This window comes from Anthonomus grandis, chromosome 1 (assembly GCF_022605725.1).
Source record: "Anthonomus grandis grandis chromosome 1, icAntGran1.3, whole genome shotgun sequence".
Lineage (NCBI taxonomy): Eukaryota > Metazoa > Arthropoda > Insecta > Coleoptera > Curculionidae > Anthonomus > Anthonomus grandis.
Window position 1 is genome coordinate 57,446,470 of NC_065546.1, and position 483,731 is coordinate 57,930,200.

General features: G+C 32.1%; 10 protein-coding genes, 4 long non-coding RNA genes and 1 pseudogene across 19 annotated transcripts; 4 read left to right on the forward strand and 11 right to left on the reverse strand.

The window, feature by feature from the left end:
• Positions 1-9,132: 9,132 nt before the first annotated feature.
• On the reverse strand, positions 9,133-18,506 carry LOC126739333 (uncharacterized). The gene is made up of 2 exons (XM_050444977.1): positions 17,997-18,506; positions 9,133-16,527 (listed from the first exon to the last, which is right to left on the reverse strand). Exon 2 carries the CDS (start codon positions 11,930-11,932, stop codon positions 10,907-10,909), a length of 1,026 nt encoding a protein of 341 aa, XP_050300934.1. The 5' UTR covers positions 11,933-16,527; positions 17,997-18,506; the 3' UTR covers positions 9,133-10,906.
• A 1,383-nt stretch (positions 18,507-19,889) lies between these two features.
• Positions 19,890-151,761, reverse strand: LOC126738994 (potassium voltage-gated channel protein Shaw-like). The gene is made up of 10 exons (XM_050444520.1): positions 151,367-151,761; positions 86,247-86,325; positions 66,108-66,324; positions 64,906-65,023; positions 64,658-64,852; positions 56,138-56,361; positions 40,113-40,381; positions 39,797-40,053; positions 30,371-30,587; positions 19,890-20,688 (listed from the first exon to the last, which is right to left on the reverse strand). Exons 3-10 carry the CDS (start codon positions 66,320-66,322, stop codon positions 20,507-20,509), a joined length of 1,677 nt encoding a protein of 558 aa, XP_050300477.1. The 5' UTR covers positions 66,323-66,324; positions 86,247-86,325; positions 151,367-151,761; the 3' UTR covers positions 19,890-20,506.
• A 14,162-nt stretch (positions 151,762-165,923) lies between these two features.
• On the reverse strand, positions 165,924-272,826 carry LOC126734466 (potassium voltage-gated channel protein Shaw-like). Of its 2 annotated transcripts, none has more exons than XM_050438123.1 (13): positions 272,622-272,826; positions 216,163-216,393; positions 203,684-203,816; positions 192,838-193,017; positions 179,129-179,320; positions 168,263-168,426; positions 168,079-168,211; positions 167,812-168,021; positions 167,601-167,754; positions 167,030-167,128; positions 166,853-166,966; positions 166,484-166,720; positions 165,924-166,207 (listed from the first exon to the last, which is right to left on the reverse strand). In XM_050438123.1, exons 2-13 carry the CDS (start codon positions 216,354-216,356, stop codon positions 165,981-165,983), a joined length of 2,037 nt encoding a protein of 678 aa, XP_050294080.1. In that variant the 5' UTR covers positions 216,357-216,393; positions 272,622-272,826; the 3' UTR covers positions 165,924-165,980. The 2 variants fall into 2 exon arrangements, with proteins under 2 accessions (XP_050294080.1, XP_050294071.1); XM_050438114.1 differs by having other exon boundaries at positions 192,808-193,017.
• Positions 249,362-250,409, forward strand: LOC126734478 (uncharacterized). The gene is made up of 2 exons (XR_007660068.1): positions 249,362-249,496; positions 250,092-250,409. It is a non-coding gene; the product is annotated as an uncharacterized LOC126734478 (long non-coding RNA).
• A 12,762-nt stretch (positions 272,827-285,588) lies between the features above and the next one.
• On the reverse strand, positions 285,589-301,172 carry LOC126741203 (cytochrome P450 315a1, mitochondrial). 3 transcript variants are annotated; one of them, XR_007662141.1, is made up of 9 exons: positions 300,899-301,105; positions 293,201-293,319; positions 292,837-293,016; positions 292,533-292,746; positions 291,101-291,316; positions 290,617-290,893; positions 290,275-290,558; positions 289,949-290,217; positions 285,589-285,754 (listed from the first exon to the last, which is right to left on the reverse strand). XR_007662141.1 is itself a non-coding variant. In XM_050447572.1 (8 exons), the coding sequence occupies exons 2-8, from the start codon at positions 293,310-293,312 to the stop codon at positions 290,043-290,045; spliced, it is 1,458 nt and encodes a 485-aa protein (XP_050303529.1). In that variant the 5' UTR covers positions 293,313-293,319; positions 301,154-301,172; the 3' UTR covers positions 289,875-290,042. The 3 variants fall into 3 exon arrangements, 2 of the variants coding, with proteins under 2 accessions (XP_050303529.1, XP_050303517.1); XM_050447572.1 differs by lacking the exons at positions 285,589-285,754; positions 300,899-301,105 and adding an exon at positions 301,154-301,172 and having other exon boundaries at positions 289,875-290,217; XM_050447560.1 differs by lacking the exon at positions 285,589-285,754 and having other exon boundaries at positions 289,875-290,217.
• Positions 301,173-319,268: 18,096 nt separating this feature from the next.
• Positions 319,269-320,461, reverse strand: LOC126738772 (beta-1,3-glucan-binding protein-like). Its single transcript, XM_050444210.1, has one exon. It carries the CDS (start codon positions 320,437-320,439, stop codon positions 319,309-319,311), a length of 1,131 nt encoding a protein of 376 aa, XP_050300167.1. The 5' UTR covers positions 320,440-320,461; the 3' UTR covers positions 319,269-319,308.
• A 5,681-nt stretch (positions 320,462-326,142) lies between these two features.
• Positions 326,143-356,087, reverse strand: LOC126743307 (monocarboxylate transporter 12-like). The gene is made up of 5 exons (XM_050450341.1): positions 355,692-356,087; positions 346,039-347,624; positions 337,773-338,118; positions 337,431-337,713; positions 326,143-337,370 (listed from the first exon to the last, which is right to left on the reverse strand). The coding sequence occupies exons 2-5, from the start codon at positions 347,448-347,450 to the stop codon at positions 337,150-337,152; spliced, it is 2,262 nt and encodes a 753-aa protein (XP_050306298.1). The 5' UTR covers positions 347,451-347,624; positions 355,692-356,087; the 3' UTR covers positions 326,143-337,149.
• Positions 356,088-364,700: 8,613 nt separating this feature from the next.
• Positions 364,701-366,068, reverse strand: LOC126743335 (chromatin accessibility complex 16kD protein). The gene is made up of 2 exons (XM_050450373.1): positions 365,603-366,068; positions 364,701-365,270 (listed from the first exon to the last, which is right to left on the reverse strand). The coding sequence occupies exon 2, from the start codon at positions 365,244-365,246 to the stop codon at positions 364,812-364,814; it is 435 nt and encodes a 144-aa protein (XP_050306330.1). The 5' UTR covers positions 365,247-365,270; positions 365,603-366,068; the 3' UTR covers positions 364,701-364,811.
• An 8,023-nt stretch (positions 366,069-374,091) lies between these two features.
• Positions 374,092-389,655, forward strand: LOC126743316 (glutaminyl-peptide cyclotransferase-like). Of its 3 annotated transcripts, none has more exons than XM_050450350.1 (6): positions 374,092-374,405; positions 374,457-374,787; positions 381,562-381,889; positions 381,945-382,081; positions 382,137-382,276; positions 389,519-389,655. In XM_050450350.1, the coding sequence occupies exons 1-6, from the start codon at positions 374,325-374,327 to the stop codon at positions 389,585-389,587; spliced, it is 1,086 nt and encodes a 361-aa protein (XP_050306307.1). In that variant the 5' UTR covers positions 374,092-374,324; the 3' UTR covers positions 389,588-389,655. The 3 variants fall into 3 exon arrangements, with proteins under 3 accessions (XP_050306307.1, XP_050306322.1, XP_050306313.1); XM_050450365.1 differs by lacking the exon at positions 389,519-389,655 and adding an exon at positions 389,250-389,483 and having other exon boundaries at positions 374,093-374,405; XM_050450356.1 differs by lacking the exon at positions 389,519-389,655 and adding an exon at positions 389,280-389,483 and having other exon boundaries at positions 374,093-374,405.
• On the reverse strand, positions 375,626-378,551 carry LOC126743341 (uncharacterized). The gene is made up of 2 exons (XR_007662838.1): positions 378,120-378,551; positions 375,626-378,056 (listed from the first exon to the last, which is right to left on the reverse strand). It is a non-coding gene; the product is annotated as an uncharacterized LOC126743341 (long non-coding RNA).
• LOC126736916 (uncharacterized) lies at positions 389,616-416,682 on the forward strand. Its single transcript, XM_050441586.1, has 10 exons — positions 389,616-389,758; positions 389,823-390,027; positions 390,087-390,211; positions 390,795-391,102; positions 398,187-398,361; positions 410,656-410,874; positions 410,954-411,158; positions 411,214-411,338; positions 415,822-416,132; positions 416,189-416,682. Exons 1-10 carry the CDS (start codon positions 389,617-389,619, stop codon positions 416,369-416,371), a joined length of 1,998 nt encoding a protein of 665 aa, XP_050297543.1. The 5' UTR covers position 389,616; the 3' UTR covers positions 416,372-416,682.
• LOC126743347 (uncharacterized) lies at positions 399,576-402,045 on the reverse strand. The gene is made up of 2 exons (XR_007662839.1): positions 401,601-402,045; positions 399,576-400,406 (listed from the first exon to the last, which is right to left on the reverse strand). It is a non-coding gene; the product is annotated as an uncharacterized LOC126743347 (long non-coding RNA).
• A 1,506-nt stretch (positions 416,683-418,188) lies between the features above and the next one.
• On the forward strand, positions 418,189-459,508 carry LOC126736990 (chymotrypsin-like elastase family member 1). Its single transcript, XM_050441685.1, has 7 exons — positions 418,189-418,423; positions 440,891-440,986; positions 455,541-455,710; positions 458,459-458,613; positions 458,676-458,762; positions 458,814-458,950; positions 459,236-459,508. Exons 2-7 carry the CDS (start codon positions 440,900-440,902, stop codon positions 459,407-459,409), a joined length of 810 nt encoding a protein of 269 aa, XP_050297642.1. The 5' UTR covers positions 418,189-418,423; positions 440,891-440,899; the 3' UTR covers positions 459,410-459,508.
• A 3,424-nt stretch (positions 459,509-462,932) lies between these two features.
• On the reverse strand, positions 462,933-464,376 carry LOC126739591 (uncharacterized). The gene is made up of 3 exons (XR_007661664.1): positions 464,241-464,376; positions 463,677-464,180; positions 462,933-463,296 (listed from the first exon to the last, which is right to left on the reverse strand). It is a non-coding gene; the product is annotated as an uncharacterized LOC126739591 (long non-coding RNA).
• Positions 464,377-471,798: 7,422 nt separating this feature from the next.
• Positions 471,799-473,257, reverse strand: LOC126737065 (uncharacterized; annotated as a pseudogene).
• Between the last annotated feature and the right edge of the window lie 10,474 nt (positions 473,258-483,731).

Consider the following 483,731-nt stretch of genomic DNA (forward strand, 5'->3'; position numbering starts at 1 on the left):
ACATTTTTTCAACATACAGGGGGATTCAGTCTTCTTTTGTCAGCAATCTGCGAAGCGACGAGATATCTTGTAACTAAAGTTACATTTTTAGACTCACTGTTTAATTTAGAAAAAACAGTTGCTTTTTGGCACCGTTTTTGAAATATTTTAGTTTAAAAGTTTGAAAACAATCTAAAAAGCTGCACCGAAAAAAACGAACGGGCTTGGAATGCTCCAAATATATTTATAGTTGCTATATTAAACAATTTTAGAAATATACGAGGGTGGTCCCAGAAGTACCTGGCCTGATCTAGTGATGTCGGTGGTAGTTTGAAAAATATCAGTGTATTATAAAGTATACAATCTATAAAGCATATGTTTCAAGTTTGAAGACGCCACGTTGTTTATTATTTGTTTGGCAGCCATCAATAGTGAACGTTTTCAGTAAATTTGTGAAAATGGAGAAAATTGGTCATCGTTATGTGATACAATACTTTTATTTGAAAAGCCTCAGCCCAACTAATATAAAAGCTGAACTGGATTCTACACTGGGTGAGTCTGCTTCTTCGTTAACAACAGTAAAATATTGGGTAGCAGAGTTTAAACGAGGCCGTACGAGCTGCCAAGACGAGCATCGCAGTGGTCGACCAAATGAGCTGACGACTCCAGAAATTTTAAAGAAAATTCACGAAGCCAGTACTGGATGATTGCCGACTGAAAGTGCGCATAGTATGCATTTCAAAACGTGCGGTACATCGCATATTTACTAAAAATTTTGACATGAGAAAGCTGTGTGCAAGATGGGTGCCGCGTTTACTCACACTCGAGCAAAAACAGTGTCGTGAAGATGCTTCAATTGAGTGGTTAGCGAGATTTAATAGCAACAAAGCAGTATTTTTGAGTCGTTTCATAACCATAGATAAAACATGGGTCCATCACTTCACACCTGAGGCAAAAGAACAATCAAAACAATGGACTCAAAAGGGAGAACCGGCTCCAAAGAAGGCGAAAACCGTTTTATCTGCAGGCAAGGTCATGGCGTCGGTTTTTTTGGATGCGCGAGGGATAATTTTCATTAACTATTTTGAAAAAGGTAAAACTATCAACGGCGAGTATTATGCGAACTTATTGCAACGTTTGAGCGAAGAAATTAAGCAAAAACGACCGCATTTGGTTAAGAAGAAAGTGTTGTTTCATCAAGAAAATGCACCAGCTCACAAATCCGTTATTGCAATGGCCAAAATTAACGAAATAAAGTTTGAATTGCTACCTCATGCACCCTAATCGCCAGATTTAGGCCCCTCAGATTATTTTTTTGTTTCCAAACTTAAAAAACTGGCTCAGTGGTCAAAGATCTTCCAACGATGAAGAAGTGATGCCTGCAGTTAATGGCTATTTCAAGGCTTAAGACAGTTCTTATTATAAAAAGGGTATCGAACTTATAAAACATCGCTGGGAAAAGTGTATAGAGCTGAAAGGAGATTATGTTGAAAAATAAATACATTTTTTTTCAAAATTTTCGTGTACTTCTTGGACCACCCTCGTAATACATTCTCGGATCCGATTTATATATCAATGTATCCCGAGGTATACTTACACAATTAACAAATTGTACCAAAAAAATTATATTTATACCTTTAACATTTAAATGTACATACAAATTGTGTAAACCTTATAGTAGTAGTTCATGAGTTTGTTTTTATATTTATTTAATAGTACATTTTTTGATAGCATACGTAATATAGAGAAAAAATTAAAAACTCCTCAGTACTTAGCAGGTCATCTAGCTATAAGGTCTGATGATGCTTTATTAAAGTCGAAATTATACCCATTTGTAGTTACGTCATCTAGGTGAGAAAAACGTATGGCGTAGATATTTTTGCCAATCAATATTAGGTTAGAAATTTTACCATTGCCTTCAGAAATTAATAGTCTGCTATGTATTTTTATACGTTCAGAAATTAAGAAATGATTTATTTTAGCAGCATATTATTATATTTTTATATTCGTGTATATACTTTCATTCCCAAAAAATTTTAAAAAATCTTGTAGTATTTATTGTATTATTAACAAACTTAACAATTAACAAATATTATAATTAATCATAAATAATGGGACATAAACAACAAGTCCGAAACGGAATTGCACTTCAAATTGAGAATGTGATACAGCGAGCCGTAGATGCAACAAAATTGAGCACAACAACGATCGCAAATATAAAGAAGAATGGGATAAAATCAGATCAGGATTATACTGCTCATATGTTTTCCAAGCAAAAGACCGCAAAAACCAAATCTACAACATAGTTGAAAAGTAGAATTCGGTACGAGCAGTAGACGTAACAAAACTGAGCTTATAAAAATTGTGAATAATGGTATAAAATGATTTTAACTCACTGGGAAAAATTTAAATACTGACAATTTAATTTACTTGTTCATGAAAAAAAATGCTGCTTGAAGGAATGTGTTAACACATTAAAATGAAAATACCATTCCAAAAAATAAAACATACAAACTCAAAAAACACACGCCATATTGCATTACCAAGTTAATGAAATTGCAACGATATGATTGAATTTGAAACGACGATCATAAAATAAAATTTGCTAGAACAAAAAAAGCTTAATCAATCTCGTCAGTATTGTCAGAGTCAGAACTGATATCAGAGATATTGTCTTCGCCATCGTCGTCTTCGTCAGTCGTAATTACAAGTGGCAGAATGTCATAGGCATCACACACTTGTATTGCCTCCCAAGCCTTTTCAATTACCTTTTCTGTATGAAAAACATATTTTTGCCAATGATCTATAGAAATTTCGTTTATTACCCTTTCCCATGTAGTCAGAACTTCTGAAGGTGACCCCTTAAAATTGGAAATATATTGATCATAATTATTTTCGTTTACATTCCGACCATATCATTTCATTTGTATTAAACTGGCAATTATATGGTGGCAGTCGCCAAATGTTGTGTCCTAAAGGTATATTAATCAAGAAAGTAGTTTTTTTTTACTAGGGCAGTTTCTGCGTGCAATACTCCATATTTTATCGTTCATGGCTTTTTCTGGAAAGCCAATATTCTATTTCTTTAACCATTCGGTCAGTCTCTGCTTTGTCCAAGATTTTATCGGGATTTCTTCTAATAAACCAGAATGGTAACTTGCATTGTCCATGATTATAAATGACTTTGGGGGAAGATTTGGAACCAGCTGAGTTTTAAACCAGTTTTTAAACAAGTTTTTCCTGTTCATATTGTCATGATAATCCCCCGTCTTTAATCCACTTTTGAATATTAAATTTGCACCCTTGATGAAGCCATCTTTGGTTCCGACGTGGACCACGATATAACGATGACCTTAACAATAAAAGATAATTTAATTCTCTTCTTTTAGAAATCATTCTTCCAGAACATAAATTTAATATAATTAATTAAGTAATGTTCCATGAACATACGATTAGTGTATGGAGTTAAATTCCCTCATATGGTCTTAGAGAGAAATTATATGAAATTATGAAACAAATGAAATTATGAAGTTAGAGGGCCCTTACAAGGGCAATAGTTTTTATTCAAAAAAAAAAAATTTAAAAAGATAACCAGATAATTTTTACCTTCACTGTTTTTCCTTGAATCCGTGTGCTTGGTGTCATCTTGCCAGCTACTACGAAATGATCCCTTGCTAAAAAATCCAGGTCTCGCCAATGAAAACTGGAGTAAAACCTTCCGGACCTACATTTCTATTTTTGATATACTCCCTTAAAAAAATTTTTTATGAACAATATTTGGCAAGTCCATCAAATATTTTCTGATATTTGATTTTTTCCACTTGAAGCCTATACTATTGATCCATCGTCTTAAGGAGTCAATGGAAAACTCAAAATATTCAATTTCTTCCCTGAACTTTTCTCTTATTGTTGCCAATATTACATATTCTTTTCTGCCGTACATAGAATAAATTGTGTCCCGAATTCTATGTTTCAAATATGTTGTAATTTTGGTTTTTGCTGTCTTTTGCTTGGGGCTGCATAATCCTGATCTGATTTTATCCCATTCTTCTTTATATTTGCGATCGTTGTTGTGCTCAATTTTGTTGCATCTGCGGCTCGCTGTATCACATTCTCAATTTGAAGTGCAATTCCGTTTCGGACTTGTTCCTTTTCCAGTTGAAAAAAAGCCAATATATTTAAAATCATCAGCTATCTTTTTTTAGGCATTATCTACTACTTTTCGAAATAACTTTCAAGAACAAGTTGACAAACCAATATTTTTGATTAACAGTGACGGATATTTCACATAACCTAGTATATAAAAGATGAATAATCATCAGACACCAATTTTTTTCAAAAGTTTGTTGTCGCCGCTGTTTGGAATATGATAAACAAAGATAAACAAAAATGACGTTGTAGTATAACAAACCCAGGTTCGTCCATAAAGAATGGATGAGATAAGTTTTTTTTTAATAAACAAGAAAAAAATCGAACGAACAAAAATAAATAAATAAATAAGAAACCAATACCCTCCCTACGTTGTGTTTTGTAACAGAATCACTCTCTCTTTTACTTATCTCGGATGCGCTTGACAAGACAAAATTAGGAAAATTTTAATTATTAGGATGGTATTAAAGAAAATGCAGTCTTCATAATACACCTACTTAGTTTATTTACGTAAAAAAAATAATGCCGTACTCAGCCTGGAATTCACGAGGGGAAAGAGCACGGCAGAGAAACCCTCGATCTCAATTCCCTAAAAATCGAATCATGCTGAGTAATAAGTTCTTCCTTCGGTTACAACAAAAAAAATAAAGATAATTTATTTACTGTTCCTTTCTAATTCCTCATACATACTATCCATTTAAAAACTGAAGAGAGTTGGGTTAGTTATCCAGCCATCACTAGGGTACTGGTAAGGTACTGAGGTCCCATACGGGAGGCTACCCAGCTATGAGTTGAATAGTTGAGTCAATATTCTAGGTATTATCACAGATAAACGGACAAATTCGCGAAACATATTTATTTATCTGTGGTATGATTTACGTCTGAATATTCACCCAGTCAGGGTCGAAATGTTAGTTAGATTCAACAAGGCTCTAGCGTACTTTTGAAACACACAAATAATTAAAAGAAAAAAAAAACTAATTTCGAAAATATACCTAAAATTCAGTAAATAAATTATCTCAGACGATCACTTTAAATATTAATTTTCTCTTCAGCATGAAACAATTTTAGATAAATACATGCATAAGTTATTTCCTCCTATTCACGCAAAATATTAAATTTATAAACATTAATAAAAATATATTTACACATTGCCAATAAAAAAACAAACTAATAAGTTTTAAATTTACTAACCTGTAGAAAATCTTCAGAAAACCACTTCAACACAAATTAAATACGATTCAATAAATTTTTTTAAAGTAGTACCTTCGATGGCTGGGTTTTACTTTCTGCCGTTCCCTTGTCCTAGTAGGAGGTCATATTGAACATAATTTATAATAATTGTAATTAATCTTTAAAATTTAAAATTAGTGTAACGATGTACATTTATATGCAAAAATACGTAAGTACCTACCTAGTATGTAATATAATTTTGCTGCTTTTTTTAGCGGTTTAGGTGAATAATTGTGTTAGTTAATTTTTCAAGTATGTAATAATAATACGATAATAGTAAAGATAATAATTCTAATTCTTCAATAATTTTTTCTAAGCAATCTTGATCAAAACTTAAAGAATACCCTTTTTACGCAGAGTATATTATAGAAAAGTTAAAATATGTCAAGAAGTACTTGGTTTAGCTATAGGACATATTAAATAAAAAATAAAGGTATTTGAGGGAAAAACTTAATTAGATAAAAATATACAGGGTGTTCCATTTGAAAAATTTGAGATATTGCGTATTTAATTTCAGCAAGTTTGAAAGTTCTTTAAAAACACCCTGTATTAAAAAATGACAAATTATCATAGTTAGCCTAGAGGAGGCATCCTAAACTTACTGTGCTATAAGTTTCATAGGAGCAAAATAAATTTTAAGTTAATTATGATTTTTTAAACGAACCCTCTAAAAGGCAAAAAATAACATAAAAAAATTAATTACGTTGCAACGCCGCACGGAAATTTTAATTATACCAAAGTAAAGTACTCTTTTTGCCTCACATTTTAGTACCAGAATATACAGGGCGTACTATTTAAAAAAAAATCATATCTTATAGTAACTTTTTTGTGACACACCCAGTATACATTTTTAGTTCGTAGGTTTTTGTCAACGCTACAACTTTGCTGTAGAACTTTTTGCTCTACCTCGTATAGTTAAGGCGCTATCTTAGCCGTACACCTTGTTGGTACACCCTGTATAATCTTTGATAGTAAGGCATCAGATGCTAAATATGGCAACGTTTGAGAGACCCACCGTTGCTGAGTTGCACTTAGATCAGTTAATGCCGATATTTTCAGAAACAGAATAATTTCTTTAAAACTCTTTTGAAGATATACAGGGTGATTCATTAATATTGCACGAAAATTAAATGCCGGTTTTTTTAGGTTAAATTATGACGAAAAGTTCCTATAAACATATGTCCGAAAGTGCTTCGTTTCCGAGATACAGGGTGTTCAAATTTTCTTAAAAAATCGATTTTTTATTAATATCTAAGAAATGCCTTTGCTGTTTGCAATGTCATTCACACCATTTCTGGATATCTTAATGATGTATCTTTTTGACATATGACAGTTGATTTGTTATTCCAGGGACGTGCCCACGGGGTAAGCGGGTTAGGTTTTTTGTACAAAAAATAGCACCTAGTAGATTTTTTGAACCTCCTGTACATTTTTTGGATGACGCAACTAAAGATGGAATTGTTTCAACTCTTGGGTGTTTTTCGTATCTCCCTCCGTTTTCGATAAAAAAATTAGTTTAATGCAAACGTTTGAAAAAACTTGAATAAACATAATAAAATGCCTACTTATCGATTTACAGGGTGAAGAATAGTAAATACGGTAATTTGGAATTTTGACATGACATTAACTGTACTACCTGTTGAAAAATAGTTTTAATTAAACTTAGGTACATTAATTAAATTCTTAGAATAAACATTATTAAATTGATGAAGGTAATGAAAAGCTATGGACTAAGAAACGTACGCTATAAGAGTTGTTCAAAATGAGTTCCTCCAACTGCAATGCATGCGTCTGTCCTGCGACGCATTGACTGGCGAACACGTTCAAAGATCCCTGGCGTGTTTCGAATAATATCGCAATTTGCAATAATACGATTTCTTAATTCTTCAACATTTTCGATGGGGGTGGTATAAACTAATTGCTTGAGGTGGCCCCAGAGAAAAAAGTCTATTGGATTTAGATCGGGAGATCGCGCAGGCCAGGGTTGTATACCTCCACGACCTATCCAACGATTGGGATATACTCTATCTAAATACTGTCGAGCAATTAAGCTGAAATGCGCCGGAGCGCCATCATGCATGAAAAACATTTGGTACCTTAAGTCAAGCGGGACGTTTTCTAATAGTGTTGGCAACTCCTCTTGAAGAAAACGCCGATACACTTCTCCACTTAACCTTTGTTGCAAAAAGAAAGGACCAATTAAGTGGTCTTCAATGATTCCAACCCAAACATTCAGTGAAAATTGGTGTTGATGGCGACTTTCACTTATTCCATGTGGATTTTCATCTGCCCAAATGTGATTATTATGGAAATTCATTATCGAATTCCTGGAGAAATTAGCTTCGTCCGTGAAAAGTATTTTTGATAAAAAAGGAGGATTTTCTACAATGTTTTGTTGTAACCATCGACAGAAAGCCACTCTATGAGGATAGTCGTCTGGCAAAAGTGCTTGTACCCGCTGGATGTGATACGGGTACAAAAGCTGATTTTTCAGTATTCTAAACACTGTTGGCTGACTAATGTTTAAAGTGGCAGCAATCTGTCTTGTACTCGTTGAAGGATTATCCTCGATTTCGTGGAGCACTGCTTCTTCAGCTTCTGCGGTTGCAACTGTGCGGGGTCGTCCATTGTCGACTGTAAGTTTTTTAAAACTTCCACTTTCTCTGACACGTTGATGGAGGCGAGTAAACATTTGACTATGAGGAAGTACTCGGTTAGGGTATTTGTCCGCGTAAATACGCCTCGCTGCTTGTGAATTACCATTAGCAAGACCATACACAAAGTGCATATCGCACAATGAGGAAGTTGTCTACTTGACAGGAAAAAAACAACACCTTATCACTGAGCCACACCTAGTTATGTTAAATGAACTGGTATTTTATTTATTGCATTTTCAAAGCAACGAAAAGAATGCGACAAAAACTAAAACGATAATAGTATTTACTAAATTTTGTTTAATACGTATTTACAATTTCAACATTCCGCAGTATTTTTTAGATCAGCAGTTGTTAATGCTGTACTTGATATTCGACACTATTAATAGGTAAGTATTACATTTTAGGAAGAAAATTATTTCTTTGCTTTCGCGTGATTTAAAAGCATTTACTTGTATTTTTACAGAGGGATGCAAAAAAGCAATTCTTAATTTTTTTATCGAAAACGGAGGGAGATACGAAAAACACCCAAGAGTTGAAACAATTCCATCTTTAGTTGCGTCATCCAAAAAATGTACAGGAGGTTCAAAAAATCTACTAGGTGCTATTTTTTGTACAAAAAACCTAACCCGCTTACCCCGTGGGCACGTCCCTGGAATAACAAATCAACTGTCATATGTCAAAAAGATACATCATTAAGATATCCAGAAATGGTGTGAATGACATTGCAAACAGCAAAGGCATTTCTTAGATATTAATAAAAAATCGATTTTTTAAGAAAATTTGAACACTTTGTATCTCGGAAACGAAGCACTTTCGGACATATGTTTATAGGAACTTTTCGTCATAATTTAACCCAAAAAAACCGACATTTCATTTTCGTGCAATATTAATGAATCACCCTGTATACAATGTGACATTATTAGGGACGTTCTCAGAATATGGAAGCAGTAAAACTAGTAATTACTGAAAATCATTTTATTCAACAAAACTAATAATTTCGTACACCTGTACATAAAAAAAAAATGGAACAATTATAATTATTATTTAGTGCAACGATTAGTCATATAAGGGTTTCATAAAACATTCTTGGAAGGTTCTATAAGGGACCCTTATAAACAAATTAAATTTTATGTACATTTTTCAATAATAACTAAATAATTACACTATTATGGTGTTGCAATACAGTAGAGTTTTAAAAGGCGTTTGTAGAGTCTATAAGAGCCAAAAAATCATTCAATAAATTTACAAATTTATTTACTATTAGAATAGAATAAGTTGATAATATGAGAATAAGATTCGTGGTTTGGAAGCAACTATAGCACAAGCGTGACAATAGAAAAAAAAAACATTTTACCTTCCCTTTGTGCTTTTTAATAGTAGGTAAAAAGATCAAATTTGCCCTAATCTAACGCTTACATTAAAAAAGTTGAAAATGGGTGAATTTAAAAGTTTATACAATTATAAATATCACATACATTTTATGTAATGGTAAAAATTACATAATATACCGTTTTTTGGTCCAACACACACAGTTTATTGTTAACGTTAGACGTTTTTTAAAATATAGCTACGCATATACAGGGCAGTCCGCAGTCAAAAAAATCGTTATTTTAGGATTCTACGTCAATTTCTAATTTTGATAAGACATAGGATATACATATATTATTACATATTTCGATTCTACGTAGAATTTCAAGAAGATTGAGGGGTCACATTTCATCACTTTGGACATACATATGATCAACTGTTGATTTTCTCCAAAACTATTACTCCAATCTATATCGTCGGCTGAATGCAAAAACTAGGCAACTATTTTTTGATAGTTTCGAGAAAATGGGCAAAACATTATAAGCGATATAATTAGAACTGCTCTGCAGTAAATGTATTTAATAAAATAGCTTAATTTTTTTGTAAGTTCTTTATTATGATGAAAACATTACATTTAGTACAAAATTAAATATATATATATATGTATTATGCAAGGAAAAATAAATATATTTAAAAATAAAACTAAAGATATCTACTTTTTGCACTATTTTTTTTTCCCTCTTTGTTTGTACCTGTACGTGAAAGAGAGGCACAATACATAATTAAAATAACGTAAATTAAAAGTTTTATCCTTTTATGGTTGCTTAAAGTAAACAAAATTGCTGTGATTAATCATCTTCTTCTTGTTCCCTCCTACCGTGGGGTAAGTTATGGTAAAAATCAAAATAATCACGACTTAATGCTGGTGGGTTTGTAAAAAACAATGACATTAGGTCATTATATTTTTGCTCAGTTATGGGATGGCCCTGTGGATAACAAGGTAGAATATTGATTGACTGCCTACGTAAAGTTTTTTTTTTACAATCCACCTGTCTAAAGTTAGCTTCACCAAAAGACTCTTTGCACTCATATTGGTAAGCATTTTCCTTTCTAAAGCGAAACCAGTAGAGCTTTTGAAATGAAACAGGCTCATTATTAATATCTGTTTTTCTCATGGTCAACTGGCTATTGGCAAATGCCTTCCAATCAAAAAAAGCATTGCCCTGAATGTCATGAATTGCATAGGGCTGATCTCCCCTTTTCCTTGCACTTCTGGCAATAGTCTTCCAATCGCCTGGCCACAGTGCTTTACCAACCCTTTTAAATTCAGTGCCTATAGCGGAGGGCATTGAGTCCATTACGCTGTGACCAGGTGTCAAAAATTTTAGATGGATCGTTTTTAAATTGCCTATTACTTGTACTGCATATATGCACATTGCAACAACGTACTTGTTAAGGTTTTGTCCACCACATCTATCACTAAAACACCTTATTTCTTCTACAGAATTTGGCAGGGATTTAAAATATCTAAATAAAAGACTCGCTATTTCACAACTACCTCTACCTCCTTGGCCCTCGTGTCACATAAAACAGTCTCCTTTTCTGTTACCAACGTTATAAATTGTAAAGTTATAAGTGGCTATCGACGTTTGTAAAATAAGGCATTGTTCGTGGGTCACTAGGACTAAGTAAAACTTGTTGCAACTGACAATTTGATCATTGGTAACGGCAATTTCTTTGTCCGTACGTTTTTGCTCTCTGGCGGATTCTTTTAATTGTTGATGTACTTTAAAATCATTTGCCTCCTCGTCAGTTATATTTTCTTTATTAATAAAAGCCACACAGATTCGACACTGGTCTTTTCTTGGCCGATGAAATCCTAAATTATAGTTATCCTTAAAAATATTTCGATAGGTCGATAACTTTGCTTCTGGCCTTCCATTTTCTCGACACCACTGGACATACATCCTATACATTGTAGGCAAATTTAAAAAAGAATCCAAATATTTTCGTTCAATATCAGCTCTGCAATAATGAGAGGGACATGGAACACATGGAAAACTTTCTATGTGTGACTTTATGTCTTGAACTAAAGTAGGATTCAAGGTTTTACCCTTTCCCTTTCCTCGGCCATCAGAAGCTGAAATATTTTCGTTGGATCGCTTTGCCATAGCAATGTCAACAACGCCTTTTTTTATACCTAAAGTACTCAGAAACATGGGCTTGCATACTTTTCTTCTTTTTCCATCAACGGGAAGAAAATAGCTGATTGAATACTTCCTTTTAGATTCGTGCTGAGTTGTTCTAATTTTTTTCTCGGTTTTTTCCGAATTAGAGAGAATAAGATCTCGTTGGCGCGAGTAGTTGCCCAGCCCATAGTATGCGTTAAAGATTTGAAGCCGTTGAGCCTCAGGGACATCAAAACATTTGAGCCGACAATATTTTTTGCAGGGACCACCCACTTTAGCAGCAGGTTTTAAAACGCCTTTAACTGATTCATATTTTTTTCCCTCATCTCTGTTTTTTTTCCTAATATTTCTTTTCCACAATTCTGGCCTTTTTCTTTTCCTCCGAGGTTTACTAGTTACTTTTGGATGTTCCTCCATTCCAATTAAATTATTTTCACTAATACCTTCTCCTTCATTAGATGCTGTATCTTCCTCCGAAACTAAAGAACTGGTGCTAGGAAGATATTCAGAATTATCTGGGGAAAAATCGCTAAAGCTTTTATCTTTTTTCTTTTCATAATCAGAGTTCCCTGCTAACGTGCAGTTATTTAAAACACATAATTTTTAATAGTGCATGATAGTTGCTATTACTAGTATAATATTATACCCAATGGCTTCTCCTTAACGGTTTCTTCATTCACATTACCATGATTTAATTTAAGCTGGTCTACATTAAACGTTTCTTCAGTTATCTCATGATCCGATCCGTGCATGGAATTATTGACCTCATCTAAAGAAAATTCAGTAGGGCTGTTAACGCAATTAATTTCGCCAAAATCTTGCAGATATTGTTCATCTTGATTGGCTATAAAATCTACAATAAAAAAAATTAGAATACTAACACTAGAAAAAATTTGCATCTACCTAATAATATAACTTCCTCAGCAGATGCTTGTACTAATGAATCATGACGCGGGCCAGCTATTAATGTATCTTTGATTTGACACTCGTCTCCATTTGAAGAAAGTCTATTTAGTAGGTTGCCTTCAGTACCAAAATTAATTCAAATTCAAATTCAAATTTGTTTATTTTGCCAAAAGTAAAAAATACATGTATTAAATCAATAAATAAATTAGTATTAAAATCCAAGTTTTCTTTAGATTCACATTGGTTTCCGATAGTCGTTAAAGATCGGTTCATCGAATCTAGAATTTAAAATACTTGCATATTAAATCGGTACTTATTTTTTCATTAATTTAATAAAAAAAGCATGAGGCCTTACCATTTATTTAGTTATGTGCAATATCTTTACTTACCTTACGCATCATGTTACGCATTCATTCTTAAAATGTAAATTGCAAATTTTAATCATATAAGTACTAATTTCAGTCACTTAAAAAAAATTAAAGCAATTAAGAGTTTTTTAAATAATAAAATTTCACAAATTTTTCCTCCATAAGGTGGCTTTCACATTAAGGCACACCAATAAGCAATTGGAAAATGTCAATAGGCAATACGCAATATTATTTAAGTTCCCTGTCACATTAAAACAATAACAGTATTGCCAGAATTCTCTGAACATTATATCATTCGACGACTCCAAAGACACAAGAATTTTCACTATTTCTATCAAAAATTTTATAAAAACCTGGAACGGTGCAAATATTGTACGCCTTTTTAATAAAATAAATAAATAAAATAAAACAAAATAAGTACTATCAGTATCAGTACTAACAGTCTAATGCGCAAACTTCTCACAGCACTATTTGCAAAACCCCAATATTTAACGCTTTTCACGGTGCATGTATCGCTATAGCAATAATATCGCTGCAACAAGCAATATTTTTGGTTCAACCCAAGTTTAATGTAAAATTGCGTGTTGCCTATTGCCAGATTGCATATAGCTGGTTGCCTTAGCGTGAAAGCCGACTAAATCCCCAAAAATAACACACAAGCAAACTATGTAAAAACCGTTGAGAAGAAAACATAATTCTAACCTAACTTATTTTTAAATACAAGTTTTAGAGTTGGGAAATGGGGAAATATAAATCGCCTATATAACATTTAATTACCTTCATCTTTCAAGCATATTAAAACATAGATAACCCAATAAACACGAAATTTTGAGTTACCTAGTTTTTGCATTCAGCCGACGATATCATGTCACCCATCAAAATTGTTAATTTTTATTTCAAAATAAAAAATGCACAAACCGAAACTATGGATTTTTGGTACATCTTTCAAAGAAGTAAGAAAATTTGCTAAAACATCATTGTTTCATATAAGACATCGTATATATTATTATATATTTGGATTCTACAACATCCAAGTAGTTTGATGGGTCACTTGCCATATTTTGGTACAATATTTTGGAAACTTAACTGATTTTCAACCGTGTGATCCATCAAAATTATTGGAATGTTATGTAGAATTGAAAAATTTCTAAGGCGGACCACCGTGTATAATTATCCAGGTATTGTATACCTTTCTCTATAAACCTTTCCAGTAAATAACACATGTTACCAAACTATAACACACTATGACGAGTTTTGGTCTTGTTTTTTTTCTTTTAAAATATATAAATAGATATTTTTGTTTCTTATAAGTTGATATGCATTATTTACGGAAATTCCTTCTTTCCAATGATTTTGTCCTCATTTAATATAATATATTTATTGCAATAAAAAACTATATAAAATTAACGTATAGTAACAATTATTAGACTAGAAACTAGTGAGCAAATCTTACAATAAACTAATTTATTATTATTTTTTTTTACAGGAAAAAACTATATATGCATTTTACATTTGTAAAGGTATATTTATATAAAGGTGTTTATATACAAATTAGTAAAATTCCGAGCGAATTTGAATAATAATTATTTCGAAAGCAACATCGCATTATGACAGGCTTAAATGTAAGTATATGTTAACTCGTACGCCACTGTCTACTTCGGACACGCCCACCAAATTATTACGACTACCCTTTGGACCAATTAGAGTCAAAGGGAGATGGGAACACTATAGAGGTGCTAACAACTCAAGAAAAATATATTTTTTTTAATCCTAGTAACTACCGCACTGTTGACTTTATCTCCGCCCATCTCTTTTAATATGACATGCTATGGTACAATCAGAATCAAGGGCAGGCGGAGCCTTCATAGGCGTGCCAAAAAAACGTAAACAAAATATAAAATAAATAAATTTGGTTTTGCTTTTTGAATACTTACATGAAAAAAAAAAAAAATTTATTTTTAGTCTCTTATAAGAATTGATACGCCACTGTTCATACTGTACCCGGCCATCTCTCTTATTATTATATTTTTGGGTCCAACCAGATCCAAGGAAAGGTGGTGTCACCATAGACGTGCCAAAAATTCAAGGTAATGACTTTTTTAAATCCAACTATTTGGAGCTTTATCACATTTTTCAGTGCATAAACAAAATCTAATATGAAAAAATTTAAATGCTTCCTGAACATTATAATAAAAAAAACATTTATTTCTAATTCTTTACTTAAACTGATACGCTACTGGTCATACTGCACCCGTCTACCTCTCCTATTATAACGGTTTTTAGTCCAATCAGAGGCGAGAAGAGGCAGGGCCACCATAGGCGTACCAAAAATTTAAGGAAATTAATTTTGTCAATAGATTTTTTTGAACTTTTTTACATTTTTCAGTACATGAACAAATTATAAAATAAATAAATGTGGCTTTGCTCTCTGCTGCCCTTATTTTTAAGAATATTTTGATAAATAATTGGAAATGGATTAAAAGGGTTTATGTCCAAGAAAGTGTGTTCTTTTTTCAATAATTCCATACCAAAACGATTTTTGTACCTCAGAAACTCTCTGAGTTAGAGGCAATTTTGTCCGTCAGGGTCCAAGAGCTGTCAATTTTGAGTTTTTTGAACTCATATGGCAACATCAAGATTTTTATGCATCAGTGGACATTTTTGGGTATAACTTCGGAACCGCTGAGAATATTTTCATAATTTTATCACAGTAATTTAATGCAGACTCTGAAGATGGATTTGAGAGTAAAAACGTCCTCCCAGACTAAAAATTGCGACAGTTAGAACACTTTTGAAAACCGATATTGCAACATTCGAATTTTTATGCATCATTGGACATTTTTGAGTCTAACTTTGGAGCCGCTGAGAATATTTTTTACAGTAATAAACTGCTGTTCCTGAGGATGGATTTGAGTTGAATATTTACATTAAAAAAATATATATGTTTCTAATTCCTTACTAAAGTTGATACGCCACTGCTTATACTGCACCCGCCTACCTCTCCTATTAAAACGGTTTTTAGTCCAATCAGAGCCGAAAAGAGGCAGGGCCACCATAGGCGTGCCAAAAATTTAAGGAAATTACTTTTGTCAATCGATTTTTTTGAAGTTTTTTACATTTTTCAGTACATGAACAAAATATAACATAAATAAAATTGGCTTTGCTCTCTGTTACCATTATTTTTGAGAATATTTTGAGAAATAAGTGGAAATGGATTAAAAGGGTTTATGTCCAAAAAAGTATGTTCTTTTTCCAATAATTCCATACCAAAACTATCTATCTATACTCAAAACTCTCTAAGTTAGAGGCTATTTTATCCGTCAAGGTCCAAGAGCTGTCAATTTTGAGTTTTTTGAACTCATATTGCAACATCGAGATTTTTATGCATCAGTGGACATTTTTGGGTATAACTTCGGAACCGCTAAGAATATTTTTATAATTTTTTCACAGTAGTTTAATGCAGACCCTGAGGATGGATTTGAGGGTAAAAACGTCCTCCCAGGCTAAAAATTTCGAAAATTATGACACTTTTAAAAACTGATATTGCAGCATCAGAGTTTTTATGCATCATTGGACATTTTTGAGTTTAACTTTGGAGCCGCTGAGAATATTTTTCACAGTAATAAAATGCTGTTCCTGAGGATGGATATGAGTTGAATATTTACATTAAAAAATATATATATGTTTCTAAATCCTTACTAAAGTTGGTACGCCACTGCTTATACTGCACCCGCCCACCTCTCCTATTACAATAGTTTCTAGTCCAATCAAAGCCGAAAAGAGGCAAGGCCACCATAGGCGTGCCAAAAATTTAAGAAAATTACTTTTGTCAATCGATTTTTTTGAAGTTTTTTACATTTTTCAGTACATGAACAAAATATAACATAAATAAAGTTGGCTTTGCTCTCTGTTACCACTATTTTTGAGAATATTTTGAGAAATAACTGGAAATGGACTGCAAGGGTTTATGTCCAAGAAAGTGTGTTCTTTTTCCAATAATTCCATACCAAAACAGTTTTTGTACCTCAAAAACTCTCTGAGTTAGAGGCAATTTTGTCCGTGAAGTTCCAAGAGCTGTCAATTTTGAGTTTTTTGAACTCATATTGCAACATCGAGATTTTTATGCATCAGTGGACATTTTTGGGTATAACTTCGGAACCGCTGAGAATATTTTCATAATTTTTTCACAGTAATTTAATGCAGACTCTGAAGATGGATTTGAGAGTAAAAACGTCCTCCCAGACTAAAAATTGCGACAGTTAGAACACTTTTGAAAACCGATATTGCAACATTAGAATTTTTATGCATCATTGGACATTTTTGAGTCTAACTTTGAGCCGCTGAAAATATTTTTTACAGTAATAAAATGCTGTTCCTAAGGATAAATTTCAGTTGAATATTTACTTAAAAAAATATATGTTTCTAATTCCTTACTAAAGTTGGTACGCTACTGCTTATACTGCATCCGCCCATCTCTTCTATTATAACGGTTTTTAGTCCAATCAGAACCGAGAAGAGGCAGGGCCACCATAGGCGTGCCAAAAATTTAAGGAAATTACTTTTGTCAATCGATTTTTTTGAAGTTTTTTACATTTTTCAGTACATGAACAAAATATAACATAAATAAATTTGGCTTTGCTCTCTGTTACCACTATTTTTGAGAATATTTTGAGAAATAACTGGAAATGGATTAAAAGAGTTTATGTCTAAGAAAGTGTGTTCTTTTTCCAATAAATTCGTACCAAAACGGTTTTTGTACCTCAGAAACTCTCTGAGTTAGAGGCAATTTTGTCCTTCAAAGTCCTAGAGTTGTCAATTTTGAGTTTATTGAACTCATATTGCAACATCAAGGTTTTTATGCATCAGTAGACATTTTTAGGTATAACTTCTGAACCGCTGAAAATATTTTCATAATTTTTTCACAGTAACTTAATGCAGACTCTGATGATGGATTTGAGGGTAAAAACGTCTTCCTAGGCTAAAAATTGCAAAAGTAAGAACACTTTTGAAAACTGATATTGCAACATCAGAATTTTTATGCATCATTTGAGTCTAGAACCGCTGAGAATATTTTCATAATTTTTTTACAGTAATAAAATGCTGTTCCTGAGGATGGATTTGAGTTGAATATTTACATTAAAAAAATATATATGTTTCTAATTCCTTACTAAAGTTGATACGCCACTGCTTATACTGCACCCGCCCACCTCTCCTATTATAACGGTTTTTAGTCCAATCAGAGCCGAGAAGAGGCAGGGCCACCATAGGCGTGCCAAAAATTTAAGGAAATTACTTTAGTCAATCGATTTTTTTGAAGTTTTTTACATTTTTCAGTACATTAACAAATTATAAATTAAATAAATTTGGCTTTGCTCTCTGCTACCATTATTTTTGAGAAATAAATGGGTTAAAAGAGTTTATGTCCAAGAAAGTGTGTTTTTTTTCCAATAATTGCATACCAAAACGGTTTTTGTACCTCAGAAACTCTCTGAGTTAGAGGCAATTTTGTCCGTGAAGGTCCAAGAGCTGTCAATTTTGAGTTTTTTGAACTCATATTGCAACATCGAGATTTTTATGCATCAGTGGACATTTTTGGGTATAACTTCGGAACCGCTAAGAATATTTTTATAATTTTTTCACAGTAGTTTAATGCAGACCCTGAGGATGGATTTGAGGGTAAAAACGTCCTCCCAGGCTAAAAATTTCGAAAATTATGACACTTTTGAAAACTGATATTGCAGCATCAGAGTTTTTATGCATCATTGGACATTTTTGAGTTTAACTTTGGAGCCGCTGAGAATATTTTTCACAGTAATAAAATGGTGTTCCTGAGGATGGATATGAGTTGAATATTTACATAAAAAAATATATATATGTTTCTAAATCCTTACTAAAGTTGGTACGCCACTGCTTATACTGCACCCGCCCACCTCTCCTATTATAACGGTTTTTAGTCCAATTAGAGCCGAGAAGAGGCAAGACCACCATAGGCGTGTCAAAAACTACTTTTGTCAAATTTTTTGAAGTTTTTTACATTTTTCAGTACACGGACAAATTATAAAATAAATAAATTTGGTTTTGCTTTTTGAGTACTAACATAAAAAAAAACAATTATTTCTACTTTCTTATGAAAACTAATACGCCACTGTTCATAGTGTACCCGTCCATCTCTCTTATTATTAAATTTTTTGGTCCAGTCAGATCCAAGGAAAGGTGGTGTCACCATAGACGTGCCAAAAATTCAAGATAATGACTTTTTTCAATTCAATTATTTGGAGATTCATCACATTTTTCAGTGCATAAACAAAATCTAATATGAATAAATTTAATTGGTTTCTGAACATTTATGATAAAAAAAAAATTATTTCAAGTTCTTTACTTAAATTGATACGCCACTGGTCATACTGCACCCGCCCACCTCTCCTATTATAACGGTTTTTAGTCCAATTAGAACCGAAAAGAGGCAGGGTCACCATAGGCGTGCCAAAAATTTAAGAAAATTACTTTTGCCAATCGATTTTTTTAAAGTTTTTTGCATTTTTCAGTACATGAACAAATTATAAAATAAATAAATTTGGCTTTGCTCTCTACTGCCATTATTTTTAAGAATATGTTAAAAAATAAATTGGAACTGGATTAAAAGGGTTTATGCTCATCAAAGTGTGTTCTTTTTCCAATAATTCCATACCAAAACGGTTTTTGTACCTCAAAAACTCTCTGAGTTAGAGGCCATTTTGTCCGTCAAGGTCCAAGAGCTGGTAATTTTGAGTTTTTTGAACTCATATTGCAATATCAAGATATTTATGCATCAGTGGACATTTTTGGGTATAACTTCGGAACCGCTGTGAATATTTTCATAATTCTTTCACAGTAATTTAATGCGGACTCTGAGGATGGATTTGAGAGTAAAAACGTCCTCACAGGCTAAAAATGTCAAAAGCTATGACACTTTTAAAAATCGATATTGCAATATCAGGATTTTTATGCATCATTGGACATTTTTGAGTCCAGAACCGCTGAGAATATTTTCATAATTTTTTTACATTAATAAAATGCTCTTCCTGAGGATGGATTTAAGTTGAATATTCACTTAAAAAAAATATATATATTTCTAATTCCTTACTAAAGTTGGTACGCTACTGCTTATATTGTACCCGCCCATTTTTCATATTATAACGTTTTGTGGTCCAATTAGATCCAAAGGAAAGTGTGCCTAATTACGGAAAGCCTATCAGCAACAAGTTACAAACCGTTCCTTAGTGATCCATAAAAAACCCCAATTTTTAAACATATTGATATGGTCTCATTGAAGCAATACATTATTATACGTGAGATCTTAAAAAGACCTTCTGTATATATTGTTTAAATATTTATTTTATGGCGATATACTCTTTGATCAATATACTTTATTGCTAACTTTTTCATATTTATTTATTACTCTTATTTTAATATTGTTTATAATACTTGTTTCGTTTGTTTAGCTCAGATTTAAGGTAGCGCCATCTATAACACACTTCTGAACTAAAAAAAAGAAAAGTCAGTAGACTCAGGAATTTGCTGAGAAGTCGCAAGATGGCGCTAGCTTCAAGTAATTTTTATATAGGGTGTGCAAACCACTGTCAGCAGTACTTGCACATAAATTTCCAATATATTATAAGTTTTTTCCTGAAAATTTTGCTACATATACAGGATGCGTCAAGTAACTGCACTTTTTTTCTTAAGATTTGACTACAGCGGTGTTGCACTGGTTGGAATCCGGTGAGAAGGTGACTTTAGTGTCTTGTGGGGTCGCAGTGTTGCCTTTGTTGGAGTCACACTGGGGTCTCGCCATTAAAAACGCTGGATTTGATTCGAGACCAACGCCGTTTGGATTGAGGGACGCCGTTACCCCGATCAGTCCTAAAACAGATAAAAATTGTTTTGGTATTTATTTTATGGGTACGGACCATGCGCTCTAAAATGCTTTGGAAACTGGTTAAATGTACTACAGGTTTACTAAGAAATTGATTTGTAGGGTTGTTTCGGGTGGAAGGGAGACATGCTGTAAATAACTTAGAAATGCTTTTTGTGGATACTCGATATATCTTTTAAAATCAACGTATTCCACCAATCAGAGCATATACGTGTACAAATATTGTAAATTAAAATCTCTTAAGGCTCTCGAGTTATAAAGCGTTCCGTGAATTTTCATGAATCGCCCTATACTCCATCCATAACCCTTTAAGCAGCACAACACGAAAGTCATCATCGTTAGTTCAACCCTCTGCGCATGAAATGGGCCGACTTCACCCCCCGATTTGTTATTGTTGTTGACAAATTTTAACGATTTTTTGTATGAAAATGATTGATGGTTTATTGCGGCATTGGGGCTCGATTGCCTTTTGTTCATTCGATTTAGAAATGATTGACGTTATAATGGCTGTATTTTACTCGTTATGCAGTCAACATTTCTCTTGTTTATATTATTTAAAGTCTGCATTAATGAAATTGTCATTTTTTTGTTTCACTTGTACTGGAAATGCAATTTATTGATATATTTTGTTTGTCATGCTCACCCTACACATTCTCCGAAAGTTTTTAGAGTTTATTAGGACTCTAAAATGATTCAGAAACTTTTTAAGATACCATGATAATTGTCCTGGGAGTCAGGCTTTTTTGGCCATGACTATTGACTAATGTCCACCCTACCCAGAATAGCCGTGGAATATGACATCTATATTACATTTCTCAACGTCATGGAAGTTAGCAACAGAATCAGAAACGAAAAATCAAATTTTTACAGTCGACCAGATAATTTCTGCACGCAATATACAGGGTTTCCATCTATAACCTGATACATTTAAACTGCTTATAAGTCTAGAATGGAAAATGACAACAATGTGCGGTTTCCACAAAACTTCATCAATATTCAGTTTTTTTTTACAGTGTTGCCAAATTTCAAAATTTACCTGAAATAGGAGAAAAAAAATTGATGATTTTCAAAGGCCGATTTCTCAAAAATCTTAAATGTAACACCCTGTACTCTTTAATTTCACATAAAAGCCTGTTAAATCCCCTATCCGAAATTGTCTTAAATTCATTATTTTTTTTACAGAGCCAATTTTAGTAAATGACATCTTTTTGAAAATTTTCCTACAATAAATACCTATTAAATAACATTCTCGGTATCAAGTGACAACAATAACAATTGTAGCTTGTCAAGGAGGCTGTGAGTTTCACAATTTTCTTGTGAGCTTCAACTACTCTCAAATCTTTTTGACGTCATTCGTTGGGCAGTCCCAATAATTTGATTTCTATATGATTGTATTTTTGCATTTTTTAAAGATTTTGAAAGGTATATGTTTACCACCCGGGAAAAGGCACGTTGCGTGTTATTATTTAGTGAATGCAAATCAGTTACGCAGACGAGAAGAAGATTTAGGCTGATTTTTGAAAGGGCTCTACCTTCACGCAATTCTATATTTTATTTCTTTCACATCTGGATCCTCTCGTTGTATTGGCTGCCTTTTGGCTGACTTCCACTTGTAATAGGCATAAGCGGAAGCTATTAGTGTGACAATTGTCAATATAGATATTACCGTGCTATTGGTCGTCATATGGTGGTGGATCTGCCTCCATTTAGTTCCTCGTAACCTATTTCTATTTCTTCATTCATGAGGTCGCTTATAGAGTCAGATGGGTAGAGCATTGGTTCAGTCTCAATATTCTTGATTTGCCCTGTTGTATTCAATGTTGCATTGAATACAACAGGGAAACTACCTAGAAACTAAACACTCTAACATAGAACATCCCATTATTGGTGCCCCATACGTTCAAAAAGCATTAAATATCTATAAAAATCAAATTATATTTAGATACTCCAATAATAACAAAATTAAAGTTCAAAAAGAATTTATTTTTGACAAACAAAGAACGATTATATTTTTGAAAAATGATCCATCTGAAAAAGATCTCTGTGACATTATTAAAGAACATTTTATACCCAAAACTACATACTGCCTACATTTCATAAATAAATCTCTTGAACCACTTATAATCAGAGTTTTTCAAAAATACTTTAAAAATAATTCGTTTAACCTTTACATATCCAATACCCTACTAGAAGACATAACAGACGTAGAAGACCAACAATTAAAGATTAAATATTATCACGAGACCAAAACTTCCCACCGAGGTATTCAAGAAAATATTATATCACTTAAGAAACACTTCTACTGGCCAAATTTAGAAAATGACGTCAAAATGTATGTTAACCTCTGCGAAATTTGCCAAAAAACTAAATACGAAAGACATCCTAACAAAATCGTTTTTAAACCCACCCCTATTGGTCACGAACCTTTCGATCACATCTATATAGATATCTATAAAACACATAATACGTCCTTTCTAACCGTAATTGACAGCTTTTCTAAACTAGGACAAGCATACCCTCTTTTAACACCCACAGGAATCGAAGTAGCTAACAAACTTATTACCTATTTTAATCATTATGGCCTTCCCCGAAAAATTACTACAGATAATGACACATCCTTTAAAAACGAAATAATTCAAAACCTCTGTTCTTTACATAAAATTGAAATTCATTATTGTACCCCTTACAACCCCAACTCAAATAGTCCAATTGAACGTCTTCACTCCACTTTAAATGAAATTATTCTTACCCTTAAGCACCAAAAGCCAAAAGAAAATATAATAATTCTAATGAATTATGCCATTCTTTCCTATAATAACTCTACACACAGTGCATCCCAATATACCCCTTTTCAAATTGTCAGAGGCAAATTAGACTATAAAAACCCTCTAGAGCTCTCAAACGAACAAAATCTTTCCCAATACATGCCAGAGCATGCAGAGAATATTAAAATAATTTATCATGAACTTTATGAAAAATTAACAGACCAACGACAATCTTCTTTAGATAAAGTAAATAAAGACCGAAATGTAGTAGACATCGACCCTAACAAACCACTTTTTGCGAAAACGTTTCCACAGAAATCAAAAGTTAAGGAATCAGATAAATATAAAAAAATAACCAAACCTGTTACACAAAAAACTAACGCCATAACCACCCAAAATAGACGAATACATAAAAACTTATTAAAACCACAACGTAACCTTGTTTCAGATGAGACAAATCATCCCATTCCTGCTCCTCCTACCCATAGCTACGAACTTAGAAGTAAAAAGAATTAGAAATCGCATATTACCAATGGCCATAGGAAAAACCTATATATCAGCTACGAAATATACATCCACCTTTCACATAAACCTCACAGAAATCGAAATTCCCCTATCTAACATAAAAAACATACTAACTCAGGCAAACAAAGCTGTTTTTAGTACAAATCAAAAGGAAAGCTTCTCAATTCTTACATCCTATAAATTTAATCAAACCTATGAATATTTTCAGACAATTTTAAGAAATACCAAGATTTTTCACAAACCTAATCGATCAAAAAGAGGATTACTTAACGTAGTAGGTAACGCTGAAAAATGGCTCTTCGGTACCCTTGACTCAGACGATGAAACCCGCTATAATAACTATTTCGATATGCTAACAAAAAATCAAGAAATTCTAAATAACAACTTTAATGAAGAACAATCAATTCTATCCTCTATCACACAAGAATTTACTAAAAATTTAGAAAAAATAAATAGCAATCAAGCAATTATATTGGAAAAACTAAATTTACTTGAGAAAAATCAGTTAGATTTATCTAATGCCCTATATATGTCTTTAATATTAGACAATATAATGTTGCAATTAAACACTTTAAATTCCGTAATAAATAACATCGAAAACGCAATCTCATTCGCTCATGTAAATAAAATGCACAACTCTATACTCAATCCTAACCAACTTTTAAATTTAATAGAAAATATAAAAACAATATATGGTCCAAACCGAATACCTGAATTTAAAGAATTAGTAAACTTTTATAACTATTTATCTGTTCAAGTAATTATCAAAAATAGCTCAATTTTATTTTCAATACACACCCCAATTGTCTTTCCCAACCACTATATACTTTACAAACTCTACCCAATACCCATTGGAAACAAAACCATTCTCCCTTCCAATCCTTATATCCTACTCACAAACGATAACTACTGAACCACAGAAGAAGAATGCCCGCAGCTAGAAGACGTTTTCATCTGCAAGCAAACCACCCTCTCAAAAGACGAATAGTGCCTCTTCCAACTGCTAACAACGTCAACCAATATATGCCCGTTAACCAATGTTAATTACCAAAAAAGTACCATTCAACGCCTAAATGGTAACGAAATTTTGGTCATTCCTGTGCAGATGACAATCGCCCGAGACAAATGTCAACAAGGACTCTACAAGATCTCTGAACCAAGTATTGTTACCCTATCTATGTGCCCCGTTGAGATAGATAACAAAACATACGAAGGCGAAAGAAAAACGGAACTCCAATATGTGTTAGAATTGCCAAAGTTTTCGTATGTCCAAAGCAGCAACAACAATTCCAAATTAACCCTCGAGGAAATAAACTTGGATGAACTGAAGACAGCGCAGAAAATATTGTCGACAATCCAGTTACACCCTCTAGAGGCGCCCGAAAATTCCACGTACCCGTGGATCGCTCCAATCTCATCCATTGCCGCCCTCATATGCGAAATCCTGCTGTATATTGGATGGAAGAAATGGAAAAAGCCTGTTTCATCTCATAGAAGCCACCACTACGAGAACGACCCCTTCGACGGCACTTCACAAGAGAGTCGAAAAAACGAGCAGCCATTGCAGCTCTTATTTTCCGAACTTAAGGAGGGAGGAGTTATGTGATGCAACCAGGCCAAGAACCTCAGTTGACCCCATACATAATTATTATTATTACAAATATTCCTGAATCAACAAAATAAGCATTTTAATATTATTAGGCTTCATAAAAATTGCATTATATAAAATCACTTATCTATTAATTTTCGACGAATAAAGTTGTAGTTAATTGATGGTCAAATTTGTGTAGAATTTATTTTGAATTAAATTTATTCCTTTTTTAAAAAGTAGATGTTCAATAATAATTCCATCACTCGCGTTTCGTGACAATTCATTCAGTTTTAATTGTTTAGTCAGTTTTTACCTTGGAAACAATTAATCGACAGTCAAGGCGAGTTAGGTTAGTGTTTTTGACAAAAACTTTGATTGTTGTTTACAAAACCTATTTGAAGAATCTTCTGCCAATTTAACCATAGACCAGTGTAGTAAATTGCGACGTCTTTTTGAAGAAAATCAAGATGTGTTTTCCTTGCACGATAATATTACATTTTGCAGTGTTTTTATTGAAAATAATTAATGACACATCTTCCCCTGTCTCCCTTAAAGAAAGACTAATTTTTCGGGACACTGTTCATGGTTTAAATATAAGGTTTTCTAAAAGAATTACGGTTCCACTTCGTCATAGTGCCATGTTTCAGAGGTCATATTCTTATAATGCAGCAAATATTTTTAATAAAGTACCAACTAACCTAATTAATTTATCAATTCAATCTTTTAAAATAAAATTCAAGGAACATCTATTTAATTTGCAAACCAATGGAGATTTTTTTTAGTGGCTTTTGTTATTTGTGCAATTTTTCTGGCAAATTTAATGTTTGTTATGCAAGTTTCTTCTAGTTTCTTCTAATTGTAATATTTAATTAATAATTTATTGTAATTTACTAATTAATTTGCCTAAAATAATTTTTTTTTAACTACCTAATTTATTTACTGATGGTAAAGTATAGCTTCTGGTTCAGTAGAGTAGCTCTTTAAAGCTAGACTGCGCCAGTGGTAGTATGCTACTTTTTTTTTAATAATGTTTTTTTTTTCAGCTTTTTAATAATGTTTTTTTTTTCTCAGCTATGTTTATGTAATTTTAAAAATAAAAGGCATATTTATTTATTTATTTTATTTATTTATAATGACTTGGAAAGAACTGATTTGGTGCAGCATCGAATTAATACTGGAGACAATGCTCCGATTAAACAAGCACCTCGAAGAATTCCGATAGCTAAACAAGGAGAAGTTTCCTCAATGCTTCAAGAAATGAGGACACAAGGAGTGATAGAACCTTCTCAGAGTCCTTGGACATCTCCAGTTGTGCTAGTGAAGAAAAAGGATAGATCCACTAGATTTTGTGTAGACTATCGGCGACTGAATGACATTACCAAGAAAGACAGTTATCCCCTACTATCTACTACCTAATGTTATGGTGTACAGATAAAAAATATGTCAGGCCTATTATTCCGGCAAGTATGTCACGTAATCGATTTCAGTTGCTTACAATATTTATTCGATTTGACGACTATTCTACTAGACCTCAGCGTAAGATAAACGATAAATTGGCGCCAATTAGAGAAGTTTTTGATTTGTTTGTTCAGAATTGTATAATGGCCTATTCATTTGGGTCACATGTTACTATAGATGAACAACTTGCTTCCTTCAGAGGGAGATGTCCTTTTCGAGTTTACATGAAAAGTAAGCCCGATAAATATGGCCTTAAAATGTGGGCAATGGCGGATAGTAAAAATTCGTACAGTGCAAATTTACAGATTTATCTTGGTAAAATAAATAACAAACCAGAAAAAAATCAGGGTGAGAGAGTGGTTCTGGATCTTGTTGAACCCCTTGGCACTGGATATGGAGTAACCACTGATAATTTTTTTACAAGTCTACCACTGGCAGATAAGCTTGCTGAAAAAAAACTTACCCTGTGTGGAACCCTCATACAAAATAAGTCATTCATTCCAAACGAGTTGCAACCCAAATTATTTAGGTCTGAATTTTCTAGTATGTTTACATTCACAAAAGAACATACTATTGTATCTTATACACCTAGCAAAGGCAAAGCAGTTATTTTATTGTCTACGGAACATCATGATGATACTGTTGCAGATGAAAAATATAAGAACAAACCTCATATTATACTTCATTATAATAATACAAATGGTATTTTTTGCTTCAGATAGGAGAATCTTTGGTAAAAGAATATATTGTACGAAGATATAATAACTCAGGACGCTTGAGCAAGACGCTAAGGCAGTGTATGCGCGATGTTGTTCCAGACTTGGCGTCTCCTCCAGTTGAAAAACCAAAATGAAAGACTTAAAAGTGGACTTTGTTATCTCTGTGATCGAAATAGAGATCGCAAATCTAGACAACTTTGCAAGGAGTGTCAAAATTTCGTATGCGCGGAACGCCATGCAAAAGAAGTGAAGTGCAAAGAAAATTAACTATTTTTTTTTATAATTTGATTAGTTACAAGTTTATTTTATATATTTGGATAATTAAAAACATGTCAATGTATCGGTAGTATCATTTTCATGATGGGGTACAAATGTACCCCACTTGGGACTTTACGTAACTTTTCTAACGTGGGAAGACGAAGGTTAAGCGATGTTTGTTTAGTTTTTAAAAACAATTCAAGGAGCTATAATTGTTTAGGCTTCTGATAAATGGAATTTTTGTCGCTCTATAAAGTACATTAGTAGGGTATTTGGAGTCTTTTTTTAACCTTTTGACATATTTTAAAGATCAAAAGAGTATTATTGTAAGAGTGTTCCCATATTATGATCCAATATCGTAACACAAATTCCACTAAGTATGAGTACCAAGAAATAGTCCATCTTTCTCCAAGAGGCTTACATTAAATAGCAATGAAAACATACTGCAGTCACAGGTCTCAAATTTATTAAAAAAAAGTCAGAGGATTACATCTGTTTCGCCCATTCTAGGTATCATCAGATCCACTTGTGTATTCACTAATAAAAGAGAACAAAAAAGAAGCAGAGAACAACACTACGTAATATAAATCTTGATACTCATTTGTTTGTTTATATAATTTTAATATGTAGTTAATAGTATCCGTCCAATTTTCTCAATTTAAAATTAATTTCTACCCTTCATTTGAATCATGTAGTGTTGTTCTCTGCTTCTTTTTTGTTCTTTTTTATTAATGAATACACAAGTGGATCTGATGATGACTAGTATGGGCGAAACACGTGTAATCCTCTGACTTTAATTTAACAAATTTGAGACCTGTGACTTGAAGTTTGTTTTTATTGCTATTTAAGCATGAGTAGACTATTAATAGTAATTTTTTATTTAATATATTCCTCAGTTTTTGGAATCTTATTAGCGGTTTCTGTAATGTGTTCGGTCCATCTTAAACATTGATCCAATATTAAACCTAAATAATTGAATAAACTGACCTGTTGAATATGTAAGGAACATTGGCAATTTGGACGTACGTCTTCACATTTTATATCATGCATTTAAATTAGGTTTTCTGATGGTTGATCAGCCCAAGTCAATGATAAAGTTATAAATTTAGTTTTATCAATATTAGGGCTTAATAAATTTTCGTTTTCTGCTTCACTATATACGTTTACCTAATTGTCTGTCGAAAATATAATTGCCGTATCGTCCGCGTAGGATATAACTCTTCCATTTATTGCCAATGTTGTTACCTGTCTCTACAGTTTAACTGTAATTAATTATATTGCTTAAAACCATTTTCTGAATTCTGTTATTTAGGTAGAATTTAAATAGTTTTAAAGCTACTCCTCTTATGTCTATTTTGTGGGACAATTTTATGAAAAACTGTATCAAACGCATTAGCTAAATCCATAAATATACAAATACATCTTGTTTTGGTCCATTGAGTTTAAAATTGTACTTATTAATTAATTCAAACGTAGCATTTACATATAAAGAATATTGTTAGACTCGAGAAAAGACAGACATTTTATCTTTAATGAAGATTCAAATATTTCCAAAATAACTACACGGATTTTATTAAAACAAACTCTGGAACGTTAGGCCGACATTCCTTTACAAATTCCAATGAGACATTGATTAATAAAATGTTCATTTTTCCACCCTGCTGTCGACAGCGATCAATTTTAAATATCCGATTAAATTTTATGCAATATTGCCACACGCTACCCCGGGCTAATTAATTTATTCATCAATTTATATTAACATTAAATCCATGCATAAAATAATGATTTAATTAATAATAATAATAGGTAAAACCACCCTTAGAAAATGAAAAAACCATGCACGGACTACACTACCAAAAAACACCCAAACAAATTAAATCTTTTAATACCCCTCGTATTATTCAACTGCGTTGCTCATCTGGGGGTTCGACGGGGTGCCGTTTGAACGTAAATTCGACGAACGCCTGCGCTGTTCCTCTGTAATTTTTTTTGAAAGATAAAACATCCATAATTAGTCAAAATTTTTGTATGACAGATAGGTGCTATAATTTGTAGCCACGAGGGGTGTTCCACAGAAACTAAAAATGCTGCACAACTTATAATTAAAGTTATTGCTTGAAGCTCATAACACTACTACTTGGATTTTAATGAAACGGATGGGAAAACTATAATAAAATATACCTCTACAAACTTTTTTAAAAATTATCGTTAAAAGTGAATCCGTATGCCACAAATTATCGCTACCCATCTAACAAACCCTTTAACTTAGTGATAACACAGTCTAACCTTGAAATCTATATACTTTGGTAATATCTCTTTAGTACAATAATTACTTAATAAATAAAAGTCTTACCCATTTTCGGTACAGGTGCCCCCAAAAGACTGTCCCTGCTAGGATGGTTCGATTTGACGGCGTTAACCCTACGGTTTTGTGCCGCAGTCTGCCCTTGGGGGTTGTTGCACATCGGAGGTGGAGGTCCCCCCGGTCCCGCTGGTCCTGGAATTCTCGGCCCCCTGGTAGGTTCTACTGGTAAAACTCTTCGGCGTTTCTTCGGTAGCTTTGCTCGGGCCTGAAAAATCGAAAATTTTTTTTTCGGTCGTCATTCCATAAAAGGATAATTGATATTTGATAAAGTATAGTTTTTATTAACTTGGATCTCAGTAATATTTTGATGGGAAAATTCTTAGTAATCACTAATGCACTGGGATATTGCTGATGAAGTTATTGAATTGCAAAACTACAATCTTGTTAAGAGCGAAGCTCTTATATGTGCTCGTGAAGAATTGACAGATTTTAGGACTCGCGTCACATAAACGTTAATAACTTTGCCTCTATGGCGAATTTTTTTTTCTGGTTTTCACCGTTTTGTGTGGGAAGGTTAAGGCTACGTGATAATGTAAATTTTTTTGGCCACGCGGGCGTGGCAAAAAACCGCTTTTTTCGCGAAAACAGTCGGTGCAGCAACTTGTGGAAAACTGACTGAGCCGAATTTTCTGAAACTCATTGACGTCAAAGGCCTTTATGCAAAGCAACTCCCGAAGGGCGCTTTTTAAGATAAACCCTTTAGAAGTCGGATTTTTTTGTGAATGAATTGTGAACTTTTTGCGCGGTACCTCGCAGACTTAAACGGTTGTGGGGCCTATAAGGTAATGTTTCCGACAATGCGAACAAAACAGCCCTTTTCTACGTAAATGTAGCTATCTTTTTTATTAAAACTATTTTTTTACAAAAAAAACTCCTTCCGAGATAAACGAGCTCAAACTTAAAATTTTTTAAAAATTTTTTCTTACATGCTTCTTATGGGACCTGATCTTTCTCTTTAGATTGTGACACTCGTATGGATCGTGGAAAAATTTGTCATAAAGCTTTTTTACTAGTTTTTGAACGGTCTTTAATCAGAAAAAAGAAAGAAATTTTAAATTCGGAGCATATTTTGAAAAATGGTCATTTTGACCTCGTATTTTGTTCGAAAATCGAAAATTGCAAAGAAATAGGGTTTCTGTTCATTTTAGAGTAAAATTGGTAATAGCCTTTTTTAAGGTACTCTGAAGTAGTGTAGGATAGAAAAGTAAAAAATTGATATTTTTCCATAGGGCTCTTGATAAGTCGATATTTATGTTTTACAGTTTTTTTCAAGTTTCTCCGATTCTATAATAGCTAGAACCGATTTATTTTGATATGCGGATACCTCGTAAAATTCTTGAGAACTTTTATTTGAAACAAAAAGTTGTCAGAGTTCAATTGACTGAGCCGAATTTTATGAAACTCATTGACATTAAAGACCTCCACGGAAACCTGCTCCCAAAGGGCGCTTTTTAAGATAAACCCTTTAGAAGTCGGATTTTTCTGTGAATGAAATTTGAACTTTTTGCGCGGTACCTCGCGGACTTAAACGGTTGTGGGGTCTAAACGGTAACGTTCCCGATAATGCGAATAAAACAGCCCTTTTCTACGTAAATGTAGCTTTCTTTTTTATTAAAACTATTTTTTTCCAAAAGAAACTCCTTCCGAGATAAACGAGCTCAAACTTAAATTTTTTTTTTTCGAAGAAAAAAAAAGTGAATTTTTTGAGAAATAAATTTTTTTCTACTTCTAAAAAATTTTTTAATTTTCTTTGTTAACACCTTTTGAAAGCTTAATCCTTTAGAATTAAATAGAGGTATTATTCATGACGCTATGTATTATACAGGGTGAGCTGTTTTAACAAATATAAACCCCTTTTTGAGCCTTTTTTTGACCGCTTTTTTCTACTTTTCTTAATAACTCTTTATTGGCAGCATCTAGAAATTTCAAACTTTCAGCATTTTAAGAACTTTTTAAATCCTATTTTTCGACATATTCTACAACTTTCTACGTAGAGCAGTTTTTGCTCTACACCTTTTTTTAACTTTGACGCTTTATACCGGCATACCTATGATACCTACGACAACCATTTTTTTTCTGAAATCACCGGACACTATGTGGCTATAATCCACTGAAACCCGTTTTTCTTTAAATGTTTTCGTTTTTCCGCAACGCGCTGTTATTTAAAAGAAGCCCCCCAAAAAAAAGCCGTTCCAATCAACCAGTCATACCCTGGAGACACAGGGAGCCAGCTCATGGTACAATAAAGTTGGCGGTCCAGCACCCAATGTAAAAGCATTAGGACGACGTCACTATCGAGTCGCACATGGCCAGATGACGTAATCGCGGGGTTTTCGGTATCGCGGCGGCAAATTCGGCCCATTTGCGTTACGAGTTAGAGTAGGAAAAGCGGTTTTAGAGAAGGATGGAGGATGTCTGGCAACAAACGCGTCGTGTTCGTCTCGTGACGTCATGAGTTATTTTATTAATGATTTATTAATATTATAGGGGACAATTTTAAACGGTTTTTTGATAAATTACTAGGATAAATAAAATGAATATAAATATTAATAAATATATATTTAAAATATACAGAGAGTATTGATATTACGGAACATTTATGAGGATAATAATAGTATAGAAATAGAATTATACGGAGGGTTTTAAGGTTGAGGGCATAAATAAGAAAAATATTATTTATAAATATAGTAATCGTATTATACAGGGTGTTTTAAGGTTTAAGGACATTTACAAGAGAGATAATATTTATAATAATAGTAATAGCAGCATAAAGGTCAGGTCAAAGTATAAATAGCTGGAAAAAAAATAGCTGTAATAATATTTTAATTTAGTTAGGGTTCTTTTAGCAGGGGTTGCTAAATTGGTAATAAATTTATATTAATAGTTTACCAATTTAGGAAAAAAAGACATTGATGCGGAATCAAAAAAAGGTGTTTTTTTTTGTATTTTATATTACTAATATCACGGCTTTTATAGCTTCTATTCAGTAAATTGATAAATTCTTTTATTTGTTTTTTCCTTTAATTATTTTTTATTCGTATTATAATTGCCTTTGAAAATAAAAATACAAAAAAAAACAGGAAACAAACCCCCTTTTCCTATCCTAATACATTGCTTCTTATAAAACCTAATCTTTCTCTTTATATTATGGCACTCGTATAAATCGTGGAAAATTTTGTCATTAAGCTTTTTTACTATTTTTGAATAGTTTTTATTCAAAAAAAAGAAATTTTGAATTCGGAGCATATTTTGAAAAAATGGTAATTTTGACCCCGGATTTTGTTCAAAAATCGAAAAATGCAAAGAAATAGATTTTCCGTTCATTTTAGAGTCAAATTGGTAATAACCTTTTTTAAAGGTATTCTGAAGCAGTACAGGATTGAAAAATAAAAAATTGAAATTTTTTCATAGGGCTCTTGATAATTCGATATTTATGTTTAAAAGTTTTTTCCAATTTTCTCCGATTCTATAATAGCTAGAACCGATTCGTTTTGATAGGCGAATACCTCTTAATATACCGAAGAACTTTTATTTAATAGAAAAAGTTGTCAGAGTTATAGTTTATTTATAAAAAAATAAAAACCATTTTTTTGAAATTTTTCGTGGGTTTTTTCTTCTTTCGATTTTTCGACTTTCGACCAAAACAAAAATTTTTTTATTGAGTTTTTTTACTGGAAATTGTTAGTTTAGGGCTTACTTTAAAATTTACCAATAATCATTTTAGGAAAAAAAAATTGTACGGTGGAAAAAAACCAGTTTTCTTTTGTTTATCCCTCATTTTTACTAATATCTCGGCTTCTATAGCTTCGATTCAATTCGTCGATGGTTTCTTTTATTTCTTATTCTCCTCCTGTGAATTCTTTTTATATCTTATTACTATTGGCTAAAAATAAATTTGAAAAATAAAAAAAATTGACATAAAAACCCGGTTGTCTTATCCCAATACCCTAATAAATGGGATACTCTATTTTCCTTTTCGAAATACTAAAAAAAAAAAAAGTTGGGTAGAGCATCATGCCGAGGCTAAGGTTTGAACTCAGAGCAGACCAAGTTGTTAGACAGGACCGTATGGGGAGATGTTGCGCTTTACCTAAAGTCGAATATTCATTTTCTTGTTCTTTCAAGGGGAAGAAATGATTTTTGAAGAACCTATTTGGGTTCAACTTTAAAGTGGGTAGAAGAAGGATTTTAATAGGTAAATTTATATCGACCTCCTAAAATGGACTTAAACTTATTTAACTCTAACCTTGAAGACGTTATGACTAATTATTTCTCTATATACATATAACTTAATTTTATTAAAAGGCGATTTTTTAGATTTTAATGATATGAAAATGCTTTTGTGCGAGATTACTGAGATGTATGGTCTTTAAGAAATATTATCTGATCCCACGAGAGTATTAAATACAACCATGTCCTTAATTGATTTAATCTTTTTTAACAATGAATTAATAGATGATAGTGGAATACAGTGGAGATATAAATATATCGCATCATATGTTAGTTTATTTCTCTTTTAGGTTGGAGGCGTCCAAGCCAATTTAATGTAATTTCGCTTACAGAAATTTAAATAACATCGACAATAATCGATTTCATATCGATATGATGTCTATTCTTTGGCATTTAATGTATAATATGAAATATGTGCAAGGTGGATTTTTTGGTTCAATCTCTATTTCAGGTTATGAATTGCACGCACCTTTGAGGACCGTAACTGGTAAAAATAAATCTGATAGTCCTTGGATTGCTCCCAACATTAGATTTGTGCAGAGGCTTCGTAACAGGGCTTTAAATAAATTTAGAAACTCGAAAGAACAAGATGACTGGGATAGTTATAAGTAATACCGCAATCTTACTACTAGTGCAGAAAAAAAGCCTATTTGATTTACAGATTTGAGAACTGTGCAGGGTGTCCCAAATTCGTGGGTGACCATTGGGATCTCGGAAACTGTAAGAGTTACGGGGTCGGTTAAATGGAGGCAAAGTTGCGGAATTTGGAAACGATAAAAAAATTTCAAAATTCCGGATGCTTTCGAAGTAATCCGAAAAAAATCGAAAATTGTCAAAATCGTTTTTACCTTCTGCCGACTTTATTTATAGAGATATCGAAAAATTAAAAAGAGTTCTTCATTGCCATATTTCATGACCTACAACATGACGAAAAAAAAAATTAATCCGACGTTTGGTTTCTGGGGTAGTTAATGCTAAGCAATGTATTAATGAAGATTTAAATATGTCATATCTGGAGGCGCAAAAGCTGCTCTTAAAAATTAACCCTACTGAATCAATTGCCATTCTTTTCTGTAGTGATAATCACCGAACATATATGGGTCATTTTCAATGTTAATGAATGGAGTGTATTTGATTATAAAAAAAAAAAAATTAATACATGGCAAAACCAAAAGACTTACCTCGATAAGCGTCGGTTTTCACTTTATAGGTTTTGGCCGGCCATTGTTAGTACGAGCGTATAAAATTAGTACCGTTCGCGGTGCTAGCACTATTGCAAGAGAGCTCGCTTTTTGCTGCGAGTTCATACATCCGCATATACGCGGAAACTGCGCGTGTCCATGGAACTGCCATTTTGCACGCGCCAATTTTAAATTTAATTTAGTATTATGCAAGCTGTGTTTATCATTTTTAAGAAAGCTGCAAACCCATTAAAAAATAACCCAAGAATATTCCCAGTATAATTCTTAGTCTAGCGTTAATATTCTTAGTCCCAAACATTCAATAACCTTTAATATTTGGGAAACTTGATTACCACAAACGTATTTTATATCCGATAAACAGTTTTTTTGTCTTAATTAAAGTGGGATCTGTTCCATTAAAGCCAAAAGAAAAAAGTAGTTAGACTCACCAATTACTATTTTTTTTTTTTTAATAATGAAGGGTCAAAAAAACATTTCCGTCACTCATAACTACTTATTGCCTTTTTTAATGTTTTAGCTTACTATTCACAGTTGCAATATCATCTTTTTCAATAAATCCAAATATTTTTTATATTTTAAAAGTCTGATTTTATCAAAAACTCGTAGATAATTAAGAAATATTAAACGTGAATATTTTTAATCTACGACTATTTCTTGTAACCGCGATTTGTTAACATTTCCGTCACAACTTTTTTCTTAACGTTTGCCGGTAGGTGGCGAGGTGAGTGGTTGTCCACGTTTTATTTAGTTCCATGCTGTCGACACGAGTTGAATACAGAGTGTTTTTCTTGTGAAAATTAGTTATTTTCGTCAAAGAACCGGTAAGTTTTTAATGCGTATTTCTTCTCTTAACATTTCTGTCCCATGGGTCTGTATTGATACGGTAAAAATTAAAAACAAATTCAATATTCTCCAAAATTAGTTAAGATGTTTGCTTTCCGTATTTCTAACCTCACTTTACCTTGTTGTTAATACAGAGCCGTAATAAGCCCACTTTAACCAAAAAAACATTTTCGTCACGTAACATTTCTGTCACACCGCCAGAAATCTAGAATGTGACGGAAATGTTATTAATGTGACTGAAATGTTTATTTTTCATAATTTTTATTAAATTTAAGGTATCATGATTTTTGAATCTAAAAATTTAATTTGATTTAAGAAATAATTTAGTGAACTACCTTTGATTATATAAACGCCTTTTAGGAAGATTGTTTCTTACAAATAAAATTGTTATCTTGGATAATATGATAGGATTATACGACCTAGTTTTATTTTCTTTTTTATTGTTTTCAGTACTTAATATGGATCGTTCTCCAATCGATGACAAAAGGGATGCGAACAACGTTACAGTGATTGTTAACATAAATGAATCCCCAAATAAAAAGCATTCAGAACCTCCAAATAAAAAATCTCCAAAGACCTTGTTAAAAGAGAAACTTAAAGTTATGAAGGAGAACGCCTTAGAACGCCGAGCAAAAGAAAAAGCCGAAGAAAAAATCAAAAAAAGCTAACCAAATTAAAAACCATAAAAACTAAACCTCTTAAAACTATACCAAAAGTTGTACATACGGATTTGTTGCCTTTAACATCTAAGTGCAATTTAGATGGAAGTGAAAGTAAAGGAAGTAAAAAGAAATAGAAAAGCAAAATCAGCAGCGAAGAAGTCAAGTTCCGCAGAGATTGAAAGAAAACGTATGTTGGCCAAAGAGAGAAAAAGAAAACAAAGGGCAAGAATTAGAGAAAATGCTGCAGAATATGAAGAAATGAAGAGAAAAGATCATATATCTTGGAAAATTTAAATTGCGTTTAAACAATAATACTATATCGTGTAAAACAACTGCCAAAAATTTAGGGCTTATTATCAATAATAAACTAAGATTTAAAGAACATGTCACTTTTAAGTTAAGAAATGGATATTCTGCTCTGAAGTCTATATTTTCTCTCAGGCACTCTTTAAGCCCTAAAATTAAAAAAACTGCTATGATATTCATTGGTTTTATCACCATTAATATTTTTTGACTTCATCTATGACCCCTGTCTTGATTATATTGATGGGGCCAGAATTCAGAAGCTTCACAACTATACCACATATCTCATAAGTTAACTAAAGCAATTTTTTTTAATAAAATTCCTTAATTTAAAACATATTTATATTTATTTAAAAAAGTCAAAATTCGTACGGATATGCATAATCTTAACATTAGACGGAAGAATCTTCTAACTATTCCGTCGCACAATAAAAAATTATTTAAGAGGTCTTTTTCATATTTAATTGCTCATTATAAAAATAAATTTAAGATTAGCCAGTCTGCTTTCTCCGCACTAACTTTTAAGCTTAGAATGAAGCGTCACTTTCTAATCTAAGTCAAATACAGCTTTGATGTCGGATTCTTATGCTTTTTTTTGTTTGCTTGTTGAATGATCTTCAGCACCAACCTGAATGAATCATTTGAGTTATTTTACAGGGTAGTTTTAAGTGTCGGAGAGATCCTTTCTCTATCTTTCTGGTATTAATGTTTTGGTCCTTTGCTTCAAGCTTCTTTACCACTTAATGTTGATTATGTTATATAATTTGTTATTAAGTATATATAATCTGCAGTATTTACTAGGCAATACCTAGGCTTCAACAGAATTCAGGCACTATTTTTATTAAATGGTCCTGCAAGTCTGATTAATGGCCTGTTAGTTACCATATAATTAATTAGTTATAGCACTTATGTATAACTAGCTGAATGCCCGCGGCGTTGCTCGCGTGAAAATAAAAGAAAAGTCGAAGAAGGCCTCCAATAATAGTAAATGCAACCCACAATACACAAAAATAAAATCCGAAGCCACGCCTCATTGATAGTACATGCAACCCACAATTGCCACGCCGTTTTTCTTGAGGTCAAGGGGCGCGATTAATATAATATAATTATTATAAAACCAAGACACAAATAATCTTAAAAAATGATTCGTTAGATGTAGAGCGAGCGGTAAGACTGAGTCGAGTCACCTCTCGGGTATCAGTCTCGCATGGACCCGCCTTGTTGTTATTATAAATAATACAGAGGCACTTTTTCAATCGTATTTATTAATCAGTTTTATGCCGCTATGCGATATTTATCATATCGCTAACACCCCTTATCGGTGGAATTTCAAAAAGTTCGTTCGTATCCGGGGCCTACATTATAAAAAAACATTGTTGCAGTTGATTTTTTTTTCTTAAGTTGATGCCTGCGACTCGTTGGTGCGGGCAGTCTCCGTTCAAACTCCGAATCCACGCCCCCTTAGTTCTCGAGGTCACGGGTAACAATTTTCCCATTTTTTACCCCTTATCGGTGGAATTTCGAAAAATCCGTTTTTATCCGGTGCATAGATTATAAAAGGAACCCGTTGGCAAAATTTCACGTTTCTAGCTATTGTAGTTTGGGCTCTGCGATGATGAGTCAGTCAGTCAGGACAAACTCTTTTATATATATGGATTTAAAAAAACCTTTTGAATATTAGAAAGTGGTTATGTACCTTTCACATCCATTTCAGTCATCACTACGGAAAAAGCTCAATATCTCTCTAACTACACCTCAGATCAATTTATACTCTAGATTAGTATTTTTAGAGAACATTGAACATTACATGAAAATACTCCCAGTGGTTTTTTGGATTTTGAAGTGAGTGCTCACCTAAAAGTTCGAGCAAGGTCTCTCTCTGCGATTACAATTTGTTTTCCCCTTGACAAAATCTTTGACAAAACACCGAGTGTAAAGCAACAGGAAAATAAAATATTCTAGTTAGATGTCAAAGGACTCGAGGGGACCGCATTTTCCCACTTTTTTTATGCAAATTAGCCGACGGGAGATAAAATGCGAACAAGACGGCTCTTTATTCAATTTTTTCCCCGATAAAACCCTTAATAAACCCTTTACAATCTAGGGAAAAATATCAGCACTTAAAACCCGTCCTTTATTAATCAAGAGCATTAAAAAGGTTCTCGCTTACTTACCTGTGTGTGACTATAATACATTGCGAAATTTGATACAATTACTGGCACGGGTAAAGCTATCGTCAGTACACCCGCCAAGGCACAAAGAGCACCCACGAACATCCCTATGTAGGTTTTAGGTACCATATCTCCATACCCCACGGTGGTCATGGTCACTAGAGCCCACCATAAGCCTAACGGGATACTCTTGAAGTCGTTGTCTGGATTAGTCTGGATCCGCTCGGCGTAGTAAACCAAACTGGCGAAGATTACGATCCCTAAAACCGGTAAAATAGGGAATAAATTTAATAATTTCCATAGTTTTCATGTGACTTACCGAGCACCAGGAAGAATACCAGCAGGGTCAACTCCTTAGCGGACGCCCGAAAGGTCTGTATTAAGATTTTCAATCCAGACGAGTGTCTGGTCAACTTGAAAAGTCTCATTATCCTGATTATGGAAAAGAACTCCATGATGTCGGCGTTTTCTAGATGGGAGGCGAACCTCCTTAGTAACAAATCGATGTAGAAACTCGCTGTCGCTATGTAGTCGATTATGTTCACCGAGGAACGGACAAAATCGCATTTGTTTGGACTGGCGATAAATCTGGAAAATTTACATTCGCAGGTGAAAATGAAAATGAGAATGAGAATGAGAATGAGAATGAGAATGAGAATGAGAATGAGAATGAGAATGAGAATGAAGACGAAGACAAAGGATTTAAGGTTTGATGATGACCAATTAAGGATAAAACAGGTCACGTTAATAGAATAAAAACATATTTAATTTAAATAAACCTTGTAGGTTGATCTGATCTTTAAGGTGACTACTGATTTAAAAGTTTAGAATCTCAGTTACTAATTGAGATATTCTTTCAATTCTCGAAGCACAATATTTGAAAGTATATTCTCTATAAATGTTGTTTGAGGTTTAAATCCATAGACATGACAGTTTTAGAAAAATCGGCTATTTTAGGTGACCAAAGTCACTATCTATATAGGTAAAAATTCTGAAATCTCAATAACTAATGGAATGGAATAGGATATTTCCTAAAAATTTAATTTTAAGGTTTTTGGTAGGGATGACCAAGAAGAATGTTGGACCTTAAAGGTGAGCATTCAATTCAAAGTAAAAAATCCGGAAATTTAATATAAATACTTGTGTAGAATAAAAAGTATGATCTTCAAAATGATATTTTAACAATATTGTTTTGAAGTTTAAATAAATATTTTGTAAAACATCGAGGGTTTTTGGTAGTGATTATCAAGAAGGATGTTCGATCTTAAAGGTAAGCATTCAATTGAAAGTAAACAATCTGGAATTCTAATAGAAATATTGGCATGAAATAGACCGTATAATCTTAAAAAGAATATTTCTAAAAATACTGTTTTAACCCCTTACTACATGAATTTTGTGCCTTTTATAAAAAAAAAATCTACTAGTACAAACTTGACCTCAAGATTATGTTAAAAATATTAGAAAAAAACTCCTTCTTCGATAGTTTTTTCTATTTCTTCTTGTTTTTTTTTGTAGTTCATATATGGCACATTATGAATTAAAACAACATTTAAAAACTGTAAAAAATACCTTTATTAATTTATAATAAAACTTATTCAGTGTGAAACTTGTAAAAACAGTTCCTATCTTTGTTTAAACAGTAGAAAAAATTACATTTCTTGCATTTTATGTAGCTTTTTTCGCCACAGGGATATTTGCATCTTTGCTTCTCATTACATTATAATAGAAGATGATTATATCTATCTGTTCTAATATCTTGCATTGGAAAATCGGTTGCTGGACCCCTTTTTTTCTTGTTTTGCGAATTTTCTACAGCTCCACTTGGAATTGTGCCACTGCTTTCTAGTAAAACCAGCTTTATTAACTTTGCACAAACACTCTGCTACTGCCATTTTGAAATCTGCCAGTCTAATCTAAATTATGCTCATTGCCATTTCTTCTCCAAAGAATCCATGTATTGACAGTCATTAGATCAATAATATGAAAGAATATACGCATGTACCATTTCTTGGATCTGAGTTTGATCCTATAGTATCGTAGCATCGAATCCAGGAGGTCGACACCTCCCATATGTAGATCGTTACAGCTCTTAAACATGGAACCATTATATTATGTGTCTTATCTTTTTTTTTTGGGAAAATCGTTTCACCTCAACTGTTGGCATACTTTCAGCATATGTTGATAAAAGGTTGACTAATTTGCTGTCATACCATGCCACAACAGATATTTTGGTACCATCAATTGTGACAACTTTCTCTACCATAACTCCTTGGCCGTTTTTTTTTAGTTCAGACTTTATTGGCATATAACTGTAAGGCACTTTATTAATTATTCTAACTGTTTCTAGTACGATAAATTTGAAATAGAACGCTATAATTAAACCAATTATTGAAAAATATCTTATGATTTATATGTCTGGGTACTGTTTGTGTTAGCCGCAGAACCACGTTTGAACTCCCAGTAAAAATTTCATAATCGTAGGAAAATTCGCTGACTCCACTAAGAACCAACGCCTTATAACCCCATTTGTGGGGTTTTTGCGGATTATATCGTTTTATGGACTATAACTAAAAACTCCTCTTTTGAAACTTTGAGTAGCTGCTCTCGTAGTTTACTTAGAAGCCGTCGGGTTTTGAAAAGTTTATCATGACCGGCAGCAATAGCATCGTTATTGTTCGCGAAATGTAAAAAACGTATAATTTCCTCCCATCTGTTACACGACATAACATCTGATATCAATTGGTGCCTCAGACTGGAGTTCCAATAACTTCTAGCGTTTGGAAAGTGCACTATTGACATATAAATACAGGTTTCTATGAACCTTTCTAGCTCATTTTCAGTAAGATCTAAAGATTTTTGAGGTCTTAATATAGTTTGATTAACATATATCATTGATAAAAAAAATTTGAAAAATACGTAAGGGTAATCTGCTTGTTGCAATTCAGGTGGCAGGTTAGTAGAACCGAGAAATTTTATACCAAATAACCTCGTTTCCGATTTGGATGATTTTTACCTCTATTCTTTATAAGACTACGCCGTAATTCGTTCAAGGAAATATCATCTTCGCTGTCTAAATCGGGGTTTCTGGGACAATCATTTTTGATTCATTATTTTCTATTGTATCGTCTTCAGTTTGTCTCTGGGGCGTATATAATAGGAGAAATATTATCATCTGATAGTCCTTCGCCTTCACTACGATCAGGTATATCCATAACCACAAGTTTTTTTTTTTTAATATTAGAAAAAATAAAATAATACCTAGTCCAGAAAGTATGTAGTGCCATATATGTCCTTGACAGTTTTGCACAAAACTGCATATTGTGGCACAAACAATTTTTTATTAAAAAAATACCAAAATATAAGGAAATACTTGAAAATACTCCCAGGATCACTTTCTTGAAGGCCTCACTTTTATATGGATATTTTTTTTGAATGAAACTATTCAATAGAAACTCCGATGATTGAAGATTAAATTTCACTATTCTTAGAAGCACCTGGCAATACAACGGTCATTAATTTGCAAAATTTTATAAAACTTCAACGTGCTGCATTGAGATGGCGTCACATGACCAACATATCATGCTTTGGATTGAGAATTGGTTTATAAGGGTGAGGCTTAGGAACCATGCCATATGAAGACCACAGGGAAAAAACGTGCAAAGTCACTATTAATTGAATTTGAGAAAATAAAATTTTAAATTTGAAAACGCTATAAATTTTTTAATAATTTTTTTAAAATTTTGATTTTGGAAACAATTATTATACCGTATACTAGCTTTTTAAATTATGTAATGAAATTAAAAAATATCAATTAGTTTTTTAAATTTTATTACAAAACCAACCAAAGTACAAAAAAAACAGGAAAAAAACGTGCAAAGTCACTTTGTTTTAAATGTTACCGTATTTACTATATTGGTGTTTAGCACTTATTTTTTGTTGTTTTAACGGGCTTTTCTCTTCTGTTTATTTTAGGGATTTTCTTTGCGGGTAGTACAGGAAGATTGTCGTAAAAGGAAAACGTGCTCTCGTCACAAAATTTTTTTAGTTGCTGTAGATCTTTGAATTTTTCTCTTGCCTCGTATGAGTTTGGAAACTGGTTTAGTTACGATGGAAGTAGTCCAAGATCCATTATAGGTTTCACGATGAAGAATCATTCTTGGATGATTCACAGTGACTTCCAACTCTCTTATTGGTCGACTCAAAAACGGACACTTCTTTACATACAAAGGAGACAAAAATGCACTCCAGTCTCTTATAAGGCTGTCGTTAACTTCTTCTATTTTATAAGGTGTTGGTTTAACTCTAGCTTTCTTGAAAACCCGAACCCAGTCTGAAGGTAGTTCGGTATTGGATTTGCAGTTAATTATACCCATATTTTTGTCACACTCCATAAATGAGTGGCCCCTAATCGGAAATACAACTTTGATAGTTTGAAACCTCTTTTTTTGGTGGACCAGGTAGTGCAAATAGCGAAACACTGTAAAGTTCTTATTTTGTCCTCCACAAGAGTCGCAAAAAATTATTAAAAACTTTACGCTACTAGGAAGATGATGAATAACATAATCTTCTAAAAAAGAACATACCTCATTAGAACCCTTCTTAGCTACTTCTTCTGAATAGGTATAAAATACTGAATCAGCATCCGAAAGTCTATGGATGTTAAAAGAATAAAAAGATAATTGACGCTTATAATAGACGTCATTAGTCGTTATGTTCGGGACTGGTAAGTTTTTTTGATAGTCCATGGCCACCGCTTCTATCTCTATTGATTTCCTACTTTGAAGTCGAGCTTGTCTCTTCCTAGCATAAAAGGCTTCTGTTTTTTTCTTATGAAGTTCTTTCTCTAATGTAAGCTTTCTTATTTTGCGATTTAGGAACTCTTTTATTTCCAAAGTGATGTTTTGGGTAAGCCTTAAATTTAACGACTTTAATCTAGCATTGAATTCATCGCACTTGGAACAGGTGTCAGAGCGGGGATATCCAAAACTGATATTAAAATCAGTCGAAAAAATAGTTCTGTAAGTTTCGTAAGACACAGATTTATCTGGATGTTTTAATTTATACATTGAGTGCATTTTGCGAATGTTCAAATCTTCAGGTAAGTAAATTTTCTTTGACCTTTTATTGCTATAATGACTAGACCTACCCTTAAACGAACGAATATGAGAAATAACACAGTTTTTTATATCTTCTTTAATTGCACGATGTTTATAGGATTGTTTCCCCCTGTTGTCCTTAGGAGCAACTCCTTTGACTAGAAGTGAAGTGTGAATAGTCTGAACTCTTCTTCGTGTAATTCCATGAAGTGAACAAAATGCTTTAAGGCATACTGGAATGTCGACTGTTCCTTCATTACGTAGCACTCTTACCTTATAAAAGTAACTAGCCTGCCGGAAGTGACTTTCTTCTTCTGGGCGACGATTTCTTCGTTGGAAAACAGGACTTAGAAGAATAAGGCCACACAGATAGGCACTTTGTTCGTCCCAAGAACCTAACTCATTAAAATGTTTAATAATTTTAGCCCGTTCATTAGGTAAAACTTTTTCAAAGCACTGAAATCGCTTACAATGACAGTCTGGCCCTACTTCATGACTCTGTAAGCGTATTTTTTTTGAAACATCAGACATACGACCAGTTATTTTACGTTTTTTAGATAGTCCACATATTTTTTTATCTAATTCGTCACCACTAGTGTCACTCGCCATGTTCACTCAGTTAAAATAATCGGCAGACTGACCTACGAGCTTAAAAAAACAATATAATTTTCTCAACCCAACACGTTTTTTCCTGACTTAACACGTTTTTATCTAGTATCGCGATGACATTGCACGTTCTTTCCCTGCATTGTTATTTAAAGACTGCAAATATCCAGTGACACAGTACGTTTCTTGCCGGTATTAATTGCTTATATGAAAATATTCTTTGAAAGGAAACACATAAACGTATTATCTTAATTTTTATAAAATACTGACTTTGCACGTTTTTTCCCTGTACTCTTCATATGTGACCCACTATGCGGTAAGGGGTTAAGATCTATATTGATCGACTTTGCGAAATATCGAGCATTTTTAATAGTGATGATCAAGAAGAATTGGAAACGGTATTTTGTGGGTGTATTGGTCGATTATTAAAATAAAAAATTACTTGTTTCTTGCCATAGCTCCCTTTTGTCAAATAAAAAAACATTTATAACAAGGACAAAAACGTAGATGACATTAAAAGGCGGTTACGTAGAGGAACAATTAAAAACTGATAAAATACAGGGTGCGGCAAAATGATCTCCCACATTTTGATTTTTAATAAAAACACCAATGTAAATGCTACTTATATTTTATTTTTATTAACTAAAAATATATGTTATGCCATTTTGTTTTTATTAAGTTTTGAAAATTACAGAGTCCAAGTGGCGACCATTTCTTTCGACACACATTCGAAGCTAATTTCTGAAAGTTTCCATTACTCGAGCAGTAATTTGAGGCGATATTCCTGTAATTTCTTGGCGTATTGCTGCTTTCAATTCGTCAATGGTTCGGGGATGACGTTGAAAAACCTTCTCTTTCAGGTAGCCCCAAAGGAAAAAGTCGCATGGGGCAAGATCGAGTGAACGCGCAGGCCACCCAACGTCTCCACGTAACGAGATTACGCGTCCTAGAAACATTTCCCTTAACAGGTCCATTGTCCTTCTTGCCGTATGAGCTGTAGCACCATCCTGTTGAAACCACACATCCGGATGTTCAAGTTCCCTAAGTTTTGGTTCCAAAAAATTACGTAGCATGTCGACATATCGATCAGCAGTTGAGGTAACCGTTAGCCCTCCTTCTTCAAAAAAATAGGAACGCCAAACACCAAAAGAACCAACAGCACACCAAACGGTAACACGTTGGCTGTGAAGTGGAGCTGCCGCAGATTTTCTGGTGCCCAGTAGCGAAAATGCTGCTTGTTCACACAGCCAGACAAATGGAAATGAGTCTCGTCACTCGTTATTAAAAGCGCATTTTGTGGCACGTTTTGAAGAATATCATTGGAACATTCTCGGCGATTTTCCCAGTCCCGTTCGCTAAGTTCTTGCACGATCATCATTTTGTATGGGTGGAACTTCAAATCGGTGTGCAAAATTCTTCTCACAAAACGATCTGATAAACGCAAAGCAGAGGCATATTTAACAGCTGAACGTCTAGGAGATCGTTCAACTGCTTCTCCTATAGCTGCAATGTTTTCAGGTGTCCGAACACTTCTGGGTCTACCAGTTGATTTTCTTTTTAAGGCTGAACCTGTAGCTCTAAAATTTGAAACCTACAACAGTATTGTTTTGCCATCTGGAACTGGATCATGTCTACGAAGCGCGAAGTTAGTACGAAAATTTCTTTGTCAGTAACGTAACTCAATAACGTCTTTGTGTAACGAATCACAGATTGGCAACAGAAATGGCAAGGCGCGCGCAGCCAACCGACTACGCTAAGCTGGCTCCCTCTTTAGTGATTCGGGCTCAGTGGCGGCGCAAAATGTTGGAGATCATTTTACCGGACCCTGTATAATAAAATATATAAAATGGAAACAAACCGGTAGTTGGAGAAGTGAACCCTAGTAGTGAACTTCTTCTTCAATCTTCTTCTACGTTTTTGTCCCTGTTATATGTGTTTCTTTAATTTGACGAAGGAGAACTACGACTTCGAGTCCTGAAGATAAATTAAATGCAATTCGAAACATTGGCGAGAAATAAATAGTTTTTTGTAAAGAATTGACCAATACATCCACAAAATACCATTTCCAATACAAAATTTCTAGTCACAAATCCACAAGAATATCAAGAAGAATATTTGACCTTGAAGGTGAGGACTCACTTTAAAGTGAAATTTCTTAAAAACTAATAAGAATATTCTCATGAAATAAAAAAAACATAATGTTTGGAAAGATATCAAAAGTAACTGATTTACATTAAAAACCATATTAGTAATATACGTTGGGGAAAACAGCCACTTTGGGTAGCTGTAACCGAAAACAATCTGTGACCATAGTAGTGACCACTCACTCAAAATGAAAAATCTGAAAATCTGCTTCATCTGCTCAATCGTGCTTTTTTTAGTGCAGTGAAAACTCATGTTTGATCTTCAATGTGACTCACTTAAAAGTCCCAAATCTCATTAACCAGTAGAACTATTATTATGAAATAAATAGCATTGTTTTTAGCAAAATACTTTGTACAAATAGTGTTTATAATAAGCTCAGTGAAGAATTCTGGGGATATCGAACTTCTTAGGTAAGTATGACCAAAAATAGTGTTTGATATTCCATTTTTGAATTTGAAATTTAAAAAAGAAATAGCGGAGATATTTTTATGAAAAAAGCATATTATGTAAAGGGACATTTTATTAATACAATCTAAATTTTAAACTATTATCGCAAAAATCTGTGAAGAAATCAACCAGTTTAGTTAGGGGTAAAACTGAGAACAATATTTCATCTCATCTTTAAGGTGACCTTTCACTTATAAGTCCAAATTATCAATAACTAATTGAGTTAATTTTATGAAACAAAAGAATAACAGTCAATAAATTAGAATCAAAGGATTACACGTGTTTCGCCTATAGTAGCCATCATCAGATCCACTTGTGTGTTCACTAATAATAACCTTGAAACAATATTTTTAGAAATATTCTTTTTAAGATTATGTTACTTATCTCATACCAATATTCCTATTAGATTTCTAGATTTTTTACTTTGAATTGAATGCTTACCTTTAAGATCGAACATCTTTCTTGATAATCACTATCAAAGAACCTTGATATTTCGCAAACTATACAACTAATACTAATTAATCATCAATAGAAACAAAACTGTCCATCTTTTCTTAAAGAAACCGGCTTACATTTCATAGTAATGAAATGAACTGTAAGTCACATGTCTCTCAAATTTATTTATTAAATTAAAGTAAAAAAATTACACGTATTACGCCCATTCATTTGTGTATTCACTAATAAAAACGCTTTTTTTTCTTTTTATTAGTGAATGCACAAGTGGATTCGATAATGTCTAGTATGGGCGAAACACGTGTAATTCTTTGACCTAAATTTAATAAATTTGAGACCTGTTCTGTGACTTAGAGTTTATTTCATTACAATTTAAATCAAAGGAATATTCTCAATAATTCATTTAAAAATTTCAAACCAGGCCATAAAAAATATCAGAAATTTTTAGAATTTTTGTATGCTAACCTAATTTAAAATCCAATATCTCTAGAATTAATGGAACTATTGACACGAAACGAAAAGCGTTTGGCTCCGATCCTTTACAAACGCCATTAAAGTTCAACTAATTCGAACCAACAATACCGACCTTTTTACCCAACCGATAGTTCTTACCCAATTTACTTTATTCCAAGAGACTTTTTACTCGCTCTAAGGGCCGAAACATCTCTATCCCACCTAACTGGCTGTCAAGAGAAATAACTCTACCATTAAACCAGGAGAGTCAGGCAAAAACTTTTCCCTTCCCGATCGTTCAACATCTTGCAGGGACAAAGAAACCGTATTTTATCAAGAAAGTTTTCGTACGTATAGCAAGAGAAACTTGTCCAGAACAATCGCACCAGTTTTTTAAGTCGGTGAAACTTTCCGGATTATGGAACGACGACCTGAATCTTGACGACGTGATGATTATTAAAGTTTGTGAAAAATTCTTGTACTCTACAGGGTGAATTTATTTAATATCTAGTCTAGTGGGGTAATATTGTTGATTGAATATTTGAGAAGATGCGCAACTAAAGTCTGTATATTTCAAATATATAGAAATATAATGTTATAGAAATAAATACTGAATTCAATTTAAATCCATTAATACAAGCTATTTTGTTTAAATTCTTCTTTTACATATTTTAACCGTTATAGAGCAGTGCTGCTTGTTTCATTAATTAAAAAAAGGAGTTTCGAAAATCGTAATATTATCAATGTTTTAGGTAGCTTATTTCTGATCTAATTTAACTTAAAAAAATATAGGTTTACATAAGCAAATTTGAAACTATTTAATTGGGTTGTAAATCAATACCTCAGAGGTAGTTTTATACCGAATTTATTTATCATGAATTTGATATGTGATTTTTGAAAAATTTGATCTTAATTATTTTAGTCAAACTGAAGTATTTAACAATAATTGGAAAAAATAATATTCACTGCATTTACAGATTTATCTAGATCCTTAATACAGTTTTTGCTTTACTTGAATATTTGACAAACTCCTTTCTTGTGAGTATTTAACTAGGAAGCTTACTCAAGATCCCCTAGAGAATGTATTTTCTGTAAAGCTGTAAACTAGATCAGTAAACTGATAGTTAAACTAGTGAAGTTTTAGTTTCAGATATTAAAGAAATTAAACGAAATTCCCTCTACAAGTAATATAAAAAGTTCCACTTATTTTGTTCTAAAAATTTGGAATAATTCAACTAAAACCGTAAGTTTAAAAACCTGTTCTAATATAATATTTCTGGATATTTCGCAACAATCTTACTAGAGAATCTTACTAAAGTGTGAAAACAATTGTGAATATTTTTTAAAAAAGGATAAATCAGAAGTAAGCGATAAGAAAGAAGTATTTCAAATTAATAAAAATTACCGAATCAAATAAGGTATTTTCTCTAATAAGGCCATCAGACCGTTTTTTAAATTTATGTCAATGAAAGAATAGCGTTTAATGAACTTTATGATACTCTAAAAATATAATAAATTTATAATAACTGTTATAAAAAAATTGTTTCTCAATTTCTATGAAAACCACTTTCTGTTTTTGTTTTTTCCACTTCATTTAAAAAATCTAGCACTATAATAAGATGTATTGACGAAACCCCTCAATTTGTGTAAATAATTTTAATACCTTTTGTAATTTAACAATTTGAATCTATATCTTATAAGTTTCCTTGGTTCTTTTAGTTTCGTTAATTTAGTGGAGAATGATCGAAGTATTTTTAGTCACCCCTTGTCAATTTATTAATTTCATGATCTTGAAGTAATAATAATTCAGGATTCACCAATAATATTACGGTTCAGCTAAACTTGCCTTAGTCCCGAAATTCGTTAACAATACAGGGTCTCAAAAAATTTTCGAAACATAAGTAAGGAGTAATTAACTATTTTATGCTGAATTGCTCTAGTGATTCAGGTTGTATTTTAAAAACCTTAAGTGACCCCACAAAAAGAAATCAAAAAGTGGTAGGTCCGGAAATCAAGGTGGCCATTCAATAGGATCTCTTCTTCCAATCAATGGGTTAGGATAATAATAATTCCAACCCTTGCTCAACTACATAATGAGAAAGTCCTCCATCCTGTTGAAATCCGATAGGCTTCTGTAGCATTTCAGCATATATGAAAATATAAATATTATAAAAATAATTCCTAATTATTATATAGGATTTATAATAATTATAAATCCTATATTTCCTAAACATAAATTTCCTGATATAAATATTGGGCCGATAGCACCATCTCCCAATATACCAGCCCTAATTTATTAATTTTCTGAGTGTACTGGGTATGCCCTTCTAATAAACATGAGGATTCTTGTCAGAAACGACAATTGTGCCTGATAAAAATAAATGCCCATTTAAATAAAAGTTACACTAATGACAGAAGCAAATATTTTTAACTAGTCTGGGTTCCGTCATAATTATTATTTCACAAAAGTGGATTTTTCTGTCCGGATTGTCATTACCAATTTCTTGTAGTATTTTCAGTTTATAGGGATAAAAAGTGAAAAATAAAATATATTCGTAATTTATTAACACCTATATATAAAATAATTAGGCAAGTAGAACATTTTTTTCTGATAGCGCCTTGATCCAAATTAAGTACTTCCTATAATATTTACTTGAATACACATTGATCTAATTATTATTTTTTATTTAACAAACAATGTTATGCTCTAAATCTACTCGGACGAAGTATTTTTAACGTGCCTGTAAGTTGCGCTAGACCTAGGAGTAAATGTCACCCAAGAAATTTTAAGCATCACTGTATTAATAAAATAGATTTTTATGTATCAGTTTTATTAGCACAGTATAGTCCTATCTAAAGTTTCATTCTAGTAAAATAGACTAATAGAATCTTTAGCATACAGTTTCAATCTGTGCCTATCTAATATAGTATTCAGACATATTATGTCAAATTATATTTGTAATTATGCCTAATTATTATTGTTACTTTTTTATTTACTTACAATATAATTTTTATGTAATCATAAAATTGTGCAATCTTTAAATAAAAAACTGCCTGAAAATTTTTAAAAATACCGGTGAAAAAAATATCAACTAGTCTAAATCTAATCTTAAAATCGCAGTATATCTAAATCAAAATGGCAGCTATGGGTAACCTAAATAATAACAAATCATACACATATACTTCAAATAAAATATATTTATCCCTTACGCTCCAGCATGTCACAATTGTGTGAGTCTTATTAACATGGGATATAAACATCAAAATAATATTTTAACTGTACAAAACGATACGACACGATTGTGCAAGACACCTCTTTATGCTTTTAACGCACGGGCTGGATTTAGTAGCCATTTTGACTCCGGCAGAGGAGCATGAATTACCGTTTTTTTTTGTTTTTTCGAATTCTTGTGACTTGTGATGGCGAATAACGGTAAGTTTTAACTAAAATTAATTAAAACCGTGTTTTTAATGTCAAATTATTTAAGTAATGCATTGTCTTCCCTAATAAGCTCAAAAATATTTCAAAATATTTTGCGGCCATTTTTAGAAGTGCGTACTATGTCGCTATATTACAATTGTAACGGGTGGGAGCCAACCCATACAAAAAAAATTCGGTACCGTTTTTTAATAGTTATGTTTTTTCTAGGATCCAAGAGATTATTGAACTTGGAGAGGCTCGCAGCCAATCCAGATGACGTGTATGAACTCTTTGATGACCTTGAGTCCGATTTCGAAGTGGAAAGCGATAATGATGATGAATTTTTTGCTCCACCCGAACGCGTTTTATCGGAAGATGAAGAGTCCGAAAGCAGCAGCGACTAGACCTAGTACCAGCCAAAAAAAGTTTTTTGCTCCAACATGGGTAAAGCAGCCATTTGAAGGCAAAGAAGTTCCAACTATGTTTGATAACCATGAACCTGAGCCAGTTTTGAGTCCATGGGGTTATTTCAGTAGATATTTCAATGATGAGTTTTTTTGAAATGGGGGCAGCGTTAACTTCTCAGTATTACTTGCAACAACATGGTAGGGAAATCACTCCAAAATTGACTGATAAAGAAATTAGGCAATTTTTTGGTATGCATGCAATTATGGGATGTGTTAAATTTCTTAGAATCCGCACCTTTACTGGAGTATCAAATATCGATTACCTCTCATAGCTAATGTTATGGCGCGTGACAGGTTTTATAAACTTCGAACGAATTTTCACGTAGTCGATAATCTATCAGTATCGGATGATATCAAAAAGAAGAATCATCTCTGGAAAGTTCAACCAATGATAGACCGAGTTCGACAAAGATGTCTTGAAATTCACAGGCCAGAGAATGGTTGTTTTTCAATTGATGAGCAAATGATACCCTTTTTAGGACGATGTCCTATACGTCAATTTGTCAAAAATAAACCAAGGCCGGTTGAACTTAAGAATTTTGCCATTACAACGTCTTGTGGTACAATATTGGAGTTCGAAATATACCAGGGTTCCTTGACGCCATTGCCAGATAAACAACTTGGTTTAGGGCCATCAGTTATTCTTCGTTTAATACAAACCTTGCCACCTGGAAGCTTTTTTTTTTTTGACCGATATTTTTTCACAATACCATTATTTGAAAAATTAAAAGAATTAAAAATGGAAGGAACGGGAACCATAATGACAAACAGAGTAAAAGGATGTGTATTTCAAAAAGAGGCGACGCAGAAGTGCACGTAAAAAATGATACGAAAGTATGTTTGACAAAATGGAAAGATAACAAATCACTCGTCATGGCATCTACGGCTTTTGGAATAGAACCAGTAAAAACTGTTCAGAGATCGGATAAAAAGACAGAAAAACATATAGAAGTATCCTGTCCAAATTTAGTTAATAATGAAAAGATGGGCGGAGTTGATATTTGTGATCAAATAACTGAGGCTTATCGAACATACTTTAAAACCTGAAAATGGACATTTATAACCATTCTACACTTATTTGACATAGCTATTGTGAATAGCTGGATGGAATATCGAAATGACTGTAAAAAAAATGGATATAGCTCAAAGCAAATCTTGGATTTTTTGCAGTTTCGACTAGCATTAGGAAAATGTATGGTTTGTAGAACAAAAAAAAGAAATCTAAACTATGAACACGCTCAAACGGATGAAAATGAAGGACCTTCTGCCAAGAAGGTAAGATATAGACCTCTACCTTGTGAAGATAAAAGATTCGATGGGTTTGATCATTGGCCAGTACATGAGGATCAAAAAAATCCCAACACTTATCGCCTGGAATCCTGTCAAAGTAGATCAAGAATCAAATGTATTAAGTGTAATGTTTATTTATGTTTACAAAAAATACAAAACATTTCATGTTAAGTAGTGTATTTTCGTAGAAATAAACATTTTCAATATATTTTTCGTTTTTTTTATATTTGTGCCGGTATCATTTTGACTCCTATCCAACACAATCGTGAGAGTCTCTAAAGTCTTATCAAATGTGATTTTTTTTTCTGAAAAAAATTAGGATCTTTCTCATAATAAGCATTGGCGTAAAGTTTTGTCTCAGAATTCTAAAAAAAGTAGACTCGGGAGCGTAAGGGTTATTTGAAGAGCTTCAAGATAATGTATTATTTAACCTGTATCTTTCTAATTAAGATTTTAGGGTCCGTCCAAAGGAAGTACGCTGTATAAACTTTTCATTATAATGGCGACCTTGTTTTTTGCAATGTGAAATAGGCCTTTTAATTACTTTTTTAACAGTGTATTTCCAAGACGTAATTTTGGTAAGAGCTCCGTGAGCGAAAGAAATATAGGGAAATAATTTTATAACGGTGATCCAAAATACCTCATTGACAAGGTTTATTAAAAGGGCTATTTAAAACTGCAAATGGCCAATATAGTGCCGACAAGTAAAAACAAAGTTGATTGAATTTAACGGAATCATCGTACAAAGAAGAAAAAGTAGTCATATTAATATATTCATTTAATAAATAATTTTATTCTATATGTTTAAATAACGCCAGATAAAATTTAAATCGATTTTGCCAAATTTCAGTTTTTTTTCCGAAATGTAGGGAGCATTTGGAATTTAAAATATTTTATTATAAGAAGAAAATATATTGCGCAACTTTCCTTCAATTATACCTCGTATCTTCTACTGGGTCTAATATCCCCATACTGCTCATCCTTATTTTGAACATCCCGAACAACAATTTTTTTTTTTTTTACTAACTTTTTCTAGTTTTAAGTGTAGTTGTAATAATCAGTAATTAAGAATTTGTCTGTATCGCAACTTAAAATGTGGCCTAACTTCTATATTTTATCGAGTAGTACCCTCACTCAAAAGCTCTTTAACTTTTTTGTTTTTAATTTCAGTTAAAATGTTTATCTTAAATAATTTTCATATCTATCATATCATTTTCAATCTATAGCTATAAAAATCTATAAGGTACAATTTTTCATCCAAAAAAATTGTACTTTATAGATCTCACTACGCTTCACAGTTTTTCAGATATTGAATCACATGCCAATTTGGTTTACTTTTTACAAAAAATTGTTGATATGTTATTGTAAAAGTCTTATGAATTATTTCATTTTTTTTTTATATTTCCTTGAAATCTACTTACAGCTTAAAATTAGTCCCACATAGTTTTTGTATATTAGTTTTTAGTAAATTAAGGCTTTTTATTTAAAACCTTGACCCTCTTGAACACAGAATGGAGAAAACGTCATGTTTGCTGTTGGAATTATAACTTGTATTAAACTCTTTTGGTAATTTTGTAAAAAGTAATTTTTCATATATTTTTTGTCTCAAAAACACATTCTGCATGGTAAGTAATTAATTATTTGTTTATAAAATTTTACTTGTAATAAATTTTAACATGCCTCCACCCTTAAGTACCTCATTCATGACTAGACCACCTAAATAACACTATACTATTGTATTCTATGTTAAAGAAAAAATTAATAAAAGTATAGTTTGTCTTAAAAAAAAATAACCAATACGGCCACGTAATCGGAGATTTTAGTGTCTTTAAAGAATCATTTCTGGATAACGAAATTCCTCGGCAATCGATAGTCAACCAGGTACATTTTAAAATGCAGGATCGCGCATCTTCCCGAATATTCAATCAACGGTAATATTATGAAATGTATGAAGTACGGTACTTACCTAATAAGGATTTCAATGGTAAACCAGGCATTGCAAATGCACTCGATATAGAAAAAAGCGACGTGAGCATCGGTGTCGGATTTATCCAGAACGTAATCGCTCGTGTTCGTCGCCGTCCTCACTAAAACCCTACTGATAACAGGCACTTTCATATCTGGATGGGTTTTCAAACAAAACGATAAAATGGACACGCAAATAAAAAAGACCGAGAGGACGCCTATCACCTGAAATTAAATTTCAAAAAATTAAATACGAAAAATAATTTGTTTTATGATAAATTTACAAGTTTGAGGGTAAAATGATTTTAGTTAAAGTTGTTTGTGCTATTAACTCTTAGCAGCTCCTAATTTAGTTAGTAAAAAAATACCTAGTGGAGCCAAAATATTTTTTTTATAAATTTTTATATTATTTGGGAAATTGTAGTATTTTTATATATTAGTAATAATAAAAAAATGAAAATCTGCCAATCAGTTTTTGGTTAAATTTAAATAATTCGGTGGATCATATTGTGGATCATCGCAACACAAAATAAAAAAAAACTAAAAGTAAGATAACAAATTTATTTAAAAACTTATACAAACTTGGTACTAAAAATTACGTGACATGATATTTTTGGAAACACTCTTTACGTTTTCACAAGCACAAAGGGACTTTACATATGGAACATACCCAATCCGTCCTTACTGGGTTAGCCTTAGTGCTACAAAAGGCGCATCTTCTTCTGGTACTCCTTGTAGGTTGATGAGCAGATGACTGCTGTCTTATCTCTAAGGGTACATAACGATTGTATTTTTTTATTTCACATCTGATGATGCAACCAAATTTCTCTTTCGATTTACAAGCGTTTCTGAGATTAAACCGTTTATGATACTTCGTCTAAAATCTTTAGCAGACATTTTTGGTAACTTCAATCAATTTATAAATAACATTGGAATTTACAATTAATGCATCTAATAAGTAAAAAAATATTCGATGCCACCACTTTTTACTGTGACGGTCAATCTTGTAGTTAGAAAGTCTTTGGTCAAATATGTCAACTCTATTAATTTATTTTTATTTTATATAGTATGGGCGTTAATGGAAAATAATATTAGAAACACATTTATGCTTCCAAGGATACATAAAGTCTATAAAAGCAATTGATTTTGATACAAATTTATCAATTAGTAATTGGCCCCGATATAATTGTTGGCCATTTGAACTTTACAGTTTAATATTAGATTTAAAATTAACTCCGCAAGCAGTTTCTATGTAATACTAGAAGATCGAAGAAATAAATTCAACCCTTTAAAAAAGTTTAACCTAAAAAATTTAATAAATTTTGGGTGCCCAACTGCTGAATTCATAAAAATGTGCATCTTTAATAATCGGCCTGGGAATAGGTTCATAATTAAGTATGAGTATCAAAAACTATTGTACAGGGTCTTTTCCCATATATTGACCTCCCCCCTACAGGGGTAATGCGAAAAGTTAAAAAAAAAATTTAATACACAATTTTTGGGGTTTTTCTTTAAATTTTTGAATCCGATGTCAAAATGTTTTTTTTCGTTTAAAAACGTAAAATTTTGACAGATGATCAGTTTTTTCTTATGGAACACCCTGTATATGACTTCATAGTTAAAAAGAGCCGAATTTTCTGATTTCAAATATATAAAGTTTAACTATGTTTTATTAAACCGTTTCGGAAATATCGGGCTCCAAACTTTAAAAAAATAATATATTGAAGATCTTGGTAGGCGCTGCGCTGCATTGTTATTGTTTGACATTTATGAAAAAACAAATCATTCAGATGACATTGTCATTTCTTGTTTGTTGATCCATAAATGTTAAAAATGCCGTACAGTGATGAAGAAAAATGTGATATCGTTTGTATATTTTATAAAAATAATAATAACGCAAATGCCGCCAGAGAGGAATATTGTCGAACCTTTCCTTTACGTGCCATTCCGGCAAAAAATACGTTTAAAAATATAGGAAATTTTGTACAGAATAGTAGTGTTGATTCAAATTTTCAGGTATCAGATCATTTTGTCGCTTTATGTAAAGTACGTCTTATGATTTTCAAACCTCCACCCTTCCTATTAACTTACAGGGATTTTAAACATTTTATACATGATAAATTCTCGATTAGATGACATATTTTATATGGAAGATATTAATGCTAAAGTTGATAGGTTTAATGATTGTATACTTAATCTTTTTAATATACATGCGCCATTTAAAACGGCCAGAATTACTAAAGGAAGGAGTCCTTGGATCACAGATAAAATCAAACATCTTATTTATCTTAGAGATAGGGCCTTGTCCAAGTACAAAAGACAAAAAACTGAATTAAATTGGGAACACTATCGCCAACTTCGGAACCAAGCGACAGCGGCTGTTGAAATAGAGAAGAAGTGCTATCTCAATAACACCTTACAAAAGGGTGACTCCAAGAATAACTGGAAGGTAATACGTCAGCTGAACATACATTGCAAGCCTCAAAACACCATTCCTGACCACTTGGGTGACCCTGAAATCATAAATACCTTTTTTATAAATGCTGCATCTTCCAACGCGCCTAATCCAAAAACATTGTCTTATTATCTACTAAATGTTAAGGAAGGGGTAGGAAACTTCGAGTTTCAGCTAGCAACGCTTGAAGAAGTTAAATCTACTTTATTCTCAATGAAATCTGAGGCCATTGGGACAGATGACATAGGCTTGTCGATGCTGCTCCACTGCTGTCCATATATTCTTCCATTTCTAGTGCATCTTGTTGATTGTTGTATTGAATCTTCAACTTTTCCCGATTCTTGGAAGTCCTCATACCTTATCCCTATTCCAAAAGTCCCTTCTCCAACTGAATTATCCGACCTTAAGCCTATTAGCATTCTCCCTGTCATCTCAAAAGTTTTAGAGAGGGTACTGGAAAGCCAAATTAGAACATACGTAAACAGATTTGATATCTTGCCGGTTATTCAGTCCGGGTTTCGAAAAGACTTCAGCTGCTCTACTGCTCTTCTAAAAGTAACTGACGATATTATATAGTCAGCTGATTGTAATGAATTAACAATCTTGACTCTATTTGATTACTCCAAGGCCTTTGATAAGTTAAATCACCTACTATTACTGGCTATACTGAAATTCTTAGGTTTTGGGGAGAGTGCTCGCTCTCTAGTTCGGCAATATTTGACCGGTCGAACTCAGATAGTGAAGCTCAATGGGAAGCAATCCTCGGCTATGGATCTCTCTTGCGGAGTACCACAAGGGTCTATTCTTGGTCCTCTATTCTTTACCCTGTTAAGTTTAAAATAAGAGTCAAGAGAGAATTAAAGTAAGAGTCTCAAATATTCAAAAGTCCATCTATATGCCGACGATACACAGGTTTACTTCTCTTTTCCTCCTAACAAAATCTTAGAAGCTAATGATAAGGTATCTTACGACCTTAACATGCTGGCAAAGGCATCGGAAAATCATTGTTTGAGTTTAAACCCAAGTAAATGGAAGGTTCTTCTTTTTTGGTAGGTTGCATTCCAGAAACACATATGAGAAATTTGTTCAGATTAAATTGAATGGTCAACTAATGAATTGTAGTAATGTGGCTAGGAATCTTGGAGTTTTATTAGATGTTAAGTTGAGGTTCACTGAGCACATTGATCAATGTATTAAAAAAGCTTTTATTAACCTTAAGCTACCTAAGGAACTAAAAAAAGTGTTATGTGACAGTCTTGTATTGTCCCATTTCATTTACTGTGATGTTTTGTATGGCCCCTGCCTTTTGATAAGTGATATAAAAAGAATACAGTACATTCAAAATTGTTGTGTAAGGCTAATTAATGGAATGAGAAAATTTGATAGAGGTGTGAGTAGTGAGTTACGCTTGATGAGATGGCTAAATATTAGTGAAAGGAGGTTACTACATAGTCTTGTTCTCTTTAATAAAATTGTCTTTAAAAAATGTCCTAATTACCTTTATCAGAAAATTAAGTTTAGATATGACGCTCATGTTTTGAACTTAAGGAATAAGCATTTTATTACACCTCCTCTTCATAAAACTGTTTTATTTGAGAGGAGCTTTAGTTACTGTATTCATCTGCAATATAATAAGATTCCTCCTGAGTTAAAATATATTTCACCTTCTATATTTAGACGAAAGATAAGCGGTTATGTTACTGATCTTTGTTAGCCTAGAGTGTTGTTAAATATCTATTCTTGAACTTATTGTAAATTTCATAAGTCTGTGTGGTTATCAAACGAATGTTAATCGGTTGTGCATATAGGCAGTTAGAACTTAATATTTTGTAACTATGCAATTATTTAAGATACATTTTGAAATTACATTACTATTACATACATTATTATTATTATTATTATTATTATTATTATTATTATTATTATTATTATTATTATTATTATTATTATTATTATTATTATTATTATTATTATTATTATTATTATTATTATTATTATTATTATTATTATTATTATTATTATTATTATTATTATTATTATTATAGAGAATTTTGCATAAGGAAAACTACGAAGAAAACGTCGTACACTTATTGTCGATCCAGAAGAAGAATTACATATTTTGCTATATTTCGAAGGTAGGTAAGTTTTTACTAATTTTTGAATACATTTAGATCTACGCTATCATGTTCGGGCCTTTGTCTCCCTCAAATTGCCCATCAAAAATGTTGAATTTCTTTTTAGAACACCCAAATCATTCCATAGAAGATGCGAGAATTTACTTTGATCGATCGGCCAAAAAAATTTATTCAACTTTAAAAAAGTATAAATATTTTGCTTATCAAATATTACCTGTTCAAACTTTAAGTGTAGAGCAAAGAAATAAACCGGTGTCAAGAGATGCTAGTACTAAAAGAAGAAAATAATAACTTTTTTAAAAAAATGTTGTGGACCGACGAGTGCACCTTTACAACCGCGGGCATTTACAATCGAAAAAATGTTCGCTTTTGGTCAAGAACAAACCCCCGAATAACAAGGGAAATTAAGTTTCAAGGGCGGCAATCTCTACATGTATGGTGTGGAATTTTAAATGACCAGGTCATAGGACCAGGCCATTTTTTATAACGGCAACTTGACGGGAGAGAGATACCTAGAGCAAAGTTTACTGAACAAAATACTTAAAATATTTTATTCAGTAAACTTTGCCTAGAGATGCTTACTTATCAAATTGAAGCTAAACTTGAAGATCTATCCATAAGGCAATACGAGCAAATAGTTTGGCATCAAGAGGTTTGTTCTCACAGCAGTAAGAAACAAGTTTTCGACAAATACACATGCGCAATAGAGTAAAATGCGTTCGCACAGGAACTTCTGATCGGTTTCAAATCAAAAGTTTGATGTTCTTACACAATTTTCTGATCGTCATCTGATAGTCAGACTTTTTTCGGATTTTTTTCAAGCAAAGTGTCAGAGCATTTGTGTAGCCAATCAACGCCGATCTTCGAAATATGAACATAACCTCTAAATCTCACTTTTGAAGGAAGGGTATCTTTTTATAGATTATAAACTCATAAAGAAAAAGTTGTTAAAAAAACTTTTAATGTGTATAAATAATATTTAATTGTCCACGGAATCACGTCCATGGCCAACTTGTCCACGGACGTGAGTCCATGGCCAACGGACTCACGGCCGTGGACAAGTTCGTGATACAATCATGAAATCATCAATCAATTCATGATACACGGACGTGATGAAAAATTACCTTTTGGCGGTTTAAAATTATAGATTTTTAGGTTAGGTTACAAAACTTCTGTGCAACAATGTTTATTTGTGTTTTTCTTTATGATAATACGTATTTAACATTAATAAGATTATTATCCTTACTTGTTTGGCTGCTCACAGATGTAATCGCAGTGCTTGAAACAACAGGTATCACTAAAAAATGCACTAAATTTGCATAAAACGGTTTCACTTGCGACATCAACAAAACACTGAGGGCAAAGAAGTATAAAATTACTAGAGAGTCAACTAGGAGGCATACTTTTAAAAACATATCGCACGCAGATATTTTGACTTTGTCCACGGACGTGACGATTATTTGGCGACAGCAATGAAAAATAGTAATACTCTTAACAGTTAAAACTAAATCTTTTTGAGTATACTTATACTTATTTTTAACCCAAACGTGGTTTTGAAAATGTACAAAAATTAAGTACATTTTTTGTTGACACATGAAACAAAAATAAGTTTGTTGGTGACAGTCCACGGACGTGACATATCACGTTCTGTGGTTACAAAAAATAAGGAAATATATATATTTTTTATTTTAATTTTGTTTTATAATTCTTTTTATTATAAAGTAATATAAATATTTATTAGTTAAAAAGAAGAAAATTTCTTTTGTGTAAAGAATTTTTCTAAGGTTACGGCAGTAATTTCCGGCAGTTTTAGGAGAATGACCCTTAAATAGAAAATAAAAAGTATTCTATTTTTGTTAAACTACTAAGAGGAAAGTTATTAGCCATAAACCAAAAGAGTAAAAAAATTTTAGAAATTTTTAAATCAGCCATTTATACAAATTAAGAAGCAGCTGTAGTATAATTTTTTTTTTTAAATGAATAAAAATTAAGTTATAAGCATTTTTTGATCAAAAATAAATGGAAATTCTACAAACCTTTAACAGTTGTTCGAACAATTATTTTTTGACTTTGTATGAAACATAAAACAGCAATAGAGAAACTCAAATAACAAAAACTTTCTATCTCTAATTAAACTTTAACCCAATGTGAAGAAACCAAAAAAATCTCTCCAATTTGAGTAAATTTTAAATAAAAAATAATAAAATTTTCTTAAAATACACGATAAATTAATAAAACCTTTTTTTAGTAAATGAATTATTATTCTTGTCAGTTCAGTTACTTAAACTCCCCTGAACATTCCATTAAAGCAAATCGAGTTTTTGTCCGTAAAAAAAAACAGTAAAAATGGTCCAGAGTCCTTATTCAATTTACTACCCTCAAATTAAATTAGGATAAGAAATTTCTCTTAACCTTCGTGTATTTTATCTTCACTGAGAATTTAATTTTTAACGTTTTCATTATATTTATGTCCAAATAATAAAAGTTATTCTTGGAAAATATATTTTTTATAGAGTGGGAGAAATTAGGTAAAAAAGGGTTTTTTCTCAAGTTGTATGGGAATAATAAACTGTTTTATTCTTGTAGAGGGAATTCCTTTTAAATATTGAATCTAAAGCAGATTTTACAGTTTTTTTTCTCAAAATGAACAAGAACGAAGTTGTTGGCCTTTTGTTTTTTGTTTTTGGGCCAAAAGTGAATAAATTTTATAAAAAGTATTCAGGAAGGAAAGCTATACAGGGTCCTGCAACAGTGCGTCGGTCTTCCATATAGCCTACAAAAATTAGGTTAAAAATTTCTAACCTCTTAAAAAAATGTTGGGACCTGATAGCGTATATCTGGAAAATATTTTGAAGTATACAGGGTGCTTCAAAAAAGTAGGGCGATATAAGCAGCATTTTTTTTAATGGAATGCCATTCTTTTTATTTTATTTTTAAGACCGCCTTAGGCTACCTAGTATACGCGCTAAATCTGGCTGCTTTGTCATGCAAGAAAAAAAAAAAAAAAAAAAAAAAAAAAAAAAAAGAAAAAGAAAACTGTGCATTTCCAGATCCATGTTTGTAAAAAATTTTTCTCATATTTTTTTACGAGGAATCACCCATTGAAATATCTCCGTTTATTTTTCGAACACCCTGTATATATGTATGTATAAGCTGTATATATTTATGTATGTATACAGTGAGAATGCGCAAGGAACAAATTCACTTTAAATTTAGGCGACCCAAAATAAGCTTCGACTATCAACTTAATATATTTAAATACAAACACCAATTTTTTTTTTTATTTTTTAATACCGTATAAAATTTTAAGTATATTTTAAGTATACCATGTCCTATATCGAATCTTAATATTTATTAGGAAAATTGCAATAAAATTTTTTTATAAATAACCATGAATTATTGGAAGAGATTATAAAAAAAAACAAAAAACGATTAATTTCCTGATAGTAACCAAGTCGATATTCAAATTCTTGTAATACTTATTTTATATCTGCTACTTATTGTTTGAGGCTAGATTTGTTGTATTTCGGCTCTAATTCTATTTTTTAATTCTTCTAATTTTTCTGGTTTATTAAAATAAATTTTAGATGTTAAATAACCCCATAGATAAAATTCTAATGGGGTTAAATCTGGCGACCTTGCTGGCCATTCTATAAAACTAACAAACTACAATTTATTTATTTATTTATAATATACATTCAAGATTTCTATTGGTACAGTTTAATTCTGCCCAGAAATGAATAAGAAAGATCCACTAAAATCATTTAGGATTTGTTCGTGGAAGTTCTAAAGATATTTATTACAAGCATAATACATCATATATTTTTACTAAATTAACAATAACACAAATATAAACAAGAACTTAATTAATTTACTCTATCCAACATTTAAAAAGTATAATTAAACAAACAAACATAGAAAAATTACTTACTTTCGCTGTCGTCGACGAATACGGCTCGTCAAACAACGACCATAGTTTCGGTTTCGTCAGTTGCCACCACGACAGGGTCCCTTTAAAATAATCGTCCTCAAACCCGAATTTCCTAGCTATTTCCTCGTCACTCGGCTTTTCAGTATCTAAATCTAACCTATCTAACACCGCTAAGGTTTCTTGGGTATCCCTGTGCTAAAAAACCAAAGAAAAAATTACCTAAAAAAATTAATTTAAAACAAACGTACTTGAGTGTAAGTCATCCAACAGCAGGGCTCCACTTGGTTGGCATCTAGACCCCAAAATTCCAATTCTTCTTCGAATAATGGCCCGCACACGTCCGAGGGATAGTGCAGCTTACCTGTCCTGAAACAAGTAAATTTTTGTCATGTTTTTATTGTTTTCTGAGGTTGCTAAGTTGATACTCGAAACGTTTGAATTTTATTTATTTATTTGCGGATTTAGCCATTTGTAGTGTTTCAATCATGTTTACAATAAAATACAATATCTAAAACAAATCTTTACTCCATTTAATTAAAGTTAAACAAAGGCAGATATAAAAACACACTAAACGATAAAAATATTCAGACTTTTACATATGACATTTTTTTTATTAGCTTTACAGATAATTATTCAAAGCTAATACATATAAAAAAAGTGAAGATTTTTGGTATACGAGTTTTCCATTCGTATGAATTAAATTCAACATTGCTCCTTTTAACAAATTAATGAAACTGAATTAGTTTGTAAAACAATGTAGCATCCTCCTGACAGTTAATGTTGAAACATTAAATACGTTTTGCAAATGTTGGAAATTATAAGTTGGACTTATTAGGGTAAATATTTAAAAAATTGCGCTTACATCTGGTCCAGTCTGTATATATGACAAACATAGTGAGGGCTGCAGATTGATAAACAATAATCAAGTAATGGTCTAACTAAAGTACAGTATAGTAATAGCAGAATTAAGTGAGCATCTTGATATTATACTTTATGAACATACTCAGTGCTCTGAAACTAATAATTGTGTCAATGTGATTGGAAAATGATAGTGTAGGCTCTAGGGTTGCTCTCAGATCCCATGCTAATGAAACCTGAGACAGAAATGAAGCTTGTATTTTATTTTTTAGTAATCCATATTTAGGAAAATTTTGCATTATTTATATCCATAGCATTCGTCTCACACTACTGATCTAGTATTTTCAGGTCTAAATGACATTTGATAATAATAATCTACGATAGAATTTTTAGGTCATCAGCGAACAGAATTTAAAGAACTGAAAACAACTGAAAGCACCTCAGAGAAGTTTTGATATTTGTCGATCGGTATTATAACTTTTATTAATTAATAATTAATAACTTTTACTAATAATTTTTTCACGAATTTTAAATGTAAAAACTATGTAACATATACAAGCAAAATGTATCTAATAATATATTTTTTTCTTACCTATAATAGTTTAAAACCTGCGCAAATACGCCTGGATGCCTATCGAAGAAATACTCGTTGAGTACAGGGTCGTAATTGGCCAAGGCTTCGGTAAGACGGGAAAGTCGGGTGGCGGGAATTTTCTTTAGGGTCGCCTTGTACGTCTCGTGCCGAATTCCTCCGACATTCAGCACCACCCTGTTTTCTGCGTCCATGTTGATTATTGTGTTATTCATTTCTAAAAAAAAAGTACTTTTCAATAATGATTTCACAAAAACCGAATGTTAACGATTTATTGCCTCTATCAACGCCACCGATCCTTGCAGCAAAGCATTTTCTCATGCTTTTTACTTCAATAATCTAAAGCAATTTAATTACGTTTTTAATACTCGTGGTAAAATTCTGGATCCATTTCTGCCTAAAGATAGCCATCACATGTCTTTGGAAATAAATGTTAATTTAATATAGGAGGAAAACATTGCTAGTAATTCATATACAAAGTTAAACTTTAATAATGTCAACGACACTATCAATCAAATAATTCAATATCAACTGCTTGGAATTAGCAAAATATTTCTATCATTTCTAGGCAGTTGATACAGGACCGTTCCAAGTTCAAGATGGCCTAAAAGACATCGATATTTAAAAAGAAAGACTTTATCAACTGCCTGAAATTAGTCAAATATTTCCATCACTTCCAGATAGTTGAGTCAGAAACCTTCCAAATCCAGAAAGGTTTGCAAGACATTGACATTAAAGAAGAATGACTCTATCAACTGCCTGGAATTAGTCAAATATTTCCATCACTTCCAGATAGTTGAGTCAGGAACCTTCCAAATCCAGAAAGGTTTGCAAGACATTGACATTAAAGAAGAATGACTCTATCAACTGCCTGGAATTAGTCAAATATTTCCATCACTTCCAGATAGTTGAGTCAGGAACCTTCCAAATCCAGAAAGGTTTGCAAGACATTGACATTAAAGAAGAATGACTCTATCAACTGCCTGGAATTAGTCAAATATTTCTATCATTTCTAGGTAGTTGATACAGGACCGTTCCAAGTTCAAGATGGCCTAAAAGACATCGATATTTAAAAAGAATGACTCTATCAACTGCCTGGAATTAGTCAAATATTTCCATCACTTCCAGATAGTTGAGTCAGGAACCTTCCAAATCCAGAAAGGTTTGCAAGACATTGACATTAAAGAAGAATGACTCTATCAACTGCCTGGAATTAGTCAAATATTTCTATCATTTCTAGGTAGTTGATACAGGACCGTTCCAAGTTCAAGATGGCCTAAAAGACATCGATATTTAAAAAGAATGACTCTATCAACTGCCTGGAATTAGTCAAATATTTCCATCACTTCCAGATAGTTGAGTCAGGAACCTTCCAAATCCAGAAAGGTTTGCAAGACATTGACATTAAAGAAGAATGACTCTATCAACTGCCTGGAATTAGTCAAATATTTCTATCATTTCTAGGTAGTTGATACAGGACCGTTCCAAGTTCAAGATGGCCTAAAAGACATCGATATTTAAAAAGAATGACTCTATCAACTGCCTGGAATTAGTCAAATATTTCTATCATTTCTAGGTAGTTGATACAGGACCGTTCCAAGTTCAAGATGGCCTAAAAGACATCGATATTTAAAAAGAATGACTCTATCAACTGCCTGGAATTAGTCAAATATTTCCATCACTTCCAGATAGTTGAGTCAGGAACCTTCCAAATCCAGAAAGGTTTGCAAGACATTGACATTAAAGAAGAATGACTCTATCAACTGCCTGGAATTAGCGAAATATTTCTATCATTTCTAGGTAGTTAATACAGGACCGTTCCAAGTTCAAGATGGCCTAAAAGACATCGATATTTAAAAAGAAAGACTTTGTCAACTGCCTGGAATTAGTCAAATATTTCCATCACTTCCAGATAGTTGAGTCAGGAACCTTCCAAATCCAGAAAGGTTTGCAAGACATTGACATTAAAGAAGAATGACTCTATCAACTGCCTGGAATTAGTCAAATATTTCTATCATTTCTAGGTAGTTGATACAGGACGGTTCCAAGTTCAAGATGGCCTAAAAGACATCGATGTTTAAGAAGAAAGACTTTATCAACTGCCTGAAATTATTCAAATATTTCCATCACTTCCAGGCAGATGATACAAGAACGTTCCAAGTTCAAGAAGGCCTACAAGACATCGATATTTAAGAAGAAAGACTTTATCAACTGCCTGGAATTAGTCAAATATTTCCATCACTACCAGGCAGATGATACAGGAACGTTCCAAGTTCAAGAAGGCCTACAAGACATCGATATTTAAGAAGAAAGACTTTATCAACTGCCTGGAATTAGTCAAATATTTCCATCACTTCCAGGCAGATGATACAGGAACGTTCCAAGTTTAAGAAGGCCTACAAGACATCGATATTTAAAAAGAAAGACGTTATCAACTGCCTGGAATTAGCCAAATATTTCCATCACTTCCAGGCAGATGATACAGGACCGTTCCAAGTTCAAGATGGCCTAAAAGACATCGATATTTAAGAAGAAAGACTTTATCAACTGCCTGGAATTAGTCAAATATTTCCATCACTTCCAGATAGTTGAGTCAGGAACCTTCCAAATCCAGAAAGGTTTGCAAGACATTGACATTAAAGAAGAATGACTCTATCAACTGCCTGGAATTAGCGAAATATTCCTATCATTTCTAGGTAGTTGATACAGGACCGTTCCAAGTTCAAGATGGCCTAAAAGACATCGCTATTTAAAAAGAAAGACTTTATCAACTGCCTGGAATTAGTCAAATATTTCCATCACTTCCAGGCAGATAATACAGGAACGTTCCAAGTTCAAGAAGGCCTACAAGATATCGATATTTAAAAAGAAAGACTTTATCAACTGCCTGGAATTAGTCAAATATTTCCATCACTTCCAGATAGTTAAGTCAGGAACCTTCTAAATCCAGAAAGGTTTGCAAGACATTGACATTAAAGAAGAATGACTCTATCAACTGCCTGGAATTAGTCAAATATATCCATCACTTCCGGGCAGATAATACAGGAACGTTCCGAGTTTAAGAAGGCCTAGAAGACATCGATATTTAAGAAGATAGACTTTATGAACTGGCTGGAATTAGTCAAATATTTCCATCACTTCCAGATAGTTGAAACAGGAACGTTCCAAGTTCAAGAAGGCCAATCAACTCTTCGTAACTTCAGGAGTACCGCAAGGTTCTCATTTGGAACCGATTTTGTTCTCAAATTTTTTAAACGACATTGGTCAATGTTTCTCTATCTGTAAATACCTTGCATATGCAGATAACCTAAACATCTTTACAACAATTAAGAAGATATTAGATTTTCGTGCTCTGCAATCTGTTCTTGCAAATTTTGAAAAGTATTATAGCTTAAATAAATTATTTATTAATCCAAAACAATGTCATTCTCTACTTTTTAGCAGAAAACCATCTCAGGCATAAATGTGATGTCTATCTCGGGGGCACTATCTTGAAGTATGTAGAGTTTTTTAAGGATTTAGGTGTGACGTTAGATTCCAGACTGCTCTTCGACGTTCATATAGAAAACATTATTGAGAAAGCTCTAAAATATCTGGAGTTACAAAGGGTTTTGGTAATGAAACATCATTATTATTATTATATAATGTACTCGTTAAACTCGTAGCCTAGAATCCGATGTATCACGAATATATTGACCAGATTGAAAGGGTACAACGCAAGTTTGTAAATATAGTTAATTTCCGCTTTAATAGACAAAGAAATTTTTTACTTACTATGATAACTTAAAGTTTAATGGTATGAAGCCCTTAAAGTCATAGAAATAATTTTAATTTAATTTTGATTTATAAAATTATTAATAATTTAATAGGCTGCCCTTTCTGTCTGAAAAATATACATATCAACGTTAATCCCTGTATTTTGCGTAATAGATCGACTTTTAGCATCTCAAGATATTCTTCAAATTATTTGCTTAAGTCTCCATTGTTCAGATGCGCCCGTAGTTTTAATAATTTTTAAGAAACTAATTTGAATAATAATGTATTTTTCTTTAGTATGGCTTCATTTAAGCGATACTTAAGAAATTCTATCTAATTTCGCAAGGAACGATAAATATTGTCCTATTTTTCCTATTGTCATTATTCATTTGTATATATGCTTCTTTATTGTTTATAAGAGATACTATTAAATAAGTTAGTTAGGTTTATATTACTTGGTATTTTTGTTGAGTTTGGTGAAATACGCTTACTTCTATTTAAATTCATAAGATATTTTGTGCTTTCCTATTATTAAATTGCTTAGTTTATCTGTAGGAAAGCCTTATACTTGAATAAATAAATACATGTTGTTTTAAACAGAATAAGTGCTACCTAATTTACCTCTTAAGCTATTTCTTGACCTCTAACCTTCCCATATTATACCCTCATTAAACTTGTCCAGTATGGTTTGCTAAATACAGCAGTCTAAAGAGCCGACAAGGAAGATTATTAATGCCTTTAGAACCGATATCCGGTAGCTAAATTTATCAAGATACACCCGTCATCAATTTATATCTGAACTGTCAATAACGAGATGTGGGCGAACGTTTCTCTTCCGATTTATATTTTCTTAGTTTGCGCTCGTCACAAGGCGTAAGATTTATTTCGGATGACAGGAGCGAAAGCCACGAGGGTTTTATGTGAGGAGTAGAACGATAGAATAGGTAAAATATTTAAATGGGGCGGATATTTGCATAACCCGAGGCGGCACGATAGCCATTTTGTGTTTGTTCAGTTCGTTGTTTTGTTTAAGTAAGGGTTTTTTTTTTAGAATTCTTCCAGGCACTTCTAAACATCGCGGAAGGTGAATGAATTTAAGTGCTATTTTTTCTAGATGGTCAATCAGAAAACCAACATTGATGACTCCTGGACGAATCTAGAAAATATTTTTTTACTTCTTGGAGAAATTAAATCATTTTATATTTTGTCCAAGAAAGTCTTTAAAAAAACAAATCCTAATGAAGAAAGAAACGTACATTACACCCAATAAAGTTATACTGGCTTATGGAAACCACGAAGGTGTTTAAGCATGGGCTGGATGGACATAATCGAAAGAGTCGATCCCAGACAGCACACATCCTCCAATGTATTTCCAGTATTCGTCCTAATTAAATCGAAATATCTATGGATTAATAATGGATATCCTATAAATAAATAATATTCAATAGATTTTAAAATAATGGAATTTCATTGACCTTCCAAAAGATGTTTTGGAAAATATAATTTGCTTAGTAGTGTCCAATAGATTTTATTAAGAAGGCTTTTAAATGTCAATACCAGGGATAATAACTGAGCGATATTATAATCGATACGGGTATTAAGGAAATGCTACAAGATTATTTTATGACTTTTTTATGCCCGATATGAGAGAATTATATGGTAAAAAGTTAAATAATGTTCTTAGTAGCTTTGACATTTTATGAACAGCTAACCAATTTAATTGGACAAAATGCACATGTCTCTTTACATTAACTTTAAATTAGAAATTAATGTCACTAAACTAACATTTTAATCAAATTCAAAAAAAAAATCAAAATTTATTTATTTATAATATACATTCAAGTCTTCTATTGCTACAGTTTAACTCTACATAGAAATAAGACTCGTGGAAGTTCTAAAGATATTTATTTCGAGCATAATGCATCATATATTTTTGCTAAATTAAAAATAACACAAATATAAACAAGAACTTAATTAATTTACTCTATCCAACAAAGAGTTTTTCTTTAATATTCCTTTAGAGCTTTAACAAAACACTATCATTAAACTTCTTAATTGATATAATAGTAAGAAGTCCGGTTATTTAATGAAAGTATCCATTTTCTTACCTTTTCTTTAAAAGTTTTTATGTAAAGTGTATTTCTAATTTCGATTGGAATAAAACGATAAATGTAAGTCCCTAAAAATTCACTTGATCTTTGTCTAATTTTGTTTATTACTTTAGCAGTTTTTGTTATTTTATCCTGTTTGTGTCTTATGTTATGGCCGTGCGCGATGTTTTCTATTTCATTCCTTTTTTCGTGCTGCATTGTAAATAGTTTAAAACAAAATATTTGGTGAATATCTAATCAATTATTTTCTTTATATAATAAATAATCAGGATAAGTGTTTCTTTTGTTAAACAATATTTTAAAGTACAACTTTTACATCACTTCCAATCTCCTCGTATAGGCACCTCCCCAACTTAGAATTCCGTATTAAATATGAGAATATACCAAAGAATAATAGATTAGTCTATATGGAGGTACTATAATAATGTCTACAATCACCGATTTTTCACCGGTGACTAAGTTTGATAACTTATTATCTGAAAAAGTTTTTGAATTTTCCATCGTCCACCATAAGTTATATGACCTCTATATTGTTTGTGTTTATAAAACACCTGACGCTGATGTACAGACTTTCTCTCTAAAACTTCTAAGCTTGCTAGAATCCATGCCTCTAAAAAGTAAATTAGTTTTGTGTGGCGACCTTAATATTGACTACTCCTGTGTGTATGTGTTGCTCAAGAATCTCTTCAACCAGAATAATTAAAAATAGTTCCAGCACCATTGATTATATCGTGTCATCTTTTACTCTCAACTTCGTTGATTGTACTGTTTTCAATTCAGGTTTTTCTGACCATGAAGCTGTTTTGGCCAGATTTACTATTGACACTTTAGTTTCGTAAATTACGCTGTATTTTTGGTAAAAAATTTTTCAAGTTTAAGAATCTATGCCAAACAGCTGACTGGGGTCTTATCCCTGATGATATCGATGGTGAGTTTTCTAGATTTGTAAAGACCTTGTCAAGTATTGCGAATAAGTCCTTTCCTTATAGACCCATCAAAATTAAGCATCATAAGCCCTGATCCACTAAAGGCTTACGTGTGTCTGCAAGGAACATGCGCTCTTTATCATACCTAAAAAAATTTTCGGACAGCATATTTTTTCATAATTATGTAAGGCTATACAGGAAATTATATCGAAAAGCAATAAAAGCTTTTTATAATAACAGGCTGGCTAATTCTGGTAACGTTATTAAAGAAACATGGTCTATTGTTAACGAATTAAGAAATAAGCCTTCTTCAACTAGCAATATCCCCTTTTCACCTGAGAATCTCAACGATTACTTTGTAAACGTGCCTAAAAACCTAATGACTACTATAACACCTTCTCATGATTCACTTTTATATCTCTCTAATGAAAACTTACACAGTTTCTTTTTTAACCCTGTACATGAATAAATGAAATAAGAAACAAATTATCATCTGGTACAAATAGTCTTACTCTAAAAATGTTCTCAAATCTGCCTGATAACACCTTAAAACCATTTGAGAAACCTAATTAACAAATCATTTCAAAATGGGGTCTTTCCTAACTGCCTTAAAACTGCAATAATATTTATTCCCTTGCATAAAGGTGGAGATAAAGAGCTAGCTTCAAATTATCGTCCAATCGCTCTCCTTCCAACATTATCGAAGATCATAGAAAGATTGGTTAAAAAAAGGCTATTATCATTCCTGTTTAAATATAAAATACTAACTCCCCATCAATTTGGCTTCTTGAGTAATAAATGCATTAATGATGCTATGTTCTCCCTTTTTAACAGTGTTTACTCCAGTATAAACAATCATCATTCAACAGCAACTATTTTCTGTGACTTCTCCAAGGCTTTTGATTATGTAAACCATACTATCTTGATCAACAAATTACAGCACTATGGGTTCAGAGGAACGCCTCTCGAATGGTTTAAGTCCTATCTTAGCTACAGAAGTCAGCTTGTAATGGTTGATATGACCATGTCTTTTAGCAGACCAATAGAATGTGGGGTACCTCAAGGTTCAGTTCTGGGCCCAATTCTGTTTCTGCTGTTTATTAATGATATGGCCCATTTTAACGTGAGTGGCAAAATCTGTCTCTTTGCCGATGATACTAGCTTTACATGGAACAATCCGGATGTTGCGGCACTTCATGCAACTATTGCTAAAGACCTTATCAACATTAAATCGTGGTGCGATTCGAATGTTCTCTGCTTAAACATCTCAAAAACTAAAGTCTTATCTTATAAAGGTACTATCCAACCCTTTGTACTTAGCAACACCAGCTTGAACGTTGTTGAATCTGTGAAATTTTTGAGACTTATTGTTTACAGCTCTTTGAAGTGGGAATTACATATTGATGTTTTATCTAAAAAATTAAGTTCAGCTTGTTTTGCCATAAGATCAGTTTCCAGGGAATTATTATTTTTAATTTTTTTTTTTATTTCATTAATAATTAATTTAATAATATTTTTGCACATTATTACGTATTTTAATAAAAAACACCTTTAATCTAGTAATGTAATATTTTTTATTAAACTGATAATGATAAGCTGACAATGATGAAAACAGTAAAATACAAACAATTTATTTTTTTTGATTTGTTGGATCCCAAACAACGATTGTTCTTTACGCATACACTCAATGAATGTGGTTCTGCAATACATGATTTTTTGCTATTTAAAGAGGGTGTTCCTACGAGTTTTCTTTTACCAGAGATTTGGGATTTTCGTCTAGCAACGGCAGTTGGCTGAACACTAATTTTTACTCCTTTTCTTGAAATTTTAGGATTAACAGCTTTGCCTGATTGGATTTTAAGTGCTCCCTTGTATTTGTAAGCAGTGTGGAGACCTGACAATAAGGATGGTACAGAAGTAGCATATTTCTTGAAATTATTCAAATGCCGATTGACAGCTGGTAGGAATTGTTCTGGATCATTTTCAATGTGCTTTAAAATTGTATTACTATATGCTAACCATGCTGTTCGTGTTGCTTCAATTTCCGATCCCAAGCTTTCTACCGTGTTAAATTCTTCCGGTACATTTGGTTCTGTGTTTGGTTCTGTGATAGAAAGATCCACTTCATTAGGACTTATTAGATTTCATGTATGACAGGTGTCTAAAGTTTTATGTGATTGTAATGGATAAAATAATGTCTTCTTCGGTTCTTTGCCGGAAGCAATTTGATAAAACAATATTTTATTTTCGTCTGTCAAAGTATTAATTACTTTCAAAATGCCAAATTTTAAAATGACTGCAGCTTGGCGTTTGCAGTGTTTTCCATTATATCCAACTGGACAACTGCACATATATGTTATCATATCTACCTGATAAGTAATATTAGGGTCACTAAAACTTAGAACTTCATATTGAAATAGAAACGTAAGTAATTTTTTTTTTTTTTTTTTTTTTTAATTTAGTTTCCCACTGGTGACATTTTAAATTTTTACTTTTTTATTTTTTAAGCATACATTTTTATCTATGGTGGGAATTGTTAACTTAACCTAGCTTTTCTTTTGTTGTTAGTTGTAATGTGATCTGTGTAGGTCTAGATAATGAGTTTTATAAGCGTTCTTTTAGAAAAATATCTTAATATATTTTTTAGGCCTGATGATGCTCCGACAGGAGCGAAACACGTGTAGCTTTTAAGCTTTTTTAAGAAATTATATAGATTGGATGAGACCGTGACTTTGTGTCCTTACCTTTGTTTTTGTTCATATTGAAAGTATTTTATATTCATATTTTCAGCCAATTCTTTTGGTAAATATCTTAGTTTAACTGCTTTACGCTCACGGTTTAAGACAATATCAAGAATCCTTTGTTGATAATATCTTTCAAATCCAGTACATATAAAATCAGTTAATTGAGTAAGATTAAAGGCTTTTGTGCGTTCTAAAGGTATATCTTTGAGTAATCGGAACATTACTTCTGCATAATTATTTGTGCTTGAGCCGCGTAAAACCAAATTACGCCTGTAAAACGAACACCAAGTCACAATTCGTAAATACATATTTTCCACATTATTTAAGAAAGTTGGAATGTTGACATCCTTGGCACTAATCCAATAAAACGATTGTTTAATTAGTTTTGAATTGAAACTAATACTTTTCTGTTACATCTGTAGTAAATTTGTAGGCATCGATATCCATTTCAGCCAAAAATAACAAAAAAAATTTCTGCACAGGTGTCTTTCGCTAGTCTAAATTTATTTTATATTTAGTCCAGACTGTTACATTAATCGCAAAAATGCGATTAATGTAACAGTCTGGATATCCATTATCCAAGTCCTATCATACACGTTACATATAAAACAACGTTCGGCTGCGTTCGGCTCGGCGAAGTGGATATCTTGACTGTTAGATCTGAATATGCGTCCTGCACACTATCGGGTAGCCGTTAGAGAATTTCTGGACAATACTTTTCCCAAATCCGTGGATCGGAAGAGCAGGTCCCATCGCATGGCCTCGTATTTTTACGTATGGGGACACGCGAAAGAACTCGTGTACGAGGTGGAAATTGACAATCTAGACCACTTAATTCAAAGAATCAATGCCGCTTTTCTAACCGTCAGAGAAGAGATGCGACTTCGCCTTACGATAGTAGAAATGCGACGGCGATGTAGGGCATGTATAAGAGCCAGGGGAGCGCAGTTTCAACAAAATTTCTAATTTTGAAATAAATACATAAAATTTTAAAAATATTTTTTTTTTACTTTATTTTCCTTTAAAGTCATGAATTGTGGCAAGTTAGTCGGCTTTGTGTTACACATCGTATATCATTGAAAAGAGTATTAATTGGAGATGTTTTTAAAACTACCTGAACATCTCGATAGATTTTAGTTTTTTTTTGCGTCAAGTTAAAGTTATCTTTAATAACTTTTTTTGCTACTTGTATCAACTTTTTGAGCTCAAAACGAATTATTTCGGTATTATTTGTACTTAATATTGATTTTTTTAGATTCAGGATACATTACAGACTAAATACAAATGTAAAAAAAAACGTGAAAAATATGCTGAAAAAATTTAAAGATGTCAAAAGGCATATTTTTTTGAAAATCCTGAAAATAACATAAAACAAATGATATAAAAAAACCCGAGACTTTTAGAACACAAGTTTATTAAGAAAATATCTTCTATCTGAGCCTATCAATATGCCCACCAAATTTGGCTAACCCTTCGCCAAACACCCTGTATATTATAAAAAGGAATTTATTTATATTGGATGGAAACTGAAGCTTTCTTTATATTCCTAAATCTTTATTCAGTATAATACACTTTCTTTATAATGTTCTTAAATTAATGTATAAGAAGATATAATAAAGAAAAGTACCTACAGTATGCTCCATATTTATGAAAAAAAAATGTAATAAAACTTACAATATAAAGAATATACAATAGAAATGTAATTGTAAAAAAATCACAAAACTTCCCGGATTGTTGGACAAATCCAGAAAATATTTCTTACTTCTCTTTCATCCTAAATAATTAAGGAAGTAAATAAAATAAGAAATAAACTTTATGAGTCCTGGACAAATCCAGTATGTAATTCAAATTTTTTGTGCTAAAAATTTAGAAAAGAGTTTTTTAACTGCCTGGAAAATTTTAATTATGAAATATTTTTTCCAGACAAAATAATAAAATATTAATATTAAGAATTAATTTAAACAAACGTGCATCTTACCCAATTAAATTATGCATGACAATGTTTAAATTGCACTTAAACAAACTGACTTATGGGAATTATTTATTAAAAGAAAATCTAAGACAAATTATGTACGTTCATTAGAAATGTTTTTATGATATATTTATTTTCAATCTTAACTCATTTAAAGGAATATGTGCATCATTTCCAATTAAATTATGCATAAGACCAATCAAATTACATGAAATTTGAAATTTATTAAGAACATTACATAACTTTTTAACATATAATTTTCCCTGATAAGCATAAAAAAGTCATAAAATAATATAGTAGCATTTCCTTAATATCCGTATCGATTATTATATCGCTCAGTTATTACCCCGGCCATAGAGGGTTAAAAGGCTTTTATTGTTAAGGGTCTGTTGTTTTAAGGGTGTACTTTTATTTAATTGTTGCCCCCTTGACAAAGATCCCTTAATTGTTATTTGTATAATTCAATCAGATCGAACAGTAAATTTTAAAATCTAGGTTAAAATTACGATAATTACCCTCCTCGATACAACGGCGGACTGAAAAAAGGGTGTATAATCCCGCCACAACTCACCTCTTGAACATGCGAACGAGCCATTACCATAAAACAATAGGGCGGTCAGCGAAAGATTAACTTTTATTACTTGAAAATCGGATGTCCGAATAAGAAATCAACAATTTTATAAAGTACAAATTTGGCATGTAAATTTTTTTAGAGCAAAAGAGCATTTTACATGCTAAAGTGGTTTGTTTATTGTTGCATTAAGTTATACACGTGCCATGTTCAGGGAAAACTTTGAATATGTAACGAAATGTGTTATTTATATTGTGAGGAATAACAGAGATTATTTATATTTAAATTAGGGACTGCTTTAGTACTGAGGAAGCTGCTAAGTTTTTTTTTGTTTTTAAATTGGCTGATCATTTCGTAACCCCGCATTGAGGTTAAATGGGACTCTACCCGTTTTACGCCGAAAACGCATGTTAAACTACTCAGTGGTTACTTGGGACAGCAGAAGTATGAACATAATAGACCAGCACACATCTTGTGTTGATTGTTTTTTGCTTATATAATTATTTAGAGGAAAGGAAACCTTGAGTTGATACGAATTTGATAAATTTATTTATTGATTTATTACAAAAATGCATATTTAGGCACTTGTATAAAAAATAATGGTAGGTACTTGTAACATAGCTCTACGATTTGTATCGTAATTAGCAAAATGGAACTAAAAAATCAAATTCAAAATCACAGCCTTTCGATTTGTATCGCAAGGAACAATAGAAACTAAAAAAATGTTCTCTAAACACAAAAAAAACTTTCAGTAAACCGAGAAAAATGGATCCTTATTTGAGTTCTCCTTATTGTAACCAATCTGTATTTTCTAATTCATTAAATGTATGGCGGCCTCTAGTAATGCTCACTCACGTTCGTTGCTTTGAGCAATCTCACAATTTTATCGTCTGGGACATCAAACTCATCGGCTTAATGTGGGAACACAAAATGTTTGTTATTTTTTGAAGATTTTCTCATAAAACTGCAAAAATATGATTTATGTCCGTCTTTAGTGTGGATTGATTTGACAAGTCCAATATAATATTTGCCGAGTTTCTTTTTTGTTGAAGCTGAAAAGGTAAATTTGACAATAACAAAATCGTTGATTGAAATCCCTACCTTTCTAATTTCCTTATCAATGATTTGTTGTTGTCCATATTGTTGGTTATTATTTCTTTCCTGGTCAATCTTATCTCGTAGTTCAACTAATGTCATGTTTTCCTCTATATCTTCTTCTTCTTCTCCTTAGTCATATCTTCATTTCTGAAGAGTTGTGACGTCATGTCTATGAACACTGATGAGTCGATTGTCTCCACTGTTGTCGATCTTCTACTACTCTTATATTTGTCAGGGTAAGCCTTGCGGCTTACCCTGTAATTTCTTTAATTTGGTCTATCCACCGTGATGGGGATCTTCCTCTTGATCTTTTATCTTCTACTTTGCCCTGCACGATAAGTTTTTCTAGATTGTCTTGGTCTCTCCTGGTGATGTGTCCGAAGTAACCCAGAATGCGGCATCGGCAGCTGGAGGACAATCGATCGGTGATTCTTAATTCGTTTAATATCGACACATTGGTCCGGTGTGCAGTCCAGGGTATGCGAAGCATCCTCCGCCAGCACCACATTTCAAAAGCATCTATTCGGTGCCTGTTGCTCGACTTTATTGTCCAGGATTCGGAACCATACGAAAATATCGAAAACACTAGGGTATTTACTAGGGCTCTTTTCGTGTTTCTGGTTATGGATCTGTCTTTCCATATCTTGGATAAGTTTGACATTGCTGTCCTCGCTAATGCTATCCGCCTTCTAATTTCTGTTTCACACCCTCCCTTGCTGTTTATTAGGGACCCTAAGTAAATGAATTCATCTACTACTTCAATTCTATTTTGCAGATTTCTTAACTGTATGGTGTTACTCCCATCAATGACCATTAACTTGGTCTTGTCTAGATTTATTTCGAGGCCTAGAGCTCGGCTTTTATTAGCGACCTGATCATTTGAGATTACATATCTTTCTACCATTGATTGACACACCTCCTTCAAAATTTTCCAGGGCTCGTCTCATTATGAATTCACTGTAGGCATTCAAGAGTCTCGGTGATAGGATACATCCTTGACGGACGCCTCTATGTACTTTGAAAATGTTTGATGTTTTATTGTCGAGACTAACTATGGCATTGTTATTTTCATATAAGTTGGTTATTAGAAATATGAAATGCGGAGGGACTCCCATTTTTTTCAATACATTCCAGAGATTACTCCATCGAACACAGTCGAAAGCCTTTTTGTAATCTATAAAGCACAAGAGCATGGGGGTATTGAACTCCCGAGCTTTCTCGATTAATTGGCGGATGTTGAATATTTGGTCCCTAGTCCCTCTTCTTTTAACGAAGCCTGCTTGTTCTGAAGGGATTTGACTCTCTTAGTAGTTTTGCAATCGTCTATCTATTATTTTAAGCAGGATTTTGCTGGCATGTGTGATTAGAGATATCGTTCGATAATTTTCGCATTTTTTTGTGGATCCCTTTTTGTGAATAGGCATAAATGCAGACGTTGTCCAGTCTTTAGGCCATTGACCACTTTGCCAGATCTTATTACATATATCATGTAGGATTTTGGTTCCCGGGTCTCCTAGTACTTTTATGAGCTGAGCACGAACTCCGTCTGTTCCTGGGGATTTATTTAGTTTTAGGTTTTTTTGTAGCTTCTTTAATTTCAGACATAAGAATATTGGGCTCCATTTTAAATTGTGTGTTTTCTTTCTGTTGTTCGATCGCTGTTTTGGTTTCTTCGGTGTATAATTCCTCACAATATTGTCTCCATCGTTCGATGACTTTTTCATCTTCCCATACTATCTTTCTGTCCTTGTCTTCAATTGTGAAAGTCTTTGGTTTGAATTTGCGTGTTACTTTTTGATACAAGTCTCTGGTGTCATGGGTGAGTTGATGTTCCTCTATATCCCTGCATATTTTTTAATGTAGTTGTTTTTATCCTGTCTGCATTGTCTCTGTATTTTTTTATTTAACCTCGTTGTACAACTCGCAGTCTTCTCTCGTTAGGGTGCCCTTCCTTTTCATTTCTTTTCGTTTGTTAATTGTTTCTATGGTTGCTTGTGTGATCCAGGGTTTGTTTGGCCGATTTATGGAGTTATGTGTTAGTTGAAGGTGATCTGCTGTCGTCTTAATAACATTACTCAATGCTTCCCATTCTTAGTCTGGGTCTTGTTTATTCATTATGTCATGTTTTTCGGCCTCCAATTTGTTTTGTATTTCTTCTTGAAATTGCCGTTTGGCTGTTTCCGTCATGTTGATCCTGTTGCGTTGGGGGTAGATTGTTTTTAGACGGAGCCTGAACTTTATTAGTAATAAATTATGATCTGAACCACAGACAGCTCCAGGGTAAGTCTTGCAGTTAACGACCGAGGATTTTCAGCGAGATCTGACCATAATGTAGTCAATTTGTTTTCTGTATCTATCTCCTCGTGATGTCCATGTGTATAGGCGTCTTTTATTATGTGCAAATAATGTGTTTGTGATAGTGAGATTTTGTTCTTGGCAGAATTGAAGCATTCGTTCACCTCGTTCGTTTCTTGTCCCTAAACCGAACGAACCAATTTTTCCTTTGAGTTGTTCATCTATATCTTTTGTTTTGCCAATTTTAGCATTCATGTCTCCAGTAACAACGAGAATCTCATTTTTAGGAAGTTCATTTAAGGTAGCATTCAGCTGCTCATAAAACGCCTCAATAGCTTCGTCCGAGGATTCACTAGTTGGGGCATAGGCTTGTATGACGTTGACGTTGAAAGGTTGCGATTTGATCTTTATTGTTATGATACGATCGTTAACAGTATTGTATCCTAAGACAGCTTTGGCGGTTGATCTGGGCAGTAAGAAAGCAACTCCATTGAGGCTTTCTGTATCATTTCCTGAAAAGTATACTGTGTTTCCTGAGTCTGTGGTGTAATGCCCGGATCCTTTCCAGTGTGTTTCCGACATGCCTAGCAGATCTATTTTGTTTGCGCGGGCTTCTTTTTCGATGATGTACAGTTTTCTTGCGTGGAGAAGCCCTTGGATGTAGCGGGTATTAATTCCTTCTCGTATGACGTTGTCCAAGACCGCTCCCCCCGGAGATCCGAATGGGAAGCTATTTAAACCTCCGGAAATTTTCGTATTGAACATAGTCATGATGTTCTCTTGGGAAAAATAATGAAGGTGGTTTCCCCTTGCTTTCCTTCATGGTTGGGATAGGAAAGGATATGTGGTGTAGGTAAGGATTATGGGTAGGACGTGATGCCTCCAAGTCGGAAGGTGGAGAACATCAGGTACTTCGCGTGGGCAGGTATGCCAAACCCTGAAGTAGATCTATTCTTCCTTGGGAACGAGAGAGAAGTATCTACCCGCTACCGCCAGTGTATATCACTTTGGTCAAAATATTCTCGGTTTTCGTTTTTATCCACATTGTCAAAATCTTCCCAATTTTCCTCCATATCCACATCGTCAAAGTCTCTCTGGCCAAGTAAGGATTCGGAATTGTGCAATGAAAACTGTTCGTCGTTCCCACTGCTCTCATCTCCGCTAGAACTGCTATTGCTAGAGCAAGCTACACTTAGTCCTGGTTAAACTTTTAATTTATTTTTCCGTTTCTTTTCTGGGTTATCCTTCTTTGCGATAGCATATCAGCAAAAGTTTCTGACTACAAAATGCTTGTACTACCACCAGCATTTGGTTTTTTTCGAGGGATACGTTTCAATACCTGCTCCTCATCAAGAGGGAAAATGCCCTAAATCCAGTTATTAAATTTTCCTCGATAGTTATATTAAGCTTCTCTAGTGTCTCTGCTAATAGACTGGGAAACGGTTCAAATTTTTAAATGCAAGCACACTGTCAAATAAAAGCTTATAAAAAAATTACAGTGGATTAAACAATGCGTTTTTTTATTTGTTTTTACCTAGAAGTGATGTACCTTTCTAATAAAAATATTTTTTTAAATATTACTTTTCGAAAGAGCTAAAAAAAATTTCTTTTTGGACTTTTTACAACTTTAAAAATAAGTACCCTTAATTTTGATGTCATTTTTTTCTCGAAAATTTAAGACATAAGAGTGACCCTGTAGGTTAAAAACTTCTACTTTTTATACCGATTTTAGCAAGGCATTACTTAAATACATTATTTCTTATTGGCTAATTAAATTTCGAGTTTTTCAAAAAAGAGGCAAAAAAGAATTTTATGGCTAAATCAATATTTACCAATTTTTTAAAATAAATAATTGTATTTTGTTGGGTTGGTGGATTGCAATAAGTTACAAAAAACATTAGAAAATGGTTTATTGTTTTACATGATAGTTTTGCTATCAGTTTCCAATAAGTGTTCAAAATGTCTGCCGCGAAATCTAATGCATAACCTACATCGGCGTTTAAAATTTCTCTTAATCATTCTGAATGAACGTTCATTTTGGGTAATTAATCTAGTTGCTGTAATTATTTGGTGGCGTAGCTCTTCCTCATTACGATTTTCCCTGGCGTAAACTCCTTAAAGTACCCCCATAGAAAAAAATCAATTGGATTGAGGTCGGGGGAGCGCGGTGGCCAACGAATTGTACCTCCCCGTCCAATCCAATGACCAAGGTAGGCCTCATTTAAAAACTGTCTCACCTGAAAGCTGTAATGGGCGGGCGCTCCATCGTGCTGCAGCCACATTGATTGACGAATTTTTAATGGAATATCCTGAAGTAAAACAGGTTAGTTTTCTTCCAAAAATCTCCTATAGATTTCACCATTTAATCTGGCTGGTAGTTTAAACGGCCCAATTAATGAACCGTTAAGAATGCCACTCCACATGTTCACACTAAATTGATGTTGAAAGCGGTCATTTCTAACAATTCTGGGGTTAAAATATGCCCAGTGGTGTAAATTGTGAATATTAAATATTCCCGCCCTCTGAAAACTAGATTCGTCTGACCATAAAATTTTGTTCAAAAATTGTGGACCCTGCCTATTGCGATGAAGCATTTCTCTATAAAATTCCACCCTCTTGTCATAATTACCCGGTAATAGATCTTGAACCCGTTGTACATGATAGGGATGCAACTGGTTTCTTCGTAGAATGCGGTGTACTGTTGTTCTCGGAATACCAAACCGTCTTGATATGCGGCGAACACTAGTTGAAGGTTCCTCTAATGTCATCTTCTGCCTCAGCATTTTCATCAGGTCTTCCTATTCTTCGAGGATTTTCAGGAATCTGCCCCTCCACGTATGCGTTATGCACTCGTTGAAACACCCTGTAGTCAGGATATCGTTCACGATATTCCCTTTTAGCCGCTCGAGCGTTTCCATTACAAAATCCATAAACATAATGCATTTCTGCATACTCACGGACGGTATAAGGCATTATGTGTTCAGAGAAAAAAAAATTAAAACTCCAAGTCTCTAAAACTCAATTCAACAAAAAATATAAAAAATATAATTTTGTGCCGTGTTATTGTTTTTTATTATAAAATATTCTCATATTTAAATTATATTTGTCAGTACTTAGCAGGTCATCTAGCTATAAGGTAATTTTATCTAATTTTAATATTTGATTTTGTTTTAGTGTGAGGTTTTATTGTAGTTACGTGTGTTTTTCTGTTTATTGTAGGTCTGATGATGCTTTATTAGTGAAACATGTCACCACCTGATTAATTAAAAAGACATTTTGAGACTGAGACTTGGAGTTTTTATTTTTTTTTCTCTAGTTACGTAGGTCTCTTTGAGATAATGGACGAGTTCTTTCAATTATGTGTTCAGTTGTATAAATAATACAAAATTGTATGTACTTAGCCAGTACCTGGACAACACAACACTACCTATTTTAAATTATTTTTAAATTTTGTTTACGACAAAAAACACGACAAATCAACATTGTTCAAAATAACCGCAGATAAATTGGTCGGTATTAGAAGTCGACAAACTTATGTATTTTTAAACATTTTTGAGACACTTTACTATCTTAATTTTATTATTTTTTCGTAAAATAATAAAGCAAAATGTTGATTTAGCCATGGAATATTTTTTTTGCTTATTTCTTAAAAAAATAAAAATTTAATTAGACAATAAGAAATTATTAATATATTTAATAATCTATTCAAGTACTTTGCTGGAATTAATATGATTTAAAGAAGTTTTTAAGGTTCAGGGTCACTCGCATGTCTTATATTTTCTTCGCAAAAAAATGGCATCAAAGTTAAGTACTTATTTTTAAAATTGTAAAAAGTCCAAAAAAACTGTTTTTCTAGTGCTCTTAAAAAGTAATGTTTAAGAGACATATCATTTCTAGGTACAATAAAAAAAAACAGATTGTTTAATCAGCTGTATAATTTTTTTAAAAGCTTTTATTTGACAAAGGTGCTGGCATTAAAAAAATACACATATATGGCTATAGCTTTTAACCTATTCACAATTGCATAACAACATAGGGGATGATTTTGATTGTAAATGACTCCCTCTATCTCCTGTTTGAGTTTGATCCATCACTTTTGGGAGTATATATATAAAAAAATCATTAATTTACTAATTTATAACAGCTACAAATATTTCTTTATTGAGCGTCTTTTATATTCATATGGCATTTCTTTTTCCATCTAAAATATAAATGCCTAACAAAACAAATATCTATATTAGCAATTATTATATAGGTAAGAGATGCCAAATCTTGCTGTTCAACTATATGCATTGAAAAATTCGTATTTTGAATTTTGGCGGTACGCAAGCCACACCTCCGTGGTGCCGGAATGCTCTCATTGGCTGGGCATATTTGTCTTTTAACGTATGCTGTTTCTGACCACCACTTATGTTTTTTTATACTTCTGAAATATCATCAATTTAGAAAGAATTAATGTAATTAATTCATTAACCTGTTGCTCTTCAACTACCGAAAACATTAAATTGAGGTTATGTTTATATTTGCGTTGTTGCCACTAGCAAAATCAGATGTTGCGTCCCAAATAACCCCAATTTACGGTACAAATTTCTACATCAAAATTATATCTAAAGCCAAATAACTAAAGCACATAAGTAAGAAAACATGACATCTCTCTTCAACTTACTGAATATGAATCACATCCGTCTCCGTTCATAGATATAGCGTGGTCATTTTTAATTTTTCTCCGGGCCTCCTGCCATCACCTGAAAACCACAAAAAATTAATTCGTACATTATTGGTGCTAAAACCACCTGGAAAACTTTCAAAAATGTTGTTGTCGGGAAAGGAAAATCGGTTGCATGTTCACTATAGGGCGGTTTCGATGTTAAATAGCGTTCGCGAACTTAGTTTTTCCGGCTTTCGCTGGAAAATCCATTAAGTTGGAAAACTCTAGGTGGGCCAGATTAGAAAACTTTTCCCGTATAAAATGTTTTTTTTTCATGTTTTCTTTTTTTTTTTTTTTTTTGTTGCTTATTCGCGCTTTATGCTAATGTTCTTAGGGGGCCTAAAGTGGTTTTATATGGGGTTTTAGGTATATGAGTGTAATTAGTGTTTTACTTTTAGTAAAGTAGTGAAAAACATGAATAAATTAGATCAAAATTCTGAAGTAATTATGGGCAACAAATTTGATTCGGTGGTGTCAAATGCCTATGTAGAAATTGTAAAAAAAAAGAAAATTTATATTTAGAGAATTTTTTTAATTAAATATGATAGGATACAATATAAAGAAATAAATATTCAAAGACATTTGAATATAAATAAGATCTAAAATAACGTCATAAAAAACAATTTTATAGATTTTTTTCCTTAGAATGCAGTGGCGTAGATTATTTTTTTTTTTTTAATTTACTGTTTTTGAGCTATAAGCCAAATATATGTTTTTTTTAATGGAACACCCTGTATATATATATGCACTAATAAATTTGTCTTCTTCTTATTTTTTCAAAAATATATAATGGTATGCACTTTTCCTTAAGAAACACAAAAATAAATGACAATTTTCTAAAATTAAGGACATAACTTACAATTTAAAAAAAATCAGCATTAAGGAAAAGTTCCTGATGATGGTTAATAATGCGCTGAAACGTTAGAAAACGTATGAATGAGATAATGTAAAACAATATTTATTAATAATGTTTCTATGTGTAATAATTTTAAATTTTAATTAGATAGGTGCTATATTCTAGCCAAATGATGATGAATTCTATACATTATAAAGGATTAAGCGTATTTAATAAATTACCAAATAATATTGAGGAATGTGATAATATGAGAGACTTTAAAAAATAAAAACCCTAAAAAAAAACAAACACGTCCAACGCATTAAAAAATAAATTTCGTTTAAGAAAAGTTAAAACTAACACAACTAAGCGTCTACCTAATTGCTCCTCTTTTCAACTATATCCTTTTCGTTTCCACTCCCAAGGCCCTATTGTCTTAACCCTTCAAATAAACAATCCATTTAGGAAGCTAATAAGGCTCCTATGAAACACAAACTAAACAAAATCTACATTTAAACCGTAGTAACCCCCGACTGTTTTCGACTTAATTAATTAGTTTTATTAATTAACCGGTCCCGGGGGCCGAGTTGAGTGTTTGCTCCGGTACGATGTTTTTTTCACCCTCTCTCACTCCGCCACGGGTTTACCCTTTTATGCCGCCGATTTCCGTAAAATGGCAACACAAGAGAAAACTCGAATTCCCACTAGGCTTAGTTAAGTGGACGTCAGTCACAATTTCTGTGTTTAAAGGTATGAAAGGCAAGGTTTTTGGCCCATATACTGTCGTCCTCTTCAATAGGAATGGATTTGTTCGGAAACAACATATATAAGTACGGGCGTGGTTTGCTTAAGCGTTCTTTGGTTACAACGCTTTTTTATACTTATTTTTTGTATTTCTTTCTTTTCCACTCCATTAGCGGCCAAGCAATTCAAACCCTTCTCACGATTTCCCTTATATTTACCCCAAACCGTTCACTATATAACCGGTGAGAAAAAAACAAAAACTTCAAACATTCACCCCTAGCACTTTAGAAAATAGAAATGTTCGACCTTTTTAGATAATATCGCCTTTCCACCCCCTTTTCCCTCAAAAAAAGAGACCGAGCATTAAATTAAAAAACTTTTACATCATCTCAGTACATTTGCAAATAATGGCATCGCGGGGTTTTTTTATGTTCACGTGTCCACTTAAAACCAGAAACCGTGAGCAAACGTTGAAGAAAATAGGAGAGAAGCTTTTAACACAAGTACGTTTTTTTATATATAAAACGTAATAAAGTTACACCGGATCAGGTGTTTTGGCACGCAAAACGTCCCCTTACTTCCTGCTTTATTTATAAGGAAAATTACGAATTTTACTGCCCAATTCGTGTAGAGAAAATGAAATTTTCCGAGCCGCAATAAAGAACCTGTTTATATCCATCTGTGGAAGTGCAATGAGAATATGTTTTGCTAGCATTTTCATTTTAGTCAGACTAGGGATTAGTGTGTTGTTTTAGATTCTTGTAGTGATAGGTCAAGAAGGCTTAAATTAAAAATTTACACACAAAATTTAATTTGTATACTTTCTTAAACGCGATTAATGTAATTAAATTTCAATGAAAAAGCGAGATTATAATGTATTGAAGAACTATTCAGGTCGCCTTTATACCTCAGAAACAGAATCAGTACAAAAAGCCCTTTTTGGCCCTAAAATAAATTCCCATTCATTCGTGCCCGCCCTAAAATAAGAAAAAACAGTCTGGTTTTGCCATTTCGCCTTAAAGATTTTTACATTTTCGCAGTCTGTACGCATAGAAATTTTTTAAAAAATTTATACAGGGTGCGTCAAAAATAACTTACGGAAAAATATGTATTTTTTTTCCAATAGAACTCCCTGTATTTAATGGCGTTATACTTTTCAGGACAACAAGATCATTACACTGATACCTTACTTTTTAAATTTCATTACGGCGTTGCCACGTAATTCGTATTTTTGGGATATTTTTAGTGTTTTAAGGGGTTTATTAAAATTCCTATAGCAACCGCTGTGTTCAATCTAGATAGCCGAAATTTTTATTGTAGTTAGTTTACGATATCAGATTTATCTTTCAGTAAAAGTCTAAAGTTTTTTTCATACAGAGCGTCTAATATAAATTTACCCATTTACTCAAATAAAACATGCAAAAACTCGATTTTTTAAAACTAGATTAAATAAATTATTGTTTATTAAAATTCAATTATTGTTCAAAACTTTATACGGATTTAAAAAAAAGAAGGATAGTAACGTTCATAAATTATAAAATTTAAATTTATTAATATAGAAGTTTCAAATTTTTTTTTCCTTCATTTCTATTTTTTGTGTTCTGAAACCGGATGCCATTTTTGATATTTTAAAAAAAATTTTTTTTAGTAACAAAATGTTAAGATTTGTCCTTTTAATATTATTTTAAAGAGATTTTGACGATATACATATTTAATATTGACATTTTAATACCGTAAAATTAAATGTAAAAAATATACTGGTTGGACACTTGTATTCTGGGACTTGGGAAATACATGCAAATATTTTAAATTTATTAATAAATCAGTCTAAGCACAGTTTTAACTAGCTAAGTTAGATTTTACTTAGCTAGTTAAATCTGTGGTCTAAGGAATGCAGGTAAATAAGTCGGGAATTAAATAAAACAATTTTTGTTAATTACGGTCCTCATTATCAACAAAGTGTGTAATATGAAACAAAAAACTGTACAAAAATTAATTTTTTTAATTTTAATTTCGCAAATGCTAAACAAAATTTTTTTTATATTTAAGGAAATGCTAAATTGGCTGGTATTGGCGATGAAACCTTACATGCTAAATATTTATGTCAAAACCACTTTAAAAGCGAGGACTTTCGGACAGCTAAACAATTTTACCTGAAGAAAGACGCTGTTCCGAAAAACTATGCAGCCTACACCAGCAGTCCGTTTACCAGCGACTGCGCAGAAGATCTGCAGGTATCATTTCCAAAGAAAACGTATGCAGAAATAAAACGGTTTATTGCTTGACCTTAGCTCGGAGGCTCGCTCGGAGGCTTCTTCCAGGAAAAAAGTAAAATATGATAACGAATTGGGAAATAAGTTTGTCAGTGAAATAACTTCATTACCAGATCATGTTGAGACTCCAACAAAATTAAAATTAAGAAAAAGAATTAGATTTATTACAAAAAAGAATAAAAATTATAAGAAAACTATTTTCAGATTACAAAATAAAATAGAAAAATCCAAATTAATGTATTCATCACCGCTACCGCTGTTAACTTTTTTATCACCAGTAGCAAAAACTTTTGTAGGAATGCAGTTAAGAGGTAAAAAACGTGTGATTTGGAATCAAATAGAGAAAGAATTTTGTTTATCATTTTACTATAAATCTCCATCGGCTTACCTTTTCTTGAGGAAAAGAGGCATCGTATTACCCGCTCTGTCAACCATTCAAAAACTGGATTTCACAAAATGATTTTAAAACGGGCATTGACAAAGATATTCAAGTTTTTTTAAAACATAAAGCTATGGTAATGCAAAAAAATGTCTCATAGCTTTTGATGAAATAAGCATCAAGGAAAATTTAGAATTTAATAAAAAGTTAGATCTAATAGAGGGATTTGAAGACCTAGGACCTTTAGGTAGGACTCAGAAAAAAGCTAATCACGCTCTTGTTTTTTCTATGAGGGGAATATATTTCAATTGGAAATTTCCATTAGCTTACTTTTTTTCCCAGAATTCAGTTCGTAAAGAAAACTTACAAAAAATAATTGTATATGTTCTTAGTGTTCTAGACACAATTGGATTTTTACCCGTTGCTGTAGTTTGTGACCAAGGGACGAATAATTTGGGCGCAATTGTTAGGTGTCAATACAGACTAGGTAGGTAACCATACTTTTATGTAAACCTTTTATGTAACTGTTAGGTAACCATACTTTTATGTAAACGGCAAAAAGATAATTGCATTGTATGATGTTCCTCATCTTTTCAAAAGCATCAGGAATAATTAGCAATCAGGAATAAGATTTGAATTATTTAATAAAAATATTTGTTTTGATATAATAGCAAAAATCTATGAAATTGACAAGGCATCTCAATCGGCCAGAATTCTTCCAAAAATAACTGATAAGCATATTAATCCTGATGCGTTTAAAAAGATGTTTTGTAAATTGGCACTACAACTTTTTTCTAATACAATGGCTGCAGCCGTTAAGACGTCTGTCACAAAAGGCTTTATTGATAGGGAAACGGGCACTAATACCGCAGAATTCTTAGAAATTATAAATAATTTATTCGACGCCGTTAATAGCAAAAGATTATTTTCAAAAAATCCTTATAACTGTGGAAAGTTCTCAAAACACACGGGTTATGGATATTTTGCAAAAAGGAAGACGTGTTTTCGAGTCTCTAATAAAAGTGAGTGAAACTTTAAATAAAAAAAGAAATAAAGAAAATTTCAAAAAGTAGACCGCCATGTTTTAAAGGTCTGGTTCAGTCCATAACTGCCATTCAAATTTTGTATGAAGACCAAAAAAAAGAAAATAATCATTTTTTGCTAACTAACAGATTAAATCAGGATTTTTTGGAAAATTTCTTTTTAATTGCTCGGCAACGTGGTGGCTGGAATCTTAATCCTACGGCTAGATCTTTCCGATTATTTTTCAGAATTAAAAGCGTAACGGATTTATTGACCCCTTCAAAAATTTCCAATTGTAAAATTGATTCTGACAAACAATTAATTTTAATTGATTCTTCTAAAAAAAAAGCAAACCCATCAACGAGTTTGGGAACAAATGAAACCCCTGAAATTGAAAATATTGTTGATATACCAAAAAATCAAGTCAAAATGTCCCTTAAGACGAAAACTTCTTTAAAAGAATGTGGCAATTCATATTACGCCGGGTATCTAGTAAAGAAAGTGCTGGAAAATTTAATTGTGAAGATTGTGCCCATTCTTTAAAATCAGCTACCTACCTAACCGATCCTTCACAAATATTTCTTTTAAATAAAAATTACGGTGGGCACGAAAACGCCTATGTATAGTCAGTCCTTCTACAGCAGTTACCGCGATTGTGGAAAAATCGATGCACTTTTTTTCAAATGAGTTTAAAAAAAATAAACATCAAGAATTTGTGGGGACCAAAATAAAAAACAAAGTTTTATCAAAAAATATGAAGTGGTCAGGACTAGCTGATCAAAGTTGCTATAAACATAAAGTTTTTTTTTTAACAAAGCTTGTTTATACTAATCTTTATAAATTTTGTAAATGGACCCGAAAAACTTTGCACAATAAAAAACAAAAAATTAAAAACTTAAAACACGAATAAACTAAAAAGTTTTAAAAAAAATCTTAAATTATAAAATATTATTTTTTTCTATATAAAAGCAAAATTGTAACTTTTAAAACGATTTTCCGAGTCTATACAGGGTGTCTCATAATCAACATCACAGGCTATAACTCTTATTTTTGAAGATAAAATTTAAAAAAAATTTTTATTAAATGTATGGATACTACCCAAAATTATTTAAAAAACTACCCCCTGACAAAATCATCCCCTAAAAACCACCCCCAACTTTGTTTTGTTCAATGGTACCCCCACTATTTTTTTATATTTTTAGAATTTTTGTAAAATAACTAATTCAATCGTATAATAAGGAATTTTTAAGTTTTAAAAATTAAAGGTTTTTGTGGCAAAAATAGGAACACAAATATTTTTAGTGCTTTTATTAAATAAATCAATAAAAACACTTTTGTTTTATTTAATAGAATACCAAGTTAATGTAATATGTCGACTAATAAATGAAAATTGAAATTAAAACAAACTTGGTATTCTTGTTTTTGCCACAAAAACCTTTAATTTTTAAAATTTAATAATTCTTTACATTGATGTTAACACATAATAATTTTTCTTATGCAATGAAATTAGTTATTTTACAAACATTCTAAAAATTAAAAAAAAAATAATGGGAGTGCCATTAAACAAAACAAAGTTGGAAGTGGTTTCTGGGGGATGATGAAGGTAGTTTTCCCTACAACTAAGTATTGAAAATAATTTTTGTATAAATGTTTATCTTTAAAATATTATAGCCTCTGACAATGATTGTGGGACACCCTGTATACATATTTCTTGCCATTTTTTGTTTTATTTAAAAACTTGAATACTTATACTTTATATTTTTTTTAATCCACATTAAAGAATTTTACTAAAGTTTCGACCCCTTTGCCGTTATACATTTTATATTTGTTTAATTGAAAACATTTTTTTAAAGTCGATATAATTCTTTTTTCTCATACATGATACTAATTTTCTTATTTACATTTTTATACTTTTATATAAAAAAATATAAATCATAGAGACTATACCAATAATAATAAATTTTTAACATCACTATTTTATATACGACATAATATTACTTTTTAAATTTCTAATACTAAATTTGTATATTTTTGAGTAAAATTGTTTTTTTTTGCTTATCAATTAGCTTAGAATACTTTATAATAACCACGTTTTGAATGAGTGACTAAGTAAATATGTATTTATTTTTATTTTATTAATTATTATTTTGTAATATAAATATTATGCATACTGTAAGTACATACTATGTCATATTATAATTAACTGTAAATATTGTACATTGTACATACTATACAAATTAATATACATACATATTTTCATAATTTAAAAGACGAAGTTTTTTTATTTTAGTTACGATTCTAGTTTTACATATTGGCAACAGGGCGCCGCATTTATATTACAGCTTTGGTATCACTGCTGCTGCGGCGGCCGATTTTTATGAGGTCCAAACTTCGCTATTCAAATGGGTATCTGTTGCGTTAGCTAGTTAAATCTGTGCTTTTATTAACAGAAAATAAAATTCTTCACAAAAAATAAGCTTTATGTATGGGGAAGACCACCCGGGAAGACGAAGGTTAAGCAGTTACAGCAGCATTAACCAATTTTTGTGCATAACTTTAATGAACATGAGGCACATGTTTTCATTACAATTTACTTATTGCTTCCAATATTTACACTGGCACTCTACGAATGCAAATTTCGACTTCTTCGTTACTTCTAGTTGAAGATTTCGTGTGCTCGGGTCTTAAAGTGATCTAAGCTTAACATAAACAAACAATATTAAAATTTTATTCCTGTGACAAACTCGACTTATTTTATTATTAAATAAAATTAAGGCTTTATTACCTCATTAGGGTAACGGTGATGATGCTCCAAACGCGGTGTACAAGCTCGCTAAAAAGAGTTTCGAGGAAACTCGTTGAAACTTAATTACTTAATTGGAAAAGGAGTTTCTTTATTATAAGCGCTCTATAGTTTTAATTATTATTTACCGAAATAAGACGGAGGAGTAATCACTTGACTGCTTTATCCAGATCGATTTATAACCCTCGTTCTCAGGGACATTTATCTTGTATTTACCAGTTTTTTTTTTTATTAAATCTTTTATATAACGAACTTGCGAGGATGCGCCTCAGCGATCTCGAAACGTCTAAATTAATATTAATCATGTCGCTCTAATAAAGCGCCCAAAGATAAATTAAGGATTATTTGAATAATGGCATTTTTTTGTTGTTGCAAGCAGCACTGCTACTATTAATTACGTTTTATAAAGACGTTTTCTAAGTTAATTAATTACTCTTGGACATTTTAAATTCCTTGAGTTGTAATGCAATTTTGAGGTAAGTTAACGCTTTAGGGTCATTATGGCTTATATAATAATATTAATAATAATAATAATAATAATAATAAAGGCCTTTATATTAAGCTCGGCCAAGGGCAGCATAACTGCTTACTTAACCGAGCGTTCCACATACATTATATACAATTTTGTAACAATAAATACAAGTATGAACATCTTAATTTTCAGACATTAAAGAAACAAATTTATGTATGAAAGGTAAATACAAAAAAAGTTGCCTTTTACAATTATATAAACATGTAAAGTTTGTACCTATATAAAAAAAAATGACATGGAGAAATAAGGCTATTTTTAGTTAAGTATGTTACAATTTGGATATAGAGAATCTTTTGAAATATTTTAGAAAGCACTGATAAATGGCTTATAGGTCTATAATCTGATAAACTAGTAGGGCTGCTTAAATAATAAGTAAATGTTTATAATAAAAATTAAGTATATTAGCTAATACTTGTTTTTAAATATATAATAATTTTAAAAAATCTATACACATCATGATTGATTTGATTGAAAAAGATTCAATTTTTAATTACTCCGGACTGTTGATCACTTCATTGTTAAACAATTTAGTGCATGCAATAAAATATTTAATAAATTTCTGTATTTCACGCAATGAAAATGCGAATCTTCTATTCAAGAGTTCCTAATTTTCTATTGAAAATTAAACGATCCATAAATATTTGTTTATTCCAAGCAATTCATGATGTTTCTCCTGAGATTATAATATGAATGTTTTCATAGGGCATAAAGCCTTTTTTCCCTTAAGTTGAAATTTAAAAAAACCACTATATAAACTTCGATAGCGACCTCAAAGACATAAAAAGGGCATTAAAATAACATAAAATGTTCAAAAAAAGGTCCTTATGGTTTTATTAATCTTGCCAGCAGCTGTACCCATCGATTACCCTGAAAATTGATTTAGACAGTTCGCTGCTTACATTAATTCTCGAATTAATTAATACGCATATGTTACCATGAAAATGAGACCTTTATGACTGACTGATAATTCTAAGATTAATGCGATCCCCATGGAGAATTACGTGCTATGCATGTGCATATGTCTATTGCTCTGTATATGGCGTAATGGAAGCGTGTGTATAATAAGTTTTATGGAAATTTCACCGCGTATACTAACCACATGTTTCTTAACTATAAGGACAAAACTTTCTTGTATTAAAGCCAAAATATACTATACTAAGTCAATTTTTTACGTAATTTTAACTGAGCTAAAATATACAAGGAATTAAAATGGACTTTAATAGTCTAGAAATTTAAAAATTAGGTGCTTTTAGGTTAAGGAATGGCACAACAAGTAATAAAGGATATTTAACTGCCCGAAAAAAAAATGTTTTTTATTTATAGCCACTTGAAACTAAACTTACTTCTTTAAAATTTTTCAAAATGACCTAAAAACAATAAGTTTTTCAATTAAATAATATCTAAAAAATAAGACAAGTTAAGGCATTTGAAGTCCAGGAACTTTATGAAGGATATTCCAGGCACTTGAATTTATTCTTTAACCCTTATAAGATTGACTTAAGAATAAAGTTACTTTCTCAAGTCAACTTTTTTTCAGGCACTTAAAAACGGTATTTAAGACTTATCTGACTGACTTAAGTGATGGGTTCCAAGTTAAAAAATAAATAAAAATTTTACTTTAAGAGTGAATGTATTTAAAGTTAACTAACTGCTTAAAAAACAATTAAAAATTTTTTTTGACTATCTAGAAGAGAACTAATTTAACTCTTACTTTTTAACTTTTTCAGACTTATTGAAAAATAGTTAAAAAGGACCTTGTCTAAGAATATGATTAATACTGTAGAAGCCCAAAAGCTGCCTGAAAAGCATGGACCGTTTGAATGGAAAAAAATTCAGGCACTTAAATTTGCCCTTTAAGCCTTATATCAGACTGACTTAGAAAATAATTTTTCAGTAAAAAAAGTGTCTGGAAATTAGAAAAAGGAAGTCTAGAAATCACTTTAAAAAAAGTCATCTACGTCTTTTGAGTGCCTGGAAGAAACTTTTTCTTAAGCACTTGAAATCATTACTTAAGACTTTTCAGCCTGATTTGACAAATGAGTATTAAGTTAAAAAATAAATAAAAAGTCACTTTAACAGTCTAAATTAGAAAATGGAAGGTATTTCTAGTATACGAACTGTCTAAAAAGCAATTAATTACTTTTGACTGCCTGAAAGAAAAAAACATTTTTTTATAGACACTTGAAACTGTTATTTAAACTTTTCAGACTCATTAAAAATTAAAAAGGAACTTGAAGAGTCTGAAAATAAAAAGGGCATTTGAAGTCTAAAGGCTGCCTGAAAAGCATTAAAATACATTTTGACTGCCTGAAAGAAAAAAAACTTCCAGGCACTTCAATTAATTTTTTAGACTGGTTTCAGAAATTATATTTTCAGTTGAAAAAAGTGAGAAATTAGAAAACTACAGGTATCTAAAGGCTAGAAACTACCTTAAATAAATAATAAAATGTTTTTTTTTAATTGGCTAGAATTATTTTTTCAAGCACTTAAAACTGATGAAAAAAATAAGATTTTCAATTAAAAAGTCACTTCAACAGTCTAGAAATTAGTTGAAAAAAAAATTAAAAGGAATTTTACAGTCTGAAATTTAAAGACTAAAGTCGTTTTAAGTCTGGGAGCTGCCCAAAAAGTATTAAGGGACATTTGACTACCGTGAAGAAAAAAATATTCTTTTATAAATACTTGAAGTGTTCGTTCACTTTTTCAGCATTATTAAAAATTAAAGCAGATCTTTAACAGTCTATAAATATGGAATTTAAAGGCGTTTAAAATCTAGAAACTACTTGAAAAGTATTTAAAGATTTTTGACTGCCTGAGAGAAAAAAAAATGCAGGCACTTGAATTTGTTCTTTAAGCCTTATATCAGACTGACATATTTTTTTTTTTTAAGGAAAGGCATTTAAAGTCTAATAATTATCTAGAATAAACAATCTACATCTTTTGACTACTTGGAGAAAAAATTTCAGGCACTTAAATTTATTTTTAACTTATGCCTTATCAGACAGACTTAAAAAATTCATTTTTTTATTTAAAAAAAAATGCGGAGTCTAAAAGTTGAAAAACCAGTCATTTGACGTCTAAAAATTAACGTATTTTGAGTGCTTATAAAATGTTTTTTTCCAAGCACTTGAATCCATTTAGACTTATCAGACTGACTTAAAAAATGGGGTTTAAATTAAAAAACAATTTAAAAGTCACTGTAGTAGTTTAGAAGCAAAATCAAATTTAGGATATTTGAAGCCTACCAACTATCTCAAAAATAGTAAATTGATTAAATTTGACTGCCTGGAAGAAATAAATAATTTTTTAAAGGCATCTGGAATAGGTTCTTATGGAATTTCAAATTGGCTAAAATTTGGGATATTTGTTAAAAAAAACTCCTAAAAGAGACTAACAGTTTGAAAATGAAAGTTTGCAAAAAGTAACAAAGAATATTTGACTGCCTTGAAGAAAAGCATTTTTTTTACGGTTTTTTTTATACTTAAAAGGAACTTTAGCAGTTTTTATTTAAAGGCATTTGAAGCTTATGTGTTATCTAAAATAAGCATTCAACGTCCTTTGAGTGCCTGGAAGTTATTTTTTTTCAGACACTTAAACCATAACTTTGTGTTGTTGATATCATTACTTAAAAATTATCACACTGACTTAACAAGTCTCTTCAACAGCCTAAAAATGTAAGAATTTAAGATATTTAAAGTTTATCAACTGTTTAAAAAGCAATAGATTACCTTTGACTGCCTGAAAACTGGAACAATTTCTTATGTAATTTTAAATTAGATATGGTTTGGATGACAGGTCTTAATACCGCATGAGTTTTATTAACCAAGTTAGTATGTAATGCGGTTTTAATATGTCAACATTGTATATGATAATTATTTGAAAGGCTGGAATTTGGAACCATGAATTGTCGATCATTTTGAAATAATTCGTGCCGATTACAAATTGATCAATTCTTGACCAAAAATAGTTGTATTTTGCTTAAAATTAAACTTTATTGCATGAACTAATAAAACTACATAAGTATTCAGTTACAATATTTAAAAAAATGCATGCATAAATGCTTAAAATAAGAAAATAAAATTGTAACTCAACTGTCTAGAATATTAAAATTAAAATTTTTCAAAATGACCTGAAATGATGAATTACCGATACAACCGTTCAAAATGGAGCACGAGCAGGCCGTTACGTTACGCCTGAAACTTTATACCAGGAATACTTGTCAACGTTACGTGATGACAAGTACGTTGAGATACAGCCACCGAAAAGAATGTTAGGCTATCATAGTGCCAATAAAACGGATTACCGACATCGCGACCGCAAGTTACGAAAGGAAGAAGAATAAAAGAAACCTCCAAGTAGTGTACAGTGCTTCAATTGCAAGGGTATGGGGCATTATCAATCAAATTGCCCTAATAAAAGGATGGTTTGTAAGAAATGCAATTTATTGGGTCACGAAGCCAATACCTGCTGAGTCCAGGTAGCAAAACTAAAGAATCGTCCAGACCAACAACCAGCTTGGTTACGTGGTTTTGGTGGTGGTACCATTTATGTTAACAGTAAAACTACAGCCGATTTAACAGTGAACCTAGCTTCTGTTATGGTGGTTCCTGATCATGTTCAAAATGTAGTTATTATTGTAGGGCCACCATTTATAAATAACGAAAACGTTACGGTAGTTATTCGTAATAATCAGGTTAGGTTATTCAATAACAATAATATAGACATAATGTTGAATTTTAATATTTTGTCACTACAAAGAGTGCCTCTACCGTCTCATCATATAGGTCATATATAAGTAATTAACGATAAAAGTCAAGGCGGCATTTTTATTGATATGCAATATCGAAATATTCCCCATCAACAACATATTATTCTAAGTTGTGATACGTATTTGGATGAATATTGTTACGTTCCTATATTAAACTCATCGGATCAAGATATTTGTTACGAAAAGGGCAAAGTAGTAGTTAGGGGTTACACTTGTTACGAAGAAGCAAATACTTTTGTCCCTATTTTAAATAATAAAGTTACGAAATTCAGCAAATTTTCTGTACAAGACATTAAAAATCAAAGAAATTCTAATCTTTCTTAAGATGATTTTAATATTTTATTAGACCTTCTTACTGAATATCGCGATTGTTTTGCTACAAACATTAATAAGTTAGGAAAAACAAATTCAGCAAAAATGACAATATTTTTAACGGATAACGTTCCTATAACCTATCGACCCTATCGTATGGCTTGTACTGAAAGAGAAATTGTTAGAGGTGTAGTTGCAGATCTTATGGAAAATGACATAATTCGAGACTCGTCCTCACCTTATGCAAGCCCTGTGTTGTTAGTTAAAAAGAAAAATGGTGAGCCACGAATGTGTATTGACTATAGGGCTTTAAACCGTAAAACTGTTAAGGATAAATATCCATTTCCCAGGATAGATCACCTTTTAGACTCACTTAAAGGGAGTTTTTATTTTACGACTCTGGATCTGGCCTCTGGATATCATCAGATTCCTATAGATAAAGAGTCAGTTCCAAAGACCGCTTTCATAACACCAGATGGTCATTATGAGTTTTTACGAATGCCATTCGGACTGGTAAATGCATCTGCCGTTTTTCAAAGGGCTATAAATCAAGTTTTAGGATCTTAGTTGACATCAACGGATCTATGCGTATGAGTTATGATTAACGATTCTCAAGTAGAGATCAACGGATCTTTCTAGATCAACGGATCTATATTTACGAATTAAGGTCAAAGCATCTTAATTAAGATCAAAGGATCTCCATAGATCAATGGATCTATGTACACAAATTAAGGTCAAAGGATCTTAGTTGAGATTAACGGATCTCCATAGATCAACGGATCTATGTGTGTAAGTAAGAATATTGTGTCTTAATTGAAGTCAACGGATTTCCATAGATCAAAGTGTTTAAAATCGATTTAAATAGAAAGAAATATCCCGTTCACGGGCTTTACACAATTTTCATTGTTAGCGCAGTTGTAATTATTACCCTAATTTAGTGTCTTTACGCTTCATTTCTCAACTAATGTGACAACGCAGCATACTGCGTTTGGGTTTAAAAATAGATTCCGCCCTGTTTTTTCTTCTCGGCCACCGATTGTGGTCTTATGTTTTTTAGGTTTAATTGTCACCGTAGTCGTAATAGTAGTTTTTTAAGAAGAAGTAGTATAAGTTTTGCTCTCCTTATACGCACACGTCACGTTGTTGACAATTAGACAGTTAGTAGCTCGCAGTGTTTGTTACCCCATAATTTAGTAATTATGTTTCTCACGTATTAATGATGCAAAGTTGTTTAGTTTATAGTTTTACACAGTAAAAATTTCTCTCGCCATAAAATAAATTTCGCAGCTATATGCTTTTGTGTTAGATATAGTTGTTATCTTAGTGGACAGTGTTTTTTGACGTCATTTACATTCCCAGTGGTTCTTTTTCTCTCACTCTGACTCTTGAAAACTTAGATTGGTTAGCATGTACTGATTGGGATAACCTATCTAATCTACAGTGAAATACAGTGTTGAATTGGGGTCAATAAAGTTATTGATCCATTGTAAGTGCATGCAGAATTTTAAAAGGGTTCTAACGACGGTTAAATTTTAAATAAATTGTTTTGTTCTAAATCATTTTGTTTTATTAATTAGCAAAGGCTAATTACAAATGAGCAAGGTTGAGCTAAGACCCAAACCACGCCACAAAGGATCTATGTGTATGAGTTAAGATCACAAATTTATATCTGAAATCGACGACGATCTATTTGTATTTGATCGACGGATCAAAGAAATAATACTTGAGGTCAAAGGACCTCGGCAATTACTTATAACGCTAAGGCGGTTGTTTTTTTGCAGGTCACTTTGCAGTGGATAAAACTTTAGGAGCCATAAGTACACGGATGTTTGTATAATAAAATGCCATCTGGGAAACGTCCTGGAAGACTTAACCCAATAGAAAAACTGACTATACCAATGGACACAATACACATTGATCATCTTGGACCGTTTGTTACGAGTAAAATAAAAAAAATGCCTATTTGATAGTCGTCGTCGACGCATTTACGAGGCCTTTGCACAGAAAAAGCAAATTGCAAAGAAAACTTTGCCAGTGTTACGTTTTCTGGAAAACATAATTGAAATGTTTGGTGTTCCAAGAAGAATAATTTGTGACCGAGGAACAGCGTTTACGAACAAAAGTTTTCCGGACTTTTGTATTTCGTTAGGTATTAAGCGCGTTCTATGTGCCACAGCTACACCTAGAGCTAATGGGCAAGTGGAGAGAATGAATCGCTCAATCCTCTCGGTTCTGACAGCTTCTATTGAGGATGAATCCCGTTGGGATGAGGTTATAAATAAAGGTAAGTGGAGAATTAATAGGAAAATCGCCTTACGAGGTTTTCTTTGGTTATCGACCACGTGGTGTAAATGACTTTTATCTGTCGTTAGAGGTCGCATGCGAAGACAAACGGCAAGACCTAGAGTTAATGCGAAATGAGGTTGTTGAGGTAACTTGAAAACGGCAACAAATGCAAAAAGAGTATTACGATAAGCGGCATGCCCCTGTTAGGAAATACGTTGTTGGCCAACACGTGTTAGTTCAAGCAAGTAAGGTCTCCAATGACGGGAAAAGTCGAAAGCTTGAACCGAAGTTCAAAGGTCCTTTTGCGGTATCAAAAGTCCTTGATAACGATCGCTATGTAGTAAACGAATTACAAGGATCAAAACGTTGTAGGACTGCTTATACGGGCATATGTCCTTCATATAGAATGAAACCTTTTGTTACAACAGTTACTGATGATGATCAGTAGACGAAAAATGTGTTTCGTCTTCTGAATTTGTTTATAATATAGATAACTAATTAAGTTTTTTTTTATTTTTTTTTTTAGTGAATCTAGCTTCAGGAGGTCGTGAAGTGTAGTAAGGAAGGCCGACTGTAACCTACACAGATGGTGCCAGTCTGTTTTTAATCCTACCTAATGGCCATCCTGGGCCCTGGGAAAAGCAAACAAGCCCAAACTGATTACAAGGGGGTCTTCAGAGAACCGAAAAGATAACGAAGCACCCTATCATAAAACCACCCAGAAAAAGAAAGTGGCATCACGTCTTCTTGGCCGGGTCTTCTTTAATCTTTTTTTAATCTTTATTTATTAAAATAATATTTTGTTCTCGAAACTTTATTTGTTTTATTCACATCAATTGCATCTGGCAACTCATGACATGTTAATTCTTTTTTTTTTCTTAATTTTTTCTGATTTCATTAAGAAGGTTAACCAAATTGATAAAAGTACTAAAGTTCTTTCTAAAAAAACCGCATGTAATTAGATATTGCATTTTTAACTTGTTGCAACCTTTTTTTAAGATATTTTATAAAACATTTTAAAACTTCACCAGAAATTCCATTTTTAATATTAAAAAAGTCTTAAGAGCTCTACCAAAATAAAGAAAAACAACTCCACCATTCACTTATAGTGGACTGACTGTTTCCTTATTATGGTATAAAGACTATATTACTTTTAATATTAAACAAATATATTTATATTGCCTAAAATAAATAGACATTTTTGACTCAAATTTATTTTTAAATAAAACCAAATTTCAGATCTGTTATCGCCTAATATCAGAACCGTACAGTGTCATCTATAAATATCGACTTAAATAAGCATAAATCAGGCCCCAAACATTTTTAGGCATATTTGGGTCATGTTTATCAGAAAATCAATGCTGAGGAGGTTTTTGGCGAAAGTTAGATCGCTTGGTTAACCCTCAACGGGAATCAATAATTAATATGTATTGTCCCTTGTCGTATGTGTGGTCATTAAACAAGCATTATTGGATCATGCTAATAGTTTGCCGATATGTGTTTGTATGTATACATTTACATAGGGCTTAATATACCATCGGTCAAGTGCTTTTGATTGGCATGTAATTGGGTTTCCTTTGAGGATATTTCATACTTATATATTTATTGGGAATTGAGAAAAATCGTGCTTGTTTTCTGAACAACCGTCTGGTGTTAAACTTTTCTCCCCTGTCATATTAAATGCTAAAATGTTCAATAGTCTGGCTCACATCATCTATATTTAAATCCCAGGGCCTGTCTATGGAAATTCGGTCTTTTGTAGCGTCTAAATGAGAGTCCGCCCTTAAGTTTAATTCGGACGAATCTAAATGTTAAATTATTTGAAAATATTTGTGTGTTAATTGCTTTAGTGAAAATTGATTTTGGGGAAGGGGGGTCATTTAAGAAAAACGTATTGGTCAAGGAAAATGATTTGTGGTATTTTTTTTTGAACATTGCTTATTATTAGATTGGTCTTAATCTATTTGTGTTTATTTAAACCAACAGCCAGTTTTTTAATTTTCAAATAAAATTATCATTATTAAAGAACCATAAAACTTACCCTCCTGAAAAAATCATTAAATAAATTTATTGAATACCAATTGTAACATTTTTTTTAAACAACGTTATTGTTTTAGATTTTTCTTTGTAAAAAATCCTAAAAGTAACAGTAATTCAAAGATCAAAAAAACGTACATTTTAAGTCAAATTCTTCTTTTAAATTTATTGAATACATTTTTTTTGCGTTTTTCAAATAAATTAAAGATTTTTCAGAAAACCGACATTTTTTAATTTAAATTCTCTTATTAAATTCGTTAGACACATATTTCTGCGTTTTTAAAAAAAAAATTAAGGTAGTAGGTATTTTTTTTGGAAAATATTTAAAAAAATTAAATTTTTTAAGTTTAAATTCAAATTCTTCTACTAAATTAGTTATGGTTCAACTTTTTAGGTATAGTTAATAAACTGATATATTTTGGAAAAAAAATCCACCAGAACTAAAAAATCAAGAAACTTATAATTTTGAAAATTTTAAATAAAATTCTATTAAATTTGTCGATCATATACCGTAAAACGGGGTTACTTCGACAGCGGGGGTATCTTCGACACGTAGGTACCTATAATATAATAATTTTTTTTTCAGGTTTCTTGGTGTTTCTCAGGTTATCCAATGTTCTGCTATAGTTTTTGTCCTATTTAATATATTTTTTTATTATATTTGCTTTTTTGTTTTATTTGTGTATTTTTTTTTTTTTTATGTTTTAGTTTTTTTCTTTGTTTCAGATACGGTAAGTTTTATTAAAGATAGCCGCGCACTTACGTCAAAAAGGTGAGAGGTAGACCTTACCTCAACTACAGAAAGGAGAACATGGATAAGGCTATTGATGCTGTGAAAAAGGGCATGTCCAAACTACAAGCTAGCCAGAAGTTCAAGGTGCCGAGAACAACGTCGTCCATGCGTGTTGACTCGCGAAGAAGAACAGCTGTTGGCAAAAACTCTTGGTGTCGTAAACGACTGGGGCTTTCCCATGACTCACGAGGACATTCGTCAAGTTGTGACAAAATTTGTGACGAAGCAAGGTAAGAATGTTCCGGAATGGAAGAACAACAAGCCAGGTCTGGATTTTATAAAAAAATTCGCTCAGCACGTCACCGAGCTGCCGTAGGTAAGGAGTAACTTCAAAAATTTTTTGAGAATACAAGAGACATTTTAGAATATGCGTCACCAAAAAATGTTTACAATTTAGCCAAGATAGTTGAACGGCTCGTTAAGGTGAGGATGGTTTCATTTTTAAATAGGTTTGGCCTATTGAGTCTTCAGCAGTTTGGCTTTCGTGAGTCTGTGAGCACAAATGATGCTATCTTTAGCTTTCTAGAGCATCTGTACAACCGACTGAATGTTGGTGAAGTTGCAGCAGCGGTATTCTGTGACTTGTCCAAGGCATTTGACTGCGTGAGTCACAGAGTGCTGCTGATGAAACTGGAGCTCTATGGTTTCAGAGGAACTGCCCTTGAGTGGTTTCGTTCCTACTTATCAAATCGTATCCAGGCTGTCAAAGTTAATGGTGGTATCTCTAAGGAACTTAATATAAATGTGGGTGTTCCGCAAGGATCAGTACTTGGTCCTTTACTTTTTCTCATTTATGTGAACGATCTGCCACAACTGCAGGTAACTAGCAAATTTACATTGTTTGCCGATGATACCACCATCCTCTGGCACGACTCTGATGTTTCTCAAATGGAGGCCAATATACGTGCAGATTTGTTAAAAATAAAAGACTGGTGTGATGTAAATTTTTTGACATTTAATGTTTCCAAAACAAATATCCTTAATTTTAAATGTAATACGAATGATATATGTTTGAATAATGAAGCCATCACCATGCCACCGTTCAGTAAGTTTTTGGGTCTTTCCATAGACAAGTTTCTTAAATTTGAAGACCATATTGTGAATGTATGTAGAAAAGTCTCATCAGGCTGCTACGCCCTAAGGGTTGTTGCCACCAGTCTTAATTTCTCCATCGCCAGATCTGCATACTTCGCGATTATCGAGTCGCACCTTCGATATGGAATTTGCTTTTGGGGTTCATGTTCAAATTCACTTTTTAGTTCAGTGTTTGTACTCCAGAAGAGGGCCATTAGATATCTATGTGGGGCCAAGCCTCGTGACTAATGTCGCCCGCTTTTTGTAAGTCATAATATTTTAACCCTGTGTTGTATCTTTATTTTGGAAACAGTTTGCTTTTACAGTTTTTAGAAAATATAAACAGGAACTCCACTTAGGAAGCCGCTATAATACGCGACAAAATTATTTGTTGAGGCTACCCATTCCTCATTTTCAACTTGTCCGTAGCTCTATCATATATGGAGGTAGAAAGCTGTTTAATAAACTTCCACTAGAAATAAGACAACTTAAGACTGAAAAAAGCCTACGTACAAGGACGAAAATATTTCTTGCTAGTAAAGCGTACTATAGTTTAAGTGAATGTTTTAATGATTAGCATTTAAGTATTTTTCAAAGTTTTATATAATTTTATTTTATTTTAAATTAGTTTCTCGTTTTTATTCATTTAATGTACAGTCTATTGGCTTTGTCTACAACTTCTATGTTTATATTGACAATAAAGCATTTTTGAGTTTGAGTTTGAGTTTGAATTATGATGAGACGAATATCACTGATGACCGTTCAAGAGCACTCGAGAACATCGATCAGCATCATGGTTTGCGGATCAGCCAATAGGGACTTGCTTCCTCCCATGGTCGTGTATAAGGCACAACACCTGTACGAAAATTAGAGTATATAAGGGAGGTCCTGTAGGCACAATTTATCAGGTGACGCCAAGTGGATGGTTCGATATGAATACATTCAAACAATGGTTTTTTGATTGGAGATAATCTTGCGTCACACTTTTCCCCTCGCGTTGTCAAGGCAGCTGAAGAAAATAATATTTATATGACGCCCCTACCAGCAAATTCAACGCATTTGATGCAACCTTTGGATGTCAGTTTTTTTGCTCCCATGAAGCGAAAATGGCGCAAAATTCTGGATTCATGGAGAAAGGAATGTCGTCGAAAAGGAAGCATCCCGAAAGAACATTTCCCAAGGTTGCTAAATCAATTGTGGTCCCATATTGAAAACACTTCTGCCACAAATCTTCAATCTGGCTTTAGAGCAACAGGGCTGAGCCCCTTTAATCCAGAAAGAGTTTTAGCAAAAATTCCTGGCGAAAAGCTAGATTTCGAGAGAGTGCTAGATTCCAGTTTGTTAGAATTTCTACAGGAGGCTAGAGGATAGTCCAAGGAACCGACAAATTCTCTCAAAAGGGGAAAAAAAATGTCCGCAAGACCAGGCCAGCAGATGCAAAAACCAGTTGAAACAAACACTCCAACCCGTTCAGACTCACCAATGGATTTACCAGAAATTTTTGTTGATGCAACTCCAACTACGAAGGAACCAAAGACAAGACTCCCTATCAAACCAAAAAAATCAAAGACCGTTGATCCTGATAAACCTGGACCGTCCAGAGCTCGCCGAAACAAGACAAACATTGTCGACACTGACTCCGATTCTTCCTGCTCTATATGCAACCTACACTGACAGCAATGAGTGGATTTGTTGCGTTTCTTGTTTAAAGTGGGTGTGCGGTATTTGCAATGATGGCTCCTAGGACCCGCAATATGAATGTCCTTCATGCAATTGTTGTTGCATTTGTTTGGTTCCATACTCCGAGTACACAAATAAAAAGTCTTGGATCAAGTGTGTGAACTGTGGAAAGTGGGTTTGTGGACACTGCAACAAGGGATCCAAACAAGCGAGATACGAGTGTCCCATTTGTTTCGACGAAGTCTAAATCCGTTGTTTTCATGTTCTATATATTTTTATATATTGCTGTTGTTACTTTATTTAAGGAGTTTTCATTTAGTTTGGAGAATTTTATTTTAGTTTTTCATTTTTATATCCAACAGCTTCATACCGAATTTTTTAAGAAGAATAAACTGTATTTTATTTGCCTAATTGTAGCTCTTTAAACCATTTTCCAATGCTTCTAATTAATGATGGTTTACTATTTTAGTGTCGAAGTTGCCCTCAAAAAACACATCTTCGACATTCTGTAAAATTAAGTTACCCCGTGTAGCGACACTTAAAAAACACACAAAAAAAGTAGATGGGGGTAATGGGGGAAAAAATTTTTTGGCTCTAAAGGTTCAATTGTTACGATAGCACATAGGCCAAGTTTTTAAGATGAATGATTTTTTTCACACACCACGAATTATAGCTAAAACCTGTCGAAGTAACTCCGTTTTACGGTACTTTAGCGTTTTTTAAAAAGCAAAGTACCCTTTTACATAAATATTATTTCCGAAAAGTAAAATTTTTTCTGAAAAAAATCCAATGCCAAGGAATTTATAATTGATTTGAATTTGATTGATTTTTTTTTTTTTATCTAAACAAATATAATGACCATTCTATTATATCAATTTCTATAGATCAATCGAAGGAACAGCCAATGGATATAGTAAGTTATACTTGGTCTTTTAAAGCCTACAAAAACCTTCAGGAAGAACTGCTTACATGCAATTGGAATAGAAATAGTTCAGATGTTGAAACTAGCTAATACTTTTGTCACAGATATTAGAACAATTTTATTCTTGACAGTATGTGCCCAAGGATTAAAATTATGCAAAAACAGAAATTTGCTGATAAAAAATGGATAACTCAAGATATAAGCCCAATAAACATTTGCCGCAACTTATAGTAACATACAAGATATATAAGGGTTGTATAAAGGTAACAAGGATATTTAAAAGCAAGTTTTGGGGTTTTATAAAATTACTCTAGTAATATTTTATGTTTATAATGTTACTGTAACCTACAGATATATAATGGGGTGATATAGCGTTTTCCATCACTAATTTATAAAACTTTTAGTAACCGTTACTTATGGTAATTTTAAAGAGTTTATATAAGGTTTGCCGTAACCCTATTTATATAACTCGGTTACCTTAGTTATATAGGAGTGTTCTTGTTTACTCTTATAAAAGTTAGTGTTTTTCAAATTAAATTATATTACTCTTAGTGATGGTTGTCCCCTTTATAAAACTTAATAAGCTTTGGTAACACATTTTACTTTTACATACCCTTAATGACATAACCTTACAAAAATCAAATAACCAATTTATTTTTTTACTTTAATATGATGTAAATAATAATAAGGTAACTAGGCACCTACTTAACAAGCAAAAATTATTATAATTAGAAAAAAATTGAGTTTAGAACTTCTTTTCGTCGCAAAGTTGCAAAAAATTTTAGCAAAATTCTGACTAGTGATGAAAAAAAGTTTTTATCCGAGAAAAAATATGTAAACCCTATCAGTTTAGCGAAGCATCCACAAGGGCCTACAATAGAAGTTCCAAAATCTCCAACAGTACCTTATGATGAATCTCTGGAAGATTAAGCACGATTTAAGCACGATCTTCAAAAATAGTTAAAAGAGCGTTAAAAAAAGTAATGAGAATTATTAACAAACATTTACCAAATATATTACCAACAGATCCAAGAACATTGTTAGAAACTACTACAATAATTTCAATTCAACAAATGGGAGAAATTGGCATCAAGGCCTTGGATTTTGTTTAAATCAATGTCAAGAGAGCCTTCAGAATATATCAAACATTTCTTTGAATATTAACATAGACGGGTTGCCAATATATAAAAGCTTTAAGGACAAATTCGGGCCAATACTGTTTAATATTTTTGAAGTACCTCAATTAAAGCCAATGGCAATTGGTATTTATAGTGGAAAAAGCAAACCACCCGATGTTGAAAGGGTTTTGATGCCTTTTGTTGAGGAAATAAATCATATTTTGGAAGAGAACATATTTGAGAAGAGAAAATATACTTAATTATGTAAAACATTACTTTAGTTAGCTGAGCTCGTATTTATTAGGAAAAAATCAAATTTGGTCAAAACTTAATTATTTGAAGTAAAGTGAGTGTCTTTAATTTTTCTATTCGCGGCACGTAAATAAATAATAATAAATAAAAAGGCCTGTATTTTATACTCGGCGAAGGGCAGCATGCTGTTAACTTAACCGAGTACACATAAATATTACAATAATATTATTACTATCACAAAAACACATAATTATTAAGTAGTTAATAATAGAAAATGTTAGAATATACAGAAGACAAAAAAAAAAATTAACTATAACTTACAAAGAAAAATACAAATTTTACAGCTTAACGACTACTTGACATCATAATACTATATATATGCATGACCGATTTAACAATACAAATACTTATTAAAAAAAAATTAAATAGAACAATAGAAATAAAATTTAAAAAAAAAAAAAAAACAATCCCAAAAAAAGTTGAAATAAAATCATCCAGTTGACTGTTTAATTCTAAGTTATTACTTTATATTATTGCTATTTTTCTCGATATTTATTGTTGGCTTTCAATCAATATCTTTTTTAGGTTGTTTTTAAAGGATTGGAAAGACTTATCAGTACAGTGATTAATAATATATTTATTTATTAGCTTTGAAGCACAGAAAGAAAATGATCTTTGAAAAATCGCAGTGCTATGTCGGGGGATATCAAATTTTAAAACCGTGCGTGTTGTTCGATTATGTCTGGTAGTTCCTGTTTTAAGTTTATTTCGTAAGTAGGAGGGACTATTGTTTTTTAAAAGTTTGAATAGGAAACTGCAGTAATGAAGTTTTTCTCTATTTTGCACATTAAGCCACTTCAATTCTTTTAGCTTGCAAGTTACATGATCCCTTCCTCTCAACCCATAAACAAAGCGAATGCATGAGTTCTGTATTTTTTGCAGTTTGTACCTACTAGAAGCATCAAGACATGGTCCATAAACAAAATTAGAGTAATTACAATGTGATAAAATTAGAGCTTCACAAAGCTGCCTTTTTAGTGTAATACTTAATAGATCCTTACTTTTATACAAATTTCTCAGGGACATATATGCTCTTTGAACTACTTTAGATACTTGTGTTTTAAACCTCAAATTTGTATCAAAAGTTACACCCAAGTTTTTGTGTTCTTTTAAATTCAGAATTTTTTCACTATCTATCACAAGATCACAGTTCATACGAGACCATGATGCCAAAGGGCCAATGTATATTACAGCCGATTTTTTTGGGTTTAATTTTAATCCATTTTTTTTTGAATAATGGTGAATTGTATCTAAGCACTGACCCAATGATTGCATAGATTCATCAACGTTATTCTTAGTAAACTCTTTATAAATTTGTGTATCATCACAGTATTGAGCCATACGACAGTCGCGAATTTTATTTTTAGGTCATTTATATAAAGTATAAACAGCAAAGGGCCCAGAATGGATCCCTGGGGAACACCTCTTTTTAAAACGGCTGGCTCAGAGAACGAGTCTTCCACTCTTGTTATCTGGGATCTATTTGTAAGATAATTACTGCAAAAACGCACAGCTTTCGGTAAGAATCCGTAATAGGAGAGCTTCGCTAAAAGTAAGTTATGATGTAGAGTATCGAATGCCTTGCTGAAATCTAACAGAACCAAAGCTGTCGTCTCACCCTTATCCCAAGCATCAATAATATCATCCAAGACTCCAAGAAGGGCTGAAGCAGTATTAAAGCCACGTCTTGCGTGCCTGTAGTCATAGGGTTATATAAAGGTGTCTTATAGGTCGTTAAGTTATATACCATCACTAATAGTTATTTAACAGCTCTTTGAGTGACATAATGCTTTCGAAATGGTATATAACGTTACTTAGACTTCTGCCATGATTGTTTTGAAAAATAAACATAAACATAAAAAAAGAAGTACCAAAAAATCAATATATTTCACTTATTTTGTAGAAATTCATCACGATTTTACTATTTATGGTTCAACTATTTAATGAAACAAAGGCACCCGACAATAAATTGTGTAAGATTAAAAAAATTAAAGGTTATGATTTCATTAATATCTAAATGCAATATAAAATATACTAGGTATTTTGATGGCCCCTATATTTTTTCGAAGTGAATTAGTTACATTTACAGTAAATTACTCTTAATTCCATTATCTCAAGGTAATAAATTATTTTCTGTCTCCTCCATTTTTAATTTGTTATACCTAGTATCTCATGATTCTCATGTCACCAAAGTGACAAGTCATTGTATTATTGTTTTTGAGAGGCAGAAAAGAACCACAACGGTATGCCAATGTGTATAACAGAGAAAAAAACATATTTATATTTAGAAACATATGACAAGACGTGAAAAGTGACATATGACAGAAAATAGTGATAGAACTATTTTGAACACTCTTATAGGCAAAGTATATAAGAGTAACCACAAAATTTTCAACACTAGCTTATATCGCTTAAGTTTTTTAAAGGTTCTTCTGGTAAGTTTTATAACGGTTACGGAAATAGTTTGGTTACTGTTGACTCACAACTTAAACGTTTATAACGTTACCAAGTATGGGTTGCCGATAACCTTATAAACTCCCCATTTAAGCTCTTTAACAGGTTTATAGAAGTAACGGAAATATTTCGGTTATTATTTATATAGCTGTAGGGTATATAAGGAAGGTGATATAACAGTTGCGACAAATATTATAAAACCAAAAATGTTTATTGAAAGGGAGCAAATGCAGAAAAGGGATCGATTATATAAAAGGGATTACATAAAAAATAACGACAACATTTGGAATGAATATAAGGCTATAAGAAATACCATAGTAAGCAAGATAAGAGTAGAAAAGGACAGATTTTTTGCGAATACCATAGATCTAAATAAAAATAATCAAACAGAACTCTGGAAAAATCTGAAGACGCTTTTGCCAGGAAAAAACCAAAACGTGCCTAATGAAATAAAGTTTGAAAATGAAATCATTGCACAGGAGGATGATATTGCACATAGATTTAATTATTATTTCGTGAATAGTATTGATCTTATTCTTGCAGATATTCCACCAGCAGCAAATGGTCAAACATATTTCACTGAACCACCGTCAGTCCAGAATACCTTGACACAATAAACAACAAATTGAAGGAAATACTTAAAAATCTAAAAAACGTTGGTGGTGGAGAGAGTGACATCCCTAAGCAGGTTCTTTGCGATGTTGCTTATGTTGTGGGTGATCGTCTTTTGGATATTATCAATACATTCCTAAGTACTGGAGTTTTTCCGCTAGCCTGGAAACTTTCTACTGTTGTTCCTATTCCAAAAGTGCAAAACTCTAAATTGTGTAATGAATTTTGGCCAATTAATACCGTACCTATTTATGAAAAGCTCCTTGATATGTGTTAAGGAACAGGTACTCGAACATTGTAATATAAATAAAATACCTAACAAATCGGGGTTCCGTGAGAATCATTCATGTGAGTCTGTCATTATTAATACAGTTGATAATTTTCTCAGGATCTTTGACTCTGAAAATCTAGTACTTGCTGTGTTTTTGGATTTTAAGAGAGCGTTTGAAACCGTGAGTAGAGAAATGTTAATTAGGAAATTAGAACGGTTAGGCCTTAAACATAATGTATTAAAGTGGTTTCAATCTTGTCTAATTGGTAGAGTTGAGCGAGTCATGTACAAATATAGTTCATCTAAAAGTGTTAATGTAAAGCGTGGGATGCCGCAGGGAACGGTCTTGGGCCCCTTGCTGTTTTTATTGTATGTCAACGATATGGTGGAGGTAGTGTGGGGGGTAATGTGGTGTTGTTTGCGGACGATACAATGTTGTATGTGGTGGGTAAAGACATTCATCAACTGCAACAGGTCATGAACGTTGATCTCAATAACTTGTTCATCTGGCTTTGTAGAAATAAACTAAGTTTAAATGCAAGTAAATTTAAGATTTGCATATTTGGCAAGAGATCTAGATTAAGTTCTATAGACATGGGCAATATACAGATTTCTGTGAAGTACTTAAGAAGTAAAAAACAGCTATATTTCTTTTGGCATTTTAGATGTGAAAAACATCACTATCACAATAAAACAGCTATTCTGGTTTGTAAGGAGTAAATATACGTCAAAAGCCTGCAACATCAAGACGTTCTAAAATGAAATAGAGACGTGACATGCGGTAGAAACCAAAAAAATAGAAAAAAGTCCATATTCATTAGACTATTAGGATCGTAATAAAATGACAATTTTCATATCCCCAAACAAATAAAGATTATTCAATTTATTAGGCTTAAAAATTCACATATTTATCGACACAATTTCCAGAGTGCCAAGATAAAAATCCCCACAAAAAAAAACCTGGAATAGGCAAAACAAGAGCGACATCTTCTTTCACGCCATACCCAGAGCGTATTAAGCTGCGAAAAGAATCTTTTGAAATGTAAGAACCATTGTCTCCGCGGCTACGATGATAACAAGCCTTAAGCATATAGTGCACGGGTAAATGATATTTTCTAAAGCCTTTTGTTGTCCGCATAATTATTTTCTTTAGTTTCTATTTTCAAAAATACTAGGATAAACTTCAAAAACGGGTTGTTCGTGATAATTATTAATATCGCTACTTCTGCACCCATAACTAACACGAATAAACGAACGGTCCAGTAGACTCTTAGAGCAAGGTTTCCTTGTAAAAAAACTAATTATTTAAGCATCCGTTCTATTTAATATCCATTATCTTAGGAAATTGTCTGAAGTTTTACAGCTTTATGAAGTATATGGAAATTTTCCCTGTAACTATGAGGAAAATTTAAATTCACTAAATCTGTGCCCTCAAAAGTTTTGCAATTTTGTATATATATACATAATAAGGGGAGTTCGAGCCCAAGCAGTTACGGTCTGTCGCTATTTGGTCAAGTCCCTTAATTATCAGGGCCAATTTATGCGGTTACTAATGGGCCATTTACACCTCTTGATTGCCTCAATATGGCTCAAGTGGTTGTTCGAGAATATTAAAGTGGGAGAGACGTTAGCTTAAGTATGTTACAAGAGGTAAAAGATTTTTTCATATATTGATTTTGGGAGTGAGAATGTGGTAGAGCAAAATAAATGTCTATATAAATATAGTGAAATATTATGAATTTTTATAATAAAATGACGGTTTTTAGGAAGTTTATTAGAAAAATAAGATGATGAAGAATGTCATTGAGATGTTGAAGTAAAAAAAGTGGTCCATTTTTGGCACTATATACAAAGTGGCTTGCTTGAAATGTCATTAATTTTAATACGTAATAGAAAATAGACTTTTATAAGAAAATGTTGCTCAAAAATGTTTTATAGCAAATCTACAGGTTGTCAAAGTTGGAAAAAAAATTGTGTGTTTTCTTAATCACTTTTAAACCAATTAATCAATTTTTTTCAAAATTTTGCTTTCAGGTTAACCGATTTTCCTTTAAATAAAGATGAAACCAATTCAGATAAAAATCAATCCACATCTGTAAAATAGATAATTTTACAACAGTATAATAGTAAGGAGGAAGGCAGCATTTTGGAGCTAATTATGCTAGTAAAGGAGCTAAGATTGGATTTCTCAGAAATGAAGGAGTCATTAAACTTTTTGAATTCTCTCTTGGAAACTGAGAAAATCAAAACCCAAGTTCTTTCAGAATTGGTTGATAATCTCAGGGCAGAGTTTTGTTTCAGGTTTTGTGTACTATTACAGGAAAATTTATCATTCACAATTAAATAGTTATTCACGGTTGCACGAAATCGAACAACATCAGAAAAGTATAATTCTAAGATAATTAAAACCATCATGAAGATGCCTGAAAATTAAAAAAAGGGGCAACCTCGGTTTGCGTCAGAATAATTTTCCGAAACTACGTTTCGACCTCTAAGAATTGATTTTTCGATTCTCCAACATTCAAAACTCCCTTTTTTAGGGTCCCACTTTCTACCCCGCTAACCTCGCACCCCATTTTCGCTTGAAATTAAAATGGACGACCCCCATAAAACTTACTAATATTAATATTCCACCCTCATAAGTCGGCAAGTCGGGCAAAATGAAAATTTAAATAATTCCAAGACAGAGATGTTGTTAAATCGTTAATCTTGACTAATTTGGGGTTTTGGATAACCTTCATTTAACCGGATTAGGGAGGGTTGTGATTCGCCTTGATTGTCTTGCCTTTAATTAACGACCCCGTCTAAAATATAATATCACTTTTATAGTCTCGACCGTTCTCGTGAATATGTTTTAATATTCACTGTTTTGGTACATGATTATAGGAATGTTTCACGCGATATTTAAATATAATACAATTACTTTCATAACTAATTAATATTCAATATGCAAAAATACTTATAGAGCGGATTATTTAAATAATACATGCATGACGGTAATTATAATTATATAATCCATTTTAAATTAATCCGACCGTATAACCCCACTAAGGTCCTTATTATCCCATTTGTGAAACATGTAAGGAATTTATGTGGATTTAATATATATTTAATCCATTTGGCCCTAAATAATAATCTGGAGCTAAATTCATTTTAATTTTAAGAGAGTTATTATTAGTTCAAATTGTCATCCTATCCGTTAATATTGTTTAGGAATTCCTTTGCTACATTCGTTTAAATAATAATTAAGGGTGGTCGACGAGTTGGAGAATGTTTGTGAGCTATTTAACGGTATAAACAAATCAAATCTTATTCATTTAAATGTTAGAAGTTTAAAAAAAAACTTTGATGAACTATTTATTCATTTAAATAGGATTGAATTGAAAAAATGCATAATTTGATTTTATCTGAAACCCAGGTTTGATTTATTCTGTAACGAATCAAAATTTAACAAAAACGATGGGGTTTAGTACAGAAACTAATATAATTAGATGTACTATTAGAATAGGCAATACTAATTTTGGTATAACAGGTATATATACACATCATCTGCAACAAACTTATTGCAGGAGATATGAACATAGACATTTTAGATGAAAATAATTGAAATGTTATACTATACTTAAATAATATAGCACAGAGAGGTTTTTTTCAGTGTATTTGGATCAGAATTTTTAAAGTGCTATGTTATGTTCACATAGCTTTTTTAAACAAGAAAATAATAAATATATTCTATAAATTTTACTAATTATAAGATATCCTAAATAAAAAAATGCTTCATAATTTTTATAGTTCATTGGTAGAATCGAATTTAGGATACTGTATGGCGCATACAATAGTCATCTACTAGATCTTGGAAGTATGATGCCACACAAGATTTGTTTTTAAACGTATCTTAGGTCTATCATGCTCTTAGGAAATTATAGAATAACTTTTATACTTTTGCTATAAGAGCGTAGCTCTTATAGAGGGGCTGTCCCGCAGTGGAGTTTTCGCACAAAATTCGGACCCGTCGGACAAAAGTGCTTATAACTTTGGTTGTATTTGGGGTAGAGAAATGATGTTTACCTTTTTATAATCTGAAAATATAAGGATTTCATTTCATTATTTACAAATTTTTATTTGTTTTTTTACTTAGGACTGAGATGCCTTCAAAGTCAAAAAAAAATTTTTCATCGATTTTGGTCAATGGAATTCGCTACAGGTCGCAATGGTTTCTTGAATATTATGAAATTTAACAGATCGATTAGAGTTAATGAGGACCTTATCTATATAGTTTTTGGTTATTCTTAGCACACGGAAAGAGTTTTTTTAACGCTCAAAGTTTCAGACATGTGTGATATTCCAGCCCCTCTGACGGTTGAACGATGTTTTTCCCGAAATAATGACTTACAGAAGATAGGTGCGCCTCATCAAAACCTATAATTTTTAATAAGGACTTTTTAAAAAAAAATGTTTTTTTTTTTGGGAGAAAAATCAAAAAAACTTAAAAAAATTGATTTTTAAAAATTTTTTCTGTGTAAATTTTTTATGGTGCAAAATTTTAAGAAATTTCATTTGGATTAATTAAACCTGCATCCTTTCCGAATAAAACGGTGTATTAAGTTTAACGCTATCATTTATACAGGGTGAGCAGTGTTCATTTGAAAATACCCTTTTTTACGCTTTTTTTCTTCAAATATTAATAACTTTTTAGTGGGAGCACTTAGAGATTTCATTCAATTGAAGCATTTAAAGAATTTTTTAAAACCAATTTTTTGACACACTCTACAGTAATCTACGTAAAGCAGTTTTTGCTCTACATTATTTTTTGACTTTGAGGCCTAATACCGCAATGGCTATGCCACATACGAAGACCATTTTTGCCCTTAAACACGCGGAATTTATCTGGCTAAATCTGGCACTAGATACCGTTTTGTTTCAAATATCACCATTTTCCAAGAAAACCCAATTTTTCATAAAAAGTATCAAAAAATCGGTCAGCTTAATATTGGTACCCCTACGGGCCCGACGATCAGGGTATAATACGTAATGTGGTCTAGCACCCAACAAATGCGCGTCTCCATGGCAACGAAAACGGCGATTTTCGCCGATAACAGACCCTTTTTATAATCGAAATTTAACTACTAAAACCGATTGAAATCGGTCCAGTATAGATGTTAAACTGTTCCTAAAGCTTAATACTATTTTTCCATGTAAAAATCATAAGGTAAAAACCTTTTTTTATACCCGAAATAATCGTCTGAAAATGGTCGATTTTGACGTCTACGCGCGATTTTAATGCCGACTTTCACCGTGGTTTTGACAACATGGCGTCAACGTGGATGAATCGGCTCGGACTTGCTTCCTAATTTCATTGATAAAATGCTTAAAATAGCTCAGAACTTCCTGAAATTGGTATAGAATGATTCAAGAGACTCTGGAGAATCCGAAAATGTGCATATCTTTTACCAAATCGGGCTCTTTCAGCCGTGATAATTCGGCAACGTTTTGACGTTTTAGCATTTTCCGTATATTATTATAATATTCATGCGACACAGTGGTCTATACAAGGAATTTTGCTATACAAAAATTGCACAGTGGGTCCTAATGCCAAAAAAAAAATCTAATCGGGATTTAATGGTTATGATTATTTTATGTGGTAATTTTTTTTTTGAAACTTTTTTGGTATTTGCCTGATTTGAATGAAATTTGGTATTTGGGTTTCGTTTAGGGTATAATTATTAATTTTTTTAAAATTTTTGAAATATTGAGTTTAAGGATCACGTGACTACCAAAACTTTTTTTTCCAAGGGTCCGATTTGATTGATATTTGGTATCTGGGGTTGATTTAGGAAATAATTATTGATTTTTAACAAAGTTTAAAAATATTGAGTTTCATAGTCATGTGACAATCAAAATTTTTTTCCTATGGGTCGGATTTTATTCAAATTTGATATTTGGAGTTTATTTAGGAAATAGGTATTGGCTTTTAACAAACTTTTAAAATATTAAATTTTAGAGTTACATGACTTTCAAAACTTTTTTTCTATGGGTCCGATTTGATTGAAGTTTGGTAGTCGGGGTTCATTTAGGAAATAATTATTGATTATCAAAAAAATTTTGAAATATTGAGTTTTAGGGTCACGTGACTATTAAAACTTTATTCCTATAGTTTCGATTTTAGTAAAACTTGGTATCTGAGGCTTATTTAGGATAAGATTTTTCAATGTTTGCAAAGTGTTGAAATATTGTGCAAATGTGTTTTTACTTTAAGTGCTGCAGTCATATTAAATATTAAAGCTTACTTAAATTCGAGCGGAGCTTTTATCACATCATGGTTTTGTGAAGCATGATACCCCAAAAACCGTAGACTCAAAGCTTGTAAGACATATAACGCGATGAGTAGCGTTGTCGGAGCAACTGCTTAACAATCTATAATGGCTATTTCGACTTGAATTGTATTTAAAAAACTTTCTACTGATCAAAATTAAGAAAAATTTCTACTTACTCCTTGGGACCATTTGTTAATTATGTACATATACATTTAGAATAAATTCCTTAGTTTAGGCTATTTAAATTCAAATTATTTCTGTATATAACATTTAAAATAAATTTATATTTATGTTTCTCCGGGATTAAACAAAATATAGGAACAAATGAAGGTTTACTTAAATATAGTGAAAATAAATCTTTTAATTTTACATTATATTTAAATCAAACTTGATCATTATATAAGTTTGTTCGTCTATAGCAATGTGTAATCGTTTTTGGCTTTTATCAAAAATAAATATTCTCTTTCAACAGCATAAGCAACTAGAAACAATTAAAAATAAATAAATGGAACAAGTGATATATGATAAAAATCGTTAAAAAACAGAACAGCTTTAAATCAGTTACAAAATACTTGCCTAACTTAAATACGTATGTGATTTATTTTTTATTTCCGGTAAACAATATGTGGTAAAAATAAAAAAATAAAACAGACAAGAACCAAGCGGTTAAACAAACTATGTATATGAGAACGCCGGCCCTATTTAAAATACGGTTAAAAATGAACGATTTCCTATTTGTTTTATTCCCGCTATGTTTTTACAGACCGTTTACTGATATTTGGTTTATTTGGAAAAAAAAAGAAATAATTGATAATACGTTCTATTCGAAAATAACTAAAAATAGTTAGTTTTTGGGGAAGTAATTATAAAGGTCAGCATAATTTGGAATTAATTAAGCGGTATTGGGACAGGTATGAACACTTTCAGGTTTCTATCCCATTATCCATTCACTACATCCTCGGTCAATTTGAAATTATATTCTTCCAAAATTTTTTGACCTCCTGCAAATTGGTATCATAAATTTTAAACGATCATCAATAATTTCTGGCACCATTAGCTGAAAAATGAGATAGCGAATACACTAACCTAAAAAGCAAATTTCTAACCAAAAAAATATGCCATTTAACCCGGAAAATTAAATGAAAAATTAATTCTCAAACAAATGTTAACTAGCGAGGAGAGAGTGAATAGACACTTAATAAATACATTAAGGATTCACTTACTGGACGTTTCCATTAGGGAAAACTACTTTCAATTTCCCAAAAAAGGTCTTAAATGTCTGCTCCTACAAAATCCAATTTTCCACACTATTTTTACCGAATGGAATTGCGATGATATAAGAGCGTGTTTGCCGAAAGCATATTTTTATTCAAATTGATGCAACTGTTTTCAATATGAAAGTGCCGCATAAAGAAGACGTCTTTATATGTATTGAAATAGAAAAAGAAATAAAGTAAAAGGTGAATAAGAAAAAAAAAGAATATAAATATTTTATCTTACTGTTACGAGCCGAATGAATAATTTACGCGAGAAGCTTATCCTGCGGCTTTTTTGCTTTTTAAAATTCAACGAGGACCTTTTTGAATATTCATCATGTTTATTCAAGTTTTTTTAAATATTAAAGAAATTTTTCCAATTTCCAAAATATAATTTTCTTATCATATACAACCTACGTTGCACCTAGGGTGAATTTAATTCTATAGTATACAGGGTGTTTTTTATATATTGCGACAAAGTTCAGGAACGTGTTCTTTGGACAAAAATTCGCAAAAAAGTTCCTATAAACATGGGTCCTAAACCTTTTAGATTTTGAGCTACAGGGTGGTAAAGTTTTACCAAAAAAATGATTTTTTTTTCGACAACTTAGAGTAAAAACACACGAGGCGACTGGCAAGCAACACATCGTATATAATTATCGTTAAATATATATTTATTTGAGGATTTTTTAGTAAATTTTTGGTTTTGGTATATGATCATATTATTTAATAAAATCGCCACGGGATTTACATATCTAGTTTTTAAACTCGATTACTGCACCCCAAATATTTGATGAAATTCTTCTGAAAAATCACTGTTTTTCGTCCATATTGTCCAATCTAATTGTGCTGTTTTTATACTAAATAAAATAAGAGTAGGGTTAATAAAAAACGTATTTTTTGCAGGAAAATTTTATTTAGGAAAATTATAGATACAATCTCTTATAGTCATACGAAGTCAATTGGTCCATTTAATAAATTACGATTGGTTAAATATGCAAAAAGCCAGGACTTAAAAAGTATTTTAATAAATTCACATGAAATAATTTACCGGATTATGTTTAAAAAAAAAGGACGCGTTCCCATGATTCGTAAAAAAATCACCGATTTAACAGAATTTAGTTTTTATACTGGTCCAACTGAGTTCACATAAACTATACTTTAAAGTCCTTTTTGTTCAAATAATTAATTAATTAATAAAAAAGTAGTAAAAAGTATTGCAAAAAAATGGGAAAATTTCACCTAATCGTCTTTGAGAGCCTTTAAAAAAATTTCCAATTAAAGTATAGACTTGATATATTTTTTTTAAGATGAAATAAAGTTCTTTTAACCGTTTAGTGAAATTTTGAACAAATTTGGATTATTTTTAACAAAGTTATGAATTTTTTTGTACTGAGATTTCAAAGAAATGGACGAATTTTCTCTATTCATCTTTGACAGTCTATAAAAAATTTTCCAATTAACGTATCAACTTGAAATATTTTTTTAAGCATAAAATGAAGTTCTCTTAAAGGTTTAGTGTAACTTTAAGCAAATTTGGAAACATTTCAAGGGAGTTATAGAATTTTTTTGTATTAAGGGTCTAAAAAAATAGAAAATTTCTACTTTCAAATTTGACAGCCTATAAAAAATTTTGTAATTAACATGTCGACTTGAATTATTTTTTTAAATATATAGGGACGTTCTCTTAACCGTTTAGTGAAACTTTGAACAAATTTAAATAATTTTTAAGAGAGTTATGTACATTTTTATACTGAGGGTTCAAGAAAATGGATTAATTTCTCCTAATCATCTTTGACGGCCTGTAAAAAAATTTCCAATTAACGTTTCAACTTGAAATATTTTTCTAGACATAGAATGAAGTTCTCTTAATAGTCTAGTGGAACTTTGAGCAAATTTGGACAAATTTCCAGGAAACTATAGAATTTTTTTGTTATGAGGGTCAAAAAAAATTGTAAAATTTCTACCACCAACTTTGACAGCGTGTAAAAAAATGTTTTAATTAACATATCAACTTGAAATGTTTTTCTAGACACAGAACAAAGTTCTCTTAATAGTCTAGTGGAACTTTGAGCAAATTTGGACAAATTTCCAGGAAGCTATAGAATTTTTTTATACTAAGGATCCAAAAAAATTGGAAAATTTTTACATCAACTTTGACGGCCTGTAAAATATGTTTTTAAATAAAGTATCGACTTAAAATATTATTTTTGGATTTAAAATGAAATTCTCTTAACGGCCTAGTGGAACTTTGAGCAAATTTGGATACATTTCGAGGGAGTTATAGAATTTTTTGTATTGAGGGTCCAAAAAAAATTGAAAAATTTCTATCATCAACTTTGACAGCCTGTAAAAAATGTTTTAATTTTAGTATTTACTTCTAATATTTTTACAGATTTTAAATTGAAATTCTCTTAACAATTTAGTGGAACTTTGGGTAAATTTGAATTATTTTTAAGGAAATTACGGACTTTTTTGTACTGAGGGTCCAAAGAAATTAACAAATTTCCTCTATTCATCTTTGACATTCTATAAAAATTTTCCAATTAACTTATTGACTTGAAATATTTTTTTTGAACATAAAGTGAAGTTCTTTTATTGGTTTAGTGGAACTTTGAGCAAATTTGGACACATTTCCAGGAAGGTATAGAATTTTTTTGTATTGAGGGTCAAAAAAAATGGTAAAATTTCTACCACCAATTTTGACAGCCTGTAAGAAAATGTTTTAATTAACGTATCAACTTGAAATATTTTTTTAGACATAGAATGAAGTTCTCTTAAAGATTTAGTGGAACTTTGGGTAACTTTGAATTATTTTTAAGGGAATTATGGACTTTTTTGTACTGAGGGTCCAAAGAAATTAACAGATTTCCTCTATTCATGTTTGACAGTCTATAAAAATTTTCCAAATAACTTATTGACTTGAAATATTTTTTTAAACATAAAGTGAAGTTCTTTTAATGGTTTAGTAAAACTTCGATTACATTTGGATAAATTTCCAGGAAACTACAGAATTTTTTTGTATTGAGGGTCAAGAAAAAATGGTAAAATTTCTACCACCAACTTTGAGAGCGTGTAAAAAAATGTTCTAATTAACGTATCAACTTAAAATATTTTTTTTGGACATAGAACGAAGTTCTCTTAATAGTCTAGTGGAACTTTGAGCAAATTTGGACTAATTTCCAGGAAGCTATAGAATTTTTTTATACTAAGGATCCAAAAAAATTGGAAAATTTTTACATCAACTTTGACGGCCTGTAAAATATTTTTTAAATAAAGTATCGACTTGAATTTTTTTTAAGATGAAATGAAGTTCTCTTAACCGTTTAGTGAAATTTTGAACAAATTTGGATTATTTTTAACAAAGTTATGAATTTTTTTGTACTGAGATTTCAAAGAAATGGACGAATTTTCTCTATTCATCTTTGACAGTCTATAAAAAATTTTCCAATAAACGTATCAACTTGAAATATATTTTTAAGCATAAAATGAAGTTGTCTTAAAGGTTTAGTGTAATTTTAAGTAAATTTGGATACATTTCAAGGGAGTTATAGAATTTTTTTTATTAAGGGTCTAAAAAAATAAAAAATTTCTACTTTCAAATTTGACAGCCTATAAAAAATTTTGTAATTAACATGTCGACTTTAATTATTTTTTTAAATATAAAGAGACGTTCTTTTAACCGTTTAGTGAAACTTTGAACAAATTTAAATAATTTTTAAGAGAGTTATGGACATTTTTATACTGAGGGTTCAAGAAAATGGATTAATTTCTCCTAATCATCTTTGACGGCCTGTAAAAAAATTTCCAATTAACGTATTAACTTGAAATATTCTTCTAGACATAGAACGAAGTTCTCTTAATAGTTTAGTGGAACTTTGAGAAAATTTGGACAAATTTCCAGGAAGTTATAGAATTTTTTTGTATTGAGGGTCAAAAAAAATTGTAAAATTTCTACCACCAACTTTGACAGCGTGTAAAAAAATGTTTTAATTAACGTATCAACTTGAAATGTTTTTCTAGACACAGAACGAAGTTCTCCTAATAGTCTAGTGGAACTTTGAGCAAATTTGGACAAATTTCCAGGAAGCTATAAAATTTTTTATACTGAAGGTCCAAAAAAATTGGAAAATTTTTACATCAATTTTGACGGCCTGTAAAAAATGTTTTAATTTTAGTATTTACTTCTAATATTTTTATAGATTTTAAATTGAAATTCTCTTAACGATTTAGTGGAACTTTGGGTAAATTTGAATTATTTTTAAGGGAATTATGGACTTTTTTGTACTGAGGGTCCAAAGAAATTAACAAATTTCCTCTATTCATCTTTGACATTTTATAAAAATTTTCCAATTAACTTATTGACTTGAAATATTTTTTTAAGCATAAAGTGAAGTTCTTTTAATGGTTTAGTGGAACTTCGATTACATTTGGATAAACTTCCAGGAAGCTACAGAATTTTTTTGTATTGAGGGTCAAGAAAAAATGGTAAAATTTTTACCACCAACTTTGACAGCCTGTAAAAAAATGTTCTAATTAACGTATCAACTTGAAATATTTTTTTTGGACATAGAATGAAGTTCTCTTAATGGTTTAGTGGAACCTTGAGCAAATTTGGACAAATTTCCAGGAACCTATAGAATTTTTTTATACTAAGGATCCAAAAAAATTGGAAAATTTTTACATCAATTTTGACGGCCTGTAAAATATTTTTTAAATAAAGTATCGACTTGAAATATTTTTTTTGGATTTAAAATGAAGTTCTCTTAACGGCCTAGTGGAACTTTGAGCAAATTTAGATATATTTCGAGGGAGTTATAGAATTTTTTGTATTGAGGGTCCAAAAAAATTGAAAAATTTCTACCATCAACTTTGACAGCCTGTAAAAAATGTTTTAATGTTAGTATTTACTTGGAATATTTTTACAAATTTTAAATTGAAATTCTCTTAACGATTTAGTGGAACTTTGGGTAAATTTGAAATATTTTTAAGAGAGTTATGGACTTTTTTATACTGAGGGTCCAAAGAAATTAACAAATTTCCTCTATTCATCTTTGACATTCTATAAAAATTTTCCAATTAACTTATTGACTTGAAATATTTTTTTTGAACATAAAGTGAAGTTCGGTTAATGGTTTAGTGGAACTTTAAGCAAATTTGGACAAATTTCCAGGAAGCTATAGAATTTTTTTATACTGGGGGTCCAAAAAAATTGGAAAATTTTTACATCAACTTTGACGGCCTGTAAATTATTTTCTAATTAAACTATCGACTTAAAATATTTTTTTAGATTTAAAACGAAGTTTTTTTAACGGCTTAGTGGAACTTTGAGCAAATTTGGATACATTTCGAGGGAGTTATAGAATTTTTTGTATTGAGGGTCCAAAAAAAATTGACAAATATCTATCATCAACTTTAACAGCCTGTAAAAAATGTTTTAATTTTAGTATTTACTTCTAATATTTTTACAGATTTTAAATTGAAATTCTCTTAATGATTTAGTGGAACTTTGGGTAAATTTGAATTATTTTTAAGGGAATTATGGACTTTTTTGTACTGAGGGTCCAAAGAAATTAACAAATTTCCTCTATTCATATTTGACATCCTATAAAAATTTGCCAATTAACTTATTGACTTGAAATATTTTTTTTGAACATAAAGTGAAGTTCGTTTAATGGTTTAGTGGAACTTTGAGCAGATTTAGATACATTTCCAGGAAGCTATAGAATTTTTTTGAGGGTCAAAAAAAATGGTAAAATTTCTACCACCAACTTTGACAGCGTGTAAAAAAATGTTTTAATTAACGTATCAACTTGAAATGTTTTTTTAGACATAGAATGAAGTTCTCTTAATAGTCTAGTGGAACTTTGAGCAAATTTGGACTCTTACAAAATTATGAAGAACACAACAGGCTTTAATTATGTCTTCAGCTAGATCGATCTGTACATTAATGGGTCTATGAAAAATGCGCCATTTATCAGCCAATATACCAAAAGCACATTCAATGTACTGTCGAGCTCTGGATAATCTATAATTAAAAATTTTTTTGTTGTAAGATAAGTTTGATCCACCATAAGGCCTCAGCAAATTTTCTAATAGAGGAAATGATTTATCACCTACTATAACAAAAGGATAATCTGTAGTAGCATCTCCTTCGATCGGTGCCGCTGCAGGAATATGTAGTGTTCCGTTAACCATTTTTTCAAAAAGTGTAGAATTTTTAAAAATTCCAGAGTCACTAAATTTTTCGTACGAGCCCACATCAATGTACGTAAATAAATAATTACTATCACACATTGCAAATAGTACCATCGAAAAATAATTTTTATAATTATAAAACATAGAACCACTATTAGATGGCCGTATAAGTCTAATGTGTTTGCCATTAATCGCACCTAAGCAGTTCGGAAAATTGGAATGTTTCTTGAATCCCTCAGCGATATCCATCCACTTTTCGGCATTTAAAACTGGAAAAGCCATTTGCCTAACATGCGCCCATAGTGTTTTACAAACTTCTTGAACAATGAAACTTGCTGTAGATTTTCCAATTCTAAATGCATAGTGCAAATCCACAAATGAACAACCAGTTGCTAGGTACCTGAAAAAATATAAAATTTCGTTAATTTTTTAGGTCCTATGCTACAAAAAAAAAATGGAAAAATGTCAGGGACAGATATTCCAAACACCTTTCCGAAAGTAAAGGCAAATCTGGGCAAGGCCGGAAATGAAAAACCCCATATATGTTTGCCCAACAGCTCTCATTTTTGTCGGATGTGGTCCAAAGAAGGGCAACAGAGAGTTCGCTCGATGTAACACATGAATTGGCAGCCACAAACGATGAGACTGCAGCCACGCCTCAGGAAGCTACAGGTGGAGATGCATCGATAGAGTCACCAGATCAACCAAATACAACCAGGCGGGAATCCCGAAAAAGGCAGCAGCAACAGCATCATGGTGAAGGGCGCATTCAGAAGAAAAAAAATGATTCAGTAGAAACAGTTTAAAAACAGTAGAAACATTATTAGTTCAGTAGAAACATTCCTTATCTTGGACACTCTGTATTTTCCAAAAATTTTTTTTATCCGTTTATCATGTTCAAGAAATTAGTTTTTATTTGGATATTTTTTAAAGAACTTCAAACTGAAGAAATATGTCGAATTTATTTTTGGCTTTATAAAGTTTCGAAAAAGGCATAATTTTTATTATTCCGACTAATTTTTGTGTGTGATTTTATAATTTTCTGTCTCGTTTTCATGATCACTTTCCAATATACTAGTAGTAAATTTAAAATTCTTTACTACATTTCGAATTCCAAGTCCTACCCGTCCATTGGCATGCTTTTCCCGTGCGACTGAAACTCGAGGAAACAAACCATCACATAGAAAAAAAAACGAGAAAATTCCCAGGGAAAAACTGTTTAAAATCGCAATAAAAACTTCATTAAAATTCAGCGTGCCGGTGAAAGGCTTTCTTTTCAGCAAGTCTTCGGGCTTTTTTGTCTCAACGTAGAAGTACACTTGGGGCAAAGGGACGGGGAGGGTGATGAGAAGCGAAAAAGAAGCCGTTAAGAGGATTTTCAAGGGGTTAGAGAAGGTCCAGTGTATAGCGATAAAAATGACGAAAAACCCCAACGTACGTTTTTACTTATTAACAAGTAGGTTTTCAGCAGTTTTTGCTTATTGGCAAGCTTTATTAACCTTTCAAAATGACCCTTTTTTTCCAATTTTTCAATTTTCTTTTGCTAATTCGTCCTAATCCGCTTAAGCTCCGAGCAAATAAAGAGTTTCCATTGTAATCAATGGAAACTATTTCTGCGATATAAAAGCGTGATCGATACGGGCCGGGATCACGTAATAATCAAAAGCATGTTGCGCGAGGTTAGCGACTCTTTGGGTATTAAATTTCAAGATGGAATATCACAATGAGGGTGAAGATAAAAGAGGCAAAAGTCAAGATTTAGTTGAATGAGAGGATTCGATTGATTTATCGAGATTAAATAATCAATTTTTGCTGCAGGAATTGATTGGATCAATTATTTAAAATAATCAAGGATGTATATTCTTAAAAATATTTATATATTCATACATTTGTATTTACTGAGAGAAAAAGGTACAAAATTTAGCGAGATCATAATACTATTGACAATTGACCAATATACCCACAAAATACCATTTCCAACTCTTTTACTAATTGCAAATTAATTAAAATAGTAAAAATAGAATTAACACGTGAGAATATAATTTCTAGATTAAAATCCTTTATAAATTTTGATACATATTTTAGAGCTTTAGAAAGTCATGTCTCTGGTAATCATATGTGAAATATAGAAATATCGACAACATTTTTTCTCTCATTATTATTATTTTAAAAAATGCAATTTTTCAGGGGATCGACAATTGCTAGGATAAAATGGGTTTTTTGTTAAAGCCTGTGATACGTTGTTAGAAAATGAAGAGAAGGTACTTACTTGCTTCTTAATTGCAATCAAAAAGTTTTGGCAGAATAATTTTTGTAACAAATAAGATCGACCTCTAAAGCACCAAAAACCGTTTGGTGCTAAAAGACTTGTTTGACAATTCGATTACACGCAATCATCAGATGGCAGCACGTTTTCCTTCCAAAACAAGAAGGATCCGATAATAGAATATTAATTGACATTAAAGAAAAATAGTTGATTTTGTGTGTTATTATAACAGCGTAGCTCTTATAGAGGACCGCTTCTTTTTGGGAGTTTTCGCACGAGCTCGGGTTTCGTCGGATAAAAGTGCCTATAACTTTTTTTCTAATTAGGGTAGAGAAATCATTTTTACCTTTTTATAATCTAGAAATATGAGACAACAACTTGATTGTTTACAGATTTTCATTTGTTTTTTTTTGTCAAGGACTAGAACGCCTTCAAAGTTAAATTTTTTTTTTATCCAATTTTTTCAATGGGAATTCGGTACAGGTCGCAACGTTTCTTTGAATGTTATGAAACTTCACGGATCGATTAGAGTTTACGTGAGACAGTGCGGTATAGTTTTCGGTTATTCTCAGCATACGCGATGTATTTTTTTTTAATGTCCAAAGTTTCAGACATGAGTGAAATTCTAGTCCCTCTGACGGTTTAACAGTTGTTTTCCGGAAATAATGACTCACAGAAGATACGTTTGCCTTATCGAGAACTACAGCTTTTATTAAGGATTTTTTTTGAAACAATGTTTTTTTTTCGAAAAAAATTTAAGAAAAATGATTTTTTTTTGTTTTTTCTGTGTAAAATTTGTATGGTGCAAAATTTGAAAAAAATTCATTGGGATTAATTAAACCTACACTCTTTCCGAATAAAATAAAGTATTAAGTTTAATGTTATCATTTATACAGGGTGAACAGTGCTTAGTTGAAAATACCCTTTTTCACACTTTTTTTTTCCAGCCTTAATAACTTCTTAGTGGCGCCTCGTAGAGCCAAATGGCTTATAGGCGGTTTGTAGCGTGTGATAAGCAAAATGTTTTGCAATTTCAACCGTACTTCTAAGTAAAACCGTTTTTGAGTTATGAATTTTTTAACATTTTTTGACTTTGGAAATTAATTGTGCGCACCCGGTATCTGATAGAAAAACCAAAAACAATCGAGCAGATGCGCCATTCATTTTACTATAACATACTAAAAATTAAGTTTTTTGCTATTTTTACAAGATAAAGTAATTTTTTTTCAAAAAAGTCTTAAGTACGAAAAATCGCTAAAAATTTACCCACACAAGAGCTACTATCGAAGCCACGCCCATGGTCGGCGTCTCCATGGCAACAAAAACGCCGAAAAAAGACCCTTTTTATAATCGAAATTTAACTACTAAAACCGATTGGAATCGGTCCAGAATTGATGTTAAACTGTTCCTAAGGCTTTATACTATTTTTCCATGTACAAGTCATAAGGTAAAAACCTTTTTTTATACCCTAAAACATGGTCTGAAAATGGTCGATTTTGACGTCTACGCGCGATTTTAATTTCAACTTTTACGGCAGTTTTGACAACATGGCTTCAACGTGGATGAATCGGCTCGGACTTGCTTCTTAATTTCATTGATAAAATGCTTAAAATATCTCAAAACTTTCAGGAATTGGTATGTAATTATTCAAAAGACTCTGTAGAATCCGAATATATGCATATCTTTTACCAAATCGGGTTCTTTTAGCCGTGATAATTTGGCAACGTTTTGACGTTTTAGCATTTTCCGTGTATTATTATAAAATTCACGCGACACAGTGGTCGATACAAGGCACTTTGCTAGACAAAAATACAACACAGTGGGTCCTAATGATAAAAAAAAATCTAATCGAGATTTAATGAGTATTATTATTTAATGTGGTAATTTTTTATTTGTAACTTCTTAGGTATTTGCCCGATTTGAATGAAATTTGGTATTTGGGTTTCGTTTAGGGTAGATTTGTTAATTTTTTGAAAATTTTTGAAATATTGAGTTTTAAGGTCAGGTGACTATTAAAACTTTTTTCCTATGGGTCCGATTTTATTCAAATTTGGTATTTGGAGTTTATTTAGGAAATAATTATTGATTTAAAGTAAATTTTTTGAATTATTGGCTTTTAAAATCACATGACAACTAAAACTTTATTCCTATGGGTCTGATTTCAATAAAGCTTGGTATTTGAGGTTTATTTATTTATTTTAATTTTTGCAGAGTTTTGAAATATTTAAAACATATGTGCTTTCACGTCAAGTGCTGCAGTCATATTAAATATTAAAGCATATTTAAATTCGAGCGGAGCTCTTATCACATCATGGTTCTGTGAAGCATGATACCCCAAAAACCGTAGACTCAAAGCGTTGATTGAATAATAGTATCAATCAATCAAGCTCAAAGCTTGTAAGAAATATAACGCGGTGAGTAGCGTTGTCGAAGCAACTGCACAACAATCTTCAATGGATATTTCGAGTTGAATTGTATTTAAAAAACTTTATTTGGTATTTGGAATTTATTTAGGATGCAAATAATAAATTTTGACAGATATTTGACATTTCAGGTATAGGTCACGTGACACCGGAACTCTTTTGCCATTGATTCGATTGGGTTGAAATTGGGTATATGGGGTTTATTTAGGACACAAATAATAAATTTTGAGAGATATTTGACATTTCAGGTCCAGGTCACGTGACACCGTAACTCTTTTGCTATTGATCCGATTGGGTTGAAATTTGGTATTTAGAATTTATTTAGGATGCAATAATAAACATTGACAGATATTTGAATATAACGCGTTATATTGATATACAACGCGACTAAATAACACATTATGGTTCTTTAAAGCATGATACCCCAACAACTGTTCCTCTCTTTCTTTGGCATATAAAAGTTGGCCCCTCGGCTGACCAGACTTAAGTACACCTAATAATTTTTGTTTTTTTTTTAAGAATTCCTTTATGGCTCTTTACAGACAAGACCTAAAGGTTCCAAACTGATCCCCACGGACCAAAAGTAATTAATAACGTAGTAATACTTGTTTTAGTAACCCAGTTTAATTCTTAAGATTATGGGACTATTGTTCATTTATGCAGTCACTTTGTTGTCACAACTTTAAAGTTGGATACGGGGTCAATTGAAATCCAAACTCTCCAAAACCGTTTTTCCTTTAATACCAACGTTTCAGCTTATATTAGACCTTTTTCAGAGCAAACAGAAAAATCAAAGTTAAAAGCTGACATAAAATGAACAGTTTTCAAGACGGTCATATGCAGTGAAGTTATGCCTGCCAATTAAATGCCTTACTAGGTCACTATAGATGATTACAAATTCTTTTTGGGTGGTGCCTAGTCTATTTTTTTTAGCCACTCAAGAAAGTTCATTTTTCTCAAATTTCCTATTTAACCTAAAAGGAAATTGCAGCAAAGTCGAACAGAAAAAAAAAGTCATAAGGGCCATTTTATTTGGCTCCTCGCTTTATCGATTTCGCTACGCTGTACATTTTTGATGCACGAGAAGACCGATTGAAGTCGGGTTTTAATTTGAAACCATTCATCAAACTCGGGAATGCTCTCTGCATCCCGTTTAATATTAAATTCACTTTTGGTGCCAAACGTTCAATCACCCGAATGATTTCCTTTTTGGGTAAAAATCTCTTGAACTTAATCCTATAGTAGCATAAAATTTATTTTTATTTTATGTCATATTCGGCCATCTAAAGTAATTTAAAGAAACGTTTATCATGTGCAATTAAGTTGTGCCTTATAATAACCAGAATCCTTATAAGCTTGGATAAGGGAAAACTTACATAAAAGAGTCAAAATAAGGGATTTTAGTAATATAAGAGAGCGTAAATTATTAAAAGTTCAACGTACAGTAAATCTGGTTTATGTGCGGAATATGGGGGATAAATAACAACCTAATTGCTCTCGCAGAGAAAAATAACTTTCAGAAAGACGGCGTCCCCAACCTAATTAAGTTTAGTCTCAGAAGAAGAAGACATTGGCTTTGGCGGTTCTGTAGATTATTGTTGTTCTTTTGTTCGCGTTTTTCTAATGAAATAATAAAGATGTCTTAAGCAATTGAACGTCGTCGTTTGAAGATTTTTCAATTAATTTAAAAAACTTTTAGGTAAATTAATTAAAGTTCAAATATTGTGCATTAAAAAAAAACAGATTGCAGTTAATATTTTAAGTAAAGCGACATTTTAATTTGACAAAAAGGATTATCTCTAAATGGTGCAACCACCAACGAAAATGCGCACCAAATGGATAGCCTCTACAAAAAAGATCCTATTTAATACCATCTGTATAAAACTAATAAGTAATACAATCCCTGCACTACAAAAGTGACTGTAAATTCACCAATATCAGAAAAATAGAAAGAACACTTCGATGGTTCAGAAGTGAAACCCCGTATCTACAATTTTCTAAGAATTGTAAGACCACGTATTTACTGCCGAAATATAGTTACGAAACTAAAAGTTTTTGTGACAACACGCATGTACATCGGTACAAATCAGCTGGTGACACCTCGTATCTTACTTAGTTTTGCGTGGTTTGTAATGGCCGCTAGAACGGTTTTGGTGGCTGTGTGAATTTTAAGGTAAGTTTAGTGGTTTTTATTGTTGAAATTATATAAAATTTTATGCTACTTACTTTATTATGCATAACTAAATCAAAATGTTATTTTAAAATATCGATTTTATCGTTTTTTATGCTAGTTTCTTGGCATTTTTGGAGACACGTTGATACGAGAAATCACATTTACCAATCTTATAAAATGATCGTACATACGTGTTGTCACAAAACAGAATTAAATTGTTAAGGCTGAGTTATAGTGCAAAAAATAATTATTTTGACAGATTATAATATTATACAAATTATCCCTAATTATCCTATTTGGTTCTGCCGTTGGAAAAAAATTAATAAATTACATTAAAAAATAACCTCAATTAAGGATTACAGCTTCCTCAAGGTTCGACTATAAATACGGGAAATAATAAGCATAAAATATATGAATACCATTTTATGTATTCATATTCCTGTAATGTGTACCTATTCCAGTAATGCGAAGGGTGCGATTTTTATACATTATTTTCTAGGGCTTTCGTGCGAATGTGTTACCGATTCCTTTTATGAAAACTACGCCAAACAAAAAAAAAATTGACAACACAAAATTTTTTTTACGTCTAGAGTAATTTTGCGTTAAATAATCGTATTTAACGTAATTTAAATGACTTCTAATAGCGAAAATTAAATACTTGCTCCCCTACAGATAGTCCTAGATAAATTATAGTATAATATTTGACTCGCGTATAATGTCCTATTATTAAACTCGCCTTCGGTCGTGGAATATAGCCTACATTATACGATCGTTAATTAATAATAATATACTATTTCTTACAGATCAAGAAAATGGAATACAAAAAATATTCATCTCGTATTGAGAAAATATTTGCCAACTTTCCAAAAACTCTTATACCAAAAGACAATACAGCACAAGATAGTTCTGACAATTACCCCAATGAACCAGTGAGAAGTCTAGATTCACCTATTGATTTGGAAAATTGTATATTTTACGATGAATTAGGAAACGAAGAAAATAAGAAAGAAAATCATGTCGCCATCATTGAAGATGTTTCGCTTGGAAACATTTCTTTAGGCCTTTTGCAAGATTCTTGTCTCTTGCATAATTCTTTTTTGGATAAACATCTAGGAAATGAGTGTGATGACCTCAGTAGTTGTTTATTAAACCTTGGAGAAGAATCGCATAGGGAACCTGATTCACAAAACCAGAATGTGGAAGTTGATAAAACGAATGAGTACGAAAAAATAACGACCTTCTCCCAACCGACGACGATATGGCCTCCAAGGACGAAAGTGAGTCATCCGATTCCGAAGAAAAAGGAACAAAAAGACCTATAGAAGATCTTGAAACTGACACCGAGGACTCTGAAGATGCCAAGAGCTAAAAGATAAAAAGATGTAAAAAAATGGACAGATTTTAAAAATAAGAAGTTAAGGGAGCAAGGAAAAGCTTATAAAGGTTGGAGCAGACCTAAAGGGGCACCTGCCAAAAGGGGTACTGCAAGAGATGAAAGAAAAATGGGTCCTCCATGTATTTCACATGTATGTTTAAAATCCAAATTAAGCAACTGTCAGAAAATTTCTGAAGAAGACCGAAAACAGTTGTTTATCAAATTTTGATCCCAAATGAGTTGGGATCAAAGAAAAATCTATGTCTGTTCACTTGTTACGAAATCTGAGACTGCGCGGTTAACAAAGGGTCAGGGTGATGTTTCAAGAAGAAGCTCAACATTAAAATACATCCTTAATATTAACGGTAGAGAATTGAAAGTATGTAAGAAATTTTTTCTTTCGACATTAGGGGTTCGAGAATGGAGTGTTTTAACGTGGATCCAAACGTGTGAGTCTGGTATTCATCCTTTAAAAGAGGCAGCAAACTCCACTGGGTGGAAAAGTAAGGGACCTAGAAGTGACAATTCCATTGCAAAAGAAATTCTTGTAGAGTTTCTGGATTCTTTAGCAAAGCTCCCATAGCATTATTGCAGAAAATCTACCAATAAATTATATTTGGAGCCAATATATGGACATTCCATGTCTGCTTGTAATGTCGGGATCAATTATAACACATGAGAGCCCTTTTTGAATATCTTTATTCAAAAGACTACTTAAGACTGTCTACCAACTTTTCATCATTTACACTTATTGTTTTATATAATTGCTTACCTACTTACTAACTAGGTTACCTTGCTTAATCAGGTTAGTATACCAATTCGTACAAGGATAAGTTATGATATTTTAATTGTTATGAAATGAACTTATAAATTTCTTCTACACCTCCCTTTCGCAGAAAAATGGCCTTCACTATGGCCACTTGTGAAGGCCAACCGGTCCTATTGAGAAACCGGTTGCGAGTTTCCCGACTCGTATTCCGCGTCATATTGTCTTACTGCGCGATAATCACTAGAGTAGTGACCTCGTTGGGATCCCCTGTAATTGCTACGCCCATAATATTGACCTCGGTATCCGGAACCGCGCGCATTGTTATAATAATTGCTAATAATGTTAATATTATTATTGTTTGGATGTTGATTACCGCTGTTTCTATTAAAATTGTTAGGTCTACCCCGATTATTGGGTCTACTAATATGTCTGTTCAAATTGTTGTTGTTGCCCCTGTAAGTACCTCTAAAATGAAAAATATTTATATTTACAGAATTACTAGGGTTTATATTGACAAATTTGTTTACAGCTTCCTGCACAGTACCAAATGACCCGGCCTCCATGACTATACGAGCCCTCTCAGTGTTGGCATTTTGACTCAATGATTTTACTACCATCTCGGTCGTGTAGAGATTGAAATGTCTGTTGGTACTCCTTCGTCAATATAAGCCCTTTTTAGCTTCTCTGCTAAATTTGTAATTTCTGACGAGTATGTAATCGAGTCTTTATTGTTTTGCTTAAGATTTTGAAGTTTAGTAGTTAAAACCCTAGAATTATCTCCTTTCATACCATTTTTTAAACAAGTAATTATATCGTCAATCGTATTTTCATTTGTAACTAAATCCCTAGCTTTACCTGATAAACGAGTTTTAATGAATGATATTGCATTATTTACATGACCTTCTGAATTATTTTTTAGTATTTCGAGAGCATCTATAAAAGATCGTAATTTTTCTGGGGAACCGTCAAAGTCTTAAGGCACAATTTTACTAGCAAAATTAAAGAATTCTACCGCTGTCGGTGGCATTTTGTCTGATTGTGTGTTTGCTGTATTATCTAACTTAAATTCGATTGTATCTTCGATTTTGGTAATTGGGTCAACGTCTTCGTCTAATACTAATGGGTCAATTTGTTCCGTACATGATGTAGGAACCTTAAAATTAACATCGATTATGAGAAATGCTCTGACAACTTTATCCCTAATATGCAAAAAAATTTGACGACTTATAGTTTTTTGCGTCTCGTCGAGACTATTCCAGTATTTTTTTTGTATAGTTGTAAATTCATTAAAAAGTTGAACTAAATTATCATTTTCGAATTTCATTTTGCACATCTTCGCTCTTGGGTACTTGGTCTTTAATTACACTACACACAATTTATATGAATTTGACTCCAAGAGGTTGGCATTAAAACTGTTCAAGGAAAATATATATATATATATATATATATACAGTGCTTTTCTTTGAAGTCCCCCCCCCATTTATTTTTTGAACGGGTCAAAAAAAATTTTTGAAACTTGGCATAAGTAAATTGGTCTATAGATACTATTTTTCACTGTGAACTAGGTAGTGATAAATTCCAAGATGGCGGCTGGGCGACATCTTGAGAAAAAAATTTAAATAGAAAGGGGGGTCGTGTGGTACCTCATTTTAAAGGTCTCAATGAGTACTTTATAACCCTGAAATATTAGACCCATATCTTAACCCGTTTCAAAATGGCGGCCTAATAAAAAAGTATTTTTTTTTATTTTAACGTTTTACTTTTTTATGATTTTTGAATAGGTAAAAATCAGTGTACGAAAATAAATGCGTCACTATTTTATTTTGACATAAAAACGACAGTTCTAGATGTCAAAATAACACATAAGCGCCATCTTGAATAAATGCATTAAATAGAAATCTTGTGTTACCTCATTTAAAAGGTTTTATTGAGAACTTTTAATATTTATTACATGGACTCGGTGGACTCCATTTTGACCTGTCTAAAAGTAACAGCCAAAAAAATACACTGTTGCGATTTTATCATTTCACTATATCGAATCACTAACATTTGTCAAAATATTGAGGCAGATGTATTTGAAAATGTTCGACGTGAATTTTCAGATAGGTTATTTATGTGTCAAGAGGTACAAGGAAATCATTTCCAGCATCTTCTAAATTAAATATTGTTTTTCTTTTGATAAATTGTTTATTTGCTAATTGTAAATTAGTATTTCATTGTATTCTATTAAAAACGTTAATAAAATCGCAACAGTGTATTTTTTTGGCTGTTACTTTTAGACAGGTCAAAATGGAGTCCACCGAGTCCATGTAATAAATATTAAGAGTACTCAATAAAACCTTTTAAATGAGGTAACACAAGATTTCTATTTAATGAATTTATTCAAGATGGCGCTTATGTGTTATTTTGACATTTAGAACTGTCGTTTTTATGTCAAAATAAAATAGTGACGCATTTATTTTCGTACACTGATTTTTACCTATTCAAAAATCATAAAAATGTAAAACGTAAAAATAAAAAAAAATACTTTTTTATTAGGCCGCCATTTTGAAACGGGTTAAGATATGGGTCTAATATTTCAGGGTTATAAAGTACTCATTGAGACCTTTAAAATGAGGTACCACACGACCCCCCTTTCTATTTAAATTTTTTTCTCAAGATGTCGCCCAGCCGCCATCTTGGAATTTATAACTACCTAGTTTACAGTGAAAAATAATATCTATAGACCAATTTACTTATGCCAAGTTTCAAAAATTTTTTTTGACCCGTTCAAAAAATAAATGGGGGGGGGGACTTCAAAGAAAAGCACTGTATAACTAATATTCCTAAAGTACCCAACATTTATAATGCATTTTACATAATGCCACTAAATCCTAAACTTACCCTACCTATATTTTGCAGTACCGATTAAAATTCATATTAATTTTATTTAATGTACCGTCAGGCTAGATACATATTAAGTTTATTACATATGCAAAAAACAAAAAAAAACCTAATGCAACACAGTTAACGAGTTTTATTTACCTTGATTTCTGTCTTAGAACTTGCCAGTGACACTTGAACTTTTACAGTAATTAACAGGAACACTTAGCACATAAACACTCTGACACTAAACAGCTCCAATATTGCTGACAGAAACAGCATGATTTCTTTGCCACTTCTTTTTTAGGTCTTTCTTATGTAACTGGAAACCTTTAAGCAGGAACAACAGTAGCAAAACTACCACTATAATGTACAACAACACCTTTACGTCTTTGGAGACATGGACTACTTCTTGTTGTACTATTAAGTTGGAGTTGACAACTCCGTTTTTAGCTAACTCTTGGTGACTTGACTTTGAATTTTGAGTTCCCATTTTGAGTTCTACTTCACTTTTTTTTTTACTAACTTAGCACACCACTAGCACACTTTAGCACTCTGCTAACAATATACACATATATGAATGTGCTACCAGTGGCAGGGTCGCCATGTAATGTCGGGATCAATTATAACAGATGAGAGCCCTTTTTAAATATCTTTATTCAAAAGACTACTTATGACCGACTACCAACTTTTCATCTCTTACACTTATTGTTTTATATAATTGCTTACGTTTCTAAACGATATATTGAAATTCGGGTATCAAAATAATAAAACCTACTTACTAACTAGGTTACCTTGCTTAAACAATTCGTACAAGGATAAGTTATGATATTTTAATTGTTATGCAATGAACTTATAAACTTACTTCTTAATGCTGTTTGTCGAGAGTACCAGAACTATAGCCTGAAAAAAAATCCCAATGCAAAGCCCTTATGTAGACATACTTTTGACTGCATTGTAAAATAAAAAAATATTGTTTTTCAACCTCCCAAAAAAGATAAATGCGATACTTGCTGTTCCTATGAAGCCAAAAACTTAGATGATCAAACCTACCAAGAATATGTTGAAAGGAAAATATTAGCAAGGGAAGAAAAACAAAAAGACAAGCTTTTAGGAGCAGAAGGTAAAGCTATTATTTTAGCCCAGGATGTGCAGGCTGTAAAAGTGTGCCATTAATTCAATGCATCGACTTTATATTACAAAACAAAATTACTTTGTCATAACTTTACAATATTTAATATTAATAGCCACCATTGTATTTGCTATTGGTTTATTGAAACCGAAGCCGACCTTACGGCTAGTACTTTTGCTACTTGCATTGTTGATAAAAATTTTCAAATTAAAGACTTAAATAAACCCGTTATAATATGGAGTGACGGGTGCACTTATCAAAACCGAAATTCTGTATTGTCAAATGCGATGTTAAGCTTAAGCGTGCATAAGAACATTACCATTTACCAAAAATACCTTGAACGTGGACATACACAAATGGAAGTGGACTCGGTCCACGCTACTATCGAGAGAAATTTTAAGAATAAGTCGATATACTTACCTAGTGATTATTTAAAAATTACAACGGATGCAAGAAAAAAGAACCCTTATTTAGTTAAAAATATTAGTTTCGACTTTATAAAAGACTACTCTGTGTCACCTAAATACGACTCTATAAGACCAGGTCGGAGGGTAAATGACCCTACGGTTAATGATATTAAAGTTATCAGATATACTCCCGATGGCATTATTCAAATTAAGTTAGGTTTTAAAGAAGAATTTCAAAATCTTCCAGAACGACGAGTAGAAAACACTGTACCTAATTTATTATTATTTGTGCAATTGCGAAAAGCACTTATAAAAATAAAAAACAAAAATGGGAACATTTGCAACAGTTAAAATCTGTTATTCCAAAGATTATCATCTATTCTATGATCACTTACCAAAGTCAGAATAAAAGTGTATCACACATATTCAGTTCCCATTTTTGATTTTTCATTAAAGAACAATTTAGTTCAAAAAAATCCCTAGGCGTAAGTATTTTTTAAAGCAAAGTTTATATTTGTTAATATCCAATGTTAAAGAGTTTTTATTTTAATGTTATTTTAAGAGTTTCGTTACCAAAATACTTACCAAAATACTATAAAAAAACCTTGGTTTTGTTAAAAAAAAAAGCAGAAGAGTCAATTTAATTAAAATTTTAAGTTTAATAAAGTTTTTTTGCTCTCCTGTAAAATGTAGTTTTTGAAGATACGTGGTTTCACGAATTTCAGAAAACGGTAGATACATGGTTTCACTTCTCAATCGTCGACTTGTAATAAAATAAAAAAATAAAAATAGAGAAAAGTGCAAAGAGAGAAAGAGTTAGGATATATTTGTCAATGAATTAAACTTTGCTTTTTCCAAAACTTCCTCAGCTTTGTCTATTGCAGTGCCTTTCTTCTAAGCTTGATTAGATAGAGTATTTCATCCTGAATAAGTATAAATGTTTAATTCAGCTACTTCCATTCTTGCGATATTTTTATTAATTTCTCATATATTATTAGATTGAGATTGACTTATATTGAAATTGAGGCTATTGCAAGAAGATTAAAAAAAAATTGAATTTTTCTCATTGTCTCGGAACGTTTGATGGAAAACATGTGAAAATTATATCACCTCCGCATAGTGGCTCTTACTATTTTACATAGTTGTTTGTTATTAGTCAATGCAAGTATTGATTATGAGTTTATTTTACATTATTTTTAGCACCAATGGAAGAGTCTCGTATGGTGGCGTAACAGATAACACCTTGTTTTTTGAGAAATTAAAAAGTCATTTTCTACTTATACGAGAAGCATGTACATACTAGTATGCAAAATGGTAATAAACAATTTCCATATGTGTTGATAGGGGACGAAGGATTTAGTCAAAATCATCTTTTTTAATTAATAAATTTTTAATTTCTGAAATCAAAATCTTTTAAAATCGTTTTAGAAAACCCAAAACACAGAATGCGTTTTTAATTCTGAAATCTTTGAATAAGCCATAGAGTTCCTTTTCTAGGCGCTCACTCATAAATTTATAAAGAATCGTGTTATTGTTTAACTAACCCACAACTAATTCATCAATGCACCGCAATAAATTCCTGTTTGTCCGCCATTATCCAGTTATTCGCTACAGTTTTATACGCTATTGAATTTAGCGATTCCATAGAGCAGTCGGATTTTATTGAGGGCCCAGCATAAATATTGCCCGATTTATTTGCGACGTTAATTATCCGCATTTTAACCCTAAAAATTTTAAAACACATTATTTTTCCATTTTATAGTCAGTTTAACTGAAAAGATAAATTTTAAAGCCAAAGTAAACTTTCCTGACCGCTCGTCTCAGGTTTGTTTTAAACTAGTTACGCTGTGGAATTTCCGCTTGGATATTCTTGCTTGTTAGAACAGGATGAGCATTAATTTTGTTAGCGATTTACTTTACGTGATCGTTATTTTTTTTTTAAATTAAAGTATCTAACAAGGGATTTAGGGAGGGTGGGGAGGAAAGGAGGGTCAAAAAATACCTAAAAGACACAAAATCAAAGAGATTACCAAAAATGCCATAAAAAAACACAGCAAATATTGATTTGACCTTTCAACATATAACGTTACTTATTTGTAACGCCAGAAAATGACTATAAAAAGTGGCAACTCCGCACCGTTGTGATTGCGAATAACATGCGCGTTAATTAGTTTGTTATTTAAAGCCTACAAAAGACTACGGTGACGCCAATTTACCGGCAAGTGCAGCCATTTTACAGAAATAAGATGTAAAATTAAGAAGGGTGAAAAGTTGAATTTTCGACTACAGTAAGTTAGTTTTATCTTTTGTTTTTGAGTTATATTTAAAGATTCATCAAGACAAGTAGCTTGAATTTTTTCTTAAAGACTTACTAAAGGTAATGATATTACACTAGTAATATCATCAGCCTTTTATGTTTTTATTATGTTTCTCTTTTAATTATGTTTCTCGTATGCGCTTACATACTTTAGTTCAGAGAAAATTAAGCCTAAAAATACCAAAATTCCCAATTTTTCATTTAATAAGCTGTAATAACCACAAACGATGATTTCCATAGTCTAAGAGAGTAAGGATGTAAGATCCCCGAATCCGAATTAAAATTAACAAGGCGCAAATTCCCGGTTTCCAACGCCATTATTACCCTTCATCTGAAGGGGAACAAAGGTCGCGAAAAGGGTCATTTTAATAATACACCACCCGACGTCGGAAGGCCCGAAAATCAATTTTTTTTTTGTATGTTAATTACGTCCTGGTAGGTAGATTGGAAAACAATTACCTTAATAATTTATTTAATTTGTAGTATAACCATTAAAGTCAGCGCGGCAAGGAGAAATTCGGTGTTAAGTCGAGTACACACTTGAGAGCACATGGTTTGAGTACACACGCATATGCAAGTGTAGACGGTCCATTCATCGAGCGCACATGGGTTAAGCCAAATCCTGTCGGTCGTCTGTTTCGCCTATTTTCATTTTGACTATTTCTCTAGTTGTCTTCTATTTCCCAATCAAGCCAACTATTTGCATGAAAATGGAATGGAGTTAACTGACATGTACGAGCAGTACCCGGTACTATAATTGTGTTATACACCATCGCCTTTTTTGCCTTTTCGGCTTCACTTTTTGTAGTAATTAATGAGACATTATTAGAAATACAGCACAATTTTGCATTCTTACAAACATTCTTACGGATGTCACAGATTTGAAATCCGTAAGAATGTTTATAGCAGAAGCATTTCTTAATTATTTGCAATTCTTTTATGAATGCATAATGTAGAAAATCGAGATCCAGAGATCGATATTTTACAAAGTTTTATTTTATTCACTTAAAGTCCTTAAGAAAGTTTGTAGGGAAAATATTTCCACATGCACAAAATCAATTTAAAGACTTTGGATTTAAATTTTCACAGTTTTTACTCCCTTGAAACCCAGAAATTTTTGGTTTAAATTTTCATATTATTAATTGGAAGTTTCTTGGTTTTTGTGGATCACGAATCTGTCTAACAACTTTTTTAAAATTCGAATTTCTACATTTCTTGCTGTTTAGTTATAATCTTTTCCTAGATATTAGGTTCAAAAAATCTAATTTTCATTTGACTTATCCAAAAAACGAATCTTTTCCCCTGAACAACCCACAAGTCTACTGACAAACCCAAAAATAACACCGATCATTCAAATAAATTCAAAGGACGTTAAACCGCAATCCGATTACTTCGAAAACCGGCCTTAAAAGAACCATTGGGCCGTTAAATGAACTTTCACAGCACGTTATTTTCAACTAAAAGTACATTAAATTAGAATAAAACTTTTTAATACTCCAGTCTGGAGTAAGCTCAGTAAGTTACATATAAAAAGAATATATAATGGTTAGATGCGTTTCCTTTCACGCAGATCAGAAGCCCTATAATAAAACTTTAGTATGTTGTTTAAAGAGTTATGGCCTCATAAAAACTCTGGATGCGATAGCGAGAGAAAGCTAGATTGTTCCCATCCCGAAGGCTCTTGTATAAAATTTTTACTTCGGTTTATAAAACGCGATTTCAAATTTTATAGGCGACACAACGTTCTCTGTTATTAATAATATTTCTAAGGCATATCAATTTTCAAAGAGTGTATTGCTGTGAAAATTTTCAATCATTTATTTATGAGTAAAAAAACTGGAAACTTCCCGAGAGTCTACAATTTATGGCTCAAGTGCGTAAAAAATGGATTAAAAGGGAATTTACTGGAGCCTGGGACACTTTAACCGGAGCTAAGGCTCAACCCCGTCACGGAATATCCCGTACGCCTTAAGTTTTCCAGTCGAGGAAAAGAGATTAGTCTGCTAAACGAGTTCTTAGGCGTCTACTTATTTACTGAGTATCCTGTTATCGTTTAGGATAACTTATTTTATTATATAAACACGTTAAAGTCTTCTTGGTTAATGAAGCATATAGTAGAAAACGACCTTTATAGCCTTTTAAATGGCTATTTATTCTTAGTCTTGTTACTATAAAAAACAATCCTGTGTTTAGTTTTTCCGGATTCGATCTTTGTTTGCAGATCGTTCGGGTGGAATAACGGGCAAACACGGAGCAGATGTTTAATCTGGATCTAGGGAAAAAAACGTTTTATAGAATTAATAATCCGGGCTAACCAACCGTGTAAACATGTAATAAATTTATTGATTATAATATTTGATTAATTATTATATGTGGTTTTATCGAGAATCAGGAGAGTTTTTTCTTTCAATATAAACAAAATTAGTATTTGAACTAAAAGGCTATTAACAGGCTGAAAATATCAAAGCACCGGGTCACAATATTAGCAGAGTGTTTTAAGGAGGAGAAGCTTTTCCTAAACAGTTCGACACCCTTATATTATAATCTAGATTTATTATATACTCGAGAAGTATATAATATAATCTTTGGAAGGAAGAGAGAAAACAAAAAAAAAGTGTCTTCGTGCTCCTACAAAAAAAGGGCAAATTCTAATTATCTAACTGTCAAGGAATATCACTAACAAATACTGGATATAAGGTTTAATCCCTAGTATTATTCGAAAGACTAACTTCCTACATAGAGCATCGGCTAGGTAATTAACCAATGTGGGTTTATCAAATAGCGCTCAATCTTAGATAAGATCTTCACAATCATTTCTTTCAAACATTTTTTAAATAGGAGGAAACTGGCCCTGAAGATATCATGGCAAAGGTGAACCAAAAGATCCAATCACCTCTTCCTCTTCAATTTGTGACTTCAGTTTAATGCATCTAGGAATAAAATGAGAATTAAATTCATTTGAATTATGCATTTAAAAGAATAAATAATTCATCCCGTTTATCATTATTTTAAAGTATACGTTAATTTAAAATAAGAATATTCTGCTTTTAAATTATGCATAAAATATAAATATTTTAAGAATACTCAGAATAAAATTTAAAGAATACTAAAATAGAAACTCATATCCATTACAGTTAAAAACAAAAATGTTTTTGAATTTTGCTCACTTAAAATTTTTTTATGGCGAAATGGGAATAATGTCGATTTAAATTAAGCCAATAAAGTCGAAAAATGTCTTTTACGTAAAATTTAAAGTGTACGTAAACTGTATATTTTATGAATTTTATGTATTCTATAGTGAAATGATACATCAATATAATATAAGTTATTTTTGCATATGAAATAAATCTAGTATAACTGGAAATTTAATTTTCGTTAGTCTAGATAATTTGCATAAAAGTAGATATATAAAATATTATATTGTAACTAAAGTTTTTTTTGATCGATGATTAATTTTCGTTTTGCTTTTTTTCAATTATTCTTTTAATAAAGATCTTTGTATTTACGATAATTTTCTACTGTATTTTCTCAACATTAGTAGATTTAAAAATTTTACCACTACCCTACTTTTTTATTTTTGGGTGTCTTAAAGTCGGTTTTATCATTATTTTGTATAATATAGTCAGACACGAACAAAAAATATATTCACGAAAAAGTGATATCTTAGAAGAATACTCTAGGCTATTTTTGCATTTATTTTATTTTTTTTTCTTTTATCCTATCTACTCTTCTTCTATGATCTCTTTGGCACCTATTGGTTTAACTCTTTTTAGGATCATCTTTCTAACTTTGATTACAGTATAATTGGTGTCTCTAAAATTTAGTTCAATAAATAAAGGATGTTTTTTTTTAGAGGCGGAGAACTTTCATTTGGCAACACTGTTTTTTATGACAGTCGACCTGACAGTTCTGGGTTATTTTTAGATTAGTTTGGTTTGGCAATTCATCATGAACAGACTCACGCCGGAGCAACGTTCCCAAATTGTTTAAATTTATTTTGAAAGACATGGTTCTATTCGAGAAACACATCGGGCATTACGTAAGTGTTATGGTGCTCATATTCGTCCTTCAGAGAGATTAATTCGAGAAACTGTTGATCGTTTTCGCAATACTTTTACTCTAGTCGACAATACGCATCCCGTAAGACGTTGTACAGTGCGCACGCAACAAGCGATAGCTGCTGTGCAGCATGGTGTTGATAATGATCCAAATGTGTCAATTCGTCGTCGTTCTCAACAAGTGAACTTAAGTCCATCCACTTTATGGAAAATTTTGCGCAAAGATCTTGGATTGCGAGCATATAAAATTCAACTTGTCCAGGAATTGAAACCCCAGGATCATCTTTTGCGCCGTACATTAGCTGAATGGGCGGAAGGAAAGATTGCTGTTGATTCACGATTTCATATGAAAATTTTGTTCAGTGATGAAGCACACTTTTGGTTAAATGGCTATGTAAACAAGCAGAATTGCCGAATTTGGGGGGATGAGAATCCACGAGCTATCGGCGAAAAACCGTTACATCCAGAAAAACTAACCGTTTGGTGCGCTTTATGGGCCGGTGGAATCATTGGTCCTTATGTCTTTAGAAATGCTGATGGTCAGAACGTTACAGTAAACGCTGAGCGATACAGAAACATGATAACCAACTTTTTTTTGCCTCAATTGGAAGCCGTTGCAGAAATGTGGTTTCAGCAGGACGGTGCCACGTGCCATACAACGCGCCAAACAATTAATTTACTGCAAGAGACATTCGAGCAACGAATAATTTCGAGGAATGGACCTGTAAACTGGCCAGCTCGTTCGTACAACTTGACGCCGTTAGATTATTTTCTTTGGGGCTATGTTAAGTCGCATGTCTACGCTGATAAACCCGAAACACTTGAGCACTTGGAAGCCAACATACGACGCGTGATTGCCGAAATACAGCCTGCAGTACTGGAAAGAGTATGTGAAAATTCGACCACATCTAGATTACGCCACGTATCAATTTCGTTCATATCAATAAAATATTTTGTGTTTAATTTCAATTTAAAGTTCTTCGCCTCTAAAAAAAACACCCTCTATATAAGTAATCACAAATTTAGACTGCCGGGCTTTATTTTTAAATATGAATAAGAGAAGTCGGAGATTTGGCTTATTTGTTAGAACCTATATTAAATACTCTATAATTTAAAAAGAGAGTTCCCATTTTTTAAGAATATTTATGGATTAAATAATTTTTTGGTACCTCTACTTTGGTTTTAAAAAATTTATATAAACCATCCTCAACTATCATCATTTATTTTTTTGAGTTATTTTTTTTAATAACAATGAAATATGAATAGAATTGATCTACAGAATTCTTAAGGAGTATATAATAATTAATTCAAAATTTCCAAATTATCAGTTGAGCTTGATGTTTTTAGGGAAAGAAAATAAAAAATCAAAATCTCCACTATTTGGTAAAAACTTCAATTTTCTATGTAAAATTTAAAATATACATAACTCATCCATCTATCTTAAGAGTTTATTTAATTTCTTAATAAAATGGCGACCATATTTACTAAAGTTATGCATGAAAAAAGCATTTTTTCAAATTTCACTTATTTAAAATTTATGTTTTTTATGACGAAATAAGAATAATTAATAATCTCCTTGTAAATTGTTCACTAAAAATTCCAAAAATTCCTGTATTCATCATTATTTTAAATAAGATTTTAAATTTACCTTAAACATAGTGTTTTTTTTTTAATTTCAATTAAAAATATTGAAAACTAAGGTAATGCAATTGATGAATGAATACTATGTTTTAAAACAAAGCTGACAGATGAAAATTTCAAGATGGTTGGTCTTGTGGCACATCATTTCAAAGATTCCGAGGATTACTTTATAACCCTAGAATATAAATTCAATATCTTTATCTACTACAAAAAGGTGGTACATTTAATAATTACCTGAATACAATAACATTTAAGTTGATATATCGAGTAAATACATTCAGTTCAATTGAGAAGATGCTGAAAAGGGTTGCATTGAACTTCTTGACACAAGAACAGTCGATCTGAAATTTCACAGCGAACATTTAGCACTACCCTACATCGAAAGACACTAACATCGATATTTCTACAAATATTCGTTATTGTATATCATAATTCCAAGACTGAAGCAGGTTCAGATTTGTACACCTTTTGTTTCAAATAGCCTTATGAAAAAAAAGTCTAGAGCTATCAAATCCGGCGAGCGAGCTGGCCATGCTACAGGTCCTTAGTTTAAACTGATAAGTTGACGGTATTTGGCTGCTTCAGATGCCTTGCGGTAAACATTTATCTGTCGATATTAAAAATAGAATTGTTGATTTATACAAAAGTGGTCAATAGCAGATTGCTATTGCACAGACATTTAGGTTAGATAGATCTATCGTGTCTCGTATAATTAGGCAGTTTCATATAAATAGTGATTTATCCGTTAAGAAAAAATCAGGGAGACGTAGAAAAACCACTCCATATACCGATAAACAAATTATCAAAATTGCTAAACATGAGCCTTTTCTGGGATCCAATAAGATAAAGCATCGCATATCCGAAGAGCTTGCAGTAAACGTGACTTCGAGGACGGTGAGAAATAGACTATTAGAGGCCAAGTTGTTTGCCAGATGACCTGCCAAAAAACCGCTGCTGTAAAAAAAAAGTAGACGTTCCCGTTTAAGTTTTGCCAAAACGCATCTACATCATACAGAGCATGATTGGAAAAAGGTAATCTGGAGCGAATGAAATGAATCCAAGTTTTGTTTGTTCAGAAGTGATGGAATTGTGTATGTTAGACGCCCTGTCAATGAAAGACTCAACCCCAAGTATACCTGTGCAACAGTGAAACATGGTGGTGGAGCAGTAATGGTTTGGGGATGCTTTTCGGGCTATAGTATGGGCCCCCTGTATAAAATAGAAGGTATAATGGACCGGTTTTAATATAAGGACATATTAGAGAGTCAAATGATTTCATATGCTGATGATACTATGCCTTTAAGACATTTATTTCAATAGGGTAACGATCCCAAGCATTCTTCTCGGTTCGTAAAAGCTTGGTTCAGAAAGGAAAACATTAATGTAATGGAATGGCCTTCACAATCCCCTAATCTCAATCCAATTGAGAATCTGACATTTTAGATTCTAAAATCAGAGGAAAATCTTATAAAAATCAGCAAGAATTGTTTGAAGCATTGAATATGGATACAGGGATTATTTCTAAGCTAATAAGATCTATGCCAAAACGTTGTGAAGATGTAATTAAGAATAACGGGTACTTTACAAAATATTAACTTATGTTTTTTTTTATTTATTAGAAATGAAATAAAAACGAATATTAAAAAATGTTTTTAAAAATTATTAAAAATTATTTTTTAATACAAAAATATTAACGACAAGGAAACAGGTTTTTTTTCCTAATAATAAATTGCTTGTGTAATAATCAATTACTGGAATTAATTTTACTTCTGGTTTACATTCACTGCTTGAAAAAATAAAGTATTTTCAAATGTTCCTCTACTTTTTTCCACTACTGTATGTCCCTTTAAGTTATGCATTTAAAATTAGTTTTTTTGAAAAATATTTCAAACAATGCTTCTAATGACAAATTGAAAATCATTAATTAAATTCTGAAATTTCCTAAAAAATATATTTAAAATATTTATTTAATTTATGGAATTATTTGTCCAAAAATATATAATAATATAAGTTTTCTGTCTTTGGAATTAACGAGTGTCTAAGGAATTTTTTTGAATTTTTTTTTCAAAAAAATATTTTAGTTTTCGAAAAACTTTATAAGAGATATTTAATAAATTTATTTAAAACATTTTAACTAAAATTTAAAAAAAAAGTTTTTTTGATTAAAATTTCAACTTTTTCCAACATTTCAAAATTATTATTTTAAATTGATCATTTTATTTAAAAAACTAAAATCATATTTTATTTAATAATAAATTTATTTTTGTAATTGTAACATTATTTTGATGTTATCAGTAAAAAAGCGGGCATCATACTCAATAAAGTTATGCCTTTAAAATGCCCTCTTTTACCCTAATACATACTGCTCTTCACATATTGTTTAATTTTTTTGTATATTGTACAAAATTCACTTAATATTTTTTGTAGTTCTTTAGATTTAATAAGTACTTTCTTGGTGCATATACCTGCCTAAAAAAGAATAATTTTAATACATATTCTAAGCTTACTTTTGGTTTATTGTGTTATATTTTTAGCAATATATTACACTATTATAGAATAAATAATGTAATAAATGACCCTTTTTAGCATTTTATCATTCATCATATCAATACAATAAATCTTTTTTATATTTTAAATTATCAAATCAAAAAAGCTTCACCTTGAAAATTTCCCAACATCATGATTAATAATAACCCAAGTTCACTTGACCCGATTTTCCAGTATTAAACCATATATAAGGCGAAATATCGATTATTTCTCGCTCTCCTCCCCCCCGGTACAGAAAAAAATATGCACAAATCAGTTCCTAACCATAACTTTTCCCGATTTATCCTTTTATATTTTAACCCGCGACACTTTTAATTTTCCGTACCATCCTTCCGAAAACAAGAAAACCTTCTCTAATATACTAGCCGTATATCCGGGAAACAGGTTGTCGCGTACACGTCTAATAAAAATCATAAAATCGACCGAAAAAAATAATAATGTTTTTTCTCGTTAGGGAGAGGGGAGAAAAGGCGTCGAGACGCGCGACGTCGTCGCTCTCCGACACTAGACTGGATCGGACTGAAAAGGTCTGGAAAGTTGACGCAGAGGCAAAGGAGATCCGGAGAAACACCCTTTTCGGGCTTTGCGTGTAGCGTAGAACACAAAAGTATATATGGTACAGGTAACCCCCTTTCGTATATCCATATCGCATTTGAATGGAAACGTATTGTAACGTTTATTGTATGCGGGTGAGGAGGTAAGCCCTTTCAACTCGTCAGGATTCGGTTAATGTTCGGTAAAATTGGATCGAGTTTTTTTGCATATTTTCTAAAAAAGAAGTGCACAAACCCCTAGTTATTATGTACCAATTTGTTATTATAGTTTATATTTCGTTTAATAGAATAATAATTGTATTAACAAAAGTTATGTATTTTAATCAATTTTCAAAGAAAAGTCCGAAAGAAGTACAGAAATTCCTAGTTATTTTCTACGGTTTGCGTAATAAAGTGCCAATCCTATCTATTTGAATTATGGATTTGGATAAAATTTCATTTACTTATGATAATTCATAATTCAGATTAATATAGTTTACCTTACGGGAAATATTTCATAATTATTTGCCCATGTTTCTCATTGTGATTCAGTGCAAACTAATTGAAAATACCTAAAAAATAACAGGAATTAATGTCTGGCAAAGTTTTCAAGAAAAACTACTAGAAACGCCTAGATATTTTATTCAGCTTAATTCAACTAAGCCACAAATTGACCTGGAAGCCTGAATATATGTGTCACCATATTTTTTTTAAGATCTATGAATTTTTTTTATTTGTTATCAATATCTTATTTTAGATTTTTTTGTAGAATAGGGTAATTTCAATCAATATATATATAAAATAAACATGAAAGACATAGAAATTTGCGATTGTGATAATCAGTCAATTGATGATCTGATTCATAGACTTTTTGCTTATAAAAACAGTTCTCAAGCCATTCAATTTTTAAACATGGAACTTGGAAAACTATTCTTATTTCCAATGTGCCACGCAACCCTTATGGTAGAAGTTATCACAAATAATAAACTAGAAACAATTTTTGTTAAATTTTTAAAGTCTTACATTAAAACAATGCCTTGCTTAGACTCCAAGGCGAGAAGCGAGTGACCCTGTCTAAAATTTTCAAAAGTCAATGTCCTATTCTTTCCTATTAGGTAGTAGAAATATAAAAATAAATAAATTAAATGAGCATTCCAAGCCCAGATATTAAAATAATTGATGTAAGCAGACAAAGACATAGGTGTATAGGTGGCTGTGAGATAAGAGCCATCATATACAACATGAATACCATTGTTCCACTTGGAACTTGTGGCTAAATGTGCTCGACACAAGGCTATAAAAAAAAAGAAAAAAAGATTGTTTACCATACAACACCCTGTTGCCAAATTCTTTGCCATACCATCAACATGTGAATACCATGTTAAATTATTATCTATAACTAAGCCTACAAAATTTGTGTCACATTCAATATTTATTGTTTTATGGTATGTTCTAATAAGGGCGCTTTGTGGAGACAAATCATTTTGACTGTTTATTTTAAATTGCAGTGCAATGGACTTTTTAACAATAGACCATTGATTCTGCAGCACAATTAGAAATTATTCGAATTACTATCTTCACTTTATTTCAGAGCCTCTGAATATTGTTTGTTTTTTATATTAACTAAAATATTATATATTTGCTATTTTAATAGAGTAAAATTTAGACTAAATGGGAATCATACCCATTTAAATTATGCGTTTACAATCATAACATTTATAACAATTACCTTAGAATACACAATCAATTTTGCTCCTCTGTTACCCACATTAATATCAGTGACAATCGCTCTGTTGGTCCGCCTATATAAACCGAAAGTTTAACCCGAAATTCGCAGAACTAACTTAACTTTGTTGTCATGGAATGTAATTTTGTTAATGTCCCTAATTTAAATCCATGACGTTGCGGGAAAATTTCCCAAAAACAATTCTAGACTTTACTTCGATATTTTACCTCGTTCCCAAACATAAATTTCACCAAAGCAAACCAAACAAAAATGAACGTCTCCCAGATTCTTGTGGTAATATTTCATCCGTATAAAAATCGAGTCCGGCGTGTTTAAAAATATCAGGTCACAAACTTGTTTGCTTGGAAAACCCTCGTGGCAAAAGCCTTAAGAGGCAACCATAATTCACTTTTTCGAATCCTTTGATTATTTAAATCCTTGTCTTAGAAATGAGACAAGAAAAAATTGATTTAAAGAGAGGGAAAAACTGCTCTCATAATGTTTATCCGCTAGACTTAATTTAAAATAAATTGGGATAATTTTTAAACTGCTTTTTAAGGCGACATCATCCGTCCCGGATACGCCGGGGACATTTTTAATTTCCCGGATATTCCTTGGAGTTTAACAAAAAAAAAATTATGTTTTATCTTTAATAGTTTTGGCCGTTCTCTCTGGCTCTCTGGTTTCTCAGCAATATTATGAGAAAAAAACATACATAAATTTATTAATATAAGTTTATTAGGGTAAAGTGATATTAATTTAATCAGAGAATTTTGGTAAAAAATCTTGATAATTAAGAGCGAGTTTTGGGTAAAATGCATAACTTAAGTGGGTATGATTAACACTTTTTTATCGACTAATTCAAATGGAAGTACATGGGATGACACACATTTTAAAATTTAATTAAATTTTATTTATTTTTTAGTTTGGTAATTAAAAGGTTGGTATATATTTCAGAAAAGTTTTGATTAGGCTGACGACCATTAATTTCAAATTATTAAAATTGCATGGAGTTTCTGTTATATTTGTTTGGTCTGAAAATATATTAGGGTGAAGTGGGGTAAATGTAATCATGGGGCAAATGTAATCAAGCCCTATGATTTTTTTTATAACGTTTTGGAACATATTTTCTTCGAAATTCGAAAATATGACCTTTTTTATATCTATATTACTTTTTATTAACCTCTTAGTTCCAGTTTCAAAGATTTCGCTTTTTTTTTGTAGTTTGACATTTATAATAATTTTGTGAGTGCCTTTTATTATACTTGCTAATATTAGTATTTAGTTGTAATATTTTGCTCCCTTATGTAATTTTCGACAAGGATGTTGATTCTTCTATCAGATTTGATTTTCGATACTTAACAAAAAATGTATGCCAGCGATTACATTTATTTTATTTTTTATTTTTTTTTTATTTAAATTTCAGACATTTTTACTAATAGTAAAAATGTTTTTAAACTATTTTCACATTGTTTACACTTTGTTTTTTGAACTTTATATTCTTATCCAATTGACTGGCAACCTGCTTAAGTTTATTAAAGTTCATTTATACCCCAGATAAGGTTTAAGTAAATAGGTTCTAATTTAATTTTTTTGTTAATTTGGCTCTAATTTTTGCCTGGAATACCTGCTACAAATGTTTAATCTTAAAATATATTAAACCAGTTTACTTGTAGCCTTATTTGTTTTATTTAAAAGAGATTAGTTTATAACCGATCTTAGATTTTATGTTTTAAATTTCAGACATTTTCACTAATATTTATCAATGTTTGTCGAAAAATTAAAATGTTGATAATTAAAATGAATATTGGAGAAAATGCATAATTTAAATGGACATGGTTGACACGTTGGTTTTTGTGCTTTATATTCTTATCCAATTGTGCCAGTCAACCTGCTTAAGTTTATTAAGGTTCACTTATACCTCAAACAAGGTCTAAGTAAATTGGTTCTAATTTTTGCTTGGAATCTCTGCTACAAATGTTTAATTTTAAAATATATTAAATCAATTTACTTGTAGCCTTATTTGTTTTATTTAGAAGGAATTAGTTTATAACCGATTAGATTTGATTGGATTTAATGAATTTTTGAAATTAAGAATTTTATTAAAAAAAAAAGTATTTGGTGTATGTCGAAAAATTAAAACTTTAATAATTAAAATGAATTTTAGAAAAATGGAAAATTTAAAGGAATATGATTGGCATTTTGGTATCAGTAGTTCAAATAGAATGAAGGTATACACTGAAGCTTAAAATTCTTGTCCAATTGACTTGCAACCTGTTTGAATTTATTAACGCAACGTTCGTTTATATCTTAGATAAATTTTAAGTAAATTGGACAAATTTATACATTTGGTCAAATTTTTGCCCCTTGGAATCTTTGCTATAAGTTATTTCATCATAAAAAATTTAAATTAATTTATTTATAGCTTCTTTTCTATTTAGGAGATCAGTTTATAACTCACTTAAGTTTGACTTTACTTAAATTCCCTTTCTTCAAATTTCTAAAGGTAATCTGTCGAAAAGTTTAAGTAGTAATTATTAAGATAATTTTTTAAAAAATGCATAATTTAAATGGACATGATAAATACTTTATTATTGACTAATTCCATTAATATAAATGAAGGTATAGTAGAATTTTAAATTCTTGTCCATTTGACTAGGGACTTCTTTGATTTTATTATTAGAGGTTTATTTATATTTCAGAAAAGTTGTATGTAAATTGGTTTTGATTTAATTTCTTATGAATTTTTTAAGTCAGGTTTAATTTTTACCTAGAATATCTCTTATAAATTGTAAATAACCTAATTTACATGCAACCTTTTTTTAATTTAATTATTAAAAAATAGTTAATAACCCACTTGAATTTAATGTAAATTAGATTAATGTCGGTGTTTGTTAAATAGTTAAAATTGTGAAAATTGAGATTAATTTTGGAAAAAAAGCATAACTTAAGTGGACATGGTTATACTTGTTTGTTGACTAATCCAATTGTAAAAATCAAGTAATAGTTGAAAATCTTTGATTTAATGAACAACATATTCGTTTATATCCCTGACAAGTTTTATGAAATTGGCATTGATTTATTTTTTTAAGATAACTCTATATTTTGGTCTGGATTCTCGGCTATAAATAATAATAAATAAAAATCTTTTTTCTGAAACACGTTAAACAATTTTTCTTGCAGCTTCTTTTGTTTCATTTATAAAAGACCAGTTTGTAACCACTTAAATTTTTTGTAAATTCAGTTAGATTTAAATTTGCTTATTTGCCAAAAAAGTCCACCCTTCTCAACTCGTACACTCACAAATTACCCTCATTTATATTAAGGGAGACACCTCAAAGGCCACAATAGGCCTATGTGTAGACAAATCCGCGTAAGAAAATTAACAATCTTGCTTTTCACCATATTCAACATAAGAACAATGGGGCGGCAACTAAAAATGAGCCCTTTGAAAATTAAACAAAAGGGCCAAAGGAATGGCAATTTTAGGGAAACACACATTTTATTAATGACCGGAATTTGGATTAAAAAAAAAAGTATAAAATTGTAGGTCAGTTCTCTGGGGAAATTTACACGTTCTGATGTTTCACCCTAATTATATGTTCCACCCTTATTACATCCTGAAATTATCGTTTTATAGACTGCTGATTTGTATGATTTAAATTAGGGTAGGATAAGCATGTTTTTCATGCCGCACCCTAATTAGCTTAATTTAATCTTAACAAGAGCGTTTTCACCCCTTTTGGCCACAAAAAAATCACAACCAACTGACTAATCGATCACTACTTAGCCCTCAATTCACCTAAAAAGTAATACAGGCCGAAAAAATTGCTGGGGTGGCACCCTTATTTCGCCGAAGCCATTTTCCCGAGGCTGCTATGAGAAAGGGTTAAAATTTCAGCTTTTAATATTTGAGAATTTATTTATTTTATAAAGTGGTTTAGGGTCGAGATGTATACATACCCGTGTTATGAATATCGATCCTATATGGCTGCGATAATATGCTTAGGATGTAAATTGACGCTGTAGGGTTATAATGGAACAGTAAAAAAATTTCGTATTTAGAGTTAAAAAAGCGAAAATTACTGGAAATTTTAAATATGTTAGATGTACATTTTGAGTATCGTCAAATAGGGAAAAATTAACCCTTTGCGGACAACTTTGTCCTGAACAAGGAAAAAAGATTAATTTCAAAATAGCATCAATAAAATAAACAACAAAAATATAAATGTTGTTGTTGCTTAATATAAATATAAATATTTTGAAATATTTAAATTCAATTTTAATTATAAAAAATCAAAAGAAAAGCAAACAAAAAAAAATTTTAACAGGGATAAAAGTTCAATTCCTTATAGTCAATTATATAGTTAAGCTAGTATTTAAGATTTGTTTGGCTATTGCTTCATTATTTTTTTCCGCTTCATTACTTTTTTCCTTCTATTAGTTACATCATTATTACATAAGGAGAATTGTAAGTAGTTTTAGTTTAGTTTTAATTTGCTTCCAAAGGTGCTATTCCAACCATAAGACTAATAGAGCATTAATTAGCATTGCATTTTTGAATCAAAAAAACGCATATTTTTCCGAAAGTACCTTTTTTCTCAATAGATTCTTGGAATATTTTGTATTATTAGGAGAACAACGTGTCCTACTTCAAACTTACTATCTGTATACGAAAAAAAAAACAAATATTTCACGAAAACCTAATTTTGTTAAGAGATTCTTGGAAATTCTTGGTCATCGAAAGGAATTAGATAAGTACACGATAATTTAAAATTTAATCCAATTTAATATTGGAAATTTTAAAATTTTCACCGTGAAAAAAAAACCATTATTCCTTAAAATTTTCACCTTTTTTTAAGCAGATTTTTTGGAAATTTGAAGTTAAAATCAGTTTAAAAAATTGATTTTTAAGATGGTGCTTTATAAGTATTTGTTAATGCATCATTAATTTCAAATTTTACTCTATTTGGCGCGGAATATGTACCACATTTTTCTTCTATTATCTGGGCACGATGTGCAAGGTCGAAGTACTTGTACGAGAGTAACGACGGTGAAAACAAGTAAGATTTTTGGTGTCGGTACTAAGTCAATCATTAAAACAATTTAATTAATTGTCGGTTTAAAAACCATTGTGGTGAGCCTGGACTGCAGCTAAGAGGATTCCCGTTAAGAAAACCACAACTATCTTATTCGGTAAGTGCCTATTTGAGTAGTGTTTTTTTTTTGCTTACATGGCCCTTTTGACGTAAACAACAGTTTAATGTCGCTCCGTAAATTTATCCAAAAAAAGTAGTAAAAGTGGAGAATTAGTTACTATTTGGTGTGTGAAGGTAATCCTTGAAGGATTGTGTAGATATATTGTGAGAGTTTGTTTTTGCATAAACATGGGCTTGGCAAGTGCGGATGTTCGTGAGATTAAGACCATTATAACTGCTATGTTTAACGAGAAATTTCTAGAGGAAGTAGCGGAAAAGATGGTAAAAATTATTGAAAAAAAAACTCGAACGTCGGCAACGAGAACAAGAGGCCAGGATTTCATCATTGGAAGAAAAATTAAATAAGGTTATGGAGGTCAATAAGCGTCTTTGAAGCATCATTGGATGCCCAGGAGCAGCAGTATCGCAATAAAAATCTGCGCATATTTGGACTTCAACCAGCCGAAGGTGAAAACCCAACAGCGTTGAAAGATGTCGTATTGAATCTATTTAACACCGAGCTGAAAACAAAAATACCAAGTAATTCTATAAAAAAATGTTTTCGTGTCACATCTAAACAACATACCGGTAAACCAAAAGCAGTGATAGTTTGGTTTTCTTGCAGCGAAGCTAGGGTATCGGTGCTTAAGTCGCGTGCATTACTTAAAAATAAACAAATACAAATCAAGGAAGATTTGACCAAATCGCGACTTAATTTGTTTCAGGCGGCTGTGAAAAAACATACCTATAAAAGTGCGTGGGTTCATAACGGCAATGTGTATATCAAGAAGAACAATCAAGTGTTGAGGATCCTGGATATCAGTGATTTATGAAGTAATTAATCGGCGAGTTATTTCAAATTTCTATGACTTGAAACTGTAAATTAAACATTGTGTTCAGTTTTTAGAATGTTGAAAGTCTATTACCTATAAAAATTCTTATATGCTAAGCTTAATGTAAGATCGAGCTATTTTTAATTAATTAATTTCTATGAATGATCTTAAAGATTAAAAGAGGTTTGGCAGGGCAAATCTTGGGATATACACCTTAATGCCATTTTCTTTTGGCAGGCCTTTTGGATATTGGGTCAATTTGTAGATTTTGGATGAGAATTTTTGCTGGTCTGTATGGGATTGTAGTTGTTTTATTTAGTATGCGACTATATGTATTCATAATCGAGTATATATCGTAATATATATTCGATATATAAGCTGGTGTTGTATAATTCTTCATTTGTTTGATAAAAACGATGTGCGATTTTAAACATAGTTATAATAAGTTCGAATTGAGTAAGTGTTTAATAGCATTGACTTTTTTGTTTTTTTTTTGAAAGCATACTTTTGGTACTGATTAATTTCCTTTTTTCTGTTCCTTTTTCCCTTTCCAAGCTATCCCTCTAAACTTTATATTGTTAATTTTTTTTTTGTTATGTTTTTTTGTGCGCATATCAATGCAAGATCTCTGCCAAATAATTTTCCTATTTTTCAAAATCATATAAATAATTTACATTATGATGTGATTGGTGTTTCGGAGACATGGTTACATACCGATATTAACGACGAAGTTGTACATATACCTAACTATAGTATTGTCAGACAGGATCTATTGGGCAGAGGTGGTGGCGTCGCAGTGTTTATTAAAAATATTTTTGAATTTCGCATAATAATTAGTGAGTCGAATATGTATTTAGAACAAATTTGGATTGAAGTAAAGCTAAAGAATAAAAAGATTCTTATTGGTAATATATATCGCCCTCCTAAAGGTGACCTTAATTTGTTTTACTCAAATTTAGATAATATTTTAGAGAACTTTTATGCTGTTTATGATTGCATATTTTTGCTGGGAGATTTTAACATTAATGTTTTGGGTCTGAATTCGAACTTACCTTTGCTTGAAATAACTGAGGTTTATGGTTTGAAGCAATTGATCATTGATCCTACAAGAGTGTCAGATATAACGGTGTCTCTAATAGACCTAATTTTCTCTAATCATGAGTCTATCCAAGATAGCGGCGTTAGGGATGTCGGTGTGTCTTATCACATGCTTGTTTATTGTACTGCCAATTTGGAGGTTCCAAAACCGCAGACTTTTAATTTTGTATATAGAAATTTAAATGATATAAATTACGAGCAATTGCAGGCCGATTTAGTCGAATTGATTCCTTGGCATACTATGTATGATATGAGAGAGATAGACTCCAAAGTTGACTGTTTCACGGAGTCATTACACAATATTATGGATATGCATGCTCCCTTAATTAAAGCTAAAAATAAAAATAGACCTTACAGTCCATGGATTACGGCTAATATTAGATTAATGCAAAGACTTCGCAATAGGGCATTAAATAAATTTAGAATCACTAAAGAGCGAGAGGACTGGAACATCTATAAGCAGTATAGAAATATAACAACAAGCGCAATAAGAGCAGAGAAAAAAGCTTACCTTGAATATAAGTTTAGTACTTGTAAAAATAAAGAAGTTTGGCAAGAATTGAAAAAAATTGGTGTTTCACAGAAAAATAAAAAACAACTTCCAATTTTTCTACAGAATGTTGAAGAACTTAATACTTTTTTTACGAATGGCAATAATAATAACAATATTGTTGATGCTAATTATGTTAAATATTTTAAAGAACATAGAGTTGTCGCAAATGAATTTAAGTTTAACCTAATAACTCAAGACTTAATCGTTAACATTTTAAAAACTATAAAAAGCAAAGCATTTGGGGTCGATAACTTAGACATAACTCTTATCTTACTTTGTTGCCCTGCTATTATTAATCCATTATGTCATTTAATAAATATTTGTTTAGAGGAAAACTACTTTCCAAAAAAATGGAAGCAAGCCAATATTATTCCTATACCAAAAATAAAAAATCCAACTGAATTTGGCAATCTTCGATCAGTCTCCGTTCTTTCTGTTTTTTCTAAAGTAATTGAGAAAATTATGGAGCAACAGATATTGGACTATTTAAAGAATAATAATTTGATTCCTGAATATCAATCTGGCTTCCGTAAAGGGTATAGCTGTGCCACCGCGTTGGCTCAAGTGTCTGATGATATATTTAGAGCCCTTGATAATAGTCAAGCAACCGTATTAATTTTACTAGATTTTACTAAAGCTTTCGATATGGTTAATCATCAGATACTTTTATCAATTTTGCATTATGTGGGATTTTGTGAGTCGGCTGTAACTTTAATATCTTCTTTTTTGTCAGATCGTAAACAGCGGGTGAATTTGAATGATATAGAATCGGGGTTTCTAGACGTAGTCAGCGGTGTTCCGCAGGGGAGCATTTTGGGCCCATTACTATACACACTTTACACATCTCAGATAACATATTGTAAACATCATAACTACGCGGACGACACCCAGATCTATTTCTCTTTTAAAGATACTGATGTTTGGCAGGCTAATATAAAAATCAATGAAGACCTTAACAATTTATTTATAGAAACGCAAAAGTTACTTTTAAAAGTTAATCCCACTAAGTCCACAGCCATTCTTTTTTGTAGTGTTAATAAACGAACAAATATTTTAAATAACTTGCAACTTTACATTAATAATGACAACATAACTTTTAAAAATTCTGCTAAGAATCTTGGACTTTTAATGGATTACAAACTAAGATTTAAGGATCATGTTACTCTTAAAATGAAAAGTGGGTACTCCGCACTAAAAATGATTTTTTCGCGAAGGGATTACCTAAATTTGCCTATAAGAAAAATGCTTTGTGAAACATTGGTACTATCCCAATTAAATTTTTCTGACACCATCTATGGCCCTTGCCTTGATTCTTCTGACTCATATAGAATACAAAAACTTCAAAATTCCTGTCTTAGGTTTGTATATGGCATAAGAAGGAGAGAACATATTTCACATAAGCTAAAGGTTGCGGGGTGGTTAAATATGTACAATCGTAGAGTGTTGCATCTTATTTGCTTCTTTTTCAAAATTCTTAAGTCAAGGATTCCTTCATATTTACATCGAAAAGTTAGATATCGGACTGACGTGCACAACTTGAATATTAGAAGAAAACAATTATTAACTATTCCTTCACACAGTAAAGAATTTTTTAAGAGATCGTTTTCTTACTTAATAGCACACTATACTAATAAATATTGTATAAATGATTTTACCATGTCAGAAAAAACTTTTAAAATGAAAACTAAACTAATTCTAATAAATCAATAACAAATTACTCACTTAAGTATTTATAATAAAAAATTGTTTTTTATTTTTATTTTTAAATTATAAAATGGAATTATTTATATGTGCCAACCTTTTCCTTGTCCAATTCCAGTTCCTTTTCCTATTCTCTCCTTATCCCATCAGTATGCTTTTTATTCGTGTTGTATTAACTTTCTACTTTTTTTCTTTAACTGGGAAAATGCTTTTGTTTATTATTTTTAAGTGTCATTTATAATTTATAATTATTAAATATATATAAGGCTTCAACAGAATTCAGGGAATCTCACAGGGGTTGTTCCCTAGAAGTCTGAAAACATGGCCTATTAGTCACCTTCTGGAATTTTATTTGTATTTGTATAAAATTTAAATTCTATAGATATTTTTTAATTGTTTCAATACACATTAAATGTGCTCTTTGTAAAGAACGAACTATTCAATATGTGATATGCATTTGGTTTATAACAGAATTGTATTTTTTTATTTTTCTGGTGATTAATAAAAGTCTTATTAAATTAATATTAAAACTATTATTATTATTATTATAGTGTGGTACATTCGTTTTTTTTTATAATTTTCTTATTTGCGTTAGCAATTACTTACAATTTTCAAATACAGTCCACAATCTTCTTCAATTTTCTATTTATCCGTTGACAGTCCTTTATAAGGGAAAATTATACTAAAAAAAGTAGCACTTTTGGGGTAAACTTCTTACAAAAATTTTCTTTTTTTTTAAATAAAATTTGGAAATGAATCTAGTGCAAAATGTTGGAAAAACTACCATAACAAGTCTCAAAAATGAAACATTTTTCAGGAAAAAACTTTTAATAATAATAATGTATTAATTTAGTTTGAGCTACAAAAGTTAATTCATAATATTATAAAAGGTAATACACAAAAAGTCTCACATACAGAAAATTTATAAATAAAATTTAAGCTTAAAATAAAATAGCAAAAATAAAACAAAATGCGAGTTAAAATTGAAAAATAAAATAAATACACATACAAACTACAACTACATAAACAAAGGTTAAACGAATGATAAAACAAAGTATGTACAAATAAAACTTACAAAAAAAGTATAAATAAAACACGAGTCTAAAACAAATTTTACAAGACATTCACACACTGATAAATTTTCTCAATAGCCTCCTAAACTGGTTTAAATTATCACAGATTTTAATTTCAGTTGGCCACTTATTAAACTCAATAAGTCCCTTGCTGAGTACAGAATTTAACATCTGACTAGTATTGCATTTATCAAGGACAAAGTCTGTATTATTTCTTGTGTAGTAATTTTGAACGTCTCCGAACACTCTTATTTTATCACAGATATATGTGGGTAGTAGACGTTGTTTTAATTTAAAAATAAATGCATACACACTGAATATCATCCTTTATAGGAGTAACAGGAGTGTATCGATTGCATTTTAGGATTAATCTCATTTCTCTATTTTGAATTACTTCAAACTGTTTCACCTTGAATGGGAAACAGCAACGGCATTATATAGCAGAGGCTTTATTTGCGTTGATAAGTTTTTTCCAATTCTATTTATAAACCCAACTTTCTTGGAAAATTTTCTCATGGCGTAATCTGCATGTGCAATAAAATTCAAATTTGCATCCAAAATTGTACCCAAATCGTTAATTTCTTTTTCATAAAAAATACTCGCCCCACCTACACTGATGTTCATATTGGCAATATTTATTTCATTATTTTTCGATTTTTTTGTAAAAAGGCAAAATTTAGATTTACTTGTATTTAAACATAATTTGTTGATACCAAGCCAGCTGGAAATTTTGGTTAAGTCACTATTTATATCAGTTACTATCTGTTCAATATGGTTTCCTATTATATAAATCATTGTGTCATCTACAAATAACACAGTTTTACATTTTTATATAACTTTTACCATATCATTTATATATAATAAGAACAATAATGGACGCAAAACTGTTCCCTGGGGAACTCCAAATACAATATTAAGAACCTGAGAGAGACTAGTCCTATACTTCACACGTTGGACTCTATTACGTAAATAAAATTTAAACCAGTTCAAGACATCACCTCTAATTCCCAATTGGTTTAATTTATATAGCAGAATTTCTCTGTCTATCATTTCAAATGCTCGTTTAAAATCTAAGAATAGCGCTAAAACATGTTTATTATTATCAATGATTCTGAGAAAATTATCACATACAAGGTGTTCATTTGAAAATTTCCCACCACGGATTTATCGAAAACCACTGTTCAAAAAAAAAAAATACGCCGAAATACGTTAAAAGGTTTGTCAAGGGGGACAACTTTCTAACCTAAAATTACTTCACCCCCTTTCACCCATTGCCCCCCAGGGTCATCCCCTTAAAAATTTTAAATGACAAGAGTAATAGTTTGTTTAAAAGGTCTTTCGAAGTCTTTTATTTTGACGTTCGATTTTTTTAAATCGGTCGATTCGATTTCGAGAAAATTGGAAAAATCTTTGTTTATCTTAATTTGTTCAGATAGAAAAGAAAAACATGAAAATATCAGTTTTTATTTCAATAAATGTTCAAAATGTTGCCCGTTTTTGGCCAAACAATGATATAGGCGATGTTCAAATTCCTGACGGACATTTTCAAAAACATGTTGTGGGATATCATGGCAGCTGACGATGATGCGTTGACGAAGTTCATCCAAACTTTCAAGTTGGGGAGTAAACACAATAAATTCAAATGACCCCATAGAAAAAAGTCTAACGGCGTTACATCAGGAGATCTAGCAGGCCATTCTATAGGCCTCCTTCGCCCTATCCATTTATCTGGAAACTTGTTGTCTAGCCATTGCCGAACGGGAAGAACATAGTGAGGAGGAGCGCCGTCTTGCTGGAAATATATTTCAGCCTCATCAAGTATAGGCTTTCCATCATCATCGATTTGGTTTTCAATGGATTCAGTGATAAGCGGATTGATGGTATTTTCCAACATATCCAAATAAATGTTTCCATTTATTTGGATATGTTGGTTAAGGGAAAAAATTTAAAAAAATTACTTTATTAAGATAATTTAATTACAAAAAAATTGAAATAGATAAAATACAATAATCTATACGATAATACTGTTCTGACTTAGGGTCCTACATTTGGTCAATCGACATGCCGAGTTGTTGTTATCCTCGTCGAGCGTATCGTCTCTTACGAGTTCATCTTCCTCTTTTTCTTGGGGAGTTAATTGGCTTGAGGGAGTTACTTCTATACATGGCGATTTCAGGGTTTTATCTTCACCTTTTGGGGATCTTAAGGGGGATTGAGCGTCACTACTCACCGAGGTGGCTGCAATAAAAACTATATTAGAAAACCGTTGTTAGCTATAAAAGAAAACTGTTTTAGGTTCCTATAACTATATATAGTTCTAATGGCTCAATTCGCTTAATTTTTACTTAAATTATTCTTAACTTGCATATAAATTCCCATATTAAGAATTCCACTCGTATTCCGAAGAGCGTCGCTATTCCCCAATTTTCCCCCTTTTAAATTCAAACTTATGCGCATTTCCATTTTAAAATGGAGGGTCATTAACTTGAAAATATGAACGTTTTGGGTGTGTACCTGATAGAAATGAGTTTTTCCTAAGACCCGTTTGATTTTCGATTATGCTAACGAGCACTTCTGCGGAACTTCCGATCGCCAATGCGGACACGCTGGATAGATTTATTTCATTTTCCCGTATTCCAGAGTCGGCCACCGGATAAATTCTACTGGAAAATGAGAGTTTTCTTGCCGATGGGCTCGGGCCTAAGGAGGAAACTACGTCTCTTGGTTCTGAAGAAGTTTCACGATAGAAACCTGTAAAAAAAAGGCAGTTTCAAAGTACTCTAGAACTAGGGTTTCCTTATAAAAAATAACTAGAGGTAAGTTCATTAATTATTAGTAGGTTCTAAGGCTCTACTTTGGCCTATACTAAACCTCAAAGTGTACCTGGAAGAAACTTGGGTTGTAAAGTAAGCGTTTCGGCACTTCCCAATCCTGAATTTCTGGATGGTGAGCCAGAAGGAAATCCAAAACTGGGCGAAGGTCCTGCTTGCAAAATGGCTAAGAAAAACATTTTTTTTTTTAATTAAATTTTTCTTTGAGAAATTCATCTCTGGAACTTACCCTGGGGGTTTTGTAAGCTAAAGGGACCATTATGAGATAGAACTGCTATACTGGGAGTGTCTGTTCCTAAGTGAACCACAGGAATCCCATTGGCGTTACCTGGATTAGGAAAATCAATAGTTTTAGGAGCCACCTGTACGCAACAGTTTTAATGAGGTAGTATAGAATCGAATTGAGGAAGTATAGAATTCGTAATTTGGCTAGAATAGCACCTATCTAATTAAAATTTAAAATTATTATACATAGAACCTATAACGCATTAATAAACATCATCAGGAATTTTTCCTTAATACAGTTATTAATACAGTTTAAAAAGTTTATCATTTTAATTGTTATTTAAAAATATGTATAAACGCTAAAATAATATAAAAGTAGCAATTTTAATAATAATTCCATTTCAGACACAAAATGACTTGGTTTTTTAAAGACTGTACAATTATTATTGATTAAAAAATCAATCATTTCAGGCGTCACCTGTACGCAAAACCCTGAACTATACACCAAGAAAATAGAGATTGCTTGCTGAATAAAACGCAAAGTTTAGATTGAGACAGCCAGATGGCACTTTTACCTATCTTCCCGTTACCAAAGGCGTCCTTAATAATAGCAGGATGATGATGCTTTATAGCATTAACCCTCCTATTACCAGCACTTTCAATCTTTTTCCTTCGGGGCTGTTCTACTGGCAAAACTCTTCTTCTTCTCTTAGGCAGCTTTGCTCTGGCCTAAAACATTAATCATACAACTATTAAAAAATAATAAATACGCCTTGAAACCGTTACCTGGGTGTGAGAATAAAACATAGAAAAATTGGAAACGATCACTGGCACCGGCAAAGCTATAGTTAGTACCCCAGCTAAAGCGCAGAGGGCGCCCACGAACATTCCAGCATAAGTTTTTGGGGCCATATCGCCATAACCCACTGTGGTCATTGTTACTATGGCCCACCATAGGCCTTCTGGGATACTTTTGAAGCTGTTATCTACGTTGTCCTGAAAAATAATTTTATTACCCAGATGGAATAAATATAAGGAGAGGTACCTACTTACCTCTAGTTTTTCTGCATAATAAACCAAACTGGCAAACACCACGATGCCCAAAACGAGAAAAAACACCAACAGAGCCAACTCTTTTGCCGAAGCTTTAAACGTGTGGATGAGGATTTTTAATCCTGGAGAGTGCCTGGAAAACCCTTTTAAATGATGCTTTTTGGTTTAAAAAAATTATGCTTACCTGGTGAGCTTAAATAGTCTAAATATCCTAATGATGCTAAAAAAGTCCAATATTTGGGATTTCTTCTCGAAAATCAAGATCATATCGATGTAAAAGCTTAAGGTTGCGGCGAAATCTATTATATTTACGGGCGATTTGATGAATTCGATTACGTTGGGGGAGACCTGCAAAAAAAGAGACCCTCGTTGGTTGACAAATTTTCGGTTATTTCGTTATGTTTTCCCTCTATATTCGGTAAGTGAGTGATTTATTCGGAATAAAATACATTTCAGGGGAAAACCTTTTATAAAAAAGAGACTGTGGCAGGTTAACGAACGCCTTAGAGACAAGGTTAAAAATCACTTGATGGGTAAAAATAGGGAATATTTGAAAGAATATTCGAAAGGATAAAAGCAATTTGGAGTTCACCTACTTTAAAATTATTAGTCTTATTGGACATCAAACAACATTCATAGACTATTGCCTAAAAACGAAATTATTCCTAAGGCAGTGGTCTGCGAATATTATTTGATGACCAATTAGACTAATAATTTTAAATAACTATTTAAAATGTGCAAGAAAAGATCTTTTTTTCCAATAATTCTAACAATGATTTTTGTACAAATAGAAAACTTAAATTTTATTTTCCGGGATTTCTGTAATTACATTTCCACGCCCTTTCAATCGAATTTATTCGAGTACAAAAGTACAGAAGCCTCCGGTAAGAGATTGTTGTGGCTGTACGTTCTTTTGTTTTCCAAAAGAAAATTTTCTTTTATGAAAGTTTTAATTTGAGCTTTTTCTTTTACTTTGGATATAATTAGGTCCGTGTGCCCTTTTATCAATTATCTCGCGTTGCATATCAAATTTATGGCATTTTAGTTAAATTAAGCTTATAAATTAGCCAGAGAAAACCACGTTACAAAACAGGGGTAAATTTATTACATTAAGGTAATGAGATGGAAACCATAGAGTAAATATGATAGTATAGTAACTATTAAACTTTAATAAAATATGATTTTCTTAAATAATTTATAAAAGTTTTACTTTAAAGCAAAATTTAATTAAAGGATTGAGTTGAAGTTAATTAAACATTTTAATAATCAGAAGACAAATGAGTTCCTCAAACATTACGAAATAATTAATTTTTCGAACGAATTAATTTAAGTGTAAGGTCAAGTGGTGTAAAAATGAAACATTTTATAAAACTTTTAATTTTTAAACCATTTCCTTTTTAAAATAAATGTTCAAAAAATGATCATACTATGTAGATGTCGATGCTGAATAACATAGAAATGACAAATTCAAGGAAATTGTTATGGGTGTTAAGAAAAAAAAATAAAACTCCTGTCTCATATTTACCTGCCATTTTGGGCAAAAATGAGACAGGGGGTGGGTAAAATGATACATGGCAATTTCAGGCATTTATGATGTTGTCCGTGGTATGGGGCAATTATGAGATACCGTGGTTGAAAAATGAAACAACATTTTGTACGATTTTTCTCAGATTTATTTAAAAACTGCAATAAAAACTGGAAAATAATTTTTTCGAAAAAAAAAATATTTTTTTTGGGTCATTTTTACCCCATACTAAAATCCTTTAATAAGAAATACGTAAATATGTAAAAACAGTCCAGTCAGCATTATTGCATTATTACGCCTGACCTACATTTATTACTAAAACCAAGTCACCCATTGTAAATTAAAAGTGATGAATCGACTATTGTATTTACTATAAATACGCTAGGTGAAATTAATAAAATTAGCATTAACGATCACGTAGTGTTGTATTAAATTATGATTTAAGTAATTATGATTTAAGACATAGGGTTAAAATGAAACAACCTTCTTAGGGTTAAGTAGGATCTATAATCGAATATCAAAAAGCTACATCCAAGGATCGTTGAACTTCCCGTTGACCTGGTTTATGATAATGCTTACTAGACATTATAATGTTTTGCTATATAGAATTAATTAATGTATTATTACAATATAGTAGATTCCTATTTACACAATATTTGTTATACTGGGTGATACTTCCATACTACAGTGTCTCATTTAACATCCTGCAAAACCATGCCATCAACAATAAGACAACCCGCAGTACTCGTCACCATGCTGCCAGTGACGTACTAGCAACAAAACAATCAAGGTGCAAGACACCAGTATTACCATTGGTCCTTCGAGCAAAAAATCCAGCCAACCAGGGTGTATTGTTTGCCTGAACTGAGTAGGGTAACATCAAGAAATACATTTGAGAAGATAACAGTGGATAACAGGAATCTATGGCCAGGAGAAAACTGAACAAGAATCAAAGACAGAAGAAGCGTGAGGAAAAGCGGAAGCAATTGATTTGAATCTGTTCAGACTCCATAAACGTCCAACTACACAAATCCGGTCTACCAGTGACATCGACAATTGAACAATCATTTGAATTCACGAAGACCAATTTCGACGGGAAAGTGCCGCCGTGGCAGATAGTCCACGTACGGCGAACTCGCAGTTAGTGGCACCGAAAACAAAACGGGAGTTCACAAAAACTGAAGAATCAGCAGCATTCATAAGAAGACTAGAGGTACAAAGAATTATTTGGCGAAGATTAGGGTACTGATATCGAGCGTGAGAAAATTGTATGATCATTAGTTAACTGAGGATTACATATCTTTCTAGTTGTCCAGTTAACGCTGGCGAGAAAGATTAATACAATTTCTATGGTTATTTCTATGCCCGTTAACGCTGGCGGAAGTAAACATCGAGTTGGTCCTATAAAACCATACACCACTAAGCACAGTATCTTTTCAGCCTAGTTAATGCTGGCGAAAAAATATTGTATCGGAATCAAGTGAACATATTCAAGCCAGTTAACGCTAGCGAGTATAGTCACTGATTTCTGCTTAAATTGAACGCATTACAACTAGTGGCAAGCAATAAAGGCTCTCATCAAAACGATAACAGCCCAAATTTCGGTGGTATTAAGTACTGGAAATCGGCTGCAATATGACGACAGCGATTGAGGAGATGCTTGAACAAACTTGCCCTTGCTCAAGAAGAATTAGGAAAAAGCATTGTTCAAGCAGCATCAAACTTCAAAAAAGTCGACTCCAGCAACGGTACAAATGGGCTTCACCACAGGTCAACCTTAAACCAGGCACCTTAGTGTTAATAAAGTTTAAATCGCATCAGTGAGGTTCATCCAGGAAAAGATGGCGCGGTACGAGTAGTATCAATTCGCAAAGCCGACATGTCTACAACAAAGCGTCCGATTCATGGATTGAGTCCTCTACCTCTGAAAGGTGATTCACCACAGCACGAAACATTGAAAAGGAAACCGGCTAGATGTCAAGGATTGTCATTGACATCGCTTCTCCTAATTACGATGCTATGTTTATGTTCGACAATCATACCATGTCAAGCAAACTACACTATCCACAAACCAAAGGAAGGGATTTATGTAGAACACCTCGGATCAGTCCAAATTGACAGAGGTCGATTAAGAGTCGAATCTTGGTACAGCAAAGAAATAATACCTCGTGATATGAATAAATCTAATGAAGTACTTGATGATTTTGAGAGGCTGTGCAACGAAACTAGAAAATTGACGGAAGACACCCATTGTGAAATTTTTGGTCATCACTTAGCAGAACAGCAAAATCACCTAAATTGGATAATTAACACGCTTCAAGATACTGTTACCAGGGCAAAGCGAGGACTGTTGGGCAATTTCTTAACATCAGTGTTTAAGGTAAACGATGAAGTCTATCATGACATTGAGTCTCTAAATAAAAATCAAGAAATGATTATGAAGGCCACAAAGTATCAAACAAAATTTATGGTCAACGCATTATCTACATTTAACGCTACAGAGGAACGTATGGCAAACTAGTTACAGCGATTTCAGACTAGACTTTCTAAAGGACTGCAAGCCATCGAATCGATGAACGGATGGGTTGCAAAAACCAACATGAACTCCCTAAGCATATACATCCTCAGTACTTATATCAAATAGCCACAAACTACCTTACAGAAATTAATGACCATTATACAAAGATGTTGGATATTCAGTTTAACAAAGGCACATTATTTCACATACTGTCTTCAACATATATAAAGAAGATAATAACAGAGACCAACAATAAGTTACCAAACAACTTGGAAACATCCTTGTCGCCACTACTGCAGACCACTATGACACAAAACGTTACTCATATTTGCATTGCTGGGTATTTTTTAATAAACGATGTCTCTAACTTCCAACTTATACACTCAACAGCCATACCCTTAGTAGTAGGAAATGGTACATACTGGAGCATCGACACGACCGACGCAGACATAGCTGTTGATTATAATACGCAGGAGTTCTTCTATATTACAAGAGAAGAGCTGGAAAGATGCATTAGGTCACATCGACACCATTTTATCTATTCCCCAACTGCAGTTCGGAATCTTGAAACAAACCCCAACTGTGTTATAGATGAGATATTTCAACGACCACAGGGGATACAGTGCAAATCCATAAAGCATGACGTGAAAACCACTATATGGGAGCAGTTGAACAATCCAAATACTTGGTTGTTCATAACAAACAACTCCACAAATGTGCAATTATCTGTGATGGCATGCGTGAAGACATCGTGATCCAGTCAGCAGGCATCATTAAATTATCAGACGACTGCATGATTAAAACAAAGCAGGTCACTTTAACTCAAACAAGACGATCTAGCATCTCGGTGCTAGCCAGCTACTCCAAGGCAGTATCAATACCCATTAACCACACTATTGGTAGCGATAATGGCGTTCCTGACCTATCCACCCGGACTAGAAAAGCTGGCGACAGATGAGTCTGACATTCCACGGGAACTACAAGAGACAACATGGCAAACTATCAGGCAGCATTCTGGAACCATCAGCGCTGCTACCACTATCTTCATAATCGGACTAGCAATCAGTGGCTGGTGCCTATTTAAATGTATAAGGCCACATGGTCGAGCTTACATGTCCAAGAAACGACCACAGAATAAAACCCGCGAGGAACAATCTGAGGACGTAGACAAAGCAGTGGAACTGAGCTCTCTAAGATCTACCATTGAGAGAGGGCAGAATGTCTAACCGCCATTAGTTTTAATTTTATTAAAATCTTATATTAAACATATTGTTTCGCCTAGTACATAAAATACCTAAATTAATATCAATGAACCTTCCAGTCAGCATTATTGCATTATTACGCCTGACCTACATTTATTACTAAAACCAAGTCACCCACCACTATATTTACGTCACGCCAATATTTATGTCACTATTTGTATTAAATATTTCGGCTGCTTAGTTTTTTCTTCCTCTTCTATGAGTTCGTCAAATGTCATATTTTCAATGTCGCTTTCTTCTTGGTAAGTTACACTTTCATCATCTGAAGACGACTCGGCCACTTTTGTCACTTTTTTCTTCTTTTGTGACACTTCTTTTTCCCTAATACTGTCTAAATATTCGGCGCTAGTTAAAACAGCATAACTGGAAATTGGAATTAACTTTTCTCCTTCGCTTTATTTCAGGATTTGTTTTGTTTATCTTATTTAGCAAAATATTTTCGAATGTAGTGGACGAAGACGGTTGTGGCTCAACATTATTATCTTGAAATGTTTTAGTGTCATTAGTCTCGTTTGTTGTTTCTTTTTCAATTATTTTCTGTTCGCTATTGTTTAAATTGTTTGCTACAACCTCATCATCTTCCTTTGCTTGGTTTAATTCAAACACATCTAATGGATTGGGGTTTTGAACACTTTCATTGTATTTTTGCAAGTTAATGTTATTAACACGGTCAACTGGATATTTTCCCTAGAGCAAGGATATATGCCATTCGATTCAAACGACTTTTTCATTATAGCTTCTGTAATACCTTCATTCCATAACTCGCAGATCAAATCAGCAAATTCGCTTTTGGTGAGACGTCTCTGATTTAATCTCTGCCACTCTGTAAGCTTTTGGTTCCATTTTAGCTTCAGAGGTCCAAAGCAACACTCATCCAACGGTTGCAAAATAGCATGAGGTGGTAATTTAAACAATGTGATATTATTTTGTATGGCAAGTTCAATGGTTCCTCTATCCAGATGTGAGACGTAACTATCTATTATAAGTAACAGCGGCCTTTCGGAAACCATTGAACAAAATTTGGAAAACCAACTATTAAAGACCGCAGTTGTCATCCAGCCTTTATCAGAGACAGCATAGCAGGTTCCTTCCAAATCGTTTGATCCCTTCTATGTGCTCCACCGGTTTTGTCCTTGATATATAATTAATGGCGGTAATAATACGCCGCTAGCAGAAATGCACGACATGGTTGTAATATTTTCTTTACCAGATCCTTCTATGCTTCTATGAACTTTTTGGCCCAATGCTGCAACTCCTTTTATTCTACCTGGATCCATATTAAACCCTGTTTCATCCAAGTTAAATATGTGTGCAGGCTTGTCTTGCAAACCAAGTTGTTGGATTGTTTCACCCAGGCGATCATAGAAGGAATATATTATAAAAGGGTCGCTGGTAGCTGTTCTCCTACACTTTTCTAGTTGTTCCATTTTCTTCTGGCTCAGTCGATTTTTTCTTAAAGAACGAACGAAACCAATCGTCACCAGGTTTGCCTTCCTTAAATGTGGTTTTTATAGCATTTTCATTAACATATGTTTGCACAACTAACTAAATTTCTTGTTTGGATAAGGCGAATCCCCATTTAGCCATTCCTGTCAAATCTCTTTCTTGTTCATCGGATAGCGCTTGTTTTCGGCCACGTTTTGAAACATTTTTTTCGTGAATAGCCCGAAATAATTTTGATTAATTTTTTTGCTGCCGTTTGAATAGACAACTTACCTTCCTTTACTAAGGTAAGCGCCTGTTTCAGATCGTCGTCTGTATAGGGTTTTGCCTTTGGAACGTAATTCTTAGGCATTCTGGCTTGCTCTTTATGTAGGTATACCTAAAATTGTTATACAGATTAACGTCTTATTTTTACCCCATGACTTGTCTCCTATTTACCCAAACAGTCGTCTCAAAATTACCCCAGCAAAAAACACGTACACCCTCAATTATTTATAATTATAATCATATTAACCAAAACAAAACCGCAACAAAAGTTTGCGCGCCGATTTTAAAAGTTTTTGTCATGAAAATTGCATTATATTACGGTAGATTAAATAATTCATGTGTAAATTAATATTATCGTTTGAATGAATGTGTCTTTAGGTTTTATAATATTTAGATTTTATTACGTCCTTTTTTCGTCTCATCGTCTTATTTTTACCCAAAATCTTCGGTGTCTCATTTTTACACCACTTGACCCTACAAAAAACTACGAGCAATAACAATGAATAAAAAATTTAAAATTAATTTAAAAAATGAATGCAAATAAATTTAAGAAAAAAATAATTAACTAACCAAATTAATGATTTCATGTACTAGAAAAAATATACCACTGCAAATCAATTAGTAGGCCTACAAATATAAGAATTAAATAATTAATTAGTTCTAGGATTTCGTTGAAACTATTTAATTAAGATTATTTTAAACGCAACTCTTTGAATTATTAATAAATAATACTTTGCTTCTTGCATTATTTAAAATAATGTAATTTGTTTAAACAAAATCACTTAATTCTTTAAATGTTATATTAATAAAAAGTGTAAAAAAAATTAAAAGTACATATTATTTAATTAATTAAATTAAAATTAATTAAAAATTTGAAAAAGCCAAAAAACCATTAGATCACTGAGAAATTTAATATATTAAAATATGAGTTTCTTGTGAGTGTATTAATTGAAAGAGTGGAAAGAATAACATTCAAAAGATAAATTACCGTAATTATAGTTATGCAATTAAATTTTAGATAGCTGATAGCATTTTTTATAAGAGAATTTAAGATATGAAAATAAATAATTAAAAAATTCAATGAAAAAAAAATTATCTTACTTAATTAATAAAATAAAATTAAATGGTTAAATAATTAATTAATTCAAGGAATTTAATTAATAGAACTAATGATATGAACAACTTGAAAAATTAATTATTTCATAAATTATCATAATTAATTAATTATTTAAATACGGTATTAGAAAAAGCGTCAAAATTTGAATAAACCAAAAAAAATTATCAAATTAGTGACTAACTTAAAAATTAATAACGCGAACATTACCAAATAATTAATGTTTCAAACGAATTAATTTAAATGTACAAAAAAATATGAGTAATAATAATATATAAAAAATTTATTCATTTAAAAAATCAATGCAAATAAATTAAAAAAAAAATTGTCAACTAACCAAATCAATGATTTTATGTACTAGTAAAAATATATTTCATTTAATTAATAATACAATTAATTTAAAGAACCACTGTAAATCAATTAGTAGGCTTATAAATATAAGAATTAAATAATTAATTAAGTCTACGATTTAAGAAAAAAATTAAATATTAAATAATTCAAGAAAGTTTAAGATATAAAACCAAATAATTAAAAAATTCAATGAAAAAAAAATTATCTTAGTCAATTAGCAAAATCAAAAACATAACAGTTAAATGATGAATTAGTTCAAATTGATTAAATAGGACGTAATGCTTCTTGGTAATGCCATTCAGTCGCCGATAGTCTACACGAAATCTAGTGGATCCATCCTTTTTCTTCACTAGCATAACTGGAGATGTCCAAGGACTCTGAGAAGGTTCTATCACTCCTTGTGTCCTCTAGAAACTTGAAATCTAGAAACTCCTTGTTTAGCTATCGGCATTCTTCGAGGTGCTTGTTTAATCGGAGCATTGTCTCCAGTGTTAATTCGATGCTGCACCAAATCAGTTCTTCCCAGGTCATTATCGTGCAAAGAAAACACATCTTGATTTTCTTCAAGAAAACATCGCAATTTACTACACTGGTCCGTGGTTAAATTGGCAGAAGATTTTTTGAATAGGTTTTGTAAACATACAGGTCTGTTTGAATAACAGACCTCTATCAGCATTTTTCATGACTGCCACTACTTCAGAGCAAACGCCAATGTTCTCTCCTTGTTTCAGATGTTGATCATATCCTTTTAAATTTACCATTCGAACGAAAACAGTAGATTTCTTCTGATGACGTCTTAGCTGGAAAAATTCCTTGACCATATAGTTTGCAGTTTTCCATGGGCTCAATCAAAACAGTTTCTCCCTCTTTTCCTCCAGTTGTAGCATTAACCACCACCTCTGAATTCGCTGGTATGATAATATCCTTGACTAACTTAACGACTTTGCTATTTACTTTATCTTTATATAGATGGTGCATAAAAATCTCTTCATTTCTCGTCATTGATATCCGGTTATATACATCCATTTTAAACTGCTGAGGATTCATAACATCTAATCCTAATATGACATCATCCATGATTTCTGCCACTAGTACTGGCTATTGGAATGTTGTTAAGCCAATGGTGACTGTAGCTTCATGCAATCCAAGAATCGGGATCCTTTTTCCATTTGCAGACTCCAGAGTTAAATTGGGTGGTGCTGAAAGCCTACAGTGTACTACGATGTTCGGCTTCACGCTTAGTAGGACTTGATCCTGTATCCACTACCATCTCACATTCACGGCCGCATATTTTTTCCCGGTACTACCAGGCTCTCTCCAGGATGTGGCAGCTGGTTTAGTCTTATACGTGAGGCTTGGTAGCACCCAGCCAGCTTGAAGTTGAAGTTTTCCTGGTTCCTTGGATCTCTTAAAGGCTTGGGGCATTGACGTTTAAGGTGCCCATTCCAGCATTGCAATGGTCTTTTAGGTTTCCTCGCTAATAATGATTCAATCTTCTTTAGGCGGTCTTCGAGATCACTTTCTGAACTTCTGATTTGTCTTATTCGTGTCTGCCTTCTAGTTGCTTGAAAATCTGCCTCATACTCTAGTCCATGGGCCAAAGCTTCTGAAATACTTTTATGATGAGCCATCCTTAGAGCGTGGTTAGTATCCGGATCTCGAACTCCGTAAATAAAACAATTTATAGAACTGTGTTCTCGGAACTCTGTTGGGGCTGAAGGGTAAGCCAGATTTACTAATCGAGCAACATCGGCCTCAAACTATTGGAGTCCTTCCTCGGGTTGTTGTCTTCTAGATTTCAATTGAGCCTGGCTATTTACATTTTCATAATAATACTTTAAGGAAATTGAGTCAGTTAATTGTGAGTATTTAAAGAGATAATGCACTGAATTATTGAAATAATTTGAATAAAACCCTCGAATTAATTAAGTAGTTAAATGTCAACTAAAAGTGTCAAAAATTGAAAAGTAAAGAATTCAGTAATTTAGTTCATATTAACTTAAAAATTCACGTGAAAAATCAACAAAATCATCCAATCAGTAAGCACTTGAGATATTAAGAAGCAACCACCCAGTAAACCGATAATACTCGTTATTACTTAAAGAATCAGCAATATAGAACCTAATTAAATAATTCAATAAGTCAACACAAATGCCTTAAAAATTTACCTAATTAATAATTCAAAATTCACTGTATTAGACATAAGAAATGATTTTTTCGTAATTAGTGATTTTAAGAATTTAATTAATTTTTTTTTAAATTAAAAAATTCCTTTTTTTTTAAATTCATTTTGTCTCAATCACTAACAGGAAGTTATTTCCTTATATTCAGGCTCTTTAAAAGGGCCATTCTAATAAGGAAGTTTATAGGAATAATGAACGTTAGTCTAGTCGAGTTTTTCGTAACTGTTGCTGACAAGTAAGTAATTGCTTTTTATAGAACTTCTGCATTAGAAGGGGTCAATGAAATGGCAAACAATTCTTGTATAAAATAAACTATAGAACTTTACATATGTACCTTATGTATTCTTCTACTATTTAGTTTTAATTAATAAAAAACGAAGTACTTACAATTAAACGTACAGAGAGCTCAAAAGTGAACCAGGCATTGCAAAAATGTTCGACGGTAAGAAAATAGGGATGAGGCTCGGTGCAGTTCGTTTCTCTATTGTTTTCGCACTTCACCCGCATTCCGGGATGCGTTTTCAGGCAGAATGAGAAAACGGAGACGCAGATAAAAAACACCGAAGCCCCGGCGACTACCTGCAAATGAAAATGTTTTGTCTTTTAATAAATGTGAGCCGGGAAGCAAGAATTCAAGGGAAAAAAACAAAATTGGTATTTGAAAAGAACGTTTGTGGCGTAATTGCTTTTATTAGATTATACTTTTAGAGTTTTTTTTTAAGAAATCATGAAAATGTTGCGAAAATACATCCCTAAGGGGGTCTTGTAAATGTTACTAAAAGCTTTCCAAAAAAAGTCTCAAGTTTTCAGGCATGCCAAAGCCAACTTTAGTGCCCATTAAAATGTTTAGTTATTTTAAAGATAAACTTGAAAATTCCAAAGATATTTTATATGTTTATTTCAGACATATTCCCCACTTTTTCAAAGTTCTCAGTTTTTCTTTTAATAATTCGTTCAATTTTTGAAATTTATGCACAAAATTGCAAATTTTTTATAGTGTCAATGATCTGTAAAGGATGCGACATTCCCTCTAAGCTAAGCAAAACATTCTATACAGGCAAAAAATATGTGTGATCAAGGTTAAGACAAACACTTGCTTAAAAATTGAAAATAATAAAAAGTACTGGGAATATTCTTATTAAATAAAAAACGTAAAACTATAGTTTATGCGTATAAAAAAAACGTATAAACATGATACTCCTTGGAACATACACTATAAATGTTGATTTAAGTTTAAACCAACTCAAGCAAAATTGGTAACCAATAGAAAGTAGGAGTTCGGAAGATTCCTATTAAATGAAAAGCATTATATTTCTATTTATAGTAAATATTCCTTGATTTATGTAAAAATGTTAAAAGTATTAGTATTTTTATGTAGTACTATCCAAGATCAATATTTAATCTTTATGGTGCTCGCTCAAATCAAATGTCTATTTCTTAAAAACTATAGGAGTATTCTTATTAAATAGAGAAACGTAATGTTCTTAGGAATATCTTCTACAGCCGAAAATTTTGAATGTAATTACGTTTTTCATATAGTTCAATCAATCGATCAATAGTTTATTCACGTCAGTTACATAAAATATGTTTACATATGTCAAATAATATGGACAACTAAGTCCCAAGAGTAAACTATAATAAAGATTACAATTTAAAATATAAAATACATACGAACTTCTACATATCAAAATTGACTAAAAACAAATAAAAACACAAAGTCACGGTCTCACAACATGTAATTTAACGGGCTACACGTGTTTCGCTCTAGACTTTGTGTTTTTATTTGTTTTTCATCAATTTTGTATGTTGATCTCTTAGAGAAGAATGGATGAGATTTTTGGATTCTACATATCAAGACTAAAGGTCCGTTCAGAGTGGAAGCGTCGAGCGTCGCGTCGGATCGTTGCCCAGCGTTGTGCCGCGTTTTGCGTCGCGCAGCGTTTCCTTGCGTCAGTACATTCATAGTACCGTCAGCGAAAGTATCAGAACAAGCGGTTTAAAATTTGGAATTCAGTCTACAAAATGGCTCCAAAAAAGACAGTTCGTTTATGTGCGTTAATGTTCTTGTTAGAGACACCATTATATAGATATATATAAGAGAAAAAAAGTTGGAATTCACCCCATAAACAGGAGAAGACATGTATTTGGTGAATTTCACCATTTGTATAGTGAGCTAGGATTGTATCCTGATCGATTTTTTTAATTACCTAAGAATGTCCGTCAAAACTTTTGACTATTTGTTGGAAAAGGTTAGCCATCGTCTGGAAAAAAACTGTAACCAATTTTGTAAAAAGGAGATTTATGTCACCTGTTGAACGAGTTGTTATCACAATAAGGTAAGAAAAGATATTGATTTTTTTTTTTGCAAGAAACAAAACTAAATGATACATAAATACATATTATAAAAAATACATAGGTATAATATGGTTGTTTCCGCGAATATAATATTATGAGTACAACTTTAGTACTGGAAAGTTTGTTGTCCTAGAAAGGCTGCTGAACTCTGTTGGGTATTGGACTCGGAAAATGGCGTAGTCAATATAGCAGAATTCGAGGACATAGTAGGATGAAGAGGGATAGGGTTTTGTGATGACGAACCAAAGTAAGATGAAGCAAGATGGCTGGGATTTTCAGGAGGTAGCAAGTTATGAAGGGTAGAGTTTTGTGTTGTTAACAAGTGATGATTACTAGGACTTTGCGGAGGTAACATTTGAACCGTTATTGCTTGAGATATCTTTGATTTCTTTCTTTCTGCTGATTCCATTTCATCCAAGATAACGTTTTGGATTTTATTTTTAATTTTTAATTTTTGAATTGAATTAAATGTTATCATATACGGTATTAGGCTTTTAAAAAATAATAACTCTTCACTGTCTGATGCCTCTTCTGCATCATTTTTTAGATGTTGAGATAATAGGTTCAATTTTTTATTTTCAATTTTTATAAATTTCTCGTCTCTAACGTCACTTATCCTTTTTCTACTTTTTCCTCTTCCGTGTTGCACCATTGACGATGAAGTAGATGCAGATGATAGTCGTTCGTCATCTGATGCTGACACAGATGTCTGACGGGTTAGAAATATCGTGTCCATGTCTAATTGTACATCCGTTTCGTCATCCTTTTCAGCTTCTAGATCATATGTACTACTGTCATCGTCTTGAGAATCATTCAACCTTGGCAGATTTCCAGACTTAGCAGGTATTAACAAATGTTTTGTAAAACCCATTATATCAAAATGTGGCCAAATAGATTTGTAATTGTCAGCAGGAGCTCCCGAGCGCAAAACTGGAACCTTTTTGAGTTCTCGCCGATATTTGTCCTTTTTGTTTTTCCACTGAGTTGCAACTCCTTCCTCTAAAAAAGAAATGCTTTTTAAAAGACTGTAAACGAATCTTTTTTTATTTTATATAAATCGGTTCTAAGTAACGAATATCTTTTCTTTTTTCAGGTTTCTTGCAACTGGAACTACTTATAAACATTTGGCACATGAATTTAGGATTGGATATTCAACAGTCTCGATAATAAGATAAGAAACATGTTCAATTATTTGAGAAGAACTTGTAGAAACTCACATGCCAATTTGCACTCAACAGCAATTGGAGAAAATCATTGTAGTATTAGATATCCACCTAATAGCGGCACAACCTATTTTAACTATTTAAAATACTATTCAATCGGATTGCAAGGGGTTGCAGATGCCAACAAAAAATTTATTACTATTGAAGTGGGTTCACGTGGATCAGAAGATGATGGGGGAGTATTTCAATCCTCGGCACTTTACAGTTTGTTGGACACCAATCGATTCAATGTACCTCCAGATCAAGCTCTGCCGAATTCCAATAGTGTGCTACCAAATGTTCTGATAGGGGATAAGGCATATCTTTTAAAGAAATATTTGATGAGGAGGACTTATCCGCGCCCAAGAAATGCAGTGTTAGAAAATGATAAGCAAGTCTTTAACGATCGCTTATCACGAGCTCGAAAATGCATTGAAAATGCATTAGGAATCTTATATCAGAAGTTTCGCATTTTTGATAAAAACATTTTACTAAAACGAGAAACCGCTATAATTGTAATCAAATGCGCGTGCATATTACACAACTTAGTTCTTTGATGGGAATTCTGACTTGGATTATGCTTATGTCGTAGAAAATGCTGCTAATGCAAGGCAAGGCAATGTAAATAATTTAAATGTAAGAAACAACAGAGCCTCTAAACTTGCTACAGGAATTCGAGATTCATTTAAGGATTATTTTAGTAACAACCCTCTTTAGATAAGTAAAAAATTATTTGAATTTTTTTTTTATTATAAAAACTAACACAACTAGCGCCATCTATCAAAAATACCAAAACTTTATGCATAATTTTATTTTTCTTTTTAAAAAAATTGTATGTTCTAAATTTCATGTAAATATGTCATTTGGCTCCGGACCTATGAGAAAAAAGCAATAAATTGAATAATACTTTGACACCCTGTATTTCAGTTACTATTAAAGTTAGGATAAGGCAAGCTGACTTAAATCACATTATTTTGACGTAAGGAATCTACTGTTGTTCTATGTCCCATTACTTTCGGGACACCCTGTATAGCTTAAATACACTCTCTTCGAGAAATTTGGCTGCGTAGATTAAAATGAAACCGTCGTGTAAAATAATAACGTTTATAAGATAATTAGCTATAAGATAATTTAATTAACAACATACTTACTTGAAATACCCAAAATTTCAGCCACTTCAGTATACAGACGATCCCTTAAATTTTTGTCCTTATACGATCCCAATTTCGGTTATTAGCACCTCGTTCATGTCACTCCCTGAAGTCATCTTGACCAACTAACACACCACAAAACGCGAAAAAAAAACAATCCCGATTGAATCGGACGCTGACGCTCGACAAACGCTCTTTACGACGCTAAACGCGCCTCGCCGCAAACGCTCCTACTCTGAACGTGTATATGCAAATACATTGGATTGTTTTTTAACAGACGCGACGCGACGCTCGACACTTCCACTTTGAACGGACCTTAATACAAGAATTCCCATCTTGCTGAAGCATGCTTCTACAAATGAAGCATTAGCCATACAAATATTTACGAAAGCATTCCATAGCTTTTTCTGCTGAAACAGCTTTTGCCTAGTAACAATAGTTTCTTTTAGCTTTGATAGCGTTTTAAAGTCCTGTTTTAGTCAAGAATGTAGTCTTTTCCTAGATGTATTTTTATCTATGTACTATTACTGTTTAGATCTAGCTTTAAAAATCATAGTGGCTACTATATACTATATAATAACTGGAAATAGATGTGATGGTACTTTCACTTTTTTATTTTTTTAGTTATTTAATATGAAGGGTTAGGGAAAAAAGCAGGTAAGTCAATTTTTTTGATATATTGAGATATTGGGAGCATTCAGTTCAGAATTAGCGTAATTATCTTTAGAAACACTTACACTGGATAAAAAGCAGGCTAGTCAGCCGATATACGGCTTCAAAGTTTTACTATAAGGGAAAAAAAGCAAGTAAGTCAAGCGAAAAGAGGAAAAAACCAGGCAAACTGGCACGGTTCCTGCTACCGCATTATTAGTGTGTCAACAGCGTTTAAAGCCGTTAGATTGTTTTTCGTTTACTATTGTTTCGTATCATCTGTTTAGCTTTGTGTTTGTGACCATACCATAATGTCAAGCTCGGACGAAAGTGATCAACTTCATAGTGAGCCAAAAAAAAGGAAGAAAACTGGTCGGATGTAAATAAAAAATTAAGACTTGCGACACATGAAGCTGGTCCCCCTTGCCATTGCAAACGATTTAACTGTTATGATTCAATCTCTGAACATAACAGAAAAGAGATATTACGCTACTTTAACCAGTTACAATCCCACGATGAACAAAATATGTACCTGGGTGGGCTAGTTACTGTATTACACGTGGCACAGAGACGATCTCGAAAGGAAGAAGAGGAGGCGAAGTTGCGTGATGCTAGTTTTTCGTATAGAGTTCGAGTCACCGACGAGGCGGGAAATAAGGTTGATATTACTGTATGTGCAAAGGCATTTTGCTCATTACATGGCATTAGCAAAAATAAGATTAACTATGTGCAGAAAAGTTTAAAATCAATGGGTTGTGCACCTGAAGATAAAAGGGGTAAGCATTCTAAGGAACACAGACAGCTAAATACGGTCACTGCAGCTCTGGTTGAGAACCATATAACCATAAAAGTGTTAAAAGTCGCCAGAGTCATTATAGCCTTAAAGATTCAGGTAAAACTTATTTGCCAGAAAGTCTAAACATAAAGAAAATGTATAAACTATTCAAAGAATTACATCCTGCAGCAATGGTATTTTACGATAGTTACCGGATGATTTTCAACACGAAATTTAATATTTCTTTTGGGTATCCCCGCACGGACACTTGTGCAACTTGTGATGATTATACAGCAAAAGTTAAAGCCTTATCTGCGGAAACTGATAAACAACAAATTCAGCAGCTAACAACAAACAATATTCTGCATAAGAAGAGGGCGGAATGTTTTTTACAACCATAAGAAGAAAGCCAAAATCCAGGCAAGAATAAATAAAAAGAAAGAAGCTATTTGCATAAATTTCGCTAAAAATGTCTCTCTGCCGCAGATAGCTACCAACGATGTATATTATAAACGTCAACTTTTTATGTACTCCTTCAATGTCCACGTTCTAGCAACTGGTGAGTCCATTTTTTACGTGTACGATGATAGTGTTGCCAAAACAGGACCGAACGAAGTGGCCTCATTCCTTTTTAATTTTATAATGAACTGTTTGGATGACGAAGTTCAGAAATTGGAAATTTTCTGTGATTCAGCAGGAAAGCAAAACAAAAACTACACGATATTTAGATTCATTCATTATTTAACGAACAATCGCATTTATGGCCTCACAGACATTAAAATTACATTTTCTATACGTGGACGCTCATACTTTGAGTGCGATAAAAATGTTCATCTATGGAACATAAAAGCACCAATGGAAATACCAAAAGAGTTCGAAGAAATGGTGAAATTATCACGATCGAAACCATCCCCTTTTACTGTGGTTAGTGTTACTAAAAGAATTGTATTGGATTGGAAGACAACGTTGCTATCAAAGTATGCCGCTAAATGCCCTTTTTAAACGCAGCCTATCAAAGTCATACAAGCTTCTTCTAGTCATAGCCGTTTGTTACAATATCGCACGACGTACTTTGGAGAAATGCTGACAGGCATTATTAGAGCACCGCGGCATAGTCAATCGTTGCCAAAGGGGTTGTTTGAGCTTCCCTCTCCAGCTTACAATGGTATGTTCTATTAAATATTATATTTTTTTACAAGCATCGCGTGGAGAAATATTACTTTCCAAACTAGCTAGATAAATAAATATTACTTAGTTTTAACAAAATCTTATTTTTTTAGGTCTCCTGCCAATTTCCAGAGCCAAATTCAACGATTTGCAAAGTTTAATCAAGTTTTGTAGCCCCTCTGCTGTCAAATTCTTTCTCAATCTACCCCATGACTAATTTAATGCAAGTTAAAATATAATTTATTACAATCACCTTACATTGATATGGTTTTTTTTCAGGTCTCGATCAATCTGGATACAACCGACATCATGGAAACTCGCTTTTTACTTTCTTAGAACATAATACTGTAGTTATTTTTATAAACAGTCTTTTTATAAGCTGTCATACTGATTTTGTACCGTTCTTAACATTAAATTGTGTTTTTCTCAGTTTCGTGAACAATTGACTTACCTGCTTTTTTCCTCTGACCTTCATATGTTATTTTAAATCTCAAAAATATTTTAACGTTTAAAGTTAGACTTTAGTAATTTAGGTAATTTGATTTTGCCTCCTGACTATTCTAATATAAAGTTGTTATTGTCACACTGGAAAATGAATAAATAAATTAAATTAAGTTTTACATTCCAGTAGAGATGGTGGCGGTCATGTTAACAAATACCCTAAAAACGATAGGTGAACTTTGTAGACAATATAACTTAAAACTTAACGCGTCTAAATCCTCGTTGCTATTGTTTGGACCAAAAATCAGGACTAGACTAATTAGGGAACAACTATATTGTTGTACAAACATATAGTTGGACTCTGATTTAAGATTTATTTAATAATGAACTTTCTGTTCAGAGGATTCCAAGGATTAAAAAGAACGTAAATATAGAGAAAAATCTCGACTATTTTGATGACTTATAATACCTTTTTGCTTTTAAATTATTAGAAAAATCCCCAAAAAATCACTCTTAATATAAGACATAAAACTCCCTAAAGGACCCTTTATCATACTCCCCTAGACAATCCATTTTGATCCGACCGTTGCGGATATTCCTACGTTTCCTTTCAAAATTTAATTTTTGAGCACCAAAAAAGAGAAATATTAAAAAAAAAAAACAAAAAAAAAATTCACCCTCGAAGTATCAAAATTATGGATTTAATCATGCGAAAACGTGCATATAAAGTTCGCGCTATTTGCCTTTTTCACCATCAAGCCCCGCTTGGAACAGACTGAGAATTTAATATTGTATCGCTGCTATTTACACGAAAAATGTGAGGGAAAGTATTGGGGAAAATGTGAATCAGTCTGCATCTCAAAAATGTGTTTTAAAAGTGTCTCTATTATAGCTTAAGATAAAACGTTTAAAGGGATTTTTCACATCTCTACCCTATTTTTCTCAAATTTTTTTTCCAGAAATATTTTTTGTAATGCTACTGGTCTGTAAAGGATTAGGCTGGTTATGATCCCTGGTAACTTTGAAGGTTTAGAGATCCATACCGTACTGAATTACGACCATTCTCTATAGACTAGTGGCACTTATAAGAAGAATATTACAATATACAGGTTGGCGAATAGAACACTACACATGAGCATTATAAATAGCAATACCGCTTCTCGCTTAATTTCTGGTTGATAACCGTTTGATTTACTATTTTTGACACGGCACATCAGCAGACCTCATTTTGCTGTGTGATTGCATACTGCACTGTTGAGCCCTAAAACGCTATTTTAATTTTTTTAAATATTGATCATTATGGCTGCTTCTACCCCTTCTGAAAAAGTTCAATTGATTTATGGACGCAATTCGGCAGCACAATGTAGAGATGTGTTCTCAGTAAATTTTAATAATAGACAGATTCCTTGTGCTAAAACTATTTTAAATGTCGTGTTAAATTTTGAGACATCTTTTTGCCTCCAAAAGTGTGAAATTATCATATCAAAGCTCAAGAACCACCTATGAAAAAGGTCCAAGAGATAGAACGGCGGAAAGAAATGGTTTTTTGTCCTTGAGTTCGAGAGGAACTGGGTGAAAAAGTCAAAAAAAAAGAACATTTCTTAAAAAATATTTTAATTTCAAATGGGTTATTTTTTCCATTATATGATTAACGCAATCCGTCCATTGTTCTGGCCTCAGGAAAACGAGTATGGAAGTTTTCAGTTCCGTACTCAGTTTGGGCTGGTATTTTGGGCAACCATATTATTAGACAATGTATGGTACTTTGAATCTTGAGTTGCTAGAAAACCAAGTTCTTCCTGCTGTTGAATTCCTACCTGATATAGAACTGGGATCAGTCTATTTTCAACAAGATGGCTGTCCTGCTTATATTGCGTTTAGAGTAAAAGAATTTTTAACAAATACTTGCCGCCTTATTAGTGGGACTGGCAATATTAAATGGCCTCCAAGATTTCCCGATTTGTCACGAAATAACTGTTAAATTTTGTAGGTTTATCTTAAGGAGATTATTCATAAACAGCATAATAGTATGCCAACGAATTTAAAGGAGTCGAAAAACAAAATTGTTTAATCTGCTAATTTCATTTTAGCTCAAACTCTTTTGGAACTATGAACCAGCTTTTACGATAGGCTTACCTTTTTATTAGCTAAAGAAGGTGTTTTTGAGCCTTTTACTTAAAGAATTATATATTAATAGAGGTATATGCAATGCAATTCACAACATAAAAAAATTACAATTACGAATCTATGCAGGTTTTACGCATGTAGTTCCTGCATTACAAAAATATACCGTATTATTTTTTTAATGCAAGGGATAAAATTAAAAATATTCAAGCCTTTCAAACCTCTAACACCAGCGTACTGTCCAGGTGCCAGCGTTGCAACATCTCGCCTATTATACTACGAGACGGAAATATTTGTCAGTGACATCACAAACGACCAACAAGCAACACAACTAGAGTGGCTAAAAATAATGTTTAATTCCCACTATATAAAATCTATTGATAGATTGCAAAATGTCACTCACTCTAATGGTGGGACCTCGCTGATCTGGTCGAACGTTGTACTAAAGCTCGATCCACACGAGCGATTTTCATGTGATGTGAAGTTTTCTCGCGCGCATGTAGCAGACCAAAGGATCAAATGGTGCGATTCACACGTAGACGAAATCGCAGCGAATACGCCGAGTAGACTGCTACTTCGCGACGATTTCGCGGTCAAAATTCCTCGCTGAGCCTCGCTCTGCGGGTAAGCAGTACTTGTTGGTCGTTTGCGCTCGCGTCATTATCAGTGGTGTGTATATAATTTTTCTCCGGTAGTATTGGTAGGTAGGTTGGATATTAAAAATAATGGTACGATAAGTAGGCCATTGCAACACATCTTGAACCATCTATGCTAAAGTCGTAAAAGTAATGAAAGTCCGTTGAACGCGATTTCTCTTAAATAAACTTGCTCGTGTGCACTGTAGAACGGCGTTCTCGCGGCCATAGTAAAACTTTAGGCGAGGCGCCGATGCCAACTTTAAAACTTGTCTTTTTCTCTCGCGGTAAATCGCGGTAAATGGAGCAGCAATCCGACCAGCCTTTAATTTTAGCAGAATGGCAACGCCTAGCCAACATACCTGCATTTGTTGCTCTTTCATTCCATAGACGTGTTTGGGGGTTTATTCTAATAAATAGTTTGAGTAATTTGTAATAAATAGGTATTTTAAGTAAAATAATTTTTTTATAAAATGGAAGACGAAGCTTCGGCAAGTTCTGGTCCGCCTGCTAAAAAAGCAAAAAGGAAATATTTGACTTCTGGCGAACATCAGTTAGTGAAAACTGTATATGAAAGTGTTCGTGCTAGAAATCCAGATTTGTCTGTTGAGGACGCGGCAGAATTATGCGGGAATTTAACAAAATTAAGTTCCAGGACAGTTTTTAGATGTCTTAAAGCTAAACAAGAAAAGCAAGTGGAGACAAGAGGCGGAAAAAAAGATTGTGCTAGATGATTACGTAAAATATGCCATTCGCCGGAAAGTGCACAGTTTTTTCTTTAGGAACGAGATACCAACAATAAAGAAAATTAAGACAGAACTTACTGCTGATAATTCTTTACCCAAAATATCTTTTGGTGTTTTAAAACGAACATTGCATAAGTTGAATTTTCGATATTTAAAAAGGAACCGCAAAAGTTTTTTAATAGAAAAAAATGAAATCGTATTGTTGCGAAGGAAATATTTAAAAGAAATTCGTGAACATCGGCGCCAAGGAAGAAAAATTTATTACACCGATGAAACATGGCTGAATGAAGGACACACCCGTGCAAAAGTATGGCAGGACTTAAATGTCACAAATTCGCGGCAAGCCTTTTTGAATGGGCTGTCCACGGGTTTGAAAGCTCTTTCTGGCAACGGCCGTCGCCTAATTATTACACATATAGGTAGTGATTCTCGATTCTGGAAGGTAGTCTGAACGTTCTTAAATCGAAGAAAACGGGTGACTACCACGAAGATATGAACGCAGAGGTTTTTAAAAAGTGGTTTTCATTGGTATTGGTGCGAGTAGACCCCGGTTCAATTATCGTCATAGATAATGCGCCTTATCATAGTTGGCGAGTGGAAAAAATACCAACGACTGCTTGGCGAAAAGGAGACATAAAAGACTGGTTAAAATCAAAAGGGGATATACGATTCGACGAAGATATGCTCAAGGTACAATTGCTCGATATTGTTCGTATCCACAAAAACCAGTACATTAAATATGTTGTTGATGAAATGCCGTACCATTGTGAACTAAACCCTATAGAACTTATATGGGCACAAATAAAAGTGAAGTTGCTAGTAAAAATAAAACGTTTAAATTGAAAGACCTAAAAGTTTTATTAAACGAAGCTATTAGTGGCGTAACAGCAACTAACTGGCAAAAGTGCATTGGACATGTGATCAAGGAAGAACAAAAAATGTGGGATTTGGATATTCAAGTTGAAGTTGTAGTTGAACCATTTATTATAACTCCTGGTTCCGCAAACAGTGATAGTGATACTGACAATTCATCTTTAAATTCTTATAAAACCTCATATAGCAAATGACAAATTTCAAAAATAATAGGTTGTGTCCAGTCAATAATAAATCAACTTGTCATATCTTGTTTAGTCAATTTTAAAACATCCTGTAGACTTAATTTATTTTTAAAAGTGCCTCTTGTCTTCCCCATTCACATTAGTTATTATAGACTAATAAACCTTAGAAACTATACCTCTTATGTTGTCTTTTTTCTATTAGTATTTTTTACAATAGAAAAAGCCGCCATGTATATGTTCCAATTTTTGGCCGATAATTTATAAGAACCCAAGTGCTAAATTGAGCAAAATATCAGGGATATTTTATGCAAAATTACTTATACTAGAGACAAAATTTTTAATTTTTAAAAAAAGTTCTATTAATTACCTAAACTCGACCTAAATAGTAGGTATATTCATTTTTAAAAAATGCATACGCCAACGCTGGATTTCACTCCTCTCGCCCCCAAAATGTCTTGGCGGCCCTAATGCTAACAATGAGTCACTGACAATTATTTCTATCTCGAAGTATATATAGGAACTTTATATGTATAGTGATTCATTCGCCAATCTGTATACTACAAACGGATCTGAGAAGAGCTGCTCGCTTTAAGTTTGGTATCTAAAGAACTTAAGGGAAGATTCTTCATTATATAAAAAGTGGTATATTCTCTATAAATTTTGTTAGAGGAGTAAATTGATCTAAGTAAAAAAATTTGAACATATAAATATAAACATAAAAATAAATACTTGCCCTCAAGGTGCCTTAAAGCTCAAAATCTAAAAAAATCAACTAAAATAATTTCAATAAATAAAGAACATTATATTCTTGATAATATTCTTTACAAGTCTTATTAAGAGTTTAAAATTATATATGTAAAAATTTTGGAAATATAGGCCGTTTTATGCAGTTATGTTCAATAATGAAGACTTGCCTTTAAAATGATTTTAGCCACAGCTTAAAATGTAAAAAACCAATAGAAATATTCTTGTTAAATAAAATATTCCTTTTAAAGGTTTACAATAATCCTACTAATTTTTTTGTTTATATTTGTCTTCTTAATAATGCCTTAGTCATCTGGATTACAAAAATCCCAGACTGGAAAAGTTCTAATGGTAATTTGAAGATAAGAAGGAAACTTTTCGTAGAAGAACTAGGTAACATGCTGACCCATGATAATATTGTTTGGCGAGCAGAAAAATTTATGAGGATGGTAGAGGGTTTTCCGCAGCTACATGTCAAAACTTCTATTGAAACTACGGGAGTTCCAGGAAAAAAGAAGCAGAGATGTTTTCAGTGCCGGGGAAATGATAATAAATATTCCACAAAATGTGACAAGTGTCAAAAATTTGTTTGTCCCACACACCCAGAAATTAAAATTTCTAAAACAGTAGTATGCTCCTATTGTTCATAAGACGAGGGTGAAGAATAAGGACTAATGTGATTTTTTAGATAAATAAAAGTAAATATTTAGTTTGTTATTCTTTTTCGTTATATGCATTTAGAATAAAAAGTTTTAGTTGTTTATTTTTGTAATAAACGTAAAGCAAAATATAGAAACGTCTTTTATTATGATTCCCATATTTTTTCAAATAGGAATTTTCCAAAAAAAAAATTCAAATCAAGTTTGACCCGGTTCTGGGATCCAAAAAAATATTATTATTTTGGGACGGCTAGAGTTAAGCGCCATACAACATGCAGCAAGCAACAAAAATTAGTACCAATCTACAAAGAGCAAGAAAGAGAAAAAAGAGAAAATATTAGTAAAAACCAATATTCACATTTCGATGTTGCACATTGAGCGGCGGTACCTTGGCGGAGGACGAGGAGTACGGTTCGTCAAAGAGGGCCCAGATCTTCGGTTTGATCCTTTGCCATCGCGTGAGGGTTCCGGCATGGTACGCCTCTTCGTACCCGAACATCCTGGCCACCTCCTCATCGCTCGGACGTTCTGCGTCTATGTCGAGCTTGTCTAGGATGGCCAAAGTTGCCTGAAAAAACATTCACTGGTCAAAAGTATTCAAAGGAAAATTGTAACAGAGAGAAACAACGAGACGCGCAACTAGGCCCAAATATCCCTGTATCTTTTTTTTTTCAAATCAATTTTCATTCAACTTTAAATATTCATACAATACATGTGAGTTCTATAGACGCATTGTTTTTTTTATCAAAAATTTTGTTTAATTGGCACCTAGAGGTTAATACCTAGAGTTGTATGTGCACTGAAATATTACTTATATAATATTTCCTAAAAATGTAAATGCATGACCGCCTAAAGTTCCGCATAAATTGAAAAAAAATTAGAGACATGATTTTTTGAAAAAACGTAATAATAAAACTAAATTTTAGCACATTCAGCAGGTCTATACAGTTAAAGCGTAACTCTATATGGATTGTCGGCTGTTGCTTAGCTTAAACGAGATTTAACTCGGCAAGGGGTGAAGGTGCGATAAGGGGTTGAATTCACCCAAATTATAAGATAACCTCCATAATACTTTAATGGAATATGATTGACGGAAAAGGTATTGTCTAAAGATTATGTTATAATTAGAGTTGAGTGTGTAGTATTATTTTCAATGTTATCCATTGATATAAGAGCAGTTATGTAATGTGATTTAATACGGAAGATTTTAAGAAATAGTGTTTTGTATTAATGAATTTATTGATAGTACATAAAAATATAGGATTGTTGAATTAATTAATATTCAACTTAAATTTAATAAACAGTTTAGTTTTTATATTTGGAGAGTAAAAATTGTATCCAGAATACTGGCTTAAGGTTTATTGTCAGATTTTACCAGAAAAACATCACTTCGTTCCAATACTTCGTTAATTATTAAACTGAGATAAGGATATATAAATAAGAACCCAGCATTTCAACCCAATCCCTATATCACAGTTTTATTTATTTAATAGCATCTGGTTTGCTTGGAAATAGTGTTTTTTTGACATCATTTGTCAAATTAAACCAGAAAAACATCACTTTGTTGTAATAATTTTATTAAACTGAGATAAGGATATATAGATAAGAACAGAAGGAAAACGCGATAAAGGATTGTGGTTTTTCATTTCTTATACTGAGATAGCCTTTGAAAGTAACTTTCAATTTACAAGGATTTAAGACCTAGTGTTATAGTTTCCATTTTCCAGTTAAAGAAATTTTTTGTATAAGTTGCCGAGATTAAAAAAGCGAAAGCAAATTAACTTATAGATATAACTTATATAACTATAGAATTATAGAAGATCATAATAAAATCATACTCCTCAACTACAGTAAGCTACAGCACGAGAGAAAAATTTACTTTTCAAGGGAATTCTGGCAATAACTGAAAAGTAAAATAATATAGAAATTCAAAAATATTTGAAAAGTATTCAAGTGGTAAAAAATCAACTTTCTTAACCTTTTCTAAGACCCAAAAACTATGCACGACCTGAACTGCCAGTAAAACATCAAAAATTTCGTTCAGGCATTTGAGGTCCTTAAAGGAAAAAAAGAAAAAATGACTTGCGGAAAAATGATTGACCCAACTGTCAGTACAAATCAATAATTTCTTTTTCAGACAAGAATTGATTTTAATATCACGAATGAATGCATCAATGACTAAAATACTTTGATGGTTTAAGGAAAAAATTTTTGTTTTAAGAAAGTCGTCTTAGATGAAAAAAACTTCTTAATATTCAACTATAATATAACCTAATAATCAAACAAATTCCGCAAAGTTGGCATACAAATGAATCTGCCGGCCCAGACTGGTTTAGTGCTTTTATGAAACGGAATCCCATTATTTCATTACGAACCTCTGAAGCGACATCTATAGCATCTGTAACCTGTAGCATTCAATAAAGTCGTAGTTCATAAATGGTACGATACTTTGTTAATACTGTATGAAAAGTATCCTACTTTAGATGCCAGTAAAATTTATAATGTCGACGAAACTCCATTGACGACTGTGCAAGGACAGAGAAGGGTCAAAGACAAGTTGGGCAAGTGATTTCTGCGGAACGGGGCATTCTAGTTACTATGTGTGGAGCAATTAATGCTATTGGAAATTATGTTCCACCACTATTAGTGTTTCCAAGAGTAAATTTTCGAGATAATATGATCAAGAATGCTCCAATAGGAACAGTGGAAGCAGCCTCGCCCAATGGATGGATGACTTCGAAAATATTTGAATCTTGGTTACAGCATTTTATTAAACATGTCAAGCCCGCGAAAGAAGATCCGATATTACTAATCATGGATAACCATTAAACACACTTATCCTATAAAGTGATCTCCTTAGCTGAAAAATCAGGAATAATTCTGTTCACGCTGCCACCGCACACAAGCCATAAATTACAGCTTCTCGATAAATGTGTGTATGGACCACTAAAGACATATTATAATAATGCTTGTAAATCTTGGCTGGCTAATAATCCCGGAAAGCGTATCACTATATACGAAATAGCCGAACTTTTAGGCGTTGCTTATCCTCTTGCCTTTTCACACAAAAATTGCATATCTGGTTTTGCTAGTACAGGAATATTTCCCCTTAACAAGTTTCTATATGGAGATGCTGAATATGTAGCAGCACACAGAAAAAAACGATTACTCCTAACAAGTAAATAAATTTTCTAATTTTTTCAAGAATAATACATTCTTAATTGAAATAAATAGGCTTAAATTGGGGAAATAGAGTTCTTTATAAATAGGAAACAAAATATTTAAAATAAAGATTTAAAAAGAGAATACTTTTTTAATGAAAATATTTCATAGATTTAGTTGTATTAAATGTATTCTCAAATAAAAACAAGTGAAATGTCCCATTTGAATAATAAAGGTATCAATTCAAGTTATTATAATCTTGAATTTACTAAATGTTATGTTCAATTTAAGCTTTTCAAGTTAATTAATTTAAATGAATCAGTTTGTTGTTTAGAAAGATATATATTATTGCTTTAAAGCCCATATATATAGTTTAAAATACTCTATTAATCAAGTGAAGACTATACCCGGTTCGTTTGAAGAAAATAAATTGTTGCTTTGAATATTTATTTTCTTACAATAAAATCAATGTATTCAATTGAATGTAAATATTCTCAAATAAAACTTTTTGTTCATCTCAAAAATGGCAACGTCGGCGTACCACGTCACGCGTACCCTGCTTGCCTCTTGTACTCTTGTTAGTTATCACAGAAAACAAAGGGAAGACCTTTTTTTTTTTCTTTTTTTTTCCTCCCTTTGTTTTCCGTGTTAGTCATAGACGCGTTGAGTGGTGTGTGGCGTGTAACCTGTGTTGTTCCTCTGAAAAATGGAAAATCAGCGCGTGGAAAGTGTTTTGCGAGAATGAAATCAGAATGAAGAACCAGAGGAAGTTATCGAAGTGTATAAAAGTTTAGTTTAATATTAGTACGTATAATTAAGTAAATTTATGATTTTATGTGATTCGCACGTTTGACCTAACCTACCGGCGACGTATAGTAAACGTTTTCGTTTACTATACGTCGGCGTCGCCTTCCTTCGTCTTTCCTAGATTTTTTTTTGGCTACAAAGTCACAAGGTAGAAAAAATACTGTATGATACTTGTTTATAAGACATTTTGTGACACTCACTCCCTTTAAGGCACTCCTCGCTGGTTTACTTTCTAGTTTTCTTGTTAGTTAGATTTAGTCTTTATTGAAACCCGCCATTGTAAAGACAATAACAAGCTTCCGCCATTGTTACGAGTAACTTTTAATATTTATTTTTAAATCTGTATATACCTTTGATAAAGTTTTAAACAGATTATATGACTTTTTTTGCTCGATACTATCGAAAGAACATTCAAACAAAGACTTATAAAATTTTTATTCAAAAATCATTTTTATTACAATTTCGTTATTTTTAAGATTTGGCAAGGGGCTTGCTTTTTTCATAACTTTTTATATCAATTTTACCAAAAAACTTGCCTTTGTTGATACATTTTAACAACTGTGTCACAGATGCTTCTTAATATTCTTCTTGATATACTCTCGACTCTTTATATAAATCTCTTTAGAATATAACGCCATTATTTTCCAGTATTATCCACTTTTGATTATTATTAGATCCAGTATTATCCTTGAATTTAAATCCCCCTTCAGCATTTTCTTTATTTTTATCGCATAATTGCATTTAACTTTGCAATGCAAAAATCACAAAACAAACAATCTAATAAACACATTTGCACATTATTATCGCATTATTTTTCTCAATGTCAACCATTCAATTTACACAATTAAATAAATAAACTTTTAGTTTTTTTTTCTGTTTAACTTTTTCTGTTTTTTAGTTTTCTTCCTCACTGTTCGTGTCACAAAATGTCTTTTAAACAGCTTATATTTTTTCTAGCAAATTAAATTAATGAGGATCAATTAATAAATCTTAATGAAGAGGTTTTAAAGGAATTAGTGCCTCTTGTGGGGCCCAGACTTAAATTCTTGATAAAATTAAAGAAATGGTAATTATTTTATTTTAAATAAAAATCAACTGTTTAAAACGATATACATTTTTAGAAAGAAACATCAGTAACCACTGTATAACAATCGTTACCATCTGAGGCGAACTCCTCAAATTTTTCTGACGTAGTGAATGTTATAACAGAAGATTGTGCAGTTTCCTGTTGTAGTATATAGTGATTTTTTTTATCATAATTCAAAAGAAGATTCTTTTAAGGTTTTATTTTTTGGAATATGTACTACATAATAATATTATTACCATTTTTTTTTGTAAGTATTTAGTAGAATTGTTTAAAAAAGCTACATGCATAGATGTGGTTGGTTTGGTTTTATAAATAATCCTATTGTTATATTATAACGTGTTACGTAGGTACTTACATATTTGTTTTTATGTAGATACTTACCTATTTGTTTTTAGGAAATAAACTTGTTTACATTTTTATTTTCTATGAGTACCTACTTTGTACTTTGTGATAAATATGTACCTTTTATAACATTTTACAATCGATTATTTTTGTTTATTTTATTAACATACACAAAATGTGTGTTTCTTTTGGTTTACTGTTGTTGTTGCAATGTAAAGTGGTATTTGTTCCTATATAATGTATGTATAAGTTTTTGTTTTTGGATAATATTTGTTCACAGTTTTATTTTGTATGAGTACTTTATGACAATTGTACCTATATTTAAAAAAACATGCACAGAATGTGTTTTTTTTTGTTTACTGTTTTTGTTACAATTATTTAAAGTAATATTTGTTCCTATATAATGTATGTAGGTTTTTGTTTTTGGATAATAAGCATATGTTTGCGTAGAACCTGTTCTATTAATTTATTACCAGAATTTAACGGAAAAATAATTAGGTAAATACATAGTAATTTATTGCAATACCTAAATCATAAAATATAAAAAGGTTGAATTTTTAATACGTTATAGCAATTCTTACACTTAGTTGAAATAATAATTGACAGTTTTATGTTATTTAGTGTTGTGGTAATTTATAGGGTTCTTTTGCTATCAAAATAAAACTACCAGAAAGTGTGTGCCTTTTGGTATTTTTATTTTGATTCAAAAAGAACCCAATAAATACCACAGCACTAAATACTATAAAACTATTAATTTATTTCAACTGAGTGTAAATATTACTCATTTCAAATATTTAATTAAAATATTAATAACAAGCCATAAACATTTTAATTTAATACTATTTAATATTCAATTTTATTTGCCAGGTAGTTTAAAGCAATTCTTCACATCTTTAAGTTGAATTTATAACTCATTGTAGCTAGTCTTAAATATTTTTGGTTTGATGAAGCAATTCGTCAAAACGATATGTTCATAGATTTATTGTTAACAGTAGAATTACTTAAATTAAGAATATGACCATTTCAATACAAATTACCAAAATGGTTCAATGTAAGAAAAAATAAATTTGAATTAAATAATTAAATTTCATCGCTTTAAAGAAAAAAATATTCCTTGCAAGAATATGATATTCTCAAATGAAATTTCAATATATCCTCACAATAAGTTATTTGTCGACTTAAACCAATTCTATAAACATCTTAAAATTGAAAATATAATATTCTTAAATTAAACTTTTACCTTCTTGCGGATATATAATCCTTAGATTTTCTCAAATAAAGTGTCTAATTCTCATTTTAACTACCCTTTTTTTTCTGTGCAGTCAGATATAAGCCAGAAAAACAAAAAGACCAAACTTCACATATAGAACCTGAGAAGACAGTGAGACCAAACACCCCGTTAAATCAGGTGATCCCGACAACCAGCTCTTGCAATTCAGTTCCTTTGAAAAATGATACATTAGAGAATCAAAATGAGTCTAGATTACCTTTAATATCTCCTGAAAATTCCAAAAGTTAAAGACATTGAAGAACGAAAAACCGGACGAAAAAAAAGAAGTAGAGATATTGACAAGCACACCTGTAATGAACAGAATAGAACAGGAATATATGGAAAAATGTCGAAAGGAGAGTTTGAAACAAAAACAAAATAAGCAAGATAACACTGTAAAAGGTAAGAAAAATATAATGAAACTAATGCCATCCAGCAGCGAATGTGAGGGTGAAATATCAGACTTAGCAGAGAGCCATACTTCCGACGAAGAGATTTTTGAATCAGATGAAGATATTGTTGAACTGGATGAAAATGTGGACAATATTCGTGTTAAGTGCTATGTGTTGGTTCGGTTTGCAACTAAAAGGCAATAAGGTTCTATGTGGGCCAAGTCGAAGGTATTGAACGCGACGAATATAAAATTAATTTCTTAAGGAAGAAAGGTAATAAGTTTGTTTTTCCTCAAGTGAAAGATGAGGCATCAGTCCCAGTTTTTGATATTATTTCGATTTTATCAGCCCCTTTAGATTATGGTGGTACTTCCAGATTACGTACAACTTATAAGTTCGGTGTTGACTTTAGTGGATACAATATAATGTAATCTTTCCTAAATATAAGTTTAAACCTGTATTTCTTTGTTAGTGACCAGTGTGCCCCAATGTCATGCCAATCTACCCCTGGTGCGGGGTACAATGGCCAAAAATCAAGGCGGATTAAAATGTTTATTTTTTTTTTAAGAATAAGCGTTTTTTTTTAAATATATTTTGCGTTATTAGTATAGACTATGTACTTTATTTCCTTTAAAGAAAAAATCAAATACCTTAAATGGGTTGAAAAATACGCCAACAATAAGTAAAAGGTGACCCGGTCTCCCCTATATATTTCGGGCGTTATCTCTTGAGAAGATGCTAGTGTTAACAATAGAAGTAAATATCACATTTTTTTATAAACAATGTAGTTTTTTCCATATATTTATATAAGAAATCTTTAAAATTAAATATTGTTCCTAAGGCATACTTATAGAAATTAGAATGCTTTAGGAACATATGTATATGTTCTGTATGTATGTACCATGTATATATCGAAGGTATATACATAGCAGGCGACAATAATGTTCAAAAGATATATACATGTAATATTTCTACTAACTATATTTAACATATAAAAAAAAGTTCATCTTCATGGTTGAAATGCATAAAAAGTAGTATAAGCTAATGCTTCAAGTATGTACTACATTTCTAAAGTTTATACTACTCTCTGTAGCATATACTACTATGTACGCGATACATAGAAGAAGGTAGAGTAGATACCATAACTAGTAGATACTTCCAAAGCATAGCATTGGAAGTATCTACTAGTTATGGTAGTATTTACTACAGTTTAAATGGTGTTTGACAAACTTCGGCCCCAGCAATAAAAGTGTTTTAGTAAAAAATGGCAGTTTTTATGGATATGCATCGTCAAAAAGTATACAAACAAAGAAGAGAATACAATAATGACGATTTATATCGAAAATTATTCAGGTAAATACCATGAATTTAATAGATTTTTCTATCCCAATCATCTAATCACGCTTTGGTATTTTAGATTTAACAGAAAAAATGTAGAGTGGCTTGGACATCATTTTTTCCAAGATGATAATGAATCGGTTGAAACAAGGGGTGGAGCCCTGTCACCGACTCGGAAAATGGAGGTTTTTTTGAGAAGTTTAGGTGTTTCTAGTAAATTAACTTTGTAATTTAAAAAATGTAAATAACTTTTCTTACAGGAGATTCTGGATTTTAGCAAGAAGTTGGTGTTGATCTAGACGTCAATCACAGCACTGTTTCTAGAACCTTAGCCACGGTATCTGAAGCAATTTATTCAAAAAGAAACAATTGGATTGGAAGTTCCCCAACACTAACGAATTGCTTAGGTGAGCGAATGCCCAGGGTTATAGGTGTTATTGACTGTACCCATGTAAAAATAACAAAACCATCTATTCACGGTGATGAATACGTGAACACAAAAGGGGTATGCTCAATAAATGTTCAAGCTACTTGTAATGCCCGAGAAATGTTTACAAGTGTGGATGTATCTTGGCCAGGCTCCGTACACGATAGTCGAATTTGGCGAAACTCCATAGTGCATGGAATTATGTATAATAATGTGCACGAAGCAGCTTTATTAGGTGATGAAGGATATGGTGTTGCCCCGTGGTTATTGACACCATATAAAAATCCAACTACACCAATGCAAGAAAATTATAATTTAATCCATGCAAAGGAACGATGTGCCATAGAGCGCTGTTTTGGTCAGTTAAAACGGCGTTTTCCAATGCTCCAGTATACTTTTCGCCTGTGAGTGCATTTGTACAATATAGCTAAATATCTACAAGATCCACACCATGATTTTGATCGTGAGATGGAAGTTCAGCATCCCAATGAACTAATGCCAGAGTGTAATCAAGCACAAATTCGAAATCAAGGTACACAGCGCAGAAATGAAGTTGCTAAGTTTTTATTTCGTAATGATAACTAACATACCTAAGTATAAAAAAGTAACAACTAAATAAACTAATTATTTCAATTTTGAAAGTTTGTGACAAAATATCAAACTATAAAAGAAATAAATGGATGCTACACCTCATATTATATTTAAATTATGGGTTCATACGTAGATTTTATATTCCTGTTAATAATCCAACATGTCCCGTCTAATTAAATGTTCAACTAACTGCCCACCAGCTTTGGCAAAATTTACCAATGCAATCGCGGCCAGGAGGAAGTCATCTTTACTGTTTTGGAAGGAAACATCAACCTCATTGCTTACACCGGCCTGACATGCACCTGGTACTCTGTGTAGAACTGGGTTTTCTCCTATATTCCATAAGTCGTAGAATTTTTTTTTGCCATTCCGTCAGTACAATTCTTTTATTTCCAGTTTTTTTCAAGTCAACTATTTTCTTAACTTTTGTTTTCATGTTATTAAACTTTTTCAAAATTTGTTTTGTGTCTAGGTTTTTTCCCATTATTTTATTAAAACCAGTTGTTAATTTTTTTAGTGCATCTTCTTTTTCGTTTTTAATTTTTGGTGTTATCTTTTTATCAAATAAAATTTAATAACTTTCAAGTACATTAACAAATAATCCTTGTTCGTTTTTATTTTGTCAGAGCTCTTTTGTTGCATCGGAATCTGAAGAATCACTCATAGTTAAACCAGTATTATAATCATTGAACTTTTAAAAGGTTTGAATCCGAACCGAATTACACGAACACACTCAATACTAATAGAAAAACGACTTTTGACAAGTATCTTGTCAATTTTGAGAACTTTGACACGCGCTTACTGCGACACTAGTAAATACTTTTCTCTTAAGCAGTAGGTACTTCTGTTGGGCCGTACAGTGTAGTATTTACTTCATAGGCGAAGTAGATACTTTTATGTAAAACCCTAAAACCTCATGTAAATCTTACTTATAAAATAGATACTAAAAGATATGTTCAATGTTGCTATATTTTTGTACAATACTGTATATCCAGTTTTAATAGGATAAAAATGAAATGGCGGAAACCAAAACATGCGCACGAAAAATTCTGTAGTATATAAATCGCGCGTAAGTCTCAGATCTCACAATAGTTTACGGAAATCACCGAAATAAAACCAGGTCAACCAATCGCAGTGTATAAGTTCAGTTAACGTACACCGCGTACACGCCTACATGGCTGACACCTTGCAACAATTCCGCAGACAGTAGTAATGATCAAATATACACGATACACGATAACGGTACAATACGTGAAGCCGCAAAATGTGCTATTAGTTCGGGAATGTAGTAATTATTGGAGACCTGGTAACTGAAAAATTTTTGAAAATATTCAAAGTTGATGAAATTTTTAAAATCACCAGATATTGCCATTTTACAAAAAGTTTTTCACCAATCACCAAACCTGGCAACACTATACGTACATAAAGAAAGCTGGTTATCGTCTAGTAGTTATTGAATGTGGCAGGGCGGAATAGTCTGTCATCCAAGATGGCCGATTGATTCTGATTGACTAATTTTTGACAATTTGATGTGTGACAAAGCAAAAACTTTTTAACGAAGCATTAGCATCTAGTACTTTTTATGCATTCCACCCAATGTGTAATATACATAGAACTTACATGATATTTTTGTCACTTTCTGAACTTTATAGGTATATACAGTGGATATCGCATGCTATGTGGGTACTCAGGACAAACTGTGACTTGTCAGTATTTATTATCTTAATCGAGTTTATCCAGTAGCCAATAGCCTTGAACGGTAAATTTCATAATATTTTATACTTAAATTATTTATCCAAATAAATGCTATTTACTTACTTGAGTATCCCTGTGTACACTATACGTACTCCAACAGCAGGGCTCGACTTGATTAGAGTCCAATCCCCAAAATTCCAATTCCTCTTCAAATAATGGACCGCAAACGTTCGTCGGATAATGCAATTTACCGGTCCTGGAAATTCGAAGATTTTTGGTTATATTTATTTATTTTAGTATTTTTATTTAGTTAAGAAAAGTTCACTCTAACAAGGTAATACTCTAGGCCCTATGTACTAAATAATGAATGAGCTGTCAAGAAGTTTCACCGTGGAGAGAGAAAATTCATTAAAACGAGCTTAAAAGTTTTACTAGAGATTAGGAAATGATGAGGTTTAGTGACCAAAAGAAGCACGAAAAAAAAGTTTATAGGTTTTAAGAGCATAAAAGGGTCATAGATAATAATTTAATGATTAAGAAATGTTCTTTTTAATCAAAAATCTTGCATTACGTTTTATTTGCTTTTGAGTTTTTAATACCGGCAAACAGTAGAAGTTTTGCTTTAGGGTCGTAAATTTCTTTTATAACCTTCACACTCTTAATGAAAACATAAAGTCCGTGTACAAGCCTTCTTTTATTTATGCTGGTAAATGTTATTATTTGACACGAAATTTCAATTACAGGTTTTCAATAAAAAAAAACTGGAAAAAGGAATTAATTTTTTTTTCTCATTAAGAGCGTTTTTTCTCAGACAGTTAAAGTTTTAATAAGAAGCCTCTATAGAAAATCGTATCCATTTAAGTTATGCATTCAGGGAGCCCACCTGACTAATTTTTATCTTAAAATTCCACTCTCTAGCAACGTAGAAAAGCATATAAATTACCAAAAGGGAAAACTTATACAAAATTAACACCGTGTGTCGTGCCCCTGGAGCACTAATGAGTTTTGCATATTTCATACTTCCTCCACTGCAGGCCACATCAAGGGACTTTCTATGCAATATTACGAGTATAATTTTGATTACCACGGTATTGTTCGTTATTTACATACGTTCAATGTACAGTAAATTGGAAAAAATTCTTCGTCTTTCAGCTTCATCCTAAAGTTTTAACTATTTTGTCTGTTTAGCATTTCAGATAGAATATCTATCCTGGATCCTTTCAATGTGTCATAAAAATTAAGAACATTGGTGCTAAACTTAATAACACTGCTAATTTTTGAAACATCTATTTGTAATAAAAAAATTCTTGGAGTATTCCATGAATGTCCAAAGGTTTTATAAGAAAAAAAATTTTTTTTACGAAATTCCTCTGTTCTTTCTACAGAATGCGCCATTCTGATGAAAACTTTCCAAAGAAAATCGACTGGAATTTCGCCATATTTTCTTAAATGATTTAAATGTGTGCCAGTTATGTGCATAAAACTCAAAAGTTTGCGCTTCATTCAGGAAACTTTATGAAATAATTATAAATGTAACCCTCTGGCATTTTCGTTACTAATTGCTAAAGTTTCACCTTATAAAACCAATGGGAGAACTATGGAAATTGTTCTGCCTTTAGAAATAATAATTTTATTAGTTATTTATTCAGTTACTTAATAAAAATCCCCTTTAAAAGATCATTAAGAGATGGGATTAAGTTGTTTTTATTCCGAAATCCCCTGCCGGTTCTGGAAAATTTAAAATTCATTTTTCATCTCCCGTCAGGCATTATTTAGATTTCGGTTTCCGGTTGGAAAAACTTGACTTTTAGATATTATGAAAGCGCTATAAGGGAAGATATTCCTTTGAAATTTATTTTAGTTTATGGCATTCGAATTATAATTTATTTCAGGTTTGCCGTATTGTTCTAAAAGAAAAATATAATTATACGCTTTCTGTTTTATTTAGCTTAGAACATTGAAAGACTAGAATAAGCATTACCGTGAAACTATGGACAGTTTGTTTGCTTGCAACATCTCTGATGCAATGATGCCAAATGCTTATGTAGAAATGGCAAAAAAACACACTTTATTATATGATACAAATTTGTCACTTATTTTGACAGGCGTAAAACAATACTATTCCTCTTTAATAAAATATAAAGACAAGATCCAAGTTAAATGAATGTAGATAACGTATATTAGAGAAAAAGGCAACAACGTCGCAACACCGCTCGATCGCATTGTTGATTCCACCTACACAAGTAATCTTTACCAGTGGCGTCGTCAAAAAATATTTACTTGATAAATATTTATTATTAATAGATTATGCTTTAAATTAAAAACAATATTACTTTATTCGTTTTTTTAACGTACTTTATTAGAGTAAAGCTCCCGTTCAAAGGAAAAATCTAGTAGCTAATTTTTTTCTAAAAAATATTTTTCTGTGTTAATATATTACTAATTATTAATTATTGTTCTGCAAAAAGTCCATTCGTTTGTATATTTTGCATTTCATAACTTCGCTGAATATTCCGTATTTAAATCCAGACGATACTTTTTATTTGCCTTAACGCAGTTTATTTTAGTAAATTACATTCTGAACATTCTTTATTGCTATTACTATCATAATATAGACTATTTTTGTATATCGAGTATTTTAATTTACACGTTAACGCAAAAACAGCAAAAACGCTACACTCTCACGACCCTCGTTACATTCAGAACATGTTTTTTTATTTTTACAGTTTTTTGGCAAATTGCCATATTTATTATTAAATTTTTATCGTTGCAATCAAAATAATTTTGATTTATCACCCTAACGATAATATTTTCATCATTAATTTTAAACTCACATTCGTTTCCTTCTTTATTTATTCTTTAATTTTAATAATAATAAGTATTTATTTAGCATCACTGCTACATAATAGGTATATATAAAAACTCACATACCTACAGGGGGTTCCTTAAAGACGTGCTGATATTTAAAATTAAATTGAACCATTTTTATTTTTTACTCATTTTTTAAAGAGAATAGAAAAGGTAAAAATTTGCAAACTTCAGTTTATATTAGTTATTATAATGATGTATTAAATACAGGCACCATTTAACAAAAAATAATATAGAGTTAATCTTTATAATTTTTTTTTTAAAACCTGTTTTGTGGTTTACTGTGTACCACCTTGTGGGTACAATGAACCATCTACACTGTTCACAGTGAACCAAAAACAAAAAAAAACGAATGAAGTATGATTATGTATTTTTAAATAATTACAACCAGTTTTAAAGTTTTAAATTCTAAAAATAAGTTAACAAAAATAAGAACTTATTTTAAAAAATTAAGAACAAAAAACAAAACAAAAAAAACTTAACTTTTACAAAAAAATAGGAATTTTAACGAACATATAATAAACCTAAATTAACATATAGTTTAAATTAAATTCATAAATAGTTTTTATGTCCGCTAGATCTATATCTGCCATATCTTTAACAAGAGGCATGTAAAACATATTGCCTATAACTTTTCTACGCAAGAAGGTTACAGAAAAACTATTTTTATTTTCTTTTAAAATTTTCCCCACATAATAAATAATATTTTTCTTTAATTGAAATTCTACAAGCACAAGGTCATCAGGAAGTGAAGCTCTCTCAAGAGCAAACCTAATACCTGGCAACGCTTCATCTTCTGATGTCTCATTATCACTGTCTAAAACCAACGATGTGTCTGAGCTTGACGATGAACTTTCCATTAGGACTCTCTTTGTATTCTTCGGAACTATTCGTCTTTTACCTTGTTGCTCCATTTCCAAGAGGTCCTTTTCAGGAGTGTCAGTTGCAATTAGACTCCTTCGCGCTTTGCGTCTTTTCCTTGTATTTTTTCTGGCGGCTGCACGGAGTGGTGGTTGAAATTCTTTGGGAGATATAAAAATATTTTCGTTGTTTTGTTGATACGAAGTGGATGGAATAGAAGACTCGATATTTAGGTTTTTCTCGATACCATCTGGATATAGTAGCTTTTTCTTTTGACATGTCACGTTGTGAAGAGTTTGTGTTTTCTTCAATATCATCTCTGTCATCTGGGTTTCCATTTTCCACCTCTTGGTTCAAAATATATAGGTTTCGATCCCCAGGGTCAGGTCTATCGGTGACGAAGCTAGGCATAAAGTCAACTTCTGAAAAAATGTTACGATCAAACGGGAATATGCCTGTTTTCCGAAATGCATTTGTAAGTGGTGTCATAGCTTTCTGATAAGCTATTCCAATAAAAGATGATAATTCATAAATAGTAACGGGAATCCCAGGACTTCTCAGCATCCAAGAATCAATAGAGGCATTATAATATTCTTTAAACGGCTTCATTATACCAACATCTAATGGTTGGGTTTTCTGCGTTGTATGGGGTGGAAGGGTTAAAATATTAACACCGTTTTCCTTTGCAATATCAATAGCTCTGATTGTCAGGTGCGATTTGTGGTTGTCCATAATCAATATGGATGGATTCTCTTTTGAAGAAGAGCTATGCTTAACAAAATGAACCGCTCATCACTAATCACCTCGCTAAAGAGATCTGAATTCATCCAGCCACTGGATGTTGCCAAGCCCAAAGAGCCTGGTGGAGCTTCATTAAGCATATGCTGTTTAAAATGCACCCTGGGAAATATTAAAGCTGGCGGTAGACTTTGCCCACTTGCACTTACGATACAACATGTAGTAACTAATGTTCCCTTTTCTCCACTGGTTACTGGTTACTTTGGACAAGCCTCTTATACCCTTGGATGCCAAGACTCTTTGAGGTTTTTGCACGGTAGTAGTGGAAGTTTCGTCCAAATTAAAGATTCGCATCCCATCGGCAAACCGTGGATCTCTTTGCAAAATATTATAAAGATTATAAAAAAATTTTCCCACATTTGATCGGTTAAAAGATGTTGCTCTGGCTAGACTACAACGCTCTGGGCATCTTAGCGTCAAGGTTGGATGTCTTTGGCGAAAAGAACGCAACCATTCTATTCCAGCTAACTCCTGTTTTGACCATGAAGCAGGCATTTTTATATTATTTTAAAGGTCGGTGGAAATCTACGAACTTCAGTTTATAGAAAACCAACACACACGGGCCAGTATCTTCACTATGAGTCCAACCATCCTGCAACCACCAAAGTAGGCATCATAAGATCCCTCTACAATAGAGCTCGAACCATCTGTAGGAACGACGAGGATCTCAAGACTGAAGTGGATACCATCTACAAAGACCTACAACAGAATGGAGTTGTGTTTGAATGAACAGTGGAAATTAGAGAAATGTCCTTTTTATCTTTCCACTTGATCAGAGACACTTTACCCCTTTGGAATCCGAATATTTCGCCCTTCTTTCACTGTTCCATAAACATCCGTTTGCTTGGCTAACAATAGATCCGCTAATTGTGGAGAATTATAAAAATTATCCCTTGTAATGCAATAGCCTTGAGTTAGCAGATCCCCGGACAGCATCATAACTACCTGCGATGAAACTGGCATATCAGCATACTCATGATCCAGATTTGTATGTTTCCCTGTATAAATAATAAAATTCCATACATCACCACTTTTTGACTCACATAACATATATCTTTTGATGCCAAAACGTGCTCTCTTCAGAGGAATATATTGGATCCAACCAAGTCTACCTTTGTATAATAAAAGGCTTTCATTAATTGCTACATGTTTTTCTGGAGTAGCTGTATCTCGAAATTTATTTACTAGCTTGTTGTAGATTGGCCATACTTTATTTAGCTTTGGGTTTGGATGGTTCTCAGCATCAAAGGTTTCGTTATTAGCAAAATGTAAATTTGATATGATTGCTTCAAATCTTTTATTGCTAAGGCATTTTGCAAAAAACAAATGGCTTTGGTTTTGGACCTTTTTAAAACTTTTTTAAACATTAGAATTGGAATAAAAATGTCAATAGATTTAAAAAAAAATCAATAGACAATTCTTAGGTTAAGTGAAATCTATCTACAAGAAAAACAATAAACATTAACAAAGCATAAAAAATAACTTATTTACTTCTTCTTCTTTTTCTTCTTCTTCTTCTTCTTCTTCTTCCTCTTCTTCTTCTCAAATTTGGTGAAGTCGAGTAAAATTGTAAAGATATATTTTTTGCGCATGTGCGAACTGCCTGATTCTGAATTGATCCCTACTCTCGAGCAGGGATTCTTGGACGATTCAAGGACAATTCTGAACCGGTCCAAAAAAAAATCAAAACACCAAATTTTCAATTCGGAATCAATTCTAATTTAACCAAAACGCATAAAACAATCTGCGCATGTGCAAAACAATTCTAGGACGATTCTAACAGGAACCAAAACAAAGCTTGTGATTTGATTTCGCAATACTTAGTCAGTACGTATTTAAAAAAAAAAAAAAAAAAAAAAAAAAATACTTTTATTACCATTCAAAATTATTAAACATTATTACAGAATATACGAAACAAAATTCCATGAATATACAAATAATTCAAAATTACAACAATTTGTTTGGTAATCGGAATGCAACGCGATTTTTATTAAAAAAAACCGATACACATGCAAGTACATAGATTACTTGTACATGTGCTGTACAACTTGTGTTACTAAATAAACTATTTTCTAAAAAACGTAATATTATATATTTACAATAAGGTCCATACCAAAATCAAAAGGGACAATATGTGCATTTTACAATGAACTAGCGAGTGGCTATGAAGCTGGGCAAAAAGAAAAACAACAAAAAACAAAAGAATCCAAAGACGAGCGAGAACGGTATAGGGGCGAGCACGAAGGGTAGATAACAGGCGAGTGAGAATTTAATTTTAATGTAAATATTTGCAATTAGCAAGATCAGGTGTGCAGAACATTAATTAAAACAAAAATACCATTTTATAAAATACGGTCACATTAGGTTACCATAATTTGCGTGTTTAAGAGATATTTTTTTAAGTTTATAATAAATTTTTTAGGCGAACATTTCTTTATATAAATAGGTAGTTCATTCCACATCCGAATGCCCATATATAAAAAAGATTTTTTAAAGGTTGCTGTTCTATGTAAAGGAATTCTAAGCAAATTGGGATTTCTTGTATTATAAGGAATATCTTGATTAAAAAATAAATTTCTTAAATTTGCAGGCTGTCCGGTTTTCATTATTTTATAAATTAAATTAAACATATGGACTTTTCTTCTATTGCTCATATTTAGAATTAAATTAGAATTTAAATATGGAGTTATGCGGTTTCTAGAGGCAATATTAAATGAATATCTCATGCAACTATTCTGAAGTTTTTGTATTTTGTTCGATAAGTATTTAGTTAAAGAATCGCCGTATACAATATCCCCATAGTCAAGTAATGAAAGAACTAGTGTATCACACAGCCAATATTTTATTTTTGAAGGCAACATTTTCTTATACTGATAAAGGCCCTTTAATCTGATGTAGGCGGCTTGAAGTTTGACTTTAATATGGGAAGTAAAGTTAAGATTTGAATCAATAACTACACCTAAATTACGTTTTTCAGTTACAACTGGAACAGACTCGCCTTTAACAACTACTTTAAATCTGTTTGAAACCTCTTGCAGCTGACTCTTGTTATGTGTTACAAACATTACACACGATTTTGATGCGTTAAGTTTTAAGTTATGATTCTCAGTAAACACGGCCAAGCTCTGTAGATCAGTATTTATTTTATTTTGCGCCTCATGCAGACCTGGAGTATCAAAAGCAATATATACCTGGGAATCGTCAGCATACTGTTGGAGTTTTGAATTTTGAAGACACTTTTCCATATCAGCCACATAGAGAGAAAACAGCAATGGTCCTAATATGGATCCTTGTGGAACACCCATGGTAAGAGGCAAGAAGTTGGAGAACTCATAATTTGACTTTTTCATTACCCGAACGCAGTGAGACCGACCCTTAAGATAAGATTGGAAAAATATAATGGCATTTGTAGACAACCCAAAATAGTGTAATTTAGCTAATAGTAATTTATGATCAATGGTGTCTAATGCTTTACTAAAATCAAGTAGGGTTAAGCAAGTTATCTGTTTTTTGTCTTCTTTAATTTTAATATCATTAATAAGGCTTATGAGACTTGTTGTAGTACTAAAAGATTTTCGAAATCCCGACTGACAATCAGGAATTATTTTAAACTTATATAAATATTTAGAGAGTTCATTATAAATGTGACGTTCTAATATTTTTGATATAACTGGTAAAATGCTTATATCAAAAATTATAGAACGTCACATTTATAATGAACTCTCTAAATATTTATATAAGTTTAAAATAATTGAAAAGGGGGATTGATTATCGCATATTTGTGTTTTGTTTTGCAATTTTACGTTGAACAATGGAGAGCGACAGTAATGAAAGTTTCGATGGTGTTGATATCGAAGGTGACGTCGATGAGAGCGGGTCGGGCACAAGTTTGAATGTTTCGACGTCGAGTTCTGATTCTAGTAACTCAGAAAATTTATTGCTGACACGTAGTTGGTACGAATTACAGCCTGATTCCCCGGAACCACCAGCTTTTCCATTTTCTGCAAGACCGGTTGTTCATTTCCGCTCGAATGGTGAGGACAATTTACTTCAATTTTTTGAACAATTTTTTGATGCTGAGATAATTGACCACATTGTTACTGAAACCAATCGTTATGCGATTCAAAAGAAATTTAAAAAATGGTTCCCAGTAACTGCTGATAAAATGAGAGTATTTTTGGGGCTTATAATTCTTCAAAGTATTATAAAAAAGCCTGAAATGAGGCAATATTGGTCTAAAAATCCTTTATTACTAACACCTTTTTTTGCAAAATGCCTTAGCAAAAATCTAAAAAAAAAAATCTACATTTTGCTAATAACGAAACCTTTGATGCTGAGAACCATCCAAACCCAAAGCTAAATAAAGTATGGCCAATCTACGACAAGCTAGTAAATAAATTTCGAGATACAGTTACTCCAGAAAAACATGTAGCAATTGAAGAAAGCCTTTTATTATACAAAGGTAGACTTGGTTGGATCCAATATATTCCTCTGAAGAGAGCACGTTTTGGCATCAAAAGATATATGTTATGTGAGTCAAAAAGTGGTTATGTATGGAATTTTATTATTTATACAGGGAAACATACAAATCTGGATCATGAGTATGCTGATATGCCAGTTTCATCGCAGGTAGTTATGATGCTGTCCAGGGATCTGCTAAATCAAGGCTATTGCATTACAAGGGATAATTTTTATAATTCTCCACAATTAGCGGATCTATTGTTAGCCAAGCAAACGGATGTTTATGAAACAGTGAAATTAACGCGAAAGGAGGTTCCTAGGGAGCCGAAGGAGAAGAAATTGAAGAAGGGCAAAATATTCGGATTCCAAAGGGGTAAAGTGACTCTGATTAAGTGGAAAGATAAAAAGGACATTTCTCTAATTTCCACTGTTCATTCAAACAAATGTATAGAAGTTGAAACACGACGGGAAAAAAAAATAAAACCAAAAGTAGTTGTGGACTATAATGATACTATGGGTGGAGTAGACCGAGTAGACCAGCACTTGGCTGATTATACCTTACCAAGGAAAAGAGGTGGAAATACTATAAGAAAATATTTTTCCACCTTTTGGATTTAGCCCTATGGAACTCTTTTCTATTATATGTAAAAACGGGCGGAACAAAATCAGCACTTGTATACCGATTGGAGCTTATAAAGCAAATAATGGAAAAATATCATCAAACTGAGTTTACTCCAAGAACAGGACGACCTTCAACACAGCTCACTCCTCTTCGTCTGACTGGACGACATTTTCCAGATCTTATCCCAGCTACTGAGAAAAAGACAAATCCAACAAGACAATGTGGAGTTTGCAGCAGGGCTCGAGATGAACGCGGAGAAAAAAAATCGAAAAGAGACCAGATATTACTGTGCAGATTGTGACACCTCCTTGTGTGTAACTCCCTGATTTAGGGTTTACTACACAGTTTTAAATATTAAAAAAAGTGTTTTTTCTACCTACTTACAGGCTATTTTTAAGTTTCAGATATGTCAAATTAGGTTTATGTTATGTACTTCAAATATAGAATAATGTTTCTTGTTGTTTTTTTGTTGCACGAGTTAACTCGGGTAAGCACATGTATGAAAATAAACGTCTGTTTGGTCACAAAAAAATTGGGTTTTTTTAAAATTTTTAACTCTAATAAGTAAAACATTTTTCGATTTAGTTTATTATAACAGAATAAAAAAATGCGATTTCTTTTATTAATTTTTAAAAATAAACTAGATCGTTAAGCCGTTAAGCAGTATATTCCAGGAAAGGCATCAAAATATGGAGTTAAAATATTTAAGTTGTGTGATGAGAATGGATATACACATGAAGCAGAGATTTATAAAAGAAAAGGTGATACAGCGACAGCAGGACGCAGTAGCAATAGAGTTGTATTAAATTTAATGAAAGATTCCCTTGATAACTACTATAATAACCTAGAGTTGACAGATATTTTACTCACAATAATGGAACACTACAGAAATACATCAAAGGAATACATAAAGACATTTCAGATGAGAAAAAAATGAAAAAAGGCCAAATTAAAGGAAAAGAAAATAATGGAAAAGTTGTTGGTAATTGGAAGGATAAAAGATCAGTTAGATTTATAACTACAAGACATACACTCAATATAATAAACACAAATAAAAAAATCGCAAGGCTGAAAATATTAACAAGCCAGTGGCCATTGTGTTTTATAACAAATTTAAAATGGGCATTGATTTATCTGATCAGATGGCCTCTTACTTCTCAGTACTTCGTCGGTCTAATAGATGGTACCACAAAGTGGCATTTGAATTCTTATTTGGAACATCGGTTGTTAATGCCCTTATTTTGTATCAAATTTCAAATGAAAAGAAAATTGAAATTTCAGAATGTAGAGAGGCTTTAGTGACGGGATTGATAATGAAAAAAAGGCCAAAAAAACTAAACACTTTTAAAAAGAAGTAACAAACAAAACGAAGGATAATAGGAAAAAAAGAAAAAGATGCATAGGATGCTACGAGAAGGAATATAATCTTTCCAAACAATCAAAATTAGCGTGTAAAAAAACGAAACTATAGTGTCTACATTTTGTAATGAGTGTCCAAATACCCCTGCCCTTTGCTTAAGTTGCTATCAGGAAAAACATTAAGAGATTACCTAGTTTTTAAGTGTTTTTACAACATATTTGGTCGTTTATAATGTGTTATCTGTATTAAAATATAAAAAAAAAATGTATTTTACTTTTTATTTGCGTAACTTTGCTAATATCGATCACCGGTAATAACCACTTAAAAATTGGTTAACTCGGTTCATTTATAGCTCGTTACCCAGGCAAAATGTCTTGCTTTTAAATTCCAATCGTTTTAGAGCGCCCTGAAGCATCAACCTGCAGAATATCACCGGTGATACGTATGGTACATAAGAGAAGACTTTCAAAATACCCCCTTGGTAGCCAATGGGTCAAGGAATCACCACCTTAAATATTAGCACGTCTTTAAGGAACACCAGGTATGTATGTGAATTTTTATACCTATTATGTAACAGTGATGCTAAATAAATACTTATTATTAGTATTATTATTAATAAAATGCTCATGATCAAAACTAAAATATATTCAAAATAATCAATTTAATTCAAGATGATTTTTATATTCTCCATAGAATCACTTAAAAATCCAAAACTAAAAAAAATATAAAATATTTAAGAGAAATCCCACAAAAGTTGATTTAGAAAAATAATTTTATTTTATTAATTTGCTATAAGGTGTTCCTAAAACTTCAAAAATAATTTATAATTTAAACTTAAATTTTAAACACATATTTTGCATACATTCGCCTGCTATAAAACCGATTGAATAATTGATTCTCGTGAAGAAAAATCCATAAATTAAATAAATATTCCAAAATTCAAATTCCAATTCTCTCTAAACCGAAACAAATCAGTTATTGTTTACGTACTCAAAAAATAACGGTTATTACATTACCATAAATTTTCAATTTTCAATTTGCGCAATATTTTATTACTATTCAATACGATTCCGCCAGCAGGAAAAATATTATTATTGAATTTTTTGCATATTTACTATGCGAGAACTTTAATTTATTTATTGTATATTTTAAAATATGGTTTATTTTGTTGCACAGTTAAAAACAGGCAATTAGTCGGACAAAAAGGGGAGAATAAAATTGCGGTTCTGTTATTTCCAACCCCTGGAGGCACTAAAGGAAACTCTTATGTTAGCATTTTCCCCGAGAGTTATTCTGTAATAGAATAATTTTAAAGAAGTTACTGCGGCTTTATTAGGGTAAGAAGAGCCCTTAGAAGGATTAATTATTTTTTTTATTTATGTAACAAAGGTCAAGAGGAAATTTTCTTTAACAAAGATTTTCAAATATGACTTACCATCATGACAGCAATATGTAACAGACTAGGCTTTTTAATAAAACAGTAATTTCAATAATAATTACTTTAAAAAAATTGTATACTCCATTATACTAAAAAATTAAATCGTTTCAGGAAGGTTTAAATTCTGGAAATGAACTAATATTAATATTCCCTATAAAGCTTAATTCTTCTTAGTTTTAAAGCGGAAAACTTACCTGTAATAATTTAAAATCTGAGCAAATACTCCCGGATGTCTATCGAAAAAGTACTCGTTCAGAACCGGATCGTAGTTGGCCAAAGCTTCCGTCAGCCTGGATAATCTGGTCGCGGGGATTTTCTTAAGAGTGGCTTTGTAAGTTTCGTAGCGGATTCCTCCGACGTTTAGGATAATCCGGTTTTCCCCATCCATACCATTATTTCAGTACACTGTTCCAGTGTAAACAGATCTGGAATAAAATTGATGAGATTTACAGTTTTTGCGGCAAATGTATAGGGGAAGTATGGGGAATATCGACCACTTAAGAAAAAAAAAATCTATTAATAATATATTAGGTATTGGATCCTAATTTTTTCAAAAAAATATTAGTTTTGGGAGTAGGAAAATAATGCATAAGTAGCAAAATATGTTTTAAAAAAGTGTAAGTTTTATTGAAAAAAATAGTGTTACCATATCTGGTCGATATTAACCATATGCGTTGGGTAATATCGACCGTGCAATATACAACGAAAAAAACAGTATAAACGCCTTTGTTTGCTTATAACGTTTAGTAGGTATAAAATAAACATCATTTAATGGAAAACAAATTACCTTATAAACTAAATAAACTTAAATATAATATACTCAAATAAACACTTAAAAATTACCACTTTAGGGTTGGTAAAAATGACATATACCTGTGTGATTTCCACCCCGGCACACACACACAAGGACAGGTCACCCACCATTCCTTATCTTTTCCAAATTCTGTATATATGGTTCAGTCGCTTCTTCCAGTTTTTGTACTTTCTTTGTATTCTTTTTTTCTTCGTTCTGATTACCACTGCTTATTATTTTTCTTTTTGTTCCTTTAGATTCTACTTCTTTCACTTTCTGGCTTTCATTTTGTCCTTAACTTCCAATTCTTCTTTGTTGGGAGGTGAAGTAAAGAATTGAGAGTGCGTTTTCTTTCGGTTATTTTCTACCGATCTTGAAAAATGTGGCATTGGTTGAATATCTTCAGATGAGATAGTTGTACCAATGGTCCTGTCTGGTTTATTATCGGTGTCCTCATCGGTGAAAGAGATTAGACTTGCTTCCGAATCGCTGGAATCACTATCACTTTTATTTTGCCGTGGCTTCTTGAACTGACACAATCCAGATGGCCCTAGTTGCGGTTCGTTCATATCAGTAGTTGATGGGCATATGTTTTTTTTTCTTTGTCGATATTTGTTATGTTTCTTGCCTAATGTTTTGTTTTTTACTTTTTCTTGTGTTTCGTTTTCTTCCTCTTCTTCAATGGGAATATTCCTGTGGTCTCAAATCTTTTTACACCTTTTTCAATTGTAGCTGTTTTATTGTATGCTTTTTTAAATAATTCAGCAATATCTGTCTGATCAATTTTTTAAAATTTCGAGCCTTTAAAAAATAATCACACAGGTTTTTAAGGGCACAAAAAAGCAAACATCTAATGGCTGCAACCTGTGTGATGTGTGACGAGGTAGGGTTACTATGTCTATTCCATTTTCTCTACAAAAGTTGTAGACATTTAATGTGCAATGGCTGTAATGGTTGTCGATAATAAGTAAGACACTATCATTAATTGAGCACTTAGTGTGTGTAGCAAAATGTTGAAGCCATTCCAAATAGAGATCTTCATTGATCCACCCATTTTTAGAAATTTTGTAAATTGCATTTACTGGGCCATTTTTCGTAAGCTCATACTTCATTATAGGGGTAATATAGACCCCGCAGCACTCATGGCACAAAGCACAGTAACTAGTTTGCCACGCTCCCTACTCGTAATGGCGCCAACTTGACTTCATCCTTTGACAGCTAGAATTTTGGGAGGAATATGAACAGGAGTTATTCCAGTTTCATCTGCATTATAAATGCGGTCAGCTCTGAATTTATGCTTTTCGTGCGCTTGAGAGAGATTCGTAAAAATAAATCAACTTCTTTCTTGTTAAATCCCTTAACTCGATTTAGCGATGTACTTTTTATTTATGTAAAAAATGCCAAAAAAATGTTTGTTTCATATTTGCTTTATTTATTTATAAAAAAATGGAAAGTGACATATATGGAACATTATGCAACAACATTATCATTTATTCAGTGCGGAACCTCAAAAAACAATTTCGGTCTTTATTAAAACATAAGAAAATTTTACATTTCGTACAAGACACAAAAGATTAATTATATTCACACAATGGAAACTTGCATCTTGATCTTTGTTGTTCAGTCCATTCTGGTAAATGGTCAATACCATCAAGACGCGCCTCTTGTTGAGGAATTTCTTTGGTAGGTCCACGCTTCTTTTTTATAGTATATAATGTCTGAACCTCTGCTAAAGGTCTTCCTACTCTTCTTTTATATTTTTTATTAGTATTGCATAAAGAATCAGCGTTGGCCAGCTTGAAGTCCTTAAGGGGTAAGTCAAATTCTTTATTGCTGCGTCTCCACAATAACCAAGCATTTACGCAACACAAATCCAACATGTGAAAAAATATGCGTAAATACAATTTCTTTGATCGAATTTTAATCCTATAAAATCTCAACATAGCATCCCGAAGGTCGACGCCTCTCATATAATTATTGTAAACAAAAACACTTCTAGGGCATTCAATCATTTTATGAGTGTTTTCTTTTTTGAAAAATCTTTTTTTCTCACCACGAGGTTCAGAACCAACACAGGTAGAAAGGGTCGTCACGACTTTATTATCAAACCATGACACTGTTGCAATATGCACATTATCTATGCGAGATATTTTTTCTTTTATTGTGCCACGACCAGTTTTCTTCATATGTTTTTTAGATGGTAATGTACATTCTGGTATACGATTGGCTCTCACTGTCCCTAAAGGCAATATCCCTTCTTTATGTAAGTAAATCATCAAAGGTATACTAGTAAACCAATTGTCAAAAAATAGTTTATAGTTGTTATTCCTTGGAACACTCTCGGATAACCTTATTATAACATTACTACTCATTCCTAAATTGGGGCGCCCGTTAGGAACTTGGTTGCTTTGGGATCCTGCAAAAAGGTCGAAATCGTAGCTGAACCCGGTAATTCCGCTAAGAACGTAGTTCTTATAACCCCACTTGTGAGGTTTCTTAGGGTTATATTGCTTTAGTTGACTTTGAGCTTTGGTAGGAATGATTTGCTTGTCTATAGCAAGGTGTTCCTCACGTGGTACTTATTTGGGTAAGAAAAGGTCTAATTTTGAATAACTTATCGAGACCCGGTTGACCTCTTTGGATCATTTGACTATTGTCATTAAAATGAATAAAGCGTTTTATCGTCTCGAATCTATAGCAGCACATAACCTCAGAAACAGCAGGATAGCCTAATGAACCATTCCAATAATCTCTTGTAGAAGGCAACGGTATTAGAGAAGTCAAAATGCAGATTCCGATGAACTGTTCAATCTCATGACTTTTTGTATGGACAGGCTTGTGTGGTTGACACTGGATGTTATACAAATTACTTTGCTCTGTAATGTAACTTATGAGCTCTTTTGGGAAAAGGAATTTGAAGTATTCTGCTGGAGTTGCAAGCGTACGAATCTGACAACCTCTAAATTGAATTGCGTTATCGTTTTTCAATAGATTACATTACCTTCGTGCCATTCAATAGTCTTCGATATTCGTTTTCGAATTTCTGATAGGGGCATATCGTCATCAGATGAATAGTCGGATTCTGAATCTGGAACATTTTGGTTGGTTTATATTTTTGAATTTACACAACTTTCAGCTTCGTCGCCAGATAAATCTGGATCATCACTTTCATCGAAGTCTATATTAGCTACATGTTGTAGAGTACCATAGAATTTCTTTGTGTCCATAACTGAAAATAAAAGCAACCAATGTAAACATAATTGCATATTGTTCCATATATGGCACAAGCACAAAATCGTAAACATAACCTCCTAAATTACCATCAAATGAAAAATAACTTACCGTATAAGACAGCTTACACTTCACCCGTAATGCCAATAATTTTTTTTCGATAATATTATAAATTTAAGAAACAAAAAACGTATCAATCAGCTGTTAACGTGAAATAGCGCGCGGCAGTCTCTGACGCGAAATAACTGTATGATTGAACAATACTATCGATGCTGCATTTTGCTGTGTAAGCGGGTACGTTCCAAATATGATACAGTATGCAGTAAAGGAATATAACTTAATTTTAGACAATATTTTTATAGTTTGGGTCATATATGGCAAATGATGCGGTAAAGGGTTAATACTGTCTGCCTTCCAAGGCGCTTTTTTACATTATCAACTTTTTCCCTAAGACGGTCTTGTAGAGCTCCATAGGGCACATTATAGGTTCTGGCGGCCTTCCTTATGCCTAAAGTATTTTTTTGAACGGCATTAATGGCTGACATCATGTCTTCAATATTCCAGGAAGCTCGATTAGTTTTCCCGTGGTATTTAAAAGGCATATTTGTAAGATGTAGGTTTTTTTTCCCTTTAAAAAAATATTAAACTAGACCAAACACTTCGTCCCATTTCTTTAAACGCCCCATATATTAAATTTAAAATATTTATTTACCGCCACCGGATTTGAATTTAACATTTTTGGCCTGACATATTGAAACAAATCTATTAAGAGAAAAAAAAACTTTGCTAATAATCGGGTAAAACCAACCAACCAACGTCGGGTAAAACCGATCAGTATGGTCGATTTTACCCGACATTATAGTCTGATTACATTAACCTAACCTACAAAAAATCAAAAAGATTTACTTGGAAAATTTTATAAAATCTATACTTTAAAAGGTGTTATCTAAAATATAGTATCAAAAAAATGCCCTATTTTTCAATGATTTTAACATATTTACCTATTTTGTGGGACAAAAATAATACATTAACACGCTGGAAAAACAACTTTAATTTAACACAGACCCTAAACATAAGATAAAGTGATGGCCACAAACTGGCTTCTAGATTACGCAAGCGGTCATAGGTGTCGCTGTAGTAAAATTGTTTTAAAGGTTTTTTAAAATCAAAAATGGCCTGGTCGGTATTGCCCGTCTGGTCGGTTTTCCCCATATTACCCCTATGCTTCGATCAAACCCTGTCTCCCCCCCACCCTGCCCCAACTAATCCGGTTTGGTATTACGCTTTCAATCCCTTTAATCGGGATTTAAAACTAGATTTTAACGAGTTTCTGTTTTAGTTTTCCAAAAAACGAACGCCCCATAATTTCTCACGTTCTCCCGTTTTGTTTTGCTAAAACTTCCCAACTTTGGGATAAATTATTGCCCGCTCAACAAGTTTATCCGGGCCGGATAAAATATGATCGGAAATACCGGGTAGTCATTTGTTTGACTTCTTGGACCCGTTTTTCTTCTCCGGGGGTTTTTCCAGATTCAGATAAATATTCACGATTTTATTTCGCTTTTGAAGCGAACCCAGGAAATTAAACAAAACAGTTAAGGGTATTATTCACCCGTAAATTCCTGTTTCCTGGATAACTTTTTTATTTAACAATATTTTTTAATGCGGTTTTCACTAATGAAATGTACATATTTTTTTTAAGAGTTGATAGGTGGTAGTTTTTATAATTTCTAAAATATTAATTTTTTATTTTAAAACCAAAAAGATAAATAAAAAAATCCTTCCATACGTCTCTAGATACATCGATTTTAGATACATTATATTGAAAAACTATTTCAACAAAATTAATAATAAACCTTTGAGAATGGAAATACAAAATTGAAGCATAAATGGCATTTTGACACAAAAACGATAAGAAGAAATAAACAAATAACACTTTTTGAGAACGCAATTGCAATTTGACACGATAATACTAATATGACATTTACATTTTATGATACTGTTTTTATTTCATGGCACACTATTAAAATAAATTAATATAAATAACATTTCACGTTCGGTTATTCGTCGATGTGAATTATGTATTGCAGAAAATGGTTCACATTTCGAACACCTTCTTTAAATTTGTTAATTGTTTGTTGTGTTCTTGTAATCTGTTGTTTGTTATAAATAAGTTATAAGTATTTGTGGTATTGTTCTATGTTGCGATTTATTAGACGGTTGAAATAAATTTATCTTCAAATCTTAACTGATTTTTACAACCCAATTTGAGGAGAAAACGGAGTCAGATACAAAAAAATATCAAGAAGGCATTTTTGTTTACAATTAAATGCACCATTTAGAAATGATCGTTTAATCGACTTAATCCAATGGCGTGCTACTTTTTTAGTCACATTAACATTATTAATTAGTCATATTTTCGCCACTGGCCAACGTAGAAACATGACATTATTCACGATTATGACCCTTCATCCTAGAATTGTTTATACCAATTTTGATTTCAATATCTTTGATAGTTCGGATATTAAAAAATAAAAACTTTTTTTAAAGTCCTGCTACAAAAAAGTGAAACACCCTGTATATATACAGGTGACGTAGGAAAAAGAAAACACTTAATAACTTTTTTACTTTTTAAGATAAAGAAATGAAATTTAGTATATCCATAAAAAAGTTATAAAAGCACCTTTTGACATATTCTGTTATTTTTCGTTACTTCCGATTAAGACAAGATTACAACAGGAAGTGACACTAACTTTTTTAATTTAAATGGGACCATTAGTATATTATTACGTATTTTAATAAAAAATAATATTCTGTGAATAATGATACCGCAATTCCCATTTTTTGTTTTATACTCAAGAGAAAACTGGATTTTTCAATTTTGAAATAGGGTGCCATAAAGGCATTGAAGGTTTTAATTTTCAATCAAGTAATCACGAAAAGTGCAGTCAGTAAATATTTTAAGCTTTGGTTTCAACAAGATGGTGCAACATGCCACACAGCGCGTGACACTATCAATTTATTGCGGGAAACATTCAATGATCGCATAATTTCACGCAATGGACCTGTGAACTGGCCTCCACGATCGCGTGATCTCACACCCCTGGATTACTTTCTTTGGGGATATGTGAAGTCACATGTCTTTAAAGATAAACCACAGACGTTGGATCACTTGGAAGCAAACATTCGCCGCGTTATTGCCGAGATACGGCCACAGATGCTTGAAAAAGTGAAATCATTTTTAAGCACTAATGGCATAACAATATCTTTTAAATAAAACCAATACCATGTCAATAATTTGCTTTTTATAGTTTTATTTCACTTCAAATTTGTATACCTCCCAAAAAAACATCCTTTAGTAATGGATACTCCAGAATCCTTTCAAGCACTATATGCAGCTTTTTCTTCAAAGCAATTAACATTAAGTTTTTTTTAGAGTATTCTAGAGGCATATTATTACAGATAAAATCTTTTTAGATTAATTTTGTGAAACTTCGGGACTAATACGATCTGCATAAATGGAAGTGCATACATCATATCAAGGAAGTCATCTTGGCACGATGACGTCAATCAAGGACAAAAACAATTCATCCAAGTTTATTTAAGAGGCAAACAGTTGATAATTGAATAACGGGATTCATTACCTAAAACAATCCCTTTATTCCAGAAATTGGCTGCGTTCCAACGGTCGAGAGGGGCGGGGGTGACCGCGAGGGGATGATTAATAGCCCAGATGCAAACCCGAAAGATTTCTCATCTCACTGATACACAGGTGAACTTAGCTTTTGTCTGCCTCGGGGGATTTAAAGGATTTAAGTTCGTTTACACGAATGTAGAGAAGACGAATTGAGTTAAAGGGTTTGCTAATTACAGCCTATTTGTTACATACAGTATTGTGGTTATATTTCGTTGTCAAAACTTGGTCTTTTGTGCGGAAAATATTACGTTTACTTGATGCTAATTAAACGCATATTATTACAGTATGTATTCTAAAATTGGAGTTTGGTTTCTAAGGAGAAAAATTATTGAGTTTTGGGTCTACTGATAAAAAAAACATCTTAAAAGAAATGGGTTTCACTTTTTTCTTATATCACCTTTTAATTTTTAAATGACTGTCTGTGGCAATTGCATTTTTCTAGCGAAGTTAATCATTTTATATAGAAATAACATTATTTTATCACCATACATTGTCGAAATGGCGATTTACATTTGTCCTTCACAAACAACTGAATACTCAAAACAAGGTAGTAATTTCCTTGTCAAGAGCTTGGGACTTATTAACAAGAGAAAATGGCGTCTCAAAAGTCTGCGCCACTGTCTAATATGACATTTTATGTAACCGCTCATAAAAAATAGGTATTCGAAATGGCCCATTGAGTTTGTTGAGAAATTATTGGTCAGGGAGAAATTAATTTGTGAAAATAGGTAACAGAATAAGTTCCTCTAAATACATTAATATGCATTATTGAGATATATTAGAAGACTGCAGTGTTATATCCTATGCAGATGATACTGCATTATTATTTTCAGATGATTCCTGGGTTTATAATTGGCTGAACAATAGCCTTTAACGACTAAATTATAAAAAACCTATTTTATGACTTTTACTGCAACCCTGGCCAACCCAACCCTTCGACTTCACGTAAACCTTTAGTATATTATATTCAGTGTATAAGTATACGTTTGCCACGTTATAAGTTTTTTGTTTATCTAAGGACGTTTATAAAAGGGATATAAAAACCTGTATTTTATACGTTAAAGTCCCGAACATTTTGAAGTTAATAATAGGTCTAACGTATATAACAATGTGACGGATGGTAGTAGATCGTTTTTAACGTTTAATATATGGTTCAATGTTGATTGGGACGGTTGAACAAATAAAATATCTAGAGGTTATGTTGGATCAATATTTGTTACTTAAAGTATTGTACAATGCCCTTGTAAAACTACGTTTGAGATACTGCATTATCATATTCAAATTCAAATTCAAAAGACTTTTATTACCACTTAAACATTGTACATATAAAGTTAAATTTTTTTATTACAAGAATTTACACAATGCTAAGAGTAATGCAGACTGAACTGCGATTATAAAAACAACCGATAACACATACACGAGCTAGCGCGCATGTGCTGCTCAGACCGTTAAAACATACTAACCGAATAACTAAAAGAAGAATAAAGACTTTCTCAATTATAATTATTAAGAAAATAAGTCATTAAACCCTAAAAACATATAAAAGCTAAAAACAAAAAAAAATATAGTGTAATAATTTACTATATCAATTACATTAATATAGGTCTATTGTGCTATTTGTGCAATAGACAGAGAGGAGGAAGGACGGCAAGAAAAACAAACGGAGGCTGGAAAACCAGGGCAACACGACGCAAAAATGAATAGATATTCCAAAATGAACCATTTAAAATTTTATTTTTATGCCTGCAAGATGTGTTGATTTAAAAAGTAAGAACTCAAAAATAATATGGTTGCAATTAAATAAAAATTATTAAATTATATTTTTAATAAAAATTTGGTGGTGTGAATTTGTTAAAATGCCTATGTTTGTTGAGAATTAAGAAGAATTTCTTTAACGTATGCAATAAATTTCTTTGGTGAACTATTTTTAATGTAATCCGGTATTGTTCCACATATGAATGCCTACATACTGGAATGATTTTTTAAAACCTGATGTTCGATGAAATGGAATTCTAATCAAGTTTGGATTTCTTACATTGTGTATATAATCATGGTGAAAAAATAAGTCTCTTAATTATGGCGGCTGACCTGATTTAATTATTTTGTAAATTAAATTATACATATGACACTTCCTTCTATTTCTCATATTTAATATAAAATGTGAATTTAGATAAGGAGTAATGTGGTCTCTATACGATATATTAAAGGAAAAACGCATACAACTATTTTGCAGTTTTTGCACCGTCCTTGACAGAGATACGGTGTGAGTCGCCATACACAATGTCCGCATAATCCACCAAAGACAGTACAAGCGAATTGCAAAGCAAATATTTGGTGTTTGATGGTAACTGATTTTTGTATTGATATAAGTTTTTAATCGACCGTAAGCAATTTTAATTTTGTTCTTAATGTGGGAGGCAAAGCTGAGATTTGAATCAAATATAACCCCTAGATTACGTTTTTCCGCAACGGTTGGAATAACTGTTCCATCAATATTAATTTTAAAATTTTCCATGCAATCTAGAAGATGACTTTTATTTTGTGAAAAAAACATTGCACATGACTTTGAAGTATTTATTTTGAGGTTCTGGTTTTCAGCTGAACTTCTGATATTTTAAAAGAATTATAAATTTGGGAGTCGTCAGCAAATTGATGCAGCTTAAAATTTTCGATGCACTGATTCATGTCCGCAACATATATAGAGAAAAGTAAGGGGCCTAATATGGAACCCTGAGGCACCCCTTTTTTAAATGGCAAAAACCTTGAAAATTTAAATTCACCATTGTTCTGGGCTGGTTCAAAGTAATAATGGACTGTATAGGTTGGCACTACTTTTATTCCATTAAAAACATACAAAAAAAATGGAATATTAACACGGAGCAAAACACAAGCTCAACCGACATCTTGGTTCACGTAGTAGCACACACCCCCGTCCGCCGCGCTGGCTTCGTCGAACCGAATTATTCACATAAAGCGCAACGTTGTCACGTCTAACTTATATATAGGTTTTTGCCTGAACATACACCGCCCGCCTTGAAAGTACCCATACTTTCAACAAACAGCATTAACTCTCAAAAAAAATTAGATAAGATTCTGTGTAATAGGTACTTCTAAGGAAGCAATTAAACTAAACCTATATAGCTAAATTTAATAAATCAGTAACAAAAGTACAGTTAACTTAATTAATTATGCTTAGCCCATTCTATCAACCTTAACGCAACGTTAATGAATATGCTAAACATATAGTACTAACTAAACATAAACACAGTATCTACTAGTGACATAATAAAATAAATGTGATAGTACGTATAGACAGTTTATTATTTACCTATCACCGCAACTCAAAAACATTTCCAGAATTAACTAAGAGAAAAGAAATACAAGTTATTTTGCTTGAATTTAAGTTTATTTCGTTTCTGATGGTAGAATACACACGCGATTCACTGCTCGGGAGAGTATTTTATCACGCACCATTACCTTAACTACTCTTGTTTCACCATCAGACCCAGGACAAAGTTGTACGATGCGACCCAAAGGCCAAGAAAGACTAGGCATATTATCTTCCTTGAGTAGGACTAACGAGCCCACTTGTAACATCTCAGGAAACTTCTGTCGCCACTTCACTCGTGTCTGTAACTCAGACAGATATTCTTTGTGCCATCGGCACCAGTAATGCTGCACCATAGACTGCAACAACTGCCATTTCTTCAGCCTGTTTTCTGGTATATTGGTTAAACTTGGTTCTGGTAATGCGGTCAACTGCCTGCCAATTAGAAAGTGGGATGGTGTCAGGGCTGATAAATCATCTGGATCTGACGTCATCGGGCAAAGCGGACGCGAATTGAGAACACCCTCTATTTGTGTCAGTACCGTAACAAATTCTTCGAATGTTAACGAGTTATTACCTACTACTCTTTTAATATGAGTTTTCGCGCATTTAATGCCTGCCTCCCAGATACCTCCGAAACTTGGCGACCTTGCCGGGATGAAATGCCAGTTAACCCTTTCATCAGAGAACTTATTCGAAATTTCGTTAAAATTTTGTTTTAAAAAATCGTACAATTTTATAAGCTCATTATTCGCGCCGGTGTAGTTTGTGCCATTATCTGAATAGATATTAACTGGCCTTCCTCTTCGGCTTACAAATCTTTTAAATGCAGCAAGAAAGGCCTCGGTAGTTAACTCTGTAACGAGTTCAATGTGAACCGCTTTTACCGACATACAAACAAACAGGCATATATAGGCCTTTGAAAATTTGGCACCTCGAGATTTTCTATCCTTCAGAATAAAAGGACCACCGAAGTCGGTACCCACGTTTGAAAAAACAACAAAATCGTTTACACGTATGCTAGGCAAGTCACCCATAAGATATTTTATTGGCTTAGGATTGGCCTTAAAACATTTATAACACTTTTTAATAACAGCCTTACAATTTTTCCTACCCGATACAGGCCAATAATTTTCTCTAATAGAGCAAGGCAACATCTGAACCCCACAATGTAAGAGGCGTTCATGCTCATAGGTAAGTATCAATTTGGTTAAAATATGATCATTTGGCAGAATCACGGGGTACTTTCTTGCAAATGGTTGGTCAGAGTTTCTTAATCTACCACCTACGCGAATTAAATTGTCCTTTAAAAAGGGATTAAGAGATAAAATTTTACTACTTTTAGAAAGCGGCTTATTCGAGACTAAACATTGGTACTCTTTTGAAAACATTTGTTTCTGAACATGCATCACTAACAAATTCTGAGCTGCGGTAATCTCATCAGAGGTTAGAGGACCTGAGCGTTTTTGTTTATTTTGTTTACATTTTATGTTAAAAACAAATCTTAAAACATAAGCTAAGACTCTGTAGATTAATCTAAAGAAAGAAAATCTATTTAACAAGCAGTTCAGCACAGATTCTTCACCGTCGACTACCAAACCTGATAAAGTCTTGCGTTCTTCTGGAACCACATCAATATTCTGGACACTGGGACACTCCCATAGGCTACTATCTGTTTTCAGCCACTCTGGACCACTCCACCATAATTCATTGTTAATTAATAGCTTGGACGAACTTCCTCTGGATAATAAATCGGCTGGATTTTCCAACGACTTAACATGAGCCCAAGAACCATCCTTGGTTAGAGACTGTATCTCACTTACCCGATTCGCTACAAATGTCTTCCAACGTCCAGGGGTATCCCTGATCCACGCTAAAACAATTCGGGAATCTGTCCAAAAGTATTTCTGATCAAACCTTAACTCCAGTGTTTCATCTGTTTTGTGGTATAAAATTGCCAGAAGAAGAGAACCACACAACTCTAAACGAGGCAAGCTTATCTGTTTAATTGGAGCAACTCGCGATTTTGCGCATAACAAGGTTGAAATAAAAACATTTGAGGGCATAATGCAACGAATATACAGGCAAGCGCCATAGGCCCTTTCGGAAGCATCGCTGAATCCATGTAGCTCCAATCTAACATAGTCAGAAAAAACTGTTTGTCTCGGAATTCTAATAGAGTTTATATAATCCAAATCCTCTTGGAAATCGGACCATAATTTCAAGATTGCACAAGGAACTTCATCATCCCATCCGACTTTTGCCTTCCAAAGCTCTTGAATAATAAGTTTGGCCTTGATTATGATAGGTCCTACCAAGCCTAACGGATCGAACACTTGGCAAACTACTGACAGGATGGATCTTTTGGATATTATTTTTAGAGGCAATGCATTGCAAATATTTACCTTATAGGTAATAATGTCATCGTTGGAGTCCCAATAAACGCCTAATGTCTTATTTTGCTCTCCTTCGCCAATATTCACCACACTATTATCTAAATCACTGAAGAGCTCAAACTCCTTTAAGATGGCCTTATCATTACATAACCATTTCCTAAGTTGAAAACCCGCAGAGTTTAAAATTTTAGTTATATTTTTTTGTAAACTCAAAATTTCATTTCTGTCACTGGCGCCTGTCAAGAGGTCATCCATGAAAAAATCTCTTCTTATTATGCTGGCAACCTGAGGAAATTCCTTTTCATTTTGAGCAGCCAAGTGAAACAGGCATTTTACAGCCAAATATGGCGACGACGCGTTACCATAAGTAACGGTGTTTAGTGAAAAGACTTTCAATTCTTCATTATTATTAGCCCGCCAGAATATTTTTTGATATTTGCGCTGCTCAGGTGCTATTAAAATTTGCCTAAACATCTTAGACACATCTGCAGTCATTACATATTTATGTAAACGGAATCTACTTAAAATTGAGAATATGTCGTGTTGGAGAGTGGGACCCACGTATTGCACATCATTCAGCGATAAATTATTATTCGTTTTACAAGAAGAATCAAATACCACCCTGCATTTTGTGGTAACACTGGTAGTTTTAAGCACCGCATGATGGGGAAGGAAATATCCTTCATAATTCTGGAAGTCCACCTCTGACATATGGTTTAAATCTTGGTATTCCAACATAAATTGCGAATATTCTTGTTTCAAATCCTTATTTTTTGATAGTTTCCCTTCCAGCAAATCAAATCTGTGTAAAGCTTTGTCTCTCGAAGATCCCAGGTTTTCAATTTCTTGCTTAAATGGTATTTTTACCACATATCTACCAGTTGCATCTCTTTTAACCGTTTTCTCAAAAAAATCCTCGCAGTACCTTTCTTCCTCGGTAAACTTTTCTTTGGATAACTTTACCTCTTCAATTTCCCAAAATTTAGTAAGTGTATCGTCTAAAGGCTTCTCTGATTCAATTAAGGATAAACAACTTATCGTTTTGCCCAAGTTCTTATCCGTTAAAGTCAATTTACCTGCAACGACCCACCCAAACACCGTATTTTTTAATATGGGCAAGTCCGGACCCAAAGTATGATAGCCGGGCCTTAAAATTCTCCAAAAAACATCCGAACCTAATAAAAGATCGATTTCATTTGAGACATTAAATCGAGGATCCGCTAAATAAAAATTACTCGGAATTTTTAAATTTTCTTTTTTAAAACTTATACTAGGTAGTTTACAAATAATATCAGCCACAACCAAACAGTCTAAGCGCGTAATAAATTCAACATTTTTAGAGCTTAACTCAACACTTACTCTTTTATTTATGTTTGTTATAGTTTGCCCTACTCCTTTTACAACATGCTCAATTTTTTGTGGCCTTGCACTCAGTAGTTTACACATTTTCGTAGACATAAAATTAGACTGCGATCCACTGTCCAACAACGCACGCGCTTCATAAAACTTACCGTCAAAACTCTTTAAATTTACAACGACCGTCGATAGTAATATCTGGGAAGAACCGCACAATCGTGCAACGTCGCAATCCTCTATTCCGGTGACCAGCGTGACATCGTCGTTCTCGTGGCACCTGTCGTTCTCGACGCGGGCTTCGGGTCCGATCGCGATGGCGTTCAAAGCGGCTGTTGATGACGATGGAACAGTGGCGTCTCTTGGATTTGAATTATTTGTCGCATTATTTGTATTTGGCGAATTAAATTGGAAATTTTCTTTTTTAGCTGGTAAATGTAAAATTGTGTTATGCGCACCTTTGCATTTAAAACATTTACGCATTTTACATTTCCACGCTTGGTGAGAGTTACGCAAACATATTAAACACAGTTTTAAACGTTTAACCTCTGAAATGCGCTCAACGACAGGGAGTTTTAAAAAATCATCACAACGAAAAATTGCGTGTGTACCTTCACAAAAATAACATTTATACGTTACCTCAGGTTGCATATCATCTGTCGCTGCTAAACCATAGCTACGCGTAGGTTTTTTAGAAGTTACAATTTCTGAACTACTTTTAGAGGTTTTAAAATAGTGCATTTTTTCTAAAAGTTCGCTTTTTTGTCTCAGAAAACAAACCATATCATCAAAAGTAGGCAAATCACCTACACATTTATAATTTTCCCAATCGCGCCTTGTAATTACATCAAGTTTATTACAGATAATATAGATTATTAAGCGATCCCATGAATCGGTGTTTTCCCCCAATACCTTCAAGGCTTTTAAATGTTTTATAAAGGAATCGCATATATTTCGTAACTCTACGTGTGATTCTTTATGAATTTTAGGATATTCGAATAAATCGTGAAGATGGTTATGGATAATTAAATGTTTTCTTTCATAACGTTCTGTAATAAATTGCCAAGCGATCTGATAATTATTTGCAGATACATTTATTGATTTAATGGCTTCCGCGGCCTCTTTTTCTAAGCTTTCGCGCAAATAATAAAATTTTTGTATCTCTGATAAGGAGTTATTCTCATGAACCAACGCAAGGTACGTATCCCTAAACTCTAGCCAATGATCATATCTACCATCAAACGTTGGTATTTTTATGGGTGGAAGTTTTACCAAGGATAGAAACTCATTAGAATTACCACAATTTAAATTATTGTTTCGAAACCTGTTACTACTATTATTACTACGAGCATCTGCCGAGGCCTCTGGCATTTCTAATTCATTATGGAAATTTAAACAGTTTTTCACAGCCCCTATTAAATCAAAAAATTTTTGCTCAAAATTTTCTCTCTCTATATCCCCTGAATCGGAGGTATCTAACAATTCAATTTGAATTTGCACTTCATTAAAATCGTCAAAAAGTGGCTCAATTTTTTCCAATCTTACTCGCAATTGGCACAGAACATCATTGCCCAAAATTTCATTTTCTTTTTTAACACTTTCAAAATAATTTAAAAAGCGAGTAAGCTGGCCTTTGAGAACACCTCTTTTTGACTTTAATTGGGCTAGGTCAGACATTTTTTTTTTTTGACACAAATAATTACAAAAAACTACCCAATTTTTTTTTTTTTTTAATTTAAAAAGTCTTACTCCACGCCATTCACGAGTCGCCACTGGTTGTCCTCTGCTCTTCAACGGGCTACGCCGATTACGTGACGTGTCTGCACAGCCAAGTTTAAACCAATTTAATACCAGTTTCCAGGCTTCTTACCATCAAAAAATCCGGCTCGAAGGACCATGTTCTGGGCTGGTTCAAAGTAATAATGGACTGTATAGGTTGGCACTACTTTTATTCCATTAAAAACATACAAAAAAATGGAATATTAACACGGAGCAAAACACAAGCTCAACCGACATCTTGGTTCACGTAGTAACACACACCCCCGTCCGCCGCGCTGGCTTCGTCGAACCGAATTATTCACATAAAGCGCAACGTTGTCACGTCTAACTTATATATAGGTTTTTGCCTGAACAACCATCATTCACCGTTCGGACACAATGTAACCGATTTTTAAGATAAGAGCTAAAAAAATTTATGGCATTTGCCGAAAAACCATAATAGTGAAGATCTATGGTATCAAATGCTTTACTTAAATCTAAAAGAGTTGAGCAAGTTATTTCCTTTGAATCCTCTTTAAACCTGATATCATTAACAATACTGATAAGACTTGTTATAGTACTAAAAGATTTACGAAATCCTGACAGGAATAATTTTTAAATTATAAACATAGTCAGCTATTTCGTTATATACGTGACGTTATATATGATTATATATTTGATGGACAATTTATTTTTGGTAAGGGAATGAGTATCGCTTTTTTCCAATCATCGGGGAATTGGTTTTCTAAGATGCAAGAATTTAAAATATTGACTGATGGCTTAAGATAAAAAGGAAGACATAGTTTAAGATCTCTAATGGAAATTCCATCACCATCTATTGCATTTGACCCTATTTTATTTATAATATCGACAGTTTTATTTTCAGTTATAAGACTTTTATTAAATTCCGTCTCAAAGTGACTAAATGTATTTAAATTATAAAAGTTAAGTTTTTCTAATGATGTTGAATTACTAGGGCCCACGGTGTTCGAAAAAAAAATTATTTAAGTCCTCGGGTAAATTGAGATTTTCAGGAATAGGGTCAATCTTTTTTTAGTAAAATTAAGTTTTTTTGCTTTGTTCCAAAATTCTTTACCCCTTTCTATAGACATTTGCTTGAAAAAAGTAATTTTTTCGCGATTAATTGCGTGTTTAGTATAATTCTTTAATTGCCTGTAATATGTCAAATTCACGAGAGTTTTTTTTCGAGTATATTATTTGCGAGCTTTGTCTCTTAATTTCATTAGATGTTTAATATTACTCGTTATCCACGGCGTAAATGGTCTATCCTTATATAGTCTTGCTTTAAACGGAGCGTATTTATTTATTAAATAGGAAATATTATTGCTAAGTAATTACACTTTTTGATTAATGTCAGAAATATAATAAATATTATGCAGCATACGTTAAAATACAAATATGCCCAGCCAATCAGAGAAATTGAGAGAGGAGCAGCACTGCTGATCCTTTCGTGAAAGTTCGTACGTCAAATTTCGTTGCCGTTTAGCTACGGAAATTGAAAATCAAGGCATTGGTTTTGTTTAACTTAACCTATATTGCAGATTTTATTTGCTTTGCTTGCTTCCTAATAATTGATTTAATTATCAACAATTATATCAACTTTGCGACTATTTGAGTGAAAATTCATAGTGTAGAGTGTTGAGTTTTTACTCCATTATCTGTGCTTGTTTTGGGCTTAAAAATAAACAATTTAGTGTTTGAGTTTCATTACCTTTCAATAAACTTGCCAGTGTTTCTTAGTGCATAATTTTCTTCCACTTAAACCAATATTTGCACTTATCTGTTGCTGTCTGTTAGATAATTATGGCATTACTAAGGTAAGATACATATAATTTTTTTAGTTCTAATTTGAATAATTATTTATTTTGCAGTCAACAAAATGCAATCTGTGAAGTTTGTGATAAAGAATTTAGGTCCGGTAAAGTTAAAGGGACGTCTAAAAACCGATTTTTTTTTGAAAATTTTTACATAGAATGTTAAGTGTGGTCAAAATATTGATAAAAAAGTGAGGATGATTGGAAAAAATACAAAATTTTGGAAATTATGAAGGTTTTTCTACATACGTTAAATACGTACGAGGGTGAATCAAATATGAACCGGACTTTGGTTTTAGTAATTTTATTGGTACAGTAAATAAAAGTTTGAACACATGTTATTTTTCTACATAATCTCCTCTCTTATTTACGCATTTTTCCCACCGGATCGGAAGTTTTTTAATTCCTTCATCAAAGAATGAAGCTGGTCGTGTCAGTAACCAATTGCGCACAAACGTTTCCACACCTTCGTCGTCGTCAAAGTGATAACCTCCCAATTCTTCTTTTAGTGGCCCAAACATGTGGTAGTCACATGGTGACAAATCGGGACTGTAAGGCGGGTGTTCAAATCGTGCCAAAAGCCTTTCACACACGGCAAGACGGTTTGCTTTCTGATCTTCCGTCAAAAGGCGAGGAACCCATCTTGCACACACTTTGCGGTAACCCAAATTTTCTGAAATGATTGATTGAGCACTTCCGTATGATATTTCGACGTGTGCAGCAATTTCCCACAATGTAAGGCGGCGGTCACCTTCAATCAGCTCACGGATCGCACGAATGTTCGCCTCATTGATGCTTGTCCTGGGTCGGCGTGCATGGCTCTCGTTTTCCACTACCTCTCGGCCATCGGAAAATTTTTTGTGTCAGTCGTAGACTTGAGTCCTTGATAAGGTTTCATTACCGAACTGTGCAGTTAGTCGACGCAAAATTTCGGAAGGTTTTACGCCCTCACGCGACAAAAATTTTATAATAACGCGTTGCGCAACAGACGTGTGTACCTCTTGTTCAGACATGATGCTACTAACAGCTCATCTACTCCGGTGCGCCAAACCGACTGACTCCCCTCCTCTTGACATCCCTATCTAGCATATATCAGGACGTCGCGCCACTCGCTTCACCTATGGCGCGCTAAACAGAAAAGTCCGGTTCATATTTGATTCACCCTCGTAACTATTGCCGGCTTGCACAAGGTTTTTTAGCTCTTGATTTTGATATAATTGAAAAATATATATATTGGGGCAATTTTGGAACTTTTTGGGTGCTAAAATTGTAAATTTATAGGATTCTTTAACACTTTGTACCCCTATAATTACATATTTTGTAATTTACACACATGAAATATAAAACAATAACCTTATTGACGAAAATGGGAGTGGCTTCACTACGTCCCCAGTAGTATTTTTTGGTTTTGCCTGGAACACTTTTTAGTTGGATGGGTTGGCTGTGGACTCAATTTTAGATAACAAAGGCATAATATACCCAATTAGATTTTACATTACATGAACAAAATACATTTATCCGGTGTTAAAAAATAGGTATTATTTATTTAAATTATTTGATATTTTATGTAATTTTATATATAAAAATAAACATTTTATTTTATTTTATTTTTTAGCGTTATTTTTAAATGCGTTTTTCTCGAAAATGGTAACTCGTAGAGTTATTGACCAAGAGGTACTTTTTTACGCAAAAAGCTTCAAATTTTTAAAATTTAAAGAAAAAAAAAACAAAAACTTTGCACACATTTTTTTTTAGGTATTTTTTTAGGCTCACCTCCTAAATGATACGCACCTGACTAAGTAATGAAAATTATGAAATGACAACTAAATTCAGCATATTAAAATTGGGAGAATACCAAAATTTAAAATTTTTATATTTACCCGTTTCGAAAATAAGTGGAAAAAACCATCTTCAGGAGGTGTTTGCCGATATATGTTTATAGGAAAAAGTGAGGTTATTTTTGACCAAAGAATACAGGGTTCGCGTTTCGTCCACTAATTTTGGGACACCCTGTATAATACTAGGTCAACAAAACAAAAAAATATGATTGTTCCATTTAAATCTACCAACGTTACTCAGAGGTTTATAACCTACTATAGACCAATTCTTGTGAATAAACTCTCAAAACAAAATGGCGGATCAAACGAATCCGAGCAAAATGACTAAATATTGTGAATTCAGATGTTAAAAACTACAATAAGCCTGATGGTGATATCATTAAGGATGCTTACACAGTTATTCCTGGTTCTACATAGGTAAGCTATAGATTTACGTCCATAATTTTCTCTTTGATTGTCTAAGGTATACCAACTTTCACTTGGACCATCTCTTTACAGGTATGTATTTAGCGTCTAAATTATTCTTCTTAAGAAACTCGAGAATGTGTCATGCTTTCGTTCTTTTTGAGAGCCTTGATATAAAAAACCAGCCAAGTTGTTTTGCATGCTGCAAGATAAAGGCCTCTATGTTAGACCCAATTATTGGCTCTAGTCAATTATTTGCTCGTTGTCTCATTTTCATTGAGCTCATGCTGCTACATTATGTCTGAGATACAATATTATGTCAATTTTTTTAGTATATTATTTTAATCTAATACACTAAAAAAACACAAATTCAGAAATAACAGCTTTTACAACAGAAGGGCTCCAAGTAGATATCCCTTAGTATTCCTCAACAAATTATTGCTATTTTCGAAATCTCACTGATATAAAGCGCAATTAAAGCTTATAATGCACTTCCATCATACATCAAGAATATTAGCAGTTTTAATTGGTACAAAAGGGTAGTTTAGCCAATCTTAATTAAAAATGTTCTGTTTTCGCACTACTTACTGTGACTCACCCTATTTTTTTTTTCACCCTATCAGTTTTTCAGTGTTACCTTTTCAGTTTTGTTGAACATATTATGTCTTATAATTTAAGGTGGTTAAATCTTATTGTTAATAAGGTAAATATTTTTTTCAACTTGTATGCATATTTTGTTCCAAAATGCTTTAATGAAAAAATACTTTTTCTTTTCACTTTTTCCCTATATCACCCTAATTACGGTTTGTAATTTCTCTGATCTAATTGAAAGACCATAATCTTACTACTATTCTTTATAATAATTATATATCAAACGGAAATAGTGAAACAACAATAAAAAATTAACTCAAACTCTAATCCTTTCGTTTACCACCTTAGACACTATACAACTATTAATTTCGATATTAAATTCTGAAAGGTAATAAATCATATTGCTCACAAAGCTCTTGTCACCAGGAACTGTATAAGAAAATAACAAACAACGCATTAATCACAGGTTTACGAATACAGCACAACTCCTCGGTCAATTTATCCCTACAAACGGTGAAATATCGTGTGTTTATTAACGCAAAAACCCAAAATTAATCCGAATATTTAATAATATATTTTTTATACCACACAAGTAGATTCTCGTTTATTTTCACAATGAATCAATTTATCGGAGGTATCAATTAATAAATATAAATAAATAGATCCTATATACCACGCCCTCATATTTAACTTGTGTTTATTTCCTTTGTACGGGTTAACAATGGCGAAATATCATCTGAACAAAAGAAATCCTTTTCATTTATCGGTTTCGTGATATATAAATGGATAAATATGAGATTTCTGGATGCGTTATTTCATATTTCCATAGGGCCGAGGGAAACGTTGTCTGATTACTTTACGTGACCGGAATCTGGAGTAAAATACGGTCGGAAATAAATTTGTTATTATTATTTAAGATTTATCTTTTATAAACCCCAGACAGGAAAATAAATAAAAGAATCGTCTTAACAAGGGAGATGATATATTAAAGGCGTCGTTAAAGTTAAAGTTTTACGTTCTGGAAACGTGAAGTTCTCTTTATTGTTCCTATTAAATAGTGCAATAAAACTTTTTTAAGTATGAAGTCTGGATGGGGTTTCAGATACGTAAGAGACAGAAGTCTGGATATAATATATATAAATATAGGGTGTGCCAACAAGGTGTACGGCTAAGATAGCGCCTTAACTATACGAGGTAGAGCAAAATAAAAAAATTAAAAAATAACTTATTTAATTTAGTTAATCAAAATGATTTCAATCATATATGTTTCTGTATAAATAATAGTTATTTAAATAATTTTCAAAAACAAAAACAAATTCACATAAATAAAATAAATCTACTTTATAATGAAAATATAAATCAAGAACTTTTAAACACAAATAATAATGATTTTATAAATAAAACTGTTATTAATTTGTCAGATAGAGTTTTATCTGATACAGAAAAACTTGTTCTTTCTAAAGGTCTTAATTACTCAATTACTCCAAAAATTCTGCCAAAATTAAATATCATTTCAGCTATAGAAAACGCAACGAAAGACTTACCAAGGGATCAACAAGATGAAATTAGAATTAGGGCAAAGATAGAAATTGAAAAACCAATTAAAATTAAACAAAATCTAAACTCTTTAGAATTAAAAGCTTTAAAGACACTTAAAACCGATAATAATATTAAAATACTTCCAGCCGATAAAGGTAATGCTACTGTTCTTTTAAATATTAACACTTATGAAAATAAATTAAATTTAATAATTAATGATGGCAATTATTCTAAATTATCTAAAGATCCTACAGAAAAAATTGAAAGACAAATTTATAATTTACTTAAAAAGCAATTTTCTAATATTGATAGATTTAAATTAACTCCACATAATAGTAAATCACCACATTTTTATGGTTTACCAAAAATACACAAAATAAATGTTCCTTTAAGACCTATAGTTAGTAGCATAAATTTACCTACTCATCCTCTTGCAAAATAACTTTTAAATATCTTAACTCCATACACTAATAATTCTGATTCTTACATTAAAAATTCTCAACACTTTTTAGAAAAACTTTCTACAATTTCTTTTAACCCTCATGATCTATTGGTAAGTTTTGATGTTGTAAGTCTTTTTACTAATGTTCCTGTTGACAAAACTTTAAATATTATTAAAAATAAATTAGAGAATGATAATAATTTGGCAGAACGTACAACACTAAGCGTTAATACAATTTTAGAACTTTTAACCTATTGTGTAAAAACTACTTATTTTCAATACAATAATGAATTTTATCAACAAAACTTTGGTATGGCTATGGGTTCTCCTCTTTCACCAATTTTAAGTAATATATTTATGGAAAATTTTGAATCTGAAATTATTAATACATTTGATAAAAAGCCTAAAATATGGTGGCGATATATTGATGATATTTTTTCAATATATCACCATAACGAAATAGATCTTATGAATTTTTTAAATTACATTAACTCAAAAGAATCTACTATAAAATTTACTCTTGAAAAGGAGGCTGATGGTCAGCTTCCTTTTCTTGATATTTTAATTAAAAAGGATTTACAAAATTTTGAAACTAGAATTTATCGTAAACCAACTCATACTAATAGATATCTTAATTTTAATTCTAATCATCCAATAATGGTAAAGAAAGGAGTGGTAAAAAGTTTATATGTACGTGCACACATTATTTGTAATAATTAATATTTAACAACTGAAAAAGATTTTATTAAAAATATCTTAATTCAAAATAATTATCCCAAAGAATTTTTAGAAAATTGCTTTAAAGAGTTTGATAATCCACGTATAAAATTGAATGAACCACTTTTTACGACAAATCTTATTTTACCATTTATTCCAGGTTTTTCTGATAAGATAAAAAGAATTGCTAAAAAATTTAATATAAGAACTATTTTTAAATCACAAAACACATTACGATACTTATTAACAAAAACTAAACCTTTCAATGAAAATAAATTTAATAAAAATATAAATGAAACATAAAATAAATATAGGAAAAAGCAAAGACTATTTACATAACATTTTTGATAAGTATATTCCCTTTTTCCCTCCATGTTGTGAAATAAGTAAAATCTACCCTACCTTTAAGTACTTCTTTTAGGATTAATAGCGCAGCTCCAATCAATCAACTGCTCATATTCTTAAGATTTCTGGCAACTGGAACCCACCTCTCATGTATTGGAGACTTTGGTGAAGTACATGTTTCGACTGTGTCTCGCATAATTGTTCGAGTTGGAAGATCTCTAGCTAGATTATACCCTACGTTTATTAAAATCCCTGACCTTCCCCATGAATTCAATGAATGCCATTTAAAGTTTTTTTAGAAAGCAAGATTCCCCAGAGCTATTGATTGCACACATGTTCGAATTCAGTCTCCTAGTAATAAATAATTAATAGATTAAATGCCAGATGGCCAGGATCATCACATGACGCTACAATCTTTAATAATAGTAGGATTAAACAAGATTTTGAAGAAAACAAATTTGCAAATTCTATTTTATGAGGTAAAACTATGTATTGCTATATTTATTATAATATGACTATAGTTAATAGTCAACAGGGTGAATATTTAAGATAGGCATACAAGTAGAGATGATTTTTGCATTGCAAAGAATTTAAATTTATATTTTGTTTTTAATGCTTTATCTAGAATTTAAAATGACTTAAAAGTTTAGTTTTTATTTGTTTCTGATAAGTTGATCTACCGAGGTTTTATGTTAAATTGTAATCATTTATTTTAGGGGATGTGGGTTACAATATGAAATCTTATTTGCTAACGCCTGGAACGCCTGGCTAACGAATGGAAGCTTATATCCCTTTTTCTACTAAATGCAGATCTAACAACAAGCAATGGTTCAACCTGAATTGCAAAAAGGCAGTAAACACTAAAAACGCAGCATATCGCAAATGGCGTCAACATCCTTCTATCGAAAATCGGAGAAACTTTTTAGCCTTCAGAAATAGCTGCAAGCGAATTATTGATGAATGCAAAGAGAGTCACAACAACAGGATCAAAAGCAAACTGCTAAACTGCCCAAATGGAACAAGATCTTTCTGGTCGGTATCGAAAGCCGTTAGTCAAGGTTTTGCTAAATCGGCCTTGCCACCTCTAACAGCATGATGATGGTTCTATCGCGGTAACAGCAAGGGAAAAAGCCAACCTACTGGGTAAACTCTTCGCGTTCAATTCTACTCTGCACTCGCAAGGCAAAACACCGCCATATTTGCCATGGGTGAATTCATCGATGGGAGAAATTTCGTTTCCCCAACGAATTATAAATAAAATTCTTAAAAGCGTAGACACCAACAAAGCTTCTGGACCCGATGGAATTCCAACCCTAATACTAAAACGTTGTGCAGACGAATTGACTCCTCCCTTATGTAGACTGTTCACGGTATCGTATAAGCAGTGCCAATTTCCAACAAGCTGGAAAACTGTTCGAGTGCAAGCTGTACCCAAAAAGGGTAAGAAGACAATGCCCTCCAATTACCGCCCGATTGCACTAGTTCCAGTAATTTATTTATTTATTTATTTATTTATTTTCTTAAGGATACAAACAGGTAAACCCACTATAGTATCCACTTATAAATATAGAAACAATATAAACTTGCAGACACTAAAGTTAAATACCCTTAAGAATTGCGAAACCGGAAAAGGACTATTAAATTTTAAATACTAATTTTTAAATACTAATTCTTACACAAAAAACACAAAGTCTGGGATACGAATTATAGTAGCTCTCTCTTCAATATACCTCTCAGGTTTTTTTGGGTTTCAAAAAAGAGATCTATGTTATTTAAAAAATTTGATAATCTCATCATTCTGCACAGTGGAGATGACTGACAACTGTTAGTATTTCTGAAAGGTAAATTAAAAAGATCACTAAGTCTTAATTGCCGTGATGGAATATTAAATCTCAACCCCTGCATCAAACAAGGACAATCCACTCTATTATTCAACAGTTTATGCAAAAATAAAAGGTCTGAAATTTTTCTTCTGTTGTCAAGAGTAAGTATACCAAAATGTTTTCTTATATCACCTAAGTCATTAGTAACAATATTTAAATTATCCCTATAATAAAGACACTTTAAAAATTTGTTCTGCACAGATTCCAATCTATTTTTATAAATTGAGTAAATCGGATTCCAAACAACACACCCAAAATTAAGCTTGCTATAAACAAATGCATAATACAAAAAAATATAGGATCTAGAGGATTTCAAAATTTTAGCCTGCCTATTAATAAACCCTAACATTTTATACGCACTTAACACTAAGGTATTAATATGTTTATCAAAAAGTAACTTCTCGTCAAAAATGATTCCCAAATCCTTCACCTCTTGGGTCCTTTTAAGATCAACATTATTTATATTATAATTAAATTGAATTTTTAATTTATTTTTAGTAAATGAAATAAACTGACATTTTTCAATATTTAAAAAAAGGCAATTGATCCGACAGTATTCAACAAGGCTTTCTATATCCTCCTGCAGGAGCTGGCAGTCTTCGTGTGATTTTATAGGTCTAAAGAATTTAAGATCATCTGCATAAAGCAAAAACTCCGAGTGTTTAAAACATTTAAATATATCATTTATAAATATTATGAAAAAAAGGGGGCCCAAATGAGATCCTTGTGGCACCGCCGACGTTACATTAACTATTTCGGAGTTTACGCCGTTTATGCATACTGTGAACCTTCGATTCGAGAGGTAAGATTCAGCCCATTTTAAAAGAAAACCACCCACCCCTACCAGAGCTAGTTTTTTTAGCAAAATTGAAATGTTAATTTTATCGAAGGCCTTGCTGAAGTCCGTAGACGCTGTCAACCTGAATACGTTTGTCCATATTTTTCTTTAAAAATTCAAGATAGGTGAGAAGATTGCTGTCTATAGAACGGTTTGCAAAAAACCCATGTTGTTCAAAAATTAATTGTCTTTTCACTAACTTAAAAAAATATGTATATAAAAGTTTTTCAAATAATTTTGCAAATATACTGAGCTTACTTATTGGACGGTAGTTGGAGATAATATTTTTTTGCCCGTTCTTAAATATAGGAATTACATTGGAAACCTTCCACGCATCCGGAAATTGACCTTGTAAAAGCGATTGATTATATAATTTATATAAAGGATATGAGAGTTTAGAACAATTTTTGACAAATAACGAAGGTATGCCATCAGGGCCTGCACCCTTTTTAGGATGCAGATCATTAATTCCTGCTACAACCTCATCCAGTTGAAATTGAATTAAACCTAGATTATCATGTGTCATGTTACTGTTATGGTGATTACTATACAAAAACTGATTTAAAATACTCTGAGAATAAATCGCTAATTTCTTTTGAGGTGGAGGCTTCAGTATTATTATATTTCATAACTGAAGGTAAGCCAGAATTTCCCCTCTTAACAGATACAAGTTTCCAGAAAATTTTATTATTTGTTGATATTTCGTCCTCTAAAAAGGATATATAATTATTAAAATCACGTTTTATTAGCCCCTTAGATCGACTTCTTAAGAGTTTAAATATGTTTAGATCAGATGGGTTTTTATATATTTTCCATTTTTTGTGAAATTAATTTTTTTCCTTAATTACTTTAATAGTAGCTTTTGAAAAATAATAGTAATATCGAAGATTATGGAGAAAGCAGTCAACCAACAACTGGTAAGATATCTGGAATCATCTGGACTAATCAGCGATCATCAATACGGCTTTCGAAAGCTGAGATCCACCGGCGATCTTCTGGCTTACGTCACACATTTGTGGACGGAGGCCATGGAGAAGCACGGCGAGTCCCGCTCAGTCGCTCTTGACACATCCAAGGCATTTGACAGAGTGTGGCATGAGGGACTACTAACCAAGTTCTCCTCAATCGGCATACAAGACTCATTATTGAATTGGATCAAAAGTTTTCTTGAACAACGAACAATCCAAGTAGCCGTCGATGGATACCTCTCCGACAAATTTAACATTAACGCTGGAGTCCCTCAAGGATGCATTCTATTCCCCACCCTTTTCTTGGTTTATATCAACGATTTGCTAGGAACCACTGTCAATCCAATCTACAGCTTTGCGGACGATAGCACACTTATTTCCACATTTAAGTCCGCCAAACCAATGACAGCCGCAAGTTCTCAGAATCTTAGGCAGCAACAAGTAGCTTCAACCAACAACGATATTAGAACAATCTTGGAGTGGGGCGATAACAATTTGGTCAATTTTAACGCTAAAAAAACGCAGGCTGCAGTATTTACGATGAAGACTAACCTTGGTGGCCCGGAGCTGGTTATGGCAGGGAAAAAATGGGCAATAAAATCATCTTTACATCTTCTAGGAGTCGAGGTCACCAACAGTGTGTCCTGGCATGACCACGTTGCCGAGATCGCCAGGGAAGCTTCCAAAAAACTCGGAGTTCTTTTCAAAACGAAAAAACTGTATACACCAGAACAGCTGCCGACTCTTTATAAGGCTCAAATACGCCCTTCCCTCGAGTATTGTTCACATGTCTGGAGCTCTGCACCCAAGCATAGTTTAAAGCTGCTAGATTCTATACAGAAGAGAGCTATTCGTCTTATCGACAAACCAAAACTGACAAAGAGTCTCGATAGTCTGGAGCACAGGAGAAAGATGGCTGATCTCTGTTTATTCTATCGTTATTATCACGGTAAGTGCTCCTCTAAGCTGGCAGGCCTGATTCCACCTAGGGCTGTTCCGGCAAGAAGGACGCGTCTAGCAGTTGCGGCTCATCAACATCGAATCCACCTGCCTACCCCAAGGACGTCGCTGTATCGGGACTCATTCATTTGGAGAACATCTTCTTTGTAGAACGGGCTTCCACCTCACATATTTCCCGACGCATACAACCTGCAGCGATTTAAGTTAAATGCCCAATATCTTTGCGCAAGCACCACTTTAAGAGTGACATAGGACTTTCCTCTTGTGCTTGTGTTTACCATAAAAAAAAAAAACACTGACATTTGATTTGATCTTAATTTGATAAGAGGGCGCCACTTAGTTTTTTTTTTTTGAATGAAAGAAAACTAAGAAAAAGAATTGGTATATAGGTTTCAATTAACAATTAAATGACCCTGGATAAAGTAGATTTAAAGAGGCAAAAAAAAAATTCCTTAATAATACAACCAAATTATATTTACATCAAAGATATGTACACACCTCATGTTCTAATCTGCTAAAAGTTAATAATTTATTAGGAATTAAAATATGAATAATGTTGATATGATTAAATAAAATAGGTTTGTCAAAAGTAACATTTAAATTATGATTAAGCTACTAGGTAGATTTCAGCACTTGAAAAATAAATTGCAATTATTAAAGTTTTTAGTATATATTTGTATTACGCAGGGGAAAGTTCATGAACCTTTTTACCTAAGGAATATCAGCCTTAACCGATTTATATCTACTTAACCACCAAAAAAGGTACTGAAAAATACTGAACAAAAAATAACTAAAATTATAGATAAGAAATTGACATATTAAATTATGATGTTGATTAAATATTTGTAGCAATAAATTGATTTTAAAGATATATTAATAAAAATGTAAATAAGTGAGACAAATCTATGGTTAGTAATATTTAAATAAATGGAATAGACTGGCCTGTATATTCCTCCAAGAAATGAACGGCTGGCCTTCAGAATCGAGGCTGTGAATGTATGCCATTTGTAGCTTAGCTATCTGGACTGGGAATCTCTAATACTAGCTCTAACTCTGGCTCCAGCTCCACAGCTTACAGCAAATTCCCGGGGAAATCAAAATCCTGCAGCCATTAACAATTGAAGAAGAATAAAGAGGAAAACGGAAAAGTAAAACCCTAAAACAACGGTTGCCATTGTATTCACTGTCGATAAAAATGAATGGCGTTCAAAATGTGACACTCACCTTGCTAAGTTTCATTATCTATCCATCAAAATCTCGGGCATCCTACACCAGAATTATGAAATAAACAGTTCCCTAAAGGAACAAGGTTAAGGACTATAAATTATAAACCATATTGGCCACTTCCTGCTTCACAAATTTCGGAAATAAAAAACTGGCCTTTTACGTGCGCTTCTACCTGCGACACGGGAACAAGTCCGACTAAATAAGTTAGGACCCCACCTCTCGCCTGAGCTGTCAATGTCAATCCAATCAGAGAAAACATCAATCAAGACCAACCAGAAGAGTGACGGACCGTCAACAGAAAGCATGAATAATAAAACCAGGAGAGTGATGCGTTACAGTAGTAATGTGTCATTGACAGTGTGAATTTAAAGAAATATCGATAAAAGAAGTTGACTGAAATTATTAATATAATTATTGAAATTAATGAAATATCAATGGAGCGTTAGCGAACATAAGAAATAGTAAAATAAAACGCTACACGCTACTGATATTTCCATTTTATTACATAACACATCCTTGTATTGCGAAATTGCATCAGAGAGACAGGCTCGTTTGCACGATACATCCAGCTCTTATTCCTTACTTTATTTATATCAAATGCCCCAGAACTCTCGAGAATAAAACACATTTTATTTGTAAAATATTTAATCTCAACTTAATATACGACTTGAAAAATCCGTTCGTATAAAAAGGTTTTTCACTGTGTTAAATTTTCTCTGAACGTTAAAACCTTCCTCCGAGCGAAATCCGGAGGGTATAAACCGACCGGGCACTGAATCTGCTACAGTGAGAAATTGAATCTAAATATTTCATGGCTGTTGACTCCCGAATACTCCTCACTCGGTGTCTCTATGTGTTTTTTTTTCAGTGCCGCTTTCTAAAGGCTACACGGGGGATTATTTTGAGAAAATCATAAGAAAAATGCTGTTTTTTTTAAAATGTGATTTAAGATTGGGCTTTTTAGAATATTGCATAAAAAAATTAAATTGAGATCCAGTTGAGTTTCAATTTTCCAAGATTGTTGGATTTTATGGTCAAAAAATGGACTAAACGTCACCATTTCCTATTAATTTTATTTCAATATGATAGATATATCGTCACTTATCTGCCCTTGCCCCTGTGCACATGTTGAACTCAAACAAAGTTGTTGTTTACTAATTCTAGACTTTTAATGTTGACTAAGGATGCATTTAATTTTTTTGAGGAAATTTACCATTTCTGAAGGTATGTCAACAAAGCCCTCCGGCGGCGACATATGAAACTAACAAAACTTCGAATACTAAAACACTTAAAGCCCAAGAATGTTTCTTTTTAAAGAACATAATTGTGTTCAAGTCGACTAAGCCATTTCTTCTTTCCCAATACAGGGTGTTTTATTTTTACGAAAATGTTTGAATACCCACCCACCACTTAGAGATACAACAAAAACTGTCGAATAAAAAAGTTTCAGATTATCATCTACTTTAAATTTTAGTAATAATATTTTTACCGCAAGCATCAAGCGATGAGTACGTTCCAAAATACAGAATCTCGCATTCTTAGTTGGCCACCCTGTACAACATACATTTTACGTCATAGTAAAATACATCATAAAATACGTCGTATTAAAATACCCGACGTTTATGCCTTTAATATCAGCGCCATTACCAAAGAATCCGCCTTTAAAACGAAACAACACGTAACCAACTTTATGTCAGTTTAAATCTTACACTCTTAAAAATAGGTGAATTAAAATTCAACAATTGTATAGATTTTACATACAATTTGATTCTGGAAATGGTACAGAATTAATTTGTGTAGAATTTCTCTATGCTATTGTGTTTAAACAACTGTGGTTCTATAATCAACAAATTGTGTATCAATTTGATTTGCTTTATTGTATATATAATACACTATTTGTGTACTTAAATTCCACAATATTTTATATTTATTTAATATAATTGTTCAGTAAATAAGCAAACTCTTAGTGTTTTTTTTAACATGGTATGTACAGGAAAAAAAACACAATTTGTGCATTTTAAATACACACGTTGTTTTAACAATATATTTTATTTTCTTTAATTTCAACTATAAAATTTTATTAGAAATTGTGTATAATAATACTATATATTGTTTTATAAAATTAAATTTAGTGTAGGTTACTTATTTTAGGTTTGTATATCAAATTAACATAAGAACTGGAGTTTTTTTATTACAATATTTTGTATTTATATTCATACAAATTTTAAAATAATCAATATATTTGTATAAAAAAAATAAAGAAATTGTTTAAAAATTTAAAATACATTTTAGAGAATTTCGTCATAAATCTGTGTAATAATAAATTTTAGGGCGCCTGGGAAAAACAGGATAAGCCATAATTTGATTAAAATAAAATAAGTCTTGTAAAAATTGGGAAATAAGTGAGGCCCAACGTTTGGTAAGAAAAGTAGTCATATTAGAAAAATACAGATTGAATATGTATTTTCCTAATTTGACTTATTTTCTTTTTATCAAACGTTAGGCCGCACTTTTTCCCATCGTGTTACTTAATTTACTTATTTAATTTTGAGCAAATTATGACTTTTTTTCCATATTGACTGTTTTTCCCAAGCACTCTAACATTTATGTTTTATAAAAATTTTAGTTGCATAGGTAGGGTAAAAAATATTTAATTGTTTTAAAAAAACATTTTTTTATTTAAATAGACCTTTTAAAAAAGTACACATAACCTGCACAACAAAACAAAAAAACTTTAGTAGTAGTATTACAAATACACATTAGGAATGCAAATAGGAACTTAAAATGGAAATTCTTAGTTGTAAAAACAAAATTTTAAATAAGGCTAAATAAACACATACATTTATGTACAGGGTCATTTTTTATATTTGCGTGCCCATAAACAGGGGTAATGTAAGCGATATAGAGAAAAACTTTTTATACAAAAGTTGCATACTTTTTTCCGTATTATCTTTTAGATTTGTAAAAAAAAACAAAAACGCATTGCAAAGTTAATAAAACAATAGCAATAAGTTAATTTTATTAAATAAAACGCCCTATATATTTTCTGCTAGATCTAAAGACCTTTTTTTCCCTGATTTCAAAAATATATAGGTTGTTTATATTTGGAAGGGCTGTTTTTAAATTATTCATGTTTAAAATTTTTATAAATTAAAATCGTGTTCGCCAAGTTGATCATGGAGTGCCGAGACGTTCTGCATACGTCAACGTGACACATATGTCGTTTTAATTTAGACCAACCCAACTCATAAGGAAATGGGTTATTAATAAGGAAAAACTTAAAGTAGTTTTTAGAAAACTTTAAAAGAAACTTTAATTAAATTAGTTAAAGTGAAGTCAATTAAAATTAAGTTAAATTATTTAAATTAGTCGTGATTTTCCAAGGTAAGAACTTTAATTTAAATTAAATCGATATAATAACAATTAATATGTCACGTTGAAGTATGCGGAACGTCTCGGCACTCCATGATCGGCGATCACGATTTTAATTTATAAAAATTTTAAACTTAAATAACCTATACCTTTTTAAAATCAAGGAAAAAAGGTCTTGCGATTTGGCAGAAAATATATATAGTATTTTATTTAAAAAAAATCAACTTATATAAAAAAATACCCTGTACATATATATGTATGTAGTTACTTAACATCTACAGTATATCAGGCGGGTAATTGTTAACAAAACAACAATCATTTACTGCTATCAATTTTTTTTAACACATGGTGTTGAAAATTGCACTTTTCAGAACTTAAGGAGGCTTTAGAGTTAATTCTGTTAAAAATAGAAAAAAACCTTAGATTTAAATTAAAAACACGAAATGAAAAATTGAAATTGTTTTTTTCTTCATAACAGAATTAGCTTTAGATCCCTTTTAAAGTCATAAAAAGTGCCATTTTCAACACCTTATATTAAAAAAATTGTTAACAAGTATGACATACATATTAACAACATACAGTTTTAAGCTAAGGGTTTTATTTACAGGTACATAATAATATGCTCCTGGAGTTGGTCCAATAAACCCCACTCCTTAAGTTTATCTTCAACGAATATATCCATTTTGTTCTTATGCAATTTTAACACTTAACGAAACGAAAAAACCTTAAAACAAATTAATGCCGGCCGGTTGATTGAAGGACTGAAGAATGAACAATTGAACACCTGTGACACTGGGAACTATAGCAATGCTGCCAAATCAAATGTATCTTAAAGATTACACCGCCAATTAAAAAAATTACGTTTCCTTTTTCCTTGCGCGTGTTATTATCACGATATTATTTAAATAAATAAAATTAGAACTTATGTTGATTGGGCTTATTTTTAAATATCCTATTAAATCATTTTCAATTAACAACTTTAAATCGACTGCAAATTTTGATGCATACCTTTACAACTGTTTAATATTGAATCTGGCAACATTGACGCTAACAACGAAGTTCTAGCGGCAAAGGCAAGGGGGTCGGGCGCGTCCCCCTTCTTAAACAATTGTGTATTATAACTACACAATACATGTTTTAAAATTCAATAATTGTGAAGGGCTAGTAGCAAGAATCTTTATTATTCTACACAATTGTAAATAAAATCAACACAAGCCAGAATAAAAAATTAATTAAAAATTGTAGTAAAAATATACTTGGTTATTAGATTTTTTACCAAACTGCATTGGATTAAAAAAAAAATGTGGAATATATATACACATTATTAATATCCACTTATGGTGTATTAATTTAATATGCAATAATTGTATAAATTATACACATTAAAAATTATACAAAATGCCTGAGAATTTTTATACAGGACTGTGAGATATTATCTAACAATTGTGTATTAAAATTAAACATTTTTTTTTACACAACGAAATGTGAAAAAATCCATCGAGATTTTTCTGTGTGTAAGCATAGAAATTATAGGTAAGTTTTCTCTTTTATAACCGGCAACCAAAGGAAAATACAAAAGTCCAATAGAAGCAACATAAAAACCAACTTCGAAGCTTCCTAATTAGTAACGATGCTCTCATTAAATTTTCATTAAATAAAAAGCACCGTCGTCGCATCACGACAGTTTCATTCACTGCGCGGCAGTAATGAAAATGCGTCAAACTCGTTTTTTTTCTATTCATTTTGTCCTTGTATTACCGTTCATTGTCATAATCGTATTAAGTGTCAAAGGCACGTGCACTTAGGGCTACACTAATAAAAGCGGCCGGACATTATCACGGCCTAATGGACCGGAGACAGGAATGGGAGAAGCTTTTGTGTTTTTTTTTCTCTCGGATCGTCAATAAAAATATTGTGTGTGAGTTACTTGATGCTGGTTCAATGAAGTTTAAATATTGTGCATAGCATCCGGGATCGGATTGATTGGTAATGCTCAATTACCGTTTCTGTTGATTTTCTAATTTCTCGCATTTCTACCCAGTAAACACATACACGTTTATTTAACATTTTTTCAACGTGTCATACGTTGATAATTGGTATTAGGACATTTTAGGTTGAAAGTTTAACCATTGAATTTTGGTGTAAAATAAAACGGTATAAGTTAACGTTAAAAGGGCGTTGAATTCACACCAAAATAAAATTTAATATTTTTATAACGTTTTAATAACAGATTTTTATTACTTTATTTCTTCTATCATCTTAAATGTTTTTTAAACGTTAAAGAATTTTATTAATTGAGATATTATTTATTCTATAAACATTATTATAAAATAGGAAATTCATTATATTATCTTGGTACTTATGTTTCTTCTTTTTTGGTGACTATAAATTGCGTTTAAATAATATGTAGATAAAGTTCGACGAAAAAAATGTGTTAATAAAGATGTTAATAATGCTAAATCATATATATTACCTATCAATTCTACTTTAAATTCTAAGCTGCCTGCAAAGCTGAACATTCTTTAAGTGCAATAAAGTTTTAAATGAATATTAAAAAAATCTAAAAATTATTTTATTTGCTTAAAAATTTGTAAACAAACGAATGAAAGAGTATTTATTTGCATTGTAACCTATCTGAATAACCATGGATATTATATACTGTTAAAATAACGTTATTTTATTGGTTTAAATAACAGCCAATTTGAATGTCTTTTACATGTATAAAAGACACTAAAAAATAACCTTATTTCATCAGTTTAAATAACAACCAAATTAAACGTCTTTTACACGAATAAAAAAAACTACGCTTTAAAAACAGATACTCTAGAAAATTGGAATAAAGAAAATTTTTACTATCCATTGCATAACAAATTGTCGAAAAAAATTTAAAAAATAGATATTTGCCTAAAAAGATATAAACAAAACAAAACTTTAGTAGAAATTATTTGCATTGTATCGAAATGACCATGGGTATTATATTATTACTGTTATAATAACGTTTTTTTAATGCGTTTAAATAACGACAACATTAAACGTCTTTTACACGTATATAAAACACTACGCTTTACAAACATAAACCCTTCGCTTTGATTGGTCTAAGAAAATTTGGGTAAAGAGGATGTTTACGATGCTGACGCATTGCATCATAACTATAAGTAAGCAAATCGTCAAAGAAACGACACAGGGTGAGTGTTTTGTTCATATTATATTTTCTGGAGTTTGTATTATTTGTGCAATTATTGTGTTTCTACTAGCAGTTCTTCGTTTGCCAATAAAGGTAAGTTATTATTAGTGCATGCCAAAATTAGTCAATAGAGAGATTTTACACCTCTTAATCTAAATTTTGGGAGCGGAAAGTAGATTTAATTCTAAGACTAAAAAATACACAAAAGTGATCTCGATCTTATTTTTGAATTTACAGGGTCTCATCTGGTCGGCAGGCATATCAAAATATATTATTTTAAATGGGATACCCTGTATAATATTTCTATTGGATTTTATGTTGTAAACAATGTTTTTTATATAGGTATAGGCATCCAAATTTTGCTTCCTTCCAGAAAAATTAAATATTTTATAATATAAAATACGTTTGTGTAATAATACTTTATTCTAACAGTTTTTTGTTAAACATTATTTCAGTTGAACTTAATTTGAGTAATGTTAATATTTTTTTATTCTTAGATTAATGTTTACGTTTGTGTAGATATACATTAAAATATTTACCATTTCTTTTGGTATAAATTGGTTTAGTTGCGACTTATTTAAAGAATGTTAATATTTTTGATTTTTAAATAAAGTTTTTGTTAATAAAATTAAAACTAATGTTTTTAATTTCATCTTACCACTACCCCTCCAATCTTAAGATTTCAGAAGTTGATTTTTTAACACTAACACTATATTAATTTCTAAAATTCAAATCCAATAAAATACACTAGTTAACAGAATATAAAGTAAAAATTATATTATTTTTATTTTCATTTATGGGTAGGTGTCTAAAGTTTAAATCATTATATTCTTTTTGTATACCTACGCTTCAAAAGACCACCATTACCATTTCTGATAAGTTATATATTATACTAACTACTGTCATATGTTTTTTTTTTATCAAAAGTATTACCATCAGTATCTACGTGTCGTGTATATATTATGTATATATATAGTCATCATCACACATTATTGGTTTTGGTAACCTGTCAAAAAACCTGCTTTCTACTAGTTACAACTATGTGCCTACCTGCTATTTACTTTTCGTCAGGTAGAAAGCAGTTTTTTTGACAGGTGACCAAAACTAATTATGTCTGGCAGCAATTATGCATACGTATTTCAAACAATAGCTAAAAACGTCTAACTAAGGTTTTTCAATTAAGTTACTGAAACGTTTTTTTTTAGGAATAATTACAAAATAGAAATTACGTTAGAAAAACGTGTTCTTATCGATCATTTTACACGTTATTTATAATCCAATATAAACGTCTTTTTTACGTTTATTTAAACCAAAAGATAGTTACAATATATCATCAATGTACACTTATTCTCAACGTTTCACTTTACACGTTTTGTACAACGTTTATATGCGCGACATTTTTGGGTTGATTGTACGTTATTATTAACGCTTTTAAATTTTGGTGTTTCGTCATTTTAAACGTTTTAAAAACGAATATGTGTTTATTGGGTAATAACTCTAAAGTACTATTATTCACCTTTTCTTTACCAATTACCATAATATTTTGAAAACTTGTATAATACCATCTACATTTGCTGATCATTTTGGTATTTTTTGTGAAATTAATAATATTATTTCTAAGATACCATCGCGGGTAGTAACTTTTAGACTTCATACTTGTAAAAAATATAATTATGCGTGACTTTCAAACTGACTTAGAAGATACTTCATTTTTTTTAATATACGAGTACGATGATAAGGTTGATTTTTTGAATAATAAATTATTTGATAAATAGGCAGGTATTAAGACAGCTATTTTGCGAAAAGTTATAAATTCACCATGGTTAACCGAGAATATAAAACTTTTGCAAAAATTAAGACATAAAGTGCTTAAGCTAAATGTGATTATTATATACAACTCGATGGATTGTTTATGGAGAATATAATAAATCACTGTTAACATAATGATTAGCACGTTGTAAAGGACAGCAACGGATCAGTACAAAAAAGAAATGATAAAGGGCATTTTCCTTTTAGTATCCTCTGATGATGGACACCGTGTGTGGACACCACTGTGTTCGAAACAAATCGGAAATTATAAACTATATAGAAATTATAAAATTTTTATTATACCTATATTTACTTATTAGAATATCCGAGAATCAGCACATAACTAATGAAGAAATTGATAAAGCCTAGACCCGTTAATTGAATAATAGGGAAATAATGAATAATAATAATAATAATATTCCCATATTCTCAATCAACAACCTCTAAAGTATGTTGGGCTTCTTCGGAAATCATGTTATTATTTCTTTTTTTTTTATGGTAAACACAAGCACAAGAGGAAAGTCCTATGTCACTCTTGGAGTGGTGCTTGCGCGAAGATATTTGTGGGCATTTATCTTGAATCGCTGCAGGTTGTATGCGTCGGGAAATATGTGAGGTGGAAGCCCGTTCCACAAAGAAGATGTTCTCCAGATGAATGAGTCTCGATACAGCGACGTCCTTGGGGTAGGCAGGTGGACTCGATGTTGATGAACCGCAACTCTTTGAGTTGCAATGAAAATCCGACATACAGGATTGATCGTTATACGTTTATTTATACAGGGTGTTAACTAAACCAAGTTCACCAAATGGGCCTATTTTGGGAAAACTGTGCATAGGAAAGTTGAGTTAGTAGGCTATGGAAACAAAAGTGGCAGGTAACCATGGAAGCAAAACATGTAAATATTTCAGTTAAATGTCATTTTAGCGTCTTTTCTTGGGATTGTTAAAGCGTTTTTAAGTCTCGCTAATAACATCCAATAGTTTTCTTGTTAGTTCGCCTTATTGTGAACTTTGTTTTTCCAGTTTTCCGTGTTGTTTCAGTTTTTCGTGTTGTGCCAGTTGTTCGTATTGTTCCAGTTTTTCCTGTTTTGTTTCGTTTTTTTATGTTTTGTTCAAGTTTTTTGTTCCTTAACTTTTTATCTCTGTTTTTCGTATTGCTTTGTTAAACAATGCTTTACACAAACGAAGAGGCGTTTGACATAATAAGTACTTATTTTGAATGTATGAGAAATGCCACAGTTGCTGCAAGGGTGTATGCGCATCAGTATCCTGATAGACGCCATCCTACTGCAAATTTTTTTCTTCGAATCACACATCGTTTGCGAACGACTGGAAACGTTCGGCTGCCCGTGTTTCGGAGACAACGCAGGGGACGCACCGAAGACAACATAATAAATGTTTTAGCCTACGTCGAGTTTAATCCTCACTTAAGTACTAGAACAATAGCGCACGACCTGGGAGTAAGTCGAACTACTATTCAGAATATTCTTAAGGAGTACAGGTAAGCGATCTTTTGGATATTAATCTTCACTATACGCGATGAGACTTAATTTTCCCAATGAGAGTTCATTTTTTGATTGTAAAATTAATTAAATTTTACACGAAAAGCACCAGATTGGTCTATTTTGTTGAATCAGCAGTCATCATCTTGTTCCAGGTTTCATCCATATCATTTAGTCCTGCATCAAGAATTAAGTGCACAAGATTTTGACCGAAGGCTAGACCATTGTCACTGGCTTTTGGGTATGATTGCAGAGGATCCTCAGGTGCTTTCAAACATATTGTGGACAGATGAGGCTACATTTCACAGCAATGGAGGCGTGAATCTCCACAATATTCATTACTGGTCAGCAACGAATCCGCACTGGATGCGAGAAGTCCAGCATCAAGGCCGTTGGTCTTTAAATTGTTGGGCAGGAATATTAGGAGGTCGAATTATTGGCCAACAACGCACTAAATGGTGCAAATTATTTGCAGTTTTTAAGGGAGGAATTGCCAATTTTATTAGAGGATGTGCCACTTGAAATTCGCCAACGAATGATGTTCCAGCACGATGGCTGTCCAGCACATTTCGCCCGAAATGTTCGGGAGTTTTTAGATGCTACCTACCCTGGTAGATGGATAGGACGGGGCGGTACCTTTCCATGGCCGGCTAGATCACCAGACCTAACGTGCCTGGATTTTTATTTATGGGGTCGAGTTAAAGAAATTGTTTTTGCAACAAAACCTACGACGCTACAAAATATGATTGGCCGGATTAGGGATTGCATGCAGGCTCTCTCATTTGCTGAGGTAGAGACTGCCGAACAAAAGATGATTCAGTGCATAGGAAATGATGGAATGCTTTTAGAACATTTGGAGAGGCACTAAATAAATTATGTGTATAACATATTATTTATTATACCACCTAAGATTTCTTAAAATTGTATGTAGAATTTAAATATCAAATAACATATTATAGAGTGTTCTATTTAAAATAAGCAAGTTTTCATCTACATCCGGTATCATCAAAATTGTTACAAGTGTCAAATTATTTTATTATTGTATCTTTAATTAACTTTTCTATGGTATGGTATGGTGCTAAATTTTCAAAACTTTCCTATAGAACAACTATAAACTGTATGCACAGTTTTCCCAAAATAGGCCAATTTGGCCAACTTTATTTAGTTAACACCCTGTATAAATAAACGTATAACGATAAATTCTATATCTCGGATTTTCTAAAACACTACTGAGTTTGTTTTTTTTTTTAAATACTTAGTTAATACGAGTTTATTCAGCTTGTCTAAGCAAATAGTAATTTATGGCAATTTTTATCACTTTTATTTTCGAACGGACACTATTTTGTTAATAAGTTTAGTTTAATAAGTTATATCGAAGTGTCGTTTTCACCACTTTCTTTGGTTTTCTTCCCCGCTTTTAATGACGTAAAAAATATATATAGTTGCATTTGAGTTTTTTGAAATAATCCGTCAGAAAGGGTTAGTCACAAGTCATCGCCCTCTAGCGGATTTTAGGAGAAGTAAATTGATTTTTTTTTTGGTTGAAAAAATAAGGCAACAATAGACTTAAAACAAAAATATGTTTAAAAAAAATCGGTCCAGTCATAGCTGATTTTCAGCTGTTTTCTTTATTGAAGCTAAAAACGCCCCCCACCACTTTATTTGACAACTGACAGAAATTTTTGTAGAAACTTTTTTGTGAGGAAATCTTCCTAGAATAATAATATAATATTTTGAGGTATCCATTATTGGAGGTTTTTTGGCAAAAATGCAATTTTAAGATTTAAAGAAGCTGTGGCGTCCTCTTGCGGTTGACCAATGAACTTCAAAATAATTATTATAATATAATTTTTTTTTGGCCACTTTTATTACAAAATTTTTTTTTTCAAGGCGCTACGACTATTAGGGCCTGAGATATCGCCGACGTCCATTCTTAGTTGGCCACCCGGTACATAAACTAATAGTATTACCAAAATTTTAAAATAAATTTTTAAATTCTTTAAGGGCAATAATAAATTAGTATCTTCATCTATCTACCTAATGTCGATATTAAAAAAAACATAACTATATATAGAAAGGTACATAGGTATTATGCCTTTTTTCTGCTAAAACAAAAAAAAACATAAAATCCTGTTAATAAAACCATCGACAAAACTCTAGTTTTTTATGTTTTATAGCCTATTAATAGATTAATATTTTCAAAAAAATATTTAGATTTAAAAATATAAAGATTTTTGTTAAGGAATACGTTAACAGGAATAAAAAGGGAAATTTGTCGTAGGGAAACTCCTATTCCGTTCAACGGGTGGGTATTCAGGTTGTTCTGCTTGTTTTGTTTTTACCATGTAAATAAGAGGCAATACCTCGTACTTCTTAATGCAAGTATTATTTTGAGTGCAAAAAAATAACGTCAACTTTTTGAGAGATTTTATGCTGAAAACTACAAAACACAAGGGACGTATCTCATGGGCCTAATAAATTCAGTAATTTAGGATAATGTGGGGGCTAGAATAAGGGATTTACCATTGAGATATTACAGTTAGATTAAGTAGTCAAGTTCTGTTTTTTCTTTGGCGTTAGTATTACATATACGGTTCGTGTTGAAGCGCTTTATGGTGTCTTTTCTTTTGAATAAAACAGTAACAGTCTTTCATTTATCCTCCAGGCAAGTATTTACAAAGAAATTTCAAATGCATGAACAAGCATAAAAATAACTAAATAAAAAACAATAATTGTATTCAACAATTAGTCCAAAAAAAATCAATATATATCCACATAGTTGCCAAATTTAAACCAAGTTCACGTTGCTCTTCTCAAGCAAATAACGGCGACTAAAACAGAAATTCGAGTTAACTAAATTAAACGCAAACGACCCTAATAAAGTAGTAAATGTAAATGCTTCTTGGGTCTCACTCTTCCTAATTGCGCTAAATGCCACTTAACTTTGAAACTGGATTTTGACACGAGAAGAGGCGGTTTCTCTTTGATAACATTTCTCGGAAAATAAGAAGTTCATTCGCTTAACTCCGGCATTTGGGGACTGGAAAAAAACAACTCCCTAAAGTAAAAAAAAGTTGGCTTCAGTTACCGTACTGCGGTTTTGTGCATAAAACCGTTTCGGAAAATTTATGTTATCCTCAAGCGAAATCCGCATTTTGCTTATACGCCGGGGAGAGATTATTTTAATCCCTAAAAAGTCATTTGTTACGCCATTATGAATGTATTTCGCTTTAGAGGAATATTTTTTGAAATAAAGTGACGCGGCGAAATGGGGAAAAGAAAGAAAAGCCGTTTTTAACTAATATTGTTCCTTAAAGTTTTGACGTTTTTATGGTAATTTTAAATTAGAAACAGTTGTTGGCTGATGTTGGGATACAAAAGCTTATTTGGGTTATAAGTCGGAAAAAATTGTGGTTACTTTAGAATTTTACCTTGTAATATGTTAATAATTGCATATTGTCGAATTGTTATTCTCCTTAAAATTCTACTTTCATTTTTGCCACATTTCATGTATTTTATTCATGAACCTCTTGGAAAGCTCATTTTCGATAGATTTTTCTATAATCGTTGGAATGTTCTTCAAGTGAAGGCAAAAATTAATCTATTTATTAGACTTATATAAATTATTTGCTAAACTAGAAAAAAAGATGAAGAAGAACAGTGCGTTGATGTGTCGTAACTTCCTTTCGTTTTGGATAATAATTATGGGGATTTTCTTTATTAAAACCCGTTTCGCACCGGGCCGCGTATTGGCATTCTATACCATTATTCAGATCGGCCTTACTTTGAATCATGGTAGACTATGTCTACGTGATATACCACAATTTTAAAGCCCATTTTATACTTCGATTCAGAGCGTAAGTAATATTTAGTATTCTGAAATGCAGGATATAAAAAGTTTTATTTTAAAAGCAGTTTTGTAGTTCAATATATACTAAGTCAAACAAGAACAGAGCGCGTATTCTGTATTCTCCTAGGAAGGAAATTTCTTTCTATGCAATACAATTTTATATGGCATAAAAAGATATTTATTTCTTTCCTATGACGATACAGAATACGCTCTGTTTTCTTAAAAATAGTTTTAGGGGTCATGTTTTATTGCCCATAATATTGCCATCTTGAATAAAGTAAGAAAACAGTATTATTTATTTTAAAATTATTACTTAAAACATGAATTAAAATGATTCTTCTTCTGTTAAAAAATGTTTATTAAATTTATTTGTAAATATGTTTATTCATATTTACAAATGACATTAAGTGAAATAACATAAATATTAAGTTATGAAACTATTAGGTAACTAAAATGTAAATTTTGTTTATTCATTATTCTTCAGAGAAATCTGAAAAAAAAATTATTCGATCAAATGTAAATAAAACAATTCTATACAAAAATTTTCAATTCTGAAACTTTTAATAAAATATACATTTTCGTACTTATAAGAAAACCTAAACTATGTTATCTATGTATTTACCCTAAAATAATATTTTTTGATATCAATAGTGTTTTCTGCCTTAAAAAAGAATAACAACACGGCAAAAAAATTAACAGCTATCAAAACTAGCTACAAAGGAAAATTAAAATGTGAGGCATTTTAATAGAAATATTAACATATACTGCTGTAACTCAGTTTTCTAAAGAAAATTTATAAAAGTAGTGACAAAAAAAATTAATGTAAATTTTATTTTCTTTCGTGACATTTTGCATTTGGTTGATTCTTAAAAATATTTTCTTCTAATTTATGTTTTCTTTTAATGGTCTTTTTTAGTTCCTTGTTGTAAGGTCTACCCGATTAATTACGCTTTTTTCCAGATACGAATCCCTGTCTTATTCTTCTTCTACTAATGGAAGTAAGTTGCACGCCTATATATTTTGAAGAACGTCCCTTTCTTAAATTGCAGAAAAATGTCGCCAATTGTGTAGGTGTGGTAATTTTATTTAACTCAGCATTTCCTTTGATAATGCAGTTTGTTAACTTCACAGACTCATTTTCAGATACCATTTTTAGCAGCCTGTCGAAATTATCCTTTAAATTATTAAGAGCTGAAGAGTGTTTTTTGCCAGCTTTTGAATCATTTGATTCTTTGTCTAGAACATTAGATTCATATATTTTTTCAGTTGCTGCAATGCTCTGCTGCGTTGCACTGTGACATGGTACATTACTTAAATAGCTTTCAGAATGATCACCTAAATCCATATTTTCAAAAAAAACGTTTGAAACACTGTGTCCAAGAGCTAGCTTTGCTTAAAATTTTTGTTGCACAGCACAAAAATGCTTACAAAACTTGCCGCCTATTCCGAATGTACAATCACACGTTTCCAAAGTGGTATCTATAGTGTAGACAAGTGTGTTATCATTACTGCTTGTTACATAATATATATTTTCATTATTTTTTTCACAGTAAAGCTTTTCAGTTTTATCGCAAAATTTACTATACAGAATTTTATTTTTCGATGATCGACTACTAGCAAATAACAGCAAACGTCTCTGATGATAAGATTCAAAGACGTTAATAACAAAGTCAATTAATGCACATATATGTTAAATGTCTTGCATCTTTGCAAAACGATATCTTTAAATATACGAATTGACGCTTCTACAAAGTTATTTGTATTATTTCCCCTAGTGATTAATGATGCCCGAAAACATAAACACCACTCTTCTCTTCGTTGCCAAAGAGCATTAATGTGATTTTTTAAATGTGGGGTTTTTAAAACAATATCATTTTTCATCAGATCGTTTAAAGATTCTTCTGCTTCTTCTAAAGTTGATGCATACATTATGGCACGAAATAAAATCATTACAGTCTTCCTATTTTCTTTGGGTATTTCATTGTAGCTATCCCACAACCAACGCCAAAAAGCTTGGCAAACATGAAAGATACAAAGAAGGAGTTTTGGCTTTACATTTTCCGATGAAAACACAGACGTCAGCGCATTTCTTTCTGCTGAACTATCATTGGTCATGAATATACTAGGACAGCCAGAATTACCAAAACCTTCATTACCCAATGTTTCTTTAAGCAAGGCTCCAATTTTGGAAGCGCATTAGAGTCCACAAACACAATTTCTTTAGAAAAATCTTCCTTATGAGTACGCATCATGATTGGTGTGAGTATAATTACAATCAAAGGATTCTCTTTAACCGCTATTATATTCTGTCCTTTTTTATGGTAAAATTCAGCCTTTTCTTTTAGGACCATCACCACTGAAGATTCATCTCGGCCTCCAAAATTTAAATTTCTAAAACAAGAAGAAAGTTCTACGTAAATCGGTAAAAAGATATTTTCAAGGCAAGGCGATGTAGATATACAAAAAATAACTTACCTCCACTTTTCATACAAATATTTTACTTGCCGTTCCGTGAGATTTAATTGTTCATTGGCTAATACTAAGGGTAATTTAGTGTGAATGTACATAGGTAAAGTAAATTAACATAACACTTACGTTTATAGTGTTTTTGTTGATAATTTTTATTAAAAAATCCTAGTGTCTTCCCTTTTTCTGGTTTTAGCTTTATTAAAACCGCTGTGCTGGCATTTAAAATTTTTTCGATATACGTATCTCTTTGCTGATGGGTATGTATAACGCACAATCCTGTTAGTACTTGTTTTATTACTAAATATTGCTAACAATTTGCCACAACAAATACTATTATCTTCAACATCTGGTTTTTTAAATCGAATTTTAGCTTTAAAACCATCATTTGTGAGCTTAAGATATTCGATGATAGAATCGTCCTCACTACACATTCCCACTAATATATTTTTATAATCCATTCCAAATTTAAAAAAAAAAAAGAAAGATAAACTCCCGATAAACCTTGTTTGATCACGTAAAAAACAAAACAATAACAAATAATATAACCCAACTTGCATCTCCGAATCTGAGTCGCGGTATAAATCGGCTACGTGAGGCGCAGCAATTGACATCCATTGCGTACTGCATTTCAGTAATTCAGCGCGCTAACGTAATAGCGAAGCTCTGAATTGTAGTATAGGATGGCCTATGAAATTAGATAAAGCATATGGCCATAGTCTACCACGATTCAATGTAGTGCCGATCTGAATAATAGTATAGAATGCCAATACGCCACCGGGCCACTTTTCGCCGCCACCGGTGTCTGACACTGGTTCCATTTCTGCCAAGATCGTCTCTGTAATTTCGTTTCCACATTCTGAGATGTTATTGGTTCTAAAGCAGACTTCTTTCCAAGGGAATGAGCGATAAAATTCCCGAAGATGGTTCCACTCTGCTGATTTATAGTGCCATACCTTCCGCGGCATCGGAGGATCCTGCGTTATAACATCCAACTGGCAAGAGACTGTTTTGGGTGTCCCTTGGTGGTCTGTAGATACAGCAGATAAATTTCGTGGCTTCACTGGCTATTATTTTGAATTACATAACGTCAAAGTCCGCAGGTTCAAGCGTTTCCTCCCGCATTAACACATAATTACACAATAATTAAATGTGTTACTATAATTATTTTACAGCACCAAACAAATCACATAAAACATTTTTCGTTATAATGCTCTGTAGCGTAATATAGTATGTAGTGATAAATAAGCGTTCAACAAAATTTCTCAACTACATATTATACTGCGGTGCAGAGCCACCGAGTTCTGTGGTGCTCTGTGCTGTAGTATAGTATGTAAATACGCGAACCGGCTCCCAAGATGGCGAAAACCGTTTCATCTGCAGGCAAGGTTATGGCGTCGGTTTTTTGGGATGCGCGAGGGATAATTTTTATTAACTATTTTGAAAAAGGTAAAACTATCAACGGCGAGTATTATACGAACTTATTGCAACGTTTGAGCGAACAAATCAAGCAAAAACGGCCGCATTTGGTTAAGAAGTAAGTGTTGTTTCATCAAGACAATGCGCGCCAGATTTAGCCCCCTCAGATTATTTTCTGTTTTCAAACTTTAAAAACTGGCTCAGTGGTCAAAGATTTTCGAACGATGAAGAAATGATGTCTGCAGTTAATGAGGCGCAAGACAGTTCTTATTATAAAAAGGGTATCGAACTTATAAAACATCGCTGGAAAAAGTGTATAGAGCTGAAACGAGATTATGTTGAAAAATAAATACATTTTTTTCCAAAATTTTCGTGTTTTCTTTCTTGGATCGGGTACTTCTGGGACCACCCTCGTAAGCAATATAATTAATCACATAAAAAAAGCATTTCAAGAAGATTTATGCTACAATCGCTAACTGTAGTGCGGCCAAAACTCGAAAAATGACAAATATCATTTAACTTTTTTTTCCGAATGTCATTTTTGCCTTAATCATTTAAAAGCTGCCATCTGTACTAATATGATGGAAACCCAAAAAAAAAAACCTTTTTGTGGAAAACTTTTATGACCTATAAAATTGTTATACATATAACCTGCTTCAAAGGATTATTTTGATTCCTTACTAAAATCCAAAAAAAAAAAGAGGGGAAACAACTTGAACCTATTAATATTACGGGTTATTTCCGTTCAAAATCGATTTTTTTATTACCTTTCATATAAATATTTACCATCAAAGCCCATCTTAATAATTTATCCGAGTGATAAATATAAATTTGAAAACTTTGTAGGTATGGGAAGAGTTATTCTTGACACCAGTCATTAATCTATCATAACAAAAATAGCATTAGGCGTGGCACGCCCGTAAATATTTAGACTCCGCCAATAAATATTAAAATTTAAATCAATCTACGTTTCCTAAAAGTTCCGAAATTCCGTAAATTAATTGTTTAATCATAATGGAATTTAGTTAAATCGAACGAGTTCACGAATAATGCTTGTCGAGCATTTCTCTCCGTATTTAATGTTTAGTTAATATCTCAGGCTTAATGCGCCATCGATTTTCCGTTAATGCTTAACCAGAATTCTTTTATGCACCTGAAAAGTTAAAAGTCGGGTTTTTTATAATGGTAATGCCAGCCAGACCCTCCTTTAAGCGAAAATAAGCTATTGAACGGTTTCAGAAAATGAGGTTTATTTTTATTGAAGACTACCAGTATTTTTTGAAATAAAAAACTGTTTTAATTGCGTTTAATAAATAGAAGAAACGAAAAAATTTTTTCTATAAAAGCTTCATGAGTAAAAATCTCGCTTGGAGAAATTAAATGATTCTATTTGGCTTTTTAATTCCGCTGCCCCGCGTTGGAGTTTGCTAAAATTGGATAAAACGTCGATTTTCATTTATCGAGTCCCAAAAACTGCCGTCGAGCTTCAACGAAAAAACGATCCTACTTTTTTTTTCAGTTTTTTATTTTAGCAGATTTGCAGGCTTGCTTTTTAATTTCTACCGACTTATACGAGTAGGAAAACATTATTTCAAAGTATAGCATGTCAAATAGTATTGCATAATATAGACAGTTGAGAAACACCTCATTTTAACGAAAGCCAATTTTCAACTGTTTATATCTCGCAATCATTAAAAATGTAATAACATTGGATTGTGGATTCTAACGAAAATTCCAATAATTTGATAAGTCACATATCATACTTTGCTCGAATACCTTGCGGGATATACACAGCTAAAATCGCAACTTTAGGAAGTTATGGACCGAAATATGACGTGGGCTGTCAGAGTTTTACGTAGATTTCAAAGATGTAATAACATATTATGTATGTAATTTAAAACAATGATATTTAGGTCCTCATTATATTATATGGACCGCCCTACGTCATAATCATCATTCATAGAAACATTTATTGTGTACATACTTTTAAAGCTAGTCATGATTCATGAAAATTGAATTGGTTCAATTTTAATTAAATTTGTAACAATCTCTTGTCAACTAAGTGGTTGATAGTTAAAAAGTTTAAAAATTAGTTACATATTAGTATTGGCAAAAAGTAAGGCAACTTTTAAAAAAAGCATTTTTCTCTCTTCTCTACCTTAACTTTAACTATTGAAAAATATAGATGGCCAATGTACCTTCTCAGAAATGCATACAATGCTAATAAAATCTGGAAAAAATATATATACCGGGTGTCACAGAAAAAAGGGAACGCTTCAAAAATAGTAAAAACAAGATTAAACATAGAATTTGACATAGGTACGGAGCTAATATTAGTATAATTTTAACATCAATTAAAGCTAAAGTATTATTTGATATACTTTATTCTATTTGTATGTTGAAGTGATGTAAATATATAATTAAATTTATATCCTCCATGTAAATAACATTATTATAAGAAGGCATAGTAGCCAAAAACAGATACTACTAAAAACGATTTATTATTTAAACGCACTCTAATATTCTAAACTCACAACAAAATACAATAATTATAATATGCAAATTATAATGCGCAAGAACACCCACACCTGTTTGGTCCGCGGGAGGTATTTCCCTAATCCGCTACCTCAGGGGGTTACAGGTTCCCCCGAGGGCGCCTGACTCCAGAGGAGCAACCCAAAACAGCGTCTGACCCAAAGCGGGCGGCTGAAACCAAAACTGGCCAACCCGCTAGGCAAGTGTGGCCTTTTAATGCCAAAACCCTTCCAATGTTGAGTTCTAAAACAGATATACCCCAGGCGAGTAGAGTGAAAAACTCAGAATCTCGCACTGATAAGTCAGGCCGCGTCATGGATTCTGTGGGAGGCAAAAACTCAATAAACCCAAACTTCAACCCCGCTTCAAAGATCGAAATCAAAATTGCTACGTGTAACACCCCCACTATGAGATCAAAGGAACACCTTGAGATCCTGGAAAACGAACTAGAGGATATCAAATGGGATATAAATGGCCTAAGTGAAACTAGACGTCAAGGAGAGAGTGTGACCACCCTTACGTCTGGAAACTAATTATATCAGAAGAACGCTGACACAAACTCACATATTGGTGGAGTGGCGATCATGATAAACAAAAAACTAAAACACCTAGTCACTAAAACGGAGGCTGCTTCAAACAGAGTAATATACATTATATTAAAGATTAATAAAAGATTCTCCATGCAAGTAATCCAAGTATAGTCTCCAGACCAAGAAGTTGAACAATTTTACGAAGACATCGAGACAGCTCAAAGGTCGGAAAACTCCAAGTTTCAAATCATTATGGGAGATTTTAATGCGAAAATCGGCCAGAAAAACGAAGACGATCCACCAAATATAGGATCATATAGTATAGGAAACCGAAACGACAGAGGAGAAATGCTACTAGAATACCTCCAACATCAAAATCTATACCGTTTGAACACCTTTTACAAAAAACCCCCCTAGAGAAAGTGGACTTGGAGAAGCCCGGACGGACAAATAAAAAACGAAATAGACTATATAACTTCCAACAGACGAGACATATGCCAAGATGTGTCTGTCTTAAACTCTTTCGATGCAGGCAGCGCCCACCGATTGGTCCGAACAAAATTGCTAATCAACACTAAAGCTGAAAGGAAAAAAATGGTTCAAAAAGGAAACTATCCAACCCCTGAAACATTGATGCCAAAGGTAGACGAATACCAAACTATTCTAGAAGCCAAACTGCACAACTTAAATTACCTGAAGAAAATGGAACTGGACGAGCTATCAACAACCATAACGAACAGTATCCAGGTAGCAACAAAGAAAATTTGCTGTAAGTAGAAAGTAAAAAAACCATCCAAACTAAGCCCAAACACACTGAAGCTAATAGACCAAAGGAAAAGAACTGCCAGAGACTCAAATGAATACAGGGAGATATGTAAAACAATAAGCAAAGAATGTCGAAAAGACCTAAGATCTCATAATATGTAATGAAAGTACTCAGGTTAAATATGTCTGGAGGAAGGAAAACGCTTTTTAAAATAAAAAATAAAAATGGGGAAACGGTTACAGATAGACAAGGTGTAATAAATGTCAAGACTTCTATAAGGATTTTTATACATCACCTTTGCCTAAACCAAACATCGCCTGGCAAGAAATTCGGAACGTTGGATCCGAAGATATACCAGAAGTAAACAGAAGCGAACTAAGAAAGGCCCTGAAAAATAGGAAAGCACCTGGAGAAGACCGCGTTACCGCTAAGATGCTAAAAATGGGAGGAGCAGCGCTTGAGCATGCCCTTTGTCTCCTTTTAAACAAATGTATCAGCGAAGAGAAAATACCGGAATCTTGGCAAAATGCCGAGGTTCTTTTAATCTTCAAAAAAGGGGACAACACCAATATTGCAAACTATCGACCGATCAGTCTTCTTTCACACTTGTACAAGCTTCTCACAAAAGTTTTGACCAACCAACTGACAAATCAACTTGACTTCTATCAACCAGTCGAGCAAGCAAGATTCAGGAAGGAATTTAGTACAAATGACCATCTACAAACCGTCCGTACTCTAATAGAGAAATGCTCTGAGTATAACATAACTCTGCACATAACGTTCGTCGATTACGAGAAGGCGATCGATTCTGTCGAGACCTGGGCTGTTCTAAACGCAATGGACGAGGCAAGAATTGACACAAGATATTCCAAACTTATAAAACACATCTACGACAACTCAACACTACAAGTGACCTTCAACGAAGAAGCATCAACAAAAAATAAGATCAAGATAGAAAAGGGGGTCCGCCAAGGAGATACCATATCCCCTAAGCTCCTCACGATGGTATTGGAAAGCTCGTTTAAAAAGCTGCCATGGGTATGGTATCAACATAGATGGAGCTCGACTAAGTCACCTTCGATTTGCTGATGATATTGTTGTCATTAGTGATGATATCAACGAGCTAAAAGATATGTTGGAAGAACTGCAAGAAACATTAAAACAAATCGGACTCAAGATGAATCTAAACAAAACCAAAATAATGACCAACGAACAAACAGTAATAACTATAGAAGGCCACGCTCTCTAAAACGTCGAGGAATACATATACCTGGGCCACGCTGTCAGACTGGGAAAACAAAACCAAACAGCAGAAATATCCCGGAGAACAAGACTTAGCTGGGCAGCATTCGGAAGACTAGGATACATTTTAAAATTCCAAAGCATCCCGATTATTCTTAAGCGGAAAGTCTATGAGGCTTGCATATTACCCGTTACAACGTATGGACTCGAGACGATGACACTGACAAAGAGGATCGCAGAAAGACTCAGAACAACCCAGAGAGCCATGGAGCGCGCCATGCTGGAAACTAGCTTAAGAGACCACATTAGAAACGATGAGATTCGAAGAAGGACAAAGATAACGGATGTTATGAGAAGAGTAGCCGAACTAAAATGGAGATGGGCAGGTCACGTTGCAAGGCAAGACCCATCTAGATGGACTAACAAAATCATGCAATGGCACCCAAGAGCCACAAAAGAAACTGGATCCAAACTGCCCTAGATAGGCAAACATGGAAAGCACTGGAAGAGGCCTACATTCAGGAGTGGATAGATACAGGCTAAAGAAGAATGCGCAAGACCCAGAAATCATCTTTATATGATTCTTTTCAACCAGTGTCCCTAGAATTAACTCCCCTTTAAGACACATATATTATTGATGGCGGATTTCTTTTGCATCGAGTCGTGGGGAATCGAGATGTTACATATGATGCTATTTTTGATTGTTATGTTCATTATTTACGAAACCATTTTGGTTTGAACGTTACCGTTGTTTTCGACGGTTATAACAATCAATGTAACAACACAAAAAGCAATGGAACAGCAATGACGATTAGCAAAAACCGGTACATGCACAGAAATCATGTTTGATCCATCAATGACTCTGACAACAACACAAGAGAAATTTCTCTCCAATGTCAATAATAAACAGCGATTTATTACAATGTTATCAGAAAAATTGAAACTAAATCATATAAAGATCGTGCAAGCAGAGGATGATGCCGATCTTCTCATTATCAATACTGCAATTGAGTTGACGAATGAAAATCGGAGTATAATTGTTGGAAATGATGTAGATTTATTGGTTTTATTGACAGCTCTCGTGCCCTATATGAAACCTGGAAAATCACACATTCGTACAGTTATATATTCTTCGAAAAGTTTAGATACTCATATTGCTATTAAACCACTCATTTTATTTTTGCACGCTTTGACTGGATGTGACACGACATCTGCTCTTTTCAATAAAGGCAAGGCAAAAGCCATTAAAGTGACATCAGAGATGCAGCTAAAATATTTAATGAGAAACAATGCTCCCCAGATAATATTTTCACAATTCGCGGTATCAAAGCGTTATTAGCGATATATGGTGCTTCACCGCGCGAAGAATCTCTTGTCCATCATCGATATAATTGCTTCGCGAAATCGACAAGATACGATAAAGCTGTTAAACTTTCATCGAGTGCAGCTTAATCACATTGATGTCGTGTTTATTATCGAGTCCAGAAATGGCTTGGTAAGAATTTGAATCCATTGGATTAGGGATGGACCATGGTTAATAATTATTTACAGCCAATACAAACATTATTGCCACCTGCTCCTGATGTTTTATTAAACACAATCTTTTGTAATTGTACGAAAGGTTGTGGAGTTAATTGCGGATGTAGGAAACTTGGACTACACTGGTCTCCGATTTGCGGCTATGCCATGGACAATCCTGTTTAAACATAAAATCGGACAATGAAGAGTCCAAAAACATTGAATTTGATGAAAATTTAGATCCAATTAATTTTTTGTGCTCAACACTTGAAGTTGGGGAAGACTTGGAAGATGTCGCATCATGTCACACTGATGACTAAATAAAAAATCCTATTTACTTCATATTTTCGTTGTAGCTTCGTGGATTAGGCCTATTGGGGAGACCACATGAAAAAAACACGTCTGGTACTTCTATGGTAACGTGGAAAAAAGTAAAATATTTTACAATTTTTTTAATGTCCAACATTGAAAATAAAATTTCTATAAAAAAATTACCTCCACAAAAAAAATGCATAAGATCTTTTTTGTAGAGAATTTCATACTGAACAAAAAAGGTAATACCTCATTTCATCGTAGGATTGATAGTTTCGATATTATTTGTAAAAAAGTGTTTTTTGTGACCTTTGACCCCCCATAAAAAAAGCTCCACTTGGATTCATGGGGACTTTTGAGGGATAATTTGTAATGTCAAAAAGAAGCTCTGATAAAACATTCAGCCAGATGGGATTTTTTCAGCAGAGAAAGTCTAATCGTCCTGGACTATAATAGGCAAAGTGACTCTCTCGAGGAAATCTCAGAGTTGATATCTGGAAAATTGTTGAACCTAAATATAGCATGTGACCCATTAAATTTCTTATAATTTTATAAAGAATTCAAAAATGTAAAAATGTAATAATATACAGTTGTATTAGCTGTTTCATTTAAAATAACGAAGTTCTGGTTAAACTTTAATATGAAAATGAATCTGATAAGTAACTTAAATTTTTCGAATTTATGGAAATTTTATGGGTCCTAATAAGAGCAGGTCTATCTTTATAATATTCATAGATCTTTAAATGTTTGCCTAAAATTTCATGAAATTTGATGGGTCGAAAATCAGTCATCAGAACCAATTTTAACCAAAAAATAATATATGGATGAATTTAATTTTTTAAAATGATATAAGACTCTTCAGAAAAGTGAAACTGGACGAGATGAGAAAAGAAATTAAAATTTGAAAAATGTTCTTAGGAGACACCAAGCCTTATTTATCTCATGGAATAATTTTATTTTCTTACAGAATCGCACTTTGAACATATAGTTGCAGCTGCTAATAATCAACTTTTCTCCCTTTGCATTTTCGTATAAAAAAGGGTAGTTTTCACGAACATAAAACTAAAAGTTCCTCTTTCACCCCGTGTATCCTCCGAGTGCCAGAAACAGCAAAATAAACTAACGCGACTTATAAATAATATACGACCATCACCAGTGGAGTACTTTAACCGTTCCAGACATCCCTTAAACCGGAAATAAGCACCCGGAAATGACGAAATAACCAGAAATAAAAGCTGTTATTGATTTCGATTCTATATATGCAGATGGCATCGATCGGTATTATTTTGTTTGATTTACTTACTGTTCAGAACGTGTGAGTGAGTGATTGAGGGGTCTCTGAAGGGAGGTTTGGTGCAGGATGTATCGTAAAAGGCGACAGATGAAACTTTTAAACGCATATGGGGAATATGGTGGAAAGTGTTGCACTTAGGTATTCATTATTTTATTTTTAAGGAAGTAATAGTTTCCAGGGAGTAAGTCGAATGTGAAAAGGTATGGATTTTTTGGGTTTCCACTGAGCTTCAATTCCTTTTCAATAAAAACCACTTACTTAAAAATTGCGATAGAACAGAAATTCTCATTTGCCATAAATTGTTCGATTAGTATTTTAATTAGGGCACCGGTATGGGGTCGGTCGAATTGGATAAAAGTCAATTTTCATTTATCAGTCGGGATTCGAACTCGAATAATTCCAGATTACAATAGCATTAGAAATTTGCATATGCCGAGTACTATGGAAAGAACAGAGAGAGAGAGAGAGAGAGAGAGAGAGAGTGTGAGCAAACCTAAAAACGTTTTATCGCTATTGTGAGCTGATTGAGTTTTTTATTAAATTTAATAAAAATTGAAGTTTTTTTTCCAAATGCCCCCTTTACGAGCCAATAAAATCCATTAACTCGCTTAAATCTTCCAGGTGAGTATTTATTTTGGTGGACGCTCTGTATATTTTCACATAATTTGAAGCAAAATGCCTCTGGTCAAAAAAAAAATTCAAAAACATACCTCATGAAGCTTCCGTTTGAGCACCAAATGTAAAAATGTTCAAAATTTCCCGGAATTAAACCAAAAAACGAAACGGAAAAGACCCTTGGAAAAACTTTTCACTCGTATTTTCCGCGTTTTACGTTATCGAAGTGAGCGGACAACAACAGGTGCATGATCCAGTGAGGGCGTCGCATCGTAACTAAAAACCCGAACCAGAGAGGAAACGGGAGGGAATTTCTGGTCCAGACTCCCGCCCGCGATGATGCCGTGACGAAAGTTTGCGCATAAATTTCGCCCAAAATGATGGTGATCCCGCTAATATGGAGGAAGTGTTTAGTTTCGCTACCCCTTCCGTGCGAATTCAATTCTGAGGGTGTTTTCGACTCTTTTGTTTTTAATTTATCACCGTACTGAGTTAGGAAGGCAGCGAGGAGCAGAAAAGGGTTTTAAGGCTCTGCTTGCCAGGCTTAATTTTTTTTTATATTTCAGATAAAAGATTGATACGTACCTAAAACTATATGAGAAGTGTAGTAAAAATTAAGAAGTATATTAATTTTTCAATTAAATATTGGCATACTTCGAGGCACTTTAAAATATAATAGTAGACTTCACATCATATTTTAAAGTAGTTTTAGGCATGCAGCAAACCTTTTTCTGTAAAAAACGATATATCTTAAACCCTTCCAAGTACATTTTTAACCGTCGCAATGTGGCACCCTCTACGGATTATTCAACTACTTCGTTTTTAACGTAGCGTTTTAGCGTTATTTTCAGTTTCAGGTTTTTAGGCCCCTATTATAATTTATTCAAAGTATTGAGGTTTTATAGGTTCCTTTCTATTTTAAGATGGTTCCAAAACGAAAACAGAATCGCCCCAATGACTCCACCAGATATAACGAGGAAATTGTTTAAAAAGCTCTTAAAGCAATTCGATCAGGAGAATCAAAAAAGGCAACATCTCGAAAGTATGGGATTCCAAATTATTAAAAAAGAAGGACCTATTTGACATCATGAAGGATCCCAGCAAAATTTTTAATGGCAATGAAACAAACTTTTATTATGTGCCAAAACTTAAACAAGTCGTTGCTCTAAAAGGCTCCAAGAACGTTTACGAAGTAGGTATGGGAAATGCGAAACAGAATCTTACTGTGATGTTCACCTTCTCAGCATTGGGTACAATAACACCGCCGATGATCATCTTCCCAAACAAAAGACTTCTACAATCGGTGTTCATCTACAAAGGACAGTGTTCTAGAAGGATGGACATATGCATTAACTGATAATGGCTGGATGAAATCCGAAACTTTTTTATTTTACCTTGAATTTGTCTTGCATCCTAGCCTTATCAAATCTGGAGTTGTGTTTCCAGTAATAGTATTTGTTGATGGACACAAAACACATGTCACATACCAAGTAAGTAGTTTATGCTCTAGGCTGGAGATAGTCCTAATAGCCCTATATCCCAACTCCACTCGAATCCTTCAACCCGCCGATGTTGGCAGTTTCAGACTCTTAAAAAATCTTTGGCGTTATAGGGTTTTGCACTGGAGAAGAATTCAACCATTCATGAAACTACGAAAGGAAGATTTTGCTCTTATTTTGCACACGGCAGTGAAAAACTTGATGCAACAACTATATCAAACGGCTTTAAAGTATGTGGATTATTTCCTTAGGACTCCAATGCAATAGACTATACCAAGTGCCTAGGAAAAAATACCCATATTATTGATAGTATAGGAGAACCAAAAGCAAATATTAGTGAAGGCCAATCAGAAAAACAAATAAGTTTGACTTTGTTCAAAAAGCTAATAGGTGATTAGCTTTATGGAAAATTTTAAAATTTATGGAACTGGGACAGGTGAGAATGACATCGGACGACGAGAATTTTCCAGCCTTAAATTGATTATTTAACTACCTTAATGAAATAAGTGAAGAAGATCTTTTTTCAACATCCTTTAGGCAAATGGCAGAAGGCGATTTTGAAATAAATTATTTATTTATTTATTTATACTGTTACAAACACATTTGAAATGTAATTATATGTGGGAGTGCTTACTGGCTTGCAGAAAGAAAAAGGAAAACCAATAATAATGATGAAACTAAACCTACACTAAAACTAATAACGTTTAATAAAATACACCTACTTACAATTAAAAATCAAAAAAAAAAAGAACAGAATAACAAGTAAATGATTAATTAGATAAGGATACAAAATCAGTCTTAATTTGGCGAATACTAATATTAAAGAGATCTATATCATATTTTTGTATATAATTATTACATTCTTGCATCATTCTATTAAATGGCGAACAACTTGAGGGTGAACACTGGAAAAGATTGTTATTTCTTATTCTCAAATTGATATTAGGAACAGCAAATGATAGATGATTAATTAAAGAACAGTTCTTATATTTTAAGTTGTTAGTTATGTAGTAAATAAATAAGACATCATTCATATTACGCCTAACACTAAATCGTACCATTTTAAATTCAATTAGCATACTATTATAGGAGATCATATAAGGATATGCATTATGTGTTCTTAAGTACAGGTATCTTAAAAATCTTTTTTGAACCCTTTCAATCATATTAATATGCACCATTGCTTTAGGTGCCCAGATAACTGAGGCATACTCCAAGATTGGTCTGACCAATGAGTTGTACAGAAATATTATTGATTTTATTTCTTTACAATGTTTTGTATTTCTTATTACAAAACCAAGAAGCTTATATGCTTTGTTTACAATAGTTTCATAGTGTTGCTTAAATTTGAGATTTGTTTGAAAACAGACTCCAAGATCCCTAAATTTACTTTTCCTAGTTAACGATAAATTATCAATTTTGTAATTAAAATTTATAAATTGCATTTTTCTTGTGAAGGTTAGAATTTGACATTTATCTATGTTTAATGACATTTTATTTTCTCTGAACCACTGGGCCACCAAGTTCAAATCAATTTGCAGCTCAAGACAATCAATAAGCGATGTTATGTGCATAAATAATTTAAAATCATCAGCAAACACGAGACATCTAGCATGCTTTATACAGTTTGGCAAATCGTTCAGAAAAATTAGAAATAAGAGAGGCCCAAGGTTACTGCCCTGAGGCACAAAAATATATGTTACTACATATATTTTTGACAATTTTTTATTAACTTTAATTTGGTGAGGCCTTCCGGTAAGATAAGATACCATAAACCTACATGCTTTCAGCGAGAAACCAAATTTACCCAACTTATTCACCAAGAGCCCATAGTCAACCCGATCAAAAGCCTTTGCACAATCTGTCAAGACAACATGCTAGCTGCTCTTGGCTATCTACTGCATTGGCAGCTGCCTCAGTCAAAGTGCTGAGGTTGGTGACAGTTGAGGCATCTGGTAGAAATCCATGTTGTTGCTGAGAGAATTTATTCATGAAAGAGCTCAAAATATCTTGGTATAAAATGTTTTCAAAAAATTTTGCGAGCGAATTAAGAACGCTAATTGGTCTGTAGTTAGTCAATCAAAGAATTATCTCCTGATTTGAGGATTGAAGTAACCAAAGCATATTTAAGCACTTCTGGAAATGTGTTTGTTTTTAGACACAAATTAAAAATGGTTTTTAATGGAGTGCACAAGATATCAGAACAACCTTTATAAATGTATGAGGGGATACTATCATTGCCAGTGGCCTTTTTTGATTTTAATCTATTAATGGCTGCTTAAATTTGCATTTCAGAGATCTTGGAGAATGAAAAGTTGCCACTAGATTTATCATAAGTTAGGTTTTTCAGACTGTTGAAATACTGAGCTAAAATATAATGTAAATGTGTCAGCTATTTCCTGAGCACCGCTAACAGTACACTCCCCATAGTATACCTCAGCCGGAACACCAGGTCTTGAACGTCCAGACCTGACAAAATCCCAAAAGCTATTTGGGTTAGTTTTGACATATCTCTCGATATTCTCATGATAAGTTCGAAGCTCATGTGCAGTTTGATATTTTACTGTACTTCTAATTTTGCTATATTTATTCCTAATTGGAAAATTGGCAGTGCCTTTTTTAATTTGTTTATGCAGATGTGTCTTTAACTTAATATTTTCCTTTAGTTCTTGAGAGAAGTATTTTGGAAAACTTTTGAGTTTTCGAGTGCCTTTATTTTAACTTTCTTTCTGGGTATTGCCAGGTCTAAGCATTCATAAACCTTTTGATAGAACACATGAGTGCACATGTCAACATTGTCAGCCCTTTCAAGTTCTGCCCAATTAACTTTCCTCAATAATGTATACAACCTATAAAAGTCGCCCATTGAATAGTCATAAGTATATTTATAGTTAATGTAATGATGATTTTTTATGTGATTCAAAGATATCGGTAAAACCATACTTAAAGCAGGATGGTACTGATCTTCATCAAGAATTCGATTACCACAGTGTTCTAAATTAGTTATTTGCATATTAGATAGTACGAGATCCAGTTTTCTTTTCATTTTGTTAAAGACATTATTATGCTGGTCTAAATTATACAAATTTAAAAAGTTATTTATCAACTTACTTTTCTCATAGCCTTCTGTTACATAGAATGGTAGGTTAGAATCTCCTAAAATAATTATATTTACATCCTTATCTAAGATACATTCAAAGAGGTTAAAAAATTGCACATATATATCAACATTTGCATTTGGTGGAATATAGACTGCACATAAATAAAAATATTTCTTTTTAATTGTAATTTTTACCAGTAAGCACTCAGGACTAGAATCCTCAGGGATATTAATGGGGACGAGCTTCATGTCCAAGTTCTTCTTAGCTCCTACAAGAATCCCACCTCCCCTTCGACCATCTTTCCTGTCTCTTCTCATTATACTATATCTGTTGTCTAACAGCTCTGCATCATGGAAACCATCTGTGAGCCAGGTTTCGGTTAAAGTGACTATATCATATTCTTCAGCTAAAAAGTTAATATAGACGGCTTCATTAACCTGAGTTCTGAGGCCACGAACATTTTGATAGTAGACTTGTAAATGTAGAGTGGTAGCCTGATGTTTCGTCTGATCTAAGGATCTGCCTGAGTTGGTAGCACCCTTTTCTTTACAAAAAACCTGGTGATTATGGCTCGAGTTGGCCACACCTCACGACGCCATGCATTTCTAAAGTCATCCTGTTTGATTGTGACTTTCATAGAGGAGTAAACCGGGTGCTTTGATACATGCTCTTCGCACTTTACTTCTGAAAAATGTGGTTGAAGGAAGGCCTGCAGCTCCTCCGGCTTCGTACCAGGGGCTAATCTAGTTACGTGCAGCGATGAGAATTTTGGGACTGCTTGTATTTGGTTTTGCTCATCATTGCGCCCCACAACAAACCGTCGAGATTATACAGAAGAGAAAATAGCAAATATGTCTATTGTTTTAGAAAAGGAAAATTATAATATCCTAAGACTTTCAGACCTAAATAAAGAACAGTTCACCATTGAACCCACAGTTATTGAGGTAATCGACACAAATATAGAAGAAAAACAGAAGAATAACGCCAATGAAGAGATGAATACTGACACCAGTTGATAATTTGTCGTCCATAGAATTATTTTTACCTTAACCACAAACACCTGAGAGAAAGGGAAAAAGAGCAGTAACCAAAATGCCTTTTATGTTATTTCGTCGTCGGGTTTCAAAAAGATGTTGAGGAAAAAGAACCGCTTCAGAGGGAAGAGGAAGAGCAGAAGAATCAAAGTAAAGAACAGAACAGAAAAGGGAAACAAAGGCAAGACTCTAACTGCAAGGAAGGACGATCATCAAAGCCATGTTAGAAAAAATTTCAGTTTTCCGCCAAAAAAGCGTCTTTCCCTCTGTACAACTTTGACGGCATCCACTTCATCAATAGAGAATTTGTTACAAGATAAAGTTTGCGTGAAAAATATAAACAGGTCAAAACCAGGACTTTAAGTTTAACTATTCGTTTTGTAAACCTTTGAATATTAGCTCGTTTTATTTATAAACAAAATTATTTTGATATTACTTTTAGTGCTATTTCATGTTATAATCAAAATCAATTATTGTTGTTTTTTTTAACAAACCGATATTATATTAATAATATCATAAATTTTTTAATCAATAATATTTGAAGTGCGTAGTGGACAATCTGCCAATAACTGGTGAGACAACTACTGGACGGTGCCAATAACTGGGATAATTTCGGGTACCAACGACTGGGAAAGCGTGCCAACAATTAAGCTTTAAACTTTTTTTTTACTTTTTATTATTTTGCTATTATAATTTCAAAAAAAAATCTTTTTTTTTCATTTGAGAACAAAGTAGAATCATCAAATAATGCATATTATTACTTTCCCTTATTGACAATATCCTGGTATGAATCTTCTCCATAATTTATGGTGGCCCATTTTATGGTGTTGATATGCTTTAATTTAAACGCAAATAGGTCAGCCATTTACACAAAATAAAAATCTCAGGGCACAAACGCGAAACACATTATGCACAGACCAGACACGGCGTCGGTAGAAAGAACGATCAGGAATTGACAGGAATGCTACGCGACGGGGATTAACCAGTTTACACCACACGGTGTAAAATAATTCGGTTTCGTGTAAATTTCACTAATAATGGTGTAAATGTAATGAAACTGGTGTAAAAATTTCGCGTAGCCGTGTAAATTAACACAGAGATTATCAAAATAATTATTTGACACTTAATAGTGTATTATAATTTTTTACCAAATCAGTGTTGGTTAAAAAGTACGTCGTTTACGAAAAACGGGGTAAATTTTTAACACGCAACCACTTACCACTCTGTCGTGTACAAATACACGCTATTTTTTTTACTGTGTAGTTCTAGGAAGCAGGAGGATTAAGAAACAAAACGATATCCGAGCAAAAAACAGGCAGAAATACGAACGGTTGAAAATACACCTCAAAAATTGTCATTTCTGATAAGGCAAATTTCTTATGCTATATAATTTTTGTGTTTTGGCATTATAACCTTATGTACATTATGGTCTTATGCGTCTATACTATGTATCATGCAAGTTTACCTCAGTATCATCAAAACATAATAAATATATCCCACTCTCAGGATAGCACAATGTAACATATATGATGATAATTTAAAGAATGTTTTCATAAAAAATTCCCTTTACTCCCATAATGACTCCTTTAGTCTAGTGTTAGAATATCATAAATCGTAAAATATTTTTTTACTTTATTGTATGTTAATTAACTTTTACTAACTATTAAAAAAATTTTTTCAACTATGAAAGTAATAAAATTAAATTTTATTACCATTCCAGGATTTCCAAAAGATCCAAACAGTAACCGTTGATTGAATATTTGGGAAGATACGCAATCCTGTGTTAAAAAGTGTACCCGGTCGACTATCGGATTGCCGTTCAGTTTCGTGCACCGTGTGGTGCTGCCGCGAAGCGTCATATCTAGGAACGATTTATTTTAGCTGTGTGGACTTGGCTTTTGGCTTCTTTGAGTCAGGTTTTCAACGACGCTGGAATCTCCGGTTACGCGGCCGTGTTGGATATTTTTTTAAGATATGGGATGATGCTGCCAATTATGTTTTTATTTTTTTTTTTGAACATACAACACGGTGTCATTTATGTGGTGGTCAAGTGATAAGTGATATACTTAAGGGTGGAGCCATATTGAAATTTCTTAAAAGTTAAATTTTATAAACAAATAATTACTTACCAAAATATGTTTTTGAGACAAAAATTAATACAAAAATATATATAAAAAGCTATTTTTACAATATTACCAACAAAGTTTAATACAAGTTATAATTCCAACAAACATTGTTTCCTTCATTTTGTGTTCAAGAGGGTCAAGTTTTTAAATAAAAAGCCCGTTGCACTTAATTAACTAAAAACTAATATACAAAAAATATGTGGAACAAATTTTAAGATATAAGTAGGTTTCACGTAAATATTATAAAGAATAATTGAAATAATTCATAAGACTTAATACCGATCATAATATAACTTCTTGATCAATAATTTTTTGTAAAAAGTAACCCATTTTGTCATGTGATTCCATATCTGAAAAATGTGCAGCGTAGTGACATCTGTAAAGTAAGGGGTTGTGAGTGAGGATGTTAATAGAAATAGAAAATAGGCCACATTTTAAGTTTTAAGCGACACAGGAAAATTCTCAATTACCAGTTGTTACAACTATACTTAAAACTATAAAAAGATACCTAGTAACAAAAAAAAACATTTTGTTTAAAGACCCCGCATCACGGTTATACAGAACGTCAATAGAGGTGGAATAATTAGAGGAAAGTTGAGCAATATAGTGTCCTTTTATAATAAAATCTAAATACTTCCTAAATTTTGCAAAAAACTGAAATTTGGCAAAATCATTTTATTTTTTTCTGGCGTTATTTCAAAATATATGACAAAAGTATTTATTAAATGAATAAATTATTGTGACCACTTTTTCTCGCCTATACGATGACACCTTTAAATTTAAAATACGACGTTCTGTCTTTAAAGAGCCATCATCAACTTTGTTTTTCTTTGTCGGCGCTATATTGACCATTTGCAGTTTAACGACGCGGGAATCTTTGGCCGCCCGGCCGTTTTGTTATTTTTTTAAGACAAGGGCGATGATGATAACAGCGCTTTTATTTATTTTGTTATTGCCGATATTTAAATGCGCTGTGATCTCGCATAAATAACTATAAAGATAGTTATAGATAAATGTGGTGGTTAAGTAATGTATGAATGTTTGAATAAGGGTTGAAATGTTTTGAATAAGGGTGTAACAACACTATAAAATATCGAAAATAGGCCACACTTTAATATGCAATACAGGGAAACACTTAATTACTAATTCTTAAAACTAGAAAAAGTTAATAAGAAAAAAAAACAAATATTTTGTTTAACAGTATGAAGGGTCTCATCGCGGTTATACAGGATGTCCAAAATAAGGATGAGCAATAAATGGTTTAATTAGGCGAAAGTTGCGCAATATAAATGCAATGATTGAATAAATGCAATCTAAAAATTGGAAAAATGCCAAATACTTCCTAATATTCAGGAAAAAGGTGAAATTTGGCAAAATGGTTTTTTTATTTTTTTCTGGCGTTATTTGAAAATATAAAATAAAATCATTTATACATTATTGTAAACGCTTTCTCTCATTTACAAGTTAACATCTTTAACTTTTAAATACGACGTTTAATAACTCTTAAATCCTTCTTTAGAGAGTCATAATCAACTTTTTTTCTTCTTGTCGACTCCATGTTGGCCACTTGCAGTTTTGAATAACCCTTTTACAACAAGAATTACTTTTTCAACGAGGTAATTTCTAGTGAGTAGTTGGAATCATCCCTATTAAATATTATATACCTCTCTCTCTTTTAAATACAATTTCGAATTTCAAAAAATTCAAAACATACTTTATTCATAAATACATGGTACCTACTTGTTGACATGGTACTTCTATGATATAAAATAGGCACATTAATCGACATATTACTAACACATAATTTAAAAACAATACACAATAGTGGGTTCAACATACTAGTATAAACACAAAATGTATTTTCAATTTCAAAGCAAGACGACTTAAAAATTTTTTAGAGTAACATCACAAATTCTAACCTTTACATCTTTACTAAAAACTAATTATATACGATTGGCCTGTTCCTAACTATCTTAAAAAAATTCTAATGCTATAAAAATACTTGCTTTTAAGAAGTTTCGTTAAGAACTTTTTAAAGCGAGGAGAACTTCTAGAGACTTTTATGACATTTGGAAAATGATTAAAAATTTTTATGCTCAAGTAAATAAGAGAATTCTTAGTTCACTTTTCGGGATGGGCATTGGAATATTGTATTCTTTTCTGATATTATAACGTTTTAAGGAGCCATTATTTTGAAGATACAATTTATATTTTTTATATATTAGGCAAGCAGACTCAACAATAAACAAGCAACACAAGGAAAGTATCTTTAAATAGGGGTCTGCATGTCCTGTGGAGATTTATGACACATATATTTAATGGCTCGTTTTTTAAAAACAAACATCGAGTCAAAAAGCCGTTTACTAATGCAACTCCAAAATGTTATTCTATACTGTAGGTATTTTTGTATGAAAGTAAGTTCCAACTTTCGACAAAAAAAAATAGACCGTTTTTGCAGATATCAATCTCAGTTCATTTAAAACCACTCTAACAGCATAACATCGTCTAGCCAGTTTTTGCCTCCTGACATATCTCCATAAAACTTACGTTTATGATCGATAACAATTCGAAGAAATCTGTTAAAATTATTCACTTCCAATTCTTTCTTGTGAATCATGAACTGCTCTGAACATAAAAACTTAACAATTTAGTCTTATCTATGTTTAAAGACAACAAATTAGCATCAAATCACTGTTTAATCATTAATAAATCTGTAGAAATTGTTTTTGTTAATGTGCTTTTATTATTGTCTGCCCATAAGATAGTGGTGTCATCTGCAAAAATAGTGAAGAATCCTCTTATCTGGAGAAACGCCAGGTCATTTATATACAATAGAAATAAAATAGGACCGAGAAACGAACCCTGCTTACTACACAAAGTTCAGACAAACTGCCATTTGGCCAAACAAACTTTTTTCTGTCTAACAAAACAAAATTTTAACCATTCTAGAGCAACTCCCCTAAACCCATATCTAGAAAGCTTATCGAGCAATTTCCATGGTTGACACAGTCAAAGTCTTTAGAGAAGTCGCAGAATACCGCTGCAGCAAAGTGACCTTCTTCAAGCTCAAATATAATCTCTCCAGGAATGAAAACATTACTCGACATTCATTTAATATGTTATTTTTTTTATTAGGAAAGCTACCATTCGTACTATAACCAGTTTCTCAATAACTTTAAAGGCTTTTTAGGCTTTATTTTTATCTTTTTCATGAATGAATTTCATCATGAAAACAATTATTGAAAATACTTAAAACACTAAAGACCATAAACATAATATATTGATTTAAAATTTTCTTAAAGTAAAAAAAAGAAAAAGAGAAAATGGCTCTCATAGACATGAAGAGACAGTATTTTTAAGAGTTCGGATTGATTTTTGTAGATAAAATAGATAATTTTCTGTGAGGTTTATAATTAGATTTTTTTAAAGATTTTCTAATAAGATTTTGAGATTCCCATATTAGGTTGTTATAAATCAAAGTCTTAATTAATATACGCACACTGATTAATTTTGCTTAAAGGAGCCATCGTCTCACAAACTAAAGACATTTACATATATCTATCTATTTGTGATTATGATATCCAAGAAAAATTTTTAACAACTACCAAATTGCAATACGGCAAACACGAAGCTGTGCAAAAACTCTCCCACACGACTCGGATGATCGGCCGATTACTAATGAGAAGCGACGGACGAAATTATTTTCGCGCATACTGGAGAGAATTGCCATCTATTTTTCACGCATATTTGCGGTCACGCTTTAGCCCATAAGGTTGCGTATCTTCCCAAATATTCAATCAACGCAGTAACTTAGAAATAAATTGTTGTAATACAGGAAAACAAATATGTAACAAAAACTCCATTTTTATTCTTATATCACCCTGAGCCATCATAAACTTTCTTTTAAATATAAAATTTAAAGTAAACAAACAACTGCAAAACATCCAGAGATTTCGCATGGAATCCGATTGAAGCGAAACCGCAACTCGAGATTATTTCGTGTTAAATTGGACGAGCACTCGCAGTCGGTTGACCCCGAGGTTACTTCCATAACTTTAATGGAAAACCGAAAGGAAATAATTTAACATTTCTAAAATTGGAAAAAAATCGCGAAAAGATTCGATGCGATAAAACGAGACGACGAGGTCGAAGCCCCTCGCTTATCGCGAAAACAATGCATGAAACTTCTTCGGTCTGTAAAGTAAACGTATTTTAAGTTTGCAAAAATTTTATTTGATTATTTAAACCCTTTTAGTAAAGGGATGACCTAAGCAGAAAATGACCGCCTTGGGGAATGAGTTTAAGGTTTAAGGTAGGGTCTTCGTCAAGTAAAACAAACTAATCTGCCTAATAACAAACCAAGGAGTGATTAACAATAAGTTTATTAAGACCCTTGGCAGGACGTTTTGCCCTTTGGCAGCTCGTCTTCAAATTAAATTTTACTTGGTAGAGTACGAAATTGACTCTCGCTATTTTGGGCACCGTAATAAAGTAAGAAAATTGAATTCATTCAATCCACGCATTATAAAAACATTATGAATTTAACTTTTATGTGCTGTTTCTGAGTATACGACTGTATAAATATATATGTACGTAATGATAATGTGATTTTATGAAAATTTAAAGGAAGCAGGTATATTTTTTTAATGATTTTTCACCTTCGGTGCGATTAAGAAAAATATATATGTTACCATGTTTACTTTGATGGCCTGTAGAGTGTTTGCAGATATGTAAACGGATCTAAAATGTAAAGAAATTTTCAGATTTTTTTGATATATGGGTCTAATGTGGGTAATGATGAAATTTTTTTTTACGTTATATCTTTTATTTCTCTCTTTTTCCTTTCCCCTCAATAAAAAAGTGTATGTATTATGACTTCGTTTCTAAGTTATTGTCTGGATATTCTGGAAATTGTATTTTTCTGGCATAAAATTTAATTTTTAGAGAACCGTTTAAAGTAGGAAAAAATTGAATTTTACCGCTTTAATAATTGGAAAAAATAAGCTCAACAAGAGTATCATGTCGATCGGTTTATTGCAATTTTTGTTAAAGTTTTGGTTACTTTAAGACAACGATTGATGTTATAAAAATATAATTTTACCATTTTTTTAGTTGGAAAAAGAGTACCATGACGATGAGCTTATTGTGGTTTTTAGACATTTTCTCCTGATTTTAAGGAAATTCATTGTATAAGAAAATTATGTTAATCTTAAGAAAATCATCAATGGGTGTTAGAATCAGGTTAAATAAAGGCCAAGATATAATACGAAAACATGCTGTATTAACAGAAAAGTTACATTAATTGGTGTGAACCGTATTAATAAAGTCTTGTAGTGATTCTGTCGTTTCTTTATAATGTGTTTATCTGATTATAATGATTTCCAATCAGCTTGGGTCGTGAACATAAGGTCGTGAACCTAATCCGAAGCACTCTGAGTATTATGTATTGCATCGGTCCCTAGGTCATTCTGTAAAGAAATAAATAAATAATAAATAAACAAGATCGGCATTATGTCCACAATAGTGCTTATATACTTATGGTATGCTTATGAAACCTAAAAACAGGTAAATAAATATGTATTTTTCAAGAAAATTAATAAACATACAGACAAATAAAAATCAAATGCATTAGACAGAAGGCAACAAAGTATCCAAGCTTTACGCAAAATAAAATTATATTTTTAACTAATAAGTAAATGAATTATGAACTTCTGACGCTAATAAAGCAAACAGGGTAATTTCTTTAAATAAAAAAAATACAGGGTGTTTCAGAACTATGGAATCAAACTTCTAGGGGTTGTTCAGTGCAACAGTAGAATCCATTTGAGTATAGGAACCCATGTCCGGAAATACGGCCCTAAGACGCGTTTAAATTTAGAAAAAATATTAATTACCTAAATAGGATCTGATGCATTTATTTTTACCTTTTGTATATGATGCCATCACAACAATTGTTCAAAATGTCTTCCTCCAACCTGGAATTTCAAATCAAATTTCTGGAATGGAATAGTCTGGCATTGGTAAATCATTATCAATGTACACTGTTTTCAGTAAGGAGATTGCAGTTTCTTGACCATTGAAGCTCATGCTTGCCCTACAGGTAAGTAATTTTTTTAAGGACATTATTCAAGTGTTTCCAGAAAACTTCAGATCTTTATTCTTGCAACATAGTTTTGACATGAAACTTTATGGAACTCCTTACACCTGGCTCGCAGATCCGAAAAAATAACATAGTTCAAATAACGCCCAGATCTCTTCTCTTCTCTTGTTTTACCATGTAAAATCCTATGGTACACGCTAAAAAATTAACGATGTGTTTTCTCGATCTTCTTTTGTAGAAAATTAATTTTTAACTATTGGCACCTCGAATTTTTTATAGTATTGACCATTGCGCGTCACGTTATAGTAATGAACGTAGTATCAGCCGTATCTAATAATTCGGACTTAAAGATAAACCTAGAGCAAAAATACTGTAAATACACTGCGAGTCCTTTTGATATATTTTTGTAAAATATTCTTTATATGATTTGTATTATTCCGCAAGATATCTATATTATTTCTTTTATCCGTCCATCATCCAGTCTAGAAATTAACTTTTTTTTTTAAATAAAACATTTAATATTTATTGATCAGACTTTTATTACAGTAAGTAAAACAACCTGTCGCAAATCTAAAGAAAAATATAATGCTTAAAAAATAATTATAACTTTTTTTAATAAAAATTCTCAAGAACAAGTCGAGTCAATAAATAAGAGGCGGTGACCTAAGTCGCCATATCTGAAACAATCAAAAGCAGATTTTTTTATAATTACTTTTCGAATTATTTGAAATTTTTTGTTGATGCTCTCTTTGCGTAATATTTGATTTAACCCATTAATATCTAGCGTCCCTTGTAAGGGACCAGCAAATTCCTTGCGATAAAATAAAAGTGAAGATACATCGAGCACTTAGAGCTACAAAGCGTATTTAGCAGACTTGATTCGACGTGTCAAATGTTTTTGTTTTCTATTTCTCGCGAAATTATTTATGTGTTATTGAAAATGGATCCATCCATGTACTCTACTAGGGGTCAAGGGTAAGTTTTGTTTTATGTATGTGTAAATAAACATTTTCCACATTGATTACTAATTGAATCTTTATAAATAATGTTCAAAGAAAATAGTAAAGGTCATCGAACCCCTGATTTTATAACCGCGTATAAAACACGTTACTACATATTATGCTGTATCCCTTATAAGGGACGCTAAGCGCTATATCTCCTTTATTGTAGATTGACCTTAGCTCAACTAATGGACTGTTTAGAGGAGGATGACGACTTGCCGGAATCTAACATCTATATTTTACCTCCAGATGATGGAAATGAGACCGAAGTTGATAGCGACGAATTTGACGACGAGCATGCAGCGAATATAAATCACCTACCTCGCGGAATCCTATCTCAGAAATGTGAAGTAGCTTACGTAAATGACTCTGACGATTCTGACCCTGAAGATTTACTGCCCTTATCTGTCCTTCAGAAAAACCTAAAAGGCAATAACAATACAAAGCAACAAACAGAGTACGCGCACCAAAAATCAAGATGGCGGGGGCTGATCCTGATACTGGCCGACTAAATAATGGTGACCTTGTGATTGTCTGTAGCCCTAGTGAACCCTCACAGGATGCAAAAAATTTAACTACCCCGGTTGAGATCATCTAAACCTAAATTTTAGAACACACAATAGCTTTGATGAGCATTTATCCATTGACAAGAGCATGGTGCCATATTATGGAAAACGTTAGGCCAAGCAATACATTCGGGATAAGCCTATAAGATTTGGCTACAAAAATTGGGCTATTTGTTCGAGTAGCGGATAAGAAATTTTGTTTGGGTGGAGATGTAATACTATCTTTACTAGAGCAAGTCGAATTACCTTCAGGTAAGGGTTATAAAATTTGTATGGATAATTACTTTACAGACCTTCCTCTCTTTGACTATTTATCGAAAAACAATTAATGTGCCACAGGCACAATAAGAGATAATCGTTTAGAGAAATGTCCGGTACAAACTAAGAAGGAATGGAATAATCAGTAAAGGGGAAGCTATAAGTATTATCGAAATGACACCAGCATGCTCGTACAATGGAAAGATAATAAAGTTGTTTCTGTTGCATTCAATTTTGAAACCACTGAAGTAATTAACACACTTCGTTGGGACAGGGTCACCCGATCTAAGAAGACTGTTCCTCAGCCGAAAATAGTAGCCAACTATAATAAATATATGGGTGATGTGGACAAATTAGATGGTCTTGTTGCGGCCTATAGATCAAGATTTCGACAAAGGAAATGGTATTGGCCACTAGTCTTACATTTATTAGACGTATCTAATGTGTTGTGACTGCTTGGTTACTTATGCGAAAATTGAAAACAAATCATCCTGACTCTGTTAGTTTATTAGCGTTTCGACGATACATTTTGCTAAGTTTTTTGAAAAGTTTTGGTACTAAAGCCCTGCAAAGAAAAACCAGAGTGCCGCGACCATTACGTGACGTACGATTCGATAATATTGAACATCTGATAGTCTACAAAGAAACCGACCGCCGATGAGTGGAAAAAAAAGTCAATTCATCTGCGAAAAGTGTAACATTGCATTGCATCCTAAAATTTGTTTCAAACTTTACTATGATAACTAAAATATAATGGAATTATTTACAAAACATAATAAACATATATTGGAACTAACAGTTTCATGTCCACCTTTAGTTAAGTTGAGGGTCATCTTTTCCAGGTACAAATACTGATGATACAGGTAGCACATTGTTTGATACACCCACGCATAAATTAATCCTTTCTAAAAATTCACGATAAGTTCTCTATATTGAAAAGAAGAAACGAGCTCAGCCTAGGTATATAAAAAAATCTATTATACCTCAACTAAATTATTGTATTTAAAACTTATTGAACCTAAATTAAATTATGTATATCGAACGGTATCATTACAGATTTGAGTTCATATTTCTTTTAAATACGTGAATAAGTCTATTTTCTTCTTCTTTTCAATTTTTTTAACATGTGAGATAAAAATTCTAAATTGATTTTTGGTATAAGGGACGTAATACTCAATAAAATAGGTAACTCATTATGAATTCGTCACAACAATACAGATTTTACTTAATTACAACTGTTGATGTTAAACTTACAAAAACAACACATACGGATATAATATAAAAACACACTGTATTAATTTGCATTAATAGAAAAGTTAAATTAATTCTTATGATATGCAATAAACAACGTTAACGATTCCCTAAGAACGCTAACAATAATGCAAAAAATCTAATTTTAACATTTTCTTTGATGCAAAAATTAATTGAAAGAGAGTCGTAGACTGATTGTGATTTTTAAAAAACGAGATCCGTTGATGATACAAAAAATCTAATTGTAACATTTTGTCATCCAATTACAATGAAATTATAGAATTCTTTTTTCTTAATGACAGCTCAGACTGAGACGATAATATTCAAAAAAACTAGAGCTTAAGTTTGTAAAACAATAAAAAAAAAGAACAAGAAGGAGGAGAAGAAGGAAAGAGATAAAAATGAGGCAAGAAACGTGAAAAATAATATAATAACAAAAAAAGTAAAAAACAAACAAATTTCTGCAACTTGTATCTATATACCCACCTTGTATACACTCCTAACAATTCCCCAATAAAATTCTTACATAAACAACAGTACACTCCATTCAATTTATAACGAAAACCCGCACCAAGAAAACTCACTTATTATTCACTTCAAACTTAAATTTGATTTCTTCGGATGGCACCATTACCATTTTCAAAACCGCCTCGACATCCCGTACGTTCCGTATCCCGATCGCGTCAAACTTTAAAATCAGTTGGGCCAAAGTTAGTTGCAGTTGCGTTTCAGCCAACTTTCTACCTATACACGACCTAAAATAAATGTTTAATTATTTTGGATTTCGTTGGATTTAATGCTCTTTCTTATACCTGGATCCGATGGCGAATGGTAACGCAGCCGACTGGACAATCCCACTTCTGATTTCGCTTTTGATCCATCGGTCCGGGTAGAATTTTAATGGGGTTTCGAAGTTGTTTTCATCCCTTCCCGTGGTGTAAATGGAGAGAATTAAAATGGTGCCGGATGGAATTTTGTAGCCCGCTATAGTGGTTTCATTTGGCAGAATTCTGGTTAAAAACGGGGCTACTGGGTAGAGTCTTAAGGATTCTTTTATGATGTTTTTCAGGTAGAGGCAAGACGTAAGTTTTTGGTTCTAGAATGGAGGTTACATGATTAGAATTTTGTTTTTTTGTGTTTAGTAATTTTCGTACATTTTTCTTACAGTTTTCCAGCTCCTCCCTAAGCCTCTTCTGACATTCTGGATGTTTAGCGACCAGGTACAGCGCCCACTCCATTGAATGAGCGGTGGTATCTCCGGCGGCCAACACTAAATCCGTCACTATTCTCACCACGTCATTGATAGTCATTTTGTCTTTCAGTTTTCCCAATAGTCCATCTTGGTCCGTTTTTACATACTCCAGCAACAACTCTATTAAATCAGTTGATAGGTTTACAGCTGTAGTAACAGATTCCTCAAACTGTCGCCATCTGGAATACAATGAATCTCAATTAAATCCCATTATGTCTCCGTAATGCCTGGTCACTTAGAGTCTATTATTATGGAATCAGATTATCAGTGAAATCGATAATTAATGCGTAGCAAACCGAAGCAATGTTAAATTAGCATGATTATAAAGGTATACAGGGGGTATCGGCTTAAATGAACATAACCTTTTGTTTATTCATTTGACTTACCTGGAAATGTTATACTTGGAAGCGAATTTAGATGATACGAGGGCCATCCGCGAACTAGTCTCAAATATAAGAAACACTTTCGAGGCGAGCTGGGTAATTTCTTTGTCTATGTTATCCTTTGCCTTAAGATAGTTTTCGGGTCCTATTAGGACGGAAACTATTGTTTCCAGAGACCATTTGTAGAGGAGTTTTTCCATTTTAGGCTGAATATTTTTGCTATAAAAAGGAAATAAATAAATTATTCTTAGTTGGAAAGGAGCATAATAATGTCAGTGGTAATTGTATCGAAAACCCCACTTATCAATAGGAAAAACAAAAGCAACTCGTATTTAAATACAGCTGCAACTACGACTACTTATACCAATGAGTGGTATTAATAAAAATGAAGTAAATGCTTATGCTACAATTTTAAGCATCTACTTCGAAGTATATACTACGATATGAAGTATCTAATCACTTCAGGTAGTATTTGCTTAACGTCGAAGTATCTACTACTGTTCTTGTAGTATCTACTTTTATTTGGAAGTAAATGCTTTCAATTGATTAGCATCACCTCATTTCGATAACTCGGCAAACTTGCAAGTTTTGACAAGTTAAAATTTTGTTCTTTTATTTACGTTGTGGTATCGTACGGTTAAATACTCATATAAAATGTCTTCCGACGAAGAAATGCCTGAACAAGAGGAGTCGCAAAATGAAGATTTGCAATTAGCCTTTGTAAGACTACAAAATTATTTTGGACAAAAGAATGAAACCTCAAATTAAGGCTGCCAAAGATAGAGCCCTTAAAGACCTAACACATACTTATAACAGTAACACAAAACAAAATATAGATGTAAAACAGGTATTAAAAAAAGTTGACATGAAACAAACAGGAAACAAAAGAAATAAATGAAGTCAGTGGCAACAAAAATTTCAATGCTTTTCTCACTCGTGTTAATATTAGTTGTTATTTCTGATACTAAATTATATATTGCATCTGTAGTACTAAGTTTCTCAACAAATCCAAACTGATTTTCTGAAGTAATGCAGTTTTGCCCTAAGAAAGCAAGAAGTCTATCTTTAAGAAATTTTTAAAATATCTTACCAGTTAGTTATTCATAACACTTATAGGTCTAAAATTGTTAATGTCATGTTTATTTCTCGATTTATAAATTGGTGTAACAATAATTGTTTTAAATTGGATCGGAATAATACTGGTCTTAAAAATTAAATGTATAAGTGGTTTTAATATATGAACATGAGTATTTTTTATTAGTTTACTTGGTATTTTGTCAATTCCTGGGGAGCTATAATTTTTTTTTTTAATTATTAGTAACTTATAAATTTTTTAAATATTATTTTTGTTTTCATTTATTTTGTTATTGTAATGGTCATACTGGCCTCATTTTTATATAATTTAATAATATATTTACATAATTTAATAACTTACTCATTTAGTTCGTTAATCGTCCAAACTAAGCGTTCGATTGCGGGCCGACAACTATCCTCCATCCACTCTTTGTCTCCTCCTAACAAAAGTGGATTCAATATTTTCCTATAACTGCGCCATTCAGTCCCGTTCATGAAAAACAACCCCCTAGAGACGTTGTACAAATCGTTGTATGTCGTCCAGGCTTCCGGAAGCAGGTGTATCGGATATTTTCCTGGTAAAACAAAAAAAAACTGCCATTTACGTCCCGTATATGAATTATTCATTTTATTTTTCGCAAAGTGTTTTTCCCGCAAAAACTCACCTTCGTGGGCAAACACTAATCGTATCGCCTCGGGATCGGAGATAAATACACAAGGGACCGGCCCTATTTTCTCTTTAAATATTGGACCATATTGTTTGTGTCTTTTGTCGATATAGACGTGAAGTTTAGGGGATGAACCGGCCAGGATAAGGGAGAGAGTGGTGCCTATAAAAGGCAAACCTGAAAAGAAAGCATCTTAAATTGTAGTTTGAGGGTCAAAAGTGTGACTTTTTACAATAGTGAAGAGTACAGGGACGGTATAATTGGACTCCGAATAGTTCTGTTACTCAAAATATTAGTATTACCATCTTAAGAATTATTTAGGAGTTTAAGCATCGCGAATGTATGTGGTCAAGTGCTTTACCTTTGGCACCAGGTATTTCATGGAATTCTTTAGCGGGGGTTGCAGGATCTACTGAATACCATTTTCTCCATGATCTGTTTTTCAAATAGTTGGATTTGATGCAGTTTCTCATTATAAATCTGTAAAAAAAAAAATCTCAAAAGTTTTGAGGATGGTTGAAAAAAAAGTTGTTGAAACATTATTTATTTTAGAGACTGCGTTGCAATCCTATTTTACGTAAAAGGACCAGGTTTGTGAGGCATTTCAATAGTGATATTGATGTAACCTCACAAAAACTAAAATATCTGCAAAACTTAATCAGATATTAAATAAAAGGTATTTTAATAACTTAGTGGAACTATAGACAGTTTGTTTGCTGGCAACATCTCTGATGCAATGATGCCAAATGCTTGAACAAACGAAGAAATATCAAAAAAAAAAAAACACTTCATAATATCATTAAAATTTTTCACTTATTTTACAAGTATAATAGAATACTACTGTGCCTCTTTAACAAAATATGATGTACCTATTTTCTTTAATAAAATAATTTGATAAAATACTCTATAAAGAAATCAATATTCAAAGTTAAATAAATACAGATAACGTATACTAAAAAAGGCAACAACATCACAACGCCGCTTCTTCGCATTGTTGATTTCACCGACACAATCAGAAATCTTACCAGTGAAGTCGTCAAAAAAAAATACATGCAAAATATTTATTAATAATAGATTTTGTTTTAAATTATTTAAACAATATTACCTTTTATTAACTCTTTATATGTTTTTTTAAAGGTACTAATAAACCTATCTAATAAAACGCATTTTTATGAAAACTAAATATTTTATAATTATTTTAGATTTCTTAACAAGTTTTTATTATTCTACGTCTATGATGATAGTATTATGATGCTATGGTTACCGTATCGATATTGACTTGTAAAAAGATCGGCTTGAAAAACTAAAGATAAAAAGCAGAATTTCGCAAAATGACTTCGGTTGTTGCTTGCGGTGTTGCCATTCCAAATTTTTTAGATGCCGTTTTAAGAATAAAAATATTAATAATTTTTTTTTGTTTGGAACCTCTTATTTTTGCACTTACAATAAGATATATCTATTTTTACTTTTGATTTTTAATCCAAAATCTAACACCAATAAGTTATATTAACAATGTTATATGCGTTGATACACTACCGCTCAAAAGTATTTGCCCACCATGTATTCTTTTTAATATTTTAAATTAGATACAAAAATCTTATCTTTATACCTATATTTAGATTGTATCTCTTTTGTAAATTGCATATATGCTTAACCAGCATACCTATCAACTATTGTTCGTTAAAAAACACTAAGTATTTAAAAATAGTCATGCAAATAACAAACAATGTAGTGAAAATATGCACTTCTTCTAAAAAACTAATCTATTTACAGCTCGTTTCCGATGAAAATTGAAACATTTTAAAGGTGTTTAGTCTTCAAGAATTGATTTTGTATAACATTGGTAAATAATTTCGCTTGCTTATTGACGATTGTCACCGTTTCTTTGCTGGTTTTTCAACATTCTTTAAAATGGTTAAAACAAAAGAGTTATCGGTAGAAACCAAGGGTATTATCATTGGACTTCATAAGGCTGGAAAGACTAACCATCAAATTTCGACGGATTTGGGAATTCCAAAGCGGACTGTCGATTATAATGTTCAGGAAATTCACCAAAGAAGGGACTATTAGCAACAAACCTCGATCGGGAAGGTCAAAGACAACAAGTTCAAAGGAGGATTTAAATATTATAATTACAAGCAAACGCAATAGACGCCTTACCGCCCCTGAAATCACAGCAAAAATAAACAAGGAGCGTAAAAAAGCGGACAGTATTTCGACAGTAAAACGGCGGCTTTATAATGCTCGTCTTAAAGGACGTTTAGCTGTATCAAAACCGCTATTGAAGGATGTTAATAAGAAGAAAAGACTTGAGTGGGCCCAATCACACAAAGAATCGACCATTGATGACTGGAAGAAAGTTCTCTGGATTGACGAGTCGAAATTCGAGGTTTTTGGAACGAAAAGGCGAGTTTTTGTTAGTCGTTATGCCCATGAAAGGGTCGCTCGACGGATCTGCAGTGGGCGATCTAATTAGAATAGAGAGAATTCTTCGAAAAGAGGGTTACAAAACAATTTTAAGTGACAATGTACTTCCTTCTGGTACTCGAATAATTGGGGAAAACTTCATCTTTCAACATGACAAAGATCCCAAGCACACGTCGAAATTGTGCAAGCAATATTTAGGTCAATTACAAAGGCAACATCTTCTGAAAGTTATGGTATGGCCCCCACAATCACCGGACCTCAATCCTATCGAATTACTGTGGGACGAACTGGATAGACAAGTGCGAAAATCATGCCCCACATAAAAAGAAGACTTGTGGAGGATCATCCAAGAAGAGTGGCACAAGATACCTCAGGAAACTTTGGACAAATTAATTAGAAGACTACCGAAACTCTGTGAAGCTGTTATTAAAAATCGTGGCGGACATGTAGATGAATCCAAAATTTGATTTTCTTAAATTTAATTAATTGAAAAATGTATTGTTTATATTCATTTTGTTATAAATAAACCGTCTCATAGGAATACCTGGTGGGTTTATTATTTTTAGTTATAACTTTAAAACAGTCATATGTGGCCAAATACTTTTGAGCAGTAGTGTATATAGCTAAAAATTTCTTCTTTTGAAAACTTGTGTAAACTTAACAACAGAGAGTCGTTGAGTATGTTTATAAACAAAACACCCCTCTTGCCCCTGCACGGAAAAAAGAAAATACTCAATTTATGCATAATACTATTAATATAAGGCTATCTTAACTTTGCATATGCCCAAGATTATAATTTTTAAATATAAAAATATAAAATCTTCATTTAAATTAAATACACATATCCTTATTTATAACATGTGAAAGATTTATTTTTATGTATTCAATTGAATCAAAATGTTACTATAAATATTTAGAATAGAGATATCAGTAGTTAAGTATGTCTGTAAAAAAAACAACATCTTCAATCAAAATCAAGCAAAATTACGACTTGTTTACAATAAAATACAATATTTTTAATCTAGCCTACAATTTGTATTTTTAAGAATACGCAACTAATAATAAGATAAATAATAATAAAGAATAATATGCTCAAATTAAGTATTTCAATTTTGGTTTAACAATCATAAATCATATGTATAAGTAGGTTTTGTTTTATATTTAATTATACACAGGGTGTTTTTTATATATTGCGACAAAATTCAGGAACGTGTTCTTTGGACAAAAATTCGCAAAAAAGTTCCTATAAACATAAATTCCTAAAAAAATTTCTATAAACGTAGGTCCTAAACCTTTTATATTTTAAGCTACAGGATGGTAAAGTTTCCAGAGCCATTTACCAACATACTTTTAACTTTTTTATGTTCTCCAGTGGCGTGTGTGCGGGTTTTCCGCTGAATACTTTTATAAAGAAAAATGGTACACCACTGGTTTTTCTTGTATTAAAAAATATTTTTAAATTTCCAGTTTTATTTGCAACATTTTTGATCTCCTGGAATTTGTCCATTAGACGCACGGTTTTCGCACAAAAAATTAAAAACCATGGACATGTTGCTCAGATTTGATTAAACTTTAATAAAATTTTTATTAATTAATTTAGTAAAAAAGCCAGCCCAATTTAATAAAATTGTAATTGAGGATTTAAAACTTTTGCTTCTACAATCTTTAATTTAAAATACAAGTTTTTAAGTGATAAAAAAATATTTAATTTTTTATTATTTATTTAAGTAATATTATTATTTTTACAAAAGTTGTTCAAAGTGTGCTCTTCTCTAAAAAATTCCTGGTGTCTGCCGAATTATGTCACAAGACGTTATAATGCGATTACGTAATTCCTCCACATTATCAATTGGATTTCTATAAACCAGTGATTTAAATTGGGAGACCGTGGGGGCCAAGGGTAAATACTTCCCCAACCTATCCAACGATTTGGATACATAATAGCCAAATACTGCCGAGCCACTAAATTAAAATGGGCTGGAGCACCGTCATGTAAAAAAAACATTTGCTGTATTAGCTGAATGGGGACATCTTTTAGCATCGCTGGTAATTCATTTTGAAGAAATTCTTGATACACTTGTCCAGTCAACCTTGCTGGTAAAAAAAATGGACCGATGAGAAAGTTTCCAATAATGCCGACCCATACATTAAGTGAAAACTGGTGCTGATGACGGTTTTCTGCCACAGCATGTGGGTTGTCATAATGCCATATGTGGTTATTATGGAAGTTTATAATTGCGTCCCTGGAGAAATTAGCCTCATCGGTGAAAAGTATTTTTATTATAAACGGTGCATCTTGCCTTATACGTTCTTGCATCCAACGACACAAAGCCGTTCTTTTCAGAAAATCGCCTGGCAAAAGTGCCTGCACCCGCTGAATATGATACGGGTATAAAAGGTTTCTTTTAAGAATATTCCAAACTGTAAAGTTACTAATGTGTAGCGTCTGAGCAACTTTCCTAGTGCTTGTGGTGGGATCTTCCTTGAACTCATTGAGCACCTGTTCATCAATTGGAGGAGTAACTGTTCGAGGATGTCCGTTTTCAGCGGTGAGTTTTTTAAAGCTGCCGGTTTCACTTAGACGTTGGTGTAAACGTGTAAACATGGAGTGATGAGGAATAACACGATTCGGGTAACGTTCAGCATAAATACGCAAGGCTTCTCGTGCGTTTCCGTTAGCCAGTCCATAAATGAAGTGCATATCGCCCATTTCATTATTTGTGTAATTGTTAGCCATTTTTTTAACAAATTAATCTTGTCAACTGGCGGACAGTGACTATGATTTAAAATTTAAAATATCACAAAATCTTACAAATGCCAACTTTATCCTGGGCAGAGGAAGAATGTGGTAAAAAGATTAAACTCTTAAACAAGAATGTTTAAAAGTGCGGCGGCGTTTTTCTTTATAAAAGTATTCAGCGGAAAACCCGCACACACGCCACTGGAGAATATAAAAATATTAAAAGTATGTTGGTAAATGGCTCTGTATACACAGACCCTGCATACCAATCTTTTGACAAATATCTAAAGGGGTATTTAAGTTATCGAAAAAAAATCATTTTTTTGTTAAAACTTTACCACCCTGTAGCTTAAAATCTCAAAGGTTTAAGACCTATGTTTATAAGAACTTTTTTGCGAATTTTTGTCCAAAGAACACGTTCTTGAATTTTGTCGCAATATATAAAAAACACTCTGTATAGTAATGTTGAAATGAAAATATTAACTATTAATATTCGTGATTTTAAAATGTTTGGCTTAATATGCTGACGTTTTTAGAATTAAAGTTTAATACGTAAAAGTTTAAAGAGAACCTGTTATACTAATACCTGAGCACCTTTTTTTTTTTAAAAAACGTGGCCGATGTTTTTTCGTATTTACTTAATATAACAAAATATCGTTGTATATAATCTAAACAACCTTATTTATTTTTATTAAAATTCAGCTAACATTAATAATTTTTTTTTAAGCTGTTTTAAAAAAGTCTATAATAATTATAATAGGTTTTGCTGACAACTATAAAAAACAACGGGTTCAAAAAACATAACGTTTATTAAAAAAATTACATGCTGAGCCTTTATACATAGAAGTTGGTTACATAACAAAATATAATATTTTATTAAAAATTAATTTATTTAAAGTCAAATTTTCTTAGAAAAAAAACAGTCTTACTCTTAACTTCTTTACAAAATAACGATTAATATTCCTATGTATACAAATAAAAACTAGAAACTTTAATATCCACAGTATATCTTTAGGGGCCTTTAATATGTACGTCTTAAATTTTAAGATTCTTTTCTTCCATATTTACAAATGAAAAAATTAAAAAATGTTGAAATATATCGAGAAGAAAAAAACTTTTCACACAATTTTCAAGAGTAATGATCGATACAGAGTAAAAACCTGTGAAAAGAATTATAACAAAGGTTAAGTCAAATGCTTATTTTGTGATATACAAAAATACCTAAATATAACGTAGCACTCTTCTTTTCATGGTATGTCCTCTATACATTGGAAATAAAAAACCAATACTTTTCCTGATTGATAAATTTTAACCTATTGTCTAACTATCGCAAAAATGTATCAAAAATTTATCCTAAATAGCACGTTATGATTGTAGAAGCTCTATAATATTTTACAGAAACATGTTTAAGTCAAGTAGGTTCATTTAAATAAAAACGGCTGGTTTGAGTATCTATTGTGAGATCCATCAACAACTGGTGTTTGAAATAATAGTTTTATAAAATTTAATAAATTATAAATATTTACTTTATTTTCTTTCAAATTACTTTCAATTCTCATTATAACGACGATTTTTTTGTAATTATATAAACACTAAATAGACAGTCAAAAAAACGTGCAAATTTGAAAGGAATAAATTGCAAAATGGCGTTTAATTTTTGCAACACCTTTCGCCTGACCTATAATCTCACGAATGATACTGGGTAGATCGTGTGCAAATCAGGGTACATCGTAAATGGTTTTTCTAGGAATGAGTATTTCTGAATTTAAAACACTTTATATAATAGATTATATCGCAATTATATTTTCAACATGATCAATCCAAATGTTTTAAATTGAACACACAGAAAAATTAGCAGTTTTTATTTTAAGAGTAGATTAAATTCAAAGTAAAAATATATGTTATTTCAAACTAAAGAGCAAAGAAGTTCAAACCAAAATAATGTGAGTCTTAGTTTTAAATCGTATTTTTAAAATGAAAATTGATACTGCGGATATGAATTAGTTTCATTAATAATTTTGAAATATTCCATTTAATGAAGTTTTCTCCAAAGAACAATCGGTAATTTCAATATGAATAAATATAATTAAGAATATCAAATTGCTTATTTGAATTTTTTTTTCTGTATGTTCACATGTTCAACTTAAGGAAAGTTGTTGTTTACTAATTCTACTCTTTCAATGTTCTAAGTAAATAACCAATAACTAAGCTACAACTTTTGTAAAAGTTCTAAACCTTTTCATTCAGAAATCATCCAGAGTCATCCAGGTTTTTGTGAAATGGTCATACTGACGTAACCTAACCTCACAAAAACCAATACTATCAAAATAAAGCAAAAACCATTTTATTAAGCAAAAATCCCTCTGAGTTTTTTGTTAAGGTCTAAAACCATTTCAATCAGAATATAAATTTCTACGGTCAAATTAAAATATTACAATCCTCTTCGTTATATTCCATTTGAACCACAAAAAGCGACTCTAATAAAGAGATAAGAACAATTAGGCAACGAAATCTCGTCTGCCTCGGTTCAATAGAGCGAATGGAAATTAATTTCCAATACCTTAAAAGCCTGGGAAATGGGAAAAGCCCCCTACCCGCCCCCCCCCCCTCCCACCGCGCGGGCTTAACTAGAACAAACAAGCTGGGAGGAAAATTCATTTATAAATTTCTTATTGCCTTAAATAAAGTAGTTCGGTAATACAAATGGGGAGGCATTTTGTAGTTTACTAACGGTCTCGGGAAATGGTTGGATAGGTTTACTGAATACCGATAAGAGAGAGAATAGAGAAATACAGACCATCTGATTGCTATTTCAAAAAAATACGTTTTTTAATGACAATTTACGTTACCACTTATAAATAAATAATGGTTCAAAGAACAGTCTTTACTCACACTAATTTCTCTGGCGAAAAGCCAAATTGTTCTATAGCGAAAAAAAAATCACCACACCGACAGTCCAACAATAATACACCAACACACTTCGAAAACAATAAAACTGTTAAAGCTTATTTTCAAACATCCGTCCCTGTTATAACAAAGTATACAAATTCCGCTTATCTAAGCGATTAAATGAATATAAATGGCCCGAGTTTCGTGTTTTCGAGACCAGACGTTGGAATGCATAAATAATCATCGAGATTTCTTTACCTGCAAATTGCCCCAGCTTCTATAATAGATGAGTTAAAAAGGCTACGAACCCATAATGGTTGAACGTTATGTGGTTATTGTATACAGTACGCTGACGTAAAGAAGACTGATTTTTTTATTGTCATTTTTTAAATTGTTAATTGATCATTATGTATCAAATAAATTTTATTTCATGATTTTAGGTGGATTGAAATAAAAGTTTGATGGCAGCCAATATCTCATTAACGGTTAATTTATTAAAAATCAGTTAAATGGCCTCGAATACATAATCAATTTATTTCAACTTTAGTTCTTCTGTCAAAGATAGTAGTAGTAGATAGTAAAGATAGTCATACTTTTATTTTTTTCTGCATTATTCGTCCTTTTAACAAACTATTTTTAAACAAGTACAAATCGCGTGCAGACATTTTTGATACGTTCTATAATTATTTATACTATAATTTTTCATCGACGTCAAGTGTGCGAAATCAACGGATGATTACGCACGAATTCAATTCGAACGGTTTCGCATCCACTGTGAGAGTAGCCTTAGGCTTCATAATGGTGTAATTGTTTCTTATGCAGATGATACTGCCATAATATTCTCGGCAATATCATGGAATGACGTCAAGCAAAGTGTAATAGATGGACTTTTTATTGTTCAGAGATGGTTAAGCTCATTTAAATTAACATTAAATTTAAACAAAACAAACTATATTGCCTTTTCAATAACCAATGCAGAGAATCTTTCAACTTCATAAAAATTAAAAATTCAGATAAATTTATTAAAGATATTACATATACGCGATATTTAGGTATAATAATTGATGGATACCTTAAATGGTATCAACAGATTCTAAAACTAACATCAACACTTTTAAAATTATTATATAAATTTTATACAGGGTGTTCATTTGAAAACTTCCCACCACGGATTTATCGAAAACCACTGTTTAAAAAAAAACGCCGAACGTCAAGTGTTCAAAATGTTGCCCGTTTTTGGCCAAACAATGATATAGGCGATGTTCGAATTCCTGACGGACATTTTCAAAAACATGTTGTGGGATATCATGGCAGCTGTCGATGATGCATTGACAAAGTTCATCCAAACTTTCAGGTTGGGGAGTAAACACAATAGGTTTCAAATGACCCCATAGAAAAAAGTCTAACGGCGTTATATCAGGAGATCTAGCAGGCCATTCTATAGGCCCCCTTCGCCCTATCCATTTATCTGGAAACTCGTCGTCTAGCCATTGCCGAACGGGAAGAACATAGTGAGGAGGTCCTGCTGGAAATATATTTCAGCCTCATCAAGTATAGGGTTTCCATCATCATCGATTTGGTCTCCAATGGATTCAGTGATAAGCGGATTTATGGTATTTTCCAACATATCCAAATAAATGTCTCTGTTAATAAATAATGACTCAGTCACTTTATTTCCTAAAATGCCTGCCCATACATTAATTTTTTGAGGGTACTGTGTATGCCCTTCTACAAATGTATAAGGATTTTCATTGCACATGCTTATCAACAAATCCATTTAGGTAAAATGTGCATTTATCGCTGAAGCAGATATTCTTTACATGAATAGTATTATCATTAATCGCTTCAGTCATGTTTTCACAAAACTCAACTCGCCTATCGAAATCGTCTTCGGTTAACTCTTGCAATATTTTCATTTTGAATGGATAAAATTTATGAAGTATGGTAACTGTGTGAACAGAGCCTAATGAAATACCAGTAGCAGCAACAATTTTGCGTAATAAAGTATTAGGTTTTATTCCAAAATGACCCAAAACTTCAATTTGAGCGGCTTCATCCAAAATTCGCCGATGATCACGTTTTTCATTTGCAACAGATCCAGTTTCAGTAAACTTAGTAACAAGGTCCAAAACATACCTATGCGAAGTTATCTTCTCCGAATGTCTGGCGTCAAACGTGAGCACATTGATTTTAGGCACCATAAATTCGAATAATTTCCACTCTTTCGGCTAGTGTGTAAACCATTTTGGAAGTAAAATCTTTAATTCAACAAATAAATTTTCACTATTCTAGACTGTCACAAATGTAACTGACAACAAAATAAATTCTTTATTTTCCTTAGCAGCTATAAATAACTAAGCAGGTATAACAGTAAATACAGTTCGCCCAGGATATCTGTGTTGATGAAAAGAATGCGGAAAAAAGAAAATATCCCTTGCCATTTTAAATTTGTAAGGGAATGACCCTAGGGGGCAGAGGGTGTACAGAAGTAATTTTAGGTTAGAAAGTTGTCCCCCTTGACAAACCTTTTGACGTATTTCGGCGTTTTGTTTTTAAACAGTGGTTTTTGATAAATCCGTGATGGGAAGTTTTCAAATGAACACCCTGTATAATGGGAAAAATTTTGAATAAGCATCTATTATTATATGTTTACAAAACCATCGTAGAGTCTTTGATAAGATATGGCATTGTTGTGTAGGGTTGGCTGTATAATCGAACTGTATATCTATTGGCCATAGTACAAAACTATACATTGGAAATAATATATAATAAACACAAACTTCATTCAACGAGAATGCTTTATTCGAGGGAGGTTTTCGATGTTAGATCACTGTATGTTTTGGATGTTTATAAGAAAAATAAAATCAAAACTTGTCTTAAGCATAGTTACCTAACTATAGAAATAGAGCTATTGACCATATTGAAGCGCCTAAGAGTAACACTAATGCTAATTTGAGATACTTTAATAACTTTGCGCCTAAAATATATAATCTGTTGCCCTTGGAAATTAGAAATATAAGTAAAATCCGTATTTTTAAAAAACAATGCAATTTTTTTATTTTTGAAAAAAATTAAGACATTTAAAAGTTTATTTTAATTTTTATTAAGAATATGGGTAGAACAAAAATGGGTGGTAGAATAGTTATTAAAAAAAAAAAAAAAAAAAAAAAAAAAAAAAAAAAAAAAAAAACCAAATCAAACCATTTAGTTCCACTTAAAAGTATACTATCTTATTTATTCGATAGTTTTTGTAGCCTCAAATTGAATAGGACTTCGTGGAACTTTGGAGCTGGAAGTTGCTTCGTAAAAATGTCAGCCAACTGTTGACCTGTGGGAACATATTTTATTAATATGGTTTTATTTTGTACCTGCTCTCTAGTAAAATGATATTTAATATCTATATGCTTAGATCGTTTAAAATCAACAGGATTATTAGCAACCGAAATACAACCATTATTATCTTCAAATAAAATTATTGGCTTAAAAATATTTATTTCAATACTTGTTAATAAGGACTTAATCCAGAGAGCTTCTCGAACCCCTTCAAAAATTGCCATATATTCTGCCTCCATCGAAGATGTAGCGGCAGAATTTTGTTTTCTTGTGTTCCATGAAATTACACAAGTTTCAAATAATTTAAACAAAAATCCTGTCGTACTTTTTCGATCTATTTCATTACTACCCCAATCAGCATCTACATAGCCAATTAAAATGTCGGTATATTTATTTCTGGTATAAATTAGTTTAAAATCATAAGTACCCTTTATATACCTTAAAACCCTTTTTAGGCATTGCCATAACTCTTTATTATTTTTGTTTTGATAACGACTTAATAGATTAACGGCTGTACACAAATCTGGTCGAGTACAAAGAGCAGCATACATTAAAGAACCTATTAAATTTCGGCATGGGGCATCATAACGTTCATCGGCATTTAATGCTAAATAATTTAATTTAGACGGCAGAGGTGTTTTTACGGGTTTGCAATCACTCATATTAAAATTATTAAGCACATTTTTTTAAATAATTACTTTGATCTAAAGAAATTTGATTTTGATTTCTTTCAATTCTGATTCCTAAAAAATAATTTAAATCATTCATATCAACCATTTTAAATTTATTTTTTAAATAAGTTTTAAAACTCAACATTGTGTTAATATTACCAGTAGCTATTGCTAAATCGTCTACATATAGAATTACATAAACATTTTCGGTGATATGGCCTTTATTTAAGAAATATAAACAGTGGTCAATGCTTGAATTTTGAAAATTGTGCTGTTTTAAAATTTTATCAAAATGCTCATACCAGCATCTTGCTGATTGCTTTAACCCATATAATGATTTATTTAATTTACATACATAGCCGTCTTTTGCATTAACACCTTCGGGAATTTTCATATATATTTCCTCTTTTAATATACTATTTAAATATGCCGTTTTAACATCCATTTGATGAATGTGCAAATTAAATTGGTTGGCAATTGCTAAAAATATTCTGAAAGTCGATATTCGGGCAACTGGGGCAAAAATTTCATTATAATCTAGGAGATATTGTTGGCTAAAACCTCTGGCTACTAATCGAGCTTTATACTTGGGTAAACTACCCTGTATATTGTTTTTAACAGTAAACACCCATTTACAGTCTACAATATTTTTATTTATTGGTTTAGGTACTAAAGACCAGGTGTCATTAATTAGCAAAGACTCGATTTCCTCATTAATAGCCTTTTCCCATTCATTTTTATCAGCTCGTTTATTTATATCTTGAAAACAAGAAGGGACTTTTAAGTGGGGTGTTTGTACACTCATAAAAGTACCAATTTCATTTTCGTTATATGAAATTTTAGGAAGATTTATGAGTCTTTCGCTCCGTCTGGGTTCCGTAACGGGTGTCCCAGATTTTTGGTCGGTATTTTGTTTACATAACTGATTTTTATCCTCGGTTTTATTGACAGCTTTATTATTAACTGTTTTAATTTCCGATTGTAAAGGGAAAACAATCGGTACCGGGTTTTTATCAGTTTTAGATATTTTAATACCTTCGGAGCTTTGTGTGTGAAACCTTTCATCAAGTTCAATTTGAGGTCTTGATGTGTTAAAAGTGGTTTCATCAAATATAACGTCCCGAGCTGTAATGAATTTATTATTTTGGGAATTAAAAATTTTATAACCATTCGGTTCATAGCCAACAAATATGCCCTTGACAGATTTTTGCTCGAATTTTGTTTTTCGAGATTTATTATGTACAAAAGCAGTAGAGCCAAAAACTTTTAAGTGATCTACTTTGGGCTTTTTATTATGCCATAATTCGTAAGGTGTTTCCTTTTTAAGTAGTGCATTTGTCGGGGTTAAATTTAAAATATATGTGGCACTTAAAATAGCTTCACCCCAAAAACGTGTATTTAAATTTGCACCATGTATCATGGCTCTAGCTTTTTCTGTAAGAGTTCTGTTCATTCTCTCCGCAACAGAATTTTGTTGAGGAGTATATGGAACGGTTAAATGAAAAGAAATACCTTTATCTTTACAAAATGATTTCATTTCGTTAGAGAGATACTCACGCCCATTATCACAATATAGAAATGCTACTTTTAAAGAAAAATGGGCCTCACTTTTTAGTACAAAATCTCGAAAAACATTATATGTTTCTGATTTATAGACTAATAAATATGTTACCGTATAGTGAGTAAATTCATCAATAAATGTTATAAAATAATTTTTATTGTCTATTGTAGGTGGAGAAATAGGTCCACAAATGTCTGAGTGAATAATATATAGTGGTCTTAGAATATGAGATTTATCTTTACTTTTAGCAAAAGGCAAACATGCTTGCTTTCCATAAATGCAAGCTTCACATAAACCAGTACTGGGATATACATTATTTAATTTTTCATAATATTTCTGCCTTTTTAGTTCTAAAAATTTATTCTTACTTATATGACCTAAGCGCTTATGCCACAATATATAATTATCATATGGCGCTTTGGTTTCATGCACATTTATTTGATTTGCAATATTTTGAATCAGACTTTTATTTATTTTAAAAATTATTGGTATTAAATTATTAATCACCTTACCAGTTATAATGGTTTTACTTTCATGGCTTATCGTCACTTCTCCATTTGATGTAAAAAGTACATCCATACCTGCCTCTTGCATGCGTCTTACCGAGAGTAGGTTGTATGGAACTTCGGGAGTGAATAACACATTTTCCAACTTTCCATGGACACCCAAGTTATAATATTGATTTCTCCTCTTTGATAAGCCTTTACAGCAGTATTGTTTTTCGCAACTGATATGTCCACTGGTTTTGTTAATTCCGTAGAATGGGTAAAATATTGGTGCCGATTTATAATATGATCGGTGGCTCCAGAATCCAGAAGAAACTTAACAGTATTATTGCTTTGATGGTTAGCAGGTTTTGGCAAATTGCTACTAGACATCATAAATGCAAAACTTGATTCATCCTGATTGGTTTGAATCGTATGTAATGTCCTGGATTCCTGTTCTCGTTTGTAGTAGAAACAGTTTGATTTAAGGTGATTTGTCCTACCACAATAGTCGCACCTTGTAAAAGTATATCTCTTCTTCGGGTAGCTGTTACTATTGTTATTATACTTTGATTTTGTTTTAAAATTCCGTTTATTGACAAATTTATTTTTGCCTTTAAAAGAGTGGAATTTTTGGTTCTTAAACGGCCTTGCTATTTTTGGATCTGTTACCTGGACATGCAAAACTTTGCTAGTCGTGTCTCCACTTTCCTGCTGCAATTTTGTTTCCTGATCCAATAAACGTGTTTTTACAAAACCTAAATTGATGGTGTCTTCCGACAAAGTTTCAATCGCAGTCACTATCCCATCATATGAAGGCGGCAGAGTTAAGAGTAAGTGGGCTACTCTACTCATTTCGCTTAATACAGCTCCTGCGGATGTTAATTCAATAATCATTTCATCAAACTTGATGAAATGTTCGATTAAAGGTGTATCTTGCTTGAATTTAAAACTTAGCAATTTCTTTTGAACAGCAAGCTGGGTGGCCAAACTTTTTCTTTCATAAATGGTGTCCAGCTTTTGTAAAATTGCACGAGCAGTGTCCTCCTCGGTAATCATGCCCACCATTACATCGCTTAAGTATTCAATAATACAACCCTTAGCAATTAATTCCAATTGTTGCCAGTTGACAGGTAAGTCAATAGGTGGATTTTCTTGTAACACTTGTGATGCACCCTCTTCGGCAATAAGAGCTTTTATGCGGAACTTCCATATTGAATAATTAGTTCCATTAAACGAAGTAATATTACGTCGCACCTTTTTATTGTTTTCCATTGTCACTATATTTTTTTTTTTTTTTTTTTTTTTTTTTTTTTTTTGCACTAACAACACTGAAGTTTATTTACACTTTGAAAGTTTATAATTTTTTATCGCGTACCGAATTTATTCAAACAAACGTTCTGGGCCCATAACCTATTAAGAATATGGGTAGAACAAAAACACAAATTATAATAACTATTCTTTTATTTTTATTACTTAAGCAGCGAATGAAGCAAAAGTCGAAAAAGGAATGAATTATTAAATATATCCCTTTTAATACAGACTAATACGGACCTAATGAATCGGTCTTTGTATTAGTAAAAACACTACGTCAGTTATTATACAAACGCATTTATATTACATTGCTTTCTGTTTTCATAAAGAAAGATGACGATGTGGATATTGGCTTAAACTAAATATAAACATCATAAACCTCTCCAATAATAGAAATATATTGAGTCATATTTGTTGACTATTAAATACATCTATTTCAATAATTTTAAATAATATTAGATATTTAATTTTAAAAATAGGTTATCTAGGTGTAGGTTGTAACATTCTGTTCATTATTATCTTTTTATCAGCCTAGAAAATCTGCTACAATATTGTAAATTTAATATTTAAGACTTAAAATAAACTTCTTTAATACTATGTAAATGTATAAGTATAAAGATAATAAAAAGGGACGGCTAACAAAGGTACTGTTCCTTCCAAATAAATAAATAAAAAAAATTACAATGTTCATCAGTTATTAAAGAAGATGTGATACATTTAATATTTTTCCTGCCTTGAAGGAGATATTTTATTTTAAAAAAACTACAACATCCGAAATATTATTAAGTTTATGGCTATTGTAATTATTATTAACATTTTAAAATGTTGTGTCTTGTTATTAATCAAATAATAGTTATTTTATGATTCATCATAAGTTAAAACCTTCGAGATTAATGCAGTATAGGTCTACTGACGCGTGAAACAAAATTTTCTCAAAAACACACTCTTTAAATTTGCCTATAATGCTCATGATTGTAGATAAATTGAAAATTATACTATTTTCTCTTCAAATGGATATTTTTAGGATATTTCTGGATAAGACCTTTATTAAAAACATTACGTTCTTTACTATTAAATGAGAGGACTCATTTTCAATGATATTAATAGGTTTTTCTTTTTGTAATTTATTTTTTTGTAGAAACTTTTAGAAATTATTTTCTTTTGTAGAAAAATAATCACCAAAAAAGAAATGAACAATTATAGGTATTTTGCGTGTCCTAAAGGCGATAGTTTCTACAACGCGACGCGACACTTCTGGTATTCGTGTTCCTAGTAATCCTAGTTCCTATTCGTAAAGAATCAGTAAAATTGTATCTGTTGTAACTATAACCATTTTGAGAGCTAGCTGTTTTTTGTCGCCAATCCATCCCTTTTTGTGATAATGTTGGAATCTCCATCTAGGCAAAATAATAGCACTAGTAGTCAATAGTGGAGAGTAAAATGTAAAAATATTTCTACTTAATTTCTAAGTTTGTGGCGGGAGACTGGTGCTTTAAAATTTAACGTAAGTAGCAATTTTTTAATATTTTCTTATGAACTATGTATAGGTATCTATTGTATTTTTAGTGCATATCTGTGGAACCGTTATTTGGTCTTTATTTTTATTTAATTAATTTTTAAGGTCTTATATAACACCGATATGAGTTTTTCCATGTATATAATTGCTCGTTTTTGCACTCTTTAATGTTGTTTAACGGTACTATTTTATACGAATTTTTAATGGATTATATCCGGGGTGTTTTGAGGTAAGGGACAAAATTTACCTACTTTTTCTTTAAATGGTAAATTGTCTTTCATAATGTCTCATGAACATAAGTCCGCAATTATAGTTTCTTTACCAAGATATGATTTAAAAAATATATAATTTTATTGTGATAAATATAGTAGGAATATGGCACCTACATTATAATAATGATTAAATAATTTAAATTTAAAAAAGATAAACCTTTTTTTTTTTTGTTAAATTATTTATTAGGTGTACCTACTAAATTACTATTTATAGTTATTTTTAATTTATAGCTAACTTTTGTTCTTTAAATTTTATTGTTTTTTTCCAGTTTTTTAGATTAATGATTAAATTAAATATTAAAAACATTTTTAAAAATATTTTATTATTTGCCAATATGGATTTCTTAAACGCTAATTCGTTTTTAGGTAATGGATATCAAAAACTTTTTTGCTAAAAAAGTTGACTCGGAACCTGAACCAGATCGTGACAATTCGATTTCTTCATCACGAAAAAAAAGGGAACAAGCAGATTTAGGCACTGAACCTGAACCATTACCTGGAAGTAGTGGGGCTTCCCGTCAAACACCTTCCAATAATGAATTTGATTTGGGCTTATATGTAAAAAGTTGATCGTTGACTGACGACCTAAAATACAAACTTTTAAAACACCCCTATGTTCCGGCTGCTCAATATAATTTTAAAAATGATTCTGGCCCAAATTCTAATAGATTTTTTAAAATTTCATGGCTTAATGAATATGACTGGATGGTGTACTCTTCATATTTAAAAGGAGCTTTGTGTAAGTTCTGTGTGCTCTTTAAACCTGTTGTTAAAAGAGGAACTTTGGGATCGTTTATAATTAAAGAATTTTCCAACGATGAAAAACTCCATGAAAGCGCCAGATCGCATCAAAATTGTAAATGGCATAAGCAGGCAGTAAATCGTGCTACTGATTTTACTAAAATCGTTTCTGGAAAAACGGCCAGTGTCTATGAACAGCTTAACACTCAAGAACCTGAGCAAATTGCAGAAAATAGAAAAAAACTGTATCCAATTCTTTCGACAATTTTTTTTTGTGGAACTCACGAAATTGCATTAAGGGGTAAACAAAGTCAGGGGGGAAATTTTAATAATTTGCTGAAGTTTGGGGTTGAAAGTGGTGATACAGTTCTGGAAAATCACCTTAAAACTTGCCATGTTAAGCAAAAGTATACCTCGGCACAAATTCAGAATAATTTAATTGAAATATCTGGAGATATTATTCGGCAAAGAATTATTTCAGAGGCAAATAACTCCGAAGCAATTTCTATATTAGCTGATGAAACTGCAGATATTTCCGGGCATGAACAGCTATCACTAGGAGTAAGCTTTGTCGATGTCGAAAACAATATTCGGGAGAAATTTCTCGGTTTTGAAAAATTGACCGCTATGGATGCCAAAACCATAGCTAGTAGTATAATACATTTTCTAAAAAAACATGGTGTTAATTTAAATAAGCTTGTAGGTCTTGGGTTTGACGGATGCTCCACGATGGCTGGTAAGGACAACGGGGTACAAAAACTTATAAAGGATGAATACTCTAGGGCGACATATTACCATTGTAGTGCCCATAAACTTAACCTTGTGGTTAATGATCTTAACAGCGTTCAACAGTTACAAAATACAATTGGCACTATTAAAGAAATAATTAATTTTTTTCGCGAGACTCCAAAAAGTAGAAGTAGGGTAACAAATATCCCTCTTTTGTCGGAAACTCGTTGGACCTCAAAATAGAAGTCAGTACCTATTTTTTCAGAAAATGTTGTTGCCATTAAATCTACTTTGGAAAGTACGTCGACAGATGCTGGATTCAATTTATAGATAAGAACAAAAGCAAATATTTTGCTTAGTTCGGTTACCAATTGCACTTTTCTCGTTTGCCTTAAAATTATTTCTAAATATTCATCTCAACTCGAGACGGTAACTAATAAATTTCAAGGTGTGTCTATAAATCTTTTATCTGCAAAACAGCATATTGACCAGCTGGTAAAAATTTTTAAAAATGACAGGGAAAAAAAATTCTGAAGACACATTTTCTCAAATTTTTAGTGAAATTGAAGAAATGGCGCAAATACTAGATTTTGATGTAAAAATGCTTAGAGTGGCAAAACGACAAACGCATCGACCAAATATTCCTTCTACTTCAGCAGAGCAGTATTTCAGACTAAGTATATTTAATCCATATTTAGATTCATTAATTACGTCCCTTAACTCGCGATTCTCTGAAGATTCTAGTATTGGTTTTTCTTTAAGTTTACTCCATCCAAAAAAGTACAACACATGGGTAGCATCCTGGAAAACCAAGGCGGTTTATGAAAACTTGGATTTTGTTGAATTGCTTGTTAATGAATGCGAATTTTTTCCAAGTATTCAAAAAGCGCTAAAAATATTTTTGACACTTCCGCCAACTACTTGTACTATCGAACGTTCATTCAGTACACTTAGGCGTGTAAAAACATGGTTGCGGTTAACAATAACCGAAAATAGATTATCAGGTCTTTGAAAGATGAAATTATTTCTTCAGTTATTGATGTTTTTGGTGCTGAAAAAAGGAATTTAAATTTTTTATTTTCCTAAAAATCGAAGGAATATTAAAAAATATTACTGTTATTCGCTAGATTAATTTTTTGTTTATTATTTATATACGGTATAGATGTTTAATTATTATCACTGTTAGAATATATTTGTTTTTATGTTTCTAGAATAATGTTTTTATTTTGTTGTAAATGTTTAACTGGTAAAATGTTTTGTCGGTTTTCCTATTAGAAATCAAATAGAAATAATGTGGTTTTGTTCCTATATTTGTACTGTGTTTTTGGTAGATTAGTTTTTTATTTATTATTTATATGCGGTAAATGTTTTATTATTATCACCTTTAGAATATATTTGTTTTTATGTTCCTAAAATAATGTTTTTAATTTGTTGCAAATGTTTAACTGTAAAATGTTTTCTAATAAGTAATAAATTTTTTTATATACTTTTTATTCTAATACTTTTGCCCCAGACGTTTTGTTTTTTTTTAACGATTTTAACGACTTTTGAAACAACTAATGGGCGTGGTACCTCAAAAAATTTTCGCCAATTTAGGAAAGGTGCCCCCCTCTGTATAAACATGTAACGACGCCCATGGATTCAAGTAGTACATTACATGACGAATTAATTTATATATGTTCGCTAGAAAATTGTGAATATGAAAACGGAAATTAAAAAATAATGTCTACGCATGTTTATGAACACCTTACGGAAGGAAAAACCTTAAAATGTTCTTTGTATTTAAATTGTAAATTAAATAAATTATTTGTTAATTTATCACCATTAAAAAACATAATATTTTTAGGATGCTCAACAATGCTGATCAAACAAGCATTTTGTGAAATGTAAAAATGAAGTTAGTAAAAATGAGTTATTGGTACCAAGTACCAGTCAATGCGAGTTATTTGACGATTCAGATGATACAACAATTGAATCATCAGAAATTGTGTTAGAACCATCTATGAAACTAATTAACTCATTGTACTAATTAACCCTCACTCGGGAACAATATCTAAAACTGCCTCCAAAGGTAAAGTGCTTACTCTAGTGAAAACTTTGTCAAAATCCTGATAATATTAATTTGCGTCTAATTTTGTGTTATGTTTATACCTATATTTATCCTTAAGCCTCATGGGTAAAACTTTAATTTGTTAAGATTAAAAATCAAAGAATGTTGTTTAATTTTAGTTTATTTCCTTTTAAAACTAATTTCTTACTTACGGATTTATTACAATTTGTTACCTATATTTTTAGTCACTTTTTTATTAGGCGTGATTTAAAAATAAAATTTTAGTTTACGTATTAAAATACTTTTTATAATCTTAAATTTTGATTACTTCTCATCTTGATAATAAGCTAATAAAATTTCAATCAACTGATTTTTTGTTTAATTTTTTTGTCTTAATGTAGTTTCAACTTCCTTTTTGTGAATCACAACAATCCCTTTTTGTGAATATTCCAGTATAAGTAAAAGAATTTTACAATAAATGATGATAAATAAATAATTTTACGATAAACGATTCTATTATTATGAATAGTACGGACCGTTGCCATAAAAAAATAAGTGAGAATTAATCTTCACACTACTCGTCTTTTATTTCATCGTATACCATTAGGGAGTCAAAGTTGATTTATCCATGCATTTTATGACTTTGATACTCTAATTTTACGTTGAAATTATGGCCGAGTAGGCAAACATTATATCCTACTTATTTTTGGTGCAGATAGTGGCGTTGATTGAAAAGGGAAAAGATGCGCAAATACTGTATAAAATTTCGTGACCGCGGCAGCCAGCCGTTCTTTGCTTTATCTAGCAATTTAGAAGCTAAGAGGTGGCGCCCCCATACGCAGGAATGATGAAACTCGCTTGGCAGCCTTGGTATTAAAAATTACCAGACATAATATCGCAGAGAAATGGGAGTTTTCGCATTGCGCTATTTCTGTTTAAGGACATATTCGCATATTCCATAGTATAAATTTGGGAGAAAATATTGAAAGGTTTAGTTTCATATTTTGTTTTTTTTTCTAATTTTTAAGTATAAAATCTAATAAGTAATAGAAGTAATATAATTTTGCTTATTTTTAAAAGTACAGTATATTATAGAGTTTGCCTACATTTCGGCAGAACCAGAGGCTGTTATTTTTTATACAAGGTGCAAAAATATACATATGGTAAAGTGTTTTAAGCTTTTGGGCCTACGGCTTATAAGTTTAAAAAAAATACCTTGAAAAAAAATTAACCTTAAAAACATATACAGGGTGTTCCGTTCATCATGTTACAAAGTTCTATGGCAGATAGAAAACGTCAAAAGAAAAACAAAAGTTCATATAAACATGGGTCCGGAAAAGCTTCCTCAGGGAGCTAGAGCTCTTTGAAAATAACCTTTAAAAACTAGTTTTTTTTTAATAGCTCTGGAACTACTTTAGCTACCGCAACCAATTTTGGGAGGTAAATTATTGTTAGTACGTTTATTCTTTTGAACCTACTAAATAAAAAAAATATTTACCAGGAGCTTCAGAATCAGGGGAGTATTTGGTAAATTTGGGCCCATTTCTTTAAGACTTTAATTTCTGCCCGTTTGGGTTTTAGATTATGATGTTCCTATGCTTTTTACATAAAAAAGGTGCTTTTAGTAAAAGTCGGTAAATGATAAATATCACCGTTTTTGTGAAAATTGACGAAAAGCAAGTTATGAATTAATGCAAAAATGAATTATCTATTATTATTAATAAACAATTTAAAAAAAATCTGGCGTAAATATAAAATAAATGTTTAAAAAAAGTTAAGGTAGCCACTTTATTAAATTGGTACTCAAATTAATTAACTGTCACTTTAATTACCTTGAGGCATAAAATGTTTAAATGATTTTAAGTGTACTAAAAAACCAACAAATTAACAATTTTAGAAACGTAAACAAATTTTATTAAAAATTGGTATTACAAAAATAAACTTAAAATATTAATTGCTCAAAATGCCGGCCGCCACGATCGATATAGTTATTATATCTACGCACCATATTAAGGTTGACATGGTTAAAAATATCAGGCGTGGTTTGGATTACTTCAGCAGCTGCGGAAATTCTGGCCACCAGGTCTTCTTCTGACTCGACTGGAGTTTCATATACGAGACTTTTCATATGCCCCCAAAGAAAAAAATCTAAGGGTGTCAAATCTGGTGAGCGCGCTGGCCAGGTGACAGGGCCTCCGCGGCCAATCCAGCGCCTTCCAAAATTTTCATTTATAAACTCGCGGACAATAAGTGGAAAATGAGCTGGCGCTCCATCGTGTTGTAGCCATAAGTTCTGTCGTATATTTAGGGGCAGATCATCTAATAGTTCTGGCAGTACATTTCTTAAAAAAATTAAATAAATATTTCCCGTTAAACGAGGAGGCAACATAATTGGACCAATTAAGCGTTCTCCAACAATGCCGGCCCACAAATGACCGAAAACTTATGTTGATAGCTGCTAAAATGAATACCATGGGTATTCATCATCCACCAAGGGTTTTCCTCACTTCACACATGATTATTCTTAGAATTAAAAATGCCTTCTTTTGTAAATAAAGCCTCGTCAGTAAAAAGGACATATTTTGGAAATTGAGGTCCTTCTGTACACCGGTCAAGAAACCACTGGCAAAAATTCACGCGGGGCCTAAAATCATTGGGTCCTAATGATTCCACCTTTTGCAGGTGGTAGGGCCGAAGAAGCTGTTCATTAAAAACGTTCCATACCCTAACATGATTTACATGCATCGCATCAGCAACTGCTCGAGTATTTACTGATGGGTTATCTTCAAATCGCTGAAGCACTTCTTCCTCAGAATCCGGGATTCGGATGTTCCTTTGCGCGCCATTATCTTGGCGTGTTATTTTAACAGAGCCAGTCTCCCTGAGCCGTTGATTGACCCTTTCAAAAAGTGTGTGAGCTGGGATTCGCCTTTCGGGAAACCACTCTTCATATAGTCCAGAAGCAGCTCTACCATTACATCGAACTTCCCCATAAATTAAAAGCATATCGGCATATTCAGCAAAAGTGTAATCCATTACTTAACCGTAATAAAAAGGGAATTAATATCATGTAAAAAATACTGACAGTGACAAATTTAAAAAATACTGACAGTCGCAATGAATTAGCATTATTATTATTATTATTAAAATAATTAATTCAAGATACAGCATCTTAGTTTGGTTTTAGTCAATTTCCACAAAAACGGTGATATTTACCGACTTTTACTAAGAGCATCTTTTTTTATGTAAAAAGTATAGGAACATCATAATCTAATATCCAAACCATGTTGGGGCAGAAATTAAAGTCTTAAAGAAATGGGCCCAAATTTACCAAATACTCTCCTGATTCTGAAGCCCCTGGTAAATATTTTTTTTATTTAGTAGGTTCAAAAGAATAAACGTACTAACAATAATTTACCTCCCAAAATTGGTTGCGGTAGCTAAAGTAGTTCCAGAGCTATAAAAAAAAACTAGTTTTTAAAGGTTATTTTCAAAGAGCTCTAGATCGCTGAGGAAGCTTTTCCGGACCCATGTTTATATGAACTTTTGTTTTTCTTTTGACGTTTTCTATCGGCCATAGAAGTTTGTAACATGATCAACGGAACACCCTGTATATGTTACTCACCTTTAGATTGACTTTTATGTTTTATAGGATAAGTTTTTAGCTGAAAACTTAAATGTATTTTTTTTAAATCTAAAAATGTCTATTGTAGATTTGATAAAGGTCAAGAATATGAAGACCGAAACGTTATTAAAATTATATGTTAAAGCAAGATAAATTTTATGTTTTAACAATTACCAATACCCAAGAAAATAATTGATTTCAAAAATACATAAGCAGCATACATAACCCAAAAACAATCCAACCCTATATGTCCAACCAAAGAAAATGGTAAAATTGGATTATTTTTGGGTTAATATTCTGGTTTGATAAATAGCATCATATTTCTTAAATTGCCCGGGCATTGGGCATTATGAATAATCGCCATGTAATTACATTGTTCATATTATACGAGCCCCGTCCCACTTTAGTTGGCCCAATTGAAAATTCTTAATAATTTCTGTTTAAACCCCCAAAAAAAAAAGACAAATTTTATAGTGTTATATAGTTTTAAACAAATAATAAGCTTTACTTACTCTATAAACACAACAAAATGGGAAAGTAAACTCATTTATATTGAACATATATTTATTTTTTAAAACAGTCGCAATTCTTTGAGGCATGGGGTTTATTAAGTTCTGATACTACCCCTGATTAAAACTATCCCAAATTTCTTGCTAGTGGATTTCGGACCTAATGAATAGAACCCTTGTATATGCCTAAAGAGTTAAAATAAAATAAAAAATAGAAACAAGAAATTTATTTCTACTATTTAAAATATGATTCAAAAATGTATCAATCAACCAAAATCTAATTTTAGAGATAACACATAATGTTTATATGAGATACTTTTTGGTATTGTAATATTGTGGAATAAAGATTCGATAAAAGAATAATAAATTGATTTTTTACTAAGCGGGCCAACTGAAATAAGACGGGGCTCGTATATATTTTTAGCAGAAAATTTTACATAACGAAATAATCATAAATAAATGGTAGTAAAAGTATTTACATATAAAGATTATTTAAACAATCTTTATCAATATTTTTTATTTTATTTGTTTAAACATTGACTGAAGAGGCAAGATTTAATTTTCAATCATTGATTAGATACGATACGTATTTTGCTATGCGGCTTCTTAGAAGTTTGTTTTTCTCTCGTTTGCTGGTATTTTTCAGTTTCCCATTTAAAAAAAAACTAAAAGAATTTTCAAAATTTGTTTTTTCTCTTCCTAGTATTAATACATCCCCGATAAGCACACTCGTTAATTTTGCTTGAATTTGACATAATTTAAAACAATAATAATACAAAATAATACGCCAAACATGCAAAAACTCCCTTAGACGATGCTGGCGAGCTCCGCTAAACAATAATGAGACACAAACGGCAAAAAGATTTCCGCGCGCGTTTGAGCGTGGCGCCATCTACCCGCCGCGCGATTTTTGGGTCACGTTTTTGCCCGTAAATATGCGTATCTTCTCGCCTCTTCAATCAACGATAGTGGTTAAATGTGCATACAAAATATTATAGTGTAATAGCTCACTGTAAAAAAAACATTAAAGACTGATTTTACATTTTGAGGCAAAAAAATATATACACACTAAATTGTAGTAAATATACACAAATAGACGTAGAATTACTGGTAAAAATACGTACACACAATGGTACATTCACATAATGTATTTACATACTTATGGATTTTTCCATTCATATTGGTAAATTTACATTTTAATTATTTACATGAAAAATGTATAATTACATAAAAAGTGTAGAGTTTCAATCAAGAAGTTATTTTACACACATTTCTATGGCATCAAAAATAGCAATAATTTAGTGTGTATTTTTACATTTTTTATCAGTGCACTTTATCTAAGGACCGTCTTTGTTTCCGGCACTACGCCATCTTGTAAACAAGTTTTTTAATTTGTTGCTGTCCAAATGTAAAATTACTTGCGAGATGGTGTTGATATTAGATAATAAGACACAATTGATTTTTAAGTCTGAGTAGGTCTGATTGAGCAAGCAGTTGCTGACCTAAATTCAGATTCCTATTATAAAATGTTAAAGCAACTATTGCACGCCGAAGAGGCTATTAAAGATTAAAAAAAAAAGATTTTTTTTAAACACATTTTAATATATTTATATGGCATAAACTTGTACATAATCAACAATCAAATGTGAATCGTCCGTCCCTAAATTCCACGTAGACTCCCACTGTGACCGACCTTTCCAAAAATCGGTGGCGGCAGCAGGCGACGTATTACTCCACGGCTTTCCCCCATTATTCACGTACTCGTCGGAGAAAAAGTTTGTTCCACCCACTGCTAAATTAATGATCAAATAAAATTCTTGATCAAAAGGCGCCATCTTACTTCCGGCCTTCCACGGGTTCGTTTCTCCCGAGTCACTCAACCCCAACTCCCAGAAACCGCCGCTCGGAGGAGCCACCGTGCCAATCTCCTCATTATCAATATAAAAAATAATACTGTCAGGACTCCACACCAATTTGTACACGTGGAAATCGGCATCGTATCCGGCCGCGTTGTTTTTCTCATAATGGCTTTTGCTCCACTCGTCAAAGAAGTAGTTTGGCCCCCAGTGCAGCGTAGAAGAAACCTGCTGACTCCCCACGTTCACTCCGGCCGAGTTAACTAAGTTTTTATTCCCTCTGCTTTCAACCAAATCGATTTCACCTGATTGAGGCCACACTCCATAAGCATTGTAACGTGGTAGCAACCAAATGGCTGGCCACAGCCAGTCTCCCGAGGGCATCTTCGCACGCACCACCACTGACCCATATTTAAACGAAAAAGACTCCGAGGTCCTAATTCTGGCACTTTTAATCGGATTCAGTACGTTAGTCGCGGTACCTGTACGACTACAGCCGTAAAAAGCCGCGTTACTGCAAGTATCAACGGGTAAGCCGCCATTAACATCCAAAGTACCTGAATAGAGAAAATCTTCACCAACATCGTCTGACAAATAAGTCGGCCTGATGTGCAAATATCCGTTTTCCACGTAACTGTTCGTTCTGTTGTTGTTGTAATACTGGAACTCCCAATTGCCGCCCCCCGAGAGGGTGTTTTCGTGTTGCCACGTGGCCAAGTCGAAGTTTTCGAAGTTGTCCTCGAAAATGAGTTCGCCGGAGCAGAATTGGGTGCCTCTGGTGTGGAAGATGCCACTGGTGGTAGTTTGACTGACCCCGTTGGGGCAGTCGGATCTCACGGAGGCCGCCAAGCAAAGTAAGAGAGATAACACGAGAATTTTCATTATGATAAACTGATGATGGAGTGTGCCAGAGAACCGTTTATATAGGATTTTTATCGGAGAAAGTCAAGTGGCTGTTCAGGTGGAGTAATATATAGGGTGTGTCTGGGTTTGGGTTGGGTTTTTAATGAAATTGTTTTAAAACTTTTTAATAATTTTTTTGTGGATTTTTTTCTGAAAATCATTGCTTACATTTCACATTTTTTTGACGACTCACAAGATTTTTCCTAATTCTAAAAATAATTATTTTATATGTAAGTAAAGAATATAAAAAAGACTTGTCCTATAAGAATTCCAGGCAATTTGGTCAGGGATTCCAGACCAAATTGGGGGACCAGTTTAGAAAGTTTAGGTCTTGTCTGTGGAGAGTCTTAATAAAAATCTAAAAATTAAAAAAAAAAAATCACAAATTATCAGGTGTACTTAAGTCCAGTCATTCCAGGGTGATTGATGGTACCTTAGACGTTTACGGAGAACGGAAATTTTTTTTTTTTTGAAAATTTGGCAACATGGGTTTTAGCTGATGATCTAACGATTAAAAATATTTTTAGAGATGCAGCGTTGCCGCTTATACCAAAAAGTAGTAGCAACTTTGTTATTTTAAATGGAATACCCTGTATATTTTTTTATTTTCCGATCCGCTATCACTTTATGATTGGTTCTGTATAAGGTGTTCCCATACCTCTCTTTAGTGGTTTCCGAGAAATTAATTATTTTCTTTATTTTTTGACGAAAACATAGATCCAAATAAATTTGTTTTACTACGGCACTGGAACGCGCAGAACCTTGAAATTATAAACGTAATTTATGGAAGTATTGTACATTATTTTTCACCATGAAAATTTGTTTTACGTTATACAGGGTTGCTCAAAATTAGTGATTTTACCGCTAGATACAAAAATGGTAAAAAGTGCATTTTTTTAAATGGAACGTCCTGTATATTATAACATATTCTAAAAGGAAATTAAAATCCCTGTCTAAGGAGGTATTATGTTTCTATATCGAAGTAGCTCGGTTTCGGAAATAAAAGCAATTTTCTGTAAAAATCGGAATATTTTGACATATTTGCTTTAGTTGGCCATGAAAGGTCTTGATGAAACAATGCTATGCTATTGATGTTTGACAGTGTCATTTAGGTGATTAATAGTAAATACGCTTGGGTTTTTTTTTTTAAAATAGTGACCTAAAAATCCGAATTTACAAAAAACGGATAAAAGAAAAGGTTAATTTACAATACATTTTCAAAATGATTGCCATTGACTTCTAAGCAATTCAAAATTCTGCGTTGTACAGCATTTGTTGTCGCTGCTTGTATTTCAGAAGGATCTAGTTGACCAACGCAACTGATAACTCGTTGACGTAGTTCCTGTTTACCGGTGTCTTGTATACTATTTGCTTGAAATTACCCCATAACGTGAAAATCAAGCGGTGTAAGATCAGATGATCTCGCAGGCCAGTCCCATGGTCCCAAACGCCTAAACCAGCAGTCATCGAATTTCTCAAATAACTCATGTGTCACCTCCTCAGTGCGATGAGCAGGTGCCCCATCCAATTGGAACCACCAAGTGCGATAATCTTCAAGCGTTAAATTTTCCAGAAAATCTTCTACTACTGAGCGCAAAATCTGAATGTATTTATGGAGTTTAATGACCCGTCGTAAATAAAAAAAGTATGTAAATCTTGGTATGTTTAAGTTATAAATATTTTTATTTGTTTGGTTACAAATAGTATAAGTTATAGTTTGTTTTATTAGTATAAATTTAAGGAATTTATTATATTATATAGGTAACAATGGCTAACATAAAAAATCTCAAGGTAGGTCATGTAAATATTTGATCACTTTTGCCCAGCAAGAACGCTGTCTCAGTTAGATATTTTGGGAATTTCAGAAACTTGGCTGGGTACTAACATACGCGACGGCGACTTGGTTATAGATGGTTTTAGGTTCTACCGGCAAGACCGTAATACTCGTGGAGGGGGAGTAGGTGTGTATGTACGAGACGATATTTCTGTTAATACAGTAGATACTGGTGAAGAAGTTGAGTTTTTTGAGCAAATTTGGTTGATACTGCGTATTTGTGGGCTGCGTGTTGGGCTGGGCAATTTTTACCGTCCGCCTAATAGCAACCTATTAAATAGTATTGAAGCTTTAGAGACATCTGTCTCGACAATTGTTTCCTTGTGTGATGAAATAGTATGTATGGGTGATATGACTGTAAATCTTAATTTATGCAACAGGTCTTCTGAACTCATTGACAATTTTTTAAATTCTTTTTCACTGTACCAAGTAGTTAAAAATCCAACGCGTTGTTGCGGAAATAATTTTAGCCTGATTGATTATATAATTACCTCGAATGTCGATTTGTTGTGCGGTGATGTTATTCACTATGACATGCACGAAATTACTGATCACCAACTTATTTATTGCAAACTTAAATGCAAAGCGTCTCGTAGAACACCCAAACTAGTCGAATTTAGAAGTTTTAAATATTTTAATCTTGAGGCTTTCAATGCTGATTTAGTCAATACAGATTGGGGAAGAATTTCTGACACAAATTGTATAGATGGGAAAGTCGAGCTGTTGACCAATAATATGTTAGACTTATTCAATATTCATGCTCCCCTTCAAAAAGCGCGTGTAACCAGACCTAAATCTCCTTGGTTTACTGACGTCCTAAAAATTATGAAGTCAGAACGCAACAAATTATTGTCTAAATACAAAAGAACAAAAAAACAGGAGGATTGGGAGGCCTATAAATCCCTAAGGAACTATTTTACTCGTGCTGTGCGCCAAGAAAAAAAGTCATATTTAGAATTCATTACAAGTGAAAATTGTTCCAGGGAAACGTGGAAAGCTCTAAATGAGCTAAATATATACAATAAAACTAAAAACAATATTAATGTACCTCACCACCTAAAAAAGCCCAATGAGATTAATAATTTCTTTATAGATTCTGTAAATGCTTTAACGCTAAATGTGAATAATAATTCTACTGCTAGTGGCCAAGAAAGCCGAACAAACAATGTTTTCCAATTTTCGCCTTTTACTGAGACAGATGTGTTACGTGCTGTATCTAGCCTAAAGTCAAACGCCTGCGGTTTTGATAACATATCACCTGACATGATTAAACTCTGCTGTCCTGTAATTGTACCGATTTTTACTCATATTTTTAATGAAATCATTAAACATGGTGTGTTTCCTCCCAAGTGGAAAATATCTGTAGTTCTTCCCTTGCCTAAAAACAAAAATGTAGAGAGTTTTTCTGATTTACGACCTATTAGTTTGTTGTGTGTCTTTTCAAAAATTCTAGAAAAATTAATTTACCTCCAAGTGTCTGCACATTTCAACAAACACTCTTTATTTAGCTCTACACAATCGGGATTCCGTAAAGGGTACAGTACAGCTTCAATTCTACTCAAAGTGATGGACGACATTTTTAAGGCTGCGGATAGGGGTGAGACTACAGCGCTTGTTCTTCTTGACTATAGCAAGGCTTTCGACACGCTTGATCACAGACTATTATGTGCCAAACTGAGGTCTTTTGGTTTTTCTCCCGAAACCGTTGAATTTTTTAAAAGTTATTTAATGGGACGGTCTCAGTTTGTAAAGATTGATGGAGTGGGATCTGATCTTAAATTGCTTACTAAGGGTGTGCCACAAGGGTCTATTCTTGGACCCCTATTATTTGTCATTTTTACCGCTAATTTAGACTCTGTGATTGGCGATGACTGCTCTGGCAATCGATATGCTGACGATACCCAAATCTCTAAGAGTTTTTCTAAATCTGAGAGTCATGCGGCCATCAGTCAACTGAATCAATGCCTGGAAAGATTGGCAAATTATTCAGAAAATAACGGTTTAAAGCTCAATCCTTCTAAATCAGCTGTTATATACTTTGGTCCGAATCACAAATGGGCAGCAGAAAGTTTGGTAGTCCAGATTTCCCAGAGCATTATTCCAACAGTACACGAATCTAATAACCTCGGTGTAATAATGGATTCTGGTCTTAAATTTCGATCACAGGTGGCAAAAGTAGTGCTAAGGTCTTATATGTCATTACGCAATTTATACAAGAGCAAAAGCGTTCTTGGTACTCATCTTAAAAAGACTTTGTGTGAGTCCTTGGTACTCTCGCATACTACCTACTGTAACTTTGTATATGGACCTTCACATGACTTAATATCAAAAAAGAGATTACAACGCATTTAAAATTCTTGTATTCGCTTTATCTATAATTTGAGAGCAAGAGATCATGTAAGATACAAGTTGCCAGAATTAAAATGGCTAAATATTCAGGACCGCGAAACTCTTCATTTTGCATGTTTTCTCTATAGAATATTAATGACGGGTATTCCTGATTATCTAAGGGTTCAGATGACGTACAGATCCTCTACACATGATCGGATTACACGCCATAATAATCTCTTAAATGTGCCAAAGCATCGAACAGCCATGTTTCAGCACAGTTTCTCGTTTTTGGCTTCCAAGTGCTATAACACTTTAATATGTAACAAATTTGAAAATCTCAGTTCATCGGGTTTTAAAACTCGACTAAAGGGCTTCTTGCTGGGTAAATATAAATAAGAATAAAACTTCTAAACTGTTTAAGAAGCATTATTATTTTTCTCGCGTATAAGTAGTAGGTATCTTTATAAGTATTTTTTCACCTGTTTTTCCCTTAAAATTAATATTGTAACATAGTAGTTTTTAATTAATGCTGAATTATACATTTGACTGTTATTATTTAGAATTTAATGTATTTAGTTAGATGTTTGCCGATATTTTATGCAAAATTGTAATTATGTAATATTTGATTTTTGTATGCTCGGTTAAGCAAACAGCCATGGCTGCCCTTCGCCGAGCCTAATAAAAAGACGTTTATTATTATTATTATTATTATTATGTAAATAGTATTTTTATTGTAATATATGTAAATATGGTTAATAAATTAAAAGATCCTTATATTTATGTACCTGTCTTATAAATGACAAGATATGTTTGGAGAGTTGCATTTTTTATTGGTTGGTATTAAAAAAATGAAATTTTACAATTTTTTAAACATTTAAAAAACAATCAAATTGTGGTATTAATCAAATTTTTATATTTCATTTTATTTGCCATAGTTTTATAATGAGGCTTTTCCGCTTTTAAGAAATGTTTCTTGTTAATTTAATAAATATAGGTTATACCTACCAACCATACTTTTTCTAAAAATCTTTATCTAATAGATAAAATCCAACATTATTTATAAATTTTTCATAACAGATAATTATTTAACTTAAAAACCCAACCCAACCCGTTTGTCATAAAAACGAACTCGAAACCATTGTTCCGAATTTTACGACCGATTGTATTTGAGACCATACTGGACTTGTCCACTAAAAATTGGTAAAAACAGCCTGGTTTATCATTTTGTTACATGTAGAAAAATGGAAGACTCACCCTATATTTATGCTACTTCTGCATAAATAATGAGGCACTGTGCTCTCACCAAAAAGGAAATAGAGTATAAGAAAAGTAGACTGTTGATTTGATTATGTAAGAAGTGACGTGACAAATTTATGCCAAACAACATGTTTTCTCATCTATAATGAACGATGATCGATGAGACAAACACTTGAAGTGTTTTTAGGGCATCAATCACCAAAAAACTGACGTGGACACTCAAGATAGTCCCGATTATTTTATTTTCAATAATAAAACTATTTTTATTTACTAATACGATTTATTTAACACATTATAAATTAAGATTTCGAAAAAACAAAACATGAAATAAACGAATCTGAAAAACGTAAACGAATTGAGCATTAAAGGTACCCAACTATTGTGGTAGATCTCCCTGAAACTACCCTAAAAAAATGCGGTGTCTACTTAAGGGAAATCTATGGTAAAAACTAAATGTGTATGCGTGTGTCCGTTCAATAATTGTCTGTTTTAAATACTGATTACTTATTACGCTATTGTTATAATAATACTATTGGAGGAAGGCCTATAACTTTTACGGTATTTGAAAATGGACCAAAAATTGTCCTATAATACCAGCGAAAACTAGTCTGAGCTTAGGCTTATTATACAACAATTTTCAAACGAAAATCTCAATAACTATACCCTAAATTCGAAATTGTATCGATTTATTAACGAATTAATCACAGGTGTAGCTTATCATCATCTTAATAAAGTCTGATGAGTATAAGAATCGTCCATTTTACTTAAAAAGGATCACTTCAGTCGAAGCTACTTACTAGAGGCGCTTATACTATAATCAACAATTATTTTAATTTTTTTTAAGGGAGTCAGGTTTTAATGCTTTAAAATGTTAAGTGTATTGGATTTTTGATAAAAAACCTAAATGTTTAAAATTGTTGAATATTGATTAGAAGTTATAGTAAGGAAATTAAATATTTTAACATACAGGGTGTCAATTTACATGTCTGCCCTTGTAAATAATTTAAAAAATTTCCAAAAACACGTCAAATTTATTTTTGAGGAGGACATTTTTTAGGTTAATTTTCAATCAAATTGCAGCAGCCCCTGGTGAGAGCGCACATAATCTCTAACATCTTAAATGGGAAAAGTGAGAACAAGTGATTTATTGGTGTTTTTAGTAGTTTTAAGTGGTCATTGTTTTCAAACAACCGAACAATTTTGCAAGGTGTATTCTGGTCACTGAACAAAGCATTTTCAGGTGAGTTTTAGCCGAATATTTTTTATTGTAATCATCAAACGGGTTTTCTGGCGAGGACCTAACCTAAAAACAATAGTCCATAACGTTCCGTTTCATAGAAATAGCCTGGTCCATCTCTCCTGTAATTTTAGGAGAGATGGGCCCTAATTTGTGAGGAGAGATGCCTGACAAGTACACTCGAAAGAGAAACGTAGTTCCAAGGGCTACTTGGGGCGCTGATGATTTACATCTAGCTACAACTGCGATAATATCCAATGAAATGAGCTTAAATGAAGCGGCTAGGTCTTATAATATACCGAAAACCTCATTAAGACGCAGAATAACTACGAATAACTTAGAGAAAACAGAGCGGCTGGGCCCTGACGTCTCGCCCTGATTAAAACTACCAGTTGTCCAAACATCAAGATTCTAATCTTGATCTAAATCAAACATCGAGATCTTTTTACTATTTCTTCTCTGTAGCATCTTTCCTCCTCCTTTATACTCATTGAGACATTGAGTGTTAGGACCTAGCCTAGCGCCTTGAGAGCCTTGACCTCCCTGAGGACCCTATCTAAATTCTCATCATTCGGTCTGTCTTGCCTCGTCGGAAACAACAATCTTACTTAAAAATTATGGGTTTACATTACATAAATTCATAATTATTTCGCAAAACTCTATTCTGCGGATGTGATCATTTTCAATAAGCTCCTGAATTAAATAAATTTTATATGGATGGCATTTATTCCTATGCAAATATTTTAGAACACATGATTTACTAACCGACTGATCTGCAGCAACTTGTCTTGTAAATCGAGCAAAATATCTAATTGCCTGTTTTCTGAAAGCGTGGACCAAAATCGAAACCTGATGATTGCCTCGCATGGAGCAACTAGCCCTGTGAGGTTGGCTATGAACACTGTTGTTCCTTCAGCCACTAGAGCCCATTTTGTCAGGATTTTCACCTTGGGAACAACAGGAGAATTGTAAGAGGCTCGGTAGTAGGTGAACAGGCTGTCAAAGCTGGTGACGCTTCCCCCTCTCCTATGGAGGACAGAGTCCAAGAGCACGTGGACCGCAAAGCTAACTATGTGGACATTAGCATTTGTTGTCAGGCAGTCCGGACTGATCACAATGGTGAATAGAGGGCACAAAACTGCTCTTGAGACACCTGCAGCAAGTCCAATGTGCACTGAAGCACTGACTATTTCCTTGGCCATCCCCTTATGGTAAATGTTACAAACAACAGTTGGGAAGCAGGCAACGAGTCTTGGGATGGTAATAATATCTGATGGTAGAAAACTCCTAGAGTCATGTACTTCTGTGTTGATCTGAAGTTTTGCCACAATCCACTTCAGATACTGATTGGTAATCTCATTGGACTTGCTGGTGATTTTCTCATAGCTGCAACCCCTATTGGCAAAGATGAAGAACAGGAATTGTAGGTCCTTCTGCATGGATTCAGTGTTCTTAAAAGAAACCTCCATCTGTTGACCATCAACCGTGAACTTCTCTGAGGCGGTCTCCTTAACTGTTAAATTACTGCTAATTATTAAGTAAATTTATTAGTATTATTAAATTATTAATAATTTAATAATACTAAGGTAGTATTATTAAATTACTACCTTAACTGTTTTATCATAACTAATGCGTGCCAACTTCAATATCTTTAAAACGTCAAACCCTTGGTAAGACACCACCTCCTTCCAGGTCTTTATGGTTTCCATAGAGATGGAACTCATTTCCCTAGAGGCTTCATCTGTGAGCCACTCCCTCAGCTCCTCCACCTCCCTAAACTTCGACACAATATAATCCCAACCAGACATGATGTTTCTAGTGTTATGTCTGAACCTCAAGATGTAGGAATTATTTGTCCTGAAAATTGTGATTCAAGAGCTAGGCGACGAGAATAAGAAAACACAAATCGATAGCTTATATAATGACCGACAATGTGAGAATGAAAAAAATCCAATCCAAAAATCAAGAAACTACAAAATCAAGACACGGCTTTGCGCCTACGAGAACTGAGGATAATGGCGTTTAATCTGGCAGAATTACTTAGAGTTAGGCATAAATTTAAGGCCGGTAAGAGATTTTTAAAAATATTGATATCTAGCTACTGATATATTCAACTTCCAGGCAAAGCTGGCAGAGTACGGCTACAGTCATTTCTACGAAGAAATCCAGACATTAGAGTGCGCAAAGCAGAAAACACCTCTGTAGCAAGGGCTATAGGATTGTCGAGAGAAACTGTGCGTGAATACTTAGCATTAGGGGAGAGTTGTATATTGGACTGGTCTGTACCTCGGGTCAGTGTATTTTATTTTCTACCCACTGTTAATTTTTCTTCGATGCGTCTAATTAAGTTGTTTAAAGATATAGTCGATAGGTGGCAGCTACATATATATGTCAAAAATCAGTCGTGTGGGTTTCTATAGAGTGTTTTGTGTTTTGCATCGTGGTAAGTAATTTATTGAACAATGTGTTATCCGTCAACATCCGTTTAAATTGTTAACATTATAATTATTTTTATTTATACAATTGAAAACAGGTGTTTAAGATTGATATTAATGAATGTATTTTGTACTTACAGGCATAACCTAAAAGTGACGAAACAGACTCGACACTGAGTCCCACACTACTGGGGGCGGCGCCGCGTAACCAGTGTTCATAAAGAATTTCTCCACCGACCCAAAAAAAAAAAAAAAAAAAAAAAAAAAAAACCTAAAAGTAGAAAGCGAAGAATTGCAGAAATAATACCGTTGTGAACCTTGGGCCACTGAAAAGTCATGTACCGGTCGCGTATTGGCATTCTATACCATTATTCAGATCGGCACTACATTGGATCGTGGTAGACTATGGCCACATCCTGTACTACAATTCAGAGCTTCGCTATTACGTTAGCGCGCTGAATTACTGAAATGCAGTACGCAATGGATGTCAATTGCTGCGCCTCACGTAGCCGATTTATACCGCGACTCAGATTCGGTGATGCATGTGGGATAAAAGTTGGGTTATATTATTTGTTATTGTTTTGTTTTTTACGTAATCAAACAAGGTTTATCGGGAGTTTATCTTTCGTTTTTTTTTTAAATTTGGAATGGATTATAAAAATATATTAGTGGGAATGTGTAGTGAGGACGATTCTATCATCGAATATCTTGAGCTCACAAATGATGGTTTTAAAGCTAAAATTCGATTTAAAAAACCAGATGTTGAAGATAATAGTATTTGTTGTGGCAAATTGTTAGCTATATTTAGTTATAAAACAAGTACTAACTGGATTGTGCGTTATACATACCCATCAGCAAAGAGATACGTATATCGAAAAATTTTTAAATGCCAGCACAGCGGTTTTAATAAAGCTAAAACCAGAAAAAGGGAAGACACTAGAGTTAGAGACAAGAAATGTAATGCCACCGTTGATTTTTTAATAAAAATTATCAACAAAAACACTATAAACGTAAGTGTTATGTTAATTTACTTTACCTATGTACATTCACACTAAATTACCCTTAGTATTAGCCAATGAACAATTAAATCCCACGGAACGGCAAGTAAAAAATTTGTATGAAAAGTGGAGGTAAGTTATTTTTTGTATATCTACATCGCCTTGCCTTGAAAATATCTTTTTACCGATTTTACGTAGAACTTTCTTCTTGTTTTAGAAATTTAAATTTTGGAGGCCGAGATGAATCTTCAGTGGTGAGGGTCCTAAAAGAAAAGGCTGAATTTTACCATAAAAAAGGACATAATATAATAGCGGGTAAAGAGAATCCTTTGATTGTAATTATACTTACACCAATCATGATGCGTACTCATAAGGAAGATTTTTCTAAAGAAATTGTGTTTGTGGACTCTAGTGCGCTTCCAAAATTGGAGCCTTGCTTAAAGAAACATTGGGTAATGAAGGTTTTGGTAATTCTGGCTGTCCTAGTATATTCATGACCGATAATAGTTCAGCAGAAAGAAATGCGCTGACGTCTGTGTTTTCATCGGAAAATGTAAAGCCAAAGCTCCTTCTTTGTATCTTTCATGTTTGCCAAGCTTTTTGGCGTTGGTTGTGGGATAGCTACAATGAAATACCCAAAGAAAATAGGAAGACTGTAATGATTTTATTTCGTGCCATAATGTATGCATCAACTTTAGAAGAAGCACAAGAATCTTTAAACGATCTGATGAAAAATGATATTGTTTTAAAGTACCCACATTTAAAAAATCACATTAATGCTCTTTGGCAACGAAGAGAAGAGTGGTGTTTATGTTTTCGGGCATCATTAATCACTAGGGGAAATAATACAAATAACTTTGTAGAAGCGTCAATTCGTATATTTAAAGATATCGTTTTGCAAAGATGCAAGACATTTAACATATATGTGCATTAATTGACTTTGTTATTAACGTCTTTGAATCTTATCATCAGAGACGTTTGCTGTTATTTGCTAGTAGTCGATCATCGAAAAATGAAATTCTGTATAGTAAATTTTGCGATAAAACTGAAAAGCTCTACTGTGAAAAAAATAATGAAAATATATATTATGTAACAAGCAGTAATGATAACACACTTGTCTACACTATAGATACCACTTTGGAAACGTGTGATTGTACATTCGGAATAGGCGGCAAGTTTTGTAAGCATTTTTGTGCTGTGCAACAAAAATTTTAAGCAAAGCTAGCTCTTGGACACAGTGTTTCAAACGTTTTTTTTGAAAATATGGATTTAGGTGATCATTCTGAAAGCTATTTAAGTAATGTACCATGTCACAGTGCAACGCAGCAGAGCATTGCAGCAACTGAAAAAATATATGAATCTAATGTTCTAGACAAAGAATCAAATGATTCAAAAGCTGGCAAAAAACACTCTTCAGTTCTTAATAATTTAAAAGATACTTTCGACAGGCTGCTAAAAATGGTATCTGAAAATGAGTCTGTGAAGTTAACAAACTGCATTATCAAAGGAAATGCTTAAATAAAATTACCACACCGACACAATTGGCGACATTTTTCTGCAATTTAAGAAAGGGACGTTCTTCAAAATATATAGGCGTGCAACCTACTTCCATTAGTAGAAGAAGAATAAGACAGGGATTCGTATCTGGAAAAAAGCGTAATTAATCGGGTAGACCTTCCAACAAGGAACTAAAAAAGACCATTAAAAGAAAACATAAATTAGAAGAAAATATTTTTAAGAATCAACCAAATGCAAAATGTCACGAAAGAAAATAAAATTTACATTAATTTTTTTTGTCACTACTTTTATAAATTTTCTTTAGAAAACTGAGTTACAGCAGTATATGTTAATATTTCTATTAAAATGCCTCACATTTTAATTTTCCTTTGTAGCTAGTTTCGATAGCTGTTAATTTTTTTGCCGTGTTGTTATTCTTTTTTAAGGCAGAAAACACTATTGATATCAAAAAATATTATTTTAAGGTAAATACATAGATAACATAGTTTAGTTTTTCTTATAAGTACGAAAATGTATATTTTATTAAAAGTTTCAGAATTAAAAATTTTTGTATAGAATTGTTTTATTTACATTTGATCGAATAATTTTTTTTTCAGATTTCTCTGAAGAATAATGAATAAACAAAATTTACATTTTAGTTACCTAATAGTTTCATAACTTAATATTTATGTTATTTCACTTAATGTCATTTGTAAATATGAATAAACATATTTACAAATAAATTTAATAAAAATTTTTTAACAGAAGAAGAATCATTTTAATTCATGTTTTATGTAATAATTTTAAAATAAATAATACTGTTTTCTTACTTTATTCAAGATGGCAATATTATGGGCAATAAAACATGACCCCTAAAACTATTTAAGAAAACAGAGCGTATTCTGTATCGTCATAGGAAAGAAATAAATATCTTTTTATGCCATATAAATTTGTATTGCATAGAAAAAAAATTCCTTCCTAGGAGAATACAGAATACGCGCTCTGTTCTTGTTTTTCTGAGACGTAGTATATATTGAACTACAAAACTGCTTTTAAAATAAAACCTTTTATATACTGCATTTCAGAATACTAAATATTACTTACGCTCTGAATCGAAGTATAGAATGGGCTTTAAAATTGTGGTATATCACGTAGACATAGTCTACCATGATTCAAAGTAAGACCGATCTGAATAATAGTATAAAATGCCAATACGCGTACCGGTCCAAGGTACATATCTTATTGAAAATAATATAATTTTTACTTTTATTTTAATTATACAGGTATACCTCAAAAAAACTTTCTCTTATTTCAGATAGTTCTCGAAGTAAAGTAGGTGAAAAAAGAGCGCATATAAACTCCCAGGATATAATTGCAGCAGCTAATAAATGTTTCAGTGGGCATTTATCAATTAGGGAAGCGGCAAGTTGCTATAACATATCCAAAACTACGCTTATCAGACAGCTTAAAATATCATGTTAAGCGTACAATAGGCGAGCATAAGTTGTTTTTTTATGATTTTTAAACGTTACTTATTAGGATCGAGACAGTGCTCAATTCTAGACCCCTTACTCCATTAACCACTGATTCCGACGATTTAACCTGTCTCTCTCCCTCCCACTTTTTAATTGGAAGACCAATGGAAACCATACCCGAATTACCAATCAGCGACATTAAAGAAAACAGACTCAGTCAATATCAACGTCTGCAAAAATTGTACGAGCACTTTTGGAGCAGTTGGAGTCGCGAATACATCCATGAGTTGCAGCAAAGACACAAATGGAAAAAGTCATCAGGAAACGTTGACATTGGACAGCAGGTCTTAATAAGGGATGAAAATCTACCGCCTACCAGATGGCGCTTGGGACGAGTTCTTAAGTTAATACCAGGCAAGGATGGTATTAACCGTGTTGCTTTTGTGAAGACGGCAGACAGTGAACTTTCTCGGGCGGTAACTAGACTTTGCCCACTTCCCATTGAAAGTTAACCCAGGACTTTCAAGGCCGGGGGCATGTTCAGTTTGTGGTTGACGAGCACTATTTATTTATATACTTTGTCCTTAGTGCGGGCCTGTGCTGTGCGTGACGCAAAAAACAAAATATCGGTTCCCGCCTGCCATGTTTTTAACTATGTCGGGGCTTTTTGTAATTTGTCGTTTTTATGTTGTTTATGACAATTAAATTATTAAAATTACCAGTATTTCATTTTATACAGTCCACTCACACGGAAACATAATGTATGGAATAAATTTTATAAATAATATATTTCTAGAATGTATAAGAATAAAAAACCCAAAAATGGACCAAGGTACAACACTTTCCCCTACGTTGGATTTTTATGGATTGAAAGATAATTTTTTCGTCCTTTTAATAGGGAAAATTGTTCATCATAAAAGTTACACCTAAATTACCGTAAAAATCGAGCGAAGATTGCAGCATTTTTTTTTGTTTTCTTCAGAACAATATTATTTAAAAAATCCCAGGAGGTAACAATTTTTATTTTGAAAAATCATAAGTTAAAATAAATAACTTCGATTTTTAAAAAGCGTTTGACAGCACCAAAGACCTGACTCACCCTGTACATCGAAAATAATTACTAAAAACCTTAGGACCATATTCTTAAAAACAGTAAAAGTCCCTTAAAATGACCTAAAAATACATTTAAGGGACTTTTTTTCGGCTAAAAACAATTTTTTTTTTACTATGGAGACAAAAATGTTATCCTACTTACACTAGATTTCGAATTTTACGCCTGGCGTGCCCTCTATATACGGTAAACCCTAACGAAGCCCCAAACATGCCCGAATCAAAATCAAAAAAGACACCAAAATGTAAAAATGAAAAATTCCCGGATTCATGCGGCTCGCACTACAATTTTTAAATAGTAATTTGACACAATCTTACGATCTATACCATAGACATATAAATAAGGAGAGACGCAACTGTTTACATTTTCGGCCGCACATACATCTTTTTAATAACAAAGCAACGTTGCCCGCCTTCTAAAAACGTCCTAGTATCCATTTACGCGGTACTCTAAAACGTCGATCAATATTTCGTTTACAGATAACGACTTGACAACATAGCGCGGTCGTCACTCCTCCCCTTCGTAATAAAATTTAGGGTTTCATTCATGTTTGGCGTTGCAGTGTTGCTTTGTGTTTTGTTTCCCTTTTAGTGTTTTTTCGTGATATTTGACATTTTTATATTAAAAAAACTATTGAAAAACAATTTGTGATGGTTCGGCAGTGTGTAGTTTGCAAAAAAATGGACTATTCTGATCCAGAACTTATATTTCGGAGGTAAGTGAAATCCCGTTCGTCCCCATTATCTTTTTTTCTCAATGCCGTAACAGTGACGTGCCTACCAACTGATCTTTATTTATTGAATTTTAAAAATGAGAAATTTACATGAAATTTAACACTTTAGTATTGCCAATTATAAGCTATATAATTTATAATGATTAAAAAAAAACATATTTCAAGGGTATATACTTAGTAAATAGCTCTTTATGTAAATAATGAATATTTTTTATGATTCATGACTTTTTAAGTTAACATCAACCTTTATTTAATTTCATTGATATTCCTACTTATATTACCCTAATTCTTGGTAAAATATTAATTATTGTTATTAAGTAATTCCATATTGCACTAGATTGTCAAAATTGTTTATACTTGGTATACATGACATTTTATATTTTATTTTATATAAAATTTTTTTTTATTTTATATAAATATTTTAATTTTTAGTGCTGATTGGGAAACTTTTTCCAATGCTGTCGAAGATAATACTAACCCAAGTAGTCTTCCAAATATTGAATCTTTTAATTCGTAAGTATGGCTTCGGTTATTATTATGTTATAAATACAGGGTGGGGACTTTAAATGGAAAGATGCCTATTATGGCTCTGAAATTTAGTTTTTTTAAAATACGATTTTAAACGTTTTTGGTAAGCCAATGGGCCATATTAGGCACCATTCCATTTAAAGCCCCTGCCTGTACATAAGTATACTAACATAAGCAAGTTTGTTTATTTCTTTTTGTTTTAGTAAGTTGCCTACATTTATATTTTCGTTTTTACGTGCTTCATAATTTGTATATTTTAAGTAGAAAATAAAATGTTACAGTACAAATTGTATTTTATTTTTTTATATTCCGGTTTGGATCTTAAAGATATTCTGACCTATAATAATAAAATCTTATTAGTAATAACTTTTAGACGCCTTTAAACGAATAGCTTTAAATATGTTATATCGCATGTCACGTGATGAGATATGTAAATATGTATGTAATTGAACGTCTAATTTTCTTAACAAAGCATCTATTAAGATTCTGTCTTTTTTCTATTTTATTCTTTTCTATTTTTTTTTGTAATCGTAAAAATCTATCATATAATGACAGATTTTTAACAAAAAATCCATTAAACTAAAAAGACAACAAATAACAAAATGGTAATGCAGCAAGTGGCATGTTTTTGTTAATAAATATCCAAAATATTAAAGATACAAAAAGGCTTCAATAAACTAAACATTTTTAAGAATATAATAATTATGTACCTATGTATTATAACCAACCGGGTAATATACGTAAATTTTTTTAATGTTTCGTATGTAATTAAATAAGAAAAAGATATCTACAATCTTTACCATCGCTAATTAATTTCATAAAATATTTTAATATAAATATTTTTGATTACACCAATTTTTAATTTTTTTAACGGTTACGCCACTGGGCGACGCCGACGAAATATAGCCGACTGATATGAAATATTTTTGGACTGCCAGATGATGTAATTACGTCTTTCTCCTTTTATTAGTGACAGACGGAGAAGCCAATATCGCCGGCTCATATGGCGGGCGCATCTGATTGCACTCGTAGATACGTGAATCGTTTGATGCGATGTTGACGGTTTTCTGGCGGTCTCTCTCTTCTCTGTCTCTGTTCCGCTTACGTTAAAGCATAAAGACATGCTTGATCGTCAACAAACCGAATTTATGAATGAAACGTGTTGTCTCCCCTTATTTATATGTCTATGATCTATACTATATTAAAACTCTAAATTTGGGTACCCGTCTTATTCGTTGGTGCCTAAATCGCAACTAAACTCTATTATCTTTGGCATCGAACGTTGTACTATTCTGGTCTACTTCTGGTTCGGTTTTGACCACCGAAGACGGTTCCGAGGGTACTCGATCCCTCATAAACCGTTTGTATCTCTTCGTCAACGGTATCACTAGTAACATTAATCCCGAGATGGCGATGAACAATCCAGCAAGATAGAAGGAGAGGTGATAGGTGCCGGTGATATCATAAAGCCAACCTGAGAAGAAAATATGTAAAAATCATGTTTCTCCACGTTTTTTTAGGTTATTTTTCTAACCTCCTAGTGGCGGCCCAATCAAGTTAGCGAACCCTTGCACCAACAGCAACAATCCATACGCATTGGTGAATCGATCCAGAGTAATCAGCTCCACCAAAATGACGCACGTCAGCGAATAGTTGGCGGCAATCAAGAACCCAAACGCCCCCGATATAAAACCCAAAATCGTGTAATCGTGAATCAACGGAATCAGGGCGATGATTCCCCCACAGAGTCCCATACAAACCGCATAAATGATACCCGCGTTAGCCCACGAACGATCCCCGGCCCATCCAAGGATAATCTAAGAAAAAATTATTTTTTTTTATTAGAGTAAATAGAGGATAATTTACGTGCACTTACCTCACCAACCATATTAATAATCCCGATGATCGATATCAAAATCGACGCCTGATTCTCCGAATACCCCAATAAAGTCGCGTTATCGGTCAAATAAACGTAAGGCACGTCGTACCACGTGTACAATAAAAAGTTGGACAATGCGAACACCAAAAATTTCGGATCGGCGAAATGGGAGAAATCGAACATGTCGACCAGCAGGTCCCAGAAGTCCCATAGTCCCGCGTACCATTGGACTTTCTCCTGGGCGATGGTGGTCATGGAATTCCTGTAGATGTCCGGACACGAGCTGGCCCGAAGACGGTATCGTTTCAGGTTTAGCATTGCGCCCCTGTAGGTCACTGAAAGTCTAAAAAATTGGATTAGTGTTTAGTGTACCAGACCAAGACCACTCTGTAATAAGTTGCATTTTTGGATTTTATGTTGAATTTTAAGAAATTTGCTGGGTCGCATGGCGTGCTTCATTAAGGGCGGTCCAGACACAACGTCTTATCGTCATTGCATATCCGTGAGAACTTTTTATTTGTTAAGAGGCATATGGAGCACTTTGAGATCTACAGAGGTGTGTGCAGTCATAACACTAGATACAAGTGTGATCTTGTTCCGGCCTATTGGAGGCTAAGGAGGTGTCAGACTGGACCAGGGTATTGGACAATTAAATTTTACAACAAATTGCCATGTAACATAAAAGATTTTCTCACAACTCAATTTAAAAGTAAAGTTAAGGAGATTTTAGTAAGAAATGTATTTTATAGAAGTGAAAAGTATTTAAAACCTCAAATTTGATCTGTGTGTTTTTATTTATTTTTATATATATTTTTTTATCTATATGTAACTAGCATTTAAATGTCTTTTAGTAGAAGTATTTTATTATGTATATGTTATTTAAGTTAATGTTAAGTTAATTGTTATTACGTATTATGTTATTTTTCTTTTATCTTTGGCGTATGTTAGGCTATTGGCAAGTTTACATCAATAAATGAATTTGAATTTTATCAAACAATTTATTGAATCAGACAAGTCGCATCAAGTGAAACGGCGCGCGTAGACTACAAAAAGTACAAGTCTTAAAAAAATCTTAAAATTGCACTCACAAGTCTCACATGAGCTGAAATGGCTTTTCTCATGTAGGTGTTTTGCCTTTTATTGTAAAAAGTAACAGGTTTTAGCAAATGGTTGTAAGTCACAAGTTCACGTAATAATCTGATATGAGAAAATTCTCGTCTTTTTAACGACCATTTTCATCTTCGATTTTTTCGTTTATTTGTGCTTTTTTGGTCATGGCAGAAATGCCTTTTCCATGACCAAAAACGTCGCGAAACTAAAATTTGACCAATAAGTTGGATATGATCGCCCTCGTTTTGTACTTTTTATCGAACGACTTGGATGAACGTTTTATCGTTTTGGTAAGACGTATCTGGACCGTCCTTAAAAACAGGTTTTCAAATACAAACAGTTGAATATTTAGGTTTTTTTTTTTGAATATTGATACAGAGGGAAATGCTTTTCACTTTCTAGGGGCCTAAATATCAATTTATTTGTGTTATTATAAATAGGTGTCGCAGTCTTTTAAAGAAAAAAATATGATGTACTTAATAGTACCAGTTCCAACTGCAAAAACACTCTGGAGGATATCATAGTAAATTTTGACTTGCCAGAGTCTTTAATACGTTTTGATAGACTCTAAAGAAATGATTGCAACCACATGTCAAGAAACCTTTTAAATCGAAAAACACATTAGGTCCTAATATTGTTAAACGTCTAAAAGAAAAAGATTGTTTGTATTTAAAACCTGATAAAGGAAACAAGGTTGCTATTTTGGTCAAAGCAGATGTGAATTTTAAATTGAAAATGGCCTATATAAGTGATTGTTAAGAACCCTTTATCAAAAATGATCTTACAGGTTAAGATAGCATTAAATGATTGCAAAAACCTTGTTTTATCTTTAGTTTCATTCGTTTCAACTTTTTGAACAAACGTTTCGGTTGTCAAATTGTCAATCTTTTACCGTTATCAAGGTAAATAACATTAAATTAAATTAAATATATAAGACTACTTATCTTTTTTCTATCTCTTTGAAGCTTGTAAGAACAATTAATCAAAGGCTTTTTTAATTAACATGATTTTGATAAATAACTTCGAAAAGTAACAAAGAAAACACAAAGGTTACTCTTTTGCTACTAATAGAGTGTGATTTTAAGATAATTTAATAATAAACAATATATTAATAAAATATATTTTAATTAATATAATTAATTTTAAGAATGATCTGTTTTACCTTTCTTATAAATGCCCTTTCCTTGCCATTATTGAATGACTAGAATTAAATATAAGATATCTATTAGCATGCGTTGGTTTATGGTAAATTCTAGTTTTAATTTTGTAAATATATTTTTATTACAATATCAAGAAAATGAAGCTAATATCAGCCTCCTTTTTTAGATTTAGACTTAATATAATTGTAATAATAATAAATTGTTAAGGTCTATTTTGTCAGGGTGATATATTAAAAAAGTATCATAAATATACCCCTCAAATCACACTAAAGTTTAGTTGATATAATTCATAATTATATTGGAAATAAGTAGTAACTTTTTAACTATGAAAAAAGTAACCTTTTCATTTTCTTTGTTAATTTTTGAATCAGTGTCAATTTAAAAATGTCCATGATTAATGGTTCATACAACAATCGAAGAGATATAAGAAAGATTAGTAGTTTTATAGATTTACCTTGATTACTAATGAAACGTTGTGTTGGTTCAAACTAGGATTTCTTAGTCAATAAAAAGTTTTTTTGCTTCCTTTCAATTTTCATTAAAAAATAAAATAATCAAAGGTGGATAGATAGAACATTAGCACCTGGGTATATTAAAAAAACCTAATATGAGACACATAGAATAATAATAATCTAAATCCGTTCTTTTCAAAATTCGCGCCATTTACGTAGAAGGTATCAATCTACATAAGTAGATTTTAAGGGTTTACAAGTTCGTCCCACATATGAGCAATCACAAGAATCACACTGCAATCTGTAAATACCACTCTTTGATAATGTGTCAAGTTTATCCTTGGTATTGATCAAAATCGAACCCAAGTTGTTTTTAGTTTTATAAGAAATTTGTAATTCTAATTGGTGTTTAATAAAGCTATTGTTGATTTTCTTATTTAGATGAGAATTAATGAATGATAGAGATATGAATTTACTATCTTTTTTAACATCAGGAAGATCTGTTTTTTTAATTTTTGTTAATTTTATTTTTCTGATTAAAATATTAATTAGTTTGGGGTCATATAGTTATTATTATAAGCAATTTGTTTAAGAACGTTTATTTCGTTTTGAAAATTAGAAGGAGATAGAGGAATGCTTAAAAGACTGTAAATGTATCAATTAAAGGCAGCCATTTTGTGTTGGTGAGGGTGATTGGAAACATTAGAAATTATGTGGTCTGTTTGAGTGGGTTTCCGGTGTATTGAAAATTCTAAACTATTTGATTGTTTATTTATTGTTAAGTTTAAAAAATTCAAATTATTATTTGTTTCAATTTCTAGTGTGAAAGAAATGTATTTGGTTTAGCTTGTTTAAGAGTAACTGAGCTCCTACTGTGTCACAATTCAAGAAACAGAGACAATCGTCAACACATCTGTACCAATTGAAAATTTCTTCATTGTTATCACTCATTATAAAATTTGATTCCATGTGATCCGTAAAGACCTCCGCCAAAAATGGAGATAAGCAACTGCCCATAGCCAGGCCATCTGGCTGTTGGTAAAACGTATTATTAAAAAGGAAAAAATCTTGAGAAAGGAGGTGGTTAAGTAATGGTATTAGGGAAATAAGATTATTGCTATTTATTTTGTCCTTCAAGATATTTTTAACTATATTCACACTTTCAGATTTAGGCACTGTAGTGAAAAGATTAGTTACATCAAAAGAAACCAATAGATAATTATTAGGGAATTGTGAGTTTATTTACAAGATCAGTAGAATTTTTAACACCAAATTTAGGGCAGAAGGCTGTTAAATTGTTTAACAACTTAAGGATAAAATTGGATAAAAAGGAAATTGGAGTGTTGGTGAAACTAACTACTGGTCTTATTGGAATGCCGATTTTATGTAACTTGGGTAAACCATAAAGACGTGGGGTTGTAGGGTTGCTGGATAACAGGGTATATGGAGCATTATGTTCTTCTAAAAAACGGTCAAATTGTTTTATAATAGTGGAGGTCTTTCTGACAAAGTTGTTAAAAGGACTGGACTTTAGTGGTTTAAAGTGGCTTTCAGTTAAAAAAGTTTCAACTTTGGATATATAAAATGCTTTTTCCATGATCAACAAGCAATTTCCCTTATCTGCTTTTGAGATCACCAAATTATAGTTTTTTATTTTGTTCTTAATGGATTTTAGGACTTTGTCTGGAGAGTTTAAGTAAGATTTTGATTTTTTAAAATTAGATTTAAATTTATGCAATATACTAAATAGGTCATTGCGAAGAGACGTTTTTAAATTGATATTGTTAGAAATTTGCTCAATAACTGTGGCAAGCTCAACTAAAAATTTAAGTAAATCATTTTGGGAAATTTCTTTATTAAAACAATGTTTTAAGCCTAGTTTGAGAAGATCAATTTTGGCTATATCAAAATTGACGTTAGAAAAATTCTTTACCCTATCATGAAAAACAAATGCAGAGAATTTGTGAGAATTTTGTTCTTTCCTATGTTGAAGAAAATTCTTATGACTGATAAGATTATCCAGTTTTCGTCTCAATTTATTGTATTTTATTTTCTTTTCAGTGATGATCAAGTCTTGTATGTCATTGAGCAAATGTTTTAAGTTTTCACTGTTGTAGCCTTTACACAGGTCAATATAAATCAATTTTAGTTCACAATTTTAATAATATCGAATGTGTTCCCACTAAAATAAAAAAAAAAACATACTTGTCCCAAATATTGTAGTAGTCAAAAAATAATAGAATGCAAATCAGAAGTGGCAAAAACAGTCATAAAGCAAATATGTCCAGTTAACAAAAAAAAGCTTTCTACTGATAAATGACTAATATGAATTTCCGATTTATATTAGTTATCGTAAAAAAATTTAGATGAAAAATAAATTATACCTAATCGTTTGTTTTTTTTTCTGTATAAAGCTTTTTTTTAATTTTTTGATGATGAATTCATGTATACAGGGTGAACCAAAAATGAGCTACGACTATCAACTTAATTTTTTTGAATTGAAACACTCACTTTTGTTTTGTATACCATGTCCTATACCCAACCTCAATATTTATTAAAAAATATGCGATTAATCTTTTCATAAATAACCATGAATTTTTGGAACAGTTTAAGTACTAACTGCCTGACATTAACCAAGTCGATATTCAAATTCTTTACTTATTGTTTAAGGCCGGATTTGTTGTATTTCGGCTCTAATTCTATTTTTTAATTCTTCTAAACTTCCAGGTTTATCAAAATCAACTTTAGATTTTGGATAACCTCATATATAAAAATCCAATGGGGTTAAATCTGGCGACATTGCTGGCCATTCAATAAAACTCTCCGTTTTAATCCATCTAGTAGTCTCTTACTCTTACTGTTACGCGAATAGTGTGGGGAGGCGCCATCGTGTTGGAACCATATCGAGTCTGCCGGTATAAATAGGTTTTCACCATTTGGATAAAGTGCAATTAAACTATGTGTGTAAACATGTGTCCATACAGTGCGAACGTAAAGGTTGGAATAAATTCATTTAAAATTCAGGGGTATGTTCAAAAAAAAAAACGCTCGGACATGTCGATTTTTATTTTTAACTGCGGGTTTTCTTACTATAATTTTATGTATACAGGGTGGCCCAAAAATAAGTTACGGTCATCAACGTAATTTTTTTAAATGTAAACACCTATTTTTTATTTTAGATTTAGGTTCTACACCAAATTCTAAGTACATTTCATGTACCATGTCCTATACCTAAACTCGACCGTTGACGATTGAACACAATAAAAGGCTATTTTTGGAAGAGTTATTTATATCAAGCAAGAATACATAAAAATATTTTAATTAATTTATTAAGTGTTGAAAATGGCTGCCACGAACCTCTTGGCAATATCCCAGTCGATGCTGAAATTCTTGTAAAACGTTATCGATAACAGAAGGTTCTATCAATCTTATTTCTTCCGTTATTCTAATTTTTAAGTCTTCAATGTTGTTTGGCCGATTAACATAAACTTTGGACTTAAGATACCCCCACAAAAAAAAATCTAAAGGAGTCAGATCCGGCGATCTGGCCGGCCATTCAATTGCACCCTTCCGACCAATCCAACGTCCAGGGAAAACGGTATCCAGGTACTGGCGCACGGGACGAGTGTAATGGGCTGGAGCTCCATCTTGCTGATACCATAAGGAATTATCTAATATATCCGGGTCTTCTGGATCGGGGTATAAAGTGGCAAGGCATGGAACCAAGTCATTTTCTAAAAACTCTAAATACCTCTCACCATTCAAGTATCCTTCAAAGAAAAAGGGCCCTATAACCCTGTTTTCAATCACCCCCGCCCAAACATTTACTTTTTGAGGGACTTGGCTGTGGCACTCCATCTTCCAGTGCGGATTTTCAGTAGCCCAATATCGGCAGTTTTGTCGGTTTACACTACCATGAAGGCAAAACGTTGCCTCATCAGAAAATAAATTTTTTTTTTAAATTGTGGATTAGCATGGCACAAGTCCATAAGTCTCTCACAAAATTCTAAACGCCTATCTGGGTCATCTTTATTTAGTTCATGAACCAATTGAACTTTGTAAGGGTGCCATTTATTTATACCTAAATACTTAACGACGGATGTCTGGGATATCTGATTTTCTAACGCAATATTGCGAGTCGTTTTATGGCAATCTTCTTCAACTGCCAGCAAAACATTTAGTTGCTTCTCTTCTGATATACTTGACCGACCTTTCGTATAATTATCCCTGACATGACCCAAATCCCGATATTTCTGTTCTATTTTACTGACAGTACTTTGAGATATACGTGGCCTATCAGGATACTTGGCATGATAAATTTCACAGACTTCCATCTGAGTGCGCATCCTGTTTCCATAACCAATCATCATCAAAATCTCTATTCGCTCTCGCTCACTAAGACGTACCATTTTTTGAAATTTTAATTTTATCTTTTGATAAACTTAACACAAGCAAAACTTTGCTTAGGCATCTAAATCAAACTAAATTCACTCAAAATTATTTGATGTCAACAAATTGTGACAAGTTAACAATCAAAAACACCAACCACAAATGTAAATAACCAAACAATAACTGATAGGTTGCTTGATATAAATAACTCCTCCAAAAATAGCCTTTTATTATGTTCAATCGTCAACGGTCGAGTTTAGGTATAGGACATGGTACATGAAATGTACTTAGAATTTGATGTAGAACCTAAATCTAAAATAAAAATAGGTGTTTACATTTAAAAAAATTACGTTGATGACCGTAACTTATTTTTGGGCCACCCTGTATACATAAATTTATAGTAAGAAAACCCGCAGTTAAAAATAAAAGTCGACATGTCCGAGCGTTTTTTTTTTGAACATACCCCTGAATTTTAAATGAATTTATTCAAACCTTTACGTTCGCACTGTATATATTTATCGATTGCAGTGGTTAAAAATATCATTTCTTTTTAAGTTTCATTTTCTTACATTTATGTATCGGCTCTATAAAAACCAAAAGCCAAAATGTCTGTTAGAGAAATTCCAAGAAATGCGCTTCATGATAGAAATATAAGACTGACATTGCCACACTCTGACATTTGCAAATTTATTTAATTATTGTTTTTTTCTCTCAATTTATTTATTGGTTAATTATTATATTACTATTACTGATTGTTTGTCGAAATATTTGTAATTAATATTAGGGTTAAGAGATAAAAGTAGCTTTAACTAATATTCGCCTTTTTGGGCATATGTAATGTAATGTGCATTCATATCAAATAAAGACATATTTATTTTTTTCTAACATCGTTAGTGGTAAAACTGTCTCATAATTTTCCTTTGGAGAGTTTGTATTTTTTGTCAATATCAATAAATTACAACAATGACTATTCTTATTATAATTTTTATTTTTTATCTTCTGTTTTAAATTTAAGGCATAATTAATCTGTAACTTAAGACTTTACATGTAAATACCAATTTTGTGTTGTTTGAGGAGTATTGCAGATTTCCTATTCAAGATTCTTCACATACTTAACCCAATTAATTTTTATAAAAACAAAATAATCCTCACCTATGAATCCTAAGGTCTTTCAAAAAGGCCGCTCCTGGCAACTTTCTCGGAGGAGTCTTAGTTGCGGTAGGCGAAGCGGGTGCCAACGGACTCTCCTTACTCCACGTCGCCTCCTCTTTGGGCGACATCGTAGCAGGCGATGCCAGTTGCAAAGTGGTATTGGCATGTTTCGACACCAAAGTGGCGTCGTTCAAACGTCCCGAATCGCTAAAACTCCTCGAGGGAGTCAACAAGTTCGGATAATTCGTCAGGAGGATGTTGTAAATATTCTTGTTGCTCGCCAGCAGCTCCAGCACTTCCACGGGGATCTTCTCCCCGTCCCTTATATACGTGGGCAAGTGCACCACCGAGTTACACAATCTGTTGTTCGGTACGTCAAACTCGGGCGCCTCTTTATTTTCTATGATCGGCTGTAGCATGCTGGCTGTACAGGTGCCGGTGCTAATCGAGAACGAATCAGCGGACATCAGTCGGTTTTTCCTTTTTAAATTTCGATTCTTTTTCCTCTCTTTAGCCAGCGACTTGACCTTTTCGGACGTCCACGGCAAATCACGCATTAAACAGCCGCAGACCACCATATTCAAAAACAACCCGGCCAATATCAACGTGGTGCCTCTCCAGCCGTACTCCTGCAGCAGCATCTGGATCAGGGGGGCGAAAATAAATGTGCCGATGCCGCTCCCGCAAACCGCTAACCCGGTGGCGAAAGATCTTTTCTTGTCGAAATAGTAGGCCACTATCACCACCGAGGCCACATAGCACAGACTCAACCCAAACCCCGCTAGAACCCCGAAAGTTATACACAGAACCATCATACTGTTGGCCAGGGAGCTCAATATGAACCCTACGGAAGCCAACAGGGCTCCGAATATCGTAACTTTCCTGCAGCCGTATCTGTCGGTTAAGAAACTTGCTATGGGACCGGATAGTAGCGGCATCGCCATAAACAATCCGCCCACCCATGCGGTAGTGCCGCGGTTCTCTCCGAAATAATTTAAAAACTCTACGAATATCACTCCGAAACTAAAAGTGATCCCGTCTGCTATAAGATTGACTAGGAACGAGGCTGCCACCACCACCCAGCCCCAGCCTCCGTCCGGTGGCCGTGCCTCGGCAATATCCAAAGATTCACTAGACGAACTAGAACTGGAACTAGAACTGCTCAAATCAGCCACAGGAGGGTTACTTTTATGGTTAAATTGCACATGCAACACCGGTTTCTCTTCCTGCGGCATGATCAAACTGTCTCGCTCGCATAACGGGTTAACGTCCACGTTTCCCTTCTCTTTCTTTCGATTGAACAGTAGCTCGAGCTTCTTCTTTTTCTCTGATGGTTTAACAGTACCATTTTGGCCCTTATCGCTCTGACTAATGATTAATTCCTTGTAATTGTCCCTGTTACTTTCGGCCATTCTGGCAGGTCCCTGGAGAATTGTCTACGCAGTATTGCGAGACAGGAAACGCTCCTTGTGTAACCTTTCATACGTGTGGTGTTGGATTGGGGTTGCCTGTGGAGGCCGATGGTTGGGTTTAGAGCGGGTTTTGCCATGCGTGGCCGATGATGGTCAGGAGGGATGTGGTGGTTACTGAAAATAACAAGAGACAGTATTAGTTTAATAATAATCATAATAAATGTCTTTTTATTTCAATGATACTTAAATAATCTAACAGACGCGAGATCTAGCACAGCTATTCCTTCTAACCCTCCTGCTTAAAAATTAACTAAGGCTTACATTTCAATACTATTTACTATTATGAAACTATAAAAGTTTTATGAGCATTTAAGTTAACAACTGTAAGGACGAAATCCCCTCAGAACAAAAATCATGAGTCTATCAGATAAAGTGCTCGAGTGAGAATTGCAATGCATCTTACATTACAAGCTGGGGTTGATAAAAGGCGATAAATAATAAAAACGATCTTTTTAAAAAATGTATACAACAACTAAATAATGAGCAGCTAAAAGCAGAATACCAAAGGTGCAATAATTTGGTTAATCGCGACATAAAAATAGCCAAAAAAGAATATATATCTTTACAAATAAATAGAAGTAAAAATAATAGTAAGATCCTATGGAAAAATGTTGATCGTTTGTGTCGCAGATAGAATACCGAGCAAAGGCAGGTAACAAATTTAAAAAGCGAGAATGGTGATATTATTTCTGAAAATAAGACACTGTCAGAATATTTTAATGACTTCTTTAGTAACATAGGACCAACATTAGCCTCAAAATTTTTTAATTGTCAAGAGAGTTTAGTTGAGGGTACATTTGTGGAAGAGTCTATGTTTCTGTTATTGACCGATCAGCAAGAAGTTGAAAAAACTATACGCTAACTAAAAAATAATAAAGCACCAGGGCATGAGAATCTTCAATCAGAGACTTTATGTCTAATAATAAATTTATGTCTTAGTACAGGTGTATTTCCGGATGTTCTAAAAATGGGCACTGTTATACCACTTCATAAATCGGGGTCTTTGGATGTTATAAATAATTTTAGACCAGTTTCCCTTATTTCGAATGTATCCAAGATAATTGAAATAATTTTGAAACAAAGAGTAAATAACTTTTTAAGAAAATATAAGATCTTCCAATGTGGGTTTCGGGAGAAGACGTCAACCGAGGATGCCAATATTAAATTAACGGAACAGCTGTATGACGCATTGGATGCAAATAAATCAATCTTAGGTATATTTGTGACCTAGCAAAAGCATTTGACACGGTTAACCACTCAGTACTAAAAAAATTAACACAATAAATTATCGAGTATCTTAGTAAGTTATTTGACATGTAGGAAACAAGTGGTAAAAGTTAACAACACTTATACAACACGCGAAATAAGAAATATGGAGTATCCCAAGGCACTGTAATGCGACCACTTTTATTTATTATAACGGGTGGCCCAATAGGAACGCACGTTTTGAATTGCGCAGCGTTCTTTTTTTATCGCAGTATGTCAAAAAAAAGCTGAAAAAAATAATGTAAACAGTTTGCGATTAGTAGCCATGGAACGATATACGGTCAAACAACGAATTATTATTGTTAAAACATACTATAAATATGGAGAATGTTTTGCGGAAATTGTTCGTAATTGGTATTTTACAGCCAATCTACTACAATTTTCATCACAGTATATTTTCCACAACTGCCTTATGGATAGATGGGTGTCCATTTATAAACGGACACATTTTAACTGCTTATAAGTCGAGAACGAAAAATGACAACAATGTGCGGTTTTCACAGAACTTCATCAATATTTTTAAAGTTTTTTTTGACGGTGTTGCCAAGTTTCAAAATTTACCTGAAATAGGAGGAAAAAAATGATGATTTTCAAAGGCCGATTTCTCAAAAATTTTAAATGTAACACCCTGTACTTTTTAATTTCACATTAAAGCCTGTTAAATCCCTTTTCCGAAAATGTATAAATTGTCTTAAATTCATTATTTTTTTTTATAATTAAGTTTAAACCCTACAAAATTCAAACTTTCCAAAAAATAGAAAATCGCGCCCTTGAAAAAAGATATTTAATGTGCAAAACACTACTAAATATTTTTGAAAATGAGCCGGATACCAATTTAGTAATGTCTGATGAGGCAACATTTCACATCAGTGGTCGAGTAAATAAGCATAACTGCCGAATTTGGAAATGAAAATCCTCGAGTGTATAACAAATTTGAAAGAGATTCTCCTAAGCTGAACGTTTGGTGTGCAGTATCGAAATTTAAAATTTATGGGGCATTTTTTTTCAAGAGGCAACAGTGAATGTAAACAATTACACCGATATGCTTGAAACATTCTTTTATTTTCAACTTTTTTATACTCAACCCGGTATAGATATTGTTGGTGTTAAGATTGTATTAGATTTCTCGTCAATTTTAGTTTTTGCTGTATATCTTCCTCCGTCAGTATATCCTGAAACTTTGGAAAATCTGTTTGAGTGTCTAACATCCCTTGACTGCATTTTTGGTAATAATATTTGCATATTGGGTGATTTTAATCTACCTAATTACGTTAACTGTAACAATTCTCAAGATAAGCATATTTTAATACTGCAAAACTTTATAACTTTTCTTAATTGCAATCAAAGCAACTCTATACAAAATTCTGATATAAATATAATAATGAAAATTGCATAGTGGAAAAATCTTTGGATCCGTTGTTAACCGAAGATACTCACCATCCTGCTCTTGACATTTCGTTAAAATATTGCCACTCTATGAATTTTAAGCGTAAGACACTTTTTAACTTACAAAATGCATTTAACTTTAAAAAAGCTAATTTTCCTAATTTATATGATGCATTTTCAAAGACTGATTGGTCATTTATGGAAGCTACGGTTTCTGTGTAGCATCAGTTTAAGGTCTTTTATGTTTTAATATTAAAGGAATTGGACAGTTTTGTACCAAAATATCCTAATATGCCTAGGAGAAATTTTCCACCTTGGTTCACAAATAGTATTATAAGGGATTTAAAGCTTAAGAGTTTTCATTACAACTTTAAAAAATATGGAAGAATCGATGATATAAACACGTTTAAATTGTTACGCAATAAATCTAAAAGAGATATATCTAAATCTTACTATCAATACGTTTCAAATGTAGAAAGCAGTATCATAAATAATCCTAACAAATTTTGGAGTTTTATAAAGAATGAAAAAAAATACAAGAGATATTCCCAAATATATGTTTTACAAGGACACTCCTATAAAGGGCACCCTTGAAATAGTTAATTCCTTCGCTGACTACTTTAAACGATCTTTTTTAAATAATAAATTACACCCTAATTCTCATCATACCCCAAATAACTCTCTTAATATAAATATTTCTTGTTTTTCAGAACGCGAAGTACTTAATGCTTTAAACAAATTAAAACCTAAATTTACAACAGGACCGGATCTTATTCCTGCATTTATTATTAAGGACTGTAGGCATATACTTGTAAAGCCTTTACTTGTTTTGTTTAACAACTGTCTTTTATCGGGGTCTATTCCTGCATTATGGAAAGTTTCCAAGGTTTGTCCTGTATTTAAAAAAGGTAATAAGTCCGATATATGTAATTATAGACCTATATCTATAATTTGCAATTTTTGTAAAGTTTTTGAATTTTTAATTCACGATAGAGTTTTTCCGTTAACCAAAAATATTATTATTCCCCAGCAGCACGGATTTTTTAAAGGAAGGTCTACGAGCACAAACCTTTTGCTTATAATTCAGAATATTGCTGAGGCAGCTGATAATGGGGAACAGATGGATGTTATATACCTGGATTTTAGCAAGGCTTTCGATCATTTGAATCATAGTTTAATTGTTGATAAGCTTAGTAATTTTGGATTTTCAGCTGTCTCTCTTCAATTGTTTCGCTTATATCTATGTGGTAGAAGTCAGTACGTGGAGTTATACGGCGAAAGGTCAAGCTCCTATGATGTAGTTTCTGGTGTCCCGCAGGGATCTGTGCTTGGAACGCTACTGTTTAACTATTTTATTAACGATATTGGTGATAAATTAGATTGCGATTTTTTACTTTATGCAGACGATATCAAGTTATATAATAAAATAAGAAATCTCGCAGATTGTCATAGATTGCAGTATAATCTTGACTTGGTAAATGCTTGGTGTGTAGAAAATGGTCTAAAGTTGAATGTTTCTAAATGTAATGTTATGACATATACCAACAAATTAAAACCGTTATTATTTAACTACGCTTTAAATACGACTACATTAATACGCACAAATTCTTTTAAAGACTTTGAAGTGTACTTTGATACCAAACTGTCTTTCTCATACCATATTGACACAGTAGTCTCAGAAGCGTCAAAATCATATGGATTTATTTATAGAAGCACTAAGGATTTCAGAAATCCAGATGCCATAAAAACATTATATTTTGCATATTTACGATCGCGATTGGAATATGCTTCGGTGATATGGTCGCCGGCTTATAATGTACACATTAACAATCTAGAGCAAGTGCAAAGGCGCTTTTTAAAATACTTATGTTTTAAGTGTGATAATGTATACCCACCTCAGGGTTTTCCACATGATGATCTGCTCCAACGTTTTAATATTTGTTCCCTAGAAACTCGACGAACCTATTCTGCTCTTATGACATTGCATAAATTACTTAATTATCTAATCGATAGTCCGCCATTAGTGTCAAAATTATATTTTTTTGTGCCTCGTCTCAATAATAGCACGTTTCATCTCCCTACTCCTAGAACAAATCTACTTAAATTTTCACCAATTTATACCATGTGTAGTATTTACAATAATGATGCTCATTTTGACATTTTCAATATTACAAAGGAAGCCTTATGTCGCTCACTTGAACACTAAGCCACAAGTAACCTGAGTTTGTATTAAGCTATTTTTTGTAAATAATATAGCCATTTCCGTTAATAAAAATTAAGGTTTATAGTCAGTACATTAGGTTTTGATCGTTTTTGTTACTTATTTTCTATGCCTCTTATTACTTTTTATGCAATTTTTTAGTTAGTTTTAGTTAGCTTAGAAGATTTTTGTAACAAGTTATATATACATTTTTCTTAGTTAGCATAAGTTATATTTATGTATTTGAAGGTCTTTCCTGCCTTGTAGATGGGTATTTATTTACTTGTAAGGCTTGTATTGTAAAATAAAAATAAAATAAAAACTTCAGCAGGATGGAATTTTAGACATGGTCTACTTCCAGCAAGACGGTGCACCACCACACTTCTCCAGGGTCGTAATGGCTTCCTTAGATATTACTTTTGGAAACAGATGGATAAGGCGAGCAGGTCCAATCGAGTGGGCACCTTATTCTCCCGATCTAACCATTCCAGATTCTTGTATATGGGGATATGTAAAAGACGTTGCTACAATCCAACCCCAAGAAATTTGGATGAACTGCGCAACAACATAGTAAACGTTTTCAACCAAATTACCCCGCGAATGCTACAAAACGCCTTCGGCAACTTATTTCTCCGTCTACATTTGTGTTCCGAGCAGAATGGGGATCATATTCAGCAGCTAATTTATTAGTTATAAATTAAAATTAATTTCTTCAATTGTTTGTTGTTAAAATTGTTGTAAATAGTTGTAATTTAATACATAGAATAAATACTTTTTATAGACATGGCAATAGCGCAAATTATTTAATTATGATCATGCTAAAGCGATACATAGGCAATTACCAGAAAATGTTTATCAATCGACAATCACCGAATATGTATTCTAGGAAAATTTTCAAAAAGGTGTCATTTACTAAAATTATCTCTATAAAAAAAAATAATGAATTTAAGACAATTTATACATTTTTGGAAAGAGGATTTAACAGGCTTTAATTGAATTTATGAAATTAAAAAGTACAGGGTGTTACATTTAAAATTTTTGAGAAATCGGCCTTTGAAAATCATCATTTTTTTCCTCCTATTTCAGGTAAATTTTGAAACTTGGCAACACTGTCAAAAAAAACTTTAAAAATATTGATGAAGTTCTGTGAAAACCGCACATTGTTGTCATTTTTCGTTCTCGACTTATAAGCAGTTAAAATGTGTCCGTTTATAAATGGACACCCTGTACTGTCGTTGAGATTTATTCCTAGTGTAGTGAGACTGAACACATTTTAATTTTAAAATAAATGCTTTTACATTTTCTCTTCTTTCGGCATATTTTGTACTTATCCTATCCCCTCCTCTATTTTCTTTGGGTAGTATAGTGTCAATTTAATAATTTTTAGCTATATTTTGCACCCGAAACCTTCAAATGTCCAAGATAGATAAAAAGGCTTTACTGCAAATCTGGAAAGTGCCATCTTTAGTTTTAATAACATATTTTAACGAAACGGTTTAACGAATTATTTCGAGTTCCTTTTATTTACTGTAACAAAAGCTGGCCACATGTGTACAAGAAAACCGGCTTTTCAGGAAAACCGCGGGAAACTGAATCATGATTTATATTATATTTTGCCACAGCGGGCATGCCCCTTCATTTAACAGGGCTTCCCAAGGTAGGTAAACCTTGAAACTTGCAAAATAGAACATGTAAACAATGCAACAGCATGAAAGGAAAATTTCATGAAAATAACCGGAAAACTGGAAGCATAGTGATGAAAACCCTCTCAGTTTTAGGCATTTGTGGCTCTTTATTATCCTAAGAATAACCAGGGCTGAAAACAATAAGGCCAGAGACTACAACATAGTCAACAGAGAACTAGGCATAAGAAATCAAACCTTTCCAGGATACTATCAGGCTAGAAACCTCTTTAAGTTGGTTTCTTTATGTACATTTACAATTATAAACCCCTCATGACACACAGGTAAAGTTTAAAATGTATTTTTTTATAAATTTAGAGGTTAAAATGTTAACGGAGCAAAATTATCTAAGTTGTCTTATAAAAGACTGCCTGGGCTTACCCTTATTACTATAAAATAAAGACAAAATCTTGTAACTTCGTTACAATTTGTAAAATAAATAAATAAAAATATGACCACTATTATGCTTTTAGTTGGTTTTTGTTGCTTTAAGATCAGTGTTACATGATAATATATCACATACATGTGATTGTACAAAACAACAATTTATGCAAAAATTATTAAATTGACGTTCTAAAATAGCCTTTTGTTGTCCAATAAAAACGATTGGTGCTCTCGCTTTGTAGTAACTTGCTGCTGGTTTTTGTCGTGTAAAATTTTGTTTAATTGGTCAAGAATGGTTTGTTTGCTGGTATTTTTGAAATACACATATAAAAAATAGTCAAAGTTTAATCTAATATAATATGGATTTATAATATTGCTTAAATCTTATTATCGGGAATTTATTGGTTTATACTCGTGCAATAATAATTTATGTCCTTATCGGTGTCATACTGATTTTTGTAACAAAGTATATTTGAGATAAATGGTATTATCGGTGTCTGTTTAAGGATAAAGCAAACATTTTTGATTAGTTCTTTGTCTATTTAAGTAGTTTTAATGGATTTTTTTAAAACATCTCCAATTGTCCGTAACTAATAAGTTAAGCAAAATGTTCATTGATAACTGATATCCGGGTTGTTTGGATAATTTTACCTATTTCTGGGTTTTTTCAAAAATATACAAATTATCAAGAAAAATAAGAATTGTAGGAAGGATGGCTGTTTTTTAAAATTTCATAAAATGGTAATAACTCCGAAAATAAAAAAATTGAAATTTAAAATTTGTTGCACAGGCTCCTTAGGCAATTTCGTTAGGCCCGTATAATGGGTTTCTTTAAAAATTAGTGCTAGGCATAATTGTAATTTTTGAAAGTATTTTTTGCTCCCAAAGACAGAAAGAAACAGGGGTTTTGAAAAAGTGAATTTTTTCAAAAAAATTCATAAACTGGTCGTAACTCAATAGAAATCATAAAATTTAAAAACGTGTGTACCGGTTTCTTACGCAATTAAAAAAACGTGCTAAAAAAAATTAAATTTTTGGAAGAGTGATTTTTTTTTTAATTGATAAAATGGCCGTACCTCCAAAAATAACAAAAAATTGAAATTTGAAAATGTATCGATAAGTGCCTTGGAAATTTCAGTATACACCTATTTCAGGACTTTTTTTAAAGCATCCTGGAAAATTAAAACTTTCGAAAACGTTTCATAAATCAAATGCTCATAGAGAGCGCCAACAAAACAATAACAATTTTTACAAAAACCTTACCTCTAACACTAAAGCAACAGAACAGCATTTTTTCCCAATAAACTCTAAAATCTTTAACTTGATGATCACCTGTTAACACTTTAAACTCCTCGACCTAATTTTTAGTCTATTTAACGACTAATGCTCTGACCAATTAAAGCGTAAATTAACAAATAAACACACGCGGAACGCGCCTACGGCCGATCGATAATTTCAACTAAAAAAAAAAAAAATTATTTAAATAATCGTGAACTTTATGGAAGACGTACGACGAATACGTTAGAAGCCAGTATATATGACCGGTACCAGCACGTCTCTTTTGTTCGCACTATCAAAATTGACTTTGATAAGGAGTCAGATTACGAGGCGTGACTTATAGGTAGAAAAATGTCTCATTATTTAATGCTTACGGGGTCTATCGTAAAAGAACTTAAAAATAGTGAAATCAGCAGCGAATAGATAAAGGAAACTATCAACATCTTCCGAAGAGAGGTTATCTTAGAACGCTTATCGGTTAGACCCATTAAGGGTCGTGCAAACAGTGACATAACCTCCATAGTCCGAAATTACAAATTAAATAAGATAACTTTTAATCTAGTAATTAGGAATAAGAATAATATTAATAGTTTTTTTTTTTGATAAAGAGGTTTTAAAGCGATAAGGAAAGTGCAATGATTTATGGGTTAAAGAGTTTAAAATTTGGAGGGTTCTTTTGATAGAGTATTTTCTTTGGATAGATTATTCTGAGGATATGATGAAAATGTAGGTACTTTTTTTTAATAGTCAAAGGTTGTTATTGTGGTGCCATTTGGAGGTAAATGGAAATAGTGTTCTCAGTGTAAGTAGTGTAACCAAAAATGCAAAACTAAAAATTTGTGCACAGGTTATTCAATTAATATGAATGGAAACCTAAATCAGATTTTTTTTCTAAAATTCCACAAAATGCTTATAACTTAAAAATCGCCACAAATTAAAAATTTAATACGTAGATGTTTTTAGAATACCTTCATTTAGAACACCTTCATTAGCGCTTTTTTGAATAATCAAAAAATTAAAAACATAGTTTTGAAAAAATTTGTTTTCTCATAAAAATTTAAAAAAATGCTCATAACTAACAAATAAATTAAAAATTTACGAACAGGTTTTTACTTTTAAACTTATTTTGGCATTTTTTTAAAATAATAAAATAGTATGAAGTAAAAAATATTTTTTTGAAAAAGGTATTTTTTTTTCTAAAATTTCACCAAATAATCATAATTCAAGAACCACGCATAATGCCAAAATTAAAATTTGTGTGCATTTTCTTAGAACAATTTGAGTAGACACCCTTAAATCTTAGCATTTTCTTGAAACAATTAAAGATTTTTGAAAAATTCTGAAAATTTCAAAAAATGTTCATAACTCAAATATGTATTAAAAATTCAAAATTTGTGCAGATGTTCTTAGAAGTAATTGAATAGAAATCTCCCTCAGCATTTTTTTTAAATAATCAATAAGTTTAAATTAGAAATATACAGTGTTCCGGTTCATGTGGAAAATCTCTCGGATTCAGGTAGAATATCAAAAATATTACCGAACGTTCCTATAAAAAAAATTCCTACAGGCCTTCTTTACGAATATACAGCCTCCTAAAGGACGCTGCTGGAAATTGGATTTTCAAAAATTACTTTTAAACTACCCGGTAGAATTTAATAAAAATTTTAGGTGAACACTATTAGGGATCTCTTAAACTGACATCCTTAAAATACATTTACCTTGTTTACTTTACCAGGGGCGGACTAGGTTGTACACTTTAATGCGTATATTTTTAACACCCTGTATGTTAAAGTCTAAAAAAAAAATAAATTTAGATACCTTGAACCCTAGGCTAAAAAAAAGGTACTCTTGTTCATTATCGATAAAATGAACCGTTTTGGAGAAAAAAAAATAAACGAGCCAATGTTTTTTTTTAATTTTTTTTTTAAATGAGATAAGTACGCTAGTTATTTAAAGAACAGAGAAATTTCGATGTAAGTCATTTAATTTAAAATAATACATGTTCCTAAAAATACAGTGGTGTCCTAAAAAATACTTTTACAAAATAATTTAAAAAAAACCTATGATGAGTGTATGTTTTTAAATAAGAAAAAACAATTTACAAAAAAATGCCAAAAACCAAATATGTAAACAAATGTTAAATTCTTCAAAACGAGCAATAAACAATTAATTATTAAAAACTTTATAAATAGGTTCGACGTGGGCTCCGTGAACTCTAACACATTCGCGGGCACGACGAATCGAGGACTGCTGCACTCGCCACAATAACCCAAGATTGTTTTTTATATTATCACAATAAAATGTAATTCTTTGGAGTAGTTCTTCCCGAGTATCGACTGGGGTGGAATACACCAAGATTTTGAGGTGACCCCATAGATAAAAATGTAATGGCGTTAGATCGGGAGACCGAGGAGGCCAAGCAACAGGTCCTCCTCTACCTCTCCAACAAGGCTTGCAGCAAGGCTAAAATGGGGTGGGGCTCCACCATGCATAAAATACATATCTCGGCGGGTTGCAAGGGGCAAAACTTCTAATAAAACTGGAAGATTGTTCTGGAGGAACTCCAAATAAAGTTCTCCGTTTAAAAGTGGTGAAAGTTCAAATGGCCCAATCAAAAAATTGCCAATAATTCCTGCCCAGATATTTATTGATTGGAATTGATGTTGATGATGAGAAATAATAGTATCACGGGGATTTTCATCAGCCCATACATGCGAGTTATGTAAATTTTCAATTCCATTTTTGGTAAACCCTGCTTCATCCGTAAAAAGGATCGTGCTGATAAAGTTAGGGTTATTTCGCTGCTGATCTAACAGCCAGTTTGCGAAGTGTATTCTAGGAGCAAAATCTCTGGGCAGTAGTTCATACACTTTTTGTAAGTTATATGGGTACAACAGTTGTTCTTGCAGTACCATAAATGTACAATTGTTTTGGACGAATGAAACTGAGTGGCTAATTTTCGAGTACTCGTTGTAGGAGTGTCAGCTACAGCGTCTAAAATATTTTCTTCCAATTGCACTCTACGTGCTATTCTCCTCCGACCACCATTACACGAGTCATACAAGAATTACAAACACAATCACAAACTCACTCTTAGAGATGAGCAGTGATACTATGATGACCAAAATCAACATGAATAAACCGTTCATAACCCAGCTGAACTATAGGGGAGAATAAAACGAACTAATCACTAATCCAAAACAATAAGTTACTGTGATATACTGACGGATCAATAAGGGATAGTGAACAGGAGCAGGAATGATATGGCCTTTGGGTTAAAGCCAGAGTCAACTTATTTGCATCACTCGGACAACATACCACAGTATTCCAAGCAGAAATTCATCCTATAGAGATGTGCCTAAGGAAAAACTTGGGAAGAGGCTATGGAAACAAAGACATAACGAACTTTACAAACAGTCTACAAAAGCTCTAACATACTCAAACATCAGCTCCAGATTAGTCTGGAACTCTTTACAATACCTCGTCAGTCTAGCAAACCGAAACAAGATAACCCTTGCCTGGGTGCCAGGACATACAGGCGTGAAAGGCAAAATCCCTAGCAAGGCGAGGATCTGAAAAACTATTTCCTGAACCTGTATTTGGAATAACAAAAACCTTAGTCCGTGGCAGTTTCATGTGGTGTAAAGCGACCTACAAAAACCACTGAAACCAACTTGCCGAGCTGAATCATAGCAAATCAATGCTAAAAGGTCCATCAGCCACTTTTACCTGCGAGATACTAAAGTTCAGCAGAAGCCAACTCAGAATAGTGACAGGGCTACTTACTGGGCACTACACACAATAGGAAAATTACATGAAGAACCTTTGCGAAGAGGACGATTAATCCCTCTTATACACTACGCACCAAAACCAACGCAATTCAAAATCTTAGAAATTGCCAGTGGCGAAGCGTCCTAGTAGACAAGGTAGACACTGTCTACCCAAAATTATCCAGTTATTTGTCATTAATTTATCACGTAATTATTTCATGTAATTGTTGAATTAAAATTTAAAAAAATAACACAGAATGTAGTCGCTATCCTTACTATTATTATATAGTATCTAAACATGATTAATCCGAAGGTGCGCCCTGCCTGCCGCACCGATTAAGATCAAAATACAGGGCTGACACCCAATTAATGTATACGAGCCCTAGGAAGACACATTGATATTTGTTTTTTGAAATTTGGAGCATATCGAACCAAATACGCATTAAGCAGGCTACAGAGGTCCGGCCGCATTCAGCCTATTACGTATGCAAAATTTACTCGCGGGGAAGACATTCGAGCTTTTGTCTATCGAAGTCGACCAGCTATTTTATTATGCTGCTGAGGGTTATTGTTTATGGACACGCTTGATCTGGTCGGTCGCAATACATCTTCAGTTTTGTCCGCATTTGGTGGGGGCGCGTGCTATAGTAATTTAATAATTAGTATTTTTATTTTTGGGTGTATAGAAAAGGTTTTTTTAGTGGTTATTTATGAACGACTGTTCGATATTGGCAATTGTATTTTAGTTGTGTTTTTTTGTAAGTAGTATTTATTTTTATCTATCTATCTTTTTATGCTAGTAGTAATTATTTATTTCTTTTTTATATCACTACATAATTTTTCTCTTTGAGTTAATATTTCATGCGCTTTCATTCTGTATTTCATTAAAGTGAATAATATTGAATACACATTTTTTTCTAATTAACGATTTTTATTGTTTGTCTACCCGAAAAAAAGTTCACGCTTCGCCACTGGAAATTGCATTGGTCTTCGCAAATGTCGCAGTCATCTCTCCCTGATATCCCAACATGTGCTCTATTGGATTCATATCCGGGCTTCTGGGTGGCTAATTCACGGTAGCGATTTGGACTTCTTCAAGGGTTCACGAGCGAATTGTAGTTTTGGTTTCCTATGCTCTCTGGTGAGTAATGGACGACTAGCTACTCTAGCAGGCCTTATATTGGTCTCCGCTAAGCTTCTCCTGATTGTGTGCTGACTTATTCTAAAATTGTAATACTTCCTTGTAAAGTAGTGCTAGTTACAAACCGTTGCTTCAAGGTCTTCAGCAAAGGTTGTAACTTTTCCACGACCCTGGTCTGGTCTTCTAATGTTGCTCCCCGTTTGTGCAATCCGACTCAAAACTTTGAAGATGGTTGACATTAAATCTTTCAGCAAGATGAATTTGGGTATACTTTTCTTCATGAAAAGTAACAACTGTAACACAGTCAGCTCTGACAAATTGCGGTTTGCTCATTGCAGCGAATGCATTTTGCCAGAACTCAATATGTAAAGTTAGATTTACGTCGAATATACGCACTCAATCGCTGGAGGAAACAAAACCTACTGGAGGACAACTTTCGCCAGGAGGAAAACTCACAGAAATAATTAAGAGGCTACTGTGCCTAGCAAAGATAAGTGACCTTTTCTATTAGGAAAACTGCAACAGGGGATACAATAAGCATTTGGCTGCAGTGTCAGGGATTTATTAAGACTTTGCCCTGTTGCAAGAACAAATCAATCACGGAACCTTACAGCCGCCTTCTCTTCTATGTTTCGTCTAAAGACTATGACAGCTTTTCACCCAATTAGTTTCACTTTTACTTCTAGTTCCTCCCTAGTGAGTATCTCTCCACTAGGGAGATCTATAAAGACTTCTGCAAGAACCTTCTCGAAATATGGTTAAGTTTTGTAGTAGTTTGTAATTGGATGCCAATTCGAATCAAACCTAGGATTATTTGACGTTGATACTCAAAATATCGTTTTATACTCTCCATTTACTTATTGTCTCGGAAGACCTGCCAATCAGTTCATTTCGGTTGAAATTCACAAAAGTCGCATTCAATCTCAGCCTCTATTCGGGACGTCAAGATTTTTCGCTAAGCAGAATTCAAAGTTTTCTTTTCTTTTTTTTTTCAAAACATCCTAAAATTGCATTAAGGAAATATAATAGTATAACCTCATTAAGTGGAAAACAGAAACCTACCAGTTTCCCTTAGACGTTGATCAACACGTTGAAATGTTTTCTGATCCGGAATAATGCGATTGGGAAGTCTTTCTTCGTACAATCTTTTTGCTGCCAATGCATTGCAAGACGCCAGACCATACATAAGATGCATATCTGCATACTGAATAAAAGTAAACTCCATATTTTGACGTAATTTAAATTAAAAGTTACCAAAAAATACAAAAATTAAAAAAATATTATCAAATAAAGGATGAATATGTTGACAAAGATTAGTTTTAAATGATAGGTATTTGCTAAGTTTGGAGTATAACAACGTTTGTAACAATAATGCGTTCAAAAATGCAAAAATTCCGATAATTAAGTCAGGTACAATACAATTTTATTGGTTTACATTATTTTTTTAGTTTTTTTATGTTTAGTTTTTATCTTAAGAATAACAAAAAAGAAATAAACGTATAATAAATAAGCAATATTTTGTAAAAGTATTTTTTAGGACACACCACTGTATTTTCAGGAACATGTATTTTTTTTTAATTAAATGACTTACATCGAAAGTTTCTGGCCTTTGAATAACTGGCGTAATTATCTCATTTAAAAAAATAAAATTATTTTTTTCTCCAAACTGTTCATTTTATCGATAATGAACAGGAGTACCTTTTTTTAGCCTAGGGTTCAAGGTATCTAAATTTATTTTTTTTTAGACTTTAACATACAGGGTGTTAAAAATATACGCATTAAAGTGTACAACCTAGTCCGCCCCTGGTAAAGTAAACAAGGTAAATGTATTTTAAGGATGTCATTTTAAGAGGTCCCTAATAGTGTTCATCACCTAAAATTTTTATTAAATTCTACCAGGTAGTTAAAAGTAATTTATGAAAATCCAATTTCCAGCAGCGTCCTTTAGGAGGCTGTATATTCGTAAAGAAGGCCTGTAGGAATTTTTTTTATAGGAACGTTCGGTATTATTTTTCGATGTTCTACCTGAATTCGAGAGATTTCCCACATGAACCGGGACACCCTCTCTATTTTTGAAAAAAAATTCTAGAATTTTGAAAATTTTTAATAATTTAAAATATACTAGAAATTCAAAATTGAAAATTTGTGTAGATTTGTTTCTAGAACAATTTTAATAGACACCTATTTTAGTATTTTTTGAAATAGGTAAGTAATATTGAGAAAAAAAATGTGTTTTAAGTGAATTTTTTCTAAAATTCCAAAGTTCTCTTAAATAAAAGTCAATCAAAATTGAAAGTTGTACAGATGTTCTAATTTGAATAGACACTTATTTCAGCATTTCTTAAAATTAAATAATATTGAGAAAAACATTTTTAAAAGTAATTTTTTTCTAAAATTCTAAAAAGCAATACTCATAATTCAAAATACTTCAGCATTTTTTTAATTAATAAAATACTGTTGAAAAAACATATTTTTTTTTCTAGAAATTAAAAAAAAATCCAACAGTAGTAATCAAATTTCAAATTTTTATTGTAAATGTTTATATCAGCATTTTTTAAAATATGAAAATAGTGTTGATAAGAAAAATATCAATATGTATGTTCAATACATACAGTGGAGATTTGGATTTTTTTTTATTTTCTTAGCTTTAATAATATGACACTCCACCCTGAAGAATACCTTAACTCCCTGTAATTTTTTTCCACAACATTAAAAAAATAAATATCTCAGAAACAAATCAAAATTGAAATTTTATTTAGATGTTATTAGACTAATTAAAAAAAAACTATTATTTTAACATCTTTTTTTTTTTTTAATAATATTTCTCAAAAACCAGAGAAAAATCAAAATTTATTTCTATTATATGAAAAGTCAGCACAATGAAAACAATAAAATCTAGACTTTAATGATCGCATTATAAGATAAAGTCGAATGACCCTATCATTGTTGCAAAAATAAAATAAGTGAATGAAACTAATTAAGATATTTATATCCTAATGCTCAGAATAAACTTAATATTATACATAAATATATTCTAATAACCATTTTTTTAAAGCAGAGGCTGTATCTGACCTATTTTTTACAGAATACATAACTAATATAAGAACATTATACACCACAACAATTTGTTCACATATTCACTCTCACAACAACATCAAATAAAGTGTAGATCACTCTTATAATACAAAAGATCAAGAACTAGAGTAAATGTAGGCAATTTAATCAATAGATACATTTTTAATCACTATAGTACATTTTAATCAATGTTTTGATTTTTTATATATGTATATGTGATTACAAGTATGTTACCAAACTGTTTAAAATAGCTTAAGTATTAAAAAATATTAAGGATGTTCAATTATTGATGCATAGTTCAAGTTTTTTGTGGGTACTATAACCACTTCACTTATCTTAAGTATTTGAAAGGTATCTGAACTCAAATTAAATGGAATAAATAAATGACTAAGGTACACAGGTGCACCTTACACCTAGGTATTATCCTGTTAGGTACAATATACAGTGCATTTTTTTTATCTCAGGTCATAGGGTTTTACGTGTAATATTTTCAACCCCATGTTAGGACTTGTTCTATTTAATCGATAGGATTGAAACTTGGAACAAGTGAAGTTTAAGTTAACAGACTTTAAAAAATCCCATTATTTTGCAAAAAAATTTGCGAGAAACCTATTTTTTGAGGAAATTATTTTGTGTCACTGTCAGATATTTGTCTACCTGCTTTGAAGTGCAAAGGTTATGAGGTGCAGAAAAAGCAAACTTTTTCATCAGAAAAACGTATTTTAAATAGGTTTCTTGCAAATTTTTTTGCAAAATAATGGGATTTTTTAAAGTCTGTTAACTTAAACTTCACTTGTTCCAAGTTTCAATCCTATCGATTAAATAGAACAGGTTCTGACATGGGGTTGAAAATATTACACATAAAACCCTATGACTCCAGATAAAAAAAATGCACTATATATTCAAATTCCAAATATAACTATTAAATGTATCTTAATGCATTGTCTCAGAAGTATTGTTGCATAGCAAAGAATGTTTTAGAGGTTTTAATAAATTAAACAATAAAAATTAATAATATTAATTTATTTAGAGAGTTTTATGAGAAAAGTATAGCAGCCAAGAAAAAAAAACTGACAGATTATTTAAATTTAAACAATAAATGAACTCAAAGTGACTTATTTACTTAACAGATCCACCACTGTCATTACTATCCACCTCACCATCACTATTACCGCTACTACTACTACCGTCGGAATCCTCGGTCGAAGACCCCTTTTCACCCTCTTTCTTCTCCTCCCTGTTCCTCTTAGCCACAATCTCTTTATACTGCAAAACGGTGATCTTTTTAGGTAAAATATCTCTCAGGAACTTATATTTATCCTCCCGATGCACCACATTAGATAAACACTTGTATTCCAACTTCTTGTTGGTCTGCTGCACCTCACCGAAACCCTCCTCGGTGAGCATCTTAATAAACAATTCCACCGCTTTGGACATTACTAGTGAGGACTCTTTGCTGACATTTTCCACATCTGAGGAACTTTTCATTATGGTATTGACCCTGCCAACGGAAATTGCCGACCTATGGGACAGTTTGTCTGACTCTGGCTCCATTGGAACTTTTTTTAATTGACGCTTCTGTTAATAAAACACACAATTAACAAATAAATTTATCACCAAACACTACATTTGCACATTAGATTTAAAAATCACCGGGCTTATCCAGTTTATAACGTTGGAAGTTTGAGCTTGGATAATTTTGGGGTGGAATTAGGTTAGAATAAGCATTTTCTTGTTTATTTATGTTAGGTTAAGTGGCAAGGACTACATAACCTAAACATATTAAGGACATATTCAGGGCTTTTTTTATACAAATTTTGGAGGCCGTTTACAGTGGCTTTTAATAAAAATTAGGTGCATTAAAGGGCTTACGTGACAAACGTCTGGAACAATAAAAGGAACCTACTTACCTCTTAACTGGCAAAACGACTGCTAGAAAACGACCAGCATACTGCTCCCCAATATTTTTCAAAGTAAAAACTGTAAACTAAGACTCACTGTACAGCAGATGCATCAATTTCACGGTCAATAAACAAAAAAAAACTAAAAAAAGCTAACAAAGAATGCAGAAATTTCTTGCAAATGGTTCCCTTTTGTTCTCGAGTTCGGAGGGTTGACTGTGGCGGTGTAAAGCCGTTAAGGGTTTAAATAAATGGAAAGCGAACCCCGTCGTTATTTTTCTATGTGATTTGAAGCACCGAAAATTGTAAATTAATGATTAAAATCCCGGAAAATGAGGAAAACTTTAGCCAGGAAAAGCCAATAATCTTAAAATGAAACTAATGCGCATGCGTCGCGCCCTTTACAACCCCTTCCTTATCAAACAATACGCAGCATGTGGTTATTGCGCCTAATGCTTTGGCGTATTATGCCTAAGGGAAATTATAAACCGGAGTGATGACGTCATAGTTGCTTTATTGCGTCAATATTTAAGCTGTCTAAAATTTAATGAATTATTGTTTATATAAATAAAAGGGATTTTAAATAAATTGACATGAATTATGTCAGATACGTAGTTATAGCTGCAAGCAGTAGCAATCATATCATGAAATTGTTGCTAGCTAAATAGTAGTTGATTGACTTGCTTGTCACTGTTGCTACATGGCAAGTCTCTCGAATATTTCATCTTGAGTTAATTTACACCTGAGGCTTTTCTTAGAATTAGGGCCGGTACTATAAAACTATTTTAACAGATAACTTAAAGTTAACTCGTGGAATAACGTCACATGTCACAGTTTAAGATGTAGAAGTTAACTTTATCGGGTGGATCCGGTATCAATAAAAGTTAACTTTATAAAAAAATTCTGGTTTTTTATATATAACATTCTGTCAATAAGTTTAACCCTTTGCGGACGGCAGTGCAACTTTCAGATAAGAACACAGATCGTTGTCATCTATACCATGACAACCATCCCGCTCGTTCGGTAATTACCGCCGATTCTCCGTACAGCTCGGAGGCTAATTTACGAGTATATTTTATGGGACTTGATAGGTTTATTTATTGTTATTTGTTATTCTAATTGCCTTACAATATTAAAATTTAGCGAAAGTATAAAAGATATATTGAGTAAAATAAAAAAATAAAGTTTTAGTAAATATTTGTAATATATCATGTAATAAATGGCAGCAAATTTCTTTTTTTATCGGAGAGCTTTTTAATATACTTTTAGAACATTTTTTTTTATCAAGAAAGTTAAAAATAAAACGCATTTTATAGTTTATAGGAAAGCATGATATTTATTCTAAAAAAAAAAACAAAAAAGAACACGTATTTATCTGTAATTTTCGTCGGTGTGATATTTCTCAAAGCACTCCCCGGGATGCAAAGCAGGGTGGTCTTGACATGTTTTGCAATAATAGGTAGTAGTTTTTCGGCCACCTTTTTTTGATCGATCACTGCAAACTTTGCAATCGGAATTATTTTTTCTTGCATAAATGGCATGAAACCTATTATTTAGACGAGAAATATCCTCGGCACCATAAGCTGATCGACGTCTGGATATATTTCTGTAGTTTCCAACTAATTGAATAACTAATTTTTTCCTGAAATTCCTCGATCGAAGTTGCTGATTATTTGTTGCTATTTTTTGTAATATAAAGGCATTATTTATCGACACATCTAATAACCAGAAAAATACTTTTCGCCACCAATTACTTGTTTTTCGCAAAAATTGGTAGCTTGCTGCATAATGATCAGCAACGTCAACCCCTCCCATAAATTTGTTATACTCATATATAACTGTAGGTTTTTCTATGACTTCTTCAATCCAACGCCCTTGAGCGGTCTTCGTTCGCCTGGTTATATTTTGTACTGAGTTGTCATATACACTAGATAACATAAGAACAACTCTTTTATCTTTCCATGCCAGTACTGATATAGAATTGTCATGCCTGGAAGATATCTCGCCTTTTTTAAATTTTCTTGTATATGCGGTAGTTAATTCTGTCGGAATTCCTTGTCGATTAGCCATTACAGTACCCGTTACATGTATGTTTATTTTATGTAACTCGCATGCTAACAAAGGGCTTGAATAATATCTATCTATAAATATATGGTAACCTCCCGAACCAGTTCCAGAATTAAGAAGTTTTTGCACCAAATGAACTACTATGCGGGCGGTTGCTGGTAAATCTGGGCGTATCAATCCCTGGGTTGTTTGAGTTCCCAAATATGGCTCCATCGTAAATATGTAACCATTTTTTGAATCTGCAAGCACATATACTTTTATTCCCCATTTTGTAGGTTTGGCTTTATTATAAACTTTAAAGGATACTTTGCCTTTAAAACCAATAGTACTTTCGTCTACAGAAATATTCTTATCTGGAGTATAAAACTTCTTGAATTGTGTTTCCAGATACCATAACACATTTTTCACTTTGACGCTACGACTCTTCACTCCCATCTGCTCTTCTTCGGGTGGAGAAACGTGAAGATTCCAAAAAATTTGCATGAATCTGTCCCTCGAAAAAATATCTTTGAAAAAGGGTTGATGGTCGATCCAGTTATTAGAAAAATAGTCAGATAGTTCGGTCTTTGGATTTAAGGCCATATTAAGTAAAACGCCCAAAAATGCCATAAATTCTTCTAATGTGACTGGTTTCCAAGACTTCCAAACTGACCTTTTTGTGAGCGGCGTGTTTATTAAAATTTTTTCTGCAGCATATCTAAAAATATATTTACACATTTTTCTTTTACTTGAAATATAATACAATTAAATACATACCTATTTGTTTCATCCACAATTGCTTGTATAAGTTCGTCCGTAAGAAATAACTGAAAAAAATCTAGTTCGGACACTGGCTGGTTATTTCGTAGTGGATGGTATCCAACATCTTCTAAGAAAGGGAATATTTTAAATCTTGGTTCATTTGCTGTCCATGGCCTCCATAAATTTAAATTATAAACACGCTCCTCAGACTCTTCGTCAGAATCATTTTCATTAAGATTTTGATCTATATCCTCCCATTCGTCACTCTCTGAACTAAACTGATCCAAGTCAAACTCCTCCTCGTCTACGTATAATAGTTCCTCTAACTCCGTGTCCGTTAATGCTCTTTTCGCCATAATTATAACTATAAACAAACATCCGAATCTTACAAAATATTAAAAAAACACAAACAAAATCTGCATACCTAACTCTCTCAAATACTCAAATAAGACTAAATAAGAATGCACGTGTATTTGTCGCGACCGGCACTCAACAAAAAAATCGCAAGGTTGCCAAAAAGGTCACGACTTGCATAAAAAAAGCATGTGTATTCCTAAATAAAATTTCCCGCGGAATTCACATTTGTTATCGGTTTTGTCATGGTATAAATGAATAACGAGTAAATCGACTTTGAAAAATGTGTCATGAGAGACATGACAACTAGTAGAATCGGCTTTTTGCCTTGTCAAAGCAAAGTTTTGTGTAAACGTGAACGACTACGCCTGGTGTCATGTCAGACATGACAACGACCGCAAAGGGTTAAATATAACCTAACACTGAAAAAGCGGTTATTCCTCGATATATACACTCCCCGGCACAAAATTCTGCCTCCCTGAAATATTGGCCATGTTTGATGTTTTATAAATTTTTAATTTTTTATTACATTCTCACGATTTTGCCATTAGTTTTTAGATACATTTGTTGTGATTTTTTAAAATCATTTTGTAAAGTAGCATTTTTCGATTAGGCTATATTATAAAGGAGTAAAACAAACTGTTGTTTTTCCTCATAATTTCAAAAGACTCTGTAGGAAAATTAAGGTGGATAATTCTGTTTACATACTGTTTCTTATAATCTTTGATGTATTCTAAACATTTCGATTTTTGATTCATTCCATTATCTCATTTCTGCTGCGAGTTGCAAATTTTTTATTAAAACGCTGATTTGAAGCGTATTTTTATTAGGAGCAACAAACACTAGGTATATCATAAAGTTAATTAAAAAAAAACAATTTTAATAGCGTGTATTTCCTCCTCTCGCAGCAATAACAGCTTGCAGTCTTCGCGGCATCGAATGAACAAGGTTCCTTATTCTTCCTCATATTCCTCGATCATATTCTTCGATCAGCGTTAGTCGTAAGTCTTGCAAGATTTGTGGTTGTACAGGACGACGACGAACGGCCCTTTTAAGTTGATCCCAAAGTTGTTCTATTCGGTTAAGATCCGGGCTACATGCGGACCATTCCAATCTTGGGAGTCCAACTTCATCCAGATATTCGCTCACTACATGTGCAATGTGAGGTATAGCATTATCATGCATTAATGTAAATTGGTTCCCAATGAATGGAGCAAATGGGACAACAACTTCTTGAAGGATTTCCTCAATGTAACGGTGGGCGACTAGAGCTCCATTTTCAATAAATACAAGATTGGTGCGTGCTTTGGTAGAAATACCCGCCCAAATCATGACTGAACCGCCACGATATGAGATTTGTTCTGAAATGGTGCAGTCAGCATATCTTTCATTTCTACGTCTGTATACCCGCGCATGACCATCCGGCGTCCTTAAGCAAACCCTGGATTCATCTGTGAATAGTACGTTTGCCGACTGTTCTAAAGTCCACTCCAAATGCGATCTTGCAAACCTCAGTCGGTGTTGTCGATGCCGAGGAAGTAATTGTGGACATCTTGCTGGCCTTCGTGAATAAAGTCCAGCTTCTGCTAATCTTCTACGTATCGTTCTTTCACTTACACTTACTCCATGAAGTATTCGCAAGTCATTTTTTAGACACACAGCAGTAGATCTTCGATCTCTTAAAGAAGTAATGGTGACAAAGTGATCATCAGCTGCAGTGGTCATTCTCCTTCTGCCAGAGCCTTGTCGTCTAGTAAAAATTCCCGTCTGTAAAAACCTATTCCAGGCATCTCGAACTGTAGACCGCGGAAATCTCAGAGTACGGCCGACATAACTTTTGCTACGGCCATCCTCTATTAACACAACAATTCTACCCACGTCTGCTGGAGTTAATACCATATTGACACACAACAAATTATAATAGTGACACTGTCAAACTTTATGTCACATTAATTGCGTCCTTAGCCAACGTCGATAATTTTTAACCGAAAACTTGACATTAATTATCTAAAAATAAGCTTCAAATCAGCGTTTTAATAAAAAATTTGCAGTTCGCAGCAGAAATGAGATAATGGAATGAATCAAAAGTCAAAGGTATAGAATACATCAAAGATAACAAGGAACAGTATATAAACAGAACTATCCACCTTAATTTTCCTACAGAGTCTTTTGAAATTACGAGAAAAAACAACAGTTTGTTTTACTCCTTTATAATATAGCCTAATCGAAAAATGCTACTTTACAAAATGATTTTAAAAAATCACAACAAATGTATCTAAAAACTGATGGCAAAATCGTGAGAATCTGATAAAAAATTAAAAATTTATAAAACATCAAACTTGGCCAATATTTCAGGGTGGCGGAATTTTGTGCCGGCGAGTATAGATGGCGGTAAAACAAACGAAATGATGTACTCGAGACTGCCGGACTGTCAAACAACTGATATGTCATATAAAATGCCGCCATTTTTCATAGAATTAGAAATAAGTGGTAAGTAGGTATTCATAGAGTAGTTAGAAATGAAAGAAAATTAACATGATTATTTGATTTATCTCTGTCAAAACATTATTAAACAGGAGAAGTACATCTATGTTCCCAGCTGAAAATGGTAACGCCTTAATTAGGTTGTAAAAACATATGATTAATTTAAACTTATAATATAAAAAGTGTAAGTTTTCTCTAGTCCTACTTTGTAAATATAATTATTCTACATTAAAATATCCAACAAACCTTCCTCTTAATTCAAAATCAAAACTGGCTGGTCTTCGCCCATTTATATTCATATTTTGCAGTGCATGGACTTCGGCCTCTACAGGTTCCAAAAGCTGGATAAAATTGGCATCAGAGTTTGTACCACAGCGTAAATAATTATGTAAGACGCAGGCTGCTTTAACAACATCTCTGCACGTTTCTATTTTCAGTTCCAATGGTCTGTAAAATAACCTCCATTTCTGGGCAATTATACCGAAGGCATTTCCAACAACACGACGGGCTCGACATAGCCGTTTATTATAGTTTTCATTTCTAATATTATTTCGCGATTGTCTCTAAAGAAATGGTCTCATTAAATATAAAGTTATTATTATGCATTATTATGCAAACGCTTCGTCGCCAATTAGCACACATGGGGTTTCTTCTTGTTGTCCTTCTGTGCTTTCCTCTTGGAACATTCAAAGCGTGTCCCATAGCAGAGACTGCGAAAATACCACTATCGCTCCCATAACCACCGACATCTATGCACACAAATTTATAATCAAAATCAACTATAGCTAGTAATACCAAAGAGAATTTCTTGAGATAGCAAAAATTGTTAGACTCGCTATTTGGTGGACATTTTATAGTAACATATTTCCCATCAATACTGCCGATACAATTGGGGAACTGTTATTCGTCTTCAAAATCAGAAATAATATTTTCCCATTGTTGCACCGTTGGTTTTGGCATATACATAAAGGATGTAATACTTTTCATATAGCTCTACATACTTTTCCTATGATTTTACTGACGATATAAAAGACTTGTCTTCGAAAACTGTGTCTTATTGTGATAAATGAATCTGCAATAATATAATACTCTATATTTTACTTTCAGGAGACGAAGTGAAAAAAAAATAAAAAAAATATACGCGATAGTTATGCTAAACACTTGCGTTCCGAAAAAACTACAACTGGTCAAGCAGCTAAACGAGTTGATGTTTCAAGACATATCCACGGGCTCAGCAAGTGTCGTTTTTTATATCATTTTTCAAATTTGCTGACACGGGGTTAAATATTTCCTTTTCCGATTTACAGCCAAATGAGACTGTAGATTCAGAAGAACCAACCAGGAATCGTTATCAATAGTACCAAATATAATCTCTCAAGTAACATCTGCAACAACTACTTCTTTACGAACTCCCATTAGGAAAAAAATACGTGGCACTTCCTTATATGTACGATCTGAAGGAAATACTGAACAGTCATCAGTGGATAAAGTCGTTGGATACCTGAAATCGAGAAAAGTGGAGCAATACGATGACATTGATTTGTTGTTTTTAGGATTTGCGTCTTGGGTCCAATTCTTTTTCTTTTGTACGTCAATGATCTTACAAATCTGGACATTGAGAGAAAAAGTACTTTATTTGCGGATGACACCACAATTCTTTGGCATGGTTCAAATAGTCAGTCCTTCATCTGACCCTGATGATGGACCTCCAGAGGATACCAGACTGGTTTGACTTAAATAGCCTGTCATTGAACTTCAATAAGACCAAATAAATCCTTACTTTTAGGGTTGAGCTTGGGGATGTGTGCATTGGCGGAAATCAAGTTGCTGAAGAGTCTAGCAGCAGATTTCATGATGTCATCCTTGATAACAACCTTAAATTTACTGATCATGTACTTACTTGATCTTGGTAGTAAAATATCAGCTGGTTGTTTTGCTGTCAGGGTCGCAACTGAAGAGCATGGTAACGAGGTGCATAGAACTGTATATTTTGCTCTTGTCGATTCTTGTCTTCGCTTTTGAGTGAATGCGGGCAATTATCTAATCCAGTCGCTTTTTGTATTGCAAAAGAGAGTTCTCAGGTATATTTCCAAGGCAAAACCTCGGGATTCCTGCCGCCCCCTATTTGCTTGAGAAAACATTCTAGCAGTCACCTGTGTATATACTGGAAGTTGCTACCATCATGTTGAAGAAACGGCATAAAGATAACATAGACAGAGGGGCAATCTGCAACTGCCCATTCCAACGTCCGCTCTTATTCAGAATTTAATTTTTTACGAAGGTATCAAAAGTATTCAATCAGCTGCCATGCAACATTAGAGACCTTGCAACAGTTAAGTACTTTAGGCGTAGGCTTATAAAGTATCTGACAGAAAAGGCCTACTATAACCTTGGAGTGCTTTATGCTTAATGTTTTGTGGAGTCTACAGTGTATGTATATATAGATTTTGATTTTCCTCCTTTTTTGTATACATTTCTCTTTTTTACTGTTTTTCTTCTTTTTTTAAAGTTGCTTTATTACCACCAAATATTTGTTCATAACAATAAACTTATTTTGATTTTGATTTGATAAGTAGTTTTTTATTCTTAGCACCATCTAAATTTCGAGGAGTTGAAGCTTTTTAGTGTTATGTAAATCGCGTGTGTCAAAAGTGTCTTTTTATATAGAAGAAATGTTTACATTAATGCTGTAAATCTAGTTACTGGATCAATTTATTATGACCTTTAAAAGTTAGCAACAATTATTGACATGGTGCTACACATTCTGATCCTAAATTGTCATTTGTCATTCCATACGTAGACAGTAGCAACTTCCCATCTGTCATTGGTGGCAAATGTATGACGTCAAACGTCAATCTAGAGAAAAACAAAGTTTTCTGGTGGGCGATTCAATGATGAATTTTCCAGTTTTTTTATTTTTTGTTTTATTTTATTCTGCATTATTAAAGTTTTGATTTTATTTTTTGGTACGTAGAGGCGTGGGCGGGGCTATATATATATCCCAGTAGAGCTCTATATTCGTTTTATCATAAATTAATTAACGCCAACATATTGTACACATATTTTTAATATAATTTAAGCAAAAATGTTGTCAATTTTTTTAAAATCAATTATCCTGATTTCCGCTTTTGGAATTGGAACAGCAAATCAACTGAGAAAGATTCAGGTTAGTCCCCTTTTAAGGCTTCTCAAATCTCCTAAAAAAGTTAAATTTTAGAGAACTCACACACCCCAAAGACTTACCAATGGGGACATAAAACAATTGGCTGCCCTATCAAACGTAACACACCTCAATCAGGCAATAGACAACATACTTATCCCTAGAGTAGTAGGCACAAAAAACCATGAAAAAGTCTTCAAGTATATTTCATCTGAATTGGAAAACTTAGGTTGGGATGTCGAAGTCGATGAATTTCAAGAGGATACACCCAACTTTGGCCGGTTAACATTTAAAAACATTATAGGGTCACTAAACCCTGATGCTGACCGATTTTTGGTGCTCGCCTGTCATTATGACAGCAAATATTTTGCTAATCAAGTCTTTGTGGGTAAGTAGAGTTTCCACTGAATTACTGTGCAAATTGTATTGAACTGGTTTAAATATTCTTATGTGTTTTTTTCATGAATTTAAATTCCATGGGTACTTATGTTTTAATTGGCTTATTTATTGCCAAAATTTGATAGCAACCAAAGACTTATGACAACTCAACTGCTCATAGAACAGAATTTTAAGTTGATCAGTTATTGGAATTTTGGAAAATCTGATTTTGCCTGTAATGGCAACATTTCTTACTCTATATTTATAAGGTATAGAATTTCCTCTTACAACTTTCAACACTGTAATTTGGGACAGTATAATTATTGAATGAGTATTCTATAATAGTGTTAATAAAAAATATATACCTAATTGTTTGTCTCAAGTGATTTTTTTTTATCTGTATCCAAAAAAATAAATAAAACTAATTTACAAACTGAGATTATGAAAAAATAATTGAAGAGTGGTCGAGCTAAGTGATCTAAGTGCCAAAATTAAAAATTGCTAGAAATCAAAGAAAACTTGACAAATAAGGAAAATAAAACAAATGTAATGCTCTATTCGTCACTGTAAAGACATAGGGGCTTATATCAAAATTATGCATTTTAAATTAAGCCACTTTTTATAAAAATAATATGTTTGAATAATTATTTAAATAAAAAAAAATGGAAAGTTGAAAATGTTTGACTTATAAATAGTACTAAAGTATGTGGATTTATGGTTTAAAAGGAATATTACTTGGGTTTTTCAGAAAGGGTTAATAACCCCCTTCAAAAAAGATACGCCCCTAAGTCTTTTTATAGAATTAAGTTCAAAAGGAAAATATGACATACGCCCAAAATAAATATATGTTTTCTCATTAACATCAAGTTTGTTTTATTAATAAATGACAATTTTTTTTTCTTTGAGTCTATACAGATCATAGATCTAAACTGAAAAACAGAATTCTAAAATAAAAAAAAAACACAACAACAAATCTTACAAGTTAGTATTGACTTAAACTTTTAATAATAAATGTTTGTTAGTGTGGTAATTCCTTGTAAAACCTTACATGCTCGGGAAGTTTTATCACAAGCTCATTAAGTTCGTTAAACTTTTCAGAGGAAATTTTGGGCCCAGAGGGATAATTTAAGCGGGGTGGAGCAAATTTAGCTTGCATAGCAGTGCGTTTTAGTGTGACACATTGATAATCAATTTGTAGGTGACTGCTTTTAAAATAAATTTTGTCAATGGTTTCTTTTTTCAACATTATTTCGCGAATAATTTTCCAGTCGATAGGATTTCCGTCATCGTCTTTTCTTACTGAAAGAATGTTCAAATTTTTTGACAGCTCTTTAAAATTTAGAAAATCATTGGATGTAAGAGAATGCACAATATAAAGATTTTGGCGCCTTGCTAATCTTAATATCGGTTTTAGCTGTGAGGGTACAAATAAATCACCAGATTTTTTTTAATTGCGTTATCAATCGCACTATGTGCAGAATCACCCTCACTTTGACCATGATATGGCTCAAAAAATCGCAGTGAAATGGTTTCTATGTTTTCTGATGAGCTCACCATATGTAATAACATAGATGCTACAATGGAATTTTTGTTCTGGCTGCTACAGCCATCAGAAAACAAAGAAACATTTTTTGTGCCTTTTTGGTCAAGTTCGTTAAGGTAGATATACAAGCAAGTAGAAATTTCACTAGAACCCCGCTTACTCAAACCCTTATGCCATAAAAAACAATGACACTCCTTAGATTTAATATTGTAAATATAGTGAAGTTATAGTTCGCTAATCTACGTTTATAAAATAACTTGTTCTCGTTGGTAATAGGTAAAAAAATTACTTGTTGGAGATCGAATACAGCACATACTTTGGAAATGTCTGGATCGTTTTTTTCTTGCTGCTTCTTACTCCGAACACACTCTTTTTCGGCTACATGCTGCTGGTATACTCTTTTTAATAAATTTTTTTAATTGTAAGATCAGGGTGAAGATATTCACGCTTGGAGTTTTTTCGGCAATAGTGCGATTCCATCCGAGGAAATCTTTTAATATGTTCTAATATAAGCTGTCGAATATATTTATCATGTTTTTTTTAAATTTGAACATCTACCTCCACGTTTGTCTTTGTCAATAATACCAGTTTCTTGTAATTTGGCTAAGGTATTACATACAAATTTATCAGTAATGCCTATAGTATTAAGAAACATTGTTTTGCACACAGGTATTGGTATTGAGTCATTCCCCGGCAAAAAGTAATAGTTACTTTTTTCCCGTCTAGAAACATGGCCTTTTTCTGTTGTTTTCTGTTTGGTATCTCTACGCTTTACAAACCGAGCTACAAATTCCCTCTGAAGTTGTAAATTTCCAGTCCCATAAAAGTCATTTAGAATGTTGTGACGTTCTTCATCTGTTACTATTAAACATTTTTTCCCTACTTTATTACAAAAAGAACCACTACACCTGGGTCGAAGAACCTTCCTGGCAGGTATTTGCTTTTTACTATTATAACTAAAATATGCTACACCTAGATTTCTAAGATGGAAAGCAACTTTTTTTTAATTTTCCTTCTTGTGTTCAGTCAAATCTATGAGACAGATTACCTTAGAATTTCCATCAACTGTGAAGTCCTCTGGTACTTCTGAAATCTCTTCTATTAAGCTGACTACAGGAAGCTCATGCATGCGCTGACACGTACCATCCTCGGAGAAATGAGTCCAACACAATAAGCGCAGGCAATTTGGACACGCAGCAAATACCTCATCTGTTTCTCTGCAATGTGGAACTTCACAGTGCCGAATGTATATCGGATCTTTATCCGAATTATCTTGAAATTCGCACGGTTCGGAGTCGGAGAACAGTTCATTGCTAATACCAAAAACTTTCTCATTACTGAGAGGTATTGTATTTTCTTTAGGTTTTTCCCTCGGTTTTTCCACTTCAACACTAGCTGCAATCTTGAGTGGAATGCTATTTGCACCAGTAAGCTTCTCTCTTAACTTCTGAAGCGGAAGATCTTCTTCGCTATCGCCTAATGAGTTTTTAGACAACAAATTTAATGGAATATCATCAGAGTCGCTATCACTACTAGTGAAGCTATTTTCGATCGCAATCACTGTTCCGAAATACCATTTCTTATGCGGCTTCCAATACATTTTTATTTCAGTACCCATTTTCACTACCGTATCTGATTTATTGACACACTCTATTTGGCTAATTAAAACGACATTTTCCGTTTGCCATCTTACAACTACTTCCATTTTAACAAGCTAACCTTGTGGATCCTTTAATCTATAATAAAAGTAAATTCTTTGTAGAATACAATTCATAAAAACAAAACCTCCTATACAATACCAATTACTAACCACCAGAAACTCCCAAAATCCACTATAAAATAGAATTATTGCAGTAATAAACCTCACCATTAGTCAACACACTAATAAAACGTTTGTTTATAAACTATTTTACGTTAGGTTGTTATTGTTTACCGGCGCGCACGTCGCGTGGTGTAAGGATGTGCGATACGATACGATTTTCTCGAGTACCAGTATTTTTTCTTCCGATACTCGGTATTTTGTACCGGTACTTTAACGTACGATATGGTCCGATCCGTTTGAGTTTTATGCAGTATCTATCGTATCCCTCCCGTATCGAAGAATGCTATGAAATAAATTTAATTTAATCAAAAAGATACCACATGAATTAATATAAATGAAGCAGTGAAGGACGGATTTACTCCTGTTTCCTTCTGTTTTTCTGTTTATGTTTATCCGTAGTGTTGGCAGATGCAACCCATTTTCTGAACGCCTATTTTCAAAGGCTGATGCGATAATGGATGAATGCCGTAACAGACTTCTTGGAGATAGACTTTCAAGGCTATTATTTTTAAATTCGTTAGAATTAAGTTACTGGCATTTGTAATTATTTTTCAATTTCTAGAATAATTATTTTTGTCTTACGTTTTAATGTTTTCTGTTGTTCGGTTTTAATTGTAAAGTGACGACAAATGTCAAATTTTCACTTGTAGTTATTTCGAAATAAATGCTGTTAATAAATAATATTTTAATAAATAATACTAAAAATATCAGTATTGACCATACCAGTCCGCGCTAATTTAACATTTAAAAAATATATATATATTTAGTTAAATCGTACCGGTACTTGGAATATCGGTACTGAACTTGTCGATATTGTAACCAACCGGTACTTTTAAAACGGTACGATATGATCCGAAATACCGGTACTTTCCTCAGTATCGCACATCCCTAGCGTGGTGTGATTGGGGCGGAACACAAACGATACAGTTTTAAAATACGACATTTGGGCGTAAGTGGAGTTAAGCCCCTTCGTCATATTATATACCGTTCTTACGTGAGTTAGGTCCAGACCTATTTACGGAATGGGTAGGTAGATAGATACGCACTTCTGCCATATAATACTACTCTCAAAAATATAATCTTTACGAGGCTTATTTCAAAAATGGCTTTTTTTGAGATACGCCCCTATGTCTTTACAGTGACGTATTGTCCTGATCAATGTACTTTAGCATTGCACGAAGGTGTTTTTTTTTACTTTCCTTTATTTGCTCAACAGCAGGCAAGGCTTAGAGCTCAACCGACTTTAAATTTTGCACAGTCACACCCTTTTTTAATACACGGCACTTCTCCCATCCTATTAAGTCACTGAAATTTTTCTCGTACAATACTATGCCGGGCTCTTCTTTCGTCACACGTAACCACGACGCTTGTGTAATACCTAGTTTAGTTGTATTTATAAGTTTTGATGATAGTTTATCAAAATCAAAAAAAGTACATTCACCCATATCTAAGAGTCTGTATGGCCTGGAAGGTCTAGCAGCCGCAATTGCCGTTTTGACATCATTTACTGTCTGAAGCTTAGAACGTTTTGCTTGTTTCTCGATAAGGGCAAAATCTCTATCTGAAGACGAAAAACTATGGCCGGAAACTAAAAATGTATGGTCGATGGTGTCAAAATGTTCATTGGCTATTAATAAAATGTATAAGAAAATTAACATTCGGTTTTTTAATTGCCCTGCGCAGTTGTCACTCCATATACATAGTTTTTGCTTATAAATTGAAAGCTGACCTGTGTTTAAGGCTTGTAGAAGACATGATTCCATTTGGTTGCCATGCACCTCGGCCCGACAGTCCTTAATGCCAGATGCACATGATCCCATCTGACGTATCTTGCACATGTATTCCAAAATTGTAGCATGACAACTGGCGGCTGTAATACATACTAGTATGCGTTAATTTTGGTAGGGAAAAACTTTCTGTAGATCCATGGTAATGGTACAGGTATCGCTACCTGGAAGAGTACTACGCGCACTGTCTTCTAGAATGACCTTTAGAGCTTTATCTGTTTTTCTATGATGCAACTCCAGCTCGTTTTTAGCTTTTCTTGATACATTAAAGTCTATGTCCTTGCTTCTTAAAAAAAGTAAATCACAAGTCTTGCATGTATCAACTCTAGGCCTTCTAAAAGAAAGATTTGGAAAATCCTTTATAAAAACTCTTCTATAGAATTTGTATGTTATAGTGCAACCAGGATGTTTTATTTTAAAAGCGTTGAATAGCTTATAGACATTAAGGTCCGGACTGAGATATTCTTTTTCACTTTTTGAACGGCTGTAGTGGCTCTCGTCCCTCGGAAAGCTTTTGATGTGGTCTTTTACCATCTATCATGAAGAGTGTACTTGAATTTTTTACAACCTCCTCGTTTATCCTTGAAGGTTGTATGCCCCCCTTTTTACGCCTAACAATGCCTCATCCCCATCAACCTTGCAATAATCCCATGAGATAGCTACCTTGCTCGTTGAGTTCAAGGCCATGGTATAGATCGAAAAGCTTACCTTTAATATCAATCACATCCCTACAGCTAAATTTATATTTACAGGTGATCTGAAATAAAAAAATCTCAGGGTAATGTAACTATCGGCTACAAAGATTTGACTATCGGGCCGCGCCGCAAGCGGTCTAAAATTTCAAGCGAAATATCGTTAAAAATCTCGTACTAACCTCATTTTTGGGAACAGCTTTTCCAGGTTTTTGCAGCTTTGATTTTTGTGTAACATAAGGTTTTTTTACTCAATCTAGCTTCACTCTGTTCTTTTCTTCTTGATTTCGTATTTGTATTATCGCCAAACGCAATAGAGTTAATTGTAATTACTTTAACATATAAATACACAGACAATAACAATCGAATCTAACGACAAACCAACCTAGAATATCGACCTGCATATCGGCACTTAGATCAATTAGCAAAGAATATGATGCCGGACATAGAGGTGGGCCCATCTTTGGACTTCGTTTGCAAGCCCTATAGGGTGAAATTGGCACTTAGATCTCATAGTAGGATATTGGCGCTGGCACATAGAATATATTGAGAGAAAAAAAACGAAAATGTATATTTTGGCACTTAGATCATTTAGCTCGACCACTCTTCAATTCACATAAATCTTAATGATATATATTTTTAACATTGCTCAGATATTTGACAATAAAGGAAAAAAATCCATATAAGAATTCAAAATTTTTCTATATTATTTTAAACAAACGGAATTTGTTATGATGAAATGAAATTGAACACTACTTATATGTTAAAATATGCTAATATCATTGGACATGCTAACATCTGGTTCTAAACTGCATAGGTTTATAAAAATGATATATTAATTGTAAACGAATACTTAAATATTATGTAATAAACAATATTTTTAATCGTAAAGTGAGGTTATAAATTCATATCAGATGTTCAAAAGTAAGGGGTTTTTTAGGTGCTATAGATTCCGCGGTCCCATGTGCCATGTTGCTCAACTTAGCCAAAGTGCTCAAACCACATTTAGACTCAATAAAATCGAATGATAATCTCAGTTTGAAGTTAGTGTTTTTCGACGGTGAGGAGGCTTTTGAGAGCTGGGGCCCCAAAGATTCGATTTATGGGGCGCGTCATTTGGCTGGCGAAATGCACAAAAAGCGGGGATTAACGAGGACCACCGGAGAGCAAGTTAGTGACTTGCAAAAGATCGATATGCTGGTACTGTTAGACTTGATTGGGCATAGGAATGTTAATTTTTTTAATTATTTTGCTGACACTTCCGGATGGTGAGGAGAGTTGAGGGTTTCATTGAAGAACTTCAGTTAAAAGGTGATTTTTTAGGTTTTCAAGACTGGCTGGTGCAGAAGACCGTTTGGAGAAGCTTCGATTGCTCAATCCGAGGGATACGAAGTATTTTATTAGGAGGGACTTTTTCACTGGGAACATTGAGGATGATCACTTACCATTTTTAAGGAGAAGTGAGTAAAAACTTTAAATTTTCAGCTGGTTTTTTAATTTGTCAAATTTAACCAGATGTGCCAATTCTTCATCTGATTCCGATTCCATTCCCGAAAGAATGGCACACTCCTAACGACGACAGGAATATAATTGATATTAAAACCGTCGAAAATCTCAATATGATATTAAGGATATTTTTGGCCGAATACTTACATGTTAGTAAATAAAACTTATTTTTATAAATATTTATATAGAAGTCTGAAAAATGCCGGGAATATGGCAGAATATATTCCCAATATTTTTCGGGCTTTTAGTCGGGCAATGGTTACCTTAGAGCCAGTAAATAGGTAAAATTAAACGTTGAATCTCACAGTTTTCACTAAGATGGTGAATGGAGTTTGATACCAAGAGGAACACCACAATTTTTTTTTTTTAATATTCTTATAAAGTACTTATACTTTTTAAAGTATTTATATAAAAAAGATTAATTAAGTAAACTGTAAAACATAAAGGAAACATTTTACAAAAGCCTAGAGAACAAGAAACTTTATTCCCTCTAACAGCCCGATCTGAAGAATTCTTTTAAATTCCAGGAGACACTTTAATTGAATTCCACAAAAACCTTAAACCTTAATTTGTCCTGGAGTGTGAAAAACAGATTTCTTTTCAAATTTCAGGGACACACGAAATATTTCAACAAAACAAACACTATAATACTCAAATTCTTTTAAATTCAATGAAAATAGCTTAGAAAATTATATCATGGAATAAAAGACGTGGAAAATTTTAAAGAACATAAAAATAACGATGAAAAATTGTTCCACATTCCTGGAAGATTAAAACATTTTTTCAGAAGCTTGATAAATGTGATAAATTATTTTATTGAAAAAAAAGTCCCTAAATAGTGTAAACGTCGCCCCAGAAGCCTGGAAAAGCACAATTTTATTTAAAGCTCTGGAATAAAATGAAAAATTACTTTTAATACCTGGAAGAAACAATTCTTCCAAACTCTTGGAAAATATGAAAAATTAATCCGGATATTAATTAAAAATTGGAAAATTACATGCACAATAAACATGACTTTAAATTTCTGAAATAAATTTGAAATTAAGTCATAAATTCCCGAAGGTGACTGTAAATCTTTGAACTCTTGGATTGTTATCAAAGATAATACTACTACGAATACCCGTAGTAGTATTATCTTTGCTGTTATGGAAAACATGTAAAAACGTTTGAAATTTTAAAGCGACTTGCACAGTTAGTTAAGAGGTCTGAAAAACAAGAAAAATTATTTCAAATGCCAGGAACACATCAAAAACTATCAACAAAAGGCCTCAAGTATGTATAGTGAAAAATGCATAGAAAATTATGTTTATTTGTAATTTATTAACACTTTTTCACACAAACTGAGACACCATATATTAGAATACTAATTATTAAGAGTATTATACAAATATTTGTCGCAAAACATTCATAACCGTACCCTTAAATCTTGGATAAGCGAGAAACTAAGGATTTATTGCCTTATTATACAGCAGTTAACTGTTAGTTGATAACTAAATGATCTTTTAAAAACAGTGGCGTAACAACGGTGAAATTTGCTGTGTTCGAAAAATCGTACGGGGCCCCCTACACTAACGGGGGCCCCCTCCGCCCCCTGTTTTTTCGGTCCTTGCATATCATAAGTGAAAATACAATCATTTTTCAATCTCAAAATAATTTATTGAATAAAAATATTTTTATAATGAAAATTACATAGGTTTTGTTGTATTAATCAAAAATGCCGAAGATGATTGTCTTAACCAATTAAATTTTACAGTAGGTACGCATAAACATATTCATTAAAAATGTTTCTTTCGTGCTTGGGCTTCTGCAAATGCCTCAACTGACAAATATCAGGGTTTCGTGCAGTTTTATTTTCTATTGACAGTAAACTTAATGAACTTCGTCTTTCTTGTCCCATTGTGGATCTTAGAAAGTTTTTGATGATTTTCAGTTTTGAAAATGATCTTTCTGCACTCGCAATAGTAACTGGGATAGTCAAAAACATGTAACAAGCCGTTATTATTTCTAAGAAGCCAAATTAATTTCAACCAAAATTAATTCTCACATTTGTTTCGTTGACTCCATTTTCTTTACACTGTTGCCAAAACAAGCTTTGAAAGATAGCAACTGATTTCCTAATTCACAAGAAACATCTTCAGAGTATCTTTCATGAAATTCAGTCGCTGCATTGAATATTTCGCCATCAGACGAACTCGTCAAATACGAAGGAGATACAATGCAAAACGTGCTGTTGATATTAACGAGACTGCCACTACGTTCTTTCAACTGAGTCGTCAATATATCTAAGGTTCGATAAAAAACATTGATCTTAAAATATTCTTCATCATCAGTGATGGAATGATGGCCACTTTTGTTATCAAACATTATTTTAGGGAGACGTTTTCTTTTAACAGTGAAAACTTCTGCGGTGCCCCACGTTTTTGCTAATTCGGTGGCCTCCTTTTTGAAAATTTCAAAGTCATTACGAAAGTTGCTTATTTTTTCAAATGTATCCTTGAACATTACAGAAGCACGTTGAACATCTTGTTTTAAATTTTGTAATTCTTTTGAAACAAAGTCAACGACATACAAAATCTTACTTTCAATAACAATCAGAAGTACTGTATCAAATTTTTCTAAATTCTGTCGCAAGGATAGTGCATTCGCTCTCTCAACTTTGTCTTCAGAAGTTAATGTTACACGAGTCAATATTTTCAAAATATCAATGTATCTGAAGCGAAGAGCACGAAGCGCATCGTGACGTGAAGACCATCTAGTAGGATTTAATCTTTTCAAAGTCACAATTATATTTGATGATTCAGATTGGAGTAAAGCCCAACGTTTTATGCTGTTGCCGAAAAAAACGTAAATCTCTTGAACAAGACTATAAAATTTTTCAATTTCAGTGACAGATTTTACTGAATCATTGAGAACTAAATTCAAATTATGTGCTGCACAATGAACATATACTGCATTTGGAGAAAGTTTGGAAATTTCTGCTTGTAGACCTTTATAACAACCACTCATATTTGCAGCTCCATCATAACCTTGACCGCATAGCTTTTTCAAAGATAATTTATTTTCAACAAGAAAGTCAACTATTTTTTTAGCAAGATGCGCTCCTGTTTGACTAACTGTAGGAAAAAAGCCAAGAAAAGACTCTTTGATGACAATTCTTGACGGTTTTTGACTTTCATATTCCAGCATAACGTAACGTATAATGATACTCAACTGATCAATTTTTGAAATATCTTGAGTGGAATCTACTATCACAGAATAAAAAGGAGCATCCTTTATGTCAGAAAAAATTTTTTGCTTCACATTGTTTCCTATCAAGTTGATTATTTCGTTTTGAATTGTAGGACTGAGATAGGTGATTGAATTTTTCGTTTTTTTATCCAACAAATTTTTCAACACATGGTCGTACTTAGCCAAAAGTTGTATTACAGACAAAAAATTTCCAGGATTAGAGGAATTAATAGATTCATCGTGACTTCTAAACGCTAAATTGCAAGATGTTAAAGTTAAAGTTACATCAATTATTCTTTTCAAAACTTGTTGCCAATAAGAAATTTCTTTTTGAATAGAAGAGTCAAGTTGAATATCGACAATTTTACCCATACGCCACATATCATACGTGCGACAAGAAAGATAATGATCTTTACTTTCTTCATGACGAGAAATTGCTTGCTTTAAATGAATCCAATCATTGAAGCCCTTAACAAACGAATCTTTCAAGTTGGAAAAAAGCCAGTAAGGCTGGCAGTAACATTTGTCTAAAATTATTGAGTAGCCTAACCAGGAACGTTGAATAACGAGTCCAGACTTTGATATAGTTTGGTAATAATGAGTGAAGAAACTTCTTCCATTTTTGTCACGAGGAAACGTATAATTCGTAGGGCGACAAGGTCCTACCTCAACTAAGTGACGTTTTTCTGCTGTTGTCAGATTTGCATCTTCATTATAATGTCCTTTGTCATTATTAAGAATCGGTTCAGTCAAATTTTTTTCTAAACTGTTACAGTATTTAGTACCTTTAGAAAAATCTTGCTGATTTGATTCTGAAAAATTGAAACCGTGACTAGATTGCCCAACATCATCTAGTTGACCTGGAAAGGATAAAAATTTGTGAATTAATTTTCCTGTATAAAATAATGTTTATAAAGTTAAAACAAATGTATCGCGCAAATTATGGTGTTTTCTATTAGAAATTTAAAAAAGCAAAAAATTTTAAATCAATAAGTTAATTTTTGAGTATAATTGACAAAAGTTATGTATAAAAAGTGTTGTCTAATTTATTTATATTTTTTAACTGTATTTCAAAACTTACAATGACAGATTTTGTATGGAATCATGCACGCAAGAAGTACAAAAAAGATCGTAAAATACTTTATAAAATATTTTTACACGTGAATAAAATTATATTATTTTTTCGCACTTCTAACCTCAAAATCACGACTTCGTCGAGATTTTGCGGTTATCCTTGGTATGCCTTCGGGGCCCCCTCGCTCCGGGGGCCCGTGTTCGATGGAACACAGTGAAACACCGGTAGTTACGCCACTGTTCAAATAATATAGTATCTTGACATGGCGAAGTTGAATTGGGCATCATGAACATGTGCATTAAATTTAAATCAAAATTTTTAGGACAGGTTGGGCCATTTTTTAAAGACTATTTTATTAAACATGATTAAGCTATGGAGAGCTCTCCACTCCCTAATGTAAAATAACGTCGTTGATACGTTAAAACCGGAAAATAAAATAACCCGGTTCGTTACTAACTGTTGTTTATTAATATTACTCAATTTATATCGTGCTCTTCTTAACTAATTTAACCCATTAGTGCCCAAAGTTAGTTTTTGTTTTATTTTTAAATTATAATTAGAAAAAATACCTTATTATGAGTCTAATAAACATAAAAAAATGTTTTTTAAGTAATAGTTAAGTTTAAGCTTTAGGGCGTCCCTTTAGAGGGACGCTGGGCAAAAGGAAAAAAATAATTCAAGTAAGATAACATGTTTATTAAGTTTTGTATATATTACATTATATTTTAGTTATCATGGTAAAGTTTGAAACAAATTTTAGGATGCAATGCAATGTTACACTTTTCGCAGATGAATTGACTTTTTTTCCACATAGGGCACATCGGCGGTCGGTTTCATTGTAGACTATCAGATGTCCAATATTATCGAATCGTACGTCATGTAATGGTCGAGGCACTCTGGTTTTTCCTTGCAGGGATTTAGTACCAAAACTTTTCAAAAAACTTAGCGATATGTATCGTCGAAACGCCAATAAACTAACAGAGTCAGGATGATTTGTTTTCAATTTTCGCATAAGTAACCAAGCATTCACAACAGATACATCTAATAAATATACGACTAGTGGCCAATACCATTTCCTTTGTCGAAATCTTGATCTATAAGCCGCAACAAGACTATCTAATTTGTCCACACCACCCATATGGCTACTATTTTCGGCTGAGGAACGGTCTTCTTAGATCAGGTGACCCTGTCCCAACGAAGTGTGTTAGTTACTTTAGTGGTTTCAACATTGGATGCAACAGAAACAACTTTATTATCTTTCCATTGTACGAGCATGCTGGTGTCATTTCGATATTACTTATAGCTTCCCCTTTGCTGTTTATTCCATTCCTTCTTAGTTTGTACCGGACATTTCTCTAAACGATTATCTCTTATTGTGGCACAATAATTGTTTTTCGATAAATGTCAAAGAGAGGAAGGCCTGTAAAGTAATTATCCATAAAAATTTTATAACCCTTACCTGAAGGTAATTCGACTTGCTCTAGTAAAGATAGTATTACATCTCCACCCGAACCAAATTTCTTTTCTTTTTCTTTGTTTTGATTTTTTCCGGTATAAATCTCTCGCTACTCGAACAAATACCCCATTTTTTGTAGCCAAATCTTATGGGCTTACCCCGAACGTATTGCTTGGCATAATGTTTTCCATAATATGGCACCAATGCTCTCGTCAATGGATAAATTCTCATCAAAGCTATTGTGTGTTCTAAAATGCAGGTTTAGATGATCTATCAAGGGTCTCAATTTATAAAGCATGTCGTCTTGGGGTAATTTTGAATTGTCATTTAAGTGAATATACTTTAGTAGAGTCTCAAACCGATTTCGACGCATGCTGTTTTGTAATATTTTTGGGATATCTTCTTCACTCGACCAAGAGAGTCTTCTGTTTGGATATTTTTCATATCCCGATAAAAGAAACGCTCCTAGTACCACATGCAGTTCGTCCAGAGTAAAATTTAGTTCTACATATTTCTGCCGTGCATACCGTAATAATCAACGTCAAAAGTTCTTCATTGAAAAACAATTTGAAAAAATCAACCGGGGTAGTTGCATTTTTTGCATTTTGTGAGGGTTTACTAGGGTTACAGACAATCACAAGGTCACTATTATTTACTCGGCCAGTATCAGAATCAGGCTCCCGCCATCTTGATTTTTGGTACGCGTACTCTGTTTGTCGCTTTGTATGGTTATTGCCTTTTAGGTTTTTCTGAAGGACAGATAAGGGCAGTAAATTTTCAGGGTCAGAATCGTCAGAGTCATTTACGTAAGCTATTTCACATTCCTGAGATAGGATTCCGCGAGGTAGGTGATTTATATTCGCTGCATGCTCGTTGTCAGATTCGTCGCTATCAACTTCGGTCTCATTTCCATCATCTGGAGGTAAAATATAGATGTTAGATTCCGGCAAGTCGTCATCCTCCTCTAAACAGTCCATTAGTTGAGCTAAGGTCAATCTGCAATAAAGGAGACATAGCGCTTAGCGTCCCTTATAAGGGACACAACATTATGTAGTAACGTATTTTACAATAATTTCGCGAGAAATAGATAACAAAAACGCCTGACACGTCGAATCAAATCTGCTAAATACGCTTTGCAACTCTAAGTGCTCGATGTATCCCCACTTTTTTTTATCGCAAGGAATTTGCTGGTCCCTTATAAGGGACGCTAGGTATTAATGGGTCAAATGCAGAAAATGCTAATTGATAAAAACATTTTACCACAAATATTTTTTCGTTTGATCTTAACACCTCTTGGTTCAAGCTCCAAACGACTTTTTACATATTTTTTTTTAATTTAATTTTTTTTTGTTATACTTTATAGATTTTAATACACGTTTTATGTTAAATATAGTTGGATACCTCAGAAGACATTCCAGAGAAAGAATTATAAGGGGATGCGCGGCATTTTCTACTCATTTAAGACTTAAAACATTTAAATTTTCTTGGCACTTTATTACTTATAATTGTTGATTTTGTGATATTTTTCTGAAAGTATTTTTTACCATATACGTATGACGATATATTTCTCATTAAATACATTTACATTTAAAATGCCTATTATTGTTTCATTTTCTATTTTTGAATTATCAGTTTCAATTTCGAGCATTCGAGATAAAAGCGATAAAGAGTCGTCGAGTCACCGCAACGCTATATAAATAGCAAGTAGTATTAGTAAAGGTATATCGAAAATGGGTTGTATAACGTGCCTTCTAATTTGGGCCATAATTGTTTTAATCATTATTAAACTATATATTAAATTAACAACAGGATGGTGTAGGAGTAACGTCTGTTTAGTGGGTAAAACTGCTGTTATCACTGGCGCTAATACAGGTAAGGCTTATTGCTTATATTCTATATTGCTTATTAAATTTACTTGTTATGCACATCTAATCAGGTATAGGATATGAAACTGCGGCGGATTTCGCAAAACGTGGGGCCAGAGTTATTTTAGCCTGTAGAAGTGAATCGAGAGGTCAAGACGCGGTCCAAAGGATCATCCGAGAAACCGATAACGAAAATGTCGTTTTCAAGCAGCTGGATTTGGCATCCTTTAAGTCTGTGCGGGAATTCGCCAAGGATATTAATGCCACCGAAGAAAGGTATGAAGAAACTCCTTAGTTATGGTGGTTATGTGAAGAACATTTTTTTTGTATTGTAGGTTGGATATATTGGTGAACAATGCGGGTATAGGTAACGCTGAAAATAAACAAACAGAGGACGGCCTGTTGATTTTGATGCAAAGCAACCATTTTGGACACTTTTTGTTGACTAACTTGTTGCTCGGTAAGGATAGATCACAAGCTATTATCTTTTATATTGGTTTGATACCCCACTCCCTCTCCATAAAACAAGTAATATCTTTAAAACAGTATTAACTATGGCACCGGAAATGGTGGGGAAGCAAGTTAGTTTGACTTTACATGCCTGGAATATACACTCGCCGGCACAAAATTCCGCCACCCTGAAATATTGGCCAAGTTTGATGTTTTATAAATTTTTTATTTTTTATCAGATTCTCACGATTTTGTCATCAGTTTTTAGATACATTTGTTGTGATTTTTTAAAATCATTTTGTAAAGTAGCATTTTTCGATTAAGCTATATTATACAGGAGTAAAACAAACTGTTGTCTTTTCTCGTAATTTCAAAAGGCCCTGTAGGAAAATTAACATTAATGTTGACTTGACACAATATAGGTAACACATTTTTAGTACGTTCTAACTATCGAAACTTGACGCACCTGGCTACCATTTACATGATCATGTATTAAAAACAGTTTTTTTTTTAAATATACAAATATAAATAAAATAATATATATAAATAAAATATATAAGAAATATATATAAAATAATATATATTTCTTACAGATCTCTTAAAAAAGACGAAAAACTCCCGCATAGTAAACGTGGCCTCCTTAGCGGGAAAATACGCGAAAGACTTCAACGTGAACCGTCTAAATGAATTTCCCGAGGGCCATTATCGAGTGGGTGGTCCTTTATATCGCAGAAGTAAATTGTGCAACATCCTATTTACCATTGAACTGGCCCAGAGACTTAAAGGAACCGGCGTGACCGCTTATTCGTTGCATCCCGGTGTCATTTTGACGGAATTCATTCGGGATATGTCCGGTTGGAGAAGAATTGTTGCCGAAAATGTGCTCAAGTGGTTCTTTAAGGTAAGAAGACGTGATATTAAAAAAAATCGTATTTTCGTAAGTGCTATTGGAGTTTAAAAGAGTTTTCTGTTTTCCTATATATTTGACATTTTCCAGTTTTTTTTTTAATTTGATTTTCTTTCCTGGAACTGTTAATTCCGTTCATCGACTAATTAATTTTTGTATGCATTTCACGTGGTTTTTTAGCTTTTTTCATAGAGGCATACAGGACATTACGTCTTCACGTAATATCTTTCAGGCTATAGGCTAAAACGATTTTAGCTTGGAAAATGTTTAATTACTGGCTTCTAAAAATATTATTTCTTTTGTAAGGAGCCAACAGTTAGTTAATTTTTTCTAGTCCGAATTAACTTACAAAATGAAGTTACCTAAAATCATTTTTATTTCCAAACACACTCAAACACTCTAATTATATTTTTTTCACTTTTAGCATTTTTAAATATCAGAAATACACTGAACTCCGGTTATAACGTACCCTCTAGGGTGAATAAAAGGTACGCTATAAAAGAAACCCATAAAAATAAATATTTAAAGATTTATTTGTTTTAATTAAAGGACTAAATTAACAAAAAATACATTCTAAGTATTAAATACAAAAAAAGATATAATATTAATATGTAACATATAACATTGAAATAGGATACATATACATATGTAATCAAAATAAATCTGTACTATTTATTAGTTACGATTTTTAAAAAAAATAACGTGTTATTTTTGTTTGCTGATTTTTTTTACACAATTTGAAATTCTCGATGTGCTCCTCAACTTTTAACGAGGCTTGTAAAATTGTATCATCAGATCCGTAATCAGTATATTGTAAGAAATTCGTAGCAGTTTTAATTGCACAAAGTGCTTCAGATTATCGTCGATGGTCGTAAAATTATCTAGTTCAGGAAGATATTTTTCTACAGTAGTTACGTCTTGGCAGTGATTTTGCAACCAATAACTTAGCGCAATATCCCAGTCATCATCATCATCATCAACACTTTTATATTTCTCGTACCACTGATTCAGAGGCAAGTCGTCATCTGAATCAAACTCCTCGATCGATTTCACTAGACCAGCATGTCGAAAGCAGTTTTGCACTTCGAAGCACTTCTCAAAGAGACCTGTTAATAATAAAAATTCAGAAATTGGAGGGACACAAAGTCAATGGTCTCAGATTATGTTTATTTTTAAAAAAACTATTATACGTGTTTCGCCCTCAAAGGCATCGTCAGATCTAAAAGTAGAAAGCAACTCTAGTATAAAAAACAACAATGCATAGACACGAACTACAATGTTGAGATACGATTTATCGGTAAATCTATTCGTTTAACACCACAAACATTTAATAATAATAATAATAATAATAATAAACCGTCTTTTATTAGATACCACAAAATACATAAGTAAGTAGTATAAAACATTAATTTAATATTTTAATGGTATAGGTGCAAGCAGTGGCGAAGTCTAGCTGCAGTAGCTATTCATACTTTTTACTTCTTCTTCTTTTACTAAATAAAAAATAATTCATACTTTCATTTATTTTTTATTTAAGTTAAAATAAAAAATAAATATATAAGTCAGCAATATTTTTTATATATTATTTTTTTATTTTAACATAAATGTTAAACGAATAGCTTTACCGGTAAGTCGTATCTCAACATTGTAATTGATATTATAATCTCAGACCATTGACTTTGTGTTGCCTCCAATTTCTGAATTTTTATAGCCTTATTAACATAAATATTATTTTAATCTTCCAAAAATTCAAGATCTTCTATTTTAATCAAATTAATAGAATTGTTTCATTTTCATTTTTTATGGTAAAAGAAATTTGTTTTCGTTAATAAATTTTGAATTTAGCGTCTTAAATCAGCCATTTTACCGAATAAGTAATTATAGTCTACAAATCATAAAGATATTATCATATAGATGTAAAATTACCGGTAATTTAAAAATCGGTAATATTACCGGTAATATTACCTAATATTACGGTAATATCCGTAATACCGGTAATGTTACCTAATATTACGGTAATATTGGTAATTTATTAAAAAAACCAGCTTTTTAACTAATACTAGTTTTTTTAATTCAAAACTGTAAAAACATTAGGAAACACAAAAAAAACGAGTCAGAATGAACTACGTAATAGAGTGGATAATGGTAGATCATCCTAATCATCCCCAACCTCTTCATCTGATTCTTCTTTCTTCTTGATTAATTCAGTCAAGTCTATAATTTCGAAACCGAGATCTTCTTTTTCAATTTCTTCCTCAGAATCCTTAGTAGCTTTTTTTCATCTTGAATGATCTTCGTTTAGTAAATTATAATTATGGAAAATATAGGTTAGTTTTCCGGCTCTTTCCACGGTAAGCCTGTGTCTTCTTTGCCGATGAATAAATGCATAAGTACTAAACGTTCTTTCGGTTGCGGCCGTTGACGATGGTAAATTTAAAATGTCTACAGCCAATCTACTTATTTTAGAACTGGAGCAAATTCCTGCCCACCAAACATGCCCAGACATAGATTTTTCGCTGGAAATAACGAATTCCTTAGCAAAAAGATTACCACCTCTAATTTTGTACTGTGCAAGTGCTTCCATAATAAGACTTCCATACTTCTGAAGGATATTTTGGATGACGCCTTGCAGTTTCATAGATGAACTCCGGCGCAACTAAATTTTCAGCTTCAGTTAAATTGTTGCCACGTTGGTTTGGTTCTAATAGGTAAGCAGCAAGATGAACGGGTTTTAAACCATTTATTTTCTCGTTTTTCAAGAAATGAACATATTTTCTGGGATTCCAACATAGTAACGGATAAATTTGATACCTACTTTGTCACGTAATATAGATCTTATTTCAAAAAAGCAGATAAACACTTTTGAGATTGTTGGCCCGTTAGCTTCAAAAAACGTTATACACTTAGAGATTGGCTGGAACAAGTCATAAGTTGTTTCTATTTGTAACCAAAATTCATTTTGAAGAAAAAGCCTTACTGTATTTGTTGAAAGAACATCAGAAATATCTGGGTTATCATCAACTGCTAAACTTTTCAATGAATGTTTAGTGTCCAAAAAGCTTTTTAAACGAGAAACAAAGGAACCCCATCTTGTTTTCACCGGCAATTTTAAAGAGATGTATCGCCCCGTTTTGTTTAACTGGATTTTTTCAAACCTTGCATGTAAAATCTGCGAATTTTTCAACTCTGATACAATTGAAATTATGTTCTTTTTTTTAAAATTGGCAAAATGGTCTAATTTCAAGAAGTCTTCAACCAAAAGGTTTAGACCGTGACAAATACAACCATAATTAGTTATGTAATTGTACTTGCTGCTAACTATTTCACGAGCCTTTTTTATGTTAGCTCCGTTGTCAGTGACAATAGCCAAAAAATTTGAAGCTTCCAATACTTTTTCAATTTCTGAGGCCAAAAATGTTGCTGTATGGATTGATTTATAAAATACCGGAAGAGGTGTATTAATAACAAAATTGGATATAGAGTCATTTCTACAATTTGACTAACCATCCATTTGTAAGCTTAAGATAGGTGCTTCACTAATTTGTGACGAAACTACAGCTTGTACTCTAGTGTACTCGGATTCGAGTAGTGGATTTGACAACTGGTAACGAGAAGGCGGTTTATATGCGCATCTCATTGTTTTGAATACATCTAACCATACTTTTTTTTGTTGTCATATCTAATGGAGCTCCTGAGACATAAATAGCCCTTGCCAGTATTTTATTAATCTTGTTGTTTTCTTGAGAGCACATGTTATCAATATAAAGAAATTGTACCCTGTGATGCTTTAGATGAACTTGAAAGTAGGAAGGCACAGGCCGAACTAGTGAAGCTATTTCTGAGTCTAAAGTCTCAAATGCGTGTTCCTGCTGAGAGGTTTCATAATCAGCAATTTCAGTATCACTATCTTCTAATACCATGGGTGAACTTCGCGAGGTATTGGTATTATTCTTACTACCGAAAACATTTTTAACAGGCAATTTCCCTTTTTTAAAAATGTGTACTATATTTTCAGGTATTTTGACACATTTAAGAAAATGTTGGAACTGTCTGGTAGCATATCTTTTAAAGAAGGTTTTACAACATTTACAGGAATAGTTGTCTTTATCTTTAAGATCGTAGTATCTCCAAGCATCACTCTTTGGCTTATCGCAACTATAAAATAAACATCATGCATTTCGAGAAGAAGTCAACTTAAAAAATATTTACTCTCCAATTTAAATATCACCTGCAATAATTACATATTTAATAAAAATTGCACTGATAGTTATAATGGCTATAAACAACCCTTTTGTACCAATAATGCCACTAATTATGATCAATACAGAGAAACTGTTTACAAAATATCGCTTGCCACGGCCCCCGGGCAATTACAGAATTTTTATTACACATATTTTGGTTATTCCCCGTTCCCGATCTATACATCGATCATATATACATCAATATCAGCGTTAGCCCACTCCGTACGGCACGATGGTCTTTTGTCCTTGCGCCTCGCGCCAGTAAAGCCAAGTAGAGCTGGGCGAATAGCGAATAAATGAGAGTATATTATAGAGTGAAAAAAACCCCAATATTACCAGTGTTACCGGTCTTGCAGTAATATTATGTAATATTACCAAAATTACCGGTAATGTTACCTCGGTAATACTACCCTTTACATCACTAGGCGTCAACAACCTTTTTATTCCATATGGACTCTAAAAAGCTATTATCCTTTAAGTAGAAAAAGTTGCTTTTGATGCCTGAAGGTAATGAAAAATCGGTATCAAGTTATTGAAAGCAATGCAAGTTTCGGAGGCCTATAAAATGATTTTCAATAGTCGAAAGTCATAAAATGTAACTCGGAAAGTTGCAAAAACAATAAGTGTTCTCAAATCATCAAGTGCAAGGCATAATTCATATTTGTCTGGAATGCGTGAAAAATATGGAAAACGATTCCTAGTACCTGAAACGCCTAAAAATTACTTATCATTGGACGTTAAACTGACAATGTCCAATAACCCGGAAACCTAAAAATGTATTTCCAATTCATGCAATGCATATAACGTAATGACAAATGCCTGGAAGTGGAAATATTCACTCGAGAAGCTTGAAAGCTCCAAAAAAGTATCCTGTATCAGCAGAAGGGCTTAAAAAACAACTCAAATGGCAGGAATAAAAGGGTTAGGATCTTAATTTAAGGGCTAAAAGTGATTCGTTGAGTGCCTGGAAGATTATGAAAAAACCATTTTCTGTTATTTGAAAGTATAAATATTTACTACCAAAAGAGCTTGAAAACTACCTAGAAAATATAAAAAGTCATGGCAAACGTTTACAAAAATCACAAGTTTGAGAAATTAGCCCTAATCACCCCCACGTGCCTGGAATGTAAAAAAAATATTTACTTTCAATGCCTAAGCACTATTTCTAGTTTCTGAAAATCGTGTCAAATGATCCAAAAGCCTTGGAAATCAATTTGGAATATAAAAAAAAAAAGATGAATGTATCCACCATAGAAAGTCTCTATTGAAAGTTATAAAAAAATTACTTGAAAATCCTAGAAATAGAAAAATTAATTTTGAATTATCGAAATTGCGACCCTATATAAATGAATAACCTGAAATAAAGTAGCAAGTTTCCTTTAACTCCTGAAAATGTTTCCAGTAGATGGGAAACTAGAAAAATAATTCGAAAAGGCTTGGAAAAGTTCAGATGTCTGGAAGCCATAAAATAAGGCGTAAAAGCTCTGAAATAATTTTGAAAATTACTTGCGGATGTTCGATAGAAAGAAACAGGTCCCTGAAAATCTGAAAAAAAAATCTGGAAAACCATCTTCAATGCCTGAAATACAAAATTACTATAAAATACTGACAAACATGAAAAATCATCTCAGGTTCCTGGAAAATATTAAGAACAACTTCAAATAGAGTGTGATAAAAAATGCCTGGAATAAAATAAGTTTTCTGGAATGCCTGAAAAACTCTTTTTAATACTTGGCATAATAAAATACATCAGAATTGATGTGTCTGCAAGTATAAAATTATCATTTAAGAAGTTTTTGTTTCAAATCAATGGAAGAGTTAAAAAAATATCCCAAATTGCTTAAATAAAGTGGTTGCAAAATGCTTTGAATGTCTGGAAGATAATGAAAAACCATTTCATGTTACTTGAAAATGTAAAGATTTACTCAAAAAGACTGAAAACTAATTCTATGAAACTTATTGAAAGCATGAATAGTTAAATGCCTGGAATAATACAACAAATTTCAAAATCATTTCAAATGACCAACATAATGAAAAATATAAGAAATACAAGTGCCTGGAAGTTAAGAAAAATCTGGAAAATCCGGGAAATTTGAAAAGTTATCCTAAGGCAACCTCACATGCCTGAAATATAAAAACAAGTTACTTCGAATGCTTAAAAAAGTATGAAAAACTATCTCGAGTTTCCGAGAAGCCTGTCAAATAACACAGAACTCTGAAAATTGCTTTTCAAGGTCTGGAGTCATAAAAAATTCCTGGAAGTTGACTTGAAATGCCTAAACAAAGTAAAAAGCATCCTTAAATTAAAATAAAATTTTATAATAAAAATTAAATTAATCATTGGAACGCATAAAAAAAGAGACCTTTAATGCCTCTAAAATAAAATTGTAAGGTACGCCTTGAATTCCTAAAAAATGTTTCTACTCTAATATGAAAATCCCTAAAAAACATGGAAAATTGTTTCAATTTCCTAAAAAACCGAAAGCAATGCAAATTGATCCCTAAAAATATGAAAAATCATGTAAAATGTTCGGAATACATAAAAAATGGACATCAAAAGTTTTGTATAAAGCAAAAAATAGATCAAATGTTTGGACAACATGTATATTTATCTCAATTTCCTGAAATACGTCTGATGAACAAAGAAAATCGTCTAAGAATTAGAAGCAGAACACAACACTTCTTAAAAAAGTTTCGTTTTAGTCGCGTTTAGAAGGTAAAAACACCATCAGTTATGCCCTTTTCTGTTTATTACACATTCACTCATATAAGTCTATCTTTCTCTGTCAGTTCTGACTCTATAAATACTATCTAACCTATTTTATGTTTGTCTTCAGACTCCTATAGAGGGCGCACAAACCACAATCTACTGCAGCGTAGCCAAAGGTATCGAGTCAGATTCAGGTGAACACTTTGCAGACTGCGCCTTCGTCACCAGATACAAAACAGCCGAAGACCCGGATTTACCCAAGAAACTATGGGAAATATCAGAGAAGTTGGTCAAATTGGGAAAACAATAAATAAACACTTGTATTAAATTAAATAATAGTTTATTATTAACCCAGATTATCAAATAAACATTTTATATTGAGTTATTTGATTAATTCGATCGACTGTTTCCGAAGTAAACTAAGCGATTAGCAACATGATATTCTTCAATGACAAGTGAGTTTTGAGAACATCGCTATGTAGCAACAATCCAAATATTATGAATAAATTTGTGTTATTGAATGACATACAAGAATGTCTTGATACTTTCAGGTTAATAGTTGGCGGATTTAAATAGTTAAGTTTGTTTCTTTGACATTTAGTCACAAAATGAAAATATACAGAAATCTCGGTTAGAGAAAATTTGGCCCTCTACTGAAGGTGCAATAATTCGAACTAATTTTGACATTTGTAAGTCAAACTCTATTAGCAATCCGTTTAACCAATCAGATTTGAAAGGAAGCGTAATCAAATCTGGCGCCAAATTTGAAATCAAATAAGCGCAGGAAATTCGAATTATGTCTGTTCCCTATATTTACTTAGAGGGTTGTTTCTGTGTTTTTACATAACTCTTATAAATTTTGAACTTCCATGAAAAGAAAACAAACATTCATGGTTTAGTGAACATCTTAGGAACATGAGGGAAAGGTTACGAGCACTACATAGTATTCATTTGCAGCACCCTACTATGTTTTCTAAGCAAGAGTTAACTCAGTATAAAAAGTCCTATCGGGGAGAGCTGTGCACGATAACAATCTCTTTATGCAGGGTCAGTTTGGTTTCAAGAGTAACAGGTCAACTGCATTGGCTAGTGAGAGTTTGGTGGATTTTTCATCAAGGGGTCTGGAAATGGATTTCGACACCTATGCTTCATTCTTTGACCTGACAAAGGCCTTTGACTGTGTATCTTATGAAATTTTATGAAGCAAGCTCTGTTACTACAACTTTCATTCAGAGAGCATTGCCTTTGTCAGGTCATATATGGCCGACTCCAATATGTGTCATACAATGCTAGTGTATTTGATAAACAGCCATTACATCATGGAGTACCACAAGGATGACACACTCGCGTCACTCAAATTTAAGGTGAACCTAAAAAAAATTATCATGGCCCACTGAGATGGATAATAGTTTAGTGAATTTATATTAGATAACTATCGTTTATTGAAAGCACTCAAAAAATGTAAGCTGTATTGTCAGAAAAATGTAAGTACAAGCCAACAAATAAAAAACAAATAGATTTAAAACTTATTTTTTTCTGAATATTAATAATATAATAATATTTCTAAGGAAGGGTTTGAAAATACTCCCTCAATGTTAAATCTGGTGCTGGATTCTCCTCAGAGTGATCACTAGATATGGTTGATTGTTGGTCATCCCATGAAGACTGGTAGCTTCCTGCAGGGGAAGGTTGTACATTCGAACAGACTTGATTAGAACTCGTTGACGCTGTATACTGTTGCTGTTGGTTCAGCAAATTTAGTTCATATTTTTGAACAATATTAAGTATTTCACCTTTTGCGTAACACCAGTCTTGTACAGATATTTTTTTTAAAGATGGGGCCATTCCTGCTAAAAAAGCATCAACAGGATGCTGCGTTAGTGGTGAGTGAGTGGTGACCTCATACTTTTATTTCGTTCAACAATATACTCCATAACTGTGGCGGCGGCCGTTTTAGGTGGAGCAGTAGGGTTTGGTACTGACAGCTTTCGAATTTTTCGTAGAATGGTTCCTGTTAGTGTTGATTTCAACGAAATTTGACTTTCTAATTGTGTAGTCACGTCATCGTTAACTTCTGATGTTGGACAGCCTTCAGTTTGAGTATTTTGTTTATTTTTGGATATATCTTCACTTCCTGTATAACCAGTTAAATTTTTGATATCTACTTCCTCATCAATGCTTGTTTTAGTCTCCCTCTCCTCAAAGAATTTCTTCAAAAAGCTCAACTGCTCAGAATATTTGTATGGCTTTACTTTCGTTGCTTGTTGACCACTTCTAGTCTTTTGTTTATTCAAAGATTTTCTAAAGTTGTCTCTAATATTGGCCTATCGAGCATTACAGACAGACCCTAAAACAAAAAATAAGAATTAGGCTAAGAATGCTATAATACTATTGCTGTACAATTTTTTTATCTCTACTGTATATTTTTTTAGATATTTGGCTACTGGAGACGCACTGAATACAATATCGTTTAGCTATCGTCTAGGACATAGTACAGTTCACAAATTGTATGAGAGACTTGCGAGATTATTACCACACATCTCAAAAAAGAACTGATGCCTACTCCAACACAAGAAATGTGGATAAAAATCGCTACTGATTTTTATATAATGTGGAATTTTCCTAACTGTATAGGAGCTATGGATGGCAAGCACATTGTTATCCAGACTCCTTATAATTCCGGATCAATGTTTTTCAATTATAAAAAAACATTTTCCATAGTTTTGTTAGCCCTTGTGGACGCTCATTGTAATTTTATTGCTGTTGATGAAGGGGCATATGGGAAGGATAGCGATGGGGGAGTGTTTGCCAAATCAAAGTTCGGAAAAGCCGTTCAGCAAGACACTTTGAATATACCAGCAAAATCTAACACACCAAATACAAATATCCAAGTTCCATATGTTAATGTAGGCGACGAAGCATTTCCTATGAAAACGTACCTAATGCGACCGTATCCAGGGGATAATCTAGATGATCGGAAGCGTAACTTCAATTATTGTTTGTGTCGTGCCAGGAGGACATCAGAAAACACTTTTGGTATTTTGGTTCAAAAATTTAGACCTTACAATAGAAAAATTCAGGCCTTTCCAAAATACGCAGATAACATTATTTCACTTGCTTGCTGCACAATTTCATTAAGAAATATGACTGTAATAACTTCGCAAGTAGATTTGAGAGGTGGAAATCGCACATTACAGAATTTACATTTGCAAGGAGGAAATGCCACAACAGATGCATTTCGCGTACGAGAAACCTTCACTGACTTTTTTAATTCTAATGCCGGATCTCTCCCCTGGCTACAAAATATCCGACCATCTTAAAATATATTACAAATACCTGACCTAACTTTAGTTCTCAACATTTTTATAACCTATTGTTACTAATAAATCTTAAAAATAAAAGCAAACTAAAACACAAATTATTGTTTGTTCAAAGAATGAACATGCAAAATTAAAAAAAAATCGAAAATAAATATATTATCCATAAATTGTAAATAGCCATGTTCATACTTTGGCCAGACAAAAGTTTTTTTTTTACTCACCATCCATCTTCATTTCTGCTCCTACTTTAGTCCATATTGCATTTTTAAAGTCAGGGTTCATATATTTAGAGTTGCACATGTCATACAAGACGGCATATCCATGGACCAAATCAATAAGCTTCTCATCATTCATGTTTTATTGCAAAAAAAACTTTCACTGGCCGGCCGTGAAGTCCAAAAATATCGTCGGGAACTAATCTAAAATTCACGTTTGCTTGCCGGTCACATCACTGTTGCACTGTCACGGTCGTGCGTCGGGCAGATATGAATACGTCCACTTAAATTAATACCAACACCAACAATAATTTCCATCTCGCCGGTGAAATCACGTGCCGGTTACGGCAGTGCCACTGCACTGTTGTATGTGAGTCGACCTTTACCATCCGCTTCTGGTGAATGTCACTAAAAGAATGACTTTACCTGAACCGAGTTTCTTGAGCACGTGGCGACCTCTTCACAAAATAAAAAGTCAACGTCAAAATTGTAAATAGTGTCACTAATAGTAGTAATGATGGTAGTGGTGACTTTCAAATTTTCCTAATGTCAAAGTGCTCTCTTAAAGCTGACATTTGGCATTTGTATGTCTAAATGACTAGATTTACATCCTATCAATCAAATATGCTTTATTTTGTAGAATAAATACAATAAAATAAATACATAAAAAAGCAAAACACACAAATATAGATATCAAAATACAAGTACTAAATAAATATATACAAAACTGGGTACAAAAGACATAAATGTACCTGGTCAAATTTCTTATACTAAATGTAAAAAGTAAAAAAAAAGTAATAAAAATAGTAACAAGAAAGTAAAATAAAAATAGTAACAAAAACAGTCAAAAACATTAATACAATGTTTAAAAAGTCATAAAAAATTTTATAGAAATTTAGCAATACAAAATATTGCTATTCTACATCGTAAAAAATGTAATAATTAGCCAGTGCGTGCATGATACTCAAAAATTAATATTAAAAAAAAATCATCTACTGCATATTATAAGGCTCTCTCCAGGAAATATGATTTCAAAGCATTGCGAAATCGAGGAAAAGATGTCAGTGATTTAATTTCCAAAGGCAGATGATTGTGCATTTTTTTAGCTCCGTAAAGAATAGAGCTTTTTATTAATTCTGACTTTGGGATTAGCACCTAAAGATCATGCTCTGCGTTTCGAAGTGGATAATTGTGAGATTTAAGAATGAATAAAGATGGAAGAGTTAATATTTAAATCTTTTAAACATTTCTTGGCAGTGAGCTCAACTATCAAGTCCTAGTAAATAGCGAACCGCTCTCTTTTGTATTTTAAAAATGCGCTTAAACCACAGAATAAACGATCTCACAGAAGCGAAGGCTAGCCCTTTCTACCGTACCGGTTTTTCGTTCAGGCTCCTCCCATTTACCCCCATTCTAACGGGTACAACTGTCGTCGCCCACGTGGGGTATCAGGTCATAATTAGTGTATTAGTACGAGCGTTAGTGTGTATATTTGCGATATTTTATAATTTGCCGTTTATTTTATTTTTGTTAAGTAGGTATTAAACATTACCTTGTTTTGGAGTTTAACTCTGTGCTCTGTGACTTTTTGTTTTTTCTTTCATTTGTGTTCTGCTAAAAAGTTAAAAAAAAAAACATTAAAATGCCAACTTTTTGTGCGTATAGGGGTTGTTTTGCCAAAAGCGTCGCTGGAAAAAGTTTATTTTCGTTTCCTAGGGATATTAGAAGGTGAGCAATAACAATAATAAAAGAAAGTAGGTATAGAAAAGTGACATTATTATGTATTATTCATTATTAATTATGGTTGTTTAAAAGCTTTGAAAAGTTCAGAATATTTCCTAATTAATTTGTCGTGTCATGCAAATAAATACAGAATAAACATTATTTAATTTAATAAATATATACAGGGTGTCTCACGACGAATAGACGCGATCGATATTTCGGAAACTAATTTTTCAAAAATTTTGAAAATTTGGCAACATGGCACAGTCGATGGGGGCTACACAACTAAAATATTTTGACAGTTGTGACGTTTCCGGTTATACCGGAAGTAGGTGTCAACTTCGTTATTTTAAATGGAACACCCTGTATATTTTTACTTTTTTGGCTTTTACGTGAAATTCTAAGTATATTTTGTGTATAATGTCCTATACCTAAGTGTAACCGTTTTTGACATATTTTTAATTTCATGTGAAAAACTATGTTTATAAGCCCTAACATAATTACCGATTACTCCCTTTTAGTAGCCTTTATTTATTGGTTAGTTTTGGTTTTATTTTAGAGGAAGGACCATTTTAAAAGACTATTTTAAAATTTGGCTAAAAAAAAGATACAGGGTGGTCAAAAACTAGCATTAAAAATTAAAATGAAAAAATCATTAAAAGTCAATTTTTTTAAATGGAAACCCCCTATTTTTATAATTTTTTCATAAAGATAATTAAAAATAAGGTTAACTTTGTATAAGGTTATCTAGTCCGAAAATTGATAGTTTCCGAAATATTGGCAGTTTAAATTTGGCCTAATATTAAAAGCCGTATAATAACACGGCTCAAGGATTGTTGATTAGTTGGGCATGACGGTTGTCATAGTAACCGCTAGAAGCGGCAGTAAGACAATGGATTATATGCATTAAATTTATAAGTTACTTGCTATTTAAGTTTTCTTCGTAGTGTAATTTAATTAAAAAGTGTACATTTCTGTTATAATCCATTATCTTACTGCCGCTTCTAGCGGTTACTATGACAACCGTCATGCCCAACTAATCAACAATCCTTGAGCCGTGTTATTATACGGCTTTTAATATTAGGCCAAATTTAAACTGCCAATATTTCGGAAACTATCAATTTTCGGACTAGATAACCTTATACAAAGTTAACCTTATTTTTAATTATCTTTATGAAAAAATTATAAAAATAGGGGGTTTCCATTTAAAAAAATTGACTTTTAATGATTTTTTCATTTTAATTTTTAATGCTAGTTTTTGACCACCCTGTATCTTTTTTTTAGCCAAATTTTAAAATAGTCTTTTAAAATGGTCCTTCCTCTAAAATAAAACCAAAACTAACCAATAAATAAAGGCTACTAAAAGGGAGTAATCGGTAATTATGTTAGGGCTTATAAACATAGTTTTTCACATGAAATTAAAAATATGTCAAAAACGGTTACACTTAGGTATAGGACATTATACACAAAATATACTTAGAATTTCACGTAAAAGCCAAAAAAGTAAAAATATACAGGGTGTTCCATTTAAAATAACGAAGTTGACACCTACTTCCGGTATAACCGGAAACGTCACAACTGTCAAAATATTTTAGTTGTGTAGCCCCCATCGACTGTGCCATGTTGCCAAATTTTCAAAATTTTTGAAAAATTAGTTTCCGAAATATCGATCGCGTCTATTCGTCGTGAGACACCCTGTATGTATATACCTAAAACATATGTATCTATGTGTGTGTACATAAGTGCAGGTACATAGCATTGTACATAGATAAAAATATTAAGGTTGATTTAGGTATACAGTATTTTTATGAGACAAAGAATAATGATTTTAATTTTAATTATCTGTCTTTTTATGGACTGGTTTACCCATGCAAGTGCATAATATAGAAGTAGTAAAACCCTTAAAAGTCTTATATTTTGTTCCAGACTATCATAATGGACGGCGACTATACTACGTATAATACCTTTATAAAATATGGACGTATGTGTGGTACCTACATATGTATACATATAATAATACATACATATATCTTTTTATATATAAATATATAAAAGCCGATGGCACCTACTCTTAAATGTGTTGTGTTTAAAATATACGAGAAAACATACCTGCGTATAAACCTTCCAGCTAAAATTTAATTTAAAAATACCTACCTATGTACATATGTATATGTATATTGTTAAAATATTAACATCACACAAATAGCAGACTTTTTCTCAGCTAGTGCCTTACTAAAGGCGAATATTATTTACCATTATCATAAAACAACTAAGACAAAAATTCCATTCCAAAACAAATTAAAAGTATACTAACCTACACCTCTATCGTGTATCAAAACTGTCAAATAACAATTTTTATAAAAATAATAACTATTATAATTATTCTAAAAGGCAAGGACCAATATAGGCCTTAACAAAAAAAAATCCTATTTGAAATGTAACTAAATTTTGTAGTTTGCTCCCGTATTATATGAATATAACCATTTTGGTTTTAAAAATAAAAGCACTTCGTTCAGTGTATGCGTTTACTACAACTTTACGAGATATCTCAGTGTATTTGCGCCGGGTGCATCTGTCAGTTGGGCTTATAAAAAACTGGTTCACGGATATCAAAGGAGCCGACGCAAGCCTTCGCTTCTGTGAGATCGTTTATTCTGTGCTTAAACTGAGTCACACAGCATGTGCCCCAGAATGGAAGGGCGTAACGAAGATGGGACTCAAAGAGGGCATAATACACTGTTCTTGGTGACGAAAGATTTAATTCCCTGGAAACTGATCTTATGGCAAAACAAGCTGAACTTAATTTTTTAGATAAAACATCGATATGTAATTCCCACTTCAAAGAGCTGTCAACAATAAGTCCCAAAAATTTCACAGATTTAACAACGTCCAAACTGGTGTTGCTAAGTACAAAGGGTTGGATAGTACCTTTATAAGATAAGACTTTAGTTTTTGAGATGTTTAAGCAGAGAAGATTCGAATTATTACATATTACATTATATACCTATTATTTTATCTAATTGACTCGCATTAAATTTGATCGTTTCCCATTTATTTTGATAAAGTTAGGTTAGATAGATACAATTCTTCAGGTATAAACTGAATCAACAGAAAGACGAACTTCTTCAAACAACTGACTTTCAAGGATATTGCTATGTTTGCCAATTTTCCCAGAAATTTGTTTTTTGTTGCTACATTGTCAAGACCACAAGAAGAATTTTTGGATAACTTCACGTCTACTGTGGCTCAATTTACATTGTTATTTTTCCTGTGTCGATCAAATAATTCAGATATTTAACAGCGATTTATTCGAAAAGGGGTTCATGGCTTTTTAATATTTTAATTGAAATAAAATAATAATTAAATTTAATGTTTGCTACAAGAAAGTGCCTTTTTTCATTAATTTCTTTTGCATCATCATCATCATTTCCATAGGATTAGTTTATTTATATTTTCGCAGGTATATGTAAAACGGGAATTTGTATTTTTGTAGCTATATCGTCAAGGCCTTCAACGCTTTTTCTGCTATAAATAGGAAATTTTACAATGTAGCAACAAAGTAAATAAATATTTGTTAATCTAAGGTCGCAAGTAATTGAATTTAATTGGGGAACATGTAAAGTCCTTAAAATAATTTGCCACTAAACAACTTCATATGATTTTAATGTATATTTCGGAAAATTGATAACTATATTATTGTTCATACCTATAATTCTTTGATTTTAGGTAATAGGGGCTCAAGTCAAAAAATATAGCTTTTCAGAAAACGAATTTGAAAATTTAAAAAATTGCTGTAAATCCGATTTTTAATTTAAAGCCTGAATTTTTCGATATTAGTCAAAGTATTTAATTTCTTTTTTAGATCAAATACTATTCATTATCTACAAAAGTGTATTTTCCAAAATTTGAATGATTTAAGTCTTTATGAACAAAAAAAAAAGTTTTTTTTTTAACTTACTGATTTTTAATAAAGGACTTATGTCAGAATGGAGTAACTTTAAATAAGGCAAAGAATATCAAAATACACGTTTTAAAAAACACAAACTAACTTTTTTCCCTTAGAAACTAATTGATTCATTTAGCCTAAGTAAGTATTTAATTTTCTTCTTGTTCTACTGCTTCATCCACTAGATCTGGGTCATTATCAATAACTTTAGTATCGGTAGGTAAATTTTGATAAAATTGGCGAAACACTGTAGGCACCAAAGAAAGAAGCGAACACAAGTCTTTTTTTTTTCTCCTTTGATATTGGAAGTAACCCTTTAGTATACAGTTCCTTAACTACCAAATCTTTTAGGTTTTGACTTTTGCTTCGTCTCAGAGAGCTTATAATTTTAAAATCTTTAGTATAAGATATAGAACTTTTGTAACGCACCATACCACAATTATTATATAGTAGCCATTGCACATTATGCCAATAAAACTGTTCGCCTAATATATTTTTCTTTCTGTTGACCATTACTGATTTTAATAACCCGGAAAAATCCAAGAATCATTTCATTTTGCTCTAAATTGCTTTAAATTGTCTTTTTCTTCCAGTTGTTCTCACCAACTGGCACCAATCGTGTGGATGATATACTGGAACTTCCATTTTCTTTCATCAACATCACATTCCATATGCCCAGATATTAAGAACTTGTGGTTTATCGTTAAATTGGGATTTTCACTTTGAGCCTTTATAAACATAGCAGCGACATGACTGTTTCGATTTTGTCCACCACATGTGTCGGAGTAAACAGTTATATTGTTTACATTGTTGGGCAAATTTTTCATGTGAGTGTACAAGCAGGAAGCAATTTCATTACCTCCCCGAGCTTCATGCCACATGTAATGCGTCGATTCTCCATTGCTATCATGCACTGTTAAATTATACGTCCAGAGCTGACGTTTATAGAATGCTACTGAAGAAGTTATAAAGGGTGTTGGAAGGCACTGCTGGAGATCAAAACTAAAGCATTTTTTATGGGGATTTATTTTAGCTTCCGTCTTATCTTTAGTTTTTGCTTCGAATGCAGCATTAGCTTGGTTGTGATGCAATTCCAGTTCCTTTTGTAAACGAATTTCATCTTCTTTATTTCCTGATTTAAGCAACCTGTATATGCATACTAAGAGTGTCGCATTTATAGCAGGTATCAACATATGGCTTTTTAAACAATAGTTTTAGTTTGTGAAATTCTTTTTCATATATCGTTCTTCCCACGGGATTTTGCCTTCCTTCTTTGTACAGATCGTACATAATTCGCAGATTTAGGTGCGATGGTAGGTACGTTTTATCATTTGTACGTCTTGTATAATGACTCTCGTGAGAAGGGAACGATTTAATATACGCACTTCATTTAATTCCTGTTCAGATTTTTTATTTACGGAAGGTGTTATACCTCTTTGATCTTCAACAGTAATGCTATAAGTGCTTTGCATTTTGTTTTTTAAAACCCCCTTTTATAAACTTTTCCTTTTCATCCAAAGCCTTACAAAAACAACCTTTGCATACAGATATTCTTTTTCCATTTATTTCAAAAAAATATTCGTAATTTCTCTGTTTTTTGAAGAGTCGCGTTTTCTTTTACGACTTACTTGGGTATCTTTGGAATTAATTAGATTTGCGATAAATGTTACCCTTTTGCTATGGGATCCTAAAGAGCAATATTCATCAAAATTTTTTTTTCGAACGTCTTCATTTAGTGTTTGTGAGCATTTTTTTCTACAATCTTTTAAAGGCTTCATATGTCTTGCATTTACCATTTTGCCGCTTATATTCACGTAACTTTGTCCAGAATGAATTTTTTCAGTTTTCTTTTTTCTTACAACTCGGGACCACTTTTTTAATGGTTTATCTATATGAACTTTTGCCTTTTCTGCTCCAATTATTGTTGAGGAAGCACTAGGTCCAGCTTGATCAGTTATTTCAAATTTTCTTGTGATTCTAAAATTTAAAAAATATAACGATCTAAAAACTTAACATACTACTTTGAATATTAGTAGAAGAAATGTTAGCCTTTGAACGACTTATTTTTCTCTGAATGGACAATAAATCAATGTTGTCGTCAATGCTTTCACTTTCAGATTGTCCAGGTAAATAGTCCTTATCTGCATAACTGTCATCTGAATTTAAGATAGCTGTCAAATCTGCCATCAGTGAAGGGGCTGGCGATGATGTTACAGACCCTATATCTGGGATCTGATCTTCTATTAGCGACACAGCTAAACTTTTATTTATTGTATTGCCGATAACTAGAAATGTAAAATTAGTCAGTAACATACACGATAAAATGGTTCTTTTACTATACCGTTTTAAAAGCATTCACCTTTATTACTTGCTGTATCCAACTATATATAATTTTCACCCACAAAATTCTCATCAAAGTCCAAAATATTATTGGAAAAATCCGAATTAACAGTTGGAGAAGGCATTAAAATTTTGTAACTTGGGTGATCAGTACTAGGCATTTCTTCGTGATCATTATCCGGTGTATGGGAGTGTGAAATAACTGGAATTAATAATTTATATTTTTGTAAATTTATAATGAGGTTATGTTATGTCGTATTAAAATACTTTACTAATAATAAACATAAGACAATTTTAAGAATTATAACAATGATATTTACCTGTATCTTCACATTTTCTTGCCAATTGCAAAATAAGTTTACTTCTTGCACTCATGTTAACTCAACGATTTTCTACGATAAACAAACAACGACTACACATAAACTTCTAACCAAGTGTAAATTTCACATACATAATAATGATAAATTTATACGAAAGTCTTAACTGAGCAATGCAATTTTAAATTTAAAAATAACGTTTTGATATAAAGGGCTTAAGTCATTATGACACTACTTTCCTTTTACAATGTTTTGGTACGAAGGTCTTATGTAAACTTAAGACTCTATTACCAGACCAGAAATTTTTTTTTTACTTAAGTCTTTTGTACCAATTTATGGGGCCTAAATAAAAACGTTACGACTTAAGTCTCTAACATCACCAGAACGAGCAAAAAATTTTGACTTAAGACCAACATTTTTCGGGATTTCGTCAAAAAGTGAGAAGAAGACCTTTACTTAACATCAAAGAATTAGTTTAAACGATATACATATAAATTCATATTAATTTATAGGTATACAGTTATTTATAGGTATAGGTATACAGTATACAGATCTTTTCTATAGACCAATAATGACTAACAAAAAAAACAATCAAGTGTCATGCAGGTTGCACTACAACGACGTATTTCTAATAAAAGATAAGCATAACCATGACAATTACTTATTATTATCTTTCGAGTCTCGCTGATAAACCTAGAAATTAAAGATGTACTGGATGCGATAATTGAAGCTCATTAAACCGCGCTCATTCGTAAGAAAATAAACAATAATTCGGGCAAATATCCAAAAAAAAAGTTGACTAAGTTTGCCACCATGGGATGCGTAACTTATCTCGTGTTTTGGCTTGCAATAATCCTGATAATCGTAAAATTATTTATTAAATTAACAACAGGATGGTGCAGGAGTAACGTGTGTTTGGTGGGGAAAACTGCCGTTATCACAGGAGCTAATACAGGTAATAGAATTCCTTCATATTTTGTTTATCAAGCGCTTTTTCTATTTTTGTAAATAAGCAAACAAATAATTTATTTTAGGTATCGGGTACGAGACGGCCGCAGATTTCGCCAAACGTGGTGCCAGAGTGATTTTAGCGTGTAGAAACGAATCCAAAGGTCAAGACGCGGTCGATAGAATCGTCAAAAGCACGAATAATCCTAATGTGGTTTTTAAGCCGTTGGATTTGTCTTCCTTTAAGTCTATCAGGGAGTTTGCCAAAGACATAAATGCCACCGAAGAAAGGTTTGGAAATCGTTTATTTTATATAATATAGTGTAAGCGAGAAAAAGGTTTTCAGGCTGGATATTTTGGTAAATAACGCGGGAGCCGGGGGGTATGCCAAGGAAAAGAGCGTCGATGGACTGTTACTTTTAATGCAAACCAACTATTTTGGACATTTTTTGCTTACCAACTTGTTGCTAGGTAAGTCACATTCGTTTCCATGGTATGTTTTTTTATAGGAAGTAAGTAAATTGGATACATTTTTGAATAAACGCGCCAATAATCGGTCATTGGTTCGAGGTTAAAAGTTTCACGTGTAAACTAATTTAAACTTCTTCCTCTTCTTTTTCTTCTTGTAGCAGCTCCCCTTTAGGAACTATTAGATCTAATATATTTTTATTAAATCATAATTTACAGTCATTTCTGAAACACGATAGAAACCGAATAAATTAATATTTAGTTTGATAGAAAAAAATATCTTTGCTGCTCAATTGGAAAGGCTCTTTTTTCAATCAACTTCACGTTGTTTCTTGAACTTAGTTTTCACCAAATTTAATTTTTTAATAACTTACATTGTTTTTACACTGGTGATTTGTCATAATTTACATAAATTCTTAAACTAAATAAAAGCCCAATCGTTAGAAACAAATCCATTTTGGTTGCTACATCGTAATGGCCCTCAGGATTTTAACTAACTTCCTGTTATTCATTGATCTTGGTTTTACACCCATACCTTTTTGTTGGTTTAGAAAAGTTTATAAAAATTAGGGTGATCTGTATTGGTTTGGTTAAAAATATTATTGCATTAATTGTTTTATTTAGTTTTGTTGCTACATAACAGACACTTCAAGAATTGAATTTCGCATAATTCATTGAGCTTGGTGTACAACATTTTTTTATAAAGATACATTTACTATTCAATGTAAAAAAAATAAATATAAATTCGTTAAAATATCTCCCGTGTAAGGCCATTGAATTAAATATTTAAAATTCTCTTATACCTGACATACGGGCTCCTTGGTATGTAGCAACCATTAAATAATTACTAAATCAAACTAACTTTTCTGCCGTTCGAATCTAATTAGACAGTTTGCAAGATGCATATGTTTTGACGCTTAACATAACCTCTTTAGAATCCCCCAAATTATTTACAGAATTGTACTCTAACTCAAGTTGTTCTAAATCTAACTCTTGATTTACATTATTATTAGTCTGGATAAGTTTGACCTTATTTGTAGTCATACTGCATACTATTGCCCAATGTCCTGGATTTTGGCACTTCCTGTGGGTAGGAATTTTCTGCCCCAATCATTTGAAGCGCTCTCCTATGTAAGGAGAGATCTTACAAATTTAAAGTTTTAAGAAGAACTACTCCACCATGGGGGCCGATTACTGCTTTACTCAACCGCCTTCAATTTCTGCAGCGGTTTTTTTGTTGTAAAGTTAAATTAATTAAAGAGAAAACAACAAAGTTCAAATTTGATTTGCTGCGAGTGTGTCTTCCATCTTACAACTGGACGGAGACGATGCTGTGAGACGGCTCAAAGGCGAGTCCACAGAACACAAATATATAGGCGAGTCACTGAGAGGTGACGAGCGACTGACACAAAGGCGCCGCGGAGACGCCGCGCGGGTGGCGTTTATTTATAGAACATCAAAAGGCCGTTAGCGGCATGGTACAAAAACGACGTTGCTGCGGATTAACTTATTTTAAATTGTGTTGAATTTATAGTTTTTATCCGTTGTAGAATTACAACACTTCCTACATGTAGATTTTGCCGCTGGGCATTGATCCCTAGAGTAGAGTCGTAGACCACAGAACCCACACTTGTCTCTACCGCCAATATTGCCACCGCGAAAGTTTTTTTGTTCCCTACCTTGATTGGAAATACCTCGAACCTTTTCACTTTTAGTAGACTGCACTCGACTTCCTTGACAACTAGATAGATCCCTTGAGTGGGATGCTTGTAATTCTGCTTGCTTAGCCATCAGAATGCACTCTTTTGAATCCAAGTGTTTTTTTAGCTGCAGACGTTAAGAAGTCTTAGAATCCAGCATCCCAACTCCAACTCTATCTCGGATAAGTTCTTCTTCTAGAGTTCCATAGTTGCAATGTTCAGCTAGTGAATGCAAATTTGTTATTAAGGACTCCATTGACTCACCCGGTTTTTGAACCGTGGAATTAAATTTAAACCTTTCAAAAATTATATTTCTACGAGAAATGAAATATTTTTCAAAACACATTATGTACACCAAATTGTAAATTTTCCCTATATTAGTTTACTTAATTGTCCGGATACTGACATATATCTCTCAAACCTTTTCCTCCAAGATGTCCATGCACCTGGAGTAGAAAAAGAAAATTTGTCTGGCGGGCTTACACTAACGGGAGCTGTAACATTAACCACTTGGGGGCCTTAAAACCTAAACCAAAGAAAATTTGTAAAACCTTGTATAATTTTAACAAGGGTTTGCGTTAAATGATACTCCAGTAGTGGAACTGGTAATCGCGCATTCGCTGATCTTGATACGTATCCCCATCCCTAGCTTATGTTGTGTTGTGAGGCTAAAGCCTCGTACTCATTAACGAACTTGTAACTATAACTGCAACAGTTACTGTATCAAAGGAACTACTGTAACCACGTTCTTTGCTCTCGCGACCCTCTCGATCCGCATTGTTTGCCGTGAGCTCAAGCCGGCATGTCGCAACTAGAAATGATAGCCAGTGCTGTTTTATTTTAATAGATGCATTAATTGAAAAAGAAAAACGTCCTCGGCGATGTTGGTCTCATGGACTGTATAAAGAGAGAAGTAGATCTTCATTATTTGCAGCTTTGAAGATGTAACAAATTAGCGGACACTACAAAAGAGTCCAACGGATTTTGAATATTGTATTAATTTAATTGGTCCGAAGATTCAGAAAATGAATACTACTTGCAGGGAAGCAATATCCGTTCAAGACAGACTAGCAGTGACATTAAGGTATTTGGCGACCGGCGATTCTTTTACAAGCCTGCAGTATTTATTTGTGCCTATTACGGAACCAATTTCAGCCCAAGCATCTTCTTTCAAATGCCTTTTATAATAATCCTCATGTTTTTGATCCCATATCACAGGCATCTTGTTATAATTTTCAATTAAGGCCAAAACGTTTTCTTCATCCCACGTAATCATATTTTTTTGGTTGCAGCGTTGCAGGGCACACGCGAACCTCGCAAAACAATGTCCACGAACCAACTGAGAATTCCTTTGCGTGCGTCCAAAAAACCGACAAAATTTGGCTCTGAACTCTGATATTGAACTCTGTTCGGTACACGTCCACATTACTGAATTTGGTTGCTGTAACAGTTGCAATTACAGTTACAGTTCGTCAATGAGTATCCGACTTTAAAAACACATAAGTTATGTTAGAACTCACGGCGACCCTCTACTGTAAAAGCAATTATTTGTTTTTTTTTTTACGTCACTGCACGACGAAACTACACCGCTGCCACCACGTTTGATCTGGTCGCTGCAACTCGTTTTTACTTTTTAAATTATATCATTTATCGTAGCGAGAAATCAAGGCCTGTTGACACACCGCGTTGGTTCTGTCACTGCTCGACATTTACAGCCGATCGATCCAACGTTGCCAAGTCTAATAACTAAACGTATGAATAAAACAAATTCCAACTAGATAATAAAAGTATTAAACTAACTAACAGAACACTTTTTACAACCTAACGAAAAGCTATGATTTTTCTGTTTGCTCTGAAGAAGGCCTAATATAGGCCGAAACGTTGGCATTAAAAGAAAGCAAGTTTTGAAGTTTTGTTTAACCCTTAAAAGTTAATAAAATTAAACAAAATGCCAATAGTTACTATCGCGAAAAGGTGGTTCCTATTAAAAGACAAATTTTTGTTGAGATTCGACGCGAAAAAGGTATACTTTGGCAATAAAAATGATGAATGGCCCCTTACCTTTGGAATTTCTGGATGTGAGTGTCGCAGGGATCCCTGATTTTCTCTGGAGAACTTGACTGGATTCTGCTTGTTTCAAAGCATTCACTTAGATTAGATTTTCTTAAAAACAATATAGACTTTTGCGAAAAAGAACTTGCAAAGAAGTACCTTTTGAGAATTACTTTTTTAATATGCTTGGAGAGAGAGAGAGAGAGAGAGAGACGACTCGTGGCGCTTCAATCGCAAGACTTCTAAGTCGTCTGCGCATCTAGGTGCCAACCAAGTATTGCCAATGTATAAATATAAAAATTTAATTTTAGACGCGGGAAATAATTGTTGCAGCGACAGTTACAAACAAATAAAATGCTATTTTGTATGCTGCTGTATTGTAAAGGCTTTTATGATTTTCTCCCATTATTAGTGAGCTTGGCTTATACCATTTTCAAGAAATTGAGGCGATTAAAATTTATTGAATTGAACATGACTCCTATACCATTTAATTTTATAGAATTCGGAAATTTTAGTTTACAAACCGAATTCACCAAAGATTTATTGACTAGTCAACTTAACAATCTCAATATAAGTTCTAAAAAAGTCTGCCATTGCCATATTAACTCTTTGACATGTAGCAATCATTAAATATAACATTTTTCACTCAAATGATTATATTAAAAATATTCATATTTATTAAAGTTATAGGATTTTTTGAAAAGTGTTATGACACATGTATTAAATATTTATAGATATCCTAAAAAAAACTGGCAACTCGCGCATCGTTAATGTATCCTCAATCGGAGCCAGAAGCGTTAAAGACCTAGATGTTAATAACCTAAACGCTTATCCAGAACATGAGAGCCGCTTACCCAACATAATGGTTTATGCCAGAAGTAAGCTCTGCAACATCCTGTTTACGATTGAACTAGCTAAGAGGCTTAGAGGCACCAGTGTGACCACGTACTCCTTACATCCGGGAGCAGTCTTCACAGATATTTTCAATAAAATGCCTGCGATAACCAGGGTGCCCGTAACTCAAATTATCAATTGGTTCTTTAAGGTTAGTACTGGGTTTTTATTGAACATTAACCTTACAATAACATATTTTCATTTTAGAGCGCAATAGAGGGCGCTCAAACCTCTATATACTGTAGCGTTGCCAAAGGTATCGAATCTTTATCGGGAGAACATTTTGCTGACTGCGCATTCGTGACCAGATATAAAAGTGCGCAGGATCCAGAGTTACCCAAGAAGTTATGGCAAGTCTCTGAAGAATTGGTTAATTTAAAAAGTCCATAATGTAGAATATGTATTATAAAGTGTTCGGTTAGTTAATTTTATTTAAGTCGATATAATTATATGTGTGTATTTTTTTTTAATACAATACAAATACAAAAAGATTTTATAAAGATTTAATCTTAGATATGCAGCTTTAATTTTGTTTTTAACATGAAATTCGAAACCCTTGGATTGGTTGAAAATTATACACAAGTTTTTTGCATCTGCTACTATTGGGTATTATTTATTTGTTTATACTATTTGTGTAATATTTATTCCAATAGAAATTGTATTTTTTATGTTTTCCCTTAATAAATTATTTGCCGACATTATCAGAATTTTTGATTTAGTACCATTCAACTTAAGATTATGATTCTCTGCCCAAGCATTTAGGTTTAATAAGTCTAAATTCAGTTTTTCTTGCACTGTATTTAAATTTTCGCAGCTCACAGGTATCTCGAGTACTTTATTGTTTCCTGCATATCTGACACATAGATTGAAAAAAGTAGGGGTGAGAGTATCGACCCCTCTGGGGTACTCCTCGATTACAGGGCATAAATGTGGAGACTTTGTTTTGAGAAACCTGATTAACGACCACACAACCCTGTCGATTATGTAGATAATCCTTTAAAAAATTGATACCCTCAAGTGACACATCAAAAAATTGTAATTTTGCTAATTATAATTCGTGATTTATGGTATCGAAGGCTTTACTGAAGTCCAGTAATGCCATATAAGTAGGTCGATTTTGTTCCTCGTTAATTCTTATGTCGTTTAATATGTTTACTAAAGCCGTCGAAGTACTAAAATGTTTCCTAAATCCAGATTGGCAAACCGGAATTATATTAAAAGATTCGGAAAAACTAAATACCTGATTATAAATATGTTTCTCAATGATATAGCTGGCAGTATACTTTTGGTCTTATATCTGAAATTTCCTTTGGCTCTACTATTTTAGCTATAGGCTTTATGATTGCCTTTTTCCATAGTGATGGATATTTTTGTTGTAAAATGCATTCGTTAATAATATTGATCAATGGATTTTAGCAAAACGGCAGACATAATTTTATATATTTAATCGACAACTGGTCTATTCCTTTTGCGCTGGTTTTAATAGTTGAAATAATCTTGTATCTGCTAATCTTACTTATCTTACTAACTATCTTACTAAAAGTACCATATACAAATAAATATTTAAAAAAACATATAAAATCAAATTTAAATTGTTCGATTAAATTCTTCTGCTGTAAACTATACCAATACAGTTCTTCAATCAGAAGTGACTCTTGAGGTTCTTGCTATGTAGCAACAACGCAAATGTTAGCATAGTAATTAAAAAATAAATTCATTTTTATATTTAAACTATTTTAAAATGTATTTATTAACGGTCTCCAGAAGTCTTTACTGAAATTGGGAAATATATTTTTAAATACACACGCTTAGACCATCAGTTTGTCTTAGTTGCTACATAGTTATAAGCAAAAGTAAAATTTCTTAATAATTTCGCGATAATAGTGAGGACAGTAACAATCTAAATATTACGACGATTAAATTTAATACTTGGACTAAAAAATATGATAATTAAATAATTACGAACATACTAGAAATGTTTTTTGTAGCTATTTTGAAGAGGCTACAAGATAAATTTTTTGATTCACGATGGTAGTGTTGAAAGTATTGAAAATATTATTGCGAAATTATTCTGACAAGTGACTGATGGAAAGTTCGAACTTACGCCTCTGTCGGTTATATGTCTATGGCTGTTTATAACCTAGTTTTAAATTCGACTTTGGTTATGTTTACTTTTACGTCTTTTGCACCTAATAAATGTTGGTTTTCTGCTTTTAATTAAACTTTTATCAACACACTTTGTTGGTGTTTCTGTTGCCTAACCCTTCTCCCCTGCCAATAGGTAGTAACTAGATTCACACCATTAATTACTGATGATATCCAATATTTGAAACTATTGAAAGAAATTAAATTGTTCGATCTTTTGCGCATTCCTTTGACGAAACAAAATACTAAATTTCGACAGAGCATCAGTCCACAAGAGAGGCTAACTGTTTTTCTAAGGTAAGCAAACGATTGATTTAATTAGTCCAAACATTTATTTTTAAGTGATATGAAAACATATTTTTTTATTTAACGCAACAAAATAAACTGATTTTATGTTTGATAATATGATTGTAAAAATAAACACTAGTTAACAAAATAGTCCTAAGGAAACACATAAAAAAAATAAACTAAAAAACATATCTCTTCACAAAAAAATGGCCAAGATTAGTGACGAGTCTATGAGTGAGGTAATTGAGTTGCGAATTGTGAATAGTATGTAGACGTTTCCCCGAAGAATGTAGACGATTTATCTTGTACAGAGATGTGTTGTTGCATTGGTGGCTGAAGTGGTACTGTCTCATGAATTTGGGCTGATGTCTTGACTCTCACTAGAAGTTTGTGTTATCAAAGAGGAGGAATTTGATAACATTTGCAATTTGTATGAATTTACTATTTGAAATACTTTATTTTTCACGGTAGCTTGCCATAGTGGGAGAAATGTAGCCGATGTTTTGCCCATATTAATAAAAAAATCTATTAGTGGGCTATTTTCATTTAACGATGGTTTTACAAGATCAAGATGCAGAATACTGGTTCATTGCCGTGGATGTTGGAGCATACGGTAAAAATAGCGATGGTGGGATATTTACTGATTCGAATATGGGAAAAAGTCTTAAAAATGAAACATTTGGAATGCCTAAGGATCGACCAGTTACTGTAAATGGCGAACCTTTACCACATGTAATAGTGGGAGACGAAGCGTTCCCTTGTAAAACTTATTTAATGAGACCTTACTCAGGACGCGGATTGTCACAAGATAAAAGAATTTTCAATTATCGTCTCTCCAGAGCTCGTAGAGTCTCCGAAAATGCCTTTGGCCTTGGATTCTTTGTCAAACGTTTAGAATATTCTTAAATAAAATACAGATTCACCCAAAAAATGCAGATAAAATAATTTTATCTAGTCTTTGTTTGCATAACTTCCTTAGAAATGACAATGTCTTCCTGACCGTACTAGAGCAAAAGAGAACAGAAAATAGCACCAGTTTTTGCAAGTATATCTAACATTGGTTGAAAATGCTCTAATGTAGCAATCAAAATAAGAGATGCATTTAAGGGATATTTTAACTCTGATTCAGGGGCAGTTTCTTGGCAAGAAGATGCAATAATTAATATACAAAATGCTTAAAAATGTTAAATAACCAACTGTAAAGTTATTTTATAATTGTATGGTAATAAATAAAGTAAATTACCCGTTACTTATTAGTTTTAAAAATAGTGCCTATAAATGCCTCATCAATGAGTAACTATGAGTACATTGTATTTAAATGGATAGTAAGAGCAATAACAAGTTAATATAAATTAAACAGTTAATATAAATACAATAAATTAACACTTACCCTTTTCATTAAGTTTGTTACCAATTTTCGTCCAAATTATTTATCTTCCGTGTTGGTTCCTATAACTTTTATGAGCCATGTCTTATAGCTCACTAAATTCAGCCACAAGAACGATAAGTTTATCAATTTTTTCTCCGTCCATAATTTAAACTAAATCACTTCAGACTTTTAAAAAATAAAAACAAACAAGTTAAGAAGAATTGCTGCCTGCGCGCGAATCTTCCAATTCCCACTTGTCCGTCAACAAGCAGAGCGGCGAATTTACGAGCGACTTTCTGCGTGCCAATGCTTCATGGGAAATTAAAATTTTGCAGCGCCGCGCTGCTCTGTTCGGCGCTGCATCGCTCTGCTTAAATGGAAACGACCCCATTGAATTATCCAATTGTAAGCAGCATTTTGCTGCTCTGCGTCGCGCCGCTTGATGTTGCTTAGATGGGAATTGGCCTTTAATGTATCAAAAGAAGGTAAAATGATAAATGTCAGTGGTTCTAAAACAATTACTTTCATAACAAACATGTCTGTCTCGTTTCGATTGACGGATGACATTATTTGTCACAAGATAATTTAAATTTAAAATTATGGAAAAGAAAAAGCCTTTTTGTGGATTTCTAAATCCTCAAGCCAAAAAAATTATATTTAATGTTATTAATTACTTCGAGAACGAAAAAGAAAATAAAGGGTTGCCTAAGAATGTACAAGAAGAAGTAGCTAAAGCGCTTGGAATTAGTTTAAGAATGGTGCAAACGGTTGTATATGAAAACAAGAACAATCTTATTCCCAAGAAGGAAAAAAAATGTAAAAGGAAGAAGTCGAAGGAAGACTGAAGATTTAAGTGAATGTGTAAAAATGGAAGTAAGGGATAGGATTTATGAACTATATAGGCTAAAAACAAATATAACGCTGCCATTTCTGAGGGATGTTTTAAAGCAACGCGGCACTTTGGAAATTGGACTTTCTGCTTTATCAAAATTAAAATTAAAAGCATAGGTTTCCGCTATAAAAAAGACTGCAATAGAAGATATTTGTGTGAACTACCAAATATTGTGAGCCAACGAATAGGATTTTTAAGACAATATACACAAAATGAAAAATCAAAGTTATGGAAAGTGATATTCTTAGATGAAACTTGGATATTTTCAAACGGGAGTGGAATAAAATCTTGGCAAGATGAATCTGTGAAAAGCGTGAAAAGAAAAAAAGGATGTGGTCAGGGAAAACGATTTATTATTTTACATGCCGGGTCTTCAACGGGATTCGTTCCAGGTGCAAGTTTAATTTTTTCTTCTAAGTCTCAAAGTAGGGATTATCATGACAGTATGAATGGCGAAATGTTTGAAAAATAGTTAAAGGAACAGTTAATACCGAACTTGCAAGAACCTTCCTTAATAGTATTAGACAATGCGTCGTATCATTCAAGAATTTTGAATAAGCAACCAAATGGAAGTTGGAGAAAAAGCGAAATTTATGAATGGTTAGTAAAAGAAAATCAGAATCCCTTGCCATATATCGTCGTTAATCTTCCAAACTGACGTATCTCATTTTTCCTAATTGTTCAGGAGAGAAGATTTAAGTTTTATTGATTATTAGGCTGTAAAATTGGGGACTAATAATTTAGTTAAATGAACATACTTTAAACTGTCTAAGAGCGTTAAGATTAAAAACTTTCGTTGGTTTCTTACATTTTTTGAAAAATTTCGGATACGACTATTTATGAGACCAAAATATCTAAATTAAAATCATTTACGCCCATTTTTTCTTTAGATAATACGTCGCTTCAGGCAAATAAAACGAAATTAAAAAACATTTTTTGTATTAAAAAGTTTTTTATTGCAATTTAAAATCAAACAAAGAAATGCACATACTTGTATGAAAAGTTCTTCATAAAAAAGTAGTAAAAAACAAACTGAACAAAGATTTTTTTTTAAATAAATAAACTTCATCCTAAGAATAATACTGTAGGTAACAAAAAACAAAAAGGTCATTCTTAAAACCACTGCCTACTGTCAAAAACGAAAAACAAACAAATAATACAGTTGCGACCTATTTAATGTGGAAGTGAACGATAGAAGTTCTCGTGCTCTTCCAGTCTTATTATGGGAGTCTGACCAATACAGAATGTTTGAAAATCGGAGAACTTCTCCTTGGATACTTTAATAGGTTCTGAATTCAGCTTTCTAGGATGTACGTTGTTAAGGTTGACTTTAAGGCGTTTAAGTGACAATGATTTGTATTTTTCATCAAGATGGCTTGTTTTGAAAAATATCTCATGAGGAGAATTTTTGCTCACCTTAATTACCATAATCTCCGTCCATTACCATCTGCTCTCCAGTAGTTGCTGTTTTTACCGATAGAAGTCTTAAATCTCTTGAAAGTCCAAAAAATCAGTAAATTCAAGGGGGTTAACTTGGTAAGGATGTTGTCTTCTGGCAAGTCTGAAGACTGGATATGGCTGAGAGGGCACGAAAATGTTACCAGCATGGGACTTATTGGAATAATACATTTTAACCTTAGTGTCTATTTTTAATTGTCCACTAAACAACAGTTCTCTAGAAAAGACGACATTTTTTGTCCCGTTTTTTCACAACACAAGCACATCCATCATAAAAACAGTACAATCGTAAACTTAAAATCAACTACAACAAGCAACAACTGCACGCTGCAACGAACTGACTATCTAACACCGCATTTTATCCAGTCTGCAATGATTACGCACTTGGATTATTATTCCTGTCAGAACTCGTAAACTGAGTTACGCCTGAAGTGGTTGGATATGTTTAAAAAAATAAATATCTCACAAACTCTGACGTATCTCGACTTACGTCTGTTTGTGAGAACTAAAATGTAAAATATTTTGATATACGACAAAATGTCTTTCATTTTACCAACGAACCAATGCGAATTGAGTTACGCTACTTTGTGAGATGAAAATTTACTTATTTAGAAGCAAGTTGCTGTAAAAATCACAAATTCGCATTTTTATGAGATGCGTCAGTTTGGAAGATTAACGACGATATGCTAAAATACGAACTTCTTTCAATTGCAAAATCGCTGAAAAGACCAAATATGCTGTTGATGAAATAGTACGTGAATATGGCCATGAAGTTTTAAGATTGCCACCATACCATTGTCAGTTTAATGCCATTGAGCTTATATGGGCAGGATCAAAATCTTATTATGAGAAGCATGTGGGTGCTGGGCTTAGATCTGACCAGGTTGAAGCTGTTTGGAATGAGGCATTGAATCACATCACAAAAGAGTATTGGCGGAAATCAGTGGATCACACAGAAAACATTATTAGAACCTGGTGGAAGAGAGAAAAAGTACTCGATATCCAAGCTGAACCATTGATCATTGCTCCATTTGAAGAAGATTCGAAAAATGACGAAGAGTTTTCTAGAGATAATTACTTTCTTTTTTTAGTCAAATTTGTTACTTCATTTTTACACATTCACCTAAATATTCAGTCTTCGGCTTCTTTCTTTTACACTTTGTTTCCTGCTTGGAAATAAGATTGTTCTTGTTTTCATATTCAACCTTTTGCACCATTCTTAAACTAATTGCAAGCGCTTTAGCTACTTCTTCTTGTACATTCTAAGCAATCCCTTATTTTCTTTTTCGTTATTAAAATAATTAGTTTTCTTTTTGCATTTCGTTTATTATTTAGGTATGATTAAAAAGTACAAAATTTTTTTTTTAAACAAAGCTAAGTAAATAAATTGGTGAATGCGCTGGGAGATAAAAATGCCCGCCGCATTCACCAGTTTTTTTTTTAGTTATTTTTTTATATTTTTTTGACTTTTAACTGATATAAAAGAAAAGATAACACAACTTTTTTAATTTTCTGTGCATTAACGTATAGATTGGGTCGAACGACAAATAATAAATCATAAAATTAAAATGTCATTTTAAAAGTGAGATTGTAACATGAACTTGCCTTTAAACAAAGAAAGTAGTTTTCTGGTCTCTGACTGCACTGCATCACACACAATACAAATTAATTGTTTGTCATTATACCAAAATGTATAGTTTCCCAATAATTATTACAAAAAAACCCAATCAACATAAACAAAGAAGAAGACAAGATCAAATAATCGTTTAAAATTAGACGATGTGCCCTGAAATCGACAAATTAGTATGTTATGCACATACACAGGGTCATGCTAAATCGTATACTAATTTCTCAAAAATTTAGGTAACAACCATTTTTAAATGAAGGCATTTTTGCTCTCATAAAAAAATATAAAATGCTTAGATTTAGATATTATTGCGTAAAGAAAAATTTGAAAAATTGAGAATTTCGTTTATTTCGGATAATTTCGGGCTTTTTCACGTCATGAAAACCAACGTATGTTTTACATGTCGAATCTCGCATACGTAGTATTCCGCAGACATTTTTACGGCGTTAAAGGCATCACGTCAGTTAATAATTTATAATGGTCACTTTAATATGTCATATGACGGCGTTCAATGTATTGTCAAACTCTCAAGGAAATAACATTTTGGCAGCCACTGATTTTTCAATTTGATTCATATTACGTGGTAACCTTTGAACCCGCACGATAAGAGCGAAGGCGACTATATCCAAGTTCACAAAAAAACTTCACATTCTAAGCAAGAAGTTTTAATTAAAATTCTATAATCCAGGTAAAGAAGCTGAAAATCAAAATTTTAATTTATTTTTTTCGTAGAAGGGATGTGATTTCACTAAATTTTTAATAAACCGTTGAAAAATTAGATTTTAAATATTTAGTCGACCGTAATCATCGCGGGACGATGCTCCCTCCGTTCTCAAACATTCATCTTTCGAAATTACCTTTTGTACCCGCGTTTCTCTTATTAAAGCTTTTCGCACTTTTTTAAATTTAATTATTTTTGCCTTTTTTGGGCCTTTTTTCTTCATTTTTTTTGGCACGAACGTGACGCGCATAATAAAACGAGCATTAACCGAGGTAATTTAAGGATTTTTCGATTATCATTTCAAAAGTATCCACTTATTCATGTTAACATTTTAGGAATTAATTTTTTTTTTAATTTCCTTGCTAAAAGGAAACACTGCTGCAGTTGAGTATGCGTCTGCTAATGAAATTAACATGAGGCAACAAGTAAACAGAGCGAGTACAAAAGGCGCATTATCTATGACAGTCAGAACGTCTGCAAATTAAAATTTTTCACTCGAGAACCTCCCTAACCCTCGAAATATTCAGTGTTTAAATTGTTTTTGCGCTCCGGTAAGCTCTAAAATAGGAAAACCAAATTAAAACGTTGCCTCTTCTTTTGTACTTGTACCGATTTTAATATGTTCCGAGGGCTTTTGTTAGATTGATATACTTCAAAGAGCCGCCAGTTCACCTGCTTTTCTTTTCTCGTTTTTATTAATTAAAAAATGAATTATTTAATATGGGCCCTTTTGTTTTTACCTTCGAGTAATTATCTATGTAATATACTAAAAAAAATTTATTTAATAAACTAATGACATGTTGTAATATTAAATAAATTGAAAGCTTTTCTACTTGACCTTTTGTTGCATAGATACATTAACCGTACTAATAATTAAGGTCAACATAGCAATATATTAATTAAACACATAATAATTGGAATGGAAAACCTTTTAATGGATAAATTTCGTTGTTATAATGTTGTTGCATAATAAATTGAATTCAATATGTTTTAACCAAGAGATGCAAACCTAGCCACTTAAAACATAAAGTTAGGCCACTTTTTTTAAGTTTGGACCTCGATATTTCCAAAACGGCTTAATTAAAAGTAGCTAAATTATATATATGTTGGAAATCAGAAAATTCGCCACTTTTTAACTACGAGGTTATATATGGATAGTGTTATGCAATAGAGTCTTAAGCCACGCGCAAGTCATTTTGAGTAAAACGCGCTTTAAGTTTTAAAGTAAATATACAATATTTCATTAACATTGCGACCACTCAGGATAAAATTTTTGGTAAAATTTGTTAGTATCTGCTTATAGTATATATTTATTTAGTAAAATATGGCAAATATTGCAAAAGGCTTATAAAAAACACTATAATTTTTATTGTAAATATATTTCAAGCAGTTCCATACTTAACAAATGTTTTAAGATACTTAACATGTTATTGCATATCCGTAACCTACTGAACAAAAATAATATACACTACGTTTTATGGCACTTAACGTTATATTACAAAAATTAAATATCGATAAACAAGCATGTTAATGTAAGTCAGCCTAGTTATTATATCGCCGGCTAAAGTATCAAAAATATTATTTCTCTTTAACCTATAATAAGTTCTTCAATAACATAAAATACAAATTCTTTATAAACTATATTTTTAGAACCTTTAAGTATCTAAACTTTAGTAAAAGTAGTACTAGTATTTACTATTGCACGGTTTGAAAAGCAAAACTGTTTGATTTACATTTGATTAAACTATTGAACCTACTTAGATATACTTTTAGAGTCTTTTATTAAAATAAACAAATACATTCTTTTAAAAACACAACGGTTTACACAGCATAGTACCTTAAAATAATAAAAATAATACTTAAATTAATCACTTAATCCATATCAACGTCAAGATCATTCATTTGCTCAATATCAAAATCAATCGAAGCACCAAGTCCCTCTGTATCGTCTACAAAGTCCCCAGAAGCGACACTTTTTAAAAAGTCGTAAAAGCTTCTTGAATCGTTTGGAATTAATTTTAACATTTCTTTTAGGTCTTTGATTTTGGCAGCAGATAGCTCTCGACCATTTGGCCATAATATTGGCATTTCTTTAGTAAATATTGATGTTTTAGCTTTACGACCTTTAGATATTTCAATAGTTTGCGGTTCATCTGCGAGTCCGTTCTTCATAAACAATTTGAACGGATCACTTTTTTCTAATTCTATTTCACAAGTCTTTAACCAAGAGATTTTATTTCTCTCAATATCTATTTTACGATTAGTAATGAGTTTCTGAAGGGAAGATACCGATACAAAATCAGTTTTGTGTAGTCTGGTTACTATAAAAGGATTTTTGCGCCGACAAGTTGTCATAACGTGGATATAGTCATTATCAGTGTATAAACGATTGTGAGTTTTTAACGCACATTCAACATCTCCAAACTCTGAATCGTTTGGCAAAAATGTATGTCCGGGTTGTAAGAATCGTAGCACAATAGTATTAAGAGTTGGGTGATTTTTTGAAGAATATGTTGAAGCATTAAAACCATTTTAATACTGCGGTTTTGTCCGCCACATGAATCTGCCCACAATATTAGTTTGGTAGCTGCAGTTTTCAATAATGCCTTAGGCATGATCCTACCCCTTGGGTTCCGCGGCCCGCTTCATATTTCAACCAAACGTAGAAAAATCCTTTACCGCTACTTCCGCAATGTATTCCTTGATTAAATAAATTCAGCTGTCTTTTGTAGTATATATACAATTCTCGTAGGAAGTCTTGGCAGGCTATGAGTCTTCTCTAAGTCAAAAGTAAGGGTTTCAATGGCAACTTCTGTTTTAGCAAGTTTTAAGTCATTTTTCATTTGCTCTCTTAATTCATAGGCATGTTTTAAGTGAGCATCGTGTTGACCACAGTTAGGTCATTGCCATCTACTGCGTGCATTTTGATTTTAAAGGTGTCGCAACGTAAACACGTATCTTTTTGAGGTTTTTTAAACCGAAGATTAAACGAAGTGTAAAAAATCTTTTTAAATGATTAGCTAAAAAGAGATTCTTGTGATTCTTGATTCAATGTTCTAAGGCTCTAAAATTATATAGTTTTATATAGGTCTTTATAGGTTAAAGATCAATATTTATTTGAAAGTTATATTCAAAGTATTTGCTTTGTTATTCTCTTCAATCTAATGACACTTTAAAACCTATAGGAGGAAAATATTAAAACATTTTACTTTACTGTTACAAAGTAGTTTGTTTCTCAATCCCTTTATGTATAATATAGGTATAATAATGTATAACATTATAACATAATATATATGATCCCAAATATTCTAAATTAGCAAAAAAGACGCATGTCTATAGCTTAACATGCTTATGTCAATTTGATAACTTTCAATTCAGAAAATATTTAAGATGAAAAAATGCAGTTTGGAACAACTTTTAAAGAGATTGGTGAAATTATAAAACCATTTATTATAACCTCCTTTGTTCAATCTTCGAGTAGTTAATGGGACAATTTTTCTTATGTAGGTAAATACTACTCAAAAAGAACTTTAATTTAAAATATGGCAAAATTGGGACAAAAATAGGGTGGTACTATTTTTTTAACCTCTATGACGGTTATTTAAAATCGCATTTTTCTTACTCTTATATTTTTTGAGATATGACACTTCATAAAGTGTATAAATAATTAAAGGTGTCTACGATATATTTGAAAAAATTAACAAATATTGCAGGCATATGAATTGAATATATATTGTTGCACACTTTGGTATTGTCATTATTTAATTATGAAAAATAAAAACATTTTAATCAATAAAAAATACTAAATATCTTTCTTAGGAGAAAACAAAAGTTTTATAAGTTCACATTAATGTGGCTTTTTTGTCTTTGTTTCTTAATTTTTTTTTGTTAATATTAATTAATTTCAAGGATTTTTTTTATAATAGGCCTTACAATTAAATGCATCTACTGCTATCGGTTAGACAGGGTGTCCGGAAAGTCAACAATAATACTGAAGGGGCTGATGGAGCAACTCATAAGCACCCAGAAAAACATAAAATGACCTTAGTAAAAAATCGATGGTTTTCGAGATACTGGCACTTTAGTAGAAGTCACCAAAATCCTACTCATGGATCAGATTTTCGATTGTCACGCCTTAAAAATAGATATTTTTTAGAATCTCTTTTTAGCTATGCATGGATAAACGTACACCCTCTGGATATTTTTCATGGTATAGGTCGTATAATGATTGAGGGTTAAGATTTGAAGACAAAAATTTGGCTGCTGTAGTGTTACGTGTATAATGGGAAATATATCTGGGCATACTATTAATAAAAATTTTTATTGTGGGTATCATTTAATTTTAGTTTAAATGTTTCTTTTAGTTTTAAGTGCTATAATAATTTGGTTTGGTATATTTGACTTAATCTTTTACAACGCGACAACACTGTTAAATCAACAGCGGCACAGTTCTGACGAAAAGGCTCTTGGGCGCAATTAGACGGGCGCGGCCGAAAGAAAAGAGAAAAGAGGAAGTTGAATTGGTCTCAAATCTGGGGCCGGTCGATAAATAATCGTTCAAGGAACGAGTACGACGACATGACGTAAAAAAATGATGAAAAGCCGGAAAAGACGTGAAAACGCGAATCCAGACGGGGTTTGTTTTCTTAAAGAGTATTTTAAGTGAATCCAGATCAAAAACCTACATTATTTCATTTATTTTTTCTTTCGAAGTTGCATTTCTTCCTCCAGAATTGGTTCCACGTTTATCATTAATTGGTTGGTTAGTTCTAGATTTTGATAACGCAAAAATCAATTCGTGTCTGACATATACCTAAAGTCTTAATAAATGTACTTTTACATACTTCGACACCTGAAAAATAGTACTGTCTACTAAACTGTCTTTTAGAATCTGCAGAGTAACTTCTTTTCTTTTTTATTTCTCTAACACCTGCTTGTAATAACGCGCATCTAGCTTCATATGATCCAGCCAACCAAAAATTTTCAAATTTCGCTTGCCGAATCTCTGCAGACACTTTTTCAGTACACTTCTTCCGACAAGTGCAATTAAAATTTGTGAATTTTCTGGCCGCAACTTTTTTCTTCTTTCGAATCTGCCTATTTTGGTCAGGATGTTTTTTTTTTCCTTGCCTAGGTCTACCTCTTGTATTTTCATCGATATTTTCTTCCTCACTAAGCTCATTATTATCCGGTAAAAAATTACGGTCCTGTAATTGTTCTTGAATATCACTGTCGCTATATTGCTCTTCTCCCTCTTCTTGATCGCTCTCGATACTTATTTGAGCATTATTGCTATGGTCACCACTTAAATCGCCTTGGAGAGAAGTTTGTTGATTTGTTGCTTCCTTTGGTGATGATTTTCTTTTGGTGATTGACTGCTTGGATTCATCGAAATCGGCCGGGACATCATTTAAAATCATGTCAGTATCTAGTACTTCCAAACCATTTAATGCTGTATTTAGATAAGAGGCAGAAAGATCTGGATTAGTACCTAAACTTTATTGGTTTGCCAAATTCAACCCACTTAGGTCAAGGTTACTATTTTCAAGTAATGATATGTTGGGTAAACTGCCATCTAAGTCAGGTTCATCAGGTTCAAAAATAGTCACATTTGAACTTTGTGTAAGGCCAGGTTTAATACGAGATGAAGGAGTTCCTATATGGCTACTTGTAATATTTTCTAAAACATTATCCTCAAACTTGTTCATAGAGTTTTTCGCAATATTGTTTTCCAAATTCTGATTATTATAAAATGTTTCTGATAAGGACGTTTCAGGGTAAGTGTTTTCCTTATTATTTTTTTTGGATCTGCAAATTTTCACCATTCGCATGGACCTTGAATTCGATTCCATTCTGGAATAAGAAAATCAGTTTTATGTACCAAAATATTTAATTAATCCAAACTATTTAAATATCATATAACCAATTATATAAAACTACTTTGAAAAACGTATCCTTTATCAAAAACATTTAAATTGTTATACGTAGGTATATACATATTTTTATTGACAGGTAAGTTTCAAAAATATGAAAATAAATCTTTTTTGTTTTTGTTTAAATAATTTTGAGCATTTACAAAAAAAAACCTAATACTTTTTATCACAAAATTTAATACGATCCAGCCCTTTAAGTATAAAATATGCAACCAAAATAACACTTTTTACAATATAAGTTAAGGATCATTTATAGTTATGCAAAAAAGAATTAAATGCCTTAACTTTTTTACGTATATGTATAACGTTTTAATAAATCAATTACAGCGTTTAGTAATAACCAACCAAGTACCTATTATGTACTTTTGTAAAATGGAATAAAAAGCAATCATTTCGCAGTAACGTGTTATAATTTTTATTTTCTAAATATTACAGAAACGAACTAATTTATTAATTTGTACATTTAAATATCATGTGCTGTAGTAAATAGAAAAACAGTTTTTGATATTTAAAAGTTACAGAATAATATTTATTATTAAAAAAACGCATCAAAATATATCGCAGTCCTAACCTTACTTTTTCATACAAAGAAAAATTAAAATAATGTACAATAAATTGCTGGCCTACCGGATATCGGAGTGTCGTCTAAGGTTTTTAATTATTACCACCAACACTAATTTTCACTTTTTATTCACACAAATAACTTTTAAATTGCTTAGGAACAAAAGTTGATGCGAACCAAACAATACGATGTTATGGCTAACGGCCAACTGCCTATTTAGCAACAGAGTGTTAACCCTCATAACATGATTAAGCTGCGTAGAAATGGCGCCATTATATGCTATAAAAAGTGTTAAGGAATTTAACTCTTTATTGTAAAATAAAATATTGGTCAATGTTGGTTATCACGATTTAAAAATAAGAATTTTACAGGGTAAATAAATTTGTATTGCAAAATGACGAAAAAGTGTTTTTTAATAGACTGGTACATATAACTCATTTTTTCAATTTTTGTGGCTTAACATTCTATTGCATAACACTGTCCATGTATAGGGTGTTCCATAAGACAAAACTGACCATCTGTCCAAATTTGACATTTCTAAAAGAAAAAAATTGTTTGGCATTGGACTCAAAAAATGTCAGTCAAACCCGAAAAGTTTTGTATAAATTTTAATTTTTTTACTTTTCACCTAACCCCTGTAGAGGAGGGGTCAATATATGGGAAAAGACCCTGTACTCTAAATAGGTTCTGCAATATTCTGATGAGCCTTTATCAATTTCACTCTACCATTTATTAACTTTTTGCCCTCTACAATTACATCAAGACAGTATTAACCCCTTTTCCCAAAAAGTTTCCCCCCACCGACGAGTTTCCGTTATTATTTCCATTCTTTGTTTCCAACTTTATCTTAATTGAAATGGTAATGGACTGGGTCTTGGAATTTGTTTTCCAAATTGAAAATATCATCTTAATGTTGATTTATAATAACCGGCGAAGGGGGGGTGACGTGGTCGCTTTCGTTTCTGATTAAAAGTTTCTGAGCCGCAAGAGTGTTGGGCCTCGATTTTCTGGCCGGTGACGAAATAATAAAATAAAGAGCTTTTAGATCTTAGATATTTATTAAGGAATTTCGTAAGATAAATAACGTTTTTAGAATGAACCTTTGACCCATTTTTTGCTCAAACACGTGGGGTCTCTGGTTTGTAGAGAGTTTAATTATGTAGGATAATTATTACTTCATGGCAATTTAGGCCTTAATAGAGACATGAAATGTGGTAGAAATCGAAAAGTCTACTTTTGGCATATTTTTTTTTGCCTAAGAATTCCTGTAAATGCCAAGCATCTTTGCCGGTATGATATGATGCGTAATAATGATATGACATAATAATATGTAGACTTTCATATGTAGACAGTTTAAATACGTTTTTCGTTTGTATAAAGTCTAATAGAATAATAAAAATAATAATATAATGTCTTTATTCAGCAAAGATTAGCTACAAGCTACTCTAAAAAAAAAATTAAAAAAAATAAATTAATTAAATAAATAAATAAATAATAATTGCAATTGCAACTATACTTATACATTATAATTCACCATAAATATAACAACCAACTTTGCATAAACTAGCAGTCCCCCAATAAACAATAAACAAGATACCTCACCCCATGATTCTTCCAAAAATAAATTTTTTTAATTTCTTTTAAATGTATGTGAAATGTTATTTAACATAGAATTCTGACTATTATAAAAAAGATCAATATTTTTTAACAGAGACAGGAAACACATTGAAAAACTATACTTTATAATAAGATATCCCGTTAGGCGATCTTTAAATCCTCTGAAATGGTGGTACCAAGGAGCCATTGTTCCTGGTATATTGTGACTGAATATCAGCATAAAATGTAGATTTTTCAGGATTCTCCCTAACACTAGAGAATACATTATAAGTTGCAGAAATTACAAGTACCATAACAAAAAAAACTGAAATTAGTGTAAGATTGATATATTTCTTTTTTAATTTTATCTTAATGTACAAATTTATTGCTACTTTTAATTGAACAATAATATGCCAGAATCAATGGAAGTGTCAAAGGACAATTTGTTTGAAAACTCGCTCTCTTCATCAATCTGTACAATAAATATTTCATTAGACCATAATTTAATTTCGTTTGCATACAAATTTTTACAACACACCTTAAAGTATTTTAGTAGGTTATTGAGAAAGTAGTAATTTTATTATTTTTATTTTTTTTATTAAAAAAAACAATAATAATAAATAGAGGGTTTTTTTGACATGGAATCAAACCCTGGGCCGTATATCTAATACCAATTTTAAACCATTTAACCCCTGATGTCCACTGTGTCCGAAACATGTAAGGAATTTTAAATAACTAAATGTTTAATAAATAAGTGGAAGAATATTGCAGGATTTTCTTTTTACCTTAACCCATGACTCCACTGCAAGTATGGACTATTTCTTCACTAAATTATTAATTTTGGACCCCATGACCATTGGAACAATATGTGCTTTGTACTTAATGTGTATTTACTTGTACTAAATTTGTCATCTAAACGATAAAAACATGTAAACAATTTCATCATAAATATTTCACCTCTTCCGGCTTAATTAATGGCATTTGCCATAAAATTTTCTTATTTTGTCGTTGTTCGGCGTTGCCTCGAAGCAAATATTTGCCTCATTAAAATTTATTTCTTTCGAAAAGTAAGACAAAGTCGTTTAATTACTAGGTAAGGCGAGTGCAAATCTTATAACTTACCGTCAGGATATTTGACTTTTTCTTTTTTAGTAAATTCAATTTTTTAAATTAAGGGAGAAAAACTAATTTTTATTATACTGATTCACTTATCGAGAACTTTAGAAGTTAATTATGTAAATTGCAAAAAAAAATGTATACAACTTTTTTAATTACCAACTTGGCTTGAGCTCGCTTTTAAGCGGTTTCTCTTAAATAAATATTAATTTCGCCCCGGTACTTTCTTTATCCTGACAAAAGGGACAAAGTTTAAAGCAATTAGCGGCTTTTTAAATTAGCGCCGCTAAGTAAAAAATTCCCCCTTTTAGGCAAATAAGTCAAACAAGAAGAAGAAAAAATGGAAACTTCAAACGGGGTTTCCATATACGTGCTCTTCTATAATTATTATAATCATATTGACGTAGAACGCAGTTACTCAGACATCGCTAGTAATAAATTAGTTAATATTTGAACGGGTTGAAGTTTAGTTTCTCGCTTCTGGATCATAGTTTAACCATGGAGTTCAGAGGTGGCAGCTTATTTATTTATAGAAAAGTTTCCAAACTCGAGAAACGCTTCTGATTTACGTTATAAGTTTAAATTATTTATATTGATCTTGATTTTCAGCAGCCAATAAATGTAGAATCGAAATTTGTCATTGTTTTCAAATTTGGATAGACGAAGCAATTTTTAGCGCACAGATGTTTAGTTTTTTAAATAATATGCAAAATGATGTGGATGTTGCGTATTGAAATAATAAATTGATTAAATGCACATGAATTTGTCTCAATAGATTATTTTGTTTTTTCAGCTAAGGCCACAACTTGAGAGAATGAATATGTGCCACTTTCAAAAATCACTTTGGATTCGCTAAACAAGTTGCCAACAATTCAGGTGGATTATATTCAAGTGACTTAACTTCAGCTCGAAAATAGAACCCAACAAGGTCTCAAAAATAAAAATATGGCCAGAAGTCAATGCCTGCAAGTCATTAGTTTTGAAACTTATTTGGCATACTGGGCGCGATTTTAAATTAGCTTCGATTTATGTTGTATAAAATATTCAATTTTTGGACTGCATAAAATCCCTCGAAACACAAACTTTGGTTATCTATAACTCGGTAAAAGTGATTTTTGAAAGATTATACTTCAGTTAAAATGAGGAGCACTAGGCGGTTAATACTAATACACACTATTTAGAAAACGATTATTAACAACCTACTTTGGCTCCCAATTACTTTCCAATTAAAAATTTATTTCCAAAAATCCTTAATTTTATGTGGTCCTCGACACTTGTTAACTTCATGAAGAAAACCGCTTCAAGTAAATATCGATATTGTCATAACATCCATACATCAAGGGATAATAATAAAAACTTAATAAGAAATCTATAATAATTATAAATTATTTAATTTCCTTAAAATTGTTATTTGGGTGATTCTATTATTCACGGAATTTATAAAGATTCGCTAATTAATCCCTAAACAAAAGGTATTAAAATTATTTTTGAAACTAAATATATTTATCTTATTATCTTTTCTCTGGGCAGTGAAAATTATATGAGTTTAAAAAATATTTCTAGTAGAAATGTGTAAACAAATAGTTGAAATTATCACTTGGGGCATTACACCCTTTGGGGCGACTGTCTGTAAACCTAGACGTACATTGATATAAAATGATTAAAACTATATTACAGCTAATATATTTACTATTATATAAATAATCTGTACTTTGACTATCATTGTATGGTATTATGACCGTACATAATTTTTAATATCTAAATTTATTATGCTGTAAACGAAGGCGACCCAAATATATGTATCACTTCCCTGTCACCCTAAACTAGATAAAATTTTTACCGAAATAAAATATTTAACGGCGTTGCCGTAATTTAAAATGCAAATATGAACTAGGCCCAATCTATTATTGAAGTTGTTTTGTTCACATCGTGCACCTGTCAGTGTGTGAAAACATCTTGGTGAGTGCAGACGTATTGATACCAAAGAAATTCTCATTTATCTGTCGTCGATTAAAATAGGGTAAGTTTTATTTTATTACCGGTTTAATTAATGCTGTATTGCATGCGCTTGTTAATCATAAGAGTTATCGATAAAGTTTAGATTTATGTGGTGTATTTGAAAAATAACTGCTAAATATCACTTCCCTGCCGTTTTAGAGACAAGGAAGTGATAAAAATATAGAATATCTATAATAATTAATTTAAAAATTATAGAAAATATATTCCTAGTATTTAAACTTTTATGTATTAATACTACATTTGGATATATTTGCCACTTCACTTTTTTTAAAAGTATTTATTGGTAATAATAGTATTCTCTTGCAGAATTAAAAATGCCAAGAATCAAACAGAAATCCTTAACTAGGGAAGAAATATTAGAAAGAAAAAGAGAAAATAAACGAAAGCGCTATGCTAGAATTAAAAATGATCCAAAAAAACTAGCTGCTTATAAAGAAAAAGATAGACAAAGGTATTTAAAAGAAAAAGCTACTGGGGTACGAAAAACCATCTCTGAAATGACTGAGCGTGAAAAGCGGCAATGCAGAAAGTCGTGGCGGGCAAGATCTAGTAAATATTACAAGAAAAAAAGTGCACCTAAAAAAGAGGCTGGGGAATTCATCACAGCAAATACACCCGTAAGCTTATGTGATGAAGCATTGATTTGTAATTCACCAATCTTATAAATTAATACAGGCCAAGATCAAGCGGTTAAGGACTCGCCTAGATTAAATGCGGCTAGACAAAGATCCATTATCCAAAGGAGAAAACGCAATAAAGAAAAAGATGAGAAAATTCTAAGACTTAAAGCTGAAGTTCGTAAGTATCGAAAAAGAGTTAGCAAATTGCGCAAACAAAAAGAAAAGCTTAAAACAAAGTTATCTCCCACATCACAAATGTACAGAATGGCGGACAACCCTTTCACCCGAGACGAAGTTGTTAAAAAGGCGTTATTTGGAGATATTCTTGAACAACAATTTTCAGTTAACCTCAGCAACCTTAAGACTACACAAGAAAAGAAGACCATCAATAAATTGCTTTTAGGCTTTGTGGTAAAGAAAAGAAAAGTTTGGAAAACAAACCAAAGAATTATAACCTATAAAAAAATATGGAATGCGGACCAAGAAAAAACAAAAATTAAAAATACAACTCAACGACGGCACCTTATGAAGTTAGTTCATACATTCTTAGAAGATGATAAATACAGCAGATTAGGTGCAGGGAAAAAGGAATATATCAAGAGAAATAAGGTTAGGAAACAAAAGAGATATAGGCTTGATACTCTTCGAAATTTGCATCATGAATTTTTAAAAACTGGTAAGGCAAAAATCAGTTATTCAATGTTTGCCAGGCTAACACCCTTTTGGATAGTTGCTCCAAAAGTTGCAGATAGGGATACATGTATGTGTACAATGCACAGCAACATACAGTTACTTGTGACAGCTTTAAATAAAGTTCTTAAGGTGCCAACTTATCAAAATTTGCTGATTACACTCTGCTGCGACCGTTATATTGAACGATGCCTGGAAAGATCATGTGAAAACTGTAACTTGATATCTCTCCCATTCTGTGAACCAATTGATAAATCAGTTCTTGTAAAATATCAAGAATGGAATACAACTTGTGAAAATATAATTGATCCGAAAACCAAGAAAAACCGTCGTCCAGTTATGAAAACAAAAAAATCAACTTATGAAGCTTTTCTTGGGGAATTACTTACAAAATATAAAAACAGCCTGGATAAAATATTTATTCATGAAAGAAATATTGTGCATCAATACCAATTTTAAAAAAAAACTGAAAGAGACGCTAACTGTAAAAGATGCGGTCATTCATATGGACTTTGCTGAAAACTATTCAACAAAATACAGTGAAGAGGTGCAGTCTTTTCATTTTGGAGGATCCCGTCTACAAATCTCACTTCATGATGTCGTGGTGTACTTAAAAAGTTCAACAAGGTCTTATTGCACAGTGTCCAGTACAATGTAATCTATCCCATAACGTTCCTGCTATATGGGCTCACCTAAAACCAATATTGGCCGGATTACCAGCAGAAATTGAAAACGTCCACTTTGTCAGTGATGGTCCGGTAACCCAATACTGTAATAAGCTCATGTTTTACGTATTGGCCTGCAGGTTACCAGATTTAAGTGCAAATTTTTTTACCAACTGGACTTGGAACTACCACGAAGCTGGCCATGACCAGGGTGCGCCAGATGGAGTGGGTGCTACAGACGGACAGCAGATCAAGTTGTGGCATTAGGAGGTGATATAACTAATTTATCCCAGTTTTGTAATGCAATTCAAGATCGTTGCCCAAACATTACCCTGTTTTTAATTACTGATCAAGACATTGAAGAAATGGAATGCCTTATTTCCAAAGACCAGCCAAATCTTATTCCGTTTAAGGGTACGTTGCAAATTCATCAAGGACAAGGATGTGCATTTATGATGCAGAAACTTATAATGAAATCTCTCAGCTGCTTTTGTAAAAATACATGTAATCATTTCCGATTGGGAGCGATAAAGTATTCCTCAGCAGAAAAAGTAAACGTAAATGATGTTTTTGGTGAATCCGACTCATCTAACAATGATGTCACTTTAAATAATACAACTGATTTGACCTTTAACATAGATGATCCTGACGGCTTACTTAATATTTCCATTATTGATATAGACCCCAAAGAACTTTTTCCAGAAGACGTAAAAAAATTTAAAAATCAAAAATGCAAAAAAATCCGGAATTTCATCAAAATAAAAAGGAGCAAGGAGATGAGTCTAAAAATAACCAAATAAAAGAAAAAGGAAAATTCAAAAGTAAGACCCAAAAAAAGTAAAATAAAGAAAAACAAAAAAGTAGAAAAAGAGTCTGATAAAAATTGTTCATGTGTTATTTGTGGTGCTTTGTATCAAAATGACACCACTGGCCAAGATTGGGTTAAATGCCTAAAATGTACGCAATGGGCACAAATAAACTGTATAAAACTAGATCCTAACTTATTTATCTGTTCAAAGTGTAATTTTGACCAATAATTTTTTTAAGATATTTTTTTTTCTTATAGGTATACCTAATAAAAAAAAATAATATTTTGTTAAGTAAAACATTTAAAAAAATTATTTGTATTTGTCATCAATAAAATCATAGTAATAATTAGATAAATATTTAATAAACGAAAGACACCGTCACTTTTAGATAAAGTATCACTTCCCTGTGGGTCTGCTCACTACCCTGTTCTTTAAAAACAATAAAATGCTTTAAAATAGCTATTTTTTTGTTTTTTATCTGGCCGCTTACAAGATAGGGTATTTATGCTGTTTTGTTGATCTTTACATAATATTCATACAAAATATATAAAAAAGTATTTTTTCACCAAATATTTGCGTTTAATTGCTTTCATTGGTAGAATCACCCATTTATAAGATAAGTCCCTTAAAATACATAAAGGGTTCATAAAAGGTAATATTCTTTATAATTTAAAGTATGATTTATTATTAATAAATATTTATCATGTAAATGCTTTTTGACGACGCCACTGGTAAAGATTACTTGCGTTGGTGGAATCTACAATGCGATCGAGCGGCGTTGCGTTGTTGTTCTATTTTTCTCTAATATACGTTATCTACATTCATTTAACTTTGAATGTTGACTTTTTTATAGAGTATTTTATCATATTTTATAATAAAATAAGTGTCTAAATAAGTGACAAATTTTTTTGATATTATGTTGCCATTTCTTCATAAGCATTTGGCATCATTGCACCAGAGATGTTGCAAGCAAACAAACTGGCTATAGTTCCATGGCAATGCTAATTCTAGTCTTTCAATGTTTAAGGTTTTAAAGTAAATTAGCCTTAGGTTATTTGTATAAAGTTTCGTTAAGCACTACTGAATTAAAATATGGAATATCTGCAAATTATTATATTTATGATTTTTTCTTTCTCTTGCAGATGTAAATAAAAAAAAACTTAATATTACCAATAAAGAATAAAAATAAATATAAACTCTCAAATGGGTTTTAGGTAAAATTTGAGTCGAGAGTCTACTTTTTGGGCTTCTACTGCATTTCAGGTCTCCATTACACCTTCAATTGCTATACAATTTTTACTTTCTTAAGTAATTGAACTATTGACATACAAGATGCAATATTTTATTTTGATCGAAGATTCTTGGCTCCACTTTTTAAGGTCTTACCGCATTTCATGTATTCATTATGGCCTCAATTGCTTAAAAATGTTATATAAATTAATTTTTTATATACAAGAGGTAAAATTTATCTTCAAACATTGTTTTCCCTCAAATAGCTTTTTATATTAGAAAAATGGGTCAAACTTTTTCCACTTTTTATTGCACTCCGTACTTCATTTATGGCCATTTTCCACATAATATTTCATAACATAAACCCATCATATTCTAAATAGCAAAAAACTAATAATTATAATTATTTTTGATATAATTACAAATTTATCGCAATTCTCAACGTCAGTTCGTCAGCAATTTCCGCTGTGCCGTTCCCAATAGCAACCAAATGAGAACGTTTTCCTGCTAAAGGAAAATCATTCGAGCACCATATGCGACTTTTGAGCATTTGACAGAGCGAATCATGAAAATGCTTAGAACGAGATAATATGCTTTAAAGCCTTACCTATTATTCACTATAAACTTATATATAATTGTTAACGCTTAATAAAGTGTTATTAATTAGCAACTATTTACTTTACAGGCAACTAACACTATAAAAATTTATGAGCATTATATCCATAAAAACATTCAGGTAAATACAAAATATAAATCAAATATTCATATGAAAAACTGTGTGGCAATAAAAAAAAAACAAAATTTTGCTTATATATGTATGTATGCAGATATGACACAGGCCGGAAGTGATTTGCAATACAATTTTTCACTTCCGCTTTATTTTTTATTTGAATTTAAATTACCTTTACGTCTATAATTTTAGCGTTGCTTTGTGAACCAGAAAATCCTCTTCCCTCCCTGCCCCTCGCTTCAAAAACCGACACAATATTCCGAATGGCGGAATCATAATAAAATTAATGGTCTAGAAAATGTCGGGGACATTTTTATAATCTTTATATCGGTTGTTATACCGTTTAGAACCGATTTTATTTTTTATTTAAATAACGAATTGGTCGATATTTTTATAGTGTTGTCGATATTTTGTATGTTCTCGGTTTGTTTAATTTTAGGTCTGAAATATGCAAATGACGATTGTCATCGTTGTTTTTGTTTTGCCTGCTGTTTATTGGTCCCTACGGTCTGATGGCAAAAAAGCAATCGCGTTTGTAAGTAAATTATCTATTTTTTTAGATTAATTAATTAGGATGTAAGATTTTATGATATTTAGTAGTATTTTTTTTAAATTTTCTGATAAATTTTGTTCTAATAATGACTCTTTTGGGTGAAATTGTATATATTTAATATAATATGTTTTAACAAATTAAAAAAACATTCTATATAATTTTTTTCAACTAGGTATATAAAAAAATATTTAAATTATACAACTCAAATTCATTGACACAAAAAATATTCTTTTATTTCAGAATTTTAATGACTTGATTGTCTAATTTAACTTTGCAATAAAATAGAAAATATCTTTAAATGTTAAAGATGAAAAATTTGATTAATTGCCTGAAGAAACGTGCAAAATTATATCCAATTTCTAAATAAGTATGCCTGGAATCAAATAAGAAATACTTCTTCAAAATTAAAAGAACTATTCCTAACTCGTTCTTTTATGCTTCTAGTAATTATGCAAATTCTTGCATAGATATCGGTCATATGCTTCTGTCAATTACAGGATATTGGAGTTATTTTGATTTTTTTATTAAAATTAATTTCTTAACAATTTATATATTTAAAAATAAAAACGTTACAGCCTGTGACGTTGATTGTGGAACACCCTGCATATTCCTTTTTGCTGCGTGCTTTTAATACCTAATTTAAATGCCCGGAATAAAACTGACATGCGTGACAATAAATATTTCATGAAGAGCAAATATTCTACCAAAAACCTGGAAAAATTAATAATATTTTTAAAAAACTATAACAATTAACAAAACTATCAGTAAATTTAAAAAGTAATTTTTGTTACATTACTAAATACAATTGTGTGCATGTTGTGCTAAGTTTGTGATGTCAAGCCGTTAAACTTAGGGGCAATCAAAGACATTTTCAGCTTAGATAGGTATATATTTTTAAATCATAATAAAAAGCAAAAAAATTATCTAAAGTAGATCATTAAACTTATATGATTATTAAAACCGGTTTGCAAAAGATTAAATCTAATTCAAAGTACATTTTCTAGAACATATTATTTATAAATAGTTTCTTAGTGTCATAGCTGCTAATTTATTAGATACCAGTTTATAAAATTTAAGAAAATTTACGTATATACAATTTTTTTTTTAATTATTAAATTTTATTTTTTTTAGATTCCTTGAATTAATTCTTTAGACAATAGTATTAGAAATTAAAAAAAAATAACGGGACACTGGCAAAATAGAATTTGTAGAAAAATTCCTTGAATTGGTTCATTAAAAACCCTTTTCTTTAAACAAAACTGGTTTACTTAAAGTTTATTAAACTACCGAGTTTTAATTTTTTTTAACCTGAATTAATAACAAATTTAGCACCCAAAAAATTAGTTGCGTTTGCAGTTTATGAATTTGGTAGTTTCGAATTTAGAGCATGAAAAGTAGGCACAATTAAGTAGGCAATAAAAATCTAAAAAATCACCAAATCTTGATAAAAATAAAACCAACAGATAAATATTTAGAAAAACATTCTTGACTTTACTTTGTACAGGGCGTAGTTTGCGGGGCATATAAGTTAATAAAAGTTTTCTTCTTTGACTCATGTTATATAAAAAACTTGAATATGTCAAAAACATTATAAAATCTAGTTGAATAAAAACAATAAAGTTGTTAAGCGGTAACAAAATATTTTACGTTAAACTTTGTTGATAGTGAAAAGGGCCTTAATGAAAACTTTTGTAGCTATAAAAGGGTCAATCAATTTCAGTTTTTGACTTTCGACGTGACCTTGATTTGAACTTGACCCTTGAATTAGCCCTTACTAGACCTTGGACTTGACTAATTAATTTGACTTGTTTAAAATATTTTTTTTTTTTTAAAAAGATGTTTTTTTTTATTTTTTTTTCGGGTGTCTGTATGATTTTTTGTGATTACATAATTCAAAGAATCTATTCATCAATTTAAAATTTAACCAGTTTTTTCACCAACATTTTAAAATTTTATCAAGTCATTACTTTTTTTCGAAATATTAAAATTTTTTTAAATTGTGCGAGAAAAATAATTGTAATATGTTTAAAACTACTAATCAAAAGTAACATGTAAACGTTAAAAAAAACGTTCTTTTACAATATTGCACGACTATAAACATGGTGTTTTTCTTACCAATAAATTTCAGAACATATTTAAAACGTTACGAAAAAACTGGTGGTCAAATTGACATTGGCATTCAAAAAAAATCACTTAATACACAAAAAGTCAAAAAGCTATATAAAAAATTTTCAAAATTCCTAGTAAAACGGCATGAACGGGGATGTGGTAAGGATAGCAAAGATTTGCGCGATCGTGTTTTTGGTGGTAACTGGGATTAAAATGATTCGTTAACTGATTGGATTGAAGCAAAAATTAAAGAAAACTGAAGAAGATGACTCGACAAGATGTTTATGATTTACTGATAGCCTCGTTCTTTGGTATGGCGTTTTGTGCTCTTGTAAGATATAGTAGATACAGTAGATGAAATGGAACTGGTGTGATTTAATAAATAAATAAATTTTCTATAACGAAAATGTGTAGTTTTTTTATTTAGTAAGAGAAAGAACAGTCAAAATATCTATGAAACGTTTATTACATCATACAATTTTTCAAAGTTTTTAATCAAAGGCTTCTTCTTGTGTTCCTGCTTACCGGATCATCTTCAAGGCAGTCACAACGATGAAAACGACGGCACATATTTTACCGATGGTCATCAGATCGTGATTGTTCATATTTAAAGGGGATTTTGAGTGGTTTTTGGCTAATTGATAATGCAGGTTTTAGGTCTTTTCAATTATTATTAATAATTGATTTATCGAATTATTTGGATAGCAGCCAAAGCAATAATGACGACAGCACAAATCTTCACTAATCTTATAAGATCATTATTATCCATATCTATTTAATATTGACAGATTTATTTGACATATAAATACCTTAAGATGTGTTCGTAAAATGAAAATGTGCAAAAAGGCTTTTTATGCAGACGTAATTAAAATATGTTTTTAATTAAATTAATGTTGCACAAATTGATGAAGAGCTTGAATTTTTAAAGAAATTAAATAAAAGAAAATTGTTGGATAGGGATCCAATAATATTAGTCCTTGGGATAAATTGATAAACGCCGAAACGACAACACATAAATTAAACAAACTTTAGTATTAATGGACTTCTATTAACTTCTTTCATTTTTAATAATTTCTGAGTCGCGAAACAGACTTGAGAAATTACGTTGTAATTTCGTTTTTTGTATTATAGAACTTCAATATTTTTAGCTGATTTTATTAAATCCTTAATTTTTAATCAATTTGGAACAAGAAAATTAAAATAGCTCGATTAGAATGTCTGTAAGGTAAAAAGAACTTAGGAATTAAAAAGCTATTTTTCTTAAATCATTTGAAAAAAAATCTAATAAAATATTAATAAACAACCATCTTTATTTACTTATTTAAAAAACTATAAATATGTGTTTTTGAAGGTGGTAGACAATGGTACAGTGAAAACATCTTGTCGAACTTGTATTGTTTTATTTATTTAATGTAACACGACGTTTCGGTTGGTAAGTATCTCCAACCGTTATCAAGTGTAAACTATAAATATGTGTGAAGAGAGAATATGTAGTATGAGAAGAAAAAAGAGATAAAGAGAGAGGAAACAAAATTGATACTTATAAGTAAATGGTTTAAATGTATATTCTTGTAAATGCATATTTTAGTAGTTGCTTTAAATGTCTCTCATTGAAATATTTAGATGCATTAGAGATAAACGACTTTTCAAAGAGTGAAATCATTGTCAGAGGTAAAACGCGTAGTACGTTTACAGTATTAATACTATTATAAAAAAGTGGCCATTTATGATCGCAAAGTTCGATCTTTCAAAATATCCGAGAACAACGTGCATACTCAAATAAGCTATTCATCAGTTGAACATTTATAAGCAAATTTGCAGTAGTAAATTTATAAACTGCAAACTCAACTAATTTTTTGGGTGCTAAATTTGTTATTAATCCAGGTTAAAAAGAATTAAAACTCGGTAGTTTAATAAACTTCAAGTAAACCAGTTTTGTTTAAAAAAAAAGGGTTTCTAATGAACCAATTCAAGGAATTTTTCTACAATTTCTATTTTGCCAGTGTCCCGTTATTTTTTTTAATTTCTAATACTCTTGTCTAAAGAATTAATTCAAGGAATCTAAAAAAAAATAAAATTTAAAAATTAAAAAAAAATTTTGTATATACTCAAATTTTCTAAAATTTTATAAACTAGTATCTAATAAATTAATTCAAGTAATCTATCTATTAACTAATAAATTTGTAATTTGTCCCCAGGATCTTCTATATACAGGGTGGTCCAGTTTAAACGTCATTAATTTTAATACGTGACAGAGAATTTAAACAAAAAATAGACTTTCATTATAAAATTTTTGTCAAAAATGCTTAATAAGAAAGATACAGAGTGTTAAAGTTAAGAATAATTATTTGTTTATTTATCGTAACTTTAAAACTAAGAGCTCAATTTTAATTAAATTTCGCATGCAGGTTATTGTAGTGAACTGTCAATTACTGATAAAGCCAATTTCTAAGAAAAATTGCCAGTGGCGTAACATACAGAGGCACTTGGTCCTTTTCTGCCTCAATCAATATTAGCTGGCTTGTTTCTTCCCAACTAACAAAGTTCTCTTATTACTAACAGCTTAAAAGCTAGTTTTTATTTATAAAGGTTTTTTAGAGGTTTCGAATTGCCATTTTTGCGTTATAAAAATTTTTGATAAGGCAAATTTATCTCCGAGGGAAAAACAGCCTTTAACGATTGCTCTTAGAATATTCTTACGACTTTTTTATAAAGCTGATTTATAGCTATAATGTTACTTGCTGTAAGAATATTTATACTGCCTCCACTATAAGGAAAAACGCCTCTGTAAGCAATTGTATCTTATAGTTTACTTGTAGAAGCTCCTAAAAACATTTATACAAGCTTAATAAAGAAAGTAGGTGCTGTTTTATAAGTATTACTTTAGATTACATGTATAAGTTTAAAAGGTTATTTAAAAAACCTTTACAGGGCAAGTATTCCATAAAAAAGTTACAAGACTTAAAAGCGTTTCGTAAAGAGTATTTAAAACACAAAATACTGTTTTAAAAAGCAGGTTTTTTAAAGTTGCAAGAAAGTAATAAGATTTTAATGGTTTTCGCCATTTTGATTTAAGTGCCACAGGGAAATTAATGGTGTGTGTGTACTGTGTGCAAAGTTCCAAAAATCTAAAAATAGCTGATGCACTTTTCAATAATTATGTCGAATATTATCGAGACTTTTATGGTGTTGATTACATTACTAGCAACGTTCATAACCTTACACATAGTTGATGAAGTTTCAAAATTCGGAAAGTTTTCAACTTTTAATGCATACCCATTTGAAAATAGATTATATCAAATAAAAAACTTATTAAGAAATGGAAATGTTCCACTTGCTCAAGCTGCTAAAAGATTAAGTGAAATTACTCAAGTCGAAACATGGTCAATTACAGAAAAAAATATTCCTTTCCAAATTTAAAAAATCAAAATTCAGAAGAAAATTTTTTAAAAGTAGTTTTACCTACCTTTACTATAAAATATCAAACACCTAATCAATGGTTCTTAACAACTAAAAATGAAATAGTGCAAATGCGATACGCAAACAGAGTGCAAAGTAGTGAAATATGTATATATGGTTATGCGTTAAAAAAAACTGAAAACTTTTTTGAAATACCAATCAGGTCTTCTTTTTTAAACATATATAAATCTACCTGTACAGAATTTAACCCACATGTTTGCTGTATAAGTAATATAAAATGTAAAATGGTTGCAGTATCTAGCAATAAGAAAAATGAAGTAATTTTTATTCCATTAATTCATACTTTGTCATAAATATTACGTAGCAATAAAATACTTTTTTCAAGACACTTTTTATTAACAACTCAGATAACTAATCACTGTTTCCAACATTTTCTTCGTTTCCTACATTTTCCACTACGACGCAGTGTTGCTCATCAGTAGGCGTCAGTTGTTGTTCTTCGAGCAATGTCTGTTGTTCTTCGGTCGGCGTTTGTCCTTCAGAGTTTTTCCTTTCTTTTACTTTATAGTCCATTTTTTTTTGGTGGATTTTTGCTTCTAAATTGCCGACATATTGTTTTGCCATCAGCCTCATTGCTTCTTGTCGAGTTTTTAATTATATTTAAAAAAAAAAAATTACATTCATTCATATTAAATGTGTCATCTGATAAATATATTGTTTGGAAAAACAGGTTAATAATGTTTTTGTAAATTTTAAATGGGATCTTTTCCATGTTATTTTGTCTAGAGCCGCCTGCCTATGAACACTTTGTTATAAAGGATCTTGTAAAAAACCTGTCAATTAAAATATAGCAATTGTCTATTGCCTTATTTCGTCTATGTGGGTTTCGACCACAGACAAAGCTCATTTTTGCCATATATTCATCAAAAATAATTCAGATCAGATAATTTTTCTTCCAATTTACGAAGATCTTCAAGTGTGTTAACTGGCTCAAAAGGCTCATCAGCTCGAATTACAACGTTTATCCCTTCTTCTGAAGATGTAACCCGTGAGTTTTCCCCAAAGGATTTAAAAAAATCGTCAAACGTTACCTCAATTTTGGCAATTTTTTGGAGTATAATTTCTTGGTTGTTCAGGATTTTATCTACGTCTTTTTTTATTTCGTCGTTTCAATAGGTTTAGCAGGTTTAAGCTTGAGAGTATCTATTGTTGCTTCTTCCTCCTGTTCCGTTTCATCTGTTTCAAGCATCCTTACTATAGCTCCTCTTCGGCAATTAGTTTGTTTATTAAATAATTTCTTTTCATCTTGCATTTTAAAACCAGCCAGTTATCTTCTGGGTATGAGTTAGCATCTTCTATTAGTTTTTCTGTCTTACTTTTGGGCCAGTACAGTACGCCCTTATTTTCCCAGTTTGAAGGAACAATTGTTAACTGTTTTTTACCCTTCTCGATGGTCTCCACAATTTTAAACATTTTTTCTAAACAATTCAAAAAGTTAATAAACTATTTACTTGTTTACTTTAGAAACACGCCGTTAAATATTAATAAATTTAGGTTAGTTATTACTGTTAGCACTTTTAAAATTGTATAATTACTGTCTAAGGAGCTTTATTACTCTATAAAGGTATTATTTGAAGGCTGTATACAGTTTTTTATAATAATGCCTTATAATGGCCTCTGTAGACAGCAATTTTGATTTATAAGTAGCTTTTATAGTGCTTTATTTCTGCATAAGGGGTCTGATAGAAGACTTTATAATATTATATGCTGCCAAATCTATTTATAAATATTTGCTTGGCGAGAAAAATATCTTATAGAAAGCACTTAAAAAAACAAATTGCTCCTAACTTACAGTACTCTGGGTATGGGTATCTATAAGAAATCATAACAAGGAAATTTTTTTATAGAAAAATATACACAGAAAAAAAGTTTATCCGATCTTATTTTTTTTATCTTTTTTTTGTACTTTTTTTAATCAAACGTTTTTTCTCTTCATAGAAGATTAAATAAGTGGTTAATAAACACAAAATAAATTGATTATTTTAATAAGCTCATAATAAAATAAAAAATAATATAGGTATACTTACATTAAGTTTTGATCACCTATCACGATGCTAATAACAGTAATAACTGAAGAATAAAATAAAACCCTAAATAAAACCGATTATTTTCCCGAAATTGTGCGTATGCACCTGTGTCGGTATCTCTCTTATAACTCAGTGAATTGGCATAAAATTCATAAGAACAGCAGTTACAAATTCACAGAAATTAGGTATGCCGCCAAAGGACGCTAGACAATTGCGTTTACCGATGCCGTATAGTTTTTGAGTGACGAAATTGCAAACATTCGTTTTTGTTTTTTTTTTATTTTTTGTTCAGTTAGTCGCATTTGAGATTATGTAACTGAAACATACCTTCCAAAAGGCACCACTTACTGGCTTGTAACTTAAAGGCTTGAAGCTTTCTTACGCTTTGTATATATCTATAAAACATATAATTTATTTTCCCCTTAAAAATATGGATTCCTTAAATACTTTTTCAAAAAGACGTTTTTTTTTAATAGAAAAGTTCCCATACCTACTATGTTCACAGAAGCCTTCAACAGAAAAAGATCTTAAACTACCGCTAAATATTTGCCTATTTACCTTTGTTTTCAACAGTTCGTCTTTCAATCGTTTTTTTTTATAATATCAAGTATTAAAGCCTTATAAATAACTAGCCTGTGACCCGCGGCTTCGCTCACAATACTTGGCTAGAGTAGGCAACCCGTGCAAAACTTCAAATATATTTTTTTAAATAATTAATTTTCTCCCCTTCCCGATCAAATTTTAAAATATCCTTTTTTAGTGGATCTTTACATTATAAACGGAACCTACTGCCTAAATTTCAGGTTTCTAGCTCTTGTAGTTTGGGCAGTCAGAACAAGCAATTTTATATATATATAGAGATGTATTCTCAGGTGGGTATACATAGTGCTATAAACCTATACAGTACATATACATACGATTTTATAAAATTAACTGTCTTTACATAACGATAAATAAAATAACATCAAATCCAAATAGTATAAACAAATAAGGCACTTCCTTGGATATATTAAATTTAAAAAAGGGAAATAAAACTGAAAATTAAAATATCCCAGTATTTTGTAGACGACAATATAAATCACACATCTTTTTGATCTCTCTGTATAATAGACACTACATTTTTCTCAGTGTAAAATAAAGACATTATTTATGTTTTACTGAAATTCTTATAACGGTTCGTTTAATATGCACCCCGGAGAGAAAAAAGCTTTCATCTGTTGTAAAATTTCTTTTAAACAGCAAATTTGCTTTAAGAGAGCTGTTATGAAGGAAAGAGTAAGTAGCCATTTTAAAACTAGGAATAAGAACGACCATATTGAAAATATAATAACTAAATTATTAAAAAATTGCTTTTACAAGTTAGGATGCGTAAGTTTAACAATTTTTTGATAAATAATAAAATGATTACAAAGAATATTACATTTTTTTACTTTTTTTAAAACACAAAAGAAAAATATTTATTTTTAACATACCTATATTAATCATAAAACAAACAGTTTGTTGAGGCGCGTAAAAAAATTAGTTCAAAAGCATATATACTTTGACAGACATGTGGGGTCCGCAACAAAATCTAGATATAGCTATCCTTATTATCGCTAAAGAAGTAATAATACATTATTTCTTATAGAATATTATACTGCATCCATTTCTTCAGTTATACCATTTCATCGTAACAAGTCAAGATAATTTTGTTACTTGCATCCAAACTACCAGAATGATTTATTTTATAAGTTAGGATGTTTGCAGCATTTAAAGGGGCATTTAGCATTTTTCCTGTTTTTTAAAAAGTAGAATAATTTCACACAACAACATCTATAACACAAATTTATATTTGTCGTTGAACCTTGCTTATAGTGTTATAGCTATTTTATTCCAAACTCTTAAAAATCTAATTTATAACTACTGTATAATAATAACCTTATAAAGGTGATATAAATGTTTATAAAACCGTCTTGTTACATTTTATGCTACCATTAGAGAACATCTATAAGAGCAATTATAAGTATATTAGGCTCTATAACTTGGTGCCCCTTTTGCACTTATAGACTTCTTGTAATAGGTGTAAGAATGTTCTATAGAGTAAATATTACAGGTTTAAGATTTTTAATTTTAGCTGTAAGAGTATTCTTACAACCTTTATAAATATGTGAAATGTTAGTTGGGTTTTATCTCCAACCCTTTCCTTACTTGTTTTACTTCCCTTAGCATTAACGCACTCGATTCAGCAATCTATTTCTGTCTTATTTCTGTAATTGATGCTCCAGGTCAGGTGGTTCTTCTTTTTAGCTTTAAGAAATCGTCTTGCCTTTGTTCTTATCCTTTGAAATTCTTTCTGTTCTCATTTGCAGGATTCGTTAGCATTATCAGTTTGTTTAACTTTTTGAGCTTCCTCGCATTCCCTGTCTTGCTTCTTTCAATAGTTTCGCTGCTTCTATTAAGATTATTGTTATTTGCTGCCTTGTTTCCAATATTTCTATTTTTCTATGTTATTCTCCTCGAGTCTCAGACCGTCAAATTTGTTACTCATGATTATTTGATATTCAACTTCTTTATTCGGCACTTGAAAGGTTTCTCGGTTTCATTCTGCTTTTTGTTCAATTTGTTCAAATTTCTGTCTTGCTAACTATAATAACAAAATTTCTTTTATTATTTCAGGAGACTTTAACTTTAACTTTAGTAATCCTGATGACCATGGCGTGATGGCCTTGCTTGGACTAATGCAGACTTTTGGTCTAATACCTTACATTAACTCCAACACTAGAATCACTGCTCACTGTGCCTCTCAGTTGGATAACATCTTTACAAATATGAACTCAAGTGTTGTCATATCTTCTGAAGTCCTTGTTTCTAATCTGTCTGATCATTATTCTCAAATTTTTGTATTTAAGAGACAGATGGAGGTTCCCCAATGTGGTATGGTTGTGAAGCGACGAAAATTCTCAACACACAACATGAATCGATTTTACAATATGCTGATGTCGGAGGCATGGGAGGAGGTCTATTCTACTGAAGGAGTTGAAGGAAAATATAATACTTTCTTTCGTATTCTCTTCTATTATTTTGATTTGGCTTTTCCAATATGTACGACTAGGTTGAAAAATAAGAAGCCAACCTGGATTACACCAGAGATAAAAAGATATTCAAACTACATAAAAGATCTCTATGTTTGGTACAAATATACTAATTCTAGGGAACACTACGTTACATACAAACATGAAAGGAAACAATATCGACGTTACGTCTCCTCTTATAAAAAGTCTATAAATGATAACAAAATCCAAAATTCAAAAAACAAGATAAAATCAGCATGGTCAATCATAAAATCTGAGTCAGGCAAAAATAAAACTAACAACAATATTGTTTTAAGGGAAGATGGTCAGTCCATTGAAAACCCAGCTTTAATCACCGAATTATTTGCTAAACATTTTACTCTTGACCATCAACAAAGCTGTAACTCCAATATACATGACTTGCATAATGATTATCCAACCATATTTCTCAATCCTGTTAATTCTCAGGATATCTTTAAGATATTGATGAACCTTCCAAATAAATTTTCCTTTGGCTTGGATGAAATTCCGGTATTCGTATTAAAGTTTGTTGGGATTCACTTAGCCGGACCCATTTCCAATGTGATCAATGAGAGTCTTTCTACCCAAATTTTTCCTTCTGCTCTTAAGCGGGCAAAAGTAATGCCTGTTTTTAAGAAGGGAGAAAAAACGAATATTGCCAACTATCGGCCAGTATCCGTATTACCATCCATATCGAAGGTATTTGAAAGGGTTATCTATCAAATAGTTATGAATTATTTAACTCACCATCAAATAATAAATAAACAACAATACGGATTCGTTCCCAAAAGATCGATAGTGCAATACAATATATTATGGAGAATCTTGAGAGAAAGGCCAGTGTAGCTGGACTGTATTTCGATTTGTCTAAGGCGTTTGACACGGTTGACCATTCTTTACTGCTGGACATCCTGGAACGGTGTGGCATCAGGGGTGCAGCATCTAAATTACTCAGTTCATATCTAGAGCAAAGAGAACAAATAGTTTGTGTGACACATTCTGGCTCACCAACGTTTTCCCGCCCCCAAATTATAGGAAGAGGTGTGCCTCAGGGCTCAATCTTGGGACCTGTGCTCTTCCTATTATATGTCAATGGCTTGCCTGAGCTCTTCCCTTCTGATATGATTTGTCAATTTGCCGACGACACATCAGTTATAGTTGCCAGGAAGACAGTGGCAGATCTTTCACGGGGCTGCTTATCCGCAGTGGAGCGCATGAGGACCTGGTGTCTGGACAGTAAGTTGTCTTTGAACTCTGGTAAAACGGGGTTGCTTAATTTTTCGAAGGCCAATATTGTCTCAGAATCTCTACTTGTGTGGTCTGGTGGGCAGTCAATCCCTGAAGCCAATAGTATTAAATTCTTAGGAATACACATTGACCCCAATTTAAATTGGGAGAAACATATTAAAAACCTTTATTCCAGATTAGCTAGCTTGTGCGGATTGATTAGAAGATTAAGGGATGTAGTGTCTGAGGTATTTCTTCGCTTATTTTATTTCGGACAGGTACAGTCGATCTTGCAATATGGTATCTGTTTATGGGGATCTGCAAGAGGAGCTCTAGATATATTTAGAATGCAAAAGCGTATCATTCGTTGTTTATTAGGCATGACCTACAGAACTTCCTGTAGACCTTACTTCTGCAAACTAAAAATATTCACCCTTCCCTCCTTATACTTTTCTTCCTTGGTGTTATTTGTGAAGAGACACAATCATTTGTTTGTTGAGAATAGGGCAATGTACGCTGAGGATGTGACTATGATTACACGACATAGAAGCGATCTCCGCATTCCATTGCATAATTCAGCTTACTATGAAAGAGGTTCTCATTATATGGCCATCAAGGCTTATAGAATGCTACCTGCTGATATTAGAAGCATTGAATCTACAGTCCAATTTAAAAAAGCTGTTTACCACTGGTTGCAGATTAAATGTTTTTATAATTTTACTTTTGGATAATAATTTTAACTTGTGTTAGATATTTAGAATATTTATTTTAAATTTTGTTATTTTGTTTATATAAGTATATTTGCTCTATGAATTCTAGATAAGAAAAATTAATGTACCCTATGGGAGCTAGATCCTCCTTTGTATGACGTTGCTTTGTCGTCCTGTATACGATTTTGTTGGCAAATAAAGGATATTATTATTATTATTATTATACTATCTTTAGTCCCAACTTGGTGGAAATGATCAATATCGCTTTTTTATTAATGATGCTACTAGAGAACCATGCATCTGTAAGAGTATTTGGTTACGAGTTGTTTGTGTTCGTCGTTTGAAAATCATGTGACATTACAAATTGAGTGGATTTTAAAATCATATTCTTAGCTATGTTTGCCAGTGTCCATTATCGCTTCTTGTATCGCGTAGGCTTGTCTTCCTACTACCTCTTTTAGCTACCGTGAAGTGGGGTGAGATTGATCGGCCGGGGTGACATTGGTCATTCGTCATTGCATCACATGTATGGAGATACAACCGGCAACAATAAAAAATATATGCCGCACGTGGCAATAATTATTTATTTGGGCTTGTCTGAGATTAGTTTATATTGTTATTAGTATGCAAATGATATTGCAAGAAAGATCTGCTGCTTTAAAGTTAACCTTAACTTTTGGCCTATTTTCATAGTTCTGGTACTTTGGATGGTAGAGAAAAAACAGAGGTAGGTTCATTGTTTTTAGTGTAGTCGAATTATTTTGTAAGATATTGCGATGATAAGATATGGCGGCGGGTTGGCATTTTGAAAAATTATGAACTGTAACAATTTCAATACAAAGATGTTAAAATATGCACTATTATTTCATGACAGTAAAATAATCTATTGGAGAACTCTTCACATGGACATTTTGGAAAGTGGCAGCATCAATATTGCGACATGCATCAATTATGCTTTGACCTAGATGGAAGATAGATTCTGGCTAGGTGACGTAGACTTTTTGTTTCAAGTAGTCCCGTTAAAAAAAGTCCAGAGGTGTAAGATCGGGTGACCTGACTGGCCACTCGGTCGGTTCTCACGACCAACCCTTTAATATTTTTGCTAAAGTGAGGCGATGTCACATCTTGTTGAAGAACTGTTTCCAACCCAAATTCATGAAGATTGTCATCAATAATCTCAGGAATCGGTGGTTCTACTGCATTTTCCAACATGTTTAAGTAAAGGTCCTGTGCCAAATTTCAATTTAAATATTACAAATAATAACACATCTACAAACAAAGTACACCTGAACAGGTATAGTAAAAAAAATAAAAATGCGAAAAATAAGATTTTGAAAAGCTGCTATTTTGCTACGGGTTGAAGTTTCCTTTGAATCCCGTAATTTTACAAATTTTTAAATTATGTGCGTTAGGTCTAATATAATTCATTTTATAAATTTTCCAATTATTAGCTTTACTTCTTTTTCTAAATAGCTCTCCGTATATGCATTGTAAATCTAAGCTCATACATGTTGCATCTAAGGCCAGCAATAAACTGTCTATAAGATCTTCATATTGATAAAATGTCAAAGTTAAATGACATCTGCTGCCTAACTAAAATCACCGTTAGTACAACGCTGGTAATATCAAAAAACCCATCGAACATTTATAAAGAATTCAATAATTAAATCAGATTTAGGTTGCCAAAGTGTCACATGCATAAAGTAAAAAGCTCATGAAATATTACGTGGGTATGTAAGTATATTAAGGCCTTAATTATAATTCCTAGGAGAGCAATTGTCTCCATACGGGTGGAAACTTTCGTCATAAAATCGAAAGGCATTGTACAAGGTAAACCTTTGGGTGGGTTTCCATTCAAGGTGCGTTAATTAACATTAAATTTTAATACCGCAGGGAAGTTTCTTAATTTCAGGGATTCAACAAACCGATAGAGGCAAGACCCGGAGAGTTCCCTTATCAAGCCGCGCTGTTGGCACAAGTAAATGGCACATTGTTAATATTTTGCGGTGGTAGTTTAATACATCCGAGATGGATCCTGACTGCAGCACACTGTTTGGAACAACACGGTAAACAGTTTCCTTCGTAAGTTTCGGGTAATTTTCAACTGGGCTGTTCCTATTAAATTATAGTTGGTAAGTGATTTTGGGGCCAGGGCCGAATCGGAACGTTCGATATACCGATAATGAAACCGGTTCGAAGGACCAGCAGTATGTTTATATATAAACTGGGAAGATTTTAATATGTGTTACAGAATTTGAATTTCCTGGAAACCCGATTTAAAATGTGCGAAACTTTAATTCAGTTTTTTAGACAGTTGAAGCCTGTTGTTGACTTTTTTTGGGAAAATTAGGTTTTTTCAATTGCTCCATCTAAAAAACCATGATTTTAGCTACTTGGAAAGTATTGTGAAATAACTATTTAAAAATTATTTTTTTCTTCCTAGGCACTTAAAGTCAGTTTTTATTTTTTTTTTCAGGCAGTAAAATCTTAAAAATATTACTTTGATTTCTTAGAAAAAATTAAAGATTTTTAACTATCTGAAAAAAATAAACAATTACCTATGCTGAAAAAAAGGGAAAAAGGTTATAAAACTTACAAATTTGGAATAAACTGCCTAGAAGATGGGACAAGTTTTTACTCTCTGGAAAAGAGTTATTTTAACTCTTTGAAAAATACAGGAATTCTTATAATATGATTAGCAGTAAGTTATAGGAAACTTAGGGCCAGAAAAAATATTCAAACCATAAATTTGAGTATTATTATTTTTAATTTTTTTTTAAGTTATATTTTCCTCAAAAATTTTCAGAATATCAATGGCAAATTTTTGAAATTTTACTTTCTAATACGCTGAAGATAACCTCAAAATTTCTGAAAATAAAACTGCAGGGCTCACGTTAACTCCAAAATCCCAGAAAAATACCTTAAAATCTACTTTTAAATACCCAAAAATAACTTAAAAATTTTGCCTCATTTATTAACAAATATCTTATAGCCAAATATTAATAAAATATTGAGTGGTGCAAAGTATGACTTTTTTGGAGTCTCATCACCACTAATAAAACTAGGTTGTTCTTTTGATTAGGCAATATACGTAACAAATAGCTATAATCAGAGTTATTATAATTATCTTCTTTCGAGTGACGTTACATCCTAACTAATAAAATAAAACTAAAAAAAATGGTGCAAAGTAACCCCGTTTTACGGTATTTCTAGGAAATCGCTTCTACATATATGAATATTAGACTCAAGTTAACGTCAACGTCAAATACTTAAAAGTTAACATTCAAGCCTCAGGAAAGTCAGCTCGAAAAAGATTTCAAATTCCATGCCTGCAAACTATGTTTCATATTTATTGACATTACACAAGCAAGCTCATCAAAGCACATCAAAGCTATCAAAATTCAAATCTAAAGGACCAGAATGATAACATGAAATGTTTAGCAGTGATTTTCAAACATTTCATGCTCAAACACATCCTTCTGGTACTTTAGTGTTGAATTTTGACAGCTTTGGTGTATTTAGCAGTGATTTTCGAATACGTATAGTTTAGCCTTAATATTCCTGCGAGTTTAATGAAAAAGGTCTGGAAAGTAATGTCCAAGTTTTATGATGGTTAACTTATAAAACTTCCAAACTCCATGCCTGCAATTTAATTCTCAAGTTTCTCGAAATAAGATTCTAAAAGTCTCTTAAAAGGAAGTAAATTACACTCTTGTAATCCTCTTTTTAATACATTGAAATTAGCATCCAAATTCGATACTGCGAAATTAGTCCCTAAATTTTATAGAGTCAATTCAAAAAAGCTTGCAAACTTCATGGCTGCCAATTAACTATTAGATTTCTCTAAAAAACTCTAAAGCTTTAAAAATGTAACTCTAAGATCCAAAAAAATTAACCTGAAATTCTTTAAAATTATTAACTCTAAAAACGTAAAAATGTGGAATGCTTGAAAAGTAACTTCTAGGTTTTGGGAAAGTCAAATCAAAAAGTTTCAAACTTTATGCCTGAAATGTATTTTTTAAATCTCTGAAAATGGGAATTCAAAGCCAACCTAAAATTCTAGAGGGTTTAATTGAAAATTTTGGAAATCACTTCTAAAAACGTGAAAATTGTCCTCAAAATTATATTGAATGATTCACCTCCAAATTTTCTGCCAGTGAACTTAAAAAATGCTAAAAATTCAATACTTCAGAATTAAATTTCGAATTTCAGGAAATAAAAGTCCCAAAAAGTCAAGTTAAATTTTTGCAAATCTTTTGTAAATGCGTGAAAATAAGTTTTATGAGAGTTAGCTTAAAAAAGTTTTTACATTCTATGCCGGTAAACTAGTTTCTGTATTCATGGAAATTATTCTCTAAATCATTCAAAACCCAACCTAAAGCACTAGAAAATCAACTTGAAATTCTTGGAAAACGCTTATACATACATAGAAATTAAGCTTAGAGTTCCGGCAAATGCACCGCGGAGTGTCTAGAAATTAACCTCCGAATTTCATGAAAGACAACTCGTAAATGCCCGCAAATAATTAAATTCCAAATTTCCGGAAATTAAGTGAACTCCTGCAAAATTAGAAAGTTAACCTGCATATTCCAAGAAAGTCATTTAAAATGACAACTAGGAGGAACCAATTAAGAGCAGTCAAAAATTAAACCTTTTGTTCAACTAGCCCAACTTGATGATTTGATATTTGAAACTCTTTTACATATTATGTGTAGTTAGATATTTCGGTTTTATTTTAATTTATAAGAAATGGAAAACTATGCTTTAAAGAAATTACACTCTTCAACATGATTTTAGAAAACCTAAGAGCTTCGGTATTGTTCATTTTAGGGAATTTATTAAAGTATCATTGGGAAATATCTACTACAATTTAACCAAAAGCCCATCACTCTCGGTCGAAGAGGTAAAAATGCACGAAAATTATTACAATTCTGACGGAATACATGATATCGGGCTCCTAAAACTGGAAAAAAATACTAAAATGTGTAGGGTTTTTGATACTTTATTCTCCAATAATCAGTAACTTAAAAAATATATAATTTTCTAGCAAAATTTGTTAATATTATCCCAATGTACCATAACAACCTTATAAGGCAAGATAATCTATACCTCACCGGATTCGGAGTGACTAATGGTAACATTAAAATTAGATTAAAAAAAAGGGAAGTAAATGTGCAACTTTCAGATTTCTCACGTAAGCCTCTGAGGTTAAGGAAAGCCACTTTACATATAAGTGCTCCAGAGAAATGCCATTTAAGTCCAATGGAGTCCAAATATCAGATATGTGGCACTTCCACTATGGTTGAAGGCAAGGCCTGTAAGGTAAGCAATGCTTCTGAAAAACATTGTTAATCATACATCCCAGAAATGTGTATAGCATATAAATTTCTTAATAAAAAATCCCAAAAACTTTTCTACCAAGGGTAAAGGAAAAAACTTTTCCTTTTTTTTGTGCTATCTAAAACTTGACCCAAACTACATAAATAAACCAAAACTTTATATACTAAATAAAATATCACCGTCTTGATCTCCACTTTTTGACATTATTCTCTACGTATTTTTTTAGTGCATTTATTATTAAATATTGTGATTTTTTTTTAAATTTAGGGGGACAGTGGCAGCCCTTTAGTGATAATTAAAGATGGAAAAGCCACACAAGTTGGGATCACCAGCCATATGTCCTTGTTGTCCTTATGTAAAATCAGTTTTAACTATTCTGTATATATTAAAGTGTCTGCTTATATACAGTGGATATCTGTTAATACAGGCAGTCCTGTTTAGAAAGCTTAGAAGATGAATGTTGAAGCTCTTTAATTATTGTGTATATAAAAAAATATTAATATTTGATGTATAAGTAAAGGTCATATCGATGACCCAGTTCCATACAGCAACAAGTCCGAATTTTGGCATTTTCGGATTATTACGGAAATAAGTTCTCATTAAGTGGTTTTCTTAATTTCATACGGCAACAACTCAATATGTTAATTTTTTGCCTATTCTAATCGACATGTTTCTTTTTTTACTTACAACCAATTTGGTATTTTTGCAATTCAATATGGCAACAATTTTAAATGTTGCCTTATGACACAAAGGTGTTGGTTCTCTATGAAATTGGCTTGTTTGCGTTTTCTTCTTGAGGTACTCATAATTTTTCAGTCAAGTCTGTCACATTAACAAAAATTTTTAATAATAGTATTTTTAATCGCATTTTTTGTGATTTTTCTTTATATAAAGTGATTGATAACTCAAAGGATGGATGAGAATACAAAAAAGGGTCTCAGGGAAACGCGTGCACAATATGTTTTACGTTTAGCTACTCAAAACAATGAGGTAAGTATTTGTTTATTAAGTTGGTGCTTTAGGTGTTATTTTTTAAGGGACAAACAACTCCACAGCTTTATTTAGCTTTTTACTTTATCTTAGCTTTCTACTGGAAAATAAAATTAATGTGATGGAAGTCAAATATGTTTTTTTTTTTTTAATTTTAGTTAGCACCAAAAGCGAGTGAACCAAACATGTTAACAAATATAAATACCGATAACGATGCCTTTGATATTCAAAATAATATTATCACCCACGAATCTGGATTTTTCGAGCAATAACCATCTAAATAATATTATTATTGAAGAAGTAAGTCAAATGAATCCTGGGCCTGTTGGGCATGAATATGTGAAAACAATATTGGATGACAATGATTTACAGGTATATTCTTTTATGTGTACAATGAGATAGAATTAAAATGTTATTTACATTATTTCTTATTATTTTAGAGTTGCAGTCTAACTCTCTAAGTGAGGTTCTCCAAAATTGTTCTTTGGAGCAAAATGTTCTAATAGAGGTAGTAACTAATATTGCTTTAGTTAAAATTTTGTGGTTATAATAAATTATTATTTATTTGTAGGAGCCACTACATACATTATTAAACTTGGATATTCAGAAAATGGATAATATAGAACTTAGTGCTAATAATAATATTATTATGATTGAAAAAAATGCATTGCAAAATTTTGTTGAATTGAAGATTCTTTTGAACAGGTTTGTAAACGATTTTAAATGTGTGTTTTTGTGTTTGACTTATTACACAAAAACAGTAAGTTTCTTACGAAACACTATATTATTACCTTTTATAGGGAACCAACAAAAATTTTTCCAACACACAAGAACAAGAGGTGACACCTGATATTGACGATGATCATTTTATCTCTAACGATTCAGATCAAGGTTCCAATTATGATTCTGAAAACGAAACTTCTGGGTCCAGTGAGTATTCATCTGAAAACGGCGAGGAAGTAAGAGGTGAAAGTGAAGTAGATAGAGAGTAGATAGAGATAATAAAGATTCTGCGAAGAAACGAACTAGGAAAGTTTTAAGACACCCAGAAACATGGAAAAGATCCATCGCCAAAAAAAGAAGAAACGAGGGGTTAGAATATGTTAATGTAAAGAATAAACTAGTTAAAAGTCGAAAAGTCGGATTACCTTGCGCGGATAAATGCAGATTGAAATGCAGATATCGGATAAGTCAAGAGCAACGTAAGGCCATCCATAAAAGGTTTTGAAAAATTGGAGATATTCATCGCCAGAGAGATTATTTTTTACAATGTATGGACCCAATAACTCCTAAGTATAGAATTCACACCCCTAATAGCAACCGGTCCAAAATTTATGCATAACATTTTGAGATCGAAGGGAAAAGAACCAGGGTATGCAAGTCATTTTATCTGAGCACTTTGGATATCAGCAATAAGCTTATTTTCATAGCAACAAAAAAAATGGGAGCGGTATTCTGATGCCAGACATGCGCGGAAAGCATAAAAAGGGTGGTAAACCGACGAAATAAAAGGTGAAATCCGAAATCATATAAAATCTTTTCCAACAATGCCATCGCATTACTGCAGAGCCCAAACAAATAAGAGCTACATAGATGGAAGCCTTAATATTGCGTCAATGTACAGACTTTATAGGCAAACTGCGAAGAACTTAATAAACCGTTTGCAAAGCAAAACATGTACGAAACCATCTTCAACACAGAATTTAATATTGCCTTTTACATCCACAAAAAAGACCAGTGTATGACTTGTGAATCACTAAACAATTGTACTGAGATGGAAAAGGAACTGAAGCAAATTACGATAAGCACATAGAGAAGAAAAAAGCTATGTCGGCAAGAGAAAGAAAACGATATAAATAAAGCAAAGTTAGATCACACTAAACAGGTAGCCTGTTTTAATCTACAGGCTGTTTTGTCTGTTCCCTGTGGATATATTAGTGCCTTTTTCTATAAAAGACGACTTGCTACATACAATTTCACCATTTATGATGTAGTTGGTAATCAAGGTTTCTGTTTTACGTGGCATGAAGGCCTTGGTAAACGTGGCGCCAATGAAATTGGAAGCTGCCTTTATATTTTCTTAAAACATCATGCAAAGGGTACAAATATTACACTTTACTCTGACAATTGTGCCGGTCAGGACAAAAATAAATTTGCTGTTAGTCTCCTGTTACACTGTGTAAATTCAATTCAAAGTATTGAGGAAATCACATACAAATTTCTAGTGGTCGGCCATACCCAAAATGAAGGTGATGCAATGCATGCCTTAATTGAGAGAGAAAAAAAAAACGTTGTCTTCGAAGTGGGGCCATTTATACCCCCGACCAATTAATTACCATAAAAGGGCAATGCTTATAAATGCATTGAAATGAACTACACTGACTTCTTGGATGTAAAACATTTGCAATCAGAAATTGGTAAAAATTTTAATCAAAACGTTATTGGCGAGAAAGTCCAGTGGCAGGAAATTTGTGCGATAAATGTTATGAAAAGTAACCCTTTTCGCATTTTTTATAAAACCTCGTACACAGAAGATGACTACAAGGAAATTGATGTTCGTTATAAGACTAGGGGTAAATGTAATTCTAGTAATAAGAATATTAATCTAAAGAAGCTTTACTCCAATCCAATAAAAATACCACAGGCCAAAAAAAACGACCTTATAAGCCTATGTGATTCTAATGCTATACCAAGTCAGTACTGGAGCTTTTACAAAAATTTGCCAGCTACTTCAAAAGTTTGTAATAATGACCCAGGAGATAGTGATTTTGAATAAATTAGATATTGTAAATAACAATGGTTACTGGTAAACCTGTTTTGTAATAAAAAAGTTATGTTAAATCTCTTTTCTAATAATTTTTTTTTAAAACAAAACCAATCTTATATTATTATTTACATTATAATAACTGAAATTAAATCATAGACGTGAATCAACAAGTCATCAAAATTGCTTATAATACCATAATTTAAAAAATATATATTATTTATTGTATCTGACTCCTATTGCTCCGAGTGTCTTCAATAAATCTCATCACCTACAATTTAAAATATACCCACAGAAAACTTTTTATGGAACAATTAAATGTGCGCGTTATGTTTAAGAGCCTATAAATAAAAAACATGCATTTTGGACTTGGTGCTTTATGGAACTGGACCATCGATATGTCAGTAACTGTAGGTCATTGTAGCCCTTATGGAAAATCAGTTTTATTTATTTTGTATATGGTAAAGTGCCCGCTTATGGATGGTGGATATACATTAATTTAGAAATACCCGTTTAGCCAGAAGATGTTTGTTGACGCCGTTTGATTATTCCGTATATAATTCAGCAGTTGGACCTAAAATAAAAGTCATGTTTTAGTTATTTTGTATACAATAATATATAATATGCTTAAGTATAGTGGATATCTACTAATTCAGGAATTTCTTTAGCCCTTACAGTACCGAGATAAAAAAAAATGAGTTTGGGGTTTATCTTTATTTTAAGCCGATAAAATTGGGTCAAAAGGTACGGAACATTCTTTTAAAAAATATTCGAAAGGGTTAAGGGAGGGATTTAGGGAGTACACAATTGTGTGCCTAGAGAGCCAACATTAGAAAAGCACAGTTGTGAAACAAAATTTATTACTTTGTATGGAATGAAATAAAACAGTTTTTATCTTTGGTTAAACAAAGAAAAACATTACATTTTAGGCAACGCATTCTGGACCCTTCTAACCTGCATTTAACTGGGTTCTTCATTTCTTCATTCTTTGACCGGTGTTCAAAACCATCAAAGCGTTTCTCTGCACAGGGCAAACTGGAAGGCATTCTTCTCTTTTTTATTTCATTTCCTTCAACGCTAGTCTCTTCCTCTATATTTTCTTGACATTCTGTTTCCTCCAATACACGCTTCTTAGTACCGGCAATCAGATATTCCTCAAGATTAAGTCTAAATTCCAAAAGATCCATAATATCTTTGCTTCGAAGGTTTTGACTATAACAATCCCTTTAATACTTCATCCAGCTGTTTACTATTGCTAATTCGAACAAATGTAGGATGACTTTAAAAATCCATATCCGGGTTCGAAAGAAAGATCGATAGTATTCCATCATTTGGTCGGAAACATCTACACCACCCATGTTTTCGTTGTATGATTTAATAATAGCTGGGCATGCTATGCCTGAACGGTTTTTTTCTGTTTTAATCTATCTTTGCACCTCAGTTTCTGGCTTTCAAAACCTGTGGATATCATTAAAACAGATTTATTATCTTTCCACTTTGTAATGCAAAGTTTATTACCACTTTTTCTTCTGAACAACTTCTTCTGACTCTCCCCTATTCATTAAACTCTTCTCTTAAGACTCTTAAGTCTTTTTTAAAATCAAACCCCTTCATTCTGTTGGACATAATTGTAGCAGTTGCATCTATATTCAAACTCGTCAATTTGTTCATCAAAGCAATAGTTGTCTTGAGTATCTGTCAATAGTCAATGAGTATCTGTCAAAATACAGGTAACTATTTTGAGGTGATGTTTCTGCTAGACGCAATATTATTGAGGGTCCCAAGCCTACATCCCTATCTTTTAGTGGGATAGTATTGCTCTGGTAGATTTCAAAATCCAATACCAGTCCGTCGGATGTCGTAAGAACGAAATTCTTCAGTCCCACTGGAATTGGTTTATTTTTAACAAATTGTCGAACTGGACATCTTCCCAAAAAAGGAATCATTTGTTCGTCAATAGAAAAAGCTGTCTTTTCTTTTCTTTTAATGGCTTTATATCTATTGCGAACCAAATCAATTACCGGCTGTATTTTCCACAATCTATTCTTTTTTTGTTCCTCTTCTGATACGCTAAGATTGTCAACGACATGTAAATTTACACGTATCATGTAAAACCTTTCTCAGGTCATGACCCCATCAATTAATGAGAACTTATATTTTCCATTTCATTACATATGTATCCTTGGAAGATGAATACATCCCATCAAAGCATTCATTCTGAAAAATTTCTTTATTTCTTGAGAGGTAAAATTGGTTTCTTTTGCATCTTGTTGCAAGAAATACTGGGAAGTGAAATTTGCAGATGACTTAGAAAAATCATCATCCAAATATTTAGCAAAATATTCGTTTGGAGTTTTTACGATGGATGGAGTATAGTCCTCTTTTACAGGAAAATCCTTGCTTCTAAAGCTCCCATGCTTCCACTGGAGAGTCTGTAAATGTATGAGGAGTAAATCATCTTCTGAATCTGAAGAGCTATCAGCTTCATTTGGTGCTACATTTGGGATCTTTTCGTGAATTTCAAACTCATCTTCTTCATCCTCGGACTCTAAATCCGACCCAACTTCGTCTAGAAGTTGGAACAATGCCTCCTCGTCATCCCTTAGATGGTCCAAATCAATAATTTCCTTACTTCTTCCTGTAACAAAGAATTTATTGTATTCAACTTAATTAAAACCAAACCACGTTAACTCCCGTGGCTCACAATTGTGATATACATAACAAAACCATTCTTGGAATCAACAATTTTATAGATATTTTCAATCTCTAAAAACAATACACTTAATTGAAGTTTATTATAACTATTTAATATTAAGCACTTTTTTTTTCCCCTAAATTCTATAAATAAATAATAACTTACCTGCACGAGCCATTGTTGAAAATAATCTGAAACTTTTCAGGCTATGACAAGAATGCACTCTCGGCAATATAAACAATTTACGCATGCACACCTATAAAATGCACTATTCACAATCATGTCGCACTGTTCTCTACCCAGATTAAACATTTTTTGATCCTTATAACACTAGTAAATAAGGAAGTCACAGTTGAAATCACAATGGAAGCCTTGAAGATAACACAAGATAAAGCTCTTTGAGTATTTTGTATCTAATCAAACATTTATTGTCATATATCAATTTTTCTCTTATGTAAGATCATTTTTAATTATTCTGTATTTACTAAAGTGTCTGCTTATATACAGGAAGCATCCAATAATACAAGAAGTCCTTTTAGGAGGATTTAAAAAATTAGTCAAAGAAACCGGAATATTTGAGTGAGAAAGTACAATTTTATGGTTTATCTAATGAAACTTCTCGCGGGTAATAAGCACGTGCAACCAGAGTCCGAAAATTCACGCCCCGCCGCATTTTTAACGAAGGAATATCAAAGTTAACCCCCCAAAAACTTTTAATGATTAAAAACTTTTCCCAGCTACTTAAGAAAACTAAATATTCGTCGGAGAGTTGAAAAATTAATTACATGACTCGGGTCCTAAAGTTGTTCGTGTTGAATTTTTCATTTTTCATATAAATCCGCGCGAGCAGTTTTACATTATTGGGAATATTAAAGTTTAATAAGGGACGCATGAATTATTTATGGACGATTGATGGTTTTTTTTGTTTGGGAGGGGGAGTTACGTAACTTCTTTTGTATACATATATTAAACGGGAACGTGCGTTGGAAGTGGCACCTGTCACAGCCACGTGCTTACGTGATGCCCGGATACAGTTAAACTTATAAATACGAGAAGGCCAAAAGCATCTGGAGGTTTATCGATTTTGTATGATGCGTTTGGTTTTGCAAAAAGATGCACTTTGGGTGGAGAGTAAGTTTAAAAAAATATTTACCATTGCGATGATGATTTAAGATGTTTTCCAGACAGGAGACTCTGACGAATGATGGATGTCCAGTATTGGTTCAATAAATTTATGTATATATATTATTGATGGTTCGGCTTGTATCATCCTATGGACATCCATTTAATTTTTTGATAAAACTGAACTTTTCCAAAACAAGGAAAGTTGTGGATGTCATTCATAGGACACATTTGTGCTCTGTTTTTATTACGGTCTTATAAAATTAATTATTTTTCTTGTATTTGGATCCCTTACAGACCAGAGTTCATATCATCTACAAAAATATTTGGCAAACAATTTTTGTTGTTTCTTAATACTTCTCATGTCTCCCTTCAAACTCAAACACACCACAAGAAACACAATTTTCCTTAAATTTATGACTCGATTCCCCCACTTACATCTTCAAAGTCTACATACACCTTTTCCTTTCAAGTTGAGAGTATTACGTTTCAGTTTAAGTTAACGCGTTCCTTCATTCGTTATATTTAATAAACATGTCACAGGAACCTGAAATAAACCACAGTGTCAGTCAGTCGGTTCGCTTTGAGGCGCGTTTTCGCACATCTACTTTCCCGCCGGTGTTAGGTAAAACAAAGTAAAGTCTTCAAAGATAATGAGGCAGGTGTTAGATCCTTTGAAATAATTTAATTTACCTCCGGTCTTATTTTCACTGTGTAATTTTAAGACATCATGTTTCTTGCTCCAGTTTTATTAATTAGGTATAAATTAAAACGGGCGTGTTCCCTTTATCCTGACGGATTTATAGGTTTTTCTTATGCTAATTTGGGATCAAAAGAGAAAAATAACGCTCTAAAACGATTTAGATGGTAATGGGCAGAAAAGTTAATAATTTAAGAAAAATATGAATTATTTATCGGAAAGAATGCAAAGTTTAATCTTTGATTGCTTTTTTGGTCAAATGCTCATAAGTTTGTCAAAAATTAATGGATTTCTACAGTTAAACGTTTAAAATGATCGTGGTAATTAATACTTTTTAAATGCTGAACAAGGAGAAACATTTATCGCAGTATGGGTCTTAAAAAAATCATCCTGAAATTATTTAAATGCTATTTACCTAGAAGACTGGTGATTTGGGAGTTTTTTGTTAAGTTTTCCTAATACATTTGTTGCTCTATCGGTGTTGAAAAAAAAATTAAAATTGAGTTTTTTATGAAAAAATTTGAATACATTCTTAAAAATTTGGTGAATTTGGTAAAAGGGTACGGTCTATATAACATTTTAAAGCAAAAAAAAATATATAAATCATACTTTAAATTAAAAATCACACTTTCCAGAGTGTGTAGAGTATCACTTTTTACGCATTAGTGCCTAAGAAAGTACTAATAGTAATGTGACGTTTATTTGACATTTATTATTTGTCAAAAGATTTTAAGGTGTTTTTACCATTTTTTTTGTCATTCAAATGCGTAAAGTAATTTGGTCTATTTGATTTTTTTTTTTAATGTTTTCTTCGATAGTAGAAAAAATTGATATTACAAGTTTGGGAAAGTTTCCCATTCACAAAAAATGTACCGTGCATAAAATGCTCATTTTACACATTTTGCAGGTTTCATTGATTTGACATTTAATTTATAATATGTCAATAGTTATTTATGTAAAAAGGGTGTCAAATGATCCTTTTTTATGAATGAGAAATTTGTTGCGACAATTTTCATGAATAAAAAATGGGAATTTTACATACGTGTAACAATCCAAATTTTTCTCTAGAAAGACTACTGAAGAACTATAATTATATAATTGTCAGAAATATAGAAAAATAAAATCCAACTTTTTAAAAAAAATAACTATTTTAATTACAATTTAAGATTTAAAAAATGAACAAAAGCAAACAAAATATAAAAGTCACCGGGATCGACTTAAACTTTCAATAGTCAAAGCCAATCTGTCCTTCCCTTCAATGCCCGCGTGTATTTCCTTTTCCGAAATTATGCTGAGATCGATATTCCCTTTCATAATATGCCATTGACCTGGACCACGATGACGACGGTACCAAGCCAGGCTATATGCATGTAAGAAGTACCGACGTGATGACGACGCGACGCTAGGTCATCATCATAGATCGTCGCCCCAATATTTATGCTTTAGGATACTTATGTCCGCGGGGTAATAACTTATTATAAGTTATTTGTTAATTAATAGCTATAGTTTATTACTAGTGACCTAAGAGTTATTTTTCTTTAGAATTTAAGTTATGGTTACGTTGGTGTTTTTACACTTTTTAGTATGATCATGATGTTTACTTAATGGGACTGAACCGAATTAGAAGGGACTCGCTCTTTGCCTTTCTTTAGGAAAGCATGTATTTTTGTTGTTCGTAACGTCGCAGTTTTATTATTTTTAATATAATTTTTAATTTAATTATCGAGTTTTCTTACATGCACGTGATCCGAGACGTGATCCTTATTCGGCATATTTCTTACATAATATATATAATTATTTATATAATTACTTATTTTAGGCGATTGACGATAAATAATAAATTTAATTATTTATTATTTTGTATTATTGGTTACAATATAGTCAGCTAATGTTGAACTTTTATCAGTTATACAAGTAGGTAATTCGAGTAAATAAAGATTTTCACTAAAAATGAAGATTTCTTTAAAAAAAAAACTGTACTGTCACTCAAAGTTCTCTCAAAAACGTTATTTTTTTTTAAATAATTTTAAAGTAAGTCATCTAAAAATAACTTGTTGCGTTTACACTTTTTAAGAAAACAATTATAATTGGACATTTGAAAACACTTTTTAAATTCAGTGCATGTTTTGATTCTATTTCAAAATGGTTCTACCGCACGAAACAACTAATACTTTGCAAATTTCCTCTGTAAAGTATTTTAATAGATTATAAAAACAATAATAAAAATCTCTCACATTCAAATGACAAAAAGAAATCTCCGGCCTACACATAAATTCCGCCGCCACAACTGTGTTCGGCAATAACATCTTCTCATATAGGACCCGACCAAATCGATTTTATATATAAAAATTATACCCCCCGGTATACTTAAGCGTTTTGTGGATCAATGGATATATACACGCACGATCATATTGCTTTCGTCCAGGGAACAATTCCGATGCCATAAATATAACTCGCTCATATTTATTGCGGCATTCAACATAAAGGAATAATATGCTGAAGGTAATTCAATTTGGTTTATTATCGTAATTTTATGCTGAATGAAAGGCTGCGAGCCGCTTAAAGTTTTACATGGAACTGAGGAGGTTTTGTAATGTGAAAAAATAAGGGCGAGATAAGGGATTTAGAATATTAAAAGAAAAGGACAAATTTATGCATGTTATGTTTCAGGTGAGGTATAGATTTTTACAACATATCACGTAATGTTTAGAACAAGCCAGAAACATCATAGAGGCGACTAAGAACTGAGACACAGATTAAATATAACTTCCTATTTAATCTGTGACTGAGATAAGAATTTATTAAAAAATATAATAATTAATTATGAAAGGAAACACTAACTTTTTATAACAATTTCTTTCACTGGAGTGTAGGTCTGTAAAGGACAATCCGATTTTAATCAAGTTTTCACAATACTTTTTAATAATTATGAAAGAAATCACTAATTTTTTATTATAACCATTTTGTAACAAAAATTCTTAAGTATGTAAGGGTGGTTTAATTTTACGCTTGTTTTTTTCGACTAATGAACAGGAAGCACTATAATATAATTTAAAAAAATACACTAAATACTTATTTAATTAAAGGTATTTTTTTAAATATCCACTAAAACCCTAATTTTTTTATAGATATTTTGTTCAAAAATTCATGTGTGTAACGAATAGTCAGATTTTAATCAAATGATGATAAGTACGTTTTTTTAATTAAAAGTATTTTTTCTTATGAAAGGAACCATTTAATAATATTTTCACTTCTAAATAGAGAATACTCTATGATATATTAAGAAAATACATTAGAACACTTTTTTAATTCAAAGTATTTTCTTTTATTATTAATTTAAAATCACGTCTATAAGGAATAATCCGATTTTTATCAACTTTTACTAGTAAACAAACACTTTATAATATAATAAAAAAAAACACTAGAACATTTTTTAAATTATAAATGAAAACACTAATTTAAAAAAAAAATATCAAAAATTCATAATTCTGTAAGGGATAGGTAGTCTTAATTTAATTGAGTTATTACTGGTAGAGAGAGGGCACTATAATAAAAATAGAAAAATACACGAAAACACTTTTAAAGGATAATCCGATTTTTATCAAATTTCCACTGATGAATAGGAAATACACTGTAAAATACACATACACTTTTTAAAATTAACAGTTTTTTTTTAAATATTAAAGAAAACACTAAATTTTTATTTTTTTCACTAGGTTTCATTAGTCAACACTTAACACTGGAACATTTTATAAATTAAGTATACTTTTATTTAAATTATCAATGAAAACACCAATTTAAATTATTTTTTTTAAATCATAAATCTCTGAGGAATAAATGAATCGATGTAAGCTGAAAGGGCACATGTCAAAAAAACATATTTTTGGGAAATCGATAAAAATTGTTTTTTCATCAAATTAAGTAAAATTATTAACCTTTATTGTTATAATTGATTTGTAGTTTGAATAGCACGATTTGTCTCCTTATATTTTAAATTTAAAAATTGATTTTATCTCCCCCAGAAGACTTTGAAAGAATTGACATGTGCCCTTTTTGCAAATAATGCTATTTAGTAAATTTAAAAAATATTTATTTTTTTAAATACATCTTTAGTTAGGTGAAGTACAAGTCAAAAATAAACAACTAATTTCAATAGAAGAGTACAATGTTATGGAGAAACTAATCTTCGGATCACTCATTGATTGTTGATTGTAGGCCACTGAAGAATAGCATCAAAATATGGTTTGTGTTCTTCTGCAACAAAAGCAGTGCATTTTTTTATATGCTCCATTTTGTTGGCTTTAATAGGTACTTTTCCTAAGGGATGCGCAAGGCTCGTTGGCAAAGTTGAGCAGACCATTCCAGGTTGTGATAAATTAAATGTATGTGACACCGTCAGTAAAAGGATAGGCTTGAACAGTGCTTTTTTGTTGGGATGTGTATTTAAAACATGAAAAGGTGCTTATTTGAAAGTTGACCTTTTCGTTACGAGGAAAATGTTTTGTTTCTTCAGAGACACAGGTTTTTTTTATAAAATTTTTCCCACCAGTTTTTGAAATCTAATACGTCACTTGTTGCAACCTCTTTGACTGAAAATTTTGTATTATTTTTTTCACTGGTAATAATAATCGTGGTGATCTCGTGAATGGTGCATATTCTATCATGTTTCCGTAAATTTTTTTTTATCAACGCGAAGTTCCTGTCACACGAGAGAAATGAATGCCCCCTAACTGGGAAAAAGTGCCAAATCATGCTAAATTTACTAAAATCTGTAAGAGCCGAAAGCATCCTGACCATAGTATGATTCTTGTTTTGGCCCTAGCAGTTATCATTGTAAATATGAAGCTCCGATTGATTTTCCTTGAATTCATTAAGATATTCGAGAACAAACGTACAAATTTCGTCAGCTGTTTTCTTTTCCGGTCCCTCGTGGTAAACGTACATCCTGGATTTATTTGTCTTAAGATTGTGAATACAAAATATGGACACAGTAAGCTGTTGGTAGTAAAATACCTCACTCACAGGCGTTGTGGGTAACCGGACATTTTGCATAAAATCAAAGGCCAAAGACAGAACTTGGTCTTTATTTTCCTTTTCTTCAATATCTTTGGTTATTTTTGAATAACATTTTTTAGCCCTTCGTTTGTGAACTATCAATTCTGCGACGGCAGTACGCTTGGCCGTGTCATTCAAATTTTGGTCTTTTATTTTGTTATTTAGTAATTCACAACTCGAACAAATATCAACTTGTGGTCTTCCAAAAGAGAGATTAAAATTTTTACGGAAAAAGCATCTATAAAATGAAAAGCTTACCTTTTGGTTTGGATACTTCTCTAGGTAAAGCTGATGCATTTTTGTCAAATTTAGCTGGCTATTCAAATAATGTTTTTCACGTCCTGAATAGTGGCTGATTTTTGTAGGAAATGATTGTATGTGTTTCTTTACACAATTCCGAATTTCTTCTGAGAAAGTATTAGCACTTGTCATTTTTTCGCGTAAGTCATTCGGTGACTTGCCATGTGCGGATAAGGTGTTAATTCTCCTGATGCGTTTGTACGTGATAGCATATGAATTCAAAAATGCTTTAACACAAATCTCTACTTTGGAACTTCTTTCAAATGAGTAGTACTTGAAATTTTTTGATTTGGGTTTATTTTTGTCACCTGGTCGAGGACGTCGCTACTTTACTTCCATCATATCCACAAGACCCTGTAGAAAATTGTCTTGTTCGTTTTTAGAGCTTAAAGTATAAAATCGTCAATCTATCTGCATCACAGAACTTTTCAGAGCATTTCATTCTACGACTAAATAATGAAATTAACCGATGTGCCAAAAATACTATAAAAGAACCTATACCAGCAAAGGACTCATTATTAATTTTTTCTCACAAACGTCTCTTCCTTTACTGTTTTTATAAGACTTTCCTTCTAATCTTGCCTTTTTCTGTATGTTGCGAGTATACTTAGAAGGCTCTGCTTTTCGTCTTTTATTAGGTGTTAATTCAGAATTGTCACCCATGTCAAATGAAACTAAAACCACGTGCCACGGTCCCCGAAGCAACCAACAGATTAACTGAAGTCGAATTTTTGCTGATGACTTATATAATAGTTTTAATTAAGAAGTGAAGTATAGCGGGTTAAGGACAGAAATCAAACCTCAAGATTTGAAATTAGCCGACGTTTCGACGTTTATTTATGTTTTTTCAAGGCTGAAAAAGATACAATTGGTACAAAATGGTGAAAGCAATAGTTATTAATACAATAGTTAAGAAACCACCCAAACAAAAATACAAATAAACGGAGACTAAAGCATAAAAGTTAAAATTAAGACAACTTACCAAATTTACATTAGAGGTTTACGTAACAACTAAAACCTAGTGACATCTCCATCATACATACACCACAGATACAATCGTTATACATTAAAATACGCAGCACAACCACTAAGTAAAACAAACAAAAAAAAACACACAGCATAAATAAACTAAAATTGGCTTATGTCACAGATTGATTCACAATAAATAAGTAGTACGTATAGTAAATATAGTAAATAATGGCACCTTCTAAGTCAGTGTTTAGTAGTAACTGTACGCAGAATTTGTTGTTATAAAGCAGAAATGATACACATTCTTTTTATGTCTGTAAAATAGGTTTAATAAAGTAAAAAATGCCCTGTGGAAAAGTGATGTTGTGCTAAAGCGGTCTTATCTTTTTTGTTCATATTTATGACTCTACAATCATATTGATACTGATATAGTCTGTTCTTTAAATGCTGCCTAGTGATACCTATATAACACTGTTCACAATTACGACAAGGTATACGGTATACCAAACCTGAGCTTAACTCAAGGGGAGTACGATCTTTTAATTGGGAAAACAATACACTGCTTGAGTTTATGTTGTAAAAAGCCAGTTTAAAATTGTAATTTTTTTTTTTACTTTCACTTCTAAATCTATTGGAGCGACGTTAATTTTTGTACCATGAGTCTTAATTAATTTAAGTTATTACTGGTAAAGAGAGTACGCTATAATAAAATTGAAAAAATACATTAAAACAAGTTTCACATTAAAATTATTTTTTTTTAATTATCAAAGAAAACACTAATTTTTTTATGACAATTTTTTTTTTGAATTCATAAATCTGTAAGGGAAAATCGGATTATTATCAAGTTTCCACTGGTGAATAGGAAATACCCAATAAAATACACATACACTTTTTTAATTAAAAGTGTTATTTTAAATATCAAAAAAAAACACTATTTTTTTAACAATTTCTTTCGCTAGCTTTTACTAGTCAATAAACACTTCTTATTATAATAAAAAAAAACATAAGAACACTTTTTAAATTATCAATCAAAGCTCTAGTTTAAAAAAAAATTATCAAAAATTCACAACTCTGTAAGGGATGGGTAGTCTTAATTTAATCGAGTTTTAACTGGTAGAGAGAGGGCACTATAATAAAATTAAAAAAATACACTACAACACTTTTTAAATTAAAAGTTTTTTAAATTATCAAAGAACACTAATTTTTTTATAACAATTTTTTTTTTCAAAAATTTCGTCAAGATCAAAGGATTCAAAGATTAATCTCTATTGATAAGTCTGACTTTACGTTACTTTCCATTGGTCAACAGGGAACACCCTACAATATCTTTAATAAATATAGAACACGTTTTTTTATTTATCAGAGAACACTATAACTTATAATTATTTTTTAACAATCTTGTTCAAAAAATTCATAAATCTGTAAGGGATAGTCCGATTAAAATTAAATTTCTTCTGGTGAATAGGGAATACTCTATAATATATTAAAGAAATGCACTAGAATACTTTTTAGTTGAAGCTATTTTGTTCTATTTATTAAAGAAAATACTAAATTTATATTTAGCAAATTTTTCTTAAAAATTCATTAAATCTGTAAGGGTAATGTTTTTATTTTAATCAAGTTTTTACTAACAGATCATAAAAAAAATAAACTAAAATACTTTTTTAGTTAACAGTATTTTTTTTTTAATTATAAAAGAAAACACGAATTTTTGGTATGACAACTTCTTTAAAAAATTCTTAAGTCTATAAGGGATTGTCCAATTATACGTTAGTTTGCACTGATCAACTCGAAACACTCTATAATATATTAAAAAAATACACTTTGAATTAAGAGTTTTTTTTTAAATTATCAAAGAAAACACTAATATTCTTGTAGCAATTTAAAAAAAAATATTCTATAGTCTGTAAGAGTAAGTCTGATTTTTCTCTAGTTTCCACTGATAAACAGAAAACCTTTAAAAGTATACTGTAAAAAAAATATAGTTTTAATTCAAAATATCAAATATTTATCCAGTTCCTTTAAAGTAAATAAAAAATTATAGTGCGCAATTATTTTCCAAATATTAGGATTATTTTAAACCGAAAATAGTCGATGTGAACCGCAAATTGCCGCTTTCGTGACTGATAAAAGAAATAAATAAAAACTGAGCGAGTGTAATAAAAAAAGTCTTTTATTCCCGCGTTTCTATATCTAATAGTGAAATTGGCTCAACCCTATCCAGTCTTATAACATGCATTCATTTGGTAATATTAAATGTTTGGATATGATTAATTATGGGAATAAAAAATGAGGAATCCAAAATAGTCGCTTAGTTTTTTATCAAGGGTAAAATTATGACCTCATAAGATTCTAATAATAAAACTTTCATCGTGACCTATAAAGCTATGCAAATTAAGTACCACTGTTAAATGGAGAAATTTAAATATTAACTCTTTTAAGTTACATTAATTAATCGTTAAGTTTCATGAAAGGGGGTCATTTAATATGTAACAAGAGTTTAAATTATAAAATACAATAAAAACACATAATTTCATTACAATTTCTAATGATCAATCACGGAAATAAATCTAAAATAAATTGATTCAATGAATAAATTTTTAATTAAATTTCTTGGATTTTATGGGCATTGCCTTTTTCTGACGTAGTTTAATAAATTGTAACGAACATAATTTTATTATAATTTTTTATGAAGAGTTGCCGATATTAGAAGGTTAATAGAATTCAATTTTGGAGGGTCTGAAACTCGAATATCAATAACGTTTTTAATTAAATATTATCTTTCGTTTGTCACGAATAAAACTTTACCCTAAAAACAATATTTAAATGATAATTTTAGCTTATAATTGAACGACATAATGGAAAGTTCTCGTACCTTTTAGCAACTTTGGGAATGTGAAACTCATAATATATTCATGATATTTTTTGAATTTTTCACCTTGTTTTTCACTGTTTTTTAATAGTTTCTTTATTGGGCTTAAGATTAATTCCTTCAGTATCATGATGTTTCGTCATTCTGAACTCTTTCTTTTTTACTGCCAATTCCCTGATTGGGCGACTTTAAAAAGAACATGTCAGAAAATCTTCTGATCTTGACTTCAAGAGTTTGGTTGCCGCATTCCGAGTGTAATCATTCCAAACAGAAAGAAGTTTGACAAAAGCTTTGAAACTAATTAAGCTCATAATGCGATTAAATTTCTTAGTTTCTTTAGTTCGTTTATACACACTGGAATTGACCTACTTTATGGATTATAATAGCAATATCTAAAGCAATGTCGTTCGAGTATAATATGACTCTCATTTATCTCTATGGTCTTCAAACAAAAATCGTAATACTTTTAAACATTCCAACAATAAAACAAAACCAATTTTTGAATACATAATAAAAATTAATGTGCGCAATTATTAAAAATAACACCATAATTTAATATCGATTCGTATCTAAATAAAAATTCAGTTATTACCAAAAATCAACTGGAGCGAGCCTGCGGTATTTATTTAAGCCCTCGTTCATATAGTATTGATTACAAAATATTAAATTAAATTTATAATTGAAAGCTTGAAAGATAGTATCAAAATAGTAGTATTTCGCCGGTACAGTTTGGCCAAACAAAGGTTTTCAATTTACCAAAACGAACCTGGATAATTGAATTTGTACATATCCATTCGCTGTTCAAATACTACAGCTACGAGCAAACAGAAACTTTACAATAAATCTCTATAACATAATGTCCAGGATTTTTCCTGTGGAATAATGGATAAGCCGTTAATTTGGACCTCACTAATCCCTGCAGGGAGAGGAAAAGGGAGTTAAATCAAATACGCAAATATTGGCGTTTGTTTTTAACGATACACCGAACATTGCATAAATAATGAGCTTTTGCCAACTTGTTAATAACTAATTATCGAGGATTTCGTTTGTAAACGTGTAAAAATTCCATTTTCGTTACTGTTAAATTGTTTTAGCGAATTTAATGTTATATTCGCTCCAGTGCTTCGCTAGGACATTAAATAAATTAGTTTAAATAAATAAAAAAGAGAAACAAACTTTTATTATGCCCTTTGAAATGGATTCTTTAAATTCAAGTTGAGTAGTTTTCTTGTTGCGAGCAGACTTTGATACTTTATCTATTCTCTTTGGCTGGGGATTTTATTGTTGTTTCCCTTTGACGCCCGGATCAAATTTTATTCGGTGATTTATTTAATGCTGTAATTCAATAATGTTGTGCGAATGTTACATTTTTATTTGAACCGTAGTGAAGTAGTCCCCGTTATTAAGTTCAGATATGGAAATTCAGTAAGTTATTTGTTTTTTCAGGCAGGTCGGTCTTTAAAAAATATAAAATAATGTGTTAACTTCTTTAGTTTTTTCAGAAAAGCACACTGTCCTTAAAAATATCCTAGAGCAATTGGTTTTTTCAAGTAGGAATCCTAAGAATATTGAAAGGTTAGAATTACTAAACAACAACTTTGTTTAAGTTTAGTTCAACATGTTGTTACACTGTGTCTCGCACAATCCCTAGATGTGGTATATTCCAGGATTATTATTAGCCTTTATTAGGTTACGAAAAAAAACGCAGCTTTACAATGGATAAAGCCAGCTTTGGTACCGAAGGATAAATAAATGTCACAATTGACAAACTAATTTAATCTATAAACTCTAATAAAAAAAATACAATAATACTTTAAGACTATGAAAGAAAAGAAGGTCAAATTAGCACTTTATACTTATTCATTAGTATAGTTTAGATGAAGTTACTTGGTCAAGCTTCAAAATTGAGTATGTACAAAATACAATCAACATACTACATATACGCATTAAAATAAGCTGCAAAATATATTGTCAAACGAAGATAATTCATTAAAAAACATTTTAAATTTTATTTTATTAATATAAAAATCGTGTAATCAAAAATTGTGTAAGTAACAATTTCCTGATTGCATGATGAAATAACCAAGTCATTTCCATCGTAAAAAGATTGCAAAAGTACTTTGTCGACAGAACGATGGTTTGGAAAAAACCGGAAATTCTGCTGACAAAGAAAATTAACACCAGGGTACGACGAACGAAATTTGGAAGTAGTTACGACCGGGTCTCGGGCAAGAAGAGGCAACCGAAAGCAGTGTGGGAAAGCTTTGTGAAATGTTTGCTCCAAGAATATTAATAATGTAAGTACAATATTTTATTATATCGAAGAAGACCACAATTATTGTCACTTTATTAAGTTACGTAACATTACTTTCATTTTAATTATAGAAATCGCTACACATTGTACTTAAATTATTAAATTGTCGACCTTAGTTTATCTCTTGTCAAATTAGCTCTTTTATTTGGGTAACTCCACTTAAATCGTTATAATTATATTTTGCTGTTAATACAAGGTATTTAGTAAACTATATATTTTGTTTCAATGCTAAAGCGTACCTTAAGGTCCCAGTTACATACATGTAACCGTCATACGGCCTTATCCTAGACTGGCCCAACCCCCGGTGTGACAATATTTACGACAATATATTATATATATTTTCAAAAACAACACAATGAGGCATTAAAGAAAATTCAAGGCAACAAGGAATATATACAAGATTGGGAGAATTGTAAATTTCTGAGAAATCATACTCTGGCTACAATTAGAAGAGAAAAAAAAGAAGCACCTAAATCAGTTGTGTAACGAAAAAAATAAACGTCAGCTTTGGTCGTCATTAAAAAAATTTAACATTTGTAGAGATAAAAATAATACCAATATTCCGGAACACCTGTCTGATCCAAATCAAATTAACACCTTTTTTTCTCAATGTCTTCAAAGTTCTTCGAATTGTGATAAACAAATTCAGCGTTATAATAATGGTGTATTTGATAATAGCATGGCATTTCACACTTAATTTTGCAACTATTGAAGATGTACGTTGAATTTTAAATAGTATTAAGTCCAATGCGACTGGAGTGGATCAGATTTCACCAAAAATATTAAGGTATTGTAGCTCCTTTATTGATAAGTATTTCATATTCCCCGATCGATGGAAAATTTCGATTGGTATACTTCCAGTACTTTCAAAAATATTTGAAAAAGTACTTTACCATCAGATGGTTTGTTATTTTTTTGATAATGACATTATTCTGGCTACGCAATGTGGCTTTAGGGAATTTTCATACCTCTGACGCTATTGATAAGCAACAGATTACTGTTCTGGTGCTTTTAGATTTCTCTAAGGCGTTCGATACAATAAATCATGCCCTTTTAAGCCTAAATATTATGGCTTTTCAATGGAGTCTATAGAGTTAATCGAGTCTTATTTGAATAATAGATTTCAGACAATATTTACAAATAATTCATATTCTAATCAGGCTCACATTTTGTCTGGAGTGCCTAAGGGTTCTGTCCTGGGACCTCTGCTTTTCCTTGTATATACAGCAGACATTCTTAAGTCCTTAAAAGGTGCAAGCATTTGCTCATGATACGCAAATATATACAACTTTCAAACCTAATAATCTTAAAGAAGCGGATATTAGTATAAACAATGACGTAAATTTAATAAATCAATTATCTAAAAAAACATAATTTAAAATTAAAATCCTTAAAGTCTTGTTTAATGGTTTTTGGAAATACAAATGAAACTACAAATATTCAAAGTGTAATAAATGTTCATGTGGAGGGCTCTAAGTTTTCGGTTGTAGAAACTGCCAAAAATTTGAACATTGTGATGGACAGTAAGTTGAGATACAGGAAGCATGTTAAATAAATTGTTCAAAAATGGTTTGCAGCTTTAAAACTCTTATATAGTAATAAAGATATTCTTAATCTAAGTTTTAAACGCAGCCCATGTGAGGCCATGGTGCTCTCTAATTTTAGCTACTGTGATTATGTTTACGGTTTTTGCTTATAAATAATGATTGTAAAATGCGCATACATAAAATTCAAAATGCCTGTATCGGATCGGTTTATGTCTTACGTAAATATGATCATATTTCGCAATATTTTAAAACAATTAACTGGTTAAAAATGGCTAATCGTAGAATTTTTCACTTTTCCACTTTTTTGATAAAAATTATTAGCAGCCCAAAGGCACCTGCGACCATAAGGAATAGATTGTTGTTTAGAGTAAATGTACACAAAGTAAATGTTAGAGCTAAAAATAAGTTAACCATATGCCGATCCATAGTCAAAGTCAAAGTCAAAATATTTGCTAAGTTTACAAACTTGTGCTAAAAGCTTCCTAATCCTAGAGTTTTTAATACTAGTATTTATTTGGTTATACAGGATACAGGACAAAAACAGAATACAGAATGGATTTTGATTGTACATAGAAGCATATTTTATATAATCAAAGAAAAAAGAAGAAAAGAAAAGGCGAGAACCAACATAAAACAAAAATAATTAAGAAAAAATAAATCTGATTAACAGATATATAAATAATTTTAAATATTAAAATGAGTCGTTAAAATACTCTTCAATGCTGTAGTAAGCTTTTGGTAAGAATAATTTCTTTAATTCTCTCCTAAACTTTTTAAGGTCTGTAACAATCCTAATCGAAAAAGGAACATAATTAAATATTTTACGACTAATAAATATAAGAGAGTTTCTCGTAAATGAGGAGATGGGGATTGGAAGAGATAAGTTGCCCACTTGACGAGTATTATGACTGATACAGGATGGTGGACTTACGGACTTATGAGTGTTGCAGTTTTCAATATAAAGAGTGAGAAAACTATTAAAATTCTTTCAGCTACAAAAAGAGGTTTACAAGAGACTCTCAGACCAACACCACACAGATACCTTAATGATTTTTTCTGAATAGTAAAAATTATGTTAAGGAGTCCTTTGAAGCACAATCCCCAAAATAGCAACCCACAACAGATATGAGAGTCTATTAAGGCGAAATAAACTGAACGAGCAAACAACCCCCCCAACTCATGCCTGGCAACCCTGACTGCAAGACAACCAGAAGAAAGTTTAGCAGCGAGGCCCAAAACGTGATTATCAAACCTTAAACTCTCATCAATGAAGAGGCCGAGAAATCGACAATAATCCCCACCATGTAGTGGGCTCTGCTCATCAAACAAAAAACCCTCTACATTACACTTAAAGCCCAGAATAAAAGTCTTATCAACATTCAATACAAGCTAATTGTAGATGTACCACTTTAATTTTGTGAGGCTCCTCTACTATGAGAGATTTGACTACTTTTTGATCCTTTTTATGCCACAGAATTGTAGTATCATCGATAAACTGAACCACTAGTCCATGCAGTGATAGAGAGCTTAAGTCATTAACGTATAATAAAAATAAAATTGGATCTAACACTGACCTTTGAGTTACACCACATTTAAGGTGTGCTATTGCTGGCGAAAATCCAGATGCGGCCAGACAGGTATGACTTCAAATTGCTATGTTTCAGCGATCGTTTTCTTACAATGCTGTTCAGTGCTACAATAAAATACCTGCAGAATTTGTTGACCTTCGTGCGGATAAATTTGGGAGGAAATATAAAATTGTTCTTATGAATATTCAAATAATTCTCTTACTGTTTAATATGTATCAAATTTGCTGTTTTTTTATAGAAGAAGAATTTTTTCTTTGTTTTACATTATAATTGAGAATCTTTCTTTACATATAACATGCTGTTATAATGTTGGTTTATACATATACTTCGAATACACCCTGATCTGGTTCAGTGGAGCAGCTATATAAAGCTAGACTGCGCCAGGTTCAGGTACTTTGTTTATTTTTTTTGTATGAATTTTGTAATGAATTTAAATAATAAAAGATATTTATTATTATTATTATTATTATTATTATTATTATTATATATTTACGGTCGATTCGAGTCTTTCCACGATACCCCGGCGCGGCCTGTTCAACAATCAATATTTGTCAGATAAAGAGAGGCAAGTTCGGCGCGGATAACGTGAACCAGACGAAGATAGAAGATTCTCTCGATGCTGCTGGGATTGAATTGTCGACGGGTCGGGAAGATTAGCCCGTGAAATAGAGTCGTGCGCTCAAAAATAGGAAATGCAATTATTTTATACGTTTTATTATTGTGATTTTACATTTTTCTTCAAATAAACGAATATAAGTAAAATATTAACTTTTATTGCGTTCTATTATTTATAAATGTCATTTTTTACTAGATTTTATATATAATAAGGCGTGTTAATCAACAGAGGCCGCCACGTCGCTGCTAGTAAAAATGCACTTGTAAGGCTCTCGAAATCCGCGAATATTTCAGAAATGGTTTAACTTTTTTTTTTTAATTTGACTAGCCTTTAGACAAAGGTTTGGTCGATGTCTATAATTATGTTTAAACTTAATTTAAAATTTATAATTACTCTTAAATGGCGTTTGAATATTAACAATGTTTGATTAACAAATTTATATATTTTTAGGCATATCCTCAGATTTTCATATAATTACGGACATGTGTTGATCCTTTATCCATAAAATAAAAAAAAAATTGAGTCAAAAAGTCTAACGGTTTTCAAATTATACCCGGATTTCTAAACCCTCAAAATAATATTTTCGCATGGCCGTGATGCGGAGCCTTAAAAGATATATCGTTAATATTTGCTTAATATAAAAAAAATACAGTACTGTGTTTTAAGATAGAATTTAAGGTTCAATAGTAATGACATTAAAATTAATAACTAAATTCTGGTTAAAATTTCCTGAAAACGGCCATTAAACTCAAATTTGTCATTTAGAATCCTACTACATTTAAAAAAAAATTATGAAATATACAAATTTGCGTGTGCAAATTTGCAACTACAAAATAGAGATTTATACAATGCCAAGTTAACATCACCAAACACTCTTTTTTACTAGGACTTAATGATACCAAATCTTTTGTTTTCCAATTTTGTTTCTAAAAATATTTTTTTCTTCTAGACCTAGTATAACCTGAGTTTGCGCATAAAGCCTTGCACGTTTAAACTCAGAGGATTAACTTAAATATGTACTCTCGTTTAAAAAGTGAAAGTGTTAATAAGTGCGATTCGTCTGAAAATAAAATTTGTATGAGAATTTGCAAGTTGACCAAGCTTAGTCGCTCAACTGTTGTTAGAGTGGTTAAAGTTGGTGATGTAATAGATCACTTACTTAAATGCAAACAAGTTGGTGAAAAGCTTAAGAAAATTGATATCAGCATAAAAGAATATATTCGTCATATC

What these genes read in the sequence shown, in the direction of transcription:
- LOC126743335 (XM_050450373.1), bottom strand. Translation starts at nt 365,246, where the DNA reads ATGGAGCCAGAGTCAGACAAACTGTCCCATAGGTCGGCAATTTCCGTT.
- LOC126736990 (XM_050441685.1), top strand. Translation starts at nt 440,900, where the DNA reads ATGCAAATGACGATTGTCATCGTTGTTTTTGTTTTGCCTGCTGTTTAT. An exon ending in CACGGTAAACAGTTTCCTTC is followed by an intron (nt 455,711 to 458,458) that starts GTAAGTTTCGGG and finishes TGTTCATTTTAG; the next exon opens with GGAATTTATTAAAGTATCAT. An exon ending in TTGAAGGCAAGGCCTGTAAG is followed by an intron (nt 458,951 to 459,235) that starts GTAAGCAATGCT and finishes TTTTAAATTTAG; the next exon opens with GGGGACAGTGGCAGCCCTTT.
- LOC126738994 (XM_050444520.1), bottom strand. Translation starts at nt 66,322, where the DNA reads ATGAATAACACAATAATCAACATGGACGCAGAAAACAGGGTGGTGCTG. An exon ending in TGTATTATAGTCACACACAG is followed by an intron (nt 30,588 to 39,796) that starts GTAAGTAAGCGA and finishes TCGATTTTTCAG; the next exon opens with GCCCGAGCAAAGCTACCGAA. An exon ending in GGCACCTGTACCGAAAATGG is followed by an intron (nt 20,689 to 30,370) that starts GTAAGACTTTTA and finishes TATCTGTTTTAG; the next exon opens with GACTGATCGGGGTAACGGCG.
- LOC126736916 (XM_050441586.1), top strand. Translation starts at nt 389,617, where the DNA reads ATGGGTTGTATAACGTGCCTTCTAATTTGGGCCATAATTGTTTTAATC. An exon ending in TATCACAGGAGCTAATACAG is followed by an intron (nt 410,875 to 410,953) that starts GTAATAGAATTC and finishes AATTTATTTTAG; the next exon opens with GTATCGGGTACGAGACGGCC. An exon ending in ATAAATGCCACCGAAGAAAG is followed by an intron (nt 411,159 to 411,213) that starts GTTTGGAAATCG and finishes AAAGGTTTTCAG; the next exon opens with GCTGGATATTTTGGTAAATA.
- LOC126734466 (XM_050438114.1), bottom strand. Translation starts at nt 216,356, where the DNA reads ATGGATGGGGAAAACCGGATTATCCTAAACGTCGGAGGAATCCGCTAC. An exon ending in CAGATTTTAAATTATTACAG is followed by an intron (nt 203,817 to 216,162) that starts GTAAGTTTTCCG and finishes TCGAATTTCCAG; the next exon opens with GACCGGTAAATTGCATTATC. An exon ending in AGCTCTCTGTACGTTTAATT is followed by an intron (nt 168,427 to 179,128) that starts GTAAGTACTTCG and finishes CTTTTTTTGCAG; the next exon opens with GTCTCCCCCAACGTAATCGA.
- LOC126738772 (XM_050444210.1), bottom strand. Translation starts at nt 320,439, where the DNA reads ATGAAAATTCTCGTGTTATCTCTCTTACTTTGCTTGGCGGCCTCCGTG.
- LOC126743316 (XM_050450350.1), top strand. Translation starts at nt 374,325, where the DNA reads ATGTTGTCAATTTTTTTAAAATCAATTATCCTGATTTCCGCTTTTGGA. An exon ending in TGCTAATCAAGTCTTTGTGG is followed by an intron (nt 374,788 to 381,561) that starts GTAAGTAGAGTT and finishes GGGGTTTTTTAG; the next exon opens with GTGCTATAGATTCCGCGGTC. An exon ending in TTTTGGCCGAATACTTACAT is followed by an intron (nt 382,277 to 389,518) that starts GTTAGTAAATAA and finishes TTGAATTATCAG; the next exon opens with TTTCAATTTCGAGCATTCGA.
- LOC126739333 (XM_050444977.1), bottom strand. Translation starts at nt 11,932, where the DNA reads ATGGAGGAACATCCAAAAGTAACTAGTAAACCTCGGAGGAAAAGAAAA.
- LOC126741203 (XM_050447572.1), bottom strand. Translation starts at nt 293,312, where the DNA reads ATGAGAAACTGCATCAAATCCAACTATTTGAAAAACAGATCATGGAGA. An exon ending in ACGATTAACGAACTAAATGA is followed by an intron (nt 291,317 to 292,532) that starts GTAAGTTATTAA and finishes TCCTTTTTATAG; the next exon opens with CAAAAATATTCAGCCTAAAA. An exon ending in CCATTCGCCATCGGATCCAG is followed by an intron (nt 290,218 to 290,274) that starts GTATAAGAAAGA and finishes CATTTATTTTAG; the next exon opens with GTCGTGTATAGGTAGAAAGT.
- LOC126743307 (XM_050450341.1), bottom strand. Translation starts at nt 347,450, where the DNA reads ATGGCCGAAAGTAACAGGGACAATTACAAGGAATTAATCATTAGTCAG. An exon ending in AAAGACCTTAGGATTCATAG is followed by an intron (nt 338,119 to 346,038) that starts GTGAGGATTATT and finishes CCAATTTTTTAG; the next exon opens with ACTTTCAGTGACCTACAGGG. An exon ending in TTATTAATATGGTTGGTGAG is followed by an intron (nt 337,714 to 337,772) that starts GTAAGTGCACGT and finishes ATTTTTTCTTAG; the next exon opens with ATTATCCTTGGATGGGCCGG.